This window comes from Peromyscus leucopus, chromosome 13 (assembly GCF_004664715.2).
Source record: "Peromyscus leucopus breed LL Stock chromosome 13, UCI_PerLeu_2.1, whole genome shotgun sequence".
NCBI lineage: Eukaryota > Metazoa > Chordata > Mammalia > Rodentia > Cricetidae > Peromyscus > Peromyscus leucopus.
In genome coordinates, this window is record NC_051074.1 from 57,615,998 (window position 1) to 58,192,713 (window position 576,716).

At 43.2% G+C, this 576,716-nt stretch overlaps 3 protein-coding genes, 1 long non-coding RNA gene and 1 other non-coding gene across 10 annotated transcripts in view; 4 read left to right on the forward strand and 1 right to left on the reverse strand.

Annotated features, from left to right (window-relative positions):
• The first annotated feature begins 56,559 nt into the window (after positions 1-56,559).
• Hecw2 (HECT, C2 and WW domain containing E3 ubiquitin protein ligase 2) lies at positions 56,560-419,170 on the forward strand. 3 transcript variants are annotated; one of them, XM_028886428.1, is made up of 29 exons: positions 56,560-56,631; positions 211,740-212,066; positions 280,063-280,170; positions 289,228-289,322; positions 294,869-294,944; positions 299,334-299,503; positions 301,896-302,038; positions 305,651-305,751; positions 306,133-307,512; positions 308,842-308,937; positions 315,972-316,122; positions 316,727-316,830; positions 317,297-317,421; positions 327,091-327,276; positions 340,159-340,293; positions 344,012-344,114; positions 346,798-346,894; positions 360,112-360,195; positions 364,887-364,996; positions 375,610-375,730; positions 377,039-377,152; positions 388,696-388,848; positions 391,044-391,142; positions 394,807-394,936; positions 395,958-396,104; positions 396,859-396,973; positions 399,687-399,772; positions 400,724-400,836; positions 416,989-419,170. In XM_028886428.1, the coding sequence occupies exons 2-29, from the start codon at positions 211,775-211,777 to the stop codon at positions 417,098-417,100; spliced, it is 4,746 nt and encodes a 1,581-aa protein (XP_028742261.1). In that variant the 5' UTR covers positions 56,560-56,631; positions 211,740-211,774; the 3' UTR covers positions 417,101-419,170. The 3 variants fall into 3 exon arrangements, with proteins under 3 accessions (XP_028742261.1, XP_028742245.1, XP_028742281.1); XM_028886412.2 differs by lacking the exon at positions 56,560-56,631 and adding an exon at positions 57,193-57,864; XM_028886448.2 differs by lacking the exons at positions 56,560-56,631; positions 211,740-212,066 and adding an exon at positions 266,728-267,167.
• Positions 344,735-344,902, forward strand: LOC114705478. Its single transcript, XR_003736398.1, has one exon. It is a non-coding gene; the product is annotated as a U1 spliceosomal RNA (small nuclear RNA).
• A 20,568-nt stretch (positions 419,171-439,738) lies between the features above and the next one.
• Positions 439,739-471,579, forward strand: Stk17b (serine/threonine kinase 17b). 4 transcript variants are annotated; one of them, XM_028886482.2, is made up of 8 exons: positions 439,739-439,907; positions 448,659-448,825; positions 453,632-453,844; positions 459,348-459,492; positions 461,195-461,321; positions 463,092-463,140; positions 464,430-464,609; positions 469,215-471,579. In XM_028886482.2, exons 2-8 carry the CDS (start codon positions 448,704-448,706, stop codon positions 469,492-469,494), a joined length of 1,116 nt encoding a protein of 371 aa, XP_028742315.1. In that variant the 5' UTR covers positions 439,739-439,907; positions 448,659-448,703; the 3' UTR covers positions 469,495-471,579. The 4 variants fall into 4 exon arrangements, with proteins under 4 accessions (XP_028742315.1, XP_028742306.1, XP_028742324.1 ...); XM_028886473.2 differs by having other exon boundaries at positions 439,739-439,901; positions 448,657-448,825; XM_028886491.2 differs by lacking the exon at positions 439,739-439,907 and adding an exon at positions 446,523-446,655.
• Positions 471,580-497,888: 26,309 nt separating this feature from the next.
• LOC119088919 lies at positions 497,889-506,221 on the reverse strand. Its single transcript, XR_005092679.1, has 3 exons — positions 505,931-506,221; positions 503,614-504,009; positions 497,889-500,181 (listed from the first exon to the last, which is right to left on the reverse strand). It is a non-coding gene; the product is annotated as an uncharacterized LOC119088919 (long non-coding RNA).
• A 25,463-nt stretch (positions 506,222-531,684) lies between these two features.
• The window catches only part of Dnah7 (dynein axonemal heavy chain 7), a 257,191-nt gene continuing 212,159 nt past the window's right edge, over positions 531,685-576,716 (forward strand). Inside the window, exons 1-13 of the mRNA XM_037210456.1 lie at positions 531,685-531,754; positions 534,292-534,398; positions 534,775-534,934; positions 535,057-535,124; positions 540,673-540,735; positions 550,105-550,167; positions 552,179-552,287; positions 553,565-553,712; positions 561,466-561,550; positions 563,443-563,623; positions 565,851-565,926; positions 569,538-569,663; positions 572,840-572,959. Coding sequence (XP_037066351.1) covers positions 531,685-531,754; positions 534,292-534,398; positions 534,775-534,934; positions 535,057-535,124; positions 540,673-540,735; positions 550,105-550,167; positions 552,179-552,287; positions 553,565-553,712; positions 561,466-561,550; positions 563,443-563,623; positions 565,851-565,926; positions 569,538-569,663; positions 572,840-572,959 — 1,376 coding nt within the window. The remainder of the gene's footprint in view (positions 531,755-534,291; positions 534,399-534,774; positions 534,935-535,056; positions 535,125-540,672; positions 540,736-550,104; positions 550,168-552,178; positions 552,288-553,564; positions 553,713-561,465; positions 561,551-563,442; positions 563,624-565,850; positions 565,927-569,537; positions 569,664-572,839; positions 572,960-576,716) is intronic.

Consider the following 576,716-nt stretch of genomic DNA (forward strand, 5'->3'; position numbering starts at 1 on the left):
ATTAACAGGTTTTTTTGCTAAGGAGTATAAAAATGAAACAAACAAACAAACAAAATCAGCTTGTTCTTGTAAAAGGAATCCAACCCCACCCTCTTTCATAATGATCGGGTGGACAGTAAGCCACACGAAGCTATTCTCTAATTTTCTGTCTCTTCAGCATAAATTATGACACCCTGTTGACAGGTAAATGAAAAGAGAGAGAAGGCGGGAGGAAGGGAGGGAGGGAGAGGGAAGACACGGAGAAAGAGGGGATGAGAATAAAAGATGTTTCTCAGTTTTGCTGTAAAAGTGTTTACACTCCACGAAAAAACCTTCTATAGTGAAAGAACGTGGTATTCAACTTCACTTGAGTTTCGGCGCACAGGACCAAACACTGGGTACCACCCGCAGGGCAATTAAAGCCCTTCTTCCTCCTGGCTGATAAACCAAGCTCTCTAATAAACCTAGTCAAATCCGAGGTCCGGTCTCCTTTACTTAGCAGGTGTCTTGACAGAATTGATTCTGCTGTTCTGATTCTTGTGATGGCTGGGACCTCCTGAGCCGGGAAGAATGCCTGCCCATCAAGTCACAGCTGTTAAGACACATTCATAAGACTGGGACTTGCCCATGAAAAGAAATAAAGCTTCAAACATGAAAAGTGAAAAGGCATTTTCAAGCATTAGTATATATACAAAAAAAAGCTGACAATTTTCAATGTGTCTATGATTTTCCTTCCAATCGCCTACGATGTTTCTCTGGAACCAACAGATGAAGGACGCGTGTAAGCACTCCGCAGAAAACCCTCAGGCTTTGGTGCAATGGGAACATTCACCTCCAGTCTCCCTGCTAAGTCAGGGAGCTAAACTGAATGAATTTAGTGCTTTTCACTTCCTTTCTCCTATCTATCCTCTGTCAAATAAGAATTTAAGTGAAACAATTACAAAGTCAGATAAATGAATTTAAAATCTTCAATATTGAGTAAATTTATCAGCCAAAGATTCAGTTTCCCTTTAGCTGAAAATTCATTGCATTCAACATCTAATTTTGTGGATTTGGTGGTTATTTTTGATTGTTTGTTTTTTTGGGGTTTCTTTTTCAGAGTCATGATAATATAGTCCAGGTTTATCTTGAACTCAAGAAAATTCTCCTGTCTCAGTTTCCCAGATGACAGTATTTCAAAAGGTGCTGCCATCCTTGGCTTCTGATTCTCTCTCTGAAGCAATTGGACACACTATTTTTCTAAGTTCCCTCCTGGTTCTCAACTAATTTTTAAAATGTTGATCCCATTCATAAAACAAGGTCATTTTATTCATGGAAACTATAGGCATTCCATGTGGAACACATACTCTCTTGCCACAACACTGAAATTGCCTCCTACCTGGTTTTTTAATGTACCCTTCATATAGTTCCTGGAGTGATTTTTTTTTTTAAGTAAACCTCATCATCCCAGTCTCTACTTAGCACCATTTAAGAGTTCCACTCATTGAACCTTCCCACCCAACAGGATAAAGCTCAAATTGCTTGTGGGATCAGCCTCACCCACTAGCCCCTCTGTCCCTATTCCCAGAACTCAGGCTTTTGAGCACAGGCTGCCTTTGCGACTGTAAGCAGTGAAGCCCTCCCTTTTGTAATCTAGTGAATTTATCTTTAAGATCATATTCTCTTCCCTTATCTTTCCTAAAAATGATATTCTCTACCCATTTTTAATTGCAGTGCATTTAGTTTCCCCTTAAGTAGACTTACACTATTTGAGTAAGGGAATTTTGTCTTTTGAAAAACATTCAGGGCAGGCGGCAGTGGCACACACCTTTAATCCCAGCACTCAGGAGGCAGAGCCAGGCAGATCTCTGTGAGTTCAAGGCCAGCCTGGTCTACAGAGACAGGGACAAAACTACACAGAGAAATCCTGTCTCAAAAAAACAAAACAAACAAACAAACAAACAAAAACCATTTAAATTATTTTTTGTCTCCTCTCTCTTTCTCCCAGTTGCCCCTCTCTCTGTATTTTCTCTTAGGGAAGTCAGAGGACAACCCAGTTTTCTTTTTCAACCACTTGGGCTCCAGAAATTGAACTCCACTGTATTCTGGTTGTTGGGTTTTGCAGCCAAGGTGCTGAGCCATCTAGCCAGCCCTGAGTGCAATGCCTGCTGTATGTAAGCACGGAAAGATCTTTAAAGTGAGTGGATAACCTAGTGAGTTTTAAATGCTTTTATTGGGAGAAACTATTGTTTCCTTCTTTGGACCACCTGTTCTATGACTTTAGGTTGGGAAAAGCCATCGGCTGTAGTTGGTTTTCACTCTTTATACTCTGCTCTTCTGGCTCTTTTTTTTGGGGGGTGGGGGGTCACCACCCAGCTCCCAAATAAATCATATTTATTCTTAATTATAAATATCTGGCCTTAGCTTGGCCTGTTTCTTGCCAGCTTTTAACTTAAATTATCCCATCTACCTTTTGCCTCTGGGCTTTTTTCCTTTTCATACTTTAAGTATATCTTACCTGCACTCTTACTCTGTGGCTGGCTGGGTCACTAGCCCCTGATGTCCTCCTCTCCTTGCTCTCTTGTTCTTCCTTCCTCTCCTTCCAGATTTCTCCTTCTTATTCTCTCTGCCTGCTAATGCTGCCTATCCTTTCTCCTGCCTCCCTATTGGCTGTTCAATTCTTTATTAGACCATCAGGTGTTTTAGACAGGCTCAGTAACACAGCTTCACAGAGTTAAACAAAGGCAACATAAAGGAATGCAACACATCCTTGCATCACTAAACAAATGTTCCCCAGCATAAACAAATGTAACACATCTTAAAATAATACTCTACAATCTGCTTCTTCCAGAGATGGCACTGGTTTGGCATGGCTGTAGCCACAAAAATGGCAGCAAAGCTCCCTGCAGCATTTTCCCTCAGACTGAATTGTATTCTCTGGACAAAGAAATGCCAACACAGAAATCAAAGCCTTCATCCTTTGTGACATGGAAAAACAAGAATGGCAAATGAATTTGCCAGTTCCTCACTTTATATAGGCTATCTAGATCTTTTGGCAAATATCAACATTGGGTATAGACATTAGGACTTGAAGGAATCTTTGTTAATTGAAGCATGATCCTGTTAGTCTTAATAAAAAACCCAGAGTCAAATATCAGGGTGAAAGCTGAAAGATCAGAGAAGCAAAGGAGCAACCACAGTCAGTTCTTACCTCTCTGAATTCTTAGACCAAAAGTGGGGAGATCCTGTCTCTACAAATCCTCAGACTCAATGGGTGAGTTCTTGTCCCGACCTGCTTTATATTCCTGTCTCTACCTCCCTAGTGCTGGGATTAAAGGTGTGAGCCACCACCAACTGGCTCCGTTTCTCTTTTAGACTGGTTCAATCTCATGTAGCCCAGGGTGGCCTTGAGCTCCTGATCCTCCTGCTTTCTCCTCCCAAGTGCTGGGATTAAAGGTGTGTGCCACCACTGCCTGACCTCTATGGTTAACTAGTGGCTGCTCTGCTCTCTGATCTCCAGGCAGGCTTGATTTGTCAGAACACAAACAAAATATCACCACACAACAGTTAATGAACCAGTAAATCAGCCCCAGGCTTCAAATATAGACCTGTGAGTTGAATTGGCCAACAGTTAAGTGGTCCTTATGAGGGCTTTGTCCCTCAGCTCCACCAGTTAGGTTTTGTGGCCAGGTAGGTTTTCATTTTGTTCTTACAAGTCAAGTGATCAATACGGTAACATTGCTGCAGCTGTTTTACGTTTTTCAAGACTGAAGCACTCCCTTATTGCTGTTATTTTACTTTTTTGGGGGGGCTGCCACCCAGCTCCCAAATAAATCACTCATGGAGGCTTATTCTTAATTATGAATGCCCGGCCTTAGCTTGGCTTAGTTTCTAGCCAGCTTAATTTATCCTGACTACTTTTTGCCTCTGGGCTTTTCCCTTTCTATTCCTAAATACCTTTCTTTGTTTCTTACTCTGTGGTTGGCTGATTGTGTAGCTGGTGGCTGGCCCCTGGAGTCCTCTTCCTTCTCTGGCTCCTAGATCTTAGATCTCTCCTCCCAGCTTTCTCCTTCTATATATATTCTCTGCCTGCCAGCCAGCCTGTCCTTTCTCCTGCCTCACTAGTGGTCGTTCAGCTCTTTATTAGACCACCAGGTGTTTTAGACAGGCACAGTAACACAGCTTCAAGAGTTAAACAAATGCAACGTAAACAAAAGTAACACACTTTAAAATAATATTCTACTGCACTCCTTTAGTTTCCGTATATTGACATCGTCACTAAAAGGAAGAAACGGGCCTATGAAATGGCTCAGCAAGCAAAGGTGTCTTCGGACAAGTCTGATGTCCTGAGTTCGAATCCCAGGCCCCACATGCTGGAGGGACAGAACTGACTCCAGCAAGTTATCCTATCACATCCATACGCACACTGTGTTTCATGTGTGACACCCCCCCCATATGCACAGAAAAGTCAACTAATAAATGTAATAAAAAGAGAGGTACAGGAATGTTGTTTAAATTGCTGCACATACACCAGCTGCTCAATATTTCTGAATGAATAAAAACAGGGGCATTGTGAAGTCTTTTTCTTGTTTTGTTTTCATATGATGCTGTTCAAATCTTAGATAGTCTTTTAATTAAAAAAACAAAAAACCCAGAGCCAGATATTGGGGTGAAAGCTGAAAGTTCAGAGAAGCAAAGCAAGCCACAGCCAACCTCACCTCACCAACTCCTCAGCTGATCCTGTTTCCTCAGACTGAAGTCCTCTGAGTCCTCACCCGAATGGATCTCAGCTGAACTGCTTTAGTTCCTGTTTCCTCACACCTTATATACCTTTCTCCACCCTGCCACCCCTTCCTGGGATTAAAGGTGTGTGTGATTCCCAGTACTGGGATTAAAGGTGTGTGCCACCACTGCCTGGCTCTGCTCCCAGTGTGGCCTTGAACTCACAGAGATCCAGATGGCCCTCTGCCTCCTGAGTGATAGGAGTAGGGTGTGTGCCACCACTGTCTGGTCTCTATGTTTAATCTAGCGGCTGGCTCTGTCCTCTGATCCTCTGTCAAGCTTTATTGGGCACACAATACATCACCACAGTATGATATTCAGGGGTTTTTTTTGTTTTTTGTTTTTTTTACCATTATTGGAAAGATTATTTCTTCCCTGTTGAATTTCCTTGCACCTTAAAAAGTCAGTTGAACAAGGCTAAATGCTCTATTTCCTGCTTCTTCTGATTCACTGATCTATGTGTTCATCTTGTAGCCAGAACTATACTGTTTCTAGTTAGTGGGTACAGAGTTGATTTTGAAATCAGGATACATGTGAAGAACTTTGCTAGTACTAAGGAATTGGGCCTCAGACCCTGACAAATATCAAAACACCATGTTCAAGTGCTTGTTATAAAGTATACAAAGTGCCTGTTACAGATAACATGTCCACATCCTTCCATAGACTGCTTATGATACCACATGCGATTAAACATTATGTAAATCATTATTATGCTATATTATTCAGGAAATAATGACAAAGATCTGTATATATTCATTCCGGATATATTTGTTTTTCTAAGTATTACCCACCCATGATTGATTAAATTTGTAGGTGTGGAACTCATTGATGGAGAAGGCCAATTATATTGTCCTCTAACTTTGTTTTCTTCCAATTTATGTGGCTGTGTTAGCTTCTTTACCATCCCCAAGGAATTTGAGAATCAATTTATGGATACCTACAAAAATTCTCTAGAACTTTGGCAGGGATTATGTTGTCTATACATCAAATTTAGAACAGCTTAATCTTTTTTTGTTGTTGTTGTTGGAGCTCACAGAGGTTTCCTAGTGAGATCTGAGCTGGCTTTACCAGCAGGGCTGCATAAGAGGATGATTGGACCGTGGGCCTGGAGGCCAGGTATTTGGAAGGGTCTACACTTGGCTGTATCTAGCAGGGGAATGTCTTTTGCCTTGCCCCTTAGCATTGTTATAATAAAGTTTTGAATAAAGTTCTGGGTTGGTGGATAAGGATCCAGGCCCTCCCGAGGCCGTCCTGTGTTTCTGTCTTTCCTCTCATCGTCCAGGTATCTCTTTCTAAATATTCCTCACTTCTCCCTACTCAACAGTTCCCTGGACATACATGTGGGAGCTGGTCTCCCACATTTTTTTAAACATAATTCTTTATTGATTCTTTAGGAATTTCACCTCATGCACCCCAATCCCACGCACCTCCCAGTCCCTCCATATCCACCCCTCATCCACCCCTGCAGCATGTCCCCCAAATTAATTGAAAACAAAACAAAACAAACAAACAAATAAAACCACCTCACTCCTCCATCTTTCCAGCACCTCTTCATTCATCCTAGTGGCATCCAGAGCTGCCGTGTGCCATGCAGTAGACCCTTTTGTCCAATCAGCCCCACTGCAAAATATTCAAAATATTCATTGCAATGAGTCCTTGGTCTGGTTCAAGGCCTCTGGTGCACCATCATCACCACCATCACCATCATCACCATCATCACCACCATCACCATCATCACCATCATCACCACCATCACCATCATCATCATCACCACCATCATCATCACTACCACCACCACCTCCACCATAATCATCATCACCATCATCACCACCATCATCATCATCATCACCACCACCACCACCACCATCATCACCATCATCACCACCAGCATCACCATCATCATCATCACCATCATCACCACCACCACCATCATCACCACCATCACCACCATCATCATCACCACCATCATCATCATCACCATCATCATCACCATCATCACCATCATCATCACCATCATCACCACCATCACCACCATCACCATCACCACCATCACCACCATCACCATCATCACCACCATCACCATCATCACCACCATCACCATCATCACCACCATCACCACCATCATCATCACCATCATCACCACCATCATCATCACCATCACCATCATCATCATCACCACCATCATCATCACCATCATCACCATCATCACCACCATCACCACCATCATCACCATCACCATCACCACCATCACCATCATCACCACCATCACCATCATCACCACCATCACCACCATCATCATCACCACCATCATCACCATCACCATCATCACCATCATCATCACCACCATCATCATCACCACCATCATCATCACCATCATCACCATCATCACCATCATCATCATCACCATCATCACCATCATCATCATCATCACCATCATCATCACCACCATCATCACCATCATCACCGGCCCTCACCAAAACTCCCCTCAGATGTCCTGCTGTTGCCCCGAGTCATGAAGATCCTGTGGTTATTATTGCACAGGACCAGTCCCTTCGCATGCTCCAGCCGGTCATAGATGGTGTAGTTGTCAGGATGGGCCAACCCAAGGCCCGGGATGTGGGTCTGGGACGGCCTCCTCAGGTGAGGCGTGCAGCCACCTCTCCTAGGCCCATGCCATCGGAGCCAGCTCTCCCACACCTGTAGTCAGGGATGGGGGCCATCTCTCCCAAAGTGCATGGGGTGGGAGTGAGGAGTCAGCTCCCTAATTAGAGGACACCTCTCCTGCTGCAGTGTCCAGTGAGGGGCAGAGCCAGCTCTCACAGGCTCAGTGAAGGCTGGGGCTGGCTCAGCAAGACCCTCGGATTTCAATACACATTGTTTCTATTACCCCCTGCAGTCACATGGGCCTCGGACATCATCACAGACCCCCAAGCTGCAGCAGGAACACGAACCCAGACATGCCTCAGCAGCATTTCAGGCCCCAGTGGCAGCACAGGCCACCCAGATCAGTATGGCCCCAGCAGCAGCAGCAAGGCCCTCGGACACTGATATTGTCTCAGGTGGACGTCCAGCCCCCTGGCATCTGCTGAGACCCCAGTGGCAACAGGAGCCATGGACATCAACCCAGACCCTGACTGCTGCCAGGCCACAGACCCAGACATGGCCCATGGCAGCATCCCTGGCCCGGACAACACCATGGCCCTGTGTGGCAGTGTATAGCATGCAGATCAGCATGGTTTCAATGGCAGCATGTCCCTCAGACACCACCATGGCCACAGGTTGTGGTCCAGTCCAAGTGCATCTCTGTGGCCTTTGGTGGTACTGTGGGCCACAGAAATCAACCAGGATTTGGTAGGACCATGGACCCAGACATGGTCCTCTGTAGCAGCTCATGCTTGGATGTTACCATGGCCCCAGGTTGGCAACACACGCCACTCAGATTGGCATGGCCCCATGTGGCAGCCCAGAACCCTGGCATTGGCATTGCCTTTCATGGTATCAGGAGACAAAGTCATCAACACTGACTCTGGCTGTGGTATGGTCACAGACCCAGACATGCCCCTCAGCTGCAGCCCTGGCCCAGATGACACCATGGTCCCAGGTGGCAACGTAAGCCACTCAGATTGGCATGGCCCTGGCAGCACATGGCCCGCGGGTGCCAACCTGGCCGCAGGTTTCAGCCTAGACCCAGGGCATCTGTGTCCACTATGGGCCATGGATATCAACAGAGACCCCAGCTGTGATAGGGACCACGGACCCAAACACGGTCCTCATCAGCAGGCGGGGCTTGGATGTCATATTGGCCCCAGGTGGCCGCTCAGGTCACTCAGATCTGCATGGCGCCAGCAGCAGCAGAACACTGGACCTTGGACACCCACATGGCCACAGGTGGTGGCCTAGACCCCTGACATTGGCATGGCCTTCAATGGTATTAGGAACCACAGACATCAAAACAGACCCTGGCTGTGGTAGGACCACAGACCCAGACACGGCCCTCAGCTGCAGCCCGGCCCAGACATCACCATGGCACCTTGTGACAGTACAGGCCACTCAGATCTGTATGGCCCTGACTGCAACATGACTCTCAGATCCCCACCTGGCCTCAGGTGACCACCCAGATCCCAGGTGTTTACGTGGCCTTCAGTGGTAACAGGAGCCATGGGTATGAACCCAGACCCTGGCTGCGGTAGGCCCACGGACCCAGATAGGGCTCCCCTGGTAGCAGCCTGGCCCCGAATGTCATCCCGTCCCCTGGTGGCAGCACAGGCCACTCAGATCAACATGGCCCCCGCGGCCGCAGCATCTTCGAACACCAAAAAGCCCACAGGTGGTGGCCCAGCTCCCGGCATCCCCGTGGCCTTGGTGGCAAGATGCGTCATGGATGTCAGTACAAGACTCCAGCTGCGGCAGGACCACAGACCCGGACATGGCCCTAGGCGGAAGCCCTGACTCGGAGGTCACTCTGGTCCCGGGTGACAAGCAGGCCCCCCATTTCAGCCCGTTCCTTACACCTTGCTTCTTCGGAACTGCCCCGTAATGAACCACCCTACCTCTCATTCTCTCCCTTTTCTCCACCACATGCTTACTCATCATAAGGGCACCCACCCAACATGCGCCAGCCATGAGGTCATCTGAATTATGAAATGTGGGATTTTTTTTGTTGCTTTTTTGTTTCAGCATAAAGATACTCTCTCTTTTCTTAGATTTGTATCTAAACTTTTATTTTTAAAAACATTTCTTTTCATTCCTAACTCAATTTGTTGCCAACGCATGGAAAAACAACTTGTATTTTGACTTTTTACCCTGGGGCTTTGCCAAACTCCTTTACCAGTATCAGGAATTGTTTTATTTTGGGGGATTCCTTGCATAAAGAATTCTAGAATCTGCAAATACAATTTTTATTGTATTTTTTCTCTTGTCACCCTCCCCCATTGCAATGACTATGTTTCTTGCCTTAGGAGCCAGCGAGGGGCTTGGCTGGGACGCAGAAAAGCAGCAGTTAAAGGCCTTCCTGGCCCTGGACTCTTTTGCAGGAATGCTTTTCATTTCTGTTTCAATCTCCTCCTTTGTTATGGGCCTGTTTAGGTCTATAAATCATTGTTATGCTATTTCTCCTAGGAAATAATGACAAAAAGTATGTATTTATTCATGAGGGATCGATCAGTTTTCAGACCCTCACAGATATCAAAACACAAAAATGTTCAAGTCCCTGTTCCACTGTGTGAAAAGCTTCTATTATATTTTTATATAACCGATCCACATTCTCCCATGAATATGTCTATTTTGAGACCAACTCTTGCGAAGTGTCCAGTCTGGCTTGTTGACTTCTTGGTTTAAATTTGGTGGTCTGGCTGAATCGAGCAATTCAACCATGCCTTTTCGGTTTCCCAGCTTAATGGAGAACAGATTGTTTAAAAGCATTTCCTTACAGTATTCGGAATTTCTCTGGTGCCTGTTATAATGTTTCCTTCTTCGTTTCTGATTCTGATTGGGTCATCCTTTTCTTACTTTTCGTTATTTAGGCCAAGGGTCTGTCAGTCTTGTTTATCTTCTTATATACATATACATGTACATATACGCATGGAACAACAATTAATAAGGAGAGGAGCTGTGATTTTGAAAGGAAGCAAGCAGAGGTACATGGGACAGTTTGGAGGAAGAGAAAGGAAGGGAGAAATGATGGAAATACAATTTCAAAAGATAAGAGAAATAATAAAATTTGAGAATATGAAATTCTCAAAGAATTAAAAAACATTATTTAAAACAATTTTTAAAGGGAATCCTTGCCTGGCTCACATTCACTCTGATATTAGTTGAAATGTACTTTTGTCTTCATGGCTGGAAGGGCACTAATCCAGGCCTTACACTTGCTAGGCAGTCTCTACTACTAACCTCTTGTAAATGTTTATTTTGGGACCAGTTCTCGGCAAGTTGCCCAGGCTGGCTTTGAACTTATGAACCTTCTGGCTCAACCTCCCAAATAATTGGGGTAATAAGCATGTGGCATCATGACTGGCTAGCTGAAAGATTTTTATAGTTGTCCCTTATCAGATTGAAGCAATTCCAATATAGTCCTAATTCGCTAGGAGTCATTATTATTATTATTATTACATAAAGACATATGAGTTTACTGAATGTTGCTAAAATAATTACATTATTTTTCTTTATCCTGGTAAAATGGCAAATTGCAATAACGAGTTTTTCAAAAATAGAACCATCCTTGTGATCCCTACACTAAACCTTACTTAATCATTCTTATTTTCCCTTTGATATATTCTTAGATTAGATTTACTAAGTTAAGTATAAGTCCCTCAAGGCATAGGTGGCCAGGCCCTAGCCCCAGATTACTATCACATCCCAAATACATCTTAGCTGCTGTCTCCCCATCTGGATGGAGACAGCCACATGGGTGACAGCCATCGTTGCTAGTGTTGGAAGGGATGAGTTTTGCATTTGTCTTTACTCCCATCTCTGCTAAAAGTGACTATATGGTATAAGCCAACCAAGGAGTCCTGGCTATGAAGCCCAAACAAGCTGAGTGCTCCACTATTTTCTATCACACTAAATGGGCCTCCCCTTATCGGCTTCAACCCATAGCCCCTGCTCTCCCTCTCCAGCCCTCTCCAGCCTCCCTGTTTCCCTCCTCAGCCATAGGCTGCCCAAATCAACCCTCTCGGGCGGGCACTGGCTTTCAGCCCACTGGCAGGCATTAGTCCTCCCGATACTCATTCTCACTCCGCCATACGACACCCTTTACCTCCCCCTGTGGTGCCCGCGTCACAAGACCCCTGAGCAAGACCGCCACAGAGCCGATACTTGACGCAAAACACAAAGGGGACCAAGCAAGCCTGGGCTTGGTCCATGTCCAACGTCCGACATGGATGGAGGAGGATGGCCCTGAGCTCTCAGGGTGAGGGGTTTTTAAAGGGAAAAACCGCAAGCAGGGTGGTACAGGCCTTTGCATCATATGATTGGGTGAGGGTGTGTAACCTTTGAATTTACTGGTTGGGGGTTACAGTTATCATTTGGGGGGCAGGCCTGGACAAGTCCCAGGCTTTGTCCTTGAGCTGCCATGGGGGCTGGCTGGCCTTGCACGTTCACATTGACCCATGCACGTAGCTCTAAGTTGGTGAGGGGTCCCAGACAGTGAACAACTGGCTGAACCTTGAGCAGTCAGAGTACGTGCAGAAAGGGAGCTACTGCAAGGACTATGTCTTCATTCATGGCCCTCCCAGAAACTGCTTGCTCAGTCTCAGGAAACTGAAATCGAGGCCTGATCTCTGAGAGAGGACTGACAGCCGACAGCCTGTTATGGCGTCTACTTGGTCCTTTCACCCCTACCTAATCTAAACCAGCCATGGCTCTCACTTTGTGGAGGTGGTCTAGGTGGAGGATGGCTTGGCCAGGATTCATGTTCCCTTCTCATTAAGAGAATGCTCTCAGATAGAAAGGAGATTGGAGTCCTATCCTGCTAATTCCTCCACCTTTATTAAAGAATTCCAATATATTACCCAATCTTACAACCTTACTTTCCATGACATTCATAAGATTCTCATCCACAACCTTCTCCCTGAGGAGCCAGGTGAGTCTGGGACCAGGCTAGAGCACATGCTGATGAAGTCCAGACAGCTTGCCTTCTGGACTGTCTTCATAAGCCTGCCCTTAAAACTCTACTTCTCCCAGAATGTCCCTGTCATTAGGGCCAAACCCTGTGATCAAACTAGCTTCTTTTATGGGTCCTATAGGAGACAGGATGAATATTCAGGAAGGTATTCTCCCTTTTATGCAGAATGGGGATCTTTTTATCTTAATTAAGGACCTATGGCACCCCATGGAAATGGGGGTCACTGGTAAACGTTACTATAGCATTTATCACAGTTGCCCATCAGGCACAATCAAAATACAGAGGGCACACATTCCACTCTCAACTCCTAGGTATAGACACCGTAGAAGAAGTGGTCTAAAACTCCCCAGAGGTCTTTACATCCCTAATATCACCCCTTTCAGACGATATTGACCTTACCTCCCTGTCATACCATCTCTTGTTTCAGACCTTAATCTCCAAATATCAGCCACTGTATAACGCTCTGCCTGATGGCTTTGGAGAATGTTAGTTGTGTGCCCCTCTGCCATGAAACTCAACCACTAATGTGGCCTCACCACTGGCTTATTAGACTCTCGCCTCATGGCTTGTTAATTGCTCTAAGCCAAATATCACTACCACCCCTTTTCTCTCCCACATCCTTCCCTTTGGTATCACAGACTGCTCTAACTCCTCAGGAACACACTCTGTGGACACACTGGATTCCGCAGACTGAAATAATTCCTTAACCCTTAGTACCACCATCCAGTCCTTATGCCCAGACATTCACAATGCCTCGATTCTTTGTGGCACTGGTTTACCACTGCCTACCTGCTGGGTGGTCTGGGACTTGTGCCCTGGTGTTCTTTTTTCCAAAGCAAGGGGTGGTGCCTGATGAAGAATCCTTGCTAGTTCCCATCACAGGATTTATTGGGCAGGGCATGAAAAACAAGAAGTTCAATGGCTGAGGGGCCCCCAACTGGACAATTGGCTTGATCTGTTTGGGAGGCATCCAGGCAGTGGGACCGGGTCCTGTGCTCATTGCATGAGTTGGCTGTTTGAAACCTGGGACTTATGCAGGGACGCTTGGCTCGGCATGGGAGGAGGGGACTGGACCTGTCTGGACTGAGTCTACCAGGCTGAACTCAGTCCTCGGGGGAGGCTTTGAACTCAGTCCTGGTGGGGGGGCAGGCTTTGCCCTGGAGGAGGTGGAATGGGGGTGGGCTGGGGGAAGGAGAGAGGGGCGGGAGGGGGGAGAACAGGGGAATTCGTGGCTGATATGTAGAACTGAATTGTATTGTAAAATAAAAGAAAAGAAAAAGAAAAAAAGAATGAAAATTACTACATGTGGCCGCATTCATGCTGAGCTGCACTGGCCTGGCTCCAGAAAGCAGCACCTAGCCCTAATCCATCCTTTGTTTAGCAGACACCTTTTGTGTCCCTTGCTGCCCTCTATGTGAATCTTGTCTCAGAGTTTCCCAAGGATACAAAGGCCTATGTAAAACTTGGTTCAGGAACCCGGAAAACCATGATATCTGACAAATCGAAGAATTTGCACTTGGCATTGTATTGTTGGGAGCTCCTTTCAGGTTGTTTTGAGCATATGGAAATTAACTGGCTAAACAGTAATGGAGAGAAATAAAAATGCTGGAGGCAAAGGGAAAGTTCTTCCGTCCTTCTAGGCTGGACCTCCCTTGCAGCTGCGAAAGGCTATATTCATTCTTAAAAAAAAAAAAAAAAATGTTCAAATCCTACCCCTTCTCACAGTTCTGGGAGTAACCGCTGGTGTCCACTGGAGTGGCAGGATTGACTACTTCCTGCTATTTTCTCTAAGTTCATCCAGGATCTCCAATGGGTGGCTCGGCCATCCTTACCCTCCAGGGCCAAATAGACTCACTGGCCCCTGTAGTGCCACAAAACAGGTGAGGATTAGATTCACTAACAGTAGAGAAGGGTGGTCTTTGTCTCTTCCTCAGGGAGGAATGTTGCTTCTATGTTAACCAATTGGGTATAGTAAAAGATAAGATCTGACAACTCCAGACAGATCTTCAAAAATGTAATAAACAGCTTGATGCTTCTGGCCAGTGGATCACTGATAGTCCAAGATGGAACTGGATGCTGCCCTTCTTAACAAGCCCCCTTCTCCGCCTTTTCTTAATCCTACTAGTCACACCCCGCCTCATAAATTTCTTGTCTAGATTTCTTCAACAACAGATTCAAAAGATTTCTAACCAGACTTTTAACCAGTTACTATTACAGGGTTACCAGCCCCTAGCTATGGGGCCAGAGGCCAGCAACTCCCAATTATACCCTGATGAGGAAGATCAAGCTTGCCCCAAGGACTCCAAAGTAGGAAGTAGTCTAATGATAATCTTGCCCCTTTCCTGACTCCTGATTGTTTATCAATAGTAAACAAAAAAGGAGGGGAATGTAAGCCTCTCAAGGCTTGCACCTGGCAGACCCCACCCTGAAGCATTACTCCAGTTATTCTTTATCAATAAAAATTCAGGAGTCAGATACTGAGGTAGGAGCCTGAAAGATCAGAGAAGCAGAGAAACCACCAGTCCTTCTTACCATTTCAATTCCTTCCTCCAAACAGAGCACCAGATCCCTCTTCACCCTACCTTACTACTTCCTGTCCTGTCTGTCCTCAGTCAGTCTTCCAAAACCTCTATGGTTAATTTTGGTCGACTAGTGGCTAACTCCACCCTCCAGCTCTATGCAAGCTTTATTTGTCAAACACCGATCAAAATATCACACAACACTGCCACTCCCACCCCCCAGAAGACTCTAATGGCTTGAATGGCCGTTTCCAGTCCTACAGATGCAGCTAGTCAAGCTCCACCCTACAGAGAAGAAAACAGGCCAAGATTAGGCCACAGAATTATACCAGTCCCTGAGCTTGCCCCAAGATCAGGCCAATCCCAGGCCACCATGGAATTCTCCATACTGCCCCCTCCCCATAACCCTATACTGTTGTGCCCAGATCATGACCCCCAGAGAGACCATCAAAGATGAGCATGCCGGAATGCAAAAGCAAGGTTTAATTCTGGATATCCAAAAGCAATACAAGCCTAGGCAGGGACTTCGTCCAATACATCCAACACAGTGGAGGCTGGAGGAAGCGCCCACCTGTCTGCAAGCTCAGTTTTTAAAGGAAAAAGTCACAAGGTTACATCATTTAGGGGTGCTAGTACAGGTACAATTCTGATTGGCTCGCTTCTAGGGACTTCTAGAAATTACTTCTAAGGGAGTGGTTGCCCGCCACCATTTCTCATTGGCTGCCCTCAGGTGGGGGCATTTCTGTGGTCAGTTACCCTGGAAATCAGGGAGAGGACATTCCATAGTCTGGCAGGCATTACCTCGTGACTATCTTGTGACTCTGTACTTTTACACTTCCTGGTTTCTGGAATCTGAACTGACTGGTTTCAGTAACTAATGGCCTATTCCCAAAAGGAGAAATCTTAGGCCTTAATTTTAGGGTGAAAGCATTTTGGTCTTATTTCTAAGATGGCTCATTTTGGTCTCACAATACAAAGCCTGCCTTCAGCTCAGTTCCCTGCTGCTTCTTGCCGGAGCAGAGGCAGCCATCCTCTCTGTCTCTCCCAATGAATCTCTTGTGTGAGGTTTGTTGTGTGGTGGGACTTTGTGGTATTCCTTGGCTTCCTGCTGCCAGGATACCTTTCCTCTCAGACTGTGACGCTTACACGAGTCGGTTGAAGATTTGTGTGTCTAGGTTTGTGTTGTTGTTTATTTTTCTTCTACTGTGATGCTGTCTATGTGTTTCTTCCTTTTAGATTGTCTGATCTGAGATAAGATAGAACTGATCTATCGGTCTTCTAGAATTTTCCAGTGAAGCACATAGGCTTAGCAGGTTTTTCTTGCTGAAAACTACAATCTGAATTTATTTAATACACACAGAGATTAATACGTGATTCATTTAATTTTTCATTTTTGTCTTGTAATGTTGGGTGGTTTGTATCTTTTAAGGACTGGTGTCGGAGAATATTCCTTTATCCTGTGTGAGGATGTGCCACTGTGACTGGTTTAATAAAAAGCTGAACGGCCAATAGCTAGTAATAATAACCTCTTCCTAGAGGTTAGGCAGAACTTCTGGGGACAGAGAGGTCTCAGGGAAGAAGAAAGCGGGGTTGCCAGTCAGATGCAGAGAAAGCAGCATGAGCAATATGGAGAGATGAAATAACAAGCCACACAACAGAATGCAGATTAAAATAAGTTAATTTAAGTTATAAGAGCTAGTGGGACAAACCTAAACTAAGGCCAAGCTTTCATAATTAATAATAAGTCTCAAAAAATTAATTTGTTTTTAAAAATCTTTGGTTTCTTTGGTTTTATTGATATTTCACTATTGTTTTTTAGTTCATCAATTTTCACCTCTCATGTTTATTATTTAAACATTGAGAATAAAATTGGGCACACCTAATAATTGAACCAAGGCAAAAGACATAAACTGAAACTCTTTCTGGGGGAACCAAAATGTATGGTTTCTCTGCCTGTAAAATATGTGGGAACAGAGAAATGAGTAGATAGGTATAAATGAGTATACCAGTCAAAATACATTATACTGTACACCCTTTAGTTTAGTTGTTTTGTAACCTGTGGCAGGCAGAGTCTAGGGATGGAGGTACTCAGTAGAAGCTACATTGAAATGCTTCTCAAACTCTGTTCTTTTCCTTGAATCCTTTGCCCCAGTTTCACTGTGGCTGTAGCAGGATTTCCATTTTCATACATGGATAATGTCAAATAATGGGACACATGTTGAGTTATAATTTTTATTAAGTGGTTATTTAGAATTCAATGCTTGAACAAATTTATATCGTATCTGCAATCAAACCATTGGTTTATTAATGAAAATTAAATCATTTTCTTTATGGAATAAAAAAAGGTTATAATACAACTCTTGCCAATTTTATGACTTTTTCTGGATTGTTTGGATTTTTGTTTGCTTGATTGGTCATTTTGTTTTTTTTTGAGATAGACTCTTACCACATAACTCCAGGTGGCCTGGAATGCTCTACATTTGTCAGGCCAACCTTGAACACATAGAGGTCCACTTGCTTCTGTTTCCTGAGTGCTGGGATCAAAGGCATGTGCCCCATTCCCAACTATGTCTCTCTCAAAAACACATGAAATTATATGAGCATTCATATGTACCTTGAATAATTGATTTGATAAGTTCATTGCAGCTAGTGAAGTCAGGAAAGTAGTCCTGAAAAAATATGTCTTGATTAATTAAAAGATTAATTCAGCTCTTCAAAAGACAGGGCTCTCAGCTAAGCTCCAGATCAGTGCTATGGGAACATGTCTCATTCATTGTGTATGGTGATGCACTCAACACTCAGGAGGCTAAGGCAGGGGAGTCAGGAGTTGCCAGACATCTTCAGTTATGCAGAAAATTCAAGGACAGCCTGGGTTACATAAGACCCTGTCTCAAAGTGTCTCATCACAAATGTAGAAAATTATATGTGGTGAAAAGACTGAAAATTAATATTTCCCCCAGACATAAGATTTAAATAAATTAATTTATCCTAGAATCTGTTCTTTGTTTGTTCAAGACAGGGTTTCTCTGTATAGCTCTGACTGTTCTGAAACTCAGTCTGTAAACCAGGTTGGCCTTGAACTTACAGAGATCTGCCTGCCTCTGCCTCCTAAGTGCAGGGCTTAAAGGTGTGTGCCACCACTGCCCTGCTAGAATCTGTTCTTTCATTTTGAAGTTTCTTTGATTCATTTCTAGATCTTATTTAGTTTACATAGTGTTATGTCATTAGTAATCCCTTGCACATGATATGCATATATATCCCTAAAATATTTAAATTGAATTGGAGATGTGACTTGGAGAGTTTGACGAAAGAATTACAGATTACCCAAATAGCAAATCCTTTAATAACATATTACAAAGTGGGATTGTTTCTCCTCTTTCCCTCAGCAAATGAAAAAAATCCATATTCACCATATTTGTTCTTTGCCTATAACAAAGAGCACAGAAGTCTTAACAATGTAGACATTTGATTGTATTGTCAATACGTTTTGTTAGTTTACTACATTATCTCTGAAGTCTGTGGTGTCTCTTGAAATGGTTGAAAGTTGGCTGGCTTCATTTTCAATCCCCACATACTCTTCCTGGAAAGTGTCTTGGCTGAAAACAACTGTTCATGGAAAACAGTCTCTCTAGCTAGGGTACTGCCCTTGTATAAAAAGAACATTTGAATTAGTTCAGGTGGAATATTCTCTTATGCCATAATGAAAAAAAAAAGGTTCTTGTATTCCTTATTCTAAAATTGCAGTGTTACAGACTATAAACACATTTTTTATTGTGAATGAATATTCCAGAATTTACTGTCTTTAGCCATATTAATTTGGGCAGATGAGATGGTTAATCTTGATTTTTCACCTTGGATTCTATTGAAAAATGCCTAGGAGATTAGTAGAGGACATGTCTGGTAGTATCTGTGGGGGCATTTCCAGAGAAGGTTAGCTAAGGGGGAAGACATGACATCATCAAGTGTGCATGGCTCCACCCACATAGGCTGGGGGCTCTGATGAAATAAGACGAAGCCCATTGGTGCAGACAGCCTCTCTTTTTTTGTCTCCCTCCCTCCCCGGTAACGAAAGAGAACTGCTCTGGTGGGCGGCTTCACCCTCCCCACCTCAATGAACTGAAACATCTAAGGTTGGGAATCAAAACAGACCTCTCCTTCTTTTCTCAGGCATTTGGTGATTTAGTGAGGAAGAGCTGCCTGGCACAGCAAGCTGACTGAACTTCCTGTCTCTGTTGCCATATTTGCAACACAAAGGGGATTAAATAGGACAGCTTCACCTGTTAAAGTTGCTTGATGCCAAGCCTGAAGACTGGAGTTCAGTCCCTGGGACTCATAGTAGAAGAAAACATCCAACTCCTGCACATCGTTCTCAGATCCCCACAGGAGCCTAAACATTGCATGGGTGTGCTGATAAACATATCCATATGCACTAGCTAAATAAAAAGGTAATGTTTAAAGGACTGAGTAAGTTAATCAGGTTCTTAGGCAATTATCCATAGGAAAATAACCTTGTCTAGATGACTTGTGAGAAAAAACTACTTTTTTCTGTATTTTTGTATAGAGAACAAGCTTGGAAAATGGAGATAGTGCCTTCCTCTCCAGCAAAGGGCAACCTTGTTTTCTCGTTATAAAAGATTTGTATTCTCTAGGTTCAGGGAGCCATTCCTGAAATACAATCCACCACATATCTACCTGAACTAATGTGTGGTGTCCTCCTGTACTTGGGGACAGAAGAAGTGTCAGTGATCATACTGGTTGCTTTACTGTGAGAGACAAAACCTTCTGTTCCTGACATGGGTGCTTCATGTCTCTTCCTTATAACACGCCAGGATAAGTTGTTAGCTTGCAGTTAATGTAAAATCTTAAAACTTTTATAGTTCTTGCCATATAAAAGACATGAAGTCTGGCTATAGATAATGCTTGCTACATTCTATCACCCTCCACATGACCTATTTAGCTTCAAAATTTACTTACACTTATAGGAATATGTCTCACTGAAAATTGCAAAGTTTGTGGAAAAGGATGACTAATAATTGAACAATTGATTATAATAGTAAAAAACTGGAATCAATCTAAATGACTATGGCATTAATTTTCACAATTATACTGGCAAAATTACTCCAACAGTGCCATACACAGCATGTATTCTTATATGATGTCTTCAGGTGAGCTGGGATAGGCTATCCCTGATCTGTGTTGTTGTGTAAGTTTCTTTGAGATTGAAACATTCCATCCTGCACGAAGCTCCTTAAGTAGGAAGTTAAACAACTCAAAATAGCTTTAGGAAGTACCTGAAACTGACCTGATCCACAAGGCCCTTCCCTGACAGGGCAAGTAATAAAAGCTGTGTTGTTCGAATCTTAGATGGTCTTTTAATAAAAAACTCAGAGCCAGATATCAGGATGAAAGCTGAAAGAGCAGAGTAGCAGAACAGCCAGCCACTAGTTCTTACCTCTGCAAAATCCTCAGCCTAAAGAGTGAGTTCCTGTTTCCTCATGCCTTATATACCTTTCTCTGCCCAGACATCTCTTCCTGGGATTAAAGGCGTGTGTGCTTCCCAAGCAAAGGCATGAGATCTCAAGTGCTGGGATTAAAGGTGTGTGACACCCCTGCCTGATCTCTGTGTCTAATCTAGTGGCTGGCTCTGTCCTCTGATCCTTAAGCAAGTTTATTAGGATACACAGAATATCACCACAAAGCTGAACATCTTTGTCAGAGAGGATAAGCACAAAAAATACTCTGACACCAGACCCGCTGCCTGGGAGAAGCAGAAACCAGCAGAGCTGCCTGGAAGAGGTTTCTACCAAGTGAGGCACATGGGCAGAACACTCTCCAGCCTGCTGAGCTACCTGCAGGCTGTGCAGTGTGCTCCGGGTTCCCAGCTTTGGGAGCTATCACCCATGCTTGGTAGGCTTTGGTGATAAGGCTATCTTTGGGTCATTTCTCCTCTTGTAAGTAACCCCTTACCCATATTCATGGGATCAATCCCAATAAAGCTCATTGGTTTACCAGGCTGGACTTTGGTGGTATCTGTACTTTGGTCTGTTGTGAGATCCCTATCTGGGGTGAGTAACACGTGTGTTGTTTCTCCACTGGAAAAGTTTTGTCATGTAATACACGTATCCTTTCTGTGTCCAGGCAAAAGCAGAGAGTGACTTTCAAGAGGCATGGTTGTAAGAATGATAAGCGGGGCTGGTCATGACAGAACCAAGTATCAGTATCAGAGCTTTCTTAGGAGGAAGAGGGGTGGAGGCAGGGGAACCAGGCCTGGGGGGGGATGGACGTGCAGACAGCAGAGAGAAAGATGGTGGAGGGGGAGAGAGAGCAGAACAGAGAGAAAGGGTGGGGTCTGAGTCATGGCTCTTTAAGGGTCCCCATGAGCAGGCGCAGGCAGACTTACGGAGCTACACCACACATGCGCTGATTGTGTGACCACGCCATGCACATGTAATCGCCAGTGCACACTGATAACATAAGATGCAAGACCCCTTGTCTAGATCCTGAACTGCGCATGCAGGGCAGGATCCTAACAGTGGTTCTCTTAGCAGCAATAGAAACACAATAAGACAAGCAAACTCACAAAGCACAATTCAAATCTGAATCACATCGAATGAGACTTTCATCGCCACAGAGCACATAATAATGAATTAGAACACACATAAGCTGTGGTAAGAATATAAGATATATTATGGGCGAGTGATAAATTAGAATAAATAATTCAATCTACCATAAACATCAGTAAGAAGCTGTTTAGCTAATGATAATTCACGTTAAGAAGTGCCTGATGTTCTAAAAACAATGTTCGAAACACAGCATTGAATGAAAGAACAAGTGATAAGACATACACAATCATCTATTTCATCTAAGAAAAAAATTTGAGTACATGTATTTTAGATACACAGGGCAAAGATAAATACATAGACTATTGACAGTGTCTCCCAGGTCTGGATTTGTGGAATACCTGCCACCTCATACATGATATACTTTTGTGTTATTGGGAAAGTATAATCAACAGGCCAAACTTGAAAGAAATAATGTCAATGATCACAGAGAATAATATTTTATAAGCATCACCTACATCCAGACTCTGTGTCTTTTATATATGAGAACTATAAAGTCTACTTTAAGATACTAGCAAGCTAACAACTTACCCTGACATATATATATATATATATATATATATATATATATATATATATATATGTAAATTTTAAATGTCAAATGTCATTTCTTGAAGGTGGTAGGAGGTCTTAAATACAGGCTTACAGCACAATGGGAGGACTCCAGAGGGCAGAAGTTCGCTACTGATGTTTTACAATCTTGCATCTAAGCTGTTAATGCCCATTATTCAGGACACACAGACAAGGAACTTCCCTTAAGCATTCAGGAGGGTGGACCCTGGCAGGGAATTAGCACTGGGAGGATATCAAGGTCAAGGTCCACAAGCAAGGCAACAGTTACCCAAAACGGGGGCCAGGACCCTGCAGGTCCCCCTTTTATTTAAAAAATGAGCTTCTGATTTGGGTTATGTGGGACATCAGCAGGTCACCTTACCTGTCATGGAGACGCCTGCCCAGGCCACACAGGTGCTCTGTCTTAGGTTGGTGAGTGCCCCCCAGGCATTACCCGTCTCTGAATACTCATCATACCGGCTCAATCAGACACACCACTTCTATAGTTAAAAAACAAACAATGTAAAGAGAAGTTTTCTTGATGAGAAGTGAGGTATAAGGGTATAAGGACAAGTATTTATATTGTAATTAGGGATTATGCTGTTTTAGTAAAGTGGTGGTTGTGAGTTCTCCTCCAAGATCTGTGACTTCACTAGCCCTGGCGGGTTTCCAGTGGCAGACGTGATTTTCTTCTTGTGGAGCAGGTCTTAAGCCTAATTAAAGAGCTGTTGGTTACCGCCAAACTGTCTGTGCCCCCTTCGGGCTATTGAGCCATGCTGGTTGTGCTGTGGTTCACAGGTACCATAGCTGGGTAGGATGGTTGGTTGCCTCCCTTCTTTGGAGGTGCGTGGTACCTTCCAGGATCATAAAGGCTAGTCCTTGAGAGTAAGCTTTTAGGGCAAGTCCATCTTAGGAGCCTCTGGTCTCTGTGTCTGAAGTGTAGTCTTCAGCAGCAGGGAATTACCTTCCACTTCCAGGGGTTAACCAAGGACAACAGTACTCATCTGTAAGGTCTTGGGGGTCTCTTGAACAACCCTGGCCAACAGCTCAAGAGAGGCTCCCCATGCCTAGTGTGTTGTTTTTTTTTTATTCAATGGTCATGGCTCTTGGAGGGTATGTTGTCAGATCAGATGGGGAATTTTAATTTAAATTATATATTTATATTTATACACTGACTTATGTGTAGTATAGGTATTTTAGGTAGTTAATAATATGATTCCTTATGACTTTTTCAGACATCCTTACTGTTACTTTACCCTCCTTCTGTATTTATCTTCTTCCCCGCTCCCTAATTAGAGCCTTCCTCTCTCATTTTTCCCATTTCCTCCTTCAGGTCACTTGGACCCTGCTATTCCCCATCCATTGCTTGCTCACTCCCTACCCCCACAAGGCAGAGGTACCTCTCTGATGTGGGATGGTCTGTATGTCAAACGTGTTGCTCTGATTGGTCAATAAATAAAACACTGATTGGCCAGTGGCCAGGCAGGAAATATAGGCGGGACTAACAGAGAGGAGAATTGAGAGAACAGGAAGGCAGAGGGAGACACTGCCAGCCGCCACCATGACAAGCAGCATGTGAAGACGCTGGTAAGCCACAAGCCACGTGGCAAGGTATAGATTTATAAAAATGGATTAATTTAAGATGTGAGAACTAGATAGCTAGAAGGCTGAGCCATTAGGCCAAACAGTTTAAATAATATAAGCGTCTGTGTGTTTATTTTATAAGTGGGCTGTCGGACTGCCGGGGCTTGGCGGGACCCAGAGAGAAATCTCTGCAGCTACATCTCTCTTTGCAACAGATGGAGACCATCACAGAAAAACACAAGCAACCAAAATGCAGAGTTGTGGAGCACGGTCCCCACTGATACAAGGCAACTCCCACACCTAAGACTCAGGATCAAAGAGGGGGCAGAGAGACTGTAAGGGCCAGAGGTACAGGAAGTTTGCCGTGAGACTGTCTCCTAGAAATGTCAGACACTACACCCATGAAGTCTCACCAACACGACTGCCTAAACATGAGCTGGGCATGGACAACAACAGTGGACAAGTTAACCTGGATGGGGAAAACTCATGAGGTCTCAGCTCTGCATAAAGAACCACAGTGACTAAGGATGCTGAGAGTGGGAGACATGGTCCTCTCCAGGGAAAAGCACACCAGCTGATTATCCAATACCAAATGGTCAACCCCGAAGACATGTGTACAAGGAGCATACAGACTGAGCAGGTGGTATTTATGTATTAGGAATACATATGTGTCTGCATATACATAAATGCATGCAATGACAGTTAATGAAAAAGGAGGCCATGGATTGGAAAGAGAGCAAGGAGTGGAATATAGGAGGGTTTGGAGGGAGGAAAGGGAAGGAAGAAACAATGCCATTATGTTAAAGTCTCAAAGAAATAAAGAAAAGACAAATCATTAAAATATAACAAACAAGGAATGACTGTTCTCCCAGCTGGTCACCCCGGCCTCTAGGCCTTAGGCCCAGGCGCACAACCCGTGGCCCCCCATACTCCCACCCTTTGCAGCCCCAGTTGCAGACCAGCAAGGAAGACTCCTGCAGACAGGCCTGACTACCACCACTCCCCTCGGACCCTTATCTACAAGCCCCACTCTGTCCCCCAAACCCACCCATCTCCCAAGACCACAGTTGCTCCCTGAGACACAGACTCTGCCAGCTCTGATTGGACCAAGAGGTGAGTGACTGTTCTCCCAGCGGGTCACCCCAGCCTCTAGGCCCAAGGTCCAGGGGAACAACCCATGCTCCCCCACCCCCCACTCATTGCAGCCCCAGTTGCAGGCCAGCAGGCAAGACTTCTGTGGCAGGCTTTCCACCCCCCACATGGGACCTTGCAACCTACAAGTCTCACTCTGTCCCCCAAACCCACCCATCCCCACGAGACCCCAGTTAGCTCTCTGAGACACAAAAACTGCCAGTGCCTGATTGGACCAAGAGCAGCTCCCTGAGACACAGACACTGTTTGTACTGATTGGAGGAAGGGTAGACACCAGTGAAAGAATACATTCAACAACATAAAGAACAATATGACACCACCAGAACATAGTGGTTCTATTACAGCAAGACCTGAACATCCTACCACATTGCTGAAGGTGTTACAAGATTAACTCAAAAAAATCAGTAGCCCTCCTATATAAAATGATAAATGGGATGAGAAAGAAGTTAGAGATACATCACCCTTTACAATAGCCACAAATAATATAAAATACCTTGAGGTAACTCTAACCAAACAAGTGAAAGACCTGTATGACAAGAACTTTAAGTCCTTGAAGCAAGAAATTGAAGAAGATATCAGGAAATGGAAAGATATCCCATGCTCATGGATAGGTAGAACCAACATAATAAAAATGGAAATCTTATAAAAATGGAAATCTTACCAAAGTCAATCTACAGATTCAATGCAATCCCCATTAAAATCTCGACATAATTTTTCACAGGCCTTGAAAGAACAATACTCAACTTCATATGGAAAAACAAAAAAACAGGATAGCTAAAACAGTCCTTTACAATAAAGCAACTTCTGGAGGCATCACCATCCCTTACTTCAAGTTCTACTATAGAGCTATAGTAATAAAAACAGCTTGGTATGGCATAAAAACAGATATGTGGACCAATGGAATCGAATTGAAGACCCTGAAATTAATCCACACACCTATGAATACCTGATTTTTGTTTAACAAAGAAGCCAAAACTTTACAATGGAAAATAAAAAGTATCTTTAACAAATGGTGCTAGCATAACTGGATGTCAACATGTAGAAGATTGCAAATAGATCCGTATGTATTCCCATGCACAAAACCAAGTGGATCAAATCCAAGTAGATCAAAGACCTCAACATAAATCCAGTTACACTGAACCTGATAGAGGAGAAAATAGGAAGTAGCCTACAACACATTGGTACAGGAGATCACTTCTTAAATGTAACACCAGTAGCTGAGACGCTGAGAGCAACAATTAACAAATGGGACCTCCTGAAGCTGAGAAACTTTTGTAGAGCAAAGGACACAGTAAATAAGACAAAACAACAGCCTACAGAATGGCAAAAGATCTTCACCAACCTCACATCCGACAGAGGGCTGATCTCCAAAATATGTGGAGAATTCAATAAACTAGACATCAAAATATCAATAATTCAATTAAAAATGGGGTACAGATCTAAACAGAGAATTCTCAACAGAAGAATCTCAAATGGCTGAAAGACATTTAAGGAACTGCTCAACCCTTAGTCATCAGGGAAATGCAAATTAAAATGACTCTGAGATACCACCTTACACCTGTCCTAATGGCTAAGATCAAAACACTGATGACAGCTTATGTTGAAGAAGATGTGGAGCAAGGGGAACACTCCTCCACTGTTGGTGGGAGTGCAAACTTGTACAGCCACTCTGGAAATCAGTATGACATTTTCTTAGAAAATTGGGAAATAAACTACCTCAGGACCCAATGATACCACTCTTAGGCATATACCCTTGGGTGCTCAATCATACCACTAGGATACTTGCTCAACTATGTTCATAGCATCATTATTCATAATAGTCAGACCCTAGAAACTGTGGTGATATATTGTGTACCCTAATAAACTTGCCTGAGGATCAGAGGACAGAGCCAGCCACTAGATTAGACATAGATGTCAGGCAGGGGTGGCACACACCTTTAATCCCAGCACTTGAGATCTCATGCCTTTGCTTGGGAAACACACACGCCTTTAATCCCAAGAAGTGATATGGCAGGGCAGAGAAAGGTATATAAGGCAAGAGGAAACAGGAACTCACTCTCTTTAGGCTGAGGATTTTGTAGAGGTAAGAACTAGTGGCTGGCTGTTCTGCTTCTCTGATCTTTCAGCTTTCAGCCTGATATCTGGCTCTGTTTTTTTTTTTTTAATTTATTTTTTTATTAAAAGACCATCTAAGATTCGAAACAAGAAACAACCTAGATGCCCCTCAGCTGAAGAATGGATAAAGAAAATGTGATACATATACACAGCGGAGTACTATTCAGCTGTGAAAAACAATGACATCATGAGGTTTGCAGGCAAATGGGTGGAACTAGAAAACATCATCCTGAGTGAGGTAACCCAGACTCAGAAAGACAAACATGGTATATACCCACTCACAAGTGGATACTAGATATAAAACAAAGAATAATCAGACTACAACCCACAGCTCCAGAGAAGGTAACAAGGATGAACCTAAGAGGGATGCATGGATTGACCTGGGAAAGGGAAACAGATGAGATCTCCTGAGTGAACTGGGGACAAGGGAGGGCAATAGAGGGGAGGGGAGGGGAAATGAGAACATGAGGGAATGTGATGGTCAAGCTGGGGGAGAGACAGAGTGGGAGAGCAATGAAAGAGATATCTTGGTAGAGGGAGACATTATGGGGTTAGGGAGAAACCTGGTGCTAGAGAAATTCCCAGGAATCCACAAGGATGACCCCAGCTTAGACTACTACCAATAGTGGAGAGGGTGCTTGAGCTGGCCTACTGCGGTAATCATATTGGTGAATACCCTAACTGTCATCATAGAGCCTTCATCCAGTAACTGATGGAAGCAGATGCAGAGATCCAGAGCCAAACAGCAAGCCGAGCTCCAGAAGTCCAGTCTGTGATGGATCAGCCGCCACTGTTATGACCCAGGGTACTTTTGAGTAGGGTGAAGTGAGAAATGTTGGCTAGAAAGAGATACCTAGACGATGAGAGGAAAGACAGAAACACAGGATAGCCTCGGGAGGGCCTGAGTCTCAACCCATCAGCCCTGAACTTTATTCCAAAGGGCTTTTTAATTACAATGCCAAAGAGAGGATCAAAAGACCTCCTCTTTGGTAGATACAGCCAAGTGTAGACTTTTACAAACACCTGATACTCAGGCCTGTGGTCCAGCCATCCTCTTTATGCAGACCTGCTGGGCAAAGCCACTAGGAAACCCAGATGGGCTCCAACACCAGCCAAAGAGAGGGAAGAGGGATGAAGATCATGATGGGGAAATCTACAAAGACAACTGAACCAAGCTCGTAGGAACTCACAAACTTTAGACCAACAGCTGTGGAACCTGCATGGGACCGGACTAGACCCTCTGCATACCAGAGACAGTTGTGTAGATTGTTCTGTTTGAGGAGGCCCTGGCAGTGGGATCAGGATCTATTCCTGGTGCAAGAGCCAGCTTTCTGGAGCCCATTACCGGTAGTGGGAGACCTTGCTCAGCCTTGATGCAGCGGGGAGGGGCTTGGTCCTGTCTCAGCTGAATGTAGGAGACTTAGCTGTTCCCCCATAGGAGTAACTTACCCTTTTGGAGGAGGGGATGGGGGGGATGGGTCGAGGTGGGGGAGACTGGAGGGGGAAGTGGGAGGAGGGATGAGAGAGGAATCTGTGGTTGGTATGTAAAATCAATAAAAAATTTTAATTAAAAAAATAACAAATAATAGAAAATAACAATGCTCTGTTTTTCTTCCAGGCATTGTATAGTTCATGACCCAGTCTCTCCCCCAGCATACATAAGGGTAAAGTAAGTAAGAACTACAAGTTTAGGTTCAAGATCTACCCCTTCAAAGCTTCATTCTGCTTCACAAGTGACCTTCTTCCTTCCCCACAGACTTAACTGCAGGCAGAAGCCTAATCCTACACATATTGGGTAGGCAAAGTATTCCTACTGTATCTGATGCATTTCTGGTTGCTTAGCATTGATGTGCTGTTTTTCAGCTTTGCCTTTAGGTGTGGTGGCATATGCCTGTAATCGGAGCACCTGGGAGGTGGTGGGGCCAGGAGGATCAGGAGTTTAAATCCTCCTCAACTGCATAGTGATTTTGACCATCTGGGCTACACGAGACACCATCTCAACAACACAAAACAGAATTTCCATTCTGTTATTTTTAGTAGTTTCTCTTTCTCACTTGATAACTTTTATCATTCTAGTCTATCCAAGAATGTTTATCTTTATTTCATGGAGTGTGGCTATAATTGCTGTCTTATGGGTTTTCAGCAATCAGATTAGAAACTGCAAAGCCAATGAGCCAAATTCAGCCTGCTGTCTGTTTCTCTAGAGCTTGTAAAAAAAAAAAAAAAAAAAAGAAAAAAGAAAAAAAGAGGGGAGGAGGGGGTTTTCCCACAGTTAAAGTAGTTGGGAAAAAAGTCGAATATTTTATGATGCATGAATTTCAAATTTTTTCCATAAATGGAATTTTATTAAAATATAGCCATGATTGTTTATTTACATGTAATCTGTGACATTTTGAACTACAGTAACAATTAAGTCATTGTGACAGAGAACATATGTCCCACGTACCCTAAAATATTCCTTCCATTTGGCTGTTTACAGAGAAGTCTTCCTCTGCATCTGGCTTATCCCAGACTTTGCATCTGTTGGGTGCCTTTTGCCTTAAGACCTGATCACGTTTTTCTGGTGGTTTTTACGTTGACTAATTTTGGATTTATCTAGGGCATTTCAGATACTATTGGATGGGACTTTGGAGCCTGTTAAAGTCACTTCAGAAATGCTGGTCAGTTTGTTTCAACAATAAACCCGGAGTAGGTTCACACCAAATGCTGTTTCTCAGAGTCTGTGAGAAGGTTCTAATGTTTCAGTTACCAGAAAGCTTTGCCACACAGCTTTCCGTTCACCCCATGTACGCATCACTCAGAAATGAGCCTGGGACAGTGTGAGGGATGTGCTGGGCAGTGCTCACTGTCAACTCCACAGGCCCTGGGATCACCTTAGAGATGAGACTCTAGACATATCTGTGACCGGTCACTTCTGGGCATGCCTTTGAATTATGTAGATTAAGTTAATTGAGATAATTCCATGGGTCAGGATCCTAGACTGGAGAAAAAAGAGGAAAGTGAGTAGAGCACAAGCATTCAACGTATTCTGCTTCCTGTGTCTGCACCTGCTCCCCCGGGACTCTTCCAGCCTGTGCACCTGCTCCCCCGGACTCTTCCACCCTGTGCACCTGCTCCCCCGGGACTCTCCCTGCCTGTGCACCTGCTCCCCGGACTCTTCCAGCCTGTGCACCTGCTCTCCCAGGACTCCTGCTGCCTGTGCACCTGCTCCCCCGGGACTCTCCCTGCCTGTGCACCTGCTCCCCTTGGACTCCCCCTGCCTGTGCACCTGCTCCCCCGGGACTCTCCCTGCCTGTGCACCTGCTCCCTCAGGCTCCCACTGCCAAGGCTTCCTGCCATGATGGACTGTACCCTGAAACTGTGAGCCTTCCCTCATTTAAGTTGGATTTTTTCCCCAGATACATTTTTTTTTTTTTTTTTTTTTTTTGGTTTTTCGAGACAGGGTTTCTCTGTGTAGCTTTGCGCCTTTCCTGGAACTCACTTGGTAGCCCAGGCTGGCCTCGAACTCACAAAGATCCGCCTGGCTCTGCCTCCCGAGTGCTGGGATTAAAGGCGTGCGCCACCACCGCCCGGCCCCAGATACATTTTTTAAACTTTTATTGATTGTGGATTTCCCATCATGCATCCTGTGTCTGCACCTCATCTCCCCATCCCCTCACATTTACCCTCTGCCCTTGCTACCTCACCTTCAAAAAAAAAAAAAAAACCATTTAAAAGAAAAAACAAAAACAAACTAACAAAAACGAAACCAAACCAAACCAACAAATCTTGGTGTGGAAGCTGTAGTGTGGCCCAGTGAGTCACACAGTATATCCTTTAGTCCATACATCTTTACTTTAAGTTGTAGCTGGAATTTTTCCTGTGTCTCGCTTGGTGTTGTAGCCACTCAGACCAAGTGAAAACATAGAGGCTTATATCAATTACAAATTGCATGGCCATGGCCTATGGCTCAAGCTTCTTGCTAGCTAGCTCTTATAACTAAACTCAGCCCATTTCTATTATTCTATATGTCACCAGGTGTTCTGTGACTTTACCTGTGTGCCATTACATGTTGCTCCCTGGATGGCAGGATGGTATCTCCTCTACCTCTGACTTTCTTCTTCCTGTCTCTCTCCTACATTTCCCTCCTGCCTCTAACATGCCTTGCCATAGGCCAATAGAGCTTTATTTATCAGCCATTCAGAGCAACACATATTCACAGTGTACAGAAAGACATCCCACAGCACCTCCCCTTTTCTGTCTAATCAAAAAGGAAGGTTTCAACTTTAACATAGTAAAATTACATATAACAAAACAGTTATCAAGGAAGAATTACAGTTATACTATCTAGTCTATTTGTATTTGGCAAAATTAAAGAAAATATTTGGTCTATCCTATATTTGTGAGTCTAAAGTTTTATATCTAATTTATCTTTTATCATAACCGAGGAAAATTATAATTGTAACTATTTAGTCTTCAACTATATCAAAGACCGCAGAAAGATACAATATTACCTACGTAAACAGGAAGAGCATTGTAAGCAACTTCCAAAAATCTAGAATGACAGAGACAGCTGCCTGCCTGGACAGTCATCCAAAGTTCCTCTGCAATGTTGGGACATCCATCTTCAGCCAATAGGCTTAGAGTTGTTTTTTTTAATCGCTTCTCCCTGTGTCCTGTAGAATATTTGACAGTCTCTTGTGAAAAGCAGGATCCTGAAGAACCATCTCATCTTGCAAAGTTCAGTGGTCACCTTCCTATGGGTCCTGCATGTCCATTTTATACAACATACTGTCAAGCAGCCAACACAAGGGTACTTTTTTTCCCAGTGGCTAACTTTTGCTACAAAGAAAGCAAACCCCATAATGAGTTTCTTCAATGCCCATTATCTTCTCTGAAGTAGATTGGTGCTGCCAGGAGCAGACATGTCTCAATGTCCAGAAAGTCAAAGTTCTTAAAACATTTTAAATGCCATATTCTGTAGGTCTTTGAAGTGTTGGAAGATTACCTACCTAATTGAAATATATCTGTGTATATCTATAAAACTTAACTAACAGTTTAACTATAAGTTTGATTATCAGGGATGACTAATTGTTAATCTGTATTTCTTAATTATACATTACAATTTAAATGAGTTACATAAACATGATACTTTAAACAAGAGTAGAAAAATCTACATACACTATAATAAAATTAACTTTAAATCAATAAACTAAAATCCATAGCAATGTAAAATATTTTAAATAAGTTGCTCTTTAAAAGTAGATTCAATAATCTACCCTTTCATTTCACTATCCCCTTTTCTTCTTTAGAAAGAGATTGCATTTATAATCAACCCCCTTTAAATAAAAATAAACGCTGGGCGGTGGTGGTGCATGCCTTTAATCCCAGCACTCGGGAGGCAGAGCCAGGCGGATCTCTGTGAGTTCAAGGCCAGCCTGGGCTACCAAGTGAGTTCCAGGAAAGGCGCAAAGCTACATAGAGAAACCCTGTCTCTTAAAAACCAAAAAATAAAAAATAAATAAATAAAAATAAACATGCCAGTACAGTTCTTCCTCAAGTTGTGACTCCTTTCCATTTCACACACGTTGGTTTGTTATTTTTCAGAGCCCTCAGCCATATGTTGTCTACAACTTTTTAGCTACTGCAGATAATTAAAAGATTGGGATTCCCAGGGACTGAATGCATCCTAAATAATGCCTTAGTAATCTCTATAGTAATTTCACTACTTCTTGGACTTTTAGGAGTTCGGGATATACGAAAGATACATCACAGTGGATTCACTCAGGCGCATCAATGCTTATGGTTATTAATTAGTTCGAAGTAAAGAGCAACAGGGACTATGTGAGATATCTCAGTGAAAGTACACATCTGATGACCTGAGTTCAATCTTCGTATCTCACGATGAAAGGAGAGACCCTGAAAGTTCCCCCGCCCTCGATGTGAGCGCCATGGCAGGCACATGCTTGCACTCACACATGTTATACATACACACAATGAAATTTTTAAAAAGAATCATAAAAATGGAAGGAATTGATGCTTATTTTTAAGACTCCAATTGTCTTTGTATCTCTACTTGCTTGCTCTTGACTTCCTGCTTATGGTCTTTAATGTCACGTTTTATATCATCCCAAGGCTCCACCTTCCTCTCCCTCCCCTGTTAGGTTCAGACGATCCTCCAAAAGTGCTGCAGTGTGGGTAGCTGTGTGGGAAGTGGATTCGTTTTCTTTCTAAGAAGTCCTCATGTTTTATCAATCCTGATTTTGAAATACTTTCTTCAATAAACACTTTAGCAAACACTGTGGCCAAGGGCTTTGTTTTGGTCATTATTTTCTCTTTAGAATGTAGAGTCCCATTATCTGTAGTCTTGCATTTAGTTGTCCCAGCCAAATTTTAAAATTGTTTGCCATTCCAAATAGTTTTAGAGGTTTTCACATGGTAGTCCTCCATCCTTACTGGACATGAGCCACCCGGCATACCCATCCTTATGTGCCACCTGCTTGTGCTTCAGTTAACTCGGTTATCAGACCGACAATCGTAACATCACAGGGCTTATATACAGGTAACCACTGTTTCATTTAATTATGGGCCCAAAGCACAATATTAACAATGTTGGCAATGGGGATAAGTCCAAGAGAAGCCATTAAGTACATCCTTTAAGTGACGAGAAATATTGGAAAAAAAATATTTCAATAGAGTGTTCCCGTAACATTAGAGTATTGTCATAATTATCCCAGGAGACATTATTGTTAATTTTACTGTCACTAATTTACAAGATAACATTTACCAAGTATATGCATAAGAAAAACTCCTAGTGTGTTGGAGCCCATTTAGGTTTCTCAGTGGATTGCTCCTGTAGGTCTGCATAAAGAGGATGATTGGACCATGAGCCTGAGTAACAGCGGATTGGAAGGGTCTACACATGGCTGTATTGAGCAAAGGGGAGGTCCTTTGCTCCTCCCCTTGGCATTGTTATAAAAAGCCCTTTGGAATAAAGTTCAGGGCTGGTGGGTTTGGATCCAGGCCCTCCCGAGGCTGTCCTGTGTTTCTGTCTTTCCTCTCGTTGTCTAGGTATCTCTTTCTAGCTAATATTTCCTCACTTCTTCCTACCCAAGAGTACCCTGGGTCATAAAAGTGGCAGCTGGTCTGCCACACTAGTGTAAATAGGATTTAGTAACATCCATGGTTTGAGGCATCCACAGTGGGTCTTTGGAACTCATCACTGCATCAGTAAGGAGGAACAACTATACACCTGTGTCTTTCGGTCCTCTGTGTTTTAAAGATTCCCAATCCAGCAATGATGGGGGATGTGAAAGTGGGTTAGAAGGTCATAAAATTTCTTTAGAAATGTATCTATAGATCTTCTTTGATCCTGGTTCTCAAGGCTCCAGCTTGAAAGCTACTGGGTGGGGGAAAGCTCTCCGGGAAGAACTCAGGACTGTCAGCTTCCTAGCTTGGTGATGTACATTGCCGAGTCTCACTGTCTGAGCTCAGTGTCCTCTGGAATATGGAGAGTGTGATGGGTAAGAGTTTTTAGCAGAAAGAACCCTGTCATCTCCTTTGATTTGTAAGAGGAAGAGTGCTCTAACCTAATTGTTTCATTTTCTTTTGACCTGGCTTCAAACACTATCCTCGGGTGGTTAGGTTCCAAAGGCTTCTGTGAAGGATGCCTGAATGACCTTGCTGATCTCCACTTGGCGGGATCCTAATGCTTTTGTTTGTGTGGGTTTTGCTTCTGTCCTTCCTGCCCTCTCTGGAATATGACACCATTACTACCTATCCTTTTGGGCCCATGATCTTCGATGGAGTTTTAGGGTGCAGTACTCTGAATCAGGCACAATTCAACTCCTTCCTCAAAGCAGATCTGCATTCAGGCTCTGCACTACAACAGTGTGTGATCCAGAGGCAAGGTAGATGTGATTCAGGTGCGTAGCTACGAGCTGTGAACATTTTGTGGCCATGGTTTACCCCAGGGTTTACTCTTCTCTCTGGTGACCATGTGTCCCCCTGTGGCAGATGTTAACTTCCTTTGCCCCCTATGAGTAGCTTCATTACATTGCCATACCCAGCCCAGAATAACAACAGCAACATTCCATCTTCTATTTTGTCCTCTTTCTTTTCTCACGATGATGGACTGTGAAGCTAGCCATGTCCTTTGTAATGTCAACATGACATCTTAGAACACAGTATCCAACATCAACACAGGACTTGCACACCTAACCGTAGTAAAGTTGTAAGCAATTCTAGAAAGGAAAGAAAATAATCACTACCGCTCAAACCTGTCTGTAAACAGCAATATGCTGGATTCAGTAGCAGTTCAGTCTCAGGTGAACTTTGCTAAGTCCAATCTGTTTCCTTTGGATAACTTCCAGTATGAAGTAAAGAAAATGTCTGAACATGCATCCTGTGGTTTCTAGGATTACAAGATCTGATTTGTGATAAGTGCTTAAATGGGTGTATTAGTCAGGGTTCTTTAGAGGAACAGAACTTTATACATACATACACACACACACACACATATACATTATATATATATACATACATAATCCCCTTTATATATATAATAAATCCCATACACACACACACACACACACACACACACACAGGCTTACAAGCTGTGGTTCTGCTAATCCAACATTTGTGATCTACCAATGGAAGGTCCAAGAATCTAATAGTTATTCAGTTCATGAGGTTGGATGCCTCAACTGGTCTTCAGTATAGGCCAGAATCCTGAAGAAGGAGACTCTAGTGCCAGTGAAGGAGTAGACTTACTTGTCAGTGAGAGTGAGAGCTAGCAGGCTAAAAGAGCAAGCTTCCTTCTTCCAAGTCCTTATACAGTCTTCCAGCAGAAGGTGTGGTGCTGTGGATATCACTCTGTATAAATAAACACTGGTGGGCCAGTAGCCAGACAGGAAGTATAGGTGGGATTAACAGAGAGGAGAACTGAGGGAACAGGAAGGCAGAGGGGGAGACTGCTAGAGTCACCACCAGGACAAGGAAGATGTAAGGTACCAGTAAGCCACGAGCCATGTGGCAAAGTAAAGATTAATAGAAATGGGCTGAATATAAGAGTAAGAGCTAGACAATGATAGGCCTGAGCTAATGGTCAAGCAGTTTAAATAATATAAGTGTCTGTATGTTTATTTTATAAGTGGGCTAAGGGACTGCCAGGGCTTGGCAGGACCCAGAGAGAAAACTCCAGCTACAAATGGTGCCCAATGTGGGTCGCCAGATATTGGTGAAATTATTAAGGCCACTCCACATCGTTAAAAGGGAGGTTTATTTAGTGGCGTAACAAATGAAGGGATCAGTAGGTTGCAGGGTCTGGGGAAGACATAGCGCAGTCCGGCAGTGTTCTCTGGAGAACTCTGCTTGGTCTACCTCTAGCGTCTGGGGTCCAGGAACCAAGAGAAGGTGGTGCATCTGGATCTCGGGTCTTCAGGGCCCTCTCTTGGCCCCGCCTTGTAGGCATGACAGTTACCGAAGCCTCACTGGGGGTTGGAACTTGCAGATCAAAGCTAGAATGGCTACACACTACAGTGTGGCCAGATTATAGGTGGGTCCTCCCAACTCAAAAGTTCTGGATTAAAAGTGGATCTTTTCATCTCAAATGATTTAATTAAGAAAAAAATCCCAGCCGGGCGGTGGTGGCGCACGCCTTTAATCCCAGCACTCGGGAGGCAGAGCCAGGCGGATCTCTGTGAGTTCGAGGCCAGCCTGGTCTCCAAAGTGAGTTCCAGGAAAGGCGCAAAGCTACACAGAGAAACCCTGCCTCAAAAAAAAAAAAAAAAAAAAAAAAAAAAAAAAAAAAAAAAAGAAAAAAAGAAAAAAATCCTTCACAGGTGAATCCAGCCACTTGGATTTTAGTTAATTCCAGATGTAGTCAAGTTGACAACTAAGAACAACCGTCACAATGGGAATTCACCAATATGACTTTTTTCACAAACATCCAGGGGAATCCCTAAGTGAATCCACTGGAAACATGGGCTCTTATATTGCTCAGTGTGAGAGTGGTGATGTTCTACCACCTTTGCAGGTGCGCATTCCACCATTAAGATACAATTCACAGGATTCATAGGACCTGTTCATGCTTCAGGGGAAGGGTGCGCAGAGATATGGACACCATGATTCTGGGGTCCAGGAGCCTCCCGAGGGTGTATCTGGCACAACCAAAACAGACAAATTCAGTTTGTATCTGCTGAATGTCGTACAATAGCCAAGTAAAAACATCCAGGAAGACATTTGGGTTTAGAACCGGAAGGAAAGTTTAGGGTTGGAGCTATTCAGAACCTACTGATAGAGCTACAAATGGTAGAAACTCATGAGATGGTCCAGAGTGAATATGTACCATGAGAGGAATATAGGTGTCTACAGAGGTGGAGACAAAAGCATGTCATGTCTCCAAACTTGAAGATAGTTAAGTTGTTCCTCAACATTCTTGTTTCTGTGGTAAAATAAGACCCTCTTCTATCTTTCCATCTTCTAATCTATTTTCTGTGGTGGTATTATGTTCCCCAAAATATTGTGTACTCTAATAAATTTATCTGGGGTCAGAGAACAGACAGCCACTAGATACAAAGGCTAGAAAATGGTGGCACTCACACCTTTAATCCTAGCATTCCAGAGACAGAAATCCCTCTGGATCTCTGTGAGTTCAAGGCCACATTGGAAATAGCTAAGCATGGTGACACACGCCTTTAATCCCAGAAAGCCAGCCTTTAATCCCAGGGAGTGGTGGTAGAAAGCAAAAAGATATATAAGGCGTGAGGACCAGAAACTAGAAGCATTTGGCTGGTTAAGCATTTGGCTGGTTAAGCTTTCAGGCTTTTGAGCAGTAATTCAGCTGAGACCCATTCCGGATGAGGACTCAGAGGCCTCCAGTCTGAGGAGACAAGACCAGCTGAGGATCCGGCGAGGGGAGATAGCTGTGGCTTGTTCTGTCTCTCTGATCTACCAGCATGGACCCCAATAACTGGCCTTGGGTTTGATTTTATGAACAAGAACTTTTAAAATTCCTGCTACAATTTTCTAATCTTTTTATTTGTTTGCTTGTTTCTGGAGTTTCATTTATTTCAATATATTGCTCTTACAGGAATTAAAATTAGAGTTGTTTTGAGGTATCCACCAGAGAAGACCACTCAGACACGGGCTCAAGCCAATAGGAAGTCTTTATTAGCCTTCCAGAGCCCCCACTGGGTGTTCAGGACCAAACACAGGGCCAAGTCTTTCTCAGAGTGAGCTTTTAAGCACAAAAATCACATTCTGGGTTGACACACCTCAGTTAGCAAGAACAGTTAGCCAGAAGTGAAATCACAGAAGCTGCAAAGGAAAGTTGATACATTTAGGGACTTTCCCAGAATTATGAACTTTGATGGATTAGGTCTATGTTCTCATCTTGTCATTGTTGCTGCCTACGTGCTGGGTTCCAAGGCCTGGATGGTTCTCTCGTCAAGGTATCAGTTGTACTAAGGTCTGGGGGCATGTTACAAAGGCAACACATTAAGACCTTTCTGATTAATTCCAGCAAAGTAGAACTACTTCTAAAGTACTCTGTGGTCTATTTATGACTCCTCTCAATATCATTTGAACTTTTAAACAGTTTGTTCCATTATAAATGACTTTTTACTTATCTTAGACAATACTGAAAGACAAAAATAATGAAACATATCTCAAAGTAACTAAAAAATCTCAGAATATTTATTTTTGTTTTGTTTTTCAAGACAGGGTTTCTTTGTGTAGCCATGGATGTCCTGGAACTCAGATTGTAGACCAGGCTAGCCTCAAACTCAGAGATCCACCTGCCTTTGCCTCCTGAGTGCTGGGATTAAAGGTGTGTGCCACCACTGCCTGACTCTCAGATTATTTCTAATAGTAATTCAAAAGAGGAAGAAGTGAATATGTAGTTATTAACATGTTTAGCAAATTGATTTGGGCAGTTCTGTAGAAGGAAAATAAAGGAGAAGCAATGTAACTATAGAGCATGTACTAAAATTGGAACAGTGTATTCATTTTAGTTTTTTTAGAAGCCAGAATTTATAAGAAAATTATAAATCATATAACTTGTGAATTACAAAAATTAGGTGGCTTTCATTGTTTTTCTCTGCTGAGTAGTGCTCCATTGTGTACATGTACCACATTTTTTTCATCCATTCTTCCGTTGATGGGCATCTAGGTTGTTTCCAGGTTCTGGCTATTACAAATAGTGCTGCTATGAACATAGCTGAGCATGTATCTTTATGGTATGAATCAGCATTCCTTGGGTATATGCCCAAGAGTGGGATGGCTGGGTCTTGAGGTAGTTCGATTCCTAATTTTCTGAGAAACCGCCATACTGATTTCCACAGTGGTGTACAAGTTTACATTCCCACCAACAGTGGAGGAGTGTTCCCTTTGTTCCACATCCTCTCCAACATTGACTGTCATTGGTGTTTTTGATCGTAGCCATTCTGACAGGTGTAAGGTGGTATCTCAGAGTCGTTTCGATTTGCATTTCTCTGATGATTAAGGATGTCGAGCATTTCTTTAAATGTCTTTCAACCATCTGTGATTCTTGTTTTGTGAATTCTCTGTTTAGCTCTTTAGCCCATTTTTTAATTGGACTGTTCAGTATTTTGATGTCTAGTTTCTTGAGTTCTTTATATACTGTGGAGATCAATCCTCTGTCAGATGTGGGGTTGGTGAAGATCTTATGAAGAAATAATGAAAGCATGAAATTTGCAGGCAAATGGATGGAATTAGAAAAAATCATCCTGAGTGAGGTAACCCAAACCCAGAAAGACAGTCATGGTATGTACTCACTCATAAGTGGATTCTAGATATAAAATAAAGAACAATCAGACCACAACCCATAGAACCATAGAGGCTATATATATAGCATGGAGGTCCCGAGGACGACTGTGGCTTATAATAAATTTTGGTTTTACTCAATTACTGAAAAAAAAAAAAGCCAAACGAATGGAAACACATGAACTATGAACCAAAGGCTGAGGGGCCCCAGCTGGATCAGGCTCTCTGAATAGGTGAGACAGTTGATTGGCTTGATCTGTTTGGGAGGCAACTAGGCAGTGGGACCGAGTCCTGTGCTCATTGCATGAGTTGGCTATTTGAAACCTGGAGCTTATGCAGGGACGCTTGGCTCAGTCTGGGAGGAGGGGACTGGACCTGCCTGGACTGAGTCTACCAGGTTGATCTCAGTCCTCGGGGGAGGCTTTGCCCTGGAGGAGGTGGGAATGGGGGGTGGGCTGGGGGGAAGGGGAGGGGGTGGGAGGGGGAGAACAGGGGAACCCGTGGCTGATATGTAGAACTGAATGATATTGTAAAATAAAATAAAAGGAAAAAAAAATAGGTGGCAATGTTAGTTTTTACAGTGTTAGAGCAGTGATCAAAAAAAATTGAACAAGAAGGGTATTGGGGTAATGACTGAAGGTATAGAATTTCTTTTTAGGATAATAGAAATGTCCAATACTGATTGTGGGAATCGTTGTGTGATGCTGTGGATATACTAAAATAAAACAAAACATAAAATTGTGCATTTTTAGTAGTGAATTGCATAGTAGTTGAATTATATATCTATAAAGCCATTACAAAGAGAAAGTAGACCAAGATATATAATTGCCAATAGCATGTGTTTCCGCTGCCATAGCTCCGTCCTTTGCAAGGCCAAGGTGATGGGTGTGGCTGCAAGGGCAGCAGTCCTGAAGTTGATCAGTTGACAGAAGGCAGAGCCTTCTATTCTTAGCATTAAGATCCCAGAGGAACCAATGAGAACAGACACAGACACACACACACCTGTCTTCAAACTCTGATCTCTCTCTCTCTCTTTTCCTCCCTCCAACAACTATAATGTTCATAGAGAAAACTTCTGATTTAATAACTCAACATTTTCATTTAGGGTAGGAAACAGTCCATATATCCCTATAAAACTAAGCTTTCTTAATAGTAAGGTAATTCTGAATGTACCCAACTATTGCCTTGATCCTTATCGACTTGTCTTATAGATCCATTTTCTATTCACCCTTCCCTATCTGTATCACAGGAAACTCCTTATGGACATTTTCATACAGGCTTGGCTTGACTTGTGGAAAGCACAGACTGGAGGCTGGAAGAAGACTTGGACTTTGCTTTCTTTCAGGCCTTGGTTTGGGTTCACAACCAATATCATCTTCTAGAAGCTGTCAGCTCCCTCTCCCATAGATACCCTCACAGCAGGCTCAGAAACATCATCCCCTCCTCTCTACTCTTCAGGTTGAGAGGGAAAGAGCTTCCCATTTTATTGTTCTTTGAAAGTGCCCATTCCTTGACAGCAATCCCTTTGTTATCCTCTTTTAACTCCCCCCCCATCCCCCCTTGAGTGTACTGTAGATTTTTGATCCCCTGGGAACCTTCTTGATTGAACCACAGTATGTCTTGTATCTGCCTAAATAAATGAAGAACCCTAACAAAATCAAGTACAACAAATCCACACAGGGTGAGACTGCTACACACTCACTTCTGAGTAGTGCCTCTTTCTGAGAAAGAGCAAAGCAAGAACCAACTGGTCACTAAGTAGTCTCAATTCTGCTGCTATCCAATACAACCAAGGGTTTGAGAGAGTGTTAGATGTAGCTGAAGTTTTCTCCAGTCCTGACTGGTCCATGGTCAGGACAAATCTCTCTCACCCACCAGTCCCACAGCCGCTCAGACCCAACTGAATAAACACATAGAGACTTATATTGCTTACAAACTGTATGACCGTGGCAGGTTTCTTGTTATCTAGTTCTTCTATCTCAAATTAACCCATTTCTATTTATCTATACTTTGCGAAGTGACTCGTTGCTTACTGGTACCTTACATCCTGCTCCTCATCTTGGCGGCTGGCAGCGTCTCCTCTGTTCTGCCTTCCTGTTCCCCCAATTCTCCTCTCTGCTAGTCCCGCCTATACTTCCTGCCTGGCTACTGGCCAATCAGTGTTTTATTTATCAATCAACCATAGCAATACATTCACAGCATAGAGAACATCCTACTATTTCCCCTTCCCAGGGAAATCCATGTGTCCCTTTTAGGGTCGTCTTTGTTACTTAACTTCGCTGGGGCTGTGAATTATAGCCTGGTTAGTTATCCTTTGCTTTATATCTAATATCCATTTATGAGTGAGTACATACCATGTTTGTCTTTCTGGGTCTGGGTTGCCTCACTCAGGATGATTTTTTTCTAGCTCTAGCATTTGCCTGCAAATTTCATGATGTCATTGGTGTGTGTGTGTGTGTGTGTGTGTGTGTGTGTGTGTGTGTGTGTGTGTATTAACCACTGAGTAATACTCCATTGACTCCATTGTGTAAAGGTACCACATTTTCTCTATCCATTCTTTGGTTGAGGGGCATCTAGGCAGTTTCCAGGTTCTGGCTATTATGAATAATGCTGCTATGAACATAGTTGAGCAAGTGTCCTTAAGGTATGATTGAGTATCCTTTGGGTATATGCCCAAGAGTGGTATAGCTGGGTCTTAAGGTAGATTGATAACCAGTTTTTCTGAGAAACTGCCATACTGATTTCTGTACAAGTTTGCACTCCCACCAGCAATGGAGGAGTGTTCCACATCCTTTCCAACATAGACTGTCATTAACATTTTTTGATCTTAGCCATTCTGACAGGTGTAAGATGGTTTCTCAGAGTCATTTTGACTTGCATTTCCCTGATAGCTAAGGATGTTGAACGATTTCTTAAGTGTATCTTGGCCATTTGAGAGTCTTCTGTTGAGAATTCTCCATTTAAATATGTACCCATTTTTTAAACTTAGTGTACTTTTGAACCAGGTAAGAAGAAAGAAAGTCTTGGAGAGAGAATTTAACTTGTGCTTTGAGAATTTTTTTTTTAACATATGCAGTAGCTTCAGGCTTGTTAGTTATATCTACACTGTTTAATTTGAGACTAAAATGATTCAAAAAGACAAGCTCTAAAACACATATAGTGAGTAGTTATTGCTCATTTAATATCAGTCATGGACATATGAATGTCTTCTGCATTTTTAAAACATTAAGAAATGAAATAAAATATACTGTGTTTGGGGGTTAAATGAAAAACCTACCTTATGGGGTTGGAAGGTGGGGAGGAGCTGGGAGAGGGAAATGCATATTATCACACTTTTCATTTTTAATGTATATCTTATAGGTGTGTGCTTGTAAATGCAAGTACACATACCTGTGTGAACATGGACATCAAAGGTCAATGTCAGGCACCTTCTTCTCTCACTATCCACATTACAAGGTCCCCCACTGAACTTGGAGCTCGTTGACAAGCTAGGCTGGCTGTTTAGTGTATTCCGGGGACCTACTTGTCTGTATCCCCAACACAGCACTGGGGTGCCGAGGTTATCTCACTTTTATGTGGGTGCTAGAATCAAAACTCCAGTCCTCATGTTGAAATGTGCCTGATGATTTGTTAAGAGTGGTTAACAAGACATGGGAGGAGCCGTTTCAAGACATGGATTGAGCTACACATCTGTTTCCCCTTTTCTTCAAACCCTTCTGGTCTGCCGCCAGCTCACACATAATGACGCAGAGACTTCTTACTCATTACGAAAGCTCCACCTTAGCTTAGGGTTGTTTCTATCAAGCTCTTATACCTTCACTAAACCCATTTCTATTCATCTACGTGATGCTGCATGGCTCCTGTGTGTCCTGCTTCCTCTGTATCTGGCTGGCAACCCTGCCTTTCTTTTTTCCAGAGTTCTCTCTCTGCCCAAAAATCCCACCTATACCTCCTGCCTAGCTATTGGCCATCCAGATTTTTATTAGACCAATCACAGCAACACATCTTCACACAGTGTACACAATACTTCTGCCTTGAAACAGATGTAACAGCCTAGTAACCATACTGGAGGAGGAGTGTAAGGTACTTGAGGAGTGTAATCCATGTCTAAAGTAGTGAAGTAAAAATTGGCCGTTGCAAACCATGGCACAAACCTGAACTGCCAATCTCTGGATTTATTATACATGACAGAATAAAGTCTGGGACGCAGGCCACTGTTCTCATCTAGGTTACTATAAGCCAAAACAGCCCTCACCTAACTGAAACTGACAACCTTGTTTGGCCATGCTACTGCACCGGTAGCTTAGACTATTTGTTGAGAGTCACTGTACATTACATGCGTCTGTGTTGCTTGTGATATCGTGGTAATTTGGCAAGGGTGTGGGTGTGCTCCTGTCACTGACACCTACACCAAGCTTTAATCCTTTGGCTCATCATCAGGCAAGCAAGGTGACTATAGCAACACCACCTTCCTCTTCTCCAGTTTCCTTAAGTACAGAGGAATAAAGAGGAAAACCTCTTTTCCTAAAGTACCTACGAGGTCTTCTTAGGTTGCCCTGGTTCTGACCAGGTTTGTGTACATGATGGTTTAGATATAAAATGATTTGTATCCTCGAGGCTTCCAGATTCAGGGAGAGGTGATTGAATCACAAAGGCTCTGGTTAAGCACATGCATAAATCCATAACTCAGTGGCATCATTGGGAAATGGTGAAAATGTTATAACTATATCTGATACCATCTTATAAATGTATTTTTTCCTCTGGAGATGTAGCTAACTGTAGTAGATAATCTAATGACTGACCAAATCTCTGATGCCTGAGAATGTTACACTACATATCAGAAGGGTTTTTGCTGATGCAGATGGAGCCAATAGCTTTGAAGATGAAAGCGTCACAAGCCACAGATATAGTCAACTTCTAGAAGGTTTGGAAAAGACAAGGGAATAATAAATAATTAATCCTCCCATAACATCTACAGAGGACAGGCATGATGAACCCTCACTTGAGTTCATTGAGACTGACTTCACACTTGACCGCCACCACTGGAAGATAAAACCCCTTTGTTTTAAAGCAAGTAAATCTGTGACACTTAGTTACCATAGTGATAAGAAACTAACGAAGTGCCAGGCGGTAGTGGCGCACGCCTTTAATCCCAGCACTTGGGAGGCAGAGGCAGGTGGATCTCTGTGAGTTCGAGGCCAGCCTGGTCTCCAAAGCAAGTTCCAGGAAAGGTGCAAAGCTACACAGAGAAACTCTGTCTTGAAAAATCAAAAAAAAAAAAAAAAAAAAAAAAAAAAAAAAAGAAACTAACAAAGTATGTCAGGTGAATTCTTTTCTGACCAAGGAAATAGCCCTGTTGGTTTGTTATGCAGGGGGAGGAAGCCCATATCCAGAATGGCACGTGTTCTTCAGACCTCTTGTTGCTTGGGGACAGCCAGCTTCCAAGGCTGTACTTTTACCAACACCAGTACTTTCTTCCGATCCTAAAAGTATAGTTCACTTAAGAAGAGGCTTGTCTTGCACTAATGTGCTTTAAATTTAAACTCCAATTAGCCGTGAAGGACACAGTGTGTCAGTTGGTCAGTTCCCAGGGAAGATAATCTCTGGGTAGTGATGGCAGAGTGGTATCAAGATGTAATAATAACAGCTTCAGCTAACAAAGACATTTTAGTTGTATTAGAAAACTTAGCACTAAAAGCCTAATTGTCATGAATACAATGGTCGCAAAGGGGGATATTTGGACAATCTTAATCATACTGTAATTTTCTAATTTTGTAATGTTGACATTAAATGTTTGGGGAATTTTTGTATGTTGACTAACCGTGGAAGAAATCATAATAACTAGAATTCTTCCTTAAAAGAAGAAATCTACAGGGTGTTTCTGTTTCATGTGATAGTTAGGTAGTGATATAAATCTTATTTATTATAAACAAACTAAACCCAATCAATCAAATGCCTAAACTAATAAACTTCAGTCGTCATCAGAGACAATTGCATGATACTACTTAGAGAAAAACAACATTTTGTTTTAGAAGAGTTAAGGCAAAATAGAATAAAAGTCAACTCCCCCCCCCCCCAATTCTTTATTGCATGGTTTCTTTAGTGCTCATTAGTGATGCATCTGAGTGCTGTTTAAAGGAAGGCTCCCCGGCATGGCAACTGTTGCCAAGTAGGACTCAGCTTCCTAAGGCGTTCACAGGGAAGAGGCTCTGACTCAACCAGCTGAGGCACCCCTTGTGGCCCGTAGGGTGAGCATGTAAAGCTTGGTTTCATGGTCTCTATTCAGACACAGTAAATAAGGACCAATAAGGAACTCAATGAACTCCACCACCAAATGCAGAAATAAGGGGAACATTAGCCCTGTGTTGGGGGCTACGAGCATCTACAACATCGTGTTTCTTTGGAGGGTTTTGAATTTGATTTTATGTTCTTTACTTAATAGCATTAATCTTTAGCTTATTTTTATATAAAAAGATGAATAAGACTTCAGAAAACAAAGTTTTACCAACTTAATCATTTTCAGTGTACGGATAACACACATTCACACAGGTAGAGCCATTCATTTTCAGAATCTTTTGACCTTTACAATCTGAAACGCGGTTCCTGTTCAACAACAACAAGCTTCCCATGTCCCCCTTCCCAGCAGTTATGGAGACCACTCTTCCACTTCCTGTCTTTGAATCTGATTACCCAAAGGACCTCATTATGTCCTGTTGTGTCTGCCTTATTGTAGCCTAACGTCTTCGGTGTTCAGCCTTTTTAAGGCTACATAATACTCACCACATTTGTATCCCACATTTGTTTATGTTTCATTGTTTCTGGAGGTGACTTGTTTGCACACTTTGGCTAGTGTGACTAAAGCTGTAATGCCACTGGTGCACACGCCAGTGTAAACAGAAGTGAAAGAGAAGTGTGGACATGGTCCCAGAATTTGGACGACAAGATGTCGGCAGACTCTCTTAGCCTGTGGACTGCTGTAACATAAACTGGGTAGCTGGTAGACAGCGTAGATTCAGTTTTCCCATTTCTGGAGGCTGAAAAGTCCAAGGTGGAGATGCCAGCAGAGCGGGCACCTGGTGAAGGACTATCTCCTTCACAGATGATGATGCCTTTTGACTGCGTCCCCACAGATCGAAAAAGTAAGCAAGCTTCTCAGGGCCAATTTTGTTTTTATAAGATTCTTCACTCATGCTCTGATTGCTTCCCTCCACAGACTGGCCTTCTAATATAACACACTGGGAATCGGGATTCAACATATTAATGGAGAAGGTATAAACATTGAAATCACAGCAGAAACTTCACATATAGTGAGGCTTTGAGTTGGTAAGTGCAGAAGGAAATTCCAAAACACAAGCATATATCCAGTTACAAACCACTGCTCTAATGTACCAAGAACAAAGTGGGGTTTAAAAGACATCAATGAAACTTTTTTTTTTTTTTTTAGAAAGAAATGATTTCTCAGCATTTACTTTGAATGGGAGCAGAGTGCTATTATTTGAGAGTGTTGTATTTCATCTGGAAAACATCCAACAAATATAAGATGCTGATGGGAAACTGCTGTGATGTGGGATCTTTGTGCTTGAGATAATACAGTGTAAGCTTTTGATATTGTTGACTGGTACCCTATTTGTCAACTATAGCTGAGTGGTAATTGGCCAGTGGGTCTACATCATTCTTCAAAATAGGAGCAAGTGCTGGTGTTGTACTTTTCAGGACATTTTACCTTAGTATAATATAAATACAAAAACTCACATCCTATTATAAATATACCCATCAAGTTTTCACAAATGGGTCCCCCTTCAGGGCTAGCGAAGGAAGGGGGGACTAGCCTCCAGGAAGGCTCCTCATGACCACTGTTCTACCCATAACCTCTACCCAAAGTAACCGCTCTTCTGACTTCCAAATGACATTGGCTTTACATTTTTTGTTGAGCCATAGAGTATATGCTTTTTTGAGACAGGGTCTGATGTATGTAAGATTATAACCAATGATGATTTAAACTTCTGCTCCTGAGGGTGGAATTATAGGAGTGTCGGTAAGTCTGGCCTGTGTGGTGCTGGGAATCAACCCAGGGCTTTGGGCATGCTTGGGAAGCACTTAGCAACCCACCTACATCCCAAGCTGCAGCATACATCCTTTGCATGTGTTGTCTTTCATTCCCCTCTTGCTTGCAGACATCACTGATACTGTTGTTGAGAGGTGATTTGCTTATTCTCATCATTTGTGCACTCACTTTTATATTCATTGAAGTAACTAATCAGGTGTGTGTGTGTGTGTGTGTGTGTGTGTGTGTGTGTGTGTGTGTGTGCGCTTTGCCTGTGTAGCTTGTGTATGTGGGTATGTGGAGGTCAAAGAACGACTCACAGGAACCTTTTTTTCTCCCTTCGCCGTGGAGGATCTGGGCATTGAACTCAGGTCCTCGAGTTTGGTGGCCCTTACCCACTGAGTCATCTAAGTCCTCCTTGTTCCTGCTTTAAAAACAAACAAACAAACCATAAACAGACACCTGAAGGACATGAAAGCAAATTGTGCAAAAACGTCCTTAAAATATCCAGTGTCTGTAATTCTGAGTGTGATAACCATGATAATATGAAACGTCTGTTCTGTAAAATCTTCCATCTTATTTTCTACCAGATGGCAGAACCTTGAACTAATGACCTAAAAGTTCTAATACCAAAAATTCTTTTCATTTATAGACCCGTAAGTGGAAATGTGGACACATAATTCAGTATCAAAACAGGTAAAAACTCAGTGAAGCTAGAGCTCTGGTTACCTGATGGCCATTGATTCAGGTTCCATTGATTTGAAATCTATTGATCTGAACTCTAAAGACTGTCTAGTCCAATAGCACTTCTGTGACTATCATTTCTCAAAGTGTGAACATCCTGGAAAATGTTTTCCAGGATATCCTGTAGAAAACTGGAGGTCGCCTGGCCTTGGATGCTGTGGGGAATGTCATGAAAGTCCTCCACAGAGGCTTGGGCGGGGTTAGGAAGACAAGGGCTACTGAGAACCCAAGCAGCCATGGAAAGTTGCTGTTAAACATGAGCAAAGAGGGATAGGGGAAGTCATGTCCCTAGACTCCACGAGGGGCTGGGGCAGTGGAGGGTGGACTCCTGAGGTGAGAATAAAGGAGGGATGGATGTGAGGGACACTTCACCTCCAGTGCCAGTGACTGAAGAAGCCACTGTGTAGCCCATATGGATAAGCCTCCCAGGACACAAGGGCAGAGAATGCTGAGACCCAAATCCCGATGATTGGCTTAATGTACAGAGAAGACCAGGGTCAGAGGTTAAGTTTGATGGGGTGTCATATTAGTCCTGGACATAAGTGAGGAACAACACTTAAAAGGGTGCCATAATCAAACTTCTCATAGTTGATGTGATTTCACTTCTGCTTTTAACTTCACAGTGTACTTTCTGTGTTCCCCTTCCACTTTAATTCTTACATTAATTGCTGTGTCACCTATGTGTGACCTTGAACTAAGGCACAACCCAAACTTCTTGGCACAACTGTCAGTAATGACACAGCTTCTGGGAAAAGTGTTTTGTCTTTGGCCAAAAGCTCTAGCCACAGCCTTCTCGGTAAACCGAATCATGTCTTGGGCTAGAATTTCCAACCAAGTTTGTACTGGGTTTTCCTGAAGTATTTGTCCACCAACAAGACAATATGCAAATTATAGTATACATATTGTATTTCCAAATCATTTATGGTATTTTTTAGAAATATAATAAAGGTATTTTCTTCTTTGGTGATAACTTTCCATATCTTAACTTCTTTTACTTTTAATCTTCAGAAATTGTGAAAATATAGCCAGTCAGTCAACAAGAATGTGGGGACTCTTCCTATATGACTGAAAATGCTATCAGGGTGTCTCAGGGTCACTATGACTGAGACGAAAGACCAGGACCGAAGCAGCTTGGGGAGGAAAGGGCTTGTTTGGCTTACACTTCCACATCTCTGTTCATCATCAAAGGAAGCCAGGGCAGGAACTCAAGCGGATCAGGACCCAGGACCCAGGACCACCAGCCCAGGGGTGGCATCCACAATGGCCTGCACCTCCTCCATTCAGCACTAATTAAGAAACTGCCCTCCAGTTTAGCCAGCAGCTGGATTGTATGGAGTCCTTTTCTCAGTGGAGGCTTCCTTCTCTCTGATGACTCTAGCTTGTGTCAAGTTGACATAAAACCAGCCAAGACAAAGGGGCAGCAAAAAGAAGCTGAAACCTAAGAATTCTGGAGACTAAGAGGAATATTTTTTTTTTTTAATTTTATACAAGGTCTTGTTATATAATCCATTCTAGTGCAGAATTCCAATCCTCCTACTTCAGGTTCTCCAGGCTGGGACTCCAGACCCAGCCGAAGGAAACGACTTTAACCAAATGCAAGGGAAATCCAAGTGAGCGAGTGATTTCAATGAAAGTGGGCTGATGTTAGGTGTCTTAAGGATGTACAACCTAGAAAGCAATTTAATAACTATCTTATTTTAACACAGAGATAATATACCCTGATGTTAAGCACATCGGAGATGTGGTGGTTTGAACAAGAATAGGTTCAGATATTTGAATGCTTAGTCATCAGGGGTGACACTGTTTGAAGAGGAATAGGGGTTGGAGGAAGTGTGTCACTGGGGGAGGGCTTTGCAGTCTCTCGGCCTGCAGATCAGGACGTAGCTCTCAGTTGCTGTTCCAGGGCCAGCAAGGAGGCCATGTTCCCGCCATGCTCCCTTCCATGATAATAGACTAAACCTCTGAAGCTTCAAGCAAGGCCCCCAATTAAATGTCTCCTTTCATAAGATTTGCTTGATCACGGTGTCTCTATTAGAACACAGACTAAGACAGACGAGGCCGAGGCACGGTGATAGTCCTGGAAAGGACATAGCTGTTCCGTGTCTCAGTTTTCTCTCCCACCAAGCTATAATAACAGTGAAGCCGGCTGGTTCTCCTTCTCCTTCTTCCTTCTTCTTCTTGCTCCTCCCCCCCCCCCCAAGACAGGGTTTCTCTGTGTAGTCCTGGCTGTCCTGGAACTCACTCTGTAGACCAGGCTGGCCTCGAACTCACAGAGATCCTCCTGCCTCTGCCTCCTGAGTGCTCGGATAAAAGGTGTGCACCACCACTGCCTGGCTGTGAAGCTAGTTCTTTAAATGGGACATTATATATTGAACTTACTGAGAAATTGAGAAATTCAAAGATATTTTGCCAGTAATACAAGGATGGCATTTCTTAAAGCTCTTCTAATTTTGTCCCTTTGAGACCTCCTTAGCGCTTGGTCCCACTACAGCATTGGGAAACCCAAAGGCTCTGCTGCTAGCCAGAGGAAATCCTAGAGACAGAAGAGGGAGGGAAAAGGAACAGCTTCTCTGGCAGTTACAGCAGGTCGTAGAGAAGGCAGGCAGACACAGAAGAGGACCCTAAAGCCGCAGATGCAGTCCTCAAAGCAGATGCCCTTTGTTCAGTTTGGCCCAGAGTTGTGGATGGATATGTTAAAGCAGGAATCCTTGTGTGGATTATACTTAAACGTTAGTCAGGGGTGCCACAGGTTGCCGTGAGGTCAGCTGCCTCGCGGCAAATCCCAGAAGTACAGTGATGAGAACCAGATGATGGGAACCCCCGTGCTTAGATCTGCTGAGCTAGGGCTGTGGAACATGAACACAGCACACTGGAGTGACGTGTAGAGGAGTCGGGAGCAACCGTGGCAATTGAGAGGAAGCCGGGCTATCCCGGAACAGCGCCGAGTCTCTTGCAAGCTGGGAGCTGGAAGGAGGAATCTCAACAGCCCCCCCGCTGAAAGTCCAGAGGTGGAGCCAGCTGACTTTCTTCAGTTTAGGCGGCCCAGATGGCCATCCCCCACGGAGGAGGTTTGCAGGAGGTTACCAAGACCATCTGTGTGCGAGAGGCACACAGCTGCTGCCACATAATCTCAGCGGCCACCTCTGTTAGCTTGGAGTCGAGAGGAAATGTGGAAATCCGAGCATTTTTTAATGGAAAGAATTAAGAATTAATTAAAAAAAAATCTCTTTAAACGTTTGAACTAATGTGACCAATTTGGCTTTTCTTTTAGACTGAAAAATGTTTGAATTAGAATCGGGAACTACCCAAAGCAGCCCACCACAGCAGCCTTGACAGCAATGATGCCTCTGCAGCAGGATGAAGCCATCCACACCGTGTGCTGATATTTTATCTGTGCTCTAACAAATAAAACTTATCTGGGCATCAGAGGACAGAGCCAGCCACTAGATTAGACATAGAGGCCAGGCAGTGGTGGCACACACCCTTAATCCTATCACTCGGGGACACAGAGATCCAGGATCTCTGTGAGTTCAAGGTCACACTGGGAACAGAGCCAGGCGGTGGTGGCACTCACCTTTAATCCCAGCACTTGAGATCTCATGTCTTTGCTTGGAAAGCACACACACCTTTAATCCCAGGAAGTGATGGCAGGGAGCAGAAAGGTATATGAGGCATGAGGACCAGGAACTTTTAAGCAGTTCAACCGAGACCCTCAGGGGTGAGGACTCAGAGGCTCTTAGTCTGAGGATTCGTAGAAACAGAATCGACTGAGGAGCTGGTGAGGTGAGGTTGGCTGGCTTGTTCTGTTTCTCTGATCTTTCAGCTTTCACCCCAATATATGGCTCCCGTTTTTTAAAAAATTATTATTAATAAGACCATTCAGCAATTTGTGTTACAACACCACACTCATGTCTTTGAGTTGGTCTCTGAAACACTTAACTTGTTTGAATAAAATGAATGAATGAAGCTGATAGAAATAACACATTGAAAACAAAACAGTCTTCAGATAAGGAAAATTACTTTAAAATAGCATTAGTGGGTGTGGTGGTACGTAGGTGTAATCTTAGCACTCAGGAGGCAGAGGTAGGGGATCAATACACGTTCCAGGTTGATTGGTGAGAGATAAGTAAGACCATGTTTCAAAACGCTAACTAAGTGACTAACAGAAAGTTATTGTGGCCTGAGGCTGTAGTGTAGGAGCAAGACCACTCATACCTACAGCCTCGTTCAGGCATCTGTGAATCGTGGCCCGGTAAGTTAATCGTAGCTGCCGGGACAAACGCAGAAGCATCTGTAGTCCCTCTGGATCTACTGGGAAATGGGAGACAGAGACAGGAGAATGCCCAGAAGATCCGGGGCCACCTACCTCACGTATGGGGAGGCCAGACCTGGTCTTAAACAAGATAGAAAGTAAGTAGAGAAACCAGAGGTTGCCTGGGCAGGTTGGCACTCAGGAGGCAGCGCCAACAGACCTCTGGGAGTTTGAGGCCGGCCTGGTTTATGTTGTTAGTTCCAGGCTAGTCAAGCCTATAAAGTGAGACCCTCTCTCAAAAAGTAGCAAACACACAGGTACACACACACACACACACACACACACACACACACACACACAAGCGTGAGAGAGAGAATACACATACACACATACACACACGTATACACACACACACACACACACACACACACACACACACACACACACACACCCCAAACCTACTGTCAATATGTTAGGATGGAAAGATGGATCAGTGGTTAAGAGTGATTACAGCTCTTGCAGAGGCCTGGGTTCAGGATCCAGGACCCACATCAGGAAGCTCACAGCCACCTGTAACTCAGGGGATCTGCTGTCCTCTGTCCTCATGGCACCTGCAAGATCATGGTGCATGCAAACTCACAAAGGCACACAGACACACACACAAATCTTTTAAACAACAACAACGAACCCAGCGCTGTCCTCTGATCTTCACTCGGTGCCATGAGACAACCTGCATGCCTGCATACAATCTGCAGGCACGAGCATGTGTTCATGATACAAATGTATGCAGGCATTTAAATGGATATTTTTGGGTCCCCTGATTCCCTAGTTACAACTATTTCTTTACTTTCTTCTTATAGCTGGTAGACGAACTGCTGCAGAAATGGATGCTCTAAGGCCATATTATTAAATTATTAATTTCTTTAATTTGAAGTTTCCACTTGGAGTGCTAGGATCAGGCTACAGACACAGGCGAAATTGGGAACAGCTATGTGGGAAGTGGACAATTCACGATTCAGAGTAATCTTCAAGAGAAAAGGTATCGTGAATACAGGAGGAGGGTCAAAAGTATTTTATTTAGAATTTAAAACGGCTCTCAAATCACATTTAAGGACCTCACAATATTTTAAACTTATTTAATTCCTAATAGGCCTCTGTGATCCTTCTTTTCATTATACTTTTGGTTTATACTCCTGGGTTTCCTTTTCATATGACCAATTTCCCCCCCTATTTTTGGTTTTGGTGTTTCTTTCCAGTGCAAAAACCACTCCTGGGGATGTCACATGCATTTTTTTATTTAGTTTTTTTTTTTTTTCAAATTTGGAAAGTGTATGCAGTTTCTTTGAGATGTAAAGAATGAAGGTGTAGGATTTGTCAGGGACCACATCCAGTTACTAAACTGAAGGAACGTGACTTCCCCGCGGTCAGAGCCCTCAAATGCTTTCAAACTCTTCCAGTTCTGCCAGACACGAGGAGAATTATGATGAAGGAGAAGTCAGGATGAGAAGAGACAAGTCTGGAATCAGTACAGGCTGCATAGGCTGGCGGATTATATGCAACAAACTCCTTGTTCGTGGTTCTAAAGGTAGGAAGTTCAAGCTCAGGGTGTTAGCATGGTTGGGCTCAGGAGATCCTCTCTTCAGGATGCAAACCATCTTCTTTATTCTGGTATGATACAAAGGGTAAGAGCATCCAGGGTCTCTGTCCCAGCATTTCCCCTAATCCCACTCATTAGGAGTGCCTTCATGATTTATGACCCTTCCAAAGGCCTTATCCCCGATAGCACCTCATACTGGAGTTTAGGTTTCCAGCCTCTGAATTTTGGGGGCTCCTACACATTTACTCCACAACGTATGTCTTGAGACAAAAATATCTTATGTTTTAAACTTTTATAAATGTACAAAACCACATGGACCTGTCTCTAGGGCCACCTCCATGGGCCTGGGAGGTCTCTGCAGTTTGAATTTCTTGAAATATGCCTTTGAGTTTTGCTCTGGATAAGGGGTCAGGATAAACACCCACGAACTTGCTCATAGCCACGGAGAAAAAGAGATAACTGAGGGAGGATTTAGGACATTGTCACATGTGTGACGTTAAGGGCCACGTAAAAATCCCGAGAAAGTGACCATTAAATGCTTGGAGTCTTGCGAGGTACGAGAAGTATTTAAATTAATTATAAAGGAACATTTTTGAGTGTTAAGCTAGTTGACTAGTTAAGAATTTTCTTGGAATGGGCGGGACAAGAAAAAGCTGAGACCCAGTCAGGGGCCTTATCAGGGGCAACCCACACTGAGTAGTGGCGGCAGTCAGGCTTTGGAGTCTTACCATTTTAGAATGTTTTTGCTATAAAAATTTATAGCAGAGTAAGTTTTTGTCACCAGTCACTGTGGTTGATATATTGGAAGTTTTAGGCAGTTCAGACTGCTTTCTAAGAGCAACATCAACAAAAACACTCCCAACCCCCCATCCAAACCAACAAAAAACCCAAACAACCACCACCCAGGGCATCCACTTTACCGCTATTCAATTTCATACTATTTAGTTAAAAGACAGGTTGTGAGGACGGTTAATCAATAAGGGATGGTAAGGGTCCAGGTGCAGGGCCGCCGGGTCTAAATTGTAGACGGGCTCATGGCATCCCGCGGGATTCCTGGTACACACAAGGCTGACCCCGAGTTCCATAGAGACTGGAATGGGACCTCTGATAGCATGTGTTCCATCAATGATGCCTGCGATGATAGATTTAGGGGCAAAGGCATCAGGGCTGTTTTTGTGACCTGTGACGGAACATAAATAAAAAGGGAGATGATTTGACACCTTTGCTTCCTTCTCGGGCCACGCACCCTCTTCTTCTTTCCTACCTTGGTTGGCTTCTTGGCTAACTCTAGCGGTCCTTGCCGCCTGGCTTAGGTCTTCCAGCTTTAACGAGACTAGTTTTAATAGCTTTACATTTTCTGAACAGACCCGAGGAAAGCTTCACACTGAATTTTTGAACTCATATGTCCACCCCACAGTCAAACATTGCGTTCTAGAGGATGATGGCTGGCCTGCCCAGGGGTCTGCCAGTATCCAAGGAACCAGAGACTCATTGTGGGTGAGGGACCAATAGGAAGCCCTGTTACTAGAAAAGGAGAGTTGGGGAGATACCTAATACTCAACACAGACATTCAAAAAGTATGCATATCCATTACTTGGGGTGAGGAAGTATTGTTTTACTTCCTGTATTAATATAGTTAATCTAGGAACCAAGTGGCTCTTTCCCATGTCTATATAGGCACCATGTAAGTACCATAGGGGTAAGTCTTATATTTCAGCATTACACATTTATTTTTTTTTTCTAAAATGAGACTGACTCAGAGAAGATGCCACAGAAGAAACACATGGAAAGCGCCACACATCTACATAGCAAAACTGAGTTTTGAGTGTCCTCTCTGAGCCAAGTGCGATTTTAAGAATACATTTTTTTTTCATCTTGACCCCCACCCTGTGTGTGTGTGACCTACGTGTTACTGTCTTGCCCTTACAGGTGGGGAAACTGAGGCATGGCGCCCCTGACTCAGCTTTTGGGGTAGAATTTAGAAACAAGACTTGTCTCCATGACCTCAGCGGGTCCCCTTCATCCTTCGCGAAGCCTCTAGGAACGCTCCTGTCCTTCGCTCCGCAGCCTAACTCGTCCTCCGCCCAGCAGAAGCAGCAGCAGCAGCAGCGGCAGCAGCGGCACCCGCCCCGCTCGCTCCGGAGCGCCGTCCTGAGGGAGGTCCCGTGGCCGGGAGTCTGGCCGCTTCTCCCCGGGGGCTCGGCTGGGTCAAGCTCCCGGGGTCCCCGACGTGCAGGCGCCCCTCCTCCCTTGCCCAGCGCCCCCAGCGCGGTGCGAGCAGATGCCGCCCGGGCGTCCGGCGGACAGGGCGGCGCGGCTGGAGGTGAGCAAGCCGGCGGGGGACCCGTGGCGATGCAGGGGGCGGGGGGGGAGGAGGCGGGCGTCGGCGAGGGGACGCGGGGCGGCCGGTGCGCGGCTCGCGGGCGACGCCTGGAGAGCGAGCAAAACGGGCGCCCGCCCGGGGGGCCCCCCGAGCGCGGGGAGACATGGCTCCGCGCGTCCCCGCCGCCGCCGCCGCCGCCGCCGCTGACTCGACACAATCGGCGGGTCGCGCGGCGTAACCGCGGGTGGGCGGCGGCGCACAGAGCCGCCTCGGGAGCGCCGAGGGTCGGGTCGCGGCGTGCCGGGGAGGATGCCGGCTCCAAGGCGAGCCGGGGACGGTCGCTGAGACGCTCGCAGGGTCCCCGGGAGCCGCGTAGGGGCTCCGTAGCCGCGGCCGCCGCCGCAGCCCCGGAGCTGCCAGCTCGCCCGCCCGCCCGCCTGCCAGCCCGGCCGGCCGGCCGCCTTCCTCCGCGGCGCGCACTGGCGGCTCGCGCGCGCGGCGACTGCGGGGCGCGCTCCCGCCTCGGCCGGGTCCCCACCCGCAGCCCGCCCGCCCGCCCGCCGGCCCAGGTGAGTGCGCGGCCCGTGCCCCGCGCTCGCCCCGCAGGTAGCTAGCGGGCGGCGGCTTTGTCTGGCTCCCTCGCGCCCTGGCGCGGGGTCGGTCATTCATTTGACATTCTGCTCCCCGGAGCGCCCGGCGGACCGGCGGCGGGCGCCGGACGCGCCTGCTGATTCGGTGATTTCCCCAGGAGCTGGGACTTGGGGGCTCCTGTGAGCATCACTCGAGGGAGAGGAGGAGGAGGCGGCTTCATTTGCTTTCTGTTTGGAATGTGTGGTGAGCATCCTCTGCTGGAGCTTGGGGCCTGGAGGAAACCCGGGCTGCAGAATTAGACGTAGACGTTTGGGAGGACGTACAGCTGCAGAGGTCTGGCTCCTTATGCCTGTGTCTTCTTCTCCGTGAGCGGCGCTCAGCTGCTTTTCGTTTATTATGATTAATTTTAGGGACACCGCCACGGGCACAGTTATTTCTTTTCGAGTTGGGAGCCTTTGGAGTCAGCACAGAGAGCTCGCGAGTAGAGTTAAAAGGGTTCAGTCAATAATAAACTTGGAAAAGGACAGCGTCGGTGATCGTATGGACAGAGGTGAACGAGAGGCAAACTTCACCGCGGCCTTTAGCCTTTGTGGATAAGATTTCTGCTTTGCTCCTCTTGAGTCATGCAAACTCGGAATTCTTGTACGTATGTCTTTGCCAAACTGTACAACTTGTTTTTGTTTCTTTTTTTGAAGAGTTTTGTGTGTGTGTGTGTGTGTGTACTTTGTCATTTAGTAGAAAAATTGAGTAATCAGTAGTCTTTTATTAGAAATTGTGAAATTTGGTGCATTTGTTTGCCTTGTAAATATGATTTTCTTTTTACTGCCTCTCCTATTCCCTGAAGGGCTCATTTCTTCTATTGCCTAGAGAGTCAGCCTCTCTCTTTCCCTCCCCCTCCCCCCCCAACAGATGGCTTTATGTGCCAAGAGGTTATCTTTAAAATGTCAGTCACTTTACTTACAAACAAAGCAAGCTTAGTTCCTAAGTTTGTCTCTGGAGTTATGAGGGCCAGTGTCCTAATCTGAGGGGGATGTCTTTAATGGTGTCAAGATCTGGATGTCGCTAATCTGTTTGGTCATCAGAAGGTTCCTGCAGGGATTGTTTATGTAGCGTGGGACAGATGGTGCCCCTAGCAGACAGGAGGAGCCAGGCAGAAAGGGGCATTGCACACTTAGAGATTGTCTGCCGTGTTATTGGGAGGCGCAGCAAAGTGAGGCCAAAGGCAAGAAAGTCATAATGTTGACCTCTTAAAGGGGACATTTGTTATCCAGCAACCGACATAATTTCTTTCTTTTCCACATTTCAAAACTCATCATTGAATTGTTTGTTTTATTACTACATTGGCATAGGTAAGACAGTTTAAACAGTTGCAGCAACACAGATAGATGCCTTTGAACTTAAAAGTATCTTACCACCTTGGGGGGGAATAGTCCCACTTCTCTTGGTCCCTGCGTATGTTTGGCACCTTGGACTCCCAATGTCTCCAAGCTGCCAGGACCTCAGCGTCATCTGCATCCGTTTGAATTGGTTTCTTTTATATCTCCTTGGCAGGTGGTTTCCTGACCTCCACCTTTGCCCCCAAACTCTCAACTCTGGGCATTATTTTACCTCCACGATGATGTACCTGTCCCTAGACATTTGCTTCCCTGTGACACCCATCATAGGTTGGGGTGCCTCTTGGCAGTGCATCTTTGTGAAGCGTTACGATGTCAGTGAGGAACTCGAAGTCATTCTGAACATTTGATAATCCAGCTGTAGGTCTTCTGCTTCTGTAGATTTCATGCTCTAGATTGCAACTTGACCAAACATTGGTTTTCGTTTGTTAAGAATGTGAGGGAAAATATTTCAGCAAATTGATTTTTTTTTTTATTTAACCAGCCATGAGACTAAACTTCATGATCCAATAGCATTTGGCTGAGCTGTGCAAGAGACTTGAGATAAAGAGCTGGGACTCTGAAGAACTTGGGCCCTGTGCTCCAAGGAGGAAAACATTCATTCTTGCTCTTTTCAGACTCTTTTCACCACTGACACTGACCTCAGCAAATGAAAAAGAAATCCAAGTTGTTACTGTATTTGAGGACAGATACAATGGCTTTCTTTCTTGGGGATTGTTTGCAGGAAGGGATGGCTTTGGGACTCTGCTGGGTGTTGAATGTACTCTGTTATCAATGCAACGATCTGATATCCTAAATCCTTGCTATTCAGTCTGTGCCCGATGTCTGTGTCCTCATGGGTGGCCATCCATGTCGTGATTGTTCCTTTGAAAGAGAATACGCTCCTGGCTTGGGCTTGTTCCGGACCTGGCCTGTTGTAGCGCTCAGTAGTGAACAGCTACCTGCTTAATCCTGGGTGGAGGAGGTGGTGGGGGAATGGAGGTGGGGGGTTGGAGGTTGGGGGGGTGGAGGAGGTGGTGGTGGGGGATGGGGTAGTTCAGCATGGTGTGTTGGATAGGAACTAGCAGCCTAAGACACTTTGTTGTTTCTAGGCCTGGGCGTGAAGTTTAGTTGCTTCAGCAGGGGCAGGGTCCCTTCTCCAGGCCCAAGAAGCTGCCTCAGGATGTGAATGATATGGAGGAGAGATTAGAAGGGCGACCAGACCTTCTGGTTTGCCTGCGATGGTCCATTTTGTTACTACTGGCTTATCTCCACTTTTAAAAGTTTCCTGGTTCGGATGATAAATTATATGATCACTCTGAAAATGAAGGCGTCTTGGTGATATTCACCAGCCCTCTCTTGACCTCAGTTTTCCTTTCCGTTTTTCTTTTCTTCTCTCTTCTTTTCTTTCTTTCTTTCTTTCTTTCTGTGAGACAGGGTCTCACCATGTAGCCTAGGTTGGCCTTGAAACCAAGGTCCTCTTGTTTTCCAAATACCGGGATTGTTGGTGTGTACCACCGTGCTTAGCTGACACCAGATTTTGAGCGTGCTTAGTGTCAGTCTCTTACTTCTTAAATATTCAGTAAGAAAATAAGACAGTTGAACCTGAAAAATACAAAAGAAAAAGACATGGTGGGGAAAATGAAAGAATGAGATCCATTTCTGCACGTGGAGGGAAGGCGTGCTAAGTCCTGAAGAGGCTGTTGTGGTTCTCAGCCCCTGTTACTGTCTTCAAGACAGCAAGAGTTACCTCTTGCCCTTTATTTAAGGCTGACACAAATTGGATGGCTCCTGGCGATTTGGGAGGACAGTTGCTCCAAACCTTGATTGTAGATTGAGTGTTTATGTGGTGCTTACACACATGAATGCCTGCTCCACCATCTAGGGTGAGACACAGTTCTTGGATATTTGCTGAGAGTCCAGAACACAGATGCTTCTGTATAGTCTTGACTCCACATTCTTGTAGTTTCCCCGGACAATAGGGACGCTTTTGTTCTCTGTACTCTGTTCTGTTTCCAGTGGGATTTTGGTCTCAGCGTTTCACAGGGAACGCGTAAGAAAATAAAATATACAGCCTGTGCAAACTTTCATTGTCCGAGTAACCTGATGAGGGTTTGGGCTTTCTATATATGAAGTTTTGGGCCCCTGATTCCATGACTTTTGCTGGGAAACGTGTCTGTTTCTGACAGTTCACTTGTAGTGCTGGCCAGGAGGTATGACTTATGGGTTGTCTCCTTCTTAGCACTCAGGCCACCAAAGTCCTTAACAGCTTGGTCAGCAGATCTGAATAAGAATAAAATTTATTTATCTCCTTTAGAAATATGATGACTAAGTAATTTTTTTTTTTTCCAGTCAAGGACATGTTTGTGAGTAGAATGTGGTACTAACTGGAAAGGGCACCAAGCCAACCAACAGAACTAGCTTGGATTTCTAAGTCACATTGCTTGTTGCTATGATCAAATATCTGACTTAAAGAAGGAGGGGTTTATTACGTTTATAGTTAAAGGGCATGGAGTCCATCATGGCAGGCAAGATGGAATTTCTGAGGTGGTTGGTTACATTGTATCCACAGCCAGGAATCAGAAACTAATGAATAACTCCTGTTCATCTGGCTTTCTCCTACGTATTCAGTCTGGGACCCCAGCCCTTGGGAATTGTTTATATTCCCATATCACTTAAGCCCATTTAGAAAGTCCCTTCCAGATGTGACCCGAGATTCATTTCCATGATGATTTTAAAATCCAAGTAAGTAAGTTTACAGTCAAGATTAAACATTACACCAGGGAAACCAGCATGTATGGCTATCCTAATTATGATCGTGAACTTGGGGAGCTGGAGAGCTAGCTCAGCAGTTAAGAGTGCCTTCTGTCCTTGCAGATTAGGTGTGGCCCCCAGCACCCAGTCAGGTGGCTCACAACCAGTTCCATGGGATACAACATCATCTTCTGGCCTCCACAGGCAAATTTACACATGTGGTGTGCACAAACACAGGCAAGTACACACACACACACATGCACACGTATAAAGAGAATAACTAAACCTAAAAAAAATTGTGAACTTTGGTCTTTTAGGTGGCTTTGGTTGGCCTGGAACTTGAGTCGTCTGAGTGCACATACGTCTCCACCTGGATTTCAGATTGCTAGCTTTTATATAAAGAAATTCACCTTAGCTTCTTCTGTATTTGTTCAACTTGTATGTTTAGGTGTGTGCTTGCATATGTTAACAGGATATTTATAGTTATGGCTATTGTGCGGATAAAACAAACCACTAAGAAGCCGTGGTCGTTAGGAAATTGCATATTTAATTTCTTCCATGGATTGGCTTTTAAACGAATTCTCTGCATTTAGTCTTTCCAAATTTTAAATCAGTTCCTGATCTTGTCTGGTTTTAACACCATTTGTTGCTACAATGTTTTTGCTTAGAATTTCGATTGCCTACAATGTTCTGTTTTAAGTCTTAAAGAGAGATCCATCCACAGATCGGTGGTTACCGGGGAAAAGGAAGAATTCCACTTGTTCACTGTACTCACTCAACTGGGTTTTTATGAGTTAGTGTCTGATGTTGGTGCTGGCTGTATGCCAGAGAATAAAACGAGTGCCACCCATGTGGAGTTTTCATGCTATGGGAGGCCTGGAGAATAAGTCAAACAAAGAAGGAAATGATGTAGCACGGCGGAATGGCAAATGTGGCAGAGTGTGCTGTGCGGAGAAAGTGACCCCAAACGGAGATTTGAAGTCCCAGTGTGCTGTCAGCATGTGTAGGGAAATGGATATCAGTGCCAATATAAATGCGAATCTCTATGCTTTAGAACAAGGGAATCTGTGTAGTGTATATGGAAATATGACAGAGTATATACACTTACGTATTTACAGGATGGAGAAAATTGCAGGTTGAGGAAAGGGCCAATCCAAACGTTTGGTCTGTTGGGCGATCTGTATTTGGATGTGTTCAGAGATCCACAAGGAGACTGGTATGATGCTCTGTAGATACCTGGGAGGACGGGATTGGGGTCGGCACTGAGGTCAGAGAAGTAGCATGGTGTGGTAAGGCTTGTGTAGGGCCTTGAGACAGGAGAGTCACTATGATTTCAGCAGGCATTCTATTATGTCTTCTTTAAAAACATTTTTAACATTTTTTATTGTATATGTATGGATCTTTTGCCAGCATGGATGTCTGTGCACCGCATGTGTGCTGTGCCTATGGAGGCCAGAAAAGGGGGTCAGATCCCCTAAGACTGGAGTTATTGATGGTTGTGAGACACCATGTGGGTGCTTGGAATCAAACCCAGGTCCTCTGGAAGATCAAGCATGGCTCTTAACTGCTGCAGAGCCATCTCTCCAGTCCCCTATTATATTTTTGTGAAACTCATAAAGAAGACTATCAATCAGTATATATAACCTACATTTTGTTAATGGTCCATTTCATGTTTAATATATATTCTATATTTTTTTTAGTTTTTATTTATTAAAGTGTGTTTTACAATTTCTATCTCTCCCGTGTGTGTGTGTGTGTGTGTGTGTGTGTGTGTGTGTGTGTGTGTGTGTATAGGTTAAAACTGAACTCAGGACTTCATGCATGTTAGGGGAGCAATCTACCATTGAACTACATTCCAGGCCCCTACTATTACTATTATTAAGTTGTATTTCTGTTACGTAAAATTTGGCCAGTCATTTAAAAATGGTCCACAGACAGAAGTGTAACCCACAGCGATGAAAATAACAGGTTGAGCATACCCAATTTGAACTCTGAGATCCAAAATGCTCTAAATCTGAAATCTTTTGAGTACCACGTGATTCCTCAAGTGGAAAGTTCTGTACCATGAAGGGTTATTCAACCCGTATTGATCTAAGTGCCGTGGTCCAGTGTGCCATCACCATGTTTAGCGAAGGGAATATCAGTGCAAAAATATAAATGTGAATCTCTTTGCATTAGATCGAGGGAATCTGTGCAGTGCATATGGAAATAATGACAATATGACAAAGTAACTTTTTAGCGGGTTCACCGTCCATTCATTCCCGATCTCCATTGGCAGCAAATCCTTAATCAATGCCTGTTACGAAACTGTGCCCAATAGTGGTGTGAGGCCATGATACGTTTGTGTCATTTTCAAACAAAGCACAGTGGCTTCTCTGTTACCCCATTGAGGTTTTCCAGGACAAGCCATAATAACGCTTCTCTTACCAGTTCCATGTGTTATATGACTAAGGGCAGGTCCGAGACCATAGCTCGACTAGTCTACTAGAGGACATAAGAATGCTGAAAACAAGTATGGGCATCTTATTGAAAAGACGCTTGGAAGACCATCTGGGAAGCTAAAGACAGACATTCTCCTTAGAAACCAGAAGTTTTGAACAGGATTTCCTCGTGGAACGATGCGGTCGGCTGCTGGACCACATCACTGGACTGGAGTGTGGAAGAGTGAGTGCCGTCAAGCACGCGATAGCAGACATTTCGCTTTGTGCTTGGGTGGAACAGCGTGTCACGTGAGTGTGAATCGGCTTTTGGCGTCAGTTCAGGGAGGAGTGCTTGGTGAGGCTTTGTGACTGATCGCTGAAAACTTGTGCTACGAGGGATGCGGTTTTCATTCTGGTTAGCCACCATTTATGAGATTAGAAAAGATACTTCGGAGGGGACTGTAAGAGCACTCACTGGTTTAGATACATACAAGAATGTGGTGGTGGTGGTGGTGGTGGTGGTGGTGGTGTGTGTGTATGTGTGCGCGCGTACCATGGTTCACATGTGGAGGTCACTCCGTGGTGTGAGCTCTCTCTTTTCACCTCTGTGTGGATCCCAGAGTGCAAACAGGCTGCTGTGTTTGCATGTCAAGCATCTTTCCATCTTTACCCTCTAGCCTGTCTTGCTGACCAAAGAATGTGAAGGCTTTGTGAGGGAACATTGTAACTAGCAGCCAACCACATGCTGCCAAGGACCATGCAGCACTTTCTCATCTCGAGGAAACGCTGAGAGATTATGGTTACAGCCGAATTATGTTTCCTGAACTTGGGATGTACTGTGCCAGCTGTTGGGCAGTGAGTATAGATACTTCTCCATGCTGATGTACACTGGCTGGACAGATGCTTATATGATATTTTATCTGCAGAGTCAGGTAGTCAGGTATGTGTGTATTGAGAAAGTCTTCATCATGATGTTGCTGCAGACTGACTCTATCCTATCCAGTGGCTTATCTCAGTAATATACTTTGCTCACATTAAACCATGGCAAGGGCGGGGAAAGTGGGGGGGGGGCGGGGGGCGGGGGGCAGGGGATTGCTAACAACTAAAACAGCATACCACAAGCTTCCACATGAATTTCTTTACTAGTGTTGAAGGTCCGCATGACCCCAAAGGGTCAGGGAAGTAATATTTTCAGGCTCGGATGGTCTTTCAAGTAATACACAGTAGTTTTCAGTGATTCACTGAAGAATAGATGCTCAAACGAACAGAGCGTGGTACCAGCAGATCGGGAGGATAAAAAGACGAAGAAAAGGACACTTGATATCGGATAGCCTGTAGGGAACTGTGGTGGGAGGGACCCAGCGGTTGCTTACTAGGTGGGTGGGAGGCAGGTGGAAGTTGGGCAGTGTGTGACGAATGAGCAGGACCTTTCTTAGGCTTTTGCCTTACTGCTTTGCTTCAGAGAAATGGACTTGGTGCCAAGGATTTCAGGGTGTGGTCTGTGTTGCTCTTGGCCCCACCTACAAGTGACAAATGATTCCCAGTGGTCTTCCTGTGCTGCTAGAGTTTCCCTGTGTACGCCTCCCCTCTTCCTCCCTTCATTCTCCTTCATCGCTCCCCTCCCCAGCTTCCTCTGCTGAGCCTGGAGTTGGCATCTTTAAGCTAGAAAAGGCATTCCAAGCGCCTGTCCTGTATTATCACGTTTGCCAGCTGCTCTCCAGGGCAAGCCAGCAAAGAGCTTCCGGGAGGGGAAATGTGTGCTTTCCACGCCTTACCTGCTTCAGCCAGCAGGTAATGCACACGTGGATATTTAACCCCGACTCGTAGGAAGGTGCATTTCCTCTCCTCCCTCCTTGGGCTTTAGTAAAGATGGAGTCATGGACCCTTGGTCTAATGACTTTTTTTTTTGTAGTGATGATTGTTATTGAGCGCTAGGCCAAAACTATTTATTTTTCTTCATTGAACAAATGTTGCGACTCTTTTATGGGCTAGGCTCTGTGCTATGTGTGAAATGGGCAGCAGAGACAAGGACAAGCAAGCATGCGCTCATGATTAATGCACGTGTGACGAGATGGGGCGTTTCAGTAGAATATAATGCACAACCAAGACCTCTTGGATGGAGTGGCTGGATCGACCTGAAGTCGTAGTCATCACTCACTGCATGAGAGCGGGAAGGGGAGCTTTGACGGGTTTCGGAGGAGAATCAGGATGCTTGAGGATAGAACAAAAATAAGGTCTGTGAGAGCTGAGGACCAGGGATGCAGAGGATGGCAGGGCCCGTCCAAGGGAGCGAGCAGGTGTCTCTTTGTGTTTGCTTATATAGACTTTCACACATCCACAGTCTTCCCATAGGAAGGGGAATGACTGGGGTGACTCAGGTAAAAATGGTATGTTAGAGGAAAACGGAAGTTTTTGTCTGGCAGTTGAGGGAAAGCTGGAAAGGGCCCCGGAGACATACTGTGTAGCCTTTCTGCATGGAAATGCTCACCAGGGTTTGTTAAGGGTGCTCACCAGGTTCTTGGGAGATTAGTCCCATGCCTCGTTTACCCAGGATTCTTTTGGTGGGTCTTCTTTCATCTCACGAACACCCCAGACTCAGTTCTTGCTCAGTACTTCTGCGACAGGAAAGATCCAGAATGTCCATCAGTCCTACTTACCCTCATGCCTCAAATTGCCTTTTGATACACAATTGAAAGCTAATGGTCCAGTCCCACCCCCACCCCCACCCCCCGCCATTCTGGACAAACTCCCTCTCCCTTTCCTGAAGACATTCTTAGAAGTCAAAGTCTCTTCTTTGTCAGTGATTGACAGGAGGGTGGGGGTGAGGTGGATATCCGTGTGAGGGGAATGAGTCTAGTTTGGCATGTTCCTCTTTGATATTGATATTTTCCTTCTTGGCTCCATTATTTTTATTAATCTATTAGTAATTAAGGTTTAGTCATTTTGCTGCTTTGGAGAGTTGTTACCCATTCGTCTTTTTGTTATCTAGATTTGTAATCATTGTGACCATATGGAAGTCTAGCCAATGCTCTGTATAGTGCCCAGTATTGATCACATAGAGAACATACAATAGTCAATGCCTAAGCTAAAGGAACGATCTGTTTCTTCTTTGTGGGTCTTTATAAAAAGGCAACTATTTATGTAAATGAGGTGTTAGGTTGGCACGGAATGCTAAGAGGTGAACGTTTTTTTTTGTATTTTAAAATCGACAGACTGTGACTTGGAGGTCTAAGTCATTTACATAACTTTCTCTCAGGAACCTTCCATCAAAGGCCTCTTGGCACCTTGCTGCTGGAAGCGGCTCACAGCTAGCAGCATCTGCACCACTCTTGGGCTTTCTGCCAGACCTGCCGAATTAGAATCTGCACCTCGCACACACGGAGTATTTCCTTTACGTATTAAATATATTTGCAAATTGTATATAACACACAATTGTACATATCATGGGGTAACACATTTTGGTCAGTAAAGTTAAACATGCCTATTTCCTCAAACATAGATCTTTTGAAAGTTTTTAAAAAGTCGTGTTTTGAGAAATTTTTATGTGAATACACTGTACTTAAAACGTTCCCGCATCTCCTGTTCTCCTTTCCAGTTCTTCCTGTGACCCCTGCTACATTCTCTCCCCAAATTCATGACTTCTTCTATAATTACAGACAGACAGACACCCACACACATGCACACACACACACTGTGTGTATACTCTACTGCAGTTGTGGAATATTATTTTAAGATGTGTTACATTTGTTTAGGCTGTGGAACATTTGTTTAATGATGCAAAGATGTGTTGCATTCTTTTATGTTGCATTTGTTTAACTCTGTGAAGCTGTGTTTCTGTGCCTGTCTAAAACACCTGATGGTCTAATAAAGAGCTGAATGACCAGTAGTGAGGCAGGAGAAAGGATAGGTGGGGCTGGCAGACAGAGAGGATATATAGAAGGAGAAATCTGGGAGGAGTGAAAAAAGAAGGAGTGAGAGGAAGGAGGAGGATGCAAGGGGACAGTTACCCAACTTCACAGCCAGCCACGGAGTAAGAGTGAAAGTAAGATATACAGAAGGAAGAAAAGAAAGAAGCCCAAAGGCAAAAGGTAGACAGGATACTTTAAAGTTAAGAAAAGCTGACAAACAAACAAACAAAACAAACAAACAAACAAAAAGAAAACACAACAAGCCAAGCTAAGGCTGGGCATTTATGGTTAAGAATAAGCCTCCATGCGGGATGTATTTGGGAGCTGGGTGACAGGACCCCCAAAAGAGCAAAAACAACCGTTAATGTTGTCAGTGTGGTACATGGGTTTAGAGCCGAGCACTTGGGCTCAGGTGACCTAATAGGGGGACCATGCCTGAAGGAAACCAACTCTCGCTCCTCAGCAGCTACCGACTGCTTATCGCGGTTTAACTAGGGTTGGGGTCTTGCCAGCCTCTCCCCAGCTATATTATTATGCCAACCGGTGTGCACGTGTACAGGTCTTGTGCAGGCAACCATGTTCTTGAGAGTTCAGGGATGCAACGTCCCTGTCCTATCCAGAAAGCGCCCTCTTGCAGCAGTTCTGTGTCCTCTGGCTCTTGCAATCTTTCCAACCACTTCTGCAGTGTCTCCGAGCCTTCACCGGAGGGAGTTTGTTACAGATGTCCCGTGGGGGGGGTGCACACGTCACAGTCACTTGTCCTCTGTATTTTGCCCCTGCTGTAGTTTTCTGTGATAGCGCTCACCTGCAGTTTAAAGAAACCTCTTTGATGGGGGAGGGCGAGAGCTAGTTATCTGTGAATATGAGCGTAAGTGTTTAGAAGGTTAGAAAGTGTGACCGTTTAGTACAATAGTATTAGTGAGTGTTCCTTTCAAGTCTAGGATGTCTCTAGCCATGAGTTCTTGGCTAGGTTTACAGTACCAGACAGAAATTCCCTCCCCCCGAGTGGTTCTTAAGTCCAACTGGACAGCCTTGGTGCCACTACTACACTGTTGAGGTTATCTTTCTAGGCAGATCTTGTAGTTTGCAGGGTTTATAGATAGGTAGGACTATTGATAACGTTTCTTCCGTAGCACTTACATGGTACCTTCTGACAATCCTTAGGAAGGAGACTTCCCAGTTGGTACCAGCCCAGTTCCTCTAGGTTCTGTGACTGAATGTGTGGTGTCTTCAGTAATAGGGTTTTACCCTTGAGTTCTGGCGACATGCCACTGTCATGTGTAGTGAGCCCAATACTCGATAGTACCCCAGACCTAACTCTTGCCGAAGTGCCCTTGACCTCTCCCCATCTCTCCCTGTCCCCTGCCCAGCGTCTGATGACTATCATCCTACCCTCAATTCCTGTGATGTCAGCTCTTTTAGAGTCTGCATGTAAGATCAGTACTTGTCTTTCTAGGCTTCGCTTACTTCACTGCACAGGATGGTTTCCAGGTCCGTATGCGTTGTCACAGTGATGGCATTTCATTCTTCCTGGAGCCACAAAGTGCTTCGTGACGAGGCACCACGTTTTCTTCAGCCATCCCTCGGTTCACGAACGCTCGCTTCTGTTTCTTGGCCTTGTCAGTAGTGGCGCAATGAACTTGGGGGTGAATTTGGATGTATACACGGTATTAGAATTTCCGGACCATTGGTAGCTCTTTTTAGTTTTGAAATAAGCCTGCATATGGCTTTTCATGGGAAAGAGTCCCCCCCCCCCTTAACACACTTTCACCAACACTTGTTATATTTAAAAGTTGTTTTGTTTTTAATACAAACAATGTATTTTAATTATGTTCTCCCCTTTCCCAACTCCTTCAAGATCCTTCCAACTTACTTACCTGGCTAACTTCATATTCTGTCTCTCTTTCTTTCTCTCTGTCTCTGTGTCTCTGACACCACACACACACACACATCAAAACAAGAAAAAAAAAACAATTTAAAAAATGTCCAAGCAAAACAAAAAGTTCTGAAAAAAAAATATCACTGAGTTCATTTGTGTTGGCCAACTATTCCTGGGCCTGGGGCCTGCCCTGGAGTGTGGTTGATCTACCCAGTGACACTCCATTGGAGGAAAACGTTTCCTTTGCTAGCAGCTATACATTGCAGATAAGTTTTTGGTTAAGGGTGTGACTCTCTGTCCACTTCCCCATCTCAGTGCTAAGAGCTCCATCTGGCTTGAACCTGCGAGACCCCTGGCATGCTGCCCCAGTCTCTGTGAGTTCATATGCGCATCATCTTGTTATGTCTGGAGCACACTGTTTCCTTGGAGTCATCCATCCCCTCTGGCTCTTACAATTTTTCTAATAGATCCACGAGCCTTGTTATCTTTAGTCTCTTTAACGATGGTCATTCTTTTGAGGATGAGTGATATCTCATTGTAGTTTTGATTTACACTGTCCCATGGGATATTTTTTTATGTAGTTTTTATTTGTATGTCTTCTTGAGAAACATCTTTTAGATCCATTGTCCATTTTAAAATCAGAACTTTTTTTGTTAGTGAATTTCTTGATAAATTTGGAGAGGCATTTAAAAAATTCACCAGAATTCAGAAATGTAGGAAAAACATTTATTTCAAAGTGAAGAGTATCTCTAAAGGGAGAGTTCATTGGTCTGTGGGTGAGATCTCAGTGCTTTCTGCTCTGTGGCCTGGAACTGTTCTGCTTTGTGTAGGAGCTTTGAGGTTGAAAGATGCCATAGAGTCCTTTATGACTGTAGATGATAGGCCAATGTCAGCAGTGTCATGGGAGGATAGAGAAGCTATGGTACTGAAAGACTAGGAGAGGCTGGAAGGGGTAGAGGAATATGGATTTGCTGTCTAAACCTAGCAGTGAGGGGAGAGGCCTTCCTCTGGGCATTGAGCACAGCTTCTAGGCCTTGGATTTCTCAGACTTCATTATCGTCAGAATTAGCTAATGACAAGTGAATCCAGCTGGATGGGTTGTGCATGGAACCCCGTGGGTCACAGACCTGCACACTTGTCACAGTGGGTGGGAATGTCATTGCTTGGCTTGCATCATTGGTGCCAGATTTCTGGAAATGAAGCTAAAAATGTATGTATGTAAGACATCTTGAATGCAGCTCATCAATAAGTCATTAAAATACTTTTGGAGTAGCTCATGCCAAAGAAAATTCATGTGCTGCCCACATCTGGTTTGCAACTCAGTTCAGACTCACCAGCATGCATCAGATGACGACAATCCTTGGCTCAGTCCGTGCAAGGCACCAAATAGTGTTTTAGACCTAGTGAGCAGAAGGAAGCTCTACTAAGTGAAAGGGATAAAAAGATATAAAATAGTGGAGTTGCGTTTGCTTTGACAGCTCTCCTCGAGAACCTTAGTAGTGTTTGGAAAAAGCAGAGGACGTGCCTTAAAAAGTAAAGCCTCAGCCTTGGAGAAGCTGCCAAGGAACCAAGCTTGGGGTCGAGGCAGAAGCAAAGAATTGGAGACATGGGGAGAAGCGGGCATTGCCAGGTTATGGTTGCACACTGCAGCCGGGCAGTCATGGCCCCAGATCGTAGCTCGCATCTGCTCGTACTGAGGAGATACTGAGTTAGGTTACCTCATCACTGATAGTTGGCCCTAGGTGACTGCTGACTTACAGAGCCGGCCACTGCATCTGTGAACGTAGGAAGGAGTCGGAACCTTATCTAGGGGCTTGCTACTCATTAATTTCTTCTTCACCTAAACTCCCCAAGGGCAAGGGCAGTCTGTTATTAGCCTTTGTGGTATAGCATTTGGCGTGGTCTGGCTCAGTGAGTGTCTGTTGAGTGGAACTGATTATAAAAGAGTAGTTTATTTTCTGTCCTAAAAATTCTTCTGTAGGAATTCACTCTCTCTGCTAGTTTAAAAAATTAACAGCTTTATTGAAATATAATTCATATACTCTAAAAATGCTATCTTGAAACAAAAATATGAAGCATTTTGAAATATTGATGGGTTATATCTTTTTCTTTTCTTGAGTGAGGGTCTCTCTGTGCAGCCTAGGTTGGTCTTGAACATCTGTGCAGCTACAGATGGAGTCACACGCGTGATCCCCCAGCCTCTGCTCACCATCCACTGAAATTACAGGTGTGTACCTCCATGCCTGGCAATGAGTCACACTTTTGTTGAAGAAAATTTTGTTATTTTCTTTCTTGTGTAATTATAAAATATATTTTACTTTTAGCTGACTAATCTCAATAGTTTAGCAAATCAGATGGTTTACTTTAAACAATTATTCTTCATGTCTCTTTCTTTCCCTCCCTCTCTCCTTTCCTCTCTCTTCCCCTCCCTTCCTCCTTTCTCTCTCTCTCTCTCTCTCTCTCTCTCTCTCTCTGTGTGTGTGTGTGTGTGTGTGTGTTTGTGTTTGTGCATGTGCGTCTAAGTATGGAAGACAAGAGACAGCACTAGATCCCCTGGAGCTGGAGTCACATGGTTGTGAGCTGCCTACGTGAGTACCGGAAACCAAACTTGAATCCTTTGAAAGAGCAACAACCCCTCTTAGCTGCTGATCCAGCCCCAAGTAGTTTTCCGTATTCATTTCCGTATTCATTTCCTCATTTATTCCTACATTCATTTTATTTTTTGAATAAGCCTTTTCAGTTTTATTCAGGCATGGTTTACAAATAGAATCACATGTATGTAGAGTGTATAATGTTTTGATCTATATGTGTGCTGTGAAATCATCAGTGTAGTAATGCTTGTTCCGTGTTCATTGCTTGCATCCTTACTTTTTTTGTGTGTGTGGTGAGACCATTTAGGATCTGTGCTCTGTCCAAGTTTCCACAATGTAGTGTTACTAGTTGGGGATGCTGCACCGTCAGCTGCATCTCCGGAACGTTCTTCGTGTGACTGAAATGTTGCATCCTTTGATCACCATTTCCTTATATTTCCCCACCCCCAACTCCTGGCAACCATTTTCAGGTTTGTTCTATCTGATCATTTAATTTATTTTCAAAATTTTACTTTTATTTGTGTGTGTGTGTGTGTGTGTGCAATGTCACAGGTATGTGAGTGCCCGTAGAGGCCAGAAAGGAACATGAGGTTCCATTGAGCTAGAGTTACATTTATTTGTAAGCTGCCCAACATTGGTGCTGGAAATCATCCTTGGGTCCTCTGGAAGGGCAGCAAGGACTCTTCCTGATGACCTGTGTCTCCAGCCTGCCAGTCTTATCATTTAGATCACTCTGTAGATGAGTGATGCTGTGTTGTACTTATCATTATGTCTGGCTTGTTTCACTTAGTATAGTGTCTCCCAGCTTCTTCCATGGTGTTGCAAATAGCCACTTTTCCTTCTTTTGTAAGGGTGGGCATATATGTTCACACATACACACATACAGTAGAATATTATACATTTGTGGATATACGTACATGGAGCATATTTCTTTTCCCCTTCATCCACTGGTGGACACTTTGGCTGTTGAGAGAATAATGTTGCAATAACTGCTTGGTAACTACACGGAAATGTAGTTGTAGCTTCAAGATATTGATTTCATGTCTTTGGGATATATATCCAAGGATGGAATTGTTGATTACTGATCATATGTTTATTAACAAGAGACATCTGTGTAGCTAGAGTTTTCCTGCCTGGCCCGTAGTCAGGACAAATCTTTGTCACCCACCAGTCCCACAGCCGCTCAGACCCAGCCAAGTAAACACAGAGACTTATATTGCTTACAAACTTTGTGGCCGTGGCAGGCTTCTTGCTAACTGTTCTTATATCTTAAATTAACCCATTTCTATAAATCTATACCTTGCCATGTGGCTTGTGGCTTACCGGCATCTTCACATGTTGCTTGTCCTGGCAGTGGCTCCAGGCGGTCCCTCTACTCCTTCCTCCTTCCTCAATTCTCCTCTCTGTTAGTCCCGCCTATACTTCCTGTCTGGCTATTGGCCAATCAGGTTTATTTACATATAGAGATATCCACAGCACTTCTTGGAAGAGAAAGCTATCTTTGTTTGTTTTATTGCTTTCCTCTGCCTGCCTCCTGTTTGCCTCAGCTGGCATGGCTGCTGTGGACACGCAGGGTTAGGCGGTGGAGGACTGTTGTTAGACGGGTATGGGGAGTACTTTCCCATGGAGTGGTCCCCGAGTCACATTTAATAAAGACGAGTCTTGAGAATAGGTCTTTCCCTGACGACCGCCAGGTCAAATAATGGCGACTCCCTGGGATGCCCGGCCTCTTGGAGAAGCTACCAGCCTGTTCTGACTCCCGTAGCTGCCAGGGTGCTCACTTCCATAGTTGCCATGGCTGTCGCATCCTGGCTCCAAGGGTGCCACGATATTGTGGACTGCATGCTGGACACAGACCAATTATAAAAAGTCATACGGCAGTGTCCTAAGACACAGCCCTTTTTTTTTTCCTGGAAGGAAATGTCCATCATTTCCAGAGCTGTGAAATGACAGAACGCTGGGCAGGGCTGTTCTTGGTGTTCTTGGTGTCACAGAGAAGCACATTCCTGGAGGTACTTACGTTATTTCGGAAGTATCTTTCCCCACCCCAAACTTTAAAGTAGCCACGACTGTATGTTTTTCCTTTTTAGATTTTGAAGCAAGGACTTTTACTTTTTGTCACTTTTTGCATGTTTATCTCCTCTTCTTGTTCGCTCCCTACCCTGGTCTCCATTAAAAAGAAAAAAAAGTCCACGTGCAGATGGATGACTTAGAGAATGGCGTCTTGTTATGTTGCTCAAGGCAGCCCCTGCCACCTGCCCCTCCTAGCCCTCCGAGTAGCAGGGCCTATGGGAACATGCCTCTGTGCTCAGTAGGAAACGTGAGTTGGGACAGAACACGTGGGTCTTAGCGCTGGCTACTGTAACACAGCATAGATTGAGTGGCTTAAAGAGCAAATGTTCGTTTCTCATCATTCTCGACGTTAGAAGCCCAAGGTTAGGGTGCCAGGTGTTGGGGGGTGGTGGGGGCACTTGTTCTTGGTTGGACAGATGTTTCCCTGCAATGTCTTTGATTGACTGAAAAGGAACTAGTTCACCCTGTAATTCTGTTCATGAAGCTTCTACCCTTATGGTCTAATTCAGGTCACCAATGTTGTCATAATGGGACAGCGAGAGAAGAGTTTCAGTATGGAATTCCAGGAAGACACAAACATTCAGTGTATCGCAACACAGAGCAGAAATCCTAGCACCTTATCTCCCCCCCCCCCCCATGTAGCTTTGGCTGGCCTGGAACTAGCTATGTAGACCAGGCTGGCCTCAAATTCAGTTATCTGCTTGCTTCTGCCTCTGAAACACTTAGATTCACCAGTCCTGACTGTCTTACCTATTGTTAAATGTACAGTGCCCTAAGTTAAAATGTTTCCCATCCCGGAGAACCAATCACTGGACTCGGTGTGTCTGGTGAAGCTGAAACTCTGTTCCCTTGAAACAAACATACCGGTTTCCCTTCTTTCAGTCGTTAATAACTTTGGTTCTGTTTTCTTTGTAGTGTAGTGTGCTTGTTTGTGTGTGTGCGCGTGCGTGAGAGAGAGAGAGAGAGAGAGAGAGAGAGAGAGAGAGAGAGAGAGAGAGTGTGTGTGTGTGTGTGTGTGTGTGTGTGTGTGTGTAGGCCAGAGGGGCTTTCACTTTGACTTTTGAGACGGAATTTCTTATTGGCTTAGAGCTTACTGGCTAACAAGTGAGCCCTGGGGCCTGGGGATCTTCCTGTCCCTACCTCCCCAGGACTGAGATAACAAACTGCACCACCATGTGTGGCTCTTTTCATGGGTGCTGGGGATGTGATTCAGATCCTCCTGCTCATGTAACACATTCTTTCCTGCCTGAGCTATCTCTGCCCCCCACTTCCCTGTCTGAGATAGAGTCTCATGTACCCTAGGCTGGCCTAGAACTCACTGTGTAATGATCTAGAATTTCTGATTCTCCTGCCTCTCCCACCTAAGTTCTAGGATGACAGGCATGTGCGTTCCCCTCCCCGGTTCCATTTTCTGTGCCTATGAGTTCAGTTAACAGCAGTAGTTCGTATAACTGTATGCCTACACTATTTGCCATTTTGTGATGAGTTTATTTTATTTAGCATGATCCCTTTCAATGTTCGTGTCTGTTTCAATGTGTGTCAGTCTCCAGTTTTTAAAGTTGTAGTTCAAGAGGTTGAACCCGCAACCTTGTGTGTGGAAGTCTGGAACTCTCCTCTAGGCTACTTTCCTAGCCCCGCCTCTTCATTTTTAAGACTGAATGCTCCTCCACTGTGTGTTTAGTACATTTTCTTTATCCGTTCGTCCATTTTGGGACACAGGCTGCTTCCACCTTTAGTTATTGTGAGTAACGTTCCTATGAACAGGGGTTACACATACGCATTCCAGACTCGGCTTTCCATAGTTGTGAGGGTATGATTGACTTTTATCTTTGTATGGGAACATCTATAGAAACATCCAGCTTGACTCTTTTTTTAATAGGCTGGTAAATGCTGTTGACCAATTCTTCTGTGAAGAATACATCCCTCAGGAGACGTGACTAGTCACTCTTCTGGTTGTTTCCAGATATTAGACATTACCTCACTTGTCCCTGTTTTTTTTTTTTTTTCTTTTGTTGTTGTTGTTTTTTCAGTTAAACTTTATGTGATAAAGTTTACTGGGGTCAGCAAATGAATAAATCACAGAGCTAAATGTAATCTGACCTCTGAATCCTGGTTAAATAAATTGCTGCCTTTGTGTTATTTTGACAAAATAAAGAGAATAAGGATAAAAGTTATTGGAGTTCTTTTGAATAAGCGGTGAACAGCATTTTGTAGTTTAAATTTCACTGATGAATTCGTAGGTTATCAGGAACCATGTTGTAGGAGGGGTTGCTGCTGGAGTCATGTATAGATGTGTGGCTATGCATTCATTGTATTTTCAGGATGGAAGCATAGAGCGCCTGCATGATATAGGGAGGTAACATAAGTTTGTGGGGCACAGTGGGTGAGAGGCTCACAAGTTGGGCTTACAAACACCTACTTGCTGCTTCAGGTTATTGCCCTAAAATTCAAGATAACGCTCATTTTCCAAGACAATTCAGAAATAGCATTTATTTGAAGTCTTCTTATTTTAAAAAAGAGGGCAGATAACTTGAAAAATTTTAAACATTTAGCTGTCAGCCCAAGTGAGTTTGTAGGCTGCATTTATAGTTCTCAGAGAAATCGTGAAGTTTTGGTAATCTGAGAAATTGAACTAGATTTTTTATGAAATAATTTCTCATTTTGGAAAGGACCAGAAGCATCCCTCGGTCTCTATTTTATTTGCTAGTGAAGAAACCAAGCTTTTGAACAGCGATGTGACTCTCTGTGTCGTATCTGCTAAGCTCTGGGTGTGCCGGAAAACAAGCAGGAGGGGGATTGTCCCAGCTCCTCTTGCTGTGTCTTGAACCAAGGGCCTCATGGTCATTGGATAAGCACGTCTCTATCTGTGAATGGCCTCCCCAGCTCCCATCAGTATTTCTTGTGCTATTTTTTAGTGTGGGATATGTTCACGTGGCACTTTTACATGCACTTTCAAGTGTTAATTCCTGGGATCAGCACACTCACAAATTATAGCTGGTTTCGTTCAGTGAAAGAATTTCCAAGTTCTAAAGTTCATAGCTTAAGGTCACACAGCTGGCTATCAAGAGGTAGTGTGTCCATTATAATTTCTCTTACAGCCTGGGACACAGTTGAGAATAATTACATTGGAGCATCAGGCACCATTGGAGTGATCTCAGGTAGGCTGGGACATAAGGCCCCTTTAGTGACAAAAATTATATTGGTTTACTTCCTAAAAACCTTTACCATCCTAGGAGGAAGAATAGCACGATAAAATACAGGTTCCTCAAGGGGAAAATACGTATGTGCTGAAGAGCACGGAACGATGAAATGAGTATCGTGGGAGAAGTTGATAGGAGGTGTTTCTTGGAGAATTTTTGGTGTTTATGGAGAAGCTGACATTTGTGACAGTTTTTATTTCTGTATTATTTCTTAGATCCTCCCCTTAGTGCTTTGTGAAGCTTTCTTTTCTTCTGCTGACTTTTACCCAGAATCCTAGCCTCCATTCTGGGATAGGTGGGAGTGAGGGAAACAGCAGTGTTGGGTTTACAGGCAGGCAGCGTGAACTTTCAGACACAATTGTGTTATGTAACGGGAGCCCAGAGATAACTACCCACAGCAAAGAGGGTGTTCCTGCAGGGATGTGTGTCCTATTGACATTTCCCCAGTTCTGAAGAGAAACACACATACAACCTGACCTTGAATGAAATTTTAATGGATTCTTAGCTAAATTTGGAAATTAAAAAAAAATGATAATAAGAAAGGACAGACCTGGCAAAATATGTAAAACCTGTGATTAAAACAGTCAGTGTTTCTGAAGGAAACATGGTTGAAATGCATTGTATCAATTACTTACTTTTAGATATGCATGGTATTAAAGTAAAAGGGAATGTCTGGATGCCTGTGATGTGGAGGATGTAGCTCAGGGGGAGAGCGCCTCCGTAGTCCGTTAGCTACTCTTGTGTAGTGTTGATCAGAATACTTGAAGATCACTGTGCTCCTGGTTTCAGAGGGCTCACACCATGATTCCTTGGTCCTGTGTGCTTTGGAAAAACACCACGGTGTCAGGAGCATCTGACAGGGAAGTGTCTTCTTCACCTTATGATGGCCAGGAGGCAGCGAGGGGCAGGAAGTGATAGGGGGTCTTCAAAGGCATGCTCCCATAAATTCCTTCCTTCAGTTAGTCCCTACCTCTAAACCTCCTGCCATGCCCTAAAAGAGTACCATCTATAGTGATGAAGTGTTCAATACGGAGGTCCATGAAGGACATTTCCTGTTCAAACCTCAGCACCCAGCATATACAAAACCCTAGGTTGGATCTCTAGTATGGAAAAAAAAAAGTTAATTTTCTTCCCAGCTTCAAAGACATAAAATATTTCATGTCTCAGTTTCCAAAATGAGATCTTTTTAGTATTTTTTGTTTGTTTAATTCTCATTTTGGGAGAAAGGGAATAAATCTAGAAACATACTCACTAAGGCATCCTACTATTGATATTTTTTGTTGTGTAAGATGAAGAACGTAACTATGGCCAGGATTTGTCCCTCATTCGTATCAGTGTTCGATAGTTCTGATTGAACACTTAGAATCGCAGAGATTTCTTCCTGGCCTTTCTGAATGCTTTCTTTGGTGTGGCAGGCTCTGTGGTACTGTCACCCTCTGGGTGACAGGTGACAGATTTGTCAACTGTTTCATGGTGACACACAAGGGTCTATTTTCAGGCCCTTTCTAGCTGCCAGCGTCTGCTGTCTTGTTAGCAGGAAGCCAACTGCCGAGCCAGTGCCCTGTCCTTCCTACTCATGGAAGTTCACGACCCCACTTCCGGTACCAGTTCCTGTGGCTGGGTGAGCTAAGGTCCTGTCCTGGACAGCGTCATAACCCAGTATGGAGGGAGGCTTGCTTGGTTTTATCACTCTGGCACTTCTGTCTTCTTTACGCCAAGGTGGACAGGTGGGTCAGGGTGGACAGTCCTGGGGACCAACCACCGCTGGGGTCATCTGTGGCTCTGCCTCCCTGACTGTGATGATGTCTCCTGTGGGGTGGACGCTGCCTCCTGTCCACACGGCACACGTGCCTTCCTCGTGAGCCTTAGTCGGACGACGCCTCTAGGCTGAATGAAAGCTGGCCCACGCGTCTGCTTGCTGCGAAGCTGTGGGCCCTGCTAAGTCTTTGTGACTAGGAAAGGAGAGATTCAGTTTGGGCCAAGACTAAATTCTTGCGATCTGTCACACTTTTGTGACATCTCAGGACCTTACTTTCGTCATTTCTAAAATGCCGTGATAACTGCATCTATTTAGAATGGTGTCTTGAGGGTGAAATAAAGGAAATGGGTACATAGAAATTATTTATAGCTTTTGATATAGTACAATAGCCTTGATCAATATAAGCTTTCAAATATGAAGTTTTTTCTTTTTCCTTTTTTTTTTTTGAAGTCTGATTTTTTTTTTAAATTTATAGAAGAGATTTTTCTAGTCATTTTACCTATCAGCCACGGATTCCCCTGTCCTCCCTCCTCCCACCCCCACCCCTCCCCCCAATCCACCCCCCATTCCTACCTCCTCCAAGGCAAGGTCTCCCCTGGGGAGTCAGCCCAGCCTGGTGGATTCAGTTGAGGCAGGTCCAGTCCCCTCCTTCCTGCACCAAGGCTGAGCAAAGTGTCTCAGCATAGGCCCTAGGTTCCAAAAAGCCAGCTCACGGACCAAGGACAGGTCGCCCGGCCCCACTGCCTGAGGGCCTCCTAAAGAGTTCAAGCTAATCAGCTGTCTCACTTATCCAGAGGGCCTGGTCCAGTTCCATGGGGGCTCCTCAGCTATTGGTTCACAGTTCATGTGTTTCTGCTAGTTTGGCTATTTGTCTCTGTGCTTTTTCCAATCATGGTCTCAATATCTCTTGCTTATATGATCCCTCCTTTCTCGCCGATTGGACTCCTGGAGCTCCACCTGGGGTCTGGCCGTGGATCTCTGCATCTGCTTCCATCAGTCACTGGATGAGAGTTCTATCATGACAGTTAGGGTGTTCAGCCATCCGGTCACCAGAGTAGGTCAGCTCAGGCACTCTCTCGACCATTGCCAGTAGTCTATAGTGGAGGTATCTTTGCCGATTTCTGGGGACCTCCCTAGCATTCTGCTTCTTTCTATTCCCATGGAGTCTTCATTTATCGTGGTATTTCTTTCCTTGTTCTCCTGCTCTGTTCCTGATCCAGCTGGGATCTCCCGTTCCCCTAAGCTCTCTTTCCCCGACCCTTGCCCTCCATTACTCCCCTCATCCCCAGTTTGCTCATGTAGAGCTCATCCATTTCTCTGTTGTTGGGCCATCCCTGTGTCTTTCTTAGGGTCCTCTTTACAAGGTAGCCTCCCTGGAGTTGTGAGTTGCAGTCTGGTTATCTTTGGCTTTACATTGAAGTTATTTTTCTAATGGTAAGGATACTTTTTTTTTTCCTTAGTAATCTATGAATTTAATTGGTATTATCTCCAGGAACATGTGTGACTTCTCTTTTGTTTTTAATATTTAGAGAACTTATAATTAATTCTTATCTTACTTCAGGAAAATTAGACTATTTTAAGCAGTGAAAGTGGCAGAGTTAAACACATGGAGACTATAGATATTATTGTATGATAGCATGTAGGTTTTTCCAACGGTGTTATTAATGGAACAACCTTTCACATCATTTCTTAGAATGGTTTTTAATGTAGAGAAAACATAAGTAGGTTTTGGGGTAAGTAGTCCATTAGAGTAATTTAATTTCACTTGCAAAAATTTTTTAGTTAGTTTTTTTTTTCTCTTTTAAAATGGGTCATCGCTGGAAGCAATTCCTTTATTTGGCAAGATGTTCTTAGCATATGGATTTGCTGCAGAACTGAGAATTCTGAGATGGCCATGTCAACATAAGGTTGCTTCTTCGTATTTGGCTGATGGGTGTAAACTACGAACCTGTTTTCTAACTTAAAGGAAAACAGAAGCTCCACATACATGGAACTGGAGAGAATGTGCTAATATTTCAGCTCTCACAGTAGGGAAAGTGGCCTCATAGTGTGACTAGCTGAGCTACCCATAGCAAGACCCAATGTTTAAATCAGTAGCAAAATATTCTAGAACCATATTATTTTTTTCAGTAGAGGGATAACTTCATTTTGGGGTTTGGTTTCCCTATTAATTTTAGCCTCTTAGCTGTTAAAGATCATTCCTTTCCTTTCCTTCCTTCCTTCCTTCCTTCCCTCCCTCCCTCCCTCCCTCCCTCCCTCCCTCCCTCCCTCCTTCCTTCTTTCCTTCCTTCCTTCCTTTTTTTTTGTGTGTTTGAGACTGGGTCTCTCTCTAGCCTTCACTGGCCTGAAATTTCCCACGTAGTTAAAGTTAATCTTGAACTGTTATTTTTGCCTTAGCCTGCTGTGTACTGGGATTACAGACATGTATCATCATGCCCAACTCACTGCTATTTTTAAAAGAAATCAGTGTTTTGTTTAGAGATAAAGATGAAACATGACTAGGGTTCATGAATTTTCATGAAACTGTATGTTAATATGGTTAGAGTAGATCCTGTATCCATTGGAAATACGTTTCCAAAAAAATCAAGATGGGCCTGTGGGATGGTTCAGTAGGTAAAGCCCATGATGATCAGGCTTGATGGCCTGAGTTCAGTTACCAGAACCATGTGAATGGGGAAGGAGAGAACCAACTTCAGAAAACTGTTCTCTGATTTCCATACACATGCAATGGCATGTGTATACTCTCACACACACCTCTATTTTGCACTCTTTCTTGCTCTCTCTCTCTCTCTCTCTCTCTCTCTCTCTCTCTCTCTCTCGCGCGCGCGTAAAATAAAATAGACAAACATTATTTTTAAATGGGCAAAATGTTGTTTGTTTGGGGCTCTTTTGGGGGGCTAGCCACCCAGCTCCCAAATAAATGACTACATGGAGGCTTACTCTTTTTTTTTTTTTTTTGGTTTTTCGAGACAGGGTTTCTCTGTGTAGCTTTGCGCCTTTCCTGGAACTCACTTGGTAGCCCAGGCTGGCCTCGAACTCACAGAGATCCGCCTGGCTCTGCCTCCCGAGTGCTGGGATTAAAGGCGTGCGCCACCACCGCCCGGCGGAGGCTTACTCTTAATCAATACCCGGTCTGAGTGTGGCTTGTTTCTTGCCAGATTTCCTTAAATTAGCCCATCTATCTTTGGCCTTGGGGCTTTTCCTGTTCCCTTACTTCTGTAAATCTTACTCTTACTCCGTGGCTGGCTGTTTAGCTGGGTGGCTGGCCCCTGATGTCCTCCTCCTTTTCTGGCTACCTCTTTTCTCCCAGATTTCTCCTTCTGTATATTCTCTCTGCCTGCCAGCCCTTGCCTATTCGTCCTCCAGCCTCATTATTGTTATTGACCATTCAGATCTTTATTAGACCAGCGGGTGTTTTAGATAGGTAAGTAGCACAGCTTCACAGAGTTAAACAAATGCAACATAAACAAAAGTAACACACCTTAAAATAAAATTCCCCAACAAATGACTGTAGTTGGAAGTTTTCCTGTGATCCCACCAGGCTCCCATAGTCCCGTGACCAACTTACACAATAATCACTCAGAAGCTTATATTAATTATAACTGCTTGGCCATTAGCTCAGGCTTATTACTGACTAGCTCTTACATTTAAATTAACCCATAATTCTTATCTATGTTTAGCCACCTTTTTTGGGTACCTTTTCTCAGTTCTGCCTTGTCATCTTGCTTCCTGAGTCTGGCTGGCGACTCCTGACTCTGTCCTTCCTCTTCCCAGCATTCTCCTTGTCTGCTCGCCCTGCCTATACTTCCTGCCTGGCTATCGACCAATCAGCATTTTATTAAGCCAGTGTCCATGGGCATTATCCCACAGCAAATGACCTTTAAGTCTTTTTGTTTGCTAATCCCTTTCTCCATGAGAAGATCACGAGGAAAGGCCGGTGAGGTGGGTCAGGGTGTTGAATGAATGAGATGTTCCCCATATTCTTGAACATTTGAATACTTGTCCCCAAGTTGGTAACTCTGATTGGAGAGGCTTAGGAAGTGTGGACTTGCTGGAGGAAGTAGTTTGCCGGGGGTGGGCTTTGAACTTTAAAAGCATCCCACCATCCCTAGGTCATCTCTCTGCTTGTCTGACATTCAGGACGTGAGTTCTCAGCTGTTTCTTCTGCCATGGCTGCCTGCTGCTGCCGTCACGCTTCCTCATCGTGATGGTCATGGACTCATCCCTCTGGAGCTGCAGGCCCCAACTAAACTCTTTTTTTTTTTTTTTTTCTATAAGTTACCTTGGCTTGGTGTTTTATCTCAGCAACAGAATCCCAACTAAGACAGAAGCTGGCACCAGTGTTGGGTATTGCTGTTGTCTTAGCTAGGGTTTCCATTGCTGTGAAGAGACACCAGGTCCACGACAGCTCTTACACAGGAAGAACATTTAATTGAGGTGGTGGCTTATGGTTTCAGAGGTTTAGTCCATTATCATCATGGTGGGGAGCGTGGTGACATGCAGGCAGATGTGGTGCTGGAGGAATAGCTGGGAGGCCTACATCTTGCAGGCAACAAGGAGTCGACACAGTGTCACACTGAGGGAAGCTTGAGCAAAATTACTGTAAAGCCTGGCCCCCACAGTGACACACTTCCTCCAAGGCCAGACCTCCCAATAGTGCTGCTCCTTATGAGCATCTGGGGGCCAATGACATTCAAATCACCCACAGCTGTCAAGTATCTGACCGTGCTGGTGTTTGGAGGAATTGGAAGATTTTGGAACTTTGGACTAGAAAAACAGTTGAATTCTGTAAGGGCTTATGAGGCTGCATCCTAGGAACCAGGAGGACAGAGCTAAAAGCAAAACAGGCCCTAGAGGCCCATTCTAAGAGGTTTCATATCGAGGGAAGCAAGGACCTTAACAGCAGCTGGGCTTGAGCACATTCCTGCGATACTTTGGCAAAGAATCTCACTGCCTTCTGCCCATGTACTAAGAATGATCTGAGGCTACCTCAAAAAGTAATGCATTCATTTCATTGGCAGAGGCAATTTCAAGGTAGCATCATACTGACTCTGCGGTGTGGTTATTATTAATGGTTCTCGTGCAGATCTACAGTGAAAAAGAGCACACGGAGCAGAAGGGAATCTAAAATGTTGGGTTTGAAGAGAAAGAGCACCAGAAAACTTGATGTTGCGGGCAAGGCTTGTGCCGTTGCTGCCCACCAAGTTCACCATGAAGTCCCACTTACTTCGGAGGGAGGCTGGTGGCTGCAGTCCTCTTCACCCTGTGTCATTACATTTTGTCCCCCCCCCAAAAAAAAAAAATGAAGGAAGGATCGAAATAGGGTGGTGGGAAACCTTTAAGCCTGAAGCCCTCTCCCAGAGAAGCACTTCCTCCAGGAGCAAGGCCACACCGTCTAAACTTCCCCAAACAATGTCACCAAATGCCCAAGTGCCCAGGAGTATGGGAGACATCTCATTCAAACTGCCACACTCAGCAAGTGAAAGCTGCCTGCTGCCCAGCCTGGCGAGGTGAGTTTTGTCTCAGGAGCCACACGATGGAAGGAGAGAACTGATTCCCCCAGCCATGGGATGTGTGAGCCCCCTCTCCCCAGTTGCGTGCATGCACACACACACACACACACACACACCTGCACATACTTACAAAATAAATATGCAACACAATTTAAAGAAAAAGAACATAAGACAAAAATAAGAACATATGAAGTTAAACATGTGAAGTTAAGATTTTATTTTCTAAATTTAGCATCCCTGAAGCTTCACTGGTTACATAAGCACCTTCCTTTCCTTGGTTTGCTTTTTTTTTTTTTTTTTTTTTGGACAAAATGCTGAAAGAGAATCTGCATGCCATCTGCTTTATCACCATCAAATTTAGATTAAATTCCCCAAATTTAGATTGAATTCTTACTAGCCTGAAGCTGCCAGTCTCTTTCCCCTTTGACCTCTGGGATGGCTCCTGGCTGGCTTTTGAGTTGCCATGAGGCAATCTTGAAACCTGAGACTGAGTCAGGGTGACCACAGCCACCGGCCTTATCGTCCAGTTGGACTTCATTGTGAACTTGCGACAGCAGTGGCCCAAAGTCAGCTTTGAATTAGAGAGAAAACTCAAGGCACAGAAGGAGAAATTACCACCTGCCTTCTCCTGGAAGTGTCTGGACAAGGCGAGCAGGCTCACACATCCCATGGTTGGAGGAATTAGTTCTCTCCTTCCATCGTGTGGATCCTAAGACAAAACTCACCTTGCCAGGCTGGGCAGCAGGCAGCTTTCACTCGCTGAGTGTGGCAGTTTGAATGAGATGTCTCCCATACTCTTGGGCACTTGAGCATTTGGTGACATTGTTTGGGGAAGTTTAGACAGTGTGGCCTTGCTCCTGGAGGAAGTGCTTCTCTGGGAGAGGGCTTCAGGCTTAAAGGTTTCCCACCACCCTATTTCGATCCTTCCTTCATTTTTACACTTTCCAAGAATAAAGACATTCTCCTTCCATTCCTGATATTATTATTACTGTAGTTGTACCTTAATCCAATTAACCATACTTAAATACTATCATCATATATGTATTTTATGTTAAAATGATCCTGTTGCATATTTTGGATTCAAGATCTACTAAGTGGTTATGTATCGATTATTGTCTTCTCTCATAATGTCTTCTAAAATATTTTATTTTGCTTTTACTTTAATTTTCATTGTTAACATTTATTGTACAAGGTGCTATGTTACACAAGGACATTTTCTACAAGCATATATTGTACACCAGACACAATTCCACCCCAACCACCTTCTGTGACCCTTCCTCTTTCCCACTGGCCCCTTTTATTCCCCTAGATTATTATGACAATCTTTGAGAGGAGTCTAGACCAGTTGTAAAATATTTTAGGTTTGTTTGCTTTTCCTGGTTTTTGACGTAAGTGGAGCGTGTTTGGCAGGAAGGCAGTGGAGGTAATGAATGACCTTTGCTGCATGCCACCAGACAGTGACCATGCAGCAGGACTGCAAGTTTGAGTGGTGACCCTGAGGCTTCCCTCAGACAAGCCCATGTGGTTTGTGGAAGTCTTTGGAGCGAGCTTGAGGACACGAGAGCCTCCTGCTTCTTTGGTCTTTCCTGGGTACTTTCAGCACCCACAGGTGATTCCTGCCTGAGGCCACCATAGCAGGACTTGCCAGAGGTCAAGATATATTGTATGAGAAAGGGATCTATTCTCAATAAAAGGGGAAAAAAGCTGAAGGTAAGACAAAACAGCGCACATAAAAGTAACAGACATCTACCCAATTACATTGTTTTCATTATGTTGTCATTAGATGGAGGTGTGAGTCTCTGACATAAACAACCCAGAAGAAGGAAACTCATTTAGCGTATGAACTCACCGTTCCGGAGACTGCAGCCCATGGTCCCTGGCTCCACTAATTCTGACAGAACTCCTGCAGTTGAGGCATGTGCTGGTGAAAGGTTTGCTCACAGCAGCCAGGAAGCAGAGAGAGGAAACAGAGAGCTAAGGACAAGGCGGGGAGGCCCCGCCCCCTGGGGTAAAGCCCCAGTGACCCGCTTCCTTCATGTGTCGCCTGCCACCTAAAGTTCTCAGAATGCCCCCAAACGGCACCCGTAACTGGAGACCAGTTCCTAGCACACGAGCCTTTTGGGAGAGCTCTTCCTACGCAACCTTAACCTCTTATTCTCCAACTTTGCTGATGCACGTGCACTTTTGATTCATCTGGATCTCTGTGAGTTCAAGGCCACACTGGGAACAGAGCCAGGCAGTGGTGGCACACACCTTTAATTCCAGCACTTGAGAGCTCATGTCTTTGCTTGGGAAAGACACACATGCCTTTAATCCCAGAAAGTAATATGGCAGGACACAGAAATGTATTTAAGGTGTGAGGAAACAAGAAAAACTCACACTCTGGAGGCTGAGGAATTGACAAAGTGAGGTTGGCTGTGGCTTGTTCTGTTTCTCTGATCTTTCAGCATTCACCCCAATGTCTGGCTCCGGGTTTTTTATTAATAAGAACGTTTAGTAATTCATTTTACAAAGAGTCATACATGCCACACACATAAAACTTTCTTGGGATCCATAATGATTATTATATTATTGCTACACACACATACACACACACACACACACACACACACACACACACACACACACACACACTACTGAACCCATTTAGTGTTGCTTATCTGTCCTTGTGTTTGGGCTTGCCACTTGGGATTGCATCGTCTCTCGGGGGTCTTGTCACAGGAATAAACTGGTTCTCCCCCTCTCAGCATCCATTGACTTCCCATAGTTCTTCATCTCGGGATGGGGCCTTGTGGAATTTCCCTCTGGAAGAGTGGGTGGAAAGTTTGCAAGAGCCGGGGGACCCAGGCACCTGCTTTGAGATAATGTCTTCTAGGCACGACAAGATGCGCACCCTGAAATCTCTGCAGTGTGGTTGCCTCAGATAGAACCTGCATAATGACCACTCCGCAAGTGTTGCAAGAGACACAGATACGTTGCTGAAATCTGGGCATGCTGTTTATAGCGGTGTCGTAGCTTTCCGTTCCTGTATTCCTATCCAAAGAAACACACTGTTAGGCTTCCCTCCTTCTTGGCAAGGCCACGTGGCTGTCCACCAAATGCCTCTTCTTGTTCTGAAGTTCTCACAAGCCGATGACTCCACTTTTCAGGTTTGGAGGGCAGGGCATCAGATTCTGGGCTTTTTGGAATTTGTTTTCCTCCTGACCATTGCCAATTCCGGACACCTCGTTCCCCTCCTGAACCTGCATGCATGCTGTTCTCTGGTAATGCCCCACCACTCTGATGAAGAAGTCATTGGATGGCGCTGCTATGGGAGACATCATTCTCGTAGAACCATAAAGAAAATGTCTCAGAGTCCATTCTGAGAAAAACTAATTTAGTTTTCTAAATAAAGCTCATTCGTTAGTCCCATAAAAGAGAAATCTTGTCATTGACCTTAATATATATGCAAAATATAAAATATTGTATTAAATATGTTACATGTAAGATATATGAATAATAATAACAAACATGAATATGCTTTAGGGAACTTCTTAAAGCTCAATCTCTTGGGGACGGTTCACGCTGATGTATGAGATCATAAGCACAGGATGACCTCAAACAGAGGAGATGATTTTGGCTGGAAAAGGGTGGTCACTGTGGCCACATCATTGTCATTGCCATACCCCGCCCCCCCATCCTGTGGGTGTTTGTTAGAAATGCAGTGTCTGGCCTCACTCCAAACCTAGTGAGTAAAAGTCTACAGTGTGGCCCAATCTCCCGGAGGTTTTCCTAAGAGAGAGGTTTGAGATGTGCTGGGGAGAATTTTCATGTGACTTCCAAGTCATTCAGGCTCACTGGTTGAGAATACAGGCATATACTGTGAAGTCATCGCAGATTCTGAGTAAAGGACTTAGGGCATCCTGTTTGTGTAAGGACTAACAACCACTGGCTTCCTGCCGAGCGTGCGTGCAGACTTTCTCACACGGCTCTTTCCAGGATTTCAGGAGATGTTTCTAAATGCGAAGGGTGCTGTTTTCAAACAGCGATTTTTGTGGTCATTGGGTTAGAATGCGGACCACAGCTCCCCCTTTCCTGATTTACGTGTCTTTGTGTGTGATACCACCTGGTTATCATTGCCACTCTGCTTCAGCTTAGAGAGTCGGAGCCGGTGCAGATGCTGTGGCCCTGCCTGTTTTCATGACCTGTCTGTGTTGGGGCTCCTCTGGGGGATGACAACACTGGAGGGCTAAGGCTGAGGTTCTGGGACCCCCATGAGAAGCCATCAGATGGACTCTTACTGCGGATTCCTTGAATTAACACAGCATCACCATCAGTGATGTTGATGGGGGCCTTGATGTAAATCAGGGCTTCCTGGTCTTTTGGAACTCTTTTTTATGCCTGAGGTGAGGAGTAAGGACTGAACCTCTTTTCCTCTTAAAAGACAGATGAGATGTAACCCTGCAGGGCTGGTTTCCATGCTGCTGAGGAAAATGCTTGAAAACGATGCAGGACTGATTATATGTTCCTCTGGTTAGTTAGTTAGGAGGGCCTGATTCCAGGGTGATGCTCTATCAGAGGGATATGATGTATAGCCGTATGCTGTAAAAAGAGTGCTGAGTTTGTTATCAGCAGAATGTAACTGCCTTGCTTATTAGTTTTGTGATCTGTTAGCACTCAGTTGTGCTCTATGGACTATGCCTCTAAAAGTAGAGTTACATCTTCCAGTGTTATTTATCATGAGGCTGTAATGAGATAACGTGTTTAGAGCCTAATACAGGCCAGGTATTTGCTTCAAACCTGATGACCTGACTTCAGTTTCTGGGACCACGTGGTGGAAGGAGAGAACTGACTTCTTCAAGTTGTCCTCTGACGTCTATATTTACACCATAGCACACACACATCCTAAATGAATAATAAATAAATCAATAAATAAGTGTGATTTTATAAAAGAGCCTAATGTAGTACCCAAAGCAGAGTAACTTCCGTCTGATTTTAACCCATGCTATATACATTTAGTATAGTTAGAATTACTGACTGGTTTTTCCCTTGTCTGCTGAGTAGAGAGTTAAGTAACTTCTTAGAGTTTGACCCATGGAATATATTTCCAGTAATTCTCTGCTAGTTACTGTAATGATAACAGACATTGCCCTCCAAACGCAGTGTTTTTAGTCTGGCCAACCCGTCAGCTGGCTCATAGCCGGCTGGGATTATATGTCTGCACAGCTGAGAATATTCCATCTTGCACAAAGGATATGTCAACTTGTCAGACAGAGGCAGGAAAAAGAAAATGTGTGCTTAAAACAATAATGAGTGACGAAATAGGCTTGGTGCATGTATCAACTGTATTTGAAGAATCATGGTATGTTTTCTACATTTGAACATGAGTATTCCATTAAGAAGGATAGGATTGCCAGTCATGATGGTGCACTCTCTGTGAGTTCAAGGCCAGCCTGATCTATATAGCTAGTTCGAGGCCAACTAGAGCTACATAGTGAGACTTTGTCCCTCCCCATTCTCCACCCAAAAGAAGATATGACCAGGATATATTATAGACATGTATGAAAATCTTCCAAGAGTTAAACAGTGAGGTTTAGAATGGGACTCTTAGTTTGAAAAAGTGTGCTCATGTGATTGCCTGGAAAGAACATTTTTCTTTATAATTTAGAAATGGTATAGCATCCTCTATAGGGCTCTCCAGGTCCAGAACCCTGCCTACACTGGAACATTGGAAGCTGTGCCACAGACTCCAAATTTTTCTACATTTTAACATGAATATTTAATTATAGCTGCAAAATCTTGAAAACAGGTCATCATATATATATATTTCTATGCCTTTTGAAGTTAATTAAATAATTAAAGTGAAATTATGTGTTTGTCTCCTAACATGGTGTTAGTGTTCAGGAAGGTGCTACTTGGAGAATACAGGAACTTCCTTTCTCTTCTTGTAAGGAATATTTTAATGTATTCATTGTCAATTTTGTATATTCATACAATGCATCTTGGTCATAACCATCCCCCACCTCCCACAACCCTGCAGATCCATCTGACGTGTGCCCCACTTCATGATCCTTTCTACTTTTTTAAAAAATAGTTCATTGTATTGAGTCAATGCTGCTGCATGCACATGGTGTGGAGCCACCCACTGGAGTTTGAGCAACCTGCCAGCAGCCACACCCTCCAAGAAAAGTGACCTCTTCCGCACTCAGTAGCCAATAAATCGATATGGTGGTTTCCTAGCAAACTGGGAATCTATTCACCTCAAGCCCCAGCCATACCACTCCTGGGCATATACCCAAAGGATGCTCCATCTTAGCACAAGGACACTTGCTCAACTATATTCATAGCAGCATTATTCATAATAATCAGAACCTGGAAACCACCTATCTGTCCCTCCACCAAAGAAGGGATAAAGAAAATGTGGTTCATCTACTCAGCTGGTGAAAGTAATGACATCATGAAAAATTCAGGCAAATGGATGAAACTTGAAAAAGTATCCTGAGTAGGTAACCCAGACCCAGAAAGACAAACATGGTGTGTACTCACTTATAAGTGGATATTACTTGTAAAGGATAACCATCCACAGACCCGGAGAGGCTAGGTAACAAGGAGGGCTTAAGTGGGGACACGAGGATCTCCCTAAGAAGGGGAAATAGAATAGATTTCACGGATGGACTGGGGGAGGGTGTGGTTGGGAACAGGAGGGATCAGGAGGGGAGAAGAGTACATCCTGGGAGAAACAACTGGTATTGGGGGGCACTTCAGGGGTGAAGTGGAAACCTAGTGCAAGGGAAACTCCATGGAATCTACGAGAGTGACCTTAGCAATGACTCCTAGTAGTGGGGGACCAGGAGCCGGAACAAGCCATCTTCTTTGTCCAGGCAAGGCCTCAAGTGGAGGGATTGGGACACCAGCCCAGCCACATAACCTTAGACCTTCACCATGCCCTTCCTGCAGAGTGTTCTGGGACCAGAGCCTAGCAGAATTGTCATCACAAAGACCAGAGAGACTTCATCCAGCAACGGATGAGAACAGATGCAGAGTCCCATAGCCAAACATTAGGCAGAGCTGGGGAGTCCTGCAGAGGAGAAGGAAGGACCAGAGGAACCAGAGGGGTCAGGGACCATGAGAACACAGAATCAACTGACTGGGCCTCATGGGGGCTCACAGAGATCAGGGACCTGTAGGGGTCTGGCCTAGGTCCTCTGCATATGTGTTATGGCTGAGTAGCTTGGTGGTGTTGTGGGACTCCTAACAGTGGGAGCTGGGCAGTCTCTGGCTCTTTTGCCTACTTATAGGACACTTTTTCTCCTACTGGGTTGCCTTGTCCAGCCTTGATGTGATGGTATGTGCCTGGTCTTATTGTAGCATGTTATGCAGTGTTTGGTTGTTGCCCCCGGGAGGCCTGCTCTTTTCTGAGGGGAGATGGAAAAAGGGTGGATCTGGGGGAGAGGAGACATGGGAGAGAGAGACTGAGGGGGAGGGGAGAGAGGGTGTCTTAGTTAGGATTTTTCTTGCTGTGATGAAATACCATCACCAAAAGGCAGGTTGGGGAGGAAAGGGTTCATTTGTCTTACACTTCAGCATTGTAATCCATCACTGAAGGAAGTCAGGACAGGAACTCAAACAGAGCAGGATCCTGGAGGCAGGAGCTGATGCAGAATCCACGGAAGGGTGCTGCTTACTGGCTTGCTACCCCTGGCTTGCTCGACCCACTTTCTTTCTTTCTTTCTTTCTTTCTTTCTTTCTTTCTTTCTTTCTTTCTTTCTTTCTTTCTTTCTTTCTTTCTTTCTTTCTTTCTTTCTTTCTTTCTTTCTTTCTTTCTTTCTTTCTTTCTTTCTTTCTTTCTTCCTTTCCTTTCCTTTCCTTTCCTTTCCTTTCCTTTCCTTTCCTTTCCTTTCCTTTCCTCTCCTCTCCTCTCCTCTCCTCTCCTCTCCTCTCCTCTCCTCTCCTCTCCTCTCCTCTCCTCTCCTCTCCTCTCCTCTCCTCTCCTCTCCTCTCCTCTCCTCTCCTCTCCTCTCCTCTCCTTTCCTTTCCTTTTTTCCCTTTTCCTTTCCTTTCTTTCCTTTTTTTCTTTTTTTCCCCCTGAGACAGGGTTTCTCTGTGTAGTTTTGGTGCCTGTCCTGGATCTTGCTCTGTAGACCAGGCTGGCCTCGAACTCACAGAGATTCCCCTGGCTCTACCTCCTGAGTGCTGTGATTAAAGGTGTGTGCCACCACTGCCTGGCTACAACCCACCTTCTTATAGAACCCAGGACCACAAGCCCAGGGATGGAACCACCTACAATGGGCTGGGCCCTCCCCCATTGATCACAAATTGAGAAAAAGCCTTACAGCAGAATCTCATGGAGGCATTTCCTCAAGTAAGTCTCCTTCCTCTGATGACTCTAACTTGTGTCAAGTTGACACACAAAAACCAGCCAGTACAGAGGGGGAGCTGCAGTCGGGATGTAATGTACGAGAGAAGAATAAGAAAGGGGGGAAAAAAGAGAGATTTCAGCTGCTCTGTCTCTTCCAACACATGAAACACAAATTGATAAGGTACCCACTGTAAACCAGAGAGGGGCTCCTGCCAGCTGGTGAACCTGGTAAATTGGGTTTCCCAGCATCTAGAATGATGAGAAGTTAATTTCTGTTGTCTACAAGCTACCTAGTTCATGGCATTTTGTTTCGACAGCCCAACCAGACAAACCATTTGCCTAGTTTGTCTTTTTTACTTAGTCTTACAAAGGAGGAGATCTGTTCATTCCTAATGCCCACCATGCTTGTTCTTCCTGGTGTCTTTATTCTGGGTGACCCTGTAGGTTTTTACAAACTCCTTTGGGACCCTTTGAGAGAGGACCGGTGCTGTGTGCAGCTTGGAATCAGCTGTTTTACCAGTCTTTACTGGTCACGGATCTGTTGTCTAGAACAAGGGTTTTCTCATCTCTTATCTCGGTTGTATTTTTAGGGTGGGAATTTATTCCTGTGCCGTGCAAAGGCATTAAGAATCATTTCCTGGCCAACAGTTTTGTATACTGTAATGGGGTCTGTAGCTCATTGTTTTTCTTGGGTAAAATTTTCCAGTGGCCAACTTATTATTTGTGCACCAATGTGGCCCTAGTCTCATTGCATGCTGGGACATAAATTTGATTGAAAATGGAACAGAATTAGTACCAGAAAAAAAAAGTATTGATATAGAATCCCATTCTCAGTCACTGCTTCTCTGTTGTGTAGGACCCAGCTCCTGAAAGGTGGGGCACATGTTTTGAAGAGGTGGAGGAAATTCCATTTGCTCAGCTGCTACTTTCAGTTAGCTCTGGGCACTTCAAAAATTCTGTACTTGGCAAATATTTTTTCAGAGTTTAAATACATCATTGAGTCATTTGCCAACTTTCCAGGACTCTGAAGACATCGATGAGATAATGAAACAGTGAGCATAAATCATTGAATTATGTAGGTTTTGCCTCTATAAGCCAGAAGTCAAAAAAACAAAACATTTTATAGCCACATGATAAAACTTGGAGATACCATCTTCCTGTCTTCTGAGTCACTTTGGATTCCCCTCCCTTCCTCGTCCATTTCTGTTTGGTGGGATGGGATTGCATGTACCACAGACTAGTCTGGAAATCAGTGTGTAGCTGAGGGTGACATAAAAGTCCTGATTCATCTTCTTCCACCTCCCAAGCTTTGTAGGTATGTGCTACCGTGGCCAGCCTGGTGAGGCTGGGTTGTTTGAGTGAGGTGTCTGCTTGGTTGGTTGGAGACTTTCGTTGCCTCATTTTGTTTAAGTGATGTACCTGCTTTACCAGCTGGAGACATTTGTACTGTTTTCAAATACACGTTCTGAGGCTTGTGTGTATTGCATGTTGATGATTCAAGTTAATGGCCTTTTATGCTAAAACTTACGCAGTGAATCAGGAGTGGTTGTTGTATACTTGGTATCTCAGCACTCGGGAGGCTGGGGCAAGAGGATTGTGAGCTTGAGGCCAGCCTGCCCTGTGATAGCGTGTCTCAGAACAAACAAAGAGTAAAAACCTTATGTAGTATGTGAGGCATCCTTTTGGTTCAGTATGGCGTTCTATTAAGAAGCACTCATTTGTTTGGCAAGCCAGAGGCCTTAAAGGTGTCTCTAGACAGCGGTTTTGCAAGTAGAAATGCAAATGTGTCCTGCACCAGCAATTTGCTACAGTTTTCTACAACATTTCCATGGTCACTGCTCACCCTGTTGGGGAGCCTGGTAGTGCCTGGACATGTAATTCTACGGACTGGTGTAATGTAAACATGTATTATCATTTGCGATGCTCCGTTTCCTTGTTTACTTACTTTCTGCTCCTCGGTGAGAAGTAGCATCTCTGATTTATTCTTCGCTGTATGCCCAGACTTAGTGCAGAACCTAGTGCTTTATCTGTATTTGCTGAGTGAATAAATAGACTTGAAGTAGCCTCTGTCCTGTCAGGTTACAGAGAAATTAGAGACACAATATTTTCCCACTAACTGAAACTTTGAATTCTAAGACATCTTTTAAGTTATTGCATATAATCCACACTGTCAGGAAGACTCTGAACAAAGTGATATTTCTGGAGAAGAAATGTGTGAAGAACATTTTCTTATGGCTGGCAAAAGCAATCATTAGCTTCTAGCTGATCTAAATTGATTCTGAGGAAGAAGTGGTACTGAGGCCAGAGCCTATGAGCAAGAGAAATGTTTCTTTCCTTGTGGTACTGGCCGCACAGCATTTCTGGGGTCTAGGGCATGGCCATCTCCCTTCTGGGGTCTTAGCCAGTGAGGTGGGATAGTCAACTGGGAAGAATTTTAGTTTAGAATATTTAGGATTTTATTTAGGATTGCGATTTGAGGCTGAGCCTGGTAGCCTCTTTCTCTTGATCCTCTGAAGAGAAAGGACCACTCTGTCGTTGATTGCCATTCTGACTTGTTCTCTTTTGACTCAAGGAAAACCTGGTGGAGACAAGGAGTGGAGACTTAGCTGGACCCAGGAGAAGGCTAGAGGGAACCTGGGACTCAGGCTCAGGAGTTAAGACACTTAAGGACTCTTAAAAAAGAGGGAGGAGGGAGTTTTCGTTTGCCTCTCAAGTGTGGGTGGCAGGCACTGGCAGGTGATGCTAGGCAGAGCGAAGGAGCTGCCTTGTGCCCTTCTGGACTCAACTTGTCACTCAAGAGTCAGACATCTCTGCTAATGGAGCATCAGTGTTTTCCCTGAAGCTGGAGACTGGGTCATTTCCCGAAAGTGAGACAGATTAGAGGTTGGTTGGGAAATCTGAAGACAAGAAACAGAGACTTGTCACTAAAGTGGAACACAGATCTGCCTGAAGAAAATGCACAAGGACTTCCAGGCAGCCAAGGGCCTGAGGGTTCCTTTGTTGGGGGAATATAAATGTGCTTGGGCCAAACCTAATGTTGGTCAGCTTCTGTGGCTATAAATCTTTTGAGTTTGATTATAACTGAAGTCTCTCCTCCCGATTGTCTCATGACAACATGGCCATGCCCTGTCACGTTCTGCGATGAACCATCGCTTCTTGCATCTGACTTCTCAAAGGCAGACATTGCTTGCTCCCTCTCTGGAGAGGAAGCCTAGGCTTGGGGTGCTGTTTGAAGGAACTTAGGAGAGGAGGGTGAGACAGGGAGACTGTCAGGAAAGTTGAGAGATGGAGAACATTAGGAAAGGACTTGAGTCAACCACAAGAATCGCTAGGGAAAGAAAATCAAGAACGAGAATGGCTGCATATGGTGTGAAGTCACTGCTGGCCTGGGAAGAAAATTTGAGGCACGATTTGGATTCTGAAGTTGGATGGCACAGGCTTATGGAAATAACACACAACTGCTAAACATTCTCTTTCCTCAAAAGTTAGTATAATTTTTTTCAACTCATCTTAACTCTCTTCCAAATCAAGGAATAATTACATCTAAGTTTAAAAGAGATCGATAATCACGTTTCCGTAAACATTTAAGCTTGCTGTGTTTGGGTGACTTAAACTGCAGAGATGTAAGCTTGTCTTTGTGTAGTGTGTATGAGGGGAAAATATACACATAAGGCAGCACATTAAAGCCAGGCATTTGTGTGTTTTCAATTATCATCTGGAATAGTGTTTAGGAAGTAAATAGAAGCCAACTTCTGCTAGGTCTTGTCTACAAATACTAGTCTTTCCTCCTCTGGGGTGGTTTAAAAGGGAATCACAGATGGCCCTCATAGGCTGTATATTTGAAGGTTTGTTCCAAGGTTAGCAGAACAGTTTGGGAAGGTTAGGAGGTGTGGTCTTATTGGAGTTGGTGTGTTGCTCAAGTTTTTGAGCTTTCAAAAGCCCCTCTCAGGCTCAGAGTCAGTCTCTCTCTCTCTCTCTCTCTCTCTCTCTCTCTCTCTCTCTCTCTCTCTCTCTCTCTCTCTCTCTCTCTCTCTTCCTCTCTCTCTCTCTCTCTCCCTACTGCCTGTGGACCAGAATGTGAACTCTTAGCAGTCCTCCCGCACCATGCGTCTGCCCCCTCACTCCCCACCATGATGATCATGGACTAACCCTCTAACACTGTAAGCAAAACCCCAGTTAAATGCTTGCTTCTGTGAGTTGCCTTGGTCATGGTGTCTCTTCATAGCAGTAGAACAGTAACTGAGATGATTTCCTAGAGTGAAGTAAAGAAAGTAACTATTTTCCAGGGTCTGCCACTTTTTAACAATAGCTTGATTTTTTTTTTAAGGTCTCATACAATGTTTCTGAGAAATAGTATAAAATTACTCTTTTTCATTTAACTATCCCTTGTCCCTATCCTTGGTTAAGACGTTTTTGTTACTTTGTCATAAAATGAGATAATATAGTTGTGCTCACTGTGAGACATATATTTTAGTCTGTACCAGTGGTATAGTTAAAAATGTTCCTTAATTTCCTCAGCCTTTGGAACTAGTTACTTGGTTTGCTGTGATGGACAGGATGGACATTTGGATTTCATTTAATTTCATAGTTGTCATTGAAGGCAATGGAATTTTTACTGGGGAAAAAGACAAACAGATTTCACCCTAATAGAAAGTTTGAATGTTTAGTGTTGTCTTGTGTCCATGGCAGAAATAAAATATGAAGCATTTAAAACTGTCATTCAGCTCATTAGAAGTTCCTTTCGGTTATTAACCTTCCTGATTGTAACTAAAGTTCTTGTAACATCTATTGTATTTGACTGTGTCTGGTCTTAAGTTGTGAACGGATTGCCAAAGCAGAAGGTAAGAACTAGTTATTCTCATTGATAATTTTACATCTTCTTTCACGAGTTTTAACACATTCCTGCAATGGAATTCTACTCTGTTGGTAGAAATTAGGCTGGAGCAATAAAATTTACCATCACAATATTGTCCCTGCAATATTTCTTGTATTTTTTTAAAGTCCGAGGATTGAAACGAGGGCCTCTGTATGTGCTCCTTATCCCGTTTTTAAAAGTTCTTTTTAAAGTTCCTTTCTGTGTTATCAGTTGAATCCATGACCCTTTAATGCTAGACAAGACAAGCATGCTAGTACTGAACTATATCCCCAGCCCAGCCCAAATTACTGGGGATTACTATATCCCCAGTAATTTCTTTTTTTCAATTGAAGAAAAGTTGTTTTTTTTTTCTTTTTTAAAAAAATTCATTTTACATACCAACCACAGATCATGTAACTAAAATGCCAGTGAGACCTCCCAACTGCGATTCGATTCATTTTGTCGGGGTGAGGCAGGAGGGTAGGGCTGAACATGGAGTTGGGAAGATAATGGTAGACCCTTGTCCAGCATTAGAGGGCCATGGATTTGATTGCTAACACAGTAAGGTCCTTTAAAAAGGAATTTTAAAAAATAAGACTAAGAATGTGACCTGGGTAGAAAGTGTGCCTGGTATGCTTAAGGTCCTGTATGCATGCATGCACCTACCCCCCCCACACACACACAGTGAAATTCCATTGCAGGAATGCGCAATAACTCAGGAGGGAAGATGCATCCTTATCACCGGGAATAACCAGTTCTTACCCTCTGCCTTGGCAATCCGTTCACAACTTAAGACCAGACACAGTCAAATACAATAGATGCTACAAGAACTTTAGTTACAACCAGGAAGATTAATAACCGAAAGGAACTTCTAAGGAGCTGAATGGCAGTTTTAAGTGCTCCCTATTTTATTTCTGCCATGGACACAAGACAACAGTGAAGCATCCAAACCTTTACCCAAAGGCTGCACAACTGGACTAGTTGTGCAGGCACAGGGGCACTCCAGAGTGTCTGACGGTGACTCTGGTTCATTGTCATACTGAAATGTACATCGCTAGGTGGAGATTCAAGATGGTAACAGACATGCTGTGCATGAAATTGTATCTAGAATTACATAAAATACAACATGCTAGGAAAAGTCCGTGATATGCAGATGAACCAACACAATCCTATGCAAAGATCCACCCCCCCCAAGCCAGTGCAATGTGGCAAAACAAACAAACAAACAAACAAACAAACAAAAAACAAAAAGAGAAACTTCCATCCTTTGCACTGCATTGCCCTCGAGGCATGGAACTTTCTCTCTACCCTAGCCCAGCCCACTTCCTTTCTTGGAAGTCCATCTTTTTCTAGTAAACTGCCCCTGTTTCGGCTGCTCTCCATATCTGTCTGTCAATGCCTTATCTTAGGTGTGAGAATCCAGACCTTCCTCCATGGCAACAAATTCAAGAGACTCTAAGTTGCAACACTGAGGCAGTTTACTCTGACTTCTGTAGAACCAGTGCCAGTCCAAACAACGGCAAAAATGGCCGAAGCGAATTCCACCCTGTTCCTCATTGGCTGAGTGCTTGGGGAGGCACAATCTTCCCATTTTCTGTACAGCTCCCATCCCAAGTTCGTCAACGTGTTTGTTCAGCTGGCTCTCTGAGGACCCAGAACCTTAGCTGGTGTATATCCTGGGGCTCAAGATTACTTCCCCTTCCCTGATACGGGGTTCAGTCATGTAGCCGACTCTTTATAATTTTCAACCCAAAGAAAAACTAAAACCGGCCAGCAGGTGCTGGCTAATGATATCACTATTGAAGTTATCATTTGAGTTGTGTTTTGAGAGCATGTCCTCTGCTCATGCTGTCCTTGCCGCTCACAGAAGCCTTAGGGAGGTCACAGGGTGATGATGCTTCTACCAGATCAAAGGGAACTGGATCCCTGAGTCCCACTTGGAAGAGAGCTACTTCAAAACGCTGGTCATTAATGAATATCTTAGTAAGGATTGCATGTGAAAGAAACAAGCTTTTATTATCCTAAAAAAAGAAAAGAAACAGGTCATTGGGACCAGGAAATAAAGACTGGGTGGAGCCTTCTAAGCAGAAGTTAGCATCTATATTTAGAATATTGGCATAAAGGTAGGCCAGTCAGTCGGCTTCTACATGGCTAGGTTACCACCTAACAGTTTGATTAATCACCCTAGTGGAATGCTAGCTGGGCATGCAGACTGAAACACCTCAGAGTGGTGGATGTGCATGGTCAGAATGCTGAGAAAATCTCAAACAGAATCGGCAAAGGGCCAATTTTCCTTGACCATCGAAGACCCGCCAAGAATTGGGCCAGACTCTAGGATCAGTAGAGGCCAGCAGGTTCAACTATTATCTTCCCTTTAAAGGACCCTGCTCACCAGTGATGCCTGTCAGTCAGGCCAGTCAAATGCCTGTTCCCTCAAACAAGTGTTAGGTTCCTTTCTCTGGCTATTCACACTCCATCACTGACATGGATGAGCCAGTTCAGCCTGGACCCTGCTCTGTGTTGTCTGAAATGGATCAGGTCAATTGGCAAATGGAGAGTCCTCTGTGAGTATCTTCAGTTTCTGTGGGAAAATGTGGAGGCAGTTCTGAAGTAAACAGCTCAGATTATAATTTGTCTATACAATGATTAAACAAAAAAATTTTTTTCTGGGATGAAAACTGTAAACTTTTAGTCAGAATGAATTCTCTGTGTAGAGAAGACTTTGCTGTAGACACTGAAGGATGTGGGGATGCCGGGAAAGGGTGAGATGGTGGTATCAGAAAGTGAAGTTTTGTAGATACCTTGGCCTAGGTGCATAGAGTAGTCTCTGAAAGTATTGAAATTTGTTTTCTTAAATATTATACATATACAAAGTCTTGAGTGAAAGGGGACCATGGATAATATCATGATATAACTCATCCCACATATAGTTAAAAATGAGGCAAGACCAAACTTTTTCATGAGGGAGGTGTTTAAAAAAGGCGGAGCCCTGAAGGAAGCAAAGGAGGTCACTTCTGAAAGGACAATAGTGAGACTTCCTGGAGGGAGGAAGATGTGTGACCAGGCAGGGGACGAGGGGGTCCAGGGCTATTCTTTTGACCCGACTGGTGGTTACAGAGATGCCCACTTCTTGATTTCATTATTTGTTGTGCTATGCATTTGTGTCTTGAGCATTTTCTCTGATGTTTTTCTAATTAAAAAAAAAAGCCTTAGAAGGAATGTTATGACCGATGACATTGAGTACATACTTTTCAGCCTGGGATTTAAAGACATCTAAATTTCTGTCCTGGATTGAATTATGTCTCCCCAATGTTTCCATGTTGTGTCCTACCCACCCTCACCCCCCCCCAGGCCTCAGATTGTGGCTTTATTTGGAGATAGGGTCTTTCTAGAGGTAATCAAGTTAAAATGAAGTTCCTAGATTGGGCCCTCCTCCAGTATAACTGGGGTAGGTATTAAAGAGGGAAAATCTGTACAGAGCAGGTGCTCAGAGAAGGGACGATAGGAAGAAGCCCAGGGATGAAGAAGGTCAAGGAGAAAAGGCCTGGAACAGACCCTTCCCTTGCAGCCCTCAGAAAAACCCAGCGCTGCTGGGATTATGAGCTTCCAGCCTCCAGAGCAGCGAGACAATAAAAGTCAGTATTTTCACTGAAGCTGCAATAAAGCAGTGGTCTGGGAGACTGAGAGAGATGTTCTTTCTTCATCTCTTAATCAGCATCTTGACTTGGTACAGTGACCTGGTTGGGGGATCTTCAAATTGGAGCAGGCAGCTACTTCCCCGATATGATTTGGGAATTTTTAATGACATTGATTGAAGAAGATTAGGAGCCAGGCTGTGATTTATTCTCAGGCCACCTAGCTCTGGTTTAATTATTTTATTATTTGTTTTTATTTTTGACTTCTTTTCTTGTTTTGTAAAGCTCTGTTTTATGTACGGTGTTGTAGTTTATTTCTCCTTGGTGTTATCTAAGCAATGAATTGCTTTACCAAATGAAAATCATCCAAGGTCTGAAGATGACTTTATTCAGCTTTCCTCAAGTGTTGGGAGAAAAGGCCCCCTAGGTGGTATATGTTAGCATGGTTCTCTCCTTTTGTACCTCTCTTGTAGGCATAGAGATTGATTTCTTTTGAAACTAGTCATGATCACATGATAAAATGCAGCCAATGAGAAAGGTTATGTCCTCTATTACTCTTGCTTCCTGTGATGGTGAGACCAGAAATGAGGATGTGGTATTGGAAGTGGAAGCCTTTCAAGCCTGGATGACTAATCTTTGTCTACTCATCACTGTTAAATGGGAAATATTAAACTATCCTTATTCAAGGTGATTGACTTTTCAATTTGTGTCAATGTGGCCCTGAGTTTATACTCACAACTAATAATGGCAATGATTAAGGTTAGGTGAAGACTATAAATCACATAGCAATGATTCTACCCCACACATAAAAGTAAATCTTCCTTGTAAGAGTGCATAAAAATACATCTACAACTTGTTTTGTGAATTTGATAATAGGTAGAGTTGATAGGTGTTCTTTGATTGCTTAAACGATTTGACTAAGAGACCTATGACATCATTGTAGAGAAAGGATTCAGGGGACATCACAGTTGACATCCAAAATCTTGCAAGCCAATCCCAGCTGAGTGCAGAATCCAGCCTTTTAAATATGTATGGGTTGTAGCCCTTCCCAGAATGGTTCGGCTCTCCTGATGGGTTTCTAGGCAATTCACAGGATCTCATGTAGTCCATGGTGGCCTCAAACTCACTGTATAACAGAAGGTGACCTTGAGTTCCTGATCTTCTTCCATCTCCCAAGCACTGTGGTTGTAGGTGTGTGTCGCTACACTTGGCTTTCACAAGTCTTGATATCCATGTTTTATAACCGACAGTTGCCTGCTAGAAGTAAAGAGTTGAAAACAAAATTGTGTCCTAATGTAGTCTGCGTTACCCGACCAGTCACTGTAGTTTTAATGGGAGCGTGGGACCACATAAGCCTCCCCGACCCTTGCTTCTATTTCCGGTCAAGTCCCGTTCTTTGTCTGCAGTACGGTAGGCTCCCTTCTCTGAGGACTCACAACCTCTACTCGCTCCTGGCTTCTGCAGCTTTGGAGTTTCAGTTTTACACCCCCCCACCGCCCCTCCCATCTCCTGCCTGTCTGACGGCTCTTTTTGTACATGTTGCATTTACATAACCTAAGAAAGTATTACACTGAGTCACCCAATCATTTCATCATCCCCTCTCCCTCCTGGGGTCAGCTCTCTTGTTGGCCGGCTTGAAGGTGATGGTCTTTCCCACACCTAGTCTAGAGGTCACATTTTTAGGTCCGACACTGAGCCCCGAGGCAGATAGTTGTATCAGAGTCGCAAGATCCATTTTCAAAGGTTGAAAACATTATGTGCAAGAAACTATTTCTGAACTCTTTGTTCTTGAAGGGATGCTGATGCCTTGCTTCTCGGTTCATTGAGATAGGGTCTCACTATGTAGCCCTGACTGGATCCCAGCTCACAGCGCTCCTGCGCCAGCCTCCCAAGGAGGGCATTACAGGCCAGCATCACTATGCCTGACCCAGATACCACATTTCTAAAACTTGCAATGTTTTCCTTGATGCTTGAAACCACACAGCAACAAAGGGCCACAGACGAGATAGTTTGGTAGAACTCTGACTAGTATAGTTATTTAAATTCATGCAACTAATGTGTATAGACTATCTGCCAGATGCTTGCTCTACTCAACACCAAGTCATCCAAGGAAAAAGCCTGGTGGAGGAAACACATAAATAAATGATGTTACTGCTTAGGAGGCAATGACAGTCTGCTTCTCTCCATGGAACTGGTTAATCAGGACAAGGAGCTGGAAAGTGTCCCTAGTGGTGGTCAGTGAATCTATCATAAACAAGATTTGTACGTACAAGGAAATAGAAAAGGAATATAATAAAGCCTTTATTTGTACAACCAGTAGCTGTAAGAGGAACTAAAAAGCAAAATGCATACCCTTTTGCCTTGTTCTATGACTGTCTTAGGAGCAACTCTTTGTACCTGAAGAAAATGTGGGTTACAGAACTCCGAGGTCAAAGCATGAATCGTGTGGTTAACACTGTCACCTTGATAGGATCTAGAGTCATCTAGGAGGTAAATTTCTGGGCGTCTCTATGAGGGTGTTTCTCGATTGAGTTAACTGAGACGCAAAGATCTACCCTGAGTGTGAGCAGCCCCGTTTCCTGGGCCAGGGTCTTGTACTGAATACAAAGGAGAAGGCAGGCAGAGCACCAGGATGAATCTCTCTCTGTGTCCACATTGTGGACACCATGGGACCGGCCATCTCATGTGGCTACCACTTACCTTCACATGCCTGCACAGCTACCCTGGACTGCATCCCCTCGAACTGTGAGCCAAAATCGGTCCTCCTTCCTTCCACTGCCTCTGAAGTTGCCTGTTGTCACCATTTTGGTCACAGCAGCAAGAGAAGTAGTAGAGAGCTGTGTGTTCTCCTTCATTGAAGGCAGCATGAGCTTATCCAGATGCTTGGAAACTAATGAGCGTGTCATTTTGCTACAGTAATGATTTTTTTATGCTAGAATTTACTAAAAGGGATTCATGGCATTTAATTCAGAGGATTTATGAGTTCTCTTGGGCACTATAGAATTCAATAATCTATTAAGAGGTTTTCAATTACCCTCAGTGCTTGGGATCCAGCGACGCATCCATCCCCTTAAGAACTTGGGAGCGAGGGAATCTGATGCCTTCTGAGCGGCACATTTTCAAGTGGCTATGCAATAGAGCACAGACAGAACTCCAGCCACGATGGGCCGACTGACTATAGAAGCAGGGCTTACTAGAGAGTGTGTCAGTGGTAAGGGGGATCGGGCAGGTGTCACACCCAAAAAGATGGGCCTCAGCCACCGGGGGTAGATACCAATACAGTTGCTACTTAAAACTAATGCAATATTATAAATTCTACATAGTTCCTCTCTCTCTCTCTTTTTTTTCTTTCTTTCTTCTTCTTCTTTTTTTTTTTTTTGCAAGACGTGGAAACTCACCTAAAAGTGGTTTAAGCAAAGAGAATACATACGTCGGTTCTCATAAGGGAAAGCTCTAAGTCTACTTGGTTTCAGGCACACCTTGACCTTGACATTAAAGGACACTATCACACACTTATGTCCCTCCCCCACTCCCATGTCTGCGTGTATAAATAAATAAAAAAATAGATAAACAAATGTCATTTAAAAGCCTCCCAGAGCCAGCAAGATGGCTCCGTGGACATGGCACTCAACACAAGCCTGACAACCTGAGTGCGGTCCCTGGTTAAAGGAGAGAGCTGCCTCCTGCAAGTTGTCCTCTGACCCCCCTGCACGCACCATAGCAGAAACACACGTGTGTGCATACGCACAGGAATGTGCACACATGCGTACGCACTCTCGTACACAAGTCAATATCTGGAATGAATGGCACTGTCAGGCCAGGTCTCTCTGTCTCTTCATCCTGCTCAGCAGTGAGGCTTCACTTTGAATCGCTACACTCTCCTCCAGGTGGCCCCTACAAAGTCCAGCTATTCAGAGCCCCACAGTTTATTGGTCCTACTGGGGGATCCAGGTTCTAGGGCTAGCCAGTCCTGATATGTGCCCACGTGGCAATCCAAATGTACATTCTCACAATGAACGAGAAGTTCCCAGAAGTGAAATGCTGGAATCCTAATAAAAGGAAAGTCACTCAGAGAGGCAGGAACGACAGGTGTCCTCTGGGTACGTGTGTGACTACACCACCGCATCCATCCAGATGTTACGAGTTACACTGTGACAGGTGTGCTCTGGGGCATGAGTGTGACTACACCACCGCATCCGTCCAGACGTGACGAGTTACACTGCACGAGTTGGTCTTCCTGTGAAGATGGTAACTAGTCAGATTCCATCTCTCCCGAAGCTGAGGCAGAAGTAGAGACTTGAACAGAACAAGGTCTCAGGTCTCAGACCCCGAGTAGCCCCCTGCCTTGCTCTTTTCCTCGCTCTGTCTTTTACACTCCCGCACACCCTACCGCACTCTGTGTGTGGTATGCCCATTTTCAAAAAGGGCACGGCAACAAGAAGATGTGGATCAGCACAGCAGATCAGACCTGCCGTCTCTCTTTGTAGTTAGTATCAGTGCTCTCCAGGGACTGCTGTTGGAGAAGTCACCCGATAATTCTCCCCTTTACACAGCACGTTGTGCAGGTACAACTTGGGATGAGATTCACTTCTCAGGAGCGGGACCCATGGAATTGCAGGATAACATTGCATTCCATACTGTGTGGGCTAAGGATTTCTAGAGCAGTGAGAGCGGAGGGAAGAGGTGAGACGTTGAGGTGGGAGTTGGGGGCATAGGCTGAAACAGGAAATGGGGATCTGTTTCCTCTCTCTCTTTCCCTTTCACAAGGCAAGACTCATGTTTCCTAGCTCAAAGGCAAATGAAACCTTTACTATTGTAGCCCAGCCCAGATAGCAAACATATTTTAACTCAAAAAGTCTATTGGCTCACAGAATATTTAAGTACTGTTAAATGTTTTTAAATTTTGCTTCATTTTGAGAATTTCATATGTATATATGTGTATATATACATATACATATATATGAGGAAATATATTTTCCTCTACCTCCATTTTCCCTTCCATCCCTCACCTTTTCTTCCTAATATACCCCCTCCCAACTTCATGTTTTTTGTTTTGATAACCCATTAAATCTAGTTATCACTGCCCGCGTGTGCAGGTGTGAGGGAACATCCACCAGAGCATGGGAAACCTACCAGTGTCCACCTTCTCAAACAAGAATGACTACCCCCACCTCCCCCCAGCATCTGTCCACTGATGATGGCTTAGTCTGGAGATCACCTACCAGTTCTGGCTAGCTTGGTCTTGTGCTGGTGCTGTGCAGGTCAGCACAGCTGCCGTGAGTTCATGTTGTGTTCGTCATGTTGTGCCCAGAAGGCATCGTTTCCTTAGACTTCTTCCCATCCTCTGGCTCACATTCTTCCCAACTCTTCTGCCACAGCAGTGTTCCCTGAGCCTTGGTGGTGGTGGGGTTAATGTCGATGTACCATTTAGGGCGGAGCGTTCAGTCTCTTCTTCTCAGCATTTTGTCCAGTTATGAGTCTCTCCAGTGACTACTGTTTCCTGATAACAGAAGCTCCTCTAACCAAAGTTGAGAGCATACCAGTTCTATAGAGATAATCATACATATTTAGAAGGCAATATGAACGGATGGCCATCTAGCAAAATAAAAAGAGAAGGTTCTACTTTGGGACCTGTGGTCTCCAATGCCATGAACTTTGGACCAGGATTACAGTCCCAGACATGAAATCCCCTCCTGTGGAGCAAGGCTCAGTTCCCATCAGAACTATTAGTTACCCCATAACGGCATTGTCACTGCTGTACCAATGGGTTCATCTTGTCCAGCATGTCAGCACTGTAGCTTTCAGGGTCCAGCACTACATCAGAAAATCACTGTCTTTTCTTTCCCACATCCTTCAGGCACTATGAAAGCCAGCTATCAGGGAGAAGTTTCCCCAGTGATTTGAGATTAATTTCTCTGTCTCCTACATCCAGTGTGAGCTGCATCTTCAGCAGTGGAGTCTTACTGTGTAATTGTGGTAGATAACAAGATTACTGTGGGATGATCTTTCTGTAGGCTGTGAATATGTATGTGTTGCTCTCATTGGTTGATAAATAAAGCTGTTTTGGCCAGTGGCAAGGCAGAATAAGATTAGGCGGTACATTCAAGAGAATGTACAGAGATGAAGAAAGGTGGAGTCAGAGGAGACAACAGTGAGCTGCCCAGGAAGCAAGATGTGAAAGTACCAGTAAGCCACCAGCTATGTGGCGATACATAGATGAATAGAAATGGGTTAATTAAGATATAAGAACTAGGGCTGGAGAGATGGCTTAGAGGTTAAGAGCACCAACTGCTCTTCCAGAGGTCCTGAGTTCAATTCTCAGCAACCACATGGTGGCTCACAACCATCTGTAATGAGATCTGGCGCCCTCTTCTGTATACATAATAAATAAAAAAATCTTAATAAAAAAAAGATATAAGAACTAGCTAGTAATAAGCCTGACCCACAGGCCAAATAGTTTGTAATTAATATTAAGCCTCTGACTGGTTATTCGGAATCAGGCAGGCAGGAGAGATTCGTCTATCTACACAGGATGAACATTTTATTCTGACCTTTTGAAGCTATGTAAGAGGGTTGGAGGGGGGGCAGACAAAGGCCAACAACATGATCCCAATAACTGATTTTGTGAGGGACTAAGCTAGGGGCTGGTTGTCTTGTAGCATCCTGTGTTAGGGTTTAGGAGCAAGAACACACTTTCTGTCTTAGATTGAATGGACCTGTGTCAATTCTCCTGAGGAAAATGGATCATTTTTCTGATGTTGGCTGTAGATATTACACACGTGTATTTTGAGAATTGTTGTTGCATTTGCTTGGCCTTGTCTTTGTACCCCCTTTGCCTGGCAAAGTCCTGAGATGTGGATTGTGGGGCTATTTCGTTGCTTGAATGCCAGTAGACTCTAAAGATGGTCCATCAGGCATGTGTTACTTGTGGCCTATGGTCAGCATGCATCCCAAGATAGCTACGTACATGGCCTCACACATTTGTAGGTCACAACATCATGTCACAGTGTCAAAGATTATACATTTTTGCATGTTTACACATTTTTCTAAGGTTAAAAAAGCCTCAAGACAAAACATAGACAAAGAGAAACAGGTTAATTTAAGTTATAAGAGCTACCCAGAAACGAGCCTAAGCTAAGGCCGAGCATTCATAACTAATAATAAGTCTCCTTGTCATGATTTGGCAGCTGATTGGCAGCCCAAAGAAAGCCTGTTACAGTATTCAGTCCTTTTAATCTAGTGCTGGTCGTCAGTGTGTTCCCCTTCATGGGTGTCTCCAGTTTTCAAGTGTAGTTGCCAGTGTCTCCAGAGAACAGCCTGGATACATGGGATAAGGATGTGCAGGGACTTGCAGCTTTAAGTTGTGACCTAAGGAGACTTTGCACAGCTCTCCAATTTCAGCACGGCTTCTCATCTTCCCTCCCTGAATAAAGAGTATACTACTTTTTTCTACAATGGGAATAAACTACCTGAATATCCTGTTATGAAGTTTCCCATGCCAGTTGTATTTTTTATGACATAGTTTAACTTCTGTCAAGTTTTCTTTTTGAGGATTTCATACAATGTATTTTGATCATATTCATTCCTCCCTCTCCTAACTCCTCCCTCATCTGCCCTCGAATCCTTGCCTCCTTACCCACCCAACTTCCAAGAAGATAATTACCATCATCTCCTCCCTCCTTCTCCTCTTCTTCCTTTTCTTCCCCTCTTCCCTTCTCCCCCTCCTTTTCCCTTTTCTTCACTATCAATTCCAGTTTGTACAGCCCAAATTCTCTTCTTGAGTGTGGGGCCTAACCTGGAATGTGGTCACCTACCAAGTATTGCATCATCGATGAAAACTGATTCCTGGGCCTTGGGAGGAGGTGTCATTTGTAATTTGTATCTTCCATTTGTGGCTGAGGATTCGACACTCTCTTATTTTTGTGGATGTCTGTGTTAATAACCACCTATTGTAAATAAAAGCTTCTCTGATGAGGGCTGAGAGATGCAGTAATCTATAGATAAGATGATAAGTCATTAGGACTTGTTTTAATACTGTGTCCACTTAGTAAAATTGTGTAGATTCTCCCTGCAAGCCTGTGACCTGTTTAACCAGAGGTCCTTGGCCTAATAATGGTGCCAGGCATGGGCTTCACTTGTGAAGTAGGAGTTAAATGGAATCAGAAAGTTATTGGTTGCTCCTTTGATGTTTACACCACTGTTGTGCCTGTCAGTGAGTCTTACCAGGTCAGTCATTGTAGCTTACAGGATTCACTGCTGTGCAATTGTAGCATGAATCTTAAAAGTTCTTATTAATAAAATCAAACCCGAGGCCAGTTATTAGTGTGAACGCTGGAAGATCAGAGAGACAGAACAAGCCACAGCTATCTCACCTCGCTGGATCCAAAGCCTGAAAGCTTAACCAGCCAAATGCTTAACCAGCCAAATGCTTCTAGTTTCTGGTCCTCACGCCTTATATACCTTTCTGCTTTCTACCACCACTCCTTAGGATTAAAGGCTTGCTTTCTGGGATTAAAGGTGTGAGTCACCATGCCTGGCTGTTTCCAATTTGGCCTTGAACTCACAGAGATCCCAGATGGATTTCTGTCTCTGGAATGCTAGGATTAAAGGTATGTGCCATCACTGCCTAACTAGTGGCTTTTCTGTTCTCTGACCCCAGATAAGTTTATTAAGGTACACAATATTTTGGGGAACACAATACCACCACAGTGCAATTATTTTTCTCCTCCAGCAGCATGCACCGCACCTTCCAGCTCTGTGGAAGGTAGCCAGTAGGGATAAAGTTTCCAGATCAGTACCAGCTTGATTTCCCCATCCTGTATGAGCCAATTGTTTGTAAAAATGCTTTAAGGAATAGGGTCTTACTTTCAAGTCCTGGAGAGTAACCAAGAGCATTGGCAATAGCCTGTACTCTTTGGGTGACCTATGGAGCCTCAGTGGCTAACAGCTTCAAAAGCAGTAATCCATTTCTAGCATTTGGGGTTTTTATTTGTCAGCCTGTGGTATGTGTAGCAGGCTTTCTCGAACCGCCAGCCCCCAAATCGTGACACAGAGACTTCTTATTAGCTATGGTTGCTAGGCCTTGTCTTATGCTCATTTCTGTCTAGCTCTCATAACTTAATCTAACCTGTTTCATCTACATTTTGCCTCAGAGCTTTTTACCTTTCTTTCATTCTGTATGTCCTGCTTTTCTGCTTCCTCCTTGTCTGTCTGTCTGGCAGCTGCCTGGCTGGCTGGCTCCAGGCATCTCCTTCTCTTTCTCCCTCATTTTCTTCTCTCTTGAGCCTAGATTCCTCCTCCTACTTATTTTCTCTGCCCACCAGCCCTACCTATTCCTCTACTACCTAGATATTGGCCGTTCAGCTTTTTATTAGACCAATCAGGTGCTTTAGGCAGGCAAGGTGAAGCAAATACAACACATCTTTACATTGTTAAACAAATCCACCATAAATAAATGTTACACACCTTTACATAGTTAAAGCAATAGTCCACAACGTAAACAAATGTAGCACATCTTTGCTTAGTTAAGGTAATATTCCACCACAGGGATGTCTATAATAGGGACATTGTTGCCCCGTTGTAGGGTAATTGCATTTTAACTCTTTTTAAGCATATGTTATCTGTGTTTTGGGAAGTGTCTATAAGAGTAGGTTTTCATATGACCTTTTCAGAATGTCTTTAGTGTTAGTTATATTGCTTCATTTTCTTGCACTTCCCTTTCATGTCACTCATTCTGGCTGCTCAGTGTTGGCTTTGCCATTCTCTCTGTCTCATAGGGTCTTAATTGATGCATCTCTTGTGTTCTTTTTTGTTTGCCATGCTTCCCCTTTGATTTATGCCTTTGTCTGTCTTTATGTAATTTAATTGCAACTTGGTCTGCTGTTTTTATGTGTTCATAAAGCATAGAGATAACATAATTTTATTCTACCTTTTCTTCTTCCATTATTTCTCAGGTGATTCTTGGACACGATTGAAGATATTCAGTCCTCTGAAAAGATTTTGATTTTTTTTTGAAAAGCTTTGTTTTTAAGATGTGTAGTTTGTGACTAGATCTTTGAGTGCTTTGTTCTTGGGATATTTAATTGGTTCAACAGAGCAGGAGATGGTAAGTTGGCGGTGCCTGAGTTTTGGGTGTAAAGTCACTACGCTTCTGATGTGGGGCTGAGGAGCTCTCTGCCTGCCTGGGTTTTCTGTGGTTCTCTGGCTCATTGTTGCCACCACACCCAGAATGCCTTCTTCATGATTCCCAGTGTCGTTTCTTCATTAGAAAAGGCAGAAAGGACTTCAAAGATTCTTTTGATGTTGTTTGGTTTGGGAAGGGTCTGCATTGACTGGCTAGGATGGCTGGTCCCTGAGCTCCAGGGATCTACTTGTCAAAGACTTGAGAACCAACCTGAGATAGAATTTTAAAATTTTAATATTTCCTCAAATCTTATGGCTGTTCTTACTTTGATAGGAATAATTTTAGATACTTGTCTTTACCAAACCTTTCTGAAGAATCTCAGGTGGTTTCTTTGGCTGTAGTTACTCTTTCTTTGCTCTCAAATTTCTGTGTAGTATTATATATGATTAAGTGACGTGATACTAGTTACCTGATTCATTCTGTAATTAAACTAACAGGCAGAGCTGGCGTAAGCAGTTCTACGGGCCCACAACCCTGCTGGTGGGAATAATGGTGTACGTGTGGCTGGCAGGGCAGCTCTCGGGGGCCCAGCAGGCATCACTTACAGTTTTATGGAACAAGTGGACTGTTGGGTTCAAGCTTGGTTATAGGAGAATGGCAACAGAATTTTCACTATGATGGTCTTAAAGAGCACCCACAAGCTGAGGGTAGTTTTGTATTCAGTCTCCTGCCACAATACTAACTTTCCAATCTTTTTTCTTCTGTGTTTGTGGCCTCCACATTCTCTTCCATAGCTGGGATGACCAATTATCTCTTGCTGCATTTGTTCTGCGGGGAACATTTAGTGATTGTACATACTACACTTCTCCATACTGATTTCTCTTCTTTGTTACAGAAAAATGGGCAATGAGAGAAGATGCCATGTGAAGTTTAGAGTTTAGATTCTTTGTGTACAAATGTTCCTCCTTCCTTATCTTTGACTGTGAAATTCTGATTAATGTCATCGATGGCTAAGAGCTTGGTCCTCTAAGGGCTGAGCTTCTCTCAGAAGAGTTTGGGCATGGTCAGAGTTTTGCTACCAACCCACTTGGTTTGTTTGAGACAAGGTCTTTCTGTTTAACCCAGGCTGGCTTTTAAACTTGCTATGTAGCTCAGGTTGGTTTTGAACTAGGGATTCTCCTGTCTCAGCCTCCTGAATCCTGGGGTTACGGATAGGTTCTACCATGCCTGCTTCACTAATCCATCTGTAGTTTTAGCTTCAGACTGTAGTGTGCTTCTGGAGTCCTGCTATTGTTGCTATTGGGCAATGGTTCTTGACTTTCGGAAATTAAAAAAAAAAGAGAGACTCTTCATTTACATACCGCCACTTTTCACAGTTCAGAGAACTTGATTTCTCTGTTCAGGGCTATTTAGAAAAGCCTTTATACTTTCCTGCCTTCAAAGAGTGCTTCAGCTCCAAGAGAGCTACTGGGGAGGTGGGTTGATTTGGCATAGAGGAGACAACCAGTTCCCGCGTGAATACTAAACTTTTGTGTCTGGTGAGCCCTGATGGGCAGCCTGCACCTTGGCTTGTATTGTCTGCGCTTACTAGATTTGCCCTTCATTAAAAAAAGAAAAAGAAATGAAAGAAATGAAGATGCCTGGGTGGGAAGCTTATGCAAGCCAAATCAGAAGTGCCAGAATGTCTTGGCTCGTGTGACCACGGTATAGTTTTAAAAATGGAAAGTTGTTAAGAGAGCTAGCAACTTTTTCCTATGTATTCGAGGCTGGGAATGAAGGCCCACTGTCTAAGCTTTGTGATGTCTAAGCAGCAGGGTAACCACCAAGATACAAGAGCAATCCAAGTGGGAATCCTCATCTTCCCCGAGTGTGACGTGGGGCTGAGACCTCTCTGAGGACTGCTGAGTCTGTAAAGTACCTTTATGCTGCCAGGATGGATGAATCAGGGCTGTGAGTCATTCTAGCTAGCAGGTCACTTTTCCTGCTGCCCCTACACCATTCGGTGTTTGCCGAAGTGTGGCCCAGAACAGTCTGCATCAGAGTCTGCCAGGGTCAGCATCTCTTGGGGTTTCTTAATTTTTAAACAAGAGCTCCATATGTGCACACAGACCCTGAGATCTGATAGTCACTGCTCCATCATTTCCCTGGTTTGTTTTGGTTAGCAGAGAGCCGGCATGCAATCACTCCATATCACTTGTAGAAGGCGGGAGGGTACAGAACAGCAACCTATGCCATAGAGCGTCAGTTGGAACGCCTGTGTGCCAGACTCCTTATTCTTCTGCCTGGTGTTGGCCACACCACACCACGGCTTGTGTTCTGCCCTGACTCCTATCATCTCTGGTTTCCAGCTCTTTTCATGAAGCATGTGCGCCTCTTTGGTGACAGGCCAATTGCTTGCCACCTTCTGCTCTCCAGCTTCAGTTAGAATACACACCCCTTTGATCTTGCTAGCTGGTCTCAAGTGGGATGTTCAAATTGCTCTTGGCTCTATTACCCTCTGTCTATCTAGAGCCTTTCTGTGCTCCCTCTTCCTATACAGAGACCCATGGACATTGCACAGACACAGACACAGTGGCCTTTCAGATTCTAACTGAATTGTTTCTTGGAAATAGGATGCCTGTAACATTTTCTTTTATCTTCATAAGGTGGGAATAATTTTAGGAAAAATTAAACAAAATTCCTTTTTTTTTTTTTGGCCAACATAAAGTCTCCTGTTCTCCATACTTGAAATGCATTGATGGAGGGGTGAGATGTGAATGGCATATGTCCTTGGCCCATTTGAGGACTGCTCTGTGTCCTGGGCACCTTGGACTCATTCAGTTGCTACTGCCACGGTCCTCTGTCCAGCACTGCCATTCACGTAGCCTCAAAGGTCGGATGAATGGCTAGGGCCTCCTTGCTTGGAGGGCTAATACTCAGTTTGTATAGGCAGAACAATGTTGGCATGTAATGACCCCCTGGCACTCAGGACCTAGTTTAGAAAGTAGGATCATGTGACCCCTGAAGATTATTTTCTGTATATATTTTTTTTGTGTTGCATGATCTCTTTCCCCTCTTCCAACTGGTGGTGATTCATGGGAGTGTGGCCCGGGAAGAAAAAGGCAGATTCTCTTGGTTACTAAGAAAAACTGTATTTATTTTTTTCTCTTCTTGCTTAGAATTTTGGGCATAGAGGGATGGAGCATCAGATACTCGTGTTGGACAGGCAGAGTTCAGCGGCATTGCTGGCCTTTCCAGCTCTCTCTTTCCAGCTCTCTCTTTCCAGCTCTTATGGGGTCCTGTGGCAACCTGCTGGGTTCCCTCACGCAAAATGCTGTCGTAGTTCATTGTGGCAAGCCACGTACCAGGAAACAGAGTCCAGATTGGATAAAGGCAGAGGGTCTCATACATTTACTAAGAGAATCCGAGTCATTTTAGATCAAGTTATATGCTCATAGGATCCATTAATAATCCCTTTATTCAGAGTGTCTTACATTCTGCTTTTGGCCATTAAGAAACACAGGTATTTTCCCCACCCCCAAAACCTTGGCTTCCAGGTGGCCATATAGCTCTGAAAGTCCCACATTACTTTCTTAGATTGTTCTAAACCTCCCTGCAATTACTAAGCCTCAATCATTCCTATGTCCCCCCCCTCCCCGTGTGGTAGTTTTGGTGGTAAGTGATAGAGCAGAAAGTGATCTCGTTCTCCACTTCCATAGTACAGAGACTCCTAGGGAGTTAGGATTTTTTTTTTAAGTGAGTAATGTAACTCAGGTCTTTAGTTGATGACGCAGTTCCTCCCAATGAGAGGAACAATTTCAGACCTTCTAGACAGCAGTGAAAGGACCACATACACCCGCTGTGTGGTAGGCAGTCCTTGAGGTCTAAGCTTCTAAGCAGCTCTGCTTTCCCTAATGTCCCGTACCATTCCTCCAAGCACAGCAGTCCAAGGGCTGGGGTAAGTATAGGGGGAGGGGAAGAATGGCATGGCTGTCCTGAACATTCAGAATGACTGACTGTGCCACAGACATTAGACCAAGAAAGGGATATGGCAGGGGGATGAGGGATCCAGACACAGCCTTCTCACCTGTAGGCTTTATACACAGTGGGCTTATAATTCAGTTTTCTTGCAATGTGTCTTTAGCAGATCTCTTTATCTTTCAGTGGGGTCATGAGAAACATGACAGTGATTTGTGGAGGCTGTGACTTTTGGCGTGTATACTCTGGGGTACAGAGTAAAATTTCTGAATACCCATGTTTGGGATCTTATCCTTTCCTGCCCATTATGTTGGAAGCAGCACTCCAGAAATAAGCCTGGTGTGGGCAATCTGTGTTTCTCACAATGATGAGTGTGGTCAACTCCTGTCTGGCTAGGACCGTCCTGACCTTGACTTTGCATTTTCTTCAATTAGAACCTTTGCCAGTTATCTGGGAAAGACAAAACAAAACAAACCCGATTTCTACAAACTGAGAAATTTGTTTCCCCCTTTTGGTGATGCTGTGAGAAGCAAAGCCAAGGAAGCTTTAAACATGGCCTCTTAGGGGTCAGCTGTCATGGCAGTGGACCAAGGTGTCCTTCTTCTATTCAACTGATGACCTGATTCTACCTCATCATTGTGTTGGGCAAATCGGTACAGAAGGAAGGGGCCAGACCTGGAGACTGATTCTACTTGGTTAGTTAATATTTACCATTTTAGATTTCTCTGGCTGGATGTGGGGAGCTGTATGGGATCTGGAATTGGATCTGACCCTACCATCACAGGCCGGGGCTGAGCGGGTCCCTGCACCCCTGTGCTAGGACAGGCGAATGGCTCCATGCCTGACAGTGGAGAGGGCTGAGGCGCGGGCAGGCTCTGGTGTTAAGAGGGTTCTTGGGAGCTACTTTTAGCTCTTTGAAAAATTTATATCTCAAGCCCCAGATCTCCCTCCTGCGTCACAGCAGCTGGCCTACATTCACCAGAATATGCGCATTCTCTTCTGATATCTATGGGAGATGGAGCAAGGCAGGGAAGACGAGGAAGATCTGTCTTTGTTTCACTCTCTTCTTTGTGAGGTTGAAAAGATCCTCACGGCCATAGGTGTATCACTTCAAGGGGAGAAAGCAGCACATCCCCTCAATTGCCTCATGCTCAGAGAACTGAGATCTCACAGTATGTTGTTCTAATAACGTGTGCTTGCTTATTAAGGCCAACGTGTAAGTGCTTAGCCCATGTGGCAAGGGAGAGTGCATAATTTAAGAGGGGAAGCAAGGTAAAAACTTTTTCCCCATAGCGTATGGCCAGGAGGTCCTGACACCCACTAAAAATTCACTTACAGCCAGACTGATCCAGACTGATGCTTTCCTGTGGCCGGGAAATACATCTCTGAAATAAGACTATACATAGCTGATTATAAAAGATGTCAAAGGTTACACACCCCAATTTCAAATTGTCTGATCTCATTCAGTTTAGGACACAGTGCTGGGACTTCTTAGCAGACACATGATCAGTAAAAGCAAATGAAATCAGATTTCTGGAAATAGCACAGCAGTAAATGTGGGAGCACTGGTTAACAAAAAAAAAAAAAAAAAACAACAACAACAACAACAAAAAAAAAAAAAAAAAAAAAAACAACCCCAGCCCACAGCGAGGGTCCGAGTCACAGATGAGTGTATCAGGTAGTTCATGGTCAGGCAGAGACCAGTTCTGTATATTCATTATTTCCAGCGAGGCGAATACTGGATTTGCCTTTATGCAAACGAAGTGACGTGATTGTTAAGCCTTCTTTTCATGCCCTTGGATCCCCAAAGATAGCGTTGCCCTCGCAGCTTTTATAGTGCAATAAGATGAACCAGAAAAGAGCCCGTGCAGCTTAAGGTAACAGTAATAGATCTAATTGCCTAATTAAGCATTGCTAATGGAAAATCGGGAATGAAATTACACCTGTACAGTCTCTTTTCTGGGGTCGTGGATGAGGACGGGTGTGATTTTGCTGAGGTTCGGGAATAGGAGCCTTTCCACGCCTCAGCCTGAAAACTGATGAGGAAAGCAAGAACATGAAGGAAAAGAAGTGAGGCAGAAATCAAGGAGGAGGTGAAAGGGTTCAGAAGGACGAGTGGTTTGTGTTTTAAGGGCAGGAAGGACTGAGGTACCGTATAGGTTATGTAGGATAGCAAATACAGGTTAGGGAGGTGCTGAGGCCGGTGCAGTTGGCCACTATACTTTGGACCTGAAAAAAAAAAAATAGCTATGGTGACTGTTAATTTTCCTCAACTTTCTCCTCCAAATACTTAGAATAATTTGTATGTATGTGTGTGTGTGTGTGTGTGTGTATTTATATATACATATATATGTATATGTATGTTTGTGGGGATTGAAAACATGCTCTCAAGCATGCAAAACCTACACTTTTATAAATGAAGCACACTCTCAGGCATGAATGGGTTTTTTAAAAAATAAAATATTAGTATTTTATTTATGGCAGGTATTTAAACAATATTTACAATGTTAGCTACATTTTTACACCAAAGTTTTAGAAAGTAAAATCACATGTATGAATAAAATAAAATATTGATACACAACAGAAGACCAAATACATCTTGACCATAATTTTATGACTTCTAAAGTCTTGTTAGTTTTGAAAATAAGGGTAATTTAATTCACTGGGTTGTTTTTTGTTTTTTTGTTTTTGTTTTTTGTTTTCTAAAATGCCCTAATCAAGCTGTGGTAAAGTAAAACTAAACTGACGTCATGCTGACTTAGAGATTTTCAAGAATCTCAACTATTTGAGAAATGGGAAACATAACCTGCTGTAATTTTATATTGATTTAAAATACAAAAGAATTTTCCTTTTGCTTGCTGAAAATATTTGAGTCAACGGTTTTAGAGGGACCTTCTTTCAGAGACTTGAAATACACTTCTGCAGGGAGAAATAAATACCAGGCAAAGGACATTGGCGCTTATTGTGTATTTTCTTTAGAGGAGTATCTTAAATTTTCTAAGCATGTTTGAATTTATTTTGTTGGTGTTTCTTTTATAGCCCACTGTCAGTCTGTTTCCTTGCAAGAGCTTATCTCTTGAATTATCCTGTCGAATGCGTTTGGCAAAGCCCTGGTTTTCTTCAGATTGAAATGGAGCTTTTGATGCAGAACTTCCTAATTCCCATCTCCTCTTTGCACCAGCAGTCACTGCCAGGGAGGATGGCATACCTGTTGATAGAGGCCGAGAACCTTTAGTTTAAAATGAAGAAGACGCAAGCCTGTGTAAACTGTTTGGTAGTCATTCTTGTTCAGGCAATCAATTCTTCAAGCTCCTGATGTCATCATGCATGGTGAATGTAGAGTCCAAATCCTGTTTATACCCTGTTCTCCTGTTGAGAGGTCAATCTACTTCACACAGCGTTTTCAAGGAATTATCATTGATTATGTTTGTAGTATGTGATGAATGTCTTCTCAAGGCTGGAGATGGGTTTTGAAGATTCTTTTTCTTTCTTTCTTTCTTTCTTTCTTTCTTTCTTTCTTTCTTTCTTTCTTTCTTTCTTTCTTTCTTTCTTTCTTTCTTTCTTTCTTTCTTTCTTTCTTAATTTTTTTGTTTGTCTTGGTTTTTGGTTTTTCGAGACAGGGTTTCTCTGTGTAGCCCTGGCTGTCCTGGAACTCACTCTGTAAGTCAGGCTGGCCTGGAACTCACAGAGATCCACCTGCCTCAGCCTCCCGAGTACTGGGATTAAAGGTGTGCACCACCACCTCCCCGGCAAGGTTTTATTTCTTAACATAATCTTTTGAGAAGAAATCTAAACAGGAAGGCTCACTAAGCCATGAGGAATTATGCCTAATGAAATTGTTTCTCCTCATTCCTCTCTTCTCTTTGTTCCTTTGTCTCCTCTTTTCTTACTGGTGTTACTGTAAGTAAATACAATCAAAACTGGAGAGGTGGATTTCTTCCATGGATGTGCTCTGATGTTCTACAGGTTCACTTCTGGTCACTTTTAACACCATGGGGGAAATGCTCCTTGAAGGATGATCCTTTGAGAACTCAGCTGGATGGTTCTGCTCAGAAAGTACTGGAGTGTTCTACTACTGTAAATGCTACAGTTTAATTAGGTACAGGAGCATTGATTCCCTGTGGTGTGGTTTCTGTGAGTGGTTACAGCCCTCATTCTCATTCCGTCTGTTTCCGAGAACACTATTCGAGATAATAGAATAGCACAGAATTTGTAGAGACTTGACTGCCGTCACTCCTGTGTGCCTAGGACTTTGAGTGGATGTGGAGAGAGCTGGAGGTGGAGCGTTAGAGGGATGTGGCCCCATCTCTCTCACGGTGTTGGCATCGGGAAAAGAACCAGGCGTGATCACATGAGCAACTGTAACTGATGAAGAGTCGGGAGAACAATGGACAGTGATGCTCTGACAAAGGCGTGGATTCGCACAATAGAAAAGCCTTCTTTTATGTTTTGTTTTGTTGCTCATTTTGAAGGAGCATCGTGTTCTGGAGCCTGGGGTAATCATTTTAAGAGATCATGGTTCTAGCTCCCATGCTTTGGCCAACAACCTTTCAGCACTGATTTTGAAAATCTGTTAACTTTTGGTTGCTTTGGGCAACAAATCATTTTTAAATGGGGGAGGTTGTACCCACTACATTTCCAAAACTGTAGGCACTAGTATTAACTTAGTGTTTAATTACTTGTTTGGCAGTATCTATACGTTTATGTGATTGAGTCAGTTAAACACGTGTATTTGAAAATCCAGACTATGTTGGTTTTAGGAAGCTCCAGGTAAATAGAGAAACGTGAGTCTAGATTAGCACCGGCATTATAATTGCCTCCAGTCGTTGCCGTTTGAGACTGCCATGGGACTCTGGAGTTGGTTGTTTCTTTTACTCTTTACTCTTTGGCTCTTTGGGGGCCCACCACCCAGCTCCCAAATAAATCACACGCAGAGGCTTATTCTTTCTTATGAATGCCCGGCCTTAGCTTGGCTTGTTTCTTGCCAGCTTTTCTTAACTTAAATTATTCCATCTACCTTTTGCCTCTGGGCTTTTACCTTTCTCTGTTTCTGTGTATATTTTCTTTCCTTCTTCTTCCATGACTGGCTGTGTGGCTCGGTGGCTGGCCTCTTCTTTTCTCACTCCTTCATCTCTCTTGTTCCTTCTGTTCATTCTCTCTGCCTGCCAACTCTACCCATCCTTTCTCCTGCCTTGCTATTGGCCGTTCAGCTCTTTATTAGACCATCAGGTGTTTTAGGCAGGCACAGTAACTCAGCTTCACAGAATTAAACAAATGCAACATAAAAGAATGAGACACATCTTTGCATCATTAAACAAATGTTCCAGAGCCTAAACAAATGTAACACATCTTAAAACAATATTCCACAACAGGACTCAATTTCTAGAAAAGAAGCATGAAGCTTAAGATCAAAACAACTTAATCATTCACAGCCTCCATAAACAAAAGTGTAAGGAATCTTTATCATGTTTTAATGTAATTTAACTTTTATTATTGGTGTCATGTAGTGTGGTGTGGTGTGGGGTGTGTGTGTGTGTGTGTGTGTGTGTGTTCATGCAAATACTGTTTTTGTAAAGGTCTGAGATCATTTTCAGGAGTTGGGTCTCTCTTACCATGTGAGTTTTGGAGATCAAATTCAGTTTTCCAAGTTTGTGTAGCAAACACTTCCACCTGCTGAACCTCTGGCCCTTCCTTCCATGTTTTTAAAATGTCAAAATTCTCAAAGAGGAGACCAGATATTTGTCAAGTCTTTGAGCATTAATTTAGATGACTGTTTATGCAACTTCAACCAGGGCATAAAAATCATTCAACATGTTTCATAAAATCTTCCAAAAATCATTCATTATGTTTTATGAAATCTTTCACTGATCTTTTTACTCTACAGCCATCTCGGCAGCTGCTCTTAGAAAAAATTGTGGCTGCAAAGAAGTTGAAAAAGTCAGCAGAGCTGGCGTATGTTGGGCCTCAGATTGTTGGGGACGCAAACATTAAGTACGCACCAGGCTGCTGGTGGACTCTGGAGATCAGCTGACCCGGCAAAGTGAAGTTGGTCATCTCCAACAACTTTCCTCCTTTGTAGAAATTGGAAACCGCGTGTCCTGCTGTGTTGGTAACACTTGTGGCCCTCGCTGTGGTAGGGGTGCTACGGAACTGGGAATGGTGTGGGGAAGACAATATTGAAGAGGCGCCTAGCTGTTAATGATTCCAGTGATTCAGTACTGTTAGAGAAGCAGTTTTCTACCTAGGGGGTTCGACACCCCTTTGGGGTAGGACAACCCTTTCTCAGAGGTTGCATATCAGGTATTTACATTACGAATCATAAACAGTAGGAAAATTACAGTTATGAAGTAGCAATGAAATGATTTTATGGTTGGGGGTCACCACACCATGAGGAGCTGTGTTAGAGGTCTGCAGCGTGCGGAAGGCCGAGAACCACGGTGTTAGAGGCAGGCTGGAACGGTGGGGGGGTGGGGTGTGGGGGGGTGGGGGTGGGGTGGGGGTGAAAAGTGCCTCATGTAAATTTTTCCTTCAGTAAAACTTCCCAGAGCTTGTGTAGCCCCTCCCCCATTCTGAACCACTCCTGGGAGTGGACTCTTGTCATCCAGGGCTGAATTTTTTTTCTGCAAGTTTAAAGTTTCTCTGCAATGTATTATTTACAAAGTTTCATGAAGATGCAATATTCCCTGTGTAATACACATTTTGCTTTAATATAAAAATACTGTTTTTAAATTATTCAACATTGAGTAAAATTGGACTCTCCAGGGAAGTTTTCTCAAGATTTGCAATGACCTTAACATCCCTCTGGCCCAGAGTGTGAGCTCCGATGTGGTGCCTGGGATTGTAATGAAAGGTTCAAAGTGAGTTAGCCAGATTCATACATACGTTTCTAAAACATTATTGAGGGATATTTTTTGAAGTCTGTTTCCTTTCAGAAGGTTTTTTGTTTTTGTTTTTGTTTTTGTTTTTTGGTTTTTCGAGACAGGGTTTCGAGACAGCGTTGCGCCTGTCCTGAAACTCACTTGGTAGCCCAGGCTGGCCTCGAACTCACAGAGATCCGCCTGCCTCTGCCTCCCGAGTGCTGGGATTAAAGGCGTGCGCCACCACCGCCTTTCAGAAGTTTTGTGAATAAAATCAGGTTTGCATTAGCAAACGGCGGTGCATTTTCCTTCCTTTGCCGAGCGAGGGTGCGGCGAAGGGTTGCTGAGCTCCCCCGAGGGGAATGCCTTGGCGCGAGCAGGCTCCGGAGCTGGCGCACCGCTCCCCAGCTCTCAGAACTTAGCCCGGTGTTATGGTGTCCACAGTGGAGCTTCCCATGTAAAATGGAGCGATCATCTCTACTGCCCCCGACCGTGGAGGGGAATGGGTGCTTTTTTGTGCTCCGAACCGTGCTCACTCTGATTCTATGCCACTGGGATTTTGTAGAAAAAGGAGCAACATGATGGAGGAGATGGGAGCCTTCTTCTTAGCTTCAGACTCTACTCTGTGTGAGAATCCCCAAGCCACACACTTGAGCTAGCTCCCTCCTCCTGGGCTCAATGTGTTTTGTTTCTGACCTTGTCATTTATGTGCCCAGTGCGGTAAGTTATTTTTCTTTTGTTTTCTTCTGCATGAGTTGAAAGTTATTCTAAGCTGGTTTGCTTCCCCCCTTTTATGTTAGCTGCCTTCTTTAACTGTGAGACATTGCCAGTCATGAAAAGGTCCCGTTGGGAGCCTGTTTACAAACTGACGCACGCCATCTTGGTTTTGCATGACCACTGTCTGGTTCTTGGGTTCACTTCCCACCGCTAACCTCCCACAGTTAGCGGTGACTTCCTTACCAGCTGATAACAAAGGCAGGGTTCAGACCTCTGACATTTCACACAAAGATACTTGTTAGCAAGCAAACACAAAACAGTGTCACACCTGAAGTAACTCCGGGCTCTCTATCCTCTGAAGTGCTCTCTACATTGTGGGCACGGCTGGGTCAGGCAGGCAGGACCCCACTGGGCCAGACTTGACACTGGACCCTGAAGAGTCAAGACTGGTGTGAGGGTCCAGGCTCATGCCACACACTATCATGCTCTCTAGAATTATTTTCTTGGGAGAAAGAATGATTTGAAATTTACAGACAAGTCTCAAGGATAATAGACATTTTTAAATATATATTTGCTTACCTGTGTATACCGGTTGTTAAGCTGCTACAGAGTGTGATTGTCAAAACCAAGAAATCAGTGTTGATATCTGCCTGTGTACAAGGCATATTTGTGTTTAAGAACTTGTGCTTAGAACCCAGAGGAAAGAGTATTTTTTTAAATAATAAATTTATGATATTTTCCATCTTATAAAAAGAAGTGCTTTTGAGGCAAGAAGATTATGAGTTTGAGGCTAGCCTGGGTCACTTATATATAATAAATTACAAGGCAGCCTGAGCTACAAAGAGAGCCCTTGCCTCAAAAAAGGTAATTCATTTGTAAGAAAGTTGAAAAATACAGAAAAATGTAAAGTAAGTGTATTTAATTCACATAATTCATGCCAAGCATTTTCTTGGCTTAAACACTCACTTCCCCCTAAATCTGATTACTTCTGTGACCGCCCCGAGCACCAAATACAGCCTCAGAAATGCTTGCAGATCATGACCCCACATTTCTCTTTTCTCTAAGTGATTTGGTAAAATGCTTTTTGCCATCAGGGATGGCATGGTATGACCTCCAGGAGCCCCAAGCACTACTTTTATTTAAGCAGAATTAATTCTAGAAACGTCTGCTTCAGTGTATTAAAGGGATGGACACACTGGGCATCCGCTTCTGAGAAGGAGGCTGATTGCTGTTATCTCTGTCTGTTGGTTGTAGTTGTTGAGTGAGTGATGTGCGTTTGGAGCAGAAATGAGTGACGGTGGCCTTGCCTGTGGAAAAGAAAGTGGGTATCAGAGGGAAGTCAGTTCAGGTGAGAGAGTTTGAGGTTAGACGTGCCCTGTGGCCCCTCTCATCCTGTTTCCTGCTTTGTAGCAGCCATAGAGTGATAAAAGGCCACAGGTTCCAAGAACGGAGATGATGGGTATCAAGCCCATGGGCTTAGGGAAGCTGTGATTCGTTTAGAATGTATTATCTGGAAATAGATGTCAGTGAGACCATTCCAGGCAGCGGCCCAGCCCCCTCTGTGTGGTCAGCTGCGGGCTGGCCCCGAGGAAGCAGAGAACTTTCTGGTTCTCGGGTGTTGTGCATACATGCCATATCCTGGGACAGTGCAGGCAGATGGGATGCTGTTGGAGGAGGGAGGGTGGGTGACTGAGGGAGGGAGGGAGGGAGGGACAGGTCACCAAGGAGCTGGGGACTATAGGAGCCTGCATCCTGTGGGATGATGTAAATAGCTTTGAATACATGCCTTGACTGCTTAGCTCTTGTTAGTTTGGCCCAAGCATTTATTTCCCACCATGTTAGACTTTGGTGTCTCTGAAGAGGCTTTTCAGCATTACATCGGTTTTCTCCTGTGTGGAGCTGAGAATCAAACCCAGGGCCTTGGACATTCTAGGTCAGCACTCTGCAGTGAGGTCCAGCCCTAGTTTAACTTTTTCTTAACACTCTTTTGGATTATGAGAGCCCTATAAAGGTAAACCAGAGAAATTAAAAACAGAAAAAGACGAAAAGCTCCAGGGTCCTGGGTTGTGTTTCCGCAGTAGATTTCAGTCTTTCTTCATCTTATCCCCTATGTGTACAACAGCTCCCTTTCTACTTTAGGTTAGGAAAATCTGATTAATGCAAACATTAAAGAAAAGCCTGAATTGTAAATCACACGTTCGCTAAAGGATATCAAAAGGAGGAGATTGCCTCGTGGTGGGATTATCCCATGAGCTTTTATTCTTGGGCAGTGCTTTGAGTTATAATGGCAAGAAATTATGAGCCTTTAGCCCTAGCAGTCAGTCCCCTCCCTGGTCTCTGGTGAACTGCCGTACCCTGAGATTTGGGGCGGCAAGGCTGGAGGTGGCTGGAACTGTTAGGAGTGTCCTAGCTTAGGACAGAACAATTGTCTTACGTTTCATCCCAGTGCTGATTCTTCTTTGATTCCATAGTGTTTTCTATTTGCTCATTTCCACGTAACCTAAGGAAATTAATTTTAAAAGACAGTGCTGTGCCGTCCTTACATGATTAAGAGGAGGCAACAGTAACAGCCGTTACAGTGGAGAGAAAACAATAGAATGCGCTTCAGTGGGAACTGAGAGTTTCTGAAGACTTGCAGCCAAATCTCTGCTTTCTTGTTAAAATGGACAAGTTAGCAAGGGTTGAAAAGTGTATTAATGGCATGCCATTCAATGGAGAATTTATTTCAGAATTAACTGGAATACAACTTTTTACATTGTGGGTTTGATGATTTAGTTTGAAAGTGCTATGGTAAAATCGTGGCCTCCTCACCTAGTTCTCTTCTTTCTTTTTCCTTATTATTACCTATAGTGCATCTTTAGTTATGAGTCCAAGTATCTCAATAAAGACTTAATGTATGACTCATGAATATCTAGAACTTCAAATATTCTGATAGACCCCCATCTCCGAGAATTTAATTAGCCTCGGCGATACTAGGAAACTACTTCCATCTGTGAAGTGAGTGCCAGATTGTGTGCACAAAACATGGAAGGCCAAGGTCACCACTGTTGCCTTGTCCCCAGATCAATGGCCTGGCCTGTCATCAGGACACCCTGGCAAGTCCCAGGACTTAGTCCTTCAGGTTAGGTGATGTCTTAGTTACTCTTCCTGTTCCGATGATAAAACACCCTGACCTAAGGGAGAGAGGAAGTGTTTATTTGGGCTCATGGTTTTAGAGGTTAGTCCATCATGACATGGGAGGCAGAGGCAGAGACCTGAGGCCGATTGTCACATGGCATCTGCCGTCAAGGAACAGCGCGTGAGGACTGTGACTGCTCACCTCCATCTCTCCTTCTTATCCAGCCCAGGGAAAAGCTCTGCTCAGTGAGGTGCTTCTTCCCACCTCGACTGACCTCATCAAGATAATCATAGTCCTTCACAGGCATGCCCGGAGGCTGTCTCCTTGGTGTTCCCAGATCCTGCCAAGTTGACATTATTACCTGTCATCTTTGGTAGCTGAAAGTAACTGCAGAACAATTGGGAGTTCCATAAGCTATGAAACATTTGATGCCTGCTGGGTAATAATGTGTCTTTGGCTGAGTTTAGTCCATGGCTCCATTTCATTGTGATGGCTGCCCAGTTGTAAATTATGAAGAATTAACTATAAGTGTATACATGGCTTACCTATGATGAACAGATTTCTATGACTTTATTCCTGTTGGGTACAATATATTTAACTTTAGTCTGTTACCAAGCAACACATCTTGAATTTGGGGAAATATGGTCCTAAGGAAAAGCTATAATTGCACAACTCTGGGAGGGTTTCTCCAAATCTAGGGTAGAGGACTATTTCTCAAATAATATAAGTGGAGGATTGGGTTTTCTTTTTTAAAATTTAAATTCTCAGTCCAAGAGGCGGGGGGCTGTTACTATGAATTAGTAGAAAAAGAAAGTAAGAGATCAGACAAAATGTGAGCTCAAAACCTTTAATGTTAGAATCAGTGCACAAGTTACATTCCAACAAAATGAAGGCCAAATGAAAAGAAAAAGAAAAATTATAAAAATCACAATTAGAAATCTCTGTGCATGTTCCTTAAAGGGATATGAAGAGATGGTAACATAGAGACTTACTGCTGCATTAATAGTTTTGCTGATCTAGAATTACACTTGAAGCAGTAGTCTTCAGTGAAATAGCAATCCCCTCTATTATATCTTTGCACGCACACTTCCCACATCAGAATGTGAACACTTGGTGAGCTCACGTCTTGCTTATGAGCATAATGAAAGTTACACTAATGATGATACTTCTCACTGGGTATGATGTCCAGGAAGCAGGGTTTTGGGGTTTCTTTATTTTTGTTTTTGTTTTTTTCCCTGTGACCCATGACAGAAATACCACTCATGCAGAGGGGTTGACAGAAGCCAAAGACACTGTTGAAGCAATTTCAGCAAGTTCTGGATATTCATGTTAAATATTCATCCAAAATGAAGCTGTTTTTCTCAAGGCTAATCTTCCATCTATTCTTAGCAATCTCAAATCTTTTGAAAAAAATAATTTCTTGATTTTACGTGTGTGTGTGTGTGTATGTGTGTGTGTGTGTGTGTGTGTAAATAAGCATATTTATTTGGGCCGAGTCTGTGGTTGTCAGTTAAGCAGGATATGTTATTAAATGCTCTTGCTGCACCTTTTTGGTGGGGGGTTCATGACACATGTGCTGTCCCCATGTGTCGCAGATGGTCTTGGCTGGTCTATGACCTGTTTAGTGTCACAGTCCTTACGCCACAAGCTAGAATGTCAGAGCAGTCTCAAAACGCTGGAAAGGCATCTGGATCCTTGCCTCGACTTCCCCGAGCAATAGCAAGCTATTTGCCAGCAGACTTGGTTCCGTGGAGCGCTCTGGGTGGACCTGATGTGGGTGATCATCCCTCTCCCTCTACACCGGGCATTTCTCTCTCTCTTCTGCGTCTGTCCAAATCCTTCACAGGTCTCCCAGGCCTCTCAGAATTTGAGGCTTCTCACCGTCTCCTTCTGCAGTTGACTGTTTAATTATGTACCGCTTTGCTTTGCATTCTAGTTGTTTATGGGAGTATTTTCTCACTAATGGGAATCAAGGGGAGCTCCTCTACAATAGGAGTTGGAATGTGCTGACTATGTAGTAAATACTTTCGGACTACTCTGTGTGGCTCACTAGGAAATGTTAATTACTACCACCACCATTGCGGTAGATTTATGTTTCAAGACAGCAAAACTTACATACAAAATATAGACTATTAGAAAACATACCATCATCAAGGCTGGAGAGATGGCTCAGAGGTTGGAAGTACTTAATGCTCTTGCACAGGATGTGTTTTCGATTCCCAGCACCTCCATAGTGGCTCACAGCCATTTTTAACTACAGCTCCTGGGGATTTTATGCCTTCTTCTGACCTCCCTGACCATCAGGCATGCATGTAGTGCACATACATACATGTAGGTAAAACACTCATACACATAAAATAAAATTTAAAAAATCAGAAAATAAACCCGTCAAAATATACCATCATTTCTACGAAGTTAATCATGCCTAAGGTATACATAAAGTTAAAAAAAAAAAAAGGACTTAGTTGTAGAGAGTGATCCTTTGTATCTTGCTAACTATTGTAAAATATTGGAGGAAGGTTACAAAGGAATACTCTTCAAGCTTGCTCTATGCCTAACATAGCCTTAACAGCCTGGAGAGTTCAACATGAAAGGGAAAAGGTCCAGATATTTTAATTTTTTTAAAAGACTTTTAACATTATTTTTAATGTGCATGTTGCTATGTCGCATGTCTTTGTATATGTATACATATGTGCACATGAGTGCAGGTACACAGAGGCCAGAAAAGTCAGATCACCCTGGGGTTGGATTTATGGTTATGAGCTGTTTGAGTTGGTGCTGGGAATTGAACTAGGGTCCTCGGAAAGAGCAGTGTGTACTCTTCACTGTGGAGTCTTCTGTCCACCCCGTTGGCTGTCTTGAAAACAAAACAAACAACAAAAAACCTTAGTGCTTAGCTCTACATGGCCTTCATCCCCACGTGTTGCAGGTACTCCTGGATGGTCTTCCAAGTCCCACAGCCCCTGTCTTTCACACAGGGCTGGCAAACAGCTTCATATGTCCTCACCTGCCTGGTCCCTTTGGGTGCTAGTTTGTGACTTCTGGTACAGAATCATGCATTAAAATATCTTGTGAATGATTAGCGTTTGGGAGGAACACTGTGGAAAAGAGAATCCCTCAGGTTGCCTCACAAGGGATGTTATAACCCCTTCACCATGGGTGCTGCAGTTTGTGCTGAGTGATGTTCACCTTTACCTTCCCGGGTCCCCTCCCCCATTTCTCTTCTGCATCTCTAGAAACCACTTTGTTCTATCCACCTTGAATCTTGACTGCCTGCCTTCCTCTTATAGCTCTGCCCTTAGATCACACAGTTTTCTCGTGTGATGCTGACATTGCAATAATCTGGTTATTGCCTTTGGGTGTCTTCCTTGTTCTGAAATATTCTTTCATTTCTATTTGTCTCTTTAGTCATACCTGTCATAGTTTGTACTGACATGCATTTATGCGCTTACTTGCTTAACCCAGGACAGGAGCCGGATCATGCCTCAATGCCGCATTGTTCCCTGAATTTTCAACTCCTCCCTTTGAGTCTGGTGTCCAGGAGACCCTGATGTCTGTTGGAATGAATGGAATGACTTGGTACAAGGGCTTGAAGGTAGAGTGTGGAATTAATTTCCACCTCTGCACAGCAACACAGCATTCAATCATAATTGACAGTTGATTTCTATTTTAACAGTTCTAAAAAAAATGGATGAAAATGTTGATTGATGTTTTCTTGTTTATTTAATTATATCTGCAGTTCTTGTGGTTTTATGGTTAGTAATTTGGTATTTTATGATTCCAAGAATAACTTATTTATTGTTCCCCATCATCATTGATCAAATACAAAGTCTTAATTTCTAGAGGTTTCCTAGGAGAGTGAGGGGGGAGCCCTAAATGTCTTCCCTACTAAATGCTTTTGGGTATAATTCTGAGAGGGATAATGCCAGTGCTAAATTGGTTTCATACTATTAATTAAAACCAGTGCTGCACAATAATTAAAAATGTTTGTCCAGAAGCTCTTTTGGGTTTTTGATCACATAATAAAAAGATTGTTAAGTTTTAAAAATATATGTATAATAATACTCGTATTTGTGGAAAATAATTATGAAAACAAAAAAATGTTTTTAGCTTTGAGGGATGGAAATTTTTTTTATGAAGTACAACAATTAATGTAGTCTATTCAAAGAAAAAAAACCACAGTTTCATTTAAACCATTTTTATTTTCACATTTGAGCTGGAGGCTTATTTAAGCATTCCATGATTTATTTTTGTCTTGAGTTTGGTAGAAATATGCTTTACAAGGCAGTAATTGTGGTTATTTGAAATGTTCAAGGTGAAATACTCATAAGAGGAAATCCTATAGGAAATACTGGCGCTCCCTTCAGGCTTGAGGAAGAAGGTAGAGAGGAGGGGAGGAAGGGGGGCCCCCATCCCCTACATGGAAGCTGCAGGGACAGAGGGTGGCAGGCAGAAGTACAGGAGCAGGAGGCTGGGGGCACTCTGGCATGGTTTGCACATCCTCACCCGTCTCCGTGGGAGGCTGGGATGAAGGACTAGAATCTGCCAAAGGACCAAAATACTGTTCTTTCCTATTATACCCCCACCTACTCGTCCTACACAGAACCCTCTGCGAACACTGGAGCTTTTTATAGTCCAAGAACTTTGAAAGTCAGTCCTCCCAGCCCATGAGTTCCAGGGAGAATCTCGTAGCTTTCTATTGCCAGCTCTGAAATCGTGATCTTGAAGAAAATGCTCAGTGGTTCATATTTTCACTGTGACACAGGGTGTACATAGCCAGCTTGTCTTCAGTGTACTTAAACATTGATGGGCACACACAAGCAGGCCATTAATGGCTCATTTCTCCACTGTGCTGTTGTATTGAAGGGGTAGAAAACAGGTTAGTAAAAATAGGTCAAGAGAGTTAACAGAAGAGTGTAAAGTCGTGTGTGCATGCCTCCTTCCATGTTTCAGACAGCAGCATTCTTTCACAGCCCTTGCTCAGGGATAAAAATACCTGTGTAAAGTGGCCCAGATATTTCCCTCAATACATAAACTGTAGAAATAGCAAAAGCAAACACTATTTAAAACACACTCGCCTATTACAGTTTCCCATGACAGTTTTAAATAACAAATCGGGTTTCCAGTGCTTATCAGGATCAAAAATGCATGTCTGTGTCACAGGAGAAGATGGTCTGAACAAACTCTTCAGTGGACTGTCGTAAACCATCTGATGATGGACTGGCGGAGGAAACAGTGAGTTGACCTTCCTTATTGGGGTAAAGGTCCACCTGTGGGAGGAATGCTCCCCACAGCATGCTGTCCTTGCTCCCAATTTCCACCTTTTGGTTAGGTGTAATGTTTATGTGAAGTTTGGAGTGGGTTGTTTGAAACAGAATGTGCATGCTTTTTCTAGGGGACCTTGTGTTAATCCAGCGGTAGCTCTGGATTAAAATCCACTTGTAGTTGGGTGCTTTGTTTCCTGAGTCAGGCTCTCTCCACCTGTCACTATTGATATATCTGTGGTTTCTATGCTGTGATAAAACACATTGTCCGAAAGCAACTTGGAGAGGAAAGGGATTATTTCATTTATGTCTGGAGTACAATTCTAGCTGTTCCAATATTCTCTTTATTTCTGGAATAAGGTCTATTTTGTCTTGCTAAATTGTTCTTTGAAATATTTTCTAATATTGTATTTAAAAGTCTTTTGCACCTGGACTCATCATTGAGCTTAGCCTGTAAAATGTTTCTCAAATAATTCATCCATGTGCCAACAGCAGATGCTTGCAGAATGTGAGCTACTCTGAGGTAGTATTCAGATAGACAGTTTCAAAATTCTATTAGTTAGGCAATTAGCTTCATTTGGCAAGTGGCATGGATTTTCCAGTTATGATAGTGATCTGAATTTCTCTTTTAATGCTTGAGAGGTGATTTAGCTGTAAAGGCATTAGCTGCAAATTTATCTTTAATGTGGTCAATTTAAGTAAACAAATAATGTTTATACACACACAGGCACAGACACACAGAGAGAGACACTGACACATAGACACATAGACACACAGACACACAGACACACACACAGACACACACAGACACACACACACACACACACACACACACACACATACACACAAGTATCTGGTGATGCTAGCAGTAATGAAGTTGATATCCAAATGACTGAGCCATGGAAACCATCTGTCAATAAAGCAGGTATGTATGTCAGGCAAAGGGGATAAGCCTGGGAAACAGGTCTTTGTTTAGTCTTGTCTGATTGGCTTTTCCACAAGATGCTCAGTTAGTGTGGTAGTTTGAATAAATTGGTCACTATAGGGAGTGGCATTGTTATGGGGTGTGGCTTTGTTGGCGTATGTCTGACTTTGTTGATGAAAGTATGTCACTGGGGGTTGGTCTCAGATGCTCAAGCCATACTTGGTGTGGCTGTCATGTCCTGCTGTCTGGGGATCCAGATGTAGAACTCTCAGCTCCTTCTTCAGCACCATGTCTGCCTGTGTGCTGCTCTGCTTCCTGCCATGATGATAATGGACTGAACCTCTGAACTGTAAGCTGGTCCCAATTAAATGTTTTCTATATAAGAGGTGCCATGGTCATGGTTTCTTTTCACAGTAATAAAAACCAAACTAAGACAGATACTGTGTGTCTCATAAATGCTAAGTCTTTCCATACAGGGATCATCAGGCCTTCAAACTTTTCAGGGGTTATATGTTCTTCCAAGGATTGGTGGAATTCGTCTGTGAAACCATTTGGATTTTTTTGGGGGAAATTTCCATATGTTAAAGAAACTTTTCTAAACTCTTCCAAATTTATTGCAGTGTTTTTAACTTTTGAGTTTTTTGTTTGTTTGTTTTGAACTTGGACTACTTCCTCTTAGAGGTAGATTTTGTCAGGGCTGTCTCTTTGTGCCCCTCATCACTGGACAAAGCTCAGCACTTGTAGGCCTCTTCCTTCTGACTTCCTCTCTGACTGTTATGTTGGAAAGGCAGCCCTGTTTCTTTGTCTTTTACCTTCAACATCTTCGTTCTCCTTAAATCATTATTCTTAGCAACACAATGCATATGTATATATGCATTATCTGTATGCAGTAATTTCTTGGTAGAGCTCTCTACAATTATTGTAATACTGAGTTAGCAATTATGTCACCTTTCTTGTTTTCAATGTTTCAATGTTCAATCTAGATCAGCCTGTGTTTGTCTTTTCAAAATAGTCTTTTTTTTTTTTAACTAGTTGTCTAGTTTCTTTGTTTTCTCTTTCATTGACTGCTATTTTGAATATTCTTTCTGAAAGCTGTCTTGCTATTTAAAAATAACTTGTGGGGCGGTGAGATGGTTCAGCAGGTGAGTACACTTGTTTTACAAGCCTGAGAACCTGAGTTCAGCCTCTGGAGAAGGAGAGATCTGACTTCTCCAGAGGCTGACCTGTACATGCACAGTGTGGCACACATCATACATGCAGTGTGTGCATGCAGGCACACACATGCAAATGATGACTTTAAAAGTTATTTCATATTTATTGTTATTGTTGCATGTGTGTATGATGTATATGTGTGCATGATATGTGTGTACATGATGTGTGTGTGTATGATGTGTATGTGTGCATGATGTGTATGTGTGTATGATATGTATGTGTGTATGATGTGTATGTGTGTATGATGTGTATGATGTGTATGATGTCAATGTGGGGTGCATGTAACACAGTGCATGCGGAGATCAGAGGTCAACTTTCAAAAGTCTGTTCTCTCCTTTCAGGGATGTCAGGGCATCTGACATCCTCTTCTGGCCATGGTAGGCACATTACTGCCCCCCCCCCAATTAAAAATAAAACAAAATTGTTATAAAACTGGATAATAATAATGATAAATAAAGTTGAAGAATAAATCAGGTGAATATGAAACTATGGCAAGCCTGTTCAGAAACAAATATCTGTTCATAGAAAATAAAAAAATAGTAACAGCTGCTGCTTTTATGTGTTTTGTATCTGTGTTGTTTTCCTTCTGAGATCACAGGACTGTCCCTGAGTAAGTCTTAATGGATATCAGTTCTCTTCCACTTTTCTTCCTTTACTTTTTCTCTACTGGATTCTTCTGGGCTGTGACCACCACACCCGTTAACAGAACACTGGCTTTCCCCTTTCCTAGCTTTTGCTGGTATTGACCAATGGGATGTCTGGACGGGTCACATGAGTGTGTCTGGTGAGGGGTCATGTGTTAGCATTGGACAGTAGATTTCCTTCTCTTGTTCCTGGTTCCTCTTCTCACCTTTCTACCCATTGCTTGGCCAACACTAAGGCATCTGATCTACCACTACACTGTCTGAGGTGGTTACTACTCTTAGAGTTGAGGCAGGAACTTCTCCCTTTCTCTGGCCTCTTTAATCTTGCCTGTTCTCACAGAGTCACAGGGACTTACAGGGCCATAGGGCCAAGGGAATGCATTTACCTAGAGCTAGGTCCTGCCTTCTAGAATACCATCTAGCTACTTTGGGTACAAGGATTTTCCTGATGAGAAACTCCAGGCTTGCTTCTACAGCTTGCTTGGGTGTCTACCTAGGTTCTGTCTGTGGGTAGCCTGGGAAGCAGTGTGTACTTTCTTAGGCCTAAGGGATTTCTAATGGGCAGGTATTTGCAGGAAGCACAGATGATCTTGATGAGCCCAAAGTTATGTAGGGGAGGTGGGTGTTGCCCTTGTGCTGGTTGGGTAGAGCTCAGAATGGAGAGAGAAGAGTACCTGATGTTTTTTTTTTTTAGCACTTCTGCATTCTGGCTGGAGTAATCAGTTCTAACCTTGTCTTGCAGGTTCAAGATATAAAAACAGGAATATTTATTGGTTCAGTTTACAGCCTTGAAATATTTAGACATGGATGCAGGCCTTCACTTTTGTTCTTGCTCTGAACTTTGCAAACGGTAGGGTAGAGGTAGGCCTACCGAGAACATTAGCCAGCTCTCAGGCTGGCCCACCTGCTGTTCCTAGGGGGATCCAGCTCAGGTGAAGTGCACGCTTCTCTCACCCATTCAGATGCTTCATCTGCCAGGAACTATTGTTCCTTAGCACAATGCCTGGCATATAATTGGGGAATGGAGGAAGGGTTGGGAGATCATGGCTGAGTGGAAGGGAAGACTTGCCCAGAGAAGTGCCCTTGCCAGTGCCACTGGCTACAGTGATGCACACCATGGGCTGAAAGAGTCAGCTGTTCCAGGGTGCCCTAGTGACTGGAGTTTTTGGCTCGTCTGAACATTGAATTTGGGGGATAGTATTAGGGCCTCCTCAGGTATACGAACTTGGTGTGTGTTTTTTTGTTGCCATTTATCCGTGGTGTATTTTATGTCTGAGGGATGGGAACTTCATAGTAATTTCCCAATTTTAATTTTCCCCACAAATGCCCGTTATAGAGTGATATGCAGTTTAATGAGATTGGAGGAGACAAACGAACAAAACTCCACACTACACGTGTGTAAGACAAAGTAGGAGACAGATAAGTAAGACATGCATGATCAAAAAGCTGTTGTGACTTTTATTGCCCATTGAAACTACTTTTCAAAAGAAAAACGAGACAAGTGTTATGACTTTTTTTTTCATATATGCACTAGAAATGTTAAAAGTATTTAGAAACTAAAACCGAATAAGCCAGAGATGAGGAAAGCCAAGACTTTTCTACTGAAGGGCACTTAAATTGATGTACTTGAGGGACTGTGCATGTCATGAAAGTGTTTGCACCAAGATTTGGGTGAGGTCTGGTTAATTTGGGGACCTGTTTAGAGATGGAGGCTTAGAAAATTGTTGTAGATGCTGTTGTTTCTAACCTGGGAGCTTGTGCAGGAAACTGTGTCAAATGCTCAGGAGAAGTATGGAGTTTCTGTTTCCAAACCAGGAGTTCTCTGGTCTAACATTTAATTAGAAGCCTGAGTCGCTTGGTATGGGCTAGGACCTGTGAGTTAAGATATTGAGAGTCGTTTACATTTTAATTAATTAATCAACTTATTTATTTATTTATTTAAGTAAGGGTTGTCCAGGTCGACCCCGAACTTTCCATTCTTCTGCCTTAGGTTCTGTGTGCCAAAAACAGGGCTGAACCATGCCTGACTCCCTTGACATTTAAAAAGAGTTAGTTTTTAAAATAAAAAGCAGAAGAAACCCTATTCTCTTCTAATATGAAGCACATGAAGAAGTTAGGCTCACAGTGTTAATTTGAGAATTGGTAGTTTGTTCCTAAAAAAAAAAGATGAAAAAATTCTGTTTTGTCAACTCTGTAATTGTGTGTTGCTACTGACTGTCTCTCTGATATACTACAGTATTTGAAAGGAGAGTTTTACAGCGAAGATTTTGAAACACTAGTTGTCTTTTATAACTTGTAATCTGGTATTGTCATTCTGATATGTGTTTTTTTAAGAGGCATTAAAAATATGTTTCTGCATGACTGCCACGGTTCTTTCTATTACAAAAATTCTATGCTGTGATTAATATCTGAGAAGAACTTACCTTGTAAATGATGGTAAAGTCGGCACCTTCATTTTATTGTTATTTTCTCTTTTCTCCCTCTGTCCTTTATGTTTTGATGAGAAAAATCTTTATTTTGGAGTATGATTTAACCTAGCCAATTAGGGCAGGAAAACAAGGCTGTTCTCACTGTTGGAGCCATGCTGCCCATCTGGGGCCTGGTGTCTGTCCATCCAGGCCTTCTTTGACCTTGGCTTCTGCAATCTAGTGTCTTACAAAGTGAGTGTCACTGACTTGTGGGAAACTTGGGGCGTGGGGGAAGCCCGAGGAGTTAACAGGAACATGGTCAAGGGATGGAGATGTAGTGAAGGACCACCTTAAATCCTGTATGGTCTAGGCAAGTTCTTCCCCAGCACTGTCCTGAGAACATTTCAGTGAGTTTAGAAAAACAGAAAATGGGCCGTCTCCCTTAAAGCTTACATTATCATCATAAGAAGCTAACCTGCAAAATGAAATTAATCATGCAGCCTTTGTTGTTACTGTTGCATTTAGCTTAGTTTAATTTTGAGACAGAATCCTGTTATACAGCTCAGGCTCACCTAGAACTTGCTGTGTAGCCCAGGCAGGCAATTCTCCAAATGGAGATTCTCCTGTCTCAGCTTCCTAGGAGTACTAGGATTGCAGGCGTGCACCACTGCCTCCGGTGCTAATTGTACCATTTTAAAACATCTTTGACACAATAAAGTACCTGGAAAATGTTCTTGGGTTTCTGCTACTCATTGAAACTCCCAAATCTCCCACTTACTCTGTTAGTAAGCTGTTGCTTATGCGTGGGAATTATTCCTGTGCTTACATCCTTTATCAGTGAAAGATTACAGATCAGGAAGGATGTATATGATAGAGACATCGACTTGAGGTCAGGTGATAGGGCCTGAGGTCTGGGCCTTTTCTTCCCTTAAAGGTGATATCCAAGTGTTAGCTCTTCATTTAAAAATCCAAGGAAGTTCTGGCGTTGTTTAGATCAAGACTTCTTAAAAAATTTTCACTCATCATCCCTTTTCATCTGAGAAATTATATTCGACTCTGAGCATACAGATGTGTAAGGTGAGTACAGAAATCAAACATTTACTGTTCATAAATTGTAAAGAAACTTATTTGCACACGTGTCCAAACATCCCATAGCACGTGTGTGGAGGTCAGAGGGCAACTCTCAGGAGTCAGTGCTCCCCTCCCGCCGTGGGTGTATTTGGTGTTGACGTTAGGTCAGCAGGCTTGGCAGCAAACTCTTTCACTTGCTGGGCCCCCGGATTCTTTGGTATACATATAACTTTACTATTTAGTGATGTCAAGAGCCAATTTGCATATTAATGGGGTCTATTCACTTAATTATTTAACAATATGAACTATGCTAATTTGATTCTTGCTGAGGAATGAGGACAGGAAAATGTTAAAGTTTTTGTTTTCCATAATTGAGTCATGACATTCCTGTAAGAGCAGAAAACTGTCGTAGTGCAGAGACTGCCATTGACACAAACAGGGGTTTCAGATCCGAACCGCGGTGTCACCGACAACACTTGTGGATGCTGCAAGCGTGAGAGCATGCACAGTGCAGAGCACACATGTTGTGTGTCCGGACCCACGGCTACAGGGAGACTGTATGATGGAACATGGTGAGCAGCGCCACACAGTCCGGATTCACCGCCTGCTTGATTTGGGATTCATTTTTGATCACTGAACATTCAGACAGGTTTCCCTGCTTCAACATCTTTTGCAGCCCTCACATCGGGTTGTTCAGCTCCACATTGGGTGGGGACCTGCCGATGTGAGAGCTGTGGGTTAGAGCACTCGCGTGTGTGTTAATTCATTGAGTTTTACAGTTGGAATTGTAAAGGTAAAGGAAGCACCGTTCATCAAGAAATTTTAATTATGAGCAAAGGGTTCGCATCACCAATTCTTTTTTCCTGGAATGGGGTATTGTGAGGATACTTGATGATAAAACTAAATATATTGTAAGTAGCCTGGGATGTATAGAATTTAGGCCACCTCCCCCCAGGTACTGCTACCACCACCAATAGCAATATCAACGAAGACAAAAAGAGGAGAGATTGAATATACAGGGAGCTCCACTGAAACACAGCCAGCTTCTTCTGAAAGGTCATGGAACATGATCCTTAGTTCAGAGCAATTGAGAACAATGGAAAAGAACTTTCTTGAAGAGCTTGAGATCTTTAGGGAAGGGTTAGATTTTGGTCAGCATTAATACTTAGGTATTTAATGGGTATGTTTTCAGTTAATTTTCTCTCTTTAAAAATACACGGATTTTAATGTATTGTTGAGCCCATCAGGGAGAACCAAGCCCAGGTATGCTCTTTAGTTCAGTGTGAGAATTCAATGAATGAAGACTCTAAGTTAGCCTTTGAGAGATTAGCAGTAGGGGCAAAGTGTATGAAGCTGCTTGTAGATGCTAAAAATAAACCTGGCATCACCCTCTAAAGTAAGCCTGGCCTAAATATTTGGTTTCCTCTTGTATTCTCAAGCCTTTAAGGGGTCTCTGCTTTGTAAGTGTTAGATGTGAAAATCATTATTTACATTTATGATGTAAATTTTATATTATCAAGATATGTTTAAAGCAGTAAATATTGCTTGAAACATTAAGAATAATACTGGGTGTTGTGCCTCACTTGCTTATTCCTGGTACTCTGGAGGCAGAGGCAGGTGGATCTCCGTGAGCTTTAGGTCCCTCTAGTCTACTTTAATGAGCTCCAGGTGAGCCAAGGCTGCATGGTGAGACCGTGTCTCCAAAAGAAAGGAAGAAAGGAAGGGAAGAAGACAAAAAAGAAAAGTTAAAAGTGCTTAATACTGTCAAAGGTCCAGTAAAACTACTGCATAACAAATGGGAATGAGCAAACAAATGAAGGAGTCACATGATGTTTGTATGTTGTTTTTTTCTTTAAATGACATATGCTGAAAATGTTTAACTGAGAAAATACAGTAAAATGACAAATGGAAACCAAAACCAAATTCTAAGATTTATGCAGCTTGAAGTTATTAAGAGTAACAGTAGCTCTTGTTGGTCCTGGTGGGTAGGAACACATTGCTCTCCTTAGCCCTGGCTTGGAATTCTTCAATCAAGTCAGAAGTCATTCATGTCCTATCTACTGTGCCCAGCATTGAGCAGGACTGAGATACAAAGATGGATAGCCCGAGAGATTCAGTATTTGAATGCAAACTTGATATTTACTCGTAAACATTTACTGGTAAGCTGTAGCCTTCTAGTTAAATATCACAGTCCAGATGCCTTTCTTGGGTGAGAGGCTGTGTTTGCTTTAAGAATCGTGATGGTACAAACCAAAGTTCAGTAAAAAAAAAAAGGAAGCCAGGAGGTTAAAGTTACCTCGGGAAATATTAAATGGACTTCTTTGAACATTTTTGGCATGCTTATTTTGGGGGCGAACAATAGATCAGACCCTAGAATTGGGGTTTGGGAATAAAATTTGATGTTTGTTAATATACGTACATTTCTCCCTCTTTGGGAATCTTAAAGCCCAAGTCTGGTTTGTGTTCATTGATCGGCGCTATCGATTGGGGATGTGCCCGTCTTCTTCACTTAACTGAGAATTCCTAAAGACAGGTACCAACAATGACTCATCTTTTCCTTGACTCGAACTCAGCTTTTCAGAGTGTCTGTCAAGCTGTGGGTACTCAGTAGAGGTTTGGAGACGTGAATTACTGATCTGTGTACAGCTCATGCTAGTATAGAGCATAGAAGTGTGGAGAAAAGCAGTTTACCATTGAAGAAGCAGTGCCAGGCATGGGAAACTTCCTTTTGAGTTGTCGTCAAGGGTATCCATGAGACCCCCTGCCAAAATAGTATAAGCTGCTATCATTGCCCAAACAGGCAGATATCACCGCCTGCGTATGCTGTCGCTCTTCGGGGGTGAACTTCTTTCATGGGCCACTGAGGTCATATAGTACCTCATGCCTACTTTCTCACAGGCCTTACCAACTTGAGACTAATTATACAGTGACTTAAGCTACTTGGAAGGAAAGTGTCATGCACATCTGAATTGGAAATTTGGTTATTTTTAACTCTGGTGGGAGTTCAGTGGCAAATAATGAAGGAAACAGGGCTTGAGATTTGGATGAAAACAGACTAAAAAGACTACAAGCTCTATGTGTGATAGTTATAAAAAAGTGCTTGAGATTAGTCACCCTGGTAGAATATAAACATATGAGAATTACTATGTATGTAAGTGTGCATATATAAACACAGATATTCTATGTACATACTATATAGCTGTTATTAAGTACCCAGGGTAGATTGGTTACAAAGTTATTAGATACCAAAATCTGCAGATGTTTAGAACCCTTATATAAATAGTGTGGTGTTTACATATGTTCTATACATATATTTTTTGTATATCAGATCATCTTTAGATTAGTTATACCATCTGGTACAGTATAAATGCCATGTAAATAGTTATGCTATATTGTTTAGGGAATGATGACAAAAAGTTCAGTAGATATATAATTCTTAGAACAATATTTTCAACCTGCAGTTAGTTGAATCTAAGGATTTAAAGCCTGTGGACACAGAATTCCAAACTGTTTATATAGAATGTGTGTGTGTGTGTGTGTGTGTGTGTGTGTGTGTGTGTGTCTCAGCAGTTATGAGTCCTTGCTGCTTTTCTGGAGGATCTGAGTTCAGGTACTGTGGGGTGTGTACCCACCAACCCCACAGCTCCCCAGAGTTTTCTTGAGTGTGAGCAGCAGGAAATATTAGATAGGATTTATATTGCGGAGATAAACAGATAGAAAATAAAGGATAGCCTCAAGAGGGCCTGGAACCTTTTCCAACGGGCCCTGTCTCTGCCCCAGGGTATTTATAGAGACGCCGAGGGGTGGAACAAAAGACCTCCCCCCAGTCTGCACAGCCAAGTGCAGACCATCTCAGACACCTGCATCATGCCCATGGTCCTAATCATCCTCTCTATGAGGACCTGCTGGGTAAAGCCATGAGGGACCTGAAAATGGGCTCCCACAAGGTCCCAGCACTCACAATGGCTGGCTCACAACCGTGACTCTATCTCCATAGTCCAGCGCCCTCTTCTGGGTTCTGTGGGCATGATATGCGTGTGACATATACTCAAGAAGACACAAACACAAATAAATAAAAATCAATCTTTTTTGAAAAAGAAAAGAAATCTTCTCCACATACCTCATATTAATACCAGTATTGCATGGCTGTAATTAGGAAAACAAAAGTGAAATCAGATGGGCACAGTGGTGCATGCCTGACCTAGGAGTCATCTAGGAGGCTGACTCAGGATTCCAAGATCAAGACCAATTTGGGCTACACAGTGAGAGTCCCTCCCCCCAAAAAAGCAAAGCCAAAAACGTGTGTTAATATATTTTCTGTGTGTTCTGCTTCACACACGGTGCTAGTGTCTTAGGCTGCTACGCTGAAGAGGTTTTTATTCTTTCTTAATCATACAACACATACCAACATTCAACAAGTAAAGTTAAAAAAATTACATTCAGGCCATCAGTATAGAACTTTCAGCTAGCTTAAAAGGAAAAGCATGTTTATAATTAGTATTTTCAGCTTTTGTGCATAGTTATTGAAAACTTGCATGCTGCCAAGCATTGGGTGTGAAACAGATCATTCTATGATTAGAATTCCTCGTATTGTAAATAGAAAGTCTGGTACTGGAGAGGATAAGGAGCATGCATTGTCCTTTCCTGCACTAAAGCCTTCAGCAGCATCATTCCTGTAGAATAAAATTGAAAATTTGCTTAAAAAAAAAATCTCTACAGTGTGTTTTTCACTTTATGCCCTTGGCTCTGTAAAGTATATGCTGTGGTCACCTTGTCTCCCATATTTCTGCTAAATTCTATGCTAGCTGCCCTGTGCCCTGTGCCGAGGATCCTGTATATTGTATCATAAAATCCTAGAGGCCGCTGGACGCTGCTGTTACTCTCACGTGATGTTAGTTTTGATGTAAGGCCAGGTTCTCTCACTAGACATGTATGCCTTGGCTCTCCTGCCCTTTCGTGTCACGTGGGAGGCACTTTGGGTTCTGTTAATGGACATGTAAATCCTACCCATGTGCAGTAGACCCAGAGGTCAGGAGAAGGTGTCAGGTTTCCTGGAACTGGAATTGTAGATGCATGTCGGCCATCAGGTGGCTGCTAGGGATCTTCCAGTTCTTTGGAAGAGCAGTGAATGCTTTTAACCCCCGAGGCTTCTCTTCAGCTGCAACCTTACTGTTTCGATGCCAACATCTTAACATTTATCTTAATTTCCACATTTGTGTTACTGTAACACTGGAAAGTTACAATAGTAATAAAGTTCAGAATTTCATATATCCAGTTGTATATTTGAGGCAAGCTTCCAAATACATTGTGACTTTCACTTTCTCAATGGCAGACACACCTGTGGGGAGCCAAGGACGCCTTGACTGAAAGTACAAACAGCAGAGGGCATCCTGAGTGAATGTGTATTATTGACATGGAAAATATCTCAGACTCAGGGGAGACTGGTAAAGCCTTCCCTCCAAGTCAGGCTCAGAAGGATGGCAAAGCCTTCCTCTGGTCTGAAGGCAAACGTTGACAGTGCATGCAGTTACAAGTGTTTACAAACGATTGACCAGTGTGTGCAAAAACTGGCAACTGCAGCTTCCTCCTCCAGAATGTTTACAGACTGAGACTGCTCACCTGGAGACTTCCTGTGGAGACTAGCTGTCCACCATCCAGTCCTCCCAATGCCCTGTGGGTGGTGTTGATACTACTCCATCAACATACTCACAGCCCACCAGATCCCAGCTTCCCTGTGTGTATCATCTCTGTGTGTCTTCCCTTTACTCCATCAACATACTCACGGCCCACCAGATCCCAGCTTCCCTGTGTGTATCATCTCTGTGTGTCTTCCCTTTACTCCATCAACATACTCACGGCCCACCAGATCCCAGCTTCCCTGTGTGTATCATCTCTGTGTGTCTTCCCTTTACTCCATCAACATACTCACGACCCACCAGATCCCAGCTTCCCTGTGTCTATCTCTGTGTGTCTTCCCTTTACTCCATCAAAGTACTCACGGCCCACCAGATCCCAGCTTCCCTTTGTGTATCATCTCTGTATGTCTTCCCTTTATGTCCTTTCTTCATTCTCCTGCCTCCCCAGTCAGGTTTCCAGGACCAAGGCCTGCTGGATGTGGTACCCACCCTTCCTCTGCGTGCACTACTTCTGCAAAGGGCATACTAGCTACTGTATTGACCTATGAAATCTGAAAACCTTTCAACACCTGTATTTCTGCGGCCATTTCTCCAGTTGAGTTCAATTCTAAGTACTGAAAATTGTGTGCATTTAAAACAGTCTCTTGAGTCTATACCGTCTTCTCAGTTCCTCAGGGCTGTTGCAGTTGCCTTCGGGTTTTGCTTTACCATGAAAACCTAATCTTATCTATATGTGACTCTGTTTCAGTGCCTCCTCAACTCCAGCTAATTGTCACTTTTATGACCTGGATTCCAACTTGTATCCTTTTTGCAACACAGAACCATTTTCCTGAATATGCTCTGCTATCATACTCCTCTGGTTGCATGATTGGAATTCCTTTTCCCTAATATATATATATATATCTGGCTAATTTCTACTTATCCTCCAGGTTGATGTTTGGGAACATTATGAACCGCTGGAGGGCATTAGTCACGTCCCTGTGTTTCCGTCTCACTTCAGATTTAGAGCTGAATGCTAGTAGACCTGTTTACATGGCTACCTCTTCCCTTTGACTGTGAACAACATGTCTTTGTGGCCCAATGTTGAGCAGATAACCACTGAATGCTGTCAATCCACGCTTATCTCACGAATCCAGTGGCCAATGGCGATAGCTAGGATCCTTCTCCTCTCAACTGTAAGAGCTACCTGTGGGCTTTTGTTGATGTATAACTGCAGTCTCACTCACCTCTAACCCCAATTTGCTTTTCCAAAGCATTCAGAGCACCTTGGAAATGTTTGTCCTGTTTCTAGCTTCCATTATGGTCAGGTAAGCCTTTGACAGACAAGAGAAGCATAGTCTATTTAAAGTATCTCTGAAAGTTGATCAGTTTTCATCACTCTTCGGTGAATTAGTTTCCTCACAGTAGAATGACTATGCTTCCCATGAAGGTTACATTGCCCCGCTCTTGCAGGGAGGAGGGTGTATGTTTTTTAAGAAAGAAATGGACAATACCCAATACTCCAACATCCCTATTTTACTCTGAAAAATAATTGCATTGAGAAGTGATTAGAGTGAAGTTCAATAGTACTTCTCTTACTGTCCCCTCTGCGCCAGAGACACGTCTGAATTTCTGTTTATTTTGTTATCTAATTCCGATCTCAATGGAAACATTCAGGCTTGGTCTTCTGAAATACCCTCAATGTACTGGCTTAATGGAGTCATCATTATTCTGCCCACCCGCTCCAGTCACTTTCAAGCCGCCATTATTCTGTCTCCCAGTAACTTGAAAGCAAGGCTTTTGTCTGTTTTGTTTTCGAGCTCAAGGTCTTTGTTACTGTTACATCTCTGCTTGTTCGCACCTCAGACTTGAAAAGCCTTTGTTGTTTTGTCAGTAAAATAAGTCTATTCAGATTTTTTAATGACATTTTTTTTTTGTCGAGGTAGCGGGTTCTCTGTCTGCTTCAAAGGTGTGTAGTGCAAGATCAAAGATGCCCAGAACAGTAAAAGAAGCGACAGCCCTTTTCTTCCCACGCCTGGCGTCAGTCTCCTTAGAAGTTTCTCCGAATTTTACAAGAGGGTGCTTGGGTAATAGAAGATGTTGTCTTAAGTTGTGCAGTTCGAAACTTCTGGATTCCGCGTATAGTCAGTTGTGTATCAGAAATCCTCAGCATCCGAAAGTATTCTCACTGTAACTTGAGCACCTTGGAAAGAGAAACGTGCTTTATCTGGGCCGTTGCCCTGCTCCCTTTGCCCGGGGACCTTTGGTCTGTGACCGAAGGTGATCTACTGAAGAGACTAATACTTCGTCCAGTACTTGATCTGGTTTCACCTAAGTGGCTTGCAGATTTGCTCCCCATCTTGGTTTTGAGGGCCGAGTGTGGGCAAGGCAGGGCTGCTGGCATCTCTTGCAGTGTCATGGTCATAGTGGGGCGTAAACTGGACAAAATATCACACAGCATTGGCTTTGCAAGTTACCTGCCCCCCTGAAGCGTGAACTGCAAGTTCCTTGGTCATCCGATCAACAACTGTGTTTCCTCTGACTTCTTGGCTCTGCTCTCTCTTGGCATTCTTCACTGTGGATGGCTACAGAATCTCCAAGGCATAGAGGACAAAAGGGCAGTGGGTCTTTATCCTCATCTGTTTCTATGGCATGTTCCTTAGGGTCTCTGGCTTATTTTCTCATTAACAAGACTTGCTCTACAAGCCATGGTGGCTAGAGACTCTGAGAAAAGCCTATGAACCAGCTTGGAGTTCAGCCCCTTCCCACTTGGGGCCTGGTTGGTTTTTGAAGTTTTACATGGTATGGAGGGCAGGGTTTGGAGGACATTAGCCTACCGAGACTGTCGTTTCGGTGTGGATTTGTGCTGTAGTTTCTTCAGATTGTTTTTCTTATGGTCACTCATTAGTCCCTTTTGAATTTAGCTATGTCCCTCTAACACAGCATGGAATCACAACAATGTCTCGGGAAATAACTAGCTTTGAAGACCTTAGGAGAAAAGCAGTGTTTGTTACAGAAAACCGTAGGTTTCTTATGATAGGGTGGGAACAGCTGCCTCCTTCAGTCCTGGGAAAACCTGACTGTTGCCCATAGCATCAAAAACAAAGCACACTTCACAAAGTGTGTGCGTACCCTCCTAGGGGCCTCCTAATTACAGCCTCATGCTGCCCCTGGCCAGCAAAGCAAACCGATGTTGAGGACTCGCTGCTTCTGTAATTTCATGTTTCTTGAGACCGTGTCCTTGGGTCTGAGATGACTGGAAGAGAAGTTAACTCTTTTTTGTTTCTGTTCTTCCAAATCTCCTGCATTTGTCTTAGTGAATGTGTGAGTTTTAGTATAACACAGCCTGAAGGTAATATCTTACCCTTCACTTTCTTTATGAACACAGTTGCTTTGATACCGTTCTTCAGGAGCTGTCTACCTTTTTTGTTAATTGTTTAAAATTGCATTTACATTTATTCATTGCGTGTCATGGTGTGCACGTGGAGGCCAGAAGACAGCGTGCAGGGGTCACTTCTCTTCTCCCGTGTAGAGGTGGGAGGGACCCAGGGATGAACTCTGGTATTCAGGCTTGGTGCAAACACTATTCGAGAGCCATCGTCGCACCCCACTGTGTTTTTTGTTGCAGGGCCTGTCATTGAGACCTGTGCCCACCCATCACGCTAGGCTGGCAGGTCAGCTAGCCCCAGGGACCCTTCTCTGTGCCTCCCCAGGACAGGGGTTACAAGTGCCTGCCACCGTGCTCATACCTGTCATCTTGACACTTGGAAAACTTAGCAGGAAGATTATCCAAGAGTTGGAGGGCATCCTGGGCTACAGAGAGACTCTATCTCAAGGGATCAAAAGAGAAAGGAGACATAGCCAATGGGATTTCAAAAACAGTGATTTTTAAGACTCAATGGTTAATTTTAAATGCATGTTTTATTAATTTTAATATATATCTAAAATTATTTTTTGAGAATTGCATATGTGAGTTGACCATGTTTATCATTTCCATCCTTTCCTCTCACTCTCCAACTCTTCTCATGCCCCCTCCCTCTTTAGTTCATGACCTCTTCTTCAATAATTATTATTGACTTATACGAACACACACATGTACACACATACAAAACCGGCTGTGGTGACTCTAGGTAATAAACTCAAATATAAAGGCGTATGTGGCATTTTTTTTCCTGTGTCTTTGTGACCTGACTCAGTGTAATATTTTACAGTTTTATCCATTAAGTTTCATGATTTCCTTTTTCTGTATAACTGACTAGAATTCAGTGGTGTCTGTCTACTGAATTTTTGTCATCCATCCATCAGTTGATGGGCATCTAGGCTGCTTTCATTTCCTAGATATTTTGGAGAGAGCAGCAGCGAGCATGGTGGAGCTCGTATCTCTGGGGAAGGTTATCAGGTCCTTTGGGTTTATGCCAAGGAGTAGTTGTCACCGCTGAGCAGTGAGCTTACTTTGAGCTTTTGGAGAGGTCTCCACATTGATTTCCATGGGAGTAGGTCTATTTTTAGCTTTTTGAGAATTTTCCACATTGATTTTCATAATGGCTGCACCAGTTTGAAATCCCACCAACAGTAAATTGGGCATTCTCCTTTCCCTAATTCTTTTTTTTTTTTTGTGGGGGGAGGGGTGGGGTGGGGGAGGAGGTGAGGGGTTGAGACAGGGTTTCTCTCTGTAGTCCTGGCCGCCCTGGAACTCACTTTGTAGACCAGGCTGGTCTTGAACTCTGCCTTTGTTGTTGATCTTAGTCATTCTGACTACGGTTAGATGGAATCTTAAAGTGATTTTGTTTTACATTTCCCTGATTGCTAAGGATGATGAACACTTTAAAAAGATATTTCTTAGTAATCTGTGCTTCTTTTGAAAACTCTGTTCAGGCTCATAGCCATAGGGTTGGTTTTTTTTTTTTTTTTTTGGACTGGGTCAATGGTTTTCTTGATTCTTTGTATATTCTGGATATTAATGCTCAATAGAATATGTAGTTGCTGAAGATGCCCTCCTACGTGCTGGGATTCCTCTTCATGTGTTTGGTTGTTCCCTGTGCAGACGGTTTTTGGTTTTATATACTCGCGCTGTCAATTAGTGGTGGTGTTCCTGAGTGAACGGGGTCATATTCAGAAACTGCCCTTCACTGTACCTGTGTCTTGTAGGTTCCATTTTTTTGTTCCTGTTTGTTCCAGTAGTTTCAGGTTTCACATTTCAGGTTTCACATTGAGGTGTTCGATCCATTTGGTGTTGATTTTTCTGCAGTGTGATAGATATAGGTTTAATTTCATTCTTCTTCGTGTAGACATTCAATTTTCCCAGTACCATTTGTTCAAGCTGCCCTCTTTTGTTCACTGTGTAGCTGGGGCGTCTTTGTCAAGTATCAAATGTCTGTTATTATATGTGCTTAAATATAGGACTTTTATTCAGCTCTGTTCACCTGCATGTCTGCTTTTTATGACACTACCGTACTGTTTTTATTACCATAGCTCTAATATAATTTGAAATCTGGTATGGCAATCCTTCTAGCAGGATTCTTTCTGCTTACGATTGCTTTGGCTTTCCAAGGTCTTTCTGCTTCCATGTGAACTTTAGGGTGTTTGTTTTAATGATTGTTTTCCTATTTCTGTGAAGAATTTGACTGGCATTTTGATTTGGATTGTATTAAATCTGTAAATTGCCTTTGATAGTGTGAAAATTTATTTTCTTTTAAATTTTAGCCTAACAAGGACTCGAATTTCTTCATCCTTCCCCTTCCTTTTCCCCTTGGTGCCAATGAGCCAATCATTTCAGACTTTGAAGGAAAGCTACCACCAACGGGATGAGGTGCGGCCACGGTGTAGAAAGTACAGCCCAGTTGTAACAAGGGACCCCAGCAGTTTTGGAGATGAGCTGCAGAGGGTGGAGCCAGAGAAGTGATCTAAGCCCTTTGGAGGAGCCTGAAAGATCATGAGTGGATCCCAGAGTAATTTACAGTTCGGGGTTGTTTATGCTTTATTCAGATTGTGACTGTGCCCTGGTTCTTCCCTCTTGAGTAAGAAAGTATTTATCTTATTTTTGGTTTTACAAGAGCCCACCGTTGAGAGACTGAATTTTTAAAAGAGAGTGTAGGTTTTAAAAGAGACCAAGGATTTTTAAAGAGATTAAATTTGTAAAGACTGTGGAACTTTATAAGTTTGTAAGATGTTTTATATTGTAATGTCAATATCAATGTGTGATCTTGGGAATGGATAAGAAAGAAAAGGTTGTGGCCTAACTGTGAAGTATTTGTGTGTCCAGTTGACAAGGGGCCAGTTGTGTTGGTTACTTTAATGTCAACTTGACACAGACTTCTAAGAGAAGGGAGCCTCAGTTGAGAACATGCCACCGTAAGACTGGGTTGCAGCCGAGCCTGTAGAGAATTGTCTTAATTAGTGACTGATGTGGGAGGGCCCAGCCCATTGTGGGTGGGGCCATCCCTGGGCTGGTGGTCCTGGGTTCTATAAGAAAGCAGGCTGAGCAAGCTATGAGGAGCAAGCCAGCAAGCAGCCCCCCTCCATGGCCTCTGCGTCAGCTCCTGTCTCCAGGTTCCTCTTTATTTTCTCTCCTCACTGCTTTTGGTGATGACTGTTCTATGGAACTGGGAGTGAAATAAACCCTTTCCTTCCCACATTGCTATTTGGTCATGGTGTTTTATCATCACAGCAGTGCAACCCTAAGACAGGCCTGAATCTCTCTGTGTATCTCAGGCTGGCCTAGAACTTGCAGTCCTCCGGCCTCCATGTCTTACCTCTCCTGTGCTGGGGTTGCAGGCACATACCATCACACCTGGCTCGATGATTATTATTGAAGATGTATTCATTTTCCTAGGCAGCTACTTGAAGTGTAAAATATCCTAAAGAACCCGAGGGCTCCTGTTAAAGCTGATGTGTTCTTGATGGATGTCTCTGGTACTGACCCAAAGGCTCCTGGTAAAGCTGGTGTGTTTTTGATGGATGTCTTTGATACTGGTCCTTAATACTGTCTGGTTAAATGTGCTATAATCTGTAAATTTTATCTCACAACAGTATCAAGATATATGAGCTCATGGTCAAAGCTAAGTTGTTGAGATGGTTAAATTCATGAGTCTTTGTGCCCTGGCTTGTCAAAGTCACATGCTCTGGCAAAGCATTGTTTTGTGTGAGATATATGGTAGGGCAGTTATCCGGAGGCTCTTTTGGATGGTGTGCCTCATTTCCTTTCCTCTGAAGTCCCATGCCCACGCTGAGGTCTCACTCTCTGTGGATTGGGTGAGGCACCAGTGAGCAGTGTCTGGCTGTGTTTAAAATTTGCTAGAAATAAACGGTGGGCCTTGTGTGTGTGTGTGTGTGTGTGTGTGTGTGTGTGTGTGTGTGTGTGTGAGAGAGAGAGAGAGAGAGAGAGTTGACATGAGCTTTAGGACCCATCAAGCAATAACATCAGTTTATTCAGATCTCTATGTGAGGATGGAAGAGTAGTCCCAATCTTCTGACATCAGCGAAAGGACTGAAGGTGCTTACGTTTCTCTTTCCATTGGGAGTCAGGTAGCTAAGAGATAGAACTCAGACCATTTCTCTCCATGCTTAGCAGCTCCCTTGGATGCTCTGCTCTAGCCTTTCCTACTAAGTTTAAACAGCATTTTAGTCATTCAGCCTTCCTAAAAATAGAGTTTGCAGTAATAAACATGGGTGCCTCCTCCTGCGTGTCTTCTTTCCCATCTCTGCCCCTCATGGGGCTGTCCCCACAGCATGGGTGTTCGCAGGATGCTCATTGCCACTGCTTGATTTCTGTGTTGAGCACACTCATGCGTGTCATGCTGGCAGAAGCCGTGGCCTGGAGGGTTTTCCAGAAGCGCTGTTTTGCCCTTAACCCCGGAGGACTTCATCTGCGGTGTGTGACCAGATGAAGACAAAAGGCCTGCTTTCTCAGATAATGAGATGCTCTGTCAGCCCCACCAGGCAGCATTAAGGTTAGGCAACAGGCATAAGGCTCCACAGGGAGCCTCTGGAGAGCAAGAAAATCCCATTCAGTCTGCAGAATGGCATTGGGATCCTTGGGGTGTGTGTGTGTGGGTGTCTTGCTGGACTTTCCTGGGATGCTTCTCATGCCTTTAACTGCTTCTTGCCCTCCCCATAAGTCTGTCTCTTCCTACTTTCCCCTGTGGATCTTGGGCCTGGGCTGGAATTTGCTCCCAAAAGAGACTATTTCAGAATGGAAGAATTGTTCCATGGAGCCCAAATCAGAATCTACAGTAACTCCATGCCCTTTACAGAATACATACGAATGTCATGCTTCTAGCTCTCTGTCTGTGTTTAATAGGGGGGAAATTATGTTTACTATCTTGATGTTGCTGAGAGAGAGGATGACGTGGTCTCAGAGCTCATTCTGAGGGTCTGTCTCCTTGTGTTTGGAATGTTTCTCTGCACCCTTCATACTGTTTGTTTGACTTTCTTGCTGTTTCATTTTAGATAGGGTCTCACGAATCCCTGTAGCCAAGGATGACTGTTTGCTTTCACTTCCTGAGCCCTGGGATTTACAGATAGGCATCACCATACCCAGTTGGTGTGACCCAGAGGCTCACACTCAGGGCCTCGTGCATGTGAGGCCGGCACTCTGTTAGCTGAGCCACACCCACACCTCACTTTCTTGTTTTTCTGATTGTCCTTTTATTCCATACCTTTGATCATTTTTTCTTCTTATGATTCACTTGTTTCAATTATTTTTTAAAGATAATAATATAATTATATCATTTCCCTTCCCTTTCTTCCTTCCAGACCCTCCCAGATACCCCTCCTTGCTCTCTTCCACATTCATGGCCTCTCTTTTTATTAACTGTTGTTGTGTGTGTGTGTGTTTTCCCAATACATAAATAAACCACCCACTCTGTGTAATGTAACTTGTATGTATGTCTTCAGGGCCGACCTTTGGTGCTGGATGACCAGTTGGTACTCTTCCCTGGGGAAGACTTTCTGCTCCTGCAATCAGCATTCTTTTGTTGTCCTGGTTCTTTGTGTAGGGCTGAGGCCTTCTGGGCTTTCCCCATCCACACTGACATGTCTGCTGTCATTTTTACTTTATTTTATTTTAATTATTCTTTAAACCCTGGCTTTTATAATAATGTCATCTCCATATTTTCCTGTTATCATAGTTTTTTTTATTCCTTTTATAGGCCTATCTTCCTTAGTTTGCTTGTTCCGTGGTGATCTTTGCTATAGTATAAGCTTTAAAAAAAAAAAAAAAAAAAAAGTTAATTACCACACGAGAGTATGACAAAAATGTAGTTTTAGGGTGGCCCTATTTGTAGATGATGTCATAGAGCGGTGAAGGGAACTGGTGTAGGTCCTTTTCTCTCTTGCCTTCTGCTCTGCTGTGGGAGAGCGCAGCCGCAAGCTGCCACCTTGGGAGCAAAGAGAGCGTGTCCCCAGAAGCTCTCAGGGCAACTCATACCTTCGTCTTCAACGCTTAGTCATCAAACGAGGAGAAAGAAATCTCCGTTCTGTAAGTTATGTAGTCGCAGATGTTCTGAGAGAGCAGAATGCATAGACCAAGACAGCCCCTCTTCTGTTCTTGACCCCTTTCCTCTTCCGTCCAGGATGTCAGCTCTGGGTAATGCTCCCATCCTTCTCCAGGCCTCACCTTTCTGGAAACTTCTACGTTTAAGGTTTTGCCAGATACCTCAAAGGGAGACTTAGCATTTTCCCTCCCCCTGTTCTTTATTTTGTGGCATTGTCCTTCAGAAACCGGGAAGTTGTTCTGTATTCGTAGTCCTTGTAGTAAGCATACCCTTCCCACCTCTGAGACCTGGTGGGCTTCCTACTTGGTAAAGATGACTTCTCTTGTGAGTGTCTCCAACCCTCATGCTGAGTTAGACTCCTTCACTTTTGACTTAGAATTCCGACAGTTTCCAGTGTTGCCACCCACCCAAAATACAGACAGAACTCACTCGGCACGCCCAGAGCAGCACTCGGCACCCCCGGAGCAGCACTCGGCACCCCCGGAGCAGCACTCGGCACCCCCGGAGCAGCACTCGGCACCCCCGGAGCAGCACTCGGCACCCCCGGAGCAGCACTCGGCACGCCCAGAGCAGCACTCGGCACGCCTGGAGCAGCACTCGGCAAACCGAGAGCAGCACTTGGCACACTGAGAGCAGATCTAGCGAATCTCTCAGGTGTTAAAGTTGAACGTCTCCACTGTCCCTTCGGAGCCTGTCGTCACTCGGCTTCTCAGTACTTCATCCGTGTTCTCTGTAGCTGCCTTGTCATCCATGTCCTCTCCTAAATCTGCTTGTACATGTACAACACACGTTTGTACACAGCTAGTACATTCAGGTGAACACCACACACACACACACACACACACACACACACACACACACACACACACACATATATACACACATGCACACACATGCACATGCACATACACACATGCACACACATGCACATACACACACATATACACATGCACACACATGCACATGCACATACACACATACACACACATGCACACATGTGCACACACATACACACATATGCACATGCACACACATATACATACACACATGTACACACACACACACACATACACACACACACACGGGGATCTTTCCTTTGCAGACAAACAGAGCATTTCCATGAATGTACCATCTCTTCTTATTCTTTTGTGTTTGTTTGTCGATTTGGTTCTGACCACATACGGCTCTTGATCCTCCTTCTCCCTGTGACTGTCTTCTTGTGGTTTTCCTTTAAGACATTGTCTCTGCAGAGAGAAATTCCTTCGCATTCTGAACGCTAATGCTTTTATTCTCACGTAGTCAGAATCCTTAGACACAGAAAATAGAGTGATGTTTGCCAGGGATCCAAAGTAATTGACCAGTGAGTGTAGTAGTGTTGTGTCGTCCAACAGCGTGCACATTGTTAACGTTTGTGTCAGTTACGTTAGGCTGTTGGACCCAAATGCCTGACAGGGAGACCGCAGAAAGGAAAGGTTTGTGCTGGCTCCGGTTTTCAGAGGTGTTGGTCCATCGTGATGGGGAAGGTGTGGCAGGGCAGAGCAGTTCATGTTATGACTGTCAGCAAGCCGAGATAAGGGAGATGTGGGTGGTCTGTCCGCTTTCTTCTCTGTTGTTGTTTCTGTCTAAGGTCCTTAGCCCCTGGAATGTTGCTGCCCACACTCATGGTGGGCATTTTTCTGTAATAACAGATGAAGTTGGCGTTCAGTTTCTCCCATCCCTCCACACTAATGTAACGAGGAACCACAAAACCCCAATAACTAGTCATCCCTGGTGAGGAAGAGAAGCATGTGGGTCTCCGGGTACCCCAGGGCCCATGGAGTATCCAGGCTGTTTCTACCATTGCACATACTCTGGAAATGGATGTGCCATGACTGGAACCCTAGTTAAAAGTCTGTTTTATTATTTGGTCCTCTGCATGCTGGGATACCTGCTAGTCCGTGAGATCACAACTACTGTCTTGCCTCAACGGCCTTCTGTAACGATGGTCTTTGTACTGGGCTTGTCAGCTGCTGGGTTTGTTGGAGTTTTCGGGTTTGTATGTCGTCACACTTGGCCCCACACTTCTGAACCAAAGCCACCGTCCTGCCTGCTGCTGCTTACAGGCTGGCTACTTCTGCTTTGACAGCAGGTGCTGTCTGCTGCCATCCATGTTGCAGGAAGTCTAGAAGTGCCGGGAAGAAGTTAGTGGGGCTTTGATGCTCAGAGAGAACCCCTGTCTTCTGCCTCTTCGGTGGTCCTCTATGCAGTGTAGGTAGGCGTAACTCGAGTGGCCCAAGGGCCTTACATGGGAAGGGAATAGGACGTCTGTCGTAGGCCGAGTTCTTGCTCTCCGACCCTTACTTCATCTCTGAAGAGCGTTGTAATTCCTTAAGAATCTGTACTATGTGCTAGAGTTTAGTTCATTCTGATATGTGACACAGTAAAGGACTTCTGTTAACGTAGGCAACAAACGCTCGAGCATGTGTGGTTTTTCGTTTGCTAATTATGACGTGCGTTAGTTACTGTAGTTGTTGCCGTGACCAGAGTCCCTGACAGGAAACAGCTTGAGGGAAGGAAAGAGGAATTATTTTGGCTCAGGGTTTATAAACATGTCATCCATTTATGGTGGAGAAAGAGCAGTGCTGGTCGGTTACATCACCAAAACCATGAGGAAGCTGGAGGCCAGTGGCGTGGCTGGAAACCTCAAGACCCCTTCCCCAGCTACCCACTGCCTCCAGCATGGCCCCCGCCTCCTAACCGTGGTACAACATCCCAAGACAGCAGCACCCCTGGGGACCGAGTGTGCAAAACCATGATCACGTGGGGGGACTTTGACAACGTAAGTGATCAAAGTGAAACAGTCACCCCCTCTGGAATCGGACAGCTGCTGCTTTCCATGAGGTGGCCCCAATTCTTCTTTCCAGGATTTTTTTTTCTTTGTTTCACTCATTTGTATAATACCTGTGATTCTCAGGCTGTACTGTACATTAGAGTTGCCCCGGGCATGTCAAAACTCTGCAGACACCTGGGCCCAACCCCAGAGAATCAGTTTTAATTGGTCTTAAGAGAGACGGAAGTCCCGTGTGTCTTGAGCACCCCACTCCATGTTATGCCTAGCCAGCGTGAGGACCCCCGCCTTACTCCCCATGCTCTGTTAGAATGGCTTGAACTTCTGAGCCTACGGATACCAAGTAAGAACCACTTCACATCTTGTGGGTCAGTGATGACAAGTGGCTGTTCGGGACGTGCAAAGGTTCTAGGTGCCATTTCAGTGTTAACAATGCCGAGCCGTTGTGATGATGCAAACCAGGATATGTGCAGACTTGTTCCTGAGAGAACTTGCTTGGCAGTTCTCAGTCTTTGCCCACGTCATGATCTTTGCTTTCTGCTCCCACACACTGTTAGATTTAAACAGTCAAGTAATATTGGCCTGGGCTGATCAGTTTGTAAGGAAAAATTAAATATTTGGTGAATATAGTAATGATATGCATCGAATGCTTCTTGGTACTTTGAAAACACTGTAAGCTTTAAAAAGTAATAGGAGATTATTTAAAATAATAATAAGAGATACTTTACACTGGTTATCTTAATCCCCACAAAAATTCAGTGAGTTAAATAGTGATACTTTCATTTTATAGATGAGATGCTGAGTCTCAGCTCTTTACATAGTACATACAAGAGAGAGAGAGAGAGAGAGAGAGAGAGAGAGAGCGCATCCCACTTCCTGCTGTGGGAGTGGGGTGGCTGGGAGGGGGCAAAAACAAATAAGGTATATCTTCCCACAGTATATCTCCCTACTTAAGTCAGGGAGGCCACACCCCTTGATTTTAATCATCTCCCGAACAGTACTGCCGAATTATGAATCCATCAGTGGGTTTGTGCGTTACTAAAATAGTGCTGTGCCGGGACTCAAGACGTCCATATGAAAGCTTTTGGGGGTGCTTCATATCATAACAGTTTATGCAGGAGACATCAGAAGTGGCAGTTTGCTTTTCTTCAGTGTGATAGCACGCACAATGCTGGGCTGGAAACGGGGAGATCATGCAGTAAAAGTACAGGGTGGTAAGGGTTTTGAAAGCTAGGTCATTTTGGAAAGCATACCAGGTTATCTAGAGCCTAAGATCTCATTTTCACTTCAAAGAGAAAAAAAATTATCTTTGAAGCTAAACATTGCTTACATTTTTTTTTCATCTTCATCTTGTAGTTTTCATTGATATCAGAAGTATCCTTAGAAGGATGCTCACCGTTTTTCTTCTTAATTAAGTTGTGGGGGGTTTATAATTGAGTATTTTATAATGAGCTTACTCTGCATACCTGCTTGTCTTAGGCAACTGAGAGTCCCAGAGTTTGGTGAAGGTGACAGACATTTAGCGTTACGCAGTGGCAAGCACTGTGTTCAGGTGCTTTCCATGTGTTCTTTTAACTATCATTGTACCCTGAGGTCAACCATTTGTTGATGCAGCAGGGAGCAGTCCTGGGCTCACACTTCCTCCCATCAGGCTGGCTGTGTGAGGCCTCATCCCTGCACTAGAGACACTAGAACTTACTTTAGGGTTTTGGGGAGGGTCAGCGGGTTGCCCCTTGTGAGCCCTACGGTGTCCGAGGCACCGTGAAAATAAAAAGCACGTGCATTGAGGTCATGGGAGTGACAGTAGACCTCATCTAGTAGCATTTCTAAGTTTAGGAACAATGCTGACAGATTTAGCTGTCTAGGTTTTCATTTAAAAGCTGATAGAAACAGCACACTAGTGAAGGCCAGGGGTGGCGGCTGCTTAGACAGGCCGGGGGTGGCAGAGGCAGGAAAGGTGAAAGGTGAGAGGCTCCAGACCCAGAGCTGTGAGTACTGTTTCAGTGAGGTACAGCAGTCCTGAGATGTGGCCTCTTACAGGCTGCAGGCTGAGGACCTCACTTTGAATAGGAGGAGTCAGGTTCCTTAGTGGGAAGAGACAGATGATGTTTAATCTGGTTTTCTTGTAATATGCTCAGGTATATTGGAAGGGAAAACATCTGCATTCCAGTTTTTAAGGTAGTATTTCCTCTGATGGCAATATAATTGTTGTAGAAAGGCACCAGACAGTAACACATTTACCTAGACTCTCACTGCTGGCCTAGTGGATATCTAGTATCCTATCTCTATCATCTATCTGTCTATTATCTATCTGTCTTTCTGTCTAAATGTCTGTGTTTGCATAGCTAATCTATCTCTCTGTCTACCTACCTACCTGCCTACCTACCTACCTACCTACCTGTCTATCCAATCTCTATCATTCATCTACATGTCTATCTATCATCTATCAGTCTATCTGTCCTTTTATCTATCTGTATATCTATCTATCATCCATCTATCTTATCTATCTGTCTATCTATCTATCTATCTATCTATCTATTTGATATCTCTCTGATATCTATTCGATATCTATCTTCATCATTCTCTATTATCTACTGTCTATCTGTCATCTGTCTATCATTCCATCTAGATCATTCTCTGGGAATTAAGTGAGTCAACCGTGGAAGAAGGCATTAGAAGAATTTATATGTGTAAGACATGAGACACATAAAGTTGCAGAACCACTGATGTCGATGAAAGGGAGGAGCCAGGGAGCCTGCATGTGGCTGCCTTGCATTCACACACCCTGCCTCCTGATAGCTCACAGTTAGAGGAATTCCACAGTGACCCAGCTGACCTCCAGGAGTTACTCATTTTAATGTCAATATCAGGCTTTTATATTTCTCAGGTATTTTGACAGATAGATTATGGGGATTTATCTCAAGCAGAGATTAAATTCTAAAATCAAAAGTTCAAGCAAAATGCATCTCTGAAATAAATGCAGCGTAGAAGAATCAGCGGGGTCCTGTTGGAGTGCAGTTTGGGACATTTCAAGCTTGAAACGTAACTGTAGCTTAAAGGTTTGCCATGTCATTACATAATCTGAAGTCATTTCTTCTTCATGTGCCTCTAGGAGTCAAGGTTCTTTCTAGATGTATTATAAAATCATATGAGTATGAGCACTCAAATTGTTATGCAAGTCTTTAGGGAAAATTCCTATTCATGGACTTAGGTCAGTTTTTCATGGCAAATAATTTAATATACACAGCTAAATTTTTATCCAGAAATGTGATACTATTTTTCTTTGTTGCTATTGTTATTCACATATTAAACATAATGAAGTCATTGTTTTCATGAAATTAACTTAAAGTTCTGATCTGATTTTCTACTTAAATCATTATTTTTTTCTCCTTTAAGTCTATAATGAATAAACTTATGGACCCAAATGGGTGAATAAAAAGAATAAGGAAAATCACAATTATTGAGTCGTAGGGCTCACAACAAACATAGTTGTAAGGCCACAGTGTGAGCTCTATAACCTGGTCAATAACCTGGTATTATTGATGTGGTGTTCCTTAGAGCATGGAAACATGGATGTGGTACTAGGTAGTTGCTGATGTGGTGTTCCTCAGAGCACGGAAACATGGATGTGGTACTAGGTAGTTGCAGGCCCATGTGGGTGTATTTACTTCCTAAGTAGGGGGAAAGAACACAGTATTACCGATCTGAAGTACGGAAAACCGACCTGAGCTCTTTTTAATCTAGATTGTCCATGTTTAGTGCTATTCAATGGCACCTGTTGCTGCTGAAGCCAATGAGTTTGTAGTGGAGACCGAGAACCTGTGGGCAGTGACCAGGATGAAGCTGGTCATTTGGTAGACAGGACACATAGAACAAAGTTAGCTCATTCCGTCCTCCACTTCTCATTTCTTTCTTATTTCCCACACTTCTTTTCCAAGACGGTCGCCTTATTATGTGTGGCAAGCATGTGAAAGATCATAATGAAAAGTATGTGTCAGTGAGATGATAAGGGGCTGGTGTTTTGAGTCTTGTCAGTATTCCTATACCCATTCTATTGTCTGTCACAGAGTGGGTATATTTTATGTGCTGTCAGAATTTCTGTGTGAGTGTCCTAAGACCCAGACTGTCTTGGAATGAGTTCATTTGTGCTGTGGAATATTTAACTATGTAAAGATATGTCACATCTGTTTATGCTGCAGAATATTACTTTAACTGTGTAAAGGTGTGCTGCATTTGTTTAATTATGAAAAGATGTGTTTCTGTTTTACCTTGCCTGCCATATAGGCACCTGACTGGTCTAATAAAAAAGCTGAATGGCCAATAGCTAGGCAGGAGAGGGGTAGGCAGGGCTGGCAGGCAGAGAGAATAAATAGGAAAAGAAATCTAGGCTCAAGAAGAGTGAGAGGAGGAGGAGGAGAGAATGAGGGAGAAAGAGAGGGAGACATCTGGGGCCGGCCAGGCAGCGGCCAGCCAGCAGACACAGAGCAGGACACTCAGAAAGAAAGGTGAAAAGCCCCGAGACACAATGGAGATGAAGAGAAACAGTCAAGTTATAAGAGCTATTAAGAAACAAGCATAAGATAAGGCCGAGCATTCATAAACTAATAGTAAAAGTCTCCGTGTTATGATTTGGGAGCTGGTTGGTGGCCCCAAAGAAAAAGTCTGGCCCAAATTTGGAAAGAGGGTCTGTAAAGAAAGTGACTACATTACAATGAAGTCATGGAGCAGGGTCATAATCCGTCTCTCTAGGTCATTACACTACACACACACACACACACACACACACACACACACACACACACACACACACACACACACACACACACGGTAGGGAGGGGATAACCGTTTATATATCAACAAGGGAGACCACAAACCAACCCTACTCTGACTCCTTGATTTTGGAAATTTAGCCTTCAGAATTTTGAGAAGACAGATTTTTGTTGTTCAAGTCATCCAACCCTGCCTGGGACACTTTGCTATAGCAGCCTGAGGAAATGCCGCAGTGTGTTGTGAACATTTTTAGAATGAGTATTATTCTTTCAGATTTTCCCGTGGACTGGCTGCACTGCGGCATTTTCCCACCCTTCCCCCCGCCCTCCTCCCCTTGGTTTTATATGCAGCCCAGGCTGGTCTTGATATTCCCTCGCCTCCACCTCCTCAATGCTGGGATTACAGGCATGCACTACCATGTGTGGTGTGAAACTTTCTTAGTAAGATTGTGGACATAGCTAAGCAGTCATCTTCCTGGGAAGGTATTACTAAGCCTTGCCGACAGCGATCGGATGAGGAAGCTGCTGGATGAAGAGATACGCTCCCACAGATGGCCCCTGTGTAGCTTTAAGGACTAAACGTCTTGCTTCAGAGACTACTCCTTGCTTCCATTCAGGTTCAACACACACGTCATTATTTCTTTGTGCCTTTTTCCCTTCCTCGCTTTCTTCTGACTACCTTCCTTGTTTTTAAGGCTTCTCATCCTGTGTAATGTCTAAGAACTGTAACCCCAGAACTTAGGACGTGGGTGCTGAGGCTTCGGTTTCAGTTTCAGAAATGGAAGAAGCTACTTTTGAATTTGTTGTAATTATTCCCTCTCTCCTTTAAAAACGCCCATGTCAGATCACTTTGCATAATAGTCAATGTATTCTCCTAATTCAAGTGTCATTAGCCCCCGAGACTGGCCTGGCTGTCCTCTGGTATGTGCAGGGCACATCTCGGTGTTGAGAATTTGTCTCTGTGCTCCAGCTGCTGATAGGCTGGTCCGTAGGCTCCACGATACAGGATGGAATTCACATGTTCCTGGACTCTGCACCTCTGATCATAGATGGGCACTTGCTATGTGACTAAATGATTAAGTGGGGTGTTGGCACCTGTGCAAATGATTTGGGGTCACCAAGAGAAGTCACTTTGTAAATTGCTTTCTAAGCACCGTCCAGTAGCTAAGTTGCCGGGAATAGTTTAGGCGTGTTAAGCCAGGTGTTCAGCAAAACAAAGCCAATGTATAGATATTGATACATAAAAAATGGATTTCATTCAAGGTGCTGGCTCACAATATTCTGGAATCTAGAAAGTGTAATTGCCTTCTCTCTATAACCTGTAAACCCAGGAAAGTGGTGAGAAGATTCCATGTTTTAGAGCCCACCGAGGTTTCCCAGTGGCTGTACCCAACAGGACTGCCTAAGAGGATGATTGGGCCACAGGCCTGGATAGCAGATGTGTGGAGGGTCTACACTTGGCTGTATCTAGCAAGGGGGAGGTCTTTTTGCATTGCTTCTTGGCATTGTCATAAAAAACCCTTTTCTGGGCTGGTGGGTTTTGACCCAGGCCCTCCTGAGGCTATCCTGTGTTTCTGTCTTTCCTCTCGTCATCCAGGTATCTCTTTCTATCTAAATATTTCCCACTTCTCCCTGCCCAAAAGTACCCTGGTCATAAAATTGGGGGCTGGCCCTCCTAGCCATGTAAGATCAAAGGCCTCAGAACATGGTGTGGGGTGTGTGTGTGGCCATGTCTAAGGGCAAGAACAGATGGCTGCCCAAGTCAAGGAGCCAGAGTGAAAATACACCCCATGCCTGCTGGTTCTATTTGAGACACAAGCAGATTGAGCGATGCCCACTCATATTGGTGAGGGAGGATCTTCTTGATTCCGATCCACCGATTCCAAAGCCAGTCTGTCTCTCCCAGAAACACCACCACAGACACTTCCAGAAATACTAACATAAAATTAACCATCACACATGATCAATATATTTTTAGATTAAGATAAAAATAGGTTCATTAAACTATGAAGGTTATAAAAGAAACCTTGTAAACTCAAATTGAGACTTATGGAGAATTTGCAGAATAACAATGTTGCACACTTGAAGCTATGTATTTAAAAAACAGCAAAATTAGCTCAGTGTGTGTAAGATCATCTCCATACTCCACCACAGCAAACCTGCAAGCATATCTGCTCTCATAACAACATGAAAATATTTAATATGAGTCATAAAAATGAAGCCATTGATATAAATAAACTGCTTACACACTTTATCCTGCAATATCTTAAAGGATAATAAGACAAACCTGTCCTTAATCAACTAATAATCACATATAGACACACACATCCATATATATGTACATATACACACATACCCATATATATGTACACACACCCATATATATGTACATATACATACACCCATATATATGTACATATACACACATACCCACATATATGTATATATACACCCTCCCCCATATATATGACATATACACACACACCCATATATATGTACATATGCACACACACCCATATATATGTACATATACACACATACCCATATATATGTACATATACACACACCCATATATATGTACATATACACACACACTCATATATATGTACACACACACACATATATATATATATATAAAACTCGTGGTTATATGTGTGTGTGGTTAGTGTTAATTCTCAATGGCTGTAGCACGTAAACCTTTAGGCACCCTGTGAGGAATTGTCCAGATTAAGGCTAGCCTCTGGGCATGCCTATGCCAATTAATTGTTTTAATTGGGGTGGGAATTAATCTTTCCACTGTGATGGTCCCTTGTCCCTTACATGGTAAACTGCTTCAAGCCCGTGACTTCCCTTGAACTGAGAGTCCCTTTAATTGCCTTTGCCAGGGAATTTTATCACAGCCACAAAACAGTCACACACACACACACACACACACACACACACACACACACACACACACACACACACCATCGCCATTCCTACCCCCACCCACCAGAGGGAAGGTGCTACATTGTCAAATACCTAGGACATTCAAAGGTGAACACGAAGAAGTGTTTGTGGTGGGAACGTAGATGCCTGTAGAGACAGGCGTGGTCAGTTGGAGAGTTTCTGACCGATAGGTTTGGCACTGAGCTTCTGTCTTCCTGTGTTTAGTTCCCTAGTCTGTCTGTCTTTCCCTGCTTTGTAAGTGTCTGTAAGGAAAACAATGGCGGGGTGTAATTTGGGGAAATTCTATGTGTAATCACTGCACTTAATTGGGGCTGGACACTGTAACATTGATGGTTCCTAAATTGTCAAGATAAGATTTAGCCGGAGAAAATACTTGTAGCACGATCCTAATTAGTCTTAATAAAAACTCGGAGTCAGATATGGGGGTAAAGGCTGAAAGATCAGAGAAGCAGAGCAGCAGCCATACTTACCTCTTACCTCTCCAACTCCTCAGACTGGAAAAGGCCAAGTTCCTGCCTCCGCCTTGCCTTGTCACTTCCTCTCTCCTCCCAGCCATCTCACTTCCTATCTCCTGTCTGTACAGGCCTCTGGATCTCTATGGTTAACTAGTGGCTAGCTCCACCCTCCGACCTTCAGGCAAGCTTTATTTGTCAGACCACAAACAAAATAGCGCAACAAATAAGAACACAAACAATGGGCAAGTTTTATTTTATAGTAAATAAATATATTTAACACAGCCAGGCTTACTAACCTATGATACAGCCCACTTCCCCTCTCTAAATATTTGCATATAACCTGAATGCTCAGCAACATCAAAGCTTACTTTAGAGACCTTTTTTTGTGTTTGTGCCTCAATTTCTCAGGTTTTAATTTCATTGTTGCAGTGATGGGGGGTTGAACCCAGGGACTTGTGCATGCCAGACCTCTACATACACCTCCCTGCCCCATCCTTTCTTGTACCCAAAGCATAAACTAATGAAAGCCACATTTTGTTGTTGTTTTGTTTTGTTTTGTAAAGTTCATAGAAGAGTAGATCAGAATGAGTTGTTTTATAGTTACTTAAATTGCTAGGCTTAAACCTCTTTGAAAATGGTCTTTACCTTAAGGGATTATGAAATATAAAAAGGATAAAAAACAGTCTGTGTAAAATGATTGGCCTTTAGTATTTTAATGGATTTAATTTAATAGCCGATGAAGAGATGGAGGAGTATTTGTTCTCATTGTCAAGTCTTTTGTTGTTGTTGTTTAGTTTTTTTGTGTTTGTTTACAAATCTTAACTTATACCTTAGGCAGGACTGCAACTCCCTATGTAGCCAGGCTGGCCTTGAACTCCTGATCTTCCTGCCTCGGCCTCCTACATGCTGGAGTGATGGGCACAAGTACCACATTGTCCAGCCTTTATGGAAGGCATGCGTCTTGAGAAGAGTTCTGGGAAGGAACTAGGATACAATGGAGGTGGTACGGAAGCCTAGTGCTCTGGAATCTTCCAGACACTACTCCTTGCTCGCTGTGCCAGACTTTAAGATGTTTGAACTTCTGGGCTTAGGTTTGAAGCTTTCGTTATGCTTAATACAGGAATAGCCAGTGCTCGTGGGTTGTGGAAATGAAAGGTGTCTACATCTACAGAGTGGATGGAATAATACCCGGTACATAGCAATGGCATGGGTAGTTTCACATGGCCTTGTGTTGAACTGTCATGTGAAAGAGGAATTTGGGAAGCCAACAGCATCCAGGCGTATGTTATCAGGCTGTGGGGACAGTGACTCATTTCCCCGGAAGACTACTGACTGGGTTCAGCCACTCTCAAGTGTTGGAGAGGGTCTGACCAGTCGGGGCTGATACCATATCTGTCCAGTTCATTGACACTTAAGTTTCTGTGTAGGTTATTGTGAGTTCTAAATAAGACAGGTTCAACAAATGCATATGGAAGTCTGCTGTGTGTGTTGATTGGTATGAAGAGGTTTCCTGGGAGTCAGGATGATAAAGAGAGAGATGCTTACCATCCTAAAGAAGTTCGCGCTTTAGTGGACCTCCTCATCACACAGCATGGTGCCTAGCATGTAGCAGATCCTCAGTGAATGTTCTCCTTTCCCCTTCGTGGTGTCCCCTTCCCCAGGGGACCTGTGAAGATCAGACAGATGCCGGCGTGCCATGCATCTCTCAAGAGCTAGGAGCCAGCCTGTAGGTAATAAACACGGTGGGGTTTGCTGGTGTGCTGTCCCTGTTACAGACAGAGAAAGCAACCACACTACTCAGTGTCTGAGCGAGTACATGGGACCGTGTGCCAGCAAAATTTCACCTGTGACTCAAGGCAGCAGGCTATAGCTGCGATGACCCGGACTGCTCCTGGCTGAAGAGAAAGTCAGCAGGCCCAAGGGGAATCGGATTTTAGCTGTTGACTCTGACCTCTTTACTCACAGTATGTGAGTTCATAAAAACAGTGCCTACAGTGGTCAATTCCAACCACATTAAAGGGGTCCGGCGTGAAACCGAGAGAGGAAGAGCTTTTCTAAGTAGGAAGGGTAAAATGACTTCCCAGGGCTGGGGCTGGGGTTCAGGGGTGGAACATTTGCAGGGCATGTCCAAGGCCCTGGGTTTGTGCCAACCTTGGCATTTGACTGAATGCCACAGATTCACACATGCTGGGTTCACAAAGGATCTCAGAGGTTGCCGGTTTCATCTTCTCGTTGCAGAGCTAAGGAAACTTGAGAGCCAGAGAAGGGCAGTGACTCAACCAGTCGAAGTCTTTCTTGATGTAGAGCTGGCTCTTGAGCCAGGGTATCCAGGTTTTCTTCCATTCTGTCTTGCAGTGGTGTGATGCAGAGGGACGCTAACTGTGGCTTGATTTCTGTCATCAGAATGCCGTTTCTCTGTGTGCAGCCATCCTTAGTTCCCAAGTAGTGCTGCTGTAGCCTGTTAGGAGGGGTGGTGACAGTTGTGGCTTGATTTTTCTCCCGAAAGTACCCTCTGACCTTTATTATAGCTGAGGCAGATTTTTGCTGGGGCATTTGGCATATCTCGTCTTCGTATGCCATAATAGCTCTGTGATTCATTGTCATGGAATTCCAAGTCCAGGTAGAAATGTAGATTCCAAAAAGGTCCCACTGGGAAGGATGCTGTGATGAGGTCCTTCTTACTAAATGGGCTGTGATTTTATTGACAAACACTGAATCTACTCCTTTTCGGTTTCCTGGAAACTTTTCTGCCTATGGTTATATGTTACATCCTTGGCTGCATTCCAAGATGTAGGTAAGCCAACCTCTGATGAAAATAGTTCTTATTTATACCTACATTTCAGGGAACAGAGGAGAAGGCATAAAAGGGTGTTCAGTTCAGCCGAGGCCACCTCACTGTAGCAAGTCACAGTCTCTGAAGTCTGACCAAAGTACTGTTGGTGGCAGAGTTCCTAGTTAAAGGGCTGACTCAGTAGATGTTGGGTTGCCAGTCACACACAAATTATCATGATAGAATTAAGGCCATACTTAGTCTCCCAACGTGGACTAGATTTTTGTGATAACAAATTATTGATCTTAAAATTATTACTGTTATTTTACTAGATGTTAGCTAATAATACCTATGATGTTTACACCTGCCATTCAAATGTCTGTATAGCAACTCAAATTTGTATTATAACAATATTAGGATTTATAGTAGTGTTGGTTCTTTTAACGTCCTCTGTAGTCATTAAATGTTTTTGAATAATGATTATTTTAAGAAGGGTTTCAGTGACTGAGTCTTGCTATATTGGATGCAAGATGGAATCTAGTGGCTTTATTTTATTACTTTTATTTTTTTTTTTCCGACAGAGTGTCATGTAAACCAGGCTAGCCTCTAACTTATGTCTTGAATCTATGACCGTCCTGTCTCTGTCTGCCAAGGGCTGAGATTATAGGCACATATCATCATGCCCGGGGTCATGTGGTGCTGGGAACTGGACATGCGCTTCATGTTTGCTAGTCAGGAGCTCTGCCGGCTGCAGTGTATCTCCAGAAGTTTTATTTATTTAAAAAATGTTTAATTTTCTTTTATTTTGAGACTATCTCATCATGTAGCCCAGGCTGGCTTTGAACTCAATCTTTTTGCAATAGTCCCTCAAGTACTGGTATTATAAATATAATCCATCATGCCTGGCTAGTGGCATTATCTTTTATGTTTAAAATCATATTTCTAGAGTTATTAGGGTCTCTAGAGACTGTATACTTATATCACTTGGTGTTAGAAATTAGGCTTGGAGAGGTAAAGTCAGTCACTTGGAGGCCTAAGTAATTAATTAGTAGCAGAAGTATGACAAAGAGCCCAGGACTGTTGCTGAGGTCAGGGGTAGTTGGAAATTCTGGTTTGAGGGGAGCAGGTTTGATTGATAGATAGTATTACCCCCTTTTACGCAGTTCTCCATGAGTTATACACAATGTTTTCCAGACCCATCCAATGTTAGACTTGCCTTCCTTACTCAGCAAGGATTTTTGTAATTCTTTAGTATGGAGGCCACCATTTAGAGGAATGACAGAGGTGTCAGCCAGTCTGATAGGTAAAGGACCCCAAGTGCAGGACAAGGTGGGAACTTTGAGACTCAGAAGATGCTCTGATAGCCTGTAGGCCATAGACAGCAGCAAAGGATGGATTTTGTGTGTCGCATTCCAGAACAGACAGCACAAGCCTTCAGTGGAAGAAGAATGAACTTGTTGCTTCCCAAGATGGAGTTGCAAGGGGCGGTTCCTGTATCCTTCAGTGCACGCTAGAGGGTGAATGCAGGACTGGAGAGAGGTTGTGCTCCGAGGAGGCTAAGCCTAGAAGAAGAACTGGAACCCCGTTTGAGAGACTCCTGGGATGGTACCATTCGAGTCCACAGGGGTGACGAGGGGCAGGAAGAAGCATGCATGTATTTGCACCTGGAGACTAGTGGTGGACGAGGGGAGGGGCGTATGGAAGCGGTGGCCTGCTAAGTGATGCTCTGCAGGCTCTGGGTGTCCTAGACAGCCTAGGGTTGGAGTCAGTTATTTTGGATGCACATTTTGAAGGAAAAGCTGAAATTTGGTGACTTAAAGTATGTGGTGTTTGGAAGATGTAAGAAAAATAGCTCAGCTCTGATAGAAAATTTGTGAAGCAGTTCTTAAGTACTCTACTCGTCCTACGTATTGAATGGTATGTCATGGGAACCAGGCACATGCCCATGTCACATCTCATGGTCCTCCACTAATTTCCTGAAGCCATATTTATTATTATCACCCACTCCTTTTTTGGCAGGGGGAAAGAAGCCACATGGCAGGTTTCTTGGCTCATAAGCCTAAGGACATGGGCCATGGTCAGTTAATCGTAGAATGAGCAATAACTGTGGGTCTCCAGAGAGAAAGCGTCGTCCACTGGTCTCCACTGCAGGTTGCCAGCACCGCTGTGAGGTGGGGAAACTCTGCTCATTGTTCCCCAAAGCGTTTTCACCTCGGGCATACGTAAGAAGTGTATTCACTTGGACCTAGAACGGAGCAAGCCTGAATGCATCTCTTTTTTTCAGCACTGAATAAGCCCGTGGCTGCTTAATACAGTGTCATTAATGTGCACTTGAAAGGGTTGGGGAAGCCAAGGGAGAACGGCGCTATCCTACCTAATTTTAGAACGAGAAACACGTTTGTGGTCTTAAAAGATCTAAAAAAATAAAATAAAATAAAAGACATTCGCTGCCAAACACCTGCTTTCCCATATGCCATCACGTACTTAAGCGATCTTGAAAGCAAGGCTGAGTTTTCACAAAAAAAGAGTTTAATTACAAATTTAAAGCCTTCTTGAGGCTCGCTAATGCCTGCCATTGTCTGCCGACTGCAAGTATGAAGGCTAAAATTAAACCCTTTGTTTCCTTCCAGATAAAATATTGATTCCCCAGCTCATGTGGAAAATGTTGAGGAAAGCTCTTGATCAGTTCTGTGCATGGATGCATATGCACACAGGTTTAATGTACAATGACCCAGAGGGGCTAAGCAGGCCTGGAAAGGCTGGCCAAGGTCTTTCCCTGGGAGGCGTCCCTGGTGGGCCTCTCTGGCTGTGAGGACTCCCAAACTCGCTTAGGCAGCAGGATGGTATTTTTTTCCCCCATGTCACTGGAAAGTCTGGGATGGATATGGGCTTTTGACTGGTAGGGTGCAGGTGTCAGGCAGATCCGTTCAGATGTAGGTTTTCCGCTTTCCAGTTCTGTGTCCTGCATCCCATCCATTTTTGTATCCTCCCTAGTCAGCAGAAGAAAAGCCAGGGCTGAATTGTAACTGAGAAAGACTGTATTTCTTAGTCAGAATTCTCTAGAGCAACAGAACTGACAGAATGATTTTTACATATGGTCCATTAGAGTGGCATACAGGGCATGGTCTGACTAACAATGGCTGTTTCCTGATGGAAAGTCAAGAATCCAGTACTTGTTCAGTCCCTGAGGCTTGATGTCTCAGCTGGTCCTCAGTGTACACCATAATCCCGAAGAAATAGGCTCTAATACCAATGAAAGAATGGATTTGCAGGTGCTAGTTAGGGCTAGCAGGCAAAAAACAAGAGTTCTTCCATGTCCTTTATATTGCTGCCATCAGAAGGTGTGGCCCAGGTTTAAGGTGGATCTTCTTACCTCCAAAGATTGGATTTAGGATGTGTCTTTCCACTTCAGATGATTCAACCAAGAAAAATCTCTCGCGGGTTTATCCATCCTGTAGGGTTTCAGTTAATTTCAGATGTAGTCAAGTTGACATCCAAAACAGCCATCATACAAACTGAGCACTGTCTGATGTGCACAGAGAAGACTAGGAAACATGCTGCATAGATGTGGCTGGGATCCTCTGTTTTACTCGGAAAGCCTTGGGGGAGGTCTCACCCGATTTGAGTGGATTGAGAATGGAAGTCGTGGGTTGCCAAACAGAAACCAGATATATCTCTAGGATGTAAGACCCCAACTCAACAGCTTTTAGTTAAAGCAGATAAGTAACTACAAAGCAAGTACGTTATAGCGAGAAATTATAAAATGTGGTTGGTGGCTGTGGTGGCACATACTTGTAGTCCTAGAACACAGGGACCGAAGGCAGGAGTGTCATAAATTTGGGGCCAGCCTGGGCTCTATAATGAAACCATATCTCAAAAATTAAAAATTAGGAAAAGCAAACTCAAGGAAGGATAATGTGTATGTGAAGAGAGAAATAAATCTTACGTAGGGGAGGTTGATGCTCTCACGTAAAGGATCCCTGAACTGGTGTGACTTGACTGGAAACGTGGAAAGAGTCATTTCAAGCAGTCACTGCTGTTGGGAGAGATGGAGAAAGTATGGCTGACATGGGCACTTGTTGGGGAAAATATACGGTATGGAGAATAGGTGTTTTTTCAGGCGTGGTGGTGATACTGGTGAGGACCCTTTGTGTCGAGTTATGGAGGGCTTGAAATGCTAGGTAAGTTTCTCGGTAGGCAGCAGGATGTTCATGAGTTAGAGGCGTAGGTAGCACACAAGTAATGATGGAGATGGGGATAGAAATGGATCAGTCAGTTCAGGAGGGGACTCAAAAAGTCGCACTTCCATTCTTGTCCTTGGCAAGAAGCAAGAAAGTCCTTGGTCCTATCCAGACTGGAGGCCGGAGCTACCACTCGAGTTCTGGCTTCTTGTTGTCTCTCTTCCCTAAATGAGCAGCCTTACCTGGAGGCTGTGCATGAGGGCGGGACTGAAACTCCAGTCCAGACACTGGCCCCTTCTGGTGAACAGCTTTGGAACTGAATTTTCATGGTGGTCATTCCCCCCCCCCCCAGCTTAGCTATCTCCTAAATGATTTTAGGGCCTCGACTCCTCTTTTTTCTTTTAATTGAAAATGGTTTCTTTTCTGATACAATACATCCTGACCGAAGTTTCCCCTCTCCCCGCTCCTCCCAGCCCCCACCCTGCCCCTCTCCCCCAAATCCATTCCTCTTCTGTCTCCCTCTTCAGAAAAGAGCAGGCCTCCAAGAGACATAAACACATCAAAACAAAATACAGTAAGATAAGGCAAAAGCCCTCATACCAGGGTTGCTGGACAAGGCAACCCAACAGGAGGAAAAGAGTCCCAAGAGCAGGGAAGAGAGTCAAAGACACATCTGCTTCCACAGTTAGGAGCCACAGAAACAACAAGATAACAGCTACAGCATATCCCCAGAACCTGGTGCAGACCCCTGCAAGCCCAGTGTTTGTTGCTTCAGTCTCTGTGAGCCCACGTGAGCCCCGCTTCGTTGATTCAGGGGCTGTGGTCTCCTGGTGTCCCCCATCCCCTCTGAGCCCACATGAGCACTGTATAGTTGATTCAGGGGCCGTGGTCTCCTGGTGTCCCCCATCCCCTCTGAGCCCACGTGAGCCCCTCTTCGTTGATTCAGGGGCCGTGGTCTCCTGGTGTCCCCCATCCCCTCTGAGCCCACATGAGCCCCGCTTCATTGATTCAGGGGCCGTGTTCTCATGGTGTCCCCCATCCCCTCTGACTTCTGCAGTCTTTCAGACCCCTCTTCCATGCAGTTTCCCGAGCTCCAAGGGGAGTGACCTGATGAAGACCTCCAGTTCAGACTCTCAGCATCCTGTATGGCCGTGAGTCTCTGCATCCTTTCCCATCTGCTGCTGGGGGAAGCTTCTCTGGTGGCAGCTGGACAAGGCACTGGTCTTATTTGTCTTTTGGGGTCTGAGTTATCTCACTCAGGATGATTTTTTTTTCTTCTTGCAACGATCTGCCTGCAAATTTCATGATACCATTTTTTATTTTAAACAGCTGAGTAATACTCTGTTGTGGAAATGTACCACATTTTCTTTATCCATTGTTTGGTTGAGGGACATCTAGATTTGTTTCCAGTTTCTGGTTATTATGAGTAAAGCCATAATGAACATAGTTGAGTAAGTGATTTTAGAGAAGGATGGATCATCCTTTGGGTTTATGCCCAAGAGTGGTATTACTGGGTCTTGAGGTAGATTGATTCCCAATTTTCTGAGGAACCACCATACTGATTTCCAAAGTGGCTCTACAAGTTTGCACTCCCACCAGCAGTGGAAGAGTGTTCCCCTTACTCCACATCCTCTCCAACATAAGTTGTCACTTGTGTTACTGATCTTAGCCATTCTGACGGTGTAAGATGGAACTTCAAAGTAGTTTTGATTCCCTGATGACTAAGGATGTTGAACTCAGGTTTGGGTATCAGGGTAACTGTGTCCTCATAAAGTAAATTGGGTAATGTTCCTTCTGTCTCTATTTTGTGGAATAATTTGAAGAGTATTGGCATTAACTCTTCTTCAAAAGTCTGGTAGAATTCTGTACTAAAACCATCTGGCTCTGAGCTTTTGCGGGGGGGGGGGGGGGACTTATAATGACTGCTTCTATTTCACTAGGGGTTATAGGCCCATGTGAATTGTTTATCTGATCTTGCTTTGACTTTGATAAGTGGTACCTAGTGAAAAAATTATCCATGTCTTTTAGATTTTCCAGTTTGGTGAAGTACAGGGGTTTAAAGCATGTTCTTACGGTTCTTTGGATTTCCTCAGTGTCTATTGTTGAGTCCCCCTTCTTGTTTCTGATTTTGTTAATTTGGACATTCTCTCTTCTTCATTTCATTAGTTTGAATAACAGTTTGTCTATCTTGTTGATTTTCTCAAAGAACCAACTCTTTGTTTCATTGATTCTTTGTATTCTATTTGTTCCTATTTTTTTTATTTCAGCCCTCAGTTTGATTATTTCTTACTGTCTAATCCTCTTGGGTAAACTTGTTTCTTTTTGCTCTAGAACTTTCAGGTGTGCTGTTAAGTCACTAGTGTGAGATTTCTCCAAATTTTTTTTTTTTAATGTAGGCACTTAGTGCTGTGAACTTTCCTCTTAGGATTGCTTTCATCATGTCCCATAAGTATGGATATGTTGTGCATTCATTTTCATTGAATTCTAGAAAGTCTTTAATTTCTTTCTTTCTTTATGTCTTGACCTATTTTTCATTTAGTAGAGAGTTGTTCAATTTCCATGAATTTGTAAGTTTTCTGTTGTTGTTGATATCCATCTTTAATCTGTGGTAGTCTGATAGGATGGAGGGAGTTATTTCAACTTTCTTGTATCTGTTGAGACTAGCTTTGTGTCTCAGGATGTGGTCAGTTTTGGAGAAACTTCCATGAGGCACCAAGAAGAAGGTATATTCTTCTGTGTTTGGGTGAAATATTCTTTGTATCGATGAACAAATATGTTCATCCATTTGGTTTATAACATCTATTACCTCCAGTATTTCTCTCTTTAGATTTGTTTGCATGAACTGTTCCTTGATGGGAGACGGTTATTGATGTGCCCCATTGATTGATTGATCGATCAGTGTGTGAGGGTCAATATGTGACTTGAGCTGTAGGTGTGTTTCTTTTACAAAAGTAGATGCCTTTGTGTTTGGAGCTTACCTATTAAGAATTGAAATGCCATCCTGGTGGATTTTTCCTTTGAGTATGTAGTGTCTTTCCCCATCTCTTTTGATTAGTTTTTGTTTGAGGTCTGTTTTATTAGATATTAAAATGGCTAAACCAGCTTGCTTCTTAGGTTTATTTGTTTGGAATATTTTTTCCATTCTTTTACTCTGAGGTAATATCTATTCTTCATGTTGAGATGTGTTTATTGGGTGCAGCAGAAAGGTGGATCCTGTTTCCGCATCCATTCTGTTAGTCTGTGTCTTTTTATTAGGGAATTGAGACCATTGATGGAGATATATCAATGACCAATGGTTGTTGATTCCCATTATTTTGTCGTTGGTGCTGATAGTGGTAGTGGTGTGTGTGTGTGCGTGTGCGTGCGTTTGTGTTTCCATTCTTTTGTTTTTGTTGGTGTGAGATTATTTCGTGTGTTTCTATGGGTGTAGTTAACCTCCTTGGGTTGGAGTTTTCCTTCTAGAACCTTATATAGAGTTGGATTTGGAGATAGTTTTTTTTTTTTTTTTTGGTTTTTCGAGACAGAGTTTCTCTGTGTAGCTTTGCACCTTTCCTGGATCTCACTCTGTAGACCAGGCTGGCCTCAAATTCACAAAGATCTGCCTGTCTCTGCCTCCCAAGTGCTGGGATTAAAGACGTGTGCCACTACTGGCCGGCAAGATAGATTTTTTTTTTTTATGATGGAATATCTTACTTTCTCTGTCTACAGTGATTGAAAGTTTTGCTGGGTATAGCAGTCTGGGCCGGCATCTGTAATCTTTTAGATTTGGCAGCACTTCTGTTCAGGCTCTTCTGGATTTTAGAGTCTCTGTTGAGAAGTCAGGTGAGATTCTAATAGGTTTGCCTTTATATGTGACTTGACTCTTTTACCTTGCAGTTTTTATATGCTTTCTTTGTTCTGTATGTTTAGTGTTTTGATTATTATGTGGTGGGGGGTGGTATTCTTTTCTGGTCTAATCTATTTGGTGTTCTGTAACCTTCTTGTACCTTTACAAGCATGTCATTTTTTAGGTTAGGAAAATTTTCTTCTATGATTTTGCTCAATATATTTTCTGGGTTTTTGAGCTGGAATTCTTCTCCTTCCTCTATTCCTATTATTCTTGGGCTTGTTTTTTTCATAGTGTCCCAGATTTCCTGGATGTTTTGTGTCAGGAATTTTTTGATTTAACATTTTCATTGACTGATGTATCCATTTCTTCTATTGTATCTTCAATGCCTGAGATTCTCTCTTCCATCTCTTCTATTCTGTTGCCAAAACCTGCAGCTGTAGTTTCTGTTCGAATTCCTACATTTTTCATTTCCAGAATTCCCTCAGTTTGGGTCTTCTTTATTGCTTCTATTCCTATTTTCAGGTCTTGAATAGTTTTATTCATTTCCTTTAATTGTTTGTTTTCTCTTGTCTTTCTCTAAGGGATTTATTCATTGCCTCCAATTGTTTGTGTTTTCTTGAATTTCTTTAAGGGGTTTATTGATTTCCTCTTTAAGACCTCTATCATATTGGAATATTTAGGGTCTGCTATGGTAGGATAGCTGACCTCTGGTGGTGCCACATTACCCTGGTTGTTGTCGATTGTGTTCTTACTCTGGTGACCAGGCATCTTGGTTTATGGTGATGATAGGTCTAGGAGCTAATTTCTGTGTTTGTCTTTGTTGGGTGAGTGTTTCCTTCTTTGGTTTCTGTTTCCTCTCTGGGTTTTCAGAGTGGGGTACCTGTGTGTCACCTGTTTTACTGGCCTGCTGGGCTGGCATGTTCACAGGGGATGCCTGCTGGTTTGGAGACTGGGCTGCAGGGACAAGTCAGCAGGGGTGCGGGGTGGAGGGGAGGTCAGAAGGGCGTGGTCTGTGTGATCGTGATCTGCAGTAGATGTGGGCTGTGGGGAAGGGAGGCTGCAGCTGGTGTGTTCTGTTGTAGTGACATGGAGAAGCCTGAGGGCATGGGTTTGAGGGGAGAGAGAGAGAGAGAGAGAGAGAGAGAGAGAGAGAGAGAGAGAGAGAGAGAGAGAGAGAGAGAGAGAAAGGTCTGCAGGCGGCCTATCTGGTGTTCTGGCAGGCGTGGTAGGAGATGTTGAGTTGGAGGCTGGGACCCTGCAATGAGTGGGGGAAGAGAGAGGGCCTTAACTCTTAATGGGGCCATGTTCCAGTTGCTTTACAGGTCATCTAGAAGGGATGCCAAATTCCGTGTTGTCAAAACATAATGTGCTTGGTGCAGCATTGGTTAGTGATGCACCCATGGAGAACAGAGCTAGTAGCTGTGGTTCATGGTATTGCATAATTTTTCCTGGGGAGACGTAAGCAAATGCCTGTTCATCCCAGGTAGACACCAATAGCACCCCTAAGTACAATTTCACCGAAGTCCAATTTGATGAGACCTGTGAGTTTATTGGACTTCCTTAAAGGACATGGGGAGAGGGGATACAGGCAGGAACACATGTGACCCCCAAACAGCTACATCACTGCAGAGTTTCACTCCTCCATGGATGGAAACCTCATGGAAGCTGCAGCATGGAGCTCTGCCTTCAATGAACCTTCTCCTTACTATCCACTCAACATTTCCCAAGATGGCTTGCAGCTGAGGGATGGATTGGAGGAACCATAGCTGGAATCTTAGATGAGGGCCTCTTGATCTTGTCTTCCCCCATCCACAAGGGAAGATTAACTCTAGGACCGTTATGGTAGACGTCACTACAGTTGTATCGGTCTGTTCTCGTTGCTGTGGCTGCTGGAGTAGCAAAGCGCCACACAGCTTAGGGACCCGTTGATTCTCAGTGAGAAGCAGTCGGGTGACTTTAAGTGTAACTGGGAGTTGCCGCTGGGGTTTAGTGGGCATTGCCCCCTGTCTTACTCCATACATCCTACACAAGAAAGACCTGTGTGGCCCAAATGTCAGTAGCACATCCCGTTCAGAGTGAGAACTCCTCAGCGAGGATAGTCAGCCTCCATAACTCGGCAGACAAGGAGCATGCAACCCTAATGCAAGCACGCCTTCTTGCTCTTGTTTATGGTTATGCCTATAAGTGGATTAGAAATGTTACACCAAGGACTGTAGATTCTTCCTGCTTTTGGATAAGAAGCTTCCTATTGGGGAAGGGGGAAGACAGCCAGCAGAGAGAGAGAGAGAGACAGAGACAGAGAGAGAGAGACACAGAGACAGAGACACAGAGACACAGAGAGACAGAGACAGAGAGGTGCTGAGAAAAGCTCCGGGTTCAGTGTCTCGTTCTCTGTCTTGTCTGGGCTCAGTCTCTGCACCTCTTTCATCCTCTGCATATATGAAAAGGAGGGGGTGACTCCGTGCACCGTGCACCCGGCGAGGGCCTCTGTTGACCTGTGGCCTCCTCTCAGACACGCACCCCTCTCTTTGGCCGTGGTACTGGTTGTGCTGCTTTTACGAGCAGAGGTTTTAGTCGGTGTTCCTGGCGCCAGTCATCATCAGGGCTGGTGGAAGTTGGCCCTCCTCTGTATCCTGGAGGGTATCTTTGCCTTGGTCTTGGCCGCTGGCTGTTTCTACAGGGACTGTTGATGACTTTCCACGTGGAGTTACAAAGCAGGCCGGGACTGCCCCTGGATTGACAGTGTGGGTGCAAGACTGCCCTGCATGTCTCAGCCTGCTCTGTCCTCAACTGCAGGGATGGATTGTTGCATCTGTTAAGAATTATCATTTCCTCTGGCTCTTCTGACATCCCCGCCCCCATACCTATCTTTATGAAATGTCTTGAAGATTAGGAAGGGAAGCTGTTGGGAATAAAGGTAAAGTGAATAATGTTAAGAACAGTTCTTCCGGGTATTAGTAGCAGGGTATTTGAACACATGCTAAAGAACTATAGACAAGCAGCCGCTGCAAGGCTCCTGGAACTACAAAAGCTGCCTTTGATGCTACTGAACGGTGGAAAAAGTAGTAATATTGCATGCAGCATCAGGAGAAGAGTCAGCAGAAATGTGTTTGCATCACTAGAACCACTGTGAGCTGAGCAGAGATACCAGTGTGGGGTTTTCTACCTCTCCGTTTTCCTGTCTAAATCTCTCTGCTCTTCCGAGCCTGGGTCAAATCCTCTCTTTTTGCCCAAACCCATTCCCCGTTGCGAGTTTCTGCTTTTAAATTCCCTGTTGTTTCTGCACCTTCCTCGCTGGAACCCAAGCCTCGCTGGGCACTTGGTTCCTGAGTGGGACCTGTGCCCTCTGTGAGGTGCTGAGCTCCAGAGATGCTGGGTGGGCTGTACCTCCCCCCCCCCGCCGCCATCCATCAGACACACAGTAGGCACGAAGTGATGTAGGGGGTGGGAAGCATCCATTCAGGTGTCTAGGCAAGGGCATTTGAAAAGAACTGATGGGAAATCAATGAGTAGCGAAGACTCCCTTTAAATTATGGTGCCGTTTCAGTTCCTGTAACCTGTGAAGGGGCTGGAGAGTAAACGCCTTGTGCACGTTTGAGAGTTTTTCTCCTGTCACGAGTTTTCATTTCCAAAGAATAAAGCTCTCTGTTTATTTCCCCTTTCATACAAATGTTCTGTTGATTTTTACCTTTAACAAACAAACACACCTTCAGATTGGGTTTGATTTTGTTTTTCTTTTTCAGTGGCAACAATTTGATGAATTGAGTGACCAAAAAAATGTCATTGTGCAACAGTTGATAAAGTTTCGATTGCAGCATTTGCCTACACACTCAGTATGACAGGTTTCTCCCCTGTGTTTACACATTTGTTTTACTTTTAATGAGTTAAGGATATATTATTATTTTATATAGATTTTTTTAAAGAGAAAAAAACCTCAATCTTTTAATAGTTCAGAGTTTCACTGTTTGTGTACTCTAGGCTCTACAATTGTTTTCTGGGTTTATCAATAACTAAATAAGATAATAGATGATGCTGATGCTGCCCCCTCCTCCTCCTCCTCCTCCTCCTCTTCCTTCTTCTGAGACAAGACCTCTCACTTGGCTCGGAATTCTAAGATTAGGCTAGTCTGGATGGCCAGTGAGCACTAGGGTCCCCGGACTTTGATTCCCCAGTGCTGGAATTACAGGCCTCTGCAGTCACACCTGACTTTATAACCTGGGTTGTAACTAGAGTTTTCCTGCCTTGCCCACAGTCAGGACAAATCTTTGTCCCCCGCCAGTCCCACAGCCGCTCAGACCCAACCAAGTAAACACAGAGACTTATATTGCTTACAAACTGTATGGCCGTGGCAGGCTAACTGTTCTTATAGCTTAAATTAATCCATTTCCATAAATCTATACCTTGCCACGTGGCTGGTGGCTTACCGGCATCTTCACATGCTGCTGGTCATGGCGGTGACTGGCAGCGTCTCTCTGCCTCAGCCTTCTGCTTCCCAATATTCTCCTCTCTCCTTGTCCCACCTACTTCCTGCCTGGCCACTGGCCAATCAGTGTTTTATTTATTGACCAATCAGAGCAACAGATTTGACATACAGACCATCCCACAGCACTGGGTTCTGGGGGTGGAACTGGGGACCTCATATTTGCACAGTAAGTGCTTTATTCACTGAGGCAACTCCTCAGTCCCAAGATACCATTAATAGTTATTAACTGAAAATTTTTATGATGACTCTGAAAAAGGATTAAGCATCATTACCCAGTTTGGTAAGGAGATAAGAAAAATGCCTCCTTTCTGTATTGGTGGGGAGTCTGTAAATTCGGAAGGATAATCTTAGAGAAAGTGCTCCCATTATGTGTGACCCAGTACTTAAGTTATCATTTCCTTAGGTGATATCTTTATACATTACAGATTTTTTTTGTTTGAGACAGCGTCTCATGGTAGCCCAGGTCGGCCTCAAACTCTTCTGTCTCTAACTCCTGAATATTGAGATTATAGATGTGTGCTACCACACCTAGAGGTTCCGGATGAAGCAAACATGACCATGCTAAACGTTGGGTATTGGTACCTCTTATTGAGAGATAACTGTGTTGGGCACAATTGTAGGCATTTTTGCATGTGTTGTATTTTTTTTTTGTCCCAGCAACTTGTATTTGCTACTGCCACCTGCCTTTAGTTGTGGTGGGGAAACTGAGGCATAGAAAGGTTGTGCAACTTGCTCAAGTGACAGAGAGAGAATGAGGACCTGGACCTTCTGACTTCGGGCCACTCCCTTCACCACATGGCATTTTCCCGTATTAGAGAAATACGTCGAGAAGTCCTGTGCTGAACAGACGCGTTGGGGATTGAACGGTCCTGGAATGGCAGAAGTTTGTGAATGGATGGGAGACAAAGACGGCAAAAGAAGAGCCCTAGATCTGCTGAGGCCTGTCTAGTGCCGTTCTTCGGTAGCAGCACCCACCTGGTCTTTTTTTTTTTTTTTTTTTTTTTTTTTTTGGTTTTTCGAGACAGGGTTTCTCTGTGTAGCTTTGCACCTTTCCTGGTCTTTTGACGCTGCCCTTCCTCCTCTGCCTGGGGAGAGGGGGATGTGACCCTGTTCGGTCCCCATCAGGAGCGTCCTTGGTCCTCTCAGGCACACTGATGCATTTGTACGTGGTACCAGTCCACAAGAGCCGGTTAGAACCGACACCTTAAAGTGGTTCTGTAGACAGAGAAGATCTTCTCACTGTATTGGAGGCCAGGAAGATGGGAGCTGCCGCTGCTAAGGCATGTGTTGCCATCACTAAAGTGAGACCCTTTCAGAAAGGGAGGACCACGGAGAGAGCAGCATCCTTGAGAGATGACGGCAAATCCAGATCTGCCGAGATCTGGTCGAGCTCTGAGACCTAGCCGAGAGCTTCAGGACGTGACCCTCTTCCCGTTTCTCCTTTGACCTCCTGATCTTTCTCTCTGTCTTCACCTTCTTCATCTCTCCTTCTTCCCGTCTTCCCTTTCTTTCTTCCTTCTCCTCTCCTGATTTCCACCTGAAACTGTTCTGAGATAGCGAATGTTTCTGAAGTATTTTGTGTGCACGTGTGTGTTACTGGAGCGGGGTGGGGGGAGTGGGGGGAGCAGGAGGGGGGTCCATGCACGTGTATATTTATGAATATCCAGAGGAGGATATTGGGTGCCCTCCTCTGTTGCTCCCTACCTTCTTCCCTTGAGATCAGGTCTCTTGCTGACCTGAGTCTCACTTCCAGGCTGGGCAGAGGGCTCCTGCGATCTGCCTGTCTCTGCCCTCCAGCCCTGTGGTTACAAGCATTTGCAGTGTTTCCTGGCTCCTGCATGAGTCCCGAGGCTATGGATTCAGGTCCACAGGCTTGCACAGCAATCGCATCTGAAAGATTTTTTTTTTGAAAAGTACTTTTTAATCTAATTTGAAAACATATTATCATTAAAGTAAAATGTACTAAATTATGTATCCTAATAAAGACATCAATTTCCTTTAATTTATTACTTGATGACATTTGTAATATCCACCCACTTTTTTTTTTCCTTTTGCTTCTGCTAGCATGCAAGCCTTTATGGTGGCTGTTGGATGTGCATATTGTTAATAAAAGGCATCCCATTTTTTATCAATAGGTATATTTAAATACTTGTTTTTCACCAATGATATGTTTTATGATGCTGTAGCTGGAATTTTCTCTCCGGGTCCCACCAAGCTCCAGCAGTCCAACAGCCCACTTATAAAATAAATGCACTTATAAAATAAATACTTATAAAATAAATACACAGACGCTTATATTATTTATAAACTGTATGGCTGCAGCAGGCTTTTTGTTATCTAGTTCTTTCATCTTAAATTAACCCATTTTTTATAAATCTCTACCTTGCCACGTTGCATCTTCACATGTTGCTTGTCATGGCGGCGCCTGGCAGTCTCTCTGATTCAGCCTTCCACTTCCCTGAATTCTTCTCCTCCTTGTCCCGCCTATACTTCCTCCTGCCTGGCTACTGGCCAATCAGTGTTTTATTTATTAACCAATCAGGGAAACACATTTGACATACAGAACATCCCACAGCATGATGCTTTATAAAGCATTTGATCAAACTATATTATTTTTGCTGTGAATATAATTGGCAGTAATCACTGTCACTGGTGTGCTGGCTATATTTGGTGTTTTGGTTATTTGGAATTTTTGTTTGTTTCTTTGTTTCCTGTCCTGGGGATCAAGCGTCAGGCTCAAGCATGTTCCACAGAGGCTGTACCACAGGGCCACAGAAGGCTGTGTTTTAAAGTACAGCTTCTGTGAGCAGCTATTTATAATAAGCTGATGCTACTCTACTTCATAGAGTTGTTTAATAGAAGGCTATATTCTAACCTAAATGATTTAGGAAACAGATTTCTTTTCTGACTTAAAAAAAAAAAAATTCTAGCCACATTGTATTAGGCAGAAATCCTACACTCCCACCCACATTTCCTGGTGATGTGCCATTTTCTAAATATGTCCTGTCTGTTCCAAAATGAATATCAATAGCTGGAAGCAGACTATGTTAAGCCGGAGAATGTTAATTTTGCACTTGCATTAAAGAGTGGCGCTCAGTTCCTAGACTGTACCCTGTTCCTGCATGGATGTTCCAAAGGACGTATTTTCCCTGTCTGTTCTTATTTATGGGTTGTTTGGTTGTGTTTCAAGATAGAGTCTCACTCTGTATCCCAGCCTGGCTTTCAGCTCTTGGTCCTGCCTCGGACTCCTGGATCACTTGCAATTCCACACCTGACTTTGGTATAGGAAACTTGAGTGAACAGTGTTCTTCGTTTCTTTAACTTTGCATCCTATCCATTAAAAACTTGCTTTTTTAGTTCCTTGAGAACTACAGCATGCTTGGATCGTATTTGCCCTCCCCGCTCAGATTCTTGCCACCTCTGTCTCCCTTTTCCCTTTCCATTCAACTTTGCTTCTTATTTTCTCCCCCTTGAAGGCCAGCGTGTGCTACCCCATGTTCTTGGATGCGTGGCTTTCTGTTCAAACATGGCTGGTTGTGGGGTGATACACTCTTAGAGAAAGCTGACCCCCACCCCCCACTCCCAGCAGCTAACAATAGCAACAAAACTTCTCCCCTATGGCTAGTGCTTTATGCCCAGATCCCCTCACCGTGCCGGGGCTTGGGCTGGGCTTACACCAGTCCTGTGCATGTTGTCACAGCTACTGTGAGTTCACATGCGCAGCTGCCATACTGGGTCTCAAAGACACTGCTTCCTTGTAGCCATCTACCTCCTCTACCTCTTACGTTCTCTCTTCTCCCTTTTCTACAGTGAGCCTCACGGCCCTTTGGAGAAAGGAGTACAGTGTGCATGTTACATTTAAGGATGAATATTCAGTCTTTTCTGTGCCTTGTCTGGTTGTGGGTCTCTGTGTTGATTACTATTTACTGGAAACAGTTGAGTGGTGCATTAACCTATGGGTAAAAGTAATTAGGAGTTGGTTTAATGTACATTTAGCAGAATAATAGGACCCGTGATATTTACAGCCATAGGTTCTTAGTCTGATAATGGTGTTAGGTATGGGTTTCATCTTGTGGAGCAGGCCTTCCTTACATCCAATCAGAGAGCGGTTGGTTACTCCCACGATCTTTGTGCCAGTGTTGCACCGGTAGACATGTCTTGCCCGGCTGGTCATTATGGTAGCTCACATACATGAGTCATAGACCATGGAGAAATCAGGCTGATACTGACAGGGAAGGATCATCCCTGCTGCTGGCTTTCATAGTGCCAGAGGAGAAAAGGAATCATCAATCAGCTACAAATCCTGAGAACTACAAAATTTACTTTTAACTGGCGTATGCACACCAAGTAAGTTAATTCATAGATCTGTTTATTATATATAATAAGTAGACCAGTGGTATAGTGTTTGCCTAGCATTTGTGAGGACTTAGATTTCATCCCTACTTTGGAAGAGAGGAATAAAGAGAGAGAGTGTTGAATTTTTCTTTTTTTTTTAATTGTTCAGAGACAAGGTCTCATACTGTATCCCAGGCTAGACTAGAACTCCAGGTGATCTTCCTGCCTCTGCCTCCTCAGTGCTAAGATTACAGATATCAACCACCTTACCTGGTTCTCCAGTATTCTCCTTTAAAGACCATTACCATCATCTTTGGACACTACTGATATATGACACACACATACACAATTATTGATTGATTGTGCCTGAATGGTTCTTAAGCTATAATACTAATTCTAGTTTGATTACAATAATTTACAACCTACCTGTATTAGTCAGGATTCTCTAGAGGAAAAGAATTGATAGAATAAATTTATATCTAGATATATACATATAGATTGATAGAGGTATTTATGATATAGACAGATAGAGAGCTATAGATAGGGTATTTATTAGAAGAATAGCTTACAGCTATGGCCCAGCTCGTCCAACAGTGGGTGTCTACCAACGGAAGGTTCAAGAATCCAATAATTGCCCAATCCATGAGGCTAGATGTCTCAGTTGTTCTTTGGTACATACTGTAATCCTAAAGAAGTAGGCTCTAACGTTAGTGAAGGGGCAGACTTACTAGTGAGTGTAAAAGCAAGCAGCCAAAGAGAGCAAGCTTCCTTCTTCCAAGTCCTTTATATAGGCTGCCAGCAGAAGGTGTGGCCCAGATTAAAGGTTTATCTTCAAGAGATCTGAGTTAAAGTTATATCTTTCCACCTCAAAACATTTGGACTGAAACTGTGTCTTTATATTTCGAATAGTTTTGCTGTGGATATCGCTCTATATAAATAAAACACTGATGGCCAGTGACTAGACAGGAAGTATAGGCGGGACAAGGAGAGAGGAGAATTGGGGAAACAGGAAGAAGTGGGGAGAGACACTGGAGCCACCGCCAGGAGAAGCAGCATGTAAAGACGCCGGTAAGCCACCAGCCAGGTGGCAAGGTATAGATTTATAGAAATGGATTAATTTAAGATATAAAAACAGTTAGCAAGAAGCCTGCCACGGCCATACAGTTTGAAGCAATATAAGTCTCTGTGTTTACTTGGTTGGGTCTGAGTGGCTGTGGGACTGGCTGGTGACAAAGATTTGTCCTGACTGTGGGCAAGGCAGGAAAACTCTAGCTACAGGTTTAATTAAGGAAAAGAAAAAAAAAAAAAAAAAACCTCACAGGTATACTCATTCACTTAGGTTTTAGTTAGTTCCAGATACAGTCAGATTGACAACCAAAAACACCAACTAAGCCATCACATTACTCAAGATAAAATTTAGGCTGAAATGAATCCTAAACCATTACTTTGTGAACCCCTAGGAAGCTCAGAGTCAAAGCAGGAATGAAGAGTGCTTATGTCTTAGTTGGAGGTGTGCAGTTAGTGTCCGGATGACCCAGCAGTGCCCTTGATGTAGGTATGAATCCTGTGAGTCCAGCAAGTCTGCAAACTGAGGGCTTGGGATCGTTGGAGATCATAAGTTTAAGGGCAGGAAAACAATGAGTTGAGCAGTATTTAAAATAATATTTGTAAAATACATCATTGTTGCTAGAGTTTTCCGCCTTGCCCACAGTCAGGACAAATCTTTGTCACCCGCCAGTCCCACAGCTGCTCAGACCCAACCAAGTAAACACAGAGACTTATATAGCTTACAAACTGTATGGCCATGGCAGGCTTCTTGCTAACTGTGCTTATAGCTTAAATTAGTCCATTTCCATAAATCTATACCTTGCCACGTGGCTGGTGGCCTACCGGCATCTTCACATGCTGCTGGTCATGGCGGCGGCTGGCAGTCAGTCCTTCTGCCTTCCTGTCCTTTTATTTCTCCTCTCTGTTAGTCCCGCCTATCCTTCCTGCCTAGCCATAGCCGATCAGGTTTTATTTATTGATCAATCAGAACAACTTGACATACAGACCATCCCCCAGCACAGCCAAGTGCAGACCATCTCAGACACCTGCACTCAGGCCCATGGTCCTAATCATCCTCTATGCGGACCTGCTGGGTAACGCCACAAAGAACCCAAGAAGGGCTCCCACAGGACATGCAGAACATCCCACAGCACATCATTCTTCTTTTCACAGAATTCTGGAGGCTCCACCTACCTGTCTGTAGCCCTGTCCTATCCCTAAGTCCGTTTTCAGCTCATCTTGCTCTCCTGCCTGTTTTTCCGTTTCTTTTTCCACCAGGGAGGACAATTTGCACTCTGTGGCTGACAGAATCCATAACCACCAATTACCATTGACTTCAATCCTTTTCCTCTCTGAACGCTCTCCTGTGATTCGGATCCCTGCTGTCCATCACTCTCATCAACATGCCTCTCAATATAGTTCCTGTATCTTGTCTCTCTGAGTACTTCCAGTGTTCCTAGAGAGCTAAGCATTGTACTTTCTCCTTACAAGTCCCGTTTCTTAGGAGCGGCACTCTCCTAACGTGAATAGTAAAGTGTAGTTACCCTCAGAGTGCCCCCAAATCAGCATCTTGGATAACGTTTTGGAGATGGGACCATTTGGAGGAAAGCCACACAAGAGCAAAGCCTTTCCTGGGAGCTTATTTCAAGCTGCCAAGTTAGGCTCTCTGAAGGCTCGGAAAAGATGGCTCTTGAGCCGGGAAGAGCCAGCCCTGTAGACCACTTTATGGCGCATTTACAGATGTAGTTATCATGATTTCCTGCATTATCAACACTAGAGAGTGGGGAGGGCCAGTTGTAATTGATCAACTGGCATATTTTTGGCATATTGTAGAGGAGAGAATTGCTGCTAAAACTAGTTTTGTGGTTTCTAAAATACATTTTTACACGATACTATGTTAGTGAGCCAATTAAGAGGTGATGGGATTAGGTTTGAACAAAGATTGATGGCTGTACATCTGGACACTCCATGGAAGCAGATTTCTTTGAAGGAGAGTACGGAACAGATGTATCAGTAAGTACCAGCTAGAGGATCATCTAAGGAAAGAGCCAAAGGAAAAACAATGATTCCATTGTATATCTGGTGGGAAAGAGAAATACTGTGGAATAGAATTTTTGTTTAACTTTGTAAAGGTGTGTTACATTTGCTTATGCTGCATTTGTTTAACTAGGTAAAGATGTGTTACATTTGTTTCACCTTGCCTGCCTAAGACACCTGATTGGTCTAATGAAGAGCTGAACGGCCAATAGCTAGGTAGTATAGGGAGGGATAGGTGGGCTGGTGGGCAGAGAGAATAAGTAGGAGGATGAATCTAAATGTGAGACAGAGAGAGAGAGAGAGAGAGAAGGGAGAGGCCTAGGGCCAGCCAGCCAGGCAGCCAGACAGCCATGGAGGAAGCAGGAAAGTAGGACATACAGAATTAAAGACAGGTAAAAAGCCCCAAGGCAAAATGTAAATGAAGAGAAACAGGTTAAATTAAAAGCTAGTGGGACAAGCATAAGGTAAGGCTGAACATTCATAACTAATAAGAAGTCTCCGTGTCATAGTTTGGGGGCTGGCGGTCCAAGAAAGCCTGCTACAGAGAAAGGTTGAAGAAAATAAAAAATTGCAAACTTCCATTTTTAGTCATGTCTTTTTGGATCAGTAGTCAACCAGAATGGGCACGAGTTTGTCTAGGAATCTTAGGGAGCTTGAGTTTAATACAGACACAAGTCTTGTAGAGAAAGTTTATTAATTTTTTACCATGGACAATGTATACAATAAAACAGATTCCCTGAAAATGATTAATGGTTTTTTTACCTTGAGAACAACCCAAAAATCATGATTGGGCATGGCTCATCTGGTCTTGGGCACATGTTTATTTTTTAGTGATTCCTCTTGTTTTGTAGAAAACACACACACACACACACACACACACACACACACACACACACGAGAGAGAGAGAGAGAGAGAGAGAGAGAGAGAGAGAGAGAGACAAACAGACATACATTCAGTCCAGTTTCATTTTAACTATTTGAACCTTAATTCCTGATTAAGACTAACTACTGCTTCATAGATTGTTCTAGATCAAAGTTAAAGTAATGGCTGCTGCCTTTAGTAAACACTGCTGAATTTGGAAGGTGATTACATTAGCCAAAATTCCATTTTTATAACTTGAGCTTCTAAAAAGCAATTCAAAATCAACCCCTTAGCATTTCCCAAAATATTCCAATCCATCTGCTTAAAAAAATTTATTGCCAAATCCTTTAATTTGTTAGTAAGAAATAAAACCTGCCTACTCCTACATCTGTTCTTGGGTGTTCATTTTCTATTGAGAGGGCCATCAAGCCATCTTCCCTGGAGCACTTGAGGATATAGGCAAATACATCCTATGTGAGGGTCATTCTCTTTCCTAAAACGTGCATGAAGAAATCATGGCAGGAACCTTTTTTCTTCCCTGAATTCTTACAGGGCTTAGCATTGCCAACAGGATAATTATAGCATTAGGTTTTGCATCTTGTTTTAAAACGGTGGCCATTATACTTCAAGATTTCCTTTGGCTGCTTCTCCTTGATTGGTTTTGTAATAGAAAGAGGATGGAATGTCCAAGCTTAGTCACCAAAGCCTTGTCATTTGATACCTTGAGAGGCAGGAGGCCCTGCTTAGGTTTTGGTCATCTTCATGGTTGGTAAACTAGATGAAAACAGTGTGTCTACATTAGAAGTCTAGCTCCTAGCGTTCCTGTGGGGTTTAGCCCTCCACTAATTTCTACCCCCCCCCCATCCTATTCTACCTTTACTGTTTCACAGATGGGAATTCTGGGGTGTAGACAGGAAAGGCCTCTCCAATGGGAGTTGTGCCTAGGCGATGGCAGCGGCTGACACTGTCAGCCTGTGCTCCTAGCCGCCATTTTCCTTGCATTTCATGTTGAAAGGCGCAGAATGAAATTGGAAGCCGTTGAGTGGATAATGGGCCCCAAAGTGGGAAGCAATTCACATGGACCCGCTTCAAAAATATTGGGAAATATGTTTGGGAAAATTTATACAAGGGTTTGAAAGTAAAAAAAAAAAAGTGGGGGGACTTTTTTTCATAGGAGGATGTGGAGGAGGAGGAGGAGAAGAGAGAGGAGGAGGAAAGGGAAGAGGCACAAGAAACTTTAGTTCCTTTGGTGACATTTCTGCTCCACTCGATTTTTGTCAAAATGAAGCCCAGATGATGGCCTGGCCGCTGGCCTCTGGACTTGGCCGCCCCTCTGGACTTTCAGCGGAGGGGGAGCACGTCACAGATCCCCACCCGAAGTGTCTCTGGGTGAGAAAGCCTGCACAGCAGCGCTCACAGCACAACGAGATGAGGGGGTTCAGTCCATTATCTCAGGAATAGTTTCACTTTATGACAGAAAATAGAATATTATATAAGCGGGGTTAAAACAGTGATGGAAATAGCTCTCTCTCCACAATCACTACCATTTTAGTCAGAACACAGACCGGTGCCAGGCTACATTAGTATTTTGAAAAAGCCCTGCACATGGTTCTGAACTTCTGTTTCTATTAAATTCTCTCTTTGCAGTTGCAGTTTTTATTTTCTTTTATTGCAGGGAAGGGGTTGGTAGTGGGTGGCGTTCAGCCTGACTTGCATGACAAATTTTCTTTGGATCGTTTTCAACCTTTTCCCAAACATTCCAAGCACAAAGGCAGCTCTTGCTCATGTGCATGCTCTCTCTCTCTCTCTCTCTCTCTCTCTCTCTCTCTCTCTCTCTCTCTCACACACACACACACACACACACAGAGAGAGAGAGAGAGAGAGAGAGAGAGAGAGACATAAACAGAAAAAAACAAATTAAATAAATAACACCCTTCAGAAAATCATACTAACAATTATGTTTGACAATGTAATGCATGTAGTCATAATTCCTGTTGCTTTTTCTCTTTATTTATGAGAAGAGGTGAAATACCTTCTTTTTTCCCCCACAGGACTCATAGTGAGATCACAAGTAGCCATTAAGGAAGATATCATTTGGTTACTGCATACACCAGGATAAATTGCAGCTAGCCACTCTAGGTCCATTTTTATAAGCTGTGTGACCTTAGATAAAGCTGTCTAGTCATCCAACACCCATAGCATCAGGTAGCGTTATTCAGAAACATTTGGGTTTGGCCAGGCTGTCTGCAGGGCCTTCATCCTAAATTTCTGCGTCAAGCTGAACTGATAGGATACCACTGCGACTTGACGTGCTCAGAGTTTTATAAAATCAGAGGCAGACATATCAGTGTCTCTCTAAGACATGCCAGCTGAACAGGTTCAGAATTTTATATCTTAATTTCATAGTGTATACAAAGTGGACACTATGGGTGCCTTTTCTGAATATTTTTAATTTGTTAGGCTTAATTCAGGTATTTTTTTTCTTTGCTTAGAGCTTAGACCAGGAATGTGAATTCTAGAAATCAATCTACATGGATCAATAAGCCTGTTACTGGAGAATCTCTTGGCTCCTCCAACTATGTATCCACATTCACAGTAGATATATTAGTGCACTGGGGGGCAGAGGAAGCTGGGCTGCTTATATGCCCACCATCTTTGTTCAAAAGCATTGAGACTATTCTGTGGGCTAGTTTTCTTGTTATGTCTTAGCTGATACGATTTCCTTCATTTGACATTCTGGACAATCTACAGATGATTAAGTCCAGTGCTTCTTAGCCCTGCTCTGTCTTGTTCAAAGGATGTGCCCCATGAGAGCAGTAAAGAAAGTGGAGGAGTCAGGAAGAGTGGCTGGTCACACTTGGGAATCATTGTCCCTTGCCTGCTTTCATACATGCTGGGATATGGTTGCTTCCATTTGCAGACTGCAATGGTCCCTGGGTAGTCTTTTATTAGCCCAGCTCTAGAAACTGAGGCCCTAATGCAGCATTTCTCAACCTGTGGGTCATGACCCTTTGAAGGTTGTTGACCCTTTCACAGGGGGTCACATATCAGATATCCTGCATATCAGATATTTACATTAGGATTCCTAACAGTAGCAAAATTATAGCTATGAAGTAGCAGTGAAATAATCTTATGGTTAGGGGGTCACCACACCATGAGGTGTATTAAAGGGTCACAGCATCAGGAAGGTCAGAACCACTACTCAAAGGCTTCCCCCACCTTTCTGCAGAAGACAGATGGTCACTTCTGACTCCCAGAGTGCCACTTGCAATCTGCTTATTGAAAGTGCTTCTGGAAGACTGTGCCCAAGATAAAGACAAGTCCATTTTGTGGCTGTTTGCTTATTGGAGGAAGGTAAGGTGGTGGATGATAGGTGGTGATGATGTAAGCTCATAGCATAGGATCTGACTCACTCAGATTAGTAAATATGTTTTCATTTTGATTTACTGTTGGAGCCCATCTAGGTTTCCTAGTGGCTTTACCCAGTAGGTCTGCGTAGAGAGGATAGAAACCTGAGTGCAGGTGTCTGAGATGGTCTGCACTTGGCTGTGCTGGGGGGAGGTCTTTTGCTCTACCCCTTGGCATTCCTTTAAATATGCTAGAGCAGAGACAGTCCATGCCCTTCAGAATCTATTCTGTGTTTCTGTATCTCTCCTCTCTTCATTTCTAGCTAAGTCTCTTATTCCTCATTCCTCAAGAGTCCCAGGGGTAAATAAATGTGGGGGCTGGTCCCCCCCAATTTATAATTTTTCCCTTAGATGTATGACCTTCTTTCGTGTATTTTTTCAGGATTTATAGAAGATCTAGAATATTTGGTTTAGCATAGAGTTTTAATACAGTTGTTTAATAAAGCACTATTTAAATATTTTGTGACTATAGTACCTTGATTTTGGTAATTAGCAATTGGAAGTGTGCTTTGGGATGGTCTGTATGTCAAATTGCTCTGATTGGTCAATAAATAAAACACTGATTGGCCAGTGACCAGGCAGGAAGTATAGGTGGGACTAACAGGAGAATGGAGAGAACAGGAAGGCAGAGGAAACACTGTCAGCCGCCACCATGACAAGCAGCATGTGAAGATGCTGGTAAGTCACGAGCCACGTGGCAAGGTATAGATTTATGGAAATGGATTAATTTAAGTTATAAGAACAGTTAGCAAGAAGCCTGCCATGGCCATGCAGTTTGTAAGCAATATAAGTCTCTGTGTTTACTTGGTTGGGTCTGAGTGGCTGTGGGACTGGCGGGTGACAGAGATTTGTCCTGACTGTGGGCAAGGCAGGAAAACAGAAGTGTGATTCAGAAGTGTGATTCTTCCTGAAGTCTTTTATGTGTAAAAATTCATGCTCCTTCTCAGGGGTGGGAATACAGGCTGTGTGTTGGGAAATGAGGTCTTCTGAAACATACATTTCTACTTCAGGATGAAAACCGAGGAACATAAAGTACTAGACCATGATCCCAGCTGTTCAGGAGGCTGAGGCAGGAGAATCAATGTTTGAAGCCAGTTTGGCCAGCTTACTAAGGCCATCAGTGCTGGAGATACAGTGTGATGCATATTCAGTTGGGCCTGGGATGCGGAGGCTCTGGGGCCTGTCCTTAGTATTGGAGGCTGGGCACCGAAGTATAGCCCTCTATAAATAAAGGGTTCAACATTTTTGGTTGTAAATGGTGTTTTTCCCCCTCTTGTTTATAATATACATTTGTTGAAAAAAATAATCGATTGCCAGTTCTTAGACATCATCCATCATCATCTTTTGGCTTTCTTTTGCCTTGCAAGTTAGTTGAGTAGTGTATTTTAAATGTTAAAACCATCAACCATGTGAGTCTATTTAATGGGTAATAGGGATTTATTAGGATATAAATTGAGGAAATACACTCACGAATACAGAATCGAGTAGACAGCTGAAATCATCCTCTGTTCTGACTGGGAGAGGAACCACCTGGTAGTCCGATCATGCCAGGAAGCAGGAACCAGGAAGGAGGGCCCTTGTGACTGATCCCTCTCCTTTTCCTTTTAAAAGGTCACATAAGATGGCAAGAAGCATCACCTCCTTTGGGCCTTATAGGTCAAGGTCATGGGCAGAGAAAATCCACTACAATCCTTGGCATTCTTTTTTTTTTTTTTTTTTTTTTTGAGACAGGATTTCTTTGCGTTGCAGCTCTGACTGCAGACCCTCTGTAGACCAGGCTGGCCTCGAACTCAACAGAGATCTACCTGCCTCTACCTCCCAAGTGCTGGGATTAAAGGTGTGTGCCACCACTGCCTGGCAATCTTTGCCATTCTTAGTGTTTAAAAATTACAATAGCTTAAGTGTGGTATGGTGGCACGTACTTATCATCCCAGAACTTGGGAGGCAGAGACAAGAGAATTGCATGCTCAAGACCAGCAAGGGAGACACAGTGAAGCTATTTTCGGTTTTCAAAGAGAGACTGTTGTTGCTAGGAAAATTTACTAGTCGTTATTGAAAGTATACATTAAATTTGGTTAATAAAGATTATTTTAACTTAAAATATTCATAACTCCCCCTAAAACAATGCCCTAATTTATAAATAATACAGTTTGTAGCTAAAGAAACTTTATAAGAAAACATACAGAAAAAAATATCTTACAACATTTTACAGTTTTATAGCTTGAAACATTTAGTGTTTTTATTATATAAATGCATGGGGATTTTTATGATCACTGCTTTAGTCTTTTATTTTAGAAGTTTAATGCAATTATCAAAGAAAAATAAATCAAGAAGATTTAGTAATCACCTTTATTTGTAAATGATGATTGACTAATAGATGTGGTGAGGCTTGGAAATGAAGATAGTTAATAAAAAATTAATCACAGCACTCTATAATCATTTCCAGGAAGAATCAAAGGAAATACAGATTAACTTCCCCTAGTTTTTTTTTAGCTGTTTGGCGGCCACCATCTGGTCTAATGAGAGTGCAGTGTATTGAGAGCTTAGTGTACGCGGTGTCAGCGCGTTTAATTCTGATAATGACCCGTTCAGGCAAGTGCAATGCTATGAGCAGCTGAGGAAGATCATTGAGCTGAGTTACAGCAAAACTAGGATGTAAAGCTGGTCATGGTGCTACTTCTAGAACCACAGCATGGCCACGGAACGGTTCCCAACCATGGGAGAACACCCCGCATTGTTAATGGCGTTGTGGAGAAAATAGTTCCACGCTCTGCATGTTCTGTGCTTCCTCCCTAGAAGGGATTGTAGTGACATTTATCCTAGCCAGGAGTTGGTGATTCCAATCCTTTTTTATTTTTAGAAACTATTATTTATTTTTAATATTTTCATTTATTCTCTGGCAATTCCTTATATATACAATGTATCTTGATCACCTCTGACCTAAATACTTCTTCTCTTAGATTCCCCGAAGAATGCTTCCCTCTCTCACTTCATGTCTTCCTTTTCCTTTCTTTTTTAAAATAACCTATCTAGTGCCGCCCACATGCTCATGGGTATGGGACCACCTGCCAGAACACAAGCAACCTAACCGTGGTCGCACCTCCAGTGGCCAGTAGCTGCTAGTGGCTTCTCAGCTAAGGATGGAGCCTCCTTTCATGGTGGAACATTGGTTCGTTCGATCTTGGGCTGGTGTGAACACCTGGGTGTGAACACATAGCTGGTGTGAATACCTGAGTGCAGCAGGCCATGTCTTGCGCAGAAACAGCATTCACCGCCTTCTTCTCCACCCTCCAGCTCTTACCCCCTCTCCTACCGTGTGAAACGTTCCCTGAGCCTTGTAGAAGGTGTTAGTGGACATCAATGTCCCCTTTAGAACTGAGCACTCGGGGCTGGAGAGATGGCTCGGTGGTTAAGAGCACTGGCTGCTCTTCCAGAGGTCCTGAGTTCAATTCCCAGCAACCACATGGTGGCTCACTGCCATCTGTAAGGAGATCTGGTGCCCTCTTCTGGCCTGCAGTCATACATGTTATATACACAGTAAATAAATAAATCTTAAAAAAAAAAAAAAGAACTGAGCACTCAACAGGAACTTATTCTCAGCACTCTGAACAGTTATGAGTCTCTGCATTAAGTACTTGAAACTGCAAAAAGAAGCTTTTATGACAAGTGTCAAGAGTGGCATTAATCTATGGGTAAAACCATAAATATTTAGAAGGCAGTTGGTTGGACATGTCCATTTAGTAAAACAACAATGTTTCCTCCTAAGGCCTGTGGCTGCCCATGGGCTTTTGGCCAGATTTACAGTCCCAGATATACATTCTTTCCTGTGGAACAGGCCTTACATCCCATCAGGAAATGGCTGGTTACCCTCGTACGACTCAGGCCACTATTGCACCAGTAGACACCTGAGGTTGGCACTGTAGTATGCAGGGGCCAGTGTTGGTGAAGTCCGTTGATGGCTTCCCTTCTCTGTTGGCCGTCTGGAACTATTGAAGCTAGCCAGAGGGGAGGAAGTTTTCAGTCTGTTCTAGCTTGATTTCTATATGGTCTGCAGCCAAAGTGTGTTCTGTTTCATCAGTAGGGTCTCATCATCCAGCCATGGTGAGAAGCCCCTGATCATGGCAATGGCATTAGCCTGGATTTGTTTGTTTGTTTTTGTTGTTTGGTGTGTGTGTGTGTGTGTGTGTGTAGGGCTACAGCTTCCCTGCTTGACAATTTGTAGGGAGGTATCCCACGCATGACATTAAGATTTTTTATTTAATAGTCCATGTCTTCTAGGTAAAGCATTATTTTCCACACCAGGTCCAAATTTTTAAAAAAATTTTTAATTAAGTTTTAAAGCAGTGGGTTTCTATAAGGCCTTTCCATACATCCTTAATTTTTACTTAACCTACCCAATTTCAACACCACCCAATCTCTACTCAAACTTTTTCCTTCAGTAAAAGCCAAAATGAAAATATAGGGTTGTATTTACACTGATCATCTTGAGGGAATTAAATTTGCTATACCGTATGATGACTGTTTTAAAGGATAGTATGGTGTGCTGTTTGTTAATATGAACATATTCATTACACTTGTGTAAAAAATAGCAAGTTCTAAAGTGAGTTAGCTTTGTAGTATGATATCATCTATACATAAATAGCTGTGCATCTATTTATGGACCAAAATGCTGTGGTTGTCATGTCTAGGGGCTGGCCTTAAGGAGTTTTCACTTCTTTTTTTAATCTTTTATCTTATTTTTTGCAGTGTGCATGTGTTATTTTTAAAATTGGCGAAGCATCCTATAAAGGTGTTTCTTTCCCCCATCTCACCACTCTTACTTTGTAATAAATTTAGTTTGGCAAGTTTTCATTTGGTTTATGACTTGGGAATGTGAAGTAAGTGGATATGGAGTTGGGAACGAAGTTCCCTGTCACAATAGATTTTTTTAAAGTTTTGACTCATAGGGCTTATTATTTCCTCCTCAGAAACTACCCCAGAAACTAGGATGTGCTGTCATAGGGTGGGGTTCCTCTGAACTTCAGGGCTATGCTCTAGTTGACCTCCGCTCCTAATCTAAATGTTACTCTGCTGTGAATTAATTTATACAAAAATAGAACTCTATTAAGTGAAATATAAGCTATCACTGAATATGAAAGCAGATGATATTTCAATGCAATTTAAGTCAACAAGTGTTATCAATAATCAGGGATGTTGTCCGTTAGAATGCTCCTCTTGGGATTTCCTGTAGGTCTTGGTTGAAATTCCTGATGCGGACCTTCCATCACCCTACACAGCTCACCCTGGATTTGGAGTCTGCTGGTACCAACATGTCTGGAGAGTTTATTTTCTGCCAGAGATTTGACACATTGCCTTAAAACTGGGTTTATTTGGCTGTATTCTTTGAAAGTCCTCTTGGGAAGTTAATTACTCATCTGACAGATTTTAACATCACTCTAGTCTGACAACCTAAATTTCTGTGGTGTTGAGGATGAGAGTTATTACTTATTTCTTACAGAAACTTCCAAGCTTGGGTGACAGAGATCTTTGAACAACGAAAGATTATTATTATTTCTGCATATGAAAGATATCAGTACAAATTAAACCCCCACTGGCTCATTCCCAAGATCAGGGTGCTATAATCACAAAATATTGAAATATTGTTCTATGTTAAACAGCACACTGTATTAAAACTCTCTGTTAAGTCAAATACTCTGGTGGGTATTTTGGAAATCCTAGCAAACTACATGATGTTGGAAATGTGATGCTTGGGCCACATTCCATGATGATTTCATCAGTATAATGGTCAGTACCTGTGGGTTGGAGGCCTGAGTGTGGTAGTTTAGCATGTTGTCAGTTGTCATGTGTAGGTAGTGATATTTGCTTACTTGATTTTTTTGTTGTCCTCAGCCTAATTCCCAGGGAAACATGCTCCTCATACTTAATTTCAGCCCACAATTTCCCTTTAGTTTTCTTCTCTGCCCCTCTCTGGCTGAGCAACATGTTTTGAAGGTCAATTCTACTCCATCCCTCCTGACATGAGAGACAGACTTTAGTTTCTCAGCCTACCATAGACTGTCTTAGTCACTATTTTATTCCTGTGAAAAGGCACCATGGCCATGGCAACTCTTGTAAGAGAAAGCATTTAATCGGGGCTTGTTTACAGTTTTCAGAGGTTTAGTCCATTATCATTGTTATAATTTATAAACAGCAGAAGACAACCTTGGTGAGTTGGAGCCAAGGGGCCCCAGAAAGTCACACCACATGACAGAACTTACCTGGAGGGTTTTATTGGGGGGGGAGGAGGGAGGAGAGAAAGGGAATGTAGAGTTGGCTGAAGAATCGGTGAGGGGAGAGAGAGAAGAGAGGGAGAGGAAGAAGAGACAGGAGGGAGGAAGAGAAGGGGGTGCGGATGTGGCCCCGGGGGACGGAGAAGCTGTGGGAAGAAAGAGAGAGAGATGGGGAGGGGTTTGCTTTTAATAAGGGGATTTAGCACATGTGCATAGAGACTACACAGCGGCATAGGGCATGTGCAGACTATGTAATGATGTAGACCGAGTAAGACCCGGGGCTGTCTAAGAATTTGCCTGAATGTTAGCAAGTGCATCCTGCTGGGTCCCCAAGGGGCAGGCCAGGTATGCCTGATGGCCAGCAATCATTATGGTGGAGAGCACAGCATGGTAGATAGGCACGGTGCTGGAGAAGTAGTTGAGAGAAAGTGAGACTAGATCTGGCATGGTCTTTTGAAACCTCAGAGCCCACCCCTAGTGACACACTTCCTTCAAAAAGCCACCATGTCCTAATCCTTCTGGACCTATCAACAGTTCTTCCTGGTGACTAAGCATTTAAATATATGAGCCTAGGAGGCCATTCTTATTCAAACCCCCACATTCCACTCCCTGGCCTCCATAGTCTTACAGCCACATTACACTGCAAAATGCATTTAGTCTGACTTCACAAGTCCCCGTCGTCTATCACTGTCTCAATATGATTTAAAAGTCTCAAGTTCAAAGTCTCTTCTGAGATTCATGGCAATCTTTTAACTATAACCCCCTGCAAAATCAAAATGAAAATGCAGAAGAAAATGCAGATCACACACTTCCAACATACAGTGGCACAGATATACATTACCATTCTAAAGGGGAAAAAAAGGGAGCAGAGTGAGGAAATCCTGGACCAAAGGAAGACAAAAAAATGAGCTGGGCCGACTTCAAACCCTGCCATCTCCATCTCTGATGTCCAAACACCCTTCAGATCTCCAACTTCTTTCAGCTTTGGTGACTGCAGCACACTTCTCTCTCTTGGGCTGGTTCTGCACCCTGCCTGTGGCTCTCCTTGACTGGTATTCCCAACTCTGACTTCTCCAGTATTTTGGTGTCTCTGACACAATCCAGGCTTCGCCTTTACAGCTTCACACAATGGCCTCTCTGAGTCTGTCTCCATACAGGGACACCCCTGACACACATCATCTTTCCTCAGCCGTGATGGAAGATTCTATAATCTCTTTTTTATATCTTTGACTCTGAAGCCAGAACCATGTGACCAAAGCTCCAAGTTCTGCTGCTTGATGGACCAGGAACTTGGCCCCCTCTTTGAATTACATTTGCACCAGCTTTCTGTTTTTGATGGTTTCCTTCACTACTTAAGCTTTCCTTTCATTTCTTTTCTCAAGTTGGAAGCTTAACTGTGTGTGGTCTTGCCCTGAGGTCACCACTCCCTTTATTCTATTTAGCATCAAGCTTTCCTTTAAACACTGGACTTAGCTCTATTACACTTCCTAGCTGCTACTTATTTCCTTCTAAGAATGTACCTTTTGTATTTCTTCTTACCCCACATGCTCCTTTCCTTTGTAGATCTACATAAGAGTAATTACTGATAACCACAGAACACAGTCCATAGTAGGTTGTCTTGAAATCTTCTCTGTCAGCACCATTAATTCACAACTCTTTAGCCCCAGGCAAATTTTTAGGACAAGGGCAAAAAGCAGCCGCATTTTTTGCCAAAATATCAGAAGAATGTTCTCTAGGTCACTTACTAATATTTTCCCCCCTCTGAAACGTCTTGATCTGGGCCCCAACAGTTCAAATCACCCTCAGCGCTGTCTTCCATGTTCCTTCTGGGATGACCCATTTAATCCCTGCTTAAAGTGTCCAACAGCTTTTCTAGTCCAAAGTCCTAAAGTCTTCTGTATTTCTCCAACAAGCAGCATGGTCAGGTCTGTCGTCCCAGAAATACATACCACTCCCTAGTACCAACTATTCTATTCCTGTGAAGAAACACCATGACCAAGGCCACTCTCTTAAGAGAAAGCATTTAATTGGGGGCTTGTTTACAGTTTCAGAGGCTGAGTTCATTATCATCACGGTGGGGGGCATGGTGACAGGTCTCACAGGCTCAGGAGGGGTGCTGGAGAAGCAGTTGGGAGCTACATCCTGATCTGCAGGCAGAGAGAGGGAGATGAGGTCTGGCATGGTGGGCTTTTGAAACCTCAAAGTTCACCCCCCCCCATGACACACTTCCTCCAACAAGGCCACACCTTCTAATTCTTCTAATTCTATCAAATAGTTCTACCCCTGGTAACTAATCATTTAAACATATGAGCCTATGGGGACCATTCCTATTCAAACCACCACATAGGCTCTCTGTGTATAAAGTGATAAAAAGAAAACCAGAAATTTACTAAACCTAAGGACAAGGACTGGAGGCTAGAAAGAAGACCTGAGCGAGGGTATTTATCTAGGTTGGATGGTGTAGGCCTATAATCCCAGGTACACAGGAAGCTGAGGCAAGAAGATGGAAAGTTCATGGTCAGCTTGGGCTACAGAGTAAATCCAGGGCCCATCTGGGCAATTTGGTGAGACTTTGTCTCAAAATTAAAAGAAAAAAAAAGGGGGGCAGGAGATTAGGAGATTTAGCTCAGTCAGTGGTAGCACACTACCTGGCATGTGGAAGCCCCAGGTTCACTCCACACTACTGTCCTGCAGAAATTAGGGAAGGTAATCACTGTTGAGCTGTGAGTGAAGCCAATAGAAACTATTTTACATTTCTAATTGCATATTGAAAGCGTTACTTAATCCCATCATAACCCAGGGTCAGGACCTTGGTAACCTGTTTATACACAAACAACCCGTCCACCCCAACCAGTCCAGTTCACCTGTGGACTGCCCACCTATCCCAAAGCATTTTCTGTTTTACACGATCCCACCTCTCCACTGTAAACGCCAAAATGTCTTATTTTTCAATTCTTCATCGTAAGAAATTGCTGTTAGCTCTGGTCCAGCTGCTGCTTTGTTCTGATGCTGAGAGTTGTGGTAACTTGGTCCCTGAACCAAGTTCTTTCCCTGGCTAGCATCTAAAAATGACTCAAGAAGGTTTTCTGAAAACTTTTTTTTCCTTTTCAGAGAAGCGTTGGCCTCAGTAATTGGGTGTAACAAAGTGTCCATGTGTCTCGTTTACCTCTATTTAATGCGTCGTTGTTTTAAAGTAAGGTGTTTGAAAGGGAAGAGGCAAAACCATTCTGACTTGTCTTGGTGTTCTTTGGTTGGCCATCAGCAGAGCTTCCTTTAAACCCATCAGTTATGCCTGAAATCAACGAGTGGTCGGGTCTAGGGAGGCTGTCCTGTGGTAGAGAAGTCAATGCCCCTCGGTAGCCTTACAGGCATATAAAGTTAACAGAATAAATCTGTGGCTCACAAGGAATCAATAATTATTCTTTCTGTGTCTGCAGAGCGCAAGGATGTGTGGAGATGGGGCCGAGATGGAGTGGTTCATGGGCTTTCTGTAGGTAGATTGGGCTTGAGATTCAAGGTGTTGACTAAAGTTTGTAAGTTGTTTATTGTGTTTTTCTTTCCGAACTTTGTATTAATCTGGGCACCACAATGCTCTGGTTTGAATGTTCAATTCCCAAAGTATGATTTAGAAACTTAACACCCAAGTTCATTGCCGGTTCTGTCTAGAGATGAGGCTTTGGGGAGGTAAGTAGGGTTGGGTCCTAGTGATGCTCTTTGTGGCTTTAGAAGGCGGGGACCCAAGTTTGCTTATCTCAGTTGGTGATGCTTTCTGCCCTGCTACGATACAGCTGAGGAGGCCTCACCAGATGCCTGCACCATTCTCTGGACTTCCCCACATCCAAAACTACCAGCCTGATACACTGTTATCAATGAACTCCCAGGTCATGGGTGTTTTGTTATACCAAGAGAAAACAGACTCATCAAATCCTAGGCCTACAGAAACCACACAGAGCTGCAGACCTTGGGAAACTTGAATGCCTCAAACACTGGTCTTGACCAAGTCACCCTCTGCTTTGATATCCTCATCTGGAAATCAAACCTGGGATTAGAAAATCCTTGTGGCACTAACGGGAGAGTGAGGTGGGAGCAGCATGGAGGCAGACATCACCAAGCTAGTTCTTAAAGAGACTCTGTACCAGAGAGCCAAATTTCATAATGACTAGGAGAAGAGGGGTTTGATCCTTGCAAATGAAAGTTCAAATGATGTGTATCTGTTTATTTTATCTTACAACAAAATCTAGATTATAATCATAAATGTAAGCTCATCGTTAGAAGGAACAAATAATAAGTAAAATGTTCAATTTTTAGAGGTTTGGAAGAATTAGTTTCTTTTAAGATTTCTGACTTTCATCAGAATTGTAAAGGAATTTTTCATTCAGACACTATACCAGGATTCTGTGGCAGAGTCGTGTGGTGTTGTTCCCTTTTGGGGGAGGGGGCCAAGTACACACAGAGTCAACAACACAGACTCTGGGAGAATGTCGAAACAACAAGCTCAGTTTATTCATGAAGAGGCAAGCCTTATATACCCTCCACCCCACCCTGGGGGGAGGTCTGATGAATATACATCTGCTGGTGTGACATGGCTGCCTCTCATTGGTCCAGGTCATCTTCAGATCATGTCTCAGCTGCTATTGTTAAGGCCCTTAGGCAGAACCCAGGTTGGCTCTCAGAAAGTATCTTTTTTTTTTTTTTTTACCGGTTTGGGCTAGCTGGCCCTCAAGCCTTTTAGGGATAAGTCATCCCACAGGATTCTATCTTTCTCTACTTCTTTTTAATTCCATGATCTTTAGATTATTATTTATTCTTCAATTGTAAATTGCTCTAGTCTTCCCAGGTCCTCTGGACTTAGTGGTTTTGCCTGGGATCCACAGAGTTCTTCATGGTTGCTTTCTGACTTGAGAATTTCAGTGTTTCGGCAGTTCATTCAGTTTCTTTTTGGTTTTCTGAGACAGGGTCTTCCTGTATATCCCCAACTGGCCTGGCACTCATTTTGTAGCACAGGCTGGCCTTGAACTCATATTATCCCATCTGCCTCAGCCTCCCAAGTGCTGGGATTGCTGGCTCATTGTCCCTTCATAGTCAGGGTACAGTTGGGACAGCTGGCTTTCTGCAGAGTGACTATCAGGATGGACTTGTGGCTGCTTGGACAAAGCAGTTGAATGAGAATTAACTTTAAAAGGCTCCAGTGTTTTGTGCTACATTTTGCTTTCATTTTCTACCCCCTACGAAGATAATGAGTCTGAACAATGAAGACAGAGATAAAAGGATTTTAAAAATAAAAATTATGTGAAAACAATTGTGTTATCTAAGTGGTCTTTTTGGAAACAGTAGTGGTGATTTTTAAATCCTAGTACTTATATTAAAATTTAAATTTGGCATCAATAAACAGGATCACATTACTGAATAGAACTGCTTTCTCACTACTCACACACTGTGTATTGATTTTTCATTTAATTTTTTCATTCTTCCAAGTGACTGTGTGTAGGATGGAGAGCCCTCCCTCCTTCTCCCTCCCTCCCCCCACTTTCTCCTTCTCTTACATTCTCCCTCCCTCCCTCCTTCCCTCTCCTTTTGAGACAATCTCCCCATGTGGCCCAGTCTGCTCTGGAGTTCCCCATCTTCCCGACTCCACAGTATTGGGGTCACATGTGCCATTACACCTGGCTAAGATTCCTCCTTTGTTTCTAAGGTAAGTCTCGCCTCCATTGAGACTGGTGTCTTTTTCGTTTGTTGTGTCCCTGGGAGCTGAAACAGGGCACTCACTGCCCTTTGCAGCAGTCAATAACTGTCATCCAGACACACATCCTCCACATCTGTGACTCATGTTTGCTTTCAGCCCCTAACCTGATTGCTCCTTATTACTTTATCTCATTCTGTCCTCTTATTTCAAATATAGGTGTGTTTATGCTGTATGTGTATATGTGTATATGGTATAGTTGCATATGTGTGTGCAGCTGTGTGAAGACAGAGGCTGATTTCAAATGCCCTGTTCTGTCCCTTTGCCCCTTTAGTTTCTTGAGACATGGTCTCTCACTGAACCTAGAGCTAGACAGGTCCCCGACAGCTTCAACCACCCTCCTGTCTCTAACCCCACAGCACAGCATTTACAGGCACGTGCAGGACCACACCTGCCTCTTTATATGGACTTTAGGGATTTAACGTGACTGTGTGGCGAACAGACTTATTCACTGAGCCGTCTCCCTGGTCCCGTCTCTTTGTTTTTCAGCTTTAATGTATTTTTTATTAATTTATGTAGTGATGATAAACATTGGTTGGTAATCTCTGCCATTGAAACTTAGCCTGTGCTTGGCCCTTTCTCTGTGCCAGGTGGGGCAGCCCTTGGAGGATCTAGCATAGAGAGCAACAGGAGCTGACTTTTATTTGAGTGAGTTCCCTCTGGCTGCTGTGTTAAAGCTAGCCTGGGCTGGGCTGCGTCACAGAGCACCCCCCCCACACACACACACACATACATACACACACCCTCCTCTCCAAAACCCAGGCAGACAAACTTGCCTTCCCAACACAAATGAGCTCTGTGCCTCTCTTGCATCCTGCTCAAGTCAACATTGTAAGGAACAAAGATTGAACCTCATCATTTGTCTTTTGATAGGTATTGCTGGGGTGATGGATCGTGGCAGAGTGTGACTGTTGGAACTGGGATGTATGGCCACAGGACAGTCAGTGCAGGGGGCTGGATACTTTGAAGGACCAGTGTAAGATGAGAGACAGTATGCAGACTCTCTTGCTGCCTCTTCTAAAGTATTTCACAACTATAACTTTTGGAAGAAGACTTTAATTCTTACAGAAGACGTAGCTATGAGACAGAGAAATAATCAAGAATTGTTCCGTTTTGGTGGAAGAGTGAACTCTGCAGTTTCCTGTGCTTCGGCAGCACTGAGGGTCTTCTGCATAAGCAATGCATTGAATAAAATTCCCCTGGATTAGAATTGCAACTTGAAAATTGAGAATGCTTGGGATTTATTTTCCCCCATTTTTATGTAACTTTACAAAGTTTTTTGTTTTTGCTTTCTTTAAAGGGTGGAGTGGGGGTGGGGGGAGGTGGCTTTTTCCAGACAGGGTTTCTCTGTGTAACAGCGCTAGCTGTCCTAGAACTCAATTTGTCGACCAGGCTGGCCTCGAACTCGCAGAGATCCGGCTGCCTCCGCCTCTCCATTGCTGGGTTTAAAGGTGTGGGCCACCACACCTGGCTACAAACTAATTCTGCATGTGTTATTTATTTAGTATTACAGAAAATGAACTCTAAAAAATACATTCCATTTTCTATGTGGGAGAAATCAGCTTTCAAGCGGTTTTGTAAACAGTTCCTCGTGGTCAGTGGTCATGCTAGCACTCCTGTGTTATTCCTTTTAAAACTGATGTCAGCTGTGAGAGTAAAGCATCATAAGGAAGATTTTAAAGCCCCGCTGAGCTCTGCAGGACACATTGGCACAGTCTATTTTAATTCATGCTCAGGCTGTTGTTAGGCAGGAAGTTTCATGTTGGTCTTTGTTTTATCCCTCCTTCTATAATTTCTGGCAGTCCTGGCCCCATTGTAAGAGTGCTTGGAACGTACTTGTGTGTTTCTCTCATAAATGCACCCAAAAGGCTCATGTTTTCATCAGTCTTATCAATGTTTCTGGGGTTCTGTTGTCACCGAGATTGCAGATCCTTTGTACTCTTTAAAAAGAAAAAGAAAATCCTGATTTATATTACCTTTCCGTGTTACTACAGCCCATTCTTCCCAAGTGTGACTCGAGGCCCGTGGAAGCTCAGGACTGTTTTTGGCATGCTGGAGGCCAGGAGCCGTGGGGAAGAGGAGGAGGCAGGGAATGCCTACTGTCTTCTGCTCGCTGAGGCCATCCTGAACTAGGCAGCACTTGGAGGAATCAAAAGAGACATGATTTTTGTTTTTGAGACAAGGTCTTACTGCGTAGCGTAGGCTGGTCTTTTTTGTATGTAACCTTTTGACATTATGATTTCATCACTTCTCCCCTTCCTGGTTGCTGTGCCTCTTACAGTCTTCCTACCCTCTCTTCCTCAATGATTTCCCAGCCAGAGGAGCAGGAGATGTATTATAGATGGAACATTTGGGACAAGGCTCCACAACCTGGTCTCCATCTCTTGCAAAGAGAAGTTTCCTTGAGGAGAGAGAGGTGAAAACCACACTTGTCTGTGGGTATAAGGAGTTAGCCTGGTCTTGAATTCACAATCTTCCTGTCTCAGACTCCCAGGTGGTTGGGACTATAGGCTGATACCACCTTAGAGTTTTCCGGTTAGTGTATCCTAACTGTAAAAGCTAACCAGCTGGAATGCTGGGCATGTGGCACACAATTGTAATCCTAGAACTCAGGAGACAGAAGCAGAAGAATTAGGAGTTTGAGCCCAGGCACACCTACTTTTTGAGCTCCATTATAACCTGGTCTACATGAGATCCTGTTTCAAAAAACCAAAACCAAACCAAACCAAAGGCAAAACCACCACCATCTCTAACAGGAGCAACAAGAAATGGGTTTCTTTATGATGTTTCCATACATGCATATAATACACTTCGATCTTATTTACCTCTCTCTACCTTCTCCTCTTCTTCCTGTCATGTCTGTCCTCTTCCTAAATAGTCCCATTCCCACCCTCATGAGTTTTTCTAAACATGTAGAATATTCCACACTGGAAAGAACCGATGTGATATTTATCTTTCTGGTTTGTTTACCTTAATAGGATGATCTCCACTTCTATTCACTTTCTCTCTGATGACATCTCATTCTTTGTGGCTGAATAACTCTCCAGCACTAGCTGCTTCTGTGGGATATACTTGCACACTTCCAATCCATCTAACTTCTACAGCCCTTGACTCCATGTAATAAATGAATATATTGAAGCAGCGTGAAGTTTATACTGCCACTGGTTTATGAGTGTGGTACTTACAGTTAACCTGTGTTCTCTATATGTTTTATATCTAACTGGGTTATTTATAGGTGATATATTGGTAAGCCACTTAGAAGGAGTAAGTGCTCTAGGAGTTTTTGTTAAAGAAATCCGCAGATAATCACCATCATTTCACTGCTTCGTTGGCCTCTCTGTCACAAGCACCAGTGGGCATTCTTTATTTGAAGACTGCAAGCTTTGAAGAAGGAGCTAGAGGACAGCATAGGAACCACTGAGACTTGCCAGTGTCCCTGTCTTCTAGTCTACTCTGGGAGAGCCTTCTCCACAGACTGGAAGTCCTCATCCAACGGGAGAGTATGATCCCCAGTTAGAGATCTGACTGAAAAGGTGTCTTCATGCCAAGATGCACCAGAAAGGACCTTGGGCAGATTAAGGAGTCCATGCCTACTCCCGGTTATATCAGCTAGCTCAGTGACGATGCTTTCCTCTCGGCTGTGTGGTGACTGCTGGCAGTAAGCGGGAAGGAGGAGAGCTGTGTTACGCAATATGAGCACCTTCACCATTTAGGTCTGCTCTGTGTGGGCCCCTCAGGAGCCCCGAACCCACATGCACCCATTGAGTGCTTGGGATGTAGTTAATTCATCCCGTGTTTTCAGTAAGACAAAAGCCTTGGGGAGGGGCAGAGGGGGAGGAAAGATTTCAGTAAGACAAAAGCCAGGGTGGTGGTGGTGGTGGTGGTGGTGGTGGTGGTGAGAACAGAATGTCTCACTCATAATGGTTTATATTAATGCTGAAATAGCAGCATTGTATATTTTGAGTTAAAATAAATTGTTAACATTTCTTTTTGTTTTATGTTTTTAATGTAGTTTTTAGAAAATGTAAAATTACACATGTGGATTGCATTATATTTCTGTTAGACAATGCTGGATTATACTCCTTCACCTTTCTTGTGTGCTCTAACTTGTTTTTTTTGGTTTTGTTTTTTAGTTATCTTACTCATTGTATGCTTCCTCTTTCCTACATATTCTCTTCATTACATACTTTTCTTTCAGTTTCTATTCAGGCAACTAATACATCCTGAGTTTTTTGTTACTGTGCCAGTACTATAAACACGCAAAACTCCCTGTCATCCCAAGTCACAAGCAGACTAGCCCAGCTCTGTAGTCATCCACACTCCTCTCTCCATGCCCTCTCTCTACTGTGCGTTGCTCTTTTAGGGGAAGGACTTGTTACCCCATTTCTCATCCTAGCCTCCTTCCTCAAACCTCAACAATCTGGCTCTTAGAAATTACGTTCACTAGCCTATTAAAAGTGTTGTCCCCAAGGCCACCACACTCCAAGGTTCCTAGGTTCTTTTACCTTAGCCGTGACATTTGTCTGTCTTCTGGGAATCACCCCTCTTGGACCCCCCAGTGTCCCCTCGTTTATTTGTGTCTGGGCCCTGGGGGTCAGTCTCCAGGAAGGTCCGTGTGCTCTGTGCCAAGCTTGGGTTCACGGCGTCAGCTGCGAGCACCAGCCCGCCCCGCCCACTCCAGAGACTTCCACTTGAATTCCTTTGTAGCCTTCTCATCAGCTTCACGATCTGTGGAGCCTGTTTTCCCTTCCTTTCCCTGGTCCTCTTCCTCGGTAGCTCTTCTGTCTCGTCTCCATGCCTCCAACCAGAATGTTCTTCATACTTTTTGTCTAAGGTCCACCTCAGATATTTTCTGTCTCTTTCAGTCAACCTTTTGCCTTCTGGGTCGATTTTCTTATCTCAAAAAAGGTGATGATGAGGACAATGAGGATGATGAGGATGATGAGGATGATGCCCTCAAGCTGAATTCACAGTATTTCGGGGTCTCCCTTTGGACTGCGGCTATCATGGGGCTTTGGAAAACACACAAAACGTGACAGATCTGAGGGGACCACCGTGCTGATGCTTCACAGCGTTTGTTGTCTTTTTTTTTTTTACACGTTTGTTGGGACAGATTGTGCGTGTGTGAAGTGATATTGGTAGCATACTGAATTCTCTCATATATGAGCTTTTGGTCTTCTCAAAAAAACTCAAGCTCCTAGAAGGTGAGAGCCATACCATATGCTGGAGGAAAGGAGATGATCTGGGGGGGGGGGGGAACCTCTTCGGTTTTTATTTATTGTTTAACGTTCTCTCTGGCCTGATACTAGGCACATAGTAACACATGCTTCAAACATGAGGCCCTATTCCATTAAGATAGTAAATTCACCTATCAGCTTTTTACTTTTTTACTGAGATACATCATATATGATGTGTTCAGGTTTTGATTTTTTATTTTATGTCTTTTCTTGGTACAGTGTGGTTCCATGGGTGGGACACTTGTCTTTTGTTCTTGGCATCCTTGACACCTTCCAACTGGAAGGTGCTCACTTTGCATTTTCTGTGGGTGAGAAAGTCAAGTCTCAACCTTTATTGCTAGCTTGAGCACTGGAGAACAGGGCTGGCTTGGGGCAGGAGCTCTAGACAGGTTTCTTGAGAGTTGAGTTTCTCTGTACTGCAGGACTGCTCTCTCTCTGCTTGGTCCTGTCATTTGGGTAGGTATGATATTGACAGCCTGCTCTCCCAGTAAGTAATAGACGGGGGTTGGGGATAAGAGCCTGGAGAATCATGGGAATGTGCAAACCAGTTCTGTTTGGTGAAATTAAACTAGAATGCAGTGATGTGATCATGTTAGTGGCTAAACTTCATTGAACACTTAGTTTATGCTAGTCATTGTTTTCAGTTTGTTTTCCTACAATGGTTAATTTAGTTTTCTCCAAAGTCCTGGGGATAGGGATTAATGACAGTAGGCAAACAGAATGTCAGAGATTTCAGAGGGAGTGAATAGTAGAGACATGACCAAAATCCAGGTACATGGCTTTGGACCTCATCCCCTAATGCACAATGCTAACCCACTTCTTTGTCTAAATATAGGTCATGCTAAAACACACAATTCAGTTGTGTGTCTGTGTCTTTTCATTCGTTTCTAGAGCAGAATAATTGTCAGTTGTGGTCTGTTGTGTTTCTAAGCTTTGAAGGCTCTGGCCTATTTCTTTCAGGAAAATAGTTTTATTATGTACAGCATGCATTTGCTGTTTGCCTGCAATGTGTTAGGAGTTAATTATTTATAGTTCTTGCTGGAGCTGATGTGGCACTTGACTCGGAGAGTTTATAAAGAAATAATGGCTTATGGAAATCCACTGAACTAGAAGTGGTGAGATGTTGACCTAGGTTTTAGGCTTCATAGGTCAGATACTGTCAATAGTCCTGGAGAATATAATAAAGTCGGAGTTCCTGCATAAACCAAGCAAAACAGAAGTATTCACGTGAACAAGCACAGAACTTAATGCCATTTGTCTGGAGAAACCAGCTTGTCTGTTTTTATTTTTGTCCTTTCCACATACAGTTTCTTGCCTACCAACCCAAGTTACTTTACATGTATTTATTTATCTGCTGAGCCATCTCACTGCCAAGTTATTTTTGACTCAAGGAATACTGAGTGCTAAAACCATGCAACCAGCTTCATGGCGGACATTACTTGAATATATTTGCGAGTACAATAGCTGTATTAATGGAAACGTGAGCTCTGGGATGGCTAGTCTTGATTGCCAACTTGACACATCTGGGAAGAGAGGACTGTCTTCATGGGGGCTTCTCTAGCAGTGAAGCAACACCATGACCAAAAGCAAATTCAGGAGGAAAGGGTTTATTTTCCTCACATTTCTATGTCCTAGTCCATCATTGGAGGAAGTCAGAACAGGAACTCAAGCAGGGCTGGAACCTGGAGGCAGGAGCTGATACAGAGGCCATGAAGGGGTTCCGCTTACTGGTTTGCTCCTCATGGCTTGCTCAGCCTGCTTTCTTATAGAACCCAGGACCACCAGCCCAAGGGCAGCACCACCCACAATGGGTTGGGCCCTCCCACATCAACCACTAATTAAGAAAATGCCTTACATCGGGATCTTTTGGAGGTATTTTCTCAATTGAGATTCCCTCCTTTCAGATGACTCTAGCTTGCGGGGTCAAGTTGACATGAAACTAGCTAGGATAGGAACCTCAACTGAAAAATTGCTTCTGTCAAACTGGGCATGTCTGTGGGGCGTTTTCTTGGTTGCTACTTGAGCGCACTGTGGGCGGCAGCATCCCAACCAGGTGGGCATGGGCTGCATGGAAAATGGAGTTGGACATGAGCCAGGGATCAAGCTAGAAGCCAGCCTTTCTCCGTGGTCCCTGATTGACTCAGTGTCTGCCTCCGCATCCCGGCTTCCCTTGGATGACGGACTGAAACCTGCAAGCTGAAGCCAAGCCTTCCCTCCCCTGGTTGCTTCCTGTCGTCGTGTTTGTCATCGTAGTAGAAAGCAAATCAGAACAGACATTTCCCCAACAGTATGAAATGGACGGGGAAAGGGGGGAAGTTAGGGGAAACTTTTCTCCTTGTCCCTCTGCCCCCAGACTCAGTGTCCAAAGTTGGTAGCTGTGGTACAGTACGACTCTGGAGGGTAGCTGGTTTGCTTTCCGGTAGAATCTCATGCTGACTTTCCAGGAGTCAATAGGTTAGCTTTAAATGAAATATATTAAAGATTCCAATAAAGACTGGTGGTACAGAATAAATGTTAAAGCCTGTAAACGTACAAGTGGATTATTGTTTGGAAAGGGGTGTACAAGAGCAGATTGACTCTTTATAAACCCAGTAGGATCTGGGTGATGTCAAGTGAACCCATGGGCAGGGTGGGTAAGTACTAGGAGACAGAACCTCACGGGCACCGGGCTAAAGGACAGATACCTTATCCGGGGGCCCATAAGCAGAGGAGATTCCAGGGAACAAGGAGGCTGGAGGCAAGGCCCAACAGGGAAGTCCATTCCTTCTTGGAGGCCAGATGGGAGCTGAAGGAAGTCACTTATGATCTGGGCGGTAGGAAAGGCTTCAAGGTGATAAGAAGCAGGCTCAGAAGAGAGACTGGAGATGTAAGTCATGTCACAGGGTCTCTAGGATAAAGATGCTGTCCATTCTTCACCTGTTCAGTTAACAATGGGTCCCACCTGCTGTCCTCTTGACACCATTGTGGACCCTGGGAATTAAATAGTGACAAAGCACGAAAATCACTGCTTGGTGAAACTTACTAGACAGTGGCCAGAGAAGTAGTCATAGGCAAGTCAGATCATAGAGAAACATGAAGAGGGACTTCCAGGGTGTTACCATTCTTCATATAACGCCCCCTCCTCTGTGTGTTTAAGCGCAGAGGTGACATTTGATCAAGCTCCTGGAAATGACTTCAGGGAGCTCCATTCCTCGTGGCAGGGAAACTGAAGCAGTGAACGTTACACCAGTAGCACATATCCACTGTATTTAGCGTGTATCTCGCTGGCTGGACATTTAGTTTTAGTGGGATAAAAAATGGGAAAGAGGATGCTGGAATATGTGTGGATGCATAGATCTAAAAGGGATCCTAGAAAAATCCTTCTTCCTCAGTTTCTTGGAGAAGCTATGCCAAAAGAAGCTGGGGGCCACAGGTGTGTGACAGCCTGGCCACCATGCAACCTCTGTCTGTAGGAGTTATTTCTGGTATCATTCGCGGACAGTAGGATGGCGTCATCATTTCCACAGCAGATTATTGCATGCTGGGACATTGATAAACTCAGGCTTCATGTCCGGGATGATTAATCCTAATTTCTCACCTTGTAGCACTAATATTTTATGCTTGTCTGTCTCTCGCAGCATCGTAGGAAACCAACCTCAGAGAGGCAAACAGGATGGCTAGCTCCGCCCGGGAGCACCTGCTTTTCGTGCGGCGTCGAAATCCACAGATGCGGTACACACTGAGCCCAGAGAACCTCCAGAGCCTCGCAGCCCAGAGCTCCATGCCGGAGAACATGGCCCTGCAGCGAGCCAACAGCGACACGGACCTGGTGACTTCCGAGAGCCGCTCCAGCCTGACTGCCAGCATGTACGAATACACGCTGGGGCAAGCCCAGAACCTCATCATCTTCTGGGACATTAAGGAAGAGGTAGACCCCAGCGATTGGATTGGCCTCTATCACATAGGTGAGTCAAAGCAGAGACCGGCGTGTGGCTCACTCTAGATTTTCACTCTGAAGTCAAGACACTCTGTGTTTTCTCCTGGCATAAAAAAAGTTCTTCAGACACAAATAGACAAAGTAGATTCTGGGAGCTTGCTTTCTTACTTGAGAGGAGAAGCAACTGTGTCTTTACTTATAGGCATCCTGTGGTTCTATTTCTACCAAATTAAATGTCAAAATCTGCAAGCACCACAGCATTCTCTTTACAGTTTCTCACTGCCCTTGAGACATACTCATGTCTTGGAAAAAAAGGGATGTTATTAACACTGTGAACACTGTTCAAATGATATGAAAACAGTGTGCTCTCTAAAGGTTAACTTTCTCTTAGAACAGTCTGGAGTCTGGCTATCTTTTTATGACTGGGAAGTGTATCTACTTGTTTGGATAAAATAGTCCTAGTTTTGTTTAGCCATATCCAGATCTGTTTATTCATAGGTGAATGAGTGATGAATTAAACATCACAGAAAATAAAAGTAGGTATTATTTGAATAAAAAAAAAGAAACCTACCAATTAAGCATAAATAAATTTTAAATTTAACACAATAATAAAAATCTCACATTACTCAAAGTTGGAAGCTTTTGTCTCCGAATGAAGAAAATTACTTTTCAGTTGACATCTGATATTACTTTCAATGTCAGTTACTAGTCAGGCATCCTTTTGATTGTTGTTTAATGAATAAACATGGAGAAGTAGCATGTTGATGGCCCATATAGCTAGGGCTTCTTAGGCAGGGCCGACCTTGCCCCTTGGAGGACACTGGGAAGTGTTTGGACACAGTTTTGACTGCTGCATTTTGATTTCCTCTCTGTAGAGGGATGAGGCTAAGAGGATGCTCCACAGCACTGCATGTACAGGAGCGCTCCATCCGTCCTAAGAGTCGTCTGGTCCCCGATATCAGTAGCCCCACTTTGAGAAACCTAGTTTAAGGCGAGCCTACATCCTTGCTAAAGTTTTGTTGGAATGTTAAACCCACTGAAACTTGCATTCTTTTGGGACTGATTAATCATGCTGCATAGAAAAAAAAAAAGATCTAAAATAACAAAAATTTCAATGAGTTAGTAGTTTTCATTTTTCCCCCTCTAATGATAACTGAAGGGATGACGGCAAAAGTCTTAAGTTGCATATTTTCCTTGGTGTATTTAACTATATAGTCAAAGCGAGGAAGGCATACAATTTAAAGTTCTTGTTCATATTGTTATGACCATAAAAGAGCTTGTAGATTTTGTGGAATATCGGTCTCCCTTTGGGCTCCATAAAACTTCAGTGTTTACTTGTCTTATAAATTTTTTTCTTTTAGATTTTATAACAAAAAAAGTCTTCCTATGACATTGCAAAATAGAATATGGTGGTTTAAAATGTTTTATATGATATTTCTTTGGAAAAATTATTAATGTTTACTTTCTCGTGTAAGATTAATTTTTATATTGGGTCTAACAGTATGTAAGATGCTAGAATTGTGCCGGTATTAACTTGCATTATTTAATATTTTCTCACTTTTTCTTTTTGTTACACTACTCAAACTGTTGTGTCTTCCTGTCTAATCAGGAAGAACTAATGAATCAGAGCCAGGTGACCAAAGCCATAAGATTCCAGTGTTCTTATATTTTACCATTTAGAGGAAGTGTGTGTCGGAGTTACACGTCTTGAATTAACCCATGACTTGAGCTAGGGAAGCAGAAATGGGAAGTGAATTCCTTGAGGACTTAACTCTTCTTCAAGAAGCTTCTATATCTACCTCACATAAATCAGCACTGCTTTGGAGCGGCCATGTGCAGCACACTGCCAGCCCCCAGCCCTGGCCACTTTATATTTGCTCTTTATTTTGGTTTCCATCAGTGTGACTATGACATATCCAGGTGTGATTTTTCATTTTAGCTATCATGGTTGGAATATATGAAATTTATGTTAATGCTTTTGATGAATCTGGGAAACCTCTTTGCTTTTTTTTCTTAAAATGCGTTTTTCTGACTAGCCTTACTTTTTCCTGAGACCTGTATTATATTAATTAGTTCACATTGTTCTACAAGGTACTTGTGCTTTTGATCCTTTTTTTGTTGATTTATTTCCTCCATGATATTCACATTTCATAATTTATTCTTATCCATCTTCCTCCTTCACACACACACACACACACACACATACATTGGAAACAGGGTCTCGTGTGTCCCAGGGTAGCTTGGAATTGCTGCAGAGCTGAGGATGACTTTGAATTCCTGCCCCTTTTGCCCTCACCTCCCGAGTGCTGAGATTATCGAGTGGGCCACCACACAGATTCTATTTATCTATCCTCAAGTTGATTATCTTTTTCCTGTATTCTGTTGTCAGTCCTGCTTGGTGGATTTTAAATTTTCAGATAGTTGACTTTTAACTTCTAGAATTTTCATTCAGATCGCTTGGCAGGACAGAGTAGCAAGAAGCAATCATCTGAAACCTCTCAAGAGATGGGGCTGACACAGCCTGGGATGTACATTGAAATGCCAAGTGCGTAGACTGAGCTATTTGGTATTCTTGCACATGCTGTTAATCTTAGGAGATCTTCCACAGTAAATGGTCTTAAAAGGTGTGGGTGCCAGGTGTGTAGCATTCAATATGATTTATTTCTGGAGTTGCAGGGCCGCTGCTGTATTTGAAAGTGAGGGAAGGGTGATTTGATTTACCTGGGTCCTCAAACCGAGTGGATGTGGACGGAGACCAGACTTTAAGCAGAGGCAGCCATTTCTCTCCAGGGATGGAAGGTTCTCTTTCCCCCTTACTTCAGGGGGAGACTAGGCAAGCACAGGCATCCCTTGTGGAAAGGGATAGGAGGCATTAACTGATAGCCGTATCCTACTGTTTCCTATGTAACCTCTTCAGTCTGTTTAAGGTTCCTTGTGTGTATGTTTTCAGGGCTGACCATTTGGTATTGGGTAACCAATGGATGTGCTCTTCCTCAGAGAGGCTTTTTTTCCCCCATTCCCAGCATTCTTTAGTTGCTTGTGGTTCTTTCTGTAGGGTTGAGGCCTGGTGGGCTTCCCTGTGTCTATCATTGTCCTTGTTCAGTTCACATTTGGGTAGCCATGTTGGTGAGACTTTGTGGGTGTAGCTTCTGGTGTTCCCAGGAGACACAGTCTCAAACTCCCTATTCCTCTGGCTCTTCCCACCTTTCGGTCCCTCTTCTGTCACATTCCCTGAGCCTTAGGCATGGGAGTTGTTTTGTAGACGTATCCATTGGGACTGGGCTCTACCGCTTTGCAGTTTGGGTTGGTTGCGGTTTTCTATAATAGTTTCTGTCTGTTGTACAGAGACGTTTCCTTGGTGAGGGGTGAGAACATCTGTGGGTGTAAGGACAAATATTTAGAATGTAGTTGGGCATTATGCTGGTTTAGTAATTTGGTGGTTATAGTTTTGTGTCTATTATCCGTGACTTCAATCATCCTGGGTATTTGGCTAGAGTTTCAGTAGAGGTGTGGTTTCCCTCTTGTTCAGTGGGTCTCATGTCCAATTAAACAGCTGTTAGTTACAGCCAAGGTATGCATGTCCACTGTTGCATCTTGGGATTATCATGCCATGCTGGCCATTGGTGTGATTCATACACAATATGACTGGGTAGGACTATTGGTTACTTCCCTCATTTGGAAGCTTACATGGTGCCTTCTGATACTCTGAAAGGTAGCCCTCAAGGAGGAGGCTTTCAGGTTAGTTCCAGCTCAGAAAACCTCTGGGCCCTGTGTCTGAAGTGCAGGGGATCTTCCACAGTAGGGACTTACCTTCCACCTCTGGGAGGGGGGCTACCAAGGGAAATAGCAATAGTCTGTAATATTCTGGGAGCCTCTTGGACAACCCTGACTGCCTTAGGTAGGGTTTCTATTGCTGTGAAGAGACACCATGACCACTGTAACCTTTATAAAGGTAAACGTTTCATTGGGGCTGCTTATATTTTCAGAGGTTTAGTCCATTGTTGTGGTGGGATATGGTGCTGTGCAGGCAGACATGGTGCTGGAGAAGGAGCTGAGAGTCCTACATCTTGACCCACAGGCAGCAGGAAGTGGTCTGAGTGTCACACTGAGTGAAGCTTGAGCAAAGGAGACCTCAAAGCCCCCCTCCACAGTGACACACTTCCTCCAACAAGGCCACACATCCTAAAGTGTCACTTCCTATTGAAAGACCCTAACCCTTCAGGCTTACACCCCCAAGCCCCAGGAGAATAAGGAACTAAAAAGAAAACTAATTCCTAGGGCAACCTGACTCAGCCATTATTCAACCACCCCTGCCACAATATAACAATGTAAAGAGATCTCTGTTAAGAGATGCGCTCAACTGTGACTGGGATAGTTGCAGGTGTTCTAGGAAGGACCACTGTGACCTTTGTGTAAACTCCACTCCCGCCCTGATACCCCCCTTGAGGTTTTGGGAAGAATGTACATGCGGACGTGACTGTACCCACTCTGTGACCAGACCATGATCTTGTGAAACGAAATTGTATGGGAATTGTAATCTTATGGCTTTTGTGGGTTTTTCCTTTAAAAGTACCCATGTGATTGCAATAGGCGCGACTCTTGCTCTTTGGAGCAGAGTTTGCCCGATTGTACAGCCGCATTAATAAACACCTCTTGCTGTTGCATCAACTGGATTGGAGTCTGGGTTCTTGGGGCGCCCCCTCGAGAAGGTAGTACCCTGGGTTGGGGTCTGTCACTATGAGCTTATGGGGGCCAATTACATTCAGACTACTTCACTGGCCAACGACTCAAAAAAAGTCTTTTAATGTGTTCACTGTTGGGGCTTTTGTTAGATGGTCTTTGGCTCTTGGAGGTAGTGAAAATTCCATGTAAACTATATATGCGTACTTATACACAGACGTGTGTAGTATAAACGTATTTTTAAGCCCATAGTTAATATGACTCCTTAAGACCTTTTCAGACCTCCTGCTGTTATTTTACTCTCTTCCCTCCTTTTGTATTTCTCTCTCTCCTCCTCCCTAATGAGAGACCCTCCCTTCTTCCCAATTCTGTAATCAGATCACTTGTGGCCTGCTGTTCCTCTCACTCCCCACCCCTTCCCTGGCAGTGGTCCCTTTTCACTTTCCTGCTTTCTGTAGTAATCCAGGATATGTATTCACATTTGGAGATAGGAGCCTCAGGTGAATGAGAACACATGATATTTGTCTTTCTAGGTCTGGGTAACGTCGCTCACTATGATCTTTTCGCTATTTCATCCACTTACCTGCAAAGTTCATGATTTCATTTTTCTTTACACCTAAATAGTGTTTAAGGAATCCTGTGTACCACGTTTACATTATCTAACCATCTGCTGAAGGATGTTTATGTTGTTTCCATTTCCTAGCAATTGTGACTAGAGCATATCCATTGATGATAACTGAGCAAGTATCTGTGGAGTGGGCAGTCCTTTGGGCATATGACGAAGGAGTGGTACAGCTGGGTCGTATGGAAGGTTTATTTTAGCTTTCTGAGAATTCTCCACACTGGTTTCCATGGTGTCTGTACGAGTTTGCGATCCCACCAACAGCGAGTGAGAGTTCTCTTTTACCCCAATCTCTCCATCATTTTTGTCGGCTGTTTTGTTGGTATTTGTCATTCTGAGTGGGGTAAGTTGAAGTCTCAAAGACAGTTTGACTTTCGTTTCCCTAATTGCTAGGGACTATGAACATTTTCTGAGATACTTCTTGGCCATTTTTTTTTTCTTCATTTGAGAACTCTCTGTTCAGGTCCCAGGCTTATATTTCAAATGGGTCATTTGTTTTTGTTTTTGTTTTTCCTCTGTGTGTGTGTGTGTGTGTGTGTGTGTGTGTGTGTGTGTGTGTGTGTTATGTGTGTGTTCTTTGTATATTCTGAATATTAACCCTCCATTAGATGTATAGCCAAAGACTCTCTCCCATTCTGTAGGTTTCCTTTTTACCTAGTTGATTGTTGTTTTAGCTGTGCAGAAACTTTTTAGTGTTAAGAAGCCCCTCTTGTCAATGGTTGGTCTTAATTCTTTGGCAAATAGAGTCCTGTAATAAAGTCCTTTCCTACGCCTTTGTCATGTAGGGTGCAGCCATGTTTTCCTCTATCCGTTCTGATGTTTCAGGTTCATATTAAGGTTTTGATCCATTTGGAGTTAGTTTTGTGCAAAGCAATAGAGTCTAGTCTAAGTTCCTCCTTCTGCATGTGGACATCCAGCTTCTTGGTACTATTTGTCGAAGATGCTTTCTGTTCCCTAGCATGTTGTTGGCACCTTTGTCAACTATTAAGTGGCTGAGGTTATATGTTTGGGTCTTTGATTTTGTTTCCTTGGCTTACATGTCTGCTTGTATGCTAGTACTGTGCTTTGATTACTATGGCTCCATAACATCTCTAATGACCTGGAATGGTAATCCCTCCAGTGTCGGGTTTTTGCCCAGGATTGTGTTCATTCTCTGGGGTCTTTAGTGGTTTCATATGAAAGCAGTTTCTTAACCCCCTCTTTTTCTTTTCTTGAGGCTCTTGGGAAAGGATGTGATGTCTTGAGCTTCTCTGTCCATGACGAAACTTGACATAGCAATCCAGAAGATAAAAAGCTAAGGATCGTAGAGCAGAATGAAAAAGCTTGGAATGGCACTCCAAAGTTTGTGTTATATGTAGAAGAAACACCCCCTCTTTGTCTACCTCATCAAGAGTGAGATTTGTGTGTGTTTGTAGCTGTCCCTCCCCTAAGCCGAAAGCACCACTAGACAGATGAGAAAAGGCCTAGGTGGGTTTCTCAACCACTGCATTCCAAGGAAGGATGGAGGAGATTGTTGCTTCAGTATTTAACGACTTCATGGAATGCTTGGGACCACGTTAATATTAAATACAACGGAGCTGGGGAAGATGGATGGACAAGGACCTCAATTCAGGTAGCCAGCATCCATGTAAAATCCCAGCAAGGTAGTGTGCCTCTTTAATCCCAGCCCTGAGGGCAGAGACAGGCTGTTCTTAGTGGATTTCTGTCCAGCCACTTTAGCCAAACGAGAGAGCCTCAGGTTGAGTGACAGTCTCTCTCGAAATGGAAGGAAGACATGCAGTGTCAGCCTCTGGCCCTTACACGCACACTCATAGATGGTACAAGTGCGTGTGCATGTGCACACCATTCCCCAACCCCTGCCAATTGAGAATAACAACTGTGGGGCCTGCAGAAAATTTCAGAAGATCAATAGGACCCATAATGTGATGGGAAGAAGTTTTCAGTAATTAGCCTTTGAAAATTCATAAGAATTTATCGGTCCCGTTAAACAAAGGTAGAGAAATGATACATTTGGAACAAGTAAAGAGAAAAGCAGAAACACAACGCTAGTGTGGGAAAAGATTAAATCACAAATTTAATGCTGTTACAGATGAACAGGAAAATGCATAGTCAACTTTTGTTGATTCTTGCCGGGGGTGGGGGTGGGTGGGTGGGTGGGTATCTTGGCTTGGTGCCCAGGCTGTCCTTGAACTCTTAGGCTTATGCTGTCTTCCGCCTGAGCCTCCTTGGAGGCTGAGATTACAGGTATGTGCCACTGCACCAGGCTCCGTCACCTGCTCTTCTTAGGACTGGAAAATAGACATTCTGAGAACCCAGGTTTCATAACAATATCACGTATATCAGGAATAGCTTTAGCTCTCTCTACTGCTGGGTATGAAACCACTGCACCCCTACAGTTGTGTCTTGAGAAGCTAGACTGTCTCCTAGCAACTTCTGGTTTTATTTATGGAGCAGAGAGATGGTCTCTATAGAAATAAGTCCCAAAGGGGAAGGAGTTTAGTGGAACATTTAGCTGGTGACGTGTGGCTTATTGGCACAGACTACATTTTGATTGTGTTTCTTTTGGCTTACACTTCCTACCAAAGTGTGAGGTTGTGTTTTGTTTTGTTTGTTTTTAATAGTGTTTGGCACTGTATAACTTACTCCAGATGACCTTTAGGAGTATTAATCTGAAGGGAAAACATATACCCCTGGATCAGAACAATAAATGTCTTAGAAGCATGTTAGTTAGTAAATAGGTCCTATTGGAAATAAAGGAAGAACAAGTTGAAAATATCAAAGCACTATTTTCAGAAACTTTGAGAGTGAATACAGCATTCGAAGCCATCCTATACTTTCTTTCCAGCAAATCTCACATGGACCCTGAGATTTTTAGACATGATTTCCCTGCAGATGGTTTTCAGAACTCATGGAGTTTGTGGTTTACTGTTGTTATACAAAATTAGAATTGATCCCTTACAAATTTGATCGTATTACTCATTGAGTTCTCCTGATCTCATGAAATAAAAGCCACAGAGATCATGCAAGGACAGGGTACTCAAAGGACAGGTACTGGGTTAGCTGCCTCCTGCCGTGACAAAAATGCCTGATAAAAAGCCACTTCTAAGGGGAGGAGGCTGTTCCAGCTTACAGTTCCCGGGGACACATTCCAGCATGGTAGGTGATCGCCATATGACATACAGTTGGAAAGGAGAGAGTGAACAGGAAGTAGTGCTGGCCTCTAAAGCCTCAAGGCCTGCCCTAGTGACCCACTTCCTCTAATGGTCTTGACATTGTAAAGGCACAATTTTCCCAAAGAGCACCACAACTTGGTGACCAAGTGTCTAACACATGAGCCTACACTGGTGTGGGAGGGGCCCAGGGACATTTCACATCCAAATTACAGCAGCACTGATAGCTTCCTCACAAAACCAACTTTAAAGAAGAAGCTGACACTTGAAATTAGGTTCAGCCTCACTATCTAATTCCCTTTGACTTTGGACTTGTGGAGTTTTTTTTTCCCCATGGAGTATTCAAAAGAAAAAAACACTTCAAAAGGCCTGATTTGTCATTTTCTCATTTCTGGGCAACTTTCGGTACCTTACAAACCAGGAAAATGTTGCATTATGAATATTTAAAGCTATGTACTGTGCTCTGAACTGATGCCGCCCCGCATGCTGGTCTGTACCGTTGCTGATCTGTGGCTAGTGTAACCACTTGCTCCAGCGTGTGAGTCAGTGAGCCTTCATTAAGAAACACTTGGTATCAGTGAGAAAAATCACCTGAACTAAGGCATGATGTGCATTTTGTATATGGCTCAAGTTTCTTCTATCAATATGGATCAAAAATAAGTCATTGACCACTGTTTTTCCAGACTATTTGAAGTAGTGTCTATGCATTGATTATATAGTCAAGGATGGATGATAAAACAACTGTATTTTGACTGTTAGTCTCCAACAGGTATTGTGGTTGGTTAGTGTATCATGACACTGTTCATATTTCTTTGCCCTTGGGGACTACATGAAGTAAGATTACAAAAGTGAGCCAACGCTGAGATCATTTACTTAGCTTTAAGATCCCCAAGTTTAAGGAAATGTCTCATTAACAAATAAAGCCTGGCGTGGTAGTGTCCTGCAGCTTGTTCAAGGTCATCAAGGCCACTCCAGTGTCTGTGCACCAGTTTTCATTTTCTTTCTGTCCATGGAAATTTGGCTGAGCATTGCTCATTAGTTATTTTCCCACTACCTTCTTGATGTTTTGCAAAGTTGGATTATTAACAGTTCTGTCAACGTTTTAAAGTCATATGATCAACCAGAGATCTGAGCGGATGTTTATCAAAAGAAAGCATCTAGGTGGCTAACAAGTATATGAAAAAGTACTTAATACAGCACCAGCCATCAGAAAAGTGCAAGTCATAATGACAATATCACCTCACACCTGTTTGACTGGTTCCAGCTGGAGGAACAACAGCTAAAGAATGCTAAGGAGGAGTTGGAGCCAAAGGAATGTTTGCACATAGTGAGAGTGAGTACAAACTAACCTGGTCACTACCAGAAACAGTAGAATGACCCTGAAAACTAGAAATAAAGCTAGCATGTGATCCTGAAACAGCACTTCTGGAATAGCCAAAGAAGATGAAGTTTGTTTGTTCAAGAGACATCTAGCATCTATGCTCATTGCATTATTCACAGTAACTAATAAATATAAATAAATCACTTACATGCCTGTGGTTGTTGGAATAAGAATGGTTCATGTATTTGAATGCTTAGTTATCAGGGAGTGGCACTACTTGAGAAAGAGAGGAGGTGTGGCCTGGCTGGAGGAAATGTGTCACTGGGGATGGGCTTTGAGGTTTCAAAAATCCAAGCCAGGTGCTCTTCCTTGCTGCCTGCATATCCAGATGTGGAACTCTCAGCTACTTCTCCAGCCCCACATCTGCCTGCATGCTGCCATGCTCCCCACCATGATGGTAATGGACTAAACCCCTGGAACTGTAAGCCACCTAAGTAAATGTTTTCTTTTATAAGAGTTGCCATGGTCATGGTGTCGCTTTATAGCAATCGTAACCCTAAGACCACGTCCATTATCTGCTAAAGGAATAGGAAATATGGTACCCACAGGCAATGGAATACTATTAGCTGCTCTTTCTTTTTATTATTTTGTTGTTTTGTTTTGTTTTGAGACAGGGTTTCTCTGTGTAGCTTTGCGCCTTTCCTGGAACTCCCTCTGTAGACTAGGCTGGCCTCGAACTCACAAAGATCCTCCTGCTTCTGCCTCCCAAGTGCTGGGATTAAAGGCGTGCGCCACCACCGCTCGGCCCTGCTCGTTCTTTTGTAGTGATATGGATGAACTTGGAAAACATCCCGTCTAGTGCCATAACCCGCTTGAGTGGAAGAGGGAGGGAGAGCCTGTGAGGTGGGGAGGTGTCCCAGTGGACGACAGTACTTGCTGTGCAGGAATGAAGATCTGAGTGAGGATCCCCCACCCATAGAGAGGCACGCAGCACCAGTTCTGTGTTCCCAGAGCTTCTGGATGGGAGGTGGGAGGAAGAGTCAGGAGATTCCCCAGAAGTCCTTGGGCCAGCTAGCCTGACGAATGCATTGGAAGAATGACAAAAAGATCCTGTCTCCAACAAGGTAGACATGGAGAGGCTGAATCTGTCCTTTGACCTCCACATATGCGCTGTGGCACATGCATGCCTGCACTCACACATGAATGTGATGCACATGTACACACACACACACACAGACAGACACATACACACATACAAACACAGACACACACACACACACAGCAGAAATATAGGACTAATTTCTAGCAGGCTTGCTCTAAGCAGGAGTGTTAGGGAGAGGTTTTCTGTGTTGGGCATGTTTCTCTCTAACATGCATTATCTGTTAAGAAATGGCCTTTGCCTGTGACATCAGAGGAACATGACAAACAGCACACTTTGGGACACGCTGAAGTTATCAGTGGCTGAGAAGCTGTGAAAAGCAGATAGGTCTGTAACTGCAAGGAATAGGTAGCTGAGTGACCGAGAACAAATTATTTAACCATTTAAAATGTCAGGTTCCTCCTTCGTTAAAAGTGACTGAGCAAATGTACCCACAGCAAGCGGATGAGATGAGATTCCATGCGGGTCAGTTAGGTGCCTGGGTTTAATGATTGTAAACAGTCATTGTTTTGGCCACTATGAATGACAATGAAAACATAAAATAATTTTGCCGGTGGCCTAAAGCACCAGTACAGGTTGTACAATGAACCACAGGAAGGCATTTGTGGGTAAAGTAGTATACTGGGCCACATTTATTTACAGATGACACAATCTGTTGATTTGAAACCTAGCTGCTGTGGATGGTCTGTATGTCAAATCTGTTGCTCTGATTGGTCAATAAGTAAAACACTGATTGGCCTGTGGCTAGGCAAGAAGTATAGGCGGGACTCACAGAGAGGAGAAAAGAAAGAACAGGAAGGCAGAAGGAGTCACTGCCAGCCGCCGCCAGGACAAGCAGCATGTGAAGATGCCGGTAAGCCACGAGCCATGTGGCAAGGTATAGATTTATGGGAATGGATTAATTTAAGATATAAGAACAGTTAGCAAGAAGCCTGCCACAGCCATACAGTTTATAAAGCAATATAAGTCTCTGTGTTTACTTGGTTGGGTCTGAGCAGCTGTGGGACTGGCGGGTGACAAAGATTTGTCCTGACTGTGGGCAAGGCAGGAAAACTCCAGTTACACCTAGCTCTAGAAATAACACCGGCATTTAAATATGAATGCTCAACAGGTGTGGTGGCACATGACTTTAGTCCCAGCACTGGGAAGGCAGAGGCAGGCAGACCTCTATGAGTTCAAGGCCATTCTCAACTACATAACAATTTCCAGACCAGTCAGGTCTACATAGACTCTGTCTCAAAGAAAAAGAAATCTCAATAATATAATATCTAAAATTCAATATTATGTAGGCTTTAAATCAATACACTTTCCATGATGTTATGAAAGATGAGTTAATTTAATTTCAGACACATTTGAACTTACATCTTACTGTAGATGAATTGCTAAACAGTCTTATTAATTAAAACCTGGAGCCAGATTATTGGGGTGAAAACTAAGAGATCAGGGGAATAGGACAAACCACAGCCAACCTCACCTTACTGACCCGCAGCTTCCAAAGAGAGCTACTTCCTGTCTACCCACGCCTATGCCTTTCTGTTCTGCTGTCTCATTTGTTCTCTCTGTCCAGCTACATCACTTCCTCTTCCTGCCCAGCTCTGTCACTTCCTGTCTGTCTGTACAGACCTCCAAACCTTTATGGTTAACTGGTGTTGGAATTTAAGGCATGTGCTACTATGCCTGGCTCTGTTCCCAGTGTGGCCCTGAACTCACAGTGATCCAGACAGATCCCTGCCTCCCAAATGATGGGATTAAAGGCGTGTGCTACCACTGCCTGACTTCTATGTTTAATATTGTGGCTTTTTCCTCTGATCCTCAGATAAATTTTATTGGGTTGCACAAATAAAATATCACCACCTTTCCCCTTTTTGTCTAATAAAAAATTATAACTAATATAAGAAAAACTATATACAATAAGTACAAATAACTATATACAATATATACAAGTAATAAATACATCAACAATGTCTAGTCCATTTGCATTTGACAAATTCAACAAAAATATTCCATTATCTATTCTATTTTGGTGAGTCCAAAATGTACCTAATTCACTTTCTATCCTATCTTGTATTAACAACAGAAAACTATCTTATGATGTCTTTCAAATTTATACACTTTACACCTCTTAGTGAGTTTATTTTCTGAAATTTCTTAGCAAGGAAAAATATAATTATTGAATCTTCAACTCCCACAGAGACCCAAGAAGGAAATAGTATTACCTATAAGTTGCATACAGTGTACTACCTGTTTACTTAGGTAATATTGTATCCTTATGAGGTCTTTGATGTAGTTGAAGATTAAATAGTTATCATTATAATTTTCCTTGGCTATGATAAAAGATAAATTAGATATGAAACTTTAGACTCACAAATATAGGCTAGATAGAATGTTTTCTTTAATTTTGCCAAATATAAATAGACTAGATATTGTAACTGTAATTTTTGCTTGATAACTGTTCTATTATATGTAATTTTACTATGTTAAAGTTAAAACCTTTTTTGATTAGACAGAAAAGGGGAAGTGCTTTGGGATGTCTTTCTGTACACTGTGAATATGTGTTGCTCTGATTAGTGGATAAATAAAGCCCTTTGGCCTATGGCAAGGCACCTTAGAGGTAGGCAGGAAATACAAGCAGATGGACAGGAAGAGAAAGACAGAAGGGAATAGATGCAAGCCAACCGCCCAAGGAGCAACATGTAATGGTAAAGCCATGGAAATGTGGCAATACATAGATTAATAGTTATGGGTTAATTTAAGATGTAAGAGCTAGCTAGCAAGAGGCCTGCCATGGACCATACAGTTTGTAAATAATATAAGCCTCTGTGTGTTTACTTAGGACCCAGCTGCAGGACCAGGCAGGACACAGGAAAACCTTCTGGCTACATCTTACTTATTCTGTGTATCATGACTTTTAGGTATTCATTTCTCCTGTTTTTCCGCCTCCTTTGGGAGGATGAGTTTTCTTTACTCTCCATTCCTGCATTCTTTCCCAGTCTGTTTTCTTGACAGTTAGACATGCTAGTTTAATTCTGCTAGGAGTTTTCCTTTACATTTTGACATACGTAATTGAGCTAACAAACACGGCAATGTGTTGGTGTCTACAAATGCCCACAGTCTATCAGAACCTGAGATCTTCCCTATTCAATCACTTCCCTCCCCACATGCTCTTTAGTGTCAGCAGCATTAATTCTGTTCATAAAGTATCTTACGCAACACAGGTTGTGATGATGATGATGAAGATGATGTTGATGAAGATGATGATGACTTCATGAATTATTCCAGTTACATCATCTGTGTAACAAACTTCAACAAAACAGTGGCTTACAAGTCTATTGAATAAACAAATCCTTCAAAGACTTACAAATATAATACCCTCCAAAACAAAACCAAAAATCTCACAAATGACAAAAACCCTTAGACAAAAACAAAAACTGACATAGTAGAATACCCTAGGGTGATTTCCTGCAGCGGGAATTGTACTGGGGGGCGGGGGGAGGGATTAAAGAAAAACATATAGGTAGGAGGCATTTGATTAAAATTAAATGTCAGATTCTGTTGGTTTTCCAAGAACCACCTCACACTGCTAATGTGGGTTTTGAAAAGGATGTTAAATATGTCTTCAATCCTATTTGCTCCAGGGGATGATCCCCACGGGGCTCTTGTGCATTTTTCCTTTAATTTTGCACCACTGTTTTGTAAAGTGGAACCTTAAGACACCCCTGCATAGGCCATGCTGGGCTACAGTAGAACTGTGATCACCACCGAGGTTTGTAAAAACGATAAACATGGTGAATTGTGATGTGCACATGACCCACTGGATCTGTTGGTTGGAACAGGGTTACAGGTCAGCAGATGCTAGGCGAGGTGGGGCTCTCTGAGTGCCACGTGATTCCTTTCTTGAATGGAGTACGGCCAAACTAGCAAAATTCTTGTCGAAAATTGATAGTAATATTGTTCCAGGACATTGGGATTACTAAGCTACGCAGTAACTTAGCCTTTGTGTTTATGTGGAGTTCTTCCTGCTAAGGAAGTTTCACTCAAATGAAGGAAACTGTATTATTTAAGGAAGTGGGAGGCTGATAAGTACTGCATTTTTTTCCCCACTTGGAGTCATTAAATATTGTGTATCATTTTGTTGAAGTTTATTTTATTTAATTTGACTTTTGAGCCTCTCTTCTCCCCCCCCCCCTTCCCCAGGCTCTCTGGCCTGGAGTTTACTCCGCAGAGAGGTTGGGACAGCACTTAGGGCAAGCCTCCCTTTCCTGCCTGGAGTGCTGGAATTACACACGCATATAGCACTATTCCTGGCTTGAAGTTTGTTTTAAAATTAGTCTTAGAGTTTCTAGGTTTAGAAGGGAAATTGGATCGCTTGCTCTACTGCCCGCTCCCCCTTGCTGGCTTTACTCTAAAAATGAAACTGACAACTCCATAAGGAATGCGCCCATTTGTTTGGTTGGTTGTGTTTTTGTTTTTATTTTGCTTTTTGTTTTCAGTAAAATAGTGAAGAAAAAAAAAATCCTACTGTCTACCTTCAGAATATCCTTCTGAGGGGCAGGGCCCCTCGAGGGGACCTCGGAAGCTGATGCTGGCAGGTGATTTTTAGCACAGCAAGACTTTCCCTTGAAAAGCTCTTTGGAAGGCTGGATGGCTCAGGGCCTAGTTAAGGCCAGGCTTTCTTCCAGAGAAGAAGCTAGGGTATGGTCAGGGGCAGGATTCATTACAACGAAACGAAAAAAGACCCTATTATTAGAAATGGACGCTCCACCTGGACCCTGAGGATGCTTAAAGAATTTCCAGGTCCAGTTCCTCTTAGGGTGGCATGCAGGCAAGTCGGGGCTCCCTGTGCTCAGCCTTCAGCTTGTACCTGGTGAGCACGTGTGGGTCAGCTCTCCTGAGCATTTCACCTTGGAAGATTTCAGGGAGGAAGGTGATTTGATTCCTTAAACCAAGACTCATCAATTTCATTTACTTTATTTCATTAAATTATTATTTTACTAATTTTTATGCACTTGTGTGTATCTGAGAAATATGTTAGTGAAATGAGCTCTTCATTTTTGATATTATTTTTTTCATGTGATTTTATTGTTAAACATGCAGAGGTAACATCTTACATTTCCTTTTTAGTATAGTACCTGTCCTCAGGATTCATTCTCTCTCTCTCTGTCTCTCTCTCTCTGTCTGTCTCTCTGTCTCTCTGTGTGTGTGTCTGTCTCTGTTTCTCTGTCTGTCTCTGTGTGTCTATCTCTCTGTCTGTTTCTCTGTCTCCCTCTTGTGTGTGTGTGTGTGTGTGTGTGTGTGTCTGTCTGTCTGTCTATCTCCCTCTTGTGTGTGTGTGTGTGTGTGTGTGTGTTTGTGTGTGTGTGTGTGTGTCTGTCTGTCTGTCTGTCTGTCTGTCTCTGTAGCCCATGGTGGATGTTAGGTCTCTTAGTCTCTCCACCTTAAGTTTTGACACAGTCTTCACTGGACACGAAGCTTGCTAATTCAGCTAAATTAGCAACCAGCAAGCTCCAGGGATTCCACGACCTCTGACCTCGGAGCACTGGGATTGCAGGTGCAAAGTGCCACGCCCAGCTTTTCTGTTCCAGGGCTCCTGGGATCCGGCTCAGGCCCTCACGCTCGCAAGGCAAGCCCCTGGCTGAGTCAGCTCCGGCCCCAATCCTTCCTTAGACTGTGAGTGTGCCAGGCACAGAAAGGCTGATATAGACGAAGATTTACACAATACAGAAACTTCTTTGCATAAAAATGCAAACCTGTTCATCTTTCTTTTTAGCCTGCAACTGACCTAATTTACTATTTTCTGAAGTAATCAGTTTTGTGACCGGTTCCCAAAAGCATCCAGGAACTGAGCTATTTCAACAACATTTCTTTTGTATCTCAGTTAACAAAAAAAAGATAATGAAAAAATTAATGATTTTATATATGGAAAGTCCATATATATGTGTACATGTAATTCTTACATATGTATGTTAGCGCCCCCATTCTTACTATTTACCAGACCACCACGCACCTTGGAGTCGTCAGTTCTCTGGAAACCCCCGTCCCCTCCCCGTGACCTCTGAGGCTGTTTCCTGCCCCCACTGGTGAGCCTCTTTTCTGTGGTACTGCCCTAGATCCCGTTTCCTGGCCAGTCTTTTCCTCTCTCCTGAGACTTCCTTATTTCCTCTCCCTTAGCTCTTCAGGCATCTGTGGATTTCCTTCCCTTTAACCCACCGTCTTCCTGCGTGTGCTTTCTGTCTCTCTTGGTGTGAGCCGGTTCAAGCAGGAAGTTTCATCTCTCACCACTGTAGACTGGAGCACTCGCTCTTCACTTATGGGATCTGGTCCCTACATCCCCCAGACCAACCAGCTCCTCCTTTGTGCCCTTTGAACTTGCAGTCCGCTGCCATGGGAGCATTCATACCATGAAAAGCCCCCAACAGCTAACACTTCATGTTAGCTCTTCCTCCAGACAGTCAGAATCCCAGCTCTCACCCCCAGGAGACTTTCTCTGTCTGCCCTACCCATGCCTTAGACCCATGTGTTCCAAATAAATTGATTGACCCGACACACCAGCTCTTTATTTCTATATTTTATTAGTAGAAATGGATATTTTAGTCACTTGAGCTTGGAAACCTTGCCCATATTTTGATTCTTACCCCACTTTTTAATCTACTCAGCCAGTCTGCTGCTGAATGATATGTGTTCAGCTGAGTTTATTTCTCTGTACTGTCTCTGTAATTCTCATTGCTGAGGTGTTTATTATTGGCTACCTAATCTCAGCTTAATACCCTCTAGTACAATCAATGTTTCCTGTCACTGGAAAATATTTAATTAAAATATATTTTTATTTGGGTATTAAACTAAATGATTTATGCATCTTGCATTATTTAACCCTTAAAGCAATCTTACGGAATGGATAATCAGGGACGTAATAACGAATAACAAGCGTAGCCCTTCCCTGAATCAGTTGCTGTGACCAAGAGAACAACATACGTACATTATTTTCTGAGCCTTCAGGGTCTATTAGGGAGTCAATGGGATTGATGATACATACACCATAGTTTGGAGAAAAGGGTGGGATGGATGCTGTGGAATACAATAAACTTTTATTTAGTGTAGTTATCATTCTCTTCATTTTTATTGCAGAATAAATAGATCAAGATTTTAATGAACTTCTCCAAGTTGTTATAGTTACACCAGTTTTCCTCAGTCTGAAGGCTGCCCTCTTGGTTTTCCTTTATCATATGTTTCCCAGCTTCCCGTCGGAGTAGAGGCCAATGGTACAGGGTCTGGCTTTGCCATTGCTGTCCACTGTGACACTGGCCAGTTGCTTCCCCTAACATTATCAGTGAAGCAGGAAGCAAGTATTATCTATCCTCAGTAGAACTTTCCGTGGATGGATTTTTTTGAGCTGGAAATTGAGACATGACGGGAATGGAGCTTGGGTGTGGGTCAGCCTTGGAGTCAGAGCTGAAGTTGAGCCAACCACAGCTGGGTAAACTGGGATACAGAAAGGTGCTGCCGGGAGAAGTGTACTGTTTTTCTGCTCCGTTGCTTCTAAGTTGAGCTGACCAACATCTGTGCTCAAGTCCCCTGGAGAGAACCACTTTTGAAGAAGCATTCATGTGGCATCACGCTTTGAACTATTTATGGGAGAGCAAAGCATTCCACTCAAAAGCAGCCAAGAACAGAAAACCGGGGGATGGTCATCTCAGAGCTTTTGGATGACTTTTTATTAGTGGAGACATCTGAACCTGAAGGGAAACCACAGAGTAGTGATCATGGCCAGCCAGCACCAAGGGCAGGACCCCGCCCCCGTCCTAGGCATGAAGCTCAGAGTGGTTGAAATGAGGTCACTTTCCCTTAAGAATAACATTGGCATCCTTGTAGGGACCAGCACCGAGGCAGGCTAAGTACAGGGAAGCATGAGGGGATGGCTGAGCAACTGTGTGAAACCTTAGAGAATGCAGAGCACTGCAAATTAAATTGTGGAAAAGACTGTGGAGCAAAGGGTTACGTCTTTGCCTTCAGTTTATCCACGGGGCTATTTTTATAATGCTTTTGTATTTAGAGAAATCGTTCAATGATATTATTTTATATCATTTTCCAGGTAGGTAGATGGGGACAAATTTTGACCAGGTGTCTCACTATGTCCTAAGTCAGAGGGGTCTTTCAAGTGTACTTACTGCCTTTTTTTTAATGCTGAGTTAAGATGGATGAGAGGATTTCAGATGACGTGTAAGCAACATTTTAGAATTTCATAGTACTACCGTTATTTTTAAGGTTGTCTTCTATTGGTCAAAGATACTGGTTTCTGTTAGACTGAGATAGAAGTGTGTAGGTAGAAAGGGCAAAAATTGAAAAGTCTCAGATAGACAGTGGTACCAAGATTCTGTGGGACTGCACAGGTGACACTGGCCGAAACCTGGAGCTTATAACTTGAGTCCGTCTCTAAGTGTTGTGTCCTGATGTGTCCCGTGGCTCGATCCTGACCTCACAGTTAGATCATAAACTGACCATGCATGCTGTGCAGTTGGCGAGTAATGAGTCGAACTGTGCCCCTCCACCACCTTTCATTCTGTGTGGCCTTAGTTGAAGATGGAGTTCTTGTGGGGAGTAACCAAGCTGAAGTGAGGCCATCAGGATAGGTCTTCATCTACTTGTACCTTTCTTGTGCACATAAAGGTGTCATTTACAAGCAGAAGAGATGGCCACTAGCAGAATCTTCCCCGCAGCCCTCAGAAGAAAGCAACCCTCCCAACACCAGTATTTTGGGCTTCCAGCCTCTAGAGCTATTAAAAATACATTTCTGTTGCGCATAATATCCAGTTTGTGATATTTTTTTTCACAGACCTCATAAGATAGCACTTTTTTTTTTTTTTGCTTAAAAACCAGGAACATGGGATTGGTGAGGTGGCTCCGCATTTAAGAGCACTTGCTGTTCTTAAATTTGACCTGCTCCCACATAAGATAGCTCACAGCTACCTGTAACTCCAGTTCCAGGGCATCTAATGCCCTCTTCTGGCCTTCATGGGCATTGCACACATGTGGTATACATAAACTCAGGCACATGCACATACACATACACATAAAGTGAAAATAAATGTTTTTAGAAACTAGGAACATAATAACAGCCCCCTCCCCTTCTTATTTTGAGGTTACTTCCTTTCCATGGGAGGACTCCCATGACATGAGTCTCTCTTCCATGGCCCTCTGGGCATTGAGGTCCCAATGAGTTGAATAGCTATCTTCTTCCAGAGTGGCTTTCATCAAAGCATTCCAAGTTTCAAATTAAAAGCGCCTCCTCCTGGACTTCAAGGCTTTCCCTGCCTGCCATCCCTCCCCCTGCTTCAGAAGCCTGCCTCCTCTCGGAGCCGCTGCGCAGCTGGGGTGCCTCCTGCTGGAGCTGCTTTTATGTGCAGTTCTCTAGATCTCTGGCCTGTGTCACCCTGCATCATCTCAAGGTCTTTGTGTGGAGCCAGGGCTGCTTGCTCTCTACATCTCCTGCTTCCTGATTTTTCCATCGCATGTCTGGCCCAGAGAGAATTGTCTCCTTTAGAAGTGGCACTCTCCCCTAAAACTGAAGAGCCCTGCTTGAATTTCTGCAGAGTCTGGCCCTTCATTACAAGCTGCTTCTGCTCCAGCTGAGCTATCCCAGTCTGTCTTCTGGTTGGGTTGTTATCCAGCCTTCAACATGTGGTATTGTCTTCTTCCGTGGACCAGTTAACCTCTTGATAAGAATGTAGGATGGCCTGTTGTAATCATGCTTGAATCCCCAGAACCTATTTTCTCATACAAACTCAATAAGGGTTTGTTAAACCCGTAAGGAATTTTTTTTCTTGGTTGAGGGGGGTGATAGAGAAAGGCTTTCTCCATGTAGCCCTGGCTGTCCTGGAACTCACTCTGTAGACCAGTCTGGCCTTGAACTCGGAGATCCGCCTGCCTCTGCCTCCTGAGTGCTGGGATTAAAGGTGTGCATCACCACGGACTGTCATAGGATTTAATGGAGAACTGAGACTCAAGGTCCTCTGCTCCCATTGGACATGCACCTGAATGTTCTTCTAGTGTCTAGATTCAGAGTCTAGTTAGTTCTGGACAATATTTCCATGACTTCGTGAACCGTCTTCTTAGGGAGCTTTAAGATTGTTCTGAATGATTTAAGCAACGATCTGATTAGATATAACAGATCGACGACATAATATTTTCCTTTTCCCTATAATCTCTTTCTCTTTCTCTGTGTGTGTGTACACATGGGTGCATATTTATATATGAAAGCTAGAGGCTGATGTTGGGTGGTTTTCCCGACTCTTCTTCATGTTATTGTTGTTGTTACTATCATTATGTGCGCATGCGCGCACACGTACACACACACACACACACACACACACACACACACACACACACACACACACGCCCATGCTCTCAAATGTCTGGAGTTTAGAGGACAGCTTGTAGGAGTTGGGTCTCTCCTTCTACTGTGTGGACTCGGGGGACTTAATTCAGGTCACCAGGCTTGGTGGCAAGTGTCCTCGCCCTGGGGGCTGTCTCGTCTCAGCCCAGCTTGTTTTTGGACAGCAGGGTCTCTTGCTCACCCTGGAGCCGCACTAGACGGCTGGGCAAGCCCCGTGGATCCCCCTGTCTCATCTCCCAGTACACACGCCACGCCTCCCTTTGTCACGTGGGTACCAAGGCTCGGAACTCTTCGTCCTCACGCATGCGCGGCAGTCGCTTTACCCCCGACCCATCTCCCCAGCCCTTTCTGCTGTGGTCTCTTAAAATTTCATTTCTGGGAGCAAAATCAAGTACATACCATTTCCTAGAATCCCTTCTACATTGAAGGTACTTTGTCTGCTCGCCACATTTCGCTCCCTGTAACCAACACTGCTGTGTGAGGTTGAATTTCTCGTCACTCTTAGTTTTCTATGACCAGATGTGCTGTTGCCATGTACTAATTACTCTCTCTCTCCAAATGTGATATCTGCATTTTTTTTCCTCTGAAGAGGGAGATGATGAACAATAATGGTACTTACAAACCTAAGGGGTGGGAGAGATCTTACCCTCAGGATAAGTCTGAGCCAGACCGTATCTCAAGACAACAAAGAGAATGTTGAAGAGAAGGAGTAGGATATCCTTTCATCCATGATCAAGCCTTGTGTGGGGCCAGTGCCCTCCTCTATGATAGGCTGGATCCCCACTGCCCAGTCAGGGGAGGCTATTTTGAGGGGTCCTTTGTTTCTCTGGGAAAAACATCTGATTAAAAGTTAATTACTGTCCACAGAACAGGCTCAGGCTAATGAACTCCAACCCAGAGAACTGACCTAAACACATATTTTTGTGATTATTGTGCCACTTTTGTGAGCAATTCCCAGTTTTACTTACAATGGATTTCATGTAAAATTGACTCAAGTTGGTAACTCGGGACCAGCACTGACCTCAGGCTAAGACATGAGATTCTGTCTTCTGGCAGTGTGGCATCTTGTATTCCTAGCTTCAAGTTCTTAATAGATGGTAAACTCTTGCCTCAGGTTATAGATATAGCATGTAATAGACCGCATGCTCCTTTGTGGTCTTTTACAACAGGTGGGGTCTCTAGACTAAAGGAAACCCTTGGGTCAGCTGGTGGATTCTGAAACTTTCTTTGATGTGTCTCAAAAGCTAAGAGATCTCGAGAACGTTAGAACTGTGTGCAGGTGTGAGGATGAGAGGTGGGCGGAGAGCATCAGGTTGACACAGCACCAAACTGTGATCTAGGAACTAGAGTGAGGAGAATTCCAAGCCATACCAAGGAATAGAGAGCTCTAATTTTTATGTCCTAAAGACATCTTTGAGATTACTGATTCAGACTCTTACATTTTATTCCATAAGAGAGAGGCTTAGACACTTGCCTCCGTTTTCATGGCCAATAAGTAGAAACTTCAGGACTAAATCTCAAGATGGGAAAGTCATGAACCTTGCCTGTGTTCTCTCAGGGTACAGCCTAGGCTGTTTTCTCCAGAGCTTCCTAGCCAAGCCTCCTTTTGAGGTGGGTTGCTGAGGAATTCAGAGTTCTCTAAAACAAAACAAAACAACCCCCCCATGGTTTTGTACATAAAATTTCAAGTTACAAGTAACCAGCTCCAAAAATCCTTGAAGCGGATGGCAATAGGTTCTAGCTTGTCATGATTATAGTCTCCTGCTCATTGCGTTTGGCATTGTTGGGAGCATGTTGTTGCCCATCGTCTTGTGAGATAGGTAGGTAAGTGATGGGAGATGAAATAGTGTGATTAAATGAAGGTCTTGCTCACTGATTCGTTCCCATTACCTGAACCTGCATTCTCTGGCTTCTGATTTCTCAACACGTTTCTGTAACTTTCTGGCATTAAGATATGGTGGTAGATGTAACTGTGTGGTCACACAGGTGTGTGGGTTCATGTGGCTCCCTGGAATGAAGACTCAGAGGCATCATAAGAATGAATCTAGCCTTTCATGGCTGCAGGGGGTCCAGCCTCCAAGGACTGAAGCACTCTCCCTTTGCCTAGGGGATTTTTATTTCTCTCTAATTACTGTTTAGCCAGTTAATTTCCGTACCTTCAAAGCAACCTAAAAGGAGCTCCCAGAGACCAAATGCCAAGTGCAAATTACTTGATTTCTCAGGTACCAGGGTTTTCTGGTTTCCTGGACCAAGTTTTGCATAGGCCTTTGATCCTTGGGGGACTCTCTGATCCTTGACTGTCAAGATTCACATAGGGCAATAAGAGAAACAAAAGGTGTGGTTAAACAAAGGAAGGATTGGGGATAGGTGCTACTCTCTGGAACCAGCAGCTCAGCAGGGATGCACTATGAGCAGATCTGGGATTCTAAGGGAGGATGGTTCCTTAGGCTCTAAAGCATTTCAAAACTGCTGTGTTGTATAACTCAGAATGTGGTGTCCATAAAGACTTTGCTTCTGCCTTGCATCAGGACAAAAGATCCAATGGAAGAGTCTAAACATTTTCCAACCATCCATTCGTCCATCCATGTTTTTCTTTTACTGATGTAACCGGATGGGGTGTGGCACTTCCCCACCAAGTATAACAGGTCTAGAGACTGGAGATGATAAGATCCTGGAACACTGTTATTAAAATCATGACCTTTCAGGGAGTACCAGGTTTCAAAGCTGGAAGTACCCTAAAGATGATCACCTCTCTAATGACTTGTAATTGATAAAGTAAAAAGTGGACTGTGTGTCTTGGGAAGGAAGGTCTTCTGGAGCAGGGATACTGGGGCTGGAGGGCTAGGAGATCTGGGGTTCAAGTATAGAACTGTGCTATAATTGTCAAAGTATGCCTACTACTGACTGGGGTGGCATCAGAAGACTCTGAATCTGGAAAGTCAGGAAAGGTTTATTGGGTTTAGAAAATGATAACAATTTTCTTCCATCAAGAGGTCTAGAAACGATAGAACCTCTTTATTATACATAGCCCATGTGATATAACGAGTATGATGGATGCTTTGGACAAGTTAAGTAATCATGGGAAGGATCAGGGAGTGAATTATGCTATTTAACTATTAAAGTGCACTGGCTGGGGCACACACCCCATCTCCAAATCCACTGCCATGTTTCCCGTCAGCTGTGCACAGTGGATGAAAAGGTATTATCCAGGTGCCTGCAGGTTGCAACAGGCAGCCCGATTCAGGGAACTAAACCCTGGCCCTCTGGAAGAGCAGCAGCAAGTGCTCTTAACTGCTAAGGCATCTCTCCATCTGGTATGTTTTATATCTTACGCAGCATGGTTGGGTACTTCCCATGCTGGGTACCACTCACAGCCCTGGGGTCACAGGGGAGGCTAGGGTTCTGCAGCACGGGTGTTTTCTATGGGGATGTTTCAGGGTCAGACGGCCCAGTTCTAAAACATCCCTTTATTATGTGAATTCAGACTTTCCCTTGGAGCTTAATAGCGTCTAGAGAAAATCAATGTAACAATGTTAACTGACTGCAGCCATCAAGTGCTTGCATTGAATATTACTAGAATGTCGAGCTTGGGTGAGTGTGAGGCCGGAAGTGCATGGTGTGGCTGGATTTGTAAAGAAAGTCTGTGTGCTTTAGAAAAACAGCTAAGATGAGGAAATAGGGCAACATGCTTGGTGTAAACCTGAGTAAAAGCCTTAAAAAAGCATCTGCTATACAATCCGCTACATAATTAAAGCTGGGAGAAAAATATGTTCTCCTCCCCGCCTTCAAAGGACCCGAGGCCCTGTTACATTTGGTCACTCTTCCCTGCGTTCTTCCTCAAGCTGACAGGTTTTTATAGGCATGGTTATCTTATCTTGCCCACAGAGAGTGAATTTTCCAGAATGTTTTGGTTCATTTCCTTGAGAGCTTTTGAGCTTTAGGGTTTTGTTTTTTGTTTTTTGTTTTTTTCACTGACAAGAGATAGCTGTAAAACTTGAGGGAAGTGACTCAGTCTCCTAAAATAAATCGTGCAAGTTGTGAAGGGCTTTGTAATCAAGTCACACTCTGCAGAAATGAGCTGCCGAGTATAAATGTCTTTATAAGGACATTTAAAAAGATGGCATCTTCAAGATGTGAAGGTTTGCAGTTACCGAGTCTCTTTCATATGGGATGAATTTTTAATGATAGTCTACCTTTCCCTGGCACTCCTTTTTTCCCCTTTCCTCTTTGAGATGCTAAGAGTGGGAACCAGATCTTGCCCATGCCAGACAAGCCCTCCATCACTGAGCTATATCCTCTGCCCCCTAGAAATCTTTTCAATCTCATCTCTGTGTATGGAGTTTATCTGAAAAGCAGACATTTTTAATGTTTTATCACTTCAGTGGTGTGATCATGTTTCTTAAAATACATCTATTAAATATATCTTTCCTGCACACCACCTGTCACCAAATAAAATATCAAAATGAACTCAGGTCCTTGTACATGCATGGAAAGTATTTTCCTGACGGAGCCATCTCCACACCCAGAAATGGAAAATGTTCACATTTCGTCTTTAAATGCATAGGTATGCAAGATCTCTGTGAAAGGTATGTTTTTACTTGCCTGGTATTTTGAAATATATGGTCAGAGGCATGCCTGATACATGTGTTTAGAAATAAGGTTGTGCCGGGTGGTGGTGCACGCCTTTAATCCCAGCACTTGGGAGGCAGAGGCAGGCGGATCTCTGTGAGTTCGAGGCCAGCCTGGGCTACCAAGTGAGTTCCAGGAAAGGCACAAAGCTACACAGAGAAACTCTGTCTCGAAAAACCAAAAAAAAAAAAAAAAAAAAAAAAAAAAAAAAAAAAAAAAAAAAAAAGAAAGAAAAAGAAAAAAAGAAAAAGAAAGAAGAAAAAGAAATAAGGTTGTTAAAGGAAAAATATTTACCCAAACAATGTTACAAGAGAACTCTGGTTTTTTATATACAATTTGTCATGATACAAATGATCCTCCTTTCTCTATCAGAGTAAAGAAATGTTAACAATGGATTCTATATAGTGGACACATCCACAAAAAGACTCCTTTTTATTATTTGGTTTTGAGATAGAACTTTCCCTCGATAGCCCGGGCTGGCCTTGAACAGTTTTCCCTCGGCCTCCTGAGCACAGGGTTGATGGGACGGACTCTGGCCTCGACACCTGACTTATAAATGTACTTGTAAAGAACGTGTATCACTCTGCACATTTTTCTCTAAATGACTCTTGTTTTCTCTTGGCCACCTAGCCGTCTGAGTGGTCATTGTTCTTCACGTCTTCAAAGCAGTGAATGTGACAGTACCATCGTTTATTCAACCACGACCTTACCATTGGGTCGGCTCCAACATTTGACAGAATACGTACAGTAGCTCCAGCTGCTCCATTCATGATTTTTGCTTTCTCTAATTTTTAGATACATAGGTAAAACTGGGATTAAAATATTTAATCCCCCCACAAACAAATAGTTCATCGTAAATTTTAAATCACACATTGTTCTAAACATGACAAAATCTTGTCCCCCTCCTCTCTTAGTCAGGCTAGAGGAGAACAATCTCTTTGTCCACTGTGCGTACTGCGTGCGCTACCCGTCTGCTGGCCACTCAGGGGCCATCTGGGCTGTAGAGGTGACTGCAGCAGTTCTGCGTGCCTGCGTTCAGCCACCCTTATTTTACTTCATTCTGGCCACAGAGTGAAAGGTAGCGATGCTCAGGACCTAGCGTGCTAGAGAGGAGGCAGGAGCGGCTTCCCTCAAGAGCAGAGGCACGGGTACCGTAAAACAGGAGGTGACAGGAAGGCACTGCGTTGGCTTGACCTTTATTGCCTTGTTGTGATAGCTCTATTGTTAGCCATTATTCCTGTGAAGCTCCTCCTGTACCTCAGTTTAGATGAAGCTTTATCGTGTGTGTCCAACAGTATACAGTGGAACTGGTGGAATGCGCAGTTCCGGGTGTCCACCGGGACTCCCAGAACATGTCTTCTACAGATACAAGGGAATGGCCAACGTGCTCCTGAACAACCTGCACTCATGTTTTTGGGCATTCATGCCGGCACCTCCTTTGTTTGCTATTGCCGTGTGGCCCAGCCTGGCGTCCCACTCAAATCTTTCTGCCTCTGCCTCTCACGTGCTGAGATTAGATTACAGGCGTACGCCATTACACACAGCTCCTGTGCTAATATTTCTAAACAAACTTAATTTCTAGGCATGAAATTGCTAAGGCAAAGTGTGTGTGCATTTAATTTGAAGGATACTGCTAAATCTCTCTTTGGAAATGTCAATTTAGTAAATCCTTCATTAAGCATGAAATGAAATAGGTGAGAAACTTCTCTAATAAGAATTACAAGTGAGCTGGGCGGTGGTGGCGCACGTCTTTAATCCCAGCACTCGGGAGGCAGAGGCAGGCACAGGCGGATCTCTGTGAGTTCAAGGCCAGCCTGGTCTCCAAGCGAGTTCCAGGAAAAGCGCAAAGCTACACAGAGAAACCCTGTCTTGAAAAACAAAAAAAAAAAAAAAAAGAAAAAAAATTACAAGTGAATAGCCAAGGCATGTTCTGTAAACTAAGTTGAATAAGGTTATGCCTTGTGGCAGTATAAATTTTGTAGTTTTAAGTAGATACAAGTTGAATATAAAAAAATGGAAGTTAAACTTTGTATTTTACATTTTATGAAAATGCAAGTTAGTGGTTCAAAGAGAGGGCAAAAAGTCACTGCTGGGTCTTGAACCCCGAGCAGGGTTGGGTAAAGGACAGTCTGTATAGGAAGATGCTGTTTGGGGCAAAATGATACTTAGTGAAGTTTTCATGATTTTTAAGTAAACCAACTAACGGTGACTGGGATTCAGTCCAAGAAGGTCTTTGTGTCAGGACAATGCAGATCTTTAGACTACGGAGCAGAAGGAGAATAGCAAAATTTCCTGTGCATATTTGCTTTATAAAAATAACCTTCTCTTGAAAGCACATTTACGAGTTTCGAGTGTCCGTGCTTCTGAACTATTTCTAGACTATCCTGTTGCAGTCAGAGGGCTTGGTCTTAACACAATGCACAGGCTTATCTTTCCACTCAGGAGCTAAAGAGTACTATCTGTCCTAGAGGCATGCAGGCATTACTCATCTACCCTACCCTTCCCCAACATGGAACCCCTTCCTCTGTCTGCCCCATTTCCTTGCTGATGTACATAACAGGAGTGAGGCAACTCCCCGTGCTGGCGGTTATAATTAGGCTACCTGTTTGAGAAAGGCCTCGAGAGCCCCACCGTTAAGGCTAGTTACTAATGGACCAACCACTAGTCAGACTGAGATCAGGGAAACTATTGTAAACTTGATGATGTTCTTTATATCTAGGAAGATCCTGCAGACGTGGCCTGTTACTTTCCAGTGAGACAGAATCTCTGCTTCCACCATTTTTCATAACTACTCTTGTAACTCTGTTTGTTATATAATTCTGTCATGTCGGGATCTTCTCTGAGACCAGAAGTGGTTATTTAAATCCAGAATACCTTTTCTTGTGTTGAAAGTTGGGTTTGGCAATACCCAGTGTACTTTCTCCTGGTTGAAAATGCCAGTAGACCTGGCAGGGGTGGGCAGCAGTGTGAGCGGTTCAAAGAGAGGACAAAAACTTTATTACTATTCAAACTGTGTTCAAAACGTTATTACTATCTGCTAACAATTTGAAATGAGTTAGGCCTGGGAGTCCTCGTATGTCTGTTCTACCTAGTAGACTGTGGCTGGAAGGAAAACTTGGGATGTTCAGATGGGCTCCAGTTAACCCCAGCTTTGTCAGTGGCTTCCTGCTTGAACTGGAGCAGTGGTGCTGTTACCCAGCAGGACGGTGAAGAGGGATGGAGAGTATCTAACGAGGGTCTTGTGCCGTGCTTGACTTAGAGGAAGCTCTTGAGTGACAGCAACTGTTCTCATGGGTGGCACTTCCTTCCCAATTTTATAGAATACTTAGAATAGTCCCGCTCAGAGTTCTCCACCAGAGTATTCTGACTTCGAAGATGGGAAACACATAATTTTGGTCTATAGTTTAGTTCCAGTGAAGCTACCAGTAGGTCCAAATTATTTGATGTCTTTAACTTCAGCTCTTTGAAATGCACATGTATGTTCTTGTAGTAATGCTGTTTTGAAAACATCAATTAAATTACATCACTTGAAATTGAACATCAATTAAATTATTGTTATTTGGAATATCACCCTCTTCTAACATTGGGAGAAAATAGTAGCCTCCAAGAATGTGGTCTGTATTTCTGGTAGATTTGGGAATGGGAAATAGGACACCTCTGTGTGCTTCTGGAATACACTTTACCCCACTTGAGACATGTAGCCTGAGAGAAGCTTTAGGGCTGTTGAAATTTGCATGCAGTTGACATTTCAAAGTTAAATGTGGATTTGGGGAGCCGGGGTATTAAGTGTTGGAGTAACATACTATAACACTGGATTGTACAAATTCATTGTGAACTCTACTTTCCATTTCAATTTTCTTTTTTCTCCTTTTCCTTGAGACAGGATATCCCTCTGTAGCCTATGAACTCATTAAGTTGCTCAGGTTGGCTTCAAACTCACAGCAATCTTCTTGCCTCAACCTCCTAAATCCTTGGATTACAGGTGTAAACCACTGTGCTCAGTTTTGAACTGTAAGTTCTCTTTCCCCCAGAGCTGTTGCTCTGCTGTATCTGCATGAATCTTTTGTTCTCTGAGGACCAGGTTTCTGGGATAGAACATCCCAAAAGGCCTAGCTGCATGTAGTGGATATGACTAGGTGATAAATGAAGTACTGTAAATAATATACATATGTTTAGGTAACGCAGTAGAAATTCTTACAGGTCTTAAGAGTTTAGTGAATGTTGGTGGTTGGAAAGGAGGGATAATAGGGTATTTCTTTTCCTTTCTCCATAGCTGTTAGATGTTTCACTGCTATCCACTCTACCAATCCTGAAAACATTCATTCATACCTGTGAGACTATCCATTGCTTTTATAAAGATCTATGGAGAATGTATGACGTTTTTGCCCAGTTATTAAGCATGTTTATTTAATTTGTCATTTAATCATTAGCCTTCTCCAGGAGCTGCACCACTGTTCATTCCCAGGAGCACAAGGTTTACAGTGTCTATGTTTTCCTCAACATTTATTTTCTGTTTTTAAATAACAGCTATCCTAGTGGGACCTGGAGATACAGTCCAGTAATCCTTTATATTCTGTAGAATAAGGTAGTAGGATTTCAAGTTCAAGGCCTGTTTGGCTATAATGTGAGTTCAAAGCCAGCTTGGGCAACTTAGTGAGCCTCTCCCTCAAATTAAAAAGTAAAAAGGTGCCTGGAGAGGTAACTTTGATTAGAGCTCCGTATAGTTAGCATGCACTAGCTATGGTATTATTGTGATTTTTTTTTTATTTGCATGTTTCTAAAGATTAGCGACATTGACCATCTTTTAATATGCTTGTTAGTTATTTATATGTCAATTTTGAAGAAATGTTTATGCAAATTCTTTGCTGATTTTTCAATCTGGTGGTATGGTGGGTTTTTACTTCTTTTTATTTATTTGGTTGTTGATTTGTAGGAGTTCTTTATATATTGTGGATCCTCATCAGGGCTTAGTGGGTTGCCTGCATTTTATGCTCTGGTGTGAGTGTTCTTGGGATTGCACAGTTCTATTGAGTTGAAGTTCTAACCCCCAAGGTGGTGGTGTTGGTATATATAAATGGAAGGTGGTTAAGTCAGACAAGCATTCTGCTGAATGGCATAGGGCCCTTATAGAAGAGATCTCAGGGGACTTGCTTTTCCCTACCTTGAGGATGAGATGGTGCCACCTGTGAGAGCACAGTGTGGTGGTATTGTGTTCCCCAAAATATTGTGCACCCTAATAAACTTATCTGGGGTCAGAGACAAAACAGCCACTAGATACAAAGGCTAGAAAATGGTGGCACACACATTTTTAATCCTAGCACTCCAGAGGTAGAAATACCTCTGGATCTCTGTGAGTTCAAGGCCACATTGGAAACAGCCAGTCGTGGTGACTCACACCTTTAATCCTAGAAATCGAGCCTTTAATCCCAGGGAGTGATGGTAGAAGGCAGAAAGATATATAAGGCGTGAGGACCAGGAACTAGAAGCATTTGGCTGGTTAAGCTTCAGGCTTTCTAGCAGCAGTTCAGCTGAGAGCCATTCTGGATGAGGACTCAGAGGCCTCCAGTCTGAGGATCTGGCGAGGTGAGGTAGCTGTGGCTTCTTCTGGTTCTCTGATCTTCCAGTTCACCCCAATACCTGGCTCAGGTTTGATTTTATTAGTAAGACTCTTTAAGATTCATGCTACAGCACAGTCCTCATTAGACACTGGTGTGCTGGTTCTCTGATCTTGGACTCCCATTTTCAGAATTCAAGTCACCAGGTCATGATGCAGTGTCCCACGTGAACCAAGAGTGCCAGCTCAGTCTCTTTCCTGTGGATAATCTTGTTTTTCCGGCACTACATGTTCAGAGACCCTCCCGTTGAATGTGAAACAATATGAAAGTGAACACTGTCCACCCTATTTTTATTTCTCTCAGAAGAGGGATTGTGGTGTCTTGGGTGTTGACATTATGCCAACTGGAGTTTATGTCCTGCTCTGCTCCTGGCTGTTTCCCAGTGCACTTGTCTCCTTTTTCTGAGTCAATGTGCTGGAGGAACTACCATCTTCAAGGTTCTTGTGTGTGCCGGGCGATCTGAATTCTCGTGGTCTAGAGGTGGTGAAGTTTATTGTTTTGTTAAAACTACAAAACCAGTCCAAAGTTCAGAGAAGGGGGAAGCACTTTGTTCTGAAACTGAAGAGTCAGCATGTTATTTCCCCCTTATCTAACGGATTTATTTTTGCCTTAGCTAATCGAACACATAGAACATGAATTTTCTCGGGCTTCACTCTTGTTATTGGCTGTATTTTCCTGGGATCATTTTCTAGGTATGACGTTTTGCACCCACAGAGTGATGTTCTCGTGTTATTGTTTTCTCCATTGATTTAGAATCTCGTTTCTTTGTTGACTTCCATTGCTTTTGTATTTCTGTCATGCTTGCCAGCAATATTTCTGAAACATAGTGGTGGCATTTGGCATTTTCACATTTTATGTTTTCTTAAGGAGAATGACTCATTTTTCCCCATTACCTTCTCCAACTTCTGAGGTTTATAAATTATAATTTGTGTTTTAGAAGATGGAATAGACTTTACTGACAAAGCAGAAACAATCTTCTTGACTTCTCTGACTTAGATATTTATAGTTAACAATTAAATTGCATTTCCCTTATGCTTCTGTGCATAGATTTCAATCAGTGAATACAAAACTGAAACTCAAGTAGCTGGAAGGACCCTTAGACATCTCATAGCACTGACACACACACACACACACACACACACACACACACACACACACACACACACATGCCTTCCTTCTTGTATGCTTGTGTGAGGTGAATAATAGAAAAACCTAGAATGCTAAGTGCAGTATGACTGAAGTTTTATTCTGGAAAGAGTTGTGTAATCAGTTAGCAGTGTTCAGAATGGGCAAGAGATGAAGAAAAACATCACTTTGTTTTATTATCAATGTTAGTTTTTTACATATAATAAAACGGTATCTAGCTGGGTGATGGTGGAGCACACCTTTCTTTAATCCCAGCACTCGGGAGGCAGAGGCAGACTGATCTCTATGAGTTTGAGGCCAGCCTGGTCTACAAAGCGAGTTCTAGGACAGCCAGGGCTGTTACACAGAGAAACCCTGTCTCGAAAAACCAAAATGTGTGTGCATGTCTGTGTGTGTGCATGTCTGTGTGTGTGTATGTCTGTGTGTGTGCATGTCTGTGTGTGTATGTGTGTGTGTGTGCATGTCTGTGTGTGTATGTGTGTGTGCATGTCTCTGTGTGTATGTATGTGTGTGTGCATGTCTCCGTGTGTGTATGTGTGTGTGTGTGAGCATACATACACATATGTATCTCTTGTGCATACCTACCCAAACCTCAAAAACACAACTTTATTTGGAAATAGGATTTTATAAATTGATTTAGTGATGATGAGGTCATAGTATAGCTTAGAGTAAACCTTAAACCCAGTGGCTGTCTGTCTAAGAGAAGGGAGGATGAACAGAGAGGTGCAGGCGAGACCCCTGGTGACCAGCAGAGATCAGAGTCGGTGCAGCCACAAGCCAAGGGGCATTCCAGACTGCGTGTAACCCAGGAATCGAGGAAGCGACAAGGCAAGGTTTTTCCCTGGAGTCTTAAGAGGAGCCAGGGTTGCTACTATCTTAGTCTGTTCTCCGATGTCCCCAAAACTGTGAGGAACTAGGTTTTTATTGTCTTGAGCCAATCTATTTGTAGGGCTTTGTTGTAGTAGTTCTAAGGAATTATGTATTATTTGAGACTAGAGTCCATACTTTTTTATGTAGCTCCCAAGAGTTAAGTAGATCATGAGAAGGAAAACAGGGCATTTAAACTTTGAAAAAGTAGAACTATGATTTCATACCTGAGAGACTCTTTGACCTCTAAGTGTGAGGTCCTAGAACGTAAAATATACATTTGTAAGAATTAAATACTATAGGGGCTGGAGAGATGGCTCAGAGGTTAAGAGCACCGACTGTTCTTCCAGAGGTCCTGAGTTCAGTTCCCAGCAACCACATGGTGGCTCACAACCATCTGTAATGAGATCTGGTGCTCTCTTCTGTATACATAATAAATAAATAAATCTTTAAAAAAAAAAAAACTACAAAAAAATACTATAACGACAGTAGTATCAACCTGTCTTAGACTTTCCTGTTGCTGTGATAAAATACAATTTATAAAAGAAAGCATTTAGTTTGGGGCTCCCGTTTCCCAGGGGTAGTAGAATCCATGACTATCACGATGAGAAGCATGACATCAGGCTGGGAGTTTCTGTGTGATCAACAAGCGTGAGACAGACACAGAACCTGCCAACTGGAATGGTGTGGGCTTTTGAAACCTTGAAGTCCACACCCAGTGACACACCTTCTCCAACAAGGCCACACCTTTAATCCTTCCCAAGCAGTTGTACCAGTTAGGGTCCAAGCATTTAAACATATGAATTTATGGGGGCTATTCTCATTCAAACCACCACACAACCCAATTAAAAATGGTTTGATAGGATTCTTGATTGAGTGCTGCACCAATCAGACTTTCTGAAGAATACAGCTTCTCACCTCAGTGTAGACCTCCCAACTACTTCTCCAGCTTCATGTCTGCCTGCATGCCACCGAGCTTCCCACCGTGATGACAGTCTAACCCCTGAACTATAAGCCAGCCCCAGTTAAGTGCTTTCCTTAATAAGAGTTGCTGTGGTCGAGTGGACTGGGTGTGGGGGGAGGCAGAGGGCGAGGAGTGGGGAATGAGAACATAGGGAAATGGGAGGGTCAAGCTAGAACAGGGACAGAGTGGGAGGGCAGGGAGGAAGATACCATGACAGACGAGGACATCATGGGAATAGAAAGAGGCAGAGTGCTGGGGAGGCTCTCAGGAATCCACTTTGGTCTGCTGGCAGTGGTCCAGAGGGTGCCTGGACCAGTCTACTCTGGTGACCAGCCTAGCAAATAACCTAGCTGTCATCATAGAGCCTTTGTCCAGTGACAGATGGAGGCAGATACAGAGATACACGGCCAGGCACCAGGCTGAGTTCCAGGAATCCAATTGATGAGAAAGAGGAGAGATATTGCAGGTGAGGGATGTGGAGATCATGATAGGAGGATGTGCAGAGATGACCGACCACACTAGTGGAAACCCATGAACTATGGACTGGTGACTGTGGAGCCCCCATGGGACTGGACTAGGCCCTCTGGACACAGAAGACGGTTGTTTGGCTCGAACTGTTTGGGGGGCACCCAGGCAGGGGGATCAGGATCTGTCCCTGGTGCATGGGCAGGCTTCTGGAACCTGGTGCCTGTGGTGTGACACCTTGCACAGCCTTGGTACAGTGAGAAGAGGCTTGGCCCTACCTAGGCTCAGTGTGCTGGACTCTGTTTACTCCCCATGGGAGACCTCGATTTGGGGGATGTGGGGATGCGGGGTGGCTTGGGAAAGAGGGCTGGGGGGGGTGGGAGGAGGGAAGAAGGAGGTGTCTGTGGATGGTATGAGGAGTGAGTAAAAAATTTCCTAATAAAGAAAAATAAAAATTAAAAGAGTTGCTATGGTCATGGTGTCTCTGCACAGCAATAGAACACTGACTAAGTTGGTGCTTAACCAGGTCCTACCACAAATAAAAGCGTTCTTATCTGTTGTGAAGCCTTAAGACATTGTTTCTGATGGCAGGTTTTATAGAAGCAGCGTGCGTAGTTGTGTTCAGATTCACAAATGCATGGCCCCAACAGGCTTTACACACGGAAATGCTGCATTGGTGAACAACAAGAAGTTTGTAGGTGGGTTACCGCCCCCCCAACCCCAGAAAGCTAAGAGCACATTCGCTGAACTCCCCCTACCATGCTATGAACCAGTGCAGCTTCGGTTTTGCGGGTGAGGAAAGCAAGGTAGAGAGCTGACTGGGTCTCCTGACATTTATTATTCCACACAGAGACTTTTGATGCTCAGGTTCAGATGAGATCAAGAGGCTGCTGTGAGCTCATGTGATAATCTGGGGACCGAAAAGGAACACTAGGAAGGACGTTAACATCATACCCCCCAGAGAATTGAATGATGAAGCTGACGTCGTTCGAAACAACCCTTGAAACTCAGCAGGGTCCTCAGGTCTTTAACTCAGAAAGCTGCTGGTGAAGGGTACAGACCCCAAAGATGGGTGGCCTGCCTGTGAGTTTTGAGTTGTCCCTTTTACTGTGATTTTGAGCCAGCTACTGTGGTTTCAGTTACTGCACAAATAAAACATTCTGCAATGAGATCTACCTGATGGAGTCGTTGGGAAAATGATGAGCTAATGTGATACAGTATCTTAGTATCATGATGGTTCTTCACATAGTACCCAACACTGAGGAAATATTAAATATTATTACTCCGAGTCCTGACTCTAACAGACTTACAGTCTTGAAATATCTAATGATATTATGAAAAATCAGAAAGGATCGTGGGTAGTTACAGAGCTTCGCGTGAGCAGTATAATCCTTGGAAGGACCCAGCTTAGTCACCGTTTATGGAGATAAAGAGTTCCTGAGCTTGTATCTGTGTGGTCACAGGGACCAGAGGTTCATGAATTGGATGGCTATTAGAAACCTTTAATCCAGAAGTGTTTCTGATTTCTTGCTCCTTAGGAAACTCATGCTAAGTGTTTTTCCGAGAAGACCAGAGGATGCAATACAGCTCCCAGTAAAGCTTTCATTCTTGGTCCTCTGGGTCTACCCTTTCGATTCTTACCCCTGGTTCTTAGGACTGAGAATCCTTCAGAGCCGGGAGACAGATCCAGTATAGTGGCTATTCATCAACTCACCCTCTCCAGGTACATTTTCCAGGTAGTTCTGTTAGAAAAGTTTCCCTAGGCCAGTCAGTTCAGGACTCCATGTGAGTCGGAAGGCTTCTAGAGCTTTGGTAGTTCCTAGTGCAGTTTATGACCTTCTAAGTAGGGCACAGATTGCTCATTCCATTCTGCTCTTGTATTTCCAGGAGCATCTTTTTCCTAGTAATTTCTCAAAACACTAGAGTTTCTAAAAATGTACTTTAGAAAATGATGCAATGAGGAAATAACTCTCTCAAGGCTACTAGCTGGCTCGTCTGTCTGCGTGCGGCAAGACAATTCCGAGACGCGACAGTTAATTTCATGCACGAAATATTCTCCAATTAGTAGTGTTCAGTGGCTGTGCCTGATGGAGAGAGAAACCAGATATGGATGAAGCATTTGTCCTGCATGGTCCATCAAATGACTAATCCACAGCAGATTGCGAATCAACCACATTCTATCATTTACCAACACAGTACATCCGTGCTTCACTTCCTGGATGCTTCTAAGGGTTATCCTGTAGTTTTATAGTCTGCTCCTTTGTCAGAGAGTGTTCCTCATAGTGTGAGTTCCTCATTTTGTTTTCTTGTCAACAAAAGTTAACTCGTAATAAGGAAAAGGCAGATGTGGACCGATGTTCCTGGACCTGAGAACTGTATACCTCCAACATCACAGGTTGTTTTCACTCTGAAAAACTCAAGAAACTATCATGATACTTGGTTGTGGTGGGTAGAAAAATTAACCCCTCCCTTTCTTTTAAACTTCCATTCTTATATATTGAGAAATCATCTGTATAGTTGGATGCTATACAGATATTAAGAGGGAAGAAAAAGGTGTAGGTTGAAGGCCCGTGAGTGCATATAGGGCAGTATAAGGTAGCATTTGTACGTGTGTGTAGAAGTCAGAGGTCAGGGCTGAATCCTGGCTCTGCTGGGAACTGACTGTGCGCCTCCTGTGGGCATCTCTACCCTGCAGGATTCTTGTCTGAGTTAAATGGAGTTATAAAGAACAGCAAACAATGCATGGCAGGTAGGAAGCATTAAAAAGAGTATCTCATGTCCTTAAAGACATGAAGAATCGAGAAATTAGTCTTTATTAAAAATTTTTGTGTAATCATAACAAATTTTTATTCTAAGAGGTGTTTGTCGGTAACAAGGTTGATAAGCCTTATTTAGGCTAATATTTAGGGTAGTAAGTCTAATATTAGGATTATGACCTTGAAGCTGATAAAACTCACAGGGGGCCTCTCCAGCGAATAAGTTACTGATGACAGTCTCGTAGTCACAGCAAGGCGGACACACGCTCTCATCCACATTCTTCTCCTACGTAACCACACAAGCCCGAGGAATGCTCTCTCCACCATTGAACTGGTACCGTGAGAATGCGGCTCTGGAGATTCTTTCCTTATTTATATCTCTATCTGTATTTCTCTGTATTTAAGGCTTCAGCCATAAGATAGTTCCTCAGAGGTGTGATTTTGACAAGTGTTTCAGTTCTGTGTTTTGCTTGAGTCGCTGTAGCCAAGTAACTTAGCTAATTTATGAGCAACAGGAAGGTACCCCTCATCGTGCTGTGGCTGGCAAGTCCAAGTTCAAGGTACCAGCAGATTCAGTCTCCGGTGAGGCCCATTCTCCTCGGTGCCACCTTCTGTGTACCCTCATGTGCCAGGAGAGCGGAAGGGCGAAAAGAGATGAGTGAGCCCCCCCCCCCCCCCCAGCTTGCTCTTTTGGATGAAAATCAATCCCTTTGACCAGGGTTCCACTCTCCTGATGGACACATCTCCTAGAGACCCCCCCCTCCCCTTACTGGGGATTCAGTTTCAACCTAGGGATTCGTGGGAGAACACAGGCATTCAGATACAGTGCTCTGCAAGGTATTTCAGCCCATGCCCACTGGTAGAGTTGAGATCTTTTTAGTATGTGTTCCTTCAATATTACTGCCACCAAGAAAATTGTCAGAGGTTCATGGGGAAAGACTTAACATAGCTTTAATATGTAAGTTATGATATGTTTGTCCCAAGAAAGGACCGATAACAAAGATCTGATGGTACATTTGACAGAGAAAACGCGAGTTATCACTCAGCCTTGTGTGTTAATATCACAAGGAAGTCTAACCTCTGCTGCCAGTGTTTGGAGCTAGTTTCATTGGAAGCGTGGTAACTCAGTCCCAGCAAACCAGCATCACCAGTCAGAGCAAAGGGATGTTGTTAATTAGAATTCCAATTGTTTTCTGTTTCACTTGTATTTAGTACAATTTTTTTTTTAATTTTGTAGATTTGTTTAGAACTGTTGACACAAATCTAGGGATCATAGCAGAAGACTATTCTCTGTCATGTGACAAATCTATTTAAGTTGCCTAAAACAAAATAATAAACAAAAGAACCCACTACATGGGAAGGAGATGGTCTTGGATGTGGGGCCTTTGTTCTGTTGAATGGGGACTCAGGGCTTGCATTTTCTGCGCTGGTGTGAGGAGTGTTCTTGTGATTGCACTGTTCTGTTGAATAGGGACAAGAAAAGCAAGCATTAGGAGCATGTCAACTGATTCTGATCAAAGCTGCCCAGTGGCTGCAGTGTGGGCCAGCCGGGATGGGTACCTGTTTCTTTGTACTACTCTCCCAGTCCTTGTCCCGTGGCTGTCCCTGTTGTTCCTCAGCTGGCCTGGCAAACCCTGGGCAGCCGTCATCTCAGTATCTAGAACCTGGGTTTACTCCCAGCCCTCACTCCCGTCTTAGTCCACACCCCCACGTTTCTGTGAGGCTTTCTCTGCTCCCCAGCTCTTGGGCCCAGAATCCAGCTCTCGTCCCCCACTCTTCTCCTTAACACATGGTGTGATTTACAGAGCTCGGTCCTCATTGCTCATTCTCTCTCTCTCTCTCTCTCCTCTTTCTTTTTTCGGCTATAATACAAACTCTGTAGACACAGGAAATTTTTGTTTGTTTGCTTTTTAAATTTAGCTCATTCTTTTATCCCAACAGTGTGAACTTCTTCCTGGCACAAAGTAGGCATGCAATAAATAATGACTAAATAAATTTGTTATTCAATTTTTTTCCGTAGTCCAATTCTTCATGAAATTATAGCCCAAGTTTATGTTTCTCAAATAACTTTGGGTTTGTGGGTGAAGGGGGCTCCTTCATATATATCAGTGAGAAGTTGAGCGTACGCAGTTCTTCACTGTTTTAACATTTTCACATCGCATGATGCATTTTAAATGAAATAGAGCATATTTAGTAAATATTTATAAATAAGCTTTCAATCTGGTAAGTTTCCATTGGACTAATTTGAAATAGCTAATTAAGAAAATGAGATGGGCTGGAGAGATGGCTCAGTGGTAAAGAATACTGACTGCTCTTCCAGAGGACCCAGGTTCAACTCCCAGCACCCACATGGCAGCTCACAACTGTAACTCCAAGATCTGACACCCTCACACAGACATACATGCAGGCAAAACACCAATGCACATAAACAAAAATCGAAAAAAAAGAAAGAAAATGAAACACATCTGACCTAGTATAGCCATTCTCTTAACCTGGTTGAATTATCTTTTAATAAATAATCTTCATGTGGATTGTGACTTAATTTTGTTTGCTATGATAAGATACCCTGGGCAAAAGCAACTTAAGGTCGGAAGGGTTTATTTAGCTCATAGTTCCCAGTTACAGTCCCTCAGGGAGGGAAACTGGGGTGGCAGGAACTTGAGGCTGCAAGTCACATCACATGCAGAGTCCAGAGCGGAGAGCGATGAGTTCATGCATGCATGCCAAGTGCTCATTTCATTTGGCCGTAGTTTTGTCTTTAACCTTTGCAGAATTGAGTAGAATTGAATCTGTCTTTTTCACGTCTTCTCTCTTGAAGAGATATATCCTTTGGGCTGCTGAAAGCTTGTTCTGTGCTCTCTGCCTGCCTGTGGGTTTGTCTTTCACGGTCTCTTCCGTATAAACCTTGGATTCTTGGGGCTTTCCCCCTGGACCACTTTCTTCCACTTCTGCCCTGGTGCTCTTGCGGTCTCATCCCTTCCCCAAGGCGTTAGCCAGACACCTACATTTGAAGTCCCAGCTGTAGTCCAGATTGAACTGGACCCACTTTCCTTTCTTCAGCCAGCCTGCCTCTTCCCTCTGATGTTACTGATGGCAGCAGCCGCACTCAGAAGGCTCGTTCTGATGGTTTTCTTCATCATCCATCTGGCCCTTGCTTGGTCCACCTTTCAGCCTGTCCGTTCACTGCTCCACTGCTTCTGACTTAGAGCATGGTCATCTCTTCTTCGGTTTGGGCCACTCTCTCCTCCGACTGATGTCTCTAATATGATTCTTCCTTCACAGCATCACTGGAGTCGTCATCTCATGACAAAGATGGTTTTAGCTCTGATGGTGAAAGTTAAACTCTGTGAAAAACATGGAAAATAAAGAAAGGAAAAAAGACTAAAAGTTTCTTGCTACCATCTCTAATACAGTTCCTGCTAACATAGAAGCCAGTTATAGTACAGTATGATGATGTCAGTTATCCTGGTTTAGCACATTCACTGTGGAGCAGGATGGTAGTCCAGCTTCATTTAGCATCTGTGTATACTTTGAATTTTTTAAATTAAGCTTTAGTTTTTATTTATTAGTGGGACTATTTTAGATTTGTTTTATTTTATATGTATGGCTTTTTGCCTTTATGTACATGTACCCATGTGCTTGCCTGGTGTCCATGGAGGCCCAGAGTATCCGGTGCCTGGAACTGGAGTTATGGACGATTGTGAGCCACCATGTCAGTGCTGGGAATTGAAACCAGGTCCTCTCTGCAAGAGCAGCTAGTGCTCTAAACCATGTATCTGTTAGCTCTCGTTTTCATTTGTTTAAATGTAAGGTTTCTTACATATAAGATCTGTCAGCCATGGATAGGGATAGTTTTTCAGTTTGGGTAGCATTTATTTCTTCTCTCTCTCTCTCTCATTCTCTGGTTAGCACTTTTAATACAATGCTGAGCAAAAGTGGAGAATGCAGACACCTTTGTTTGTTTAAAAAGTGTCTGTTGGAAAGTTCCATTCTCCCACCCCTGCATGTGATGTTACCCAAGAGGGCTCTACGTCAGCGTGAAGAAATGCTTTTTCTTCCCAGGTTGCTAAGTGGTTTTTGTTTTGTTTTGTTTTGTTTTGGGGGTGGGGGTGTTTCAAGACAGGGTTTCTCTGTGGAGTTTTGGTGCCTGTCCTGGATCTTGCTCTGTAGACCAGGCTGGCCTCAAACTCACAGAGATCTATCTGCCTGGTTCTGCCTTCTGAGTGCTGGGATTAAAGGCATGCACCACAGCTGCCCATCGATACAACTGTTCTTAATCCACATATAATTAATCTGTGGTGTGGGTCTTCACAGGAAAATTACACACATGCATGCACACAAAGTGTATCTACAATTTCATAGGCTTCTTGTTACCCCAAATACCTAAGCATGTAGATTAAAAAGGCTTCATCCAAGGTTGTGTGTCAAGGTTGCTACAGTTATATTAAGGGATATTGTGGTTTATCCATTTACCTTTTTTTGGTCTTAACTTCTAATAGACTTTTGCTTTGTTTTGTTTAATGTTATGTTTAGTTGTACTTTACTTAAAGCTAATGAAGTATTCAATACCATCCACACCCTACATCAGATGGCACCCTTGTAACAGTTTAGGAACTTTCTAAGACACTAAACTTATAAGTCTTGGTCCACGGAGAGCCTTGCCTAGGAATGCTGTTCCTCAATTGACCCTTCTAAGCCCAGTGGGTCTGGATTCAGGGAACCTCTTGCCAGCCTAGGGGGAGTTAGGTGTTTGCTTCCTGACTTTCCAGAACTTATCATCTGCCTTTATTTATTATGATATGAAGAAAGTTCCTGGCTCTTCTTTGAGCCTGTTCCTTTATAACCCCTGACCTCATGAGAAACCAATGGCTAGCTTGGGAATTTCATTGCTATTGACTCTTGAATAGTGGTAATTTTATGTGAACGTTTGTTTCGCTTGATTTTGTTGACTGATTTCCAGCTTATTAGCAATAGTGGATAGTTTTATGTCAACTTGACACAAGCTCAAGTCATCTAAGAGGAGGGAATCTCAATCAAGAAAATGCTACCATAAGATTGGATTGTAGACAAGCCTGTAGGGCATTTTCTTAATTAGTGATCAATGGGGAGGGCCCAGCCCATTGTGGGTGGTGCCATCCCTAGGCTGGTGGTTCTGGATTCTATAAGAAAGCAAGCTGAGCAAGCTAGTAAGCAGCACCCCTCTGCATCAGCTCCTGACTTCAGGTTCCAACCCAGCTTGAGTTCCTGTCCTGACTTCCTTGAGTGACAGACTATGATGTGCAAGTATAAGCCAAACAAATCCTTCCCTCCCCAACTTGCTTTTGGACATGGTGTTTCATCATAGCAATAGTAACCTTACCTAAGGCAATGCATTAAAGTAATATGGCATAAAACCATACACGGTCAGTTGGTGGGATGGCTTTGTGCTCACACAATCTTTGGTATCAGTGAGCCAGGTGGGGTTTTCAGTGAAGTTGGCGGTCACAGAACAGTGACTGGGAAAGACTTAGGACTTTGAGGGCATCCTCTTCTGAGAAACTGCTTATTGTAAACAGCAACTAATAGAACTGAGATGCCCCGTAGGGGGAAAAAACACTATAATTGTCAAGAGGTGATGTATTAGTTAATTTTCTGTTGTAATAGAATGCCCCAATAAAAAGCAACTTAGGAGACAGAGGATTTATTTTGGCTGGCAGTTCCAGAAGGGCTGCATCATGGCAGGGACGGCATGGCATCAGGAAGGTGAGGCTAGCCTGGCAATCAGGGAGCAGAGCGAGAACAACAGGAAGTAGGGCCCGCTGTGAAACCTCAGAGCCTTCCCACAGTGATGCACTTCCTTCAGCCAGGCACGGATTCTAAAGGGTCCAGCATCTCGCTGAGCATTGCAGCCAGCTGAGGACCAAGTGCGCCAACACGTTAGCCTGAGGGAGAAATTTCAGTCAATTTCACCATAGCAGGTGGCGTTGACGAGACAGACTTAATGGGATGGTTGAGGTGGGAACTCTAAAAGTCTCCTCTAAACATCCATAAGAATGCTGGGAGAAACTGCCCGATTGCCTTTTCCAGAACTCTGGAAATCAGCCGAAGGCTTTCAGTCTACTCAGGACACGGGTCGAATTTCTTTTCACACAGTAGGCTTCGGCCTTACAGTGCTGTACGTTGATGTAATGTATCTCTCTCCCCAGCTTCACGTAGTTCTGGAAAGCTACAGCCTTACAACCACAATAGCAATGAAGACCGAACTGAGCTGTCCCTAAAGAGGCCATCATGTGCTGAGAGCTGCCCACAAACCTCCTCCCTAGCAGGCCACCTCCCTTCAAAGAGTCCAAACTACTCTAGGGAGAAGCCTCATTCGTACGGCTCTTCTTTAGCTATTAAAAAGATTTATTTTTGTGTTGTATTATGTGTGTATTTGGGTATGTGACATGAGTGTAAATACTCAAACGAGCTGGAGCCACAGGTGGTTGGTTGTGAGCCGCAAGACAAGGCTGCCGGGAACTGAACTAGGGTCCTCTGCAAGAGCAGCAGGCACTCTCAACCACCAGCCCATCTCCAGTCCCGTACAGGCCTTTTCTTATTTAATCTGGCTCATCGATCACTTGGTGTAAACAGCCCTGCTGTCTTAGTTTTCTGTTTTCTATTGCTGTGATTAAAACTCGATGGCCAAGGCAACCTAGAGAAGGACGGGTTTAGTTGGAGCTTACGGTTCCGGGGTGTTATAGTAATTCATCACCGTCGTGGTGGGAACATGGCGGCAGGCAGACAGGCGTGGCCTGAAGCAGCAGCTGAGAACTCACATCCCGAGATACAGAGCACACTTGAAGCCCCAACTCCACCCCTGTGGACAGACCTTCTCTAAGAGGACCCCACCTCCTGTTCTCCCCCAAATAGTTCTGCCAACCGGGAACCAGGCCTTCAAACATAGAAGCCTATGAGGGCTGTTCTCATCATGCAAACCCCACCACACTTGGTCCCAGGATGTCTGCTGAACGCATGCAGTGACGACATGCCACACATCATAGAAAGGGGTGACTGAAAGACATGTAGAAACGATATGGGGCAAAAGGTCTCCACAGAAGGCTTTGAAAAGCTCTAATAGAGTTCTGGAAATCATATGTGCATGGCTGCAGACATGCCCAGGAAAAATGGAAGGTCATGCTTCCTTCTGCTTCACCCGAGGCTGTGTCTAGGGAGGAAGTAAAGGTTAAGGCAGGTAGAGTGTTGATGATGTGATCTACTGTGTATACAGCCCATCAGCAAAGGAGACTTACAGGGTACTCTGTGTTTAAGGGATTCTTTGTCTAGATGTTAGCTGATATGTAAATGAACTGAGAAGACATTAGTGGCCACACACAACAGCTGTTTAACAAAGTCTTTATTATGCCTGAGACAGTAAACAAGAATTGTCTAATATTAAGATTTCAGCCTCTTTCTCCCATCCTACTTTGCCCTCTTAGGGAACAACATGCCAAGAAACAGAAAAGTACAGCAATGATGTTTTCAGCTTTAAGTGAGTGTATTTGTTGTAGCAGCACCTGAATTAAAACAAAACAAAACAAAAAGCATTACTTCCAGTACCAGAGGCTTGTCTGCTGTTTCTCCCAGTAACGGTCCTCATCTGAAGTAGCCACTGTCCTGACCTCTCGCACTATAAAGAACTTACTGACCCTTTCATTAGTTTTACTGAGGACTCACACAGACGACCCAGGATGCTCTCATCTGAAGTGCGCAGTGTTGTGAATTTTAGCAAACACACAAGCCCTGTAACTGCCATCAGATGAAGACTTAGGGCATTTTCAGCATCCTAAACCCTCTCCTTCCCCTTCCATTTACAGTGCTCCTAAGAGTTGGCTTTCAAAACTCTACGCCAAATTTGCCTAGTTTGGGACTGTGAAAACAAAAGGAATTCCGTAGCGGTTATTTTGTGCGGCATTTTTATTATCTTCTTGCCCAGTCATTGTCTTAGTGATGCTGAGAAGTCTCTCGCTGGTTCTCTAAGATGCCACACTTTCTAGACTTCTGCTTAGTTCCCTGGTAGTGTCTTTAAGCCTCTTCCATGGTCTTCTGTGTTTCTTGTCAGTTGGCGATCACCACAAAGATCTTGACTAGGATCAAGCTGAGCTTTCTATGTTGTTGCTCTGTGGTGCACATTTGCACCCCAGCAAAAGGTACGTAAGATGTTTGGTGACGACCCTTTCCTATTCTTTGATTTTTTTTTTTTTTAACTTTAGAAGGTTATGTTTATTCTGTTATATGCATGTAGGTGCATGGAGGCACGTGTACCACATACCATGTGTGTGGTCATCAGAGGACAACTTTCAGGAGTCAGTTCTCTCCTTACATCATGTAGGTCCTGATGATTGGACTCGGGCCATGAGCTTGACATTGGTCCTTCACCCGCTGAGCCATTTCTCAGGCCCGAGGCTCTCCTGTTATCTGTGATGCTGACACTGCTTTGGGTTAATACCCACACTGGAAGTTTCTCAACCATTTTTCATGTAGTATTTCCAAACGTATTGTTCTCTTCCGTGCTGTAGCTCTGCCAGTGGTGACTAAACGAAGTTGCCCTTTTTGGTGAGTGGCAGTATGTGTTTTAAGTTGTTCTAAGCTCATGTGTTAAAAATATTTCATGTGTTTTAATGAGTAGCAGAGTTTTGGAGGCCAATGTGAAAAGCCATAAAAGGAAGTATTTTAAGAATAGTTTCAACATTTTCGTACATCTGACTTTGTTTATTAAGTCATAACAGATGATTTTTTTTCATGTGTAAAGAAATCAATACCTTCCTGGCACTTCTTTTTTTTCCTTCTTGTATTCTTATTTATTTTTTCTGAAGGAAGTTTTTAAATTGGAAAAAAATTGTGTTTTTCAAATGTTTGATTGAGATGTTTATATAGGATCATTGAAGCAGGTTAGAAGGTAAAATCACTGGATCATAATGAGAGTATTTTATAATGAGAATACAGACTCTTAAAATGTAGCTTGTCAGGAAAGGGCGGAAGTGAACCAGGTTGTTACAGTTTGTTCCAGGAAAGGCACCTTGGACGGATGCCATCTACTCTTACAAAGATGTCCTATGACTTCAGTTTTATTTGCTATATTTAACCTTTCCCAAAATGATTATGAAAAAAAAGAGTGTGTATAATAAAGACATTAGCACAGTTCCTTTAGTTGGTTGAAAACAGGCAATTCTTCCCTTCCAAAGACGTTGCTTCCATGTCAATGAAAAGATGAGCGGGATCTCTCCCTATGAGGTAGCTGGATCGGGGTTACCCCAGAGCTCACTCACCCTAACCGGCTGCTTTCCTGATGAGCTGCCACTGGTCGGCCTAACGTATTTGTCATAGTGAGAACATTCAGACTTTCCAGCCAGGATTCGGTCTTTCCTGCCGGGCATTACAGGGGCACTGACACCTGAGAGGAGCCAGAGAGCTAGTGTGTGCTCTGTGCCTGGCTCCTTCCTGCTAGTGTCCCTGCCGCTTCACAATCCTTCAGGATGGGATTAGCTCTGTATTTTGTTGCTGTCCTGCATGTGCAGACAAGGAACCAAAATTTAGGAAGGTTAATCATTTGGCTAAGGTGTCTACTTTGGAAAAATAACCAGAGCTATCCTCACAATCTGTCAGAGAGTTCTCAGTCATATAATTATGGGAGAAAATGTCTCACTTTGAACTTTAAACAAACATTAAGGAAATGTAATGGCCAATTTAGTATGCAAGCTAACAAGCTTACCGCTTAGAGGAAAGAATTTGGATATGTAAAGGTTGACCTTATTCTTTTCTCAATAGGAGATATAATAGTGTTGGGGGATCTCTTAGTTTTCAGTCCTCCTTGGGCAAAGGTCTTGGCAACTAGGATGTAGTAGTTATTATGGTGACGTTACCCATTGTGTGGAAAGATTCATACTTCCAGGGTCTCCATCTTACACCTTTTATAAACACCATGTTTAACTTGGAAGTGAAAAAAGTTATTCTTGGCAACATTCTCATAGAAAAGTAGACACTGTGGGTGCCTCCGTGCCAGCTCCTGACCAGGAGCAGGAACTCTAAGGAATATTTCCACATCTAACTTTGATCCACTGAGAACGCCAACCAGTCTTTTCAACTATGGCTCAAAAATGGACTGTATCAGAACTGCATGGATTTGTTCCTGAAAACACAGATTCCTAATACCTATCCTGTTTTGATTGTGCAAGCGTCCCAGAAACACTTTAATGCATGTGCAATCAAATTTGGGAACCATTTCTTCAGGGCATAAAAACCTGCAAGGTATGTTTGACTCTGACTCATACATATACTATTCAAAATTCTAATACCAATTCTGAAAATGCTCATTAATGCAAAGATGTTGGAGTCTCCTGTTGCATGCGTTCGGCAGCATACCTCTTGGATGTATTCCTAGGCTAACTGTTGTCTTAATGATATGTAAAGCATCACTGGAAAAAGATAGTATTCCATTTTGTAGATTAAGGGAATAGATTCAAATAAAATTATTTACATTATTCTCCACTGGTTTCATTTTAATTACAGATTTTTACATGCCTAAAATCTATGCCAATATCCATCCTGACTTACAATAATATTGTATTTGTGATTAAAAAAAATAGCATAATGTCTCTGACCAAGGTTGGAGCTTCTTTTTTTTTGCAATTGACAGCAGTCAGTGGAGAGATGTGTAACTGGCCAAAGTGCTTATAATAAGAGATTGAGCGCTCAGTCCTAAATTAGGCATCTGTATTAACTCCGTGCCTCCAAAACACACACACACACACACACACACACACACACACACACACAAGCAGACACACATACCACCACCACCACCACCACCAAGGCTCAGAACATCAAGGAAGTGAAGACAGAAAGAACGTAAGAGCTGAAGGATGAGAGGAGTGTTGTAAAATACTGTCTTCTGGACAGATGTGGCTGTTGCAAATCGTAACCTCACCCCAGCTGTGGTTACCCACATAAAACCTAGACAGAGGTCCAGCCAGCCAAAATCCTGGTACAGACAACCTCTGACTCTTTGCCCCTCAGGACAGGGACTGAAGTGGTGGTCTGGAGAGTTACTGAAGGGTTAGGCGATGGGTTGTCTATGAAAATAACAGTGCTTGTGGTGAATTCTTGATAGGTAATGGTCATTCTTTTTGTTGAGTTTGCTTGCTTACCACTTTCTAAGCTAAATTTTATAAGCCATGCATTTCATATATGTATATCAACTTGGGTTAAATTTGAAATCCTATTTTTGATTTTTTTTGAAAGTCAGGGATCTCACTTTTCTGAAAATTAAAATAAGCTTTCTGATTTATGTAGAAATGTCTTTCATTGGGAGATTTGGAAATCTGAAAACAGAGTGAGAAGTGAGTGTTTATTTGGCTGCAGAGGGAAAAGCCACCAATCCAAAGTGCGGCAGAGGCAGGCCTGTGAGGTGAAGTTCCAGTACCTCAGACTCTGGCATGCATGCGGGGCGGGCTCGTGAACGAACACAAAGGAGATCTATAGAGGCTGTTCTGGAGAAGGGTTGTTCCGTCCTGGTGTGCAGACCTTGGTGCTGTTTTGCACTTGGCAGCAGCGTGACCATCGCTGGGGAGACGCTGCTGGACTTGGTTGTCAAGTTGTATTGTAATCTGAGGATTGTGTCTTCGCTCTCTCCGGCTTTACTGCCAATACGCAAAGCATCCCGCGAGCTTTGGGGAATAAGCTACTTTAGTTAAATGGTGTCTTTAATTTTCCAAGATTAATCCATTCAAAGGCCACAAACCACAGTGCTTCCCACAGGCATCCTTTCGAATCAATAGTTTTGAAAGCGAAGGACTCTAAAAATAATCATTTGAGGTGTCAGAAAGCGATCTCATGGCACTGGGGGCAGAACCGGTTTTCATTCTTTTGTGCTTGGCCTCAGGCTTCTGTCTCTCCTTGTGCACTGATACTTCAAGTTCCTAGAGCTTGCCCTCTCTTCCTGCTCTTCCCCCTCCCCCACCCCCACCCCCGCCCCATCCCGCCCTGCGTTCTGGTCACCCTGATCCTCTGCATTCCTGGAAAGTGCAGCCCTGCTTTGCACGGCTGGGCCTCTGCCTGGCCCTCCCCCCCCCCCATCACCTCTGACTCCTCCCCTCCAAAGCCAGCTGCTGGGCGGCATCCTTCAGGGCTCAGTTCTCACTGCCTCCTGGAGGTATCGTCCTCTTGTCTGTGGATCAGGTCATTTGGGCAGCCGCTCACTCTTTGCTCCTGGGGCCTCCTCTTTCCCCTGTATAGAAGGTACTTTTGTTATAATCTGTGATTACAGATTTAACTCCTCTGCTCCACGGAGGGAGGAACTCTGTTTGTACCACGCTATCTGTCCCTGCCCAGTACCACATGAAGTCCCTTTATCCCAGTCAGTGGACACACAGTGGACACAGGAAGGAGCCTCCCCATTTCAATGCTGTCGTTGATTTTGTTGGCTTGCTTCATAAACAACTGTAGGCTGGAGACAGAAGTAACATAGGGAGATTCTGGGCCCGATACTGGATACACCTGCTCAGTATGGTTGTTTACTGTGCCTGAAGAGTGGCTGTGTCTGAATTACCTGTGTTTGAAAAGTTCCCTCCGTGGGAAGGATTATGTGGTGGCATGATACCTGAGCCCCAGCATTTACTGTCTTCCCGCACCCCACACTTTAAAGTTCTTTATTGTCCATTGGGAGTTTAGTTTCTGCTCTATTTGCAGTGTTAGGTATAGAGTAAAAATTTTAAAATATTTTAATTATGTGTACGCATGTATGTCTGTGTACCTGAGTGCAAGTGCCCTCAGAGGCCAGAGGCACTAGATCCTCTGGGGCTGGGACTTCAGACGGTTGTGAGCCACCTGACCGGGGTTCTGGGGACTAAATGTGAATCTTCTGCATGAGCCAACAGCACTCTTGACTGCTGAGCCGCCTCTCCGGCCTGTAGTAAATGTTCAATCCATTGCCATAGTAATAGTGCTAGGGTCAAGTAGGTGCATTCATCCTTTATATAAGAAAGCCTGTTGGATGCTGGTAACACATGGATGGACCAGGACCTGTGAGTCAGCTGAAGTATCATATGCATGTGGAAGGCCAGGGATCATGGCGTGGGACACCTTACCCGGCTCTGTGAGCCTCCCAGTAACGGAAAGAGAATCTGCCGGTCCATCACCACAAAATAGCCAAGAGCTCAAGGTTTTGAACTATGTTTTGAGTGGAAATAAAACCAGAGACGCTCTGTTACTAAGTTTGTTATTAATTGGCTGCAGCCACCTTTGATGCTAATAATGGAAGTGAATCAGTATTTCCTATTAGCCTGTTTTACTGATCTGTTGGTGACTGCGGCCATTATGAACCCATTGGCAAGTTAGTGAGGTTGAACTTTTCAGGAGCATTGCTTGAGGAGGCACAGTGACGGAGTAGCACTTGGCTCTGGGTGTTATTTAGATCTGATTTCAAGTCACAGCATAGATGAGCTGCTGTAACAGGCATCCCTTCCTCCTGTGGACTTCATCCTTAGAGCGGCATGGTAGCACTCTTCGGAAGGTTGCTTTGTTCCTGCTGTTTGTTTTGTTTTGACAAAGGGTCCCAGTGCCTAGGTCAGGCTGGCCTCAAACTTGAGTTCCCTGCAGCCTCTTTGGTGCTGGGATCACAGGTGTGTCCCAGAGACCATTTTAAAAGCAAAGCCTTTGTGTTCCTGGCACGCTGTAAGCACTCTCTGTGCACCTGCTGTCCTTCCCCCAGACCCCAGAGTCACAGCGATTTGTCCCAAGACTGTGCTGGGTCTGTCAACCACAGTCACAACCACAGTTTACCCAGTGTCAGAACCAGCACAAAGCTCTTTGGCCCATCAGAGCGTCCAGGTGGAGGGTGTTGGGATCAAGGGAACCGCAAGGAGGAAATGCAGTTGCCAGCTCTAAGGTGGAGCTTACAGCCTCACCCCACAGGAAACTCACCAGGAACAGAAGGACAGTTCACCTCATTTCCCTGCATGTGTTGGGAAAGGTTTTGCAGTCTTAAATGGCATTCAGCAAGCAGTTAATAATTGCAGAGTCTGATACAGGTGCACTGACATGTTCACTGCACTCTGTTCTTCAAGTACTAGTGGGTCTGAATTGGGTATTCCCCTACCCAGACTCTTTCAAGTATAAGACAAGGGTACTAGCTGTAGATTTTTGCTTTTTGAAATTCCCCCCCACACACACCTTTCCCGTGCACTTCCCTGCTCTCTCTCTAATTTATGGTCTCCACTTCTTTAATTGTTGTCACACATGTATACTTATTCCTAAATGTATAAATAGGATCTGCTCAGTCTGCACGTATGCGTGTTTTCAGGGCCGATCGTTTGGTACTGGATAACCAGTTGGTGTGCTCCAGGGAAGTCCTTTCCTCCTCCTCTCAGCGTTCCTTCATGTTTCGTAGTTCTTTGTCTGAAGTTGAGGCTCTGTGAGCCGCACCCCAACCCCATCGGCATGTCTACTGGTACCGCCTTCCTTCAGGTATTGTTTAGGCAGCCACACTGGTGAGTGATTCCTAGGAGAAGAAATCTCACAGCACCTTCCTGTTCTTCTGGCTCCTGCCATCCTGCTTCCTCGTCTTCCGCAGTGACTCCTGAGGCTTCGGTGTGGGGGTGGTGTTGTAGTTGTACCAGGTGTGGGAGTGGTGTTGTAGTTGTATCAGGTGTGGGAGTGGTGTTGTAGTTGTACCAGGTGTGGGGGTGGTATTGTAGTTGTACCAGGTGTGGGAGTGGTGTTGTAGTTGTATCAGGTGTGGGGGTGGTGTTGTAGTTGTACCAGGTGTGGGAGTGGTGTTGTGTTGTAGTTGTACCAGTTGGGGCTTGGCAACACATAGTCATTTATTCTCTGCACTTCGATTGGTGGTGATTTTCTGTGCCGGTCTCTGTTGCAAGGAAATGTTTCTTTAATGAAGGGTGATAGCTATACTTCTCTGTGAGTATAAGGATGTGTATTTAGAGTATAGTTAGAAATCGTTCTGGTTCAGTAAAGTGGTGGTCCTAGGTTCTCCTTCTTTGTCTAAGACTAGCCTTGGATAGCTGGCTAGGCTTCCAGTACCAGACATGATTTCCTCTTGTTGAGTGGTTCTTGTATCCAATTAGAGAGGTGCTGGTTACTGCCGAGGTCTACATACCATTATGACGCTGTTTGGGCTATTGTGCCATGCTGATCATTGCTGTAGTTCACGGGCACCATAGCTGAGCAGGACTATCGTCAGTTGCTCCCCTCCCTTGGATGCTTATACGGGGCCTTCTGACATCCTAAAAACTAGTCCCCAGGGAGGGCGTTCAGGACAGGGCCATCTCAGATCTCCAGGTCTTGTGTCTGAAGTTCATGGTATTTGCAGCAGTAGGGGCAGACTTCAGACTCTGGGAGGCAAACGAGGGTAACGGAGAAGCTTATACTGTTTTGGGGAGTCTCTTGGACAATCCTCATGCCTTTTGCTTGTATTTTGTTAAATAGTCTATGGCTCTTGAGGGGGGAGCATTGTCAGCCCAGATGGGAATACACACACACACACACACACACACACACACACACACACACACACACACACAGACAGAGACAGAGAGACACACAGAGAGAAACAGAGAGCGACAGACACACACACACACAGAGAGACAGAGACACACAGAAAGAGAGCGACAGAGAGAGAGAGACACACACACACAGAGACAGACAGACAGAGACAGAGAGACACACAGAGAGAAACAGAGAGCAACACACACACACAGAGACACAGAGAGAGAGAGAGACACACACACACACACACACACAGAGAGAGACAGAGACACAGAGAGTGACAGACACAGAGAGAAACAGAGAGTGACACACACACACACACACACACAGAGAGAGAGAGAGAGAGAGAGAGAGAGAGAGAGAGAGAGAGAGAGAGAGAGAGAGAGAGACTTGACCCATCTATAGCACTCCTCAGCACGTGAAGGACTCAACATGCTACTCCACGGACACTTGCTCAGGCATGTTCATTGCACTCTGTTCACAGTAGTTCGGGAATTGGAAACAAAGTTGGTGGCCTTCAGTAGAGGAGCAGAAAATGAAAATGTGACTCATATACACTGTGGAATAAGACTCAGCTGTAAAGGAAAATGCAGTCATGAAAATTTCAGGTAAATGGATGAACTGTAGAAGATCATATTGAGTGGGGTAACCCAGTTCCAGAGAGACAAACGTCACACTTTCTCCCTCATCTGAGGCTCCGAGCTCCATATCTTCAGATGTGAAGATTTGACCAAGTCTGGGTAACTGCAGAAACCAGGAAAGCAGAAAAGGACCATGGGTAGAGGAGAATAGCAGGGTACAATTGATTTGTAAGGGAGAATGGGGGCCTTTAATTAGGTGGGGGGATAGAGATTAATACAGAAGAAGAGAGGAGAGTGAATTAACCGTAAGAATGCCTAAAAAGTTAAAAGGAGTCATTTTATTCTCTGGCTACCTAACCTTTATACAATGCATATAAGTCTTGGTACTAGCTACATTGATCATCGTAGCCATTTATACATTGAAAGTAAGGTCAGAAAATAACTTCTGAATTGATGACTGTTTGGAGATTTTCATTAGAGCCATATAATGTTTGCAAAGGCTTTAGTCCTTTTTAATAACTTGAGGTGATAAGTCTACAGATTGCGATCTGGATTGGGTTGGTGAGCCTCAGGGAGGGCCATAAGCTGACAAAAGGAAATGGTGGGCTGGAGATTGTAGATAGCAACTCCTCTGTTCGGAGTCCGTCAGACTGCAGGCTTCCGTGTGGGACAGCAGGCTGTCTGTGTGACCGACCCCAGCCTACTGTGTGTGTGTGAGTGTGCGTGCACATAACTCATTCCCTGGAATTCTCCCATGGAAAAGCAAAGGAAGGAAGCTGAGGGGAGGATGGGGCGATTGCATCCTGTCCCCGTCCCAGGGAGTGGCCCACAAGTGCCTCAGCAGAAGGGACATAATGTGATCAGCTTTTTCACTTAGGATGCCCGAGCAGTAACAAGACTTGATGTGTGGCCAGGGTGGCTCATTGTTGTTCTTAGCTGGGCAGGACTGTTCTGTGGAGGTCACCGCAAGTCCTGCCTAGTGTTCCATTTCTGGAACATCCGAGGGAGCAGGGAGAGGCAGGGGCATCCGTGAAGTGGACCTGGCAGGCTCCGAGAGCCACCTGAGGACTCCCAGGCCTGCTGCGGCTTCGGTTCTGGGTGCCGGCTGATGACGTTGCCAAGTGGCTAGGCCAGGCGCATGGTTTAAGCAGCATGTGACATATCCCTCCTTGCGGCTTCCTCTGCCTGGTTTGAGCTGATGGACTCTACCCCGAAAAGGCAGAGAGGAACTCTCTGAGACTGGTAAAGGTAAGGTACAGGAAGATCCTGTGGAATGGATTTCGCTCCGGCCTGATTTCTGTTCTCTCTGCCTTTCGCTCTGAGAAGTTCTTCAATGTAGTCCTCTCTGTTGGTAATGGGGGGTTATTAGTGAACGGTGTGGTGTCTTTGTCACAGTTAGTCACTTGACAGCTCAGGGCAGGAGAGAAGTGCTGGGGTTAAGACAGGAAACTTTCGAAGTAAACAGGAAGTCCCCTTATTGCATTCTAGAGCCCCCAGTTGGAGTGGGTTGCTTTACTGGTGTGTGGCAAGTACAGCTTCTCCCTCCAAGAAGACTTTTGGAAGTGGCCGAGACTGAATCTAAACAGGATTTATTATCTGCCCCTTGAGAAAGTCATTTTTTGATGAAATTTAAAGCTTTTCTTTCAGGGCATGGGGTGTTTAAAGCACATTGATTTTCAAAGGAAAGGGTCAGTGGACAAGCATGTGGAGACAATGCCCTACAGACCGTGGATGTGATGATAATCTGAAAATTAAAACTAAAAGAGGATTATCTTTGAGTGACAGAAGGAGAGAGAGACAGAGACACACAGAGAAAAACAGGATTTTATGTAGTCCAGGCTGGCCTTGAAGTTGCTATATAGCCAAGGATGACTTTGACTTATGATCCCCTGCCTCTGTCTCCTGGGTCCTGGGGCTCACAGATGTTGACACTCTGCCTAATTTATGTTGTTCTAGAGTCAAACCTAGGGCCTTATGTGCTAGGCAAGTGCCCTTCCAGTTGACTTAGACTCCCAGCTCTGGAAAGTATTTTTTTTAATAGTTAAAGAAAGGAGGATGTACAATCAAAACCCATTATCATTGCTAGTGACGTTTTTATACACATGCTGCTGAAAAATTAACCTGGTTTCCTTGTGTGGGGTGGTGAGGGCACCTCCATGTGGTTCTTAGGGAACTGGATTTAAGACTCATTAAGCCCTGAGTGACTTCATTGCAGAACTGGTCAGGTCTACCAAGTTGTGTGCTCAGGGCAGTTCCCGCTCACTGTGGAGCACACTGACATCCAAGTACATGTCCCGGATCTGCAGCCTTGTGGCAAGTGTTGGTCGAAGAGCCGAGGTTTGGGCTGGGGAGATGTCTCTGTCAGGAAAGTTCTCGCCGTGCGGGTATGAGGACCTGAGTTCAGATCCTCATGTTGAGTGCAGCAGCTCATGCCTGTAACCCCCAACGCTGGGGAGGCAGAGATGAGGATTCCTGGAGTGCACAGCTCGGCCATTCTAGCCAATTGTTGAGCTCCAGGTTCAATGATGGACTCTGTCTCAAGAAAATAAGATACGGAATGACTGAAGATAGTCAGTGTTGACCTCTGGCCTCCACAGACATGCACACGTGTACACATGTATTCCCACGCTAAAGATATACACATACTAAAAAAGAGGAAGTTTCAGAAACAAAAATAAGCATGCTTTTGTTTTTATTTATGGGTATTTGTGAGAAATTAGACAAAATTAAAAGGAAAAACTGGGAAGCTGGAGAGAGAACTCGGTTGGTAAAGTGCTTGTCTCCCAAACATGTGGACCTGAGTTTGATCCCAGAACCCTTGTAAGAAAAAGAAAGTTCTGAGTGTGGTGGGGTGTGCTTGTAATTCTTTGCTGAGTCAACAGAGACAGGACAATCTCTGGGCTCACTAGCCAGCCATTCTAGCCCAAATGGTGAGCTCCAGGCTAATGGGAGACCTTGTCTCTGTTTCAGAGGGTGGCATCTGAGCTTGTCCTCTGGCTTCCAGATGAATTATCCAAACATACATACACACACACACACACACACACACCACAAATCAGAATTAAAAACTAAACCATGAAAACATGGGGAATGAGGTTGAAGAAATGTGCTTTTGCATATGAAAATCAGCTCCCTTTGAAAGAAGGTTGAAGTAGACGAAAAATTATACAAATGCACGTTTTACTCTTGCGATGTTCCTGGCTTGCATGGTTTATTCATATTCTCCTTGCAGCCCTTCTAAGCCAGGTACTGTTAGTATTTTATACACTAAGGAGACAGAGCCCATGCCATAGAAAGGAGAAATGAGGCTGAAACATTGAGCTGCTGTAGCCACACTGCTGCAGCCAGTCCAGGGGTGTGGTACCCATGGCATCTGCAGCATGGGCTCACCACCTAAAGACAGAAGGCACACATCTCTGGCCATGTAGAAGGTCCATTTGGACTCGGTGCCAATGGTGTGTTGCATTGAGGGTTCTGCTAAGTGATGGAGAGCAGGAGCTTTCTGTCCTGACTAAGGTTGAGCAAGGGAAAAGTTGGACTTTGAGGAACTATTTGGGTAAAGAGAGGGGTGTGTGGTAGACATACAGAATGAAATTACAGATGGTGGTCTGATGTGGAGAGGAAAGAGATGGGTGAGCCACCTTTCAGAGCTGCAGAGCTAAAGGGTCAGAGCTTTTGTTTTAAGGGTGGCTATTTACGTGTCCCACTGCTCTCTGCACATGAAGGATGACAGGAAGAACTCTATGTCCAGGTTATGACTGTGGGACTAGTGTTTGCTTGTTCATAAACACTGGGGACTGTCTGCTTTCCTTCTATAGGTTGCTCTGTGGCTAGTGTTTGCCCGTTTATAAGCATCGGGGACCGTCCTCTTTCCTTCTACAGGTTGCTCTGTATACAATAGACAGGGTTGTTTGTTTATTTTTAATGCATATCACTTCAGTCCCCTGCTTAAACTTCTAGTAAGTGACTTTCCAGCATCCTCAGTTTGGATGCTTGCTGTGATACGGACAGACAGTGACATGTAGCATGTAGTGAAGCATTTATCTAATTATTCTTTATCAATAAAACTCGGGAGTCAGATACTGAGATAAGAGAATGCTCTCTCTCTCTCTTGTTCCTGGATCTAAAAGAGGCCGAGACCCTCTCTAAGCCCCACCCTACTCCTTCCTGTATCTCTCTATCTGTCCTCAGCCCTCCAAAACTTCTATGGCTAATTTTAGTCATCTAGTAGTGAGCTCCATCCTCTGACTCAAGGCAAACTTTATTGGCAAGCTTGGGAGTATCAGAGTGAGATCAAAATATCACACAACATATAGGAACACAATCTTTGGAGCAAAGTCCTGGACTTACTGTGTGGTACTATAGTCCTTATCTTAGACATGTTTCTTAATATCTCTGACATTCCTCAGAACTGTTGGCGATTTAAATGAGCTAATAGAGTTAAAATGCTAGGACTGTGCCCGGCACCTGACATGAATGTATTTGTGTATCTAATTATGGCCACTTGTCCCATCAGAACACAATCTCCACAAGAACGGAGCCTTTCCATCTTTTTATCCCGTCTGAATCCTTACCCCATGAATACTTCCCAGCAGATAATGGATACTCAATAAATATTTGTTGAATTATGCTTTAACACACGTCATTTTCTTTATCCTATCTATAATTTCTTTTATTATTCCTTTGAGGCTTAAACTGTTTAACTATCTCTGACCTATTACCATGCTGCCCCAAATTAGAGCCTGTAGAAAATGTATTTTTTCTGTATTTTTAATTACTGTTTTCATTAGTATACAGAATCGTGGATTATGAGATGAATGTGCTCATATGTCATTATACTTTGCACATATTCACTCTCTGAATTATTCTCCCTTGTCCTTTCTACCTCCTGCTGCTCTGTTTCCTTCCTGTACATGGTCTTTGTCTTCCTCCTGCTTTTACATTTCGTGTGCGTGCGTCCGTGCGTGCATGCGTGTGTATGTGTAAATATATTAAATAGTGTCAGATATGTGTATATTTAACTGATCTATAATGTTTTAGTTGATCTTATTATATATACTGACTGAGTCTAATGTGTGAGTACTTTTCTCATCAACGTGGTAGTTCAGGGTATTCAGTCTACCATGACAGAGAAGGAACAGTGTCATGACAGCCTCATGTCTGTAGCCGAGTGAGTATGTGGCGCTTGCTTGTTACGTGGTACTGACAGGGAAGTGAGGAGAGATTGGCTGCAAATGGTTGTGCCATAATTCCCAGGCCTTGTCCCCAGCAACCAACTTCTTCTCAGCCCTGCTTCCTGAAGGTTCCACAACCTCCGCAAACAGCGCCACCTACTGGGCCAACTGTTCCTATATGTGAGTCCATGGAGGACATTCCACATCCACACCCAAACATTGGAATCTCCATAGAAGAGAAAATGCATATTGCCCTTCCTTTTCATTCATATTACCCTCTGTGTGCCTGCCTCCCTCTTCATCTAGATTCTCTCTTTCCTCCTGCTTTGGTCCTCTTCTGCTTTTATCACAGGCACATACACACACAAATAACAAAAAAACAAAAACAAAAAACACAGACTCTGCATGTGATGAAAGCATGGTATCTGTCCTTTTGAGTCTGACTGATTTTACATCTCTAGTTCTACTTCCCTGAAAATTGTATAATTCTCTTTCTCTTCATAGCTGACTAAAACTTCATGATGGATATTCTGTATTTTTAATCCATCCATTCAGTGATGGTCACCTCAGCTGATTCTGTGTACTGTGAATAGTGCAGTGATAAGCACGAAAGTGCAGCTATCCCATAGTTTACTTAGAGTCCTTCAAGGGTATGCTCAGAAGTGGGACTTCCGGGTCACATGGTAGTTCTGTTTGTGGTTTTGAGGAACTTTCTTATTGATCATAGTGGCTGGACAGGTTTACATTTCTACCTACAGCGGGTCAGGATTTCTTCGCCCTCCCTCCCCATCACATCTGTGCGAGCATTTGTTGTATTTGGTTTTCATGACGATAGCCCTTCTGTTTGCGGTGAAATAGAGCTCAGTATAGTTTGGGCTTACATTTCCCTGATGCTAAAGATGGTGTAATTTCCCCCCCAAAAATGAATGGGCTTTTTGTAATTTTTTCTTACTTTTAAGTTGGATGATTTTTTTGATATTTAATTTTTTAGAGTTCTTCATATATTCTAGATAATAATTCTATCTAGAACCCCCCCATTCTGTAGCCTCTCTCATCACCCTGTTGACTGTATCCTTGGCTGTGCGGAAGCTTTTTAGTTTAATGCAACCTCATTTATTGATTCTTACTATTATTTCCTGACCTATTGGAGTCCTTTTGTGGAAGTTTTGGCCCAAACTTATATCTTGAAATATTTTCTATGTTTTTCTGTAGGAGCAGCATGTAATGGCATACAGGCAAAGCTACAGAACATGTGGCAACATATAGATGAATAGAAATGGGGCTGAGTTTAGTTAGATCTAGCTAGCAAGAAGCTTGAGCCATAGGCCCTGGCCATACAGTTTGTAATTAATATAAGCCTCTCTGTGTTGATTTGAGTCTGAGTGGCCGTGGGACTGGGCGGGACACAGCAAGACTTCTGACTACACAATCTATTGCAAATAACTCACTCTGCTTTCACGGTGTTATTTGTTATAAATTTTTACAATAACCAAATAAAATGCAGGTTTCCTGGCTGACATACATAAACCTTTAGTCACTGTTTCGCTTGAAAAATTTCAAAGAATTTGAGTTTTGCCAGCCTGGTGTCACAGAGCTATAATCCCAGCTTTTGGGGACGCTGAAGGGGGGATTACAAGTCCAAGGCTGCTTAGGCTGTAGAGTGAATTTGGGCTCAGCCTGGACAACTCAGTGAGACCCTGTTATCCCAAATACAAAAGGTAAAAAGATAAGTGGATAGCTGTAGCTCAGGGTTAGCTCTTGCCCAGCATGTGCAAGGCCATGGGTTCAGTCCTACCCATGAGAATGCTACTAGATATTCAATTCTTATACATCCTGAATAAGAAAGAATTCAGTTGGAAAAATTTGTAAGTCTTTTAGAAATATTCCGAATGTCTTTGCTAAGAAGGAGCTTACTGAACTAGTGATATGTCTCCATGGTAGAGTCTTTGTCTAGCATGATGAAGCTTTGGCTAGATCCTAAGCACTGCAGAAATTAATAATAATAATAATAATAACAAGAAGAAGAAGAAGAAGAAGAAGAAGAAGAACAAAAAACATGTTTAGGATGTTTCAGTGGCCTTTGTGTGAAACTTGTCATGTGATCTCCTTGTGTTCTGGTGTGTCCTGACCAGTCCTTAGAGGACATCAGGAGGTCAACATATCTAGTGGATTGGGGAAGAGAAGAAAGGTAGGGAAATGAAGCCAGAGCCATAACTGGACAAGAGTGGGTGGCCTTGTCGTGCAGGATGGTGCAAGCCTTTATTGGAAACTTGGTATCTCCAGAAACTGAGCTGAACAGAGCAGACACAGCTGCAACACGTCCACATCACGTCTGCGCTTGAAATGGATTCTCATGTAAGCCGCTGCTCACCTGCTTCACATTCTCTCATATCCTTGGCCGCAGCTGAAATTTCTGGGATGCATTTGCTGAAAAGAGTCCAGAAGTATCCTCTCACTGATCTGTCAGTGACATCCTCCCTTGTCAAAGCCATCATTTGATGGACTAGTTTAAGTCGCACACTTTGTAAAGGAAAGTGCTTGGCAGAGTTCTTGCCTCTGCCCTGAATGTCCGGAGTAGTATATGTTCTGGTTGCCTGTGGTTAGGTCTTGGCTCTGTTCCCAGCATGGATCTAGTGAAGCATTTCACTTTCTTTGTGTTCTCCCTCCCTTGTGGATGACGTCCTGTATAGGAGATATCAATAAAGCATCTCCCCTGACAGGTGCCATTAGGAGCCTGCAGGGGTATTCCACTCTGTTCCACCCCGCCAGGACTCCCATCTGGAGCAGCAAACAGCGCTGTCCACCAGGCATCCTTCTATAGTTTTGTTGTTGTTGTTGTTAATGAGATTTTTTTCATCTCTGTATACGGGTGTTTTGCCTACATGTGGGTGTGTACAACATGAACATGCCTGGTTCCTGCAAAGGTCAGAGGAGGGTGTTAGACCGCCTAAACTGGAGTTGTAGATGGTTGTGAGCTGTTGTGTTGGTGCTTGGAATCCAAACCAGGTTCTCCAGAAGTGCTCTTATCACTGAGCCCATCCATAGTCCCTTTTAATGCACGGATGTCTCCAAGCCCAAGTCCTGTCAAGGGCTCTTCTTAATTAGCCTGCCCCTCCCTCCCCCCTACCTCCTTTCTGTTTCTGTTTTGTCTTATGATATACCGTTGTCCTTTCTTACCATCTCCAGTGTATTTTTCTCAGACTATTGTTCTGGCCTCTAAAGTGTCCACACAAGTAGCTCTAAGGCCACCCTTCCCTAGTGGGTGGATTTTCAGTGGGTGGCCCGGGACCTCCTGTGATCTCTGAGCATGCCTGATATACTGTTTTGCTTTGTTTTGTTTTTTTTTCCCCATCCAGAGAAGATTTTGATGTAACAAATTGGGCACGTAGGGAGATTGGCTTAAAAAAAAGAAAAGCTAGGTTTTACAATTCATGAGGAAGTTTGTTGGTGCTTTCTCAAAAGATATGATAAAATTGATGATCTGTTCGGTAAACTCAAAGGTGAAAACCCCTCTCCCCTCTGTCTTGGGCTTCAGATCTCCATCAAAGTCAGTGTTCAATGTCAGGGTGAGAGTCCAGTAACCCTCTACCACACGCTGTAAATCACGACTGTTCTGCAGAGCCCTGCAGTCTCTGCCAAAGATGTGTGCCTTGCCCAGATGTAGAACAACAGTTTTTATTCACATCTTAGCTTTCTTCAAACCTCTAACTAGATTGAATGCCCAACTCCTGAATGCAGCCACAACTGAACCTGGGTTTTTGTGACCCATTGTTGAGGCATAATTATTTTCAATTTGTGTTCAAGGGGTAAATTGAAAATCATCTTATGTTTATATTCCTATTTCCCCCTCCAAAATATGGAGAGGAGATAGAATTATTTTGAAGCAAAGGAATATTTATAAGCATGGCTTTTCATTAATCTGACACACACTATCATGGGAATCTTTCTTCAGAAATTTCGTGTCTATTTTTGACTCCCCGAGTTGGTTGGCACTAGAGTGGGACCTTTGAAGAGGTTTTGTTTGTTTGTTTTTACTATATCTCTAGAACCTGGGGGGCAGAGATGAAGAATCTTAGAGATATTCGTGTGGATATAGAAACATTTCAAAATCCAAAATATATTTGAAAATGTTTAATATGCCTGGTCGTATTTTCTACATATCATTATGGTAAAAGATAATTTATTGTAGGTTTTCTGTAAGTCCAAAGCTTATATATAGGAAAACATGGATCTTTTATAAATAATTTTCACACCCATCTCTGTCTCTGTTTTTGCGTTTTCATGGTATTTTGAGAATAGAGCTAAAAATTTTCTTTACAATTACATGGTAGGTTGATTCATTAAATCTCTAGTCCTTTGTCTTTTTGGTTTGTGCTGTAGTTTCCTTCCTAGAGAAGCAGTATATACTCCTAGACTAAAGCAGGAATTTTATTCCTGGTAGCAAGACAAATGGGAAGGAGATGAGAACAGGAACAGGGAAGAGAGTGGGCAAGGAGCAGGGCAGATTCATGGAAGCTGACGTGTTTCCTGGATGAGGAGTAGGAAGGCCCCTCTATGGGGAGAGGTTAAAGGCTAAAGTGAGAGAAGGTGATGGATTGGGGGTGGGGGTTGGATCAACAACACTGTCCATGAGGGGAGTGGAACCTTGAACAAGAAGGAAACCAGGATGCATGAACATATACGTGTGTGTGTGTGTGTGTGTGTGTGTGTGTGTGTGTGTGTGTATAATCTTGAAAAAGCAAGGGTGACCAGGCTTCCTGTCTTCCATCAACGTGACTCTGTGCTACACGTTAGAGGGTAACTAGACAGAGAACACAGGGATGGTGGGATAGATTTGGAATTACCTTTAAGAGATCCGGGGAAGGAAAGTGGCCAACTGCAAACAGAACAATTTGTAATGGATGTTAACGACTAGGTATTTTTCACTCGATCATAGGAAAAACTGGGCTTTTAATCTCTCTATATTGCACTTGTAGAGAATTTAGAATTCTTTATACTTGATTACTGTTCTTCTTTTGGGGTGGGGACATCTTTACATGACAGAAGGTTTGTATTTTGTTGGGCATAATGACTTGGTCTGGGTGTGTACTTCAGTGAGTCAGTGCTTGCCTGGCATGCACGAGGCCGTGGGTTTAAAGATCACCTGCCCTGAAAAATAAGTTAAATAGAAAAAAATAAGAAGGAATGGGTTATGAGAAATGTGATTTCTTTAGGGAAAATGTCAGAATACAGTAACCACAGTACTAACAGCATGTCTATCTCCTACTTGACAAACTATGGTGAGGGATAACCCGAGGATCAGCCCTTCACCACAGCTTTCTACTCCATATCCCATCCTGTGTGCATTGTGTGCCTTCTTTTGAGCCTGAGCACTCACGTACGGTGTGAAGCATTGGGATTGAAGGGTCCGATCTTTTCTCCACATCCCTAACAGTATCCTGTATTTATTTGTTTGCTTCCCACCCACATTCCATATAAGAGAAGAAAACACAAGGCGATTCCCTGTAAACAACATGATTTCATTCTTCTTGGTGGCTTAATAAAACTCCTTATGCATCTCTACCACATTTTTTTTTTTATTCAGTCATCTGTTGACGGGCACCTAGGCCAATGCCATAACTTGCCTCTGGTGTTTTGACTGAAATGAGCACGGGGATATATTGAATGTAAGCTAAACCTGGTTCTTGTGAGTATATGTTCAGAAGTAGTAGAGCTAGATCATGCGGTATTTCTGTATTTAGGAACCCTGCATACTGATTTATTTACAGTTGTGAATATTTACATTCCCATCAACACCCCTCTCCCCACATCCTCGCCAGCGTCTGTTGTGTGTTGTCCTGGTGACAGTCCTTCTGACTAGGGTGAGATGGGCTGTCCATGTGCTTTCAATTTACATTGCCCTAGCCGGTAAAGATGGTATGCGTTTCTCAAGTATTTATTAGCCACCAAATGGAGTTTTCTGTATGGAGTATGAACCATTCAAGTCAGAGATGATTATGATTTCTTCTGGTCCACTTGACCTGGTGGGTGAATTGAATACCTATAGTCAACTCTGCCTCCTTCCCTCGTCCTGAGACTGGTGTTTCTACCTCTCAGTGAACGTGGCTGGGTCGAGAGATGCCCACCCTGGTTCTCCGTCCCTGCCCCCCTCCGAGGATATGTAGAAGATGATGTAACGGCTCTGGATTCCCCCGGTCTTGGAGATCCAACCCTTGAGACAAATTCTCTTCCTTTATTACTGTCCTTGCTCTCCTCAGTGGTTGGCTCTGCCAGTGTTGAGTGTCACAGTGTCGAGTGTCATGGCATCCAGCGTCACGGCGGCGTCCAGCATCACGGCGGCGTCCAGCGTCACGCCGTCCAGCGTGTACTTAGTTCAGTTTCATGGGTTGTTTGAGACGGAAAAGCTCAGTGGGACCGAAAGCGCAGATACCCTTGCACATGCACAACTTCCTCACGGGCATGTTATAGTCAGCGCAATCCTGATCCTCACCCTTACTCTGGTTTTAGCTCTGTCTACCCTCACCCTCCCCACCTTCCTGGGGTCAAGGGTGATGACCACAGGGTTTTTAGGGGTTACCTGTGTGCTTCACTACTCTCATGCTGATGTTTTTGTTGTTGATGTTCTTCCGAGACAGGGCTGTGCTATAGCAAGGCTAACCTGAAATTTGTAATCCTCCTGCCTCTGCCTCCCAAGTGCTGGGATTACAGGCATGTACCACCACACTCAGCTGCTTACCACTTCCTCTAAAGAAGCTTTTGGAGCAGGCAGACCCTTGCTACGACTCCCTGTCCTCCTGTGTTTTCCAAGTGAGGAAGAGTTAAAGTCAATTTGTAAAAATCTGCGACTTCCCCAGGCGGCGGTGGTGGTGCACACCTATAATCCCAATTCTGGGGAGACAGAAACAGGCAAATTTCCATGAGTTTGAGGTCAGCCTGGTCTACAAAGCGAATTCCAGGACAGGTACAGTGGGTATACAGAGAATCCCTGTCTCGAGAAAAAAAAAAATGAGAATGCCTCTCCCCATCTAAGCAGGTCTGATTGTTTTTTTTTTTTTTTTTTTTTTTTTTTTTTTTAAAAAAAGTGAAGTAACTATCCTTGTCTAACCTAGAGCATTGATGCAAGCCCATTATTCCTGGGCATGCCAGTAATGATGAGTCTAGATCACTAGTGGGTCTTGTGGTGAATATACCCATCAGGAATAATGTTTATCTGTAGTTAACAGACACAACCATGGTGTCTTAGCCAAACAGGAACTCCCTTGTTCCTAGGTAGCAGGAAGCCTAAATACAGATGGCTTCAGAACTCTCCAAACTGTCACAACTGTTTCTGGTTCCTTGCTCTGCTTCCTTAATGTGCGGCTCTCATCAAAGAGACTTGCAGAGGAACAAGCAAAAGGATGCTGAGCCCTTCCCTGCCCACTTCAAACCAGAACAATCTTACCTGAAGGTCCCGCCAATAAGCTCTCACTTCAGTCTTACTGGCCAGATCTAGGCCACGGGCAGCTTTCTTTAGCGGCAAAGGATGGTGAGGATGTGAGTATTTTTTAACCAGGCACAACTGTTGCCTTGAACAAAATCGGAATTAAGTTGGCAAAGAAGTTCAGTGGCCAGGCAGCAAGCAGTCTGCCCCAGGCACCGTATACACCATTTAAACCCAATGTGGAGTGATTGCCTGGGCGCCTGCTGCATAAGCAGCGGGATCACATCTTGTGATGGAGTCGGTTGTCTGACGGACTGCCCAGGAGAGCAAGGGATGTCCCAGATGGGACATGCTTTCCGATTCCTAAGAATCGTTCTTGGGAACTGTGGCCTTTCTTGCCCTTCCATCCTAAAGAATCATTGACTTACAATGTGATAAAGTCAAACGACATGCCAAGACCAGCCCGCCCAGAGCGTTGTGACTTCCAGAACTCTGAACCCCAGCCCAACATAAACAACAGCAGCGGTCCTCCTGAGCCCTCGATTCTGACCAGTTTCCGATTTCTTTCACGTTCAGAAGAGGACTGGTTTCCACTTGGGACTGTTCCTCTGTTGATGAATCATTTCTCCGTCTTCCCATCTTTACTGCAGGTTTTACTTTATCCCGTCTCTTTCCCCCCAACTCTCAGAGGTATGTTCTAATGTTTTTAAACATAGCAGGTGCAAGGTGAACTGAGAAGCCGGTGTCACTGTGTGTTTTTCAGGCATTAGACAAAGCTTCAAGCTGGTCCACTGTGAACGGCTTGTAGCCTGTCACTCTCTCTGGCTTTCGTCAGGGCAGGGCAGAGCCAGATGCAGTCAGAGCATCCCTGCTTCTCCTAAGCACAAGCGTGTTGGCTTTTGCTGTAGAATGTAAGGTGAATGTTGCAGGTTCTGTGTGGTGTGATGAAAGCCTGGGAGATGCTGTCTGTCCACTGGCCTGTTCTCTGGGCCCCTCTTGGTCCTGCCTCTTACTGTTCTTAGATTAGCTCAAACTTCACCCTCTTTGTCCTGGAAGACGGGCCAACTTCCTGGAGCCTCTTAGCTGTGTTCCCGCCAAACTGTGCTGCAGCCTGGCTCAGCTTCCCCTCCTTGAGTCCTTCGTTCACCCACCTGGAGTTCTGTTGAATTCTCCCGGTTTCGCTCTTTTCCTACTTTTGATAAGGATTTCGTAGATGGAAGTTTGCCTCAGCCCCTTCTTACAGCTCAGCTCAGCCCTGAGGCTGCAGTAGCTCCCCCTTTGTGCTTTGCAGTATTATCTTTTGGCAGCACCCTGGGCAGACCCAAAGGTGCCATCACCTTTCCTGTTATACCTCCAATTTCCTCAAATAGATGCAAATGCGGAAACTCCGGGTGATAATGTGCAGGAGGCGGCCATTAGAAACAATGTTCACTGATGTACGCCCTCTTTATTATCTTCTTTCTACTGATTTTAGAACTTGTGTTGATCTTTGAGCTAAGAAAAGGCAGGTTGTAATTAAGCTAAGCGTGTTTCCTTGGTCTTTTACCAGATGAGAATTCTCCAGCCAACTTCTGGGATTCTAAAAACAGGGGTGTGACTGGAACCCAAAAAGGACAGATTGTGTGGAGAATTGAGCCTGGACCCTACTTCATGGAACGTAAGTAATCAATGAGCTTGATACAGTCTTAAAATTGTACATGTGTGTTGAATGTATAGAACCATATCTGAATGTTATTGTTTTGGACTCTTATTTATGTCATGAAGCCCCATACTAGGAAATACATTGTTTTAGAAAATGCTCATTGGACATTGAGCATTTAATATTGGGCAATTGATACTGACTTTATTGATTTTAGGAATCAGAAAGGACAGTTCAGTGTTTTGATTAACTTAGGAATTCTGTTTGCTTTGGGTATCCCTCATTTCTTACTGACAGATGGTTACCTTTTGTACATGCAGATAAACAGAGATGGATAAGGTAGTCTGGGGCACACTTCCACCAATGTCAAATACTAACAGTCAGGAACTGGATACAGAGAATCAACCATTATCCAATCAACCCCGTGCTCTATTTGTAAATATAGATGCTTATATAATACAAAGTTCATTAGAGATACCACATATGTTTATTTTTAGTAAAGTGTGACAGGGTGTGTGTGTTTAAATTCACCACTATATTCCAGAGTATACAGGAATTCTCGGTATATTTTTAAGGAATGGAAAGAAAGCAGGTAAATAAAATAGGATTGGTGGTTTACTAGTTTACTAGTCAGTCCAGGTCAATTTGAGTATCTTCAGAATTTTTTTTTTTTTAACGTATGGGGAAACATGGGCTTTTGAGACTTTTTCAATAACGTTGAGCTCTAAGAATTCAAATTTCTACATGCAAAGGATTTATTGTAAGTCATTCTGTGAATACTAGAAATAAAAGGATTTATCGAGACAACATATAAAGTGCAGTTTGAACAGATGGGAACTTGATGCAAACATCTTTAGTGAAGCTTCTAAAACATCTGTAATATAAAGTGTTATTTTAGAAGACCAGCTTCTCTGACCTTAATCAGCATTAAAGGTATGGGGTAGTTTCTTCATCTGTCCTTTCTGCTGGGTCAGCACTCAGTAGCCTCCTCTCCTCCTGCTTCTGCCCTGTAAGGTGTGTCCTGTTTCACAGTCCGATACTCTGGTCATATTGTCTGTGTAAGCCTTGTCAACACAAGAAACACAGCTGTGACCTCAAAGCGATAAGAGGTCATTTATTTTGGAGACAAATGTGGTGGACTATGGCCCTGGCACCCAGACTCAGGTTGGTCCAGATCCTATGTCCCAACATTGCAACTATGAAATTTTATCGTAACAGAATGAAGAAAATCATAACCAAGACAGTCTTTCTTCCTTCTTTCCATTCATTCATTCATTCATTCATTTGTTTGTTATTTTTCCTTTGGTTGAAAATTTAGATTTTTTTTTCTACACAATGTAATGTGATTATGGTTTCCCCTCCTTCTACACTTTCCAGTTCCTCCTCACCTTCCTTTCCATCCTGATCCACCCTCTTTTTGTCTCTCATTAGAAAACAATAGCATCCAAGAAATAATAATAAAATATATAATTTATGTAATATTACAGGACAAAACAAATAAACAGGAGAAGACCCAAGAAAAAGCATATGAAACAGACATAGAAACACTCATTCGCACATTCAGAAACCCTATAAAAACACTAAACTGGAAGCCATGATATATATGCAAAGGACCTGTAGGGTTAAAAAGAGAGAAGAAAAATATATGAATGAAATAAAAGTAAAATGTATGGTAAAATTAAACACAAAAACCGAAAAACCCTGGCATGACGTTATGAGACAAGGGACCTCCAAAGACACCATCCAGCTCGCTCCTGTTGGCCATCCGCTGCTGGGCATGCAGCCTGTCCCTAAGAGAAGTTTGTCTCCCCCATTTCCAAGTGTGGTGCTGGACTCATCCCATGACAGAAACGTGGGGAAATATGTGGGCCTGGGATTCTAATCTGAGGGTGTTAAAAGGAAAGCGAGAAGAACATGCAGGAAAATACAGCAAAAGAGCTGATTTTACTTCTAATACGATTCTTTCTTTAAAAGGATCTCAAGGTTTAAGAAATTGACTAGGTGAACAGTATTGCCAACTAAATGCCAGGGCAAAGGTAAAACCGGTTTCCTATTAGCTCCTGAATGCTGAAGACCATGCTTGTGCTTGCCTGGAGACTGGGGGCACAATCTTTATCATAAGACAATCTGGTCTGAGGAAAACCAAAAACATGCTCAGAGCATCACCTTTTCTGTCCGAGGTTCATACTGCCCTGGCTGTTGAGGCTATCTTAAATAGTAAATATAGCAATTATAATATGCCACGTGGTAAATACTTGGAAAATGTAGTCTGCAGACCTCTTCCTGCTGTTCAATGGGCTTGGACGTTGAAGCTGGATTAGAGAAGGCACAGAAGAGTAGGTTCCCCTGTTCTTCATTTCTTTTTTCATGTGTAAACCTGTGGGTACTGCAAGCAGGATTGTAGAACAAAAACTCTCCAGTGTATGTAAGGGCTGAGAAGATAGGTGGAGTTCAAGTCTAGACAGTGTATCGTGATTCCAGCAGTCAGAAAGATGCCCCTCCCTACAGGCATCCCGATCCACAGAGTGTAAAACATTAAGTAAGTGGAGTGTTTATCTCTGTCAAGGGTGTCCTTTTAACATCATCTTAAACCAGTGTCTGACTCGGACAGTCTTAAGAGAGCTTCGCAGCATAATGCAGTCTTATGTGGATCTTTGGCGCTAATGGCATGGAGTCAGGAAAAAGTGGGTGAGCCATTTAGATAGCTTCTAAAAATTCTGGATTTTGTCAACCTCAGGCCTTGAAAATATAATATTCAATTTTTCTTTCATCTTAAGAAAGAAATTTTTTTTTGTCTTTAACTTATTAGGAATCCAAACAAGGTAAGAGCGTTTGAAAATTGACCTGTTTAAGTTAGAAGCTAAGAAAGATGCTCCAGGTTGTCAGGTAAACCTTGGAAGATGCATACATCCCAGGCTTATACTATTACAGCCTTCTTGAATGGCTCTGAAGGAAAAACAAAATGGATTTAATTTTTGATTGATGACCTTAGGCATCATGGATACTTACTTGTTTTTGCAGGGGCTGGGGGCACAGTTCAGTATTAAAGTGCTTGCTGGACAAGCAAAGAGTCGTCAAGCTTGAGTCCCTGGTACCTTACATAAAATACCAGGCTCTGCGGGGCTTGTGTGTGACCCCAGCACTGGGTTGGATGAGGGACGTCAGATACTGGGGCATCCCTGGGGTTCATTGCCTCACAGTGAAGCCCAATCAGTGAGCTCCAGGTTCAGTAAGAGACCCTATCTCAAAAGATAAGGTGGTCATTGGACCTCTGGCTTTAACACCCGTATACAAAGTTGTTAAGTAGGTGCTATAAAGGTTGTCAGCTACCCTTCCAGTAAGCATATTGCCTCCAGTGAGTTGCTTGTAGAAACTAAGTAGATTGTCTTTGCAGTATGTATTCTTCAGTTTTAAAGTTTTAAGGGGTTTCAGCAGCGTCCTGGCATGCCAAGACATGTATTTGATTGAATGTAATCTTTCATAAACATGGTTCTTCTTTTAGTCATTCATACTTAGGTGGGGCTTTTCTGCCTTTACTTTTCTTCCTTCTATACATCTAATCATTTCCCCCATCATTATGAAATATTTATTGATTGCCAGCTGGGAGACGCTGTTTTAGCCACATACTAGTCTTGGATCAATGAGTGAACTTAGAAAATTTGCACTTCAATTGTGTGTTGCTGAATATCGAATTGCTGTGTGATTGTTAAGGCAAAAAACAAACCACTCATGTGTGCATTCATCTTATAGTATTTTTTTTTAATTTTTATTTATTTAGTATACAGCATGTATGACTGCAGGTCAGAAGAGGGTACCAGATCTCATTATAGATGGTTGTGAGCCACCATATGGTTGCTGGGAATTGAACTCAGGACCTCTGGAAGAGCAGTCAGTGCTCTTAACCTCTGAGCCATCTCTTTAGCCCAGTATTTTTAAGTGTGTATCTGTCTCAGCCCTTAGAAGCAGCATAAGCAATGTAAGTGGTATGCATGACCGTCACACCACTGAGGAGTCGGAGGGCTTAACTTAGTGCCTTGGTAAATACGCACATTATAGGATGGTTTTTCTTGGGAGAGATGGGTGGTCTCAGCCTCCTGCTTTCACTGCTAGGCCCTCTACCCTAATGCCGTCATTTTTCAGTCCCTTCTCACTGACACATAGGCATGTTCTTGCTGCTTGGAGACTTGGTACTTTTGGCTGTCAATCCTCTTACACTGTGTTGGGTTCAGCTCTCATCTTATAAGATTTCTGCCGTGTCTGCAATGATACTGTCCACAGAGAAGGAATTTCCCACTGCACAGACCCTTATTAAATACAAGACAATTTGTAGTGATGTGGAAATGGAGAACGAGCATGCTACTGGGATTGTGGATAAATGTCTTCAGAAGTGTAAAGATTAAAGTGAGCTCTTCCTCAGTTTGTAGCTCCTGACTATAAGAGCAATGAATAGGGCCATTTCATGACAGCATACCGGGCAATGGTGAAAATTACGTAGTAGAATAAATGAAATTATATGACATATCCTCTTATAGTTAGAGATGACATGTTGAGCACTAGCCTTCCATTGTCTGTTGCTGTGAAGAGACACTATGACCATGGCAACTCTTACAAAGGAAAAAAAATTAATTGTAGGCTGGCTTACAATTCAGAGAATTTAGTCCATTTTCATCATGGCGGGAAGCATGGCGGCATATAGGCAGACATGGTGCCAGAGAAGTACCTGAGAGTTCTACATCCAGATCTAAAGGCAGCAGGAAGAGAGAGTGACAATGGGCCTGGCTTGAGCATCTGAGACCTCAAAGCCCATCCCCAGTGACACACTTCCTCCAATAAGGCCACACCTCCTCCAACAAGGCCACACCTCCTAATCCTTTCAAATAGTGCCACTCCCCCATGAGCCTATGGGGACCATTTTCTTTCAAACCACCACAGTTGCCTAGTTACCAAAATCTTCAATAAGAGCAGGTGGCACCCTTTAACCTGAGAGTAAAGGGAAGATGTCTTGCTAAAGCACACCATGTTTATTGAGAAGGGTCTTACTTACTCACCATGATGTGATTTATGAGTACTCCTGCTGGCAGATTCACACAGATGCTGGCTCTCCAGTACTTAGGATATGCTGTAGATGAGCTCATGCCCATAGAACTCCTCTCAAAGTCCACTGAGCTTTGCTCTGCTCTGATAGCCCTTGTGCATGTGACTTGGGCTTGCTTTTGCAGAATATTGTCACAGAAAAAAGCTAGTAGGGGAATATGCTTTGCTTACATCTGTAGAGTTCAAACATGTCCCCAAATTTGTGTTACTGTTCAGGAAAGCCGTCTGTAGGAGTGTTCCGAGTGAGGCAGAGCAAGAGCAGAGCCAGGCATGCAGTTCTGCAAACCCTGCACTCACTCCTGCCTTCTAGTTACTCATTAGTCCTGACTCTCATCCTTAGACCTGCTCGTCCTGAGACTCCACCATGTCCTTACTAAACTAATCTCCTCCCTGGTCCCCGTGTTCTTCCTCCTGGTGCTTTTTTTTTTTTTTTTTTAGTGTTTTTCTTTTGTAATTTGCCATGCCTGGAATTGTCATCTCAGCAACTAAACTGTAAAATGCCTGCTAGGCCAGAAGACAGTCCTGGAGTCCCTTGCACTCTCTGGCACAGTGGTGGCCATATATATTGCTGGATGCATAGTACAATCTTTTGATTGGTGGTACTAAATTGTGAGTTATTGGACGGTGATGAATGTATATAAAAGGAATTGATACTTTGGCCCATGATGGAACTTTTTTGGGTTTAATATTTGGTCATTCTCAGAAGAGAATTTTACTTGTATGAGTCTCTTAAAGTAAGCAAGTCAAATACTTCCCAGGATACTGTTTGGGATGTTCAGGAAAGGCAATGGTAAATTAATATCCTTGGGAAAATACATGGAACAGCCCCATTTTAACAATACTTGTAAGTGGAAGTTTCTGTCCCACCAGCAACTCCCAAATAATTGACGTGGAGGCTTAATACTACTTACAAATACTCAACTAGTAGCTCAGGCTTATTACTGACTAGCTCTTACACTTAAATTAACCATAATTCATATGTTTAGTCACGTGGCTTAGTACCTTTTCTGAAAACAACATTCTCATTTTGTTTTCTCTGTCTGGCTAGTGACTCTCACTCTGCCCTCCTTCTTCCTATCCTCAGTTTGGCTTTCCCACCTGACTTCCTGCCCAGCTACTGGCCAATCAGCATTTTATTAAGCCAATTTGAATGACAAATCTTTAAAGTGTTTAAGAGGATTATTCCACAGCATTTCCCCCTTTTTGTCTAATTAAAAAGGAAGGTTTTAACATAGTAAAATTATATAAAACAAAAACAGTTATTATGTAAGAATTACTGTAACATTAATCTATTTGCACTTGGCAAAATTTGAGAAAATACTAAGTTATTTTTCTTATCTTGGTCAGTCTAAAGTTTTGTATCAAAGTTATCTTTTATTATAACTAAAGAAAACTGTAACTATAACTAACTGAGTTAATAGTTTTTTTGGATTAAAGTACATTCAATAATCTACCTTTTTTTCATCATCATAATTATCCTTTTCCCCATCATTTCTATATCATACCCCCATTTCTTCTTTAGAAAGAAATTGACTATGACCAATAACAATTTATAACCAACCCCCTAAACAAAGACAAACATCTATAACCTATTTGGGGAGAATGTGGGCATAGTTTTCTAGACTACTTCCTGTTGATTGGGAGCACTGGTAATCTTTTTGGGACCCTGAGAAAATTTAGGATAATTGTTAAGTCTTGGCTGTAGTATTCTGTGAGGTTTGATCATCTCAATCAGTAACATACATATCTGTATTAATACAAATATAAACTATGCATTGTATATAAACCAGCTAAAGATAATTTTGTTTTGTTTTAGCAGGTAAAATATATGTTATGTGTCTTGTAAGTTACTTTGGGTTTATTTTTTCCTGTTTGTAGTCAGGATTTCAGGGGGTCTTCCTCAATCATACCTGATTTTCCTTAACCCAGAATGAATTCATAGCCTCTCATTTCCTGTGGAAATAAAAACACAACTTCTCCCCCAAAGTGACATATCTTTTGACTTAAAGTTTGGAGTCAAGGTACTTTTTCAAATATGTAGGTTGGTTTAATATAGCAGTTTCCATAATTCAAGGTCTCTTAGTAGTTAATATTTGTTCATTAACAGTCAAAAAATATAAACACAACACATTAAAATATAGAATCCAGACTCTGTCTGTATTTTTCATCTTTATGTGACTTAATCATATTTTTTTATTACTCTATTACCTTTTAAAGGACTTTACTTATTATTTTTAAATCTTTGATGTTTCTACCCTTTTTATTCTCTCTCAAGCCTGTGTATATTTTAAAACACACTGCAACCCATTTAGAGGTTTTTGCTTGTTTGTTTGTCTGAATCTTTTTACTGTGAATCTTTAACCCTTTTTGTCTAAATGAGCAAAAGTCCTAAGTCTGCGGTGCACTCTATATCATCTCTTGTGTGAGATGGTGGGATTCCGCCATGTTTCAGCTCAAGTTGCATTCCGCATCCCCTTGTATCGTGGTCCACATGAGAGACATGAGCTATGAAGCTGCTCTTGGCTCCATTTTTGTGTATCTAGAACCCTTTCTTTTAAGCTTTTTCAGGCTATGATGTGGATTTAAGTGCCAGTTTCTGTCCCACCAGCAACTCCCAAATCCCTAGCAGCCTCTTCCCAAATAATGACTGTTTAATATTACTTACAAATGTCCAACTGGTAGCTCAGGCTTATTACTAACTAGATCTTACACTTTAACTCATAATCCTCATCTATGTTTAGCCACATGGCTTGGTACCTTTTTTCAAAATGGCCTTCCCATCTTGTTTCCTCTGTGTCTGGTGACTCTCTCACTCTGTTCTCCTTCCCATCATCCTCAGTTTGGCTTTCCCACCTGACTTCCTGCCCAGCTACCGGCCAATCAGCATTTGAGTGACAAATTTGTCACCAATTTGAGTGACAAATCTTTAAAGTGTTTAAGAGGATTATTCCACAGCAAATCCTGGTGACTCAGTTGAGAGGCGCTCCCCCTGTAGACCAGATCTGCCTCTCTGTGGCCTGTGGCCTCTCCTGCCTGCCAACCCCATTGCCTCTGTAGAAGGACACCTGAGGGAAAATATTCATGGTGATTCAGGCCTCAGTGAACAGAGAAACTATTGTGACCCTAGTTTTAGGTTGAAACACTTTTCACTTCATGCTTTTGAAAACTAATTGCTTTCTAAAAGCTGTAATTGGTGTATGTGTTGCTTTTTCTCAAGTTCAGTTATTTGAGCCAATTTATAAGGCATATGAGTTTCTATATGCTTAGCTCTATGGATCTGGTTCCTAAATTTAGTCCCTATTTAGTAGTTCATTTAAGTCATTTGGAAATTTAAAGTCATGTGGGTTCCTGGAGAGTCTACCCAGTCTATACTTTGTTAGACTGATTTGCTTTTTATATTTCTAGTAGTAGCTACAGTCTGTTTATATTAAAGAGATTGAAAGTAAAGTCTGCAGAGTTCATGGCTGACTTACAGAAAATCTGAACAGCTCACCTGTCACCCAGAGCAGGCTGGAGTCGAGGTTAGCTAACAACACAGGCCTGGGGCTTAGCCCTGCCTGGCACTGTGAGTACATGGCAAGTGTAGCAACTAGTCACGTTCTTATCTCTGCTCTACAGAGTATATTCAGTATATTGTTTGTGCATTGTTTTTCTCATACATTTGTGATGTTCTTATGAAGTTTCCACAAGGCAGATAAAGCTGGGCATGGTGGCACATGTCTGTAACCCTAGCGCTTGAGAGTCTGAGGTAAGAAGTCTCAGAGTTCAGGGCCATCCCGAGCTTCAGACTAGCTTAGCTGGCATATTAAGATCCTGTGAAAAATAAGGCAATAGAGAAAAGCCCAATAAGCAGAATTCATCAGGAATTGGTAAAAATCAATTCTGGTTGGAAAAGAAGGAATTGTCCACAGAAAGGATTGCCTGAGAGGGATGTGGCCTTTCTCCAGCAGATTCACTGTTTTTTCTCCCATTGCTTTGCAGCGGAGATCAAAATCTGTTTCAAGTACTACCATGGCATCAGCGGAGCCCTGCGAGCCACAACCCCCTGTATTACTGTGAAGAACCCAGCTGTGATGGTGAGTTCCCCGTTTGCTGGCTTCCTCCCGAAGCCCATGAAGAGTTCTATTTTTGCCTGGGCAGCCCTGTCAGGGTCATGAGGAACAATGAAAAGGAAACACACGACGGTGTGGGCACTGCTTTAGGAACGGAAATGTGTGACAAGGCTGACATGACTGCATCTGCGATCCCAATCAGTGGAAAAACACTTGCCACAGAGCAGTCCTGTGTATCAGCGGCTCTCAAGGGAACAGAGTGAACCACGGTGTGCTGTCGTGAAGGCTTTTGCACGCGGTTAGTAGGAAATGGTGATGCTGTATCTCGGATGGATTTACATGAATGCGGTGTGTAAAGGGGGAAAGGAACCCAGTTAAGTCACAGTCATTCTACCTGCCAGTCACCTCAAGGAGCTTTTACCTGAAGAGACTGTATGATGGGAGTCATATAAGGGCAGTTTCCTCAGAGGTCTGAGTTTAAATCTCTCACAGGGTGCTGAGTGGGAATCTACTGTTTGGCAAAATATGGCCACTCTGGGAGCCAACTTCTTCATCAAGTCCTCAAGTGAAGAAAGATAGCCATTTACTTTGAAAGAAAAATTCTCCATTTCTAGAATGGTAGTTCATTTTACTTTGGATTGCTTTTACAACTTTCTGACTTTTTTTCTCTTGGTAGATTAGCTTTAAAAATCTAAAGTTCTCATAATTGGACTGATGGCTTAGGAAGATTCCCAGACTCTGAAATATGTGAATGCTTGTAGGGTTTTGTCATTAGTAAAAGTAAGATTGTAGCCAAGTTGTTGTGGCGCACACCTTTAATCCCAGCACTCAGAAGGCAGATCTTTGTGAGTTTGAGGCCAGCCTGGTCTACAAAGGGAGTTCCAGGACAGCCAGGGCTGTTACACAGAGAAACTCTGTCTTGAAAAAACTAAAACGATTATACAAGTCTAGGAAAAAAATCAACTCTTATGACATAGAATCTTCACTGTGTGTGTGTGTGTGTGTGTGTGTGTGTGTGTGTGTGTGTGTGTGGTGTTGCTATTTTGGAAATAGACAGAGGGTCAGGTTAAATCCCCCCAGTTGAGGAAGTAATCTTTATAGATGACATTTTGGAATTGTCCAGCCTCGCTGTGTGCTGTTTTTGATAGTGCCTGAATCAGTCAGTCATTTCCTTTCCTTCATTATTCTGACGTATTTCCAGTGGGTGTGTCTGCTGCATGCCAGGCCTCCTGCTGGGAATCAGATGGTAAGAAGAGCAAAGTTGTTACTGTCGCTGCTGTACTGAGGGGGTGTGGCATCGATCAGATCACTTAAGTGATCCTTGTATGAGGAGAGACGTAGACCTGTGTTAGCTGTAGCAGTAGGACCTGCCATGACCAGGAATGCTCTGAGCGAGGGCGGCCTAGAAGACGCTGCTTGGGTGAGGAGGGAAAAGATGTGAAAAATGGTTAAAATTATGTTTGAGTCTCTGTGATAGTAAAGCTAGTGTAGAATATAGGAAGAATAGCCTGCCTTACTGCGTAAGACTTTGGGGTGTCACAGAAAGGTTTACAACTGTTGACCACAAAGTCTGCCATGACAGTGTAACACTGGACTAGACTGTCTCCTCCTTAATGTTGTAAAATGAAAAGTTGCACACCTAGAAGATAAGGCTGTGTCTAATCAAACCTCTGAAAAACTCACTTTGAGTGAAATCAGACAATAAAAGTAAAGCCAGCCCTTCCTGAATTCAGAGACATTTCGACTTGAGCAGTACCAGAGCCCAGCTCTCACCGACGGCAGTGGGAATGGCTAGTCCACTGCCCATTGAATGCAGTGTAATGACTTTCCAGTGAGATCGCTCTGCCAGAGCCTGCGGTTTGGGAATCACTAATGTGCTTCAACATGACCCCAGAGCTTTGGGTAGACATCAGCACTGCAATCAAGAGAGAGTGTTTTGATTGAAAAACTCATTAATGGAAGTGGTGGTCAATAGATTTCTGAACAATCTACAAGTACTTGGGTCTGTATTCTTGGGTCTAACCTCCTTTGGGGAGTTCAGTGCTATGCCGTGGTCCCCCCCCCCCCCCCCGGCCATACAGCGTGCGTTTAAATGTTGTAAGTAACAGCACAGTGTTTACTGTAAGTAAATTCACAGTGCTTGCTCAGTATGACTGTTCCATGCCAGATGCAAAGAAGAGACCTGAGGAAGACAGCCGGGAGTCTCCCCAGGTCAGGAAATGGGCCACTGTCCTGATCCTGTGACCTTTCCCACCTATCCTTTTGTGATGAATCAAGGATGAAACCCGCTGCCTCCTCTGTCATTTGTATGTTGACACGTTGACGTCATTGTCATTCGTCAGAATACACCGTGAGATGTGTGTCAGAGCCTTGCGATGGGAAACCCTTCAGCTGCAGGGCGGGCTCTGGCACTGTGTTGTCTCAGTGCTTGGTTGACAGTGTCCTTCTGGGTTTTCCTGGAATGGATCTATGGAGTGAGTCTATTTAAAACCTCCCTCTAATCACTGCTGCAGACATGCTTATTACGATAAATGGCCCTTGTATTCCATGATAATGGTTGGCCTTCCGTGGCCTTATTGTAGTGTGAGATAAAGTTGTATTCTCTGAGTGTTATTTCAGTTGAGCATTTTGCCAGAGAGGTGGCACTGTTTTTCTATGAATTTTTTGATAATTGTTTTTAGGTGAGTCTTACTACATGAACTAAAATTTTTACATTGAAAATAGCAGGTGTCTTCTTTTGTTCCTGTAGCTCCTGAAGATATTTTAATTAGTTTATGAGCCAGGTGTGGTGGTATATGCCTGTAATCTTAACACTTGAGGAGGAGGTAGAAACAGCAAGATTGTGAATTGTCAACCTGGGCTACATAGTAAGACAATGTCTCAAAAGAAAGAGAGGGGAGAGAAGAAGAGGGGAGGAGAGGAGAGAATTCTAAATGAAGGCAGTCCATTAATCTTTTCAGCCACAAATAACTCAGCACAAGCAAGTGCCTGGTTAGATACAGATGTTCTATTCCTGGAGGGACATGTCTTACTTACTAGACAGTGCGTTCTACTCAAGGCAAGGCCCTGTTTTGGGGACCCACGATCCCTGTGCAGTGGGGAGTGGTTAGGTTACTACTGTCTGTCCCAGGGGAAGTCTGTGTCACCTGTCGTAGTCTAGGTCCTGGGTGCTGAAAGCAGGATGAACGGTCACAGAGATCTGCTGTCTAGACAGTTAGCTGCTGCCTCCCCCCCCCCCCCCCGGTGAATCTGGGAATTGTGAGTCAGAGGAATAAAATCCGTTGTCATAATTGACATTTTTGTTGAATGAACGCTCTATGATCGTCAAGAGATTGGGATTACGGGGGCCGGGGAGGTACATAACTCCATCAGAAAAGTCCTCACTTTGCGAATGTGGGGAACCTGAGATTGATCCTTAGAAAACACATAAAAAATGCTGGGTGTGATCACACGCACTTGCAGTCCCAATGCTGAGGAAGCGAAGACAGGCAGATCCCTAGGGCTTGCTGACCAGCCAACCTTAACCTACTTACTTGGTCAGTTTTAGGTTCATGAAAGTCCTTGTCTCCAAAGAAAAGGGGAAGAGCACCTGAAACAGTGACTGAGACTGTTCTCTGGCCTTTCCATGCACACACTCACACACAGGAGAGTGGGGAGGAAGGAAGGAGAGGGAGAGGACAGAAAAGGAAAGAAAAAGGTGTGATGGATAAAGAAAGGTCCTAACGCAAAATTATCAGGCAGTTGGTTTTCACACAATCTTGTCTAATTGTCACATAATCTTGTCCAAGGTGCAGAAGGTAGAAAGAAGACAGTAGAGTTGACATTGAACTTGACTTGGCTCGGTGATGCTCACATGTGACACTGTGTGAGTTTTCCATGGGGAGTACAGTAGAGACAAGGGGGTGTCAAAGACCAGAGTCACCCAGCACCCGACGGAGGTTCAAGAGAGAAAAGCCGAGTTTGTTCACACGTTGTTGCAGTTGGGGGAGACTGCTAAGTAGAAATGATTCAGTTCCAGACATGAAAAAGGAAAATGAGGATTTATACTCAAGAGGCAGAGTCAGTGGGCAAAAAATTATTCAGAGGGCCAAGAGGATGCGGTAATAACTCTTGATAAGCTAACTTAAACACAATTTTTGCTGAAGGCAGGCCAGGGTGATCAGGTGGAACCTGGAGCCTGGTAAGAGATGAAGAATTTGGTCCGGTATCAAGAGTGATGTCATAGTGAGGATAGGGATTCTCTCTAGATGAAGGAGAATTTTTATAATCTGTGAAGCTAGAGACAGAAGGCTAAGGTGAGGCCTGGTTGAGCTGAGGGCACACATGAGCTTGACTAAAGTTTGGTGAAGGAAGGAACCTTGGTAGGGTTTAATATGAAATTCTGCCTCCGTTCTGTCCCCTGGTAATGTGTACTTCGTCTTCAGAGTACCACAGATTTCTTAGAAATCATAAATTATGTACTAATTGTATACAAATGGAGAGAAAGATCTAAATTTGACTTGTGGTCTATAAATTACTGCTTTTGTGTAAGATATAATTTACTCACAAGTTTTTAGGGAAAAATGATTGTACAATAACATTACACGGTCTTATCATTGCTAACTCCAATAGCCAAGTACCCACACTGCAATACAGCAGAAGCCTGGATGTAGGTAGGACACCTGTGTGGTCACTTAGAGATAGGAGATAAGGGAGGGTGACTTGGTACATGTTACTGAATCTAACATAAGTCGAGAACTTATTCCTGGCTTTCTTATTAAATATGAGGAAATTTAGTGTTTAGTTTTAGTAGTAATATGAATATATTCCTCCAGGCATGGTGGTACATTCTAATAATCCTGACACTTGAGAGGCAGAAGCAAGAGCATCATGAGTTCAAAGCCAGTTTGGGCTGTGTAGAGATGGATGAGAATTACTAAGAAGGTGGGTTGCGATCTGCGATCACAAACCAACCTCCAAAAATTCTTGCTGAAGACAGGCCAGAATGGTAGATATCACCAGGGTGGGGGAGAGGGCACTGATGACAGTTGAGAAATTTGGTCGGATATCAAAAGTGATCTTGTCTCAAGGGACAGGATTCTCTCTAAATGAAGCAGGCCAGCCTGAGCTGTATAACAAGACCCTGTCTTAAATATAACAGAAATACTGTTACCATCAGTGTCACCCACACATACGAGCACACACCAGACAGACAGACAGACAGACAGAGACAGCTGGCCTCAAACTGGTGATTCTCCTGCCTCATCCTCCTGAGGGCTGGGGTTATAGGAATGTATACCATAAATACCTGTATTCATACTAAGAGGGAAGACAGAGCAAAGTAGGTTGGTTATATTAAGGAAGATTTCAAAGTTCACATTTTCTTTGAATTTAAAGATTAACTTTAAATATGGACCTTTGGTCCTATATTTTGTAATCTACATTTGCATATCTAAGATTTGAAATTTTGAAGACATGCACTACAGTGCATTTTGATATAAAAATCACTGTGTGTCCAAACAGATGAGGGTCCCTGGACCATTTGATAGCATGATTCCCATATGAAATTTCACACACATTTTTCTTCTCAGATGGGAGCAGAAGGCATGGAAGGAGGTGCTTCCGGAAGTCTACATTCTCGGAAACTCGTCAGCTTCACGTTGTCAGGTAAGTGTCTGAGTGTGGCCTACAGTCTGAGGATATGTAGTGTCAATGTAGGCCACAGTCTGTTCTTCGTAATGTCACATGTGGCCTAGAAAGTAGGTTATTTTGAGTTCTTTTGATCATACTTCTGGAAAGTCAAGTACATATCTTACCATGATAAAATTAGATGATTATTATGTTTAGAAAGTACTCTTTTTTTTTTTTTTTTTTTTTTTACCAAGTATCCTCATGGAAGGACTGTGTGAGTATGGAAGGTTACTGAAATCGTGTGTAAACTGCTAAATAACTCTGCCAAGGGAGCTTTGGTGATTTTTAAACAATCTGTGCTTACTTCAGCTAGAGAAAGAAAAAGTTGTGAAGGCCTGAAGTAAAAACATGAAAGGCATACTTCTCTCTGTGAGGATTGCACATGAAGCAGACAGATAGCTGTTTTCATGAAATTAAAAAATATAGTAAGTAAAAAGATAATGGTTTCCTGTTTAAAACATCCCACCTGCTTGCATGTAAACCATCCAGTTACAACACCGTTCTCAGGCTATGAGTTTTGTTTTGCAGTTTGAGAAGCCGACTGAGCTGAAACTAGCATTCAAATAATTGGGGCTTGCTACCAAGGGGAAGATGTTTTGATAAGACATCAGTTTACACAAATTGACATTTTTTTTTAAACAAAAAGAATATATGTGTGTGGATGTGTGCACTGGGCTACTGCGCCAAAAGGTGAAATTTATTTTGTGCGTAGGGCACTGTGCTGGGGAAATGTCCATTCGACCACAGCACTCTCAAAAGATCTTCGAAAGCCAGCGACCTGGCGAGAACGCATTGGCAGTTATGAAACCGAGAATGCTTTATGGGAGCCAGTGCTTGAACTGGGGTTTTCAAATAGACAGCTGGATGAGAGTTTATCCAAGGTCTAAAGTTTACCTGGCTCTGTAAAAAAATAAAATAAAATAAAAATCGGAAGGTCTGTGATTTAACTGAGATTCTGTTTTCTCTGCTTTAATACTGTGACTGGGCATCGGCATCTAAACGCTGATCCTTGGTATCAGCCACAAACCCTAACAGTCAGGTCAGACCAGGCTGTGCACGTCCACTCACTGCTGGCCACGGTCTTCTTTTCGTTTAGTTCTGTGTCGTCCTTTTCGATTCCTGTGGGGCTGTACGTTTGAGGGCCTCCTTCCCTTCCTTCCACTTCCTGGTGAATCTCAGAAGTTGTAACCTGGTGGCTTATGGTTCAGATCAGGCCAATAAATATAGTTTGTCTGGGGGATCTTTGGGATTTTAAATACTTTTCAATACTTTAAAAGCCCCATTGTCGCTGGGCCGTGGTGGCACACACCTTTAATCCCAGAACTCGGGAGGCAGAGGCAGGTGGATCTCTGTGAGTTCAAGGCCAGCCTAGTCTACAGAGTGAGATCCAGGACAGGCACCAAAATGATGTAGAGAAATCCTGTCTCGAAAAAAACAAAAACAAAACAAAACCAAAAAAAAGCCCCATTGTTTGTGATAGCATTTGTCTTCACACTGCTTCCTGTTGATGATGGACAGCTCGTGCTTTAGACCTGGGAAGTTGTCAGGAGTTATGGACACTGAAGCCTCTGGCGACAATAGGGAGCAGTTAGCCACCTCCCCACCCCCCAACCCCCATGACAGTGTCTATACTCTATCGATTCCGTAGGTTAGCGCTATTGAGCTTTGTGTTTGGTTGATGTATATCACTTTAAACATGGCAGTCACACATTGATTTTGACTTCAGAGGCAATGCTGTTAACTCACTGTAGTAGGCGGATTTCTGTCCGTAAAGTACAATCACAGGCCATCTTCCTGAGAATGAGAAACAAGCCCTTGGCGGACATCAGCGAATCCATCTTGAAATACTTCTGTCACATCCCACCTCTGTTCACATGGAAGCTGGCTGCCTTAGATGTGTTTGTCTTTTAGATAGGCATTTGCCGAGTGTTACAGAGATGTGTAAAATCATGGGAGGCGAATGGATTCTATAAGGTTGATTCTACAACAACTAACATCATCATGGACTGACAGTAGGTGACACGTGTGTCTGAAAGATGGTTGACAGACCGGGACAGCTGCCAGCAGAGGTGCTCTGCCTGATTATCGAAGGATACGTCAGGGCCCAGAGACTTGAACTCCACAGCCTCAGCAAAAACTGCCTTGATTGATGTTTTAAATCTTATCCAAATGGGGCTGAAGCCAGGATCTTTAGCACGTGTGCCTTCGTGGCGTTGAGTTCTTCCTTGGTCGGCTGTGTGATGTGGCTGTGTGTGAAGAGTGAAACAAAGGAAAATAAAGAGAAGCAAGAACAGAGATAAGATGAGTAAAGGGAGCCCAGTCAACAGATTACAAATAATTGGCAGTTTATCACCTGTATTAATGAAGATGCATTCATCTCTGCAGCGTCTCGCTGTGGAAGAGTTGGCGTCAGGGTTATCTGATGTTGACATCCTTTATCACGGTGACGGTAATCTGCTGGTGGAGAGCTTTTGTGTTCAAAGGAGTGCTTGTCTGTGAATGAATTGGTTCTGTCAGACTTTGTAGCAGCTATTTCTATCCACGCTACTCTGCATCTACTTCAAGGAAATCCCCTGCTTGGAAGTAAACTTAATATCTAGAGGCTATCAATCTGTCTTGAGTCTGAGGCAGGAATACTCAAGAAGGGAAAGAAAATGAGTGTGTGAGCCGCGTTTTCTCCTCGAGGCTACTTTACACCAACAGGGAAAACATGCAGTTGGTGAAGAGCCGGATGAAAATCTGCATTTAATAATGACTGCACAGTCGATGAACACAGTCTATGAAGTGTCAACAGTGGGATCCTGGGATAATGACAGCAGCATCTCAGAGTGTCTGACTCATCCCCTACTTATCCCTTTCCTCTCCTGCTGATTTCTAGGTCAGCAATCAATGTACATCTCATGCAGCCTTGCTAACGTGAGGCCTTGCCGTTGACTGGCTCCATATTTGCTGACATATTGCCCTATCTCTTCCACGGCTGACTGTGTGTCCTTAGACAGCCCCGGTCTGTTTTCATCACATGTATCTAGGCCATGAGTTCTTATGGACCAGGCCATTTTTCCCAGAGAGTGAGCTCTGCCAATACATAAAACCCAAGGCCTGTTGGGCGGTGGTGGCACATGCCTTCAATCCCAGCACTCAGGAGGCAGAGGCAGACAGATCTCTGAGTTCAAGGCCAGCCTGGTCTACAGAGTGAGATCCAGGAAAGGCGCAAAGCTACACAGAGAAACCCTGTCTTGAAAAACTAAAAAACAAAACAACAACAACAACAACAACAAAAAACCCCCAAGGCCTAAGTAAGCCCTATTGACCTCTAATTCGGAGCCATGACACAGCATCTCTTTCCCTGCTGATCTAGCTAAGGCAAGGGTCTCTCTGTGCATAATTGCTCTCGAAGCTGGAGCGTTCAAGACCTCCATATTGATCTGAATCATACAAAAATGCAGTCTCTTCCACAGCTTTCAAGATGGTTTAGCTCCAGAGTTCCATTAATCCTACTGCTTAATTAATACCACAACAGCCTCCGAAAGGTGTTGTGGGCCCAGCTAAGCCAGCTTTAGTTCTAGACATTTGTGTACCTGTTAGCCTGACAATTTAAATGTCTCCTCACTGAGCAGATTTCAGCTAAGACTTTTAGCAGCTCATCTCATGTAAAACATATTGTAAAAATAAGGTAAGTTGTAAGTTATATTCACTGAATATTTAAATTACTTTATAGGTTATGGAAAAAATAACTGAAGAATTATTTAAAATAATTGCATTCACATATTGGACTCCTTATAAAATATGTATGACATTTAAGATGTAATACAAATGAATGTGTGCTTTAAATTTTGATCTCAAGTTAAACTTGGTTCAAACTTATACATACATCCATGTGTGTATATATATATATATAGTATAGATATATGTAATTTTATGTATGTGGGTCTTTTTTGTGAAAGGACATGTTTGTGGAGATTGATTATTGAGAATTTCTATACAGAGTTGTCTTACATTCTGGCTGACCAACCACACTGCACCATGAAAAAGATGATGAGGACCCACGGGCACATGGCCCGAAAGAGTTCCAGGTGCAGGGGCATGAAGTAATGAAAGGGGCTGGCTTTAATTTGGCCACCTTGGAGATTCCCCTGCTGGAATTCCTTCCATGACCTGCTTGTCATTCTCTGTGTGCGCACAGTGTGACTAAATGCTCTGTGTGCTGGCCCCTTTCCGGTTAGAGCGTTGGAGTAGTTAAGGACGCCCGAGTCTTGTGCTAACTGGGATGTCTGGATCCCCCTCCTCTCTTCTGTACCTTCCCCACCTACCGCCTTTCCTCTCTCCCCCTCCCCCCTCTCCTCCCGCCTCTCTCTTTCTTTAAAGATCTCAGGGCAGTTGGGCTCAAGAAAGGGATGTTCTTCAATCCTGACCCTTATCTTAAGATGTCCATTCAGCCAGGGAAGAAGAGCAGTTTCCCCACGTGTGCTCACCACGGCCAGGAGAGAAGGTCCACCATCATCAGCAACACCACCAATCCCATTTGGCACAGAGAGGTAAGAAGGGGGCGGGGCGGGGTGGCCTCTGCTTGACAGTACTTGACAGGCACATTTGTCTTTTCTCTCGGAACGCGTGCGGCCTTGGGTTGTTAAGGGATGTGGTGGGCAAGATGGCTCCCGGTGTCGAGTGTTATTGTCTCCAAGCTGTATATGAGCTGTTTCCTTCTCGTTAGAGCCAGGTATGTGGTAAGACGGGTGAAGTAAGTGGTCACTTCTAGGGTACAATTTAATGGTATGCTAAAGGCTTAGTAATCAAAATATCTTAATATTTTTTAAAACTGAAAATTAATGCAAAAAGTTCACAAGGAACAAAATATAGGAACGTTCTCGCAAGAGCAGGAGAATTAAAATATTACCTTGCAGAGCCTGAGTTGAAGGAGGAAAAGGCTGGTTTATATTTAAATTTTTTATCTTTTGCTCTAGCATATCGTCAGTCCAAATTAAAGGAGTTTCTCTCCATGGGCTTTAGCAAATGTTTCTATGAACTTTCAGATTTTTGCTGGATGAGCCATCCAGGAAGTCGGCATCCCTGTGAAGGCAGATTATGTTGATGGTCCCATAGAGTTCCTCACAGCTTCGTTATCCTACCCATCCAGCACAGAAAGACACATCCCCTGAATAGCCCTGTGCCTTTTTTGAATAGCAGATTGTTGCTTGCGTTTTTTTTTAATACCTGTTCTAAAATGATATTATAATGGCAAAAGTCACAGCACCTTATCTTCTGTGTCTTGAAGCCTAGAAAATATAAAATATTTTTCAGTGTGAGCTCTAGAAAGCCCATAGTAGATACAAAAACAAAACAAACCATAGTGCTCTGTGTGAGGAAGGAGCCTGGTGGGAGATCCACCTCAGCTCCCCTCCCTATCTCTTTCTCTGGACCCTTCAGAGCCGGCCAAACACAGCTCCTCTCCCAGAGAGGCTCAGGATGACTCCCACAGGGAATATATAAGCAGCATCCCAGAAAACATACTCGTGGGTCTCATCCCCTTCTCTCTGTGGAGCTGGGGAATTGCCCAGGAGTGCTTTACCCATTAAACCTGGGCTTTTCCTGATTCAGTTTGCTGCAATGGCGGAGAGGCCTTCAGGAGGCCTAAAACTTATCACTCTGTAGCACAAATCTTAATTGGTCTTAATAATAAAAACCCAGAGTCAGATATTAGGGGGTGAAAGCCGAAAGATTAGGGAAGCAGGGCAGCCAGCCACTAGAGTTCTTATTTCTACCGAATCTTCAGAAAGAGACTGAGTTCCTGTCTCCTCCTGCTTACATTCCTCTCTTTGCTCAACCCTATCACTTCCTGTCTCCACCTCTCTAGTGCTGGGATTAAAGGCATGAGCTCCCAAGTGCTGGGATCAAAGGTGTGTGCCTCCACCGCCTGGCTCTGTTTCTCTCTTAGACTGGATCAATCTTGTGTAACCCAGGGTGGCCTTGAACTCCTGATCTTCCTGCTTCCTCCTCCCAAGTGCTGGGATTAAAGGTGTGTGCCACCACTGTCTGGCCTCTATGGTTAACTAGTGGCTAGCTCTGCCCTCTGATCTCCAGGCCAGCTTTATTTGTTAGAGCACAAACAAAATGTCACACCGCTCTTTTCCTCTTTCTTGTCTGTCATTTTACACTGCCCAGCCCAGAGCCAGGGCTGCCATACCTGCTAACCAAGCACGCTACACTGACTATATAACAGCTGCCCAGCCCTGTGCACTTACAAACTTCTTGACCTGATGGAGTAGCTTAGATTATGAGATTATGATCTAACCATCTCTACCCGTGGTGATCAGTGCACTCAGCTTCAAGTATTAATGTGACTACCTACTTAGATGCTTACGTGGAGTCTTCTTATTCTCAGCAAGTGCGATTTTCCATTAAGCAGATGACCAAATTCCTCCGCCCTTTGGAGAACTCTAATTATTATACTAAATAGACTAGTGGTGCCTAAATGTCAATCAGTCTAGTAGTACTGTTCACATGGATGGAGTTGCATGGACACCGTCAAGGAAAAGTACAGTGATTCACACTCGCTTCCTGCCTCCATCATTTACTAAGGTCAGATTTTTAAATAAAAACAGAATCAGTATTCCTGATTTTTTCTTCTACTTCGGTAAAGTGTTGTATGCATAATTTAATACTTGATAGTATCTTTTGTGACTGCTGAATCAAGAAAGTGGATGAAAAGTGGCTCATTGGATGAAAAGACGTCTGCTGTCATTCAGATCTTAAACTTTTGTTTTAAGAATCACGAATTTCCGTAGTTTTATGTGAGTACAGGATTGACAGAAGCTGGTAATGTGGACTCTGCTTGTCATTAGAGCTTCAGGAATAGCACTTTCTGTCAATAAAATGATGAAATGTTCCATTTGTCTTCTAAGCCAACGTGGTGCATGTTTTTGATTTCAGAAATACTCCTTTTTTGCACTTTTAACTGATGTCTTAGAAATTGAAATTAAAGACAAATTTGCCAAGAGCCGCCCCATCATCAAGCGTTTCCTGGGGAAGCTGACCATTCCGGTGCAGAGGCTGCTGGAGCGGCAAGCCATCGGGTAACCAGCCTCACTTTGGGGGACCTTGAGATCAGTTGATGCCGAGGCATCGGAAGTAGTCCTGGGGTGTGTCTTGCTGATGAGAATTGGGATGTGTCTCTAAAAAGTGCGCTTATGCTCAGTAGAGTGTACTGGACCCAGATACCCCATTTTAACGATACACTTTCTTGTGGTATCGATTCCCTTTCCAAGATTCACCCAGGTAGCAATCAGTGACAAATCTTAGAGTGTTCAGTTCGTTTGGGGGCATGTTGAAATCATGTTTCCTTCATTCTTATCCTGCTGAATTCAATCCACAGAGCCTACCTTTATTCCTGAAACATAAAAACAAACTTATATGGGAACTTAGTTTTAGTTTTTCATTCCTGTGAGCTGTCTATAGGTTGTGAGTAAAGAAATACAACACACCCTCATCCATTGTTATGTATTTTTATGTCATACGTACTAGCAAATTTCATACAACAAGTATTCTGGGATAGCTCAATGAGAACACTTTGTGTGTCTTTTTTCAGTGCAGGGAAACCTTTTGAATATACAGTAGTGGTAACAGCAAGAGTAATTAGTGTGAGTGTCATCCTTGCAGTAGTGGTGAGGGTGACCCCATGAGAAGCTGAGTTCGCACTCTGTCAGCAGTTAGACGAGTACATGGATTTGCCGATGCAGCCTCAGTAACTCCAAGAGGTAGATGATGTGATGTCAACCATTTCAGAGATGAGGCATCTGAGGCAGGCAGGCCAGTAGTAGAGCTGAGGTTTGAGCTCGGTCCTGCTCCAGACCCTCTGTTCTCGGAAACATCTTGAGTACCAGTTGGAATTGTTTCCAATAGTGGAAAGCCAACCCCACACCTTCACTACAGTTTTCTTGGGTTTTAGTTTCCTCATCTGAAAATAACTCTCCAGATTACACATTCCTGCTAGTCCTTCAAACAGAAAACACATAGGTTCTAATGAATTGTCCTCCTCCTGACTTGAAGATGTGAATGTTGTGGTTGGACAGACCGCACAAAGTAAAGAGATAATACGAAATTCTAGAGGCTTGTTTATCCGATAAAAGCTGAGAAATGACAGTTATATATTAAAGGAAAATAATTATAGCTTCTAGAAGATTTGTTTTGAGAGCCTTTGAAATTATTTTAGCATGTATCAGAAGTGAAAGATTATGGTGAGGACTGACTACAATAAATCTAATACCTTTCCCATTTGGTTTATATTAATTATAATCATCCAATTCATGTATTGTATGTGTATCAGTTTTGTGTACTGACAGCAAGAATATGACCAAGAAAGAGCTCAATCTTGTCAGTCCTCAAACTGCCGTGAACTCTCTACTAGTTGAGTTAGTCTCGTAAAGAGCTGGGCACCCACAGGAGCACAGCCCCAGGCCCATGGTGTTTAGTGGAAGAAAGTCCAGAATACATTCATAAATTATCAGAACTGAGATGTTTCTCTGTGAGTGGGTTAAAAGCATTGCCATCATACCAGATACTGGCATATGTTAATATTTCTGACCTGATGATTTTTTTCTATCTACTTGATTAGTTATATACTTGGTGAACTGTGGCTATCTGAAATAGTTGAAAATGTCCAAGGTATGGCTGTATGGGATCAGCCACATGCCCTAATCTATTTTTGAAGCATCTGTTTAGATGTAACATTGTTCATGGCAAGGCTGGATTTCTTCCTGAAAGACATGTCATGGTCCCATGTTTAGCAGTTCCCCTGATCAGTAGAAAATGCCTCAGGCATCTAAGGAAATTCTTTATTGTTCATTTTTTATAATAGTAATGTATAGCATATTCTTCATAATGATATATCACAGCAGGAAGCAGTTTGAGCCAGAGTAGGACTGGACAAGCCCAGGAGGAGGACCAAGCCCCCAGACTGGCGCTCCATACAGTAGCACGCTCTTCCCAGAGGATCTGAGACATTGGGAGCTTTTCCGAGCTTTGATGTGAAATAGATGAACGGAGGACTTTTCTACGTTAAAACTCTTCCAAGTAAAGGGTCTCATTTGGCAGGTGGTTGTTATGTATACAATCAGTGCCTAATGAATGTCAAGAGCTATGTTGAGTATTAGAGATGAGACAGTCGCGGAAACAGTTGGGCACAGTCCTTTCCATAAAACTCTTACAAAGCACTCACTCTCCACCTTAACCGTTGCTGTTGTGAATCTTCCATCAGCAGCATCATCATTTCGGGGGAGAAGAAGGGAGGAGCCATTAGTCTCTTTTAACAAGGAAGTGGTGCCTTCATTAGAAGACTGAGTGTCAGAAGAGATGAAACACCAAGAAGTAGAGACAGGGCCATAGGAATTGTTCCCGGGCACACACAGGAGTGTGTAAGCACTCCTGTGTGTGTGCTCCCTAAATGCTGGGAACACAGGAACTCAGCGGTGAGGAGCCGAAAGAGGCAGCCCTGCCTGTATGCTGATTATGGCTGCCATGCAGGTCTGCCCAACATTCCAGTGTAATACATGTTTCAACTCCCAGTCCAGCGAGAGAGTATTGACAGCTGTATCATGGTCAGGCATACCACAAGTAAGAATGGCAGTATGAGGAACTCCACCAAAAAAACGGCCTGGAATCACAGGCTGCGTCAGATGAGCTCCTGCTTTAGAGGCTGCCTGGCAGGGGCCTCTGCAGCAGGATGATGCATGTCTCACCCCAGGTCTGCCATCCAGTAGCTTCCTGGCTATGCCTTCATGTCTTCCTCTAGAAATCAGGGTTGATGCTCCCTACCAAGTGGCCAGGGAAGTAAAGAACGATATATCCCTAGTCCTCAGCAACGTGTGCATGTCACTCAGTAAACTCCACATGAGGAAGCAAAACATGGATAGTATCAATCTAGGCCAAAAACCACGACATCAAAAAAAGAAACATCTAAGAACTGGACTATGAATTCAGGTGAATTACCAATTGGTAAATTGTGATTTTATATATATATATATATAAAGACGTCTCTTTCAAAAACAGCCAGTAGAGGGCAGTGTAAGAGCAGAAATAGTGTGATTTCATTAGCCTTTTTGGTTGTTTTCTGTAATTAGTAAATCATGTGACTAGAGTTGCTTGCATTTGAATCTGGGAAGTAGATGTGGACTTGAAATAGCTGGATAATTCCATCTTTGGGAAAGCCAGTAGCCTAAGACTAGCGCTGAGACAGGCCAAAAAAATGAGCAGTCCGGTTGTGGTCCCCTCTAGCACCAGACATGGGGTATGGTCCTCTCCCTGACTACAGAACACCTTGTTAGGACCTGGGACTCAGTGGTAGGCCAGGCTCCCCGAGAATGGCAGCCAGCAGCCACACTCTTTATCTTGTAGGTGAGGGGGGTGAGGTCGGCTCCCGCTCCTTCTCACACAGTTGGGGCTGCCGTCTGGGAGTGGCCCAGTTTTTTTGTGTTTTCTCTCTCTCCTTGAATGTGTCCTATAGCAAGACTTCCTTTTGTCCCTGGGTCACTTGTGCAAATGGGTCATAGAACACACCGGGTCATATTGTGCCTGGGCCTGTATTTACTTAAAATTCTGAAAGTTCCGAGGGCGGTCTGTGGGGCGTGGGGTGGCCTGTGGGACGAAGGTGGAGGGACAGTCGGGGTGACGGGCCGTTTCTCCTCCCACAGTGATCAAATGCTCAGCTATAACCTCGGCAGAAGGCTCCCAGCTGACCACGTGAGTGGCTACCTCCAGTTTAAAGTAGAAGTCACATCTTCCGTCCACGAAGGTGAGGTGTCTGTGTAAACACGTAAGCGCGTGTTAAATTTACTCGGTTGGTAGTTAGCATGTAAGCAGGATTGTTTTGTGTCCAGGGCTAAACATGAAATGGCTTTCCAAGCACTTAGGAAAGTCTGTTTAGCAAAGACCGCTCCAAGATTTATGCTTGCGTCTGAAGCTAGGCTGAAGTTTCTTGCAAGCGAGCGTATCTACACCTCCTGTACCAAGCTTTACACAGGACACTCATTTAGCGAGGGGTGGTGAACCTTAGCAGCTGGTGCTGATGCCCAGGGTCGTGCGGGGTGATGGAACGCAGCAACCTGGTTAGTTTCAGGACAGTAGATCTTTCTATCGTCTTCCTCCTGCTCACAAGTGCTACTTTCTCACTCAGATGCATCTCCGGAAGCTGTTGGCACCATTCTCGGGGTCAACACTGTTAACGGAGACCTGGGCAGCCCTTCTGACGACGAGGATACGCCAGGGAGCCACCAGGACAGTACTGTTTGTGCTAATGGGCCCGTGTCCGAGGACAGTGCGGCTGAGGGGACCCCCAAGCACTCTTTCAGGACTAGCTCTACTCTGGAGATGGACACAGAGGACTTGATCTCTACTTCCTCAAGAACCTCGCCTCCCAGAGGCCGCCAGGACTCGCTCAATGACTACTTGGATGCCATTGAACACAATGGCCCCTCCAGGCCAGGGGCAGCCGCCCCCTCTGAGCGGTCCATAGGAGCCTCTCCCAAACTGAGGAGTAGTTTCCCCACCGACACCAGACTCAACGCGATGCTTCATATAGACTCGGATGAAGAGGACCACGAGTTCCAGCAGGACCTAGGCTACCCGTCTTCCTTGGAGGAGGAAGGAGGCCTGATCATGTTCAGCAGGGCATCCAGAAGTGACGCTGGCAGCCTGGCATCTCAGACCAAGCCAGAGGACGACAACCCCGTGGAGAATGAGGATGCCTCTGTGCATGAAGCTGCCTCCTTAGAAGAGAGGCCCGAGAACCTTCCAGAGGTTGCAGACAGCTCCTTGCCCGCAAGTGCAGCCCCTGAGGACCACGAAGCCAGCCTAGAGCCCCACCCCAGTGCCGACCAGGGCGGCACTGAATTGTCAGGCTCCCAAGAGGCCGATCAGCCCGCAAGTGGCGCAGACACAGGAGGAGCCTCTGACACGTCTGGAGGGAGCCGCAGAGCTGCCAGTGAGACCGAGTCCCTGGACCAGGGATCTGAACCTTCCCAGGTGTCCTCTGAGACCGAACCCAGTGACCCTGCCAGGACAGAGAGCGTGAGTGAGGCCAGCACCAGACCCGAGGGGGAGAGTGACCTGGAAGGGGCTGACAGCTCGTGCAATGACAGCGTGACCACGCAGCTGTCCTCGGTGGACACCCGGTGCTCATCTCTGGAGAGTGCACGATATCCAGAAACCCCAGCCTTTTCTTCTCAAGAAGAGGAAGATGGGGCCTGTGCAGCCGAGCCCGCCAGCAGCGGCCCTACAGAGGGGTCGCAGGAGTCCGTTTGCACTCAAGGCTCTTTACCTGCTGTGCAGGTGCCCAGTAGGGAAGAGGAGGGGCCGGGGGCGGAAGCCGCTGCTCTGTCTGAGCAGGGGGAGCTGGGGGAGGTCTGGCAGAGGAGGGGAAGTCTGGAGGGAGCTGCTGCTGCTGCTGCTGCTCCTGCTGCTGACACCGAGAGCCAGCCCCAGGAAGATGGGGATGCTGGGGACACCCAAGGTGCCTGCGAAGGGGCCACTGCCCAGGAGGAGGGCGCCACTGGAGGTAGGCTATAGAAGACAGCATGGCTCTTGGCTTAAGCATAACCTCTCAAAAAGAAGGCTTTCAGTTTCCCTCCGTGTAAATGATAATGCAGCTTGCATGTGTTTGTGAAGAGAGAGGCGAGTTCCTCACCTGGAGTTCACCAGTTAGCAAAAGGATTAGGAAGGGGAAGAGATGGAAACAGATGCCCTTCTCGTGCATCTGGTCTACCAGTCCAGATCTGGAGAGGCCAGCCTGAGAGGCTTAATCGTTTACCATTCACAGAGCTGGGAAGGAAGATGGCGTGGTTTCCATGCCCAACGGCCTGGGTTCCAATTCAGTCTTTTTTAAAACACGGATCATCTGTTGCTGCCGTAAGAGGCCTGACTAACAGCAGACCTCAATATTAAGATTCGAAAATGAGTCACAGCCTTATTGTGATATGTAGGGGTTATCAGGAGCACCTCTTTCCTAAAACCCTGGGACAGTTAGTTAGTGTGGGCTTTGCATGAAAACTTTGTCCAAGAGATGTCGGCTGCGTTAAGTGAGCGTCCCGATGCGTGAAGACGGAGGACAGGAGGAAAGAAGTTCAAGTTGCAGGTTCAGACCTAAAATCGGCCCCGAATCTCAGTGAACGTGGCTCCCAGGAATGGTTTATTCCAAATGTTCTAGAGAGAAGCAGTAAAAAGACAAAGGGCAGTTTTATGTGACTAGATAGCAAAGGCTCAATTGGGAATTACTCCTTTTCTTCTGGAGTGGGGATTGAGTTGACGTGCTAGGCAAGTACTGTATGACTGAGGTCCATCCCAGCCCTAGAAACTGTTTTCTTATTGTGAGATTTGTTTTTCTACCTAAGTTATCATTTTCTTTCCCTCAGACCCCTCTTTTCCTTTTCAATAACCTGTGGTCACTTTGTGACCCGAAGGTAATTAGTGCATGAGCAAGTTAGAGGCAGTCAGGGGCAATGAAAGATGCATGCTGGGACATTTCTCTTGGGTCACCTCTTCTGAGCTCCTAATCCATGTGGGAAATGAGAAAACAAAAGAGCATAGAGCATAGCCCTGCCTGGGACTGATGTTTGATTGGTTTGCTTGCTTTTTGTTGCAACAGGGTCTCCCTGTGTGGCCCAGGCTAGCCTAAAGCTCTCAATTCTCCTCTGTCAATCTACTGAGTCCTGGGATTACATATGTAATCCCAGTACCTCTATCTTAAATGTGTGTTTTTGTTTTGAGTGTGTGTGTGTGCATGCATGCACACATGTGCACATGTGTGCATATAGAGAGACATCTGTCTTGACACAAAAGGGGAAGCAATCCCCGAGTAACTTGGGTAACTTTTTACCTTTAACCCTAGGTTCCCAAGCCAATGGCCACCAGCCGTTGCGGTCACTACCTTCAGTGCGGCAGGACGTCAGCCGGTACCAGCGGGTGGACGAGGCTCTCCCACCAAGTGAGCGGCTGTTAGCTAAAGGCTTACCCTCCTGGCAGTGCACAGGGGTGGCAGGCAGCTCCGTTCCAGGGGTCCTGGAGAAGGAAGTGTCTGGGAGATGACCAAGGGGCTGTAATCCGGGATGCTGTGCATGGTCACTCCTCTCTGGTAGTATTCCGAACGAGAGGGCAGCTAGGAAGAGCTGTTCCGCCTGTGGAGTAAATGCCGTAACTGTGACAGTAGATCCGCATGTTTGCAGGCACTGGTTGCATAAGAGAATCTTTGCAATTATTCTTCACAGCAGCATGGTTTTCGTTCAGTGAGTGGGCAAGTCTAAGAGTTAGAAGGACCTCACTCACCCTGTAACGGACTGGCTTTTCATCCCTTCCATCTGTTTAAACTATTAAGCACAGGGATCTTAGTTGTTTTGTTTTGTTTTTTTTCCCTTAAGGATATACGGGACATGCTATTAATTTCGGAAATCAGCCCACAGTTTTGGGGGAGGATATAACCACTATTTAAGGATTTCAAGGGTGTTTCATTCTTTTACTAAAGACACTGAGCACTTTAATAGACGGTTGAGGACTAGGTTGTGAGGGAAATGACTCACAGCCTAAGTGACACTTGCCCATTCATAATCAGCATGGAAGATGAAGTCTGTTTAGATCTCTGGAGCCCCTGACAGCAGTGTGTGGAGAGCAGCCCGCTGTGGTGATTGGGCATGGGGCTCTGGAGATGCAGCTGGAGAAGCAGCTGGAGAGGCCCTGGTGAGGTGCAGTGTTCCTTGTTCTTCATCCTCTTCGCGCCTCTCTGCTCACCTGTCCTGCCACGTGGGGGCCTTCATATACCATACATATATATAAAATGGGCTGTAAAGAGAAGGCAGCAAGCAGTTCTGGGGCTGAAATACTCACTGGCGAGATTTGGAGGGAGCTGGCAAGAGAGCTACATGCTACTATTGTAGTTTATAAATAACTGGCTTGGTCCTCCTGGAATTCTGCTGGACACAGATCCCTCCATTTTTGATACATTTGGATAAAAATCGAATACCACTCTTGGGGGATATCTTGGTATAATTGGAGCAAAGTGGATTGGGAACAGCAGAAGAGAGTTGGGGCAGAGTTTTGTTTGTATATGTGGATCAATCATAGAGTTTCTGGGCATTGGAAAAGGAAGCATAGCATTGCATGAATGTTCTGGTAACAAGCACCCTCCAGTCACATCGAGTTACTCTAGTATTTTTTTGCACATAATTTTGATCTAGAGCTTAAATTTTTTTTTTTTTTTTTTTTTTTTTTTTGGTTTTTCGAGACAGGGTTTCTCTGTGTAGCCCTGGCTGTCCTACAACTCACTCTGTAGACCAGGCTGGCCTTGAACTCACAGAGATCCACCTGCTTCTGCCTCCTGAGTGCTGGGATTAAAGGAGTACACCACCACAGCCCGGCTGACAGTTGTACTTAAAGAAGTACTTTTTTTTTTTTTATAATAACTCAGAATTATGCAGTGCTTTGCAACTTTACACTTTATAAGGCACATACTCTCCTTATTCTGTGTTATAATAATTTTGAAAGATAGATTAAGGAAGTCTTATCTGTAGTTTATCAAAGGAGGCATAGAAATCAGACAGGGTGATTCTTGTACTGTGCGCATGAAACCCTGACAAATTCAAGGATTTGTTTATGGTCCCATACTAGGAAAAGCTGAATCAGAGACATTCCATCCCCCAGACCTAGTAGTCTAATCCCAGGTTAGAAGAGAGGCAAGCTGTGTGGGTAGGTGAATGTAAAGCTGACCTTTTGTCTATACAGGCACTAAGGGAGCTTTTGTAGCATGAATCCTAATTGGTTTTAATAAAAACCCAGAGCCAGATATCAGGGTAAGTGCTGAAAGCTCAGAGAAGCAGAGCAGCCAGCTACCACCTCTTACCTCGCCAACACCTCAGTCTGAAAGAGACCTAGCTCCTTTCTCCTCCTGCCTTATATTCCTTTCTCTGCCCAGCCATATCACTTCCTGTCTCAACCTCCCTAGTGCTGGGATTAAAGGCATGTGCCTCCCAAGTACTGGGAGCAAAGGCATGAGATCCCAAGTGCTGGGATTAAAGGTGTGTGCCACCACTGCCTGGCCTCGATGGCTAACTGGCGGCTGGCTTTGCCCTCTGATCTTCAGGCAAGCTTTATTTGTTAGAGCATACACAGAATATCACCACAGAGTTTGATGGTGGCATGCTGTTTATTGGGTGCCAGAAACACTCCAGGCACAGTAGAAAGTTTGGGGATTTGCTGCAACCTCATTATGGTGTGTTTTGAGGTCAGACCTGGGGAGGGTGCACCTTTCTCTTCTCATGGGAGAGGCTTATCCAGCGGGACCCCGTCTGGGGACGTCCTTGTCTTCTGAGAGGAGTCGCGGTGACTGTGTGAGCCACCTTTAAGTGATCCAGATAGATGGGCCCTGCTCAGCGCTGTGTCTAGATGAGCAGCACCCTTTGCTCTGCCTGCGCCTTGCTGTCCCCATCCGGGAGGGACAAGCCATGGAACCAGTGCACTTTGGGCCTGGATGCTTCTCAAGGTTGGCTCCTCTTTTTTTTTTTTTTTTATCTTGTATTTTTTTCCTACCAGATGCTGAGAAAAAGTACCTAGCCAACTTACACTGCTCTTCAAAGAGTTAAAAAAGCCAATTAGAGCTGGGCAAAGGCCATGCACACCTTTAATCTCAATACTTGGGAGGCAGAGGCAGGCAGATCTCAGAGTTGGAGGCCAGCCTGGTCTACAAAGTGAGTTCCAGGGCAGCCAGGGCTACACAGAGAAACCTCCGTCTTGAAAAACCAAAATAGTAGTAGTCGAAGTAGTAGTAGTAGCAGCAATAAAATAAAAACCCAGTAGGGACTCGCTCAGACATTATCAGCTCAGCGCTGTGGCTGGTCACATGGTAGTCTACATGGCCTGGTGATAGTTTCTGAACATCTGTCTGAACTGTTTAATTTAAAGGAGGTGTTTCTGGCTGCTTCCAGTCCCTCTCTCCTGTCCCTGGATCCAGGCACAGACTTTAACTCAGTGTCCGTTGCTTATCTGTCATAATGACCTACCAGCTGGTCCTCAAGGGCTTACTCCTGCTTTGGCGAATGAACATGATCTTAGACGTGAGGGCCTCCCATCATTGGCTGAGAGGTACTCTACCAGCTGCAGGGAGTAAGAAAACTCTGGGCCTTGAAGTGCACATGATAGTTGGGAGTTATCTGGGGTCTTAAAAACATGCTGTGTCTTGTCGTGATCAATCAGTGGTGCTGGCACATAGAGGAGCTTCAGGACTGAGGCCACCCAGTGCATTATCAGGTTGACCCTCTGGGTCTCTTTAGTGTAAAGATCAAAGGGAAGACAGGCCGGCTAACATAGCCACTCTGAAAAATGGTTTCCTGTCTCTTCAGATCGGCTCTGGGGTAACTGTGGCTTAACTCATGGCTGCACAGGAGGCAGTGTAGAATTGACGCAGATGCACTCCCCCTGCCCCCCAAGGGTAGTTTTGCGCTAGGAACAGATCCTGGAGGAACAGTTAGGGGCAGGGACAGTAGCTGCCAGTGGCTGCCTCCCAGTCAGGGTGATGTCACTTACATGGTGGGTGTAGATAGACAGGGCTGGAAGAACACAGTGAGAGGCATTGGCTTTTTGTGATTTTTCCCTTTCATGGTTAAAGCATCCTTCAAATCAAAGACCTAAAAGCAGTCAGTGACTCTGAAAACTATAATTACTCTCAAAATTTTTAGGGACTCTGTCCTTGGAGTTTAAGATTGACTTTTATGGATAAGAAGATACATTTAATTTCAAAGATACTGCTTAAAAACCAAAGACTACAGAAGGCCTGGTATTGCCCACTTTCAGTCTCCACACTCAGGCGGGAGAGGCAGCCAGATCTCTGTGGGTTTAAGTCCAGCCTGGTCTACTTAGTGAGTTCTAGGCTAGCAAGGACTATAATGAGACTATGTTTTAAAAACAAATAACAACAAAACAAAAACCCTGAAGAACAAGGAAAGTATGCAGCTGCTTGAACTTTTAACACTTTTTATTGGAATAAGTATAACACCAAAGAGTTAAGTTCAGACCCCAATCTTTTGAGCAGGATACTCTATGCAACCTGTACCTTAGAAGATCCTTTTGTGTCCTCAGCCACTGATTTCCTACCTCTCCTGCTGTCCTGACTGCCCAGATTACATATTTTGCACTTTATACAAGCAGCACAAAAACTCTGTATTAAAATAAAAGAAAATGGTGATCCGTTGAGACATGGTAGCTCTATGAAGGTCTCCTGTATTAAAATAAAAGAAAATAGTGATCCATTGAGACATGGTAGCTCTATGAAGGTCTTCCAGCAAGGATGTAACAAACCACAGCTGGAAACCAGACTTCTTTAGTTTAATGTACTACTTCCTGAGACCCACTGCGGCCATGGTTCTCAGTCTCCTTCCATCCTGACGGTTCACTTTATGCTGCCCTGTGTCAGAAGACAGGAAGGGGCCAGACCTTGCCTTCTAACTCAGCCCATCCCTGTCTAATTGCATCCCTCTGAAAGAAACGACGGTGGTGCACAATGAGTACTCACATGCATTCTTACGTGAAGACCAATCAGATCCAATAGAAAGACACACAAGAGGTTATACCCTTCAGAATAACTGTGCTAGTGATGATGGTAGTGGATCATCCTATAGATATTGACCACTTGGGCAGGAAGAATGCCAACAGCATTAACAGTCTGTCCCAATCCAATGCCAAACACCCACTTGAAATCAGCAGTCTTGCAGATCTGAAGATGTGCTATTTGATAAGAAGAGCCTTCAAAGTACATTCCGTTTTCTATAGTCTTAGAGAGCAAATTTGTGGTTCTGGTTTCTTTTTCTTCCAATTGTACATAAAAAAAAAGTCTTTAATGAATGGCAAATTAGAGTTGTCCCTGGTCTTCGTTGGAAGGTAAACAAAAGGATCATTACTTTTTGTAGAATTATATCATTTAATATTATTTGTTCTCTTATTATATGGTTTGCATAAGGCACAGTGGAAACTGTATTGGGGGATCCTTCCTCCAGATGTCTCCATTTGCCTACCTGTGTAAGCTGTTGAACAAGCTGCATACACATCTAGTTAGGTTAATCTTTATTTAGTTATTTCCAAAGAAACAATCCCATCGCCGAAGGGTTTTGTTTTGTTTTTTTTTTTTTAAGCTTTCTTTTGTCAGGAAGTAGAAAGTATGCAGCAATGTGTTTTCTTTCTGCTTCAGCTGCCAGAGTTCCAGGGCCAGCTTTTAGTAACAGCCTTACCTTGGACACTTGGCCCCATTTCTTTCTGGCTCCTCTACCTAGCTTTCTGTTCTTTTTTCAATCTCTGATTGACCTATTCTGTACTTTTTTTTTTTCTATTGAGAGCTACTGTAAACAGTCTGTGGACAAAATGGCTAATTGTTTTCATGTGAATTTGGCTTGACATGCTGTCAGTGGGTAGATTTTTCCCAGCTCTAACAAGATAGGCATGAGATGGGAGACATGGGTTCTTGAGATGTCTGTGATAGACAAGTGTGTGTGGAAGAAAACAGAACTGTAGGGCAGATCAAAGGGTTTTTGAAAATACTTCCCAGACATGCTTACCATGTGTCCGTGAGGCACACTGAGCGTGAGATGAAGTCTTCCAGAAATGCCCTGTTGATGAAATTGTAGCTGCACCCAAAGAATCCAGTTGTATAGGGAGTTTCACCGTACCCTCCCCCCACCCAACCTTGGAAGTAAGTGGCATTGAGAGGCTATGGCGCTTTATCTCTACTCATTTTTTCTTTCTCTTGGCAGTTGTAACCGTGTGGCCTGGTCAGTATAAGATGCCTGTCCACCCGCAGCTAAAGCGGTAGTGTGGTCTAGTGCAGGCAGGCCTATAGTGCAGGGCTTCGCAACCATAAGGACTGGATCGGGGTATTTGTTCCATTCACTTCCGGCAAGCACATCACAGGTCGTGAGGAAAGTTCATGCCTTCCTCGCCCCAGGCTCCTGCACCAGATTCAGGGAGTCAGTGACGAGTTTCGTGATAACCTGGAAAAGTTGAGCCAATTGAACTTCTCAGGAGAAAAGTGTTTGTTAATTGTTAAATTAATTTACTCAGAAATATAAATTTAGAAAGATTTTTTTTTTCTGAACAAAGAATGGGTCTCTGATGTTTTCATGTTTCCTGTATAAAGTCCTCCTCCCAAAGGTAATAAATTCTGAAGATTTGTCTTTTGAAAAGCTCAGACCATGTTCTGTCAGTCTAAATAGGAAAGGGCCACCTAGTCATAGGATCAGGACACCTGGTCCTGCAGACTAGACTGTTCTCCAATTTCACTGAACGCACATTTATACATTGGTTTCCAGAGACCAAAACACTTACTATGATACTTAATATACAATTAGATAGTCTTTTTTAAGCATCATATTTATCTAAAGTTGGAGGGGAGAAGTTGTCCTTGCTCTAAAAATATGTTTCTCTCCAGGAGAGAGCAGATTGATATGTGTAGATAATGATGCTGGTTGGTTACTGTGAAGTGTGTGGATGGCTAGCTAGCTACGGTCCATTCAAAAACCTACATGTACCACTATTGTGTCTAAATACACATGGAAATGTCTGCTAAGCCACGAGAGAAGGGGAAAAGGTGCAGGCAAAGGAGAAAGAAACAGATAAAATTTGGGTGAGAAACCCCAATACCATTTTTGATGTGAAACTATCAAAAATATAATGATACCGCCCCACATGTACTTTTAAAACAGATGCTTATGTGTAAAGGATGATGATGTGGTGGGCAACATGAAAAGATCCTTTACCTTTAGAAATTCTTTAAGAGTTTTGTATCATCCATTCTGTGGAGACTTAATAACTAGTAACAACAGTTTCCCAAGTGGATTGGGGAGGAATGCTGGACTACGCTGTGAGGTATGTGTTATTAGCCACAAATTACAGTGTGTGAGGGAGAGAAAACTCGGGCTGCACTTAATGAACCACCTCTCTGGCCCGGCCCCTCCTCTCATCCCTCTTGCTGCCTTTCCTGCTCTTTAGACTGGGAGGCGCGCATCGACAGCCACGGCAGGATCTTCTATGTGGATCATGTAAACAGAACCACGACGTGGCAGCGGCCGACGGCTCCTCCTGCCCCCCAGGTCCTGCAGAGATCTAATTCCATACAGCAAATGGAGCAGCTGAACCGGCGGTGAGCGCCCACCTCCTGCTGTTACTGTTCTCCATTGGGGTTGGGTTTTTACAGGGTGCCGAGTAGGAGACTTGGCTGCTGCTTTCAGCTTTGATGTCCTGTCCACTGGGCCGTGTGTGTCGTAGACACCATTGGACTTCTCTTGGGAGAAAGAAAACAAAATATAAACATACAAACACACTTGCATTCTGGGAAACTACAGAGAAAATAACCTTCACAATGCCTATCATGCATTGGGTTTTAGTAAGGCACGTATAGACATTTAGGATCTGAAGCCGGACTTCTGACCTTTAGAGTCTTCCCTTGAGCTGCAGCTGTATCCACCTAACCTTCCAAAGCAGCCATTCTTTGCCAAAAAAAACTAATTGCTGTGGAACAGAAACCTGTTTTCTCCTTCATTATAGTTTTTTTTTTCCTTTGGTTAAGGGACACAGTTTTAAGTTTTATTAATTTGTCAGGAGAACGGTCTAGAAACAGCTTCGATGCATTGTCATTTACTTAAGCAACAGGTAGCTCTGTGAGGTGGAGGATGGGAGCCTGAAACTTCGGGGGCTCTCAGGCAGTGTCCGAGGGCTGCAGTGTAACCCCAGGTCCACGCTTTCAGTTATCAGAGCATCCGCAGGACCATGACTGACGAGAGGCCCGAGGAAAGTGCCAGTGCCATGGACGGGACAGGGGAGGAAGCCGACTTCCACCAAACCAGCGCAGGTAAGCGAGAGCCTTGGGCTGCACCCTCAGAGATACAGAAAAGGAACAGGGATTCCTGAGAAATGAGCTCTTCTTTGAGAGAACTCCTGTAGATCCGATAAGACAACTTAAAAAAAAATAAGTAATTCGACAGAAGTCTTTCCTAATACTTCACCTTTTATGGGTTCTGAGAAAAGTATCACAAAAAACAAATAGGTTGAAAAACCGCCACAGTCTCAGAACCTGGGTCAACGTGGAACAAGAGCCTGGCCATTTTTTAAAAGCTGAGGATGCTTTGTGACATGGGTAACAACTAGAAATGATATCCACTATCATTTTAGTGTCATTAAGAACAGTCAGGTTTAGGCATGCATTTTTTTTTTTTGGCAAATAAGAAAATGTAGTTTCAGGGAGTTGAAATCATAGCACATGATGCAAGTGCCGTTTGTATTGTTCGGTTCTGAAAGCCTTTGGTCTGTCTGATTAGACTTCCGCCGGGAGAATGTCCTGCCTCACTCTACCTCCAGATCCAGGCTCACGCTGCTGTTACAGTCGCCCCCTGTGAAGTTCCTCATCAGCCCAGAGTTCTTCACTGTGCTGCATTCTAACCCTGTGAGTAGAAAAAACAAAAAAGGCTGAAGAAAATGGCCCTCACTCCTGTGATGATTGTAGGCCTTGTTGGAGTATTTCCAGAGCGCTTGGTGTCTTCCAAACTCTGTGTTAAGTGACTTGCGTCTTAAACCACTGAGCCCATATAACCTGCCTACTGTATGTAACAGATGTCTGTAACTGGAGTATTCCTGTGTCCAACCGGCTCCTGTAGCCACTTAGGCCCAATTAAACACACAGAGACTTATATCACTTATAAACTGTATGGCCGTGGCAGGCTGCTTACTATCTGTTCTTATATCTTAAATTAACCCATTTCTATTAATCTATACCTTGCCACATGGCTGGTGGCTCACTGGTATCTTGCATCATGCTTCTCCTCGTGGCGGCTGGCAGCGTCTCTCTGACTCTGCTTTCTTCTTCCCCGCTTCACCTCTCTCCTTGTCCCGCCTATCCTATACTTCCTGCCTGGCTACTGGCCAATCAGCATTTTATTTATCAATCAATCAATCACAGCAACATATATTCACAGCATACAGGACATCCCACAGCAGGCATCCAAAACCAAACAAACAAAAGCAAAAACCTTTAGAGCTGACTGGCTTATCATAATAGCAAGAGTTCATTCATTTTCCACAATCTTGGGGGCAGGGAAGTCCAGGATCGTTTTGGCTGATCTGGAGTCAGGCGATGTCTTTCATGGGTTGTGCACCTTCCTGAAAGGATGTAAGGGCTGCCTTTGGTTCTGTGTTTAGGAGGTACTGATTCCACTCAGGAGGATCCTCACTATGCTTTATCTACTACTGAGCTACCTCTTGATGTCATCATATTGGTGATTAGGTTTCAGCAGGTGAATTGGGGCAGGGGAGGGCCACACAATCAGCCATACCAGGAGGATCATTCCACGAGTTTCTGGGTGTTGAGGGAACAGCTTTGCTGAAGATGTTAATTGGAGAAAGGCTGTCTTAATTGTATATGGAGTGGTCTACAATAAAGGATATATTGTCTGTAAGTTCAGCTGGGTAGAATCCATTCATCGGGACCTGAGAGGAGCCTCAACTAGAGAAGGCCCCAGCAGGAGAGGGAGCAGTGGAAAGTTGGCAGGATTTGGTGGGTTAAAAACTAAAGATTGGACACTGAGAATGGCCCTGAATAGTAGTGATCTCACATTAATAACTATAATAATGGGAAAGTTAGAATGGAGGGGAAAATACTGAATGTGGAAAAATAAATTAAACATTTTAGGAAAATCAGACTAGACCAAAGGGAAAAAGTAGACACCAGCATAGTTCTAGTACCTGGAGGTGTCTGTGAGGTAGTTACTGTGCACCTATTTACTGATATTCTTGTGTTTCTGTCTAACCTCGTTAGTATGTGCGTCTACCTGATTTACCCATCATCATGTTCCAGTTTACAGGTTTATCTTGGAGTAAAAATGACTTGGGTGGAGAGAGAGCATAAATAGCATGGTATTTGTCTTCACAGCTTGCATGAGGGCTTAGGCATTTGCACATTTGCCAACTTTCTATTAATTCCTTGTTATATAGTAGGCACTGAGCTAAGTCCTAGGAACGTATAGATGACAGCACCCATGGGTCTTGGAATCTCAGCCTTGAAAATACATTGCAGTGTTTTGACGATTATGCAGAAGGGATGCACAGGAACAGTGAGTGTGTAACCCCACTGGGAATGCACAGGGAAGGGGTCATAGATGGGAATATCCAGGGAAGGGGTCATAGATGGGAATGCACAGGGAAGGGGTCATAGATGGAATGCACAGAAAAGGGTTTATAGATGGGAATGCACAGGGAAGGGGTCATAGATGGGAATACACAGGGAAGGGGTCATAGATGGGAATGCACAGGGAAGGGATCATAGATGGGAATGCACAGGGAAGGGGTCATAGATGGGAATGCACAGGGAAGGGGTCATAGATGGGAATGCACAGGGAAAGGGTTTATAGATGGGAATGCATTTGCAAAGGGTTCTGAAGGCTGAATAGGAATTTGACCCACAAACACAGACATCAAGAGCAGTCTACATAGAAGGAGCAGCATCTGTAAAGTAAGATCCTCGAGATTGTCGTGGTCACGGAACAGATGATCACTGAAGCTGGACCAGCAGTACAGTAGTGTAGTGCTGGTGTGTAAAGAGAATGGGATGCAGGGAAATCAGGCTTGAATCTAGGAAGTCAAACTTGAACCTAACCTTGTGTATGGCATGATTCTAGGAGATCACAAACTTTTCGACAAAGAGGAATAGACTAGCATTTAGAATTGTCACAAGACACAAAACCTCTCAAACTGTAGAGGAAAAGAGCTTTGGGCTTAGAATCAGATAACTCAAGCTTTTATTTGTTTGTTTATTCATTCTGTTCATCAAATCCCTGTGATTTTCCTACAACCATCTAGACTTGGTGGTATACAAGACAGACAGATATAGATAAGAGAATAATGAACAAAAAGAAAATTTTGATGATGCAGTATGACAGGGTTGGGGGCAGGGCACAACCAACTTTGACTTGGGGAGACTTGGGTAGCCAACAGGCATCCCAAGGGAGCCAGCCACATTTCACACTGTCGAAAAATGTCAAGGGACACCAAAGCATCTTTACTAAGCAAAGCAATGCCCTGGGGACAGGAAGAAGTTAAGTTTGGAGAGCTGTGCAGGAATACTGACTGAGTAGAGTGTTTACATGATCTGGAAGTGAACTTAGGCTTTGTATGAACTTTGTTCTCCATGTGTTGCTTTCGTGGGAGAGACAGGGTTTCTCAGAGTTCATTCTTGATGCTCTACAGAGAATGGGTCTTAGGAGGCACCAGTGTTGTTAGGGAGACAAGTGAAAAGGCCCTGTGATTAGACTGAGAGGTGGCTTGGCCTAGTGCATATCACTAGCGATGAAGACGGGTAGATCGCTATGTGCCGTGTTTTGGAGGGGAAACTAGCCAGTTGGAATACGTGGGAGAAAAAGACTCCCAGGGCTGGAGACATGGCTCAGTTGCTTGAGTGTCTGCCTGAGCCCTGGATCCCAACCCAGTTGAACTCAGTGTGTTGTATGTCTGTAACTGTCCCCAGTGGGCGGTAGAGGCAAGCAGAGGATCCCAAGTTCAAGGTCATCCTTGACTTCCTATCAAGCAGAAGCCAACCTGGGTTACTTAAGACCCTGTGGTCTGTGGGAGGAGAATGTGTGTGTATTTGTGTGTGTATGTGTATCCGTGTATTTTTTTTTTTTAAAGTAAACTTGTCAATATAACCAGGCGGTGGTGGCACACGCCTTTAATCCCAGCACCCGGGAGGCAGGCGGATCTCTGTGAGTTCAAGGTCAGCCTAATCTACAGAGCAAGTTCCAAGATAGGCTCCAAACTTACACAGAGAAACCCTGTCGGGGGGTGGGGTGGGGGTGGATATTTGTTGATTTTTGCCACCCCTATTAATGTACAAGTGGCTGAGGACAGGAATGGCTTTGTGTTGACACAGGAGAGCTGGACCCAGACCCCTGCCAGGTAGTACATATGGGAGCTGTTCCTGATGTAACAGCTTACTTTGATGTGGGATGTTAGCATGTTATTGTCTCTAGTGAGTTCTTTGGTTTACAGAACTTTCTCTGTGAAGGGCCAGAGAGAAAACATTTTAGGACAAGGACAACATGCACCTGGATGGCTTTAATAATACCTTGTTTGTTATAGTCAGACTGTCGGCCTATGGTCTGGATGGTTCACAAAACAATGAATCCTGAGGCCTGGTTTTCATTTACCATTTTCTACAGTGTGGATGTTCTCCCTCACTGAGCTCAGACTACGAGAGAGATCACCAAGTGGGGCTTCTGACTTCTCTGTCTGGGCTGGTCTTTGCTGCGAGCTTCTCTGTGGTATCATTAAGCCGTTGATGAGCTGTGGTTTAAAGCTGTGGTTTTTAACTTGATAGGCTTTTTCAAATAAGTGCAAATGATTGATTCCTTGCAGGTTCTGCTCTAGCAGGGTGGCAGGGAGTCCTGGGAATCTGTGTGGTCCTGTAAGTAATTAGTAAACATGACCTCACAGCTGTGGCCTGTAAGCGCTGGGCACCGGCTGGAGCAGCTCGGCCCAGGCTTTCCTGCCGAGTCTCTTCAGGTGGTGTGACTTTCTCTGTTCTATACTTGGGTGTGATTTTATAATTCCTTTCTCTGGAAAGCCCAGGTGGAGTTAAAAATATTCTTCTCTAAAGGTTTCAATTTATTATTATTATTATTATTATTATTATTATTATTATTATTATTTTTACTACCCAAACTGTATTCATTACTGGTTAAAAAGATGTGCATGTCTACAAAATTTAAATTCTATAGGTTAGGAAACCTTATTTTCTGACTTACAATTGGTGCAAATTGAAGTAGCTAGCATTTTCCTTATTACGGTCTTGAGCTATGGATGAATACAAATAACCTTTATGCAGAGATATAGATACTTTTTTTTTCTTATTTGGAGATTAGTAGAAAATATTTTAAAGTAAACTTTCTTGAATTTTTTAATTTACTTTTTATTTTCCTAGTTTTTGATTGAATTCTCTTAGCTTATAGGTGTTTCAGCAAATCCTTATTTATGTTATCACAAATATGCAGCATGCCAAAGAAATGTTGACATTTGAAAGTCTCCTTGTTCTCTTTTAGTAAAACAATTTGAAGAAATGAGTTCGTGTTGAGAGATGAGCATGAGAAACATACCCCATGTAGCAGCCATCACCCAAGCACGTGTGCTAGGCAGAATAAACATAAACAGGCAGACAGTTGACAGGACTGTGAAAAGGTGACAGATGTGTCCATACTTCTCTTTCTAGCCATGGTAACTTTCAGGTAGATTTTACTGCCCTCTGCTGGATGGGATCAGGTCTCTTTAAAATTGTCTCCAAACTAACCCCGGGATTTAGTTACCAGCACCCAGTCTTTTAGAGTTGAGATGCTTGTGTTTGTCTCACTTATGTTATACGTAAGTACATTTAATTATATGTAACCGAATGATACTTTCAAAGTACATGCTAAGAATTACTACCCTGACTTTTAATAAGCTTTAGACATACATTCATTCAATTATCTAAATTCCTTAGTACTTACTGAAAAAAATATTAATGTGAAGTTTATTAATAATGTCTTAAACATACTCTTAAAAATCAAGAGTTACTACTGTTACATAGTAGGTGAGCTGATAGGTATTTCTGCTAATAAACATAAGTTTCCCCCCCATATTATTCTTTAGGTAGGCGAAAACAATTTAAAATTATTTAAAATCAAATTAATTAATAGTAGTACTAATGCAGACTGTAGCATACAGAATTACTTCCATATGCTGGCTGGCCTATTACGGAACCAGTATTTCTTGCTTTTGCTAATAATAATTTTTGTTTAGTGAGTCATGCACAACATCACTGATATTTGCCCCATGAACACGAGAGGCATTTGCTAGCGAGTCAGCGATGTTGTTTTCCAAATCTAAATTTGGAATACCTATTCTTGATGAGGAATTTCTGAATAAAATGTGTTCTTCATTAGTAGGGTATTCAGTGGTGTTTTTGAAGTGGACAGAACTGGGTGAAATTAGAACAGCAGTCGAGAGCTCCGGCCGTCACAACTCTGAAGAAAAACTTCAACACCGATAAATCAGGGACTAGCTTGGCACCGGCCCTTGCGTTATAGCTAATTCCTAAGAACTGAGCGTTTCGTATTTTGCTGCCAAACAGACCAAGGCATTGCCTTTAACTCCTTTCAATATTTTCCTCTTCTCAAACCTCAAACACTTAGCCAAGGAAGACACATTTAGGCTCCAGATTTAACACAGTTCTGCTAAGGAAGCCGTTGCCTCAGCCACTGAGGATCGATTTCTTACTAGGAAGGTGGGTGACATGGAAGAGGGAGGCTGGGAAAGGCAGTTTGAGACTACAAAAGAAAGAGCTAACCAGGGTGTTACTTCCCATCCAGGGAAACCCAAAGAGTCTGTTGGTCAGATCCCATGCAAAGGTGCTTCATCTCCCTTTAACGTTTCCCTGCTCACTTCACCGCTTTGGAGTCCACATCCAGAGGCCCACAGAGCTCATCCTACGCAGTGCTGTGAGGTTGTGACATGAAATGGGCCCCATTCACTCTTTTCTACCTTGCCATCGTTGTTATGGGCAAGGAACCCAATCCACTTACCTAGCTGACATCACTAACCTCCAGTGGAGAAGTGAAGTATGGCCTTACCGACTCACCCTCCACTACAATGCACTCATCCAGTCTGAGGTCACCTGCTGGGTGTCTCTTGACTGGCCTGGCCTTAGTCTTAGTTCTGCTAGCTCTGCTGGTGTGTCCTAGCGTGTCCCCCATACCCGTGACCTCTGTTCTTCCAGCCTGATCTCCTGTCTACAGTCCCTCTCTTCCCACTACTTTCCCCGCAATGGACCATCTTCCTGTTTTTGACTGCTTAGGTCTGTATCCTCGGGGTTTCACACAGGCAGAACTGAGCGCATAGTTAATGATAGGGTAGGAGACCCTTCGGTTAATAGAAAGTGGGCTGCTGGCCCCCGAGCTTCAAAGGCTAAAAGTAGAAACCAGTTTCACTCCTGTATTTGTCTGTTCTGACATAGCTGGATTGGGATACCCTCCCTCCCCAGATAGTTTTTAATTACATATAGCCTGTATTCTGTAATGACCTTTACTTCTTCAAAGCAATTTTACATCCTTTATTCTCCTGGTTTGGGATCTTAGTATGTTTTGAACAAATCAAGAGACTTCTTATTACTCCTCACAGCTGAGTGAATCCAGGCAAATGAGATTAAGAGTCTTTGTCTCTGTAACTGTGACAACAGAGTTCTGTGCAAGCTGGAGAACAAATCCTCTTTTTAAACTTCATGTGTGTCTGTAGCTCACTCTGCATCGTACATGGATACAGTTGTATGCAATACCATGTATGTATTATATGTGTACATAGATGCATGTTTGAAAATACTTAATGAGAATGTAGCAGTCTGGAGAGGTGTTGTCTTTAGCCCCCGACAGCCATGTGCATGCTTTTCAGGCTTCTCAAAGGCTATGGTTCTAAAGGTTGTTTACTGCTTACTAATGAGAAAAGAAGACTTCTTGCACTTAATTTACTTTGATAGATGCTTTTTCCAAGATCAGTCAAAACTGGCCCAGTGTTCCATGTCTCTCTGAGTGGGGAGGAGGAAGATAAAGGGTATAATTAATTATAAGACCCACGTAAGATTCCCACGCTTAAGGAGCTGTCCATCCACTGGGAATTACCTCAAGCCCAAGGCTGGCAAGGGTTCCTGACCCTGACTGCCACGTCCTGCTCTACTGGAGTTCTGCTGCCTCTCTTTGCAGAAGGGAGGAACGTGTTTGATGCTCTATATTAGGAACCACTGCGTCCTGTCTGCTTGGCTACACCCATTTAGAACAATGGCCAGTGCATCTATTCCACACAGTCATCAGGCAATAGTTTGTCCCCGGAGAGACTTGTTACACAGTATGACTTGAAAGCTCTTTGTCATCACCCACACAGACTGGTGTGGTCTCGGGCACCAGGCCATGGCTGTGTGAAAACATGAGGAGCGTGGAGCCAGTGCAGGAAGCATGTGCCCGCTGATGGCAGTGAAAACTTCGAGTCGGGCTAACCACAGGATAAACGGTTAGCTAGTCCAAGTTTCTCTCTGGCAACCTCCGCCTTATTTTGTTAGTCCCCTCTGTTTTCACGGTGTCGTTTTCCCATGCTCTCATATTCCCTGAACGCCTGCCTGTTTTGCGGTCCTGAGGCTCTGGACCACACGAAACCTCCAGCCATCAAAAACAGTGCTCATTTAGACTGGCAGGTTGAAATACCTCAGCGTATGTAAGATTCCAGTTTAAGGAACTAAGATCTGAGATTGGTTCATTATGGCTGATCATCCTCCCTCCCTCCTTCCCTTCTATGTATTCTGATAGGGGAAAAATATTTTTATGCAAAGCAAAAACTATTTATGACAAAGAGCTGATAAGAACACTTTTTGTTATACACGAAGCCCAGGAACTATCAGATGCCAGTGACTTAGGTTAACAAAGGTGTATTCTCATTCCAAGTGGAATTATTAGAATTCTCCAGATCCCAACACACTCACAAGCCAGGCTGGAGAGTTTCTACTTCCTGCACTTGCTACACCAAAGGGAAGAGAGCTCCCTAGGGCTTCACCATGAGCCATCAGTGTGTGGGCTGGCTGTGACCACTCTGAGGGGCCCTGGAGAGACTGCTGTCACAAGTGTTCATTTTTTGTGTTAATTATTACATAGCACTGACGCAGCACAGATGGGAAATAGTTGTTGACACTGTTTCCAGGTACTCTGATGTCTGTGGGAGTTACTTGGGGCTGACTAAGACTGAAAGAAATAACAAAGCCCATGAAGAAAAGCTCAAAGACCTCCAGACCCAATCAATCCAAGTACCTCTGGATGCTGAAAATAAGGAGAGTTGGAAGCCCTTTCACTGTGTCCGTGAAGAATAGAATTCCAGGATGGATCATTCATAGCCTAGTCAATTTCCTGGATATCATCTTCTGATGATTCATGAGCATAGATCCCTTTCTGCTGCTTAGCACACATATTAGCTCACGCATTTGTGGATTACCTGAGGTGTGGGCAGTCTGTGACACAAGCAGTTTTTGCAATCTTTGATGATGAGTTTCAACAGTAGTATTTGTGACAAGATAATCTTCTTTTTTGTTTTTCTGGTGGTGGTGGTGGTAGAATGGTACTTTATTAAACTTGCATTTTAATAAGTGCAGCTTGTATATGGACAGGGCGGTGGGGTTGGGGATGCCATAACAAGACAACATGGTGAGGTATGATCTCCAAGCTGTTCTAACTACATTCCAGTTCCCTGAGCATCGCCCCCCCCCAGCCAGGGGGGTGCGGGGGTTGAGATGAGTGTCCCTGCCTACTGTGGTCTCCACAGACATGGCTGAGAGTGAGAGTAACTCACCTTGTTAGTGTGTGTGTGTATGTGTGTGTGTGTGTGTGTGTGTGTGTGTGTGTGTGTTTCTGATGTTCCGATGTATGGCAAGCATTTACAGACAGCTTGGCCCTTAACTCTACACTTCCACACTGTCTGTCCCTCTGAGCCTGTGACCTACCTGGTCAAAAGCTGGAAGAAGAACAGACTATTGGGGTTCACTCTCAGGTGGTATATTTAGCCCCAACATCACATACTTGTGATTGTGTGTTTTGCTAAAACCAACCCTGCGACCTAATGTCCCATGTGGAAAGAAATGCCACAACGTGCTTGTTCTTTAGAAAGCTAGAAACCAGGTCGGGCCGTGGTGGTGCACGCCTTTAATCCCAGCACTCAGGAGGCAGAGGCAGGTGGATCTCTGAGTTCAAGCCCAGCCTGGTCTATAAAGTGAGTTCCAGGACAGCCAGGACTACACAGAGAAACCCTGTCTTGGGAAACCAAAGTGGGGAGGGTGGGGGAGAAGAAGAAGAAGAAGAAGAAGAAAGAAAGAAAGCTAGAAACCAGTCGTGGAGAGGGCCTCACTTTCTACAGTTTCTGTGTGTTCCAGTCACTTTGCTCCTTCTGCTGATTCCCTATGTGGGTCTGGAATTCCGTAGAAGCCTGTATGCATACATACTGAGAGAAGGTCTCTCCCATGCCTTGTGTGCCCAGGCAGCCTAACGGTTGTTTTCCGTCTTTCCTCTAGAGTGCCTACCGCATGTTTACAAACAACACGTGTCTGAAGCACATGATCACCAAAGTCCGGCGGGACACCCACCACTTTGAACGCTATCAGCATAACAGGGACCTCGTGGGATTCCTGAACATGTTTGCGAACAAACAGCTGGAACTACCGAGGGGCTGGGAGATGAAACATGATCATCAGGGCAAGGTAACCTGACGGAGCTACCTTAGTGAGCAGCTGAGTGGCCGTGGCTGCTCTTACGGCCTCCCTCTACCTTTGCAGTGAGGGCAAACTTTCTTATCTCCTCGTTCAACACAAACCTGCACAGGCAGCTTGTTGCTACAGTCTCCAGATACCATATTTGGAAGTAGTATATGGCACCAAGAGGCCTGGGTTTGGTGGAAGCCATGTTTCCCTGGACATCCTTCTGTCTGTGCTCTGTTACAACTTTCCACTGACGAGAGAAAAGAACTCGGAGACGCTTGTTCTCCCGAGTGGTGTAACTTGTTGTAGACAGGAGAATAGGAAGTGGTCGTATTGCTCAGAGAGCGTATTAGGAATCACTGAGCCATTGTGCAAGACACTGGCCAAGTCTGAGCCTCAGTGATAGTTTAGAACCCTGGCCCGTTTGCACCTTGAACGACTCCCCTAGTTTATGATGAGAAGAAGCGCATAAAGACCAGAGTGAGGACATCTTCGCTTCCTGTGTAGACGGCGAACCAGAAAGCCCAGTTTTAATCAGGAAGGCGTACATGAGTGAGGAGTCAGAATGGGCAGGTTGGGTTTGTTAGAAGGTATTCCCTGGTGAACGCTTTATTTCTATTTGACATTGGCTTGACACCCTCTGTGAACCATTGACTGTTTAAGGTCTTGACATTTACATAGAGGCTTCTCACATCACAGTGAAGCACCGTTGTGGGTACCACCCCTTAAAGGTAAGGGATTCTGGAGCCAAAATGTCTCAGCAACCTGCCCTACATCACCAAGTCGGGCTATGGCTGACTGCTCTCTGACCGAGACCATCTCAATCCGTGAAGCCTGCTCGTGGCTGTGACATTATATTTCCTAAATTTTGCATAACCAACCTCAGTTTCTCAGTCTATATGAAGTATTGGTGTGTAACATGTAGAAAGGAGGATTAAAATGGCATGATATTTAAAGCACATAACCACTAGAGTCATTTTTGCAAAGCCAGTCTTTATGGCGCACCTATACAAAGCAGGTAAGCCTTTCACTTTAGAGGAATGCCATTCGAAGAAAAGAGACAGGCAAGAGGCAGATAAATAAACTGTGTGTCAAGAGGTGATTAATACCATATTGTAGACTGAAGCGGAGGGCAGAGTCTGTGGAAAGATAGGAATGGGTGGTGTTTTAATAGGTGGTTGGGGAAGTCTCCATGATAGAGAGGGAAGCATGACGAACATGAGGTGAACTATGCAGGGGAAGAGCGTTCAAGGCAAATGGAACACGTGAAGTGTGTAGTACATGCTGCTTTCCCTGAAGTGACCGCTAATACCGTGGAAACCTTTCCTCTTCTCAAATTCAGCTCCCAGAAATCTTATCAGAGAGCCCCTTGCAATCAAATGCAATCGAGGCATTTGTTTTCATGCGAGGAGGAACTCAAAGACTCATTAGACTACTGACTTGGTTTCTACAGGGATGTCTAACAAGTCTCTCGCTTCCAAGCAAGAGTTTAGTAGTGTGACGCATGAATTTAGAGGAGAGGAAGAGGATGGATTTGTGATTATGTCCCTGGACCACAGGTTAAATGGCAGTGAGTCAGAATCGTGACAGTGAGACTTGCCAGGCGACTAGGAAGACAGAAGAAGGGACACCAGGGCGGATGTGAGATTGCTGCAGTTGAGACAACTTCACTCGATGGAAAGGATGCTCAGCAGCAACTTAGACTGACCAAGACCCCATCGTTAGGGCCACGTGTGATGGCTCACGTCTGTAATCTCATCACTGGCTAGGCTGAGCAGGATTGGCATGAGTTAGAGGCCAGCCTGGGCTACATGGTGAGTTCAAGACAAGCCTAGGATACATAGCAAGATATTGTCTCACAACAAAATGTAATGTTTAGTGAGCAATAGGTTTGGGTGTGCAATGTCCACCTCCCCTCAGACCCACTGGTGAGCAGGTGGATGACTCTCCTTTGGAATTGTTGTGCCCATAGCAAGGACTTGCCAGAGGGAGGTCCTCATCCGCCTCAGGATACAGTTATTAACGTATCCTTCCTCCTAGCTCCCCTAGCAGAAGATCCCCTTGTAGCAGGAATCTTAGAGAGTCTTATTAATAAAACAAACCCGGAGCCAAGTATTGGGGTGAAGCTTGAAGATCAGAGAGACAGAACAAGCCACAGCTACCTCACCTGGCCAACTTCTCAGCTGGTCTTGTTTCCTCAGACTGGAAGCCTCTGTGTCCTCATATCTGAATGACTCTCAGCTGAACTGTGCTGCTAGAAGCCTGAAAGCTTAACCAGCCAAATGCTTCTAGCTTCTGGTCCTCACGCCTTATATACCTTTCTGCTTTCTACCACCACTCCCTGGGATTAAAGGCTCACTTTTTGGGATTAAAGGCATGTATCACCATGCCTGGTTGTTTCCAATGTGGCCTTGAACTCACAGAGATCCAGAGGGATTTCTACCTCCGGAGTGCTAGGATTAAAGGTGTGAGTGCCACCATTTTCTAGCCTTTGTATCTAGTGGCTGTTCTGTCTCTGACCCCAGATAAGTTTATTAGCATGCACAGTATTTTGGGGAACACAATACCACCACATCCCCTCATGAGGTTTCCTCTATTTACGTCTGGGTCACTCACCTATATCCCAGTTCACGCACGAAGAAACTTCTCAAAACAAGTGAATCAATGAAACATCACCTGTGGTTTCCTATAATCATCTTCACTTTGAATGAAGCAAGAAGCTTCCAGGCTCTCTTTCTATGCCCACCCCTCCATCTGCTCTCTTACTAGCTAGAGCTCTCTCTATTGGCCCCATCATTTCCCCCTTTATTTTGTATTTTATGTGTATGGTTGTTTTGCCTCAATTATCTTTACACCACGTGCGTGAACTGCCCTTAGAGGTGAGAAGAAGGCCTCGAATCCCCTGGGATTGGAGTTGTTGAGTGTTGTGAGCTACCATGTGGGTGCTGGGAATTGAACATGGGTCCCCTGGAAGAGCAGCCAATGCTCTTCACCTATGAACCATCTCTCCAGCCTTTCATCTGAGCTCTTTTAATTAATCCATAGCTTGTCTTGGATTGCTTACATTACACGTTTGTGATGTGTGCTTTAGATGCTTTTAATTTTGGAAGAGATTTTCCTTTTTGGGTAGATGATTTTTAATTAGATGACTGTGAGATTTCACAAGAACATAGATCCAATTTGCTTTGGGAGTTATAAGGTGAGAACAATTTTAAAGTCACACAGATGGAGGGACTAGCATAACACATTCATTTAAGATGAACAGGGCTGGAGAGATGGCTCAGTGGTTAAGAGCACTTGTTGCTCTTGCAGAGGACCTGTGTTTCGTTCCCAGCACCCACTGAAGTTTGCAGCACCATAGCCCCAGTTCCAGGGGAATCCAACACTCTCTTCTTACTTCCTCAGGTACCAGACTAATGCATGGTACACAATCATACATACATGCAGGCAAAACACTCAAATACATAAAACAAAATAAACAAATCAATAAATAATTGTAAAGATTAATAATCAAAGAGCAAGAATATCACATTAAATTTTGCACTTGGTGTGAGGAGAATGTAGAGGGGTTGGAGCCCTCAGATACTGCTGGTAGACGCATAAAATGGTCCATCAGCTTTGGAAGTAGACTGGGAATTTCTGAAAATATTAAGCAAGTAGCTGTCATGTACTCTGACAGTTCTATATATACACCCAAGAGAAATATGCACCCAACATAAAATCCTGCATTTGAATGTTCATAGCTATATTACTTATAAACCAGAAGTTAGATATAAGCCAAATGTGTATCAATAAATAAATAAAATGTGGTGAAAATTTCCATTTTAAAGCTCTTAGGTTGCATAGGTTTCTGCTTCCTTGACCTCTGAGGTTAGGTTACATGGTTCTAAACAGATTTAATATCAATTATGTAGTAGTCTTGAGTTTTTTTTTAAGTGCTTTAATAAAATATAGAGTGCCGGGTTTACACACAACAGAAATTTGTTCCTCACAGTTCTGGAGGCCGAGATGCTCAGGGTCAAGGTACTGGCAGGTCTTGTGTGTCCAGGGATGACCTGCATTCTTCTAAGTGGTAAAAGTCATAGGTAGCTCTCTGGGGGCTTCTTTGAACAAGTACTGATCCCATTCATGAGGGTCCTGCTCTTATTGACTAATCCCCTTCCAAAGATGCTGTTTCCTCTGCCATCATTTCCGGGAAGTGCAGGTGGGGTGTGGGGGAGCACGTATAAACTAGAGTGCAGATGCTTTTCTTCCTGATCTTGATTTCATCTGGAGAGGTCTCTTGTTCAAAATTCGATTATGGTATTTGTTTTAGCTGTACTTCATTCTGTTATTTCCATAATGATTTGAATTCCATAACTTTGAAGCTGACAATTAATCCAGGTTTAGTTTTATACACAATTGATCTTTTAAGACTCACTCTGTGATCAAATACATCTGTTGAATTTAGGACCCAGGATTTTCCCCTAGCACACAAACATATTCTCCCCCTAACCCACACTCTGGGCATTAAACCAGGGTCTTGTACATGTTGGGCAAACACTCTGTGACTGAGTACCTGCGTCTACTTCTAGTTCTTTTTCTAATTTTTGAGACAAGGTCTCAAAAAAGTTGATCAAGCTGACCTTGAGCTCACCCTTAGTCCAGTTAGGCCTTGACTTTGGAGTCTTCCTGCTTTAGGCTCCCAAGTGCTGGGTCTCCAAGAATGTGCTGTGGTCCCCAGTGCAAAGATCTCATTTTGAAGGAATCATAAACAAAGAAAAAGAATTATTATTAAAACACTTTTTTCTTGCTTCTTATAATAATAGTTTTTAAACTTTGGCACACTCAGGAATATTAAAATCAAGGGTAATTTGAGATCTGAGTAGCAGTGCTGATAAAGGCTTTATTATTTATGTGAGAAGAAATACTCATCAAATAGTATTAAAATATGACTTATTCAAAATATCTCTGGTTCTTGGCTGAGTTTAGTAATTAGTGAGAGCTCATGGCAATAGCAGCTAGAAAACAAAAATGTACCTTCGTAGGGAGAGCAACTGATTTTAAATGCCTTAGCTTTTTTCCCTGTTTTTTGTTTTGTTTTTTTGCTTTGTTTTGGGTTTGCAGTGGTTAATTTGATGGATTTGAGAAAATTATGTTGAATTGGGAAGATTCTTGGATTCATAGCTTCTTGGCATGACCTCAGTGAGCCTGGCTTCTTTTTATGTGAGCATTTGTACCCATGCTGTCCTGCTTTAGATGGTAAGGCTTACAACTCATCCAGCATTTGATTATTAGTCAAGTTTCAGCGTAGAAACTCATGTCTGTATGTTCATAAGCCTTTAGAAGTTATTTCATTTGGGGGCAGCCGTGATAGGAAACACACAGACATCTGCACAATGAACTGGTGGCTGCAGCTGGTTCCTGTTCCCCCTCGAATCTGGTGCAGACCTGGGCAGAGCGGGGATCTCAGTACAGTGTAAGTGTAGAGACTGATATATCTGGGATTTGTGAAAACGATGATTTACTCATGAACGAGTCCTTACTTGATCAGTGAGTGCTCGGTGAATTACAGAGGGCCCTGTAGGCTTCACATCAGTGTCTCATTCCTTTCTTCTGAGGACCGCTGTTTTCCTTTACTGTGGTGGTCCCTTGGAATGGCCTTTCACAGCAAGGTCTGTTCTCATCCGTTTGTTTTGGGTTATGTGTGCTGTTCTTGGTCACTTCAGGACAGTCTGGCCCAGAATGTTTGCTTCTGTCTCAAGTCTGCAGAATAATCCAGAGTGTTCCCCTTTTCTCTATTTGGTGTCTCTTGTCCTCTTGTGGAATCGGTGTCTTCTTACTCTGGTGGCATCAACCTTGCTCATTAAAGCAGACTTTTAAACATATTCTTGAAACACAAGTAGTTTTGAACTAGAACGTAAGTCAGGTACATTCAGTTGCACAGAATGGTGGACTTCGGAGTAAGGGAGCCAAACACAGCTCCTCTAGACACTGCCATTTAACTCTGAGTCCTCTGCTTTAGGTGGCTCCAAATATGTGCAGGCAGGTGGCAAGGCTCAGAGTGAAAGTGTCTGTTGCCAAGCCTGATTGATGACCTACTCAATCTCTGGGATCCACATTGTAGCATGAATCTTAAAAGTTCTTATTAATAAAATCAAACCCGAGGCAAGTTATTGGGGTCCATGCTGGTAGATCAGAGAGACAGAACAAGCCACAGCTATCTCACCTCGCCGGATCCTCAGCTGGTCCTGTTTCCTCAGACTGGAGGCTTCTGTGTCCTCATCCCAATGACTCTCAGCTGAACTGCTGCTGGAAAGCCTGAAGCTTAACCAGCCACATGCTTAACCAGCCAAATGCTTAACCAACCAAATGCTTAACCAGCCAAATGCCTCTAGTTTCTGGTCCCCACGCCTTATATACATTTATGCTTTCTACCATCACTCCCTAGGATTAAAGCCTTGCTTCCTGGGATTAAAGGCGTGAGTCACCATGCCTGGCTGTTTCCAATGTGGCCTTGAACTCACAGAGATCCAGAGGGATTTCTGTCTCTGGAATGCTAGGATTAAAGGCGTGAGTGCCACCATTTTCTAGCCTTTGTATCTAGTGGCTGTCTGTTCTCTGACCCCAGATTAGTTTATTAAGGTACACAATATTTTGGGGAACACAATACCACCACACCACATGATGGAACAAAATACCCAACTCCTACAAGTTACCCACCCTATGACCTTCACATCCCTCCCTCCCTCCCTCCCTCCCTCCCTCCCTCCCTCCCTCTCTCTCTCTCTCTCTCTCTCTCTCTCTCTCTCTCACACACACACACACACACACACACACACACACACACACACATACACACCCCAAAAATCATCCAGTCTAAAGAAGCCTGCTGATACATTGAACGCTGTCATAGTGAAGATGGTATTTCAGCTGATTAAAAGAGGCTATAAAGGGAGAAAATAGGAATCAATGGGGGAGAAAAAATCCAGAGAAGACACAAAGCAGAAAGCCCCAAATAGACACTGATGGTTCCCATGATGATACAGTGGGTGAAATTTAAGACCCCTGTCACTGGGAAGAAGTTGGTGGAGCCCCTGCGCCGGGCTAAGACCAACACAGACTGGTTTCCTCCCCCTTCGTTTCTTTGCTTTGTACTCTCAAACACAATCAACTAATCCAAGGTATTTTCCCGATTATTTCACCTGGGTCTAAATTAAAACACAAAGAAACTTCAAACCGTAAAAGTGATGTATCATAAACTCCATGTTTTTAAAGTAAAAATGTAAAAAGTAATAGTGTTTTTTTATATATAAAAAAAAAATCTTTCCCGTAGTTTGTTGTGTTTTCCCTCCATAACTCCCAGCTGATTGTAAACCTGTTTCTATACCCAAGTCTGTACCTCTGCGAGCTGTGACTTTGAGAGTGACATTGGGAGTTTTGGTGTCACAGTGATCTAAACAGGCACCTCGAGTGACCACCAATGTTGCGGTTGATGTTTGGAGGGCAAATTTGAGAACAAAATAAACACTGGCCTGCCGGAAGTTACTAAAGGCTTGAGGATGTTTGTTTGGCCAGAGAGGTAACCAAACTGTAGAGTGGTACCAGGCATCGGCCCTGGTCTCCATCCTCCGTCATTATTTACTGGGTCAAGTTTTATTCAGCTCAGTGGGTAAAAGGCAACTTGATATTTGGAACTCTCACATGAATTCCAAAAAAACTCCATTCGGAATATAAGCTCCTCTTTGCAAAATTATAGGGTGGTTGTTTTATTATATTTTTCTTTATTTTGTTTTATTTCTTTGACGAAACTTGTTACTTTTGTGGCATATCTCCTTAGTTGTTTTTCCACAAGTAAGGTCATTTGTGGAATGGCCTGACTTAATTGTCTCAAGCTCTTCAGCAGCCCAGGAGATGGAATGAAAGGCTGGATGCATAGATAGTTCACTGCGTTTAAGGACCTCTTGCCGAATTGTTAAGTGGTAAAACATCCCAAGCCAAAAAAACCCACAGGGAGATAAAGATGAGCAAAGTGTATTAGATGTGGTTACTAAAGGAGCACAATGATACCCGTTATTTTATATCATTGATATAGGTTCATAATACCTTTCTGTTGTTAAAAAACACAAACTAGTAGATACAGAACGCAGCTGACAACGTAAGAGTGTCGTCTTTCTAGGGCTGTGTGACGTTTAGAGCGAAGGGATGGAACAAACTTGGACTTCATGGATGTTTCTGAGTAAAATGCCAAGTTTTTAGACTCTGGAAGGAATCGCCTAAGTCAGGAGATGGATGTTCCCTTTCTTTTTAAGTTCGCCTCGTGACTTGCATTGGGATTTTAAAAACATACTGTTTTCAGGGTCAACAGCAATGCCTCTGTTTTCCATGGAAAATGTATTGATTTGGATAACTCCATTTTTAGTCCTCCAGGGCGGTGTGCTAGTAAATAAGAGAATGGAAAGTGACAGGAGGGGCCGCCTGTCTGTAGTGGGCTGGGGCTGGGGCGGCGGCTCTGCCTTTTGCTTTGTTTACATACAAGTCCTTTCATTTAGATTCCTGGTTTGGCAAAATATTAACTGGAAACAATTCCAAGCTTCTTTAGCTTAGATTTGTTGAGCCTGAGGTTGGTATTTCTTCACAAATACTGATGGCTTTTCCTTTGCTTAAAATAATAGAAGTTTTTTTTTCTTTAAAAAAAAAAAGAAAAGAAAAAAGAAAAAGAGAATTGTGTAAAGAAAGAAATGTATTTTGTTTGGCCTCGCAAAAAACCACTTGGCTCCAAGCAGCCCATATTTCTTGACTCTGCCTGTGCCCTGGAGCTGTGCAAGGGTAGATGTTTTTAAAATGAGATTGGAGTTTGTGGATTTGCATTCCTCTCAGTTTTTGTACTGTTGTCTTAGTTGGCCCTGCACTGGAAAGCCTGAGTGAATTTCCTTAATGAGACCTAACAGTAGGGAAGGGTGGTGTAGAAAATGCTCTGCGAGCAGCTAATTGGGAAAGGACTTACTTCTTCAGATGATTGCTTTTTAAATGAAATTTCAGACAATTACATGCTAGATAGACTCTCGTAAGTCATTGCAGGCTATTCAAAAGTTGTGACATGAAAGTGACCCAGAATTTAAAAAAAGGACCAGGTCAGCTTCATTGCTCATTTGAACTAGTTAGCATTCCCCGTGGAAAGTGCTCCACTTTTCTGATATAATTGATGTGTGTCACCGATGGAACCAGCCAGCCTACAAGGTGCACGATGATTTTTCCTGCCTCTTCTGCTTTCTTGCTCGTGGTGGTGCTGGGGATGGAACCCAGGCCCGTTTCACTTTAAAGCAGCCTACATTTTTCACAACTTGACAGTGATCTGAGTCACCCCCCTTTCCACATATAAAGCAAAGTGCTAAGGAAACCCATCCAAGGTTACACAGAGGACCCTAAGCAAAGCCAAAACACATGCAGAGTAATTGCTCCTGGGTGCTGTTTCCTGTTCGTGCCCTAGATCTGTGGTACTGATGGAGATTTCCAAGACCTTTCCTCTCAAGTGCTTGAGACTGAAAAAGCATGTGTACACAGTATACGCATGCCATTGCTCTGAAGCAGAACCCCTTGTGATGGACGCATAGCACTCCCTCCCGGCCCGCGGCCATGCCTCCAACATGCTAGTGGTGAGAGTTGATCAGGTCCTGTGGACTCCTGAGTCAGTAGCAGTCTCTTCAGCTTGCAGCAGCAGGGGAGCCAAGTGCTGTGAGTGAGCAGCCGCGATTCTCAGCCCAGTTCAAGGCCTACTTAAGTGCTTTTTCAAAAGCAAGTTTGGTATGACATGTGAGGGAAGCAGGAAGGACCCAAAAAGTAGGATATTATGGTAGGCAGAAAGTAGCATAGAAGAAGAGATATGAGAAAGAGAGAGGGGGGATTAGGTAGGCTATGAGTTCAAGTCCCAGCTTTGTAAGTTCCCAAGTGTGTCACTGAAATCTACTACTGTGACACAACTGTGTTCACAGTGACCAATAACCAGATGTCATTATTTATCAACTAATGAAAAATCCCTTGCTGAGAGGGTGGCTCCAATTTGAAGTTTAGAGAGGGCACGCTTGCTTTGCGGTGGAGATGTTGAGGGGACCAGCTGGGGTTGGCTTGTGTGGACTGTGATAGAACACCTACACAGAGTTTACTTGAGAGTGTATCACCCCCAGGCCCCCCCCTCCTTCCTGTTTCTTTCCGTCTTTGGCTTATCCATCCCCATTGTTTTAGTGGGTTGGCTGTTACATCCTTACTCTAGGGGACAGGATAGAGGATGAGCACAAGGACCCACCTATGTCCCTAACAAATAGGTTTCCTTCAAGCGGCGTATTCCACTTAATCGTGAACCCTCAGATGCCAGGGGTCGGGGGAATGGCTTTCACTGTTTCTCTAGGGGTCCATGCGGTTTGTTTCCCCACCCTTGTGCGTGGACTGACTCGAGAAACTATGGCATGTTTAGGGAAAACTATTTTTCATGATAATAGCAGTAACTCATATTTGAAATGCCAAAGAAATTGTGTTTAAAAATATGTATGAACCTTCTCATCAGCTTTTTTTAACTATACATGTAATGTCATAATTTAATTTAAAAAAAAAAAAAGAAGAAATGGAGCCTTAAAAAATGGAGGTAGTTTGCCCCAAATGACATTAGTAGGAAGTGGCAGGGTGGAGCTGAGAAATGGACATGTCCTTTCGGGGTCCCAAGTGCTCGATGATTACTTTGCCTCCTACTTTGAATGTTTTCGTCTGAGAGTTTATTCATGTCTATAACTTGAGTTTCAAAACTTTCTCTCCTATTTAGTTCTTCTTAAGTTTCCCAGACCTTATGTTTCATGTTCCCCTTTCATTTCTTTTTAACTTTTCTATCTTTAACTGTTTTTGTGTTTTTCATAGATTTTTAACTCTTGGCTAGTTAAGTTGGAGCTGTCACTTCTTACTTTGGTGGGGATTCGGTTTGGAGCACTTTGTTATTTATTCACAGGTCAGCCCTAAAAGCTATTGAGGATGACAGGGTGAGTAAGAAATAGTCCCTTCCCTGGAGGCATTTACATAATTCCTTAGAGAATGGGTTTTAAACAAGCCTGTTAACATCAAATTAGGTTCTGACATTATATGCAAATCGGCGTTGACCTACATGCAGACACCCATTTGCGCTTGTAATTACGAGTGCATCATGGTGTCTCTGATCGCCACCCATCTCTTGAAAGCATTCCTAAGGTACTAGATAATTAGGCAATACTATTTTAGCACTTTTTATAATTTCCCTTAAGTAACCTGGTTTATATTGTTATGTTTGTAGTAAAATCTTGATGCTAATTTATACAAAAAAGAAACTTGATAATATCTGCTTTTTAAAGGCAGGAGTTAAACATGCTTATTTGTAGAAATGATTCATGACATTTTGAATAATGTCAGGAATAATGAACAGGTATATTAGTGTATACATATATATACCAACATAAAATGAAGGCTGGCATGAAATGTGAGGCCAGAGCCTGTCAATAATACAAGGCTATGGGGCTCTGTCACCCATGTACTTTTCCACAGCATTGAGAAAAAGGATGCTTTGTCTCTTAGGATGGGGAAGACCTACTCAGTGTGTGGATGTAGAAATCCCATAGTGTGAGAAGGGATTGGAAGCATTCTTGTTCTGTCTTTTCTTGGCTTTGTTTAGTTAAAGAAGGTAAAAAATCAAATACTTGGATTTTTTTTTTTTTTCAGGAACTGTAAAAGCTATTCAAAGTTTTGGGATGACCAAAGACAGTGGGTAGCCATTAGAAACTCTGTTTTAGAGTGGTGATGTCACCAAAGTGCTGAGAAGGAAGAGTCTTCTAAAAGATTTGAGGAATAAATGTGTTTAGGAGACAGGAAACTAGTGGTATGGTACTTATGTAAAACGAGGCCCTCAAATAGTGGGGTCATGCTGGGGCTCAGAGGGAACAGAGAGGACCGGACACTGGGAAAACAGGAAGAGAATGAGAGCTGACTGTAGCTAGAGTTTTCCTGCCTTGCTCACAGTCAGGACAAATCTTTGTCAGCCGCCAGTCCCACAGCCGCTCAGACCCAACCAAGTAAACACAGAGACTTATATTGCATACAAACTGTATGGCCGTGGCAGGCTTCTTGCTAACTGTTCTTATAGCTTAAATTAATCCATTTCCATAAATCTACACCTTGCCACATGGCTGGTAGCTTACCGGCATCTTCACATGCTGCTGGTCATGGCGGCGGCTGCAGTGTCTCTCCTCGTCAGCCTTCCACTTCCCAGAATTCTCCTCTCTCCTTGTCCCACCTACTTCCTGCCTGGCCACTGGCCAACCAGTGTTTTATTTATTGACCAATCAGAGCAATTTGACATATAGACCATCCCACAGCAGCTGACTGCGCTGGAAAAGGAAGAAGGAGGAAGTCATTGGTGGTGGCGTTTCGGATGATTAGAATTTTATAACAACCAGGTGTGGGAGGGGCCTGTGAGCACCGGTTAAAGGGGTGCCAAAGCCCCTTTTACTCATCGTTATGATCGTTGTTGTGTTCTGAAGCGGGACTCCCCACGTAAAGCAGGGTAGCCTCCTCTTGGGATGCCTTTGCTGGGTGTCAGGGTGCTGGGACTATAGGCATGTGCCACCACACCCCGCTCCAAATGGCCACCCCGTGGCATCCTTGTAAGGTCACCCCTTTGATGACTGTCTCAGTGCTCTGTCCTGCCTTTCTCCACCCCGCCCTTTCTCAGCGGATATCAAGGAATTCTTCCAGGGATTGGAAACTGTGAGAAAATGAAACTAAGATGATTACTCCAAAGTGGGTAGTCTCCTGACTGAGCGATGCTCTAGGTCTCCTGAGACATATATGTCATGTGTGCCGACTGCTCCCCTGACGCAGTGGGTTGTATCCTAGGCATTTTTCGTCGACCACAACTCCCGAACCACCACGTTCATTGACCCTCGGCTCCCGCTCCAGAGCAGTCGACCCACGAGCGCGCTGGTTCATCGGCAGCACCTGACGAGGCAGCGCAGCCACAGTGCCGGGGAGGTGAGTCACGGCTTTTCGGGACTGACCAGTTGATTGACAGGAGCTGCTGGGATACGGATGTAGTGCTTTGTGAAATCATGTTGCCTTATTGTTGTTGTTTTTTGTTTGTTTGTTTGTTTGTTTACTATTTTTACTTTATTTTATTTTGGTTTAGTTTAGTTTAGTGCATCATTTAGAGGCTTAGAAAGTTTTGGAATGTTGCTGGGCGGTGGTGGCGCACGCCTTTAATCCCAGCACTCGGGAGGCAGAGGCAGGCAGATCTCTGTGAGTTCGAGGCCAGCCTGGGCTGCAGAGTGAGTTCCAGGAAAGGCGCAAAGCTACACAGAAAAACCCTGTCTGGTAAAACAAAAAACAAAAAGAAAGAAAGAAAGTTTTCAAAAAGAAAGTTTTGGAATGTTGGCAAGGTTTCTCTGAAAATACCTCTAGGCTAAATTGCAAATTTAATAGCTGGGGTATATGATGAAAGATTGAAGAATAGAGTTTCATATTTAACTCAGAGGGAATTGGTAATGCCAAGTGCTCACAGAAGACAATATTGCCTTTGCACACCCAAGGACAGTCTCGGAAGAAAACAATGAATGAACTTTTAGTGGGCTCAAATTGTGTTAACTGCAGGGAAGAATTTCTTAAATGAGGTGTACTGGATGCCATTAAGATATCCATCCAAGGGCAAATCTGTAGGGCTGTGGAATCCTCGCTGGCATAGTCTAAAGTTCGAATGTATTTGACGGAAGTGATTTATGTGCCGGCTGCCCAGGGAAAATGGTCTGAACTGAGACGGACCGGACTCCTCTGCATTCTTCTTTGCCAGTGTGCAGTGGTCTATGGTAACCACACGGGGGCGCACCAGTACCCTCGCCCCAAACACAAAAATCCCTTCTTGTCTCCCTTTTCTTTCACCAACCTACATGCATGGAAGGACTGTTTGTGGTTGAAATTTCTTCTCCTTAATATAAGTTTATGCTTTGAGGGCACACTGTGGTTTGGCGTACATAATTTCTAAAAATTCCCTTAGACAAATGGAATTAAGATTCTTTTTCCTGCCTGCCATTTCTAAATGCATATCGTATATCTAATATTATATTGTAGGTCAAATATTCTGAGGGCTTCATTATAAGAAAAAATTATGAATGCAATAAATAATTGGATTGAGTTCATCAAAATTCCACCCCTGGAATTTCCCCTCATGCTGTTCATTGTGCTTTAATGCATCATGTGCTCACTGTTTATAGAAGAGTATACATGAGAAGCTCATATAAAAATGATATATAAGTCTAATGCAGGGTGAGGTATGCATGAAAATATTTATGTTTTATGAGCAGCCAATAAATCTTTATCATGCTGTCCTGTAAACCATTAGTAGTGAACTGGAGGACACTTACAGCATATGTCTTACCAAATACCACCGAACTCTCACCCTTGGACCTTGAGTGGATGTGTACCATGATTAGGGCTCTGCCTGGCTTTATCACTCGGACAGTGCACTTTAACCCTTTCCTGTATGGTGACCTCACAAGCTGAGGTTGGCTGTCCTGTCTAGCCGGGATGATGTTTCTGGGAAAAGCAAGAGATTCCTAGCTGTACTTGCACTGTCTTTTGGTGCCTCTGCCCCAGAACTTTTAATTACTTTCATGGTCTAGGAGTGGAAGAGGGCCCCTCGAGAGTATGTTAGCAACCTAATGAACCTCTCTTCCTGTTGATGGGAACGGAACAGTGAACCAGAGAGTGGCCCAGCATGCCGCCACGTTATCGTCCAGCCTTTCTCAAAGAATATTCTTTGTGAGCCAGCACTTCGGAAGCATTACAGCTTGAGGCATTACCTGTATTTCTTGGAGGAATTGAGCACTGTCTTGTGGTCTGGTTTTAAGAAGTGAAGTCTTCAAGACCTTTGGCTGTTCTAGGAAGTGTCTGAAACGCTAAGTCCTCTGCCTGAAGATGGGTAGATAATAACTGGATCTTCTCAGAGTGGCCAGCTGTGTTCCATGAAGCCAATAACCCTGAAGAAGCAGGCTGAGAAACTTCTGGTAATGCAGTGGGTCTTCACGGACGCCGTCTCAGCTGCGTTCAGCAGTGTCTGCAATCAGTAGACATGCCGGTGTCTCTGCTGTGGAAACAAACACTGTCTGTGGTACAGACACATTGTGGTTGAGAGTGTGAAGAATATAAATAACTAACACTTACTTCCCACATTCTTAATGTGGAGAGAAAATTTAAAACTATCTTTTAAAGGGATGAGAAGAAGAGTGAAAACCTCTGGATAAACTTTTAAGGGGCCCACGAGGATGCTGGGGCAGAGGGTCTAAAACTCTTGCTGCCCAGGTTGGAGGCCTGACTTAGATCCCTGGAACCCATGAAAGAATGGAAGGAGGGAACTCACTCCTCAGACTTACCCTCCGACCTCCACGCGCACACCGCGGCACCCTCACCCCACCACCCACGATAATCTACAACATTACAGTTCTCCAGGACCTGAGAAAGAAAGCTACATCCTAGTCACTCTTGGAGATAATAATGTGGGCTTTCTTGTTTATTGTTTCCAGCTTTATTGGACCAGGGGAAACAAATCGTAAAACTATTAGTAATAACAACTAGTTTTGAAATAACAACTAGTTTTGAAATACGCGTGGAGCACCATGGGAGCTCAGAGGAGAAGGTTGTATTTAAGCTCCGCTTGGAGAGAAGCAAAGGCTGCGTGGAGGACGGGGCTGTTTGAACTGTACTTTGAAGAGTGAGGGAGAGCATTCCTGAAGGATAAGCAGGCAGGGGAGGGCAGGCAGAAAGGCTGTTTCTAATGTGAAGGGCCGTAGGAAGGGCCTCAACAAATATCCAGCAGATGCAATATGATAAAATGGCAATGAAGATTTCGGCAGGAGGAGATGGGAGCTCCATTTGAAAAGCACCAATGTGTCAATCCAGTATCACCTCCTGTCCTCTCCTCATGGCCATGATACTTGTCTCAAACGACCTCTGGAATGTGAGAGAAAATGCTAGGAAAGAGGCCAAAGCAATGTTAGAGTTTCCCGGTAAGAGCAGAGATGAGTGGCTTGGGGTGTCTATTTGTAGGGGTTTCTAAACCTGTAAGAGATACAATGAATAATTCAGGCGAGGGAAACCATTTTTAGAGCTTGCACACCTGCTCCTGTTAGCTGTCTGGTGTGGGAGGCTCAAACCAGAAAGAGCTGTTATGCCAGGGCCTCTAATGGGCATATAAAATTGCCTCTGAGGAGATAATGTCCTAATGCACAGCCCCCACAGGAAGATTGCTGCCGCTCAGCTCCTCCTCTGCGGAGGCAGGGAATTCCCTCGTCTACCTGGCTAAGTAAAAGAAGGAATATCCTGGCACAGCCCCAAAACGAGTTGTATCACCCAGCTCTTCCCTTGGACTGCATTATGGCAGTTGGGGTTCTATCCGCGCACATGATCCTGAGCAACAAGTCTACGCTTTTGCGTCTGCAGACTTGGTGATTACAAGCAGATTGAACTACTGAGCCACACCTGCTCACTGACCCCCACTTCTGTCAAGGACAGGCCTGTGTCCCTCACCAGCATCAAGCCTTAAGAGCAGACCTTTCACAGATCTGGTGTCAGCCCCGTCGCTGGCACCCGTTCTGGTCACCGGGTTATTTTCCATAAGTGTTTTGAACAACGCGGTTTTGAGATGCCAGCGCGAAGCCCTGTGGCTCTTGGTGTGGACATAAATGTTGCTTTGCATTCGCAGGTAGGAGAAGACTCTCGGCATGCGGGACCACCAGTTCTTCCCAGACCGTCCAGTACGTTCAATACAGTCAGCAGGCCGCAGTACCAGGACATGGTTCCAGTGGGTAGGTTAGCTCTTACTACAAATCTTTCTCTGTGCCACCGTGGCATTGTGGAGAGTGCATGCTGTGCTAACGTGTGCCTCCCGCCAGCCTTCCACTCTTTACCGGGTGTCAAAAACTACTGCGTTATCCTTAAGAAACTTACCACAAAACCCCGGTCTCTTGAGTCTCCGAGAGCTTCTGCCTTATAAAATCCCGTAGTCCTACTTAGCGAGTATTGGGTTGCTGAAGGTAAGAAAAACTAATGAGATAATATGCAATCATTGTAAATTAAGCATTTGAACAAACATATAATTAGAATATATCGCATCCTGAGATAGAATTTAAGTGGTATGTGAGTCTCTGGTAGCCTCATACACTAGCCACATTCTTAAGGGCTTTTTAAAACAAATAGAAAGCAGTGAAGCCTCCAGAAGAGTAAGCTGAGATAAGTAGATGTGGGCTTACAGGTCTGAAAACCATTTCGAGCTGTTGTTAAAATGATGAAGCTGAAGTGTGTTCATGGTCTTCAATCTGGAGCCCCTCAGGCATGCAGAATGGACAATCTGCTACGAGGCAGACGGACCCCCCTCCCCACCTTAAAGCAGAAGAGCTTTCTCTTTGTTTCTGCATCAAAAACAAAGATACTTCCCTGGCAGGGGAGATACCGTGATCGTGAAAATGGTTTTCCCAGGGCAAGACACCCCCATTGTCCTCCAGATGAGCTGGCCCTGTGATTTCCCAAAATGTGGGAAACTTGACCATATCATTTGTGGTGGTGGTGGTGGTCGGGGTGCATTGGCACTCTACCCTAGAAACACACACACACACACACACACACACACACACACACACACACACACACACGCAAATCCCTTCGTCACAAATACAGTGTAATACTCATGACCTAAAGAAGTTCACAACCACCAGATAAGATATCTAGGGTTGATGTCTGTCTACATTTACAATGTCATTCATTATTAATATATAACGTGTTAATAAATACTACATACAGAACTTTCTCAAGAGCTATAAAATTATTGCATAAGAAGTATCTCATCTCTGATTTTGGGTGGAATATAAAAACAATTCCATTGCAAAAGTGTCTTCCATTCACATGTCATGAAATGTTCCTTTAGGGACCCCTGGTATTGACATTAGAATTCTGTCTTAACAGATAGCATTTAAAAGCCTTTAAAACACTTAGCTAGAATATGTGTGTATAGACAGTGTGGTGTTTCCAATGCAGCTACCTATAGAATTACTGGGCTTTCTGTTGTTTTGTGAATTCAGGTGCTCTAACCTTGGTTCTCTGGATCATATTTATTACCTACTTCTGATTACTAGTAATATAACTAAGCAGAATAATCTTAAGTATATGGATTCATTTTCCTGACAGAAGAGGTAATAATGGAACCCCTAATAAAATTTCATGAGCAATTTTGACATGTCTACAGCCGTGTTAAGTAGGTGGTAGATTGTTTAAAACTGTGTGTTTTACCTGGAGTTGGTGGATTGAGCTGCAGTTGTTTAGACAGTGTGTTTGGGGCGGAGCTGTTCGCATTTGGCATTTATTTCCACATAGAGTTAGAGAACAGCTGGCTGGTCATTAGCACCATGGCTGTAGCGGTCACTGTTACTGGTGACTATTATTTGATGGGATCTCTAGTTCTACCTCTTTACCTCTCTGGCTAGCTCCTATTCAGCCAGAAGTTGGTTTCCCACTTCTTATGGTTGTCATTTCTATGAGGTTGTCTGCTGTTGGCATTTTGGTGGTGGTGGTAGTTTTGGTTTGGCTTGAATTTTGAGACAGAGTCTTACAATGTAGCCCAGGTTGGCCTCGAACTCAGTCTTCCTTCTTCAGTCTCCCAAGTGCAGGGATTATAGGCCCATACCATGATGCCTGGTTTTCAGGTTGATTTTTGGTAACTTTAAAATTATGAATATCTAGAATCTTGTTAGTAAAAACTAATCTTATCTTTGAAAGTAAAAATGGTTCATCAGATGAAATGAAAAAAGAATAGCTCTTGGTCTAAGTGGACCTGTGTCTCAGGGAGCTGCTCTTGGATCGACCCAAGCTAGTTGATTCTGTGACTCATGGATCCATTCTTGGTCTTATCAGGGCTCTTGGTCCAGTCAGAGCTGACAGATTCTGTGTTTCAGGAAACCTCTCTTGGTCCAATGAGAGGTGGCAGATTCTACTTCTCAGAAAGCCACTCTTGGTCTAATGAGGGCTGCCAGATTCCCTGCCTGCTGAGGTTCCTCTTGGTCCAGTGACGGCGCTTTGTTCAGTGAGAGCTCTCTCACTCTCTCTAGGTCCAAACAGAGCTAGGGCTTGGTTTCCAAGCCTCAGGAGGTGGCTGGGGTGCCGGGTGGATGGGTATGGGGGCAGGGCGTCTAGATTGCAGGGTCTGCTGTCAGGTCTTGGTGAAGGGGGAGCCTTCCTGCAGGAGCCCTGCCTAGCAACTTGTGAAAAAAGAACAGCAGGTAGCATGTAACGGTTGTAAACCGAGAATCATGTAACACCTTAGACAGAAGTGGAATGTAAGCATCTATGGCCCCAGGGGCAGAACAGCTCCAACCTGAGGACTTGGGTGAAATGAATATTAGCCATAAAACATAGTTTTTAAAGTCTGAATTTATATCATCAAAGAAGTAGTAGTAGATTTTTTTTAAAAGAATTATTGTTTTTGTTTTTTTTTTCCAGCCTACAATGACAAAATTGTTGCATTTTTGCGTCAACCCAACATCTTTGAAATTCTCCAAGAGCGTCAGCCTGATCTTACTAGAAACCACTCACTCAGGTAACCAGGGTGTTGGGATTTGTTCCAAGGGACATTAGCACCAACATAATAAAATCTTAGTGGCCCCACCAGTCATCTTGATTTCCTTCTGATGTTTACAAAGATAGATGGAGATGTTCTATCATCAATACCGGCTTGTTGTAGTCCCAGTGTCTCTGCTAAGGACAGGGTTTGAGTCAGACTGGCTAAATAAACTAGAATCTTCCTTACAGAGGAAATAGCAAAAGGAAACAAATGCACACGGCCGAGAATCCATTGCAGCTTGCAAAAAAAAAAAAAAAAAAAAAACAGACAGACATTTTAAGTGCAGCTTAAATCAACAAGAGTGGGTTTCAGTTGAATTGAGATTTATCAAGTCCCAGACTTGACGTTCCACCTTTCCTTAAGGAAAACATGGTGGAACCCAAGGAGAGAATCTGATTCCTCTGTGTGAATCCTCCTCCGATGTCATGCTTCGTGTCCCTGTCCCTTCCTGAATATGTGCTCCTCTTCCCTGCCACCCCAGCTGCTTTGTGGGTTGTCAAGCAGGGGCTTTCTTTTAAAGCTCTCTGCTTTTGAAACCTTTCAGCTCCACGGTGGCTCTTAGATCCTGATACAGGATGGGGTTTCCCAGTTTCAGGGTGCTGTGCGTCACTGGCGGCAGCAAAAGGGAAATCTTACGTTACTCGGTGCCCCCTTGATTTACACAGTACCTTTAGTGGTAGAAATGCGTTTGCTAATGATGTCATCCTAGGGTATAGCAGTGGTTCTCAAAACTTACCCACCTTGTGTTCACCCAAATAATGTAGGAGCTTTAGAACATGCAAAGTGCTGGGTGTAGATGTAACCAACCATCTTATTAAATAAGAAACACAGAAACAATGTAAAAGAGAAAGCCAAGAGGTCAGAGGTCAGAGCTCAGAGCTAAAATCTCACCCTTCCTCCTGTTGTGTCCCAGCTTCCCGAAAGAGAGCTATTTCCCTGTGTGTAAGTCGTTTCATAGTCATTCTGCCTTCTCATTGGTTGTAAACCCAAACACGTGACTGCCTCGTCACTGTCTGTATGTACAGCCCCCCAGGTCTTAAAGGCATATGTCTCCAATGCTGGCTGTATCCCTGAACACACAGAGATCTATGGGATCAAAGGCGTGCGCCACCACCGCCACACTCTGTCTACGGCTCTAATAGCTCTGACCCCCGGGCAACTTTATTTATTAACATACAATCAAAATCACATTTCAGTACAATTAGAATACCACCACAGCTGGGCCTCACCCCCAACACACACACATACACACATTTTTCTCCCTTCCATACCGTCTCCAGAAACGCCATCCCAGAAGCATGGGTAAAGCCCAGGCACTGTTTTCTTTGCCTCTCCATGTAATTCTACAGCACGGCCAGGTATAATAACCTGGCTAGACGCTAATTTGATGATTAATCGTGTGATGTGTGAAATCGTTCTTTGTATTCTTGACTATGTGACTTTCTTGCTCTAATTTGAATTTTCAAGTTCTCATTTTTCAGTTAGATTCGTAGATCCTTTCTGCTACAGATCACATCTGGCTTACCTGTCCCTTGAGGTCTGTTCCTTGCTGCTCAGATAGCTAAAGCACTTTCTATGCAGTGAATAAATTAATTGCCAATATTATTACACAGCCCTTACCTTCAGAAACTTTATGTTTCTGAAGCCTAGAAACTAGGCAAAATTTTAAGTCTGGCATGCAAATGATGCCTGTGTTAGAATCCTGGTTCCACAAAGTGAGCTCACAATGGAGTCCCAATGCTGTCTTCACATAAACATGCTGTTCTTCATCACCAAAAAAACGATAAAAAATGAAACAAAAACGGATTTTGAATGTTTCTTCCTTAGGGCATCCCCTCAGCAATCCATGGTCCCCTAGAGATTAATAAAATTGCAGAAGTGAGTTTAACCTTCAATTCTAATTAAGGATCGTAGAGATCCTGGACCTCCTCAAAGCAAAACAAATTCCTCCTCTCTTGTTAATCATGAGGTTAAAAAATTCTATTTCCTGCTGGGCGGTGGTGGCGCACGCCTTTAATCCCAGCACTTGGGAGGCAGAGCCAGGCAGATCTCTGTGAGTTCGAGGCCAGCCTGGGCTACCAAGTGAGTTCCAGGAAAGTCACAAAGCTACACAGAGAAACCCTGTCTCGAAAAACAAAAAAAAAACAAAAAGCAAAAAAACAACAAAAAAAAATTCCATTTCCTCTCATTTTTACTTCCTACACACACACACTCACAGAGAGGGAAAGGGAGGGGGAGGGAGAGAGAGAGGGAGAGGGTGGGGAGAGAGAAAGAGAGAGAGATGCATCCCATCCCCCACAAAACAGACTAAGAACGTGAATACTTAAGAAGTTTTGTACTTTTTTTCCTCTGCACTCTAGGTTATTATTTAAAGTAATTAGCATATCTTTAAATCTCCACCTTGGGGGAGCTGAATGATTTAATCTACCTGAACAGGGCGTCTGACTTACCACAAGTCTGTAATGACTTAGAAGAATGGTAACAATCTTATTAGAGGGAGGGTGGGAAGCTGCAGTTGATAGCAGCCAGCTTTTTGATTTCTTTCTGCTTTTTACTCTTAAGAAGGCTGAAGATTTTAGCCTTTTCAGTGCCCTTCAGGGTCCCCAGTTAACCATAATTCTGCCTAGATCTCCCATGGTAATCTCTTATGGAGAAGTTATTTCATAATGTTTGAGATGTTTCCATCTGTTTATGAGTCGAGACTGTGCAGATTGTGGCCACAGGAAGCATCAGCAAGCATGACAGCCCAGTGAAGAAGCAGGAACTTAAATCGATGAGATAATTCTGTTTCCCCCACCCAGTATGTATCACTCTGTGCCTTCATGTGCTTATCATAACACCCTAAAGGAGAAGTCCGCATATCTGAGAGAACATTCTGTCTCCTATAGTTAAAAACTGCATCGTAAGGAACATTCCCACCAATGTAGGGATGGAGTCTAAATTGGGGTTTTTAATCTCAGATTTAAGTGATATTTTTGATACTACATTGTGTTAGTCAGCTGTCATTACAAGATACCCGAGATAATTGATTTATAAAGAAAAAAAGCTTACTGTAGTTGTGGTGTTTCTAGTCCTTGATCTGGTGGACCTACTGGTCTTTGGTCCTACTAGGGGGTAGGTGTCACCAGATGGGAATGGCAGAAAGCTAAATGCTCACCTCACAGCTGGGAGCTGAAAGCAAGGTTTAGGAGCTAGGGTCTCTCAGTCCCCACTGGGAGCACAATCCTGATGACTTAAGAACCTGCCTCAAAACATCTTCTGGAAGTCCACAGCATTTCCCAATAGCACCGTCTTGAAAACAAAGACTTGAACTCCCAGACCTAACAGACATATGGAATGGAACCCATGGGTAATTTGTGCTCACAGGTGTCTGTAAACTCTGTGTTCCTGCCTGGCCAGGGACGACCCACACCAATACAGATTCCCATGCATTCCTCCTCATTGATAGCACAGCCACTGGAGAGAAGCAGAAGCCTTCCTTGTCCCTTGAGTAAGGGACACCACTGGGAGACTGAAGTGGGTATCTCTTTCTTTGTGCTTTCCTTCTGTTGTTTGTTATTCCTCCTAAGTCAGAGCAGAGCAAGCAATCGATTCGGCTTTACTGAGACCCAGTCTCCCTTGAGATTCCATTTTTCTCCTTTCATGTAGAACGCCTGTGGTTGTCCATGTCCAGGATGACGTTGGTTCTCTCTAACCTCTCAGAAGGTTAGAATGGTGCCAGTTTGTCACTCCAAATCCCTAGTCCTGGAAGGGCTTTATTTCTCCAGTTAAGAAATGAATGTCCTAGGGGGGTATGACTCAGTAGTTAAGACCATGTACTGCTCTCTCAGAGCATCCAGGTTTGGTTTCCAGCACCCATGTTGGGTGGCTTACAACCACCCGTAACTCCAGCTCCAGGGCATCTGATGCCCTCTTCTGACTTCTCAGGAAATTGAGATCACACATGTACATCCCAACCTCCACATACATATGCATAATTAAAAATAAGATAATTTTTTAAAAATATGAGCATCCAAATTTGCTACCACTTCTGAGGGGAAATGCCCCTATTGGACTGTTAAATTATACTACTTCTTTGCATTGGAAGATAATAATCATACCAAGATACCTAGTGTATGTGAAGATAAGAGTCAAAATGAAAAACTCAAAAGATTGTATCAAAATATAACTATCTTCATTCAAAACATCCTTTTATAATACTTTGAGTGAATATAACACATAAAAATTCCATACATTTTTTTAGTTCTGGCATTTGTATACTACTCTGTTGTGAACAAGGATCATGAATTTCCCTCTGTGGTGGTTATTAGGCCCAGCCAGGAAGTCTGATCCCTACCAACACTGTTTTCCCAGGCAGCAGCAGGCTGCAGACTGACTCTTCTTCGCACACAGGCTTCGTATGGAGAGTCCATTGCCATGAGAATGGTCTGTGAGATTTTCTTTCATTTTATGTAAATATATCCATTTTGTATTTTAAGTCACGAATAAAGAAATGACTTGGAGGTCCCAAGAAATTCTGAGCCACCAGAATCAAACAGGCCTGTGCCTCAGCTCACTACCCAAGATTGAAACACAACTGTGGACCTTTTCTGTTCCTTTCTATCATTTTTTTTTTTTTTTTGGAGAAACTTGCAGGTTTTTTTGTAGTTTAATTTGGCTGTGATTATATTTTAAAATTACACTTGCCTTGAAATTAAAGAAAATTATAGAATTTGTAGAGTTTTAAAATTAAAAGTTTCCAAAAGCTAGCTTAAGTAAAACCAATCCTGGTGTTCATAATTGCCAATCCCAGCAGTCAGGAGGCAGAGGCAGGAGGATCTCTGAGTTCGAGGCCAGACTGGTCTACAGAGTGAGTTCCAGGACGCCCAGAGCTGTTACACAGAGAAACTCTATTTGAAAGAGAAAAACAAACCAAAACAAGCAAACAACAAAAACTGAGCTGGAAATATTGACCTCAGCTATCATCTGTACTCTCTGTCTAAGCAACTGGAATTGACCCCTGCTGATCGTGAGGCCTGCTCCTGCCAGGGCCTGCCTCCCTCTGCCTCCCAGTCTCCTGTGACTTGTTTGCTGCTCACTTAGATGCAAAGATGTGAGCATAGTGATGTTGTGATCCTTGCTGCTGGACTCAATTTAAATAATAGAAAATCTAGATAGGGACTATTATTTCCCTGCAGACCGTTTACATAGGGATAACTATTGAATTTTTAAAAGCACCTCACTAAAATTATTATAAACAACACATATTAATGGTCATTAGAAACTTTGGTAGAAGATTCTCATCTCTCACTAGGAGACCAGAAGTTATGTCTCTTGGGAAGTAATTAGGTACATGTCTTAAGAATTCACATTTGACAGACCTACTTTTGAATTCTGACTCTACAGTTTACTTACCACTCAAGGGGACTTTGAATGAAGCTGTTGAGAGTCTTTCAAGGCATTACTCTGAGAGAAGGATACGGGTTTCTACCATTCACTTTTAAAGAGCGGATGAGTAAGGATCATGAAGCGCTGGGTAGTGTGTAAGCAAAGCAAACGTGCTGTACATGAAGCTAGATGTTAGCTGTCGGTCATTTTTCTCCTCGATTGCATTACTGAGACCGAGTTTAAGATAATTTGTCCTTAACATCTCCAGATTTTTAAAGCCACTAGCTTTGAGACTCATCATACCTATTAATGCAACCATGTAATTCCGTGCATGCATTTGAACTGCAGCCAGGGCCTCTTAGGTCATGATTAACTTCCGTGAAGGATGACTTGCTGGTGTGATTTTCACCAGTTCCTATCTCTAAAGTCTTTTATATACATACAATGAAATCAGTCTTAGAGAGAGAGAAGGCTGAGTAAAATCCAGAAGAGATTTCTGAGGGCTAAAGTTTCACAAAAGAGTTGCTATTCACACCTTATTTGAATATACGTGCTAACTTATATGTGTGCGCTAGGCTTTTGACATATACTTGTGTCTCATTTTTTGCATTTTGAGGATATGTTTATTTGAAAGCCAAAGTACAGGTAGTTATAGTTTCAATTTATGGATATATTCTCAATTAAAATACTTCTTATCAAATGCATAACAAAATACTATAATTCATAGAAATACAAAACTCATCATACATTCTGGTTTTCATAGGTGCTGATTCTTTAGAATCATGGGCTTAGAGTTCAAGCTATGAAATGCCTTCAGAAAGATGTATTGTAACTAGATGTTTTGGCACATAATAGTTAAACTCCTTTTCCAGAGTCCAAAATTGTTTGGTTGTTCTGAAGTTTCTTATGATCTGTAGAGAAGAAGTTCTAAGAACCTAGTATTTGCCTGATGGTTCCCATGGAAAAGAACTCTCTATATACCACGATATGTATTTGTGATAAAATTTGACTTAGAAATTTGGCACAGCAAGAATGTAACAATTCCAAAATAAGTAGGACAAGTATAACAATATGCTTTAATAAAAGTTGTTTAAAACATGAATTTGTTTATATCTAGAAACTTTTCATTTAGTGTTTTTGAGCTATGGTTGACCATAGGTAACAGAAATCTAAATAAAAAGCTGTGGGGCTAGAGTAATGATTCTGTTTTAAGAGTACTTGCTACTCTTTCAGAAGACCTGAGTTTGATTCCCAACATTTGGTGGCTCATAACTAACTGTAATTCCAATTCAAGGGGTTCCAATGTCCCTGGCCTCCATGGACACTGGCACTCACTCACATACACATACATGTAATTAAAACTAGAAATAAATATTTTGAAGGCATTAGCATTGTTATATTGATCCTTGCATTATAAGGAAGGAAGGGAGGGAGGGAGGCGGGGAGGGAAGGAGGGACCATAGAATTTTATTGGATGCATGATTCCTGACACCTTTGAATTGTGATAAACATAAGCCCTTCATATGAACTGTCTGATACTCATAGCATCATCTGACTTTATGGAGAGGTCAGTGTCTAATCTACTATTCCTCACAGAAAGCCTCAATACAAATCTGCGGAGTGAACGAGCAGTATGATTTGAATGAATTGCCAATATCAGCACAGAAAAGAGTAGATCTCCAGAAACCTAGCTTGACTCTCTTTCCAACAAAGCCTTCTGTTGAAAAAAAAAAAAAAGCATAAATATCTATGCGGCCCATCTAATAACAGGCTTGCAAGTTTAAAATCTTTGGAGGGCCTACAATATAATAAGCTCCAGGCTAAGTATTTGCATCCTAAAACTGCTTGTTTTAAGATGAAGAAACACAGTTAAGCAAGTCTTAGCCCTTGGCCTATAGATGATTTATATCCATCTCTAAGATATCCTCAACATGTGGCTAACTCATGTCATTTCTGTGTGTCCAGAAGAGTCACATTCTAAACCTACAACCTACAGAGTGGCGAGTAGGGAAAAAAAAAAAAAACAAACCTTTCTATTGTGGGTCATCTGTCAAGGCAGACCGTCCTGTGACTGTGATAGCCATCAATGTCCATCGCTAGTTTTCCTTTCTTGGCTATGTACCACTAGGGAACGCCAAGCAATCCTCTAACACCACCACCTCAGGCAGTTTTAAAAGCACATGTGTTTGCAAGTGTGTTACTGAGTGCTTTGCCGGAACCCAGATATGCAGAGTCTGCACTGATCCTTCCTCAACACGTGCCCTTCTTAAACTGCGAGACCAGAGAGGGGACTGGTTTCTGTGAGAATGTTTTCTGTGGGAATTCCGGTCTTAAGACAGTGCTCGTTGTCCTCAAATGACCTCCTTTCTGCGAGAGAGTCACTCTCGGGAGGCAAATCTGTGCCCTGGGAGGAAGTGGTGACTGACTGAGTGTGAGAGGCAGCACACACAGGCCACTGTCCCCTGCCCCTGTCCTCAATGCCGTTTAGCATTTTCCCTTTAATCCCTCCCATACCTGCCTCTTCGCTGTCCTAGGTGGATTCCAATTTAGTCTGGAATCTGAAGCCAGCCCCCTGATTGTGTTTGTTTTCCTGCCACAGCAGGAAATGATAGCAATATTCTTCATGACCAGCATGCAGTGTAGGTGTTAGGAGTCTGTTATTCTGGCATTAGCTGACCATGTGCCTGGTATTTTACTGAATTCTCCCTTGTATAAAACACCATGAAGCATGTGGCCAGAGGCACATAGGAGGAAGGACCTTTGCCCTCAAGAAACTCATATCTCAAAAGGAATCTAAGATTGAATAAGATCCTTTCTTTTCTTTTTCTTTTTTCTTTTTTTCTTTCTTTGTTGTTGGTTTTTTTTTTTTTTTTTTTTTTTTTTTTTTTTTTTTTTTTTGGTTTTTCGAGACAGGGTTTCTCTGTGTAGCTTTGCGCCTTTCCTGGATCTCGCTCTGTAGACCAGGCTGGCCTCGAACTCACAGAGATCCACCTGGCTCTGCCTCCCGAGTGCTGGGATTAAAGGCGTGCGCCACCACCGCCCGGCGTTGTTGTTGTTGTTGTTTTTTGGCTTTTTTGAGAAAGAGTTTTTCTCTGTAGTCCTGGCTGTCCTGGAACTCACTCTGTAGACCAGGCTGGACTTGAGATCTACCTGCCTCTGCCTCCCAAGTGCTGGGATTAATAGCCTGCACGCTACTGTGGGGCAAAAGGGTTTTTTGTTTGTTTTTTGGTTTGGTTTGGTTCGGTTTTTGATTTTTAGGATCCTTTCAATTCTATACATTAACAGAATAAATTTGAATAAATATATTAAAGTAATATTCAGAATCCTCTAATTATAGTCAAACTATATTAATTCCAAATGCTAAGTAGCTTTATGGAAATTCATATGAGTCAAAACCTCATTTTCTAAAAGGAAAAGAAGTATTGTAGGTCAATCACATTGACTGCAGCCACTTTTATTCTGAAGAAACTTAAATATGTTTAAATATAAAATGCATATCAATTTCCTATGATTATAATTTTTATGAACCATAAACCAAGAGATGTATAAATTTAAGTTAAAACTAAGAAAATTAATATGATGTAAATTAATTCTTTTTTTTTTTGTAAGTCCTCTGAAAGGTGTGCTATTTCTGGAGGTACTGTACTACTAGGGTGATGTGTCGAGAGAGTGGGTGAGCTCCTGTCCCGTATTCCTGCTTCCAGTATCCACTTAATATATTGTCCAAGGGTAGATCTGCGCATTATCACATGTTCAATGGATACACACAGATTCTAGACTTACCTTTGCCAGAATGCTGAGAGGCAGTAGAATTAATACTTACCTGAGGTATTTTTGTTGTTGTTGTTGTTGTTTTGTTTTTTTTCAGGAGTCAAATAATTGATGTTGAGACTGTTGCCAGTAGAAAGAACCACTTGCCTTGCGTTTCTCCAGTGTTTGACTCAGTCCTCTGCTTTGGCCTCGGTGGCCTGTGCCGTGCGTCCTTGGCACTCTCCCGGCCGCCATCTTCCCGCCTATTACCTGGCTCAGTGGGTTAGCCCACCAGTTTACTTAGAATACCCCCAGATATCACAGTGACAATGTTAGGGAATGTATCCCACGGTGTGTGGATCCCACCTCCACTTTTCTATTTGCAGGACACTGCACAGCTTTCCGTAGGCTAAGACACGCCCTCTTCCATGCATTATTTAGCGTAACTGTATGATATCCTTTTTAAGTCCATCTCTTCCTTTTTCTCTTCAGCCTATGGCAACTGATATTACTTAGCTTCCCTTGATCATTTTCGCGATAATCAATTCATGGTGCAGTAGAGAGGTTCTGTCGTTCCGATCGGTATCAGAATCGTGCCTGAGCTGCGAACAGCTCCAGTTGTCAGACTTGACACCAAGGCCCTGGGGGCGGACGGGCAGACAGCCCTGCTCGCTAGCACTTGAAGAGTCCGTGTCTAATTGCCGAGTGCTTGTCTTGTAGCTGCACGTCATGGGACGTGGAGTCACAGGGTGGTAAACAGTCCCGCCTGTCATCCACAGTATCCACAGCATGTTTCTCTCATCCTCGTGGTTTTCATCACCAAAAGGAGAAGACGCCTAAAACTCGCTGCAGAATCTGGGACCATGTCTGCAGATTTCTAGTAGACGAAGGTAGCAGTTTGAGGAACACTGGTCTATAGGATATTGGGCAAATCACTGATTACCAAGGAGCGTTTCCTTCTTCATTCTTGGGAAGCATGTGCCATTTCTGAGACGCTGCTGAATTCTTTCTTCCTCCCCCTTAGTCCATTCTCTTAATCATCAATAAACTAGGCTCGTTTTTGTTTTCACATGAAAAGGCTTTAGAAAGAACTCCAGCTCAGGCCCAAGACAGTTCAGTTAGATGAACAGAGCACTTGACATGGTTTTATATAATACTGGGAATTGCCTTTGGTTTTCTTTTTTTTCTTTTTCTTTTCTTTTTTTCTTTTTTTTTTTTTTTTTTTTTTTTTTTGGTTTTTCGAGACAGGGTTTCTTGTGTAGCTTTGCGCCTTTCCTGGAACTCACTTGGTAGCCCAGGCTGGCCTCGAACTCACAGAGATCCGCCTGCCTCTGCCTCCCGAGTGCTGGGATTAAAGGCGTGCGCCACCACCACCCGGCGCCTTTGGTTTTCTATAGCACCATAAGCTCCAGGACAGACGATTTTGTGATTTTCTTTATTGGATTCCAAGTCTGTGGAAGACTGTGCCCAGCACAACTAGTGCTTAAGAAATCTTTGAAGAAAAGATGTGTGACTATTAGTATAAGAAAGTACTAAGGAGCTGGGTATGCTGGCTCTTGCCTTTAATCCCAGCACTCAGGAGGCAAGAGTCTTCTCCTTTTGGTGATCAAACCCATGGAAAAGGTAGAAGCATATTTTGGATACTGTAGATGACAGTTGTGGCTGTTTATCATCATGTGACTAAGTTTGAGGCCAGTCTGGTCTACAAAACGAGTTCCAGGACAACCAGGGCTACACAGAGAAAATCTGTCTTGAAAAAACAAAATAACAAGAGAGAGACAGAGACAGAGAGAGACAGACAGACAGACAGACAGACAGACTTAATTCAGTAGATACCAGATGGTGTGCTCCAGTGCTTTCTCCTGGAAGCATGACCCATAGGTTGTCACTGTGACAAACATAGTGGCCTGGTAGAAAACTAGTCTCAGCCTGCCTCGGTATGTTCTCATCTGAAAAATCAAAACCAGTTGTTTTTGTTGCCTAGTGGTTAGTATGTAGAAAGTGATGAGCAGTTTCCCTCCTGACATCCTGCCTCCGATGCCAGCCTCTTTTCTCCCCTTCACTGTGTCTTCCTTGTGACTCAGATGAGCGATATGATGTCCCTCTTATTCACAGGATGTCTGCAGGCCATGCTGCGGCCTAGAACACAGCATCTGTATCGTCGCTCTGTCCGGTTCCAGTGATCACAGCTGGGGCGAGTGCCCGCCTGTTCTTTGTTTTCGCTCCATTTGCCTTGCTTCTTTGTGGAGATGGGCTGAAGAGATAAAGCGCATATTTGTTAGAGATAGCTTCACGATCAAAGCAGATCCTTATCCACCCTTACACAGGACTTGTCTTCTTAGGTTAAGGAGTTGTTCATTTTTCTACAAGATAAGATTTTTTTCTAATTTAGATTTTTTTTAAGCTAATTCTTAGATCTCTTATAAAAGAATTCGCCAGATAATGAATGGGCCTTGATTTCCGTCACGTGCTTCCAAATGTGATGCTAACAGTCTTGGGATGCTGCCCTTCCTGGTTCCGATCTTCAAGGTGACGTGACTTTGCAGGGAACTGAGCATCGTAAGCATATTTCTTAAAAAGCAATGTCCAAGTCTCATGTCTTCTCTTGCTGACTTTAAAGGACAGAAGAGAAAAGTTTCTAACAACAATGAAAGTTGGGCGCTTCCTGCACTAATAACTGTGAAATAGATCTACCCAGAGGAAACCAGGGCCTGCACCCTGTTCCCTAACCCTCGAAGCTGTGTGACTAGAGGCAAGTCAGTTTCTTTGTGTCCGGGGACTTTTCATCTGGACAGTTGAACCTCAGCTTCCCCTCATGGCTTTCAACTCTGTAGAGAATCTTAATAAGGCGTCTCGGATCTTAGGAACCTAAGATGCAGGGAAAATGCCACATAGAGCAACACAGCACTCTACCGATAAGAACTAAATCTCCGTGAGTAGCCAGAGATGCATCCGGTTTTATGCTGCAGTTCTCAGAATGCCTTATCCTTAGCACCCAGAGGGGCTTCTGTGTTCGACCAAATGAAATGATTCCAGTGCTATAGCTTATACTTTTATTTTCCTCTCTTATACATCGCTATGGTGTGCTCTGAAATAACATGAGATAAATGAGAAAAAGAACAAGAAAACATTTAATTTGTACAACCAAAGGTGTCACCACATGACGGATAATGGCAGAAATAACGTATCATGGCAGCATGTGTGTGTGTGTGTGTGTGTGTGTGTGTGTGTGTGTGTGTGTGTGTGTATATACATACTGTATTAGGGGTCTAGCCCAAGGCCTTGTATGTATGTGCCAGCTGAGCATGCCACCACTGATTCACACACCCACTAACAGCATTGTATCTGGTGTGTGAGGTCTGTTTACATTTGCACATTATACACACAATCTGCTTTACAAGTCTTAATAGTTAAGAATGTTTCTGTTTTTCGTTATTTAACATAGCCATGTTCTTTACAAGCACAAGTACTGTCTGTTTTCAAGTATGAAAGAGCTTGCCACACGTAACTTACAAGTTCATTTTTCAGGAAAGTAGGTGGATGTCCCTACACAACACCTTTGGAACGGCAGAAGACAAATCTGGGTGGCTGCTCTTTGAAGAACAGGGAACCGCCCTTTAAAACTGTTGCTAGATTCAAACTCACAGGTGGCCTTAACCCAGAAAGGGGACTGGTTTTACTAGCTAGGAGCAGTACTGTCTGTCTATAAGGAGTGTTCGAAGCAATAAAATAATTATTTTCTCCCAACATTAGAAGTTGTTGCTGCCCACGGGCTCCTTTCCCTATATGTTTTGTTTTGTTGTTGTTTTTTTTTTGTTTTTCTTTGTAGTGCTGGGGATGAATTCAGGACCTTCTGCATGCTAGGCATGCATTCTACTACCTCATTCCAGCCCCACAAAGTTCTTCTCAAAAGCAAGGACTGTGTCTGTTGGGGATTTGTATTCCTAAGGTTCCATAGCACAGTGCCATTTAATAGGTATCCAAAATGCTGCGGCCATGATAGAAAGTGTGGTTATGTAATAAGTTACATTCCAAAGCCTGATACATACATTTGCACTGTTTCCTTGACTAAACAGGGAGAAGATACAATTTATCCGAACTGAAGGGACCCCTGGATTGGTGCGGCTTTCGAGTGATGCAGACCTGGTCATGTTACTGAGGTATGGAACACTAGGACTTCAGGTAGAAGTTTTCTGCTGTCAGATACTGCAGAACATTTTAGAAAATAACATGCCTGTGTTGATAGCCTAAAAATGGCCCCCTCCTCCTCAAAGTCTTAAGGAAATTGTCACATTGAAGATTTAGGATGCAGCTTTCATAATAATTCATTTCATATTATGTCTAGTACCCCCAAGACTTGCTTACTCAGGCTTTTACACCACCGGGAAAGGGAGAGGTTATAAAGACAAACCAATCAAATGTCCCACTCCTTGAGTGGGACAGAAGGCAGCCATATAAATCGATGCAGCTCACCCCTCAGCCCAGAGCAGAGGTCATGTCTATATTTTCTTTCCACTTTTTCTTTTTGCTTAAAATGTGCTTTGTCTCCTTTTGCTAGATTTTAGGTGTAGCTTATTTACTTTATGGTTTTGAGAATTTAGGTTTGGGAAATGAAAAGTTGAAGTTTGGTCAATGGTCTTGCCAGTTTGATGGAGTTCATGGCACTGACCCATTGCATTTTCCTTCACGGTGGTTAAATTGGGTTTGGTTTTAAATTTTAGAGTACTTTGGCAGGGCAACTGTAAAGTTTTCACAAAACTTTCTCGTGTTTGAGATCATCCATCAAGCATAGGCAAATCACAACTACAACAACGATTTGCAGGACCCATTGGCTGGGAAACTGCCCTGGATATGGTCTCCCTGGGATCAAAGGCAGTAGTGACAGCTGGCCACTCAGGCAGTGAGTTCTTTATCCCTGAGTGCCAAAGGCCACAAGGTGTTGTAGGTTTTGTTTTGTTTTCTTTTCTTTTTCTTTTGACCCTGACTCTGATTCTCTCCCTCCTAGTGTTTGTCGCCATATTTCTTGCTAGTCCTTTGTTGTGGATGAAACAAGATTCCAAAGGTGCAGTCACTGCCCCAAACTGTTTCTCTTCCCTTAACTCTGAAGACCCTTGGGGACAGGCTGTCACTTCTCAATCTATCAGGCGACCCTTTTAACTGAGGTACACTGAACTAGTTCTGAAAATGGTATAGCTTATCAGATAGTCAGGAAGACTATTGGTCTGTTAATGCCAGAATATGATGTTTCTGTCAAAGTGTATACTTTCATTATAAAAATAAATTAATAAAAAACAAGTACCAGACGTCTCTGAAGAGGTCAGTAGCAGGAAAGGCAGACAAGGAAAGAAGCAACTTAAGACAACACAGGCTTTTATTTGGGAGAAAACAGCTCTCTAGAGGGGAATCCCTAAGAACGAGAGCCCCCATATGCACACACGCTTGGCTAGTTACAGGGCAGAAGGGGAGGCGGGAAGGAAGTTGAAAAGTGACCCTTGGGCCTGAAATCGCCATTACCAGGAGTGAAGAAGAATGGTGAGGAGTAGGTAAGAGAATGTCAGGTGATGAATAAACAGAGTGACCAGCCATTAGCAGGGTGTCTGCAGGGGGCAGATTCAAGGATTAAGAAACTAAGTCTGCAATTTGGATTACTGTGGTCTCAGTGACACCAGACCAAAAGCTTTTCAAAATGGTGTGACCATGGCTAACAGTCTTATTCTCCATCTGTCTTTAATGAAATAATCTTTAGATGGTATAGTCTTAAACATTTTAGTTAATTATAGCTAAAATGTTTGTACTTTGTCAAAGGCCATCATCTACATGAAATTCTTATATGATACATGGTTGAATATGGACGTGTTTAAAAATCTCACAAATAATGAGCAAGACTACATTGTCTTTTGCTTGGGAAAATTAGCATGTTCACGGAAACTAAAGGGCATTTGAAGAAGTTGAAGACCTAATAATTCTATAGTTATGACAGTCAATTCTAGACCATCAATTCATTTGAGTTATTAAATGTACTTATTTATAGTACACAGTGGTACAATATACTATCTGTACTTACCTAATAAATAGTTTTTACTACCTACTGGAAATGTGGGATTTTTTTTGTCACATTTAGTTTTTTTATACACTTAAAAGGTATACTTGCTGTATACTTACTGGGTGAATCTGTGTCTCTTTGGGGTTGTATTTCTTAGCAGAATCAGTTCTGGTACAAATGTATTTGATTGTCAGTGAGCCACAGTGTGAGACTGTGTAGCTTTGAGACATTATTCAAATCAAATTGAACCCATTTAAAGGTATTTTTCTATTACTATTATAAAACATAAAGAAATTAAATGATGTTAACTTTGTTATTGATTATTCATTTCCTATATTCTTTCAATAACTAACTTCATTAAAATGTACCTTTTTCAGGAGTCACATAGGAAATAGTTAATAAATTTGGACATAGGAAAACATTTTAAAGTTGTATAACAAAAGATGCCACAAGTAAAGGCATGAAAAATGTAGCAAGCTGAAGGGGTGATTTTGACAACAGATAATGAGCAGGTGAAGAATGACTTTCAGTTATTTTAAAAGAAGAGAAACAAAAACTGGGTGAAGGAAATGGGTGGCCTCTCACAGGAACTGAAGAGGATTTGGTTAATACATGTGTGGGAAGACGCTGGTGACCTGAAGATGCAGTTTTGTACAATGAGCCACCATTTTACGTGACATTTGTAGAACCTAAAGAAATGATAAGCGGTGCTGGCCGTGAGCCACAACAAAACCCAGTATCTTTATTGGGGGTAGGGGGGCACAAAAGAACCAGGCCTGGGGAAGAAGCACATGCAGAGAGCAGGGGGCGGGGATAGTGGGGACAGGAGAGAACGAGTCTGTGTCTGGCTTTTTAAGGATTCCCGTGCACATGCGCAGTTAGGCTTACGGAGCTACGCCACGCATGCGCTGATTGCATGATTGTGCAAGTGTACTTGCAGTCACGTAGCACAGGGATGATGTAAGATGCAAGACCCCTTGCTTAGCTCCTGATCTGCGCATGTGCGGTCATGCAGCTGGAGTGGCGGCAGAATCCTAACACCTAAAAAGTCTGATGATACCCAGTGGGGCTGAGGCACTCTCCTACTATCGGGTTTGGGGAGATTGAAGTTTCTGTTGGGACAACTTCTCTGGTACACAAATTGGCAACATCTTGTATGATTAAAAAAGCTAAAAATGTTTTCATATTTTTAAGAATTATGTATCTGTTTTTACCTGTCTGGGTGTTTTGCCGACGTGTGTATACACACTGTTTGTGGGCAGTGCCCGCAGAGGCCAGCGAGTCAGGTCTCCTGGTACTAGAGTTATAGAGGGTTGTGAGCCACCATGTCGGTACAGGGGACTGAGTACAGGCCCTCTATAAGAACAGCAAGTACTGTCAACAGTGAGTCATCACTCCATCCCCAATTTTGTCATATTTCAAATACATTTTCATAGTCTTTGCAGATTAAACACTTAGAAAATGTCATCATCTTTGAAAGCAGATAGTGAAAAATCCATGTTAGAAGATGTAAATATACATGTAGGTTTATATTAGAATAATATTCATAAAAAATTAAAATATAAGAAGAACTGAATTCAAATAATATTAGTTTGTTTGTTTGTTTGTTTGTTTTTTAAGGCAGATGACCTTATGTCTGCACTTAAAATTCCTTTGTCCTTAACTTTTTACCGTTGTGTGATGGTGATTTGGTTTATTCCCTCATTTTTTTGTAAATACTGAAGTCCATCAAAGTGAGTGTGTGTGCTTTTTGAAGATGTCTTAACCACATACAAAATGTCAGGGTGAATGTTTGGTCAAATACCATCCTATGTGTAGATATGTAACTAGCCACAATTCTAGTTGAACTGCAGGGCTTGCTGTGGGGGTTGGGGAGTTGGATTGGGTTGGGTTAGTATGTGCTTTTACTAAGCAACTCTTCTTTTGTGTGTATATCACGTTCACATAAAGAAACTCACACATGAAGAAGATTCCATGTAGAGGAGGACATCCATAGTGCCATTGATGATAAAAAGCAGACACTTGGGATGTCTTAGGGTTTCTATTGCTGTGAAGAGACACCATGACCACAGCAATTCCTACGAAGGAAAAACATTTAGTTGGGGTGGCTTACATGTTCAGAGGTTTAATCCATTATCATCATGGTATAACATGGTGGCGTGCAGACAGACATGGTGCTGGAGTACAATACATTTTGATCCGCAGGCAACAGGAAGTGGTCTGAGATACTGGGCAGTATCCTGAGGATAGGAAGCTTCAAAGCCTGCTCCCACGGTGACACACTTCCTCCAACAAGGCCACACCTACTTCAACAAAGTCACACCCCCAAGTGCCACTCCCTGTGAGCTCATGGGGGCCAATTACACTCAAACTACCACATGGGGAAAGGGTAAATATTAAAAAAAAAAATAGGGATAAATAAACTAGTATGTCCATAGAATGGCCTGATATACAGCCAGCGAAAGGAATATTCTAGATCCTTATGTATCCACACAGATATCAGATCACAGTATTGTTGATTGAGGGAGGTGGGTAAAACTCAAGCATAATAACTACTTACAGAGAACATTAAAAATGCCACAACAAAATTGTGCTTTACCTGTACATGGATGTTTCCAGGTCTGAAACTGTGGAAGGAAACTACCTGTTAAATCATTATGGAGGAGAACACAAGAGGCTTCACAGGAGGCCGCCTCCTCCCCTACCCCCTCCCCCTTTCCCCCTCCCCCATCCTCCTCCCTCACTGTGGAAGCGGTCTTCTGGGCCTCTTTGGCTAATGTGTATATTCTGTTTTGTGTCTTTCCCTAGCTTGTTTGAGGAAGAGATAATGTCATATGTGCCTCCACATGCCTTACTCCACCCCAGCTACTGTCAGTCCCCGCGAGGTTCCCCAGTGTCATCTCCCCAGAACTCACCAGGTGAGTCTGTCTGTCCGTCCGCTGTACATGGGAATGCTCTAAGAGCACAAGCCGGGTGAGTCTGTCTGTCTGTCTGTCCGCTGTACATGGGAATGCTCTAAGAGCTCAAGTCGGGAGTGCTCTGCCTACAGGTACACACTGTGTGATATTTGCTACTTTTTCCCTTGTGACTTGTTTCCTTGCACGTTCATTGACTGAAAGATAATAAACAGGAGGACAAGTGTTAGTAGTATAATGTAAAAAGTGTTCTCGTTGGACTCTCTTGGAACACCAGCCTGCAAATAATGACATGGAGACTTATTATTAATTATGGAAGTTTGGCCTTTAGCTTAGGCTTGTCCCCAACTAGCTCTTCTAATTCAAATTAACCTGCTTCTTTTATCTATGTTCAGCCATGTGGCTTTTCTTTTTCCTCAGTACGGCAAGTCGTACTTGCTCTGAGTCTGGCTGGTGACTCGCCATTCTTCTTCCCAGAGTTCTCTCTTTCCCCAGAATTCCTGCCTATCCTTTCTCCTGCCTAGCTATTGGCCATTCAGCTCTCTATTAAACCAATCAGAAGGTGACTTGGAAAAAGCTGGGGGTGTGGCTTAGTGGTAGAAATGCCCATCTGGCATGCATGAGGCCCAGGGTTCAGTTCTCAGTATCACAGAAAGTGACTTGGCAAAGATTCATCTTCACAGTGTATACAAATATTCTGCAACAGTATAATGCATTCCACTGTAGAATTTACTTTGAATTTTGCTGCCTAGTGTCTAACGTTTCTTGGAAAATATTAGGCACAAAATACTAGGTGAGCTCTTTTGATTTTAAAAGTTTGGTTGAGGATACAGTCTTGATAGACAATAAAAGCAATGTCTCCACTCTCAAGAAATGATATAGAATTTAAATTATTTAGCACAATGGACTTGGGTATCTTCCCCATATTGTATGAGACAGTACGAGGGAGATGATTGGGCAGATGAAACTTATCTGAATCCTTTTGGAAGAGATAGACATGAACTGAGGGGCAGTGAATGGCTGGGTGAGTAAATGGTGTAAGCGGAGCTTTGTGGAAGTGAATTTTTAGGGAAGGTAGCCATGATGCTGGCAGAACATCAACTACATCTTTATTATGGGCGGTGTTGTTCAGACTTTTATAGAATTTAAAACTATTTCGGTAGAAATCCAGACTTCAGATGTGTCTCTGGAAGCTGCCATGCTCTTTAATGTGTAGCATGTGTTCTCACACGTTGCTGTGGTAATAAAGCTGCAGTCTAATTGAACACCGCAAACAGGAAAAGCTCTATTAATTTGTCTGTGTAACACAGATTTATTGAGCATCCAACTATGATCCAAGCACTGAACTAGACCATGTGGTTTAAAGATGAATAACATCGTCTCTACTCTGGAAGGGTTCGGGGTGAGGTGGTGAGTCAACAGTGACTCTGAAGCTCAGTGGTCAGTGCTGTAATGGTGAGACATTTGGGAACGTGTGGGTGTGGGAACACTTGTTAGGGAGGATTAAGATAACAGGTATGAGGGAACCTTGGAGGATGGGTGAATGAGATTTGCCAGGCGGGGCTGTAAATTTCGTTGGGTGATAATGTACTGCTTTGCTCTGGGATTGGTCCCCAGCACTTGGTGGGGTGGGGGTGGGGGGACCAAACAGGCAAACAAAAATCAAGAACTAGAAGTTCCCCACATGGACCAAAGACAGAAGGACATTCTGGCTAGAGGGGTAGCGTGTACTAACCACAGACAATGGGAATAGTGAGGAGAAAGAACAGAAGCAGAAGGCAGTTCTGGAAATTCGGGCCAGACTGAGGTATTTCTATGTGACCCACTCAGTACAGACCCTGCTTTGATAAAGGTCATTAATAAATTCATGAATTTCAGCCCACTGGCCTGTCTTTGGACCACTTCTTTAGCATTTGACTCTGCTAACCATGCCTAGAAAATTGGCTTTTGGAGAAACCTCTGAAACTTTGCAAAAAGTAAGATGCCTGTGATAGCCTGTTGTCTGAAGATCAGTTTGACGGCAAACTGGATGGGCATGTAACATGCTGAGACGTTAGGACTGAGCCAGGTAAGGAAAAGCCAAGGCAGATTAGAAGGTCTTTTTGCCCACAATGCCCCGTAGATATTGGCATCACTTGCCAAGAAAGGAAGAGTGTTTGTTTAACTTGTAGAGAAATTAAGATGAGTTTGACTTATTACATGTTTTATTGAGACATTTGGGGGCTCTCAGTCTGAGATACCCAAAGACAAGTGGAAAATATAGTTAGCAGATACCAAGGACAATTGGACCATACAGATTAACTGCCAGGAATTCAGTGTCATGAGAACTGCAGTCTGGAGTATCGATCGGAGGAAGTATCGAGAGGATAAAACAGGATGAACTCTGGTATCTAAGGCTTGTGCTTAGGTGGGGGAGTGAGTGAAAGGCGGAGTGGATCTGGAGTAGACTTAGGAAAATGTTTCCAGGGGAGTCCATTTCCTGGGAGGTGTGGTTAATGCAGCCAAATGCTCAGAGGATTCAGAAAGAATGAAGTCCCGAGAGAGACCATGAAATGTAAAACTCAAAGTTATAAATTGTCATTGCCAAAGCAGGCTATAAACTAGTAGGTGATACATTGGATTGTGCCAGGTGCAACATGGTACGTGATGCTCAGTGATTGTCACCAGTGTAGAATGCTCTTTTTATAAAGTATAGTTGTCACAAACAAAGGTGGACAGTCATCAGAAGCAGAAAACTGAAGGAAGGGACTGTCTGCTGGAGAAGGCGAACATGTGTGCACTCGAGTCTCAGGGTGGCACTGATTGAGACAGGAGCTGCCATTCAGCCTTTGAGAAGGTGGTATACCACAGGTCACACACACACACACACACACACACAGGTCAGCATTGGAGCAGTTAGAGAGAGACACATAGTGGATGAGACATGAAAGGAAATCAGTGTAGGACACTTCCGGTAAGTTTAAAGGTGTTGTGGACGGACGTCAGAATTCACAGCTGGCCTCCATGAGTTCTTTAACCAATGGAGAGACTTTGGACAGTTTATCTCTTGGCAGAAATTTCTTTCCTTTTTTAAAATAAATGGATGTATTAATAATCACCTCACCTCTTGTGGTTGGTTTTGTTTTGCTTTGGCAATGGTGATTGGGGGGGGGGGGTCCCTTGCATTGCAGATGTCCAGTAAACATTAATGTATTCTCTTTTTCTTTCTTTCTGGAAACACAGAAGTACACTTTGCCACTCCATGAGCCGTTCATTACTGGCATGCATGAGTCCATTTCTTCGTGACTTGCGAGCTTGGCTGTGTTAGGCATTGAATCATTTGGAGAGGTCTTTGTCTTAAGTGGGGTGCCTGCTAAAGCTTTTTGTGGATTGTCTTTTTGTCTTGCTTTCTTATGATTAAACGTGTAGAGCCATGTGGAATTCGGCTCATGCCAGCCACAGCCCTTTTTTTCTAGGCCTTTTCCAAGGTTCTTCCTCCCTGAGAAAAATGTAGACCACCAGATTCTGTCTTCCCAACCCCCGAAGAAGTGTGCTCTTGAAGTCTGCCTAAGCGTTCTTTCATCCTGTGCAAACATTCTAAATGATGATAGAGTGCACATCTTCATTTAGCATCACAGATGCCCACAAGTAATTCATGGCAGTAATAAAGTGTGTTCTGGGAACTCAGAGTTAAAACATTTTCCAATGACATGTGTAATCCGGCCATATCTAAATTGCTAGCAGTGTTTGTGGTGGTTTTAATTTGCAGGAAAAAATCATCTCCATATTCTTGGCGGGGGTTTGGTCTGGTGATGAGAGTGAGACGTACTGCCTGATAGTAGTGGAAGCGGCCGTCAGGGACTCCACGTGAGAAGAGCCGGGCCTCACTAACCTCATTTTCCCTGGCGAGGAATCTGTTTTTCAGAAAATGGCTTCTGCTTCTCCCAGACCTTTTGCTGGCTGCATAAAATCAACATTTCAAAAATAATTTTTTAAGTGGTCCGGTCTTTTTCTTGTGACTAGAATTTCACCCGTTTTAGTGGTTTGAGAATGATATTGTGAAAATTATGACAATAATAAATTTTAATGATCTTCACTCTGAATGCCTAGGAACCTGGTAATCTTTCCATATTTTCCCTCATTCCAAGCACATTTACATGTCTTTTCAAGAGAAAAGGGACTTTGGAAAGTTTGACTCACTGCTTTCTGCAGCTGTGAGAGTGTTCACCTAAAACTAATCAAAATTTTGGAATGTGAAGGTTTATTTTTCTAGGGCCATTATAATGCCAATCCAACCTCAGCCATGTCCAAAGGAAAGGATCCCTGCAAACACCATATGGTTCACTATGCCAAGGAGGAAACCAAGGAGTTTGCCTAGGGCACATCTCTAGGAATTTAAATGCAGTGACACCTAATTTGTCTAAAATATTGGAGATATACTTTCTTGTGTGCATTTTCCAGGGGACTAAAACTATGGAGTGAATGGCATGAGAATTTAACACCCCATTTATTGAAATTCTTCATGCATATTATTTTTCTCCTTGTTTTTGTATTTGTGGCACATTGAGGTGTGCTGCGTGGTGTATGGGGTGGGGTGGGGGTCTCATTGGGTCTGAGCGTGGTTCACAGCTCTGGTGACCACTGGAGTGCAAGCAGCATTAGATCACTGGATGGACTCACAGCACTGAGGAGCCTCCTGGGTCTTCATCAGGGTCGTCTCAGTGGAATGGACCATGAAAAGGGTTTATTTTCCCCAAAAGGATCTTTTCTTCCCACAAAGACTTGAATATTACTGGCCTCATATGTTACCTCCTCCTCTTAGAGACATGTCTCTCTGTTCCTCCCAGCCCTCCTCATCTTTTCCCCCTCTGCTCAGCATGGTTATGATATAGCTATTATTTTTAATAATTTTTATTCTTTGGAAGTTCTGTACATTCATATAATATATACTGATCAAATCCATCCACTAGTACTGTCTTCTGTCTACCCCTAGTACCTCATCCACCTCCCTCTGAGCTTCATGCCCTCTCTTTATTATTTTTGTCATTAATAACCCCCTGAGTCCAGTTAGTGTAGATATTTTGTTTTTTGTTATTAATCTTCCTTGTCCTCACCCCAGTACTGCCAGGATGGGGTATCTGTTATTGGCATACCCTTCAGTGTTCCCCTTTTAATAAGTTACTTCTTGGCCAACTCTGAAAAACCACAGTTACCAATTTGTTTTCAGTAAATGGTTTGAGCCAAACCTGATGACCTAGATCTGTAATCCCAGTTACTTGAGAGGCAAAGACAGAGAGAGGGCAAGTTAAAGGCCTACCTGGGCTCTGAAGTGAGTTCAAGGCTAGCCTGGGCAACTTAGTGAGACCTTGTCAAAGTAAAAGTTTAAAAAAGTAGGCTGAGTGTACAGCTAGATGATAGATTACTTGCCTGGCACATACATGGAACCCCTCATTTTTAATCCCCAGGACCAAAGAAAATGAATAGTGAAAAAAGTAAGTAGCGTGTATATGAACATCCATAGATCTAGGACTTTTGCTGCTCTTAGAAAATAGGAGATAGATATGAGGACATGCACATCTGTGCACATCTGTACTTTGTCCAAGCTGTCTCCAGGGTATTCCCTCTTAACAGTGTTGTAAACTTTGCTCCAGAAGATGAGGCTGTCTAGACATGTTGCAGTGCTCATTGGCTTGCTCATTGTTAGCAATGGGGGATTGTTGTGGAACACTGTGAAGATGTATTGCTGTGATTGGTCTAATAAAAAGCTGAATGGCCAATAGCTAGGCAGGAGAGGTTAGGCAGGATTTCCAGGGAGAGAGGGGAAGAGGAGAAATAATCAAGGCGTGGAATTCACCATCAGACAAACATGTTGGACATGCTGTACTGAAAAAAGGTAAAAAGCCAGATGGCAGAATGTTGATTAATACAAAGAGGTTATTTACATATAAAGGCCAATTGGGGAAAGCTAAAGGCCATGCTTTCATAATTATAAAAAGTCCCCGTGTTGTTCTTTGGGGTCTGGTGATCCAAAGATAGTCTGACAGCAAAGCTCGTCACAGGGGTTGAGGGGAAAGTGTATGTGTGTGTAACTGGAAAGGGCACCAGGGAAGAGTTGGGCCTCTAAACTGAACTAGTCCCGAGGCCTGGAGCTGTGTAGTCAAGGTTCAACTCCATTCAGAGCAGAGCAGAAAGCCAACTGGATTCCAGGACCCAGAGGCAGAGAAGTACAGGCTTCTCCAGAATTGGATGCCAAAATTTTTCTCGTGTCACCTGAGATACTTTGTCAGATAGAACTTTATAGTTTGTAATTATGCAGTGTTGTAACAGTGTATTGAAAACATACAGAGCGTCTGAAAGTTCTTCAGATCTACCTAGCAGTGATAAAGAATAACAGCTCTAATAGCTGTTACTAAAAAAATATTCCTGCAAACACTTAACATAGTACTAGCCATCCATGAAGTCCATTTTCCAATTGGTCACTTCCTAGAAGCAACCGACCTTTTCCCATGCAATTCCCTTTGGTAAGACTCCAAAGACGCAGAAAGAGATCTCTGAGAGAGAGGCCCTCGATTGTGGTTGTGGTTCCCATACATTTCTATCAGCTCAGTCTTCCAAGAACATTTTTTGGTTTCTGGAACCAAAATAACCTCGTTCTTCCCCTGGAAGCTCTTGGCAGTTGAAGCTGACTTGTACTAATTATGTGACAGCTGGTTTGGGGTATGGCTGCTCATACCTATCATCCCAGACCCAGGAAGGCGGAGGCAGGAAGATTTCTGGTTTTTCAAGTTCCAGGCCAGCCTGGGCTATATAACAAGACCCCGCCCCCATACTTCTTAAAATGCTACTATTTTAACCATAAACAGTCTTGTAAGTTATGTTAAACAACATAGAGGTAAAGATTTCTGTATTGTTTTTTAAATTTACACTAATAACACTATCCTTTCCCAAAACAAAAGTAACCCCTCAGAATTAATAAGGACAATACTTGTTCAAAACTATAGATGGTCAGAATTCTATTCATACCTTAAAATGAGGAACACGGCTTGACAGTCACCACTGAAGCAATTCCCATGAAGCTCCAGTCTGTTTCTGACATAGGATAACTTAGCTCCTTGCGTCTGGTGTACATATTAAAGCCAGATTAATCTCATTGATTGCAGTTGAGCTTGCTTCCTGTAAGTGATTCTTCAGCTTGGCTGTATTTGGGAATCATCTGGAGAGCTGTAAAAAACACTGAGGCCTGGTACCTACCCCCACAGAATCTGATGTCATGGTTTGGGGTGTGTGGCCTGAACTTTGGAATTGTTTTTAAAGTTTCCTCAGAGATTCTAATATGCACTCAAGGTTGAGAACCCCTGCTTGGGATTCTCTTTTGTTTCCTGGGTTTTGTGAGGGTGAATGCATTTGTTTTCTTCATGACTTAACTCTTAGCTCTTCGACAAGCCTCCAGATTACTGGTCGGGAGGCAGTCTTGTGAATATCCATCCCTGAAGCTCCAACATGTTTGCCTGTGTGTTGAGTATGTATGCACATAACATTAACAGCCAACACACAGAGAGCTTCTTACGACGTAGACGCTGCACAGTGTCATATACACACTAACATTTCACCCACAGGAATTAACTGATCTCTCATACACACTAACACTTCACCCACAGGAATTAACTGACCTCTCATACACACTAACATTTCACCCACAGGAATTAACTGATCTCTCATGCAAACTCCAGAGCTCCCCTGTCCAGGGTCGGTAGAGTATCCATGACTATCACATCCAGCTCAATATTTACACAGCTTCCTGTGTCCCTGGCTACCAACATCATTCCCCACACTGCTTTTAGCCTCCAGTGGACCTTGTCAAATCCCAAATTCCTGTCCCCGGCATAGGGTTTGGACAGGAAGCTGCTTCCTCGTTTCCTTCAGTAGCAAAGTGATGATGAGAACCTTTAATAGCCACTTCATGGACTCCCTGTGAGGATTTCTCAAGACTCCCCCTATGGAAAGCGCATTATCCCTAATGTATGGCAGGTGCTTATCAAACAATAGCTATCATTATCATTAAGAAACGCTGCTATCATCAGAGCTTCCCATTCCTCCCCCTTGCTTTTCTCCTAATTTGTATTTCGCATGCTCGGGGTTCCTCTGAGTCACCACACTCCTGACTAAGTTCTTGTCCCCTCAGGCCTCAACTGCAGGATGAACGCCTAACTGCTTCTCCACCCTTCCACCCTTCTTCCTCTTTCCCACCCTTCATCTGCCCTACACCCTCCGCTGAGAATTTCTCTAATCAAATACCACTTTAGCATTATTCCCTTTCCTTTCCTCAGTATTCTGTAAAGGTGCGCCCCGCGCCCCGCGCCCCGCCCCCATTCCCAACACCAGCATCAGAATTTCTAAACCTCTCTTCTGATTGGCTCCAGCCCCTGTCTCTCCGGCATGCCCACCATGCTCTCGGTTATGGAGCGTCTTCGGCATCTGTTGAACACACGTTCAGTATTTAGTCTAGTTCTTGCCTCTCTGAACCAGAATAAAATTCAGACTCTTTTCTATTTATATGTTTAGTGTTACTTAATTTTCTCATTGCTGTGACCAAATACCGGACAGAAAGGGACTTAAGAGAGGGAAGGTTTGTTTGAGTTTCAAGTTCAAGGGGATCCAGTCCATCGTGTCTGGGAAGATGGGGCAGCAGGAGCAGGTGGCTGTTCGTATTGCATCCCCAGTCAAAGAGCAGAGAGATGGATTTCAGGTACCAAGCCCTCTTCTTTTAATTCACTCCCAGAACCCAGACCCTGGGATGGTGCCACTGACATTTAGGGTGGGTCCTCCTACCTCACTTAACCAGAACTAGAAATTCCAAATCCCAGACATGCCCAGAGGCTTGTTTCCATGGTGACTCTGCATCCTATGGACTTGGCAATTAACCACTTAGCCTCCAACTAAGCTCCTCCCTGCGGTCTTGTCCATTCTGATCTCCGCACACATTGCTTTTCTGTGACATTACTATTATCTTCTCTATCACTGATCTCAAAGGCGAATACCCAGGAGGTCAGGCAGCCAGCCTGTGTCCCTGAGTGGATGTGAGGGAGTGGAGTCCATGGGAACATCCACCTGTCTCCTCCAGGAGGTTAACGCCATTTGTAAGATTTCGTCTAACTTTCAAGAGAAAAACTTCTTTTTCTTTTACTTGAAATCTAATAATAATTTTTAAATGCAACTAATCTAGCCCTTTTTTTTTTAATGTAGGGGGCAAACAGTCGACTGTGAGGCTGGGTATAGCCCCAGGGCTATGGTTTTATCTCTTCTGTTCTACAGTTTGTATCCATTCCAGTTTAAGACTTAATTATTTGATATGTTTCATTTCTGCCTTCTCAGCCAGGGCATCCATTGTTGACAATAACACCAGATTAGCAGTAAATAACCATCCTAGCTAACTCATTTGTTAAGGAAATTTTTGCTAGGCACCATGGCTCAAGCCTGTAATTGACGCACTGTGAGGCCACGGCAGGAGGCTGGAAAATCCAAGGCCAATCTAGGGTAACTAGCAAGCTCCTGTCTCAACAAAACAAATAACAACAAACCCACATACATGACAGACACACACACCCAGAAAAAAAGGAAGGAAAAGCAATCTCATGGAACTGGCATGCTGTGTAAGGACAAGACTATAATTTAGTTTCTGCCTTTGTCCTGTGTCCAGCCTGACATCCCAGCATGCTACCTAATCACCTGTGACACATGGATTTTTCTGTGGAAAGAGGAAGAAGCCATGTCCTATTTATACCTTATAAATAACACTTTATTAGTAATAAACGGCATACTTTTAATCTGTAGCTATTGACAGTATTTGACACATTGAGAATGCAGTAAATATTTTTTTATTAAGAAAACTTTTTATTCATTTTACATACCAATCACAGGTCCTCCTCCTCTTCCCTCCTCCCGTTCCTCCAGCCTCCCCTCCCCCAACCCACCCCCTCTTCTCTCCTACTAGAAGGTAAGGCCTCCTGTGGGGAGTCAGCAGAGCCTCGTATGAGAATGCAGTAAATAATAATACTGCTTATTCTTTGTGCAACTCCAAGATATGAATTCCTCTCACAGCTAGGCTTGAATTCTGATTTTAGAATAATCATTTTATTCTGCAGTGTAAAATAAATGTAATTGTATCTCTAAAAATCATCCTTAAATGTCATGCACATCTAAGAACATCTTCATGGGGCTTCCTGTGACTTCCTTTACAGTTTCCATGATCCTGTTTCAACAGCAAACAGAGATATTCCGCCCTGAATAGTTGTCCTTAGACATGAATAACTCTTTGACTCACTCTGGTTTGGATGGAAAGGGGAACATATCTGAGAAACTCGTGAGCATATTTGGCAGTTTAAACAGGATCTTCATTCTCAGTCGAAAAGCGACAAATAAAGAGTCTCTCATAAGACCTTCCTTAAGCTACGTTCAGGCCTTTGTGTGAGTGTGTGTGTGTGTGTGTGTGTGTGTGTGTGTGTGTGTGTGTGTGTGTGTGATGCAGAAGCTGAAGGCAGTGCCTCAGTTTCCTTTGCTAACTGTGGTGGTCTTTCATGGTGTTGTGACGGTGCTGGCACAGGGCACGGATCCAGATTGTTCTTCTGTGGTTCCTGCAGGTACTCAGCGTGCCAATGCCCGGGCGCCAGCCCCTTACAAGAGAGATTTCGAAGCCAAACTGAGGAACTTTTACAGGAAGTTAGAAACAAAAGGATATGGACAAGGCCCAGGGAAATTAAAGTAAGTAGAAATGACACAAACCACATTTATAGATGGTGAATGGGTAGGAAGCAGTCTTTATTTTAATGGGCATGGTTATTTCGGAGTTTATAAATTATACTGTAATGATGTAAAATGTTCAGGAACTAAGCACTAGTAAGCTTATGTTTTTTTTAATCAAGCTAGGACTGTGTAAAACCACAGACAAAGCCGGGCAGCGGTGACACGCCTTTAATCCCAGCACTCGGGAGGCAGAGGCAGGCAGATCTCTGTGAGTTCGAGGCTAGCCTGGTCTACAGAATGAGATCTAGGACAGGCTCCAAAGCTACACAGAGAAACCCTGTCTCAAACAAACAAACAAACAAACAAGTCACCCTGTGCCCTGAGTGCCCAAGGGAGGACCAGCCTCCATGCTTACTGCCCAGGTATAGTCAGTTCCACTTTCCTGGACCTCCCTACACATCGGCCCAACCCCAATTCTGTATCTCTCTGAACTGTGCTTTTCTCATACTGGAATTACCAAGTCCAGGCTCCCCGTCATCACCGTTGACACTGAGAGGGAGTCGGCATCTGTGGAAGATGACTTTGCCGTCATCACAGTAGATTGTCACGAGCGTCGTCCATTTTCATCCTCCCCCTTGGGGAGTCTCAAGATTCACTTAATTTAAGTACAATTGTAAACTCTCTTGCTTTGTAGGACACACGCACACACACACACACACACACATGCACACGCACACGCACGCACACACACACACACATGCACACGCACACGCACGCACACACACACACACATGCACACGCACACGCACGCACACACATGCGCACGCACACGCGCACACACACACATACACACACACACACACACACACACACGCACATACACGCACACGCGCACACGCACACGCACATGCACATGCACCCTCCTTTGTCTCACTGAACATTCAATAATTGAATTCCATGCTTAGGTGCATTCCAGCCTTAAAGGATTACTTTATAGTGTTGTTCTTTCTTTAGTTCTCTGTGTGTGTGTGTGTGTGTGTGTGTGTGTGATGACCTCTTTCTTTCTGGGATAAATGCCTTGGCCACTCAGAAAGGACTCACGGGTTTTTTACAGGCCAGGGATTGACCCGTGATTCTCTTGTGTAACTTGTGCCTTGCTGTTAAAGTGTTAGAGACAGACGTGTATTCAAGTGCAGACAGCAATGGCATTAAGCAACCTCACTCCTCACCTAGTTAATTGTGGTAAATAGACATTCGATGTCGAGAAAGATAAGGAATCGGAAATCATCTCTTAATGCACTTTTCACATCGTCTCTCTGGGGACAGGTTAATTATCCGAAGGGACCACCTGCTGGAAGATGCTTTCAATCAGATTATGGGCTACTCCAGAAAAGACCTGCAGAGGAATAAACTGTATGTCACCTTCCTCGGGGAAGAAGGGTAAGTGGAACAGAGAAGTGGTCTGTGCAGCACAGGCTGTGGCTACAGAGCGGATGTTTCTCCGCATCTGCGGTTCCCAGAACAGGAAGTCCTTCTGGCAGGAAGTGTGCTCAGACGCCTCAACATTTGCCTTTTTTGTTGTTGTTGTTGTTGTTGCTTCCTCTGGTTTGTAAATCATTTGACATGTAATTTTTTTTTTTTAATGAAAACAACTGTTACCTATAATTCATTCTTTCAATGAGAAGTCTGGTTTGGTTGCTCTTCTCGGCATCTGTCCATCTTTTGAAAGGGAAAACGCTGGAGCTTTGAGGGGCAGGGAACAAGGAACTGCAGTTTGCATCTTGGTTTCCACCCTGGCGCTCTGAGTAGAACGTGTGTCACCTGTTAAATAAGCTCCAGTTCAAAATCACAGATCCTGCCGCTCTGCCCAGAGGTGCCCACAGCAACCACGCCAAGGCCTCCGCTCCCGTCCCCGCCTCCAGTTCTCTTCCTTTGGGAGGGCAGCATACCTCCCAATATAACCACCTACTGTAAACAAACCTTGCAACATGACTCCTCCATGAGTGTGCTCGTCTAGATAAGGGTTGGGAAACAAGGGCTGGGGCTCCCACACTGAGTCTGCGGCACCCCAGGTGGACCTAGCATAGCCTCGGACTGATAGCTAGCATCCCTCACAGGCCCCTCCTCCTTCCTATCTCAGGACTCAGGGCTTGCTTTGTAGCTTGTGGCTACTAGACACAATTAAAAAAGGCCATGCCCAGGCTTAGTACATGAGGAGGGACTTAGTCTTACTGTTCTGCAACTTGATGTGCCATGTTTTATTGATACTCATGGGAGATCTGCCCTTTCCTGGATGGAGACAGAAGAGGAGGGGATTGAGGATGGGAGGTTGGGGGAGTGGGGAGAGGGAACTGGGAAAAGAGAATGGAGTGGGGTCGGGGGAGAGGCTGCTGCCGGGATATAAAATAAATAGATGATTACTTTTTTAAAAAAATGCCACACAGTCATCCAAACTCTGGTTGGGTTGGGTTGGACACTGTTGGCTTGGATATTGGTTTATTAAGCAGCGCTGAGGACTTTGGGCCTTGCATCGATACTCCATCAGTACTCCGAGGTCTAATCCCCAGCCCTTTTCTAGTTTTTATTTTGAGAGAGGGTCTTAACAAAATGCTCAAGCTGGCCTTGAACTTAGTCCATAGCCCAGTGAGACCTTGAAAATTGCAATTCTCCTGTCTCCACCTCCTTGTCACTGGTGTTCCAGGCCTGTGCTACCAAGCCCAGTAGTTTGGATCGCTTTAAGAACACCCCTCTGAGTCTTAGCCAGTAGTGAAGAAGGTTAAGGAGCCATATTAGTGATAGCCAACCAACTTGCCCCCCCTCCCAGTGTGTGGTAGATGGATGGAGGTTGAAAGCACAGTGCGACTTACCTGTCCACGGAACTAGAGAAGAGCAAAATCAAGACCCAAGCCCAAGACAAAGACTGTCTTCTGACGCCCATGGACCATACCGGGATTTAAGAAGCACCCCTTATCTTTAGTCTGTCCTGTTGTTGTTGTTGTTTTTTTCTCCCCTTGGAATGCATTTTAACATTCCAGATAGTGACTGAACACATGAAGTTTGGGCTTCAGTGTCCCTGAGACTTCAGCCTCTCATGACTAGCTTACACATGTAAATAGACTCGGAACTTGTGTTCGTCAGCTTAACGCTGCAGGTGCGCGGTTGAAAACGGAGGCAAGTGTCGTTAGCCTTCTCACAGGTATGCCAGGGATGTCAATTATTTCCTCACAGGATGAGTCGGGTTTGGATGAGAATGTTTTTTTCTCTCAGAACTCCAGCTGCCTCCTTTTATTATTAAACCACAGACTTTTTTTTTTTTTTTTTTTGACACATGATCTTGCTATGTGGCTCAGATTGGCTGTCAACTTTCAAGCTAGTGACCTCAGCCTCCAAAGAGCTGGTAGCTGGGTCTACAGATGGACATCAGTACTTCTGGCTTGGGCCAGAGTATGTTGAGATACCAGACATACACTTCAGAAGCCCTGGTGGGTCCGTTTGAATAGAACACATGATGGTTGTCATCCTGAAGTGGTCTACCGTTTTCTGAACTGATGGGATTAGTTCCAAGCAGAGCTAGATTCCTTTTTGTTGGATGACCACTGGTAATCAAGTACTTCCTGCCCCTGTCACACGTCTACTTCCCATGACACCAAGGGGAAACAGAGAGAGTGTGTCTGGGGAGGGTTCTCAGTTACCAGAAACAGTCCCTTAATCTACTCCTCTATGCATGGGTTATTGATACCGAGTTTCTGGACTCAGGCTCTATCATGTAAGTATCCTTTAGACAGGATGTAAGATATAGGGTACTGAGAAAACATCTGCTGGCTTTGGAAAAAGAAAACTGGTCTCTTTCTGAAAAACACAGAAACCTCAAAACTATATGAAAGTTTAAAAAAAAAAAAAAAAACCTTTCAAAGAATGACCATCACATGAAGGCATATTTCTTTCTAGATTGTAAAACATGCCCACAGTTTCCCATTGAATTTTAGAAATGGAACTTTTCTGTTTCTCCAGATTTAATGCTGTCAAAATATTTATTTATCATTTTAAGTTCTTTGGGTTTAAGTCTACTGTTTGGCATTTAAAAGCAAATAGTTTGTCATTTGGATTTTGGTTCCTAGTTTTTCTTCAGTGCCAAGGTTCCTTGAGGAAAGTGTGGACTCTAGGGCTGGGACAAGAAGAATATCCAAGATGGGGCCTGAAGTGTCTCCTAGTACCTTCCACAAAGTGGGGAAGTTTGTCACCAGCCCAGAGCCACAGGGCACAGGAGCCAACAGAGTCCCCACTGACCAAAGTGGGAATAATCTCAGCTACAAAATGAATGAATAAAGGGATACTGAATTGTAACTCTGAGTGAGTGAACACATGCTCAAATGAGGAAATAGATGGGAGAAAGGAAAATCTCTCCAAATTACTCAGGAGAATTTCGTAACTGTGGGTTGCATAGTGACTTTTCCCTAAATAATTCAGAAAGGATATAGGGTAGAGAAGTGAGTTTGTTTTGTTGAAACCTGGCAAACATTGTCTCAGTCATAAGTCATGTGGACAGTGTGTCCTTCATGTGAGAACAACACTTTACCCAAATTCGTAATCACAGTCTTGCTACAGGAAAAACACGGGACAGTTCCCAGTTCGTACAATATATCATAAGAACCTCTCACCAGTAGTAATCTCAAAAATCATTGAGGACATTGAAAAAACAAAAGAGTTTGAGAGAATGCTATAGTCAGGAAGAGATGAGATGCTTAAATGAAATGCCCCTTCCTGGATGAGATTGTAGAGAGAGCAGGTGAGAGAGAATGAAGTCTGGATCAAGTACGAATTTTGTTAAGAGTTGTCCAGCAGTAATGGCTCGTTGATGTGACAGTCACTGAACCAAGTTTTGTGAAAGAGTTTCTTCCCAAGGGACTGGAGCCCTGAGTCACAGATACCCCTGCCCAGGGGTAGGATTAGCGGTCTTAGGAAAGAGACAGGGTGGCCTGGAGTGTAGGGAAACAAGTGAAAATAGGATCCACTCCAGGCATAGTCATCCTCTTCACGGGACTCGTGCTGAGGAAAATCACACCCTTAGTGTGATCTAAAAAGTGTCAAATACATCACACTGGTGAGGCCCACTTGAGGCAGACAGACATGGCTCCAAGTTCCTGAAGAACAACTTAGGCAGCCGTTGCCTCTGAGTGCTGTCAGCAGAGGGGATGGTGGGGGTACTGGCCAGCTGCCTGGCTAGCTGGTGGTAGGGCAGGTGAGGATAGAGGCCTTCTTTAGGGTTCCCATCAGATGTATTGATGAGGAATGCTCTATACTGATAAGAGGAATTCATAAAGGCTATGCAAGAGCTCTTTGCTCTATCTTTTTTTATTATTTTTATTTTTTGGTTTTTTGAGACAGAGTTTCTCTGTGTAACTTTGTGCCTTTCCTGGAACTCGCTTTGGAGACCAGGCTGGCCTCGAACTCACAGAGATCCGCTTGCCTCTACCTCCTGAGTGCTGGGATTAAAGGTGTGTGCCACCTCTGCCCGGTTGCATTATCTCTTCTTATAATTCTAAAATAATAGGTTTAGCAAATGAAAACATTTGTTCAGGATTTGGAAAGATTTAGCTGATATTTCCTTTTTGAGTTTTCTTGTTGCCTTGTTGTTAGATGGCTGACTTCTCTGGGATTATTTTCACTGTAGGCCTCTGTCATCACTTATGGTCAGTAGAGTAAGTACATAGAGTTAATTTTGTGACAAGTCTAAATTAATACTAATTTTGGCGTCCAAAGAGTATTACTGTGTATCAACTTTATAGTAGCCAAGAGGGATCAGCACTTTGCAGGTATTGTTGATACTATCTCAATGATTTTATTTCCAATCTGACAACAGTCTGTCTAGCTTTGCCAAAGCATAAAGAACAGTGCATTTACTTTTAATGACAGTGCATTTTCCTGTCTTCCAAAATAAGGATAGATTAGCGGCTTCACAGAAAGGAGAGCTATGCTTTATGCTGATTCTTCACATATATCTGAAACACAATATATAGATTGTTCCAGAAGTAAGGAATCTGTAGGGTAATGTAGATGCTATTTGAGGTAGAAAAAAACCCCAGACCATTGGAAATGCCTGTCTTCAGTTACATCCTTGGGCCTATAAATGTAGGTGCGTTAGAACAACTTATCTCTGTGATAGCCTTGGGTTTTCACAAAAGGTAGGCTAAAACTGGGAGTCGTGTTCTAGGCAGTAGGATCCCCACCACACTTGGTCCGGTTATGTTGTCTCGAAAAGTTTGGGGAGGGGAAGAGAGCAGGGGCAGAACTGCCGAAAACGCTCACCCTGCTCAAAGGTGGGGAGACGTGGTTTGTCCCTGTTTCTGAGGAGCCTTGGTCTGCCTAGCAGTTGCTTCTGGGATGGAGGAAAGCGTGGGACATGCTGTATCTTCTTCTTTGGTGTGTTGCTTTTGTTAATTAACGATTCCAGCAGCCAAAGCTCACACGGTATCAGAACTCAGGTAGATTCTGATAAGGCATCTAGGCCGTTCCCTAACTCCTCATACCTCCAAACTAAAGAAATAATGTCCTAGACAGAGATGATGTTGACTCTGGGATTGTTCCGCCTCCGTTTTTTTTTCCTTCTCGGCAGCTCTGTAAAGGGCACCTTTATTTAAGAAAGAATGAATTCATTATGTGCAAAGTGCTGTCAAGATGACATCAGTCATCAGTCTCGCCAGTCACCCTTCGACTAGGAAGGGGCGTATGCAAATAGTTTTCCTTTGGGGACCTGTGTGTAGGATCTTTCTGTATTCCTCAGGGATAGGGACATAAAATAACCAGGGGTTAGGGGATGACTTGAAATAGTCCCCCGCCCACTGCTTGTTAATTAACCAGTAGCCCTCACATATAACCAAACTGGGGTCTGAGCTGTGAAGTTGTAGGGCTTCCTTTGACCTTGGGTTGCTGCTTTCTCTCACAGAGAGGTAGCCACATCATTTGAATCATCCTAACCTACCAACGGTGCATGCTGTGTAGCCACACTCCGGCTTGGTACCACCAAGTGCAGCTGTGTCTTCGGAGACCTCCTTCCTCAGCTCCAGTCCTTGTTAAGTGGCTCCAGAGCTAATGCTTCTCTGCTCTAAATGCCTGTGGCTGAGTCAGAAGGTGCCAAGGCCATGTGTGCTTGGACACACCTAGGGGAAAAGATAGTGTGACTTCCTGAGGCTATCGTCACATTCTCCCATCTTTTCAGTCTGTTTCCACTGGTCAAGTGTTTTGGTTTTGGTGATTTTTAGTTGAAATATAAAGAATAGGAGAATAAAATTAACTATTTTAATGCATGTCAAATGCTGCTAATAACTCATGTAGTGGGCCAGGCCAGCAACGTGATGATGGGTAAAGTGCTTTGTCAGCAGGCTGTGCTTGGGACACCATGGCCACCCTACCGACGACATCTGTGCTTACTCAGAAATGCCCTCAGATGCAGCTGTTATGTGGCTACACACCCGTTGTCCAGAGTTTCTGTATTTCCTTGCCAAGCCTTTAGCTGTGGAACCAACCTAACTGGATAAACAGGAATTTAACAAACGATCCCTGTGATATGAGTCACGTTAACTATTTATATGGAAGAGGTGTTATAAGAGCTGCGTGCCCACATGCCCTGCTGTGACATGTTTCATTGAATTTGCTAGACCTAGATAGAAAGTTGCAGCCCACGACATACTCCTAAATATGCAGTTCTGCATTTGGAGTTAAAACCAAATTAAAGGAGAATGACTAGCTTGGCTTTGGAGTGACTCTATTCATGTTTCAGGAGTTGAAAAAAAAAAAAAAGGAAGATAAAACGTTTCCCAGTTAAACGTACATTTCCTTCTAAAGGAGCTGTTTGTTTTCTTCTCTTCTGAGGTGAGTTTTGCTTTCCAGCTTAACTCCTCAGAGAAGATATGTTTGTCTTCAGCCATAAGAGGAACGGATCAGTAGGGTCATTGTTGTCTTAACAAACTTGACCACGCTAGAAGACATTACACTGTGAACTTTCTAAGCCAACTCACTTGTGTGACAGTAGTTTCAGATTGAGTCATTTCTTAGGGATTAGCACAGTTTGCTCAAGGCACTGAATTAGTGTACCACCACCCCATAGCAAACTGGCTCACATTCATTCACACAGCCCGATGCCAAATAACAATATAAGTGATGCCAACTTTCTTTAGAGAGCATCAGGGAGCTCTGTGTATTTAGGTCCCACTGAATATCATTCTGCACAAAGGAGTGTCTTAGTTAGGGTTTCTATTGCTGTGATGAAACGCCGTGGCCAAAAAGCAAGTTGGGGAGGAAAAGGTTTATCCGGCTTACGATTCCACATCACAGTTCATCATCACAGAAATCAAGACAGGAACTCAAGCAGAGCAGGAACCTGGAGGCAGGAGCTGATGCAGAGGCCATGGAGGGGGGCTGCTTACTGGCTTGCTCAGCCTGCTTTCTTGTAGAACCCAGAACCACCAGCCCAGAGCTGGCACTACCCACAATGGGCTGGGCCCTTCCCCTATCAATCACTAATTAGGAAAATGCCCTACAGGCTTGCCTACAGCCTGATCTTACGGAAGCATTTTCTTAATTGAGGATGCCTCCTCTCAGATGCCTTTGGCTTGCGTCAGTCAGGTTGACGTAAAACTATCCAGCACAAGGAGTATGACAAAATCACCTGCTCTCAGTGTTGTGGTCAGAATCTAAATTTATGTACGGGGGAGGCGAATACACATGGGTCCTTAGAATGTACTCTGGTGAGTGCAGTATCATTGAAATATTCAAAGTGAAATCTTTTTTTTTTTTTTTTTTTTTTTTTTTTTTTTTTTTTGGTTTTTCGAGACAGGGTTTCTCTGTGTAGCTTTGCGCCTTTCCTGGGACTCACTTGGTAGTCCAGGCTGGCCTCGAACTCACAGAGATCCGCCTGGCTCTGCCTCCCGAGTGCTGGGATTAAAGGCGTGCGCCACCAACGCCCGGCTTCAAAGTGAAATCTTAGGGACCACCCTGTAATTTTTAATGGAAAATCCACAGTAGAGGCACGTTTGCTTATTCCAGCCATCACCAAGAAAGCAGGCTCACTTTCTCGGTTTGCCTATTATTTCAGCTCCCTGTGGCCCTGGGGTCCTGTGGGCCTCTGCAAAGTAAAAAGCCCAGCAAGAGGAACAACCACAGCAAGTCAGAGAGTATTTATGGCTCCTTGGAGGAGTCACACTAAAGATGTATAGTAAGCCAGATGTTTTAAGAAAGCATTTCCCTCCTCCCTGTTTTTGTAACAACAGTTGGCAAAACTTTTCTATACAGAGACTGATAGTAAACACCTTTAGACTTTGCCCAGCGTACATTCTCCGTGGCACGTACACGCCTGAGCATTTTATCAGGGCACGGCCACACACAAGCCAGCCCGGGGCATTTCAGTATAGCTTTATTTACGTATCCTGGGCTTCGGGTGGTTTGCCCTCAGGACAGAGTTTGCCAAGCCCTGTTCTATCAGCAATATTGTTTTCATCTCGATGGACAGTTAAAATTTACTGAAGGGCAGGACATATCGGATAACCTTAGAATGAAATAAGGGCACTTGTTTAGGGTTCGAGACCTGGCCTCAGTCTTCTCTAAAAAAAAAAAAAAAAAAAAAAAAAAGAGGTAATTTAACAAAATTACTCCCGTGATGTCTTGGACAATTGGTGTCCTAGCTCTATTTCTGTTGCTGTGATAAACGCCATGATCAAAAGCAACTTGGGGAGGAAATGATTTATTTCATCCTATAAATTATGATCTGTCATCCAAAGAGACCAGGGCGGAAACTCTAGGCAAGAGATTGAAGCAGAAATCATTGAGGAATGCTGCTGCCTAGCTTGCTTGAAATCTCCCAGTCAGCTGTCATACACGACCTGGACCACCTGTCCAGAGGTGCCATTGTCCACAGTGGTCTTTCCTCATCAATTAACAGCCGAGAAACTACCACCTAGACCTGCCCACAGGCCAATCTGATGGAGGCAATTCCTCAGTCAAGGTCAATGAAAAGAAGTGGCGTCCCCAGGAGGTGCAGTAACTTCAACCCGCTTTAGCAAAGGGAAGTGTCCAGCCTTACTTAGCTCCTTCGCCACACCTCAGGGTTGGGGTCAGTTCCAGGAGACGAGGGAATCCCCACCGGTGCAGTGAGAAAAGGCTAAAGGAGGTGACCTGCTCAGGAGTAGAGAAGGAACAGATCCCAGAGACCAAGGCATCCAAAGATGGAGTCCTACCAGGAGGAGCTTGTTGGAAATCGTTCCCCTTCAAGACCTGGATGAATGCTTGGACTGGACCTGGCATTTCAGTCTTTGTTGGAAGGTTGTGTGCAAAGACCGTCCAAGTGGAAGGCTGCTGCTGCTGCCACCGCCGCTGCTGCTGCTGGCCTCCGAAGCCAGAACTAGGAGAGGAAGAAGAAGCCACAAACAGGCAGCATGATGGTGGGGTAGCCCGAGCTTCCAGGTACCTCTGAGCGGCCTGAGGATGGCCTTCGTAGCCTATCCTGGAGCCACACGTTGACTTCCTTATAAGCATTTATAATGACAGGGCCACCAGGCCACTGTCATCATAGCCTGATTGGCCCCTAGAGTCGCAAGTACCTGCCCCTTTCCGCCCTGGAGGTTTCCCACAGGTGCACTGTGGGTATGAATTGAGGAGCTTGCAGTCCTTACCCATGCTGTGCTGGACAGCTTTAACTGTACCACTTATGTTTCTTTTGATGTAGATTAGAAAAAAGGTTGAACTAGCACTTGGAAAATTCAAAAATGTTATGTAAGACAGTGTGCAGTGAAAAAAAAATCCCAGTTGATTTATTGAAAATAGATATTAAGTAAATAATGGTATCGATAGTTGGATATAACAAAAGTGGGAAATTAATATGTGAATTGTTGAAGTCCACACTGTGCAAATTCAGTTACACTATCACTACATAAAAAAGTCATTTTTATTTTGTTTACATTTTTATTTTTCCAAATCTTCTGCCTATAACAGGATTATTTTCTAGGTCATAAAATTCCATCACTTGAAAAGGCCCAGATGATTCCACTTTCATTAAAATAATAATAATAATAATACAATAGTGGAGGCCAGGTGAGGTAGTGCATGCCTTTGTTCCCAGCATTCAGAGGCAGAAGTAGGTGGATCTCTGCAAGTTTGGAGTTTGAGATCTACATAGTCAGTTCCAGCCCAGCCAGGGCTACAGAGTGAGACATGATTAAAGGGGCTGGAAAGATACCTCCGTCAGTAAGTAACAGGAAGGCTTGAGTTCAATACCCAGAACTTGTTCAAATCTTAGATGGTCTTTTAATAAAAAAAAAAAAACCTGGAGCCTGATATGGGGGTAAAAGCTGAAAGATCAGAGAAGCAGAGCAGCCAGCCACTAGTTCTTACCTCTACAAAATCCTCAGCCTAAAGAGAGTGAGTTCCTGTTTCCTCACGCCTTATATACCTTTCTCTGCCCAGACATCTCTTCCTGGGATTAAAGGCGTGTGTGTTTCCCAAGCAAAGGCATGAGATCTCAAGTGCTGGCATTAAAGGTGTGTGCCACCACTGCCTGGCTCTGTTTCTCTCCTAGACTGGATCAATCTTTTGTAGCCCAGTGTGGCCTTGAACTCACAGAGATTCAGACAGGTCTCTGCCTCCTGAGTAATAGGATGTAAGTGATAGAATGCCACCACTGTCTGGCCTCTACATCTAATCTAGTGGCTTGTTCTGTCCCCTGATCCTCAGGCAAGTTTATTAGGGTACACACTATATCACCACAGGAACTCACTGTTTTTAAATTGGTCCAGGGCTGTTAGCTCACACTTATAATTTTAGCACTACTGGGAGCACAGAGACAGGTGGATCCTTGAAGTTCACTGGTCACTTATCATAGCCTGTTTGGTGAGCCCCAGGCCAGTAAGAGGGCCTGTCTCAAAAAGCTAGGTGTCACCTGAAGACTTGTTATCTGGCCTCTGCATACACACTACACACACACACACACACACACACACACACACACACACACACACTACACACATACACACTACACACACATACACACACACACACACACACACACACACACACACACACACACAATAATACCCAAGTAACAGATGTGGTGGGAAGGATAAAGCAAACGAAAGTCTTTGGAGTTGCTGGCTACCCATCTCACTCCCATCGTTGAATCTGTGTGTGTACTTTTTATAAAAGGGCTGATATAGTGTATTCATTTTCAATTTAGCATCTCAAGTGGCCTTATATTTCAAACTTCTCTTTATTGTGCTCATCCCACTTGGGCATTGTTGGCCACTTGTTATTTCTCAAACCCTTCACTGTCTTAATTCCACTTCCCCCTGACCCTGAAGCTGTTGCAAGTCAGGTGGAATCAGCAGTGTGTTCGGGGTCTAGAGCTCCAGCCCACCCGGGTACCTCCCGTAGAGAGTTGACTGTACCCTCTTTTCCCTTGTCTCTAGTTTTCCATGGTGTTTTATGATTTATACCTTTCACTGTATCCTCTTCTTCTTCTTTTTTTTTTCTTTTTTGGTCTCTGATCTCCCTAAGGAGACTTTTTTTTTCTTCCCCCATTCAGAAAATTTCCAGAAATCCCTGAGGCCTGCATTTCCTTTAAGTAGATGTAACTGCTTTCCTTTGTGTGAATGAAACATTCCCATCATGCGCCTTTCCCTGTGACCTGGCATTGGACATTTAAGAAATGTATATTTGCGTGTGTTTGTATAAATCATGAGTGCACTGAGTATTATTTACATGTCTCATGGGTAGCTGTAGTTTTAGATATGAGCTGTATAAATGTCTAGTTTGTTATTTTGGGTCAAGAGTACAGAGATAAGAATTTTTTTCACTTCTGTTTGGATAGCCCTGATGTGTAGAATGTCACTGTAATAAGTATTCTTTAGAAAGTTTAAAAACAGAAGAAAATATACCCAATACCTAGGAGAAGTTAAAGCTGATTATTCTTCATGTGGATTGTTGTTGTTGTTTTACAGGTTGGATTACAGTGGGCCTTCCAGAGAATTCTTCTTCCTGGTATCCAGAGAACTCTTTAACCCCTATTATGGCTTATTTGAATATTCAGCCAACGACACATACACAGTACAAATAAGTCCTATGTCTGCTTTTGTAGACAATCACCACGAATGGTAAGGGCTTTGTTTCTGTGACCGTTATCCTCCCCTGTGGTAGACCCCCTTGTCCCCCCCAAAAGGAAGCCACATTTCTATTGGTGAAATTATTAAGGCCACTCCACGTAGTTAAAAGGAAGATTTATTTAATGGCGTAATTTACAAATGAAGGGATAGGTAGGTCGCAGGGTCTGGGGAAGGTGTATCGCAGTCCAGCGGTGTTCTCTGGAGCTCTGCTCGGTCCACCTCCACCGTTCAGGGTCCCGGAACAGAAAGAGTGCTGGCCCATCCAGATCTCGGGTCTCCAGGCGCCTCCCTGGGCCCCGCCTCATAGGCGTGACAGTTACCGAAGCCTCAATGGGGGTTGGAACTTCCAGATCCAAGCTGGAATGGCTACCCACTACACATTTCTGTAAACATTTTCCCCTCCAGGTTAAAAATTACATTATCAGTCATACACCTCATTTGGATTTTATTTTTGTTGTCAAAACTTAATTAATTCAAAAACTTTTGAATTGGAGAGATGTTACAGGGTGATTCAATTTTTAGCGAGACCCAAGTCCAGTGGTTCTCAACCCCTCTAATGCTGTGACCCTTAAACACAGTTCCTCATGCTGTGGGGACCCCAACTATAACATCATGTCTTTGCTACTTCATAACTGTAACTTTGCTACTTTTACGAATCATGGCATAAATCTCTGATATGCAACCCCAAAGGGGTTATGACCCACAGGTTGAGAACCACTGCCCAGGTCCTTCTGGTAGAGGCCAAGCAGCTTTGCTAACAGCCTGGGGAAATCTGGCTTTGGGTGAGGGGAGCTGGAATAGCCGGGGCCCTGGCTGAGGCCTGTTCATATTTATCAGAGAGTATGTGAGAGTGAGTGTGTGTATGCTCCAGTGAGTGAATGTGTGTGTGTGTGTGTGTGTGTGTGTGTGTGTGTGTGTGTGTGTGTGTGTGTGTAGGGGGTCCCCTGGGGGAAATGCAGGCAGCTCAAGTGCAGGAATGGGAAGTCAGTGCGCCACCCCCTCACACACCAGCACGTGTCAGCCACTTAACACTGGAAAGCAGAGATTGCCTTTTTCTTAATTGATCACACTAAACCAAGGCAAACAATTTCAAGATTCCCATCTGGAGGTACTTATTCTGAAAAATCCCCAATTACACTCTTTCCAAATGTCCTTACATCTTTTTCAAATCCCTGCATTTGTAGACTTTAAATATTTACATAACTCCTACTAACTTGTTCCCGGTCGCGCGGGAACCCCCCCACCCCCCACCCCCATAGTAACAGAGAAAGAACCTAAGTGGGAAGGGTTCTTGGAGTCACGGGGCTATTGATGGTGAAAAGCATTAACTCTGAGGACTTGCTCCTCAAATGAACTGCTTGTTGTTTAGTCACACCTTTGGCGGCCTCCTAACTCTGGCTGTTAACAGCTGTGCTAACGTAAGTGGAAATAGAGAGGAACCAAGCTGCCGGCCACTGACCTCAAAGAGCTTCCTGACTAAAGTTAGAGAGCCACAGTCCTCTTGTAGGCATCAGACTTTGAAGATCAGGAAACTTGTGATGGAGAAAACAATCGTGTACCTCAGGCAGAAACCCCAGTCTGAACAGGTCTGAATAATAAAGTTTCCAAGTTGATTCAGAATAGCATTTCATTTTGGAGAACAGAGTGTCTCGTGAGGAAAGCCCCCCAAATGCCTGCATGAACACTGTGTGAGTGATGGTGTTTACCATCAGGGTGAGGCTGGAGAGAGCAGGGATGGATGGGAACCTCCTCAATCTGCATAAGGGCTTTTCATCGCAAGGGAATTGCTCCTCGTTTGCATGAGAGAAATCAACTAATATCCATGCACACCAACTGAAGATGACATTTTCTCAGCCTTCTTAGTCTTTATCAGGATCTCTTGGGATGGTTTGGGGAAATTTCACTGAAAGACTGTGGGGAATTCATACTGTCACATGCGGGGCGATACAGGGTGACATTGCTAACATGGACTAAGGGTAAGGTGTCCCTAAATATTAGAGGAACAGATTTCCTCCGCAAGTAAACACTGGCTAATGAAGACATACTCTAGAGTACCCCGAATCTCTCACAGAGCTGGTAGGCAGGTAGTCCTGGACAAACAGAGTTGAAATTCATTCTAGGAGGTAAACACAGCCCTCAAGATGCTGCTCAGTAGTGTTCAGCTGCCTCGTGTGTCTCCTTCACAGGTTCCGGTTCAGTGGGAGGATCCTCGGTCTTGCACTAATACACCAGTATTTGTTGGACGCCTTCTTCACGCGACCCTTCTATAAGGCTCTTCTCAGAATGTAAGTGAACGTCTATACTGGCGTAGTCAGCATGTAAAGCTCAAAAGTCCTTTCCTGAAGAGCTTTTTTCCAAGGACCCTGTTTATCTGCACACTGTCACAAATCAGTTGTTGAGTGAATAGCGTTTAGATTTCGAAAACAAATACAATTTCAAACATAGTTACTAGCTTCTAACCCTTTATTTCTGATTACCCACCAAATCTTAGTGGTTTTTTTTTTTTTCTTCTCTGAATAGTTGGTCCTCATCTGCGGCAACACATGTTTCTTTAAAACAACTGTACTTCAAACACAGCCCTGAGATTCTTGCGGCATCGATGCTGATTATTAATAGAATAGTTGTGGATTAGTCTTGGTGACTCACAGCCTGCGCCCTTTATGAAGTGCGTGCTGCATTTTGCTCTAAGCACTTCCAACAGCTTGTTCTTGGTCACAGGTTCATTTTCTTTTGTTTAATTTCGGTTTTATTTTTGGTTTCTTTGTGAGGCATAGACAGTGCCATACTTCTCTTGAGACCTTCCTATATCAAAATAGCAGTGTATGGGGCAGATGAAAAATTAGCATCCGTAGAACTTTTTCTTTGTTTCTGTCACAAGGAAAGATAGCAATTATTGTAACAATGTAGAGCAAAACCAGCCCTTATATTCAGTCTGCGGTCACTTAGAAGACCAAGCAGAAGACAAATGGAGGGGGAGGAAGCTCGACATTTGACTTAAACTGCAAAGTTCTCAAGTACTGAGTCATGGCCGGGAGCTGTCTGGCACAGCCTCCCCTCAAGCCCATGGACCTCTTCTTTCCTAAAGTGAAGAAGTCCTGACCTCAGATGAAAACCAACAGAATGTTTCTCATGAGACTTCAGTGTGCTCAGTGGGAAGACTTTCCTCCTGGGTGACAAGGACCAGCGACTTGCCACCTTTGCCGGCTCCCTGTTGTCTTCTCCTGGTCTCATTAGGTTTCCTGAAAGCTGTACCCACTGCTTACATTGACTGCTAAGTCACACCCTCCACCACGTGTGTTGGTTCTGGCTCCTCTCCCTCCATGAACACGTGCGAGCTACTGACGAGCGCTTCTTATCTTCTTAAATCATTCTGCTACTTCTGATACTAATATTCAACTCTGGGGTAGCAGAGGCAGTCAGAAACCAAAAGTTCTCTCTGTCACCCTCGAGTTTATCCCGGGTCTTTCCTACCCTGACACTCGTGACACTGTGTTCTCCCTCTTCTCAGTCCTCTGTGGGCCTTTCCTCTGACATGCCCTTCACCTTGGAGTTCCAGAAGATTCCATCCCATGCCCCAGCTTTCCTCTGGCAGAGGAAATTTCTCCACTTGCTTCTTCTAATAAGGACCACGGAATCTAGCCCCCCCCCCGCCCCATCTTGCTTTCTTTTGATGCAGGCTCATGTGGACCGTCCTCTGAACATCGCTTCTTGGGTGTTTCAGGGGGATCCCAAGTTTGCATAGTTCAAGTGGAACTCATTATGGGCCTTGAAGTGAAACTTCTATGTGTCCACCGGAAGTTAATGGTACACACGTTCTTGGTTATTATGGTTAGACATCAGAAGGGACCCTTAAACAAGTGTAGCAGATACACAGTACAGGTTTTCAGGTTGTGTTCTCGGTGCTGTGACAAAAATCCTGGGCCAGAGCAACTTAGAGGTTTGTTCTAACTTACAGTTTGAGGAATGCTGGCCATCCCAGCAGGCCAGCTGGTCACATTCCATCCTCAGGCAGGAAGCAGAGAGAGCGCCCAGCTTGATTTCTTCTTCTTATTCAATCCGGAACCCCAGCCCATGGAAAGGTTGGTTCTGTACACATTTAGGTGGGTCTTCCACTACAATTAAATTAATCTAGAAAATTCCCGACAGGCACACCCAGAGGCTGTCTCCTTGGTGATTCTGCATCCTTTCAGTTGACACTATTAACCTTCACAGCATCCTTTACTGCCTCTGTTCCCATCCCGTGGTGGAGTACTTTCAAGGGACCTGCGGTACTTTTTCCACCGAAATCATGTGACCTCAGAAGTCTTTTCAGTTTATTTCACTGAAAATTGTTGATCGGTGTAGGCCCCATGGTTGAGGTCAGAGTAACCTTCAGAGTTGGCCTGTGGCGTGGATTCATTTTAGATCATCCTCCTCTCTACTCCTTTTTAACATGACCGTTTCCTGGTTTCCGTGTTCCTGCCTCTGCACTCTGAAGAGCCTTGTCCTCCTCAGAACGTGTCTCTTACTTTGACTACGTCACTGAAGTAGTGTTAACTGCTTTCCATCCCGTTTTAAACAGTCTCTTCAGGATCTTACAGAAGAACTGTTTATCACTCCTCTCCCTCCCTGATCACACCATTCCTTGTCTTGAACCCGAATCCCCGTGGACCTTAGAGTGGCATTCAAGACTTGCTCTCAGCTACTTTTCTGTCCTCATTCTTAGGCTGCTGAGAGTGACTTATATTCAGTACTCCAGGGCTTCCCATGTGCCTGGAGTATTCTGCACTCTATGCCTTTGGGTTTGTTTCTGTTTTTCTCTCCTCCATTCCCCCTTTCCTCCAGCCCTGTCCCTTTCTATCTCTGGAGTTTCTTCATCCTGAAAGGTGTAATACAGGCCCCATCTGATCTCAGCTCTTTCATGGTCTTGGTACTTCCTTTTCTTCCTTTTTTCTTTCTTTTTGAGATAGAGTTTTAATCTCCGGCCCAGGCTGGGCTCAGACTTGCAGCCCTTACCCAAGCCTTCCTAGGGTTGGAGCTGTGGCGTGGATCGCCACGTCCAGTCTTATTTTATTATTAGTGAAGCAGCGTACATTTTCAGCTGTGCGTGAGTGTTACCACTGCCCCTCTGCCGCCAGCCCCCACTTTATGGGAGCTCAGCTACGGCGTGCCGGTCTCCCCAGCAAGACCACTTCCTTCCCAGAGCAACAAGTTCACCAAGCGGTTATTAATATGTGTGGCCTACATTCGATACCCTAATAAATACCTAAAATAAACCAAATGAGACAACCCTTGAAATTGAGCTGAAAGGCAAGACATCTCGAAACAAATTCATCGCTACCACCTTACACCAGGGCGTGTAGGAGTAACTCTAGCTCAGGTAGCTCTTGTCACGGCTAAGAGAACGAAAGCATCAGTGGAGTGAAGGACAGGAAAGTTTTGTGGTCGTAGAAGAATTCTTTGGCTATTTTTATAGTGGTAGGGTAAGAACCATGAGAAACGGGGAAATGGATGGACATCAGTTACAGCATCCAGTCTTTTTAAAAAGACAAGTGAAAAACAAAGGTAAAGGGTGGTAGAGAAATCAATAAAAAGTTTCAAATTGGGAGTACAGTGAATTTTGATAGGATAAGATAGCGAAAGAGAATTTTGGTGCCAGTTTTCAACCTGTTCCAGGTCCAGATCTGGCACTGGTTGTGGATGACCATGTAAATGGCAGCCATTCTTTGTACCTCCGGGTTCAGTTTTTGAGAGAAAAGATGGGTAAGTGGTTCCCGTGGCATTTTATGTACCCAGGATTTAAAAATGTACGCCATAATTCTGTCTTACTTCAGTAGTGTAATTAGCGAACTCGTGAATATTCCAAGTACCACACACAGCCTGTGGAATGAATGGGTCTTGTTCCTTCCTTGTGATTCTGGAGTTTGCTGATAACGAGGCCTGTATGTTTGCTTCTGTCTGCCATCCTAGCCTGTGTGACCTGAGTGATCTAGAGTACCTTGATGAGGAGTTCCACCAAAGCCTCCAGTGGATGAAAGACAACGACATCCATGACATCCTAGACCTCACGTTCACGGTGAACGAAGAAGTCTTTGGACAGGTCTGTTCCATGCTAACTGAAGGCTGTCGGCTGATGAAAAGTTAATTCTATGACTAAGATAAAAATGCTAGTCTATTTGTGGCTTATTAAGTGATTGAACCCAGGACTACTAAATTGTAGTAAGCTTGAATACAGAGATTACTCTAAGGCCAACTATAGTTTAAGATGTTCTCATTTATAGACCGTGAGAAGCATTTATTTATTATAAATAATCTTTTTATTTCCAACTCAAATGGATATGAGAAATGAGCATATCTAGACATGTCTAGAGATATGAGAATGTATCTTATACAGAATTCATATGGATAGTCTCTGCTATCCCTGAGTTGAATATTAAGTTATTTAATTGTAATATAAAATTAAGATCCATTTAGATTTAAAAACTGTAATTGGTTGCTTTGAAACAGAGAGAATATTTGGGACAATGTGTGAAAGCAGAGACCATACTGGTTTTATTAAATTTGATGGAAGGGAAGACTAAAAAATTTCAGTCAGGGGCTGTGTATTAGTTCTCACTCGGCATTGGGATTCGTCTGAGTTTCCTGCAGTTTACGTGCTTTGAAAAATGAGCTCTCAGTTTAAGATTTACTAAGGTGTGTTTCTATTTTCCTTAAGTATATCTTTTATACTGGCTCAGTAGGTGTAGTTGATTCTAAACCTTAGATCAGCGGTTCTCAGCCTCTGTGGGTTGTGACCTTTTGAGGATTGAACGATCCCTTCACTGGGGTCGCCTAAAACCATCTGCATGTCTGACATTTACATTATAATTCATAACATTGCAAAATTACAGTTTGTAAAGTAGCAATGAAATCATTTTATGGTTGGGGGTCAGCACAACAAGAAGAACTACATTAAAGGGTCACAGCGTCAGGAAGGTTGAGAACCGCTGTCTTAGATGCTTCTCGATGCTGTGGGATGCTCCTGAGGCGGAGAAGAGCCAGACGCCTGACCTCAGCTCATGGGTAGCGGTTAGCATCAAGTGTATTGTTTGCTGATCAGCTCCTTTGCTTTTTAATGGCAGATCACCGAGCGAGAGTTAAAACCCGGGGGAGCCAATATTCCGGTCACAGAGAAGAACAAGAAGGAGTACATAGAGAGGATGGTGAAGTGGAGGATTGAGAGGGGCGTGGTGCAGCAGACCGAGAGCCTGGTCCGCGGTTTCTATGAGGTAAGGCGTCATGGCAGACGTCTGCAGTCCACATCTGCAGTCCACAGCTGGGCTGCCGGTCTGCTCTGCCGGCCTTCGAGTATAGGACATTTTTCTCTTCTCTCTCGCTGAGTCTACTCTTGTTCTTTTAATTCAGACTTTCAAATCTATCCCCATGTATCTCCAAAGCACACATGTGAAAGCTTCCTGTGCATGCTATTAGAGATCACCGACATGAGTGGTATTCTGATTCTAGGCGTACCATTTTAATGGTTTAATGACTACTGATAACATGGAAGTTATGATTCTTACTCATACTCAGGTCTGCATAATCAAATCTCATACTTGATATGTCTGTACAGGCCAGAACTGATCACATATATTCCATGTCACTTTCTCTGTAAGATCACTGGATCTTTTTCAAAAGAAAAACTACAAACAACTGGATTAATCAGTAGTCGGTTGTGAAACAAAACCCTCCTATTCTAGTACTCACCAGGCCCTGCCTTGCTTGGCTTCTGAGACCAGAGGAGACCTAGCATGTTCAGTGGGATATGGTGATCAACCCACACAAAAACTCTAGAGGCTCAGCCTACCAGCTTTGAACGAGAAACACACCTTCTTCCATCTGTAGAGACCACGACAAGATTCCCATCCTAACGCCGAGCATAACCACAGTGCTCTTGAAATTCCCCGTGTCCGGCCTTTCTGATGAGGCTTCCTTGGGGCTGGCATCTCTCTAGGCTCCTAAGCCCGGGCTCCCTCTCCTCCACAGGTGGTCGATGCCAGGCTCGTGTCTGTCTTCGACGCGCGGGAACTGGAGCTGGTCATCGCGGGCACAGCTGAGATCGACCTCAATGACTGGAGGAACAACACCGAGTACAGAGGCGGTGAGGCTGGGTTTGTGAATGTCTAGACGTACGTTACCCGGGGTGCCCGCTTCAAGCACGGGGCTGAGCACAGAGCAGACAAAGGCACTTGTTTTAATCACTGGTCTGCTGCTGTTTTCCTGGAGACCTTGGGCAAGGTCAGTCCCTTCCGTACCTAGTGACTTCACTAGTCAAAAAGGGGAGGGCCTGTTTACACCCCAGTCGGAGGATGTCATAACTCCTAATTGCTGGTGAAGAAATGTGATCCTGAGAACACCGATTAAGTATTGGGTGACGTTGTTGGTGAGGCATGGGGAGCTTGTATCCAGCTGGTCAAACCCCGCCTGACTGATCTACATTCTCCACCTCCAGATACCACACCCTTTGAGCTGCCTGACCCTCCCCAGGCTGGCTACGGTTCCTTGAACTATCGCTCAGTTATAAGTCACAGTTAAAACACCAACAGGAACAAGACAGGGCTCTCAAAATTCCAGCATGTCCACCTGCAAGGCCCTTCTCAACTGGAACGTCGAGTTTGGCTGAAAAGGGAACCGTTGAAAACTCATTTTGAGTGGGACTCTTTGTAGATCAGCACACAGTTTTAGTTAGTCATTTGGACCACCATGATTGGGTTTGTTTCTTATTAAAAAGCTGAAACCTAAGAACAGCCCAGAGTTTTGTCAAATAATTTTAAGCCAAGAAAGTACGCATTTTCTGGGACGTGTTGTAGTGTTAGCGTTTTCTCTGAAAGGCCGTGTAAAAGTGAGGTTTCCATCATTGCTATTTCTAAGTCCAACTGTGCAGTAAATCTTCTCTGGCTGGGCACATGTAGCATCCATGTACGATGTTGGTTATTATAGGTAGCTTTATTAGCTGAAATATTTTTTACTAACTAAAATGTAATTTCTCTGATACCGCACCTAACTTAAATTTTGTGGTAAATATTATCCCCCTGTCCCGTACTCCAGGGGATTCTAATAGCAAGGCAGTCACCGGATTACTCAATTTTGTATTTACACAGTCTAAGGTTTTTACTCACTATATGTGAGTAAATCAAGGACCTATTTTAGTGGTAAATCTTCCTGAATGAGACCTTAGAAGAGACCAGATAAAGGACGAGATCCGAAGCTGCCATCTTTGCCAGTGCAGCTAGTTGGCACCACATGAAAAGAAGTTAGGCTGTCGTCTACCATCTGTTCCTCCAGCAGCTGCCTGTGGATGATGTGATGGGACAGTCATTCTTCTTCCAAAACAGGCTTAGCACAAACTGTAAAGGCTAAGCAGAGAAGGGTTAGTTCATAAGGGCCGGGAACTTTAGTGCCTCGGAGGGCTGATGCACTGGCCTCTGGCTCACCAACCAAGTCTTTCCAAAGATTAGACCTGGATGCCATGCCCGACCTAATGCTGTTTCCCCTTCACTCAGACTCTTTCTTCTTTAAGGGGCGTAGGTACTCTTGATGAAATGGCAAACAGTAAAGGGAGATTTCCTGGTCAATTTGACAGTTACGGGGCCGTGAGGATACATTCAGATTAATTTCTGCTCACCTTCATTTTGGGAGTACAGCACAGAATTAAATAAAGTAGTTTTCATACAATATGACTATCAATGGATTTGAATCATTGATTGCTTATGAATTCCTGTCAGCCTTCTTTTTGAGCTTAACTATCTTTTGCTGAGACGTTAGAAAACCCATAACCTCTGCTTTAACCCAGACCTGTGAGATAATATTGGCATTTTATGTGAGATAATACTGACATTTATCTTACAAAAATGTGAGATAATTTTGACATTTCATTACATTCTTCTAATGTATGAAATAAAAGTAAAACTGTGATAATTAGTTGAAAAAATAAAGGTCTCTTTCCTATTTATTAATAAGTAGTGTGAAAATAATTTGGTTTTATTTCTGTTTTAATTCTTCTGTTACTGGGGACTGAACCCACGGCCTTGCCCTTGCTAGGCAAGTGCTTTGCCGTTGAGCTACGTGCCCAGTCTCAATAACTTGATTGTATTATGAATTATGTATAGTACATACAGTTTTTAGAGAAGCGCTTGGGGTCAATATGGGCAGCTTCAAAAAATGCTTCTAGCCGGGCGGTGGTGGCGCACGCCTTTAATCCCAGCACTCGGGAGGCAGAGGCAGGCGGATCTTTCTATGTGAGTTCGAGGCCAGCCTGGTCTACAGAGTGAGTTTCAGGACAGGCACTGAAACTACACAGAGAAACCCTGTCTCCAAAAACAAAAAAAACAAAAAAAAAAAAGAAAGAAAGAAAGAAAAGAAAAAAACCCTTCCATTCTTCTTTCTTTGTATAAATTGTGTGACTAAGGTGTCCGTCATCAGAAAGTCCTGCGAGGGTCCGTTTTCTTTGTCATCAGACCCCCGAGCTTAGTATAGTGCCTGGCGAAATAGTTTCCTATGGAACTAACCAAAAGAGTTAAGCATTTCTCATCGTAACTGTTGTATTTTTTCAGAAACGGTGGAGCTAAAAAGGAGCTCATTGGTTGTTCTTTTCACTGCTGAAGGAAAGCAGAGCTATTGATTTCACCCGTGCTGTCTTGTTTAACTTTGGAAACCGTACTGTCATGTTTACAGTGTTGTTCCTTCATCTCAAATTATAAACGACATTGAAAGATGTCCGTCTGTGCATAGAGTGGCGGGGTTGTTTTATCTTTATTTCTTGGTAGTTGAAGATAGAAGAGTCCAAGTAACGTGAGCTTTCTGGTGGTTTGTAGGGTACCACGACAATCACATCGTAATTCGGTGGTTCTGGGCTGCTGTGGAGCGATTCAACAATGAGCAGCGGCTCAGGTTGTTGCAGGTAAGATGCCGTTAGCGCCTCAGTTTGTAGCACAGTACTATATTGTTGGAGGTATATATATATGTATTAGTAATTGCTAAATATTCTTCATCAACGCCAACCTTGTTTATCTGGCTATGGTATCTCCATACCCTTCTGACTGCATGTCCACGTACTGGATCACCTCCCGAGTCAGAGCACTTCTTGAGGGGTGTGGGGAAGTGCCAGTGCTAGTCTGAAAACACCTGGGAATGGCATAGTCCCTCAGGACAGTTGGGTCCTTGTAGTGACCACCAGCGGCCTCCTTCATTCAGCATCCATATCAGAAAAAGAGATGTTCAGTCTGTAAGAAAGGACCCTGTTAGTTAAAATACTCCTTTTCCTTCATTTGACTTGCCATACTTCGTAGAACCAAGGACATTTTAGAGAAGAAGTCGCTGTGTTTTGTGGCATTTATAAAAGCTCTCCATCTGGGGCAATGCTGGTAAGGTGCCACTGATTTATTAGACAGGAAGAAGCCCCTTGGATGCCAAGTCCGGGCCTTACATGTGGGCTTGGACTTCGTGCTTTTGGATTAAGGGTCTGGAACTCAGATTTGCAGGCCACAGAATTCCTAAAATTGATGCCAGATTGATGGCGGGCTGATGCTCAGTGGGTTTAGGTTAATGAATAGACCCGTTTCGTTCATCTGTCATGGGAAATATGGCTGGTTGAAGCATCTGAGCAGGTCAGCTGCACAGAGTGCTTTATTTTCTGTGAATGCTTTACTTCTCATCTCCCCATCTAATTCCCTTTCCCAGTGTGGCTGAGTGGTTGTCAGAATCTGTTTTCGTTGTCCCATGTTGAGGAAACGGTGGCTCCTGAAGCTCCCTGCTTGTGCCCCCTCTTGGGGGTGCTGCCCAGCAGTCATGAAGTTCCTGCCCTGGATGAGGTCTCTGGCTTCACCTTTCCTTCTGTTTCTGTGGTTGATAGTTCGTTACCGGCACATCCAGCATTCCCTATGAAGGATTTGCTTCTCTCCGAGGGAGTAATGGCCCAAGAAGGTTCTGTGTGGAGAAATGGGGGAAAATCACGGCTCTTCCCAGGTAAAGTAGAAAACAGCATCCTTTACTCCCAACTCGGTGCGGGGAAACCTCAGTTTAATTTACATTTTATAGTAGTCTTATTTATATGAATGAATATATCTGTTTATGGATCAATCACTGTGTAGCTAGAGTTTCTTGCCTTGCCCACAGTCAGGACCAATCTTTGTCACCCACCAGTCCCACAGCCGCTCAGACCCAAACAAGTAAACACAGAGTCTTATATTGCTTACAAACTGTATGGCCGTGGCAGGCTTCTTGCTAACTGTTCTTATAGCTTAAATTAGTCCATTTCTACAAATCTATACCTTGCCATGTGGCTGGTGGCTTACTGGCGTCTTCACATGCTGCTGGTCATGGCGGCGGCTGCAGTGTCTCTCTGCATCAGCCTTCCACTTCCCAGAATTCTCCTCTCTCTTTGTACCACCTACTTCCTGCCTGGCCACTGGCCAACCAGTGTTTTATTTATTGACCAATCAGAGCAATTTGACATACAGACCGTCCCACAGCACTTCCCCTTTTATTTTTTTAAAAAGGAAGGTTTTAACTTTTATACATCTCCAAAGCCAGCTTGGTATATTTGGGAATTTGGGCGTAGCTTCTCTTACTACTTCCTGCTGGAGGGGGGCGCTGTATCTTATGGGGACACAAAGAAAATTTTAGGATCATGGAGTAGTCCGTGACTTGAAACGATTCTGGATGTTGGATCATCTGGGCCATGGTGTCATCGGAGACCTTTCAGGTGGTCTTGGCTGGTCAAACCTGATGTATCTTAATCTGGAACAAATCCATAGCCTCTGGCTTTCTGTGGAAACAAAAGCAGAGCCTCCTTTCCAAAGCAACATATCCTTATATCCAAATTTTGGAGTTAAGGTACCTTTAAAATACACATTTTGGCATAACTCAACAGCTTTTGCAATCAAATGTTTCTCTTCAGTTACGAATATCAAAGAGAACATAATCCAGATTCTCTGTGTGGTAGCCATCTTTATGTGGCTTATGTTTTATATTACCTTGAGCCTATTGCTTTAAACTGCAGCCTTCAAACGGCGCTGTGGCTGCTGGCTCCTCCCACTTCAGCTTCCCAACATGGCGGTGGTACGTTTTCCGCCAGCTCTGGGAGCCATCGTGGGTCTGTGCTTTTATCCAAGCAGTGTGTAGCCCAGAAACCTCTTTTTGTTTTGTACTAGCAAAGGCTAAATCCACCATGCAGCTTAATGTGTCACTTGCAGAGGCCTCATTCCCGTCATACTGCAGACCGAGCACACACACTAGGAACCCGCCAGTAACTCAAACCGGCAGGCTGCCGCTCATTTGAGAGAGACAATTAGGAAGCTGTTTTTAGCTCCATTTTAGAATCTTTTCTCAGGTTTTAGGTAGAAACTTTTGCCAACACGTTGGGCACCATTTGTAGCTAGAGTTTCTTGCCTTGCCCACAGTCAGGACCAATCTTTGTCACCCACCAGTCCCACAGCCGCTCAGACCCAAACAAGTAAACACAGAGTCTTATATTGCTTACAAACTGTATGGCCGTGGCAGGCTTCTTGCTAACTGTTCTTATAGCTTAAATTAGTCCATTTCTACAAATCTATACCTTGCCATGTGGCTGGTGGCTTACTGGCGTCTTCACATGCTGCTGGTCATGGCGGCGGCTGCAGTGTCTCTCTGCGTCAGCCTTCCACTTCCCAGAATTCTCCTCTCTCTTTGTACCACCTACTTCCTGCCTGGCCACTGGCCAACCAGTGTTTTATTTATTGACCAATCAGAGCAATTTGACATACAGACCGTCCCACAGCATCACTGTTTTATGTGAAGACTAGAAAACTGGAAAGTTTGAAAGATGAAATTCTCTCCAATTACCTTCTTTAACAGAGTGGGGAGAGACGAGGTGCCCTGTTTGGTCATGTGTAGAATACATTCATCTGTGTACCAAAGTTCAAAACACAACAAAGCAGATTTGCTAGCTTTAATAAAGCAACATCTGTCATCATACTTGTGGCTTGACTCCAAGTCAGTAGAAGCTTGTCTTAGTTAGGGTTTCTGTTGCTGTGATGAAACACCATGACCACTAGCTATATTTTCTTTAACTTTGGGTTTTTAGATATACACTTTTTTAGCCTATTTTTATTATGGAAAGTTTTTCTTTCTCCTTCAACGATGACAGGTAGTTAGTTTTGCTAGGTATATTAGTTTTAGTTGGCTATCGTGGTCTTCTAGGACTTGGAATACAGTGCTTCTGTACACCAATAGACATTATAACATGGATGGAGGAAATTTCAGGAGGCCACAACCCTAGACTAAGAACTATAGGCAGCTAAGGAATTCTGAGAGTGGAAGAAATTGTCTTCCCCTAGGAAGAGCACACCAATTGGTTATCCAGTACCAAATGATCAGCCATGAAAACATGCGTACAAGTAACATTATATAGACTGAGAAAGTTGTATTCATGTTTTTAGGAATACATACACACACACACACACACACACACACACACACACACACACACACACACACACAAAGGCAAAGAGGCCATACATTTGAGAAAGAGCAAGGAAGAGGGTATGGAGGATTTGGAGGGGAAAAGAATGAAGGGGGTGCCATGATGTGATTATAATCTCAAAAAAAGTGCTTGAAAATGAATTAAAAAAGACAAGCAACAACAAAACCATCATGACCAAAAGCAAATTGGGGAGGAAAGGATTTATTTCATCTTACAACTTATAGTCCATCACCCAAGGGAATCCAGGGCAGAAACTCAAGGTAGGAGCTGATGCAGAGTCCATGGAGGGCGCTGCTTACAGGCTTGCTTCCCATGGCTTGCTCATCCTGCTTTCTTATAGCACCCAAGACCACCAACCCAGGTGTAGCACCACCCACAGTGGACCAGGCCATTCATATCAATCATCAATAAAAAATGTACCATAGTCTTGCCCATAGGCAACATGGTCAGGGAATTTCCTCAACTGACTTCTAAAATGACGCTAGCTTGCGTCAAGTTGATAAACACTAACCAGCACAAAACTCTAGTGTTAAGGATATGTTGGTAACTGTTGAGAATGACTTCCTAGCAACTCTTCTGTGGGTGAAGAGGGTTCAGTCTTGTGAATATACTCGACCTCTCTAGCAAATAGTATCTGTGCTGTCGTTCCTTGTGAATACCCTGCAGCCGACTCTCAACACGGCCATCCATCTCATGAAGGTTGGAGAAGCATCGCTTTATTGCCGCTAGTGATAAATGTACAAGGCTGGCAGGTAGCGTCTGTGCGGAAAGGCATGTATGAGGGTAAATGGAGACAGCCCAGGGGCTTGCCTAAGCACCTTACCTACCTATGCATATCCCAAACTGGGCCTGGGAATTCTGCAGCACAGACTTAATTAGTATCTTGTATATTTTGACACTCTAAACTGGATGACTGTGACTTTCATTACTTAAAGAACTAGCTTGTTTTACTATATTTTACTTGTGCCTGGGTAGTGAGGTGCCCCCCTCCCCTTAATGCATATTTGCATCTTAAAAGCAGATTTATCCTATCTTAATATGGTTTTTCACTCTTCTGAGAAACTTAAGAATTAGCATAGGAGAGGCAGGAAAATTCAGATTAACTGTGCGCCACATTTCTAATCAATCAGTTTTCCGTGAAGCCGCTACAGTTTATGGAATTGACTGCAATAATGATGGGTATAGCTGCTATAGTTCACAGTCACTGGAACTTTCCTGAAACCTGTTTGGTTACAGCCGGTTCCCTCCTCTGCCTTGTACTGAGGAATCACTGAGGTCATTTACATAAGACACTTTTTTCATCGGCCCTGCATTTGCCGCTGGCTGTCCCTGTCGCTGCCACTGCAGTGTCTGTCCACACCATCTGCAATTAGGCAGGGACATCGGAACAAGCAGAAGGCTGGACGTGAGAAATCCTGGGCCCAGGTCCACTTTGTCACCATCAAACTCTGGGATCTTCAGAACCACTGTTCTCCGAGTCTCAGGGTTCCGTGGGCTTATCTCTGTACATCTGGAGGGGGTGCCGTGTTGGGTTGCTTGAGTGAGAGGTAACACCAAAAGATTGCTGTAGAGTCTTGGGGGTTGTCTGCACTGGCATGTCTACTTCCCCCTGGTAGTTCCAGAAAGTTCTCATGCTGACTCATTGTAGATGGAGATGTTCCTCAGAAACATTGAAACACACCGTTGGGTAATAGCCATGACCGTTCTTCCTCTCTTCCTGCGCGGCACCTGGGTCTACCCTGATATAACGTAGCACAAATAAAGTGGTTATTATCCATCTCCATAGAGTAGAAATAACAATGCCCGGCTCAGAGATTATTCCTAACCCTTGAGTGAGATAATGTATTGAAAAGTCCTTAGGGAATAGATACTTTCTTGTTTCTTTTTAAGCCTTTAATCCTTAACCTCTGTAGCCACTGTACTACTCAGGTGAAATTCTCTCTCTCCCTCTCCCTCTCCTCCCCTCCCTCTCTTTCTTACACACACACACACACACACACACACACACACACACACACACACACCAAGTTTAAGCAAAAACCTAAGACAAACAACTTCAGTGCATGACAGTATAGTTTTGCCAGAAGTAATTTCTTCACTGACAACCCGGCCATTGCCCTTTATGAGATTTAAAGCCTCACTGGGGGGTGTAAAAAGATCTGTCAAGTCAGTTCCAACTCAAAGACATTATTTTCTATTTCTAAGACCAAAACATATGCACTAAGCCGTTTTCCTGCCACTTCCTGTGAGTCACAGAGCTGAGGAGTTGGGTCTGTCTCAAGCCGGTCAGCTCCAGCGTATCCTTTTCCCTCTTAGTGATGCTGTGTCTGATGTTTAAGTTGTGGTACTGTACATATAAACTAGATGGAACATACGGAGGTCCTCCTTACTAAAAGTAAATGTATGTTTTTTAAAGTCCCCTCTGACGAGTCTGGCCTCATCTTCACCCGAGAGTCTGTAACCTGCGGAGTTGGAAGGGTGGGGAGGGTGACAATAAGCTGTCGTTGCAGGCCAGAGTGATGGCAGAGAGCCGCTTGGTCTGTCCAGACAGTTCCGTCTTTCAGCCTTCTGAGCAAGCAAGCGTGACTCCTACCCTCTGTTTCTTACTCTCATTTTGTGGTAGCCCTCACCACACTGTGCCCCAAGAAATGTATTAAAGTACATATGGTCGCCTCTGAAGCCAGAACAAGTTGGATCTGTATCCATGACTTTGCCCTGACTTCTATCGCAATAAGTAACCAGTGATTTCGCTGACAAATAATGATAGAGACTTGAGCCTTCCTCAGTAGTGTCTCCATGGAGACCGGCAGCCTGAACACATTACTGCACTTCCTCTGCTTTGTGGTTGGTGGTTGGGCTAGCTCCACATTTGCATCTCTGTGGAAGACTTCCTGCCCCCTGGAGCTCTGATCAATTTTATGAGTAACGAGTAAACTTACTTTATGGCATTTCCTCTTAACAGTCCAAAAAAAAAAAAAGGACTGTTCCCATGCCAGCCTGCAGAGTACAGGGCAGTCCTCTCTGCCATCTGGATACAGAGCTCCTAAGTTCATCTGAGGTTTTTGCCAATGGAGTTGAAGAAGAGTTAGGGAGGGGTTTGACAAAGAAGAAATATTAACTTGGGAAATTAGTTGTACTGGGAGACTATTAAGAATAAGATGTCAACCCAAAAGTTAGGAAATTAAATGTCAGCTCACTACGAAATAAGTGTCTCAAGGAAGCAAATTTTACACAATAGAATAGGACTGTTATTTTGTGATCTTTGAGCTCAGGTTAACCTTGAATTTGTGACATCCTGCCTTAGCCTCACTCTTCACGGGTGCTGGCATCCTAGGCACACCCTACCACACCCAATGGAATAGACCTGGAAAAATATAATGGTTTGTTGCCCTCTCTCTGTCTCTCTTAATGAGAACCATTTTCTCACTGTAAAATTCTACTCTTTATTCTTGTTATAAAAAGAAAACTTTTTGCAAACATGCCAAGAAAAATGCTTAAATTTTAAAAACTTAAGTGTGCGTAAAGTCTGCACATAAATACCAGTCAACAGTCCAACAGCGAGGTGAGTTCTGTTAACAGTGGAGACTGTGCTTCTATCATCCTTCAGATGCCCGCCTGTGTGCATGCGTGCACACTAATTTGAAGGCAAAAATTGCACTGCCTGGCCTGTTTGCAAGCTGCTTTTTGTGTATCTCACCATTAATTATGACCCTCTTTCTGTGTCTTCAAATACTGCTCTGTGGTATCATCAATAATGCAGTTTTCCCTCCTCCAGTGAAAGAGCGTTGTCTACCATCAAGGCAAACCCTCGGCTAGTCGACAGGTAAACAGCAGAGGAGTCCTGAAATAAAATGCCACTTTGCTCGATTAAAAAAAAAAAAAAAACTAATCAAACAAGGATGAGCCCTGGAGACACCCTTGGGCGCCACTTTTGTGTCTCTGTCTTGAAGCGCCCAGCTGCCGGTGTCTGGGGTGGCCGTGAATGTGAGGAAGACTTGGGGGATGGCTCCTCATAGCTGAATCTCTAATGCAGTGGCCCGCTTCAACACCGATCCCCACAGCCCTCTCACACAGTTCTGTATAACAGCACGCTTAATGATCTTACCTTATTCTGCCATTTCATCAACATAGTACCACATGTAAATGTGATAGATCTTTTGGACTGGTCTTTACGTGGGGAGGTAGATTGTGAAGTCAGGCTAGCGGCGGTGCCTACCTGCAATTCCAGAAAACAAAGCCAGAAGGGTTGACTGTTCAAGACCAGTTTCAAAGTCCCTATCTTAAAATGAGGGGAGAGGTGGGGGGGGGGGTAATCTAAAAATGGACCCAGGTAAAAAGTGAAACACTTAAAAGAATTGGCCGATTTTTAACGAAGAATTTCCCTTGCTACCTGCAGTGGAGGATGACATAATCCAAGTCAAAGTAACCAACAGGCCTGGAGGGCTGTTTCATAAATCATCCTTTACGTACATTGGTGGGCAGCAGACAACACAGCTGTTAAAGGAAATGGTATTCCTTTCCTTTGGCCTCAAGAGCAGAAACTTGGTCTCTTATCACCAGCCTACTCCATGACACACTCACCTCTCACCTGGATCACTGCAGCCGGCAGCCAGCCGGACTCCTTCTGTTCCATCCACGCTGACATTCATTCATCCTATCTCTTAAGGCCGTCTCTCTCCCCTGTGCATATCCTTCAGTTGCCTAAATAAAATTCAGAGTCCTTCCCAAGTACTTGAGGGTGGGAGACCTGGTCATGGCGCCGCCTCCCGACCCCCAGCTCTGACCTCAGCCACTGGCCTCTCGGCTAGTCTTCAGACATGATGACCCAGTTTCGTTCAAGACTGTGGGTCTGTGGCCCAGCTCCCCTTTCTGCTGGTTCTTTCTTATCCCTGGGAATTCGGCTGAGATGGGGACCCCATCAGAAAGGCCCATCTGACGTCTTCGCTCAGCGAGCCTGTCACTCACTCTGGCCAAACTTAGGTCAGATGACTTCCCCTAATCCACTTACCAAGTGTACTTGTTAGCATGCTTACGACTGTTCCCACCTCTAGAATATAACCCTGTGAGGACAAGGGCCTTGTTTGAATTTAATATGGCTTTGGTCTTAGCAGTGAGCTGAGCACCTGACACCCAAGGCATGTTGTTTGTGGAATGTTTTTTAACTTAACTTTATGCTCATCTGTAAAGCCGAGGGCTGCTGCTAGTACTCACATTATAAAGCTTTGAAGTCTAAATGAGGTTCTACACGCAAATTGAAGGCCAACGCAGCACCAGTAGGTGGAGGTGAAGAAGAAACTTGCTTGGAATGCATAGTTTGAGGCTAGTTATCTGCAGGACAGGAGTTCCTGCTGCAGTAGTATTCCACACTGTACTCATAGCTCAGGCATCTCCACCAAGGTGACCTCATGACACACTGGAATGAGACTTAGGTAACAGTAATTCTCTACTACTTGCTTTGAGTAAGTTCTTATGTGACGTATAAATTGATCTTTGTCCATGTGGCCTTAAAACATAAGGAGAAAAGTGATAGGTCTTTGTATGAACAAATAATTAGCATTTTTGTTCACCAAATAATATGAAAAACAGGTAGTTGGAGTAATAAATACCATAGATCTCCTCCCTGTTAGTTCATATTTATTGAGCACCTAATTGGGTGTTCAATAGGTTAAATAGATATTTATGACTTTAGTGTCAGCAAGAATTTCTATTCTAAACTTCCTGGCCCAAGCAGATATTAATAAGGATACTAGAGAAATTATTAACATTTTTAAAGAATTAAAAATAATAAGTTATGGAAAAATTATACCTTTGTTTGTGCTAATAATGCTACCCGGGCTAAGAAAACTGGCACTAGATACCTGTACTGAATCCTGTCACTCTAGGTGATTGGTAGTTTTTGGTGATTTTTCAAGATGATCACAACCAGAGTTCACCTTCTGTCCTTATCTAGAGCCTGTGTTCCCTGCCTTGTTTAACGGCACCTCCGCCATCTCCTCGCACACCCAACCACTGTCTCCTTTCACCATGGAATTAAGGAAAAGGCTTTTGCAGAAGTGTACCAGCATCTGTCTGGCCCACCCTCCCTTTCTGGCCTTGTCCAGCCGTGGCCCTGGCACTGTCACTTCTCTGGTTTCTCGGTGACACAGTGCTTTCTCTCCCAGCCCATGTGTTGGGAAACATCCTTCTTGATGATCCAGAAAAGCCCTGCACACCTACAAATCCTCCCGGTCTTGGCATAGACAGTATCCTCTACAGAACCTTCTCCAACTTTGCTGAACAGACTTATAACTCATTGTAGGCTCACTGTCTGCTGAACCATGGATAACCCATAGGAATCTTTTGGATTAATTAGACAAAGGTGTCTCAGTCTTCAGGAAAAAAATGCAGCCCAGATCTGGGACTAAGGGTTTATCGCCCAGAGCCAAAGGCATGCTGGGTCTCTGAGGCACTTGCTCCAGGCAGATTCCCCTAGTACAGAGCCTAAGCTGCTTGCCCCTTAGACTTCGGTTTGCTGTGCATGTGAGTTCTTTCAGGACAGAGACCAGACCGTTCTTCCTCATCTCCCTGAACAGCTCAGTGCTTGACATACAGTATCCATTCAGTGAGCATGTGTTTGGCAAGTGAAGGACGAAGGAAGGTGTCAGGCAAGTGGAACATTTAAGTTTTGACCATCAAAGGCACTTTGCATGCACAGGGCAAACGTTCATGATCTGGGACCCTCACCTCACAGGGGAAGGCAATATGGGTATTTTTCAGTTAGCGAGACCCTAGAAGTGAATGGATTAGATTCTTTTTGAACACCCATTGGTCCCTGAATTAGAACCTTGAAAAGTCAGAAATGGGGGAGGGGGTTGTCTGAGGGAGTACCAGAACCCTGAATACACCAAAGAAGCCAGGAATTGTCTCCTCCGGTCACAACAGCTGATAGAACCGGGAGCACGCCCACTTCCCTTGGAGCATGCCTGCACCACACTTGCAGATAGGCAAGATTTGGACTTGATAAGTCAGTTTGAGAACAAACACATGGCCAAGGGAATTTTGACATTGCAAAATGATACCTCTCAAGATCCTCCTGTGACTCTCCTGGGTGTTTTAAGTATTTGTTTTTGACTGGTGAATGTCTCGATGAAAAAGTATGAATAGGAATAAGAAAGCTGAGATCTGAAGGGTGAGATGTCACTGCAAGTTTAAGATGAGAGTGTCGGCGATTCTAACTGACAAAGCGCACAAAGGATTTATTGGATGCCCACACATTTTATTTTTGTATTACACCTGTTACTTAAAACAAGAGTCCTGATTTTCTCTTCCTCTCTTTCTCCCTCCCTCCCTCCCTTCCTCTCCCCTTCCTTCCCCCCCCCCCATTTTAAAAATCTTGATCTTAATTTCTTCTTTGTCTAGCATTTTGGGTGCTTGAACAAAAAAGTCACTTTGGGGTACAGAATAAGTGACTGAGTGAGGACATTCAACACAGACAGAGAGATGCCTTAATCAGCTAAATGGCTTGTGCAAACCTAACTGATGCTCACTGAGTTTAGGAAACTGACTGGCCATAGGAAGCGCAAAAGAGGGCCAGCCTGGGACCCTGTATTTAATATTAGAAAAATCCAGAAAGTTCCAAGACATCCATTAAGTCAGACCATAGGTCCTGGGGGTGGGGGCGGTGGGGTGGGGAGCCTGGGAAGTGGGGAGGACTTACCCTCCTTGAGTGTCTGGCTGCATAGGTCGAGGTGAGGTAAACTCATTATGGCTTCAGGGTGGCTGGCTTTGGAAGATTTGAAAAAACATTCTCTTACTGAGACTGAAAAGCTGGGTGTGCTTTTGCTGCCAATATCAACACAGTCCCGAGGCCCTCCTGGTATTTTCTACTAGCTTTTTTAGGACATGGAATGGGCTTGGTGGGGTGGGGGCAGTATGAAAAGTCTCAGACGATTTTTTTTTGTTTGTCTTTTTTTTTTCTTTCTTGTACTTGGCTCCTACAACAAGCTGATGGTAAATATTGGGCAATTTATTTAACCACACTATTCCTCAATTTCCTTGTTAGCAATGTTGGCCTGTTTGTATGCAGTTTTGAAATATGTGTAAGCACACAGAATGTCAGTGTGGATATCTAGTTTTGATATTGTATTTCTAATTGGTGTGATGTCTCTCCAGTGGTGGAGACCCCCTACATCAGACTCATTTGGAGTGGATCTTAAAATGCAGATCACCAGGACTCCCCCCACCCCAAAACCATCTGACTGAGAATCTCAGGGACAAAACCCAAACTCTCTCTGTTGTACATAACTTCTAGGGTAATTCTGAGTCACTCCAAAGTGCCCCCACAGAGTACCTCCGTTCTCCTGTAAGCCTGAGATTCAGCCTGATGTTTTGGTCACTAAAAAACCCCCTGGTATCTCCCAGAATCTTCTGGATTGACCCAAACTTGAACATTGTCCCCAGAGATACTGCATACTGTCACTGACCAGCTCCTTAAAAATTCCCAGAAGCTTTTTGTCCCCCGGATCCCGTTCCACGCACATTTGTGACTATAGCGCAAAATGCATGCAGAACTCACGCCTGAGCCTCAGGGATTTCATGGCACCCACAGAAGTAAAGAATGCAGCCAGTGAACAATAAAAGTCCCCATTTTCAGTTGGACGTTGGGCTTCCTTGAGGAGAGGAGGTACTATTTTTTTGGTTGGGCCACTTTCTTAGCTTTGACCTTAGGAAAAACATTTCATCTTTCCACATAGCTTCCCCCTCCAGAATATAGGCTGTCTCTAGTCCCATGGGACATTGTCCAGAGGATCTGCTTATTCAGAAGGAAAGTCAGGTTATGCTAACTACATGTTATACAACCAGATGTAACTTGAGAAGCAACGATGGCATTACATTATGAAGCAGTAATGGTGATTATATCTCACCAGAAACAAACAAAAAACTTATTATTTCAAGATGAAGTGGTAGCTTACTTGGAAGATTAAGACAGGAGGTTTGCCTCGAGTTCAGGATCCGCCTGAACCCTAACTCAGTCTCTCCCTCTCCCTCTCTCTCTTGCACACACACACACACACACACACACACACACACACACACACACACACACTTGTTCAGTCCTTTGTATTGAAAACTGAAAATAGTACACAGGCTTGTGGAAATTCCTGGATAAGATACAATAGTAAAGATACCACAGGAACTGAAAGAGACACGCACAGTTCCTGTCCTGCCTTGCTTCGGCATTGGACCTGGATACGTGAGTATATCATATTAAATCATCATCACATCCCATGCTTTTCCTTGTATGTTTGGTGACCTTGATGCTTGTTACTAGTTTCTGGTCACTGCAAAACAAACCATGCGAACGTGGTGGTTTAAAAGGTGCCCACTTATTGCCTCTGGGTTCTTGGGGCAAGGATTCAGGCCTGGCTTAGTGAGATCATCTCCTCGGCCTCACAGCGCTGGAAGTGGGGGTTCTTTCTCATCCGAAGACTCAACCAGGGAAGGGTGTGCTTCTAAGCCCCTTTAGGTTATGGTGACATTCATTCCTCTAGGCTGCAGGCTTCATGGTAGATTGCTTCTTCAAATCCTACAAGAGAGTCCATTTTTATTATGCCACATTGAGACAAATCAATAAGAACCCTTCAGAAAATGTATGATTTCATACCCATTAGGATGACTAGTCTAAAGATTAAGAAATATATGACCCTTTGGCAATGAACATTTGCAAGTAGAGATGAATGGAGTAAAGGGTAAACTGTGACTCAACGGGCTACACTAGAGCTTCCAGGACAAGACTCTTCTATTTTTTGTTTGTTTGTTTGTTTTTTGCTTTTAGTTTTTCTTTTAAATTTGATTTTTTTTTTTGCGGGGGTGGTGGGAATGAAGTTGTAAGGGCAAATGCAAGGAGACAGGGAGGTAAGTAGGATTGGAATGCATGATGTGAAATTTACAAAGAACCAATAAAAGTAAAAATAAATAAATAAATAGATAAATTAATTAATTAAGAAATATAAAAGTGCTGGATAGTTTTAGGTCCACTTGACATAAGCTAAAGTCATCTGAAAGGAAGATGCCTCTATAAGATGGAGCTGTAGACAAGCCTGTAGGGCATTATCTTAATTAGTGATTGATGGGGGAGGGCCTCCTCCATTTTATGTGGTGCCATCCCTGGGCTGGTGGTCCTGGGTTCTATAAAAAAAAAGCAGGATGAGCAAGGCATGAGGAGCAAGCCAGTAAGCAGCTCCCCTCCATGGCCTCTGCATCAGCTCCTGCCTCCTGGTTCCTGCCCTGTTTGAGTTCCTGTCCTGACTTCCTTCAATGATGAACAACAATGTGGACATGTGAGCCACATAAACCCTTTCCTCCCTGACTTGCTTTGGTCATGGTGTTTCAGTCTAGCAATAGAAACCCCCACTAAGACAATAAATAAGATGTAGAAAATGAATGCTGGTGAAGATATCAAGTGGTTAGAACTACTGGATGCTGCTGGTGTGAATGGAAACGGTGAGAACATTATGGAGCACTGGTGGTTCCTTCAAATATGAAATACACATCACGTTCCCATAATTCTACGTCTGGATCTCCTCCCCCAAAGACTGAAAGCAGAGATTTAAACAGGAGTGTGTGTGTGCGTGGTGTGTGTGTGTGTGTGTGTGTGTGTGTGTGTGTGTGTGTGTGTTCATAGCAGCAGTATTTTTAACAGCCAGAGGTGGAAACAAACTGTGTCAATCAGTGGATGAATAGATCAACAAATCATGGTATTTACACATAGTGGAATTATTATTCAGTATTAAGAAGGAAGGAAATTCTGAGCCATGGTTACAGCATGAACCTTTAAGATTCTACATAAAGTACACAGAGTAATAAAAAATCATAGGCAGAAAACAGAACAGTGAGTTCCAGGGGCACAGGAGGGGACAAACAGGATGGATTTACTGCTTGGCGGATAGAGTTTCAGTTGCGATATGTAAATGTTCTGGTGCTGGTTGCTGATCTGTGTGTCTTAGTTCCCATCCCTGCTGCTGTTCTAAAATGCCCTGACAAACGCAGCTTAAGGGAGGGGAGGCTGGTCTGAGCTCACAGTTCAGGGGACACATGTGTCCTGGTGGCTGGTCATACTGTATCCACTGTCAGGGAGCAGAACAATGAATATTAGTGCTCAGTTCAACTTCTCCTTTTCACTCAGTCCAAGATTCAGACTCTAGTATGAGGTCTCCCCTAGTGAGGGTGGGACTCTCTCCTCTCTTAATCCAATCTAGATGAGCCTTCCTCGACACGCCCAGAGGCCCATCTGATCTTGGTAATCTCCAACAAACAGGCCCCAGTCTCCTAGGTAATTCTCATCCCTTCAGGTTGGCAATCAGTTGTAGCCATCACACCATTTGAATGCACTTAACACCACCAACCTGAGCATTTAAAAACAGCTACAATGGTCAATTTTACCCCAATAAAAGCATTAGAAAGGAAAGATAGGCAGAGGAAAAGGTGGGGATCACAAAATGGTGAACGCAAAGAGGAAGTACGCTTCTTAAGCAAAGAAATGACGTTTAAAATGGTGATGTGCCTGCCATATTTCAGTCAAAGGGAGTAATAAATATTCCCTGGTTGTCACACAAAGCCTGACATGTTATTTGCTGCAAAATGTCTTTCACTTCTATACTTATCCCTGACTTTCCCTGGAACAAAAAATGAAACCAGTCATATATATATATATATATATATATATATATATATATATATATATATATAAAAATTTTAAATTTTTATTATTATTTTCTTATTGGTTTTTGAGACAGAGTTTCTCTGTATAACAGCTCTGACTGTCCTGCAACTTGCTCTGTAGACCAGGCCTGCCTCAAACTCACAGAGGTCCACTGCCTCCCAAGTGATGGGATTAAAGGCATGGGCCACCACCGCCCAGCCCAGTTGTATTTTTTATTTCAGAGTTTCACACCAGATAAATTTTAAGCCATCCCCCAGGACTCTGTTTTGGCACATTAGCAAAACCTTTGCCTTGGAGTCTAGGTCTGGGCTCCATTATAAGGAGATGGCAGAATTCTGATAAATACAATTCTAGGATGTTTGGTGGTGGTAGTTTTTTTGTTTTGTTTTGTTTTAGTTTGCCTGCAAAGATTGATGAGGTGATTTCCACCAGTGGTCCAAGAGTTTGAGGTATCAGGATTGGAAAACCTGAGCCTTCCTATTCCGTGTTATTTTAACAGAGCTCCTCACAGTCCTGTGTCGCAGTCATGTGGACATACGCCTGCTTTATTATCTCTTTATTATGTCATCTTTTCCAACGGTCATTGTTATCTTTGGGCAATGTAGTGAAGGCGATCAGCATGAAGTCCTCTCGGGGACAAGGAAATGTGTCCAACAACACAGCTCTTGTTTCTATAGTCAAACACTATGGGCCGGCCATTCTTCGAAGCGTGTTTCTGTTATTTCTGTGAATCCTCACACCCTTCTGAGATACATTGCCTTATTATATTAACCCCCCTTTAACAGGAAAGAAATCTGAGTCTCATACCCCAAATCACACAGCTGGTGTGGGAGGTAGAAGGGGGACTCAGACCCAAATCTCTCCAACCCCAAGGTTTTAACCCCCCCCCCATGTTGTATTGCCTATAGGGATTTTCTATTTCTATCTATAGTAGTCACGTTTATCTCAAGTCGAAAATGACTTATAACGAGAAAATTTGCACATTGCTTTTGTACGGATATCTGACTAATAATCATAGCTTCTCAAATTTCATGTTACTTCAGGGTCTTTTTTTTCCCCCTTAAGTCTAAACTACTTAGTCTCAGCAAACAAACTGTTTTGCATTCAGGAGAGGGCACTTCCTGTCCCGTGTCAAAAGTGCAGATCTGGCCCCCTGATAAGATGTACTATTTGGAGACTTTTTATTGTGAGTCAGGTGCAAATAACAGGAAAACAGCCCCCCTGCCCCGTCTTGGCAAAAGAGCAGGTATTTCTAAAAAAGAATGCTGCCCAGAACTGTGATTTCGTGGGCATTTTTCTGCATTGTGAACGGGGAGAAGGCAGATTATCGTGTGGAATTCAAAGCAGTCACAGTGTCTACTGACTTCCACAGACAGGCCTCGCCAGGGACTTTCCCCAAACTTGGAGCCACAGTCTGGGCTTCAGACGCAGTTGCTGTTCTTGCTGCCCAAGAAAATGAAAAGCTGCGGAGCCGCAGGCTATCGGAGGGGGACCAGGCGACTGGCAGTGACCAGGCAACTGGCAGTGGGAAGGGAATCATTTTACAAGGCCTGTGTTCCTGTCTTTGCACAGAGAGGAAGAAAACAGGCTGAGCTTGGCTTTTTCATCCTCATACAGCTCAGCAAATAATACTAGGCATGGAATGCGTCTTCTAAGGGTGACATGTAAAGAAAATTTTCATGCGTCCTACTCGTCTAAGAAAAAATGCAACGCTGAATTTTTAAGTTGAAATAGCCTTCACTTTTCCCAAAACAACTGTGAAAATGGTAACAAATAAATTTGAATATGAAAGAGAAAAGCACACTTGTGGGTACACACACACACACATGCACGTGCGCGCACACAAACATGCACACACGCACACTCACGCACGCATGCGTACGTGAGCCCATGAGCGTGCATTTTCATTTTCCCAACCCCCTGCTAAACTACATCCTGCTTCTTCTGTTTGCAGAGCCCACACTTGTTTTAACCGCCTGGATCTTCCTCCATACCCTTCCTTTTCCATGCTCTATGAGAAGCTCTTGACAGCGGTGGAAGAGACCAGTACCTTTGGCCTGGAGTGACCTGGGAGCGTGATGCTCAGCTCTTCGTGCTGGACAGGCAGTTTCAGAAGCCGGCCTTCAGAAGAGTGGCAGAGCGTTGGAAATCCCAAGCCTAGGGTTCTGTTAGAACAAACTGAGTGCTGCTCTTCAGGAACACGTGCTCGTTCGTGTGTTTGGGGACTGGCCGTGAGTCCTCTGGCAAGGACGGGGTGAGCTCGGTGCCCATGGAACAACCCAACAGTCTTTCAGTCAACAGTTCCTGACTGCCAAACCTTTCCCATTTGTTATGTTTGAAGATAAAGGGGAACCTGCACATGATCAACTCCATGGTGACTTTTAGGGCCTTGGGAGAATCTTGACACTCTCCTGTAAACATACTTCAAGCCAAACTGGCAGCCCTTGATCCCATCTCTAAATTAGTGCAAGTGAGAGAAAAACATAAAGAAAAAAATATCTATTTCCTGACAGGACCTTTGTTTAAGCCCTAAGTTATAACAGAATATTCATTTCTTGCTTACGAGTGCCTGCATGGTGTGCACTATAGGTTTCATTAGTCACGGGACAAGGGTGAAAATGAAACCGAGTCAGTATGAGGTAAAACTTTAAAGATTTGCAATAAGGTGGTCTGTAACAATGTATATGCAAGTGTATGTGTGTACTTCTGGCTGAAGACAAACTGTTACTCAATGAATTCACTAATGACAGATTTTATGCTTTATAATGCATGAAAACAATTTTAAAATAACTAGCAATTAATCACAGCATATCAGGAAAACGTACACAGTGAGTTCGGTTTATTTTTTATAGGTTCATTATGTTTCTGTTCTTGAAAATGTATATAAGGACCTACCTACCATGTTGTATGTACCACCTCTCCATTTTCATGTTCCATGCTTACTTGGGCATCTTGCTAGTACGTATCCTTTGAAGCACGCTCAAGGGAACTAAAGGGCCTTTTATTTTTATAAAGGGTAAAACAATTCCCCAGAATATTTTGCACTGAACGTACCAAAGTCGAAGGGACATTACAGTATGACTAACAGCCGCGCCGTCACTTGATGGGTACAACAGAAGTAGCTTCTAAGTCAGACTTCCTTCACAGTGCCATGTCAACCACTGCAAGGACTGTGCATCTGAATAATAATTTTTTAAGACTCACAATATGTGATAGTATGATATGCATTTATTTAAAATGCATTAGATTCTCTTCCATCCATCAAATACTTTACAGGATGGCATTTATTACAGATATTTCGTATTCCCCCACTGCTTTTTATTTGTACAGCATCATCGAACACTCAGCTTGGTTAGGGAGCCATTGGCAGTGCCGGAGAGATCAGCTCTCTTAGGAGTAAGAATTCCACTTTCCCTCATCGGTGAAGATGCCATGAATTGAAACTCTCAGTACTATATTTCTAAGCCCGCAGTTTCACTGATGCATAATTTTTCTTATTAATATCAAGAAAAAATTTTTCTATGGTCTCTCAGAAACTGCATGACATCCCTGACAAGACTTCTTAATTTGATGAAAGGATTTCCTTCATTTTAATTGCTTTGGGGACTGTCCCATGCCATTGTTTGTTCCTTGATTTGTGACATAACTAATCAGACGTACAATACAGTAAAGTGAATTGAGGGTGGGAAAACCATTGGGTTAACATTCAGTTTGCCAGTCTGGGGGGTTACAGGCGTTACCTGAACATTGCTTTGAGAATCTTGTTTGTAAGTGTCATTGACTTCCTGTTGTGGGATGGGGGTGACTTTACATTTCATGGGGTTCCGTGCACAGTCCACAGAGGTGTTTTGTAAGAACAGTTACTCTCCTGCTAGTTAAGCTGTGTTTACTGTTGGGACCCTCAAGAGGAATGGCACCTCATGTTGTGTTACTGTGTTAAAGATAAGTACTGGATGTGGGAAAACATTCCAGGAGAAAAAAAAATGATAGAAACCTGGAAAAGATATATAGAATATTTATTTGTATACCATAATTGGGCCAGAAAAAAAAAGATCGACTAAAACTTTTTGACTGGAATTATTAGTTTGTACTTATTTGTCATGAATACAAGTATATATTTAATTTTTGCAAACTTCTTTTTCTTGTTTGTGTTTTTTCATCATAAGGAAAAACAGCACATTAACATACTTTTAAAATCACACGTTGATGCATCAGAGCAGTCCCTAATGGCTGTCACAGGGGCTGGTCAAGAGAAAGCTGCCTTTCTTTCAGAAATACATTGACAGACCGTGTTAATGTTCCTTTGGTTTAGGAAGCTTCGCCATCCACAGTACGCCATATTGCTGGCAGAAGACATGTGAAACAAATTGTACCTCTTTCTTTCTAATTAATGTTAGTAATGCTATTGTTGTTGACACTGGGGCAGCCAACTTCTCGAATAACCACTTTGAATGTATTCAGGCGTTCTTAAAGTAGTACAGTTTAGTCTAGTCGGCACTGTCCTGAGAATTGGGAATTATCAAAACTGTAGCTAGCATATCAGAAAACCAGATGACCTATCTGTTATTCTTCATGGGTAAAACGAAAAGCACACAATAATAGCTCTATAAAAGTTAAACAACATCACCACAGAATAAATTAGATGCTATTGTACTCCACAATCAGAAATACTCATAAATGTATTCCTCTGGACTGTGAGCCCCACTACTTGGCCCTTTGGTTTTGTCTTAAGAAATGTGTAAGTGATGCTACTAACCCTGTAAAAGACAGTTTCGATACCCCATGTGTGTACCATCTTTCAGAGCGCAGGCACACTGTTGGCATTCTCTCCCTGCCAGTCACTGCATTTGATGACGGAGCTACAAGATTCTGAATCTGGCCTTCAGAAAGACGCTCATAGTCGACCAGAGGGGGCATCAAGTGTCCAAAACAATTTTAAATAAAAGACAAAGTTCTACAGTTAATGAAGAGAGACTTTCCTATTCCGCTCCAGAGGCTTGGTTACAGCTTCATGTGTGTGAAACTGTGTAGCTAAAAGACATCATCATATATGTGCTATTTCTCTTGGTAACTACAAGGGTGTCATAGAATATTAATGCTGGTAAGTCTTGAGACCCAAAATGCACTCATAACAATGAGGATTTAAAGTCTGTAGGTGGGGGCTGAGCTGTGAAGGAATAAGTCAAGGATCTTCAAATTATCAAAGAAATGCCAAAATGAAGTCTGAAGATTTCCTCCAGTCTCTGCGCTACACATACGTCCCATTTTCAGTGTGAAATATCACAGTTCCTGAGCCCAAACTACATGTGGGATCACATCATTTTTTCTTGTGTACGAAATGAATGGAAGTCACAGTTTTCTATTATATGTTGTATTTATACCTCAATGGTCAAAAAGACACAGTTGAACTAGAGAAGGAATACATTTTGCAAAATCAAAGTTCATCTCCCCCAGACATTCTCATTAAATTAAACTCTAGTCTTCATGACTGAGATCTGTTCACAGCCACCATGGTGAAAAGGCCCGGAAGCTGGTGACTGTAGATATGTTTGCACCGTGCTGAGGTATTTCACAGTGCCTTTGAGTGCATTCTCTTTTGGTTCCAGTGCTCGCTTAGGGAGAAGTATCAAGCTTCCCCTGGGATCAGGCTGGTTTCATGAGTCACTGGTGAGATGGGTCTTCCTACTTTGTTGTTATGATCCTGGTTTCATCTCAAGAAATGGGAAGGCTAATAACGTTTGTGCTCATGTACTTGACGTTCAGATGCTTTACTTTCCCAAACTCTCACTTCCTTAAACACACTTCAAAGGTGGCACTCCTGCAAAGCCCCCAGAGAAAGGAGTGTGTTCGTGGAAAAGGCTCTTGACAGATGCAGGGATTATATTCACTGCCTGTGGAAGGAACTGAAAGCAAATCTGATTGCGTGAGGTGACTTTGCACAGCACGGGCATTTGGCTTCCTTGGGATGATGTAGAAGCAAGAGAAAAGGTAGCAACCAGAGGCCTGGCTTCCATTATTAATTTTTGATAAACCCAAGTCTTCAGAGGCCTGACTGCTGAATCCCAGTGACATGGAGGAAGGGACCACCCATAGTTCTGGTTTTGTTCCTGTCATTCTGATATTGGTTCAAATGCCTTTTTTTCTACTTTTTTACACAAAGCTACTTCTAATAAGGAACATAATGTATCATGAGGAGTCTAGAATTTTATTCAATTTAACTTCATTCAGGAAATTTCAGGCACAGGCAATGAGGCCATTTTATCGTTAAAAGGCATCACTAACCCCACATCAGAAGCAAGGTGCAGTTGAAGGATACAGCCTAACCACCCCCCCAAGGTGCAGTTGAAGGATACAGCCTAACACACACACACACACACCCGCTACAGTTGCGATTCTGGTCAGCTGTTGATGAGTGGCATCCTCAATCAGCCATCCTACTTCCGTGTGACTTGACTTTAAATGAATGGGAATGTCCCTTGGCAGCAAATTCTAATCAGAAGAATTTATTGGCTTTGTAGTTAGTTCTGTTGCATTTTCAGATAGTTTGGCACAGAAGCAAAGGAATGCCAGAGACAGTAGAGGTTTCTGAGCTGTCACTCAAGGTCAACCACTACCATTAACAGGGCGACTAAAGATAAAAAGTAGAGGAGAGAGCTGGAGGTTCTACCCCCCTGCTGATCTACTTCTGAGTGCTGTCAAGATTCAGGAGCAACAAGTGCATTCCAAGGAACCGGCATTATGGATATAATGAATGTTTTTGGCTCTGTCAGAGCCATCAAGGTTAGGAGTAAAGACACATTGAAGATCATAGAATAGCCACGGGAACAATGAGACAATGGTACAAACATCATCAGACTCAGAGCATGCTAGCGGGGGTGGGGGAGAGTGGGGGGTGGGGGTGGGGGGGTAGGAATGTGTTCCATTTTGGTTTCTGAGTTTTGAGAACAATGCTTTCATATTTAGTGAAGGCGCTGATTGGCCATCTACCTGGTGGGAAATACCCTTGTTGTATGATTTCAGTTGGCTAGTATTTCCTGTATTGCAAAATGTCATTTAGTCCCAAAGTGTTAAGGCTAACCATAGCTTTATCAGGAAGTTCAACAGTTTGCATTAAATTATTACAGTTTTGTTTTAACTGGAAAGTTATTGTTAGTACTATCGGACACTATCTGTGAAAGAAAAAGTGCTTTTATTTAATTATGCTTAATTTGTTTTTACAGCATATGTTCACATAACTCTTGGGATGTTCTCATTCTCAAACCAGCTATCTAATGTTGATTTAAACATTCCCTGTTAATCTGGGAAGCAAAATCCTAAGTGTGAGGTTACTAAATTGCAAAAGGAGACCTAATGAGTGTTTCCTGTTGAAGAAGTTAATCAAGACAGCAGATACATTTGCTTCGGTTTTGATGTTCAAGGTACTCTATTCAGATTTCATGACTGAATAGCTCAACAGAACAGGATGGCTCTAGCTGTATACGATTTTTATGTCTGGTGGCCTTGGGCAGGTGATATCTTCAAATCCAATATCCTTTTAAGATATTACAACCCTGAGGAGTGTTGATAGGTATGTTGTATGATTCAAACTGAATCAGCTATTACTCGTGTGGGTAAGAAATCATCAGTAAATTCTGGTAATTATCACCTTCTGTAAAAAAAGGGATGGGTAATGTTCAAGAAACACCTTGGAAGGGTGAACCAGGAAACACACAGAACAGAATGTTCTGTTGGGACCTTAATGCCCTAAGATGTATAATTACAGCTTATTTTTCTTTATGTAATATCATAAGTAAAATATGGGGGCTGTTAGCACATTGGAAAGTGCGTAAGATTACATGTTTTTATAACAGGGATGCAGGCATTCCAAAATAAATAAATAAAAATACATGCATCTCTCTTGCCTCTTACTGAAAGTATTAATCTAATTTTATAATAATGCTCACTTTTTAATATCAAGGCTCTGTAAAAAACGTTTTATTTCTAAGATTTCAGTAGAGCACAGGTGGTGTATTTTTTAAGCCTTTCCTCTTCACCAACTCCACTCATTACGTCCACTATACCATAGACCACAGTGAACAGTTACATGTCTGCTTTGTTGAGTGGATTTAAGCTTTGTATTTATTCAGTGTAACTTTTAATAGAGAATAATAATGGGAGGTATTTGATATTAGAATTAAGATTATACAGCCCTCATTATACCTTCCATTTACATTTTTTAAAGGCACATAATAAAGGTTGTTGGTGGCCACCCTAGAAATGGTTCGTGAGTGGTATTACATGAGGCGTAGGACTGAATTGTGGACCAATTGTTCATTTTCTGGGAAGTCTGTATTCTTATCCTCACTTGGGCCCCCAACTCTTGTGTTGTATTTTTTATGATTATGAAATGCTTTGACAGAAAGATATTTTAATGTGTACAATTTGTTTTATTTTCATACTGATCTCTATTTTTGTTTAAAACCATGTTACATCACGAAATCACTTAATCAAAAATAAATCTTCTTTTAAAAAATGAATGCCTTTTCTGTCATAGTTTGGGGGAAGAATAAACTCAGGAGAACAGAAATAGGGACAAACTACTTGGGATGAGCATACAGTTCTGCAGATACGTTAATTTCTCCTTTCATTGTATTTATAATCAGGAATCTGTTTTGTTTATCTTTACAAGAATGCTTTACTCTCAGTGGTGTGTTGATGGATGTTAGAGGAATGAATTAATACAAATCATAGGATTTTCACTCATGAGTTGAATCTATTTGATAGGTCATGTTGAATCTTTAATTCATAATCATGTGTACACCACCTCCGCTACTACTACCCATATCAACTTAATCTGAGGGTCATGTATTCATGTCTGGAAAAAGCAGGTAGGAAAATTGGCTGAGCATGAGAAACAGACCAATGAATGGGGCTTCCAAATATCTTGTTCCATCAGATCCTAGCCATGTGTAATTCTGGCCCAACACTGAAAATCCATTGACTTATAAAGAGAAACTCAGAAATTCAAATGGCGGTATGGTAGTTCCTAAAAGCTTGATCTATTGGGTGGATCAAATCCACCACATTCACAGGTTGAGTTTGCCTTATAGGTCAAGAGTCTGGAACCCTTGATTTAATTAAGTATAATTTATTTAATCAAGTATAAATTAGTCCTTTATACTTGACTTATGAGTGACATCAATTAACTGTCTACATAAAGAAAATGTTTCTAGGACACAGTAGTTAATAGGAGAAGAGGAAAGGAGAAGAGTGAATGTATGGTATGAAGGTCATCAATTTGTGCCAGGACAGTATGGAGGCCAGCAGGCAGTCACTGAAGTTTGTATTTGAAAATGACATTTGTATCTTTCTGAAAAATCAACTTGTGTCAGATCATATAAGAGGGTCCTTGTCAAGACGTCATGAATCTTGAGATATCATTAAACTCTTTATTTGATATTCTAGATTGGGGATCAACTTCATGTATGACATGAAAGCAGTTGAAAACAGAAGATTCCACTGTTACAACTTCACACTACTGCCAAAACATGGCATTCACGCCACCGACTTCTTTTCTGGGTCGTGGCATTCCTGCTATGCCTTCTGACTTCACCGTGTTTTTGTTTTCTTAATGTAAAACTCAACCCACTTAACTGGTGACTATATAACAGTCACTCTCTACTGACCTTTGCTGATGCTTTCTTGTAACATGATGGTCCTGGCAATTCTCTGAACGAGCAGCAGTGAACCCTTCATCCCAGGTACCAGCATCACCGCAGTCACCAACACGATGAGAAGGAGCCGGCAACTTGGAGCAGCAGCCTCTGCCTCCATGGTCCCACCACCATTTGTGGCTCAATCCCGGCTGAAGCTTCTCCTTAGCAAGCCTCCTACACCGGCCTCAAACTCGGGATCCTCCTGTGTCTGCCTCCTTCAGTAAATCCAACCAGCATGTGCCACCACAACCAGCAATGTGTAGCTCAGGTCTGAGCTGGGGCCCACAAGGCCACAGGCAAGTAGCTTTTTTGAGAATTCGTACCCAAAAAGTTAGGCACCAGATGTAGCATGAATCTTAACAGGTCTTATTAATAAAATCAAACCCAGTGCCTGGTATTGGGGTGAATGCTGGAAGATCAGAGAAGCAGAACAAGCCACAGCTTCCTCACCTTGCCAATTCCTCAGCTGATCCTGTTTCCTCAGACTGGAAGCCTCTCAGCTGAACTGTGCTGCTCAAAAGCCTAAAAGCCTAACCAGGCTATAGTTCCTCATCCTCACATCTTAAATACCTTTCTGCCTCCTGCCATTACTTCCTGGGATTAAAGGCATGAGTCACCATGCTTGGCTGTTTCCAGTGTGGCCTTGAACTCACAGAGATCCAGATGGATCTCTGCCTCTGGAATGCTAGGATTAAAGGCGTGTGTGCCACCATTTCCTGGCCTCTATATCTAGTGGCTGTTCTGTTCTCTGACCCCAGATAAGTTTATTAGGGTGCACAATATTTTGGGGAACACAATATCGCCCCCCCCCCCACACACACACACACGAAGCATAGGAATGAGGACTCATGATACCTGCTAAGACACCAAAGTGTAAGTCTATAACCCCAGGGCCTACCTCCATGTGACTACAGTGAGGAGAAGTGAAGACGTCGGCAGTTGGCAAGGATGTGGAACAGTGAACATTCTCGGCCCTGCTAAGAAGAGTGTAAGCTCATGTAACCGCTTCACGAAACTGGCAGTTTGGTCTACATGCAGACATATGTAGAGCTCTGACCAGCAATCTCACTGTACAGAGCAGAAATGAGTCCTTTGTACATACTGTCACCAAAATAAATGCTGAAGAATGTCTATAATAAATTTATTAATAAAACTAGAAATAATGAAATGTCCATCCACAGTAGAATAAATTGAACGTGATTCAGTGATTTAACTGAACTATAATAGAGATGAGAGAGAATCAATTACCACAAGAGTATGGGTGAATTCCACAGAGTTCAACATCAAAAGCAGGGCATACAGTACAATTCCATTGATGTAAAGTCTAAAACAAGAGCCTGTGATGACTGAAGTCTAAACGGTGGCTGCCTTGAGGATACTGACTGGGAAGAACACAAGAAGGCCCAACATGTCTTATTTCTTAGTCTGGGTGATGATTAAGGGGTTTATCCGTCTTTAAATTTTATCAACTGTATACTTAAAATATGAACACATTTTATATTTAGTAAAAAAGAATAATCTAACAGTGATTTAAAAAAAAAAAAAAAAAAGCTGGCCTTTGATACCTGACATGTCTACTTCCATATTCTGGTGCTGTCACTGTGTGTGTGTGTGTGTGTGTGTGTGTGTGTGTGTGTGTGTGTGTGTGTGTGGTGTTGTGTTCAGGTACATGTATGTGTTGGGGTGCATATGCATATATGTATGTTTGCATGACGAGACCAGAAGGTAATCTTGAGTAATGTTCCTCAGGTGCTGCCCACCCTTTTGGAGATAGTATCTATCACTAACCTGCAACTTGCCAAATAGACTCAGCTGGTTGGCCAGTGAGCCCAGGATCAGCTTGCCTCTCAAATCACTGGAATTATATACCTCCCAAACACTGGGATTATAAGTGCATGTCATTACAGTGGTCTTTATTTTGGGTGCGGGGGCTGGGGGGTGGGGGTGGGGGACATGGTCCTGGGGATCAAACTCTGGTCCTGGTTCTCAAGCACATTAGTCAGGCTAAGCCACCATCTCCCCAGCCCCTCTGTCATTTGTTATCTAACCTCAGACAACCGCACAGGGATCATTCTTTTCTCTTCTCCTGCTCTTTGTGTTAAGGTAGAACATATGTATGGCATTGCTTTGTGCTTGGGAAATACTTTGTAGATGCTGCTTCCCATCTCTCTCTTTCCCAACAGGCTATTCTTATAGTTCCTGCATTTTGTCATTGGGGGACTATCAGATCTCATCCCTGTTTTTAGGACATGTGATTGACTTTCTCTGATTTATAATGTGATTCATCCTGTCCTAATTATATGATCAAACAACCTACTTCCTCAGATCCCTTTGGGAACTTCAGGAAGTGATCTGCTCATCCATCCATCTATCCATCCATCCATCCATCCACCCATCTACTCACCCATCCATCTATTCATCCATCCATCCATCCATCCATCCACCCATCCATCCACACAACCACCCATCCATCCATCCATCCACATAATCACCCACCCACCCACCTGTCCATGCATCTAATGAACATTTACTGAGTTGCTGTTTTATTTTAGATACCATGGTATGTGCTTGGGAAACTGCTGAGTTGAGTAGACATATGCTCATGTGGGACTCCCTTTGGGGAGCTCACAGTCTCTGAGGGATGACCAACAATAATGAACTGTACATGTGATTACTAATTGTGATTTTTAAAAAGTGCTATAAAGAAAAGGGAGCAGCACTGGACAAAAAAAAAAAAAAATAGCTCTCAGAGGATGCCACACTTGGGATGGGAACAGAAGGGGAAGATCAGAGGGAAAGCTGCTGCTGCATCCTATCATTGTGGTCCCATAAACATCCAAAATAATTACAGAGCACACATGAAAGGCAGAGTCTCCTCCAGGAGCATCTTCTCATGAAGACTGAGCACTGTAACATCCATCCTGTTTCCTTCGACCAGACCGCCAGGTAAGTAGGTTTCCCTACAGTAATTGCAGGCTCTTACATAATGGAGCTAGGACATGGTGAGAAGGAAAACGTGAGAACATTTCATCTGCACTTAGTTGTTCTGTAAAGTACTAAGGACATGAGATTGGTAGCCTGGACGGAAACATCTGTCTCCGTTGACTGGCTCTGTGGTCCCAGGCAGGTTAGTGAACCTGAGTGTCCCCAAATGAAACTGCTTTAAATCTATGCTCCAAGAATTCAAAAAATGGCATATACATTTTATCGCATGCAAGAAAGTATGGCAAACTTTTCTCAGTTTATTACAGAAGTTTTATTCCTTTGTATTTTTGTTTATCTAGTCTTATTTTGGAAATGCTGATTCTTAAGAATAAGTAGACTCCCTTGGCTGCTGATTAGTTCAAAGACAGATCATTCCTGGCCTACCAAATGCTCACACACAAACTCTCAGGCCATCTAGGACAGGAGGGGGCGGGCGCGTAAGCTTGGCCCAGCCCGTAGAGAGTATGTGATCACCAAGAGGCCAAGTCTCAGGACTCTGGTTCTACACACAGCCGTGTGTGAGACAGCCACACATTTTCCCCTTGCTTGCCGTCTGCTGACAAATTATGCTTCCCTCCTCCCCTAACCCCCCCACCTTCCACCCCACCCCACCCCACCCCACCCCACCGCTGCTGCCTATGGCTGATGTCAGAGGACCTCCTGTTATGACTCAGAACAGGCTGAGAGTGGGCAAGGGAGGCAGCCCAGCTGCTTTACCCCTGCGTAGCCGTCCCTTGGGTGTCAACCCAAAGGGCCTGCCATCTTCAACGCCAGCCTGAGCCCTGGCCTCCATGGGCAGCTTCCTCCTCTCGTTCCTTTTCCCATCCATGGAATGGGAGAATGCTAGCCTTCCTTGCAGTCAGTCATCCTAGGGGTACCAAGGCTCAGCTAAAGCCCTGCCCGTGGAGGCTGTTAATACGGATACACCCTGTTCCACATCCAGCATGCTGGGCTGCCCGAGAAACCCTTACACCACCCGCTCAGGGCTCAGCTACTCAATGGGGATTTTTATAGGTCAAGAAGAAATGGGGAGTGTCTCGGAGGAACTGCCTATTTTTACTTTGCTAGAGCAGCCTTCTTAGGGGCTGGTTAATAGCGCGGAGAACTCAGGGGTTAGAAGAGTGAGATAATTGAATGCTAAATAAAATAGGCCTATTCTGATCATTTATATAACTGAAAATACGTATGTGATGTTGCCTAGGTCAAACTGAACTACGCTCACAAAAGTAATGGGAACAGATAAAAAATATTTTTTTTTGCTGTTCCCTGTTCTTAGTAGGCAGAGAAGAAAGGTAGACATCCTGGGTGAGAGACAGGAAGAAGCAAAGACAAATGATTTTGTGTCTGTGAAGCTTCCAGTACATCGAGATAAGAAGCCGCAGAGCGCTCAAAGCTCTACTGTTTAGTAAGATGCACCCATAATTTAGATTTGCAGGAAGCAGGTTATCACTGGTCATTATAAAAGCCTGTTTTTTCAATATGTCAACCTGGTCTCAAGTTATGTTGCTTTATATCTTCCTGTCGTGTTGTGTCCAGGACCCAAGCCTGTCTTCTGACACACAGGGATGCCCCCCCCACACACACACACCTCAAACCCAACAATCAAAGTGCACAAAATGAAAAGAACAAAAAAAGCAGCGTTTGCTTCCCTAGGTATGTTTTTTTCTGAATTATTTCAAGACTTCAAAGAATCTTTAATCTTCAGTAGTATTTCAGTTTCAAGCAGTATTTCTAGTTCCAAAAGAGAATGCTGTTTCCAGTCAAAATTAAAATTTAAACCCCTAACAATTTGAGTTAGGACGACATGGAAAGATCTGAAGGACCTAATCAGCCTGCACGCCCTGCACTCTTGATGTCTAGCAGGAAGATAATTTGAATTAAAAAAAAAAAAGCAACTTTAAAATATACTTGCAAAATTTTAGAAAGCAGAACCATCCCAGGCCCAAGCAGCTCAAATGGAGTGGTATTATATTGTATACATCACATTAAATAACAAGAAAGAAAGCTAATGGGAGCCAGGTCCTGCATCCTTTCGGGATAATTCGCCGCTACATTTGAAACCTAGTATGGCTCTCGTGGTGCTCTTAGGCACTCTATAAAATGAGATGCTCTCAAACATTTCTGTTTTGATTGGCTCAGAAAGACTGGAGGAACTTGAAATGGTTTCTAAGGAACTAAGCACACGGCATGGCGTCACCAGCTGCTCTCCTCAGAGCCTCTTGCTCGTGTGTAGAAACCGCATAGCTGAGAAGTAACAATGCAAATCTTACAGTCTACTGGTTGAGAGTTAGTTAGGTCATGGTTCCAGAGTCTGGGTAAAAGTTCGCGGCTGGAGTAGAGAGAGCACCAGCATTTTTTTTTTTTTTAAACTCTGAAAATGTAAACGTTTTAATTCACTCAAGCAGTTTTGGTTTTTTTGTTTTGTTTTGTTTTGTTTTGTTTTGTTTTTTGTTTTTTGTTTTAATGGCTGACAAAGGGCTAAAGGGTGTTTATTTTGTTTTCTCTTCTTAAAATTAATCGTTTATTGATGGGATTGCAGAAAGGCTGATTGATATAAACAGGATCAAGATCCGTAATGACAGTTGTTTGTAGGATTGGTCAGAGTTCTTAGTCACAACAATGGAGCATCTCTGGGTGAGTGAAATTTTAATATTAGCATGGGGGATGTGAACAGGAGAGCCAGGGCCAGGATGGATTAGCTATGAACAATATCCAAAGTGCTGTTTGCAGATGGTGTGAGTACAGATTCTGCCACTCCCAGACACAGGAGTCCAAGCTGCAGCGTGTGCCACGGATGCCACTCACGGTGGACACAGACGCTGCCTCCAGAACCTTTGCTCCCGAGAGCTGATATTTCTGCCACTCCTTCTGCCCTCTCAGAGTGGGTTGCAGCCCTACGGGAGTAGCTCCAGATTCAAAGTTCAGATGAGTACGTGCGGCTGATAAGCCTAAGGTTGCTCTGCCCAAGCTGCCGGGGAGGCTGGGACGCACTGGGCACTTTCACTTCAGACTGGGTGGGTGAGGAATTCTCTAACCACAGGACAGGTTAAGATTCAAGGTGATCTGCAGTGAGAACCATTCCCCCTGACAGACCACTGTAATTAGAACAGAGGTTCCCCATGCTTTTCATTCTCAAGCTTTATACTCTCAAAAATGACTAAGGGCCTCAAGGGATTTTGTTTTATATATGTTATATCTACCAGTGCTCACCATGTTAGAAATGAAAAGACAGATTAAAAATATTTATGAATTCATTTAAAATAACAATTCTATATTAGCGTATGTAGCATATTTTTATGAAAAGGGCTCTGTGATCTCAAACAAGGTAGTGATAAGCAAAAGGCTTCACATCGAGCAGTGGTCTTTTGTAGATACTTTGTGTTAACTTATTATAATATTGCATATCCTGCAGCCTCTGGAAGCTCCAGCATATCTTGAGAGACTAAGAATGAAAAAAGATCAACTCGTTGGAATCGTTCTGAAAGCAGTTTTGACAGTGGTGTCTCTGAAAAGGTTCTGGTGTCTCTTCATAGTTCTAAAGCAGCTAGCTGGAAGATGCACTTTGTGACTGAAATTAGATGAGATCTATTCAACGGAGCACACAACTGTTGGGGTATCTTGCTTCATTCCCATCATATGTTTTTTGCACAGAGGTGGACAGGATTGAGTCTCCACCAAGTTATTAAAATGATCATGTTTTGAACAGATAACAAAACCAAGAGCTGGACTATTGGTTATTTTATTGGCTTGTTTTTTCACTCTCTCCTTCAATCTTGGAGATTGGTTACTTCCATCTTTAATTTCTGAAACTGTAGTTCTCATATTTGGATGTCTTAAGAAATGGCAGACAAGTTATTTTAAACAAGCCATTTTAAAAGATATAGATTTCTAGAATTATTGCAAATGTTAAGATGGAGGCCCTGTGTGCTTGCGACCAGTTTCCCCTGTGGCAGTATTTATTTATCACAGCTAGTGCATCAATGCAAACTCGTGGTGATTAGCTACAGCATATTGTTTATTCAGGTTCTCTTGTTTTTCCCAATCTCATTTTCCCACTCCAGGATCTCATGCAGGATATCATATTCAATTCAGTCCTCACAGCTACTCAGACTCTCCTTCCCGGTGACTGTTTTTCAGATGTCCCTTATTTTTGATGTCTTTAACTGTTCTGAGGATCACCATTCAGGTATGTTACAGAATGCTCACCAGTCAGGCCTATCACATTGAAGGTGGAAGGCTCCAGAGGCAAAGGCTTGTTCTCATCATGTTGCAGTAAGGGACACAAGTTATCTCCATGACGTCACAGGGTTCTTGACTTTGATACTTACTGGCTTGAAGGGCTGTTATCACTTCTCTCCACAGGTAATGCTGCACTGTCTTCTCTCTTCCGTCATGAATGTCTGGAAGAAAGTCATGGACAGATAGACCATAGCTAGAGTGACAGGTTACATTCCACCTTCTGCCTGGAAGATATTGCTTTTTTTCCCCATTTATTGATTTACTTGTTCATTTAAGTTAATATCAACCCACAAATATGTATCTTATACTTGGATGTGTTGCTCAACATTCCCCAGTCTTGGCCACTCAGAGCACATCCTTGAACACACTCCACTATGTGTGATGGCACTGTCTGTCTACACTTCTTTTCTAGACTACATGCTAACTTAGGACCATCTGTTCACCATTGTCCTCTACAGAACCAGCCACGTCCATAAGGAGCTTTGGCTCTTTTTACTGGAGAATGGAATTAGAAGCCAAGACCTGAATACTAGTTGCTTCTTGGGCGTATTATTTTTAGGCCTTGTTAGCGGACAGTCCAGGAGAGGAATGTGCATACTATAAGCCTGTGCATATCAATGAACATTTATAGAGGTAAACATCTATCTACATGAAGATAACCATGAATTCACACAGATGTGTCTGACTCACTGCCACAGGGAATATTCTAACCTCTATTTCTTACGTTTTTTATACTGTTGCAACATTATTTTAGTAATGAAGCAATTTGAGGATAGTAGGTGTGAGGAAGCCAAAGTGTGAGAAGAGTGGGAACTCCAGGGATACTTGTGAATGATTTATTTGTAGTGGTGGAGACTGAACCTGGGGTCCTACACCTATTAGACCAGCATCGCACCACCAGCGACACTCACAACACCGAGGAGAGTTAAACACCCGAGGAACGGTGCTTCCGTGTTTGTAGCTCTGGTTAGCCGAGACCCAAAGAAAAAGGCTGTGCGGTGGAGATGGGTTTGAATCCTGGACTCGTGTATTACTACTTCAATTATGTGGGTAAAACAGAATCCTCAAGTTCTTTGTCTTCAAAGAAGGAAAGTATAGCACTTGAATTCATGAGATTGTCTGAGTGGTTCACTGAATTAACACAGGCTACACACATTTAGAGTTGGCAGCCTCATTATTTGTGAGTTGTTGTTATCTACACTGTGGGGCAAGTATATTATTATCTCCATTTTACAGATGAAAATACAGAGGTACAGAAACTTTCTGTCTTGCTCAAGGTCTCCCAACTTGTAAATTAGAGAGCTACTCTCCCGTAAACTGTGACCTTTAAAGGGCTGCTGAACATGTCTGGGCTTATTTCTCTTTCTATAAAAATAACGTTATGAACTGCTGCTCTCTATGTCTCAGAGTAGCATGCACCATCGAAAAAGATTTGGATAGTCGTCATGCCAGAGACACTACGACAACGGTACTAAGGGACTCAGTGAGTAGAGTGTCTTTCTCATTGCTGGTGACAAGGCCTTAAACCAGATGAGACAGAGATCACGCCTAAGAAGGAAGTTGGTTAAAAGGTAGCTGGCCCCCAGCTCTACCCGCCACTGCCTGTTGTATGAAAACATAGTGAAGGAAGCGTAGGTATTTCTTTCCCACTCTGTACTCTAATACATGTGTTAGTAGAGGAAGTCTCTTAGGAAAGCGAAATGGAAGGAGACCTGGTGGGATGGATTAGCTTCTCAAATCAAATTGATAACCGTGTACACCTGCATTTACTGCTTTGATCCAATCGTATCTGCGTCCCTTAAATCCTAGTGTCTAATTCCTTTATCTCACATAGCGGCCTCCCCCCCCCCACTTCACCATCTACTGAGTTTAGAGCTCATGCATGAGCCAGGCAAACACTGAAAGCAACCCTCTCCTTCGCCCCTTCCCTTCCAGAGACTTCCTTCACTGTGTGTTCTTCCCACGAGTGATCTCTCGTGACTATTAGATGCGTCCTTCTGTTACACCTTCTTCTTCTCCAGCATTTGACAGCCACGGGTACAGTAACGACCTGGCAAATATGGCCCTTCTCTACAGGGAGCCTTCAGACCTCTGGAAACTATATCAGGTGATGCAAGCCATGTTTAACCTTGTCTGGCATTGTTCGGTACTCATTATCACATCTAAATCTTACAGAGGTAGCTGTTCCTTTTATTTCCATTTTAATAACAAGAGAACCGAAGACTTTCCTAAGTCACACAAGGAACTGGCAGATGACACCACACCCCGAACCATGTCATGTATACATCCTTTCTCTTTCTCACCCTCCTCACAGGGTCCCCGGGTGTTCGAGACTGGGGTGGCAGCTCTTTTACTGCTCTGCTGCTAAGTACTGAGTACTTTGATTTGCAAATAGAAGGAGTCTCTGAAGCACAGCCTTAAACAAAGTGTGGCCCACACACAGCTGGGAAATGACAGCTGCAGAGAGAAAAATGTGGCCGGATGCTCTGGGGGTGGGTGGGATGCATGTGCAGTCAGGTGACTCCCAGAAGAGGAAACAGTGACAGACAGGCTGAGGTAAGAGGCGCCGCAAGGTTCAGCCACCCTGGCCTCAAGCTACAGTGTGAGTGGGTACCAATGCATTTAGGATACACATTGTTTTCATTTGTCCACAGCATTTGATCAAGTGTCCAAACAAATTTGATGTTTCTTTCTCCTGCAGTGTATATGTGACATAAGAATAACAAACCATCTGGAGATGAAGAAGCAGGAGACATTGGGCTCAGGCTAGACCGCTTGATGATACAGTGTGTGCGCAAGGCCCTGCCTGTGAGCTTCAGGATTGCAAAATGCAACATAAATAAAAAGAAACAAAAATATTTCTTAAAAATGAGTTCAGATATGCACTAACGATGAGTTTAGGTTTGTGATCCTTTTCAAGCCCATACCCTCTCTTGGTCTATTTTATTTATTTTTTTCTTTCTAAACCAAGGAAATTGGGCTGTTGAACTTAATGATATCTGAAATTCCAATTTTTCTGCTACTGTGACTTACTGAACGCTTGTATTATCTCTAGCACTGAATTAGACAAGGTGAGATTGAGAACCACTAAAAGCACACTTCTAGCTTTGTAGAGCTAGGTAGGAAAGCGGCCACCAACATGTGTCTATACAGCACTTGAAATGTGGCCAGTGTGACTGAACTTTCATTTTATTTCTCTTTACTTAAGTTTAAGTAAGAAGTGGATACTATGGTCATTTATTTTAAAAATTAATACTCAGAATAACTTATACATGTGAATCTGTTCTATTCCATGGCAAATATTGTGAGCTGTAAACACATTTAATGGTTGATCTGGAAAGTGCCATTGAATGTAAAATAAAGATACTATAAAAAAGAAGCAAAATATCCCAAAAATTCACTCCACATTGAAATGTCAATACTTTAGATATACTAAGTTCAAAAAAATGGAGTATCAAAATCGACTGAGCTTATTTTTTAAATATGGCGATTAGAACACTCAGAATGACTAATGTGCCTGGTATTTCTCTCCCATGGATCTGTAAGCCCTCCCCTGTAAACTGTAGTGGGTGGTTGGATTGGCATAATGGCCTCACTCCGTCATGAATTGTGTCGTCGTTTGAGGAAGCCGCCTGACTCATCCTGAGTCACTGTTCTTCGCTGGAAAGACTTGCCCCAGTTACTTTTGCTAACAGGGTCTAGGAGAATCAGGAGATCTGGATCGGTATCTGTGGTTTGAGGGGCTTTCACATTCGTGATGTGCGTAAGTCCCGTGGATTAAAAGCGCTCTAATGTCTTCACCTGACACCTGAAAGTGACATCCGTGCCCTCAGAGTATGTGTTTGGAGGCCTGATCTCCATCCAGCCTGAGTTCCTCTGCTGGGCGGAAGTTTATGCCACACCTCTACAGAAGTGGTTGAATCCTCATTTGTCTGGCTGCCTTCAGTCTGGCTATAAATGTCCAGACTATTTGACTGTGGATGGATGTGCTGGCTAGTTCCATGTTCTTTTGACACAAGCTAGAGTCATTCTGGAAGAGGGAACCTCAATTGAGAAAATGCTTCCACCAGACTGGCCTATGGTACATTTCCTTGACTGATGGTTGATGTGGGAGGGCTCAGCTCCCCTTGGGTGGTCCCTGGGTGCTATAAGAGAGCAAAATGAGTAAGCAAGAGGAGGCCAATAAGAAGCATTCCTCAATGGCTTCTCCATCAGCCCCTGCCTGTAGGTTCCTACCTTGATTCCTGCCCTGACTTCCTTCCATGATGGACTATGATATAGAAGTGCAAGTAAGATGAAATAAACCCTTTCCTCCACAAGTTGCTTCTGGTCATGATGTTTTTATCAGAGCAATAGAAAATCCAATTAAGACAACAGTTAAGAGTGTTTTTTTTTTCCCCCTCTCTCTGTAGGTATTAAACGTGAGATCAGGGAGAATTACTTTCTCTGGTCAATATGTGATGGTTGGCCTCATTGGACTGGGGAAGGTCACTTTTCCTCTTATGGTGGACACAGTGGCATGATCAAAGCAGATAAATGAGCATTTTTGGACATGGGCACGGTTAACTGGAGTGAACAGGAAGGGCCACCTGCTCCTAGTCAGCACGTGAGCCCTAAGCTGGAATAGTCAGGGAGGACGACTGTATTGATGTGTAAGGGCTGCCCTGACAGATACCAAAGTGAGTAGCTTAAACACCTCCCTACAGTCTGCAGCCTCGGGTCAAGGTGTCAGATTGAGGGGTCTTCTGAGGGGTCTCCACTGGGTCACGGATGGCTACCTTCTTATAGTGTCTTTACATGGCTGCCCCTAGGTCTGTGCCATGAGTGAATCTCTTCTAATCAGGACACCAGTCATACTGTATTAAGGTCATCTTAGGTGACCTTGACTTACTTTAACTGCCCATTTGAAGGTCACATCTCCAAATCCAGTCCTATTTTGATGCTCATATAAGGTGCAAATGAACTGGGAGAATCCAATCAGTCTAGAACCACCACCATGCCTGGTTAGAGGTGTCCCAGGGTATCTGCTCAATAAACAGGGCAGAGACAACGACAACAGGATGTCCATCACATTACTGAGTGCTCTGAATCCCCAATTTTCTTGAGAGGCCACACACAGGTGGTTACAGCGTTCTCCTTAGAATAAGATACTCCTTGTTACTTGAATCACAGTAGCAGAGACCAAGCAAATGCAGCTGAATGTCTTTAGAAGAGCGTAAGCCCAGCATCAGGTACAGGGTTATGGAACTGTAATGGTTAGGTTTGTTAATCTGACCTAGAATCCCCTGAGAAGTTAATGAGAGATTGTCTACACCAGATTGGCCAGCAGCCGTGTCTGTGGGATTATCTTAATTAATAACTGGTGTGGGGAGACCAGGCCAGTGTGGGCAGCACTATTCCCTAGGCAACAGTTCCTAAACTGCTTAACAGTAGAGAAATGGAGCTGAGCACAAGCAACCAGGCCAAGTGTGCACTGGTTTCTCTCTGCTCTTGATCGTGACTGTGATGTAACTCGCTGTTGGAAGTGTCCCGCCTTGACTTCCCCACAATGATCGGCTGTAGCTGGGATTGTAAGGGCAACAAACCTCTTTATTCCGTAAGTTGCTTAGGGCAGTTGCCGGGGTATCTTTAGCACAACAGCGGACATGAATCTGGGACAGGAGCATGAGAGTAACACCCGGGTCCCATCCGTGCACCAGTGAGCACGGGGTGGGTGACCAGCACAGGACGCACAGAGCACAGCTCAGTGAAGAGTTCTGATTGCTGGAGAAGGCAACCTGTGCACAGTTCAGAATGAAATGGAATGAGAGAAGGCTGCTTCCAAGCTGGTGAGGAGCGGGTGGCCGCCGCGGCGGAGAAGTGACTCAGTGGTGAAGAGCACTTGTAGAGCGCCAGAGTTCCGTCTCCAGTACCCACGTGGGGTGGCTCACCATATCTAACTCCAGCTCCAGGTGTGTGTGTGGGGAGGGGGCAGCACCTGCAGCCTCCTCTGGCACCACAGGGCCTCAGCGCAGATCCCCATGTAAAAAAAGCTGGACACCATGGTGCCTGAACCTGTCCCCTGTAATCCCGGTGCTGGGGAAGTGGAGACAGGTGGATGGATGCCCAGAGCTCACTACTGGTCACCTGGCCTAGCTGAATTGGTGAACTACAGGTTCCGGGAGAGACTGTCTCAAAAGTAAGGTAGAGAGCCAATGAGGAGACTCCTGGCCTTCACATGCACGTACACAGATGTGCACAACTCCATATAAACACACAAACACACCCCTCCAACCCCAAAATTGTTGAAATTAAAAGGGTCCAGTTAGATGCATGTATACACCAAAAACTACAAGGAACCCTGAGAGGGTACTGGCTCCATGCTGAGACTTTGGGAGGCAGCTGGTGTTTCCTGAAAGAAAATATGGAAACGGTCTCATTGGTTTGTGGACTTGTGGACGGCCTGACAAATCTATTGCAATGTGTGACTTTGTTTCCAAACTAACGTTAGGCTTCCCTGGAAAAATGCAATTTCTCAGTTTGACAAAGCTCAGAGAGTCAGTATGTTATACCGAGACCTGTCTCAGTAACCACGGACAGACTGCATGAAATAGCTGTGATGCTTTAAATGCATGTATCTCAGCATGCATACTGTTTGGAAAAGCAAACGATGGCTTGGGGAGATCTTCGTTAAATGTGACCGAGGAAGAACGGCTGCCCTTAAAAATGTTGCTAAGATCTTTTAAAAGCAAGAGGATTCCACTCACAGTATCTTTCCCCAATAGTTTTTCACACCTACTAAAACTATACTTTTCCACCAATCTTAGATTCTATGTGTATATACTACACATTTAGTAACCCGGGATCTTATACATACATAAACCCACTGTGTCTAGCACAGAACTTTCAATTTTTTTTTTTTTTTTTTTAACTCTTCAAGAAGTAACTGATCCTTGGGGCTGGGGATGGAAGTCCCTGGTGGAGCCCTTGCTTAGCGTAAGAAAGGCTCGAGTGTTCTCTGGACTCGAACACTGCCAAAATAATAATAATAAAATAAAGTTAGCAATGCGTGTTGAGCGGATACAGGTTTTCATCCTTTCCCTTGGCTCAGTAAACTAGCAATTAGTTCGTCTTCGGACTCTCCTACAGTGCGTTAAGCCAGCGTCTCAGGACACTCAGCAGGAGAGACCAGGGTCTGTAAATCCCGGAGTCGTGTTTACGGTTCCAAGAACTACTCCCGAACCGGTAGCAAACTGGAATCTCTGTAAGGTAGGTTCAGTGGTAAGGAAGAGGAAGACTTAAAAGATGGGACTTTGGTCGTCCCAGCAGGGACGTTTCTGACTTCTTTCCTCTCTGGAGTCCCAGTACTCACACCTCCAGGGACTCCTGTAGGTGGAAAACGTCGGCCCGGCCACTTCCCGCCCCCTATCCAGTCCTAGACTGCCAGCATCTTAGCCTTCCTGCACCAAGCGCCCCGCCCAGGCCCCGCCCCCTCCCCAGCTCCGACCCCGCCCCCTCCAGTCCTAAACTGCCAGCAGCCAAGGCTTCAGTCACCAGGCGCCCCGCCCACTCCCTCGCTGAGGCTCCGCCCCCTCCAGTCCTGGACTGCCAGCAGCCAAGGCGGCAGGCAACCAGGCGCCCCGCCCCAGGCCCCGCCCACTCCCCCGCTGCGGCCCCGCCCCCAGCACGCGCGGCCCGCAGGCGCCCCGCCCCCGCCCCCCACGTGACAGCCCCACCCGCCGCGCGCGCTGCGATTGGCTCTTGGGCCCGAGGAGGCGGGGCCAGTCGAAGTCCTGCGCCCCGGACGCGGCTGCACTTTTCAAACCTCAACTGTGAGAAGCGCCCGCCGGTCGGTCGGTGGGTCGGTCGGCGTCTGTGCGGTCGCCGCCGGGAGTCGCCTCACCCCAGGGGCCTGGCTGACGGCGACCAGCCGCTGTGGGGAAGCGTGGAGCGAGCGAGCGAGCGAGCGAGCGAGGTGAGCCTGAGTAGCTGCGGCCCCGTCCGAGGGCAGAGCCTGCGGCGGCGCGGAGCCGCGGCCGAGCGGACGGTCTGTCGGTGCGGGGCGCGGGGACATGGCGGGGAGTCCCCCCGGGGGCCGGCGTCCCGGAGCGTGGCCTGCCCCGATCGCCTGCACGGAGCGTGGCGTGTGGCTCCCCGGGCGGGCTCGCGCGCCGTGGACGCGGACGCCTGTGCACCGTCCCGGCGAGCGGACGCGCCCAGCCCGCCGTCCCCGGGAAACTTTGCGGGCCATCGCGTGGGCCGCTGTCAGCCGCGGCGTGGGGAGCCCTCTGTGCTGGGGACCCATCCTCAAGAACTCAAGAGAGCCACATCGCGGCCGCGGTTGGGACCTTTATCCCGGCCCGGCCTTAGCGTGGGAAAAAGCGCTTCGGCTGCCTCCCCTCTCCGGAGAGAGAGGAGTGGAGCAAAGTCGTAAGAAACTTCCCCGGCCCGCCGGCCGGCGGGTGGCTAGGGTCTGTGCGGCTTGGGTTGGGACTGGAGGCGCTCTGGCTTCAGCTTTGCAAGTTGGAATGAAGAGAGACGTCCCGAAAGCCTAGTGATTTTCAATCCTACTCAATCAAACATTAGGTCTGGGGATGACATTCGCCACCGTGGAGTGCTGGGCTGACGTCATGTTTACCTCCGTGGTCCGGAGGTAAACCTCGCTGGCAGGTTTGATACGGGGTGGACTTTTTTTAGTTTGCAGGTCTAGGAAGAGAGACTGTGTGCCGCGATAACTCGGCAAGTGGAGGCGTACGAAACATGGAATTTTGAACTAAGGAGCACAGTTTTATTACAGAGAGATATAAACTCACTTTCTCAGTTGGCACTGCGTTGTACATACAGTCATGACGGGGGAGATGCCCAGACATGGTCTTCAACAATTTCATTAAAAATTGAATCACGTTGCCTTAAAATTGTGTATATTTCAAAAGGCAAGTGACCAAGTTTTAGACCTATCTTCTTTCCCAATCCTTTTCTGATATTAATTTAGGGTTTGTTTTTTTTTGGATAGTTTTAATAGTTCAAGGAATTGTTCATTTTTTGAGGTACCACATACATTTTAGATACTTTTCTAAAATGAAGGTTTACTATTCAAGTGCATTTACTTACAAGACAGTGTGTTTAAATTAGAAATATAACATTTCTGTAATAATTTGAAAATCTTTTTTTGTGTGTGGATAGAATGGTGACAGTTTCTCTTGGATTTTTAAGTAATATATTACAGTTCTAGGTCGGGGAGGTGCTTGCCACCCACCGAAATCCTGATTTTCCAGGACCTACATGGTAGAAACAGAGAACCTACTCTCACTGACCTCTCCACTTGCATGTAATAAAAAATTAAGAAAAAGGGAAATTACAATTTGGTTAAGGTAGAAGTGGCATTTTAGTAGAGACTTCATTAATCAGTGTGAATAACATCTGTAAAAAATGCAGGCATTTAATGGCAGATATTTTTAATTAATTTCATTTTTAAGTTTGTACTGGCAGCCAGGCAGTGGTGGGGTATGCTTTTAATCCCAGTACTCAGGAGGCAGAAGCAGGCCTATCTCTGTGAGTTCGAGGCCAGCCTGGTCTACAGAACTAGTTCCAGGATAGCCAGGGCTACACAGAGAAAAAAGTTTGCACTAACAATGAACAACTTACTGGTATTAAGTGAACATATAAACGTGTTTCACCGCTTTGTTTTGTAGCAGTTTGATAATTATAAAGGAGGATTTCTGTGTCAAAATATCACAGTGTTAATTTTAGAGACTCAATTTAAAACTTACAGATCAAGGAAATCAATTACAAATTTTTTCACTTTAAGGATAAATGTATTTCCTAAAATATAATACATTATAATGTGTATTTCTTGTGTCTAAAGTCCCTGCTTCCTGAGTCTTGACATTGGCTCTGTTGCTGAGCCGTACCCCAAGCCTTACCGACCAGCTGTGAAGGATTTTTGCTTTTTGAGACAGTATCACTCAGTAGAACTGGCTGGCTTTGCCTCCCAAGTGCTGAGACTCAAGGCTTACACACCATACCAGCTCAAGTTTTGATTGTTCATTTATATATGGCAGTGTTGGGGATTGAACCTGTTGCTTCATGCATGTAAAGTTGGCACTCTACGTAAAGAGCTATATATGCAACCATACATAGTTTATATTTTTTGTACCAGACTACTAGAAAAAGATTGGTGGGTTTTTTGTTTTTTGTTTTTGTTGTGTTTTGGTTTTTTGGTACTGGGTTCAAAGCAAAGAAATACTCTTTTCAGTTAAGTTACAAGTGTATATTTTTATATGATTTTCTTGTGATAAAAGTTGCAGTTTTGAGCACATACTTCATTAAATTACCATTTATCTTTTTCTCAAGCATTTAATTCATACCTAATTATTCTGTACATGTAAATGAGTCCTCAGATATTTATACATAGTGTGTCTTGATTGATCGATCCCCTTGCTCTTTCCAACTAGTCCAAAAGAGGACGTATTTAAGCACTGAGAAATTTTAATGCTGAAGTGGCAAGTCTTTTTAATCCTTTAAGGACTAGATTCATTTTACATTGTAATAGTTACTGAACAAACAGTACTTTGGTGGCACTGTTAATAAACGGTATGGTAATTTATTTTACAACAGAAACCCAATTTTCCATTTGATGAGTGACGAGCTCTGTGTGATTGTTGGCCCACCATTATTTCCGTTTGTCAACATCTTCTCATCCGACTTCACAATTACAGGATTTATTCTTTTCTGAAGGTGGGAAAAGGTGGTGGCAGGCCTTACTGTCTTGGCCCAGGGTCAGGCTAGCGTTCCTTGCCTGGAACTGTAACCCTGGTGTAAACTATACCCCAGTGCTTGGACTAGAATCAGTTGGCTTCCTGTTGTGATTTTTAGGGGATTAAATTATTGAATTGTGCTTGCTGTCGAGTATTTAAAAACAGACATAACAGTATGACACTGTGGGTCAATCCATACCACGTGGAAGTCATCACCTGTTAACGCTGGTGCTGTCTTCTGGTCCCCGGCCACTAAAACAGATTCCTCCTCAACATGGCAGAAAGTTCTTTTTTTATGGGTGCTAGAAAAGTAAATCTTGAGTTTATCTTTTCACAGACACAGCGTGGTCTCATTGGCGCCCCACCTAGAAGAGAGCAGTTGCTTCCCCGCCATTTTTATTCACATTTGGTTCATGAAGATGTAGATTTGTCAGTCTTTGGAATAGGACAAGTATGTGGCTTTCCGGGTGTTCTTAGCTAACATAGATTCTGACATGAAAACAAGTGGTTGTCTATTGTCATGCAAACAGTTACTAAGTACAGACTAAATGGTTTTTCAATCTTGCATTACAATAGACGATAAAAATAATTTCATTCACTTTGCTGGGCCATGTGACTACCTTGTTTTGAACTGAATTTCTGTAAGAACAGTTTTAAGTGTTTCTGAGTTAGCCACCCGCTGAAATAAGCAGAGATTGTTGAAAGCTTCAATGCTGCAGTTTCCAGATGAATCTCACTCAGTTCAGCTAATCCCTTTAGATGTACCTAAACGAACATTTTGCTGTGTTTTATTTTTTATAGACTTTTATTCAAACATGTTAAAATTCTTACCGGGACATCCTGCTGAGTTGCTTAGCTCAAGTGTCCTTTAGACACAAAATATGATTGCAATCTCACATTAAATTTCCAGGTGAAGGAGTATGTCGAGAGTCCTCCTGTTTGAAGCATTTAGTCAGCCTGTGGGTTTTAGGCAAGCTCCTGGGGCAGGGCATGGATGAGAAGGAGCCATTTAAGGGAAGGCAGAAAGGATGTTTCAGGCAGAGAAGTAAAGCAGAGTGGAGATAAAATAGGAGACTGAATTAGGACAGGAAACGGAGCATGGGTAGACTGAGTCGTTGAGTGTCACGCTACAAAGGACTACAGAGGACTTTAAGTTATAGTTCCTAGGGCTAATAAAGGAATCAAAGCAGACAACTTATTTCTAAATGCTTTCAGGATTGTGTTCTGTAATTTCTGTATTCATAAGCTCTCATCATTTGATAACCTTGAAATGAATATTGCAATGAATAACTTCAGTGGAGCTGGTTAGAGGTTTCAAAGGATGCTTAGTGTTCCTCATACTTGCTTTCTCCATTCAGTTGAGCCAAGACACAGATCAAATCTAACGCTTCCCTCTCTTCCTTCTTTGATTCATATCTGAGTTCTTATTGTAATTATTGTAATGGGAGTTAATGAAAAAACTGCAAAGAGTAGGATACCATACTAGTGTATGATTGAAATCTCACTGTATCTTCTGTTACGCATTTACGCCTTCTGGCACTGTGCCTATAATGGTTTATAAACACAAGTTTACTAAGTCCCTTAGATATCTTTATTGATAAAGACTGATAAAATATTAAATGATTTCAATTTGAGTAAGATATATTGGTAATGTGTGAATTTTAGATGTTGTATTCTTGTTTAGAATTGGCTATAAGTCTATGAATTGTAGAAGAGAAGATCTATGGATTGTTTATTAAAAGTGAGAATTTGGTGATAAGTTTAGCACACACAAGGAGAGACAGAGTGATTGGTAGCCCTCGTGTGTGTTACATGCGGGCACTCCGTTGGTGGGGTTTTGGTAGACAGAGGTGCCATTGGTGCTCCATACAGGCAGATCTGGCTAGAGGAGCAGAAGTAGAGAACACCCGGACTGACAACTCTTCTGAGTGAGGCTAGTAAACAGAAGGAGGCAAGCAAGAAAGCTGTGTGGATCCTTAAACAGCTTCCGGGGCAGGGTGTGTTAGCTTAGGTAGATGTGCCTATGGTCTGGTCTCCTGAAATGTCTTCTTCTGAGGCAAAGCTTGTGTCCCAGGAGATACACAGCCATAACGAGATGAGTCATAGCATCAAACCCCACCTGTGTCTTTAATGTATTTGGAAAACTACAATTGCCCAGCACTGTTTTGGCTACATCTACTGTCAGGGAAGACCTGTGGTGTGTTCACCCATTATAATGGCCATCAGCTCATCTGAGTGTTGAGAGGATTCATTAGGGTATGAAGTTAGTGCATGCAAAAGACCAGTTAGGAAAGTCCTTTATTTAAGTGGGCTGATTAGTAAGACCTGGTTTAGACTATCATTATGCATTTCACTTCCTTTTATTAAAGAAAGAAAAAGAAAACTAAGTTCCTTTCCTCCTCATATATAACAGGCCAAACTTAATTCTCAGTAGCATACTAGGATGTCACATTTTGGGCTCTTGAAGGATCTTAGTGTTGAACTTTTCTCAATACTACCTCCCCCGTGTGTGTGTGTGTGTGTGTGTGTGTGTGTGTGTGTGTGTGTGTGTGTGTGTGTATGTGTAGAATTATTCTTTGAAAATTTCATTCATGTATACAGTGTATCTTAATCATACCCATGCCCACTGCCCACTTCCATCTTCTCTTAGAACTCCATCACATCTCCCTCTAACTTCACGTCCTTATTTATTTAATCTCACGAAGTCCAGTTAGTGCTGCCCACATATACGTGCATGGGTATGAGGTCATCAACATGGGGAATCTATCAGTGGCCACACTCCTAAAGAAAAGTGCCCCTCTCTCTTTTAATAGTCATCAACTAGTAATAGCTCCTCAGCCAGGGATGGGCCATGGGAGCATCCCCCCCCCCTCCCCTCCATGCTGGAATTTTTAACGGCTTAATCTTGTGCAGGTAACCATAGCAGCTCTGAGTTGATATGTGCAAAGCCATCTCTTGCCTAAAGGACAGCATTTCCCAGCATTCTCCTTGTTCCCCAGTTCTTATTCTGTCTTCCTAAATGTTCCTGAGAAAAACATATATTTCAAAGTTACTTACTTACTCATTTTGTAAGAGTTAAAACTAAGTTTGGTCAAAAACTCCAAGTATTTTTCTATGTAACGTTAAACAGTATACTGGTTTTTATTTAGTATATAGCCTGAAGTTGTACAGGGTCTCTGCATGAGATCTAACCTATGATTTGGGTAATGAATACTATCAGCTTTATGTAAATGCAAAGAAAATGTTGAGGCCTTGAAAAACCTGACTAACAGTGGCTCTTGCACTGATTTATCATACTATTTATGAACTTTTATGCCTTTACTTTCATACTTAGTGAGATAAAAAGTAATCTTTGAAAGTACAACTTTGAGTGTACTAATACGTGGATTTCAGAGTGTGAATTCACCAGGTTTTTGCAGTGTTTTAAACTTATAAATCATGCTTAATTGAACATAAATCTTTGATGCCCTAAAAGGATCATATTGCCTCTTGAAAATTGAGTGTAGAAAGTGCTTATTCATAAAATGTTTATTAGTTTTAGCTTCTATAAAAGGCAAACATCCTAGAATCTAAAATCTATATGAAAGAAAAATGAAAACTCATAAACTTGTCTCTCTGATTAATTGCCTTGTTTTTTGTTGGTGAGAAGTGTTGGGAAGATAGCCCACTTGTACCAGTGATGAGGCCTGCCCCTTCTATTTGTAGATTTGAGAATAAGTGTAATCATAAGCATGAACTTTTAAGTGTACAAAATTCTAAAATCCAAAGGTGATACAGAAAAGCCTTACCCTAACTGACTAAATGTAGAAATTGATATCTGCCTTGATTTTTCAGACAATAAAATGTGACCAGTAAAACTGAATGTCTTCAGAAATAAGGAGGTATGAAGAAGTTAACTGAGCACCAGGTGTGATGCACAGGCCTATAATCCCAGTATTGGAGAGATAGGATTATAACTAGTTCAAGGTGAGCCTGGATTACACAGAGTTGTCTAGGATGACCTGGACTGCACAGTGAGACCCTTAAAAACAAACCAAACCGGACAGCTGTCCACTTTGGTCACTTTCTGCTGCCCATGTTATCACTTGTCTCTGTGTGTTTGTTTCTTTTTCTTGTAGGACTAGGGCCTGCCTTAGTGGTCTCATTAACTCGTCCCCACCTTAAAGTCCTTATCTGAAGACAGTTTCAGTGTCAGGTACTGGGGGTTAATATTTCACTAACAAATACGAGGAAGGTGTAGTTTGGCCTTTAATGGTAGCTGTCAGGATTTGAATATATTGTCTTCTAAACTCATGTTGAATTACCATTGTGAGGTGCTTTCTTTTCCCCTCTTAAGACAAGGTTTTCTTGTGTAGTTTTGGCAGACTTCATACTCACTCTGTATTTCAGGCTGGCCTCAATTCTTAGCAATCCTGCCTGCCTTAAGCCTTCGGACTCTTAGCCCTCTGAGTGCTGGGATTATAGGTGTGGGCACCACCACACCCAGCCATTGTGAGGTGTTAAGAGGGTGAGGACTTGAAGTCTGTGGTTAGAGCCACTGGGAAGTGATTAGGATTAGATAAGGTCCTTAGGTTAGAACCCCGTGGTGATGAAGCATCGCAGTGGCTTTATTAAGGAGGGAAAGAGACCTGTGCACACACTTCTATCTCTTGCTCTGTGATGCTTTGTGATATCTCTGGACTCTCCAGCAAGAAGGCCACTATCATTTGAGGCTCCTTGGCCTTGCACTTCCAGAACTGTAAGCCAAAGTAAGCGCATCATCTTTATTAATAGTCCAATGGACTTCCGACATAGCCACAGGAACCAGACTGGTACAGTAGGGAATTTAAAAGACTGTGTGGCCTCAGAGCTGTAATGAAGAGTGAACGGAACTCATTTGTCAGTGCACTGCCTTGCATACTCTTAGACTACTTAGAGAAGTGTTTCTCTGCAGGACCAAAGGTTACAGAAAAACAATTTACAGGTTTGCAAATCTGTACAGAAAACTGTACTCCAGTCCCTGCCTGTTAGCTAGGTAGAAGATAGTAGTCGGCATTTGAATGAAGCAAAACAACAACAACAACCAGTTGCTCTCAAGCAGGAAGTGAGGGGGGCCATGTGGCAATGGGAACAGTCTTGAGGGCTATTACAGGCGCGTGATAGCAGAATAATTCCTGATGTCTCATTAGGCAGATGTGGCAGAGAGTCCACCATCATTACATGAATTCAGTTAAGATGAAATAGTAGTTTGGTAGTAAAACTTATTATAATTTTAATATTAGTTAATATGAAATAGCAATTTGATATTAAAACTGGTTACATAAAGTACCAGAAGTTGCAGATAGTATGAACTTCAGATGTGGATTTGAACTCGGGTTGGTAATTTATGATCGTCACTGGCCCAGGAAAACGACTGAGTTTTCATGCACGGCACGGTCAGCATTAGGCTCCGCCGAAGAACTCTTTGGTCTAGGGGAGTTTCTAGATTTAGTTTTGGAAAATGGCCAAACCATGAACAAGATCTATTTCTTGTATTTCAGAGGACCAATATAATTCACAAAATGTGAGGAGTTTGCCGCCAAGTTTGTGTGGCCTGTGAAGTTAAAACAAATAGTCGTTACATTGCTTTGCTAACTTACACGGGTGTGTGGAAATGTAGCATTAAAGAGAGATAGTTCACAATCATATGAAAATGATCACCTCGGTCCGTCCATTTTTACCATAATGATTTCTTAGTATTTATAGTAAGTTCATTTTGAAATGAAGTCCGTAGCTTTGTTGAGGTGCCATAGAGGAGGGGATACCAGTTTCTGCTTCTGGCGTTTTCTCCCCGTGACCAGCGTAAGCTCCTGAAAGCAGCGCTGTCTGCCTTCTCTCTCAATACTATATTTGGAGTTGTGCGATGTAGCGCACATCCTGCCTGAGAGAATGTCTCTTTTTCTTGTTACTTTTAAGTTACACCCTCTCTCTTCCTGTCTCTCCTTAAACAGGTAACAAGTGCATGCCCAGAGAAGCAGACCTGGCAGCCACCAAACATGTCCCGGAGAAGATTCGATTGCCGAAGTGTCTCAGGCTTGCTGACTACCACTCCTCAAACGCCAGTGAGGATGGAGAATTTTAATGATTTCTATACACTTACGTCCAAAGAACTGGGGAGGTAAGGAGACTTCGATATGGGTGCTGTTTTGTTTCTGTCTAAACTCACTCGGAGCCCTTCTCAGTGATCAGAAAGAAAAGCCGCCCTCTCTGCTCCCCTAGCTGACTAGAACAATCAAATCCATGGAGGGTTCACATGGCACATCCCACCAGCTTCCGATCTCATTTCTTTCTGCATCTGTGAATGGAAAGGGACAGCCGAGGTGACAGGTCCCCATCTGGGCTCTGCCATTGGTGCCCATCTGTGTGACTTCTGATAAATTACTCTGGGTGCGAGTGTCCTCTTCTGAAAAAGGGAGGAGGATAATTTCGTTTAGTTATTTAGATTTCTTAAGGGTTAAGTTACTGAATATTTGTAAAGTGCTTCGTATACTGTTACATGTTTTGGCTTTAGTACACTTGTTTCCATTTCTAGCTACTATGTTTGTCTAGAGGAGAAATAGAGGGGTGCTTCTCCATTCTACACACATACTTTCATAAATGAAGAATCTTTAACTCACGTCTGATATCACAATTATATCATAAAGAATTGGTAGTCTATAAATAGAAGCCTATATAAATTCTGCCTTGGCTCAGCCAAATATACATTTCTTATGGCCAAGGGTGCCGTTGACATTTAGTACTACAGTAATTTTAATATGTATGAGAATTAGAAAAGCTATGCCAATATATTTATCTGTTGTGTGTCTTCTTGGGTTCAAATTAAATGTGATTGTGAAGTGTTAGAAGACAGTGGTTATATATATGTATGTATTATATATATCTTCAGTTGTTTTGCGTGTGGAGGTCAATGTTTTGGCTCATGCTACAGTGGTTCACAAAGTTTCTTTTTATCGGTGGATGGACAATAAAACAGTTTGATTAATTCTCACCTGAAAATCTCTGTGGAATCTCAGACTGGCTGACTGTGAGGGCGAATCCTTTGCTTGTGTCTTTTATGTTTAGTAGAGACAAGCCCTGGCCTTTCCACGTTGCAGATGTTTCATGCAGCTCTTCTTTTATAACATAAAGATGAATCCATCTCATAGACATAGGATTTTTTGCTTTCTGCTCTGCTAATCTCTACTTGATGGACACGGTTTTCTTTTTGTAGCTGCATGTAATATATACTTAGGTAGTAGTCTTTCATATATTTAAACAAAGCTGAACATCACTAGTTCCCTTAAGTGCTCATCATATGATCCGGTATCCAGAAAGCCTTTCCTGGTGCAGTTCACCCTCTTCTGGACCACTTTCTGCTTCTGATTGTTTCAGCTAAAATGAGAGGCCTAGTATTACAAACATCACTGTTAATCCCTTACTCTGTTAATCCCTTACTCTTGGGTTGTAAGCAGACTATTGCAGAAACCCAGCATGCCCTCAGATGCCTGTCGACCTCCTGCACTGTGTCCCTCTCTCCTCCCTTTCTTCCATCCCTTTTTATCACTAGATATGCCCAGTCTGTGTCCTACAGCATCGTACTGTTCGGCCTGAGCTGCCTTTGTTCTGGATCAGAATTTGTGTGACGTTCTTAGATGCGTGTTCTCTTTTTTTCTTTAGTTGAGAAGATAGACTAAGTGTATTCAAGTTACCTTTTATTGCAAGACATCTGGCACTTGTTCTAACAGATACTTAGAGGGTGACTTCTTAATCTATACAGCAAGAAGCATTCTTACCTACTTTTCTAGGTTACTATTGGATGAGTAACTTTATTAACTTTGCAAAATACTAGGTTAGTAGCTAATGAGAGCTTTTTTTCCTTTAACTTCGTAAAGAACTTGAGTGGGCCCACTGTTAGCTTGAAATTGTCTTACAGAGGTGATGTCATAAGGAACCATCATGAATTGAAGTTAGTTTACTTTTAAACATTTTAAAGCAAAAGCTCATGGTAGGATCTGATTCAAACAAAGTTAGATTGCTAATGTCCCAGCATCCGATGTCTTCATGGAAGAGACTTAAATTGCATCTTTGAATCGCTTGGGGCTAATGATTCACATGGTAGATATTGGGGCATTTAATCTTCAACCCTGGCAATTAAAAAATCATATATTTTTTTTAAACTTTCATGAACTTTAAAATCCTTTCAAACTGGTAACCAGTCTTAGTGTGTGAGTCTTAAGAAGTGAGGCGGGGGTTCTGAGCCTGTTTCTCTGGGAGGCTGGTATACTTTGTAATATATAAACATAATTCCAGCATGTGGAACACTACAAAGTTATCTTTCTTACCAGCTGGGTTTTAAATTTCAATTTTAAAATGTCAGTGTTTGAGAATGTATTTCCCTTTAGCAATACAGAGGAAGCCATATAAAGTAAATCTAGGTTCATTTTTCACTATTCTCAAAAAACTGCATTGTTCCTGTTTTTTAACATGTTGGGTAGTTTTTTCCACCCCTCCCCCAGCTGAGGCCGAGTTTCATCGGCTTGTGGTTAGAAGGGTAGGGCAGATTCAGAAATAAACGTCAGCTTCCTTTGTGGCTTCCCCTCCCCATCCCTTCATATTTTATTGTGTGTTTTAGAATGCAGAGGGTAACGGCTGGACCTTTCACTGCTGGGAAGTCTAGTCAGCTTTGCCCTTGGAGGATGTGCACTGACTACTATTATTATTAAAGTTTTAAGTTTTCTTGACTGTCTTTTAAATATGGTACAGGAACGTTATATATTGAAGGCTATTGTTATACTTCTAAACTACAGCTAGCATCTTAGAATATAAAATAGATACTTAATTTTTCTCCTTAAAGCCTCTAATAGTTATGCTAGAATATATATATTGTTTCACAGTATATGTGAATATATGCATGTGTAATTATGTGTTAATATATGGATATAACTTTATCAAGATTTTTAAAAATGCAGATATGGGCCAGATGGTGGTGGTACACAACTTTAATCCCAGAACTCGAGAGGCAGAGACAGGCTCTGAGTTCGAGGCCAGCCTGGTCTACAGAGTTAAGTTCCAGGACAGCCAGAGCTACACAGAGAAACTCTGTCTCTAAACAAATAAAACAACAACAACAAAAAATCATATGTGGATTTAAAAACATAGCATAATGTGTGGTATTATAGTAGATACACAAACCCTGATGCTTATTCAGAAGCATTTCAGGTGCTATTGTGTGTTAGTTTGCAGAATATAGATTTTTATAGACTTGATTAATTAGGTCAGAGATGTTCCTTGTCCTCATAGAGCTTTTCCTTAGCAGTGAACATGTCAGTCAGATGAACCTTTACAAGCCATGACATTTGGTCAACTTTTTCCTGGCTCATGGGTATGAGGGTAGTTTAAGAAAGTCTCAGAAAGGCCAGAAACAGTAAGGAAAATATAGATGAAGCTTGGTACTCTTGCTGCTTGTTTTTGAAGCAGTTCTAGTTCCTAGCTACTGTCACATGACCAGTGTGTAGTGAAGTATTCACAACTGTACACGGGCTTCCTGGTTTGTTCCTGAACTTCACAAGGTGAGGGTTTTTTTTTTTTTCCGAAAACCCCAAATTCTCTTTTTGTTTTACACAAGGTTTTGCGTCTATATCTCAGTAATCGGTAAATGTTAAACTTAGTAGAGAAACAAAGCCATTTTAAGGGGAGAGATTATTCCATAGTTGTGAGGCTAGAAAGCTAGAAATTCATATTCCATGGTTTAGTTCTTGGCACTTAACAGTAAAGGATCAGGTTTGTACATATAGCATTATTTAGTTGTGGTATGTTTTAATATAGGCTTCAGATCAGAGCTTGTGTACTTTATTTTTAATTATTAGCTATTTATTTTAGATTATTGGCATTGATTTTGAGGTAATTGGGAAGTGCTGAAGAGGAATCTGTCATTTGGGTTCTTGGGAGTAAGAAATAAAATCCGGTCAAGCGCTTGTCCTCCTCTCCCCTCCCCCCCACCACTGTAAGCACCGTGTGGGTTCCGTGGCTGGCCCTGCTCTCAGCTGCCTATCTGTGTTAGAAGTGTATTTCTGAGTCACTGCTGCAGTGGAGTTAAAATACTACACTTCTGGAGGTGGATTTGTACCTGTTGGTATCAGAAACTAGCGTGGGGTTTATTCTTAGCATGGAGGTTATTAAATTGGGATCTTTTTTTTTTCCTGGGACTCACTTGGTAGTCCAGGCTGGCCTCGAACTCACAGAGATCCGCCTGGCTCTGCCTCCCAAGTGCTGGGATTAAAGGCGTGCGCCACCACCGCCCGGCAAATTGGGATCTTTTAAAGTAAAGCCTAGAAGGTTTATGATAGGCTTCAATCTAAAAGCCCTCTGGAATTGAATGCATTTTGGGGGGCATGCAAATCAATAGCTTTTATTAGTTCTTAAAATAATCCTTGCTTCAAAGTAGCTTTGCATTTTTGTAAAACTAAATGCTATAATACCTGCAAGTACCAGGAGGAATAATCTTTGTGCTTTAAGTTTGGGTAGGATGTTAAGTATTTCTGTTAGTGAGATAAAAGCATTTGTACTTTCCTAGAATGATTAACGTGACATTACTGGGTGTGCTTTTGCTAAACTGTTGATAACCCTGAATTTTCTTGGCTGATCATAAAATGCATTTGAATACTCACTATAGGCTCCATATCCCATAGGTGTCTATTAGAAGCATAGAGTTAGGTTGGCAAAAGAAATTCCCAGGTACACTGAGAATGTGTCATACTAATCGTAAAAGTGAATGGGTCATCCTGCTGTGACAGTCTTCTGCATCTGTGTGGTAGCATTATAGGCTTTATAAAAGAACATGTTATTTGATTCAGTTTATAGAGAAAAATAGTTCTTAATGGCACAGATATGTGAAAGAGTTCACTTTAAGTTGAAGGTATGAAATTGCCCTTTTCTTTCTCTCTAGAGGAAAATTTGCTGTGGTTAGACAATGTATATCAAAATCGACTGGCCAAGAGTATGCTGCAAAGTTTCTGAAAAAGAGGCGAAGGGGCCAGGATTGCCGGGCAGAGATTCTGCATGAGATAGCTGTTCTGGAACTGGCCAGGGCCTGTCCCCACGTGATCAATCTACATGAGGTCTATGAAAACGCAACGGAAATCATTTTGGTGTTAGAATAGTAAGTATGTGCTTTCTCATACATTTAAGGTGTTTCATGAGTAGACTATGGCATGACATGTCAGATAATGATAACCGTGACAAAATTTATAAAGATGCCTGTTGATGAATATTAATTTATAATTGTACATTTTTGACAAGGCTAAATTTATAACTTCATACGTACATACCAAAACTAATTAACAGCAGGTATTAAACAAAAGACAACACACTAATTTGGGAATGTAGTTGCAAGAATTTAATTCCATATTAATAGTACATAAATTGAGGTTTTCTTCTAGGAAATAATCTAATGACAAATAAAATTGAAGCCATTTTTATGTTTTAGTAAAACCCATTTTAATAAAACATGTCCAAGAAAATGACTCAAGCAGAAGCTTACAGAATGATGTGTCTCCAACACCATTAAGACATTTATAGTATTTACAATGTGAAAAGAATGTCAGGAACTTTGGCCAAAAGAGACAGAAATATCTTTAGTCAGTGAAACACTGAGAACACCACAGTGCTCGGTAATTGATGCAGTGTGTTGGGCTAAGATCACCGTGGCCTGCTAACCCATAGATTAACATCCGGTGAATACAGTTACAAGTTTTGGAAGATGAACAACATTGGACATAGATCAGGTAAATTAATACTGAGTTCACCTCAGGTTTTGATAGGTTTTAATAAAGTAAATCTAATTTAGCACAAACTGAAAAAGAAAAGTACTATTTTAGAGAAAATAATGCTACAAACTATAGTGATTCTTTTTACCTGCCAGTGTACATTGTTGCCCTTTGAATTTAAAAGTGTATTTGTGCATTTTATTTTATTTGCACAGCTGTGTGTATACAGAGTGTGTATAATGTGTGTGTGTGTGTGTGTGTGTGTGTGTGTGTGTGTGTGTGTGTGTGTGTGTTTAGCCACCCAAGCATGTGGGGACCAGAGATAGAGTTTAGATATCTTCCTCAGTTGATCTCCACCTTGTATATCAAGGCGAGGCCTTTCACTGAACTGGCCTGCCTGGCCTGCTGGCTCCTTCGGTGCCCGTGCCTCCCCCTTGCGTTAGGACTGCAGGGGGGCACCACACCTGCCTTGGGTCAGAGCTTGGTCCTCTTGCCTGTGTGGCAAGCCTGTCACCTGCCGAGTCACCTCCCCAGCAACCTCCCCAGCACCCAAGGGCTTTGTTTTAGCATTTATATTGTAAGGAAGTAGAGATTTTTTATATAGTTTTTGAAAAAAACTTTTTTATATAGTTTTGTGCCAGGAAATAGAGTTGGCTAAAATTAATTTGTGAATGAAAGTGCTGATTGTAAAAGATTGAACCGATGTGGAGTTTACTGAACAGTGAGTGGGGGTGTATGTCCCCCAGAACAAGACACCTTAGGAGAGTCTGTTAGAGAACCTTCAGAGTAAGTGAGACTAGCAGAAAGACCAGGGTACTGCGCCATGTCATTTTTCATGGATCGTATGATTACTTTGTCAAAGACCCTTCAGCTGCTTTCTTCCTCTCAACAGTTCCTTCCTGTGAGCTAAGGGAAAGGGAGCTAACATCCAAACAGTTACTGAACTCTAGGTGTGGAGGATGCATATGTACAGGACATTGGCTGTGTTAATAAAATCCTGTTTGGAGTTCACGTGAAGCTACAACAAGATTGCTCAGAAACATGATGTATTTTATGCATAGTTTGTGTTTATAATCTTTAAATGGATCCAGGAACCTTACCCAATGAATTAGTAAAACTGTTGGTGATCTCACTACCTCTGGCTGAAATATAACTAGCTCTCAGCAAGTGTTTGAGTAGATTGGCATATTAAATTTCTAGAGTGGCTAAGACTAAAATTTATTCTAGGATTGGGGCTTAACCGTGTCCATCACTTTTGGGGTGGCAGTGCCATACGGGGCATTTTCATTTAATCCTAACAATTTGGCCAGGCAGATTAGTTTTAACAAGGCGGCATATGTTTTATATGATGAAAATAAAATAGTGTTTTACTCTGATAACTTACAGATTAAATTACCACCTCAAACCATCCCATGTACTCATTTTTATTTTACAAAATTCGAGTCTATGAAAACTTGGAAAAAGAGTACAGTTGACATTGGTCTATCCTTCACTTTGATGCATCAGTTGTTGACGTTTTGCCGTCTTCACTGAACCTCTTGAAGACCGCACACGTTATTTCTCTTTTGCATACTGCACTTGTTGTTCTGAAGAATACGGCAGTTTTCTGTGTATTGAGCATCAGACCTAAGAAAGTCAGCATGCTATAAGTAAAGCCATTCATAGCCCACATTGAAATGTTGTTGGCTGTCTCCAAAATGCTGTATAAGGACTATTTATTTTTTTTCCAGTTCAGGATCCAGTCAAGACTCAGGCAGTTACATTTACTTGTGAAGTCTCTTTAATCCTTCTATTTTTATGGCATTGACTCTTGGGAGTGGTGCATGTGTGTCATTTGTCACAGGAAATGTCTCTTTTTCTAGGTTTGTCTGACGTTTCCCCGTCACTAGATGGTAACATGTTTGCCGAGGACAGTAGTGTGGGTGATAATGTGTGTCTGTTAACATGTCACATCAGGTGGCATTAACGTCGGCTGGTTTTGTCACTAGGTTTTTCGAGTGTGAAGATGAGAAGGGTGGTCTGCTGGTCTCCATTCTTTATAAAGGAGCAGCCTCCTCCCTCTGCAGTTACCCGCTAGTCTGAGTGATGACCTAGCAATACCCTTCTCTTTGACAGACTTTCCTCCCAGATTCCAGTGCCCACTGACATGCTTGCTTGACTTAGCAGTTCCAGTGGAGGTCGAGACACCGTTCTCTCTGATCCATGGCTCACTCTCCATTTACTAAGCTGCACTCTTGTGATCAAGTGTTTCTTTTCCCTCTCGCCCTCTTTACTGTTACTGTGTAGTCAACTGTTTTGTAAACTGTTAAGTAGCATTAATTAAAAATAACCCATTATGATCAAATTAGTGAGCCTTAATCAGTTTCTTTTGTTATTTTCCTTCATGCCAAATTTATCAAAGACTAAAGTTTGTCAAGTAAGCTTTAAATCTCCATCCTGTATCCTTCTGATGTGATCCAGTGAGTGTTTGAGGACTTCCTGGTTCTGCACACTGCTTCTCCTTGATCTTCGCCAGCTGAACCGAATCAGTCCACTCTACATGATGCTCTGGTTTCCACTGGGGTGCTATCTGGCAACTCAGCATAAACCTGCCAATACCACACCCAGCAGCAAGTGACTAGATTTTTCCCCAACTGCCCCCCCCACACCTTTTTTTTTTTTTTTTTTGCCATTCTTTTAAACTAAAGTATTGCCCACTATGGCATATATTCAGAGTCAGAGTTACAGAGTTAGGTTAGGTGTGTTTGCTCCTGTTTATATTCAGTATTAGGACTTCATTTTTTAAAACTTTCTTAAAAATCGTTCTAACTATTAAAAAAATGTTTGCACAATTTAAAACTCAGACATGTAAAAATGTTTGGCACTTGTGTACATGTGTGTGTACTGATAGGGGTTGGATCCAGGACCTCATTCGTTATAAGCACATACTGTGTCACTGTGCCGTGTCCCCAGCCCCATGTGTGGCTCATTTCCAAAGGACTCCATTGTATGACTTAGCATCTTACTTATTCAGCCTATCATACACAAGTGCTGTTATTGGTGGTGGTGGTGGAGCTTCGGGATAAATTCCTAGAAGTTGATTGCTGGCTCAAAGAATAAATGCATGTCTAACTATCTAGACCATGTCTGAATAATCCCCCACGGTCATGTTAAAAAGTACTCTTTTGAATTACTGCATCTGCTAACTTGATAAACACATGTAACACTTTCTTTAGCAACTAATGTAGCTAGGAGTTCTGATAGTTCTATTTTGTCTTTGTATTTTGCTGTTTACCTCCAAACCTGTTTTTAACCAAATTGTTTACTTTTGTAAATTAAACAGAAGTTCTTGTAGTCACCTTGTCACTTTGAAGTGAGTTTCAGAGCTTTTTATTTTTATCAAAATACATAGCCCACGTGAAAGTTTATCATTCAAGTTATACTGTATCAGTGACTGTTTTAGGCCTTTTTTGGCTGTTTAAATAAATAAATACATGCTACTTTTCTAGAAGGTAGTATTACTACATTTTTTTTTTTATAAATTGGGATTTTAAAAATAGATGAGACACTACATCCCCATTCTATGAAGTAAAGACTTTGCTCAAACTAAGTGCTTTTAAAAAAAAGCATATGCATGTCATGAAGGAGAATATCTTCAAAAACTAATAAAGGGGACATGTTTCCTAAATGGGATTACGAAGCTTTTAATAATACCGAATTTTCAGCAAACTAAAATTGATTATGACATATACTTATTAATTTTTTGAAGGCTATGAGACAAAAGCTTCCCTTGAAACAGCAGCTTGAAAAGGGAACTTGCTTATAATTTACAACTTTGCAATTTTGTAGGACAGAAATGAGATAGCCCTGTTGTTAGGAAATTACAAAGTTCTGTCAGTTACATATGTCAGTGTAGAAGATCATTTTAAAGTCCGGTGTACTAACTAATGTAGCACCAGCCAGAGCCTTCAGTCTTGAGTTCTGTGGTACCTCCGTGAACCCTGCAGACCTGTGTCTTGCTTTCTGTGATTTTCTCAGTTCATGGTATTTTCTGTTCTTGTAAAGTGCCTAGCAAACAAGTTTCTGAGAGCTTAATGTATCGTCTCTTTATTTTTTACCTCCTTAGAGTTGTATTTGTGGTATTATAATTGTTCACCTTATCTTGGTGCCATTGAAGGAATGTAGTTAGCCCTCTCCATTTTTGAGTGGGATTTTTAGTTGAGTAAATAGTGTAACTTAAAAGGAAGGGGTAGATGTGTGTTGCCAGCCTGCGCCATGGATTCCTACTCCTTCCTTCTTCAAGAGACCTTGGGGAAGTATGTGGAAAGAAGTGGCCAGTAGATTAAATATTCATGAGGATAAATTGATTTCTTTTTTCCAGACTGCAGTTTTCCTATATTGCCTTCCCATACCTGATTTTGTAATTTACTACTATAAATGCAATAGTTATGTGAAATTCCTGGTACTTACATTGCCTTTATCATGATAACTGGAGCCAGACAATAAAGTTCGTTTCTTGTGAATTTTCGGGTTTGGGTGAGTGGGGTAGGATTGAAGTGGAGTTTACGTCATGGGCACCTTCAGACATGTTCCTAACCAGCAGATATCTGTTCCTGTGCTGTCATAAACCAAGTGTCAGCAGCAATTTCTCCTGGTTTTCCTTGGCATGCTCTGTACAGATCAGTCAGTGGCAGCTTACAGCTACAGTGTAAAGCATTGGTGCTTGGAACTTCCAACTTAGAACTTAGGTTCCAGGCCACCGTATCCTACATACCACATGTTTCTTAGTCTTGGCAGCCACCGAGATGGTATACACACGTGGATGTTTATATGGACATTTACTTAATGGGGATACAATATTTAAAGGTTAGTTTTAGATAAATGATTTTTAATAGTTGTGTTTGAATTTTCTTTCAGTGCTGCAGGTGGAGAAATTTTCAACCTGTGTTTACCTGAGTTGGCTGAAATGGTATCTGAAAATGATGTTATCAGACTCATTAAACAAATCCTTGAAGGAGTTTATTATCTACATCAGAATAACATTGTTCACCTTGATTTAAAGGTATGGTAATGTGATTTAAACTAACATTAGTGTTCCTTCTCTGTTCTTGGTAGTTCAGTGTCAGGCTGGTATTGGTAGAAATAATGGTTCTCTAGACCAGTGGTGCCTCTGCCTGTGTAGGGCTGCATTGGACTTTACTTTGTGTTGGCAGACAGGAGAGGGCTGTACTCATGGTAGGCTTGAATTGAACCACTTAAAATCCATCACCTTATGTAATCCATCCTGCTGGAAGGGGCACATCTCAGACCTTGCCTAGCACCCCCTCCCTTTGAGGTGATTGATTCGGATCACTGTCTGGTACCCTCTTATTGTTCCTCGTTCCTCTGCTTCCATACCTCGCTCATCTTCCTCTGAGACGTTATGGCCTCTGTCTCTGTGTGGATTAGTCAGCGTCCCACCTCAGTCCCCAGAACCATGGTCTTTGGTGGTGGTGTTCCTTGTCTTTCCTCCACGGCTGCTCCCGGTCTTCAAGACTGAAGTAACCTGTTTCATGTTTGCTAAGGATGGATTCCACTCTGTCTGTGCAGTTTACCTGCCTGAGCCTTTGGGTTCCTCTGCCACTTTCATAATACAATTTTAAGATCACTGCCTGTCATAGCCCAGGCCTGTCTCCATTTCTAAATCTTTTTCCACTTGTGGATTCACTACCACTTTGAAAGTTCTGTAAATACTTTAAAATGTACACTGCCCAGCTATTCACCCTGTCCCTTTAAAATGCAATCAAAACAAAAGAGAACCTGCATCTGTGTTTGTTTCCCTGGGGAGCGGGAGGAAGTTTTTGCCGTCTGGCCTCCCCACTGCCTCGCCTGTAATCACATGGCTGAGAAGGAGGCAGCAGAGTAAGTGCCAGGGTGATTACCTGTGATCAGCACCTGTCTGGTCTTTGCCTGCGGGAGGCAGACTGTGTCCCAGCATCGCAGAGCACAGGACAGCACGGTGGCTTTAACACCATAGCCACGGAACTGACAGCAGAGCTTACTGGTTGCCTGTAACGTGAAGCGTGGCATTGTCCCCAAGAGAAGGACTGTTAGGGGTTTTGCACAGACTTTGTGAGCAACACGTCTGCATTTTTAATGGTTCTGACAGGGCACTTTGTCGGCGTCTCTACACCTGCAATGATAAAGTCCAGTCATGTGGCTCTAGGAGACGGTGGAGGACACACATCTTACTGTCTCAGCTGTAAACCTTGTCAGGACAGCTCATCTAGAACCATCCCACTGTGTAGAAGCACTTTCTACTCTGGACATGATGTGCATCCATTCTTCCATGCTCACCCTGCTATTCCACAGAGCACCTTTCTAATTGACAGATTCCTTCTTTTCCTGTAAGACTCAGCCTGAGCATCTTCTCTACTGCTAAGACTTCATGTGTGTGTGTGTGTGTGTGTGTGTGTGTGTGTGTGTGTGTGTGTGTGTGCGCGCCACTTGAACTTTTTGTGGGCAGAATTTGGTGCTCTTGCCTTTATTACTATATAATCTGTATCTCATAATCAACCCAACATCTTACAAACTAAAAATCCTTCTTGACTGCCTTTTTAATTTCTTCATTATTAAATAGTACTCCTCCTAATTGGCAGTTCAGTGGATGTTGGATGAAGTACTCTAAGAAATGTGTACGAGCTAAGCAACTCACTTTCCCTTCAATCTAGGACAAGCACCCTTTTATTGTCTATTGCTTATCCCTTTTTATGTGCTCTGTTTAGCCACAGAATATACTATTGAGCAGTATATACCCACTTGGGGACATAAAAATTGTAGATTTTGGAATGTCTCGAAAAATTGGGAATGCATGTGAGCTTCGGGAAATCATGGGAACACCTGAATACTTAGGTAAGAAATCCATTTTATTTTTTAACCATTTTGAAATTTAAATGTACCTCTTTAAAACTATATTTTTGTGATAGAGATGTAGCTTATGTTTGCTTAGTACCAAGAACAAATAGAAAAATCATCACATATTTTTAGATTACACAATACCAGGATTCAATCGATTCAAAAAGTGTAATGCATTCGTATTTGGCTATGACTCATTAAATGAGTTACAGTGAATAAAGGAATATGTTAGGCATGAGGAACAACTCACAGGACATTGGCTAAGTGTAGAAGTCTAGTGTGTGTCTGCACTGCCTGTGTGTGAGGAGAAGAGCAGAGAAGTCAGGAGCCAATGGGCAGCAAGAGGAGAGAAGGAAGCCCGTGGTCCCCAGCCTCCGAGTCTGGCTGCGACTAGTTCTCACTGCGGCCCCCGCCCCCCTCTGCCCCGTCTGCCCCCGCCCGGAGTCTTTGCTTTTGCAGGGGCCTTCCTTGTTTTCAGGTGTAAGAGTTGTTAATGAGGCAGTAAAGGGAGGACGTGGGGGGAAGGGTACAGAGAAGATGACTGGGTGGTAATCTGGGGGTGATGGACTGAGTCAACAGATTTGACTATGCCTGCAAAAGATTCTGAAGATGTGGGAAACAGCACATAAGCTTCAAATATTTTGAGATAAGGGTAATATTTTTACCTTCTGTTACTGTCCAAATGGACATCTCCAGTGAAAAGATAAATCGAAGCGGAGCAGCTCCCGTGAGCATGAGCTTAGGCAGTTACCTCCCAGGAATGAAAACTGCGAACTGTTGGATCCTGACATGGGCTGTAGTGTCCTAGAGTACATCTCTGTAGTGAGTGATAACAGGGAGGTCATAGGGAGTTTGGCGAGGCTGACAGCATGTATGTTTCAAAGGTATCATTCATGAAAATGTCAGAGTTGAGAAATTTCTTTTTGAAAAGATTATAAAACCATATTGAGAAACAGTCAATTTTCAGTTGTAAATACTATATGGGACTTTACTAATTGGAAATTCACCGTAAAGTTTAGGAAGTATAGAGAATTTATTTTGCATTTTGGGAAGGACAAAGAAAGAGACAGTTAGCCGGGCGGTGGTGGCGCACGCCTTTAATCCCAGCACTCGGGAGGCAGAGCCAGGCGGATCTCTGTGAGTTCGAGGCCAGCCTGGGCTACCAAGTGAGCTCCAGGAAAGGCGCAAAGCTACACAGAGAAACCCTGTCTCGAAAAACCAAAAAAAAAAAAAAAAAAAAAAAAGAAAGAGACAGTCGAAAATTGCTTAGGAAGTTAGGTTTTGATAATTTCAGAATATTTAATCTGCTTGAAAATCTTAGCATTTGTAAGAAGCCTCACCTTTTTCTTACAATGTCATTGTGAGAACATGATCCACTTTACCCTGGAAAGATAAGTGTACCTGAGGCTGACAAAATGATATAAATTAATAACAAAGTAGTAAAACTGCAGCTGTAAAGATCGTGGCTTTTGCCAGTTCATTTCCTCACAATGGCTTTTCTGAGGTCAGCTTTAATGCACTGACTCTGCACATGCACAGCTGCTGGCTAGGAGCACAGGGGCGCCTTGGCCCTCTGCCCCTGACCTCATACCATTTTCACAATATTAGATGTGCTTAGTGTATAATCTCAATTAATTAAAACCCCACTAAATTCCTATTGGCATTCTATTACTCTGCCTTCCATAACCAAATCAAATTGTAATTTAATGCAAGATGATTATTGTGTTTTAAAGTTTGCGTGTGTTGAGTCTTAACTTTCTCTTTCAGCTCCAGAAATCCTCAACTATGATCCTATCACCACAGCAACAGATATGTGGTAAGAGTCTATGGATGATCTAAATACCATCTTTCAAAATTGGATAATAGATACTTAGCTTTTTAAAAAAATTTTAATAGTAAAAATAAGGCTTTCTTTCAAAGATTTTATTCAAAAGATATCATTGAAGACTTTTACCTGCCTCTTTTTCTGTAAGCTCTTGAGGCAGAGGCATAGAAATAGAAACTCCTTCTCTCCAGTCACCTCAGTTGAGTAAGAATGAGGCAGCCTCAGCCAGGTGGTGGTGGCGCACGCCTTTAATCCCAGCACTTGGGAGGTAGATCTCTGTAAGTTCAAAGCCAGCCTGGTCTACAGAGCGAGATCCAGGAAAGGTGCAAAGCTCCACAGAGAAACCCTGTCTGGGGGGGGGGGGGGATATGAGGCAGCCCCAGTCAGTGATGCACAGTCTGTAGTCAAGTAAAATGCTCAAGAAGCTGGGATGGTGTGTCAGTCATAGCTAGACATCATCATAGCCAGATGTGATGCTCTGCCAGCTGTGCGAGTCTAGAAGGGCAAGGCGCAGCAGTGCCTTGGCAGGAAGAGGTCAGATACACAGGAGCTCGGTTTCTAGGGTTCACCTCTAGGGAGTTGTGAGGTCTGCAGATATCTCAGACCCCCCCCAACCCCCCACCCCACCCCGAAAGCAGCACCAGGATTGGCACTGGAAATTCTCCTGTGATAACAGACCGACTGACTTCCTAGGCCAGGCGCAGACTTTAGCCCTATTCTCCAGGCTTTTTGAAACTAATGGGTTTGCAATGATAGAAAAGATCCGGTGACTAGGACATGTGTAAAGCATGCTGTGTTGCCTTGTTCTAGCTCCCGACCAGCCTTGACCTCAACATATTTACAGCTTGGAAAATTGTGCTCATCCAGCCTTGTGCTTTGCCCATCTTTCAGACTGTTTACACAAAGCCCTGGTTACATCACTCAGATCATTATTGTGTCATTGGATAGACTTTTACAAATACAGCTGTTTTATGTACCCAAAATGTGTCTATGCTGAAGGTTATATAGACTGTAGATAAAATGATATTTTCAATGGATGATGTTGATATTGTATGTGTGGACTCCCTGTTCTCTTTGTGAGGCAAATAAAAGTAACATAACTGTTTGAGTTGTTATAGTACAGTAATCTCTAGAATCAGCTTAAGCCTTTTTTTTTAATCTGTGTTAGTTTTGTGTTAGTTTTGATGACAGGAACTTGTAGACTATTATAAACTACTGTTTATAAATATTGTTAAGTTAATGTACATTTTAAGTTTCCTTCTCACTTACTTGTTTTTCAGGAATATTGGCATAATAGCATATATGTTGTTAACTCATACATCGCCATTTGTAGGAGAAGATAATCAAGAAACATACCTGAATATTTCTCAAGTTAATGTAGATTATTCAGAAGAAACTTTCTCATCAGTTTCACAACTGGCCACAGACTTCATCCAGAGCCTTCTAGTAAAGAATCCAGAGTAAGTAATGACATTAATTAAATGCTGTTACAAAGCAAATAACATGTACCTACTAAGAAGATACATTCTACACACAAAAATGCATGTAATATATGTTTTATCCCATTGTTTGAAAACCCTGGTAGGGCGACGTGAAAGCTGAAGGGAACTACTAGGAAAGTGGACGGGGTTCTGGGGAAGAGAGCGAGTAAGAGCTCTCAGGAGTAAAAACTGTATTAGGTGCATGCATGGAATTATTATTGCAAAACCATTTGCAAAATTAGAAATGCCAGTAAAATAAAATACATTTAAGTCACAATAAAGGTAATCCTAAAGTTATATAAAAGTATTACACATCTGTTCAGATTTCTGGTAAAGTATATAGAGAGTTGATATGAAAGACAATTAAATAACTAAGCAAAAATCACACAACAGGATATTTAGAATAAAGGTGAGATTTGAGTTAATATTTTCTCAACCAGCTGCTAATCCTTGACTTACTATGATGGGACTTGAATGTGAATGATTTGTAGTTAAATCATTCTGTTACTTAACAGACACAAATTACTGATTGCCAAACCTTAAAGGATTAGATATCTGTTCATGTGTGAGTTCATTTTTTTATATAAGAATGTTCAAATTTTGATTGCTTAAAAAAAGAAAGCCCTGGGCCACAGAGTATCTCTCACCCTGGCATATGCTGAAAATGCAATGCATCATGGGATTTACTGAAGAAAGGACTTCATGCTAACTCCAGACCCTTAATTATTAGCAGCTTCAAGGCAAGGAGAGACCCAGCTCTTCTTCAAGAAGGCTGGCTTGTGTCCTGGGGGGCCAGTGGTCTCACTTCTCAGACTTCTGTTAATGGAAATTAATCTCCCCGAGGACTCAGTTTCTTTATTGGAAAGAAGAAAAAATAAAACAAACAACAACAACAACAAAACACTGGCTTCTGAATGTTTTATTGGATTAATTTGAATCCAAACAACTCTTTCTAGGTATATTTTGGACATGAATACTTATTTCATATAAAGAGTAATATTGTGGTTTCTGTTTACAAGCCATATTTGTTTTCTTAAATAGTCTTTGCCTATAGTCTAAAGATTCTGTAATGAGCACATAAAGACTACACAGAAACAAAAGACCAGAAATATCTACCAAATGATTCCTATTTAACCTTTGAGTGTCTAGGTGTTTTTCCTTCTTTTGAATAGTAGAATTTTAAGTCTTAAGCAATTTTAAGACTCAAAGTATTGGTTAAACATCATTGAAGAATATCTTTTCAAGATTTAGCAGTTACTATTTTTAAAAGCATAAACTAATGCAGAAAATAAATTCCCAATTCATAGTTCCTCCAGAGGATTTCTAAATTGAAGGGATTTGATCATTTCACTAACGTTTGTTTGCTTGGCCAGCCCTCGAGCTTGACTAGATTTTCATCTCGTTCTCTGACACATTTACTGTTCAGGATAGGTCAGGGTGAAGGCATCTGCACTCCAGTTTTCCTTTCAGCTCTCATGAACAGGAGCATCTTCATATGTAAAAGGAATCTCCCTATGAGCAGACATCAGGTGTGGAAGCCGGGAGGAAATGGAAAGCCATTTCCATCACCTTTGTCCAATTCTCTCTATCCTGTGCTTTCGGGTATAATTGAAACAATACAGTATTTTTTTTAAAGATTTATTTATTTATTATGTATACAGAAGAGGGTGCCAGATCTCATTACAGATGGTTGTGAGCCACCATGTGGTTGCTGGGAATTGAACTCAGGACCTCTGGAAGAGCAGTCGGTGCTCTTAACCTCTGAGCCATCTCTCCAGCCCCCGAAACATACAGTATTTAAGCACTTTATTTACTAGCACATTCACACATATATTTCAGTTGAACTGACCAGTTTGACTTCAGAAAAAAAAATGATTGTCTTAGGGTTTCTATTGCTTGAAGAGACACCATGACCATAGCAACTCTTATAAAGAATAACATTTAATTGAGGTGGCGGCTTATAGTTTCAGAGGTTTAATCTATTATCATCATAGTGGGGTGCATGGCAGCTAGGAGTGTGGCGGTGTGCAGGCAGACATGGCACTGGAGAACTCTACATCTTGATCCACTGACAGTAGGAAGTGAACTGAGACACCAGGCGGTATCTTGAGCATATATGAGCCTCCACAGTGACACACTTCCTCCAACAAGTCTGCACCTATTCCAACAAGATCACACCTCCTAATAGTACCACTCCCTTTCGGGGCCATTTTTTTTTTTTTCAAACTACCACAATGTTCCTTAGAAAATAAAGAAAGAGTTTATTGTGTTATAATGGATTTTAAAAATTAAGTGCAATTCCCATTGCTCAGTAACCAATGGCAAGCAATCATAGTCATTGACTAACGTTTTCTCTAAGAAGAGATTTATAGAAACAGCTATTTTTTTGTATTGCCTTACACAAATATGAATTTATGGGCTAAGGGTGTAGCTAAATGGTAGAGTTTCCCTCATTCATATGAGGCCCTAGGATTAATCCCCAGCACTGAAAACTAGTATGTATAACAAAGATTAAAGAAGAAAGGTCTAAGTTCAGAAAGTACATCCTGAATACTATAAAAACTTAATTGTTTTCCATAATCTTCTAGAAGATACTGGTATTAGTGCATGTTAGAGGTAATTGAGAGGACACCTAAAACCATGTTTCAAAATACAAAAAACAAATTCCTGCTCTGGACATAATCAACCAAGTTTCTAGAAAGCATTTCCTCAGTGTTCATCAGACCATTGTTTATAACATCAAAATTTTGGAAGCACCAGTAGGGTTCTGGCTAAACAGATTGTGGTATACCAGAATGGAAGAGTGAAAAATAAATAAAATACCTGTCAATTCTGATGTAGAAAGATACTTAAGTTGTATGATCTACTTTGAATTAGCACCTCACTCAGTCAGAGTGGCTATCATCAAGAAATCTGATAGCTTGTGTTGGAAAGGATGTAGGGAAAGAGGAATCGTGTTCATTGCTTGTGAGATTGCAAATTAATACAGTCATTATGCAAAGTAATTTGTAGGTTCTCAAAAATTCAGAATAAATTATTATATGACTCAACTATTTCACACCTGGACATAGACCCAGAGGAACGCCATATCCTACCATAGAGCTATTTTGTATACCCATGATTATTGGTGCTTTATTTATGATAACAAGGAAACAGATCAATCTAGATGTTCATCAGTAGATGAATAGATAATGAAAATGTGGTACATATACAAAATGAAATATTATCAGTAATAAAGAAAAATCATGAAATTTGTAGGAAAATGGTACCTCAAACTAGAAGGAGAAAAAAACCCTATATTCTCCCTCATATGTGGATCGTAGACTATAATAAAGACATGTATAGATGTAAACAGCGCCAAGTGTAGGTATAGTATAACATTTCGAAAGGAGACCAAGATAGGCTGACCTTAAGTGATGAGGAAGGGCGAATGCAGGCCAGAGGACACATGAGTCATGGAAGAGCATATCAAGCCTATTGTTTTTCTAGTTTCAACTCTGCCACGATTTCTCTCTCTCTCTCTCTCCCCCTCTTCCTCTCCCTCTCTCTCTCTCTCCTCTCTCTCTCTGTGTGTGTCTGTGTGTCTGTCTGTCTGTCTGTTTGTCTCTCTCTCTCTGTGTGTGTGTGTGTGTGTGTGTGTGTGTGTGTAGGGTAGTGCATACAAATGTAATTGAGAATGAAAATGTAAAACCCTAAGTGACCTCCATGGCTTCAGAATGCTCTCTTAACTATGTAGAAGGTCACTGAGACACATAGTTTGTGACTGGGCAAGTGTTTGTTTGAGTGACTACTTAATCTAGCTGCATGAGATTTTTATTTGTAAGCTCATTACAATAAGATGGTTTTGCTTAATTAAAGTAAAATGGTGCAAAGGAAGCAGATGACAGAAGTGATCCTAGAGAAACTGGAGGAGACAGAATAATTGTACCTTTCGCTTCCTTGGAAAGACACTGGAAGGTACAACTGTAGATCAAGGCTCCTCTTGACCGTTAGGCAGGTTTCCATTACCATAACAAGAGAACACAGACCTTCAGCTACAAGCAGGTGAGGCTTCAATCAGGACCTCTCAGTGTGTGCCCCTTGTCTCTGTTGTTTGGGGCTGTGGTGAGATGGCACATGACGGGTGTATGAGGAAGGCAGGTCACGTGATCTCCAGGTTCATCCTCAGTGCTCTAACTGCCTTCAACAGGTTCTGTTTCCTAAAGGTTCCACTACCTTCCAATAATGTCACAGGCTGGTGGCCGAGTCTCTAACATGGGGCCTTTCGGTGTTCAGTATCCAGACTGTAATATGTGACACTGACAGCTTGGGAACATTCGCCTCAAATGCAAATCTCCTTCGTTGGTCTGTTAAATGGCAGCCGTGGTCCTATTTCTTTAGTTTCTTGTGATTATTCAGTAATATATTGAAGCATGTAAAATAGCCCCTGGTAGATGCCTAAGCAGTTAATAAAAGTTAGCTGTATCTATTCTACTGTTTGGACTTGATGATATGTGCTCCCTTTGTGTTCATTTTAAAACATAGTTGGAAGATGTCCTCAGCTTCCCTCAAGTGCTCACCTTTCCTTTTCTGTTTTCTGCAAAGGAGAAGACCAACAGCAGAATCCTGCCTTTCTCATTCTTGGCTACAGCAGTGGGACTTGGGAAGCTTGGTTCACCCTGAGGAAACTTCAGGGTCCTCTCACATTCAGGATCATCCCCTCAGGTCCTCGGAAGACAAGACCCCCAAGTCCTGTAATGGAAGCTGTGGAGACCGGGAGGATAAGGAGAATATCCCTGAGGACAGCAGCATGGTTTCTAAAAGATTTCGCTTTGACGACTCCTTGCCCAGCCCCCATGAACTTGTTCCAGATTTGCTGTGTTAGCACTTTTCTGTGACTCATCTGGACTGACTTGGAAATTTGAAATCTTCTCTGGTGTGAGATTGTGTTTTTGGCCTCATATATGATATGTTTATATTACAAATGCACTTTTGCTTAGAAGAACTTAGGGAACAGTTTAAATGCTAGGTTTTTGTTTACCAGCATATCATTTCCTGTCCTGAAATTGTTTTAGAGAAAATATTTAAATATATGACAAAAATGTAAATTGTGCACATAACTTCACATGCAACTGAAAGAATTCAAGTGCAGTTGAACTTATAAAATGTTTTAAATATCAAGAAAAAATGGGTTATATTATGGTTAGTGGAGATTGAACAAAATGAAAACATTGGAATATAGTAGGTTCTCCCTAAGGTGAGCCCTACGCCATGACTCTATTGACAAAATTTGTTTGGGGAAATAATGCCAAGTATAAACCACAACATGTACTGAGACATTATTATTAATACTCCCGAGACACAATTGAAAATGCTGCCCAGTTACCAGTAACTTGAAACTATGTAAGATTTCCTTTGTGTGCAGTATGTTCTGTGAGAGGTCCTGTCAACCAGAGCAGAGAGGAAGCAGGGCTGACCCAAGCTGTTTCTCTGCACGTTGAATCAAAGCATGGCATCATTTCCCAATTCAGATGTATTTTTCACACACATGATACATCAGATCTAATAAGGTCTGGAAGATGGATATTCATGGTATGCAAATAAAAGATGTCCTCCTCATCCTCTAGAATTATTAGAGTAGAGAATTGGATAAAACCAAATGTGTTCTAATTTCAGTCAGTTAGGCATATTCATAAAGGGAAATGGTAAGTCCAGGCAGCTTACTTAGTGTTGGGTATCTCCTAAGTCTGAGAATGCAAGCCTGTCATTTAGAGTCCTCCACAAAAGTACCAGAGCATTGGTAGAATTGTTAACACCAGAGTCCTTAGTAGGTAACATAAAGCATGATGGCTTAGGCACTGCTGGAGTTCTTAAGTAAAATTCTTCGTTCGTGAGGAGGCTTGGTATATCAGGGTCCGTGTGTGTGTGTGTGTGTGTGTGTGTGTGTGTGTGTGTGTGTGTGTGTGTGTGTGTGTGTAACTACCTTCAGTCCTGATTGGAGGAGGCTTGGGGAATGTTCTGGTGATTTCACATTTGTGTCCATCAAAAGGTCTATAATAATGTCGTATTAAGATAACTGGTCAAATGAATATTCTACTATATTAAACTCCATTCCCCCCCCAAAAAAATGAAAACTAAAAAGCCTGAAAACTAATAAATCCACATTGAAGTGGGTTTATTCTAACAGCCTGTAAATTGTCAAAATTGTTAATCAATTCTGAATTCTTTAGATAACTTTACACTATTTTAAATGAGCATCGGGTGTTTGTTTGATAAACATTGCGCTCCTTTTATCTTTGTCATTTTTAAAGGAGAAGTTGTCCCTTGTATATGTGTGAGCATATATGTATGTGTACAGGTGTGTGTATATATGTATAGATAGATACAATAGAGCCTTTAAGCAACCTCACATTAGTATTGTGCTCAACTCAGGTGCCAAAGGAGCCCACTCTTATGGATAATAAAGATGCATTCTCTAGGAAGTCGTCTATTGGCCCAGTAAGCTAAATACTGAAGATGCTACATTTAACTCTTGTTTGTCTAAAACTGAGATGTTGATAAATTAGTGATTGCTTGTGTCTTTTCCACCAGTGTTAATTCAGGTAAAGTCATTAGTTGGTCATTAGGGAAGGTTGTGATTACTTTCCCCAAAGGTGGTATTTTATTATAAAACTTTAAAAAGTATTATGCCAGACCCCAAAAGTAAACATTTGAAATTCTAATTGTAAACCACTTGTTAAAAATCACTTTTAATTGTCTTTCTTTCTCTGAGGAATCCTGAAATAGTTTGCCTGTTCTTCTTAACGGACTGCCAAGTTTTAAACTCGCAACACCTATTCTTGAGATGTTGTTTATTGTAAAACAGTAGCTACTGGTTGTACACAGAATATAAAAACGGTCTTTCCATCAAGGTGAATTTAAGTACTTCAAATGTTGAAATGTGGAAATAAATGTCTTTTGAGAGAATTTATTTGAAAGCGCCTTAATTCTTAATCTTCTCCCTGCAAGACCAAAGAACAAGTCTATCAAGAACAGATGATGTATCTCATTGCTTGAGTAGGAATCTGGAGAGCCCGCCTGAGAACCAACGTCCGCAGCTCACACACATCTGAGGATAGCTATTGAAGTGTGATGGTCCATAAGACTCAAGTTGCTGTTTTGGGGAGATCTGGACAAGTAGGATTTTGGAAGAGGTGGTGCATAGAAGGCAATGATTTGTCATTTTAATTATTTCCCCACTGAGTGTACCCAGTTAACAGTGGAATTAGAACCATCCTCGACAAGTCGGCAGCACCAGCTCTGCAGTCAGTAAAGAGAGAAGGTGCTTGTCTTAGGAGTCAGCACTTTTCCTGTGGAAAAGGTCAGCTGAAGCAGGCATCTGGTGACAGAGTGTCACTGTGACACAGCTCCTTCCTTTACAAATGGTCCATGGGCTGTAGTTTAACCTTCTACACAGTGTTTGCCAGTCTTGGTACTTTAGAATGGTGTGCTTCTGCTAGCCTGAAATTTGGGATCAATATCCAACTTAGAATCATGTCCTTATTGTTTTGTAAGTGATTAATCTTAAATTTCAAATTATGTTAAAATTATCTGACTTCCAGTGAGGGGGGGGCTGTAGCTGGAGAGTTTCTCTCCAGGTCCCGCCAAGCCCCCACAGTCCCGTAGCCCAGTTATAAAATAATCACTCAGACTCTTATTATTACTTATAAACTGAATGGCCATGAGTCTTCTTGCTATCTGTTCTTATATCTTAACCCATTTCCATAAATCTATACCTTGCCACATGGCTCATGGCTTACCAGTGTCTTACAACATGCTTCTCCTCACGGTGGCTGGCAGCATCTCTCCAACTCTGCCTTCCTGTTCCCCCAATTCTCCTCTCTGCTAGTCCCGCCTATACTTCCTGCCTGGCTACTGGCCAATCAGCGTTTTATTTATCAGTCAATCATAGAAACATATATTTACAGCATACAGGACATCCCACAGCAGGAGGGGGTCATTACCAATTTATAAATTTACAAAGTTATTTGAGTAATATTGTAAAGCTCACATAAAATTGATTGCCCAGCTATCCTTTCATTGAACAAACATACTGTTTAAAGTATGTAACAAATGTTATGAATATTCTAGATTAAAAACCCAAAAGGCTGCTTATTGTCAGCTTAATGGTCCTTGTTGCTAAGAATTGAAAAGTACTTTTATTTATCTGTTTTTCTTTACATTAGCCTTGTGTTGAAAGCATTTGAAAACCTGCTGTTCTCAAAGCCATCCCCGGAAGGCATAGCTTTGACATGGGCATCCTTGAGCTCTCTGCCCAGTACAGCTGTGTTTATTTGGTCCTGTCCACTGGAAAAGCCACACAAGTTTGAAAACAAACAGGCCTGTCCCCTAGAAATAATACTCTATAAGAGATCAGTGCATGATAGTGCGGTACCCACTGCATGAAAGGTAAGTGTTGGAGATCTACATCTGTGGCTGAGGTGGCCTGGACCCCATTATTCATGATGTTAACAGTTATATTCTGTGTAAAGTTTCCACCCTTGCTGAGTTCTGAAGCTTTGCTCCCCAGGAAATGCAAGGGTGTGTTTCTGTAACTTCTGCTTATAACGTTTTTCTTTGGCAGCCAATCTGTATACAACCTCACTTATGTGTATCTCTGTTTAAAGACTGTATAATCTATATTGCTAGTTCATTAGCTCTGAACTGGCTGGAAATAGTAGTTTATGCCTGTAATACCAGCACTGGAGAGGCAGAGGCAGGAAGGGTCTTCTGCACATTCAAAAACAGCCTGGTCTGTAGTCCCAGACTAGCTGGGCCACGTAGTGAGACCCTGTTTCATAAAAGTCAAAACAAACAAAAACCTGCGCCTAACATTAATGCTGTACATATGGCTGCAAGTGTGAACTCCTGAATCTTGCTTGTCTAACACTAATTCTTTCCACAAGCCACATCACAGCCCTCTAGGTATAGGGACCAGGCGTACAGCAAGCCACTTCATCCTGTTAAACTGAAATCAGTGAAAGTCTGTGCTTTTTAAGATGCTAAAAGTTCTGTGAAAGGGTACTGCTAAAAAGTATGAAGTTACCTCAGCTGAAAACAAGTTCTGTCAGGTGCATTTTTCTTTGAGAAATTGTCAAAACAAGATCAAGGCAGAAGCCACAAATTATGTTTCTGGCAATTTTAGACTCAGAGCCTTACCTAGGAGACATTCTTTATGTGAACTGTTCTAAACAAAAAATAGCAGGTGACCAAGACTGTGTGGGCACAGGATAAAGAAGGCCTCTGCTTCCCTTGGAAAGACCTGCCTTGCAGAAAGGGAGGAGGCCTAGTTTGGTGGGAAATGCTTTAACTTTAAATGTTTTAGTTATAACTGCCCCCCCAAAAAAGAAAACCCATCATGTAAGCTGTCATCTTGATAAAAAGAAATCAAAATGGCATTAATGTCAAAGCATCATTGGAAATCTATCCATACTTAGCATCTTCACTCACAAGAGCTTCAGACATGTAAAATGTGGGGTTCAATTCTTAGCACCACCAAAACAAACAAACAAAAAAACAAAAACGCAACCCCACCCCATCCCAACCCCACAAAGAACAAAACAACAGAAGCGAAAACTTTAAGGTTGATTTGTCAGCACTGAAAAAAATAAGACCAGTGCTGTGGGATGATTTGTATGTCCTGTGGGAGCCCTTCTTGGGTTCCTTGTGGCGTTACCCAGCAGGTCCGTATAGAGGATGATTAGGACCATGGGCCTGAGTGCAGGTGTTTGAGATGGTCTGCACTTGGCTGTGCTGGGGGATGGTCTGTATGTCAAGTTGTTCTGATTGGTTAATAAATAAAACCTGGTCGGCCGTGGCTAGGCAGGAAAGATAGGCGGGACTAGCAGAGAGGAGAAATAAAAGAAGGCTGAGGCAGAGAGCTGCTGCAGCCGCCGCAATGACCAGAGATGCTGCAGCTGCCGCCATGACAAGAAGCATGTGAAGGTGCCGGTAAGCCACCAGCCACGTGGCGAGGCATAGATAAAAAGAAATGGTTAATTTAAGGTAAAGGAACAGTTAGCAAGAAGCCTGCCACGGCCATACAGTTTGAAACCAAAATAAGTCTCTGTGTTTACTTGGTTGGGTCTGAGCGGCTGTGGGACTGGCGGGTGGCAGAGATTTGTCCTGACTGTGGGCAAGGCAGGAAAAACTCTCGAGCTACAAATGGCGCCCAACGAGAGGGCAAGAGTTTCCACCTAAAACCTGAGAAAGGATTCTAAAAAGTGGCACATTAGGCTAAAGAAAAAAAGGGCTAAAGAAAAAAAGGGCTAAAGAAAAAAAGGGAAGAAAAAAAAGGGACTAAAGAAAAAGGATAAATGAACAGGGATAAAGGCCGGTGTTATGAAAAAAAAAAAAAATACTAAAGACAAAGTCCCTTAACCAAGAGGCGCTCCAATAAAGTGTGATCTGAGAAGAATCCTTGCGTGGTGGTAAAGAGGATTCAGAACTCAACACACGGAGCGGTGACGTCAGTAAGTTCTCCAGGAATGGTGACGTCGGTAAACGCCCCACAGTTCCTAATTCTCTCTCAAATGAGCGGCAGCCGCCGGTTTGAGTTACTGGCGGGTTCCTAGCGTGTGAGCTCGGTCTGCAGTATGGCGGGAATGAGGCCTCTGCAAATGGCACATTAAGTTGCATGGTGGATTTGGCCTTTGCTAGTACAAGGCAAAAAGGGTTTCTGGGCTACACGGTGCTGGGATAAAAGCACAGACCCACGATGGCTCCCAGAGCTGGTGGTAAACGGACCACCGCCATGTTGGGAAGCTGAGGTGGGTGGAGTCAGCAGCCACAGAGCTGTTTCAGGCTTAGAAGGCTACAGTTTAAAGCAATAAGTTTGCAATAAGACAGATTTAGATGGAACAAGACTTTAAATGCTTTACAATGTGTGTAAAAATGTACATAGGCTTGGAAGAGAGAGGAAAAGGAGCATAGACAGTTATATAAAGAAATAGAAAGTTTAAAAAAAATAAAGTCTTTAAAGAGAAAGTAAAAGTAATATAAAAAATAAGCCATGTAAAGATGGATATCACACAGAGAGTTTGGATTATATTGTTTTTGGGATTTTTAACTGCAGAAAAACATTTGATCGTAAAAGATGTTGAGTTAAACCAATATGTATATATTAAAGATACTTTGACTTTAAAATTTGGATATAAGGATGTGTTACTTTGGAAAGGAGACTCTGCTTTTGTTTTCACAGAAAGCCAGAGGCTATGGATTTGTTCCAGATTAAGATACATCAGGTTTGACCAGCCAAGACCACCTGAAAGGTCTCCGATGACACCATGGCCCAGATGATCCAACATCCAGAATCATTTCAAGGCAACTGGCTCAGATGATACAGCCTCACGGACTACTCCATGATCCTTAAATATTCTTTGCGTCCCCATAAGATACAGCGCCCCCATCCAGCAGGAAGTAGTTAAGAGAAGCTACGCCCAAATTCCCAAATATACCAAGCTGGCTTTGGAGATGTATAAAAGTTAAAACCTTCCTTTTAAAAAAAAAGAAAAGGGGAAGTGCTGTGGGATGATTTGTATGTCCTGTGGGAGCCCTTCTTGGGTTCCTTGTGGCGTTACCCAGCAGGTCCGTATAGAGGATGATTAGGACCATGGGCCTGAGTGCAGGTGTTTGAGATGGTCTGCACTTGGCTGTGCTGGGGGATGGTCTGTATGTCAAGTTGTTCTGATTGGTTAATAAATAAAACCTGGTCGGCCGTGGCTAGGCAGGAAAGATAGGCGGGACTAGCAGAGAGGAGAAATAAAAGAAGGCTGAGGCAGAGAGCTGCTGCAGCCGCCGCAATGACCAGAGATGCTGCAGCCGCCGCCATGACCAGAGACACTGCAGCTGCCGCCATGACAAGAAGCATGTGAAGGTGCCGGTAAGCCACCAGCCACGTGGCGAGGCATAGATAAAAAGAAATGGTTAATTTAAGGTAAAGGAACAGTTAGCAAGAAGCCTGCCACGGCCATACAGTTTGAAACCAAAATAAGTCTCTGTGTTTACTTGGTTGGGTCTGAGCGGCTGTGGGACTGGCGGGTGGCAGAGATTTGTCCTGACTGTGGGCAAGGCAGGAAAAACTCTCAAGCTACAGACCAGTTTTCTCAGGAACTTTCCAGCCAAATCAGAGTAAAGACAGTTTTATTTAAAGTGTACGAAAGGACTCGAGAGCCAGTGTGTCCTGGCACAGGGGCATCCTTTCAATGCCAGGGCAACATAGGCAATGGTCCAGGAGCCGGATGCTGGAGGAAGACCATCAGGCCAATCAAAGAGCAGGGAGCCTCCAGGATGCGAACTCGGCTTGGTTTTCCTTTGATTCTGTAAATGCCCATGAAGCACCAGGATTGTTGCTTCTGGAGAAACAAATTTAAGCAAGTAGATGAATAATGAGGTCAACTGTACATGATAAACTATAAACTGTGCTGAGAAAAATGGTGTGCGGAACCTGGCAATTCAGTCTGTGGTAAGAAGAAATTTCCGTACGGGGATACTTGGAAATTACATGGCTGGCCCTGTGGTGTTCAGGCTTCATTGTCTTGTCCTGGGACATAAGCACTTTCAAACTTTTCTTTTTAGCTCAGATTTTCCTCCTGGTCCTTAAATCATGTGTATCATTTCTGTTGGGTGTAATCTAAGCATTCTCAAATATGACATATATTTAAACAAAATCATATCTTTTTCCCCTCGGTATCACCTCCACCTTTAGGTCCTTGGCTGTGTCTTTCCTTGGTTACCCATATATCACAACTGGATTGTCGATTCTATTTTTGTATTTCCTTATTGTACCCCTTTCAATTAGCCATTAACTTATAATTCATGTCTCCCTACTGCATCCTGTAATCATCTCTTGATACTTACCGTTCAGATTCCCAACACTGTCTTCTGACCTCCCTGGGCACCTGCACATTGAGTTTGTATTCTAGCACATAGACACACTCACAAGGTCACAGAAGTAGAAATTTTAAAAATTTTTTACAGGCCAGTTGTTAAATATTGCAGGTTTCATAAGCGAGACAGTTTCTACTATAACTACTGAGCTATCAGTACAAATACAGCTATCAACAATGTGAACTATGTTTCCAATAAAACTGCATTAAGACAGACAGAGCATTTAGTCAATCCCAATCTAGATGTTCATTGCAATGGTGTATTACTTAGTCTTCTATCTCTAATGTGGTTAAGATGTGAGGAGAGGCCAAAAAGAGACAGGGTTGGGGCTGAAGAGATGACTCAGCAGTTAGGAGCAGTTACTGTCCTTGCAGAGAGCCAGAACCCACATCAGGTTTCTCATAGTGGCCTCTAACTCCAGTTTCAGGTGATCCAATGCCCTCTGGCTTCTGCAGATACACATGGTGCACATAAACTCACACAGCACACATACATACACATAAATATAATTTTATGAAAGGGCATAGTCATGTCAGCAGCCAAGGAACAAAATGACTCCTCCGTGTTGACTTTGTCCAAGTAGACCTCTAGGAAGAAGATGAGCAAACAATCATTGGACCCAACAATTTCAATACAATGGAAAGTTTACAAGGAATCGAAGAGGGAGAACGTAGTGGTATAGGTTATTTTCCTGAGAAATCTGGAGGAGAATAAAAGTTGGAAGTGTTTAACCAATGCTACGAGGATGGAGGGGGCTTGAGGAATGTTTATGGGCGAGGGGAGTCTACTTGCTGTAAGCAGCAAATATTTGTGATTGTAAGATGTTTGGTGATTAAAATGTACCAGCAAAAATGGTGACACCATGATCACAGGTAGAGGTGTCAGGCTTGCTAGAACAATGTTTTCCAGAGATAGAAACAGCGTAGAGAAGTTAGAGCACGATGTAACCTGAAGGGTGAAAGGTCAGCAAAATGTGGGCAACAGAAGAATTCTTTTTAAAACATGTTTTGTTATTTCAGACAGTTTTTAAATTTAAATGTATTTTGAACATATTCTTCCCCTCTCCCACGTCCTTCCAAATCCTCTCCCCCTTCTTACCCACCCAACTTTGTTCTTTCTCAAAAAAACAAAAACACAGAACAACAAATCCCCCCAAACCAAGAAAACAAAATAAAACCACACCCCAAAAGAAAACGAAAGGCAAAACAAACAAAAAACCCACCAAACTGTAACCAAATAAAAGCACACACAAAAAAAACCCTGTGGAGTCCATTCTATATTGGTCCACTACTCCTGAACATGAGGCCTGTCCAGGAGTGACTCATGGACCCCTGGTCACTCTATTGAAGAAAACTGATTTTCCCTCCCCCAACAGGTGTAAGTGACAGTTCAGTTGTTGACCTTTACCCTAGTGGCTAGGTTCTCATGGATTCGTTTATTCATTTTATTTTTTCTTTAATTTTTAAAAATATGATATAAAACAGACTATCACGCCGGGCGGTGGTGGCGCACGCCTTTAATCCCAGCACTCGGGAGGCAGAGGTAGGTGGATCTCTGTGAGTTCGAGGCCAGCCTGGGCTACCAAGTGAGTTCCAGGAAAGGCACAAAGCTACACAGAGAAACCCTGTCTCGAAAAACCAAAAAAAAAAAAAAAAAACCATACTATCACATCTAAATTGGACAGGACAAACCAACAGAAGGGCCCAAGAGTTCTAAAGTGGTGTTATCAAACTTATGGTCTACCATAAATACTGAACATCTTAGTCTGTGATTCAATGGCTTATTGTGTAGAGTGTGGCTATGCCATCTTCATAGTGCAAATTTATGATGTCTGCCAGTATTTCTCCCTTTCATATTATTACTTCTGCATTCTAGAGGGGAGGTCACTCATGTCTCCCATTGGAACTTCTATTTGCAAATTTCTGAGCATGTTGAGGGAAAGGCCTTTTAAATGTGGGAAAGGAAATGAGAGATGTTTGCATTTTAGAGTGAGACCTTGCCTAGTTCCCTAATCTAAGTTGAGAAAAATCTCAGGACTTTGTAGACAGTGGTCTGTTGGGAGCTTCCAGGGCTAAAGCAGGCCCCAAAGGGTTACGTGGTATAGCTATACTTTTTTGATTGAGGAACACAAGGCATTAAAAAAAGAGTGTTGATCTAAGAAGTGTCAGGGAGTCATATTGTGCATTCCCTTTAGTGTGGAAAGGCCTCATGAATGGAACTTTGGTATTATAGAAAAAACAATGCAACCAAGTCCAACAACTCAGAAGCCACCACCGTGAGGCCACAGTGCAAGTCGTTAAAGGTGAACATTGTCCCAAACACTGTCCGTTAGCTCTCCTGTCGGCCAGAGTCAAGTCCTTCCTCCTTTACCTCCAGCACAGAGGCTGTTCCAGCTCTTCTGGAATGGAAGATGAACTGGAAATCCATTGGGTGGTTTTTGGTTTATCGAGAAAAGCCAGAAATAGTACTGACTGTCCCCGACAGCTCACGTGTGGACGATTTCCGTCATCCTGTAACTAAGAGAGGAGGGACCAAGAAATCCTGGAGGCACTGGTGCTGACAGAATTGGTCCTCTGAAGCCACGGCAGCGACGGAAGCTGCCATCTCTTTGACTTTTCGATGTGTGATAGATATAAAGCCCCGTAAATAAAGTTAAACCGCTTCCGTCGAGGCGTTCTGACATTAGCAGTTGGGAGGACTTTAATTTACACAGTCTGTTTCCTGAACTCTCATTCCTCTTAGTAGGGCAGAAGCGTGTGACAAAGTATTCTGCTCCCAAGTGCATTTTGCAAACACACGTTTTCCTGTATGGCTACTGCTGTCTTTCTCAGCGGCTTTCCTTTGCCCTGGCAATCCCCAAGTCAGACATCTAATGCATACTGTATTTCAATAATTTCTTTGACATAGCTAACGTTTCTTTGCATATTATCCATGGGTACTTAACATGGAACATAGTACTCAATGGCAAAGCAATGTGGTTCAATGGTATTCAAAATCTAGCTTCTCCAGGGGTGGGATTCAAATTGTTTTGAAAGAGTCAAATCATTTCCGGGTGTCCATCAGTTACTTCTCTTGTTGCCATGACAAAATACCGGACAAGCAACGTAAGGGAGGAAGAGTCTGTTTGGGCTTTACGGTTCATCTAGGTGGCGGAGGCAGGGTGACAGGGTTAGAAAGCGGAGGTCGGACAGGAAGCGAGGACAGGCTGAGAGCCCTCGAAGACCATCCTCGCTTCTTACAACAGCCTTCCAGAACTGCTTGAGACCCGAGTGTCCAAACACGCGAGCCTCAGGAGAGCCACGAACCCGCATTGTAGGAAAGGAATGTGACGGCAGGCCCTTGACCTGAGAAACACCACTTTCAACCGCTCTCTGTAGCTCTGTGAGCTTCACGCGCGTGCGTCTTGGGAATCAGAGCAGATTCCGGCGCGATGTGCGCCGGTTCTCACGCTCCCTCGGTATGCCACAGACGGTTCCTACGGAGAAAGCCAGGGCGGTGGAGGTTGCTCGAGACTCAACTTGGCCATGCCTGGGCTTCCAGAACTTTCACTTCCGTTGCCTCTCCACCACCAGCACCGTACTTCTTTGTGGTATTCCCTATAACTCAAAGTGAAGGTCTTTCTGTATCTGTGTTCTTGGCAAGCACAGTTTCTGACAGCAGAAAACCTCCAACCTTTTCCTCTGTGGTTTTCTTACATATGTGCACATCCTTACCTCCATTCATTTCTATCTTCTAACACGGAAATACATAAGGTTTTCTTAGTAGGAAGTAAATCAATCTTCCACCTGGATGAAAGTATAGAACGTCTTCCCCTTAGGATGCATTACTAAAAAAAACCAAAAACCAAAAACCTTCAAAAACAGCTCCAGTGGGGACAAGAAGCATAATCATAGCCAGAATCAAATGAATAGCCCCCACGTGTAGGCCTAGGCCAGCCTATATTGTAGTCCACCCTTACAATAAGCAAAAAAAAGGGGGGGGAGGGGATTATTTTATAATTAGTTCAGAGGATTCCACCCTCCGTGGTTCACCACTGGAATTTAAATTTAGTGATTATAATACCCCTTTGAAAGACCAAAGGAAAGATAGATGCTAATTATCCTGATACCTCTAGCCAGATTGTAGAATGAAACGGGATCACCAACCACACAGTTGCAAGTGGACGATCGGCCCAGGTATGTGGAAGGACAAACAAATGCTTCCCAAATATATTGGTGGCCCTGTAAGACAGAGTCACTGAACAAACAAGACCACAGATTCCGTCCTGAAGTGTATACCCCAGCCCTATTCTGTCCTGTAATGTATACCCCAGCCCTGCGCTCTGGAAACCAATAATCGGGCCTCTTGATTTTCTGTGGTTTCACCCTTGAAACCCAGATTATTTTATACCTAGATTTCATAATTTGTCTAACCGAATAAAACTGTTTAAATTGTCTTGCTCCGAGTCAAATTTTACGGGTGAAATATGATAGTTTATTTCTCCCTTTGAAATCAGTTGTTAGCCCGATGTAATTGGAACGTGATTAGGTTTTAAACTGAGACGTGCACAAAAAGGCCTCTGAAGTAAATGAATATTTAAGGAATCGCAGACTAAAGACCATTGAAAACAAGTTTAAAGGGAGAGAAAGCGCCTGGCCGTTCACCGAGAGGCCTTCTTGGCTGCGGTAACCTGTGTGAACATCAACTACTCCTTTCTCTGACAGAACAGCAGCCGTCAGCTGTTTGCTCCTTGGATTCCTTCTGGTCCTGATTCATTTAACACTGATGATTAAGCATGGAACACTACAAATGCGCCTGTCTCCTTTCTCCCCAGAAGCTGAGTGACTCCACTGGCCAATGGCTGGGACTTCTAGGTTACTAAATTTGTTAGAGATTTAATGACTTTGGCTCGGCTCCAGTATTCCTGAACAAACATGGCAAACAACCCCACAACATTGGGTCTAAGCAGTCAGCCTCATTTTGAACTCTTCACCGGAAGTGTTGTCACGGAATGGGTGTCTGTATGTCTATGTAGACAGTACTGCCTGTGGATGTATCTGTGTCCGGAGATGAGTGATGCATGAAGAAGAAAGAGTGGAGTGTGTTGGAGGACCTTCCGGGAGTCCTGATTACAGTTGGACCTTTTTTATTTGCTTGTTTTTTCTATATTTGGCTCTTTTATTCATGCTGTTTTGTGTACTTTCATGATGAGCTGGCAAATCAAATGCCGTGACCGTGACCCTGTGTGTGCGCAGGGAAGCAGGTCCCAGACAGGCACCCTTGTAAAGTTCTCCTATTACCATGTGCTGGGACCTGTGTTCAGGTCCCCTGACTTCCAACGCCTGCCTTGCTGACGTCCCTCCCTCCCCAGTTCTCTTCCTGCCTGCCTTGGAAGTCTACTCAATGAGTTTTGAAAAGACATCTCTCATGCAGTCTTTGCCCTTTCTGCCTTACCAAAAATAGAACTGAGTTTTCCAGGGACAATTTGAAAGCTAGAGAAAGTGACTGGAACCTGATCATTCTTTGAAAATGGATTAAAATTTTAATGTTTGCATGATTAACTGAAAATATATCACCAAGTCAATGAAATGTATAGTGCAGTATTCTAAATTGCAGTATCTGTTGCAGTACCCAATGTGGTAGGTGCTAAGCAGAGATGTGAACAGTTCACTGTCCTGCGCCATTTACACTGTACACAAAGAGCTGTTGCACTGAGGACTTGTGTCCATTTTACTATTTGCTACACTTGATTCAGAAATAGGTCAGTGTTGGTCTCTTTAATCTCCATGTCTGAGAAATATCTGATAAGCATAGTTCTCACTGGCAGACCTACTCCAGGAAGGACGATCAGCATTTGCTCCCAGGCAAGAAATGCCTGACTCATCCAACCAATTGAGAGTCACCAGAAGGAGGTGAGAGGGAGCAGAGCAGTGTGGGCGGGGATTGGGTTAACAAGCTTAGCTTTTCCCTCAGGGCCATGAGCTCCTCTTCAAAGAGTTTTAAGATCGAGTGTGACATAATCATATTTCATGTTTCAAGGGACCTTCCTTTGGGTGTGGCGTGGAGGATGAGTTGACAAGGATTAGATCTAAGAGATGCCATCTAGGAACAGGGTTCCACACATCCAGGCAAGAGGATGGGGGTGGGACTGAGATAAATGGGGGGACTCCAACAAAACCTGAGAGAGTGAACTGATGGAGTCTCCCGATTATTTGGGTGTGCCCCATGGGGGAACGTGTCTTATAAGGATCCTGTCCAAGGTTTCATTTTTTAAGTGAATTTGCATGGTTGCCAATTTGGGTAACACAGAGACTGTGGATGGAGGAGCAGGTTATCCACAAGACAGTTCAGTTTGCCTTGCGTTGTTGGAATGCTGGAAAGAAGGTCTAGTGAGCACGAGAGCATGAATACAGGTGTCGTCTGCCACTGCCAGAGAACAGGGCGATGAGCTCAGATTAAGGCAGAAGGAAGCCGAGCGAAGTGCAAAACACCTTCCACAATTCAGTCCTGCATGTCTTTCCTAGACTCTTGCTTAAGATTCCACATGCGAGGAGAGAAATAAGAAAAGATGGAAGGAAGTGACTGGAGGAAGAGTGAAAGGGTGAAGAACCCGTTTTCAGGGAACATCCGCCATTCCTATCCGGAGAGGAAAAGCTACTTTGCTGGGTAGGTGGGCGCACCCTGACATTTAAGGGCTGCTGGTACATCAAGGGTCTCTGCTGCCATCCATGGGACCTTCCCTCTCCATGTAAGTCCTAGTATCCAGTTCTTTCTTTGTTATGAAAATCCCTTGCTGGACTAACTGGGATATGCTCATATAAAAGTGGAAGTGACTAAGCGTAAACCATCCCCGGAAACAGGTGAGCTTTCCCCCAAAATGGCCACAGAAACGTTTGCGATCTCTCACGCTCTTTCAGTCTTACCTTTCATTCACTCTCCAACCCCCTCCCCCATTTCTGTCACGTCACTGCACAAACAGGCAACGTGTGTGAGCTGTCAAAATACAAGTGACAAGAAGTGCCAACTACATCAAGCTGACGGGGATTTTTCCCCCCTCAGGAAGGCTAGGAATGGGAACAACTTTGTACACACGAGCATGGTACAGGGCTGTCTTCTGAACCAAACAACTACTCTCTTGGGGAGTTCAGCTGTGCCCACTGGCTTGTTTTGGTCACTTACATCCCCTCACAGATGGGCAGGGAGGATCGTGACCCCCTCTCTCTACAACCCGTTATATACCAGACTGTCTTGATTAGTTGAGGTCTTGGAGAGGCTAGAGAACAGAAGACGAGGGATGGGCCCTTTGTAGGAGGCTATAGGAAGGTTAGCGCCTGTGCTGGTAAAGACATTTTGCTGTGCCTGTTCGTGGATAACATCCACACCCAGTAACCTCTCACCTATACTCTGTAAGGAACCCCAATAAGCTCACTGGTTCCCCGGAGTGAACTTAGGTAGAAATGTGCCTCGGTTTGTCTTTGGAGCCTTGGGAGGAGGGGAAGATGCTCTTTATGTCTCTCCCTGGGGGAAAAATGTATCAAATGATGAAACTTGTAGAATTATTAACCAATTTGTTATAATACACCTTAACCTTTGGATATAGATAAACCTCATTCTAGTCTCTAAACAGGGTTACTTTGTATTAGCTCTGAACCTACAGTAAAAGCCAGTGAGTTAAAATTTCTGACAATGGTTCTCTAGCTTGCCTCAATGTAAACCCATTGCCCAAATGCTAGGCATGTATGAGTCCACGGTCTGAAACTCTACCTGGAAATGGCAGCAGTAGTAATATTGCTAGAATATGGTATTCCTGTTATTACACAGCATAATGTACTACTTATAGGTCTTTGACTTTGTGTTTATTTATGTTGTATGCACATATTCATGTGTGTGCATGTATGAAAATGAGCCTGTAAATGTAAGTGACTGACATCAGGGGTATTCCTAAGTCACTGTCCACCTCATTCATTTGAGGTGGAGTCTCTCAACTTAATCCAGACCTAGCCCACAGCAGCTAGTCTGACTGGCTAGCTTGCTAAGGGAATACTGCCTCACCTTCCCTGTAATGGAATCACAGGCAGGCCACCACACCCACTCAGTGCATATGTGGGCCCTGAGGAATCTGGATTCCTATCAAATATTCCTCCTTATTTTATGAGACAAAGTCTCTCCCTGAACTTGAAGTTGGAGATTTGGCCAGACTGACTGGCCAGTGAAGTCCAAGACCCAGGCCAGAGCTGGGGTAACTAGCTGCCATACTGGAGCTGGATGTGGTTGCTGGGAGACTGACTCAGGTCCTCACTGATGCTTACTGAAGGCATTTCACTGCCTTCTCGGCTCAAAATTAAAGTTTTATAGAGGTATAATTCACACATTTTTAAATTGATCGACTTAAAGATGTGGTGGTATTCTAATTGTACTGAAATGTGATTTTGATTGTATGTTAATAAATAAAGTTGCCCGGGGGTCAGAGCTATTAGAGCCATAGACAGAGTGTGGCGGTGGTGGCACATGCCTTTAATCCCATAGATCTCTGTGTGTTCAGGGATACAGTCAGCATTGGAGACATATGCCTTTAAGACCTAGGGGGCTGTACATTCAGACAGTGACGAGGCAGTCACATGTTTGGGTTTACAACCAATGAGAAGGCAGAATGACTGGAAAATTGACTTACAGACAGGAAGTAGCTCTCTTTCGGGAAGCTGGGACACCGCAGGCGGAAGGGTGAGATTTTAGCTCTGAGCTCTGACCTCTCGGCTTTCTCTTTTACATTGTTTCTGTGTTTCTTATTTAATAAGACGGTTGGTTACATCTATATAAAGATTTAAAGTTTATGTCAATATTTTTATTTACTGGTTTATGTAACAAATGCCAGTAATTCCAGAACATTACATCATCCTCAATGAGAAATCCAGCATTTGCTAACAAACACATTTCCTGTAAACCTCCTCATCCTGTGAGAACCACTACTCTGTCTTCTGTCACAGTGGAGCGGCCCATTCTAGACAATTCATGTAAATGGAATCCTAGAAAGGTCTTCTGTGACTGGCTTCTTATACTTAGCATTTTAAAATTTATAAATCTTATATCATAAATCTGTATTTGCTTTCCTTTTTCTTGCTAAATAATATTTTCTCTATATACAGATTTATCATTTTGTTTATCATTAGTTGTTTGATGTTTGACTCATTTCTTCATTTTGACTAAAAATAAGTCCTGATAATCAGCGACATTTACATACAAGTTTTTGTGAGAATATATGATCTCATTTTTTTTGTCATATACACAGAAGGAGTGCCAGGTATTAATGGTAACCAACTGTTTTCTGGTTGGCATCTGCACTACCAGTAAACCTACAGATTTAATGTTCTTCTCTGCCTTTGTGACTGTCTGTGGTATGTATATGTGGTGTGTGTGTGTGTGTGTGTGTGTGTGTACCCCCTAGTGGGAGACAGTGACATCTCTGCATAGCTTTTATGTGTCCTTTTATGATGTCTTATGATCTTGAAATTTTTTTCATGTGCTTCTTGACATTTGTATATAACCTTTGGAGAAATGACTTCAAATATTTTTGCAAAATTTAAAATGGAACAGTTTTCCTTTCTATATATAATTTTTGGGACCTTCATCAAGGAAAATAAATATTAGATAAATGAAGATAATCTGATTTGGACACAAAGAAAAATGTATGTATACATACATACATACATACATACATATGTATTTATACACACACACACACACACATATATATATATATGTAAGCTTGAAGTGTTTACCTAATTATTCTTTATCAATAAAGATTCAGGAGTCAGATACTGGGGTAAGAACCCAAATGATCAAAGAAGTGGCAGAAAAATGACTAGTGAGACCTCCACTCTCTCTCTCTTCTTAATGAAAAAGGGCCAATAATCTTTCTAAGCCTCTCCCTACTATTTCCTGTGTTTCTCTATGTGTCCTCAGTTCTCCAGAACCTCTAAGGCTAATTTTGGCCAGCTAGTAGCTAGCTTCACCCTCTGATTCAAAGCAAACTTTATTGGCAGTCTCAGCAGTGTCAGAGTGTGAGCAAAATATCTCACAACATTTCCTCCTTTTTGTCTAAATAAAAAAGGAAGGTTTTAATTCTAACATAGTAGAACTATATACAACAAGAACAACTATCAGGTAAGAATTAAACTCACAGTGTCCAGTCCATTTGCATTTGGCAAATTCAGAGAAAGTACTTCATTATCTATCCTATCTTGGTGAGTCCAAACTAATTCACTTTATAATCTAACTTGTATTACCAACCCCAAACTATCTTTTTAGACCTCAAAACATTTTCTTAGATCAACAGTTTGAACTTTTATGTCTCTCAACCTTATCTACTTTATACCTTTTTTGTGAGTTTCTTTTCTGAATTAGGTAACACAGAAAACTGTAATTATAACTCTCTTGTCTTCAGCTCCATCAGAGACCCAAGAAGGATAGATTATTACCTGAGTAAACAGCAAGTGTAGAGCAACCCACTTCCAAAAGTATAGAAATGTCATAAACAGCTGGGTGCCTTGACAGTCACCCAAGGTTCCTCTGCAACACTGGGGTATCCATCTTCAGCCTGCAGGCCTAGACTGTCAACCAGACTTTTCTATGAAAAAGACATTTTATTTCTTTTTTTCTTTTTTTTCCCCCCAAGACAGGGTTTCTTTGTGTAACTTTTGGAGCCTGTTCTGGAATTCACTTTGTAGACCAGGCTGGCCTCAAACTCATGGAGGTTCACTGAAGCAGAAATTTTAAAAGACTGTCCTACCTTATCTTGGCATAGTTGAACAGTCACCTTCTTTTGTGTCCTGCTTGTCCAATTTAGACACCATACTGTCAGCAGTTGAGGCAAGGGCAGTTTCTTGCCCAGTTGATAACTTTGCCATAAAGAAAGCAAACTCCATATGGAGATTCTTCAATAGTCATCATCTTCTCTGAAGTAGATTGGTGCTGCTAGGAGCAGATGTGTCTCACTGTCATGAAAATCCTTACGTTACTAAAGCATCTTAAATGCCATATTCTGTAGGTCTCTGAAGTGTTAGAAGACCACCTATCTATCTAAAATATATCTCTGTTTAATCTTGAAAACATATCTAACATGGCTACAAACTTGATTGTTAGATGACTAACTACTAACCTGCATTTCCTAAATTATTCTAAATAGTTTGTAATAATACTTTCAAGGACTGGATATTTACATTACATTGTTAAATGAGCTGCATAGGTACAATACTTTAAGAGTAGAAACATATATACAGTATAACATAAGTAACGTTAAGTTTGTATCAATACACAAAAATACCTTTAACAAGAGTAGAACATTATACTGTATAATAAAAATAACCTTAAATTTAAATTTGCATCAATATACCAAAATCCATACTGATGTTAAATATTTGAGATTAATAGTTTCTTTTTAATTTAAAGTAGATTCAATAATCTGCCCTTTTATCCTATCAGTCCTGTATCCCCTCTTTTAGTTTCAGAAAGAGATCCTAACCTCCCTTGTTTAGTTTCTATGACCAGTAACAATTTGCAACCAACCCCTCCAAATGATGATAAAAATCCAAAATCCACCCAGACAACCAAAAACCACCCACACCACCTCTTGAAAATGTGAATGTGGGCTTTGTGTTCTTAAAATTACTTCCTGTTGTCTGGTGGCAAGGGCGTCTTTAGGGGACCCTGAGAAAATTGAGATAATGATCAAGTCCTGGGGAAGCTAGCTGTTGTCCAGTCTCCGTGTGATGGGAAAGTGAGGTATTCATCTGAAGTCCTGGCTGGAGTAGTCTATGAGGCTGAACCATCTTAGCTGATCTTTGGTGATGTTAGCTTAGTGGCATTACCACAATCAAGATGGAATCGTCATTGTGGGGCCTCATTATCCTTTTGTAGATTTCAAAGGTAGCTGTTAGGAACAGTCATGGTTTACTGCAGAAAACTTAAACATTTTAAATGTCATATGCAGCAGATCTTGGAGAGGTTAAAGGATCACAATCTATTAAATATATGTGGGCTACACAAGCTTAATTCCTAGTTACCTGATTCAGACTCAAGTCCAAAATCATGTACAGGAAGTTAGATGAAGTCTATTTCTAGTATTAGTTAGTACTCTATATGACCATTAATATCATGACATAAAATTTAAATATATGTATTTATAAATCTTATAAATTTTGAGATATTTTTACCTTAAGAAAAGTTGTAAAGAGTCAAAATAAAACCAGAGGATTATAAGATTAGTGGCAATAGAACAGTCTCTTAATTTTTATTTTTCTTCTGTCCCATACCTGGTGGCTCTTCTGACACAAGACTCAGATCTTGGATTTTCCTTTAACAAACATGCTTGGGTTTAGAGAAAGAGAGAGCCATACTTCAACTCCAAAGCCAGCTTTAATTTTTAATTGAATTGGGACTACAAAAAGACAATTTGTCTTATATGTCTGTAGAGAAGACCAGAAACAAACAATTTTGGAATATTTATGAAATTTTATCCTATTAGAAGTGTGCTTGGGAGCTGGAGAGATGGCTCAGAGGTTAAGAGCACTGGCTCTTCTTCCAGAGGTCATGAGTTCAATTCCCAGCAACCACATGGTGGCTCACAACCATCTATAATGAGATCTAGCGCCCTCTTGTGTGTAGACAGGAAACTGTATACATAATAAATAAATAAATGTATCTTTAAAAAAAAAAAAAAAGAAAGAAGTGTGCTATACCATTAGATCTGTTTACTCTTTTTCTTGGGACATTTTCTCTGGATGATTTGTTCTTCAGATGTCTCATTTGTCCAGTCATCTTCAGATTCCTTAGTTGGACTCTTTTATTCTCCTAGAAAGACAAAAGCGAAACCTTGCTCCAACCCTAACTTTGGGGAGTTTCCCTTTTTGGCAGGTTATATCTGACCAAATGAAAGGCATTTGTTAGTCTCATAAGTTAGTTTAGATTGAATGGCAAGGCTGTTTGATGAACTCTCACCTCTCCTAATCAAGAGGTCTTTTCTGTTCAAATCTATCAATTTTGATGGTATCCATAGCTGTTCTTCTCCTGTGGAAACAAAAACAAAACCTCTTCCCCGATGTAACATATATGATTTCCATTCTGAGGTCAGCACATCCTTAAAGTATGTAGGCTGATTTAATTCTGTAGGGGTTTTTTCTATTACCCAATGTCTCTCCGCAGCTGTTGTTCCTTTCTCATTAGCATTCAAAAATTTAAAGTTAATAGAGCTTTGTGTAATCTGTCTCTGCGAGTCTTTATTGCCCCTTTCTGTTTATTAAGCATATCTTCTAAAGTATGATTAGATCTTTTTATAACTTCCTGTCCTGTAGGATTGTGTGGTATACCTGTAATATACTTTATATTTTGATATGCAAAAAAATTGTTTTATTTTACTAGAAACACAAGATGGAGCATTGTCAGTCTTAATTTGTACGTGTATTCCCATGATGGCCATAACTTCTAATAAATGTGTAATTGCAGAGTCAGCCTTTTCAGAACTTAAGGCAGTTGTCCATTGAAATCCTAAATAGGTATCTATAGTATGGTGCACCTACTTTAATTTTCCAAACTCTACAAAATGAAACACACCCTTTTGCGATTTTTTTAAGTACACTTTGGGTTACTTCCTTCAGGGAGTGGAGTTTGGTTGTACAAAGAACAAGTAGGAAAATTCCTTATAAATGCCTTGGCTTGTTGGCAAGTGATAGAGAAATCTTTCTTGAAACCTTTGCTATTGGCATGTGTTTCTTATGAGATTCTGAGTCTTCCAGCACATTTCCTACCAATAGCTGATCAATTTCATCATTACCTTGCACTAGAGGGCCTGATAGACCCCTATGATCTGATATGTGTTATATACAAGGGGTGATTTCTGTTTCTGGTTATTTCTTGTAATTGAATAACAAAGTTATTTAGTGGCTTTAGTATGTAAAACAACACACTCTGCATATTGAGAGTTATATTAAGAGGTTTAGGAAAATCTAACAACACCATGAGAATAGCATATAATTCTGGCTTTTGAACAGTATCATAAGGCTTTGTGTGGTGGTATTGTGTTCCCCAAAATATTGTACACCCTAATAAACTTATCTGGGGTCAGAGACAGAACAGCCACTAGAGATAAAGGCTAGAAAATGGTGGCACTCACACCTTTAACCCTAGCACTCCAGAGATAGAAATCTCTCTGGATCTCTGTGAGTTCAAGGCCACATTGGAACCGCCAGGCATGGTGACACATGCCTTTAATCCCAGAAAGCAAGCCTTTAATCCCAGGGAGTGGTGGGAAAAAGCAGAAACATTTATATATATATATATATATATATATATATATATATATATATATATATATATATATATAACCAGAAACAAGAAGCATTTTGGATGGTTAAGCATTTGGATGGTTAAGCATTCAGGCTTCTGAGCAGCACAGTTCAGCTGAGAGCCATTTGGATATGAGGACTCAGAGGCCTCCAGTCTGAGGAAACAAGACCAGCTGAGGATCCAGCGAGGTGAGGTAGCTGTGGCTTGTTCTCTGATCTTCCAATTCACCCCAATACCTGGCTCAGGTTTGATTTTATTAATAAGAACTTTTAAGATTCCTGCTACGGCTTTGACCCGCTTTATTTAAGTTTCCTGACTTATAACCTGCCTTTCCTTATGTATTTACACCAGAATAGAAAGTAGGGGCTCCAGAGATTGGTGTTCCTGGTACAATATGAGAAAGGATCCAATTAATTCTCTTTATAAACTGAAGTCTCTTGCTTTTGGGATATTTGTTGCTAATTTCTCCAAAAAAATTACTGCAAGCTCTTTGTCAATGGTCATTTTCTGTGCATAATGAGGCACTTTCAACATAAAAGGTACTACAATTTCTGCTGGGTCTATTCCTGCTGATTGACGGTCTTAATTTTCCTTATGGAATTTATTCAGAAAACTTTTCTGCATAGGTCTTTAATTTTTTACTTTGTTTGTGTGGCAAAAATATACATTATAAAATGTTGTATTCTCTCTGCATAAGAATTCCTGTGGGAGAATGTGTATAAGGTAAAATAACTAGAATACAGTAAAGCTCTGGATCCAAACAATCCACATCTGCCTCCTGTAATTTCTTTTCTACTAAAGCCAATTCTCTCTTGGCCTCAGTTGATAATTTTCTTGGACTATTTAAGTCCTTATCACCTTGTAAGATTTCAAATAAATTACTTACTTCTTGAATTGTCAATCCAAATGTGGGCCATAGTCAGTTATTATCTCCCAGCAATTTTTGGAAACAATTAAGAGCTCATAATTGATCTATCCTGATTTGTACTTTCTGTGGTTGAATTTTTTGTAAACCTACCTTATATCCTAGGTAATTAATAGAATCTCCTCTTTGTATTTTTTCAGGAGCAATTTGTAATCCCCAAAAAGGCAAAATTTTCTATAACTCCTCAAACATTTTTTTCAAGGTATGTGAGTCTGAATCAGTTAGTAAGATATCATCCATTTAATGATAAATTGTAGTTTGAGGAAATTGTTTACAAATTAGTTCCAATGGCTGTTGTACAAAATATTGACAAAAGGTGTAGCTGTTTAACTTTCCTTGTGGAAGAACTTTCCAATGGTAACTTTTAACAGGCTGGGAATTATTATAAGTAGGTACTGTGAAGGCAAGTTTTTCTCTACCCTGTTCTTGTAAAGGTATAGTAAAAAAGCAGTCTTTTAAATCAATCACTATAATAGGTCATCCTTTAGGTAATAAAAAAGGCAAGGGAAGTCCAGGCTCCCATTGTCTGGATCACCTTATGAGTAGCTCTTAGATCTGCTACCATTCTCCATTTTTTCCAGATTTCTTTTTAATGACAAATATAGATTTCCAAGGATTAGTCAATTCTTCAATAAGTTGAGCATTTAGCTGCTTCTGTATCAGTTGTTCTTATGCCTATAATTTCTCTGATGTCAAAGGCCATTGTTCCACCCGGATGGGTTTGTTAGTTAACCATTTTAAAGGTAGGGCTATTGATACCTTTGAAAGATCAACAGCTGTTGTGCCTTGTACAACCTGAATGGCCTGTGACTGTTCTTAGTAATACTTTTTAATATTTCTCTCAGGAGCATACTTTATTTTATTGTTTGTTTCTGAGATTGGAGAAATGTTAATCTGGATTTTCCACTGCTATAACAAATCATGTCCCCATAAATTCATTGTTATGTTAGTTACATATGGCTTTAATTTCCCTATCTGTCCTTCTGGCCCTATACATTTGACCAGTCTTTCACTTTGTTTTATCTGAGATAAAGTTCCACTTCCTAGAAGCTGAATATTTACCTCCTGAAGAGGTCAATCCAGTTGCCAGGATTTTGGTGAAATTATTGTTATATTTGCACCTACGTCTAGTGAACCTTCAACCACAATACCATGTATTTGTATTTTTAGCTTTGGTCTTTGATCATTTATAGAAGTTTGCCAAAATACTTGTTTTATGGTGTCTTCTGAAATTTTCATTTTATCTGCTGAAGCTGTTCTGTCACTCAGAGTAGTATGGTTTTTCACAATAGGCATTAAGTCTTTTAATTGTTCTATGGATAAGTTTTCCCCAATGCTGATGGGGAATAATTGTACCAAATTTGACATGGAGGCCTGTGAGAGGCTCCCTAAGGTATTTCCCCATGGCAAAGGGTTACCTTGCCTGTCCCTTGTTGATCTGCATTCATTAGTCTGATGCTGGTCTTTGCTATACTTCCTGCATACTCCAGAAGGTTGGGGCCATCTGTTTGGATCATCTCTAGAATAAACATTGTTTCTAGGAGTGCCTTGCTTATAATCTCTTTTCAGATGACCTAGTTTACTACAATTAAAATGTCTAACTTTTTTATTTTTCTTACAATTTTTAGAAATCACTTCTCTTATGCAAGAATCATCATAAATGTGAGATGTAATATCAGCCATATTTTGGATCCATTTATCTATGGGTACTTGCCTAGGGTAAAGGCCTAATCACCCCTTTGCATTCTAAATCAGTGTTTTCAAAAGCCAAAGATTCAATTAATATTTGTCTAATGTCGGGACCAGATATCATTCTATTTACAGCTGAAGTCAATCTTTGTAAAAAGTCAGTGAAGGTTTCTTTTGGGCCTTATACAATCTTAGTAAATGACTCAGTCCTCTTTCCTGATTCTTCAACCCTGTCCCAAGCATTCAAAGCTGCTATATAGCATAGGGCCACTGTGTGATCATCAAATGTAATCTGCCTTTGCAAGTCAGCACACTGACCTTCAGCAAGAGTTGATTCTTGGGGTATTTCAACACCTCTAGCCCTGCTTCATTGTTCTATGACCCTAGCTTCCTCTCTCCACCACGGTTTCCATTGTAACTGAGGACCAGCTTCCAATATTGCTGTAGCTAAATCTTTCCAGTCTTGTGGAATAATCCTGTTCTGAGTTGCCCATGAATTTAACATCAGTTTCACGAAGGGTGAATGCATACCATATGAAACTACTGCTTCCTTAAATCTCTTCAAATCTAACATTTCTACAGAATTCCAATTAACTTCTGAATAGCCATGGGATGCCCATCATCTGGCAGTCATTCTTGAATGGTAACTGGATAAATTAAGGTTGGTTTTCTGATAATCTTGGGCTGCTCCTCTTCAGTTTCATTACACAAAGGTGAGGGAGGTTCTGCTCTAAACTCCTCTATCTCTGTGTGAATATTTTTCTGAGTTTCATTAGTTAGGTCTTTCTAAGAATTGTATCTTATCAGTCAATTTTTCTTATTTGGCACTGATACTAAATAACTTTTTAAAGGATAAAACATGAATTATCAAACTGACAATGATTATAAGCGACATTATGCCAATCCCAGCTAAATTGATCATCCCTTCATTTAATTTTCCCATTTTCAAACCATCCATTGTGGAACCACGCCGAGACCTAACTCCCTGCATTGTAATATTGTTCCCCATTCTTAACGTGGGTAAAAACTACTGTTTTTAAAAAACCTAATTTCCCCTTTAAGAATTCCCAGGTGTCTCACCAGCTGATGACACAGCGGAGGGTGAGCATGGCTGTCGCTGCACAGTGTGGTTGCTCAGAGGACACAGGTGGTGCACAGCCTGGCCGAGGACTGCGGCAGCTGCTCACGTGCAACTGGGGACTGAGAGCGTGTGGCAGTGGCAGCCGCAGTAAAAGCCCGAGCAGTGCCACGGCGGCTGACCTGGTGTGACAGCTGTCTGAGGAAGGGGTCCAGGGGAAGTCCGCAACCCATGGGGAGAGGGAGCCAGCCGTCTGAAAAGTGGACGCAGGGATGTGCGGAAGAAGCCCGTGCTGGGAAACACCTGAGTGACAGAGCTAGCCGGCATTGGGCAGCTAACTCTGGTGGTGGGTGGTTTGGGACCCAGGTGCCTGTGGCATTTGGGGCCGAGGTTGGGCAGCAGCTGGAGTCTGCTGTAGAGAGGCTGCAACAGGAAAACCCCAGACTCTATGAGGTCCTGAGGGGAGGGAGGGAAAGCCAGCCAAAGTGGCAGGGGAACTCTGGAGGCTTCAAAGCCAGCAGTGAGCAGCTGCCCTGTGAACTCGTGCCCTGTGTTACATACCAGATGACGCATTTGTCTAATTATTCTTTATCAATAAAAACTCAGGAATTAAATACCGGGGTAAAAACTTACATGATCAGAGAAGCAGCAAAGCAACCAGTGACCTCCTCTCTCTCCTTCCTCCATCCAAAAGGGCCAAGAATCTTTCTAAACCTCTCACTGCTTCTTCCTCAGTCTCTCTGTATGTCCTTGGTCCTCCAAAACCTCTATGGCTAATTTTGGTCGGCTAGTAGCTAGTTCTGCCCTCTGATTCAAAGCAAACTTTATTGCTGGTCTCACTAGTGTCAGAGGGCGACCAAAATATCCCACAGCATAAACTAATTCATTTCAGGTACGAGTCTGCTTGTGTTTTATCAGAAGAAGCTGCTCATTACTTGCAAAAACAAAGCATCTTAAAAATGTGGAAATACACAAAATAGAGAAACCCTTCAGCAGATTCTGACATATTTTTGCATTAAAGTACTACTGTCTTCAGAATGAACACTGTGTAGTATCTTTTTAACCTTGGGTTATGAGCATCAACAGAGAAATGGACAATATAGTCTCAATATAGACAATATATGGACAATATATTCTCAACTACATCTAGAAGCACGCACCGCAAGGTATGAAAAGGAAGTGACCCAAAGGCCTCTGTTTGAGGCTTGCTCACCAGGCTGTACTCACCCTCAGGAGGTGGCAGAACCCTTAGTGGAATGATGTTAGGTCACGGGGGGGACACTTCCTGCAAGGGGGCTTTGGGGTCTGGCCCCTTCCTCAGTTCCTACCACTCCTTGCTGTCATGAGGTGAACAGGCCTCCTCTGCAACATGTCACCGTCGACCCAAAGCACAGGGGCCAGTGACCACACACTGAGCCTCTGGGTCAGAAGCCCAGATGTACCTTCCCAATTTGTAAGTTGATCGTCTCAGGGATTTTCTACAGCCGCAGAAAGCTGACTCTGGCCTGATTTTCTGTTTCTGTGACAAATCCTTGGCAGAAACAGTTTAAATGGGGCGGGGGGCAGCTGGCTGTGTTACTTGAGGGTCTGAGGAGAGACGGAAGGAATGTCACGGCAACAAGAACGTGGCAGAACATGGGCTCCCCTCGTGGTGTCCAAAAAGCAGAAAGAGGGAACAGCATGAATCTGGGCACCGGATATGGCGCACAAATGCACACCCCCTAGTGACCTGCTTCCTCCAGTGAGGCCCCACGTCCTGGTGCCACTACCTCCCAATAATAAATGTAGCCGGAAGCTTCTCTGGTCCCACCCAGCCCCACGGTCCTGCAGCTGCTTACAAAATAATCACTCAGAAGCTTATATTAATTACAAACTGTATGGCCAATGGCTTAAGTTTCTTGCTAGCTAGCTCTATCATCTTAAATTAACCCATTTCTATTAATCTATGTTTTGCCACATGGCTGTGGCGTTACCGGTCTGCTGGCATGTTGCTCCTTGGACGGCAGGCTGGCCTCTCCCGCCTCTGCCTTTCTTCTTCCTGTGTCCCTCTTGGATTTCTCACCTAGCTGTAACCTGACTCGCCCTAGGCCAGAGCAGCTTCTTTATTAGCCAATCATAGCAACACATATTCACCATCCCATAGCACCCTTGAATCCTGAATCTGGCAGTGGACTAATTTACTGAAGACAGAACTCTGGTGGCTTGATCAATTTCCTAAAGCCCCACATTGGGACATTGCTGCATTAGGGACTATGATGTGACCTTCTCCTGGAGAGACAAGTATCTTTTTACTCCAGAGAGAGTACCAACCCAGACCAAAGAAACAATCGGGTCCAAGTCTAGGTCGGTGAACCAGTGATTTTAATTGGGGTTTCTTTCGGGTGCAATGGGTGTGGAGTTATTTCTAGGAGCACGAGCAAGATGCAGGAGGCTATCCCATTGAAGAAAAGGTCTCTCAGTCACCACTAACCACCGATGTCTCCTCGGGGAGGAGCGGGGCCGCTTGAGCCCCACCTCCCAGTAACTGTTATTGCCTGTATGCTGGTGGGGAGGAGCAGGGTCTCAGAAGTCCCTCTACTACTCTCTGCTGGGGCCTCATTGGCCCAACGACGTACAGGTTTCAAGTAATAATCACACCGCTGATGTTAAAGAGGGCCAGAGCCGTATCTTGCCGGGAGAGCCCTGTCCCACCAGGGGATCAAGTCTGCAGTAGATGAGCCCACGGGGGCATTTCACATCCACCACGGAACACAGAAGAGCCCACTGCGCGACTTCAGACCGAGAACCTGGATTCTGCACAGTGGAATCCAGGTTGTACTGTTCCCAGGCTTTACAATGATCTATGGTGAACATGCATTTCTTTTCTACTCAGGCCTTTTACTAAAGTGGGGGGTGGGGTGGGGGGAAATTGTCTCCGTGGTAGCATAAAAAATTGTAAAATTAAAGTAACAGATTATTTCTAAAGATCTGTGATGGTTTTGGAAGTCTGAGATGGTGTTTCATGGCACTGTATTATACCTTTTTTTTAGTAGAGCCAGGAAATGAGAATCATTTACCGTCTAGTGTTCCGTAGCCATTTTTCTTGGGCTGTATTTCTCCGTCGAAGTTGCTTCTTGGAGGGGAGCTTGGGAAACTTAGCTATATTTCCTCATTGAGAAACAATACTTTGTGGAATTGGTACACCCTTTATATGTTCCAAGGTCTGGGAAATCCTGATCAAAGACTGTTTTGTTTTCTCACTGTTTATTGCTTCGTGTGTCTTTGAAAGAGAGGCACATAAATCTCTGAAAACATTTTTTTTGGTATGCCATAAAATTCCCCGCAGCATTTTTCTCTGGGGCTGAAGATATTCCCATGAAGCAGACAAGCATCGGATCTCTGGCCACAGTTCTCGCAACTGCTGCCGTTTCAAGAGAAACCACTAATTGCGGAGGAATTCACTCAGAGCTAAAGAAGATTTCCCTCGCAGAAGACTGACTCCTCGAGACTCCTCCCCGATTTCCCTTGTTCTGAACTGGCGTGGTCCCTGGGCACTGAGGTCCTCCCCTGCTCTCCACGTGAATGTGTTCTGAGACAAAGCCACTTCTGAAAAACAGAATGTTCTGGTGGGTTTGGCCGCCCATCACCACAGAGATGCTGGCAGAGGGCTGTGGACACACGTCCAGAAGTGCTGTTTGCAATTGTGATAGCCATCTTACTAAAAATAAGGACTTTCTTTGCAGTTCACAGAGGTGTGGGTAGGAGAGGGGTTACTGCTGTCCTCCAGTCTCCCAAAGGCCTTTCATTTCCTGTTGGATGTTGATGTTACAAAGCCTTCACATGAATTATGGGAACATCCATAAATATTTTTCACTTTGGTTTTTGTTCCTAGCAGAAAGTATTGTCTGTAGTTATCCTTTCCTAAATTATATCTTTTTAAACTCTGAAACATGAACTTTTGCATTTTTTTTAAGGAAGCAGACAAATCTTTTTTTTCTGCTTTGTTTAAGGCCAAGGAATTTTGTGGAAAGATCGTGCAACTAGTTCTTTATGACTATCTGTACTCCAGAGTGACTTGGTTCTAATGTTTTCCCTTTTAAGTAAATTTTCCTGCATTATTTCTTCGGGTAGTTATTGCTCTAGCTGTGGATTATTTACCACATGGAGGGGGACTATTCCTGTGTTTCTTGCAAAAAGTCTGTCCGGCCATCCCTTGTGTTGAGATAACTCATCTCTGGGCCTCAGCAATGTTTACAAATTTAGGCAGAGATTTTCACCCAACCTTTAAAAACTATGGTACATTTGCATCATTTTTAAGGAGAAGAAAAGCATCATGGCATTCCATTCCTGTTGTCCAACCCTTGATGGACTCTGGCTAATAAGTGGCCAATTTATTTACAAAATGCTACAAGCTGAGTAGCTTAAACACCAAAAAATTACTTTCCTCAGTTCTGAAGGCTGAATGTCCAAGATCAAAGCCAACTGAGTTCCCGATTTTCAGACCGATGTCTTCTTACTGTATCCTTACACGGTGCAGAGGGCCAGATACCTTTCTCATCCTGACTTATCTGCTAATGGCACCAGTAATATCCATGGGTGTTCCATCTTTATTACCTGCAGAGGCCTCAACTCCAAATACCATCACTGGAGGCTTCAACCTGTGGATATTGAGAGAGACAAAATATTGAGTTCACAGTAACAGACAATGTAGAGCAGGGAAGGGATGTGCTGAAGGCTGCTCTGAGTGTCAGGGCTGCTTCTGCTGTATTGTATTGCCCTTAGTGACTCGCTCATCCATCAGTTCCCTTCATTCCCACCTGCTTCCCATGGAGCAAGGTTAAAATTTTATCTGTCTCCCACTCACATGATCCCTACTCATGTACCATAGAACCATCTAAAGAGAGGCAGTGGGAGCCTGAGCTCGCCGAGCTTTCTTTCTTTCTTTCTTTCTTTCTTTCTTTCTTTCTTTCTTTCTTTCTTTCTTTTTTTTGGTTTTTCGAGACAGGGTTTCTCTGTGTAGCTTTGTGCCTTTCCTGGAACTCACTCTGTAGTCCAGGCTGGCCTCGAACTCACAGAGATCCGCCTGCCTCTGCCTCCCAAGTGCTGGGATTAAAGGCACGAGTCACCACTGCCCGGCCCGAGCCTTCAATAATTATTGCATTTGTTGTTTTAATCACATTGATTAAAAACTAATGGATTGTATTTTTTACAGAAATATTCTATTAAAAACAGGTTATAAGATGAATTTTCATATCCATTTGACAGCATTTACCAGTTTATATTAAAGAAACATAATGTTTTACAAACCTCTTATTGAAAGCATTCTATTACATTTTATTGTTTTAATTAAAGCAGAAAATGCACTGACCATAGAAAGTGCAACAAAATAAATTCAATTTAAACCTCTATAAGGGATCCATGCAGTTTTAGTTAACACATCTCAAGGTTATTCTTGTCACAAAATGTCTTAACATAACATTATTTTCAATAATACCATTACCTGGCATTTGGTGGGTAGCTCATCTTTTATTTAACTAGTTCTCTCACTTTTGGACATTTCATTTTTAAAATATTCTTTGTTGGAGACAAGGTAGCTATTATCCTTAAAGGTGATTGTTTTCATAAGCTCACAATTATTTCCTTAAGATAATGTTTTGAAAGTAGAATGTCAAGGTTAAAGAATGTGTAAATTGTTTTTTTTTCTTTTAGAAAAAAAATCATGATATTTTAAGGCCCATCAGCTGAGTTCCCATTTTTATTTTAAGTTTTATAGGAAAAGAGAACTTTGTTTATTGCTGTTTACCCTTCGGTCCTTTGTGTGCCTTCCGTCTTTCTTCCTTTATTTCATATTGAGAAATAAGATTTTAAAATAATTTTGGCTCAGTCTAAGCAATACTAAACCCCAATGACAGATTGAAAAACGAGTTTTAGATTTTTTTCCCCTGGATTCTTTTTCTTTATTTAGATGCAAAGACCAAGGCCTTTGGAACTAGACTGTCTGGTGTTTTCTGTTGTTGAAGCACAGTCTTCAACAGTGTGTGGGCTTTTCTACTGCGGACAGACACGCATGCTGGTCATTGGATGAACGTGGGAAGAACTGGGTAGCAGAGTAGAATATAACCCACAGTAGGCCTTTTCCTCATTTGACTTCAAATCTTAGCACTTAGTAGTCACATTACCTCTGGCTACAAAGCTATTATTGGCAGATAGTTTTGAACTATCAAATTCAGCTTCATCTGTAATTGAATCAGAGACCCACATTCTGTTCTCTGAAGAGAATGGTGTCCGATCTTGTCTTTGACAATGATCAAAATTTCTATTTATGGAAAATGTCAATGATGGGAAGCATGAAAGAACAGTGATATCTTTAATTTCTATCTAACTTAATAATCAAACATGAAAGTGAGAAATTTTCTGCCCTGTATTGTTTAGGAGGGATATTCTGGGCTGAAGAGCTGGAGTGAGGTCTGTGGAATTTTCAACGAGCTAAAATAAACACAAACCCAACTTTTATGATGTAGACAAATGCAGTTAGAAAACCTAGTGGAAATATGTGTATGTCTCAGTCATAAAAAAAGGGGGGGGGTCTGTTCCTGCATGGTTAAGATTAACGCCAGCTATTTTCCATTTGAGGTTGGGGGGTTCTTCAAAGTTTGAAAGCTGTCATTTGCAGTTGAGATAGCCGTCTCTCTGTGTGTGCACATCTTCACGAGGGCACACGTGAGCACTTGCACATGCACACCCACCCACACCCACACTGACTCTGCACAGTGTACATCTACTGGTGTAGGACTGCACGTCCCTCCTCTGGGGGACTTTGTATGTCCAACGTTGTATGCCTCCAACTGAGCCTAGCACAGAGTGCGTACCCACTAAGTACACGTGTGTGCCATGTGATGTCAGAACAGGGCCACCTGAAGAACTCCAGGGTAGAGCACTGAGGGATCAATGACATCATTGTCATCTCTACCTGTCAGAGCAGAGCCCGAGACTGATAGAGCTGACGTTCACTGGGGACAGCTAACAGTGGAGACCACGTACTATCCCGCGTTCCTAGACATATGTTCCTTCAACTGCAAAGGGACATCAGCTCTGTGCCATTTTGACTTGCTATTCCACAATATTAAAATGTTTCAAATACTACTATAAGGGTTATTGTCCATTCTGTATTTGTTTGTATCTTGTTTCATTTCCCAAATAATCCAGAGCAACCTATGGACTGCCCAATGAGGAGGATATGGTGAGGCGAGAAAATAGAGGGGCAGAGAGAATAAAGTAATGTCATGAAGATTCGTGCTAGAATTACAACAGCTGGCACCATGAGGCAGCCGCACACCAGACATTGCTCCAAGTGCCCCACAGATGGGAATCTAATTAACGTACAGCATCTCTGTCATCCCAGGTTCATGGCCATGGGAATGGAACTCCAGGGATCCAAGTCACAAAGCTCAAGGGGTGGAAGACAGGATAGAAACCTAAGCAGCTCCAACCACTGGACTCTTCCCTCCCTGGGCATCTCTGCATCTATCTCCAGCCATCTCTGGATGCCTCCTCGGGAAACCATGAGGCTAAACACCCTCACATGTGGTTCTAAGACCCAGATACCTCTCAGTCTGTGCTACCCAATCATTTACTGGGGAAAGTGATCTTAGACAAGGCATCATCACCCTTTGTGCTCCAGTTTCCCCATCTGTCAAATTCTAATGACATTGGAAACGGCCATATATTTAGTGTGAACATTAAACTGGCCACGGGTAGAAAATACTAAGCCTAAGACCTGATACAAAGCAAATCTAATTTTATTTAAATCAAATTGATGTTAGCAATAATAATATGAACCATAGCGCTTTGAGGTTGTTATAGGACCCGGTTTGATCAGATTCTCAGAGAGGGATCTGAATTATCAGGACTAAGAGTATAAAGCCAAGCCTAGATAATAAAACTACTCATCGTGGAATCGCAGTGTTAATTAAACCATAGTTTTTGGTCTCTTTAGACTCAGGTATTTATATCTATTGATTTTTTTTTAAATCTGTGAGGTTCTAGATAAGTTTCTCATTTTTATATTTGAAAATTGTAGTGTTACTCACCGAAATTTAGAAATCATGGAAGTGTGTGAAGCAAGGGCACTCATCTCATGTTTTAGCAACGTGAAAGTGGGACAGATCATAATCCTTGGCTTGTGGTGCATTTTTGTCACTGGTCCATAGGTGTCTGTTTTATCACACTTATTCACCATCCAGTTACAGAATAAACACCAGGAAGTGGATCAGATGTGTGGTGTGGGCAACGCCATCCATGCCTGGTGGAGAAGTGTGAAGCTGATAGTCGAGACTCAAGAAGACACAGTTGGTGACATGGCCAAGACCAAGAAGAGGAACGCTGCAGACAACTGCCCTCTGTCTGTTGTTCACCCCCAGTTCACTCTGATTCCATGCCTTCGCCATGGAGGTCATCGTCTCTCACATTTCATGTGTCTTGTCCTTCTTAGTTCCATCATGCATGCACAAAAATGTGTGTATATGAGTGTCCAACATGTTAATTCCTGATATCTCAATTAGTGTAAAGAGTAATGTTAACACACACTTACATGTGTTATTACATAATATAGAATAGCATTTGTTAGCACACATATGATATATAGCATAGCAAAATTAGAATATATTGTAATTATGCTATTAATCTATTATTAATTAGTAATATATTGATTAGACATATTGCTAAGATATAAACATTAATTCCTGTCATCTTATACAGCTGAAGGCCATTAATTTAAGATATTTAATAATAATTGACCATGTGGCTGTAGCACAACTCATTGATTTCCCTTCTTAATGGGCATTGGAGATACAGCTCTGCCAGTCAGAAAGCTGATGCTCCAAGGATCCTTGAGAGAGAGCAGACACTGTTCTCACTGCTCAGCCACACACAGTCTTCTCTCCCTGTCCTTTCTTACAGAAACCAGAAAGGGGGTCACCAAGCCCTTCCAAGGGGCCAGTGGGCCAAGCTTGAGTCCTTCCTTCTCTAGCAACTGACTTAAGGATGGCGCTGTGCTTCTGAGGACATCGTCCCACTGCTTGGGAAGGAATACATAATGCAGCTAGCTGTCTCTCTGCGCTTTGGGCAATACCGTGTAAGCATCAAATGCTTGGAACTGAAATAAGCAAAACCAACCAGGAGCAGAGCAACGTGGCCTTGAGGCTGAGACAGGTGTGAGCTCTGGACCTCACAGTCAGGCTGTCAGGTTGGCTATCCTGGAACAGGCTGACTCCGACACTCACTCTCTTTTCATGCGTGAGACAATAGATCATATTTAAGCCATTTGGAGTTGTGGCTTCTGTTCCTTATAGCAGAAATATCCAAGCTAACATCATGCCTGGCTCTCTAGGTGGAATGTTTTCCTCTGCTGCTGCAAAGGATGGCCGCAGATGTGGGGCTCATGACGCCACTCATTTATTCTCATACCGTTCTGCTGGTCAGAAGCCTCAACTCATTTTGCCAAAGGCCTGTGTTCTTTCTGGAGGCTCAGGGAAGAATCTCATTTTTTCCCCCTTGTCAGATTCTAGAAACTGACTACATTCCCTGGCTATGGCCTGTTTTAGTCTGCTTGAACTGCAATCCAAAAATACCTTACAGAAATTGACTGCCTCCAGCTCAGGAGGCTAGGACATTCAACATCAAGATGCCAGCTGATTCCTGTGGCTGAGTCTCCTTGCCATAGATGGGCCCTTCTTGCTGTGCCCTTACATGGTAGAAGAAGCAATCTGCCTGTCACGGGCCTTCTAATTTACTCCAGAATGAGGAGCCTTGCCTGTCAACTCAATAACAACACTTGACAACTCCACTGAGTCTTTGCTGTGTGCTATTTTAAAGTTTTTAACTGTATATGATAATCAGGGCATTACTTTGAAATTATTGCCCCTGTTAGACACCCATTCTGCAGAAGGGCAAATTCAACTGCGAATGCTAATTTTGTCTACTCATAAATAAATCGAAAGTCCATGGATTTTAGTACTTTCAAAAAAAAAAAAAAAAAAGAAGGCAAGCTTCTCCAGCTGGGACTGGCTAGGGTGCATTTAGTTGTGACTTGACTATATCCAGGAGGGCTTGGACAGCAGAATTTATCACCTTTCCAACAGGAAGTCCAGAGGGAGGGCTGGGGGGACAAGTTAATTGAGTAACTCAGTCAAGTGAAGCTTCCTTTTGTTAGGAAAAAAAGGCTTTATTTGCAAAGCCCCCAGCAGTGTGTCTTTATGGGCTTGATCCCTCTACCATTTCCTGGCAAAGGCAGAAATGGCCAAGCCTGACTCTGTCAGGTCTGAGCCCTGAACAAAGCCAAGAAGAGTATGTTAGTGAAGAGAGAAGACCCGGAGCCTGGGAAGCTCGTCCTCTTTAGAGCGTGCCTACCTGCAGAATGCAAGATGTTTAGCACACTTATGCAGAAAGCCAGCGGTGTGCCCGAGCCAGTGGTCCCCAAAGCCGGGGCGGCCGGGGCGGCCGGGGCGGCTGGGGCGGCATGCTGAGGCTCTGCTGAGCAAAGCGGCAGGGTCAATGGAATTCCACTTCTTATCTGCCCGGCTCAAAGGGTCTGGGGAGTAGCAGCTCCAGATAACTTTGAAGATAATCTTTTATCTCGCGGAAGGAAAAGTTCCCGTTGCAGACCCAATGTGTGTCTTCTCAGACACAGCCCTTTCATGCTCACTGGAATCTAAAAACAAGTTTCCCTTTACAACCCCCACTGCAAGGGTAAAGCACGTGACAATTTATCTTCCCCAAGCACAGCAGAGCTGAGTCACCCACCCAGGGACTCAGACTTGCCCTGCAAAGCAGTCTCCTGAGCCTCAGCCTCCTGCTTCCCTGTCCCAGAGAGGGTCCTACAAGTCAGCACGCTGGACAAGTATTTCATAGCTGTTGAGTAGCCTGCTCCGTACGCATGTCCTGCTGCGGTTAGAGAAATTCCAGGCTTAAGATAAGCAGGATTATTTAGCTTGGAGTTTTGGTCAGATGGATGCACATGTGAAGCCAAACTTTCTAACCTCAGTTGAGTGCAGCTTCCTCACCAGGAATCAATAGCCAGACACAAAGCTGGCTGCTCAAGAAGACTCTCCCACTACAGTTCCTGAAGGTCGTTGGCATATTCCAAGTGATGGGGAACACCTCTTGTTATGATTTCACTTGCGACATTGTGCCTTCCTCATGGCTCTTCTACTTCCCACGTGGACCGAAGTCTCTGGAGTAGTTGTCCCAAGAAAGTGCAATGGTGTCCTTTGTACGGAAGGACGCAGCCTTGTAGTGTGAACCAGAATACTGGCGCTGTGTAAACAGAATGTTGTATGAAGTCCAGGAGGATTTTACTGCTCCTCAGAAGTGCTCTTGGGGGTTAGCAGAGCCAAGGAGCAGGCTACAAGGGACAGTTTGCGGGACAATTAAGAGGTTTTTGGTCGATTTGGTACCAATTGTACCATCTACCATAGATGTAGACTAGTGCCCATGCTGTGTGCTGCCTTCCTCAGTGGTTTCCCTGATCCCTACCGATCCTGAATGCCACCTGCTGGCATGCTGGCCCTCTAGGTAGAGGCTAGGGCAGGTGTACCAAGCAGTCCAACTGTCCTGTAAATCCCACAGTGCACCTCCCACCCCCTCCCCCAAGTGTAAAATAATTTCTCTAGTTGAAAGCAAAAACACTATCAGATTTGCATCCTCTATCGTGAGTCACTTGTGGGCCTGAGGAATGAGCTTGGATCCCAGGTTATTGATGCTGGATGCTGCATGAAAGGAATGAGTCCCTGGAGTTGAGGCTCACTTCATGATTCCCCCCCCCTCCCCCAGTGGTGCCGGGGCTCTTGAGAAGGATGGAACAAGAGTCAAGTCTCTGAGGAGGAGGTTGTTATGAAAGATCTCAGACCTTAACAGGGAGGTGTTTTGAGTACGTAACATATTGAACTTTAATACCATGCACTTGAAGGGAAAATATTTCCTTTGTAGCAGCAGATCCCATTATGTTCTAGAGGAATTTTCCAGCAAATCATCTCACAGCTGCTTTACTGGATAGACCTTGAAATGTTATCCTTTCTTTGGTTACACACACTTTTGCTTTTGGAAGCTTTACATGCTTTTCTTTACCAATAATATTTTATTCCCCCAAATATCAGCTCCTGGGGACAATTTAATAAAAGCTGACCCAACAAGAAACACTTTTGCACAGGCCTTCTCGATATCTTTGGCTAGGCACCATGCCTTATGGAAGTACATTTGGTGTAACATTATCACTAAAAATCTCAAAGACAATCTTGGGATTTCATGACAAAAATAAAATGTTAGTTGTTGCTTCATAGAAAGGCATTTTGTTCCTGTGGACGTGGAAGTAGGGGATACAGCAGTGCTTGTGGCTGGGGTGGGTGGGTGACGGGATAAGCAATGGCAGAAATATGACCAGGAGAAATTCCTTTACTTTGTGGTTGACAATTCCCTTTACAGAGCAAACCATGTTCAGTAACCGCCTGCAGCTTCAGGTACTTCCCTATGAAAGTTACCTGGAAGGTGCCTGTGGTGGTTTGAAGGAGGATGTCCCCCACAGGCTCTAGAATTTGAATACTTGGCTCCCATCTGGTGGCACTGTTTGGGAGGCTTGGGAGGTGTGGCCTTGTTGGAAGAGGTATGTCACTGGAGGTGGGCTCTGACAATTTAAGGACTTGGCACATTCCTAGTGAGTTCTCTGTGCTGCCTGCTTGTGATTCAAGCTGTGAGTCTCTTCCAATCACTGGGGCAGGGCTACCACTAAAATCCTGTAAGAAATGAGGATGCTGCATAGCCAGTACAGGGAGAAGAGAGCTGAGGGAGGAGCGAACTGTCCGCTCCAGGGCTCATCTGACACTGGTCATGGTGTCCGTAGTGCCAGAATATAAATTAGGTGGCTCAGACTGGGTATGGTCAGTGATCAGAGATTCTTAAGGAGATAATAAAGTGACAACTTACACTGATAGAAGGGGAGGGGACAGTTGAAATGTTTGCACATCATTGGAGAACCTGGTGTTAAGGTTAAATGTATACTCCAAAAGTTCATTGGTTGGAAACTTAATCCTAAAATTCACACATTGTTGGCGTTTTGACATAGAACCTATGATTAGTAATTAAGACTGATGACGTGATGAGGGTCCTGTGACGGCATCTGTGGTCATGTGACATCATCTGTGGTCATGTGAGAGGAGGGACAGAGACCTGAGGTGAACTTTTGCTCTCTCACCTTGCGAAGCTCTAGGCTACATTTTGATGCGACAGGAAGGCCTTTGCCAGATCTCCTACATTTCCAACCTTCAGATTTGTAAGAAACAAATACATTTTCTTTATGAATTACCCAGACTGAAGTATTAAGTTTTGGTAAAGAAAAAAATGACTAACAAACACATTTAAGTTCTATTTGACTCATCTGCCAATTTTGAGTCACTTTGGAAATTTTCTGCGGTGGCACATTGGGAGGTCAATAAATCAAATAGTTCTTCCCTGCTTGGATCCTGAACCTGTTGGTACACTGGAAATAGAAATACAAATTAGATTACTGAAAAAAAAGTTATATTTGAAGACAAATAATCTGACTGTCATTAATCCCACCAGAAGGAAATTTAGATACTTTGACCCAAGAGTCTTATATCACAATAATTCAATTAATTCAGGGCATGGAGAAAAGAATAGATTACCAGCAGTTCCAGATGTATGCATTTTCAATATACTGGATCTACTTAAATGAAGACTGTGTAAGTGAAGACAATACTGTTACCTCTTTAAGTGAAGATTATCTCAATAAAATCACCCCCAAATTTTAACTTTTCACATGATAGGGCAATAAGAAAAATGGATGAGTCTTCCTAAAGTTAGAGAAGCAGCTAGTTTGGGGCTTTTGGCCGTCACAAGACCTCCTGAGGCTTGGTTCACCTGTCACCCGTTGTGGGTACACCATGTGAGTTTATGTTTACATTTCTTTCCACAGATCCCGACACTAACTATCCAGGGTTAGCATAGACTCTACAAACTGGTCAGCCTCACAAAATCGCCCTCTGACACTCATGTGTGCTTCTGACTAACTGCCTATAAATTTGGGGATTCCCATGGTCTCCCTGCATGGGTAAAACAATAATTTGCAAGGATGACTCAGGCCCTGGGAAAGCTGTGGAGTTATAATCACAGTTTTATTATAAAGAATCCAACCAAGGGCCAGCCAACCGGAAGAAACGCATAGGGCAAGGAACAAAGAACCTTAACAGAGAAATGGACTGCTTTGAGAAGAATAAAACAGAAATTCTATGGCTGAAAAATATAACACAGAAAATGAAACTATTACAAGGCAAGCTTAAGATTGCAGAAGAAAAATGTGAAAGTTGGCTCATGGGAACTATTAAAACCAAAGGACAAAATAAAACAACAGCGAAGATGAGAACACAGACGGCAAACACACACACACACACACACACACACACACACACACACTCATGCACACGCGCACACACACACAGCCACGTATGGTACTGCACATTTGAACTGCCTGCACAGAAGAGCTTGAGGTGAGAGGATTGTAGCTCAAAGCTAGTGAGACTATGACTCACAAGAGAAAAAAAAAAGCAAATAGAACCTTGGTGACCTGTGAGACATAAGCAGTCACACTACCTTAAATAGTAGGAACAGATAAGGCTTTAAGGAAATACCAGTCAAATGCTTTCAAAATCACATGACCATCTCAATAGATGAAAAAAAAAAAAAAGGCTTCGACAAATTCCTACATGCCTTCATGATAAAAGTCCTAGGGAATGTAGGGCTAGAGGGAACATACCTCAATATAACAAAAAGCTATGTACAAGAAACCCACAGCCAACAACATCCCAAATGGGAAAAAAGCTTGAAGCAATCCGACTAAAGTCAGGAATGGGTCGGGGCAGTCTACTCTCCCCATTCCTTCCCTTTCAACGCTGCCCTGGAAGTGCTAGCTGGAGCTATACGGCAGGAGAAGGAAATTAAAGAAATGTAGATAGGAGAAGAAGTAAATAATAACAACAACAACAACAACAATAATAATAAAATAACCCCCGTTTGCAGATGACTCGACATTGTTCATTAAAGATCCCCAAAATTCTATCAGAATTCTAGAAACAGTGAACAAAAGTATTTGAGCAATATGGCAGGATGCAGATTCAACTTACACAAACCAATAGCTTTTCTATACACCAACAACAAACATACAAAGAGAGATCTTTGATACATCTCCACTCACAATAGCTTTCATATTGCATGACGCATATAACCCAAGAAAACTGATCCCTATGAAGAAAGATGATATATGCAAACTCATATCAAACCCTCTCATTTCACATAGATGAGAGATGGTGAGAAAGATGTGTGACTTCTCAGTAGCAATGCAGGCAGAATCGGTGGAGAGTTTGGCCCATCACTTGGCTCCGTTTAAATCTGCATGTACCAATTCAGAAGCTGTCTTTGATGTTGTGCAGACATCCTTCAAGGTGGTACCTCCTTCCTTCTCCCCCTCCTTCTCCTCTCCATCTTCCTCATTCTTCTTCTTCTTCTGGCAGTAAGGATTAAATCCAGGGCTTCTTATAGAAACAAGTACTCTACCAGTGATTTAATTTCCCAAACTATTTTTCACTTTTTTAGTTTGATACAGGGTCTCACTAAGTTGCCCAGGCTGGCTTTGGACTCATTCTATAACCAAGCAAGCCTTAAACTTGAAATCTTCCTGCCTCAATCTCCTAAGTAGCTGGATCAAATTCCTGAGATACGAGGCCCAGTTTTGCATGGTGTTACTTCTAACCTGCCTCCATTACGAAGCATTTGGTATAAGTGAACGCAACCAGGAAGCCAAGAAAATGCCATATGGTTTGAAAATGATGTGTCAGATATAAAAATATTATATCTATCATGAATCTCTGCTTTACATTTAAAACCACTCTTGGCTAATGATGTAATGTGCTCAAGAAAGAAATGTTAGCACAGTAAAAATAATAATAGTTCAGCGCAATGAAACTGCCACAGGAGAAGTCAGAAAACATTCCATAGAACTCACTCTAAACATTTTGAGAAAGGAAGATCAAGAATCCAAATGTATTTACATTACATATCAACAAGCCACGCTCTGCCGATGAGCATGATGTCCGTCAACAGACAGGTGGACAGATGAGCATCAGGCTGGAAGGAAACTAAAAATTTGGCAGTGTAATGGAGTGGGCCCTGAGGGGGATTTTTATTTTCTTCCCTAGACAGGTGACAGTATAGAGTTTTTAAATGGCTTTGAGATATTCATGACTTTACTATTTGGAGCAGTTTTAAGTTCACAGAAAAACCGAGCAGAAGATAACGACTTCTCATGTGCGCCTTCCATTGCTCTCCTCAAACACGCATGGCCGGCCTCCTGCATGGTAGGCACCCCCCCCACTTCCCCCCTCCCTGGAGTGACATGTTTATGACAATTCATGGACCTGCATGGACACATTATCATCCAAATCCCCTGCATGTTATTATTCTGAATTGATATTCCTTAATTATTGTTTGTTCCTGCTGACTTTAGGTTTACAGAATAATTACAATGGTAAATACAGTTCCCATAGACTGTCTTAATATTTTCTGCCTCACTTTCCAATAATGATACCAGTATTAGCGTGGTCACATTTATAACTATAATGAGCAAAACCACAGATTTATGATAACTATCAGAGGTCCTTAGCTGACATTCACAAAGATTCACTCTTTGTAGTTTCCAGTCTATAATTCTGGCAGATGTATATTGACGCTTATCTACAATTACATTAGAAAATCGGAAGTTATAAAATGATGTTCATTTTATAAGGATAAGGTGGTAAGCATTTCATAAACATAAGCTATTTCTTAACTCCACTGGAAACAGAACACCACTGGGAGTTCACTTTTATCTATTACTTATACTCATAACACTAATGACCCAATCTAGAAACAGACCGTCCTCTATTAATTTATGCATATATCCTTTGGGTCTGAGAAGGCAATTGAAGTCATTGTTCTTCAAAATATAGAACTGTGATATTTTATTTATTCAGTTAGATATGTGAGACTACACCCGGTAAATCCAGCAGTCACAAATACCTAGAATGGTCAGGAAAGACTTGAAGAGAGAATCTTTCAACTGGGATCTAAAGAGTAAGTAAAAATTGAAATTATAAATATACATATGTATATATCCAAATATATATGGAAAAGAGATTAGCATTCATGCAAACTATAACAGTTAGTAAACGAGAAGATTCTTCTGTGGAAATTCTTATTTAAAAAAAACCCCGAAACCATTATGGTTGGCTGTTTGAACAGAAAGCTCAATTGATGGAGCATCACTGAAGTAGGTGTAGTATAAAGCTATCATATATATATATGATATATATATATATAGTGGAGAAGTCTGCCCAAAGGTGGAGCTCACCGTCTGACTAGAGGGTCCATGATGACCAGTGCAGAGTTCGCACTGAGAAAAAGCTTGTGAGAGCTATGGCTGGGTTTGTAAGGAGGAAGGAGCTGAAGAATCATCTTCTGGGTTATATTGGTATTTTCTGCTTTCAAAGTCAGATGTGATGTAGACCAGGACAGGGTAAGACATCGAGGACTCATACAATTACCTAGGTGATCATCGTCCAGCAGAATTTAGCAGGAAGGGATGATCTGTATGGCATTTCCGTGAAAGGGTCGTAAGAGAAACTAGCACTGGACTGGGATTCTAAGACAGAGAAAACAAAGGTGATCTCAAGATACCGCGCTTAGCAAACCGGTGGGGCTGTAAGTCAACTGCCTAAGGAAACAAGGAAGGGACCGCTTTGGACCTATAGTTCCGAAGAGTGAGGCGATAGAGGGGGCCATCGTGAAGGCACTTGGGCACCAGAGACTGGTGTTCAAAGCTGAGAGAGCACAGCATCTGGGGTCATAGCACCGGGGTGGCAAACGGAGCTTCAATGGTAGATGAGCCTTCTGTGTGGGGACGACGGAGGGAGGAAGAGAGAGAGAGAGGCCGGCGGCAAGGTCTTTGGGAGTGTCAGGGAATGACCAGGGACAGAAGAAGTGACAGGAAAGGAAATGTCAGAGAGTTGAGGGAATGACCAGGAACAGCAGGAACACATTCTGAAGAGCAGTTAAGGAAAACGAAAGCGTGGCTCCAGGTCACTAATGGCAGGGAGGCAGATTGTATAGACCATGGAGATGGGAGTCAGGTCCTAGAGGGGTTCAAAGGCAGCATGCTAAGGAAGGGTTTGGGTAAAGACCACCCGTTTGGGGACCTGGGATAAGCAAAGGGGACTGTGTATGGATTTAGAGGCTGCTATTTAAGCATGTATGGCGCAGCTAGGAAAGTCACCCGTCATTCGTTACAAGCAGACCAGAAGGAATCTGCTTCCATATTCTTTTCTGCCTCTGCTTTTCTGGTGTGTCCTCTTCTGGCTCTTTTTCCATCCCTGGCATGGGTACCAGAGGAAACCAGCACACAGAAGCCTGCCATTTCATGCCTCTTGGCCCTTTCTTCTTAAGAATCTATAATTTGAAGGAAAGGGGTAATTTTTAGAAGCTACCAACAAAAAAAATATTCCAGCTGTATCTATACTTACTCCAACAGGTTTTATTGGCAAACAGCACATAACAGAGAAAACCGAGGGAAAGCTGGTGTGGAAAGTGTGTATTCGGTGCCGACTTCATCCTGGACGTGGTAAAATGTGTTAAATGAAACATGGCAAGACCGGACATGATTTCCTTTCTGGCTGGTGAGACATACAAATGAAGTGACTAAGTAGGAATTTAAAACACGCCTTCCCAGATGATTGGCCTGGGAGATGTTAGGAGTGTTAGAGAGGTGAATTCAGCGAGCCGGGAGTGGAAAACAGGACTCTATGGAGACAGGACTTCTGTACGAGTAAATTCCTGTCAGAAGCAGCCCCCCTCTTTGCCCGAATTTCGGTTACCTTGCTCCTGTTTCCCTCCTCCCCAGCCCATATCGAGGAGAGGTTGACCATGTACCATCTGGAGTCCTGGTGAGCCATCATCTTCGTGAATGGAACGTAACCCAGGGCGATACAGTTCTGACCATGTCTTACAAATGGGACCCAGGCCACACTCTGTATTTAACACCAGCGCTTGACCTAACTTCAGAGCACATAACATACAAAACATATGCTCTCTGGGGGCCTCTGAGATGGCGTTTCAGATGGAAAGCAAGGAAGACACAGGAACTGGAAAGCCTGCCCAGCACCAGAGCAGGGTGCATTTTATACACTGTGTGAATCAACCCCCACAATTCTGAAGGGGTGCCATCCCACATCAGAGACACCAAAATAGTCATGGAGAGATTCAAAGTCACTTGCTAACATTCATCAACCAATAGAGACTAAGGCTTGATGAATACCAGCTCTGATTCCAGGAAGTGGACTCTGTTCACCTGCCTTGGAGGTAGAAAGGATGCTACCATCTTCACTCACCAGAAACATCTCAGTGTTGGAACTTCCGGGGTGGAAGATTTATAGAATTAGTTTATAAAATTACTTACAAGGTCAAACAAAGCTCTTGGCAGGCTGAGAATGGCTGGCTGGGATCACACTCAACCTTTGATCAGGAAAAAAAAATAGAACATCTGCAGAATGTTCTTTGGAAAGATTACCAAAGCAAATAAAGAGAAAGTTTTTTTAGTTGCCCCAAGCAATCACAAAAACATTACATATCTATGCGATTACCAGGCAGAGTTGAAAAGCATTTTATTGGGCAAATAAAAGTCCAGAATGATCTTTGTGCCAATGACCTTTAAGCCACCTGACAGGCAAGAATGTGGTGAAGTATGGTGATTCGAGCATCCGCAGACACCAGTCTCTAGAAGCTTTCAACTATTTAAATTACAATGTGAAAAATCCCCTGAGTTCCCAGGGAGGAACAACTGATGTGTATCCAAACAAAAACTGGCTAGTTTATGTTCTCTCTGCTTCATATTGTTCAAGAGGAAAATGACTTAAGGTATGGCCTGAAAATATAGCATAGAATCATCCAAGACGAAGCAACCTGTTCATAAAAATCCTGGTCTGACAAAGAAATCAGTTTACTTTCTAAATGTGTGTCATTTGCTCCAGTCTTAAGACATATCTGTGTTTCCTGGTGACTGCAAAATTATCAGAATTTTAAATAGTCCACATTAAAAGTTCCACGTTGAAAGTGAAGGTCTGTCTAAAACAAGTTTCTCTTCCTGATTTTCGAGTGAATGTATCTCCCTCTAGTGTTGAAAGAAAATAATGCAGGCACTCACGTTTGTCTGGTTGTGATTAGTAGAAGGTCAAGTGTGGTAAAAAAAAGCAACGTCCCTGTTTGTTTTCCTAGGAACTGGTCCACATATATTTCAATGTTTTCCTGAACAAATACCACACGCATGAATTGCCGACCTCACTTCGCAGGGTTCTTTTCTATCTAATCTATCTGTTCTAGCTTTGACTTTGTACTTGCATAACTTCGTGAAAGAGTTGAAAAAATGTGTGATTTTTAAAGTCTCCTGAAAGAGAAAACAAGAGCCCAGAGTCTGTCCTCAGACTCCCTCTGTCCTTCTTCCCCTCTGTGATAAAATCATCTGGGCAACAAAATGAAACAGTAACAACAAAACATGCTGTGTGGGAGATGTCAAGATTGTAAATCCAACTGAACTTGATGTTTAGGGAGCCAAAAACATAAACACAGTTTCTCTCCCCGTGCTTTCTCTCTCTCTCTCCTTCCCCCCTCCTCCACCCATTCCTCCCTCTTACCTGATGGCATCATCTGTCTCCATGGCTTTAGTGACCATCTGTGCATGAACGTCCAATCAACACCCCGGCTGGTAACACACACAGAGTTGAATGGCTTCTTTCCCTGCCCGGACATCTTTCTTGGTCATCATCATTAAGCATGTTAAACTCCAACATATTTAACATCAAATCTTTCATTTCTTTCTCTTTCCACACCATGCCCTCTACATCTCACAAATGGTTAGGCCGAGAGACGAACCACAAACAAACCCTAACTGACATTGGACCTTGTACCTAGTGCATCAATCAGCCAGTGCCCTCGGGTTCTCCCCCAGAGCAATGCCTGGCTTGTCTCCTTTTCCTACCTACTGCTATCCCGACCGCTTTCAGTCACCGTTGCTCGCCCGCTGCCTTCTCCGGAAGGCCAGTCTCTGCGTGGACCATGCCTCATTTCAGTGTACAGTTCTATGCCCTCAAAGGAAGATAAACACTGCCATTCACTGTTTCCTTCCACGCGTCCACCGTTTCAAAAACAAGAGGTACAAAATCAAGTAGCAAAGAACATCACACACCACAGAACTCAGTGGTTCGAACTTAGACAATACGATTTGTTTTTACATTTACTTATGATATTGTGTGTGTGCCTACCACAGGTCAGAGGACAATGTTGGGGAGTAGGTTCTCTCTTTTCACCATGTGGGACCTGGGGATTGAACTCAGGCCATCAGGCTTGGTGGCAAGTGCCTTTACCTGCTGAGCCATCTCACGGTCCCTTATTTGTTTTCTTATTTGAGACACGATCTCACCTGGCCTAAGCATCCCCTTCCTTCCCCATCCCTGGCCAAATCTCCACATACTTAGGGTTGATTGAACTACTGATTCTCCAGCGTCTGCCTCCCAAGTGCTAGGATTAAGACAATATATTCTAAAGGCTAAAAAAAGTCCTCTTACGAAAAAAAGATTCTAGAATCAGCACAAATTGGGGTATACAATCTTTAAGCATTTGGTCCATTGTAGATGTAACCAATCGTCTTATTAAAATAAGAAACACAGAGCCAATGTAAAAGAGAAAGCCCAGAGGTCAGAGCTCAGAGATAAAATCTTACCTCCTGCAGTGCTCCTAACTTCCCTGAGAGAGAGCTACTTCCTGTTTGTCTGTGTTTAAATAGTCTTTCTGTTCTGCCTTCTCATTGGTTGTAAACCCAACCACATGACTGCCTCATCACTGCCTGTAAGTACCGCCCTCCAGGTCTTAAAGGCATATGTCTCCAATACTGGCTGTATCCCTGAACACACAGAAATCTACCTAGCTCTTCTAACCACCACACTCTTGCTATGACTTCTAATAGCTCTGACCCCAGGGCAACTTTATTTATTAACACAAAACTAAAATTACATTTCAGTACAAATAAAATATCACCATATTCCCCTTTTCTATTTTGATAAAAAGAAAAAAGGCAAAAGGTTATAACTAACAAAAGAAAAACTATATACAAAAGTACAATAACTATATACAATATATACAAGTAACAAATACCTAAACGATGTCTAGTCCATTTGTATTTGACAAATCAGAGAAAATAATTCCCTTATCTATCCTATTTTAGTAAGTCCAAAATGTATCTAATTCACTTTCTATCCTAATTAATCTTCAACTATAACTAACTAATCTTCAACTCCCTCAGAGACCCAAGAAGGAAATATTAGCTAACAAAAATAAAAACAAGAAGTGCACAAAAGCAACTTCCAAAAATTTTGTGAGTTGACAGAAACAGCCAGCTGCCTGGACAGTCACCTGAGGTTTCTCTGCAGTGTTGGGCATCATCTTCAGCCTATAGGCTTAGCGTATTTGACAGACTCATTTGTGAACTTGGTTGTACACAAGGTCAACAGTTCAACCTCACATTGGGTGAGAGCAGTCCATGTACCCAAAACACCTGAATTCCACTAGTGTCATGTCATGATTCAGGATTTTAAATTCTGGAAATTGTTGACGGTTTTTGAGTTCAGCTGTCCATTCTTCTTGGCTGTGTATATATGGCTTCATCTCAGCATCCCCTTCTTCTCCACATCCCTCTATTAAATGCCAGTCTACTATTGAGAGGCGTGAGCTTTCAGTTGCTGTTCCATTGCACAACAGAAGCCATCGGCCCACTGCCTGTTCGGCTGTCTTCGAAGAAAAGGACACTGTACCTTTTCCAGATTGTGAAGGCCACTTCAGGGATGGTGCCATATTGTCCTGGCCTCAGAAGATGCCTTCTGATAAAGCCATAACCACACTTGTTTTGGCAGGAATCGGTAGTCCTTTGTTTCGTGTTCTGTCTGTCCATTTTTTCTTGTTGATTCGAAGATACTTTGTTGTCCAGTGGCTAACTTTTGCCACAATGAAAATTAACTCCATATGCAGTTTCTTCAATGCCCATATTTTCTCTGAAGTAGATTGGTACTGCCAGGAGCCGACATGTCTCAAAAAGAAAAATTTCTAAGTTATTAAAACATTTTAAATGCCATATTCGGTAGATCTCTGAAGGGTTTGAAGATGACCTGTCTAAAATATCTCTGCTCAATTTTTAAAACATATCTAATATAACTACAATTTCTATTGTAATATCTAACTACTAACTTTCATTTCTTTATATCCTAATAGTTGGTAATAATGTAAAGTATTTAAAACTAGTAATTATCTTTTTCTTTTCTTTTCTTTTTTTTTAAACAAGAACCTTAAATCTAATCTCCTTTGCTTAGCCTTTTTCCTAACCCTTGACAACAACGTGTAACCAACCCCCATAAACAATGAAAATTATCCCAGACCCAAAACCCATTAAAAGAACCAAAAAACCACCCGCCCCACACCACTTCTTTGGCAATGTGGGTGTCATATTCTTAAAATTGCTTCCTGCTGGGTATGGGCGAAGTTATCTTTATCCTGAAAGAAAAATTTAGGTTAATTGTCAAATTCTAGGAAAGGTAACTATATCCTTCATTATTATCCAGTCTGTGTATAATGCCAAAGTTCAGGGTTTATCTCAAGTCCTTATTCAAGTAGTCTTTGAGACTGGATCATCTCAGCTAGTCATCTCAAAATTGCTCTGAGCACCTTGTAGTTCAAAGCTGATCTGTAGATGATGTTTGTCAGTTCAGTGATATTATTATTGTCCACGTGGAATTGTTGTTGTTGTTGTTGTTGTGGGGCCCCATCTTCTTCCTGGAGACTTCAGTTGATGTTAGGCCTGGCCGTGATTTCCTGCAGAAAACTGATAAGAGACTCGAACACAAAGACATATATATGCATCTAATTGAAGCTTTTTTTTTCTAGAATTAGTTAGTACTCTATATGACCATTCATATCTTAACAAAGTTTAAAATGTATATATATATTAATCTTGTAAATTTTGATATAAAATTTATACCTTAAGAAAAGTTTAAAGAATCAGAATAGAATCAAAGAGTTGAGATTAGTAATAGAATAGTCCCTTAATTAATTTGTCTTTTGTCCTGTCCCATAGCAGAAAATGGCTCTTTTATTCTGGCATGATACAGGGAGTTTGCATTTTCCTTTTAACAACATGCTTGAGTTTAAAGAAGGAGAGAGCCATTCTCCAACTCCAAAGTCAGCTTTAAATTTTAATTGAACTGGGACTATTAGAAGACCAATAGTGTTAAATCTTTAGAGAAAAGCAGAAACAAACATTTAGGAAGACATAAAACTTTTTAGATTATATATACCCATACGCTGTTTCACTGTGTTTCCTGGGACAGATGATTTGTCCCTTTTCTTCAGTTGTCTCATTTGTCTTGTGTTCTTCAGATTCCTTAACCTTCATCCTCCTAAAAGACAAAAACAAAAACCTTTCCCCAAGACTAATTTTGGGGATGTTCCTTTTTGGCAAGTTATTATCTGATTAAATGAAAAGGCATGTGTTACTGGTACAAGTTAGTTTAAATTGGATGTTCATGCTGGTTGATGAACTATCATCTCCTCTAATTAAGAGGTTTCTCTTGTTCAAATTGAACCTTTATCAATTTTGATGGTACCCACAGCTTATCTTCTCCTGTAGAAACAAAAGCAAAACCTCGTCCCCAACGTAATACATACCCTGGTTTCCATTCTGAGGTCAGCACATCCTTAAAGTATATAGGCTGATTTAATTCTGTAGTTTTTTCTATTATCCAATGTCTCTCTGCAGCTGTTGTTCCTTTCTCATTAGCATTGAGAAAATTCAAAGTTAATAGAACATTATGAAGTCTATTTCTGGGGTTTTTGTTACTCCTTTCTGTTTATTTAGCATATCCTTTAGAGTTCTGTTTGATCTTTCTATAACTGCTTGACCTGTAGGATTATGTGGTATACCTGTAATATGCTTTATATTGTAATAAGCAAAACACTGTTTCATTTTAACAGAGACATATGATGGAGCATTGTCAGTTTTGATTTGTGCAGGTATACCCATGATGGCCATAACTTCTAGCAAATGAGTGATTACAGAATCAGCTCTTTCAGAACTCAGAGCAGTTGCCCATTGAAATCCTGAATAAGTATCAATGGTGTGGTGTACATATTTCAATTTTCCAAATTCTGTAAAGTGAAACACGTCCATCTGCCAGATTTCATTCCTCTGAGTACCCTTTGGGTTACATCCTGCTGGTAATGGCGTTTGATTATAGAAAAAACAAGTAGGACATTTCTTTACTATTTCTTTGGCTTGTTGCCAGGTTATGGGAAAATCCTTTTTTAAACCTTTACTATTGACATGATGTTTTTTTATGAAATTCTGAGGCCTCCAGCACATTTCCTATCAATAATTTATCAATCTCATCATTGCCTTGTGCTAAAGGGCCTGGCAGACCAGTATGAGATCGGATGTGAGTTATATATAAAGGATGACTCCTTTTCCTGATTGTATCTTGTAATTGAATAAATAGTGAAGTTAATTCTGAAGCATCAGGGATAAATTCTGCAGTCTCAATATATAATACCACTCTTTCAGCATACTGAGAGTCAGTTACTATGTTGAGAGGTTCTGAAAAATCCATTAATACCAACAGAATAGCGTATAATTCTGATTTTTGCACTGAAGTATAAGGACTTTGAACCACTTTACTTAAATTTTCTGATTTGTAACCTGCCTTTCCTTGTTTGTTGGCATCTGTATAAAATGTGCGAACTCCAGATATGGGTTTTTGCCGTACAATTCGAGGCAAGATCCAATCAGCTCTCTTTATAAAATCAATTCTGTTGCTTTTGGGATATTTGCTGTTAATTTCTCCCAAAAAATTACTGCAAGCTCTTTGCCAAGGTTCACTTTCTGTCCATAATTTTTCAATGTCCTCCTTAGTTAAAGGTACGACAATTTCTGCTGGGTCTATTCCTGCTAATTGACGAAGTCTCAATTTTCCTTTCCAAATCAAGTCAGAGATTTTTTTCCCATAAGTTTTTAATTTTTTATTTGGTTTATTTGGTAAAAATATCCATTACAATATAATATCTTCCCTCTGCATTAATATTCCAGTAGGGGAATGCCTAGAAGGTAAAATAACCAAAATGCAATCCAGCTTTGGATCAATACGATCCACGTGCCCTTCATGTACTTTCTTTTCTACCAAGGCCAATTCTTTCTCAGCTTCAGGTGATAATTCTCTTGGACTATTTAAGTCCTTGTCACCTTCTAAGGTTTTGAACAAATTAGTCAGTTCATCATTTTTTACCCCAACAATAGTTCGTAGATGAGAAATATCTCCAAATAATCTTTGAAAGTCATTAAGAGTCTGTAGTCTATCTCTCCTAATTTGCACCTTTTGGGTCTAATTTTTTGTAGCTCTATTTTATATCCTAAATAATTAATAGAATCTCCTCTTTGTATCTTTTCAGGAGCAATTTGTAATCCCCAGCGAGGCAAAATTTTCTTTACTTCTTCAAACATTCTTTCTAAAGTATCTGCATTTGAGTCAGCTAATAAAATATCATCCATATAATGATAAATTATAGATCTAGGAAATTTTTTACATATCACTTCCAATGGCTGTTGTACAAAATATTGGCACAGAGTTGGGCTATTTAACATTCCCTGTGGGAGGACCCTCCATTGAAATCTTTTAACCGGTTGAGAATTATTATAAGTAGGCACTGTGAAAGCAAATCTTTCTTTGTCTTTTTCTTGTAAGGGTATTGAAAAGAAACAGTCTTTTAAATCAATAACTATGAGAGGCCATCCTTTTGGTAACAGAGTAGGCAAAGGAATTCCAGATTGTAGAGAGCCCATTGGCTGAATTACTTTGTTAATTGCTCTAAGGTCTGTTACCATTCTCCATTTACCAGATTTCTTTTTAATAACAAATACAGGAGAATTCCAAGGGCTGGTTGACTGTTCAATATGGTGAGCATTTAACTGTTCTTCTACCAGCTCTTCTAAAGCCTGGAGTTTCTCTGTTGTTAAAGGCCATTGCTGAACCCATACAGGCTTGTATGTTAACCATTTTAAAGGTAGAGCTGTTGGTATTTTTGGAAGATTATCAGTTGTTGTGCCCTGTTCTTGTATAATATGGATGGCTGGTGACCACTCAAAATAATGCCTTCTAATATTTCTCTCAGAAACATGTGCTAGTTTATGATTTGTTTCTGAGATTGGAGGGATTTTAATCTGAGTATTCCATTGTTGCAACAAGTCTCGACCCCACAGGTTCATAGCTATGTTAGCCACATATGGTTTTAATTTTCCTCTCTGTCCTTCTGGACCTATACATTCCAGCCATCTTGCACTCTGTTTCACCTGAGATAATGTCCCAATTCCTAACAGTTGAACGTTTACCTCCTGAAGAGGCCAAGCTGGATGCCAAAATTCTGGTGCAATTATGGTAACGTCCGCACCTGTGTCTACCAGACCAGACAACAAAACACCATTTATTTTTATCGTTAATTTTGGTCTCTGTTCATTAATAGAAGTTTGCCAAAAAATTTTCTTTATGTTTTCTCCTGAATTTTCTATTCTCTCTGTTTCATCATCCTGACCAGCATGATTTATTCCAATAGTCATTTGGTTATTTAATCGCTCTCCAGAGCAGGCATTTCCTCTACAGCTGCAGGAAAGGTTTGAACTGGTTTTGCTATGGGGACCTGCATGAGGCCCCTCCGGGAGTTTCCCGAAAACTGAGGCAAAGGATTACCCTGTCTGTCCTTTGTTGATCTACATTCGTTGGTCCAGTGTTTTCCCTTACCACACCTTCTGCATACTCCAGAAGGAAGGGGCATTCTGTTGCCATTGTTCCTTGAAGAAACATTGCTTCTAGGAATGACCTGTTTACAGTCCCTTTTCAAATGTCCTTGCTTTCCACACCCAAAACATCTAACACTCCTCAAACCTTTTGAAATTACTTCTCCTACCCACGTATCATCATGCTCATCAACCTCAACATTAATTGTTTCTCTAATCCAATCTTCCAAAGGTGCAGATCTTGCCCTTAACGGCCTGATTATTCTTTTGCATGCTGCATTCGCATTCTCAAATGCCAAAGCTTCAATTATTGCCTTACTAGCTTCTGATCCTGAGACCATTCTGTTTACTGCTGAAGCCAGTCTTTCTAAAAAATCTGTGAAAGATTCTTTTGGGCCTTGCATAACCTTTGTGAATGACTCAGGTTTTTTTCCTGGTTCCTCAACTCTGTCCCATGCATTCAAGGCTGCCATTCGACATAAAATTAGGGTTTGAACATCATATAAACATTGTGTTTGTATTGAAGCATATTGGCCTTCTCCAATAAGCTGATCCTGACAAACTTGTATTCCTTTATCCCTCCATTGTTTTTCTACGTTGCTAGCTTCCTCCTTAAACCACGTTAGAAATTGAAGTCTCTGGCTGGGTTCCAGAACAGCTTGTGCAAGGTCCCGCCAGTCCTGTGGTATAATCCTATTATATGTTGACCAAGAGTTTAACATTTGCTTTACATATGGGGAATGCATGCCATAAGATACTATTGCCTCCTTAAACCTTTTAAAATCCATCAGTTCAATTGGAGCCCAAATATTTTGTGTAGCCATGTGATCAGGCATCTGCTGTATGGTTACAGGATAAATTAAGGGTGACTGTGTGAAAACAGGCTTTCTTTCTGTAACCTTATGATCCAAACTTGAACCAACTTCACTGTTAATTTCTTCTGTCTGAATTTTTACAGGTTTAACAGGTTTTTCTAAAGCTGTTATCCTGGCACTTAAATCGACTATCTTTTTAAATAGTAAAATGAGAATAAGCATGGTGATAAACTGCATAATTCGATCAACATTAATCTTCTCATATAGTTGTTCCATTGTCAGACTGCCTAAAATTTCAAACAAAACCCAATTTTCTTCCAATGTACACAGGAAACCCATTTTTTTAAATGTGGGAAAAATTTGTCTTTTAAATAGTTTCCTTTATGACTTACCAAATCTGCGTAGAACAGTAGAAATCCGAGCGAATTTCAAAACAGCCACCTAGTGTCCTAGGTGTGAATCCAGAGAGAGAGAGAGAGAGAGAGAGAGACAGAAACAGAGAGACAGAGAGAAAGCAAAAGCGAAAGCAAAAGTGAAAGTGAAAGTGAAAGCGAAGGGGTAGCCGGCTAAAGCTTAAAGCCAGCCACTTGTTCCCTCTTGAGCCAAGTCAAGGCTTGGCTTTACAGGCAGGGGCCCTGTTTAGCAGGGCAGGACTGAGTTGTTTGTAGCACTGGCTTTAAGCAAGCAGCTCACAGTCCGGCCTGAGCCCAAGCAGACCTGGGCCGGGGCTAGGGAGCTGGCTGCTCCGGCTAGGGAGCCGGCCCCAAGCAGTTTTTAATGGATTCTTGTCACGTTGGGCGCCAGATGTAGATGTAACCAATCGTCTTATTAAAATAAGAAACACAGAGCCAATGTAAAAGAGAAAGCCCAGAGGTCAGAGCTCAGAGATAAAATCTTACCTGCAGTGCTCCTAACTTCCCCGAGAGAGCTACTTCCTGTTTGTCTGTGTTTAAATAGTCTTTCTGTTCTGCCTTCTCATTGGTTGTAAACCCAACCACATGACTGCCTCATCACTGCCTGTAAGTACCGCCCTCCAGGTCTTAAAGGCATATGTCTCCAATACTGGCTGTATCCCTGAACACACAGAAATCTACCTAGCTCTTCTAACCACCACACTCTTGCTATGACTTCTAATAGCTCTGACCCCAGGGCAACTTTATTTATTAACACAAAACTAAAATTACATTTCAGTACAAATAAAATATCACCATAGTCCATATTCAATAAAAATCATCTTACCAACAAAACAGAAATAATACAACACCCTAAAGTGTGAAGAGACCACAGGACCACACAAATCCAGCCAAAAACAATGCTAGAGGAACTAAAATATGAAGTCAATTTCTGTTCTCCATTTAGTCTTTCCTAGTTAGTTAGCTGGGAGCCAGCTAGCGTTACCTAAAATGCACTTCCACATTTATGGATTAGTAAAGTATACAGATAGCTCTGCCCGAGTGAGGCTCCAAGTAGCTGATAGAGTCGATGCAGGAGACAGATAACAGGAGTGAAATGATGCCTCCCCATCGCTTGACAGACCGAGCAGCGCAACATCCCCGTTCTAAAATTCACTTTAAGAAGTATGCTGATGCCTGTCAGAATTTTGAGCTGGTCTTAGCCGAAAGGCAAGGAGAAGGAATTACTTTACTTCTTTGGTGTCTGTACTCTGTTTGTGTCATCCCAGACAATGAAGAGAATTGCTGTGCGAACCCGGCCCTGGGTGCCACGTTCCCTCTGCTTGACAGAGTGCAGGACAGACAACTGGCCCGCAGAAAAACACTGCCTTTGTTGAATTTTATAAAATGGTTTTCTTTCCAGAACTTTGGCAGGGTGCCTTGCTGAAGACAGATTTAGAAAGAGGGCTCTGCAAATGAGAAGTTGCCTGGGGAAGAAATTCGAGTGGAAGGCTGCAGAAGCCATGTAGAGAGTCACAGTAATGTGACATCTTCTGTAACAACCACGGACAGAGAGCAAAGCACTGGAGAATGCTTATTGATGGGCAATTGTGGACGGCAAATGGCTGGCGATTCCCAGCTCTTCTCTGTCTAGTGTGGCTGCTGTTCATCCCTAGCTGCGCCCTGGTCTACTCAGGCGGGCTGTGAGCCTCCATGAAGTTGTCCGGTTGAGCTTGGGCTTCTAGCAGGAACCCTCTGGTCCTGGGAACTTCTTGGAGAAGACCTTGTCAGCTGTCAGCCATGCCTTCCTTTCTCCCGCTCGTTGTCAGGAAAAGGCCTCGAGGTCATTTTTTTCCTCTTCTTCTATTCTTACCTTCTAAATGTTTTTAATATTTCTATATAGGTGACTCAAACTGCTACACTCGACTGACTTTCCAGTCCTCTCCCTGGGCCTCCGGAGCACAGAGCAACAGCTGCTGGGTCTCCAACTCATCCTCAGACCCTCCTCCTTCCTCCAGGCCTTGGTGGCACTTGTCTCTTCCTGAAACGCCTGCTTTCACTCTCCAGATTTGGGATCTGCAGCTTTACATGTTAGCGGCTACGTGAGGCAGGTAGCATCAGAGCCGAACGCACATGTGAACACACTTGGGAGTTGCCAGGTTTTTATTTTTTATTTTTGTTTCGACTGAGACTCCAGAGGAACGCACCAGACATAGGCAGGGTGACTGATCCACCGTGGGTCACTTGCAAGGTCATGACAGTAAACTTGGCTCATTGAAATATTTGACTGGCTGAGTGTGGTGGCACACGCTTTTGACCCCAGCACGTGGGAATTAAAGGCAGGTGGAGCTCTGTGACTAGGCTGCCAGCCTGATGTACAAAACAAATTCCAGAGCAGCTAGGACTACACAGTGAGACCCTATCTCAAAAGGAAAAAAATGCTGGCAAGGATGTAGAATCGTTATATGTATTGGTAGAAATATAAATTATAGTTGCTGTGGAAACTGGCATTAGGTTAAAGAGGGGGGGGAGAGATGTAGATGTAACCAACCGTCTTATTAAATAAGAAACACAGAACCAATGCAAAGAAGAAAGCCAGGAGGTCAGAGCTAAGCTAAAACCTTACCCTTCCTCCTGCGGTGGTCCTACCTCTCCGAACCAGAACCACTTCCTGTGTGTCTGTCATTTTATAGTGTTTCTGTTCTGCCTTCTCATTGGTTGTAAACCCAACCACATGACCGCCTCATCATGGCCTGTCTGTATAGACCTCCAGGTTTTCTATGATTGGTATTGAGATTAAAGGCATGTGTAGCCAATACTGGCTGTATCCCTGAACACACAGAGACTTACCTAGCTCTGCCTACCAAGTGCTGGGATTACAAGTATACACCACCACTGCCCTGCTTTCCTATGGCTTGCTAATAGCTCTGACCCCTAGGCAACTTTATTTATTAACATACAAATAACATTTGAATACAAATAAAATATCACGAGAGAGAGAGAGAGAGAGAGAGAGAGAGAGAGAGAGACCTTGAAGGTAGAATGGGAGCCACACGATCCATCTGTATGACTACTGGGTACATAGCCAGAGGAACCATAGTCAGCATACAATGCAGGTACTTGTGCATTGGTGTTTACCAAGACACTGTTCACATTAGCCAAGCTGTGAAAATCAACCGAGGTACAATAGGTGAGTGCATGAAGAAAAATGTGATACATGGAGTATTACTTAGCCACAAAGAAGAATGAAATTGTGTCATTTGCAAAAACAAAACAAAACAAAAAGATTTGGGGGATGTGGGGTTTCGGGGTGGCTTGGGAAAGAGGGCTGGGGGGTGGGAGGAGGGAGGGGGGGTTGTGGATAGTATGTGGAGTGAGTAGAAAATTTAATAAAGAAAAAAGAAAAACAAAAAGATGCGACTGGAGACATCAAGGAAAGTGAACACGACTCAGAAACACAAATGTCGCGTTTTCTGTCGGAGCCCACCGAGGTTTCCTAGTGGCTGTACCCAGTAGGACTGCATAAGATGATGATTGGACCACAGGCCTGAGTACCAGGTGCTTGGAAGGGTCTACACTTGGCTGTATCTAGCAAGGGGGAGGTCTTTGCCCCTCCCCTTGGCATTGCTATAAAAAGCACTTTGGAATAAAGTTCTGGGCCATTGGGTATTGACCCAGGCTACCTTGTGTTTCTGTCTTTCCTCTCGTCATCTAGGTACTGCCTTCTATCTAATATTTCCCACTTCTCCCTACTCCCTAGGTCGTAAAAGTGGGGGCTGGTCCACCACAATTTTCTCTCATCTAGATTTAAAAGAAAAAAAATCCATAAAATTAGAAGGAATGTTTGGCAGGAAGAAGAAAATCGAGGAATTGTGGGTAAAATAAAATTAAAGTACATGTTGTTACACCTCGCTTGTTACATGCCATGAGGAAAGAGAGAGACAACATTTATGGGTTCAAAAGATTTTTAATAATTCACTGCATAAGCGGGTCGCTGATCAGTCAGGGCTGCAGGGCAAGGACTCGGAAGTCTTTGTTTCTTCTGACAGCCCCGAGCAGGGGCAGAAGCCGGGGTGCAATCATAAAATTCACAAACGTGTGTTGCCAAGTTACAGTTAACAATTTTCACCAATCAGAAATCAAACATTAGGGGCTTTCTTGTGTGCTTCATCATTGTCAACCGGCACACAATGCAAGCCTTTCAGTCCAACCAACCAGATTCATTTCTTCCTCCTGTTGTTAGGAACAGCAATAATGTTTCTAGAGATCTAAAGATGCATAATGACTATTTCTAACTATTTCTGTGGTTTAGGGAGGAGGTGGGTCAGCCAATGGAAAGTTCTCCACTCCCCTGGGGCTTGGGAACCTGAACTACATTTCACCCTACAGGTGAAATGGAGTCTGAAGTCAAAATGGCAGTACTCAGGCCCAGGGGCTTTTGCCTGCTCCCTTCAATGTAGACATATATGAAAATGTTGTCACGAAACTCATTATTTTGTACAATTAATATATACTAAAAATAAATGATTTTTGAAATGGAACTGAGAATGCCCAGAAGCATGCTATTCATCATTTTTATGCCACTGAGCTGAGTTTAGGAATGTGTGCACCCCCGAAGTGCCCACCTCTATAAATATGCAGATCACAAATAAAATCCCCAAGTCTCCTTTGTTCAGGGATGCGTTGCTTTCAAGATAGTTCTAGTGTTTCCATGCCCTTTGCAGGCAATACGTCTTTCTAAACTGTTGTGCCTCCTGGTTGCTGCGTTTTGGCTTTGCACTCATGTGGACCCGATTCGCTTAGCTGCACACCCATTTTCTAGTACCAGTTCTTACCAACTGCCGCCTTCTTGTATCCTCTGAGACCTCATGTTGCATTCCCTGAAGACTTGCTCAGTGTTCCTCCTGCTCTGCTTTTTACTATTCACATTTGACTTTCCATGGCCAAAGTCTTTCCCTCAGATGCCTCCTTCCAGGACCAAATAGGGACGTGCTACACTTCTGCAGTTGAAGTCCGTGCTTGACGCTTATCCTTCGTTCATTGAGAAGTATTTTGTCCCACATCGTCATCCTTACCGAGGCTCCTTTCTTCCTCTATAGATTTTGGGTTCTGAGGCTCTCCTGGTTTCCCCTCGTCAGACTCTTTCATGCTCTTCCCCATCGTCCTGTTGTGGTACCAGCCATTGCAAGATGCGTTTGTCTCTCTGAATTCAAAGCTCTTTAGAAAGCGGCTCAGGGCCCTTAGGGAAGGCAGCCCTCTCTAACTGAGACACTTCCCGCACCGTGGGCGAGACTGTTCCTCTCACCTCTCCCATTCTCGCTCCTTTCCTGTCAGCTACCTGCTTCAAACTTTCCTTTCCCTTAACTTCTTCATCAGTCGTCCCCTCCTGCCTTCCCTACTGCTTTATCACAGGAAAACGAAATTCATTTTCCCTGGTAACTACACACTATCAGACTCACATGGATATATCTCCAGCCACTCTCCCCCTTTTCCTCCCCGCCTCCTCCTCATTACCAGACGCCCTTTCCAGGGGTGTCTTTATTTGAAATTAATGTCCCCTCCTCTCACTTACTGCTCTGTTTCCTTTTCACTTGGGTTTAAACACGAACGAAACTCACCTGTTTAAAATAACACAGGTCTTGTTTGGGGAGATCCTCCAGGCCTGAGCCTCCACCTTTCCTTCATAAGATGTTCTGAAGACTGTTGGATGTTGTCTACTCTTGGTCCTCTTCCGCCCCCTCCCAGTGTGGCCGTCTCACTGCGCCATTCTGAGGATCCTTTGCGTGCTCACCACTGACTACCTTGAAATCATTCCTCACTTTTCAGAAGCCTTTGATATCATTTATCACATTTCCTTAAAATATCGTTTGCCCAGGTTTCCATTGTTCTATATTCTTTTTCTCTCTGGTCATTTTTTTCTGAGTTACTTTTTTTAGGTTCCCTTCTGTCCAGCTTTTAACTATTGATGTTTAGTCTTTAGGTTTTATACACACACATACATGTATTTTCATTTGTTCTTGTTCTACACACTTTGTGGACTATTTCATTGGAGCTGATGGATTTGACGTCATCTTTATATTAGCCTTGGAACCATAGTCTTTGCTTTATAGTTATTTTCTGGGTTCTGAACAGTATCTAGCGGGGAGATATGCACTCCCATGTCCTACAGTTACCCCACAGGCCACATGGCCACCCTTGAGTCTTCGCTCTCTCTTTAAAGTCTATTTACCCCCCTCTTTTCTCTACAGAACGATAGTGCCATCCACTAGGGTATCAGCAGTGATCGTCAACCTACCTCGTCCTGTTCTACATCTACATCTTAATGAACCGTCTCCTGGACACCTCTGATTCTGTCCACTCTACTCCATTCTCCACTGCTGCCATATCCCAGTTCCTGTTTCCACACCAAATTCTTGAAATAGCCCCCCCCCTCTGCTATGTGGAAGCAAGGGTGGTCTTTCTAAAATGAATGTGTGATTTGGTCATCATCATTGTTATTTCATCCTTCTCCTTCCTCCTCCTTCCTTCCTCCCTCACCCTCCTCTCCCTTCTCCTCCTTCCCTCTCTGGGGGCGGTTCCAATAAGAATGTCCTCCATGGGCTCACTTACTTGGACACGGAGCCTCCAATTGGTGGTGCTCTTTGGGAGAGTTTAGAAGAAGGAGGTCACTGGAGGCAGGCTTTGAGAATTTAAAGACTCACCATTTCCTGTTTGCTCTCTCTGCCTCGTGCGTGCAGCGTGGTCAGAGGAGCTTTCAGCTTCTGCTCCAGCTGCCCAGCCTCTGCTCCACCATTATCGTAAGGATTCGGTCCTTAATTACATCATCAGCCTTCGACGGTGTCCCAGCCTAAAAAGCACGTGGGCTCTCTGTGCGTCCCTCTCTTTCCTCTCCACTCCTTCCGTCTGTCCCCCTCTCCCCCCCCCAATAAAGCTCTAAAAAGGTAACCATGGCTGTGAGTCTTCCAATCAGCACTCTCCTCTGCCGGCATGGCGGCCAGCCATGAGGAGCAGCGCCACAGCGTAACCAACAATTATGAGCTCTTATCCCCCTGCAACTGTGAGCCAAATGAACTTCTTTCTTCAGTTGCCTTGGCCAGGCTGTCGTACCACAACAGGAAAGTAACCAACACTCTCCTGCTTCCCCCACCCCTTCCTCCCAGTCTCATTCATTTTCTCTTCCCCATTCTGTCTCTCTCCTCCCTTCCCCTCCTCCTCCTCTTGTTTTTTTCTTTTCTACCTTCTCTTCTTCCTTTTTCCTCTTCTTTTTTTTCTCTAGTTTTCCTTTCATTTTAAGGACATTTAAAGCAAATCTTTGAAGTTTTATATATAAATAGTTTACATGTTTTATGCATTAACCATTTAATCATGTTTCAGTTCATAGTTTGGTGGGATTAAATCTCTTGAATGGCTGTGCACTGTGGTGATATTTTATTTGTGCTCTAATAAAGCTTGCATGGAGATCAGAGGACAAAGCCAACCACTATATTAAACATAGAGGTCAGGTAGTGGTAGCACATGCCTTTAATCCTAGCATTCAGATTAGAGATCCATCGGCTCTCTATGAGTTCAAGGCCACACTGGGAATAGAGCCAGGCATGGTGGCACGCGCCTTTAATCCCAACACTAGTTAACCGTAGAGGTCTGGAGGTCTGTACAGACAGACAGGAAGTGATAGAGCTGGGCAGAAAGAGCAAAGTGATGTTACTGGTGGGGAGAGGAAGTGAGATGGCAGGGACAGAAAGGCATATAGGCGTGGGTATACAGGAAGTAGCTCTCTTTGGATGCTGAGGAGTTGGCGAGGTGAGGTTGGCTGTGGCTTGCCCTATTCCTCTGATCTCTCAGTTTTCACCCCAATATCTGGCTCCAGGTTTTTTATTAATAAGACTGTTTAGCAATTCATCTTACAGTGCACCTACCACCACCCATCTGCGAAGCTGTTCTTTTTTTTTTTTCATCTAGTAAGACTGAAATTGTGTAGCATCAAACAAGATCTCTTCATTCTCAGCCACTGGCACTCGCCATTCTCCTTTCTGTCTATATAAATTTGACTGCTCCACACATGCCATATGATGAGAATAACACAATATTTTTCCCTTTGTGGGGCCTATCTTTTGTTAGCAGAATGTCGACACAGTTCATCCATGTTGTAGTATGTTTTGGAATATACTGTATTTTGTTTTATCTATTACTCCATGTACACACATTTGGGTTCCTTTCACTTTATTATGGACATTCCTGATAGGTGTACCCACATTTGCTTGTGTCTTAGCTGCTAATTGAGTAGAATGTTTGGGTCGTGTGGCGATTCTACTTTTCTGAGTTACCGTCAAGCTGATTTTTTTTCTTAGGAGCTATACCAGGTCACACTTCCCTGTAGTGTGCAGGGTTCTAGTTTCCCTGTGCCCTTGCTAGTCTTTGTTAATATTCTGGGTATAAATCTGTATAACATGGGTATAAAATCTGTAAAACATTGTTCTTATTCCATTTTAGGGATGGTATTGCCATTTGAGGTCCTTTGGCGTTTTAGTCTTCTGATAGTGTTCTTTGTTACACGAAGGATTTAAACATGAATAGGGTTGAGTGTGTTTGGCTTCTTTTGCTGTTTTGGGTGCCAACCTAATAAGTTATCACAAAATCCAATGTCACCGAGCCAGTGGAATGGCTCAGAGGGTTAGGACACTCGCTGTCAAGCCCGATGAGCTGAGTTCAGTCCTGGGAACACACATGGTAGGAGGAGGGCAGGACAGCTCCCTGAGGCTGTGCCCTGACCTCCCCATGCTCTCCTCAGTAAAGTAAATATACAAAAGCAAAAGGAAATCAAATGCCACGAAGCCTTCCCTCTGTTTTCATTAAAGAGTTTTAAGCTGGGCGGCGGCGGCGGCGGCGGCGGCGGCGGCAGCGGCGGCGGCGGCGCACGCCTTTAATCCTAGCACTGGGGAGGCAGAGGCAGGCGGATCTCTGTGAGTTCGAGGCCAGCCTGGGCTACAGAGCGAGATCCAGGAAAGGCACCAAAGCTACAAAGAGAAACTCTGTCTCAAAAAACAAACAAACAAACAAACAAACAAAAGTTTTGGCTCTTACATTTAGGTTATCCACGTGAGTCCATTTTTGTACATGACATCAGTTGTCTCCTTCATGTTTGTGGATATCTAGTTTTCTCACCATCGCTTGTTGAAAAGGCATCGTTTCCATTACTGTAGCTTTGTACTACATTTTGAAATCAGAAATATGAGAGTTCCAAATGTGTCATTCTTTTTAAATATTGTTTGGGCCATTCGAGATCCCCTAAGCTGTCACATAAATTTTAGTTCAGGAGCCTGCCATTTCTCAACAGAAGACTTTACAGTCAGGTTTGGTGGCCTAAGTCTGTGATTCCAGCACCTGGGAGGCTGCCACAGAACGATGGAGAGCTTGCGGCCAGCCTGGGCTGTGCAGTGAGACCATCTCAAAACCAAACCCAGACAAAACTAAACAAACAGAAACTTTTCAGTAGACTTTGTTCCTCCAATAGCCGCGCAACGCCTCAGGTTTGTGTATGTGATCTTCTCTCTGCCTGGAGCAGTCCTGGCGCATCCATGTCTCCTCCTCCTTCAGACCTCAGCTTTCACATCCCGTCCACATCTTCCAGGAGAAGTGAGGAGAGCTGTGCCTCACAGCACTGTCTCTACGCTTGCCTGATGCGCCCCAAGCCCGCGCCTCAGGTACTGTCCTGACACAGAGTCTTTCCTCTAGTCAATCACGCGTGGATTTAATGAATCTCTGAATGCTGACTTTCTAGTGTCAACAGAACTGAACACCGATGCATCTGGCTCCGGTCCTGAGTGCCTTCTCATTACTGCATTTGTCCACATTGGCAATGAAATCTGCAGAAACCGCCAGGCGGTGGTGGCGCACGCCTTTAATCCCAGCACTCGGGAGGCAGAGGCAGGCGGATCTTTGTGAGTTCGAGGCCATCCTGGTCTACAGCGCGAAATCCAGGAAAGGCGCAAAGCTACACAGAGGGGAAAAAACAATCTGCAGAAACTGCTAAGGGAAGGAGTAAGGCAGAGGACCTCGCCCACCCAGATTCGTTGAAAGGTGCAGACGTCTGAGGACCCACTTCGTCATCAGCGGGTCTTCGCTCCTCGCAGCTGCCTCCTGCCCACCACCCTCAGGTGGCCCCAGGAAGCCACTCTCCTGGACCGCCCAGAAAGTTCTGGGCCTGATCACAAAGCAGCTCCCGATGACCGGAAGTGGAACCGCCAGCTTGTTGCCTAGCAACAAGGGAGGCAAGGACGCTAGAGCTCCCAGCTCCGAGAAAGAGAGAGCTGAGACTGAGAGCTGTCCAGCGGTGCACACCTCTGTCCCTGGGTCCGGGGGTCCCGCAGCAGCGATCCAGGCCGGCCGTGCACGCCTCGCAAGTCCTCGCAGCCATGAGCAGCGAGCAGGTGAGAGCGGGGCGGCCAGCCAGGGTCGCGGGTCCCGGGGTGGGCCAGGCAGACTGCGGCTCTCGGGGACCCAGCCTCGACCCCTGCGGCACCCCGGGTACTGAGCGTCTTCCTCCTGCTCCCTTCCCAACCGCGGGACCTCGCTGTCCCGGTAACTACGGAACACACCTCCTCCCCGGGACGCGCCAGCTGCGGGAGCGGCTCGACAGCGACCCCTGCTGCTCTCCCGGGGTGTTTGGGTGGCAGGAAGCCGGGCGGGATGTCAATGTGGGCTTCTTAAGTGTGTGACTTTAGGCAAACCACTTAGTCTTTCTTCTTTCTGAGGAGACAGAGACTCGCTATTGACCACACCTCTCCCACCCTAAACTGGCACAGCAGTTAGTCCTGTGGTGTTCAATAAAAGGTGCATGCCACAAGAGCTTGTAAAAATAAGTAGTTGTGAAAACAGAAGTCTTTCTTGGTTGATTTTTTTTTTTTTTTTTTTTTTTTTTTTTTTGGTTTTTTTTTCGAGACAGGGTTTCTCTGTGTAGCTTTGCGCCTTTCCTGGGACTCACTTGGTAGCCCAGGCTGGCCTCGAACTCACAGAGATCCACCTGGCTCTGCCTCCCGAGTGCTGGGATTAAAGGCGTGCGCCACCACCGCCCGGCTCCATCTGAAAATTTTAACTCAGCTTTTTTTTTCTTCTTCAGCACTTCATAGTGCTTTCTTTTGTAAGTTGTGTTTGTTGTGAAAATGGTATTAACAGGTGACTGAGGCGTTGAGGAAATGGCTCAGTGCTTAAGAGCTAGATGTTAAGTCATGAAGACATAAGCTCAAATGCCCAGCACCCACATCAAGGCCCAGAGTGACTGAGCTTGCCTGTGACCCCAGCACTGTGAGGCGCAGAGACAGGAGGATTGCTGGGACTTCCCACCCATCAGCTTAGTTTCTGGTTCAGTGAGAAACCCGTCTCAAAGTAGTAAGTCAGCAAGCAACTGTGTGTAGGCAGGGGCACCCCCATACACACGTGGACATACCGAACACACACATACACATGAACACACTGTACACACACATTCACACTCACACACACTCATACATACATATACACATGCACATGGACATACTACACACACATATTCACACTCACACATACAAACACACACATGGGTATGCCCCACACACTCACACACAGGCCCATACTCATACACACATACACACACAGAGACACAGACATACACATACACACACATACACAAAGACACACTCATAGACACAGACACACACTCACAGACCCACACAGACACACACGCACAGAAAGAGTTTGTAAACCCTTGTTGCGCTGGTCAGGCTTTTTGCTGTGACAAAGCCGAGCAAGGCACGTCACGGAGGGGACGGTGTATTTTGGCTCAAGGTTGTAGGGGTCACTTGGCTCTGGGTGTTTCTGGGCACTGAACCAACACACTACATCTAGGCAAGGGGGGCATGGGGAGTAAAGCTGCTCACCCCGCAGCAGCCAGAAGGCAGAGAGCCCTGAGGAGGAGGCTGGAGAAAGATGAGCATGCTGAAGGCAAACCCCCAAAAGTCCATGTCCTTCAACCAGGTCCTACCTCTCCACAGCACATTCCGTCATACGCTTACGTTAATGTGTAGATGAAAATAGCATCCTCATGAGCATCACCAGCAGGCACCGTGCCTCAACTCGGTGAGCCTTTTGGAAAGACATGTCATATCTATATTATAACATCTACAGTTCTAGATTATATAGGTTATAGATTAACAGCAGACAACGTCAAGCCTCTAACTTATTAACCAAATCAGTAATAGCTACCTAAATGCTCAAGAAAATTTTATTTCAGAATTTTTGAAAAGTCATATAATAAATTGAGAAGGAAGAAACAGGTGCTATGATTCATATATCAAAGTATAATTAGTCACGAGTGGTACAATAACAAATGAGCAAAGATCCACCCAAATTTCAGATACACGTGACAAAAAATAAACAAACAAACAAAAACCACAACACACACCCGAGCATCCACTAGACCTCACTGTGTGAGAGCATTGTGCTCCCACGTCTTAACAAGATCGCAAATCATTGCCATCCATAATTGAGTAGCTCCTTTGCTTAATGGGCAAATCAGTCTTTGGCCCAGCCATGGGACCACAGTCTATACTGTCAAATCTAAAATACTGCTTTTATGCAATGTACAGTGGTTTTCTGGAAAGCTAGTTCCCATAATTCCTCCCACCTATCCAGCTAGAGCTCAGAAGCAGCCGTTAAACAATCACTGGAAGCTGAGCATGCTTCCTCTTTCTAAAAGTGACATTGGGTACCAACGCGATTGTCTTGCCACAACCTCCAGAAGGGCCATGTTCCATTGGAGAAACCTCGGAATCCACGAGAATGGGCATTATTAACCATCTGGGATTCTTAGCACTGTCTCAAGCAGCAGAGGGCTCTCTCCTCCCGTTTTTTGGTTGATTTTGTAATTTTAAAAGTCATCTTGATGCTTTCCTCTATGCTAATTTGGAGTACAGTTTTCCTTTTGAAAAGATGAAAGTTTTATACTTTAATCCAAAACAAATAGAATGGATTAAATTTTCGGAAATTCCATTTTAACGTGACATTTGCTTATGTATTCATTCCATTTGAAGAAGAGAGCAGGTGGCAGAATCGTATTTACCGAGGAGGTTTTAACATATTCATCTCATTAGTGGAAGGTTGAGAGGGACATGGCATTTTTCAGAGATAGCTGTCTGGGTTTTTCTCTTAAGTTAGGTATTTAAAGAGAAATATAAGTCTTTTGCGGTTGCTCATTTCATTTTTAAAACTAGTATTAAAAAAAAAAAAACCCAAACTCCAGACACTTAGAGATTCTGTTGAAGAAGTTTCCAGAGTTTAAAAGTGTCACTATTCAAAGGAAAGTCCTCTCAAACTGACTGTAGCTTGCAGGCAGCGGGGTGGGAACTGCTGTAGCCTTGCCGTGCTTAGCACTTTTTAAAGTTACACACACAAGTGGTTGTCATTCATCTGCCATGGTCATCCTGTTTGCCTTCTTCTTTTAAAGAACTACTTTTATTTTTTCATGTGCGTGAGAGTTTTGCCTCTGTGTACACTGTGTGTGCAGTGTCCTGAGAGGCTAGGAGAGGGCATTATAGTCCTGGCATTAGAACTATAGACACCTGTGCACTGCCATGCGGGTGCTGGGACGGAGCCCAGCAAAAGCAGGCTCTCTGCAAAAGGAACAAGCTCTCTTAACCTCAAAGCCATCTCTCCAGCCCCTCATCATATCATCTTAATATCATCAAAAAGAAGCCGTGAAAAAGTTTTCTGTAAGACCAATGCCATAGTGGCAGCTTTATCAACCATAGCTCTAACATGAGGCACTCATGTTTTTAACTAGCCTGTTAAATTTTATTCTTGAAACAAAGTCTTACTATGTGGTTGAGATTGACTTTGAACTCATACAATCCTCCTGTCTCAGTTTCCCGAGTACTGGGATACAAGTACACGACATCATGTCTAATAACCCTATCACATTTTGAGAAGCTATTGTCAACATAACAGGAAAAAAATTGTCACTTTAACAGAAACCTTTGCTTGCCATGGCTAATGCTTTGGTTGTATAACAAATTTTTTACAATATCTCTTCTAAGAGGCCAGTAGATGAAAACCGACAGAAAAATCTGAATACAAAGCTAGACTTGACTACTCAAGGAGGAACTAGACTGCTCAGCAATTTCATTGTGGAATATAAATGTACACCAAAAGTTCCTACAGAAAACACGTGGAATATTTAGAAAGAGACCTTCTGCAGAGGTATCGGTGGGGTTCAGGGAGCACACACGAGGTGAGGCAAGCTTTCCTTTAGAACAGTAGTTCTCAACCTCTAAGTTGTGACCCATTTGGGTGTCAAACGACCCTTTCACAGGGTTCACATAGCAGATATCCTGCACATCAAATATTCACATAACGATTCATAACAGAAGCAAAATCCAGTTAAGAAGTAGAAACAAAATAATTTTATGGTTGGGGGTCACCACAAGACGAGGAACTGTATAAAGGTCGGGAACTGCTGATTCAGCTCCACAGAACCACAGAACTTGGACATAAATATCCCAACTCCCTTTTCTCCTGGTGGTCAGGAATTTGGGATGCAATGAGAGCATTGATTATTCCTGTCCGGAAGTTAGAAGACTAAGCCCTCGGATGATGCCCTTATATATAATCTACCGTCTCCATCACAGAGCAGGAAAACGGTAGAGGTTCAGCCTGGGGCAAAGAATGTAACTATCACAGAAGTTGTCGAAAACAGATGAAGCCATCATAGAAACTGTCATAAGCAGATGCATTTTCCTGTTCACAAACCATTGGGGCCTGGGGATACAGCTCTCTGGTAGAGTGCTTGCCTAGCACTTTGAGACCCCAGATTCAAATCTTCTTTAATGATACTTTCTTTATAGCTTAATTAAAACATCTTACATTTCATTTTCTTTCCAAATTAATTCCTGGGCACACCAAGGGAAGCCAAAGGACAACTAAAGAAGTCTATTCTTTCGTTCCATTGTGGGGGTCTAGGCGATTAAACTCAGGCTATTGGCTTTAGTGGCAAGGGCCTTAATTGCAAGGCCATCTGTCCTGGTTAAGTGGTTTTAATTTTATTCAATTAATTTTGTCAACATGACATAAGCTAGAGCCACCTGAAAAGAGGAAAACTTGGTTGAGAAAAGGCCCCTATTGGCCTGTAGGCAAGTCCATGGGGGCGTTTTTCTTGATTGATGTGGAAGGGTCCAGCCCACTGTGGGTGGCGCCATACCTGGGCAGATGGTTCTGGAGTATATAACAAGGCAGGCTGAGTAAGTCAAGAGGAACAAGCCAGTTAGTGGTGTTCCTCCATGGTCTCTGTTTTAGTTCCTGCCTTGGTTTCCCCTAATGATGGGGTATAACTCGTAAGCCAAATAAGGTGTCCCTCCCCAAGTGGCTCTGGCCATGGTGTTTGTCATGGCAATAGAAACCATAAATGAGCCTCCATCTTACCAGCCCTAAAACTGTTCCTCAATTTCTTTTTTTTTTTTTAAAAAAAAAAAGATTTATTTATTTTTTATTATGTATACAGTGTTCTGCTTGCATGTATGCCTGCAGGACAGAAGAGGGCACCAGACCTCATTACAGGTGGTTGTGAGCCATCATGTGGTTGCTGGGAATTGAACTCAGGACCTCTGGAAGAGTAACCAGTGCTCTTAACTGTTGAGCCATCTCTCCAGCCCAACTGTTTCTCAATTTCAACTTTGGACTGTGTACTATAGTGTCTAAAGCGTGTATGCATGAACTTTGTATCCTACAACCTTCTGAATGAACTAATAGCTTTAATAGTTTCTTGGTATATTTATAAGATTTCTAAATATAAGATCATACCGTCAGTAATTTGTGTTATTTTGGATGATATGGATATGGATAATTAGGATATTTTGGATGATATGTGGTTGACTTTATAGAAAATGTAAAATTTGGCTGGGTGAATTAAATTTAGCAACAATAAGTAAACAGTTTTTCCCCCCCACATAGGATAAACTATCTGGCAAAGAAAAAGGCAAGGCACCGGTGAGATTCCTGCCGCAGTTGTCTACGGTAATCTGTTAATATATCATTATGTTTATTCTGTTATGATAGTCTTGCTTACTACTGTCTGATTTCAAATTCTGTGTTCCAGCTGATTCTATCTTGACAGAAAAAATACAGTGTGATACATATCCTAGGAAAACCACTTTCTTAAAACCACTTTCTTAATAAAATCACTGCATTTGTAATTTCTAGCATGGATGGAGCTAAGAATTCCAAATGACCTCAAGGGGGCAGTGTGTGTGTGTGTGTGTGTGTGTGTGTGTGTGTGTGTGTGTGTGAGAGAGAGAGAGAGAGAGAGAGAGAGAGAGAGAGAGAGAGAGAGAGAGAGAGTTGGTGTCAGTTTACAGCTTCATGTCTGGCTTTGTGACCTTCAGGAGCCACTTACTTTTCTGAACCTCCTTTGAAAGTTCAAAACTGAGAGGATTTGTTAATATCTGAGGAGATGGCTCTCCTAGTGCTAAATGGCTGTACTACAAAAGATTTTTGTAGATCTTGGCTTTTATTTTCATTATAAATTATCACTGTCTATGGAAAAGGCAGCTAATAGGCATTGTTAGTGGATAACACATTGCAAAAGTTAGATCCCACTACAGTAAACTTACCATGTATTAATTATGTTGGATTTAATGACATGGAGTTACATTCTTATGACTCCTAAGAGTTGGGTTTAAGTAGAGTTTTAGAACAGATATTGTTTTGAAACATATTTTAAAGACTCAGGATGAAATACATGATGGAATATTTGCATTGCTTCATATAGGGAAGATTCCTAACAATTTGAATTTTCTTCAGTTAAAAAAAAATAAATGCAACAAAACAAAAACTTAAATGAAACATCAAGGGAATAATCTCAAACATTTCAAAGCACTCATGTTTTAATTTTCAGTCTATTTGCATTGTTAACAGCAGATTTTAGAAGCTTTATAAAGTAAAATCGTAAGTTTCTTACATCTATGAATGCCTACTTTATGTTTTCTAGTTCACAAATCAAAGAACTGAAGTGAAATAGACAGTTTCTCTTTAAAATTTAACAAATTATAAAATCGAAAGTGTTGCTCTTGGGGTGCCTGGGTCTGTTAGACTCATGTTCACTCACTGAACAAATATTTGGAGCTCAGATGAATGATTCTTTCAAGCCAACAAACCATACAGTTATTTCAAATATGTTTTCTGGCTGACTTAAAATCTTACAATGTACTCATATTTGAGAGTATCTTAGAGTTTTTCCTTTGTATTCTCAAGGCATTTATGCTTTATGAGAAATCATACTTTTGAGATACTTTAGAAATAATCTATTGCCTTGTTTGTATTTAAACATCAAGTTCACACTTGGGGTAAAGCACTCCAGCAGCCCTAAGACTAGAGTGAAATCCTTCACAGGCTTTCAGGTCTCTGATCGCTCCAGTGGAAATCAAGGTTGACTCAGCATTGGTGGCTGCAGCCTCTGAGCTGGGGAACCATTTCTCACCTTTCTTTGCACACTTCACTCTCACCACTTCTGTAAACTTTAAATCTCCTGTGGAGAAAGATGAGAGTGGAGAAATGGAAGGGCAGAGGAAGGGTGGGAAGGTCTGCATTCTGTCAACTTGAGGCATCATGACAGGAGTATCTGACAGGAAGGACTTGCATACAGCTAATTTATTTGGGACATGATCCCGAGAGCAAGAGAAGGGGGAGAATCAAAGAGTTAGTGGTCTGAGCCTCAAGTTGGTTCTACCAGTAGGAAACTGAGGCAGTCCTGTCATGATCGGAGATGACAGAATACATCCTGGAATTGTCCATCATTAATCCCAGCACTTGGGAGGCAGAGGCAGGTGAATGTCTCTGAGTTCAAGGTCAGCCTGGTCTACAGAGCAAGTTCTAGAACAGCTAGAGTTACACAGAAAACCCCTGTCTTGGAAAGAAAGAAAGAAAGAAAGAAAGAAAGAAAGGAAGGAAGGAAGAGAGAAAGAGAGAGAGAGAGAGAGAGAGAGAGAGAGAGAGAGAGAGAGAGAAAGAAAGAAAGAAAGAAAGAAAGAAAGAAAGAAAGAAAGAAAGAAAGGCATTTATCTAACTCCCTTCATCTTGTATTGATAGAGAATTGCTCCTGGGGATACCAGTTCTTACACTGTTGTGGCTGCTTGTGTGTGGGGACAGAGTGGACTTTTCCTAGAGCTTATGCTATGGCATTAAAGTAGCGCCACCTCCCTCCCTCCCTGCAGAAAGACAAATACATTTTTTTGGGGGGGGAAATAGTGCCATAAATTGAGTGTAGAACAGAACTGTTTACTACAGCCATGCTTGTAGTGACTGGTGAGACCGTGAAGATAGAAATGATTTGAAACACCAGAGCTATGTGATGCTCTGGCTTAGATGTGGCTACTGTTTTTGGTTAGTCAGAAAACCATCCTGCAAAAACATTCTGCAAGATACATATTCTACACTGAAGTATAATAAGGAAATATTAAAGTCCTCCCTAACCTTTTCCACCTAGAAGGCTAATGAACCTGGGAAGAATAGCCTGGTGGTGCATAGTCTACAAGTCAGGTCTGTGAGGAAGTTTATGTAGTAAACTGATATTGATAGGTGTCTTCTGGATATTGCCTGTTCCCTGACATGAAAGTTCCAGAGCAGGTAAACCATAACATCTCATAGAGTTCTTCTCATTCTCCCCAAAGGGGAGCCTTCCCCTCTGAGAATATCTATTATATCATTTATCATGGAAATATGCTGATTCTCCCTCTGTCATCATGTGGTCTGTGAGGAATTGTAGCAGTGACATCTGGGATACAGTACTGGGAAGATGACAATCTGGTATTTGTATTGTCTGGAGCTCATTGCCATTCTTTAATCCTCTGTACCCCTTTTCTTATGTTTAAAAAAGGCCTGGTTAACAATTTTGTAATTTTCTAATGTAAATGTAAAGTCAACATTATTTTAGCATCCGTTTATCGAGTTTACTTAGTAAACCTAGGCAGACTGAGGGTATGAGAGAGCAGGACCAGGGATGTGCACACGTATGATTCAGAAATAACTTAAATTGTAAAGAATGGTATGCACATTCAGAGGCGATCGCCTACAGTTGGAATTAAAAAGACAAAATAAACCTTTAAAATCCCTATCTTGAACAAAGGCTCAGATTTTTAACACGGGGATACTATTAGAGTAATGTAGCTGAGTTTCTCTGGTCCCATCCAGCCTTGTGGTCACATATTTCTCTGGTCCTGCCTGGTTCCAGAGTCCCACAGCCATTTGTAAAATAATCACTCAGAGGCTTAATATTAATTGCAAATTATATGGCCTGTGGGTCAAGCTTCTTGCTAGCCAGCTCTTACAACTGAACTCAACTCATAACTATTAATCTGTGTATCCTCATATGTCCCATGGCTTTACCTGCGTCCCATTACTTGTTGTTCCTTGGACAGTGGTTTGACGTCTCCCCTTATTACTCTCCTTTCTCCTCTCACTATCGCTCTTGGATTTTCTGGCCTGGCTCCATCCTGCCCTACCATAGGCCAATGCAGCTTTATTTATTAGCCAATGGGAGTAACACATATTTACAGCATACAGAATAATATCCCACAGCAATTTCCTTTTTCTGTCTAATCAAAAAGGAAGGTTTTAACTTTAACATAGTAAAATGATATATAATAGAGCAGTTATCAAGCAAGAATTACAGTTACAATATCTAGTCTATTTGTATTTGGCAAATTTAAAGAAAATATTCTATCATCTATCCTATATTTGTGAGTCTAAAGTTTTATATCTAATTTATCTTTTATCATAACTAAAGAAAATTATATCTAGTCCTCAACTCCATCAAATACCCCAGAAGGATATGATATTACCTAAGCAAACAGGAAATGCATTGTAATCAACTTCTAAAATTCTGGAAATGACAGAGACAGCTGGCTACTTGGATAGTCACCTAAAATTCCTCTGCAATGTTGGGTCATCCATCTTCAGCCTATAGGTCTAGAGTCTCTCAGTCACTTTTCCTGGTGTCCTGTAGAATATCTGGCAGTTTCCTCTCTGAAGCAGGAAACTGAAGGACCATGTCACCTTGTTTTGGTAAAATTTAATGGTCATTTTCCTATGAGTCCTGTATGTCCAGTTTATACAACATATTATCAAGCAATTCAGGCTAGAGTAGCTTCTTGCACAAATGGCTATTTATGCCATAAAGAACGCAAATTCCATATGAAGTTTCCTCAATGCCCATCATCATCTTTGAAGTAATTGGTGCTGCCAGGAGCAGACAAGCCTCATTGTCCAGAAAAATCTAAGTTCTTAAAATATTTTAAATATGATGTTCTGTAGGTCTTTAAAGTGTGTGAAGATTACCTCCCTAACTGAATTATATTTTTGTATATCTAAAAAACTTAATTTATAGGACTATAAGTTTGATTATCATAAAATGACTATTTTGTATTTTTAATTATATATTACAATTTTAAATGAGTTGCATAAACATAATACCTTAAACAAGAATAGAAATATATACATAGTATAACAAAATTAGCTTTAAATTTGTATTAATAAAATAAAATCCATAGCAATGTAAAACATTTCAAACAAGTTGTTGCTCTTTAAAAGTAGATTCAATAACCTACCCTTTTATCCCATCATATCTATATCTCCTTTTCTTTTTTAAAAAGAGATTGCATTTATAATAAATCTCCTTTAAATAAAAATAAACATTTATAAACAATATTTTGGGAATTTGGGACTAGCTTTTCATACTACTTCCTGTTGGTTGGGGGTGTTGACAATCTTAGGGAGATCCTGAGAAAATTCAGGATAATGGTCAAGTCCTGACTGGAGTAGTCTGTGAGGCTGTATTGTCTGAGCTAGGTGCTTTGAAGCTATTTTGGATGTTGGATCATCTGGAAACCTCTGGGGGGGGGGGGTGTCTTCCTTGATGGGACCATATTAACTTGGAAGGAATCCACAGGTTCTATGGAAACAAAAGCAGAACCTCTTTTCCAAAGCAACATATCCTTAGACATAAATTTTGAAGTCAAGATAACTTTAAAATATACATGTTGGTTTAACTTAGTTGCTTTTACAATCAAATGTCTCTCTCCAGTTAAAAATCCCAAAGACAATGTAATAATCTGCAGTATCCAGATTCTTTGTGTAATTTTCATCTTTACATGGCTTAACTTCTATATTATTCTTATTGTCTCTTTAAAGACTTTATTTTTTTAAACTATTGATTTCTTTATATAACTGTCTATATTCCTTTTTTCTCTCTTTCAAGCCTATGTATATTTTTATATGTATTGTAAATCGTTTAGAGTTTTATGTCATCTGAATCTGGCTTATTGTGAATCTGTAATCATTTTCTGACCATTGATTTAATCTGTAGTGTGGCTAGAACCAAAGTGGCAGCCTTGGCTGCTGACTGTCTACCTCAGCTTCCCAACATGGTGGAGGTTGCCTACCACCAACAGTGGGTCTATGCCTCTGACAAGCAGCGTGTAGCCCAGAAACTTTTTTTTTTGTCTGTACTAGCAAAAGCTAAATTCACCATGCAGTGTGCTACATGGTGGGACTCTGCCATGCTGTTGGTCAAGCCCACACACTGAGGCATCTCTGTATCATGGCTTGCCTAAGAGACATGACTAGGAAGCAACTCTTGGCTCCATTTTAGGAACCCTGCCCCTTTTAAAGCTTATTTGGTTTTTGGGTAGAAATTTCTGCCCCACATTGGGCGCCAAAGGTAGCTGAAAGTTTCTTTGGTCCCACCCAGCCCTGCGGTCCCATGTTTCTCTGGTCCTGCCTGGTTTCACAGTCCCACAGCCACTTATAAAATAATCACTCAGAGGCTTAATATTAATTGCAAATTATATGGCCCGTATGTCAGGCTTCTTGCTAGCTACCTCTTATAACTGAACTCAACTCATAACTATTAATCTATGTATTGTCGTGTGTTCTGGGCTTTACCTGCATCCCATTACATGTTGCTCTTTGGACATCATTTTGGCATTTCTCCTTACTCTCCTTTCATGATCTCTCTTGAATTTTCCCACCTGGCTCCATCCTGCCCTGCCATAGGCCAATGCAGCTTTATTTAATAGCCAATGGGAGTAACACATATTCCTAGCATACAGAAAGACGTCCCACAGATAGTAATTAACTTCAGCTGCTATAACACACTTTCAAATTTTGGAGATTTGACCAGACACAATTATTCCTTGCCATTATGAAATGTGACAGACATCAAGTAGCCTTCCTCCATCTTACAGTTATGCTTCTGGGGGCACATGGCCTTCATGCTTGTGGGTGCAAGGGTGAGTGATGGAGGACACATTCCCAGCTCTTGACCATCTTTGTGTCTGTGCAGTGCAGGCCATACTGACCATCTGCTATGTCTACTCATTACAGGTCATATGTCAACAAAGAGGAGAATTGGAAAGCAGATAATTTGGATAATGTGAATGAGTGCTTTGAAGATCAAGCTGAAATTTTGTTTCTCCTTTACTGGGAATTTGTTAATGTTTCTGAACAGTGCTCTCAGGAAGGCTGGGGTGGCCTTCTGATACAGCACTGTCTGTAAATCAAGACTCAAATCTTCTACTGCCTGCCTTATTTAAAAATAATGTCAGCCTAGCCCCACTGCTGACCCTAGTCTCTTTATACATGTGTGTTTACTGTTTCTAGAAATATGTATGGGATAGCATTTTGTGTGCCCTTGTATGGTCATAGGGTAACAGAATCATTTGTCCTTAAACTGACATACCTTTGAAAGAGAAAGTGCTACTACTTATGCATAGGCAAGAGGTATAAATTGGAGCTGTGTCCCATAAATTATTATTAAGGTCACCATAAGAGGGACTACGTAACTTAATGTTGCTAGCCAGAGCCAAAAGTCCATGTCCTCCATGACATAACAGCACCCATCTATGCAGCCCTGCCTCCCCTTTCCCTGCTCCCTTTTTTTTTTTTTTTAAGTTTCCCACTCAAACATAACTTTTCAGTGTCTTCCTCTCATTCCTAGATGGAAGTCTAGCACACCCCTATCTCTTCACTCTGATGTTCTCTATTGTGTCATTACTTCTTGACATTATTTGATATATCCATCCTGAAATCGCTGCCCATAGGTCCACTAGAATGCAGGCATCATGAGGGGAGGACCAGACTGTCCATAAATGTAGACCCACTGCTTGAGTAGAGCCCAGCATAGAGTAGCGGCTCAGTAGTTCCTTATTTAAAAGAAATGGCTTGCCTTTGAATTGAGTTAACCCAAGTGCCCCATCACCCACCCCAACATTCTCTCTCAAGCTTGCTCTTCTTCTTTGACCTCTAATTCCTGATGCTCTCCCTGTCCTTAGTAAGAGCATTGTTATCCTTCTCTGCGGAAATCCAATTGTGTTTCAAGGTTGGCTTCTGTCAGTTTTTCTTCTGAAACTCTCCTTGACTGTTCTCCTCTGTATTCTGTCCTGGATAAAAGACATCATAGTTTATATGTGAGACAGGAAACATGTCATTTCTCATCTGCATAAAAGGCATGAAAGTGGTACAACAGTACTTATCTCAAAAAATTTAACTATTAAATGTGCTACTTTATATAATAATCTATGGAGTATGCCAAATATAATGTAATCAACATAAAATATGATCTTTTAAATTTGAGGAATTACAGTGAGATAATTTACATCCTCTGTTTTGAATTTTCTTCAAAATCCAGCGTATGTTTTATTTGTAGATACATTTCAGTTCCATAAAGCCACATTTCAAGTGACTAGCAGCCACAGATGACCAATGATGCTACCTGGGCAGTACCAATGTAAAGAACGAGGTGGAAAATGGAACCGCCACCCTCCATAGGTCTGAAGGAGAGTGCTCAAGAAACATGCTGGCAAGATCCATTGCATCCACAAAGCTCAGACTCGGACCTCACGCGAGATGATGTGGCTGTGGCTCACCAGAGGTGGAGGCATTTGCTAGGTGGTGCAGGCCTGCAGGAGGGTAGATGGCACCTGCTGGTGTAGGCAGATTTTTCTGTCCCACCAAACCATGACACAGAGATTTATTATGAATGAGGAAAGCCTGGCTGTTAGCTTAGGCTTGTTTCTGACTAACTCTTACAACTTAAATTAACCCGTATCTTTTAATCTACGTTCTACCACATGTTTTACACCTCTATCCCATTTTATGGGTCTGACTCATTCCATGTCTAGTTGGCTTCTCGTAGCATCTCCGCCTTTCTTCTTCCCAGTATTCTCTCTGCCCTAAACACTTTGCCTAGCAATTGGCCCTTTAGCTTTTTATCAAGCCAATCACAGTGACATATATTCACACAATGTAAAAGAATAGTCCACAACATGCTGGAATGCTGAAATCTTAAAAGGTGTTCCCTCTCTCTGGCACTTAGTGAAACCTGTGGAGAGCCACCATGAAATGCCAGTGAAATGCTGGAGGATGTCTGCACTAGGTCAGCCACATGCAAGTGGAGAGGGCGCCCACCGACCAGGGTGCCGATTGCTGGCAGTCACACTAACAGAGTATGAGAAAAAACACAGGGACCCGGAAGAAAGACCCTGTCTTACAGGTCTCCTTGGCATCTTCTGATAGTGTACTGGTGGCAATGGAGAAACATTGAGGGTATCCAAGGGGAGCAGAAAGGGTCAGTTTGCAGCTGAGGGCCATAGCATTGGCAGCTGGCCCGACACACAACTGGTATCCGCTTTAGACACCCAAACATTCTGTCCCTAACCCCAGCAGTGCGTCCCGCCCCCCCCCCCGCCCCCCCCCCCCCCCCCCCCGACCCGGCCGGGGACATTCCTGCTCTGGTGTCATTGCTGCAGGAAATTTGGGAAATTGCAGAAAAGCACAACTGTTACTCACGGCCATTGGACACATTAACCCAACATGCCGTAGCTTCAGGAAGGGCTGGTTCTGGTACGTCAGTGAGGAAACTGTGGTAGTTTAGTGAGAGGAGAGGTGTAAAGCTGAGTGAGGCATACACACTAAGGTTAGATTGAATTCTCAGCAGTTGTGGTGTGTGAAAGATTTTACCTGATTTGGAAGGCTTTTGGTGAGTCTTGCTGCTGCAGCACATGATTTCTGTTTACTTTGTTTCCCGGCACTACAGAGAAAGCAATGTTAAGACAAACAAGAGTCTCTCTACATATCGGTGGCTGGTCTGAATTTGTTGTGTAGACCAGGCTGGTCTTGAATTCCCAGGGATCTGCCTGCCTCTGCCTCTGGAGTGCTGGAATTAAAAGCACCACCATGCCATGTCAGTGAAGACTCTGAGTACTTGAGTTTACCTTTGAAGATTTTGGCTACTTTATATTAGGCAAAATAAAGTAATGTACGTTACTTTATATTGGACAATATAAAATTTGTGTTAATGTTTTTCTTTTTTCTCTCACATATTTTGTGCAGGATAAACCGCCCGGCAAAGAAAAGACCAAACTGCCTACAAGAGTTTTACCCCAGTTAGCTTTGGTAATTTATCTATATAATTTCTAAAACATTGCCATTTTCAAAGGTTTATAGGATCCAAACTTAAAATGAAATACCAAATTTTGATTTTGTGCTCTGATTTACTTCCTCTTTGATAGAGAAATTCCCTTAGCTCTATCTATTAACAAATACAAATGTCTAGTAAGATCACGGTGCCAATAATTTCTTAGTGTGTACAGAATATTTAAAGGTAAATAAAAGCATTACCAAGCTGGATGAGCAGAGTAATGTCACTGCCAGGAAACAGGGGCTCTGAGCAGAACTCCGGAGCCCCTGGGGGGTCACTTTCCTCTCTGGTCCTCAGTTTCTGGACCGAAAAGGGGAGGATTTGGTTACCTCTGCGTAGATGGACCTTTCAGTGGCGAAAGGTCTTCTACCAATGAGCTCATGGACCATGGCTTCCTTTTGCATTATTTTGATTTTGAATGATCATTTTCCTAGGGGAAAGACAGTGGGCGTTTCAGTTAATAAAGCCCTGACCTACTTACTTAATGTTTATTCTTTCAAAGCTATCTTGAATTCAATACTATTGAATTTTCTTCTTGTAGCTCCTGGGATTGAAGTTTAAATAGAGTCTCAGTTAAAAAAAAAAAAGACAAAAAAAATCAGTTTTGTTTTTTGAATGAAATCATATAGAATATTTGTTTTCTAGCCATAGTGCAATAAAACCTGAAAAATCGTAAGAAAATCTTGGCAAATGACACAAACCCTGGGAATTGAATAAGCTGCTTTTGGACAGCAAATGAAAGAAGGGAAAATCAAGAAGGAAATGTAAAAATTAAACGAATCTGGGAAGATAATAATCCAAATGTGTGGAATACAGCGCTAGGAAGTCTATACAGAAGTCAATGCACACAGCAGCCACAAACCCATCTCTGTGTCTCTGCAGCAGAACCCCGAGAACAAACCGAACCCCATGGAGCTTAGGGAAGAGCAGAGCACAGCTAAATGGGATGGATACCGAAAAATCAACCCCAAAAGATCTGGGAAACAAACCTTTGGTTCTTTGAAAAGATAAGAAGAAAACCTTTTTTTTTTTTTTTTTTTTGGTTTTTTTTTTTGGTTTTTCGAGACAGGGTTTCTCTGTGTAGCTTTGCGCCTTTCCTGGAGCTCACTTGGTAGCCCAGGCTGGCCTCAAACTCATAGAGATCCGCCTGGCTCTGCCTCCCGAGTGCTGGGATTAAAGGCGTGCGCCACCACCGCCCGGCTGAAAAGATAAGAAAACCTTTTAAAAAAGCCTTCGCCACTAGGAAAGGAGAAGATTCAAAATGAAGAGGGAGATACCATAACTTAACCACACAGAAATACAAAAGACGAAAATATTTATTACATTAATCGAGATCATTATGAATAACTGTGTGATGACGGACTTGACAACTTAGACAGAACAAATGAATTCCTAGACACCTATACCCCTTACTCAGGAGGCGGGGATGGGGCACTAAGTTACAGCCAGACAGGCTGAGGTGTCCCGGCCTGCCAGTGTACAGCAGGGCCACTATAAATAACTAGAATGCAATGTGCGTTTCAGAAAGCTAACAGACAGACTTGGAAAGCTTTCGCCGTCAATGATAATTTTTCACGGGGTTCGTTGCACCTCACTTAGATACTACACAGTGTATACAAGTACTAAACACTGCACGGTGCCCCATTGGTATGTTTTGATATGAAGACTTCCATGCTGTTATCCATCAGTCAAACCATGCTGAAGGAAATTTTATAGACAGTGGTAGACGCGGGCAATGAGCAGACTGTGTGGAACAGGCACTCCGGGGTTGGTTAATGGGCACTCATAACCACGTAGCGGTGGGGCTATCCTTAATTTTCCTGGTAATGCCCAGGCAAAGGAAGGGCCCGTCGCTGATGGCTATGCATCTTCCCAGAGGTCCTGATGTGCTCGGGACAGGGCTAGAGCCGCTCCCATAACTAGTCACGGGTTAAGTGGAACATCTTCTACACTACCTCCTGACACTATTTCAATGTTCTGTTTCAGACGGGGGTCAAGCCCCAGTGGCAGCAGGCTGCTCCGTCATTCCACCTAAATATCAAACAGGAAATCCCGGTTCCAGAACCATATACTGTTAAAAATGAGCAGTCATATGGTAAGAACTTTGGTTTTTGAGTAAAAAAATACTTATAGTTAAAAAGGCCATAAAATTATCAAGTGTTACATGTCATATAGAAAGTTTCCTTCTATACATTTTCCATCATAAAACAATTGTTTCCATTTCCTCGTTATTTAAAAACCATTGTAATTGCTTTTCATGAAATAGTTACATTTATTTTAATTTATTCTCTCACTATTTCATTATATATATATAGAACCTCATTATATACAAGTAAATATATATGTATGTATGTATATATATATATATATATATATATATATATATATATATATAAAATCTTATTTCCATCCTATTCTCCTCCACTCGCTTTTCATATCCCTTTCTCTCTCACATGGAACCTCAAAGCCTTCCTCCCAGCAAGTCCCTTCTACATTCATTTATGGTTGTTTGCATGAGGATGGGGAAAGTAGCTTCCTGGTAGCCTACCACCCCTTCTCTACCTAAGCAACCCTTGATTACTGAAGGCTTCCTTGTGAGGCCTTAGGAGTGCTCTGACTCCACAATGTTGATGGGCCTTTTGTGTCAAAGGCTGAGAACTTTTTTCTAAGAGCGTCCTAAGTTGTAAATAACATTTCCAAATTAGTCATTTAAAAATAGCTTTCCTCTAGGGTCTGAAGAGATAGCTCAGCCAGTTAAACATGAGGACCTGAGGACCTGAGTTTACTCCCCATGTCCACATAAGAAGCCAGGTGTAGTAGCTTGTCCTTACAATCTCACTGGCTGGGATGAGATTCAAGGATCCCTGAGGCTGGCTGGCTAATCATCCAGGCCCAACTCATGAGCTCCAGGCCACAAAGATCTGGCCTCTGCACACATGTGCACACACAGCTGCACACACACATTTTGTTTCACTCGAATGTATAGCACTATCAGACTGATTACATTTAACATTAAAATGTTTTTGAAATTGTGGTGCTTTTAATTTTTCTTGAACAGTGTGACTTTGTTTTTATCATAGTTTAGATCTTAATCCTTTAAAGAGACTCATACAAATACAATTGAAAAATATTATATCAATCAAAGCACCACACAATTCAACAATATTCTTAGAGTAAACAGAGGCTCCTATTATGATGATTTGAAATAGGCATTTAATAACTTTTGATAGTAAAACAATATTCATTAGGATTCTTTGAGATGAGAATGCAAAGTATGTAATGTTTTTCTTGATGGTGCTGCAGTGCCTTATTCTAAGGACTTACAAATTTTAGCTTACCTTTCACATGAACAACTTGTTTTTAAAATTTAAGCTGAATACATGGAGCACTTTGGAAGAAAAGGCAAATTACTGGATCAAATTGATGATAGCCGAGCTGGACCATCAACTTCCAGATCAAAGGTCAAATCTCCACATAAGGAGCGAGAGAATTTTAGAAGCACTCTCGTCAACGTCATTATGTGAGTTCCACAAGCTGACCAGCTTGTTACCCTAGCAAAGTCCGGGGAAGTAAGAGCTGAAAATATACGCACTCTCCCAATCTGTAGAGGGTGCCTCGAAGCCTTGTCACAGTAGGGTTAGTGTGAAAACAGAAACTGGGAGAGTTTGAGATTACCCCTGTTGAGCACGTCACACGTCTACATACCATCACTTGTAACGGTGCCCGTGCTAATAGTTGATGCCAGCCGAGTGTGAGCAGAGACTGTCTGGGAGTTCCGGCTGTCATCATGGTGGCTGGTAGAGGATGTGGATGCGGCTGCCCCTCACCTCCCCAGAGGTGTCTGTTCGGGGACAGGGTGACTTCTGTGATGTTGAGGGTCTCTTCATGCAGAGCAGGAATTTGGGTGGAATGGCGAGCCGTATGACCATGGCTGGCCTCGCCTAGCCCGAATTTGGGAGCTTTCCATGGAGAGCCCTGCCGGCTCAGGTGACTCCCTCTTTGCCGTTTCCACACGGCTTGTGCAAGGTGTCTAGCGCCCTCTCTTGCTACACTCTGACTCTCAGGGTGCTAATGACTACTTGTGAAACACATGGGATTTCATGAACCACTGTGGTGAGTGACTCACCCACAGGAGGCTGCTTGCTGCCTCCCTGGGCTGCTTCACTACCCGGACCTCTTGAGGGGAACAGTGGATGCTGAGCGTTTACATCTTCCAGCAAGCAAGGTGTATATACGTTCTCACAGGTGGCTTGAGAACGTGGTTTCAAAATGCGTACAATGCAAGAAATCTACAGATCTCTGGGAAGAAAATGCCTTCACTAAGGGATGAAATGGAGGTCACGCACTTACTTATACAACATGAAGCAACCCTGTTCCCTCTCTGTCTCCCAGGGTAAGATGGGGAAAGCTCCAGACCAGGTCACCAGGAAGCCTTCCACATCCAAGGGAGCTCAAGACCCCCTCCTTCTTCCCTTTTAAGAGGTCACGTAGGCAGGCAAGAAGCACCTCCTCTATAGGGCTATCTAGCCCGAGGTCATGGGCAAAGTGAATACCCACTACATACCTATTTATTTTTTCACTTTCAGCCTGGATCTTACTATATAGACTCGGATGGAGACAAATTCACAGTCCTGCCTCTGCCGGCCAAGTGCTGGAGGAGACGTAGGCATTTGCCTTTGCATTCTAGCTGTGTAGAGGTTTTGAGTTTGCTTTTGACAGATGCCATGGGAATATTACCAGCTTATCCCATGCATGTTGCCTTTGTTGTTGTTGTTGTTGGTTTTTTTTGTTGTTTGTTTTGCGTGAGCACATTCAGTGTCAAATCAACACCAAATCAATGGGAGAAAGAGCCTGTAGTTGTAACTCTTAGAGGAAATGCTCCTCTCCCTCTACGTCCTGCATTGGGAACCCCCTACACTAGAACCCAAGGCATCACACATGCTTAACCAAGCCCTGAATTACTGAACTATAAACCCAGTCCTCTTTTAATTTTTATTTTGAGATAGTGTCTTGTCTTATAGGCTAGACCTTGGCATCATTTTTTCCTCAGCCTCGGGAACAGCTCAGGCTGTTGACATGTGCCATCACACCTGGCAAGGAGTATGATCTTGCTTTTCTCCTTCCCATCCTTTATGCTTTCCTCGTTCCTTCCTTCTTCCTCCCCTCCATTACCTGGATGGATCCTTACGGCATGCTGACTGGTCCATCACAAGGTCCCAAGTCAAACCCCACAGGTATCAGAGCATGGAGCAGCTGAGATGTATTCTCCAGATGCAACTTCGTGTGGTTTCCAGGCCCCATTTCATTGAAAGAAGAATGCATCTTGGGTTTCAGTTTGATGCAAGGTCTCCATCTGAGTTCCCCATTTCACTTAGACTTGTAGTATTAGCTTCTTCCTCACTGGAGTGTGAAGACCCAAGGCCCCAGCCGGGCAGGCACAGCTACAACCTCAGTATTTTTGCTAGCTCTGCCTTGACATTTTCTTTTTGATTCAACAAACTTTGTATCATTTTCCCATTTCCTCCCTCCAACCTCTCCCATGTTTCTTCCCCTCAACTCTTTCATGACCCCCTGATTCCTCTCAAATTCATGACCTTTTTTATTATTATTGTTTGATACACACACACACACACACACACACACAAGTGCGTGTATGATGAGCACATAAATAAAGACAATCTGTTGAGTCCATTTAGTGTTGTTTGCATGTATATGATTCCAGGGCTGACCCACTGGTTTTGGGTCACCCCCATTTGGGGGCTCACCCCCAGGAAAGACAAATTCTCTCATCTCAGCAATTGTTGGACGTCTAAGGGTGGGGCCCCACGAGATTTTCCCTTCCGTGTTAGCACATCTGTTGGTGTTGGCCTTGTTCAAGTCTGGTTTATGCAGCCATATTATTGAGGTATAGTGGGTGTAGCTTCCTGTCATTTCCAGGAGACACAATCTCATAGCAGACCTCCTGGTCCTTTTGACTCTTACAATCCCTCTGCTCTCATTTCCTCAATGGTCCCTGTGTCTTAGGCGCAGAAGTTGTCTTATAGATATATCTATTAGGGCTGTGTACCCCATGATAATTGTTCTCTGCATATTGACCAGTTGTGGTTTTCTGCGATGGTCTCCATCTGCTGCCAAGAGAAGCTGTAGCAGGCTTTCTTTTGGCCACCAACGAGCTCCCAAGTAAAGACACAGAGACTTATTATCAGTTACGAATGTTCAGCCTTATCTTAGGCTTGTCCCACTAGCTCTTATAACGCAATTTAACCTTTTTCTCTTCATCTATGTTTTGCCTCAGGGCTTTTTACCTGTCTTTCATTCTGTATGTCCTCTTCCGTGTCTGGCTGGCTGACAGTTGCCTGGCCCTGGGTGTCTCCCTCTTTTTCTCCCTCATTCTCTCTCCCCTTGAGCTTAGATTCCTCCGTCTTATTCTCTCTGCCCGCCAGCCTCGCCTATCCCTCTCCTGCCCGTCCATTGGCTGTTCAGCTTTTTCTTAGACCCACCAGGTGTCTTCAGCAGGTGAAACAGCACATCTTCACATCGTCAAACAAATGCAGCATAAACAAATGTAACACATCTGTGCATCGGTAAAGTATTATTCCACCGCAAGAGACTACTTTGATGAGGGGTGAGCACTGCACTTACCTGTGGCTGCAAGGCTAAGTATTTAGAATGTAGTTAGAACTATCCTGATCTAGTGAAGTGGCAGTAGCAGGTTCTCCTCTAAGAGCCATGACCTCACTAGCGCTGGGTAGTTGAACAGGTTTCCAGTGCCAAACGTGCTCTCCCTACTGTTGGGATATCTTTAAAGTCCACTCAGGAACCTGTTGGTTGCCACCAACGTGTGAGTGCCGCTACGTCGCCTGTTGTGACAAGCTGGTTATTGTGGCGGTTCACAGGCCTCACAGCTGGGTGGTTGCATAACTGATTGCGTTCCTCCCTTGGCAGCTTCTGGTACTATGAAGGCCGGTCCTCCGGGAGGAGGCTTTCAGGTTAGGCCCAGCCGAACCTTCTGCGTCCTGGGTCCGAAGTATGTGGTGTTCCAGCAATAGGGACCTACCTTTGCTCTCGGAGAGGCAACTGAGGACAGCAGCAGCAGCAGCAGCAGCCTATATTGCTTGGGTAGTCTTTTGGACTCCCACCAACAACAACTTCGAAGAAGGTTTCTCTTGCCTGGTGCTGGTTTTTTGTTAGATACTCCATGGCTCTTGAGGGGAGCATTGTCAGCCCAAGGGGGCATTGCTTTATTTAAGACACAGATGTAATTTTAGGTAAATAAAAAATAATATGATTCCTTAAGGCTTTTTCAAATATCCTTGGTGTTATTCATCTGTCTTCCTTTCCTGTCCTTTGGTATTGACCGTTTTTTTTTCTCCTTCCCAATTAATAGCCCCTCCCCATTTCCCCATTTCCGCCTTTATGCGACTTGTATTCTGCTCTCCCCCTCTCTGGGGCTTCCTCTTCCTGTGGCCCTGTTTTGCTTACCTGGTGTCTGAAGCTACTCCAGGATATGTACTTGCAGCTGAAGATGAGAGGACAGGCGGCATGTGTCTTTCCGGGTCTGGGTTGCCTCACTCAGTGTAGTGGAGGTTATCTCCGGCTGGAGGGAGTTTGGGCAGATGTGAGATCACGGAAGGGCACAAAGCATCACTCACGCAGGAGGGACAGGAGGCACTTTTCTCAGAGAATCTTTGCAGAACAAGGGAAAATATAGCAAGTAACAACCGAATAGCTAAAGATCACAGAGGCGAGTAGATTTCAAAAGTTTTATTCTGAAAAAAAAAAAAAAAGAGTATTGGAGGCAATTTATGTTATTAGATTTAACTGTACACTGTATTGATAAATCATAGTATCACCTTTTGCTTAATAAATATATCATGGTAAGTTTTCCACTTATAGTGATAAAACATACCTAAATTAAAAATGAAAACTTGTAATTGTAACTTCTGAACTGAATATGTAAATGAAAATGAAAGGTGACCTTTACGGGTTGAGGACGTCTCCTTCCTTGCCTACTTTGTGAGAGACTTTATTATGAACAGGTGCTACATTTTTGCCAAATGCTTTTTCCATGTCTGCTGAGATGACCTCTTGGCCTTTCTCCTTTATTCTATCAGTCTATGATACATTTCACTAATGGATTTCCTGGTCTTCACTCAGTCACTGTACACCATCTCTATAAGAAATATTACTGGGTTTTCTTTGCTTCACTTTTGAAGGACAATTTAAAAATTACATTTATGTCCAGAAGACTCAGCAGTGAGCCTCTCACTCAGTGCGGTGGCAAGTCCCTTGCCCTTTCCTGCTTGTCATTGCGGTCACACACTTTGGACATTGCCTCACCGCGTTTCTGGTGTGATTGGTTCTGGTAGCTTCCACCAGCTTATCCAGTTAACATGGGAAAGCTTCAGTGTTTCGGGTGTTCTTGTGCACCAGCTGCCCAGCCTGGCCTGCCCCTGGATGGTGCAGTAGGTGCCCCCAGGACAGCACAGCTGTCCCAGAATAGCTGGAGAGGGCTACATCCAGTGCGACCAATGTCCGCTGAGCCCCTTGACCTCTGCCAAGGTCGTAGAAGTATTGACCTCTGCTTGAAGGGACTGCTCTCTTCATCAGGATGGCCTCTGTTTCTCTTGCTTTTCTCTGGCATAAGCAGCAGGACGCTGTTGGACAGTCCAGGGCCCAGGGAACTGGTTAATCACAGGAGAGACTTTTGCTATGGCAGCTGATGCAGCTTGGCCGCCGGACAAGGCACTGGGGACCCCCCCCCCCCGGTTGTCCTGGCCAGTACCCTCATTCCTAGGCCCTTGCTCACACAGAGGACTTGCTACCCTTTGGGCATCACAGAAGCAGGTCTCAGCCACTGTCTTCCTCTCGGCCTCCTTTCCTCCCAGCTTCTTGCTCGGCTGGAGGAGAGAGATTTGCTATTTCGCGATGGGTTTTTAAACAAGGTGAACAATTTCGGGCCTGCCACATCATGTTTCCAGCTCTGTTATTAAATCTCTCCTATCCTCATAAAATGAATTGTGACCGTGAGTTTTTTCCCTTCTCTGTTTTCTGAAGAAGTTTCTGTACAACTGGTTGGATTTCTTCCCTGACAAAATTCATTAGTGAGGCCACCTGGACCTGAGACGTCCTTTCTGGGAAATTATTAATTACTGATTCAATTAATTTGCTTGATATTGATCTAGTCATGTTTTCTATTCTGGAGCTGTGTTTGGAACATTTTTGCCTTTGGGGTATGTGTTGTTCCCATTTAGCTGCCTAATTTTCTGTATAATTAGCTATCAAGATAGCCTCAGTTTCCGCTGCCTGCGGTGCCTGCTGACTCCAGGGAGGGGGAGGGCCTTTCTGGAGGCTCCAGGCCGATTGCTCACTTCCTTTGTGACAGATGAGGTACGGTGTTTACACTGCGTTTTCTACCCTCTGTGGCCTGTCTCCTCGATGGCTGACTTTTCGCCCTGTCTCCTCATAATCACGGACTAAAATAATTCCACTTCTGTTTTCATACTTAAAGAAGGGATTGCTGAGCTGCTATTGTGAACCAAAAACCTTTTAATTTTATAAACAGAAAAATACCAATATTTTTATTTTTCACTTTTGAGAAATAAAGTATATCCTGTTTTTCTTGAACTAGGCAAAGGAGCTACTCAGATTTTTTTAGTTCTGAATGGAATGCTATTCTCCTGGAAAGAGCATGGTTGCTCACAGTCACACTGTGATACACTGGTCCCTCTTTCCAGACATCCTTAGCTGTTTCTTCTCTCTGACACTTAATTTCTTCATCTGTGAAGTGGGGATAATTACATCTTTCAACAGTACATATGAGGCTTAGAAATATTACTTACAAAACTATTAAGGACTTGATTGGCAATGAATAGCTCTTATAATTTCTGCTGAGTAGACAAACTTTGCCTGCAGCTCTAGAAGGATAGAATTATGGGATCGTAGAACTAAAAGGATGTCGATAACACACTCAGGATGTCCATAGTGGTTTCTACAACCCTAACATCCTTCTTCCCCACCCCTGGCCTTATTGATCGTATCCGTCTAGGCATTCTTCTCACAGAGGATGGAAGGGTAATGCCCAGGATGCAGGGAGGCTGTAGGGTAAGACTAATGAGTTAAAAACAATCACAAACACCATTTACTGAGGTCATGCACCTTGGAGCGGCAGGATGTGGACCCAGTCTTGATGACCTGAAAATACAGTATTGTCACCTTAGTTCCTTCCTGGGCAAGCAACAGCCTAGTGAGATTACATTTGTGGTTAGAGTAATCGATTCTTGTCTTTTGGCTATTTAAGACTTTGAGGATTTCCCATTACTTTTGTATTCACATTCTGTTATTTGTTAAAGATTTATTGATCACCTATTATGTATCAAAATAAATGGACTCTTCTTAAATGTCTTAAAAACACAAATATGAAGTTCACAGAATATTGGGTTCTTGGAGTTAGGAAAGACAAATTAAAAGATGTATCTTGGGTACCTACTTTGGTATGGCTTCTGAGAAACATATTCAATAAGCCTTCTGCATCTGCTCTTCAGTCAATGAGGGGACAGGTGTTTCTGATTCAGCACCATTGATTTGTATTGACAGATCACACTGGGCTCTGGAGCACAGTGCAGAAGTTAGAGCTAGCCCAGCACAGCCTGTTATTTGTGCTGAAGCTGTAACCACGCCCACTGTACAGTGGAGTTTCAGAAAAAGTCACAGAGTGTGGCTCATATTTGACATAGCACTTGAATTAAATTATAATCATCACAGGAGTTTTATAAACACACTCAATAAAAAAAATGCAAAGGGAAATATGAGTGCCAGTGTTGCTTGGTGTCAATGTGTATGTCTCTAGAGATGTGAGAAAAGATCTTCATGGAATGTGTCTGTGTTTTCTGTAAAACAGCACTTGAACTTTCTATCATGGTTTCATTTCAAACAGATGAAAAGCAACTATACATATTTTAGGGATAATCCAAGAAGATGCTTTGCAAGTTCAAAGAAAAAAAAACTCGATCTTGTAGTAGCGGAAGCAAACGAGCAAAGCCCACTTCAGGGGATGCTTCCCGTGAAGTGGGTCTCAGAGAGTACATCTAATTGTTTCCCCAGGCATAAAGAGAAAGGGACATTCTAAGAGGAGTGTGGCACCGAGCAAATATGTTCACCCGTTTACTTTCTTGGTGACTTAGTAGAGAAGAGTCTTGTGTTTTTGTACCAGGGTTCTGTGTTTGGACCATCTCTGTATGTTTTTGACTCCTCTGTGTTTATCGCTGTCTTAGGCAACAAGACGGGCGTTTAGACTCCATCGTCCCTGATGAGAGCATCACAAAAACGACCACTTCTGCAATAGAGAAAGACATCTTGGTAACAACTTACTTCTCTTGTTAGTAGAACTGCATATAGAGGGAGGACCCAAAAATGTTGTATGTCCTTAAGATCGTTCTGTCCTTCCTCCTGCATTGCTGTGTGTGCAGGAATGGACAGAGGATTGCATCAAATTATTCTATTAGGTTGATGGAAGAAAAGCATTCTTTTCCTGGCCACCTCAGACCACAGTGAGGGAATCTCAGTTCTGCCTGATCCCACCTTAAAGCCTGTCTCTGTCATAGGTACCTTTGTGCACCATTATTCTTTTATGAGTAATTTTCTGAATTATGATAATGTACATTTTAAAAAGCACATTAACTTATTTTAGAAGCAGCAATTCAGGTGTTTCAAATACATAAGAAGGTTTAGAAATATAAACATTAAAATTTTCAACACTGTTGCTGGGGCTGTGGTGGCATGTCTTTAATCCCAGCACTTGTGAGGCAGAGGCAGGTGGATCTCTATAAGTTCAAGGCCAACCTGGTCTATAGAGCAAGTTCTAGAACAGCCAAATAGACAAACAAGCTAGACATAAGACCTTGTCTTGAAAAACCAAGACCAAACCAACCAACTAACCAACCAAACAAACAAACAAAAATGTAGGAGAGATAGCTCAGAGGTTAAGAGCACTGCCTGCTCTCTTCTAGAGGACCTGGGTTTACTCCCAAGTCCTCACATGGCAGCTCACAACCATCTATAACTCCAGTCCCAGGGAACCCAATGCCCTTTTCCAGATTCTGTGGACACCATACACTCATGTAGTGAACAGACACACATGCAGACAAAACACTCTTGTACATAAAATAAACAAACAAAAGCTTTAACATTGTGAATTTGAAAACATTTTGAAGTTTAATTTTTGCCCTGAGTTGTATGCGAATAATTATGAAGAATGGATTGCTACCAGATTTTTAAGTGAGCATTAACACATATAGTATTTATAATATTACAATAAGGAATAGAAATAGGCTGTCTTAGTTAATGTTTTACCGCTATGAAAAGACACCATGACCAAGGCAACTCTTAAAAAGGAAAACATTTAACTGGGGGCTTGCTTACGGGTTCAGAGGTTTAGTCCATTATCATTGTGGTTTAGAACATGGCAGCACTCAGGCAGGCATGGTGCTAGAGAAGTAGCTGAGAGCTACATCCTGATATGTAAGCAGGCAGGTAGGCAGGTAGGCAGACAGAAAAAGGGAGGGAAGGGGGGAGAAAGGGAGGGAGGAAGGGAGGGAGAAAGGGAGGAAGGGGGGGAAGGAACCAGCCAGCCACTGGGCCTTGGCATGGTTTTTGGAACCTCAAAGCCCACTTCTTGTGACACATCATCTCCAGCAAGGCCGCGGTACTTAATCAGTCCCTCCAAAGAGTTAACCAGCTGGTGACTAAGCACGCAAATCTATGGGCATACGGGGCCCCTTCTCGTTCAAACCACTGCATACGCCAACCAGAAAATTCTAACTCTGTTGTGTAGTTCTAGAGTTAGTGTGGAAGGATATTGACTTGAAGGCAGCTTTTAAGACTGACTTCTGATTATCAAAAATCAAAGAGCAACCCTACCAAGGCCTTCCAAACATTTGTAAAAGCACTGAGCTGTAATTCAGCATGTGCTCTCTTCAATACATCACATATTTGATGATGTAACTTTGATGCTCATGGCATCAGTTATGGACTGAGGAGAAAGCTTTCACTTCTAGGAAGTAGCATATAAATAGCAAATATAAAAATTAAGAGATTCCCAAACAATGCTTACATGAATTACACAAAACACTTTATGATTCAAAAATTCCTTCTTAGCCACAGCCTTTCATTTCCCCTGTGGTTCTGTGTTTTGACAAACACACCCCCTTATTGTAGTACTAATTCCCCTGCCTCCCGCCTCATTCATCCAGAGATATTACTACTACATTCATCATGGGATTGATACAGATCATGTGGCCCCCATGGAGGACTCTTGGCTGGAGCACGTATTGGATTTGGTTCCACAACACCTGAAAGTCCTCACCGACAGCATAATGGTCTTGTCAGATGAAATGAGAGAAGATTATCTTCTTAGTGTCAAGAAATCCATAGGCAAGTTGCTGAAGCTCTTTGTTTTCTAATTTGAGTGTGTGTCGTTACAGGTAATTTTTGAATTGAAAGCTACTCACTGTCCTTGACACTTTCCACTTTGTTCATTATGGAGTTTCTTACCTCACTGGTGTGTGTTCTTTAAGACCCCAGCCAATGGGCTGGAGAGATGGCTCAGCAGTTAAGAGCACTGGCTATTCTTCCAGAGGACTTGGGTTCAATTCCCAGCACCCACATGGCAGCTCACAACTGTCTGTAACTCCAGTTCCAGGGGGTCTGACACCCTCACACATGCAGGCAAAGCATCAGTGCACATCAACTGTAAATAAATTACTAAAAAAAGACCTCAGTCAGCTTTCGTTGATTAGGTATAAATTGTGTTTTAAATAAAATTTTCCACTTAAAAGGATGTTGTCCCTCATTTTAAAGGACGGCACCGAGGAAAGTAATAAGACATTATTTTCAGCTCCTCATAATATTTATTGTCTCAGTCAGTAGAAAGCATTGGAAGCATTAGACACTTGGGAAGCAGTCTTTCTCTTTAGGATGGTCCCTTGTTTAAAAATTCCTTGGTATAGGTATGAGAGACAAAGTGTATGCATGTGTTGGGTGGGTGCATGCATGTGTGTCCATGTGCATGAGTGTGTTCATGCATGTGTGTGTGCATCCATACATGTATGTGTGTAGGTGAATAATTACCAAAGGTTTTAATCATTACCAACTTACACTAACATTACTGATAAGAAATCCAAATATGGTTGATTACATTTTTGCTACAGACCAAAAGGTGGCCAACTGTAGCTCAGAAGTCCTACCTGACTGCTGCCTATTTTGTGAATCAGGACTCAGTGTACACAGTCATTGTATTATATTCTTTAACACATAGCACATGGCTGCTTTTGAGTTACAACAGAGCTGAGCCACTGAACAGAAGAAACCTGGTGGCTCACAAGGTGTAGGGTTAGTGACCGTGTGGCCTTTCGTGTAAGAAGTTTGTTGAGTCATGGTGTAGACTTAACAGGTTGATCTCTAAGTATGAGTAGGTTATAAGAATAATTTTTTAAAAATAGCAGTTTCTGGCCCAACCTAAACTAAAGTCCCTGAAGGCAGAACCTTGGAATACGTTCTTTCGAGAAAGTTCTCCAGTTGTTTGTGACATTAGAGCACGCACAATGAATGCTCCACTAAAGGCTGGTGGAATCACAATGCGTGGAGTGGTTTAACCCTCTAGAGAACAGGCATTCACCGCATCCCTGGTGCTACAAGGTCACAGTGAGAGAGATGGCCAAATCTCCAAACTGTAGAGCAGCCTGCCTAGCAAGTGCAGTCAGGAGACCAACAAAGGGAGGAGGCCACCATGCCTTAGGAAGGACTCCAGAGGCTTCTGAACAGAATCTTCTGAGTGGTGGGATGGGAGCTGGGGAGAGACAGGGTCTCCCTAAGTAGCCAAGGCTGCCCTGAATTTGCTATCCAGCCTAGGGTGGTTTTGAACTTGTGATCCTCCTGCCTCTGCCTGCCTAGTTCTTGAATCACATGTGTCTAATGAATGGATTCCTGAAGCATGTCTACTAGACAGCATACTTGGTCCAGACAATGGCATGTGCAACAGCAGACATGTTTCAAAGGCTGTTTTAGACTTGCGAACCACTGTGATGGCCAAAGCGTAAAGTGCATTTGGAGAAAGGGACAGCATCTGGGAGGGGATAGAGTGCCTCATGAAGGCATTTTAAGGTAAAGGGACAGTTTGGAGAATTTTTTAGCAGAGGGTAGAAGTGTAATATTGCGTTGCAGAAAGTGAGTCTTGAAAGACAGGCAGGAAAAAGGAGCCAGTATGTGACTGAAGGCCCAGAGGCAGGCGCAGAGGCAGCCTCTTCCACTGATTTTAGAACGAAATTTCAAATGCAACAAGGTAATGTGTGCCTTTCCCCAGAAAAAGAAAGTCTTCCCTTCTGCTGACCCACAATTCAACAAGAGTACTTTGGACAGAGTACCTCTAAAGGAAAATGTAATGTTAAAGTCAATTATCAATTTCAAAGGAAACCATAGAAACACACTTTCCAAGACAGACTTGATAGATTCTTCCCAAACATGTTTCTTCATAAACGCACAGTTTTCTTTATTATAAAACTAACACAGTTTAAGTGATTAATTTTAATAGAGTTATTTTTTGCTGGAAATATGGTGTAATTAATGTAAGGTTATTTATCCAGACTTTTCTATTTTCCCTTAGTTGATTTCGTTTTAAAAGATCCCAGAGAAAAAGAGGACGACAGTAAAACGGCGGAGCTCCCACCGCATCGCGCCGAGTGAGTGAGCAGGGTTTCTCTGACGACCGTCCCTCTGCATGAGCTGCAATATGTAACCGCTGCCGCCACACCAACAACACCCCCATTCACGTTCACATTCCCTCACACGCGTGCTTATCGTTTATATGTTATACCTGTCTGCGTAGTTTTCCCATGAGTGAGTCTGAGGGTAGTCTGAGGTACGTGTGAGTCCCTGTCTCAAAAACCAAACCAAACCAACTAACCAACCAACCAACCAACCAACCCACCCAGCTGAGAAACCTGCCACGGAAAGGAGTCCACGTGGCTCTTGCGCCTCCACGGCGCGTAGACCAGGCTTCAGGTGTGGTAGAGCCATGAGCATCTGGTGACAGGTTGGACCAAAACAGTTGGGACATTGAAAACAATCAAATGTACCCCTGGAATATTTCCATTAAATTACAGATTAGATGGGAAGAAACCACTTGCCGTCCACTTTCCTTAAAAGCAGCATTTGGGAGTACAACTCTTAAATATTTGAAAGATAATACATAGATTTTTAAAAATTGTTTTTCCAACAGAAGCATAAGCTTTGTGTGGGGAAGTTCCTGTGGAGGAGTTCTCTGGTTTAGGCCCGGGAGGCGGTCACCCAATCGCAGGCTGGGGGGCTGTAGGGTAGAAATGGGGACGGGCAGAGGGAACAGAAAACGTTCCTGTCCGCTGTTTGCAGAGGCGACACCGTGGGAATCAGGGTCCCTGGGCATCCGTGGTCTCATTAGTAAAGGAATTTAAGCACGGACTCAAAGGGAGGCTTGTGGACCATTTTATCGGGGGTCAAAAGAAAAAGACCCGAGAGGAGCAAACTTGGGTGACTCTCAGCAGAGGAGAGCGAGAAAAGAAGTAGGAACAGACCATGCCCTCCCAATCGCCGTGGAGGTCGGTCACATGGCAACAACAAGCAGCCACGCGACAGGGAAAGGAACGTTCGAGCAAGAGAGAGGAAGCTCACAGGACAGAGAGAATTTCAGGGCGGCTTTAGGGGCTGTGCTGAGGTGGAAATGATGGGGAGAAGAGTATACTACCTCAATCAAAGGAGTAATTACTGGGGCCATCCTTTCAGCGTGGTTTGAGGTGAGCCCACCTTCCTAGAGGAAACCCCGTTTTCCCGAGGGGTGGTCCTCTGTGATTGACTGGCCCAGCCGTGGGCCACTTTGAACACCGTAATTAATGAACTCAGAGTCTCCCATAGTGGGCTGGTGTCACACTAAGGAAACAAAGCATTTCTCTTGGGTGTCATTTAACCAAGAGCCGGCTCAGATTTGAACCCTCCACGCCACTCTATCCGTTTTCTGTTGTCCTGTCTGTTTGTTGCATGAGTCGGAAGCCGGTCCTGCCTGAATACTGTCTGGAGATGCTGTGATTCTGTTTGTCCTTGTTTCTGTCTCTGTGTGTATGTCCCGGTGTGTGCTTGATCCTAACAAAGGGCTTCTTGAGTGTTGTCTTGGAATCTGGTCCCTCCCCACACCCCGTGTGTGTGTGTGTGTGTGTGTGTGTGTGTGTGTGTGTTTTCCAAATAAAGGCCTTTTTCTTTCTCTCTCTCTTTTATTGAACAGCACAGAAAATATCACATGGGAAAAGGAATGAGAGATATTTTAACAGAGTTTTCACAAGAGATTAAGTCACTGACTCCAAACGACCCAGATAACAAACAACATTATAGATACCATTATTTATCAAGCAATAAATGTATGCTGTCTTCAACATTTATGGAGGATACTCATAAGGCTACTAACATCCTACTTTCATGGAATTGTTATCATTACTCACGTATAAACACACATGCATTACTCTTGGGTCAGGGTGTGATACGGTATATGGTACTACAGCTATGGGTTAGCTTAGATTGTAAACATTGATTGCATAGGAAGTCTAAGGCACTTGAGGTTAGTTGTTACACTGTTCTCTTAGAGGCAGGTTAAACAAACAGATTGAGCACAGAGTAGGACAGCAGTCATGTCTTAAGTGTCATCTAGGTGTGTTATTAATTCTGACTGTGAGGTCCAGCCAAAGTTCCCATCTCTTTGAATGTAAGAGTTTTTATGCTTTCTTCTCCCCTCCAAAACGTGTTGTCACACAACTGAATCAACCCTTTTATGTTTTCGTAGCTTGAATGTCAGGTCTCTTCCCAGGCCGGAGGAATAGCTTCCCCTAGTGGGCCGTCACAGAGCCCTGATCAAGGACACTGTAATATCCTCCCTCTTGAATAAGTGGCCCTAAACTCATTTAGGAACAGATCAAGGATCACACTCCCCATACACGTCTAGCATTTCTGGCCTCTAGCTAGGACAGAACCAGGAGTGTTTGGGGTTTCTGGACTAAGACAGGAATGCCTGTCTCATTTCTGTCTCCTGTCCTCATCACCCCTCTCTAAAGAGGCAAACACTAACTGCCAGTTAGGGACTGGGGACACACCTGAGTCTGGCTTTCCTTTGTTACATGGGATATCATGCATGGCAATTGGGGTGCCCTCCATCGGGCCCATCTAGGAGACCTGAGGGTTGTATCAGCGGTTAAATTTATACAACAACCAGGTACAGGGAAAAGAGGAAGTCTTGACTGGCGTCTGAATAGAAATTCGAAGCAAAAGTAAAGCAAGAATTCTTATATATAAGCATTATAAGCCCTAGGCGCATAGAACCAGGAAAAGCTAGAACAAAAGACATTTTAAATTATGTGAATTTAAGTCCATTAGAATCACTTGATGGACTTACAGGAGCACCCATCCATTGGGTTCCTCTCTGTGTTTTTCCTCCAAGGCTGGACTTGAGAGTGATGAACCCGGAATCTGCTTTCAGGCACTTTGATAGCTGTTGAGTTGCTAGATTCACAGTGTGAGTACCTCCCAGATGGCCTCTAAGGAGAGAGAGAAGAAGTTTAGCCATCATTTTTTTTTTCTTTTAAAAGTTAGGACAGTAGGCTTCCCTCAGCTGCAGGACCCATGCACAGGTTAGGTAGTGTTGAAACTGAGCCAAAGTCCAGTCAAGCAAATGGAATTTGATTAAAATCTTTAACACATAACGTAATTGTGTCAACTGGAAATGCTTCAAGTCACATACTTAAACCAAGTGTTTAAATAAAACGGGTGATAAAATTTATAGCCACAAAGTGGGCACGTTTAAATATACAGATGCTTGAAAATACTGTGAATCAAAAGTGCATTTGGTATCCCTGATCAACTCACGGCTTAGTGATACGATACTCTGCAGGTCTCTCCAAGCGGATCCTACCTGCTGGAAAGCCGGCCACTCCACAGTGCCTAGCATCTTAAGAGCACTGCCTGGAGCCTATTCGAGAATACTTTAAATATTTAAAGCAAATTTCATGATTATTATCAAAATTAAGTTATGCTAACCACAGGGTATATGTTTTAGAATATAATTATGTATTTTGTAATTTCTAGGAGATCATATTAAAACAAAAATAATTATTACTCAAAATATATATTTATTGTAAAAAACAAAAAAAAAAAAATGTTTTTTAGTGCTCAGGATCAAACCCAGGATTTTATGTGTGTGAGGCAAGTGCAAATGCCCAAGCCAATTCCCCTTTTTATTTTTGAAGAGGATAACTTAGTTTTTCCTTTTTGTTTTCAGAATGGAAGTTTTGCCAAAGCCATGGAGGAGATCGTTCCTATCTGCTTGTTCTTATATTAGGGATCACTTGAATGCAATGAACCCCACGATGCTGGCTGTGTTGGATCTGTGGCACAGCACTTTTAAGTGAGTGTTTCTGGCTTTCCTGAAACTAAATTTGTTTTAGGTTTATTTATTTATTTAATGTGCATGAGCGTTTTATCCCCATGTACGTATGTGCACTGTGTGTGTGCCTGGTGCCTGGGGAAGTCAGAGGAAGGTGATGGATTCCTCCAGGGCTGGAGTTACGGTTGGCTCTAAGCCTGCCATGTTGGTACCAGGAGATGACCTGAGTCCGTAATCGCAAGAGCTCTTAACCATCCAGCCATCAGCTCCAGCCCTCAGACTAAAAATTGTAAAAGAAAGTTATTTTTAATAATACCCGAGTTATTTCTTTTACTATTTTAACTGTAAATTAAAATTAATTGCAAATACAATGCTGCTGTGGGATGGTCTTTCTGTACACTGTGACTATGTGCTGCTCTCATTGGTTGATAAATAAAGCTGTTTTGGCCAGTAGCCAGGCAGAACAAGGATAGGTGGTACAATCAAATTGGAGATGAAGAAGGGAGGAAGGGGAGAGACGCCAGCCAACTGCCAGAGGGACAAGATGTATTAGACCACAGGTAAAGCCACGAGACACGTGGCAAATCATAGATTAATAGAAATGGGTTAATTTAAGTTGTAAGAGCTAGTTAGTAACAAGCCTGAGCAATAGACCAAGCAGTTTGTAATTAATATTAAACCTCTGAGTGATTATTTTAAAAGCAGCCGCAGGACCAGGTGGGACAGAAAAGCCTCCATTTATATAATGCAAGCATTCAAACATGGTTTTAGTAAATGGTATTTAATGTGTAGAGTACTAAGTGAACACTGCCTTTTACATCTAGCTCATTGTACCTGTCTTATCCATATAAACACCATATATGCTTTGCGGATAATCTCAGCTAAGGGACTCGGTGTCCACACCTTGTTTTAAGTGACCTGGAACATTAGCTGCGTCGGTGCTCTGAATAGCTCAGAAACAAGGTAAACACGGCCCAAGTCAGTGGCATGCGCTGAAGACCCCTGACAGCCAGTGAGGAGCATGGCCAGCCTCACAGGCATTATCCTGGTGGGACAGAGGGCCTGTGGACAGGAAGGGCTTGGCGGAGATGGAAATAAAAATTGCTGGGTACACTTGGAGCAAAGAGCTTTTCCCCTTCAGGCTGAGGAGGACCTGCCATGCTGTCTGGGAGCTCCAGCTTCACGTTCCCTCTCTTGCAGGCTGCTGCTAGTCTCAGGGAGGCACTCAGCAATATGTTGGCATGGACATATGCTTCAAAATCTACCAAAGTAATACAAATTCAGGTTTCTTAAGACGCCTTCTCTTGAGGCCTCCGAAAACTTGGGCCATGCCGCATCTGTGATAAATGGATGCCCCCTTTTCCTTCCTTCACACTTGACTTCTTCCTGCCAACCCAAACATGGACTCACAGTTGCAGTGGGCGACCATGCCCTATATTGTTTTGTACTGCTTAACTACACACACTTGAATGCCCCCCCACACACAGACACCCCATAGACACACACGAACTTGTCGCAACACTTAAAGTCTTTCTTTAACATTTTTATATAAATGAAGACATATCCTTTTCCCCCCCTCAAAACCATTTTTACAAACCTCCCTGTGACTGAACTGGACTTATCAAGTCCAGTGTGGTTAGAAACTCACACAGGTCCCAAGGATTTGGAGGTTCAGGGGATTCCATCCACCCTGGGCTCCCTGCTCCTCAGGGCCACCCCGCCCCCTTTGGAGAAGACTTATTTATACTTGGTTTATAAGTCAACCCTGTATACACTGAACCCTACCACCCTTTCTGTTTTAATTGTTCTGGCTTCAGTGAAAAACCAGTCTAAATTCTCCACCGAATCCCAGCTACTAGGCTCTTCTACTTCATAGTGACACTTGACAGTGTCACATTCCTGTTGAATCTGAAGAGAAACATTATTCTAAGATTTAGTCATTATTATGGTTTGAGTCTGAAAGGTCCCCTCCAAGGCTCATATGTTGACAGCTTGTTCCCAGTGTGTGGGAGCCCACAAAGATCCCAACTTGTGGTTTGTTTCTGTTTTGACTCAAGGTCAGAGAGTCAAAGTTTATGTTGCTGCATAATAGGATGTTTTGGCCAAAGGCGTGGTTACCAGAGTCTTGTGCTTCAAGACTGATTACAAGATGCTTTGTGTTAAGGCGCGGTCAACAGGTGTTTAGAGAATTAAGAAAGGATCTACACTTGTTTGTACTTTGTATTTTGATCTTGAAAGGGGGAGCTCTCTTGCCTATCCCCTTGCTGGTGTATAAAAAGTCCATTAGGAATAAACCCCAGGCGACTGGGTATTGACCCAGGGCCCTCCTGAAGCTATCCTGTGTCTATCTTTTTCTTCATCTACAACTGTATTTTTTCCTATCTAGTGTTTCTCAATTCCTCACTGCCCCCTTCAAGGACCATTAACAGATCAGGGCTGGACCCGGACACCAGTGTCTCAATATTCAGAGGGATTCAATCTGGGCTCTGACCTCAGTGGATTAGTCCCTTCATGAGTTCACCATCTGTACACCTACTAGGAGATGATGGAAACTCAGGAACTTAGCATGTGGGACCTAGCTGAAGAGAGAGAGTCCTGGGGGCACACCCTCAGAGACTGTACCTTGTCCTTGGGCTCTTCACTTCAAAAGCTCTTCCCTACCCCTCCCTCCCTCTCTCCCTTCCTCCCTCCCTCCCTCCCTCCCTCCCTCCTGGCTGCCTTGAGCTGAGCCCTTCTGCTTTACCACAGGCCCCCAAACAGACTAAAACTTTTTTTTTTTTTTGGTTTTTCGAGACAAGGTTTCTCTGTGTAGCTTTGCGCCTTTCCTGGAACTCACTTTGGAGACCAGGCTGGCCTGGAACTCACAGAGATCCGCCTGCCTCTGCCTCCCGAGTGCTGGGATTAAAGGTGTGAGCCACCGCCGCCCGGCTAAACTGAAACTTTTTGAAACCAGGAGCCACAACAAACCTTTTTGTCTTTGTTTTCTCTCTCTCCCTCTGGCATTTTGTCACAGCAACAGAAAGCTGACCCACACAGAAAAACCTCAAATTCTTGACCATTTAATTGTATAGAGTACAACTTTTGATGATAAATTTAGGAATATAGCATTTTTTTTTTCTGGAACAGTCAAATTAGCAAAATCATTAAAGCCCAACATATCTTGATCTTAAATTGCTGTTTCTTTCTGTCCCTTGCAGGAAATTACGTTTAGTTGACATAGAAGAATTTCACAACCGCCAGGATGCGTTGGAGCTCTCAGGCTTCCAGAACATTGTCATTAGACACATGGAGTCCGCCAAGGAGACGCTGCTTAAAACGTAAAGTTCTGAGCTCTCACGTAGGAAAGCCTAAGTCAGAGATGTGATGGGTGAAGTGTTTGATTTGTCCTGAATTATCTTGGTCTGTGACATGTTCAGATGTTGCAGACAGCGGCAAGCAGAAAGACGTTGAAATGCTCATCAGTAACAGAGTTCTTTTTGTAAATGTGTGGCTATCGCCTGTGCTCTGAGCTCTTGGACAGCAGGCAGGAAAGACCATGATGCCTCACCTGACATCTGCACCAGGCACAGGCTGAGCTCTGTCATCCTGACTTTGGGTGAGGGACACAGAAGCATTTGAAGGATGACCCAGAAGGGAAAGTATATGGCTTAAAGGAGTTTATAACCTCAGTGGTATTAGGGTTACCAAAACATAATTAAACATCTGCTTGGATTGGTCCTTCAGAATGGAATAGACAGATATGATAATTAATTATGTAGGTGCCAGACAATGCACTCTGGAGCCACTTAGGACAATTGTCTCTAACGTGGCCATTAATTTATTAAAAATAGGACAATAAAATTAGGTCAAATTAAAATTAACAAAAGACACAAAAGTCTGGCCACCCTCATGATTTCTAAAAGTTAAGAAGAAATGTATGTTGATAATTTAAGATTAAATATAATCTTTTTTCTCCAGTAAGTTAAAATAAGATTAGTTTTTAAAAGTTTGCCCTTTATTTCATATTATATGTAGTTGACAGAAAAACATAAGTAGAGAGCACATTAAAAAAAAATGGAACGGTATAATAAGTACAGAGAAGAAGGTGACCTCTTCAGGATGGGACAGATGAATTCCCTTAACATATAACTCTGGGGACAAACCCCACCACAGACTTCCGGAGATGGTGTCACAGAATAGAACAGAGCTGAAAACTTCATTGGTTTCTTTTCTGATAGAAATGTAGCTTGGTTAGCGGTGTGCCCTGGTGTGTTCACACTGACTCTCAGCACCTTTTGGTGGGCCCGCCTGTGTTCGTCATTTCCAAAAGGCAGGAACGAGCTGACAGGGGACAAATGAGTGAAGTAGTGACTACAGCCTTCTAACCCCGGGGTGGGGTGTTCTCACAGTGCCCTGTTGGCCCCTGCTCCTCGGCAGCTGACATGTCTTTCCACCTTCTAGACACCTGTCTGGGTGCTCTTCTAATTCTTTGTCCCCACCCTGCCTCTTTCCTGGCTCTGCTCCCCTCACTGTCCCCTAAAAGGGGGATCTCCCCAGGTCTTCCTAGTTGCCTTTCATGATTACACCCACACATCCATTCTATCATTTCATCCATCTTCTGAGCTCTGGGCCCTTACAGAACGTGTACTGAGTGTATCCAGCAGAACGCCCTGCCCGTGGATCACAGCAGGCTGTAACCCTTGTTCTCTCTCCCAAGCCTGTCCTTCTTGTTCCGGACCATTCCCAGAGCACCTGAAAACCTTTTCGCTTTTAAAAATCCCTTTTGTTCTCCAATCTGCATCCACTCTGATCCTAGCAGAGTGTTACATTTTTGAGTCTTTTTTTTTTCTCTTAACTTAGCACAAATTCACCACTTTGCTGTATACGGCGCTGTGGCTTATATACATTCATAAGGCTGTGCAGTCATCACCACTAATTCCAGAATGTTGTCTTTGGCCCCAAGCAGTCTCTTCCTCCCTTGGCGGCCACCCCCCCCCCCCCCCCCCCGCCCCACTCTCCTTCCCACAAGGCCCTGCTAGTCCCTGTGGACTTCCCTGTTTGGGAAATTTCATTTCAGCAGAATGACATATTACATGGCCATTTCTTCCCGGTTTCTCACAGGAAGCACGTTTCCCAGGCTCATCTATGGTATAGTCTTGCTTGCGCTGGTGAGTTTTGGTCCACTTGATACAAACTGGAGATGCTCGGGAAGAGGGGACCTCGAATGAGAGCTTCCCTCCTCTTGAACTGTGGGCACGTCTGATTTATAAGTTTCCTGGTGTTGTTGGTTCTTTCAAATAAATCACTTTTAGATTGGTTGGCTTTTTATGTTCTGTTTTGTCTGTATTATTTCTGCCCTTCTTGTCTTGAGTTCAGTTTCCTCTTATCTTTTTAACGTCTAGTGGAATTTTTTTGTATTTTAATGTGGGTGTTTAGAGCTAAATATCCCCTCTGTTCGCTGACTTTTGTTCACCCCTCAGTTTTAGAATATAATCATTTCATATTCACTCATCCTAAATTATTTGCTAACTTGTCTTGTGAATTTTGGATATTTCTATTCATGTTATTTTATCTCTGCATACTTCTGAATATCCAAGTGTCATGTTATTGACTTTTAATTTTGAAGTTCAATCATTTTATATTTATTGAGACCTGTTTTATGACTACCATTTGTTTAGATGACTTTTTAAAACATATCTTCTGTGTCCATTTAATGTGTATCCATTCGTCTTAATTCCCATTGCTTTTACCACCGGCAGGCCCATTTTCACCGTGTGTGTGTGTGTGTGTGTGTGTGTGTGTGTGTGTGTGTGTGTGTATGTGTGTGTGTGCACATGCACATACGTACATGCAAGCAATCATGTGTGTTGGGGTGAACACACACACACATGTGAAGGCCAGAGGACAACCACAGGTGTTGTACTTAGGTGTCTGATACTGTTTTTGGAGACAGGTTTTCCCATTGGCTGAGGCTTGTGGGTTTGACTTTAGTAGCTCTTCAGGGTCCTCCAGTCTCCGCCTGCCCAGCACTGGGATCTGAAGCGCAGTACTTTATTGGTGCTTTCAGTGTGAGTTGTGGGGACTGAACTCACGCCCTCGTACTGAAGCTATCTTCCTGGCTGGCTGTTACCTGCCATTTAGACAGGCCATTGCCAGACAGAAATGACGTCTCTATTCCTTGTGTTTGTAAACTTCCCTCTTCAGACTGTCCTGTGAACCTTCATTTTAACCTCTCCCATTCACCGACAACTAACAAATACAAGTTCTTAATCGGATTTGAAAACCTGCAGCACGGCCCTCATCTCTGTGTCGTCTCCTCTCAGCATACCTCCTTTCACCTTGGGCCTACAGAAACACTTGATGAATTCTTGGTTTTTAGCCGATTTCTACCTCAGATACTTCTGTTAGGACTGTAATTACTGTCTTCGCTAGAAAGCCTTCCTCCGAGATTTAAAGGTAAAGCGTCTCTCTGTCCTCTGACTTCCTAGCTAGTTTTCCATGATGAACTCACTACTTTCATCATTATAAGAGAAAGGGTGGCGTAATATCTTTCTATAACTTCTATAACACTATTCCTAGGACATAAGTGCACTCATGGTACGTATTGTTAAAAAGGCAAAAAAAAAAAATGTATTTAAAACTTAGATTTCTCCCATTAGAACACTCTGGTTACTCCTATCAACTATTGTTAAAGAGTTCAATATCCCATAAGACAGAAAGCAGCAGCATTCCTTAATCTTGCAGTGTTGACAGGGATTTTATAAGCCGAAACCTTCAGTGGTTTTCAGCATGAGGTACCTACATATGAAATTGCCCTATTATTCTTTTATTACAAGGACACATGGACATTCGAAACTTCATTTTAAATCAGTCATTCTTTCAGGATTACGCATTAAAGGAAATTGGGAAAATAAAATCCATGCTGTTTTTGATTTGTGCCTTGTTTTTAAGCTATTGGGAAGCAGTAGCTTGGCATAGCATGTGGTTTTCACTTGGCGTAAGCTAGATTCTGGTTTGATCAGTTACTCACTCCACAGCTTTAAACTAACAGATATTCCACAGAGACCATTTAAGAGCCTGAAGAGAAGTGTCCAA

Excerpts from the sequence above, each read along its gene's own strand:
- Stk17b (XM_028886482.2), top strand. The coding sequence starts at position 448,704 with ATGTCCCGGAGAAGATTCGATTGCCGAAGTGTCTCAGGCTTGCTGACT. Across the intron at positions 453,845-459,347 it reads ATCATTTTGGTGTTAGAATA|TGCTGCAGGTGGAGAAATTT; the intron begins GTAAGTATGTGC and ends ATTTTCTTTCAG. Across the intron at positions 463,141-464,429 it reads ACCACAGCAACAGATATGTG|GAATATTGGCATAATAGCAT; the intron begins GTAAGAGTCTAT and ends CTTGTTTTTCAG.
- Hecw2 (XM_028886428.1), top strand. The coding sequence starts at position 211,775 with ATGGCTAGCTCCGCCCGGGAGCACCTGCTTTTCGTGCGGCGTCGAAAT. Across the intron at positions 307,513-308,841 it reads GGAGGAGGGCGCCACTGGAG|GTTCCCAAGCCAATGGCCAC; the intron begins GTAGGCTATAGA and ends CTTTAACCCTAG. Across the intron at positions 391,143-394,806 it reads TATAAGGCTCTTCTCAGAAT|CCTGTGTGACCTGAGTGATC; the intron begins GTAAGTGAACGT and ends CTGCCATCCTAG.